At 32.7% G+C, this 576,716-nt stretch overlaps 2 protein-coding genes across 2 annotated transcripts; one reads left to right on the top strand and one right to left on the bottom strand.

The window, feature by feature from the left end:
* Positions 1–222,355: 222,355 nt before the first annotated feature.
* LOC129219410 (serine/threonine-protein kinase 32B-like) lies at positions 222,356–464,688 on the bottom strand. The gene is made up of 12 exons (XM_054853799.1): positions 463,722–464,688; positions 440,641–440,696; positions 394,217–394,381; positions 388,122–388,285; positions 356,692–356,729; positions 345,908–345,997; positions 336,605–336,708; positions 319,556–319,672; positions 318,017–318,142; positions 251,552–251,686; positions 239,627–239,694; positions 222,356–222,700 (listed from the first exon to the last, which is right to left on the bottom strand). Exons 1-12 carry the CDS (start codon positions 463,801–463,803, stop codon positions 222,628–222,630), a joined length of 1,218 nt encoding a protein of 405 aa, XP_054709774.1. The 5' UTR covers positions 463,804–464,688; the 3' UTR covers positions 222,356–222,627.
* A 56,107-nt stretch (positions 464,689–520,795) lies between these two features.
* Positions 520,796–576,167, top strand: LOC129218886 (BTB/POZ domain-containing protein KCTD9-like). The gene is made up of 11 exons (XM_054853207.1): positions 520,796–520,913; positions 521,744–521,865; positions 531,182–531,225; positions 532,164–532,305; positions 532,387–532,583; positions 542,064–542,131; positions 548,691–548,789; positions 550,487–550,636; positions 558,060–558,165; positions 575,627–575,760; positions 576,033–576,167. The coding sequence occupies exons 1-11, from the start codon at positions 520,866–520,868 to the stop codon at positions 576,147–576,149; spliced, it is 1,227 nt and encodes a 408-aa protein (XP_054709182.1). The 5' UTR covers positions 520,796–520,865; the 3' UTR covers positions 576,150–576,167.
* Positions 576,168–576,716: the final 549 nt, after the last annotated feature.

Below are 576,716 nucleotides of genomic sequence, written 5' to 3'. Positions count from 1 at the left end.
TAAAACCAGCTTGGACAAAATCGTTTTGTCCGTTGATATAGGAAATAATAAAATTTAAAATCAAAATAAATGAGTACATAATTAAAAGAAATAAGAACTATCAATCCCATAATCAGTCACTATTCATTTTAAAATAAACAGTTCATTGTACACTCTATGCAAGTAATAAAAGAGGACATGCTCTAACAGGTTAGTCACCTCATAGATTTATGTGATAATTTTTTAAAAACATATGTTTCAAACTTAAATAACACAATATATACTTACTTATTTCATAGTTTTATGCACACAAAATGAATTTCAAATTTAATCAAGGTGTATTACTAATATTTTAACCCATTTAAAACATGTTACAAGTATTGTGAAGAATAGCTATTCGTTTATATTAAAGGCTTGTTAAAGGAAAGTTGCATTAAATCAATAAATCAGAAAATTATTTCAATTATGATAAATACACAATCTTTTTCTTTTAATCATGCATTAAAATGTGAAATATTATGCTTACAAACTGTATGTGAACACACATTAGTGTGCTTTTATACAACACAGTGGCTAGCTCTATGGTGGTTAAAACCAGTTTTGGCCAGTATTTACCGGTTTTTGCCAGTGGGGCACGGCCAAAATGGCTTTTGTCTCGCCAAAACTACAACCATATGGATTAGCAAAAGAATAAATTTAAAATGAGGATATACACAGAAAGTATTTTTCCCATGACATATAGAAGCATAACTGTACCATTTAGTGTTGTTTTAAATGCGTTCATAAAAAGCAAATTAACGAGGGAAAATAAAAAAAATATATATAAACGGTTATTTAATATTTTGATTCTAAAATGCATTGCAGAGAAAAATAAGAAAGTAACATTTGTTCTATGCAGCAAACGCATCTTATTTTTACATAACATAAAGCAAAATACATTTTAAACTTCCAGCGTTTAAAATGCACGTACCAGCAATTTAATGTCAAACAATCTTGAAAACTGTCAAACGCCTATGACAACACCGGAGTGAATGTTTCGGGCATAACAATACTTAGTGCTTTTAAAACTTGAGAAACACTACACAATAAAACCTGAAATGATTAAATTGACGAAAAACATATTTCTGACAACTGCGATATCAGCTAAAAGTAGCCGTCCGCTGCGGCCGGCTTCCTGCCTAGAAAGCATGTGTTTTGGTAGAAAGACGTGTTCTTAACTGGTTCCGAAACCAATCGCTCCTACATTACACTGTATTTGACGTATCAGGTGCTGATGAGATGAGAGGGTTTAGTATTAGTTTTCTCCTCTCCAATACCAATAATGAGATCCTAAAGAACTAAGAAATTAATGAAGATCAAAGTTTAATTCTCCACATTTTTCAGCTCAAACAAGGGCAAGGCACTTTGTTCGCAGTCCTTCATTGTTGACTTAATTGGAACCGCGGGGCCTCCGTAGAGGTCGTGAGTTCGATTCCCACCGGTGCCCTGGGTGTTATTTCTTTCCCTTGTATGGACCTTATTCACGGTTTGGCAACGGTCTCATCAGCTGTCCGTCTGCAGGTATTTTGACCAATTATGTAGTGTGTATGAGTTTTTTCTAGGCGCGAGGTGGTTAGAGCTCGTGAGTGGGCTCCGCTTATTTAATTGTAACTGATTGTTGTGTTTTTTGAGAGGAATGTAAATAGGATAGGAGTGCGACCGCACGTCGTCGCTTCTTTTTCTTTTCGGTTTTTGTCCGCTTGTTCTTTTGCTAGTTAACACTCAGGACTTTGGAATGCATCCGAGCTAGGCCTAACTCGGAAATTTTGTCTAGTGATTGGCTGCTGAGCGAGGTTCCGTAGGCCGTTGTATGTCAGCCTATTGTATATAAGATTCTACTCGGCCTTGGTCTTTCTCTCCTATAGGCTTCGTAGTTCTCGGATACAGGACTGTTTTCCACGAATGAATTTTCTACTTGCTCTTGGGAGCAAGCAAGTTCCCTTTCGGTGGTGAGTTTGCCACTTCATGTTTTTCGTTTCCTAGGTAAGGTGCCTTTTGCTTTTTCTTGCTTTCTCCTTTTTTTGCATGCTCTCCCATCCTCATGGAGCCCCACAAGTACACCAAAGAAATACCAAATGCGGACATAGTAAAAAGAGCATTTGAAAATGGCTTCACCTCGTTCCCCATATTTTTATCGGGTATCGACGCAGAAAAAATTCCTCGTAACAAACCAAAGCTTATCAAGGCTGAATTAATGGCTAAAATCAAACGCTCCAATGAGATAACTAGCATCAACTTCAACAGAACTGACAGCCTTTTGATTATCACTGATAGCTTTGAATGTGCTAAAGAAATCACGTCAATAACGACCATACTTAATATAAAAGTCCAAGCCCATCTAATCATTGAAAACTACACCTCCCGCTTCCTCCTTAGGGACATCAATAACGACATAGGACTAACCGACCTGACATCTGAACTGGAACTAGAAAATGAAATTATCATATTGGAAGCTCGTCGCTTTCAGAAAAATACCCCTCAGGGGCAGATTCCGACAGAAATGATATTAATCACAATCATAGGGCACAAAGTGCCTGAGTATATCAAAGTGTTCATGATGAGAAAAAAAATATCTCTATTCATTGACAAGCCAAGACAATGCAGCAACTGTTTCTCTTTCTTCCATATCACCAGCAAATGCACAGAGGCAAGTAAGTGCATAAATTGCGGAGATAGACACAAAGAGATATGTACTTTCCCTCCAAAATGTATCAACTGCGAAAATGCACATCCAGCAAATTTCAATTTATGCCCAAAGAGGATAAAAGAAGCTGAAATCATGACATTCAAATGCATCAATCACTTAAGCTTAAGTGAAGCTAGAAGAAGAATAAAAAGTAACAACACCACTTATGCTAAGATTACTGCTAAGAGCGAGGAAAATAAATTCATAACCAAAGAGGTCATGGATAAAGCCATTCAAGAAAGAATGGAAAAATTCGAATCCAAAATTAGGGCTGAATTCATCAGCCAAATCAGCCAGCTACAAACATCAATTGAAATGGTGATGAAAAACTGTATACTTCAAATAAACACCAACGTGGCGAAAATGCTACAAAATCTAGTTACCAACTCTGGTAATAAAAAAAAAATATCCTTTCAAAACATGGACTCCAAGATCGACTGGAACGCCTTTAAGAGGCAAAGAGGAGACACGGATTGTTTAGAAGACGAAAATCATATGGATCATGAGGCTCTTTGGCCGGTCCCTGCTGCTTCTTCTTTTGTGGAATGTTAGCTTTTCCGGCCGCTTTCTGGTGCGCTTGTACTTTTCCTTTTTTCGTCCTTTTTTCCCTTTTGTTTTCCATGGCAGGTTGCTACTTCTTACAGTGGAACGCTAGAAGCGTCTCTAACAAGCGCACCTGGCTGAACACGGATTTTTTTTTAGGCGCTGATGTTATCGCCATTCAAGAAACTTTTTTAAATAATCAAATTTATTTCAATCTGAAAGATAAGACCATCTTTCGTAAGGACAGGGGAAACCGTCCTGGGGGCGGGCTCATTACGGCCGTCAGTACAAAATATTCTGCTAAAATTATCAACATCACCCTACCTATCTCCAATGTTAAACTTGGAATTGAAATCTTTTACAAAAAAAAAAACCTAAAAATTTTTAATATCTATTCTCCATCCGGCTCATGGAACAAAAACTGGCTATCTACCTTTCAACAATATCTGACCCCTCCATTTTTAATTATGGGGGACTTCAATATCCACCACACCTCCCTTGGTAGTGATAATGACTCCCGGGATGCTGAAACAGTAATCGACTGGATAATTAACAACAACATGGTTCTTTTAAACTGCAGTACTCCCACATACTATTCAATCAACAATAAACCTGCTATTCTGGACTTAACAATCACATCTTTGGACCTTTACAATCATCTATCATACGAAGTAATTGCCGATACCTTTGACAGTGACCATCACCCTATCAAAATAAATATTCCGCATCTCGGGAGTCATTACCAAAACAGATGGAAAATAAACTGGAAAAATTTCAACTCTGATTTAAATACCTTAATGATGCCAACAACATTAATATTAACGAATTTAATAATATCATAGAAAAAACCCTTTTTAAAAACAGCAAGAATGAAATAATAAAAACAAGCAGCAATAATCCCTGGTGGAATAGAGAATGCAGTTTTCTACTGGGCCAAAAAAGAAAATATCATCGACTTTCAAGAAACTCTCTAAACCGTGATGCATGGGGAAAATACAAACAAATAGGGGCAAAACTAAGAAGATTATGTAATTGTTTACGAAGAATTTATTGGAATAAGACCATTAACATGGCAAAGGAAAATCACAGCATTTATAAAATTCTAAAGAGCCTTAATAACAGAACGTACGAAGATACAAAATCTCACTTTATCCTAAATACGCCTGCGGGAGAGCTCCATTCACCTGTTGCCCAAGCGAATGCGTTCAGCAAATTTTTTATGCATCAGAAAATCAACGAATTTATTCCCCTAGACCTCAGTGGAAACTGTTACTTAGATGCACCTTTCACTTTAAACGAACTAAAGGAAGCAATCAATAAAAACAGGAATCCTGCCCCCGGACCTGATAAAATATCTACAAAAGCATTAAAAAATATTTCAGCAAATAACCAGATTAAAATTCTGAATACCATTAACCATCTCTGGAATACCGGAGAGGTCCCAAACTCCTTTAAAAATGCTCATATAGTTCCAATTCACAAAAAAGGGAAGAACAAAGAAGACATAAACTCGTACAGACCAATTTCACTCACATCTACTCTCGCTTAAACTGTCGAACGCATGATCTTAACCAGGCTGACAAACCATAGTATTCAACAGAATCCTTTCCCTCCCAATCAATACGGCTTTATACCTTTTAGGGGCTGCGATGTAATTTTGGCAGAAATCCATCATGAGTTGTTCCGAGCAAGAAATGAAGGTCGTTTCACCTTCCTCGTCGCATTGGATCTTAAGGGAGCCTATGATGCAGTTTGGCATGATGGTCTAATATGGAAATTGCTACAAAACGGAATACAAGGAAAAACTGCACAATGGATACACAATTTCATCAGCCACAAATCTGCCCAGGTCCGATGGAGAGAACATTTTTCAACTAATATAACATCACAAAGAGGAGTCCCCCAAGGCGCGGTATTGAGCCCGTTTCTTTTCCAAATTTACATCAAAGATCTTTGCCTCCTACATCTCAAAAATGTAAAAATAATCACCTACGCTGATGATATCTTTATCTTAGGCTCAGGTGTGGACATTGACAACACACTTAATGACGTTCAAAATTCGCTAAATAAAGTATATTCCTGGTGTAAAACTTGGCACATGACGATTGTACCGGAGAAATGTGTGGCAGTTAATTTTTCAAGTAAAAGAAAGAAGACGGATCGTAATTTATCTATAAACCAAGATACCATCGAATGGAGGGAAGATATCAGAATATTAGGCATTTACTTCAATAATAACCTCACCTTTAAATCACACATAAACTACTTAGCCAAAAAAGTCTTTAAATATACTAACATTCTAAAAGTTGTCGCCTCGAACAGATGGGGAGCAAGAACAAAAGATCTTTTAAAAATTGCGAATAGCTGCATCAAGAGCAAGATTAATTTTGGCAGTCACATCTATTCATCTTCTGCCCAGACAAATAAAAATAAAATTGAAATAATATACCATGCTGCTCTACGAGTAGCAACTGGCCTCCCAAAATTCACCCCAATCCCTATCCTGCTTAGAGAAGCAAATGAGACCTCCTGCAGCCAAACTCATGACCTCAAATCTGAGATGTTTTTTATCAGACAAGTTGCCTTGGACAAGCTCTCACCAATCAGAAAAACACTTCTCTCTTATGAGATTAAAAAAATTCCTACCAAATTAGAAAAAACTCCTTTAGGAATTCGGAAAAAAAATTTACTGACAGACCTAAACATCTATCCCAGCCAATGCATACCTGTTTGTATTCCGTCAATTATTAATCCAAACAGAACTACAATTTCCCTCAAGTCCCTTCCTTTTCAAAAAGAAGACATTCCAAGACAACTAATTAGCAAAGCTTTTGACGACTACTGCTCCACCCACTGGAAAGACTGCCATATAATAGCAACTGATGCATCAAAAACCCAATATTCTACCGCAATAGGGGTCCACAATTCGAGCTCAAACGAAAATATAAAGGGAAAAATTTCAAACATGAACTCCATCTTCACTGCTGAAGGGCTCGCTCTGTGGCTCGCTATTGTTCGTTTTGGAAACACAGGTCCAAAGATAGTATTCTGCTCCGACAGTTTGTCAGTCCTTTCTGCCCTCGAAAAAGCTAACAATAAGTCTCCTCACATCATCACGATGATTTCAAAAAGTATTGCCAATCACACTTCAATCGGTCATACACTCGAATTCGTTTGGACCCCTGCCCACGTGGGAATCAAAGCAAATGAAACTGCAGACAGACTGGCTAGCTTGGGACACGGGGAAAATATCATTCTCCACTGGATTGCCCCTGAAGACGTAATAAATAACCTGAAACAAAAGTACAGAGATAAAGCTACAACTTCCTGGAACAGATCTAAATACTATACCGGATACAGCCACTTAAATGGTCAAGGAAACAGCAAACACAATTTAACAAAAAATCGATATGAAGATGTCCTGCTATCAAGAGCTCAGACCCGTACCACTCTCACTCAATTCAATCAGCACCGAATCAAACATAGTAACTCCCCTCTGTGCTTAACATGCAATACTCCTGATACAGTAGACCATGCCATTCTAGTCTGCAATAAATATAACAAGGAAAGAGACAAAATTCGTGCCTATATGGGATGTGTCCCCTTGTCCTTTTCTCTTGTTTTCTCGGCTGCTCATGCTTCTCGCCGCTTGATGTCCTTTCTCATTGATTTGCTCAAGGCTATTGATTCATAATTTCCTTTCCTTTGGTGTTCTCCTTCCTTGTCTTTCCTCTGGTTGGGGTTCAGCTTTGTTCCTTTTTAGCCTCTTTCTTGCCCTCTGCTCTCAGCCTCTCGTTCTTTATTGTTTTGTCTTATTTTCTGAATATTGAACATTGTCCTTCCTTTTGTTTCAAGTAGAAACAGGGAAAATTTTGGAGTAATAGAGGTGAAGCCACTGTGTTAGAGTGAAGCATATACCTCAAAATAGAGAAGAAGAAGAAGAAGTATGTAGTGTCAGTAGCGCTAAAAAAACTCGTTTTTTTAAAGGATTACTGGACTTCATGCGCATAATAAACATGCTTAGGGCTTATACAGACTAACTACTGCATGGAAAATGTCGAGAAAAGGGGAAAATAAAAAGTGAACTCAAGTTTTCACCATGTTTCTGATAAGGAACCAATGAGGTTAAAACGCATGAAAATACGATAATAAAGAGAGTACATTTTGTATCAAATGAATCGTTCATTATTCTTTTACAACGTTTCTTAGTTAAAAACTTAAAAAACCTCCCACTTTTAAATAGAAAGAAGAGTTTATAAGCCACACAAAAGCAAGTGTTATTATACGCCGTAGTATCGGATTTTCGTTTGCTACAGTTCCCACAATGCACTGCAGTGAGGGTTTTTACCCGCAGTGACGTCAGATGAATACTGTCCACTGTAAATTTTTTCTCTGTATGTCTTGAGGCAAGGCGTTTTGTACGCAGTAGTGAAGCTACTAAGTTTTTCTATAAATAAATAAGGCTGCGTTCGGAAATGATCCACCGGTTACACCGCGTGGTTAGCCCGGTGTGGTTATGACGTATTTGTAATTTCTCTAGGAATTCTGGTAGAACAGCTGTGTTTCCGAACGCTCGTGGCTACACCCTGCGGTAGTTCTAGTTCAGCAGCAAACGACGCTCCAATCAAAGCGTAACTTTCGTGATGGGAAAGTCACGTACGTTACGATCAAAACATGAAACACGACCACATTGGCCAACGCAGACTTCGTGACGTTTGTGATCTCGCTAACCGCTTCCAGACAGCGGTGCGATAGGTTGCTACCAAGTCTACTGCCAGAGAACGACCGCAGCGTTTCCAAACGCGGTTAAGTACGTTACCGGTTCCACCGCAGGCGTTTCGAATGCTTGCGGTGGCACCGAGGCGATCGATCCTTGTTTCCGAATGCACCCTAAATAACTCTACGATTGGAAACGGAAAGTAACTATAGGTGGTGCTGCAATGAATCATTATTACTTTTCAAATTTTTTTTAGTGATATTCTTGCCTTGTTTTCATATTTTGTGTTTGGCTCGAAAGGATGTGGTTATTCTTAATGCATTAATTATTCATAAACTGTAGATTTATTGGTTTTCTTTTCATATTTTGATTCGTATTTGTTGCACGTTCATTCTTTGACTCTTTACTGTTTATAATCATTTCATATCTTTTTCCATTTCTAATTTTAATTTTAATCTATTGTTTACTATTTTCCCTTCGTCACTGCTGGTGCTTATTTCTACACAGGAAGATTGCATATTATTATTTGCACTGATTGATTCAATTGTTTTCGTGCCGATAAATACCAAGTTTCTTTTAAAAATGTAGCTAGAACATACTTGTATCATTGCAGATAGTAGTAATTTAGCTATATATACCACTCTGAGTCAGTTTCCCGAGTGGTTTACATTGCAAAATATTTTCGTATCTCACATTGTCAAACTTTTAGATGACTAGGATGATCGTAAGTATAGTAATATGAGTGACAAGACAAGTTTTCTTATGATGCCTTTTTCAGATTTATCAGAAAAAATAGCGGTTAAACAAGAGTTTCTACAAATATAACAGCTTGAGAGCTTTTCATTTTCGTTCAATAAGTTAAAATACGCGAATGACATATTTTTCTTTTGCTTAGCAGCTTGATTGCTGCTAATCAGATAAGTGATTTCTTACTGTATTTTTTTATTTTTATTGTCTAGTTTTAGTTTTTTTTTTACTGTATTTTATCATGTAATTTAGTTTTATAGTGTTTTGGGGGGCACATTTTTGGTGATATTGTATTCTTGAAGTGCTTTTGCATTTTTTGGAGCTAAGCCTAACATGTGGTGATCTCCTGGTTTTTGATTTTGTGTGCTTTGTTGCGTATAGCAGCTCTGTTTGTTTATTTACTGTTGTTTTTAGTATTTGTTCTTGTATTGTAAATATGTCTATATTGTGGGAAGAGAGAGCGTATGAAGAACTTCAAGTGTATTAGGTTGGGTTAACCCACCAGCACTCCACTGCAAGATGCGTAACTCCGCGGAGTCGCCAATGGGGTATGCTAAAACTCCCATAGTTCCTAGCGCGCCTAGGCGGATGTTGGTATAAGTTACTTCCGGCTATTCCTCCGCATTCGTCTTGTCATAGAAACACTGAAAAGTTTCAATGCTCTTTTAGATCTTCCACGAGATTTTTTTTGGTAAAAGTTTTATGTGAATATTTTTTTTTAAACATCAATATATTTTTACCTTAGACGTACTAGGGTCAGTAATATTTTTAATACCCTTTCTGTCGCGAATCCATTTGAAATAACTGAATGTGTCACCCATCAGTACAATAAGCTTCGAGCGTGAATCGCTATTTTCTACTAATACCAAATAAATAAAGGGATTTCCAATCTGAAATGTGCATTTGTCTAAGTACAGATACATATGCATGCATATTAGAAAATTTGTTTTTTTTCCCCTTTAATTTAAATTTTATAAATATTGTTTTTTGCTGCTATCGGCGAAGAAAATTAAAAATTCAGGTTAGAAAAGATTAACATCGGTGTTTTGCATTACATGCTTTTTTTGATGTCGATGTTTAATATTTTAAGGAAAAAAAAGGCATGGTGACATCAAAACTGAGTATTAATTGTTATGATGATAGTAAGAGCATACTGCTTACAAGGTCCGTTTCGTTTTGAAGTTTTCTATTCAGTGTAAATTGAAATGGTTAAGATTGGATATAATTTTTTTTATCTACAATACGCAGATAAAATAAGCAGTAAATACCATTTCTACTGAACCTCAGAAGTGTACATATATGTTTCAAATCATAGTTTTTTTTTTTTCCATTTTAATTTTTTTATTCATTCGTATTATTTAGTATGAATATAACAGGTGTCTGATTTAATTGTTTTCATCAATAATTTTAATTAATATCTGAATATTTCTATTACTTAACTTCAAGGTTAAAATTTAAAGGAAGTATTTATCATTTATATTAGTATTTGGAAATTTCTTATTTTAGTTTACATACATATTAAGTTTGTTTTCCTAATTAACTGAAATCTCAATCAGAAACATTTTTATCTGTTTAAATTATTTTTAGTCTGTCTTTAGTTCAAAGTTTTAGTTATAAATTAGCCTTTTTAAGGATTGAATAATTTAATTTTTAGTAAAAATTTAAAAGTATAAATATAAAGTAAATAACAGTCTTTAATGAGGCATAAAAATCATATCTTATTCATCTAAATCATATCGTTCATATCTAGTTCTTTTTCAATTTGATATACAATAAAGTTGTCATTCTATCTTCTATTGTCAAATTTTGCACATTTAATGGGGAAATAGAATATTAATTTGAATAAAAACGATTAATAGTTATTGAAATTATGTATAGTTTGCTGTGTGTATGTGTACGTAAAAAAAATGAAAATGAAATCTTTGACAAATATGAGAGCGGTAACGTTGTTAGGCTTTCTTACACGTTACAGTTTGACCATCAACAAGAGAAACGTACATTCAGCAAAAAATTAAGCTGCAGCATATGAATGTATTCTAGTGTAAAATATTGCAGTTTTGAACGTCGAAATAAAGATATAAATAGTTTTATAAATAAATATTTACTAAATAGTTGTTCTTTATAATGAGAAAATATGCAACTAAAACGTCAGAATATTTTACGTTAGCTGCAAAATTATGGAAATCTCATCTCTTTTTTTTTTTAATTTGAGAGTTTTAACCAAGTTGTCTGGGTTCTAACCATCATTTAAGTACTATTTATACTTCGTGGTATTTAATTCAGCTTTGGATCCCTGTTTTAATCTCCATAACTTTTAGTTTTTGTTTCAAACTTGAAACATCAATCTTTTTATTTGTTATACATTCACTTCAAAATTGATTTAGCTCTAGAAATAATTATATTTCTTCATCGCGTACGCTCTCAAGCACATTAACGGAAGACCGGAAGTAAAGAATACCAACTGTACGTGTTGCGCCACCTAGTGAAAAAGTTTGTCCCAAGCATTCCCCATTACTGCTCTAGGGTGAAGAAGTCGCATGCCGAAAAGTTACGGATCTTTTAGCTGTATTAAACTGAGGAACTGAAGTCACGAACCAGCTCCAAACATTGGAAAGATCAATTATACCCGAATGGCCCCGCCATGAGGTGGTTGCCATGTTTAGACTTTGTGTACAACGTGACTGCCTGGCTGGACATCTCTTTAAAATTGGTGTATATGTGACTCCAAACTATACCCTTTGCGGAGATTTCACCTTCATGGAGGGCCACCATATTTCCCACTGCAGAGTGCAGAGCACTCCGAGGGAGCTCCTTGGTAGAACAATACTGGGAGGCAAGAAGCCGAATATGAGACAATGACTTTTTTGCCCCCTTGTTCTTTGTTTTAGTTCTGTTTATATTTTAAGTTGCCAAGTTCTCTGCCATTGGAAATAAAAAAAAGTATTTGTTCTGTGTATTTTGCATTTTTATCATTCTGATTTTCCTTTTGGAGTATTCACTGAGTAGAAATGGGCAAAATATGCGTTATAAAAGAGCGTTTATATGCGTTATAAAAGAGGTTAAGAGTGGGAAGGGGAACAGGTGGATCTCTTGTGACTTATGTCATATGTTCTGTCTATATAAGGGGGGGGTGGGTGGGGAATGAGTCTGTTTTTGAGGAGGATAGTTAGGGACTAATGCCGGTTCAACGCCAAGAGGTGGATCGCCGGATCAGATCCGCCTCTCGATCCGCCTGTGACCTCCCGATCCGCCTCTCGATTGCGCCGTCCCTCCCCACCCCTAGTTGCGTCATCCCACCGCCTCCTAACTCTTTGTAGAAGATTACAAGGGGTTTTCGCGCGTTTTTGATTATTTTCCCGCGTTTTCGGACTTAGTCATTTTTTTCTTATAATCTTTTACAAGGATATTTTCGCGCATTCCCCCCCCCCCCGCGTTTTCAGACTTCGTCACCTTTTTCTTATAATCTTTTACGAAGATATTTTCGCGCGTTTTTAGATGTTTTGCCGCGAATTTTATTTATTTACGAACATGCTGGACTTAGTCGCTTTTCTCACAAACTTTTACGAGGATATTTTCACGCGTTTTGATTTATTTTCATGCATTTTAGAGTTCGAATATTTTTTCTCATTATGGTCTTAGACTATTTTAACGGCTTTTGATTTTTTTTTTTATGCATTTGGATCTTTAATATTTTATTTATTTACAAGTGTACTCGACTTTATTATTTTTCCAACTTAAACTATTTTTTTCATACATTTAGGAGTTCAATTGTATTTTTATACATATTTACACTTAAAATATATTTCGAACTTTGATTTTTTTTCATACATTTCATACTTTATCAATTTTACAACCTAGATTATTTGCATGCCTTTCAAACTTCATAGTTTTTCTTACTAAGTTTATTTTCAATTATTTCAAACTTTGATTTTTTTCATGCATTTCAAACTTTATCATTTTTGAACACCTTTCAAAATTCATAGTATTTCTGACTTGGTTTATTTTCAATTATTTCGAATTTTATCATTCATTCATACATTTTGTACTTTAACGTTTTTTCCCGTCAATGTGCACTTTGATTTTTTTTTCACAATTTTTAGACAGACTATTTTCGGGTATTTCAAACTTCGATTATTTTCGAACATATTAAACTTTGTCGTTTTTCAAGATTTTTTTTTTTCTTAAACTATATAATTTTTTTTCCCGACTTAGATTTTTTTTTCATGCATTTTTTGGACTAGAAATATTTTTAGCATTTATGCATTTAGGATTTTGATTATTTTTTTTTTCTATTTAGGTCTTAGACTATTTTAAAGCTCTTTTGCATATTTTTGGTGATTTTTAGACTTAGTTTATTTTTATACCTATTGATCATTAAATATTTTTTGCATATTTTATTTATTTACAAGTATACTCAACTTTATCATTTTTCCCGACTTTAACTATTTTTTATCCATTTAGGAGTTCAATTGTTTTTATACATATTTTTACACTTGAAATATTTTTCGAACTTTGATTTATTCATGCATTTCGAACTTTATCATTTTACAAATTAGATTATTTGCGCACCTTTCGAACTTCATAGTTTTTCTGACTTAGTTTATTTTCAATTATTTCGAAGTTTATCATTCTTTCATACATTTTGAACTTTAACGTTTTTCCTGTCATTTAACACTTTGATTATTTTTTCACTATTTTAGCGTTTTTCAATTATTTTCTCACATTTTTAGTCTTTAACTATTTTCTTACTTTTTAGTCTTTAACTAATTTCAAACATTTCAGACTTAGATTATTTTTTCGCGATTTCGATTTTTTTTTTCGTATATTTTGGAGTTTGATTATTTTCTTGCTTGTTTTAACTTTATCGTTTTTTTCCCCATATTTTTGAACTTAGAAATTTTTCACAATTAGTGACAGGATTTGAACCCTTATATTTTTCGAAACATTATCATACATACCATGTCTTCAATTTTCATCCAACCAAAATTAATTTAAAAACTTGCAACAATTTACTCTTAGTAGTAATTAACGCTTATCATTAACATACTTTCATTGAATTAAAAAATAATCTTATATAATTTTTTTTCCAGTAAGCATATTTGAACTTAACAATACTACACTTAATTTAACACAGGTCGTTTAATTAATTCCAATAAGTATTTTTTCATTAATATATAACTTAATCAATTTATCGAACATTTTATTACATTCATTAATCTTGTAAACTAATATATTCGACAGAGTTAATTTTCTTTATGCAAGAAACTTTATCATTTTACTTTACAATCTGCAAACACAACTGACTGAATTCTCATTACTATTATTCTTCACAGTAATCACACATTTATTGAACTTATAAAATAATTATCTTCGATATATTCAACATAGTTACACTTCGTTAGACGATTCTCCATTTTTACATTACCATCATTAACTGAATTTCGATCCATAATCTTTAATATATTTCCCCGAACTCATAGTTTTTACTTTATTTTTCAAAGTTGCACAACATCCATTTCAATCAAGTTTGTTTCAATTTATTCCATTAACTAACTTAAATTAATGTATTTCAGGAGCATTTTAACGTTTTTACCACATGATAATTTAAAGGAAGATGGTATATTTTATCCATGTCCATTTTCAAATCACTATATCTAACATTGTTTTCTCAAAACATTAAATTTGCGAATTTCACAACTGAACTAAGACTTAGAAAGATGTTTTTACAAAATTCAAGTAATTTTACACGTCTCAAATTCATTTTCATATCATATTTAAAGTTTGAAAATCCGCACAAAATGAAATTAAAGTTCGCTTAACGCAATTTTCAACCTTCGCAATTATTATATTTATACCTTTTAAGAATTTTCGTTAAACTTAGAATTAATTTATCGATAGTTCATGATCAACATAAACAGATAGGAACAGAAACATACAATCTTCAGGAGGAAAAAAACCTTAATCAATATTAAATTAATAATGCGAAGAAGAAAATGTTAAAAAATCTAACCTCCATTACAGGAAAAAGCTCCTCGATCACACGTACACACACACACACACACACACACACGCACACACACTTGGTGATGATGTCTACAAACGCTGAAAGATGTTACAATCAATGGATCGAATTATTAAAACAATCCAAAAAAAAAAAAGTAACACCATTCCGGCATTATTTGTGTCCAGTCGGTAGTGCTTCTTTCGGCATCTTCTTCCCAGAGTGTATATATGCAACCATACCAAATTCCAGAATTCGAATGACGCTTTAGTAAAACGTTTATCTCTGATTTCATCTTATCATAGTGAATCATGGAAATCACGTGCCAAGATTTCAACCTGCAGTAAACTCACGTGACCTCTTTTATCGCTGATAACTATTAGATATCATAACAAAACCATTTGTAATCATCCCATCGTGCAAAAACTTAATTAAAGAAGACACATCGATTTAAATCTTTATTTGAAACTAATTTCCTAATTAATTTCAAAACCCCTGTCGTCGATTTATTAATTTTTTTCCCCCAGAACTTGAACTGTTTACAATGTTATTCTATTCTATTCGTTTCTTGCGCACACACACTAAAAGACTTGATTTTTTCTATTCACAATCATTCCACCATTACATTTCGCATTTTCCAAAAGACCATAGTAATTACTTTTTTTTAAACTTAATTGTTTTTCAATGATTATTTCACTGTGGAGGTTATTTTCAAAGCATTCATATTCTTTTGATAGTTTTCATCAATTAAGCATTACAATTATTTATTCTTCCAAAAACATAGTGATTTTCACATTTCCAAAAATATTTCTAGTGATTTTATTTTCACAACAGTGAATTCAATTTCTTTTGAAATTTTCGAATGCTTTTTGTCATATTAAAACGAATGCAATATTCATTTTATACATATGTACATGATGTAGTAATCAACCTTGAATGAATAATTTCAAGTCTTAATCGAGTCATTCACATGTAGTCTATTTCCAAATCGTCGCTTTAATTTCTTTTCCTTTCCAAACTTATAAAAAAAATGTTACAACTTATAAGAATATTTTTTTTCATAACAGCTTTTTTTTTTGTTTCAAAACAGCATTTTTTCAAACTTGTAATATTTTTTCTACTTAGAAAATGAAATTATATTTTTTTTCTATCTTGTATTTTTTTTCCATATTACTAATAATAAAAAAATTTTGAAAAAAAATAGAACCGACTTCAAAATTGCTCTAAAAAGTGAAAAATAATTTTCTTCTTTAAACACCATCGATAATACTTTTAAATATAATTTTTGAAGTTGGCGCAAAAACGATCGATAAAATCATTCACAGCCATAACTCAACTACAAGTATAAATTTAACCACGTCCAGTTTCTTCACTACCACATGCATTACGCATTGATTACAGCATATTTGAGTAACGATATAAATGTTTCGTTTCTAACTTTGGATGATTTTTTGATAAAAATATGAACGAAGCATGGTTACAATGGATTTTACTTTTTGTTTTTGCGCCAACTTCAAAAATTATGTTTAAAAGTATTATCGATGGTGTTTAAAGAATAAAATTATTTTTTCACTTTTTAGAGCAATTTTGAAGTCGGTTCTATTTTTTTTTCAAAATTTTTTTATTTCATTCTTTTTAGTGTAAATGTAGATATTTCAGTAAAAGTAAGAAGTTACCTAGTAAGAAGTTCGGCTCTATATCACTGTATTGCTTTAGAAAAGCCTTTATTCAAAATTATCATTACAATTACTATTAATGTTACTGTTATATGGCACAAAACTTTTATAACAATGAGTTTTCAATTGTCGCGTAGATGAAGATAGCGAAGACAATGTGAAAGCCAAATGAAGCGAATACTCTTTAGTCTCAACTCGAGATCTTTATTCAGAACCACGAATGAACGTTACATCTCCTTGTATACAACTTGAGAAAGTGCTGGAACTTTCCAGACTTGGAAAGATACAGAAATTAATAGAATATTCGAGAAAATACGGGAAACAGTAGAAACGAAATTTTAGTAAAATTCACTTTGTCCTAAAAGTGATTTGAACCCGTGTCGCTCGTGTGGGAGGCGAGAATTCTACCACTGAGCCACCGTTATCCACGGATGAAAAGTGCGAACTTCGCTACAATATCATTTTAATTGCATAAAATTTACTGTTTTTTGCCCATAACTTTTTTTCTAAAGAACAAATATGGTCAAACAAAGTAATGGGACCTAAGTTGAGCCATTCCCTATCCATTAAAAAAAGAATCATCAAAATCGGTTCACTAGGTGAGACGCTATGAGTGGACAAAAAAAAAAAAAACATACATACGGTATGAACTGATAACCGCCTCCTTTTTGAAGTCGGTTAAAAATAAAATCAATCATTTTTTTTTTCAAAACTTACAAAAATAATATTTTTCTAACATTTTTTTTTCTTTTCAATCTTTTTTCGCAAAAACTTTTTTTTTTTTGTTTCAAAATTTTTTTTTCAAACTTACAAAAATAAATTTGCTCAACTGAATCTTCAAATACATTGATTTAATTAATTTTAAAACTCGCAATCCACTTTACTCTTAGGATTAATAAGCAATATCACTAATCCATTTACTCTTTGCACTCTTAGCATTAATTAACACACATGCATTACAAATAATAATAACAGTAATATTTAAGATACTTGGGTCATTCCATGCGAAATGAGCAAATCAACTGTGGCTGACATGTCACAGATTTCAATGAAAATTTTTATTTAGGTAAACCATACATATCTATGAGGAAATGCGAAGTATGGAAGTTTAAAAACTGTTTGTTGCTTTGTTATTGAAATTAGAAGTTGATGCTTACGCTAAGCCTAAATTTTCAGAGTCCATTGCTACCAGTTTGTGACTCAATAAATCCATCAGTTATAAACGTATACTTAAAAAATAAATATTTCCGCATTCTATAAACAATTCTCTATTGAGAAAGAGCAAAGTAAAATTTATTCGGATCTTTTTTTGAATCTGAGATATTAACAAAGATTGAAATTTTGCCAATTTACTTCAGATTTTAAATCACTCTTCTAGTTCTTTTAATGAAAAAATAACAGTAAAAATGATTCAGATTGAAAAACTATCTATAACTAACTATCTGCTCTAATTTAGTAACTGTTTATGAATTTCTTGGTGACGAAATTGTACTTTAAAAAATGGAAAATTTCCAAAAATTTCATTTTTCCCTCTGTTTCAGATGTTTTTTTGAAGATGAGGGGATGCTCTAAATTTACTCAATTTTTTTCGTATCATATTGAAGTGTCTTTTAGATGCTACTAAATTTTAATCATTAATATCAGCGTATTTTTGTTACTTGAGTAACTTGAACTAAGGTAAAATTTCATTAGTTACTTCTTTTTATTTTGTAAGTTTAGCAAAACTAACCATTTCTTTCGCGTTTTATTTTCTCAAAAGCATGTTTATGAAGTACAGTCTGAAATGTACATTTTTTTAATTGAAATAAATGTTAGTTTTGCTTGCTTTTGCATCATTTAGTCGTTTATCTACTTCTTTGAATTCCCGTAATTTCACATAAGGGTCAATCCATACAGGTTTCATACAGTATAAACTACTCATTCATGTTCAAATATTTCGATGTTATCAAATTGAAATAATTATTTTGAAAATTACAATATGTTTTTTCAGTATAAGGGTCATTCTCACAAAAAGGTGACTTTTACAGTCCCTTAGTAATAAAAAATAAAAACTTCAGTATATTCCTTAATATTTTTTTCATGTGTTTTAGTTAAATTTTGAACTAATTAATTTTATGCATGACAATTAAATAAATTTAATATTTCAGTTTTATTTTTTAAAAAATGTTGCTTTAAAATCCCCTCCGTGGACGTCCCTAAGTCTGTGAAACAAAGCAATCTAGCTAAGAGTTCTAAGATGTTTTTAAAATAAAATTTTTAAAAAAATAAATTGCATTTATAAAGAAAATGACTCATAAACTTTGTCCCTAAGATTGAAGTCTCCCTCCGTGGACACTTAAAATAACTTAATAAATACATAATAGAGGGCAGCAAAAGTCAAGTCCATATAAGGTAAATGGTAGGATACTTAGCCGTTTTGTTTTCTAGTGATCAACTTTAGTTCTCTTGTACACGTGTTGGATTGTTGTGTCTAAATCTGGTTTGGCAAAGTTCTTAGTGTATTCTCCATGGTCATCATACAAAAGGTAAAATAAAACTGTTTTGTATTTGAAACATCATTTTTAGATAGCAAAAGTAGTATATTTGATAAAAAGAAGCATTCTATTTTTTTTTTTTAACTTTAAAATCAAAACTCTGAAAAATTCTAAAGCTTACTTTTGTCTCCTCCGTGGATGTGGCATGTCCACGGAGGAGATGACGTGGTCCACGAAAGAGACAAAGCCTTAGAAAAAATCATAATAAATTTCAGTTTGCTAAACAAAATATAGGGCAATTTTGTTTTGTATTTTTTATAGAAAAGAAATTAAATTTGACTCTTAAAGAAGTTCATGTTGTCAGTTTTTCTGTTAAATGATTTCTGTAATGTTTTATATATATATATATATATATATATATATATATATATATATATATATATATATATATATATATATATATATATATATATATATATATATATATATATATATTCTTTTAATAGTAGAAAAAAATGGCAAACCCAAAAAGTAAAAAGAAGTCAGACGTTCAAATCCAAAAGAGGAGGGAACAAAAGAAACGTAGCATGAGACGTGCTAGACAGAAATTAAAAAAAATCCTCTTATGTTTGAAGAAAATAAGAAAAAAGAGAGAGAACGTTACTATAAAAGAAAGGCTAGTGGAAAAATTAAATGTGTTCAAGAAATGAATGAACGTGAAAAAGAAAAATAAGAAAACTTTGGAAAGAAAAAGCAAGGAAATATCGTACACAAAGAAAGTTGGAAGGAACTGAAGAATTAATTATAGATACACCTCCAAGCACCTCTTCTCAATTGGATAATAGTAACAGTAAAGTAAGACAAAACAACGTTAGATGAAGCACAAATTTGCAAATTACAGCAGACACGTGTTTCGGCGTTACAGTGAACGCCTTTTTCAATGCAAAAAATAATGAGCTTATGGATGAAAAGACATCCGACAAAAGCCAAGAGCAGATAAGCATGCAGCTTAAAAGATAAAAACAGCGGATTAGCCAAACACCAGTGACAAAGTTAAAAACCGATCAGGAACCAATAGGAATGCAAGCAAAGGCCAAGAGCTTTCTCTTAGGTACGAACCCAGAAAGAAAGAATTCAATTGGACAAAGATTAAGCCGAAGCTTAAACAAAAAGAAAAGAAATTATCAGTAACCGTGAACCGCGAGAAAGGAAAATCTGAATGGAAAACCATGAAATAAAATAAACAGAAACAAAAAATATTCGAAAAAAGGAAAAATAAAGATAAATAGAAGAAAATGGGGGGGGGTGTCAATCATGACAAGAAGGTAAAAATAAACAAAGGAAGATAGATAAAAATGAATTTATTTATCTTAATAGTAACAGTGCCAAGGAAAACAAGAATTCTGGAATTTTGAGAGGAAAAAAAAACAATAAAAAAAACCATTATAAACTAAAGAAGAAGATAGAGGAATTAGAAGAGAAAAACAAAAAAATAAATACTAGACTTGAAAAATATAAAAAAAGATTCAGCAGATCTCAGAAAAGTGAAGAAAAGAAAAATGAATCACCACGAGAAAAAGTTCGAAGAGAATTGAATAGTAAAGATGGAAAAAGCAAATTCAATGTGTTTAGAAAATTATTGTTTGCTGAAGCTATTGGCAGACAAATACAAACTAACTTTAAAAACCAAAAATCTCACAAAGTGAAAAATACAATGCTACAAGTTTTATCTGGTAAAATTTTGAAAAAGTATCGACTACTCAATAAGTTAAAAAAAATAACCTAAATCAAAATGCTTAGCAATTATGGTAAAAAAACTTACAAAACTGTGTCAAAAAGAGATTTCACAGAAGAAACACAGCTAAATGTTCAGAAATTTCTTGAATCTGACAAAGCAAGTCGCTTGTGCCCAGGGAAAAAAGAAACAATTACAAGAAGAAAAGAAAAAAAAAAAAAAAAACAAAAGCGTTATTTAAATGATACTATGTATAATTTGCATAAAATGTTTATAAAGGAATGCCCACAACATCAAACTCTTAGTTATCAAACTTTTTGTCGTCTCCGACCTTTTTGGATCTTATTTCCGAAAGTTTCCGATCGGGAGACATGTTTATGCAAAGTTCAAGAAAACATAAAGCTTTTAATAATAAAACTACATAGTCTTGTTATTATAAATGAAAAAAAAAAAAAAATCTGAAGTTCTTAAAGCAACATGTTGTGATCCTCAGAGAGAACTTTGCCTAAATCGTAAATGTGATGCCTGCAAATTAAAAGAAATTAAAATAAATGACTTTCAAGATGAACCTGTGCTACTTTCAAAATGGGTTAACAAAAAAGTTACTATGAAGATTAAAGGTGAAACAAAAATTTGCCATAGAACCACGAAAGCGGATATTGAGAGTACAAAAAAAGAATTAGTGAAATTCTTTTTTCTCATATCGTCAAATTTTTTTATCATACATCTAAAATTGTACACCAATATCAAATGATTTCAGATATAAAAACAAATTTGAAAAGGAATGAAATCCTAATGCATAATCCTAATGCATTGATTTTTCCGAAAATTACATATGTAAGTTTCACAGAGAAATTCAATCAGCCCACTTTGGTGGTTCAAAGCTACAGGTAATAATACATACTTGTGTTGTATATTGTCATAAAGATATTAAAGAAAGTCCTATTTCATATGGAACAATCAGTGCTTGTAATAGGCATGATGCATCAGCTGTTACTGCTCATTTGCTTTCACTCAAAGATAATTTAAAGTCTCTTATATCTGATTTAAAAAAAATTCATTTTCTCAGTGATGGTCCCAGTGCTCAGTACAAAAACAAAACAATGTTTCAGTTAATAGGTGGATATTTATCCTCTCAGTTTATTGTGGAGGAAATTCACTGGCACTAGAGTGAAAGCTCTCACGGAAAAGGTGCTCCAGATGGAGTTGAAACAGCAATAAAAAGAACAGCTGACAATTTAGTTGCCCAGAAAACAGATATCCCAGACTGTGAAACTTTAGTTTCGGTACTTCAAAAAAACTGTAAGAATGTAATAATAAAACATGTTGAAGAAAGTTTTATAAGTGATGTAGATAAACAAATTCCAAAGCATATTTCACCGTTTCCAGGAACAATGAAAATTGATGAACTTGTATTTAAAAAAGACCAAGTAAATATGGAAGCAAGATATCTCACTTGTCTAAGTTGTGGTGATCAATGTAAACATTACCATTTGGGATTAATTCATCGAGAAAGGATAAGAAGCAAACCAAAAATCAATGATTATGTTGTTGTACATCAGGGATGCACAACCTATAACCTGCGGGCCAGAAGCGGTCCGCAAAGCTTGTTAAATCGACCTTTGGCAAGTTCTTCAAAAAAAAAAAAAAAAGAAAATGAATTTTTTTTTTTTTGAATTAAAAAAAATCTTTTGATTTATTAGGTTTTTTTTTTACTCATCAATGAAACTAAGAACATACTTTCGATACTTTCTTTTCCAACTAAATTAGGTTGCACTTTATTGATTTTGTTACAAATGCTAGAATGTTGATTTTTTTTTCAATAAAATAGGATAGGCGTAAAGAGCGAGGTCCTGAGTCTTTATTTCAAAAGCCTCCACATTTTAATTTGTTAATGTTAAGTAAGAGTCACATAATAGTTCATATAGCTTTAAAACGTATGTTTACTTTCATAACAACCTTTATTGACACTTTCTTACATAAAAAATATCCTCCGTTGACTATTGTATCCCCTCCGTGGACGAGGTGGGATTTAAAATATTTGAAATCTTTTTAAAAATAAAATCGAAAACTTAACCACTACTATAGGGACATAATTTATAAACAAACAAAAACATTTATGCAATTATTATTATTTTTTTACTTAGTTTTGTTAAAAGAATTTTTTTGGTCTATTTGTACCTTTTCTGTGAGAATTACCCATAATGTATTATATAGGGCACAATATACGTAATTTAAGAAGGTGCCATGACGTTTTCACACTTTTTATTTCTGTTTTAGTGTGTGAATTGACTAGCAAAATTGCTTAATTTCAAAGACCTGTATCTTTTTTACAAACCAAATACAAAAAACAATATATATAACATGCATAATACTTGAACAGAATATTCAATTGGCCAGGAAATTTTATTTTTAATTCCATCCTCTTTTGTTTTATAGGGGTCTAAAAATGTCATTTTCGTCATTTTTCCGATTTTTGAGGGGCTGTAATCTATAAAGGGTGCACAAACACACAGCAACAGTTACATATTCTTTTTAGCATGGTTCCAGTGATTAGTTTTTGTAGTATTTCATTTTGTGTTTCCGTCCCCTACGTGAGTTATCCCCCCTTTAAAATGAGTAAAATTTTTACACATGGCCTTGAACTTTAACTGTCACCATTATTTTAAGTATTAAATTACAGCTAAGTTACTCAGCATGTAAGACTATCAACTTATGCACTTTAACATCAAAGCGTTAAATAAACTGTCATAAATGTAATTCAAATAGATTTCGGCCGAAATGCAAAGGTCTAAAAGTCCCATTTTTGACTACGAAAATCACTTTTGATGACCTCTAAAAAATCAAAGGTCCAGTTGAGAGAAAAACTAAAAGTGGTTTTAAACATCATTCATATCCAGCTTTTAGGGATATGAATTTCAAAAAAATCAAAAATGGTCGATCGCACCCATCCGTCGAACCTGTATGGATTGACCCATAAAACACAAAGAAAATGCTATTTTTCTGAATTTTATTTTACGTTTGGAAATCAAAAACCAATTTCGAGTTTTTTCAAGCAAATAGTAAAAACACAGCTCTATATTCTTGTAAAATTTTAAAGTTGTCTGAATTTTCCCTCATTTGAATTTTTGTGTCTATGTGAAGGGGAAAATCATCATTTTACAAAATGTCACTAAGTTTAAAACTGATTTTGAAGACAAAGGAGTTAAAATAAACCTTCAAAAGTAAGGTATTTCTTTTATGATACCTAGCACATTATTGGGTTCCTTAAAGATTGAGATTAAAAAATAAAATGCTTAATTATGAGAAAATTGAAATATTTTCAGTTTTTGAAACTCGGTTATTTAATTTAACTTATAATTGGATATTTTTATTTTCTATATAAAAAAAAAAAAAAAAAAAAAAAAAAAAAAAAAAAAACGATATAATATGACTTGATGCACTTAATATAGTAAGAGTCTATTTTCCATGCAAGCATCACTTTCCTCCATTTTTTCCTTTTCTTTTAAACGAAAAGGAAAATTGTTCAGGGATAGCTGCCTAATTTTATGTCCGGAATGATTTGAAGTTTCTAAATACACTGGTGTAAGAAATTAAGAGAATTTTCAGATATGGTCAATTATCTCCAGAACTACTGGGTAGATTTTAATGAAATTTAGTATGTACATACATTGAAACAATGCAAAACAAATAACAGTCCAAGATTTAAAATACACACGCATGATCATAAATAACACTCGTTAGAGTTAGATGGTATGAAACAGCGGTTGCAAAATTGAACAACAAAATGGGTTAATAGGGGTATGGCCCCCTCTAACAAACCTATAGACTTTGCTGTGTAACTCAATACTTGAAATGAAGTAGTTTATGGGATCCTGGGGCAATTGTTTCCACTCGTTCAACAACGCTGCTCTCAGACTATAGATGGTACCCGGAGAGGTGTTGCGAGTCGCTATTGCTGAGAGCGTCCCAGACATGCTCTGTAGGATTGGAGTCTAGAGATCTGCTTGGCTAAACCCACCAGTGAATATCCTCCCCTTCCAGAAATTCGTTTACCAGAAGAGCTCTATATGGCTTTGCGTTAGCATCCTTTAAAATTGCCCCACGACTAATAGTACCTCTCAAGAGATGAGCATAGGACTCCAAGACTACATCTCTATTCCTCGCAACTGTCAAAGAGCCTCTCTCAAAGGTATCGAGGGGTGTGCGGTCACCCAACATGATACCTTTTCAGACCGTCAAACCATCACCGTCATGATGGTCGATTTCGCGCATATTGGAGGGTAGGTAGTGGGTTCCTGCTTCTATCCAATGAACGTAGGACAATAATAGTCGGCTAAGCTGAACCGGGAGCACTACCTGCCCTCCAATAATCGCAAAATCGACCATTATGGATGCGGAAGTTTGACGGTCTGGGCAGGCATTATGTTGGATGGCTGCAAGCCTCTCCATGTATTTGAGAGAGGCTCTGTTACAGTTGCAATGTATAGGGATGTGGTGTTGGAGCCCTACGCTCACTTCTTGAGGGTACGCTGTTAGCCCTGAGTTAATTTTAATGGATGTTTACACAAGATCACATTGAGTTTTTCTGGTTGACGAATTTCCTGAACGGGAGGATATTCACAGAATAGATTGGCCAAGCAGATCTCTAGACTCCAATTCTATAGAGCATGTCTGGGACGCTCTTGGGAGGGCAATAGCAACTCGCAATACTCCTCTGGGGACACTCTACAGCCAGAGTACAGCGTTGTTGAACGAGTGGAAAAAGTGCTCCAGGATCCCGTAAACTGCTTCATTTCAAGTAAGGAATCACACTGCGAGGCCTATATGTCTGTTACAAGGTATCATATCCCCTACTAACCCATTTTTTTGTTCAATTTCGCAACCGCTGTTTTATATCATCCGACTATAACAAGCGTTTTTTATGACCATGCGTGTGTATTTTAAATTTTAGATAGTTATTTGGTTTGTACTGTTTCAATGTATGTACATACCAAATTTCATTGAAATCGGTCCAGTAGTTCTGGAAATAATTGACCAAATCTAAAAATTCTCTTAATTACTTACACCAGTGTACATGACTTCTATACGGTTGAGTCGTTAAACACTGCTCTTTTTACGTTATGATTCAAAGAATTTTAAAATGCCTTGAGGCCCGAACAGAACAAGTGTCAAAGTTGTGACCTTCACAAGTACTGAAAAAATGCAACGCCAAATTGCTACTTGAGTTAAATATTCCAAGGAGAGGTGAAAAATGTGATGAATATTCATTTTGTCGTGGGGGGGGGGTATTCGGTTTTTAAAGAGCGAGATCAAAGATCTGCTTTGGGCAGTGTCAAACTCCTGAGTATCTTTTAAATGAATTTGCAGTCTTTTAAGCTAAATATGAGATGTAGGACTGTTAAAGAGTTTAAAAAAAAAAAAAAACTCGCACCTCTGCCGAAGTTTCGGATAAATATTTTTGTAATTTTGTTTTAAATTTGTTAAAATGACGTTTGTATAGAAAATAGTAAATTATTATTTTTACTTTCTTCTATATCTAATATATAGAAGAAAGTATTGGATTCGTGCAAATTTTCGAATTTCGAATTTTGACGGATTCGAACGTTTTGAGGTGTGCTGAGTCCATTTCGACCATTTTTGGAAAATGTCTGTCTGTCTGTGTGTGTGTGTGTATGTATGTATGTGTGTATGTATGTATGTGTGTATGTATGTGTGTCACGTCTGTGTGTGACCAGTTTTTTGTGGCCGCTCTACAGCAAAAACTACCGCATGAAATCGAACGAAATTTGGTACACATATGTGCCCGTATGTGAACTTGTGCCCATTAGTTTTTGGCGCGAATTCCTCCAAGGGGGGTGGAGCAATGGGACGTTTTTCGAGTTACGCGTGCTTGCTATTCCTCAGGAAGTAACTGGCGGAATCAAACAAAATTTGGTCCATATGTTGGTATTAACAGGAACAGGTGCTGATTCAATTTTGGTGTCAATAACTCAAACGGGGGTTGAGCTATAGAACGTTTTTTGTCGTCAATTGTGACTGCTGTATCTCAAGAAATAATGAACGGAATGAAAGAAAAATTTATCGGCAAGTAGCCCTTAGTGGGTATAAGAACTGATTTTATTTTTGTGTCAACAGCTAAAAAGGGGGTAGCGCAATCACCCGTTCTTTTTTTCCATTTTGAGTGCCCTATCTCAAGAAGTAATGCTACGTTCTGGTTGAAATTTGGAATATATGTGAATCCATATGTAAACAGGCTTTGGTTCTATTTTTACGCCGATCGCTCCAAGAGGTGTTGATTTTTTTTTTTTTTTTTTTGCGAATAAAAATATTTTTATTAATGCAACAATAAGAAAGATAAATCGTAATAGATTGTCGTCTGCGTATTTCTCGTGATTTTAATTGTATGGAAATGATAGGAAATATTATCCCAATGATTTAAAATTTTTAACTGTTGCCATCTTATGTTTGTTAACAAATAAAATATTTGTAATTCATTCAAGCAAGGCTTTTAAAATAACTTTCAATTTTCGCTCTTTGCTTTGCTTTTGCAATAATTCATACATTGGGATAGTCGTCAAGTTTTTACTTTCTTCTATATCTAATATATAGAAGAAAGTATTGGATTCGTGCAAATTTTCGAATTTCGAATTTTGACGGATTCGAACGTTTTGAGGTGTGCTGAGTAAATTTCGACCATTTTTGGAAAATGTCTGTCTGTCTGTGTGTGTGTGTGTATGTGTGTGTGTATGTGTGTCACGTCTGTGTGTGACCAGTTTTTTGTGGCCGCTCTACAACAAAAACTACCGCATGAAATCGAACGAAATTTAGTACACATATGTGCCCCTATGTGAACTTGTGCCCATTAGTTTTTGGCGCGAATTCCTCCAAGGGGGGTGGAGCAATGGGACGTTTTTCGAGTTACGCGTGCTTGCTATTCCTCAGGAAGTAACTGGCGGAATCAAACAAAATTTGGTCCATATGTTGCTATTAACAGGAACAGGTGCTGATTCAATTTTGGTGTCAATAACTCAAACGGGGGTTGAGCTATAGAACGTTTTTTGTCGTCAATTGTGACTGCTGTATCTCAAGAAATAATGAACGGAATGAAAGAAAAATTTATCGGCAAGTAGCCCTTAGTGGGTATAAGAACAGATTTTATTTTTGTGTTAACAGCTAAAAAGGGGGTAGCGCAATCACCCGTTCTTTTTTTCCATTTTGAGTACCCTATCTCAAGAAGTAATGCTACGTTCTGGTTGAAATTTGGAATATATGTGAATCCATATGTAAACAGGCTTTGGTTCAATTTTGACGCCGATCGCTCCAAGAGGTGTTGATTTTTTTTTTTTTTTGCGAATAAAAATATTTTTATTAATGCAACAATAAGAAAGATAAATCGTAATAGATTGTCGTCTGCGTATTTCTCGTGATTTTAATTGTATGGAAATGATAGGAAATATTATCTCAATGATTTAAAATTTTTAACTGTTGCCATCTTATGTTTGTTAACAAATAAAATATTTGTAATTAATTCAAGCAAGGCTTTTAAAATAACTTTCAATTTTCGCTCTTTGCTTTGCTTTTGCAATAATTCAGACATTGGGATAGTCGTCAAGTTTTTGCATGTGTAATTTTGTTTTTGTTGGGAATATTGCTTCCTCGTCAAGCATGGGGAGGGATCAGAAAAAAAAAATATATAGAAGAAAGTTTCGTGATGGCCACAACATACTAGTTTATTTAAGTCATATTTTATAGTTTTACATCATTTTAAAAGTAACGCCAATAACAATATCTAATGCGTAGAAAACCAGAAGTTTACATAAGAATTTTATTTCAGTTCATACTTTTATTAATTTTCATTAATTTTGACCAGTAAAGCAACTGACTCTACACTGTAAAAAATCTCGGAAAACTCTCTGAATATACAAAAAAGCTTTCCGTAATACACAGATTCGTACGCCCTCAGCAGTTTTCTCCTCTTATCAAAAACCTTTCCCGTTTAGCAAGAAAGTAAGAGTCGACGCATGCGCAGCTCACACGGCAATTTTATAGTCCTGCACCAAATCCAAACTGAAACTTTCGAAAGCACGCAATGAAAACAAGTGCTGACTCATGTATGCGAAGTAACACTCATCAAGGGAATTAGTAGAAGTTTTGTTCCTCGCATGAATTCACTGAAGATAATTTTAAAGTCTTATATTTTCTTGCTTATGTATCGTCATGAGATTGAATTTGAAGCTATGTCACTTATTTTTAAGTACGAAGTGCAACTTCTCGACGCATGCTCGCGGAAGGAATACAAACTGAAATTAAAAACCAAATAACTGCCAAGAGGACGCCATGTAAATTCGTTGCGTCGCATAACTTGTGTAGGTAATTTATTTTTTTCTTGGATACTTTTCTTCTTTCTACCAAATGGGTAATTTTTGTTGGCAGAATTTTATTTTGTCATAAAAATCACCTTTTTGGTGACCAAAGCCTGCAAAAGACCACCACCGACGAATAGGTAAGTCGCTTTGCAACTCTATTACTTTAAAGAGATTTAGTTCATATAAATCTCGTTAAAAAAAACTATTTTCCTCAGTATCATTTTTTCGTTGTGAACTATTGCAATTTGAAAATATTTTACATTACATAAAACACATATTTAAAGTGCAAGTGTTTCTAGTTTTATTCTGTAAAATTTATGAATTGAAGATTATAAAAAACTTTAAATAAGTGTTATTGTGTACTTTGTTTTTATGTGTCAATCTCAGTTAATATTTGGCTGAACATTTATGTATCAAGCATTATGAATTAAATGTTATAATATGCAAATTGTCAGGTTTGATAGTTCGTCTTTAAGGTTGCATGTTTTCATTCTCTTGTAAACAGTGTAGCTAGATTGTATGAAGTAAAAAAAAAAACTATCTCTTGTAATTAGGAACATAGTGCTTCAGTATTATCTAAATGACGATATATCTTTAAATATTTGCATTAGCGAAACACTTTAAATTAGTTAAATGTGTATTAATTTCTTTAACAAATAGATGCATATATGTATTTAAAAGTGTCTTCATTTTTTTCGTTTTACGAGCGTCAATTTTACCAAAAGCAAAAGCAAAAAAAAAGACTTAATAAAATAATTTTGTATTTTTACACCATATTAAAGTATTTGACTTATAATTTATATGATACTTTGATTTATAATGTATATGATACTTTGATTTATAATTTATATTATACATGAAATATTATTTATCTCAGCAGAGCTTCATTAGTACGATTTATTTTAGTTGCAATGTACCTGCCCTTAAGGGAAAGAAGCTGCAAATATAACAAACAAGAATTATTTCTCAATAATATATTTTTGTATATATATGAAATACACAAGCAATGAATAGCAATGAGAAAAAACAAAATTAAAAGTAGCAATTATTAGAATAAAGTTGAGAGGTTGAATTCGGAGCTCATCAGCCGTGAAAGATTCGATAAATATGGTCAAAAGACCAAAAGATATTAAACTATTTACTAAATAGAGAGTGTTTAAGCTCTAATATATGCATTACATTGGGCCAAACGCACCATATGCTAAACTATATGCAATAAACAAGAGCTTAAACCTAAAATTAAAAGTAGGGTTTTTTACCTCGGCTAAATTAAGAAACAAGTCCCTATAATTTGTCTTCCTCAGGACAGTACCTACTGCATGCATACTAGTTTAATGTAGGATAGTCAGGAGGAATGAGTCAGTGGCAAAAATGGAACAGCTGCATTTACATGCCAAAATAAAAAGTAATATTATTTCATGTCATTGTTTTAAAAGTGATCATTTTTAAAAAACTATGTTATTAATATACAATGTACATATGGGGAGAAGACGAGGGACGTTCACCACGCAGACTGTGCCATTGACATTTTCAGGGGGTTGCTTTTTCAAGGGGGGGGGGCGCTTCATAGCATTTTATGGGTGCACCATCACTCTTATGGTGGGGGGGGGATTCTCGTATATATGAAATGGAATAATCATGTAATAGAGTTCAATGTTTTAATAAATAAAATATATATTGCATTTTGCGCACACTGTAAAAATAAAATCAGTAACCTATTTTGAATAAGTATTTATATTTGTGATGAGCTGGAAAAGGGCAAGAACAGAAGAATCAACCCGAATGGTTCCAGCAGGGGGACTTGGTGTCATATTTAAATTCATCAATTTCTCTGTTGGTACTTTTCGGTACACTTTGTTTGTCAGAGAAATTGACTTGAGGTGAACGAATTCCGGAACGCGAAGGGTAGGTAAGTCCTGTCAAATTTTATCCGAAGATAAAAGAAATCAAGTTTGATGCAAGATATGTTTTTAAGTTCTGCATTAAAAATACAATATGTTGATAGTTTTGTCTTGAAAATATTGAGAGAAAAACTGAAGTTTGAGATTGTTTAACAAACAATCCCCACTTTTCAGAAGGTACCCCCCCCTCCAATTCCCCGAAGATTTTGTGATTAGGAATGAAACTACTAGATTATTTCATAATTTTTCAAAAATTTATAACTGTGCATATGTTATGCTGTTAACCATGCTATTTGTCATTAGAAATTCAAAAAAAAAAAAAAAAAAATCCACGAATGATTCTAAAATTGCTTGTATTATTGTTCTTAGATATGAAAGAATTGAAACTGATATGGTATGCAATACTATAATAAATAATTATATTTTAGAAAAAATCACGGAAAAAGGATTCCGAAATTCTCGGAAACGTTTTTGAAAATTGTTTGGAGAATTTCGAAATACTCGGAAACGTTTTCGAAACTTTCATGAACCACAGCTGCACAGAATACTCAGAAACATTTCTAGAAATTACGGAAAGAGGATTCCGAAATACTCAGAAACGTTTCTGAAAATTACAGAAAGAGGATTCCGAAATACTCAGACGCGTTTCTGGACATTACAGAAAGGGGATTCCGAAATACTCAGAAACGTTTTTGAAACTTTCATGAACCACAGCTGCACGATATACTCAGAAACGTTTCCGGATTTTTTTACAGTGTATAGCTAGTTTTAACTTTGAGTCATGTTATGGCTTTAAATCTACTTATTTGAGCAAAATTTTACTGAAATGTGAGAATTTTATCTACGAGTTTATACTTTTGTTCATGTTTCACGTAATGATAAAATATTAAGGTTAGATATTTGAAACTACATTATTCATTTCTTTTTTAATTTATAAGCAAAACTGAAATTTAAAATATTTTTCTTTTCTTCAATTTTTTTAATGAAGTAAAATAAAATTGAGTTAAATTATAGTAAATTCAAAATTCAAAAATATGAGTTTAGCCTTTTGTCCGGCAGTGAATAAATAATATACAGCAGTGTAAACATGTGTGTACTGGCTTGTTCCTCATACAAGTCTGCAATTAAAGTTGAATCTGCGTGGATTTTTGCATAGAGGTACTTCGGTATACGAAAAATTTCCTAGATGGCGCTTCGAGATTTGGAACAGATCTAAATCGTTCGAATTGTAGTTTTAAAATCATAAAACTGCAAAAAAGGCCTATGATATGTAGAAATGAGTTACGTATTTGTATCCTTTCAAATCTTGAACCGATTTAAAGTCCGTACGCGGTTGCTTGTGATTAATTTTGTTAGAAGTTTATACGACATTAATTAGAACAACTGAAATAATTGCTTCTATCGAAATAAAATCCATAGCTTATTTCGATTTGATTTTTTGCCATATGATCCGTTAGATTAAAGGACTTCTTGATAGTAATGATTAATGTTAAAGATGAATTGAATTGAAACATTTTCACAGTGAATAAAATGCTATTTCTTTTAGTTTTCTGATTTTTGATGAGATTGCAAGTGTACGAAGAGTAATGAAGAAAATGTGCAGCAGAAAAAGTATTGAAAGGTTTCTTCTAATAAGCAACAGCACTCATTTTTACTGTCAAAGATTTGCTTTCACTATTTTTCAAACGTTTCGAATAGATAAAATTTCGTATTTTAATAACTATTTTATCCCCTGCTTTGTTTTTTCGTTTAACGGATCTTTATTTCATGTTTGGCACTGTTATGTAAGTTTTATGATTTTGTAAAGGCGGCATGTAATTTACGAGCTTTTTTCTGGGTCAGTAGAGATAGTATAATTTATTAAGCACATTTATTTGAAAGTGTTCAGTTTGTAAAAATAGCATAGGGATGTGATTACTCGTTTTGTTACTTAGCTGATTGTTTGCTGTTTAATTACAAAATTTAAGTACGTATAACTACTGTATTTTTCCTATACAGAGCCATTTACTCTTGTTTAGATCTTTTTAATAATTTAGATCTTTCAAGTATATCAGCTAGTGCTTAAATAGATATGTTTTTATTTTTGCTGCTTTTGCTAACTTTTCTACCACATTAATGAACTAGAAGAGTTTAGAAAGATGAGAAAATCTTAGCTGAGCTGAGCTACTTCGTTTTGGATTGCTTCATTATTTAAAGAACAAGTATAATTATCTGATAAACCACTTTTTATCCAGTTCCCTACACTGTTGGAGAAGTTTCATCGTAGTGTTTGATCTATCATATGAGGTTGTGAGAAGCAAAATGATGTAAGTGGACATTTTCACGCTTTTAGTAAAACGCGTTTAAAGTTGCGTTCCTAGGTAGGCTTTCATTGAAACATTTCTCTAAATCATGTTGCATAACAGCACCTACCAGAGTTACTAGTACCATCTTTTGCCCCAAGACAGAGGAGAGGTTTACCTACCATTTGAACTGGTTATCTCGTAATTTTTCATTTTGGCACTTGCATTTCTTTGCTTCTCACTGCATCATATTATAATGCTTGTACTTCTAGATCCCTGTTACACTATTTTTATGAAGTTTTAGAAAGCCATATAATGAATAAATTTTAGAAAGTATTGTAATCTTATTGGGATTGTTTTCAAACAAGGCAGAAAAAAAATGAAAGGTACTTTCAAGGAACATGGCTATTTGTCATCTGCTAACTAAATTTACCGAGGCAATTTTTGTATTTAAATTGATTGAAAGATATTCTTACAGTTGAATCAGACCTGCATAGTTAATTACTTTTCAGGGCCAATCTTAGTTGTTTTTTCCTCGCTCTTGTTTCTTAGAACAGAAATATAATATTAAAACTTTCTTAAAAATGTCAAGGAACTATTGTCTTTCTAACTGTTAAACAAATATCATTCAAGTTTTAATAAAAGCAAGGAACATAGTAGTAATCATGAACTGCTAGTGGAGTAAGTGAAAAAATAGTTATCCCTGGAAATATGCAAGAAAAATGTGAAAAAAACTAACAATGTACAACGCTGCACCAAGCTTTATTTATTATAAACAGGGCATATTTCAACACCATCACCACGCTAAAATTAGCTCAAGCCCTGAAAAAATATCTCACGAGGCCAGTTTTTACATTTTTGAACTGCTTCATGACATAATATTTTTGAATGTATAACTTTCAACAGGTTTTACTTATGTACAGGCTTAGAACAGTTCATTAACAAGTGCAGTCACATTGACCACAGTATAAAAACAAAAACATAAGTAGATTTTATGTACAACGAAACAGTAAAATGCCAGAGCTATAAAAATAGATTACAACAATTATGGAGAAGTCCCGTTAATTATGAATACTGCTTGTTCTTTAGCTATGAAAGTATTAATTTTATTTCAAGACAAAATATAAAAACGTAATTTTTTTTCCACAACACGCTTCAAGCTTCGAGTAGCATAATATTTAGTTAAATATGCTATTATTTTGCTGCTGTCGAGCATTGTTTAACTAAAAGGTTAATATGGTTCAATTTTTTTTATTAATGTTCTTTGATTCCGTTTTGGGCATAAATTTAAATTTTGTGATTGCGCGTACTCAAATTTAAAGTCATAAATTTTGAACATCCCTTTGAAAAGGAAACTGCCTAATCATCGCGTGCAAGATGAAATCTACTGGAGGTTTTCACAAATAGCTTTAAAAATTTATTAAGGCATCATGTACAATGGTCAATAACTTAAACAAAATAAGCTTTCATGTGACTATTTATACATTTCTATGTAAATTAAATGCCCGACATTTTCTAAAAGAGAAAACAATTAGGAAATTTATGTCTTAAAGTGCTCAAGAACCCCAAATAAAATTACATTATGCTGAAATGTCGTTAGCCATTTTGTCTGCTTTGGATTTCAAACAGAACTTTCAATCCTTCTCACTTATGAAAGTTGATTTCTATTACATTAATTGAAGCTAAAAAGAATCCTTGTTAGTTTAATGTTTCTGTTTATTCCTAAAAAAATTTATTTTTTGAACAATGAATTTGTAGTTTCGTTTAAGTTTTTGATGCCACGCAAAGTTAAACATCAAAATAATCCGTACTAGATTAGTGGGACTTCTCCGATAACAAACATTCACTTTTCTCTTCAAAAATGTTTCAAAGAGATTTTTAACACAATTGATATCACAGAATAAATTAATATGAAGAAACTAAACACATATTCAGCATTATTTTTCATAACAGATTTTCATGTGTTAAAATTGTTTTCTAGAAATGGCTATTTGAATAAAGTACGAAAATATCTTCTCAGATAACGATTTATGGCAAAAATAGTTTTATTGGCGAACTCTTCTTAATGATTTGAAATCAAATGTAAATCATGTAATGAAATTCTCACACAAAACGCTAAAATACTAATGGATATTAATTGTCGACTTCTCTATTATCAATAAATAAGTAAGAAAAATAAATCTCCCTTGGTTTTCAAATTAATAGCAATAATTCAAGTATTAGATTTTTCCTTAAAAACCCCATTTTTAAACTTCTAAAATTTTTTCGCAATTATATACGTAAGATTTTTTGAACGCAACTTTCTGTTAATTATTTTATTTATTAGGAATCAATCAAGGAATCGTATTTCTTTTCATTATCAATATCAATCATGTGCATCAATAATTTTCAGTGCTTGTTGAGGAATAAGTGTCTAAGAAACAGATATTTTTTTTCTGTTCTCTCGGTATGGAAATGTGCTAAATGTGCTCGGTATGGAAATATATATATATACATACATATATATATATATATATATATATATATATATATATATATATATATATATATATATATATATACATATATATATATATATATATATATATATATATATATATATATATATATATATATATATATATATATATATATATATATATATATATATATATATATATATATATATATATATATATATATATATATATATATATATATATATATATATATATTTATATATTTATATATATATATATATATATATATATATATATATATATATATATATTAAAAATTACATTTCTTTAACGTTGTATACAAAATTACAAAATATCTCCAGTAGTTTAAGAAATTTTAAAAAATAATTTATACTTTGTAATAAATGTGTAAAACGCATGCCTGAGTGACATACGAAATGATTTTATGTTACGTACGAAACATTTGAAAGAAATTCTAAATCGATGACTCTCAGATTATTGGATGTTTACATGCAGATTTTGATTTTGTATGCTTCCAAAACAGCGCAAGTCTATTACACTAATCCACGTCAGCTTCTTTAGCTCAGATGCTCAATGGAGTCTTTTCGAATAGTTTTTATGTTTTCGTAATGAATTGGTACAAACAGTAAAAATGACGTCCAACATTTGCTTGGACTATGTGTATTTAAAAATTGGTATAGTTTTCTGTTAGAATTTTCCTTCTTAGCATTGCCAAACTTAAAGTGTATTCAATTATTTACTTTTTATATTTCCGGAACAATATGCTTTAAGCAATTACTTACAATGAAGAGCGGTAAACTCTTCTTGTATTAGCACTTCTTTACTAGCTCGAGTTAAGCATTCCATTAAAATAGGCATGTATGAAAAATTTGCTTTTAGATTAAGTGCTTCAGCAGTTTAGCCCACGCCCTTGCGAAATATTAGAGAACACTGTGTGTGTGTCGAAATACTTTCATACAGAGAATGATGCCGGAAAGCAAACTAACATGCAACTACACATAAACCAATAAGAAATATAAGGGAAAATGTTTAAAGCAATGCACTTAGTTATGTTACTCAAAAATAAGTTTTTTACATTTCCACATTTAGTCGAAGAACTTTTATCGAGAGGAATGACAGCAATAAATTACCAAGTGAGGGAGTGGATGTATGATTTCGTCGGTAATGCGAGGCTAACTTACTAGACATAAAAAGTTGAATATTTTTTGAAATTTTTATCTTATAAGAAGAAAAATATTAATGTTTTAAATCCCCTAAATGAAAGGGCATCTATTTTCTTCTTGACATGAGTCAAGGGGAATTTCTTACTAATTAAGTTTAGGGTGACTTTGAGTTATGTCGGAAAACTTTGTGCTACCTCGCATTTTTTTGACTTTAAAAAAGAGGCCCAGAGGTACAGGCAGCTGACAAGGTCATCAAAACGTTTTGTTCTCTTCATTTTACAAAAAAAAAAAAAAAAAAAAAAAAAAAGTCACACAGCTAATGGCATAATATTACTGTTTTTAATTTACTATTTGGAACCTATTTTTGAAGTTGTTGAAAGTGTAGTCCTCCTACATTAACATTCTTCGCAATATTACAAATTACAGCAATTTTGTAATGTTGCTTAGTACAAAGGGGCAGTTTTTAGTTATTTAGATACTTTATTTTTCTGCTTTGAACTGCTCTACTTTTATAAAAATAAGTTATTTTTCATTCATTTTTTGAAGTGGCTAAACCTTACCATGAACGGCCGAATATAACTTTAAACCATACTAATCAATTATTTGAAATGGATTTAATTATCATTCTTTTTAGTTTTGGATGACTATGCATTAATTTAAGACTTATTCTTGCGTGCCTAAAGGCTGATTATAACTTTAAACCAGACTAATCAATTATTTAAAATGGATTTAATAATCATTCTTCCTTAGTTTTGGATGACTATGCATTAATTTAGGACTTATTCTAAACAAATTTTTTCTCAACAAATGCAATAAAGCTATTAAAACATTAGTGAGAAAAATTGGGTGTCTCAAAGTTACCCTGAATAACTAGTTTTAGTATAGCAAGCGGCTTAATCGAAATGAAAAAAAAAAAGGAATGATAAAGAATAATGTTAGTGAAATGTGCTTGATAACATGCATTATTGTGAATATGAAAGCAATATTTGGATGCAATATACTCTCGGGCATACATAAATAATGTTTTTATATGTCATTGAAAACCATCAAAAAAGTTTCTTTTAAAATATTTAGTATAATTTGCTTTGCTTTATCCAACGCTTTCAAGCATTTGCACTAGTTCTATAGCGGATATTACCACGATTAATCAATTTCTCAATGCTTTAAAACTTCTGTAAAACCCAAATCGTCAGTTACTTCGTTTGGTAAAGAAAATAGAAATAGGTTTTTAAAGATTTTTTTTTCTTCCCGAAATAGAAAAATCTTGGATTGTTCAGCTGATTTTTTTTTTTCAAACATCTGGGATATGTTTAGCTATTTATCAAATGTGGTGCATGAATATGCATCAATGTGCTTTTTATAGCAAAAATATAGGCAATTTTCCAAGTTATACCAGTATTCCGAGAAACAGACAGTATATTTTTAATGCAATTAAAAATGTCTGATGAAAAAATCTAGGGACGAATTATGCGATCATAAAAGAAAAAAAGTTTATAGGATTGTTTTCTGTTGCTGATTTGTAGTTTGAGTATTTGTATAAAATAGTTTGAAAAAGAAGGAAATTCTTTTAGATGAAAAGGCTCGAGTGTGCATAAAATGCAGTATGAAGATTCTAAAAAACATTTTTTTTTTGAAATTGGAACGCTAAATGTTTTAGTTATTCTCAAGCTATGCTACTGTTTGAAAGCTCAAGCCCAATACAATTTTTAAAAAAATCTATTGGAAATAAGTATTATCGGTTGAAATGCCCAAGATATGAAGTAATTTCGGTTGTTATCTAATGTCAATTTGACTAATTAGGGATGCCGTAAAACTTCATATAATATTAGCATAAAAACTGAAGATTTTGATTGATGCATCCCCCCCAAAATTTTAATTCAGTTTCTATTATCATTTTTAAAGATGTACAAATTCCTGGTTCTTAATATTAGAAATTCAAAATTCACAACATGAATCTGGAACTTTAAAGTACACATACCAATTTAGACTAAACATTTCGATTTCGCTAAAAGAGTTTTGTTTAGTAGACACGTCATTCTTTGTTTCTAAAAATCCCACATTCACCAGTTTTTCATAAGTCTAGTCACTTTATGCAGAAGAATTTGTCGTCACTAAACCTGTTAAAGATGTTGTTGGAACTGTTTCAGTTTGTAGTTCACTGTTTTGATTAGAGTTTGTGGTTGTTTTAGGCAACATGACAGTTTCAGAGAGAGTTTCGGCAGTAGTAAAGTTTCCTGCTTCAGATTGCTCATCAGCAGAAGTTACTATATCAGACGATATTTCTGTCCTCATAGTAGAAAGGTTTTGACTGCCTAAATCTAGATTACTCTCCTCTAATTTATTTACATTAAGTTCGTTTGTTTTATCTTTCTCATCTTCTGTTTTAAGAATATTTTCACTCGTAGGTAACTGAAGAGATTCAGTTGAAATTCGCGTTAAAATGTTTGCAGAATTGATATCATCAGAACTAGATTCGTTATTATTTGTTACGATCTCTGAAATAGTAGATAGGACAGGAACTTTTTCTTGATTAACAAATGAAGTTTCTTCGATGCTTTCTTTTTCCCTGTTATCGGAAATCAATTTCGTTTCTTCTTCCTCTTTTTCTGAATTTTCGCTTTCGGAAAGTATCGCGTTAGGTAAATTTACAGCATCGTCAGCTTGAGTTTTCAATACAGCTTGTTCACTACTTCCATTCATTCGAGATTTTTCTTTCAGATTTACAGGAACGTTTTCCTCCAGAATTACAGGAACGTTTTCCTCAAAGATATTGATTTCTCGAGAGCCATTAGATTCGATTTCATTACTTTGAGAATCACTTGATGTGTCGGATTGAATTGAACTGCTAGTAATATTTTTTGTTTCGTTAAAATTTCTATATATACTGGATAGTTCTTCACAAAGCTCTCCAACGCATTCTTCATTTTTTGAAATTGAATTTTCATGACTTGTATTAGAAATTACTGACACGTTGCTAAATGACTCATTTACACCGTTCAAAGCTGTTGAGTTTTCCTTGTCTTCTGGTAAGGAGAACAATCGGTTAAAAGGCATTTCTTTGAATGTAAAAACTGAGAGGCGTTCAAATGCTTTTAATGGAGTCGATGCTGTTGTCGTCACTAATGTCGTCAGTTCCATTAAAATCTTAGGTCTTACAACAGTAGTAGAAACCGTTGTAACCAGATCATGCTCAGTTTCACGGGGGAAATTTGATAAGCCTGTTGTGCGCAACGCATCATTTTCTTGTTTTGTATTGCTTGAAAGCCTGTCTGTTGATGTGAAGAAGTTATCTGAAATATTACTGAGGGAATCAGTTGAGGATAAAGTTGATGACGGTGACGCAGCTTCACCTGACTTAAACGAATCAACCGACTGTTTTTCAGAATTTGTTGCAGTGCTCATGGTTTTTGTAACTAAATCGAATTCTTCTCCAAGTTCAGAGTCTGAAACAGATGGTAGTGTTGTCGTCCTACTCATTTCGAGTCCCGTTGAGATTGTAGTTATTCCCTCATCATTTTCATCTTGCAGTTTTTCAGTTTGTAAAGTTTTTGTAGTTATAGTATCGATTTGCATGTTTTCATCCATATCAAAAGTTTTTGTTTCCTCAGGTTTAGTTAATATTTTTAAAGGGGGCTCACTTTCTTCTATTTCTAATGACATGGGATTTGACCTACCTCGCTCTGTTACAGTTGAAACTCCAGATTCATCAATTTTATTTGAAGTTAATAAAGTTAATATGTTGTTTGGTTCAGTCGGAATCGTCGGCACGTTCGTGTTTACACTTGGCTTCAAACTGAATGGACGTTCAGTAAAATTTTTCAAAGACTGAAACATATTGTTTTTGTTTGTTAAGGGAAATTCTCTTGTCTCTGTTGATTCTTCTCCGCTACGTCCATTAAAAAGGGTAATTTCAGAGTCCAATTTGTTTTTCCATTTGGGGCTTTCCGCCATTGATTCTGAACTATTTTTTTTGTTCATTATATCTAGCATACTTGACTTTGTAGTAGGTTCAAGATCATCCATAATATCCATTTCTTTTCTTTCAGTAGTTAATTCCAAAACCTTTTCATTGATATTTCTTTCCCTGCCATTCATTTCTTTCTTATTAGTAGTCGCAACTATTTCCTTTTCTTTCTCATCTCTAGAGCTTTCGGATTCCCTCCAGAAATCAGAAGCATCAGATGTACTGCGAGTCGTTGAAAATGCCGAATGCTCATTCGGAGATGAGTTTGAGCTTGTGGTTTTGAAAAGAGTTAGTGGATTTTCTGTAGTTTTCTTCCTCCTGCCAAATAAAATATCTGATCCTATTGAAGAAACAGTCCCGTAGTTCAAAGGGACATCATTCTCGCTTTTAACTGCAGGTAGTTGTAATTTTCTGTCATGAGTGCCGTTACTCCAAGCAATGCGCAGAGTTGAATTAGGATTCTCACCTAAATTTATATCTACTACAACATTTCCATTTGCAGTCCTCAATGGCAAAGATTCTTTTTCGTGAGGAATGCGAGGTACATTTGAGTCTCTTGCTGTTATTATATTGATTACTGGCTTAAAACTTCCTGACATTCCGAAATGAAATAAATGATTGTTATAACCTCTCGGAGAATTCTGAGAGAAATGACGCAAAGCATCTTTGAAATCTTCATTTGGATTTAAAGCGCTTGGTGAGATCAGGTCATTGTGTCGTTGCCCATTCACTTTTGGTGGTAGAAAAGTGTCTTCTTCTGCTTCAAAGTTAGAAGGGTTTGGTTTATTGATGATTGGCTCTGAAATTCTTCCGTTTGGTAAGCGGGTATGATATGAATAATAAGGATTCCATTGATTGGCATGCAGAGTTGGGAAATCGAAATTATTTCGTTGATTTCCTCTTTGATTTGGATATTGTCGCGCACTATCATACTGTATAGGAGGTAAATAATATGGTCGGGGTTCATAAGGGGAATTGTATTGATGCGGAGGAGTGAGAGGAGGAGGAGGGAGTATTTGATCAAACTCACGTGGTAAAAGTTGTGTACGAATAAAATCAGCTCTTTCTTTCATGTCTGGAACAGAATCTCTTGTGTGGTTTTCAGAATGATTACTTTTGTAGTTCAATGGTGCTAAAGCATCGCTTGCATAACTAGGATAACGATACTCTGCCGTGGCACCACGATGGGGAGGCAGATATTTATAATATGGAGGAATGGATTCTGGCAAATATGATTCTTCAATTTTATATTTATTTTCTATATTTGGTTCTTTATTTTCTGAGACATTAATTTCTCTGTATATATCTCCATTTTGTGCCATGTTTGGTTTATCGTTGTTATTCTTCTCACCAACTCCTAGTTTACTAGAATTTTCGGGCAACTGATTCGTTGCATTTTTAAGGAAATCAGCAGGAGAATTTCGCAAATTAAGTTCAGTGTTTATGTTCATCAAAGATAAACTTTTTGATAAGTCTGGAGCAACTATGGGGATAGGTTTTATACGTTTAGGTTTTCTTGTAGCGTATGGTGTTGAAATATCATGTATAACAACTGGAGCAATAGTTTCAACTTCAGGGTTAAAAATGAAGGGTTTCGGTTCCTTTTTTTGCAGTAGTACAGATCGGTTTCCAGGTTTATGCCTGATGAAATATTGTCTGTTTCCGTTTCTTTGGCCATGCTTGTTTAAATTTATTTGTGAACCTGCATTAGAACTAGGAACTTTTTCATTATTTTCAGAAACTCTGGAAAGGTTTCTGATTAGTTGAAAATCCGATCGCATTGACCCTTCTGGATTAGATGAATTAGGCCTGCGAAATATAGCAATGAATTTCAGTTTTGAAACAACTTTAGGGGATTCTTTTTGCAAATCCAAACCTCCATTTTGAGCGGTTGAATTAGGAGATTGGGGATTATGAGGCAAATTTTGCAGTCGTTCTCCAAAATTCCTAGCAGGCAACATTTCTGTGCTTCTTTCTTTCGAATTATCAATATTCAGACCTAATTTTTCACCATCAGAATGCATATCTATATTTTTAATTACGTAATCATCATCGGGTTTTTTTTTGTTTACATTTGATTGGTTTTTATGATTTGAATTAATTGGTTCAACGCGAATTAACACTTCAGATTCAGTATTTGAATTTAAAGACTTTTCTTTTTCCGGTTTATTCGAGGATATGGGTGCTCTTGTGAAATGTACATTGGGCTGTATAAATTGATATCTTTTATTATTCCTTCCATTTTCTTGTAGAAAGCTGCTTCCAAAGGGTAATCTGCTTCTTGGAGTTTGTTGGTTAGTGCGATTGCTTTTTTGTACATTGATATTTTCTCTATTCCCGAGGGAAGATTCGGAACTGGTACTTTTTGGGGGTAATCTTTGAAGTTGAGAAAATATTTTTTCATATTCTGCGTTCAAGTCATAATTTCTAGGCTGAACAGTTGTCTTTTCATTAAGGTTGGGAAGAGGAGAATTTATTTGCACCAAACTTTCAGGCACTTGACTGTCGAAATTCCTCACCTTGAAGTCAGAATTTTGCTGTGGAAAAATCCTGTAGTTACGATCAGAGATATGGCCGTTGTTTGGAAAAATGTTGCGTTTATTTTCATCAATTTTTCGTGCTTGTTGAGAAGGACTCCATTGACTGTCTTGGCGAAAACCAGAATTAAGCAATCGTCCTGTCTGAGCTTTATTTTCTTGAACTTGAAGGAAATAGCCCCTAGATAGTTCATCCTGGGCTCTTGCATCACCAAGTACAAAAAATTGCGACCATCTTGATGAGCGCTGGGAAGGTAGTGAGAAAGAAGAGCTATCTTCAAGGCCTCCTGCTAGAATTTGATTCGTTCCAGCTGTGAGAAAAACTACTAGATTGAGAAGCAATGCTGCAAGCATGACTGAAACCTAAAAAGGAAGAGAAAAATTATTCTCAAAAAAATCGTATTACAACAGCAAAAGACAGATCTTAAGAGCTTAACAGCTTAACAGATCTTAAAGACCAGAAATAAATATGCTTTCGTACACATCTCGTTGTTTCTAGATGCCTAAGAATAACCTGTCAAGGCAGGAGGTCATCCTGCCTGCCGAAATATGGAAGCTATCATTGTATGAAGTTTTTTAAACTGAGCAAGTATGTACAGTGAAGCACCGTTTATACGTTTTTGAAGGAACTGTATAAAAAGGGGTACAAATGAAGAAACGTATAATAGGTATAGGTTAATGTGTATTAGACTTTGCAGGGACCAATTAAAAAACTTATAATTGATAAAAACGTATAAGAGAGAAACGTATAAACGGTGCTTCACTGTATTTATTTGAAGGCTCAGTTTTTCTGAGATGTTTAGTATCGTAGAGCTTTTAAAAAGCTGTTGAAAAACGGGACACAAAAAGCAGGTGAAGTACGTGTAAAGCGGGTTTACCTTTGAATTTGTGCCCGTATAACTAGTAAGAATAAGTGGAAGAACGCTGATGGCTCATGGATTGACCAATAACAGGTTCTTCAGTTAGTTTTGCTATTATGAAGTAGTTTTGTCATTTGAGATTTTGGTTTGGAAGTTATACAGGTGAATGAAATGAATTCATGTGTTCGAGCAAATTGAGTACCCTTATGAAATTTATTTCAATATAATAAAAACAGGAACACGAAACGAAAAGTGGAACCCGAAATAAAATAAAATAAAAATAACCCACAGTGAAATCCATCAGTTATGAAACTTTAAACAACAACCAAATTTGCAAAATAATGAACTGAGCAAGTATGTATTTATTTGAAGGCTCAGTTTTTCGGAGTTACGTACCCATACGTATTTCGGAGTTACAAGGAACACCTTTTACTACAAAAAGATGTAAGTTAATTAATGTAAAAGGTATTAGACAAAAGGTTTTTATATTCATAAGCTCATAACTTTTTTTGCATTGAAAAAGGGGTTCCCTGTAACTTTATAAGACGCGTATACATTAATTTTGTTTTGTGCTGTCATCATTGTTGTTTATATTTTTACCTCTTTTTAAAGATTTTTGTTTATTTCCTTCCGGATGTTTTTTTCGCGTTGTTTCATTAACTTCATATCAAGTTGGAGTTTCAACGTGTACTTGTACATGGCATTGTAGTTCGTTTGAGGAAGATTTCTTCTTATTAGAAGAAACCAAACGATTTGACTTTTTGATCTGCGCTTATCTCTCTAAGTATCTTTTAATGCACCCCAATTTATAAATGAATTTTAAGTTATCCTAGTCATGAATACTTTTACAGCAAGACAGATAAAAACAAATGAAGTTTTTACTGATGCCAAACATCCAAATTAAGTAGTAAGGAGAAAAGGTTGAATTTTAAAGTCTCAAATCACAAATTTTTTAGTTTGTAGTGAATTTTGTAGTTACTATTATGACTAGGTGCTTACTGAGAATTTAAACCAGAGTAACGTTTCGAAGATTGAATTCCTTTTTATTGAAATTTGCTCAAAAGGATTATGTATAAGTATGAAGGAATAGGTATGCTTAAGAAGAAGAATAATAAGTTGACAGTTTGAATAGACACCTAGCCATTCTTCGATATCTTTCTAAGTTAGTGTTGTGCCAAAAAAAAGTAAGTGTAAAAATGAAATGAGTAATGTATTATAACGAGGAAAGTATGTGAGGTACGGATTAACCGTTGGGCGGAACCAGAAAAAAAAGCTCAGAGAAATATACTTTAATTACATTATGTGCTGTCAATTGCTGTTGTTGTCAAACGCCTTTAATATCATAAGCTGCCCAAAGACCCGGGAACAATATTGAGTTTAATACTTTATTAGAATGCAAAGAATAAGGCTGAGAGACAAAGAGTTTAATAATTCTTGGGAGAGACGCTTGCTTTTCCCATTAGTTATTGCAGGAAGTAATATTTTGAGAGCAGGTATTCAAACTCTTTCTAGGAAAAGGATTCTGAAAATGGTGCCCAGCTGGAATTACAAAGGAGTAAGTTGCAAGTTAAAATATTGAAAAGTAGCAAATGAGAGAAAGAAATACCGAGGAAAATAAATACTGAAACAATATCGATTTATGCTAATTTTGTTCCTGTCGTTTCTCAATTGCTAGATGCAAGGCTCATCAGATCTTTTACTGCCATTTTAAAAAGCAAGTAAATAGTATGTTTCAAATTTTAACTGTAGTTTTTAATTTTGAAAGATGAAGGGAAAATTCTGCGGAGACTGGAATTGAGTCAGAGACTCTTGAATTTTCGTTCCAATAAATTTTCACTTTTGATGTACGGACTCCCATTCTACTTACCAAAGCAGTTGTATTTATGCGTTAAAAAAGTGAAAACACATGCATGTAAGATTTCTACAAATATTCGAGTAAAGATAGTGTTATCGAAATGTCTCTTTTTTATATTGGTTTAAAACTCTCACAGTACAATAAACTACGTTTTGTAGTTTCAGCTAAGTGATTAATTTTGGTTATAACTCTATTTCTTTGAGACATAAACAAACTGTCTGCTAATATCAACTTTCTAAACTAAAAAAATCAAGACATACCTGTGACTATTGATTTTGAAAGGAAAAGGGAAATTCGACGGAGATCCTGGAATTGAGCCAGAGATCGTTGGATTTCCACCCCAATTAACTATCACTTGAGATCAGGACTTTCATTTTAATCATCAAAGCAACTATATGTAGTTATATATGCATTAAGAAAGTCAAAACATACATGTAAGATTTCTAGCCAAATTTGAGTGAAAAACTAGTGTTATCTAAACGTCTCATTTTTATGATACAGATTCAAAACTCTCATTGTATGAGTAAAATAAACGACGTTCAGTAGTTTCTGACAAGTAGTTATTTATAGTTAAAAGTCATTTCTTTGAGTCATAAACAAACTGCTTGCTGATATCAACTTTCAAAGCTGAAAAACCAAAACATAGCCATAATTATTGATTGCCTCAATGCACTTTATTCAATGCATTTTAAATATGCCATCCCTGAAAATTTGAAAGTGTTTCTTAGTGAAAAATAGCGTGATTCGCTAGTCAAGTATTACTAATTTTTATGCTAATTACAATAGTTTTTTTTTATAAGGTTTCAAAATCATTGCTTAAAAATTTGCTGAAGAAAATAATGCAAAAAATAAATATACGGTTACGATTCTCTTATTTTGTTGCTCCTTCATTTGGTGAATTAAGTTTCAAAATTCTTTTTTAAAAATTTACAAGAAAGAAAGAAAAAGAATATATGCTAATTTATTTCAATTTCTCTTTCTTTCTCTGCTTCATTTTAAGACGTATAAGAGTTGTATCTTTCGATAGAAAATCATTATTGAGGCATCTTTCTTTTTCAGTTTTCAAATTTGTAAGATCGGGAGTAAATTCCTCAAGAAGAGCGCATGTTTTAATTATGATGCACTTTCTTTTTTTTAAAATTGTGTTTTACATTTTCACTTTAACACTTTTGTGAAGCTATTTAAATTCCACGCCTTTGAGTTTAAATGAAATTATTTTATTTTATTTCTATTTAAAGTGAATAATAATTTCTTAAGCACTTAATAAATTATTATTGAGGTGTATTAATATGAGCTGAATTGTCATGATGACTGGAAAAATTCGTCGTGAAATCTTTCAACGGAGTACAAATTGATTTTTGTTATTATGCAAATACTAACGAAAATTGCCCTTACATCAAGAAATACTTCTTTGCAATGCTTATGCATAAAGAACTAAAAGTTTTTTCTTCCACCTTTTATATTTTGCTAATGCCAATATACTAAAGGCAAAAGTATTGAACATAAATTGAAAAGTGTTTCGAAATCACGGTGATATTCAAATGCGGCTAAATGAAAGAAATATTCAGTGGTTTGTTACATTTAAAATGAATGGATGAATAAATAAGTTGAATTAAATTCTGAGAAAAAAGCAATGTGCATGGCAACTTATGTTTTAAAGGTGAATTCGTCGCCTTTAAAACAGAAAAGGCCGGAAATTTTTTTCCAGAAAGATGATGACCATTATTTAAACCTTTTACCAGCACGGAAGCATAAACATATTAAACATCTAGGTAAGTCAGAAGAAAAAAAAACTTTCGTTCAGTTAATTCTGAAGAGAGATATGAACAATTTTCGGGGAATCCGTTTATTAATGGAAACTGACATAATGTACGAATTAGTAATTGATTTTTTGTCATTCCGGAATAATGTTCCTGTTAGTGAATCATTAATATGAAGATATACAAGGAATGTTTCCAAAAATAGAAACTACGAAATACAATTTTAATACGTGTTTAATGAATATTATACCCAAGCTACTAAGTTTTTTTCCATACCATTTTTTTTCCATTTAGGTATGCACATTTAATTCTTCAAAACATTGCTACTTTTTTACTCAGACAATTTTTTTTTATTTCAAATAAGTTTCCAACTTATCATTTTTATAATTATTGTCATCACACTTGTAAATCAAAAATCAAAACCAAGCTTTAAATCTTATTAAAATGGCAATTATCAGTAATATTAGAGGAAAAGGTCTTTTAATAATTAATGATTAAGGCTTCTCCCTAAATAGCTAGGGACCAAGTAGCTGAAGACTGGTGGCCAGGATTGCAGACGGTATATGTTGGTATGTACAAATGTACTTACTACTACTACTAATAATAAATATATAATATTAATTCCTGTATACTAAAGATTTGCTTTAATAAAAGAGCAATCGATATCTATTTATCTTGCCCGTATCAGGAAAATAAGGAGCGTAAGTAGAATTGATAGTTAACATTTCTAGAATAAAATTCTCCTTTCATTTTTCTGATTCAGTATATTATTAGAACTACTTATTTAAATTTAAATGAATTTTGATGAAAATTTTTGATAACTACTAGGAGAGTGGAGCAACAAATAACTGAAAAAAAAATTCAACTAATTCACAAATCATCAAAGCTGAGGTTTGATTTTCAATCACTGAAGCAAACTTCATTTGAAACAATGAAAACTGGATGCAATTAAAAATAAATAAAGTGCCAGCACCATATTTTTGATTAGAATGAACCAAACAACTCTTTAAATGAAACAAGTTTGACGATTGTGTTTGAGTACAAGCATTCTTTGTAAAACGAGAACAATTATGTTTTGTTAGACATCCGGTATTAAGATGTTTTGTCAAGGTACACCCGTTAGGAAAGTAAAAGAAGCGGGACATCTAGTGTATCATTAGCTAGATAAGTAATTTCGGACAATCACGAACTTGACACAAGTAGCAAGAAAAGAAACAAAACATTTTTTAATTCGAAATAAAATTTTATACAGTTATGAATTTTGATCTGCATTTTGAAAAGATAACAAAAAATTGCATCTGAAATAACCCCATCTAAACCCAATGTGTTCTTAATGTTACCAATGTGTACTCTTAAGATTGTGGCTTAATGTCTCATTAAGCCACAGAATATGTCAATTACATTCATTTGAAGTACCATACAACCAGTTAACATCGGGCCTTGATTGGCTGCAGTAATTTTTGGACGAAAATTTTTCCTTTTATTTTCGGGCCTCAGGTTTAATCAACTTCATTAACTATTTTCAAAATTTGGTGAAATTAAGAAAATATGTCTTTGTATTCTTTGGAAACTTTCAAAAATGGATGAATAAACGCATGTATTTTTAAATGTCCTATAAAACTGTGCAGTTTATTTACGATTTTTCATCAATAAGTTGCTGATCTACAATAAATTTCAAATAATTTTGAGTGTAATTTATAGAGAAATTAATTTGAGCGTGACATACTTGGTGCAATTTAAAAGTTATAACGAAATAACTAATCAATCGGTTGAAGTTATTTATCGATTTCCATGTTTTCCGTCAATTTCTTTTATTTTTCTAAACTAGTTAGAAATTTGACTCTGTTGATTTCTTGATTTTCTGAAAGACAGAGGATATTTTTGCAAGTCCAACCAAATTAAGAATGTAGAGATTTGTGTGTGGATTATTAAGTCATTCTGCGTTAAAAAAACTGGCTGATAAGGGGTGAAAGACTTGTAAAATTAACTTCGGGACGAAAGTTTGTTGTACTGAAATACAACTCATTGTTAATCGACTGTTAAAGGAGGAAAGCTTTCAAAACTTTCATAGTATTATCTGTAGGAGAATTTTGTCTAGCGGTTTCAACAACTTACAGAAAGCGGAAGAAAAGTTTGTCCTTTTTCCAGCAAGCGCGAGTTAGATCGGAGACATGAATTTTTTATTAATTAAAATTATTATTAAAATTAATGGCTTTATAGAGCAATTAAATATTTAAAAATGTTATAAATTAAAGCAGAGGTGACCAACCTTTTTGGGGAGAGTGCCACTTTCTAGAGGAAAAAAGTCCTGCGTGCCACTTACAATTTTTCAACACAGTGAACAATGTAAAAAAGTTTAAAAAATGTTATTTGCAGTTTATTATAAAATTTCGACTCACATAACAGGTTTTTTTTTGTAAATCTAAGTAGTGGAGACACTCCGTACAAAAAAGCTCACCGATTTTGAACTCTCGACAAACTTACTAAAATATGAGCTAAAGCTCTTACTTTGTTAATACAGATCTCTGCAGGATCAACAACAGAAGCAAGTTTAAATTCTTGACACAAAGATCTTCACGATAGTTTACATTGCTTTACATAGAAACTGTTCTTCGTAAATAACTTTCAAGTAATGTAACTAAACCTTTTTTGGTACAAACAATACAACGCGCTCTATCTGCGCAAACATTACCCAATTTTATCTTTTCTGCGTTCTTCTCAATAACGTTCTTCAAACTTTTTATAATATCTTAATATGTAGTTGAAACGAGTTGGAGTCAATCGAATTCTTCGGCTATATAAAAATTATCAATCGTGCAACGCACAAATATTCTAAAAAACGCGGATTATTTGTAATGTCAGTGTGTAGTTCAATTTAAAATCTTTCCACAACGCATTTCGACTCTTTAATGTTTGATTAAATCAAAAATGAATCATTGCACATATTTTCATCGACTTTTTTTCTGAATTTTTTAACTGTTATCTCATTACTTATGAGATGCTGCTACCACTAGGCCACTGAAGCCCCATTTACTTATCCATTTTTAGAATAGCTCATAAGCCCATAAAATGAGTGAAAACTGTTGCTGTTGTACATGGAAGTAAAAAAAATAAGATTTTTACATTTTTCTACATCTTTCTGGTTTAAAAAATAAGAGGAATAAAAGTCAAAGAGACTCTTTTTGCAAGTAGTTATTAGGAATTGCAACATCTAATATAAAACCCAATTTTTATTTAGTTACTTACATTCGCAGCAAACATTTACGAAATAGTATATCTCAAAAACGAAGGCCAGTGTGCGGTTTGCGGTCGAGGACTCTTTAAGTTTAATGTTTTAGATGTGTTGCTGCTAGTAGAAGGTAAACAAGAACATTTTCTTACTTTCCAGTATTGCCACAAATACCTAAATATGAAAAATGCCATAAAACCAAAGATTTATAGCTTAAAAGGAAAAGAAGATGTTACTTTCAAATATTTACCGAGCTTCTCTGCTCATTAACAAAGGTATAGTGGAGTATTAGGAGCGAGAGGCTTAGAATTATTTTTTCCTTTCTTTCTTTCTTTTCTTTTCTTTTTTTTTGAAAATCAAGTAAAAATAGATACAAATGAAAAATATATGAAAAATAATTATGAGGAATACTTATCGCATCAAAAAATTTCCTTTATCTTGTGAAAAAAAAAAGAACTATACTGTTTTCTTCATTGCATGGAAAAGGCAGGAAAATATCATTAATAATAATAATGATGATAATAAATCAAAGTTGGGCAAGCAGTGAGGTCAAAAAGAGGTATGAAAATTAAGTACAATAAAAATGTATTATTGAGATGAAAATTATGTTCCTAAGACTATGTCAAAGCTTTGAAATGTGGCTCAAAAATAAACCATTTTGGAGCACAATGATTTACGCCTATAAGTTGTACCAAAAGTTGCTTCATCACATGGCAAGCAGCATTCTCTAACTATGGACACTTTGAATCTGGCACGATCCACTTTCATTTCTGATAATTATAAATCCTCAGTCGTTTTTTAATTAGTATTATTTCAAATATTGAATATCCATTTGGGATAATATCGCAAATAAATTTATTTACAAAATATGTAAGTGTAAATTTCAAACTTTTGAAACCTTCAAACATTTATCTGGAATATCCTTGTAATTCTACTTAGATTTTGTGTGAATATTTCAACAGGAGGGTCACTAAACTTGAGGAAGTGCCACATAGCTCAAGGGACATTATAAACTATTAATGATTCAACAAGTTATGGATTTTAGCTTCAGCGTGAAGTTATGTTTAATCTATGATTGCGGTATTATAATAAATGTACCCTGATAGCGCAACATGTCATGGCAAAGTTAAACTGACGTCACTACAAGTTACAACGGTCACATGTTAAAGTAATAGAATTGCACGGGACACGATGTCGTACCTTCCGGTTAACATCTCCATTAAGCTGCATTTTTCCTCAAATATTCCATCCATTTATTTCAAGAAGTTTTTAAAACTCCGTTTCAACACAGATGTACCATGGTGTTATTAGTTTGCGTATTTAGCTCATTTAACACTTTTTGAACATGTCTGGGATTTATTCAGTCAGCTTTTCAGTAAGCCTCTTGCTTGTTATTTTTATCTCGTAACTAATAAAGATAATGTCTCGGTTAAACAGAACATCCTGAAGTAATATTCTTCGGATGCACAATACTTTTGATTCATTGCTACGTCATACAAAATAAATAAATAAATAAGTAAATAAAAATTAACATTTGCTCACGGTAGAAGTGGTTTCACTAAAAAAGTTTTTGTCATTTAAAATTTTTGCTTTTGAAATTTAATCATATATTTGTTTCCAATATATCGTTTGTAGAATAAGTTCCATTCAGCTGTGAGGAACTTATCACAATTGACTTTTGACTTACAATTTTAAACAAGAATATTTCAATTCGAACCAGTAGTTCCCGAAATTAGCGTGTTCAAACAAACAAACTCTACTGCTTATTATTAGTATAGATAGATTATGCTTAGTTATCTGAACGAAGTCAAAACTTAAAAAAAAGAAAGAACACCCTTCGATTAAGGTTTTGCAGCAGCAAGGGGCGTTTCCGAAAAATTGATTTTTAGACCGTAGGTCTATTTTTCGTCATTATAGCCGGCCCGGTAAGCTTTAATGTGAGGGGGGGGGGATTTCTTCAAGAAAGAAGAAAGAGCTCGCATACCGACAAAAAAAAAAAAAAAAAAAAATAATCCACAGAAATAACGTCTAAGAATTGAAGAGAAGTGTTTTTATTTTTGAAAATTTATACAATTTGTTATCGCAGGCTGCTTGAACTGCTATGGCTTCGATGGCAGCACGTGTTTATCATTTATCCGCACGGTTAAATACAAGATCAGTTGAACTAAGTTCGTTTTTTAAGCGTAACTTTTCGAATGTAGTAAAAATGTGACTGGCTATTTGTTTTTTCCGAAAGAGAAAAAAAAATAATATTTTACCCATCGAGTTGTTTGTAATTTTAATGTTTTGCTTCGTATTCTAATAAATATTCAAAGGTTAACTAAACGAAAAGCGTAATTGCAATTTGGGGTATTAGTTATTTTATTTGTACAAAGGGTCAAAAACTGTCATCAGAAGAATCTACATTTCAGTATACGATTTTTTTTTCTGAGCAAAAATTATTCTTTTGTAGTCTGAAATCTTAAACCTCATACTTATATTTTCGCTTATATTATGCTTTAGTTTTCTGATCGGAGCCCTAAGTTTCAAAAACATAAGAGAAAAAAAATCCTTACAATTAAGAAACAATTTAGCTACAGGTTGCATCAAGTTTTCGTAACAGCAAGGAGCATTCCAATCTCGTTCATTTTACTGCCTGACTTGTGTTATTTATTGTATTTTAAGTGTTCATGTGATGCGTGATTAGTCTTGTTTTTCGATACAGATAGTCCGGGCAGATCCCGAACACTCATTCTTCTGGTTACCAGTCGAACGCTCCGCCGATCGAGTCATTCAGCTCTGTCAGTCACAGTGCAAGTTAAACTTATAAATTTAACCGAAAACCTCAGTTCGGTGCTTTAAAACGGGTAAAAAAAAAGAACGTGGGTTTATTTTTCGTTATTAGCCTGCACAATGATCTTTAAAATGAGGGGTAAATCAAAGAAATCAATCAAGAAATAAGGAAGATCTCACGTAGGAACAAAAAACAGGCTTCAGAAAAAATATATAAGGATTATTGGTTAATTTATAAGAAAAATATGACAATGATACGTATATATATTGTTTTTTTTACAAATCATTTTTAGCAACGTTTAGGATTTTCTCCGAAAAGTACCCTCGAGATTTGCCTAATGGCTGACTCTAACCTACGCCCACTGAATCGTGATGCCCGCGTCTTCAGTTCGAGCCACCGTGGTTACGCATATCCTGCGTTCCTAGCATTCTATATTATAATTAAATTACCCTGTTACGCGCGTTATGTCACAAATCGGTTTAACCTCCTATAAGATGTTATCACTTCAAAAAAAAAGAAAAAAAAAAAAACACAATCTTGGTGCAAAATAATTATTATTCTTTCAAAATGATGAAAATCTTCATACATTGCATGTGAGGAAGAAATACTGAAACGGCATTTTTTTACTTATTACACTGCAGAAAATCAGTTCCGATTTTTCAAATTACATCACAAAGTAGTTGTAGTTAAAATTATCTCAAAGTAAAATCATTATAAATTATTTTACTCTCTCTGATTAACTTAATGCTGAACTAGGAAGGTCAACATTTTCTTAAACCCATAATCAAAGCATTTAATGGGCTTTATAAATTCGAGCCGACAACCCATAAAATGTAATATTAGTTTCAGATGAATTTCGTTCGTTTCCTTCCACTTCTCTCTTTATTTTCTCTTTAAAAAAACATTTTATACAATTGGACATCATTTCAAAGTATGTTTTCATTTTATTTTCGCTTCCACGTAAAAAATATGAAAACGGAAAAAGTGTAAGCTAACATTACAAGCAAACAAATTACGGACTATTCGTCGTTTATTTAACACTCTTTTTCAAGTAGATACAAAGGTCAAGAATAACAATAACACCTTCAATATTACCTATTGGCCTTTTAATCAGGTAAAGAAAGATGCGTTTGACAGACCCTAAAATTAGCTACAGGCAAACTGTTCTACTTAAGGTTGGTTATCGACTGTATTACCGCAAAATAAACACAAAGGAGTGACCTCAAATGTAGCATTGCATTGACACACCCTGGTCTAGTGGGTTTTTCTGAATATGACACAACTGAAGCATCCATGGAATACGATAAAAAGGTTCACTTTTCATTTCATTTGACTAGACTTCGGGTGGGGTTGCGGAATAGGACTGTCGGAAAGCGTGGACGACTAATTGAAATATTCGATTCTTTGGTAAATCTTTGCATATCTGTTCGCTCAGTTCGACAGCAGAAAGGAATAACGAGGAGTTCCAAAAAATTAAATCATAAAAATTGTTTTTTCTCTCTTAAGTATCCTATTTCTATTAAAAGATGCATTTGCCTCAAAGGCTAAGGACTGCAGTTGATTGCTTTGCTCCTTCAGGCCAGGATCTCACCTGCCCCTCCCTGCGTATGACATTGGTATTGGAGAATAAGCTTTATGAATTTGTAATTGATTGGGCAACAATCTATCAAGTGAACTCGTGCTCGACCGGTTTCTAAATTAGATTTTACAAGAAACAAATCCACATGAAAATGAGTGGATTCGTTTAGCATAATGAAATACTTTTTCCCCCGCTTGAAACTATACCGTTAGGACTGAAACATAAAAACTTTGACTAGCGTTAAGATTTTTATATTTTTCAGAAAACAAGAACTGAAAATGTCCGCATCTTTTTCCATATTCATTTTTTTACGAGAAGAAAAATTATTAAAACGACTATACGGTTCATTCGGAAAGTTTTAGGAAGCAAAATATTCTTTCCTGCGTTATTTCAATACACGTACTATTTTTAAGTGATACATATCCAGCATTCATGCGTTTTTGATTGCCCATTTTAGAATTATCCACATTTTTCATGTTTGAAGTTTCTATGTGAAAACGAAGTTTTTTAGTGGTTTTTCTCCCAAGATTTTTTGGTGATTTCACCGTTATGCGTAAAACTAATTGGACTGATTTTTTTCCTCACATTTTTATTCACATACAATTTATTTAGGAATGAGAGTTAGACAGTTGCCGACATAATGAAAGTACTTTACTTGTGTGATTTATTAATCAAAGCTTTTTTTTTTCAATATCTTTTTCAATTCTTATAGTCAAAATGAAATTTACCTGTCACACACAGGACAAGCTTTTGTACATCAGTTTTTGGTTTCTCATTTATATCAAATAATCCTCAAAATATATTGTTGCAAAGCTTTTTAAATACATACATTGCTTTTCAAATAGTTATTATTATTTTTTATTATTGTCAAAAAGAAACAAATAGTGGGCTATTCAACAGAAAATTAGATTTCGTACTTCATGAGGCAGCGCTATATTTCATTTCAAAAGAAATATTTAAAAACATTAATAAACATAAATTTTTTTTGCCCCAAAATTACGCGTACATGAGTGATTTCTTGTGCGTAATTTCTTGTTCTTCAAATAACAATTATTTTTTGTTAATGTCAAAAAGAAACAAATAGTGGGCTATTCAACAGAAAATCAGACATTTCGTTCTGAATCTATATTTCATTTCAAAAGAAATATTTAAAGAAAATAATAAAAACAAATTTTTGGCCAAAAATTACGCGTACATGAGTGATTTCTTGGATGTTTTTTTTTGTTGTTACCCTTTACGACATGAAATACAGAGCTGTTACTTGAAGTACAGAAAGTTTGCTTTTGTGTGAGCTGCTGGACTTTTAAAGTTGTTTTCAATTATCGCATGAAACCATGAAACACAATTCAACAAGGGAACATATTTCCTGAACTTTCCAATGACAATTACATTAGATAAACGCAGCTATCCAAACTTTGCAATGACAATTTCATTAAATAAACGCAGCTATCTATAGTCTAGCTGTTTTAGCAGGAATGGTTATGCTGTAAAATAGCCCAGAAATATTGTGTTGATTAAGATATGTTCTGCTTACCTTTGCTTTTCCGAAAGATAATTCAAGAGAGAACATCCTTTGTAAAACACTATCTCTAAGTTAAAGTGTTTCAAAAGTTCTCTTCATTCTAGAAATTCTGCAAGATAGAATACGAATTTAAACCAGCAGCAAAGGGTATTTTTATTGATACATTCAATCTAGTTTCTTTTTCATATTTTTATTTAAAACAACTGCAGTTTAATCTGACTCCTATGTTCTCATTCAAATTTGAAATTTATTTCATATTTGTAAACGCAAATTGAATTATTGTTTCTCAAAAACTATGAATTTGTGTGTAGTAAAATTGAATGAGTTCATTTACAAGAAGTACGGAATATTAGACAAGTCAAAATATTTAAAAGAGATGCTCAAGTAGTTTTTATTCCATAAAATTTAAACATTCGAAAAAAGTTCAACCTTTTTTTAAAATGTGCAGTTATAGTTTTATATTTATACAAACGAAAATCCTTAAAAAATAGAGAAAATATTCAATTTAGAATAAAAGATATAACAGTTGACCACAATTCAAAATATTTAGTGCAGTAACTATAAAAGTGCAATAAAACAATAATACATTCAATTTACATGCCAATGAAAAAAAAGGTTAAAAAATGAAAATGTAAGCGCATCAAACAAATAAGAACAAATTCGTGAACAACTGCATATTATTCGCAGAGTAGAAAAGTTAAAAAAAAATCGAACCTAGCAATATTAAATTAACTAAATTAAATAACAAAGTTTTCTTAAATTTGAAAAAGACTAAATTGTGCTTCCATTGAACTTAAATGCTTTATTGGCTTAAATTGAGAATTATTTAAGTTTAAATTCTTCTCAAACTGTATTTCAATATTATTGTATGCGTCTCTAAATTAACCTCTTCGTATTCTTTAATTGCAAACCTTTTTATCTTTTCAAAGAAATACTTTAGATTATTTACTCTTTGAAAAATATTCATAAAACTGAATATTATTAAAAACTTTACCAACTTGAAAAACTGCAAAAAAATTATAGTTTACAATGTTTTTCGAAAAGCTAAAATCCACGAGGGGAAACGCATTGATTGTTTGTTTATGACCTTCTTCTTGATATGATAGGGTACATAATAAATATATGAGTTTCGGCTTCATTATCAAAAAAACCCATTTTTAAATGGGAGTAAAAAGCGTAACATAGTTTAGCGGAAGTATTTTATTTTACTATCATACAAAGCTATGTTTTTCATTTAATCTATCATACTCAGTATTTCAGTGGGGTTTGAAGATGTCATCGATAAAAGACCTTCAAGAGCGTTGCAATTTTGTAGTCGTAGCATTTCTAGGCCTATCATTTTGGAAGATAATTGTACAATCTGCATTCCGAATGACGTCCTTCAATATTTTAATCGTCTGTGACATTAATCAGACGTTTTCGAAGAAGGATTATTACCTTTTTTCTGTTTCGTACTCGTGTTTGTCAATATTTTTTTAAGTGAAATATGTAGAACGTTTCTAACACGCCTAGGTAAAGATCAGAAAACTTAACGATCAAAAATGACGAATTTTGTGAGGTTCTTCTTTATTTCCTTTTATGCTCCATTACATTTTGCCGCACAGTGGTATCTACTCATTACGGAAGATGTAACGGAGAGACGGAATAGCAAACCATTCGTCATGTTTGACCCCGATCTCTTTCTGTGCTTTGTCTAGATTTGTGGAAACTATTACATCGATCACACTCTAAATGCTTGATGTATAACACGGTAAATACTTATGTAGAGGGAAACAATAATTTTTCGTTTAAACACAATTTTTTTATTCAAAATTCTTGGACATTTAATAAAAAAAGTCATATGCATCCCACAGTGAACGTAAAAGGAAAAGCACAAGACAGTGTGACACACAGAATAAAATTGCAAATATTTTACATATTTCATTATTAAGGCTGGGTAAAGAAGGGGAGGGTTTTGTGAAACCATGACACATATCATAAAAATTAATTATATAAATTAATAAAAAAACTGCAGGGGAAAAATTTTAATTTAGGATTTTTTGCCATTTTTGCATGAAAAATTAAGAGGTCACTAAGCCCACGCACTCTTTTCGAAATCCCTCATTTACAGGCTAAAATAATTTATAGTATAGGGAAAAGAATGAGTAAAATATAGGGAAAACACTCAAGGTGTATTTTGAAGTCGCTGGTTTTGGTTTTCTTGCCCATTTTGCCAATCATAGAATATAATATGGTCTAACTGGGTCTAAAGGGAGTGCGGGAAATTATAGACCTGTGAGTCTAACTTCGGTGGTTTGCAAAATTTTTGAAACATTGATGAAAATTAAGATAGTAAATTTTCTAGAGACTAATAATCTATTGACTAGTTTTCAGTACGGTTTCTGGAAAGGTAAATCTTGTGCAACTAATTTATTACATTTCTATGACAAAGTTACCATGGCTTTGGACAATAAGAAGCCTGTAGATGTTGTTTACATTGATTTTCAAAAAGCTTTCGATAAGGTACCGCATGTTGCTCTACTTAGCAAATTAGCTGATATAGGAATAGGAGGGAAAACTTTCATTTGGGTAAAAAATTGGCTGACCAGAAGGAAACAAAGAGTAGTTGTAAGGGGAAATTATTCTAATTGGAGTGAGGTCTTAAGCGGGGTTCCTCAAGGATCAGTGTTAGGGCCTGTTTTGTTCATTGTCTTTATGAATGATATTCACAAAAATATTTCTGGGAACATGAATTGTTTTGCTGATGATGTCAAAGTTATGGGGACTGTAGAAAATGAAGAACAAGCAAATCAGCTGCAAGAGGATCTAGATCATATTACGGAGTGGGCTGATAAATGGGGTATGGCTGTTAATGTTGGGAAATGTCAAGTGCTACATTTAGGGCATGGAAATAAGTGTACAAGTTATTATTTGCAAGGTTCAGTCATTAGTCAGGCAGACAAAGTTACTGATTTGGGGGTCTTAATAAGTCAGGATTTAAAGTTTAGCCAACAGTGCAGCATTGCTAGCAACAAAGCCAATAAGATGCTTGGGTTTATCAATAGATCTATTTCAAATAAATCTAAAGAAGTTCTTCTGCCCTTATATAGAAGTTTGGTAAGACCCCATTTGGAGTATGCTGTTCAGTTTTGGTCTCCTTATCTTAAGAAAGACATTAATGTATTGGAAAGGGTTCAAAGGCGGGCTACAAGGCTAATAAGTGGACTTTCCCACTTAGATTATGATTCCAGGCTTAGAAGGCTAAAAATGTACAGTCTTGAGCAAAGAAGAGACCGAGGGGAGATGATTCAGCTGTTTAAATTTATTAAAATGAAAGATGTTACGGGGCTAAAGTTTAGCACTGAAAACAGGACTAGGGGTCATTGTTTTAAGCTATTTAAATCTCAGGCTAACATGGATATTAGGAAAAATTATTATTTTAGCAGGTTAGTGGAACCTTGGAACAGCTTACCGGAAGAGGTGGTAATGAGCAAAAGAGTAGACAGTTTTAAGAGGGCCATTGATCTTCATTGGGGATTGTAAATTGACTAGGACCAGTCTAGCTGGGCCCAGAGCCTGTTGCTGGTCGTCACTTTTGTATTTGTATTTGTATTTGTATAAGCTCCATCGAGAGTTCTTACGATATCAAGTTTTAATAGCATTCTGAGACTTTTTTTTCCAGAAGTTTTTTGAGCACTTACTAACGGAACAGTATGTAAAGCGTAGTAACAACATAAAATACATTCGTAGCAAATTTTTGCAAAAAAAAGTAATAATAATAATAATGCCGTGACTTTTTTTTTTGCATTGATGAAAATTGATTTTTACAACTAAAATAACGTAGTTTTGTTCTTGCATTTCTCAAACTTAAAATATCTTGGCTTTCATAGTTGAGGAGTGCAGAAGTAACATGGTATAGCTGACAAAACTGAACGCTTGAATATAATTAGCGAAAATGATGTGAAGAATTACTGTCTCGTTACAATAGGACATTCATCCAGCTTGGCTTGGAGAAACTCTTACACGAAAGCTACAATACGATTCGAATTTCGCCCTATTTTTACTCAAAAATCTTTTTTTTTTCTATCTTACATCTTTTTACTTCTCGTTGCAACAATTGATGTAATCGCTCTTCACTTCTTTTCACGCTCAATAATTCACCCTAATATTAAGTTTTTTGAGAAACTTCTAAGAATTTCGCTAAAAAATTGCTGAAAAATAAAAGCGAAACGTCTTACTGAGATATCCAGGTTTTTTACTCAAAAAAAAAAAAAAAAAAAAATTATACAGAGAACAGACACAAATTTCTCAATCTTATGAATCTACATTTGAATTATTTGCTGTTTTAAAGATAATTTTTTTAAAAAGAAACTAAGCCGACTTTCCTGCTTTTTATTATTATTTTTTTTATTATACTTAAACCTGTTTCTAGATGCTACTTTTAATACACCTTTTTGTGACTTTAAGCTGCGGTCAAAACCCTAACTACTGTGTACGTAAATATAAAAAACATTTTATTTGCGACTTCTTAAGATGCAACAAGTGCTTAAGGCTTAAGTGCTACAGAGTTAAAAAAAGTTATTCATTGTTAAACCTGATGAGAAAAAGGAGTAAACGCTGAATCACATAATTAAAGACGTTTTCAATATGTAGAACGTTTTGCAGAAGTCAAGGTCGTAAGTAATGAGCAGAACACTTGAATATTTATTAGATTTAACGGAATGATATGAGATTTGACACTGTCGACAAATACGTTTTTTAACAGTAGGTTTTTAACAGAACATTTAAAGATTCAAACATTGACATTAAATATTGCTTTTTGTTACTCTTCGTGTTGTGCCGATGTTTCAAGTAGTAAATAATACAGTGAGATTAATGTGTTCGTTCTTGAGTATGTTTAAAAATCTTATTATTCAAAAGAAAAAGTTACACACTTAAGGCCGCGATGTATTATGGTATAAATGACTCTACTGGTAAACAAATCGATGAGCAGTGTTTCCCTTTCTCGAATTATACATTGATTTGTCTACCAGTAGTTGGGTGATTTTTATCTTTAACAAGTTTACATCGACGAACGACTTTTTGCTTAAGGTAGCGATTCTTAACTTTTTGTTATTCGCAATCTACTTTTCAATCACAATTTCCATCTTTGTACCTATCCTCATTCTAAAATAATAACATAAAAAGTAATGTATTTTGTGCGTTCTGATGTTACAGCAACACTGCGACATTAACTAAGAATTTGCACTTAAACTACATATATTTTTTAATTCCATAGACTCGATTCCCACTGCCTTCCTGAAATTATATCTTAGTTCAACAATTTTTCACACATTTCTCAATCTAAATAACTGAACATAGGTCCATTCATGATTTTTCCTACATGTTTTGATGTTATGTTTTATTATTATAACTTTACGTTGCAGAAATATAAGTATTTACTTTACTTCAAATTTATTGTTTTCTTGTAAATAACAACTCCTTTTTTTCCTAGAGTTTCATCAGCGAAGTTTCGACATTTCACTAACAGAACTAACAACGCTTTATTCACAACAAACAATAACAATGATAAAAAGATGTAACATCGATTGGTAGGGGAGATCGGGGCAAGATGACTATGTTAACAATTTTCGTTGTTTATTAATTTATTTTTAAGGATAGTAAAATTATTTTTACATGAGCTGTTACAGTAGTCCTTTGTAGTATTAAACATATTACCATTTAGTTTTTAAGAAAAAAATAATGAGGGATATTTTTAGTTTTTCATAACCTTAACAAATCGTCATCTTGCCCCAGTACTGGGGCAAGATGACTTTGACGTTGGAGCAAGATGACAACATTGAAAAAGGTTGGACATAGTTTATGATTTGAATATGTTATTTAGTTTAACAAATGATAACTGTGTTTTTACATCTTACTAAGTATTAAATTAAGCGTAATACATTGCAGCGTAATGTTGAAGTATTAAGTTGTGCAGCTAACAATGGGCACAAATAAAAATGCCATTTTCATAATTGGAACATTCCTCATGAAACCACTCTTGGCTTTTAGAGCACTGGATCTATTCATCTGTTGGATGGTCACAATATTCCTCTGGACAAGCAGGGCACATAACATCATTCTTTGAAGTTGATGCAACTGGATTGCTTGGCACAAATTGTATAGACTTGGACCTACAGGAACTTAGTTCGAGTTGTTTTTACTCCCTTTTTAGCTTCACGGGATTATTCTTCCCTTTTTTAAATAATCTATTTTTCTTTCCGCTTTGTTCCTTGTTATGGCATTCCTCTGTTGTGGTGCTTGTAATAATGTTTGAGCTCAGTTTTCTGCCTTTTCTTTTTTTTTCTCTTATTGTATTGCTTTAGGCAATGCATTGAAATCAGAAACACTAAAAGACTTCTTTGGTGCATCAGAATCAGCAATTGCCGTAAGTTCTGCTTCGTCTGGAGGGTTTATATGTTGGTTTTCTGCTATCAAAGACTGAGTATTAGCACTATTATTCTCTGTTTCATCACCAACGAGCTCGTCATCTTGCCCCACGTTTCGGCCCGTCATCGTGTCCCGGACTGCCTGTTTGAACGGATTCGTCTCTATTGTCATAAAGGATAGCGATTAATTGACATTTATTCATGGTAATAGGTAGTATCTGAACTAAGTTACTCATAAATACTGAAGAAGCACGAGAAATCTTATCTGTATCTATAGCAGAGCTTATTTACATATTTACAAAAGTTACATCGTGGCAGCTATAAACAATCAGAGCTTCATAACTAACACAAATATGGCGACTTCAGCGTCTCTATACTATTTCTGAGCGAACAGCGGATAGGAGAACCAGTGGTATCCAGTTGATGCTGTTACCTTCTGGAAAACGGAAAAATGAAGGTATTCGTCATCTTACCCGGCTTGTCATCTTGCCCCGATCTCCCCTACTTATAAGTCAAGTATTAAAATAAAAAGTACCCCTGATACAACTTTTTCATAAGTACATGATATCCGTATTTTATGTATTGATTTTGCTATGTCAGAATATAGTTCTTTTGCTTTCCTTTCAAGAAATTTATCTATTTGTCTCTGTTATTTTTTTCCGTTATGCTCTCCTTTTACCTATACAGATATCGTACTCCCTAGAGGGTCGTGACATACAGATTGAGAACCGCTGACGTAAGCTCTAAAACATAGATCAAATTGTAATTTTCAATTTCGAAACGTATTTGAAGTCTAAATGTTTTCGCATTGCAATTTAAAAAAAAAAAATGAATATAAAGGTGAATTTTATTTTACATAAAACAATTGATTTAATTCAAACAGTTAAATTTAAATCAAAATGCATATTTCATTGAACCAGGAAAGAAAATGGAATACATTTAAACATAAATGAACTACATATATTTCTACTCAATTTCAATATGTGCAGTTTTAGCTTCAATCTTTAGATGTTTTGGCAAAAGGTTTACAGAATTAATGAAACGATGCCCCAGAACGAAAACAAAAGTGGAATGAAATACAAAGTTAATTTAGTTTTATTAATTTTAAAGTATTATATTTCGCCGACTATGAAATAGTCTCTTAAAGTAATTCACTTCTTAAAATTTCTTCCTTTACAGGCAGTTTAAAATCATCCAAATTAAGAAACAACTTGAGTTTCAGATTTTAAACCAACAGCTATACATTAATATGAAATTGATCGATACTTAAAATTAATTTATGAATTAATACAGCAATTCATGCTTAGTTTATGAAGAGTGAAATATTTGATATTGAATTTATTTTTGAATTGACGACGAAATGTTTTAATAGCATCCTACAAAACACCACTGAAAACTAAAGAAAGTTAACTAGCTTTACCACAGCGTTAGAAAGTATATGTTTCACATAAGAAATGACTGAAATAGACTTAGTATAAGGGTTTTCGGTATCGAAATATCAAGCATCGGTTGAAGTCGCAAACAATACAAAATTTAGCATATAAAGAGGTCATGAAGCACTAAATTGTCAGTCTAAGGAGCGAATGATATACACGAAACCCGTGTTTTTATTGTAGCGATGTGTTTACAGGCTCCTTTACAGGCAGTTTTAAAGTATCCAAATTAAGGAACAACTTGAGTTTCGAATTTTCAACCAACCGCTATACATTAATATGAATTTGTTCGATATTTAAAATAAATTTATGAATTAATTCATGCTTAATTTACGAAGAGTGAAATATTTGATATTGAATTTATTTTTGAATTCACGATCAAATGTTTTTAATAGCTGTCCACAAAACACCACGGAAAGCTAAAGAAAGTTTACTAGCTTTACCAAAGCATTTGAAAGTACCTACATGTTTCACATACAAAATGACTGAAATAGACTTCGTATAAGATTTTTTCGCTATCGAAGTATCAAGCACCGGTTGAAATCGCAAACAATACAAAATTTAGCCTATAAAGAGGTCATGAAGCACTCAATTGTCAGTCTAAGGAGCGATGTACACGAAACCCGTGTTTTTAGTGTGGCGATGTGTTCCATTTCCTCCAGAAGAATATTTTTACTCTTAGCTCTAAAGAGTTAATTTTATTTCTCTCTTCCTGCGTGATGATATCGCACGGAAGTGGTACGTGCAAGCTGACGGGGAATAATTTCCGTTAAGAGTAGCTCAAAGCAAGATAAGGGATAGTCTTGCGTTAAAATAAACGATTTTGAAACTACGAGTTTTAAGAAATGGTGATTGTTACCTACATGCATAACATAATTATGTTATGAAGTTTGTTTACCTTTCATAATGTTTTACGAGGCAACTTTAAGGGATAATTTTGAAGTCTAGAAACGCTTACAACCTGAAGTAAGAGTTACTCGTTTGCATGACCTTCTTCAGGGGATATTTGTTATTGTATACATTTGTATGCATGTATACCCTTAGCCAGTGACGCAGCGAAAGGGGGCGGGGGGTTGGAAGTAAAAAACACCCGTCTGAGGCATTGGTTTCAACATAAATGCAAATTCTAATAGAGTAGGTTATGCATATGAAAGGGCTATTTTGATTAAAAGAAAAAAACACCTTCAGAAGGATTTTTGATCAAAAAATCCCCTTCAGAAGATATTTTTAATAAAAAACCCCCTCCAGAAGGTGTTTTTGATTAAAACAAAACCCTCCAGAAGGTTTTTCTCAAAAAAAAAAAAAAAAAAAAAAAAACCTCCAGAAAGTACTTTTGATCAAAACCCCCCTCCAGAAGGAATTTCTGGCTGCGCTAGTGCCCTTATCTGAGGTGCATAGAGGTGCAAGTATTTTAAATACATGTCACTCTGAGGAGAGGAACAAACAATTTAAAAAAAAAAACAGAACTTTTTTTTCTAGGACTTAGGGTAAAGTTGATGCAGGGACTTTAATTTTCGAGTGCGTACGCACCAAGAACTGAGCGGGTTATGAAGAAGCAATCGACTTAAACTTATTTGACCTAGGTACGCGGAAGAACCTGTCTTTTTTGCCTTTAATTTTCTAGTGCGTATGCGCCAAGAACTGAGCTTTGTTATGAAGAAGCAATTGATGTAAACAGATTTGACCGAAATACGCAGAAAACCCCGTTTTTTTTTTTTTTTTTGGTTTGAGTGTTATTTATAAAAAAAATCGTTTTTTATGAACAAAAGTAAATTTTTATGGCTTTCTTTCAACTGTTCTACAAGGAGTTAAATAAATAGAGATTCAACGGTATTTCTTGAAAAATATATAACATTTTACCAGTAGAAGTTTCTTTGTTTGAACGGGGGTTTCGAACTTAATATTGGAGAGGGGGTGCAGAATGAAACTCTAACCTTCACCTGATGATAAATCACGGGTTACTACACGGACGTAAATCTAATGAAAAAATGCATTTAAAAATTTCCATATTATAATTGTGTCTATACATTTTCCGAATCATCAGCCAAAGTTTGCGAAATTTTCGGGGAGTCAAGTGACCATCCGTGACCTCCCATCGAGTGTCCCTGCGTTTAAAACTGCTCTTTCCCCGTTTTTGAGTTAACTTAATGGATGTGTTTGGTTCAAGTTGATTTATTGCGTTTGAGTTAGGTTGATACTATATAACAATTGAAAGCATTCTCCCCCCCCCCCCCCAGAAATGCTTAGAAATGCCAGAGAAAAGCTCAAAACAAAGGAATTGACCTTGAAATATTCGGAAGTGCTTATTGCGGTGAAGATAGTCATACTTATGCATGTTTTAACTTTGAATCAGATTTAAGTTAACATCTGACGTGGATTAAAAAAGCAAACATTACGAGAGTCTTACTTGAAAAGCACTTTAAAAAACTTCAATTCTTTGCTTATTTCGTCAGCTGAACAGCTTAGTCATTTGTGAATCAAATTATTCACGTTGGGTGTAGGATTACGGGGGGCATTGGGTTACACGTCTTTTTTAAAGATTTCATTTCTATCATGAAATTTGAAATCATTTACTGCAGGAAACAAGTAAAAATATTACATGGACTTTTATTTTAATGCGTAATACTAACAACAAAAAATAAAAAACCTAAATGAAAATGTGTACCAACTAAACCAATGTGTAGCCTTAGACATGAATAACTCATGCCAGTCGCATAAAAATGAATGAAAATAAATTAGAAGAAATCCTTTTCGGATAATCTTGTTGAATTCACCCAACAAAAAATTCTTTCACACACAATCGAATCTGCAATTACTTGCGAAAAAAATAAAGACGATTTTTTTTAGTGTACCTACGTGGAAATGTTTTTCACCGCCGGTTCGATAAAAACCAGGGAACCAACAAAAATTGCATGGTCTGTAACTTAAAACCACTAAACTAAACGATCTAACGATTCAGAAAGACTAAAAAGATCTTAATATGATACAAAGTACAGTAATTCATTTGAGCTTCAATTTCTCCATTTCGAACTTAAACCACTCATATTTTTAAAATGTTATTGCAATTTTTGGTATTATATAGAAAAACATCCTTAACTATTAGTTAGGTTAATAAATAATAGTTTTTAAATCTATTAAAATGAACTATTAGCCTGGTTTTCAGCTATCTTGCCATTTAGGGTAACTTTGAGCCACGTCAGAAATGGGATGGAAAAGATTTTTTTTTTAATGAAAACTGCAACATTAATGGAGCAAAATAAAATGTTAATCGATTTAAAATTACTCTATTTGCGGTAGTGATAAGCAAAGGGATATAAGTGGACTTTTTAAAGTTTTGAGAGAAATTCATTTGAAGTTCAGATCCTAGGTGGGCTTTCATTGAATTTCTTTTCCAAATAATGCTATATAGCAGAACTTACCAGGGCTACTAATACTATCCTTTGCATCAAAGCAGGATAGAGGTTCTCCTTCCATTCTCGAAATTTTTGATTTGGCACTTACATACTTTCGTTTCTCACTACCTCATTTATATTTTACAACATAATAAGATTTCTATCACTTATAACATTACATATACTATTATAATGCCGGTACAGCACTTTCAACAACTTCAAAAATAGCTTCCAAACATAATCATTGGACGATGCATTTAGCTGGGTACAATATTGCCTCCACACCTTTCCTCCCTTCTTTTTGCCAAATAAAGAATTGAAAACTTGAGTGCAGCACTAAGTCAAATGTAATAAAGAAATGTGCTGTGGTAAGGCGTCGGACCAGTGAGTGGAGGGTTCCGGGTTTGATGTCAGCCGGTTGAAAATCCTTCGTGTTTGTTCGCTGATGATGACTTGGGCACGTTAAATACATATGTCGGGGTCATAAAGTCCTCCAGGAGTTGTTCCGCTTCTGATTTGGATCAAAACTATCGAAATGTTATTAAATGGTGCTTCCATCTATCATTTGCTTTCTGAGCTAAATCGGACTTCCTCCTTAGTGGTGCTCTGAAAACGGAAGCCGTACCTCTCTGCCTTAAACTGTGTAGCATTGTCTACTTGGACTCGGATACCTGAGTGGTTTAAGCGACAACAACAATAAAAAAATGAAGCTACGAAAGTTAACTGGAATGTTTCAAACTTGATCTGAAGAAATGTATTTAAAATATCTTACAGAGAAAAATACTTCAGTCATGCTTCCTTTTAAATTTAGAACTTCAGTTAGCAATATTCTAAAAGTTAGAACAAACTATTCAATAAAAATCGTGCGGCAATTTAGAACTTTAAAGATTGCACTAAATGTGTACATTAGTTATTAAATAACAAAACCTCTTCTGGCTGAACATTTTTGAGAAGAATGTCTCGCTCGTACAAAATTGCGATTTTCTCACTTCATTGTCATGTGATCAAAGAATCCGGACTGTTCAGCTTTATGGCGGCATCCGAAATTTAATGGACAAACAACCGAGACATATTCGATCGTTAAGACGGTTTCACATTTTTACGACACAATTAGTTAACAAATAACGATGGAGATTAGCAGATGCGAGATACTTAAACATATAGGTCTCTTAATACTAAACAGTATTTTTTCATGTTTAATTTCATTCTCGCCTCATACAATAAATATTTAATCAATGTCAATATAGGCAAAGAAAATTTATGGCAGGTTTGAAGGAATCATGAAGTCCTCTTTCTTCAGACCAGCTAGAGTGCATTTGCAATGTTGAAATATCAAAATCCAGTGAACAAAAATAAAAATCGCAAAAAGTTTTTTTTTTCTTGAAATTTAAAACTAGCTTCAAATTGCTTCAGAAAGACTAAAGCACGTATTCGAAAAATAAATTTGTTCCAGAAAAAATTTTGCTATAACGTTTTACAAGTATTTTTATCATCAAAGCAACTTCATCAATAGCTCAGTAGCATCTTGCTCTCTATCACATTAATGATGTCGCGTGAATTGCAACGGTGCATTTAAGGACGCAGTCCATGAATTTCTCGAAAAAGAAAGAAAAAAAATCAATGTAATTTCAACAACTTCATTCCTCTCCTTGGTCTGTATAAATATAGTATACATATCCATTACTTACTTACTCATTTTTTACTAATATTAAGCAACGAAGCTGTCATCGCAATGCTTCCGGAAGTTTCTTCCGTAGCACGTAGAATGCCGTGTTGTAACTTTATTTCATTTTGTTTAATGTTATTGAAAACCCTCTAGCCTAAATCCTCATTTTGAAGACATACTTTTGTACCCCGTTTTGTATTCATAATGACGATGTGGAAGAATTCGAAAACTTTTTCGAAAGTCTTTCAGCTCACTTGTCTTCTCTCTGCATATTATTTCCTGTTTACATGTTCTGGAACGTCAAATCGCTTTCGAACGTTGTAAAGCTGCACCAACGTTTTTTCAACTCAGATAATCTTTGTGTTATTTCTTTGGAAACATTTTTGTCAATTGAAAAGTTTTTAAAAGTAAATACATGATACTCTAAAGAAAAATTAAACGTATAAGAGACGATAATAAAATTTAAATAAAAAATAGAGCTTACCATTTATTCCGAAGTTTTACCATATAATTAATGCTTAACTTTTGAAAAAATATATGTCAGATTTTCATGCTTAATCGGGGCAAATTCTGTTTCAAGAGTGTAGGGGGAGTTTTTAAAGTTCATGAACTCCTGTAAATGTGTCTAAAAGTGTCCTGTAAATGTGTCTTAACTTGAGTTTGTGGTGGTATAATGCCGAGTGAGAGCAGCTCGGATCCTTCTATATTTTTCACCAATATTATATTTTAGACCAGGTTTGCAGTGTCAGTTCTATTTCCTGGTAACGCAAGTTCAATACTCGAAAGAGCTTTTCTTTTTAAAAATAAGACACATTTACGATGCAAGAACATTATATATATCAAGTCATATTTTTCTATCTTATGGTTTGAGATGATTGAATAGTTACATACGCTTGAAAAGTAATAAAATTAAAAAATAATAAGATAAGCATAACTCTGAGGTAAGAAAAATAACAAAAATCATTTAGTTTGAGAATATCTCTCACATCAGAGTTGCAATGTGCATTCTACGTGACATTATGCTGAAAACTTAGTTTCTTGTGAACAATTATGCGGCCAAATTCATAGTGTTAAAAGCAGGGGAATATCAATTAGCAATATAGGTATAATCTTTGTTTGTCTGCCCACAACTTTATGTTAAATGAACCAATTTGAATGATTATTTTTTATCGGTCCAGTATAAAGTGGTAAGATTTGATTAGTTATTTTTCATAATGATCGAATAAAAAGAAATTCATTGGAGGAACACCCAACATGTTTTTCCACATTGCACTATTGTCTTTTGTTTTACAATGGAATCAGTCAATGAGTTTAGAAGCTATTCATTGCATGACAGATTCGAAGCTCTAGAGAAAAGGATGAACGCTACAGAACACTTAAATTCTCATTTTCTCCAAAATGACTTAGCTTAATTGACAGGCTTTTGAAGAGCATTGAATAAAGCGAAGATACTCTACCGAGGGGATGAGCTATACTTAATAAATAAGAAAAGAGTGTGTCAATAACGACACACTACAGAAGAGAAACTTTTGTATTACAGGGAAGTACTAAATTAGGGCACGGGTTGTATTGCCTGTCAATTTGACGAGCTCGATGAACCAGTGACTTGTCCTAGAATCCTTACAGAGGACAGGCTGAACTATCCTCCATTTTTGTTCCAAGAGCACTTTGGATCCAGACTTGCTTCAATTACTTGTAAATATCCGTTACTATAATCGCTGGGCTCTATGTGGTAAAAACTACTGATAAAAAGTTGAGTAAACCGCACTTTCATCAAATCTAGCTAGGTAACTAGTTTCTTAAAATAAATAATAGCTCCTCGGAGGTCTAACTTGCTTAAAATGTGAACGAAGGAAATCTTCTCTTTTTATTAACTGAAACAGTCAAACATCAGTCAAACTAAACGACTGAAGGTTAGACACCAGTTTTTTTCAGTGCGGTTTTTGTACCATCGCAATCTGACTGTCAATCACAGTGGCTCAATCGGCAGAGTGCTAATCTTAGGACTCCGGATCGAGTCCCAGCCAAGACGTTTCAGGCATATGCACATAAAAAATGGAAAAATTTAATGAAGAGAATAGATTATAAATAACGACCCCACTAATCGATACTCGCGTGTTTCAACGGATGCTTTGTTGATTACCAACAGCTGTACTCCGTGATCACCCCACCGTCTGAGTGCAGTACACGCTACCACGGAACGAAAGAAAGATAGCAAGAAGAGCGCATGCGCGACTTTTCGTCACACAAAAAGAACTACGTCAGTTCCATAACACAGAAAGCTGGCAGATCCGAACTTCAAAGCTCTTGCATTAAAAAAAAAAAAAAAAAAAAAAAAAAAAAAAAAAAAAAAAAAAAAAAAAAAAAAACGCACACACACACACACAGTGTGTCGTAAAGTCACGATATAAGTTAAACTTTTGTCTTAAAACAAAGCATTTTAATTATTCATCACTCACTTTCAAATAGAATAGATTGTGTTTATTATTCAGTTATTTATATAAAATTATATATATGATATCACTGAATTATCTTCTTCGTTATTTAGAAGAAAAGTTATCGTTTTCATACACATACTACATTTCACGCACCTTTCCATCACACAAAAAGATACCGCTCAGAACTTAAAGTCCTTCGCATAAAAAGTTTCACTTAAAAATGTCCTACCTGCGTTTGTGGAAAATTACATCTGTTACTGGAGCTATAGAATTTCGAGTGGCATTCGGAAAGGCATAAAACAGGAAAATGTACTTACTTTTTGGCATTAATTGCGCAATCGACAAGAACAAGAGTCTATGTGGTCAGAATGATTACTTACTATACCAATAGTTGGACGTTCTTCATGCTGGTTTTATGGAGCAATTCCATGATATTTTAATCATAAATATGCATCTAGATGGATTTTTGATCCTGTTGCAAACGTAGATACCGCGGAATAATCTATGCTATCAAAACCTGTCCGCATTTGTCTCTGTGTGTCTGTAAACTTATCTCCTCTGAACTGTGAATATCTACCAGGTCAATACTGGTGCATTTTTGCATGAAAGCATTAAAATAATCAATTGTAACCCGCCACAGCAAGAGACGGAGCCCACAAGTCTATACTACTGAAACCTTGTGCGTTTGCAACCCAATCCTCTTTACACTGTGAGTGTCGTCAGATACAGGACATCCAGGAGAAGCCATTCTGCTATATCTCACCCCTCTAAACGTATGGGATCGAACATCAAGATCGTCCTGAAAACATCCAGGGGAAAAAGCATTAAAACCATCAATTGACACCCGCCGCAGGGGGCATTGAGCCACCTCAGGTGTCGAACGGGGGTTCTTGAGTGAAACGAGCAGCAGGCGTTGCTCCCTTTTCAAATTTTAAAGAAAATAGTAGAGTTCACGACTAACGAGGAACTGAAAGAAAAAAAAAATATGTAGGATACAAAGAATTTTGAGTTCAAAACTTAACTTACTGAACTCTACCCAAAATTCATAGCATTGTACGAAGAACTAGTATATCTAGATTGGATAGATATTGTGATATGAGACTGAATTTTTGATTTTCCTTTTGCTGCTACACCCTAATAACAAATGGACTGTTTCACTCAAGTATATCCTCAAAATTCATTCGTTCAGACACTTGAACGACAGTGAAAATAGAAATACCAAACACGGACATTATTTACTGGTAAAAGAGACTAAATATACATACACACATTTACACCCCCTTTAGGCCCCATATATTTGTGTGTATGAATATTGAGTGTGTGCGCATAACGTGATCGCGTATAACGAAGATGTGAAGGCCTTATTTTTTATGAATAACTGTCTACTGTAGGCTAACACAAACACTGCACAAAACTTATTCAGTAGAATCTACTTTACTTACATTTAGAAAAAATGAAACTTGCAGTAACTCTCTACCTTTGGTACACTCTCTCCTTTTCGATTGTCAGATAACTCTTTTCACATCGAGGCAGCTCTTTCAAGCAGAACTTCCTAGTTGGAAAAATAATAGTGTAAATAACACGCACATACATACATGCACACATATTAACAGGGTGCCCGCTGAAGTCCGTTGCCGCCAGAATAATTTCTGAAGGGCAAAAGTACAAAAGGGGAAGCTAAGTATACTTAAGTTGCCACGCGCTACACAATGTAGCCGCTTATAGCTCCACTTGTCGGAAAAACTTAGAGTTGGCGTTTGCATCTCAGTAATGGTACGAGATACAGGAAAAAATATGAATTACAGAGTTGTTCAATTTCATCAAATTGAGAGAAAGAAAAGTTCCGAGTTGCAATGTTAAAATTTTTTATTTTCAATGGCAGATTGTGAACAGTTACAATATGATAAAAACATGAAACAAAAAAAAAAAAAAAAAAAGAGGAACAGAGAACAGAAAATATTGGAACAAAGTTCATTAATTCATATTGTCTCTAGCCTCCCAATAGCGCTCTGCGAGGGAGGTCTTGGAAATGCGGTACATTGCAGTAGGTGGGCACGGTTCATGTCCTCTCCAGAGCCACACAGATTACAGGAAGGGGAAGGAGCAATTCCGATTCTGAAAAGGTGTTTTTGTAGGCAGTCATGGCCGGTGGCCAGGTGGAATTCGCATCTGCTCTGCGTCTTGGGCCATTACGCAACTTCAGAGCAGCATCTGTCCAGTTTTTATGGAGTACGCGGGTAATAAGTTCGTCTCGTGCACGGGTCCTAACTGCATCCTTAACAAATTTTTTAATACCGCAGAATGGCATTAGTCGGGGAATACTCTGCGGGACCAGAGTAGCTAGATTCTGAAGGTGATGACGACATTCCAGGATGTTATGTGTCAAGGGGTGGTTATCAGATGCAATAGCCATTAGGGCAGCTCTAAAATCGGAGAGTACTACTGCTCTTGTGAAACTGTCTAGGTAGCAATGAAGCTGAGCTAAGGCTGTAGCAGGGAGATTAAAGGGAAGGAGATAAATCTTTACTATGCAGAAGTGGCAACGTTTGTTCACTTTTTTCAGAGGGCGCTGTATGTGCACCGCTCCCGACAATCGCAGCAGATCAATGAAAATGATGCTAAGTTTCTCATTTTTTTAGAGGCAGCTATTAAAGCAAAAAAAAAGAAAAAAACTACTGGAAATTGGTTGTAATAAGGGACCAAAATAGCGGACGATGTACGACTTTCGTCCACAGGTAGTTAGCGCAGTATTTTGATGGAAAAATTTATTTTATTTTTCATCACCAACTTGCCGCATTCGTCTGCTATTAATATTGCGCTGTGCGATGTTTTATTTTTTACGAGTTGGAATGTTTCTATTCCTGAAAATAATTGACGAAATGAGAATGTAGTAGAATTAATTACGTAAATACTTTTTTTAATTAGTTGTAAATTTCGTGACATGCTTCGAGAACTAATTAAATCGAAACAATTTTTTGCTTTCACGACCTTTAACAGATTAAAATAAATGTTAATGTTCTATTCATTTAACTTCAAGCTGATATTGATTGTAATAATTTTATTCACGTGTTTACTCACTGCTTAAACAGAATTGTTATCATTATTTTTTTATTATTATTGCATTTTTTTCTACAACCAAATCGAAAAAAAACCGGGAACCTTTTTCATTTAAAAAATACACATGATTAATTTCAACAGAAAACCCCACAAACTATCTCAAAAAAGCGTTCCAAGGTATAATTTTTTGAATGAATTAGGTTTCTCGATTTTTTTTCCATTTGGTTGTCGAAAAAAATGCAATAATAAAAAAATAATGATAAGAATTCTGTTTAAGCAGTGAGTAAACACGTGAATAAAATTATTATAATCAATATCAGCTTGAAGTTAATTGAATAGAACATTAACATTTATTTTTATCTGTTAAAGGTCGTTAAAGCAAAAAATTATTTCGCTTTAATTAGTTCTCGAAACATGTCACGAAATTTACAACTATTTAAAAAAAATGTATTTACGTAAATAATTGTACTACATTCTCATTTTGTCAATTATTTAGAGGAATAGAAAAATTTCAACTCGTAATAAATAAAACATCGCACAGCGCAATATTAATAGCAGACGAATTCGGCAAGTTGGTGATGAAAAATAAAATAAATTTTTCCATCAAAATACTGCGTCCACTATATTGGCCCCTTATTACAACCAATTTCCAGTACTTTTTTTTTTCTTTTTTTGCTTTAATAGCTGCCTCTAAAAAAATGAGAAACTTAGCATCATTTACATTGATCCGCTGCGATTGTCGGGAGCGGTGCACATACAGCGCCCTCTAGAAATAGTGAACAAACGTTGCCACTTTTACACTAGAAATCCCGTAGGACATTTCTCTCCTTCTTCCTACTCCGTGGGCTGTAGACATCGCAGCAACCTCTCCGTCAAACGCAGTACTTCGTCCCACAGGGACATAAAATGAGAACAGCTCGGAGTAAAGTCCGGCACCTGCGTTTTCGCTATCATGCAGAACGGACCCATTGGTGTATATCTGTTGCCACTCAGGTTCCGGGAAGCAAGTTCCCGACATTTCAAAGGCCAGAGCTCTAAGTATGGAAGGGTCCACATTGTTTTTTAAAACACTTTGACAGAGTTCGAGATTAATTTGAACTGGTACTGAAACTGTTGGGTTCTGCAAGGGAACAAGACACTCTAGTTCGAAGTTTAAATGTGATGCGTCTTTTAGCCGCAAAACTCCTGAAAGACGCCCATCTGAGTCTTTAGTTTTCTAAGTTTCTACTGGTCTCTTTTCATATTGAAAAGCAGCCAGGAATTCGAATAATCTTTTCCTAAAGAATTAAGGCATTTTCTTGAATTAAAGCTCCTAGAGGCCCATCACCAGTCAACAGAAGCATGGCGTCAATGGGGGTGGTTGTAGCAAAATGCACGTTATTTTGATCGCGTCAAACAAAACTGCACTTGCCAGAAATGAAATTCATCTGTCTGTAATGCTCAAAATGGTGTTCTTTGGCGCAAATACACATCTGGACACGGTATTGATCTTCCCGCAGTACATTGTACAAAAAGGTAGGTAGGTGACAGGTTGGCATAAGCATACGTAATACGGCTTGAAATCTCCTGCAATGTTGTTGGAGGCTGTAGAGGTTGCATATACTATGTACTGCACGATATCCAAAACAAAAAAAAGGGTTAAGGGTTCAGGACAGGTGAACGGTGAATGTGAAGGCCATTCTACACAACCACCATACTCGACAACTTGTTGCTGAAATCCATTTTACGATTACCATTTTTAACATTACTGTTGGGATGATGACTTTACGTTCTTAATTTCGTGACGCTGGACAACTTTGTAGTTGAATGACCAGTATTTCATTCCGTTTCAATAGTAAAATCACTAACTTTAAATTCTATTACCTGGTGGCGCTGTCAGCTATATGTATAAGATTGACTGATATGTATGCATATGTGTGTATGTTTGTATTAAATAAATATACAACTGTCATAAAAGTTATAAAACGGGTAACATAAGAACACAAAAGAGTCAAGATATCAAGATATTCGGCATAGAATTTGCCTCAAAAGTAAAAGTGCACTTAAAAGTACATACAGACATTCCGGGTAGTTTGGAGGCGCATTTTCTCTAATTTTATCTGGCTCCTTTATATTTTAATAGGATTATTGTTTCTATTGGCATAAAACGAAAAAAAAAAAAAAAACTTCCTAAAATATTACAAATTTATCCACAATTAAGAAACAAAAATTATCAAAGCCATTAAAAATGAATAAATAATTTGGTTCAAATTTTGCCTGCCCCTAAAGGCAAATTTGAACCAAATGAGAAATGTGAGTGAAGAACAAGTTTAAAAATTATTATGTTTTTGCTACTTTAAATTGAAAGTATGAAATTTATAAACAATCAAAAATCTCCATTTATTCTCTATGGCATTACAAAACTTAAATAATTTATTATTGTGCCTACGATCTATACTAATTATGTAAAGCTGAAGAGTCTGTTTGTTTGTTTGAACGCGCAAAGCTCAGGAACTACTGGTTCGAATTGAAAAATTCTTTTTGTGTTGAATGGTCCATTTATTGAGGAAGGCTGTAGGTTATTTCAACGCGCTGTTTGTTTGAACGCGCAAAGCTCAGGAACTACTGGTTCGAATTGAAAAATTCTTTTTGTGTTGAATGGTCCATTTATTGAGGAAGGCTATAGGTTATTTTATTTTTAAAATCAGATTGACCGAAACATTTGTAATTGCAAATTAAATGATTAATTAACTGTTTAATTCTATGAATTCCTAATATATGGCGGGGTAGGTTAACTCATCGAGAGGGCGCTGGCCTCCAGTGTAGATAGTTGCAAGAAACCATGCCGCGCAGCTCAGACGCGTGGTCGGCTACACAATTAAAGGTACTGTTATGGTCAGCGAACTGATTTTGGAATGCGTTTTTTTCAATATTCATGTACATAATTTCATTTTGTAGGATTTTTCTATAGGGTTTTTATTTTCCTTATTTCTTCAACATTTGCTTTTGTTCTTACAGTTGAAGATAGTTACTTATCTAAGTAAAATAATTTGATTTGTCGTGTTATTCAATTGTGATTGTTTTTTATAACGTTCTTATTATGGTATTGTTTATTAGGCGAAACATTTTAAATTGCGGAAAAAAAAACCTGTTAACTTGATAAAGGGCAGGGTTACGGTAGCGTGGGTGCTTGGCGCATTAAGCGACCAATTATACAGTTGAAGGATTATTTTGAGTTTTAAAGCTACTGTTAATCTTTTTATGTGTTTTGGCGAATAGTTTTTAATTCCAAAGAGACTTTAATAGATTTTTTGAAAGGGTATGTACGTATTTTAGTTGCAGAGAAATGATCATTTCACATCAGGAAGGGGGGGGGGATTTTTTGTATTCAACGGAGTTTCTTCATATTCTTAGCACGGGCATCACCGTGCGGGTACTGCCAGTAGTATATAAAGGGAGAGTAGCAGAAGAAGAGCATCAATATTTTGAGGGGAAAAACTTTTTTAAAGAAAATTATGCTGATAAAATTGATGAAGAAGGGGGACTAAACATAAGCATGTACCATCAGCACAAGATCATATCCTCCACCCAATCCTTCGGTGTCTTAATAAAATAAAGAAAAAAATCGGCATAATATCCAAGAATAACAACAGTGCGGCATGACCCAAATTTGTCAAAAAACGCACGTCATCAAATGCACTGTTGTGCCAGAGTACTGGGTTCAGAGCTCACAACCGCTACAGGAGAACGCATCTCGAGACAAAGAGTTTACCAGTAGACTCAATATTGTTCATCTGTATGAAAGAAGACCATCAGCTAGCATTCACTCACGTCTGCGCATAAACGCGCGTTTAAACAAACTGGAGTTTGAAATACCAACAATGGAGTTCGGCACATCGGGAAAATGTGATATGAAAGGAGGATTCTCAATTTAGTTCGAACACGGATTCTCGTCGGATAAAAATATGGAGAAAACATGAAATACGTTTTCAAAAGGAAACATCACGTAAAGGCATCCTTTGCAAGTGGAGTCATGGTGTGGGTAGGCATTATGCTTAATGGCCACACAGACCTCCACATCTTTGAGTCGAGGTCTGTTACTGGTACAGTGAAACCTGTGTAAGTTGACCATTTTAGTGATCACTATTTTAGTGGTCAACTTAAACAGATGGTCAACTTACAGAGGTTGATTTATATGATAAGGGCTAGTTCCGTGCCTGAAAAAAGCGGTCAACTTAGACAGGTGGTCAACTTACAAGGGTGGTCAACTTCACAGGTTTTACTGTACTAGGTACAGACACGAAGTACTTGAGCTTTATATTCGATTTTTTCGAAGGGATGTAGGTCCTGGATTCACAATCGTGGATGATAACGCGCTTTGTCACCGTGTGGTCCTGGTGGACGATTTCCTCCAAAAGGAAGATATCCAGCGTATGCAGTGATCCCTTCCATCTCCTGATTCGATTCCTATCTCGCATTGTTTAGGGTATGATCAGGAGACAAATTGAAGCTCTTCTACACAGACCAAACTCCGTTATAGAACTCAACAGCACTCTCCATAATGTTTTGAAGCTCTCTGAAGTCCCAACACATCCACAATCCCTAATAAAATATGGAAGTTATTGTCCTGTATGCATGACTATCAGAGGCGGCCATACACCTTATTAAATTGCCGAATCAACTTTATATTTTAATTTCTTTGACTAAATTGTAAAATAATCGGCAGTCTATTTTTCTTTCAGATTTTTTCTTTGGTTATAAAAGGGGAATAACATCCCTATTTTGCAGTGGTTTCTTTTGCTGTAATTGTATTACACTCGCATTCCACTATTCCTGCCATTTTGACTTGGATTTTTTTATACAATCCTAACCTTTTTCAATTATGCTTAAATGAATGTATGTAGTTTGCATGCATGCTATTCAAAGTGACAGATATTTTTAGGTTAAGGAAAGATATTTTCATTAAGTAAAGCCCATTAAGTGATGTATAAAATACTTGCTAATGCAATTTTTTTTTTCTGATCTTACTAGCTTTTAGAATTACACAGAGTGGTTTTAAAAATCATTATTAAAGCACTTTAATCTGTCCCAAACGACAAACCACGTTCTTAGTGAGTTTGATTACATTCGAAGGAGGAAACTTAAGCAATAGTTAGAGAGCTACTAGTTTTATTTTGAGTGGATTTTTTTTTTGTTTTTGTTTTTAAAGTATGAAGGAAACCGTAATTAATAATCTTAATTCAATCAGATCATAAGTATTTGAAAAGACGAATAAAAACACTTTACAACGCAAATGTAGTTTTGACCATTTACCCATAATTCACGTGAAAATGCAATAAAGCTTTCACAAATGACGTATCTGGGTCACTTCTGACACTCAAAGCGAAAGTAAAAGAAAAAAAATGTTTGTCAAATGCAAGTGTGAGAGACACCTTCAATGCGGTTGCTGGCGACGTTTTGAGAAGGATATTAAAGACATTTCAAATCTTCATTCTTTCAGGGACACGCTCTCAGACCGGAGTAATTTAATAAGCGTTTACTGGTGGTGCATTTTGGTTTTAAACATAGTACAGTAATTTTATTTTTAAAATTTAAAAAATGTGACAAGATATTTTCATTTTCAAACACAATGTTGAAAAAAAAAGAGTTAAATTTTTAAAATTTTTCCTTTCATTGTGGTAAATTTTACAAGATTATATCATATTTAACTTTTTCGTACCTCAAATATTTTATTGAACGTACGGCTATTCGAAGCAAACATATTAATATTTAGGAAGATCTAAAATTTTTTCGAGGCGCAAAATAATTTTATGCACGCATTATCTAAAAAGGTAAGCAAAATAGGCGATTTGTTTTACTTATCATATTTTAATAGTACTTTGTATAATTTACAAATTTCTGAATAGAAAGTAAATTATCGGAACAAATTTCGAATTTGCCGGAAGAAACTTATTCTTATACGAAGTAAAAACTTTTGGGACACAATTTCGTTCTTATTCTCAAATGTTCTACTTCTTAACATAAGCAATAATACTTATATGAATAAGGAATAAAAAAAAGTGCTTAAAATCATGAGTTGAGTATTTTATTGTTTTCATTGCAAACATGTATTTTAAGAGTCTAGAAAGGACTCATAAACTTTTGTAGTTTTCAAAGTAGGGGAATCTGGGGATACTTAATCCCCACTTTAGTTTTCAACTTTGTTCTCTGCTGCGAATTATCAGTTAAAAATACGCTTAAACAATGGTTATTTTTTCCTCGATCTGACAGTATTTTTTCAATTGAAATTAAATATAGTTTTGGTAAAATAACTTTCATCAATATTTTTATAAAGGGATCATGTATTCCCACATCGTGGGCGTGCGATACATTATCTTTTCATGGAAGATACTTGATCGCACTGAGAAAATACATAGACTTTTCATTTGAATAGCAAATTACCTATGGATTTTAGCTTTCTGCAATATTTACACAAAAATAATAATATTTCTAACTTTCTTTCTGATAATAATGTGAACACAAAAATAACATTGTTTTAAATTCAACTAGAAAATGTGTAGAAAAATATACACAACTTTAATGAACTTATAATGCTTTTGATTCAGTTATTAACAATATATTTTATAAATAAAGCTAAATTTTTTTAAAAAGTAGCGTAATGAAGCTAAAATTTCAACGAATAATATAAAAATTACAATGAAAACTACAAGCATCAACTTACTTGCATCTTGTCTTGCAATAATAAAATTAACCTTTTTATCAATTTGATAAGTTTATAAAAAGAGAGGAAAATGTAAGTATCAGTATACTAATGAAAAAGAAAAGAAAGCCTAGCATAAGTTTTCAAAGCCTGAAAAGTAAAACGCAAAAATTACAGTTGTTGTAGTTCTTTAAATTCAACTCAACATAACTGGATGTGGCACTTTATTATATTCATTCTCATCTACTACACTTTTGTCGATTTTCAGTAAATAAGGATATTACCTACTCGTTTTGGAAAGTTTATTTCAAACTCTGGAAATCCAACTTTGCATTCTATTTGACCTACATAATGGACAAACAACTCTATTTTTCGTTGTAAATCTAACTATTGCAAAACCATTTTTTTTTTAAATTCAAACTAGAATCATATATTTCAAACCTGTTCAAGCTCATTTGGCGGATCATAACATAATTCATTAGTATAGAGTTAGTTAATGTTTATATGTTTGAGGTGTTATGCGTAAATAAAAACCATGAGTTTGGTTACGAGTATGAACTAGTGTTTTAATTATTTAGCGGATTTACTGCAGTGATTTTTTTTTTATATCTATCACTTATACTATGATAAAATTTATTAGGTTGACATGATTTTGAATCTTAAAAATTAAAGGCGACTAAGTAAACTACAGTTATACTGTTTTCATTGTGTTTATATTGTTATAGGGATACTTGAGCCCTGGAATCAGATATCCCTGAAACGAAGGGATCAAGTATCCTAATATAAGATTTTTACAAACATACTTGTTCTATTATTAACAATCAGTGGCAGTTTACTGAAAATATCGTTGCGTCAGAGCAACAGTAAAATATCTAATCCCAGAAATATACACTAAGATATCTTACTATTGCTCTGAGGCGACGATATGTCTTAACAATTGAAGACTGTCTATACTTTAAAATTAGAATTCGCTATTTTTTTAAGTTGTATATAACAGATAATGTAAACTTCAGAATACTTTCCTTAAAAAAAGTTTCCCTTGACACATTCAGGCAATCATTTCTTGAGGTAAAACAAATTGGCTGAAAAGGACTAAGAGTTGCCAATTTTTATCTGCACGTATAACTTCAATATTGTTGTCAGGATTCAAATCACTACTTCATGATTTTGGTATATTTTTGGCTGAGGAATCATGTATCCCCCTGAGAGGTTGAAGTATCCCTAGTCTCCCTTACTTTGAATTTTGTTAATATTGAAATTTTAATGCTCTTGTTGATATTCTCATGGAATTGCCGATTTAAAATAATACGAGGCTTTTATGTAATCAATGTACTAAAATATAGAAATTGATCTTCAAAATCTAGTTCATCTTTTACCCTATGAGACTGATAATCAGTTTGAAAATGTGTTACGTTGAAGCATCACATTTTTAGAATGATACTTTCTCAACTAGCAATGCTTTCAATTCGAATAAATTATGCATAAAAGCTCTGGTTTGTAAGGAAACCCATTAAAAGTAATGTAACTAAGGTAATTTATCTGAATATCCTAAAACATTCAGATAATGGATGGATTGGTTGTAAAATTTCTCCGAAAGAATAACTGCATTTCTTTTACAGACTTAAAATGCATAGAACGCAGAATTCAATTCTTTTTGAAATGGCTTTGAAAAGTAGAGGACTCTTTTTGAATAATAAATTTAAGTGGATATATTTTCTTTCCATTTGAATGATATACGGAAATTCGTTTTAGAAAATGACGTATTATTGAGAAGGAAAAATAAATGCTTATTTTCGTGCTTCGGATGCATTCACTTGATTAAATAATCATTTTTCTCTTGAGTGTTACTCCTTGACCTGAGAGACTTTGCCTTCGAATTTGACATCTTTCAAACTACCAAATATGAAAAGAAGATTCTTGCATTTAAAATTGTATTCAAGTCCAGAGTGATTCTTGAGTCGACTCTTTTGAAAGTTGACAGCACTGATGGAATTGAGAATTACATGACCTGAAATGCAATATGTTCTCGTTCTAAGAAACATGTGGGCCAGAATTTCAAGTTTTTAAAAATTTCCTTTTACAAAAAAGGAAGTATTGTATTCGCGAAAAAATTTTCACTCAAAAGTCGACCTTAATTTCCATTTTGCTCACCCTCGAATGAATGTTGAGTTTTTTTTTTTTTTTTTTTTTTTTGGACTCGACCTCACGTGGATAAGTGCCTAAGAACGTATAGACAAGCAAAATATCCATTTTGACGATTCCCGAGTTAATTACAACGAGTTTTCTAGTGACGTCTGTATGACGTATGAATGTGCGTATGTGCGTATGTGCGTATGTATGTCGCATAACTCAAGAACGGTATGTCCTAGAATGTTGAAATTTGGTACGTAGACTCCCAGTGGGGTCTAGTAGTGCACCTCCTCTTTTGGTTGCATTCGAGTGTTTCTAAAAAGGGGGGATCTTTTAAACAAAAAAAGGGGGGGCCTTTCTAAAGGGGTCTTTTGCCTCTTTTTATGGGGAAATCATTGTTAGTTTCGATGTAAACTCAAGTGGTGTAATAATTTGGCAGACACTTGGCGATATATCGCCAGTCTTTTGGTCGTCAAGTTTTGCCGCCAAATTGGTGACAAATTTGGCGATTTTTTTTTTTTTTTTTTTTTTGTAATCTGGTCCCAATTTGGCCACTGTTGGTGATATTTAGAGAGTAAACTGTTGAATCACATTAAAACTTTCAATAATGGGGAAATGACATTAAACTTTAGTAAAAGGAAGTCATATGATGCACACACATATCAGTTTTTTTTTTCATGAGTTTGTAATTGAAATAAAGTAGGGGAATGTAGGGCAAAGTGAAATGGGGGAAATAATGAAAGGTTGAAATATTTACTACGCTTTTAGCGCCACTTATTTAGTAATACATCAGCTATATAGTAACACATGTAGTCTATTCCAGTCAAGAAAAAAATATTTCTGAAAATCAAAGCATGTGATAATGCAACCAATTTTCAAAAACTGATACCCAAATTGTAATATTTTGTTGAAAGTCAAAAAATATTTTGAAATTATCAAATTATAAAGTTCTTACTATTAACATTTTAAATAATTATTACGACCTTCTAATATTCGGTGCAGTATTTATTTAGTCAATATTTAGCTTATTTGCATTTTTAATATTTTTCACATTCAGTCAAGTGCATGCGGGATAAAATAGATGTGGCAAAGTGAAATAGTTCATTTCGTTTACTCACATTCAATCATTTACTGAATCACTTACGCAATCATTTATTAAATTATTCATTTGAATTACTTCATTTGATAATTCACGTATTAATTAATTCATTCTCTTATTTTCTTATTAGTTCACTATTGTTATTCACTCATTTATTTTTCCTCATGTATTAACTAATTTATTTATTAGTTTATTGTATCATTATCTTTCCATTTACTCTATTATCCTTTTATTTGCTCATCAATTTGTTCAAAAATATTTTTGACAATCAAATAAAAAATATTTCATTCGAAAAATATTTCATTTTTCATTTTGTCCAGTAAAAAAAAAAAAAAATGAAAAATTTCAACTTTTTTTTTGGATGCACAATTTTACTGCCAAGAATAAAAAATAATGCTTCAATACAAGTTTGATTACAAAATATAATATTCTTTCTTCATGTAGTATAATTTTCAAAACAAATTTCCAATTCGTTTATTTTGAAAAAGCTTAGTCATCTTAATTATTTTACTTTGCCCCACATTTCCCAATAGAAAACTCAAAGAGAAGTTTTCATCATAGTTTTTAACAGAATTATGTCCAAAACTTAGAAAGGCCGTCAGTAGGACCCATTAATTGCAACATCGAACTTGTATGCAGCACATTTTTAAAGTCTTCTGGCGAGTTTTATAACTTGATTAAAAGCTCAAAATATAAATAAAGAAATATATTAGTACATGTGTTTTATTAAAATACGTTGAGATTTAAATACCATATTATTTTATTTTTTGCAAATTTAGATTAATCGTTTGCTAATGTGCTAATGCAGCATTTTTGCTTTAGCTTTTGAAGTTGGAATTCGTTTTAACTGTTTTTAGGGCTGTTTTTCCTATTTATGCCTCTTTCCTGAAATTTTTTTATCTATGTTCTAAATTTCATACTAAATTGCATTATCTTTCGCTTGAAGAAAAAACTCATTTGAAATTATTAAAATATAATTGCACCGTTAGAAAACTAAGCTCGTTAAGTAATAATTGGCATAAAGTTGTCCTCAAGATAATTATCAATAACTTTTTCCGATTTTTTATATTTTAACAAAAGACTTTAGGTGTCGCGAAAAGAAACATTCATATTTGTTTTGAAGACTCTTAGCAGTTAGTAAAACTGATCATTACACGTATAATCGCATTTAATTTATCCAGTACTAAGTATTCATGTTCAACATGATACAACGCAAATGAAATAAATTCATTTCTCTGCGAATTTTTTTTTCCATATTTGTTTAAGTTAACTTCAAAGACATTTTTATTAAGAAATGAAACATTCCGCATCTTTCACAACTCATTCCGTTTATGAAATGGAGAAGGAAGTCAACAGACAGCTTTTCAAATTTGTTTTGTGTGTTCTCTCCTCTAATACTTTCATATATGTTTTGAAATTACAGACTTTCAAAACCTTGACGTGAACTTTAAAATTCAATTTTTATTTATGTACTCTTCAGACATAAAAACAAAAAAAATTATAGACGCCAATTGATTTTATTTCTGTGTCAAAGCAACTTAATTTCAACATTGCTTGGACTTTTTCAAAAACATAATTTGACATTAGCAGTTAAGTACGTCAGCATTGTGAAATCGGTACTTTCAAAGCTATTATTTGATTGAGACTGGAGACGGCTGAACCAGTTTCAATAAAATAGCTCTCTGTGACAGTATTTTGGCCATCAGTAAGTATATTTGATAGTACACATTAAGGGACCCTTGGTGATCTAGATAAAACGAGCTGATATGTGCATCACATGACTTCTTTTTACTCCAATTTAATGAAATTTCCCCATTATTGGCAATTTTAAAGTGATTCAATTGTTTACTCTCTAAAGGTCACCAACAGTGGCCAAACTGAAACCAAATTTAAAAAATAAGTAAATAAATTTAAAAAATCTCCAAATTTGTCGATGACAATTGGCGACAAAACTTAGCAACCAAAAGACTGGCAATATATCGCCAAGTGTCCGACAAATTATAACACAACTTGAGTTTACATCGAAATTAACAATGATTCCCCCCCCCAAAAGGGGCAAAAGACCCCCTTAGGAACATCCGAATGCAACCAAAATTAAAGGTGCACAACTAGACCCCACTAGGAGGCCACGTACCAAATTTCAACTTTCTAGGACATACGAGTTTTTGAGTTATGCGAGATACATACACACATACGCACATACACACATGCGCTCATACATACGTACATACAGACATCACGGGAAATGTCGTTGTAATTAACTCGGGGGTCGTCAAAATGGATATTTCTGGAGTCTGTACGTTCCTAGGCATATATCCACGTGTGGTCGGGTCGAAAAAAAAAAAAAAAAAAACTCAACATTCATTCGGGGGTGAGAAAAATGGAAATTAAGGCCGATTTTTGAGTGAAAATTTTTTCGCGAATACAATACTTCTTTTTTTTTGTAAAAGGCAGTAAAAAGAGTGAACTTAAACTTACTATATTTAAAAAAAAATATCTAGAAACAATTGAAAGCGACTAGAGGTAGTAAAACATTACATAAATAATGGGAGTTCTGATATTTTATATTTATTTATTGAAAAACATTATCCATAAAGTTTTTTTTGATCGATGTTATTTAGGAAAGAAATACTATCAAACTCTCACTTAAGAAACGGCTAAAATAAAATTGTAAACATATGAAATTCAATTCAGTTAGAGTAATAAGAAAGACTTATTTTTAACCCAACACGTTAAATAATAACGGAAAAATGTTACATTACTTAGTAAGATTCTCATGCATGAGCGAAGAATGAAGACATCAATAGAAGACTCAAAGGCTCGCAAGACCCTGCTAGGTGCCTTTCAAAATATCAAATGGGAACAAACTCTCCTCCTCTTCTTAACTATTTTAGAACTTTTTTCCGTCCTTTAGGTCATAATGTTTTTGCATTTGGACTTAGAACATTTCAACCTTTTTTTTTTTTACAAATGAAGATTAACTTCGTTTGCCTCCTCCACTTTCTCTTTTGTCCGCTTTTTTTCGCATTATTTCCATTTTTTCCCCTCGTTTACCATTAGTGTGGTTGGAGATATGGGAAGAGATTAGGTTATTTAAGGTGAAAAAGCTTCATTCATCATAGGATCAATCGAAATGTGGTCGGTTTAAACGTTTGATCACACCCCGAAATAACTGTTTCAACCGTACCTGCACATCGTTTTAGAAGTTCGTCACCATAATATCTTAAATAAAGTAATAAGGTGAAAAAGAGTCACACAGTTGAACTCTGCTAACCACATTTTCTATGCAAAAAAACTATGGTAATAGTAACGAGTATACTTCTAGTTTAAAATACAAGCGAACAGCACCATAATTGCATTCGTATGCAAAAACAAAACAAATTTTCTGACACACGCAAGGCGCACTTTCAATGTTGCATTTACCAAACGTTTCTATCTTAGGTCAGACCTTCGAACCGTCGGTAGCAGTCGTCTTACCGGCTGAAGAAGGCTTCAACCGGCGGCTTCGCTGTCTGAACGATGCGGTGGTCTAATCATCGGGTGAGTACTACAGTAAGTGTAGGTATCGAACACTAGCAGCGATGTTCCGATATGAAAACTGCTTCTTTTCTTGTAAAAGTCTACCTAGTATCCGATAACATTCTTAATGGTAAAGTAAGACAAACCAACGTTAGAAGAAGCACAAATTTGCAAATTACAGCAGACACGTGTTTCGGCGTTACAGGGAACGCCTTTTTCAATGCAAAAAATAATGAGCTTATGGATGAAAAGACATCCGGTCTTTTCATCCATAAGCTCATTATTTTTTGCATTGAAAAAGGCGTTCCCTGTAACGCCGAAACACGTGTCTGCTGTAATTTACAAATTTGTGCTTCTTCTAACGTTGGTTTGTCTTACTTTACTGTTCAGCACAAAGGTATTAATTTATCTGAACATTCTTAATGTTAAAATTATTTCTACCGAAGCCTGTTTCGACCGACCCCAGTCTCCCATATGTTTGCATTCAGAGAATGTAGGCACTAGTTTTGTAGGATCAAAACATAATTTACAAAAAAAAACTTGAATTTTGACATCTTGAATTCAAATTATGTTTTTCGCAATCACGAGTGTGTGTATGTAGGCGTGTGTGTTTGTGTGTGGGGGTATGTATTTGTGTGTAGGGGTTATGCGTATGTGTGTTTGTGTCTGTGTGCTGGCATAAGTGTGTGGGTAGTTGTGTGTATGGGGGGGGGGGTATGTGTATGTGTGTAGGCATATGTGTTTGTTTCTGTGTGCAGGCATGAATGTGTGGGTAGTTGTGTGTATGTTTTTGTGTTTGTATGTGTGGGTGTCTGTATGTATGCGTGTGTATGTGTTTGTATATGTGTTTGTGTATGTGTGTGTAGGTGCATGTGTGTGTATGTGTTTGTGTGTGTGTGCGTGCGTGTGTGTAGTTGTGTATGTGTTTGTGTGTGTGTGCGTGCGTGTGTGTAGTTGTGTATGTGTTTGTGTGTGTGTGCGTGCGTGTAGTTGTGTATGTATGCGTGTGTGTGTGTAGGACATGGATGCATCCTGGAGACGGCTTTCGCTATAGGAGCAGCATCGTGAGGAGCCCGCCGACGGCGATGGTGCGGAAGGTGGCGGTGGGAAAAATCAAAGGAACGTCAAAAACAGTCAAGTGAGAACAATAAGCAATCGTGATTGCTCAAAAAAAAAAAAAAAAAAAAAAGAAGAAGAAAATCTTTCAATAATAGCAAACTTCGCTTTGGACCTTATCCTATTTCAAAATTGTATTAATACATATCAGTAGTTAATTAGGGCTCATCTGGACTTAATTAATAAATGATGAATACAAAAACAATCGTCGCATTTTTTTGTGCCGGTTGAAGCATCTTTCAACCAATAAGAATGCCTTTTTTCATTTATGAAATCGCCTTTTGAAAAAGATGAACCTCAAAACCTTTTTCTACTGAAGCGTATTGTACATGCATTTAATGTGTTAAGTAAAATAAGTAAGTCGTTAACAGTTTCTGCTTCTTGAAAACGTACATGTTGCAGTTCAGTTTTTAAAGAACAGAAAAGGAAAAAAGCTGACATTGCGCTGAGGTCTGTTCAAAAACAAACTAGAAATCTAATTTAACAGCAGAAAGCACATCTCACAATAAACTGACGTGATAAGAACTGAAATTATTTTAAAAACAAAATGTACTTTTCCCCAGAGAGGCCCTCATTATATGACAAAGAAATTTTTCATGATAAATTCCCTTCTCACAAAATATGCCTTCCAAAAAATACAGCTTAACAAATCCCCACTTAAACCCAAAATAAAAATAAAAATTTCTTTCTACTCGGTGATTAATGACTCTGTTAAAGCACGAAAACTAAGTTTACTAAATATCGTTGTTCTCTATTATTATATCAACAAAATGAGCCTCTTTTCCTCCAACAACATTTTTTTCTTGGTATTTGATAGAACATTTTGCGTACAGAAACTTAATGTAGAACTTTAATTCCTTTAACTATTTTTTCAGATCACCAGATGTCGCCTTAAGCGTCTTTAATAAACGCACTTATATCATATTAATTGTAACTCTTGCGAATCGAACTGCGCAGTACTCTCCAGTCAGCCATTATCTATACAACATGTTTCGTTCTACGCACTACCAAAGGTAGGCGATTATGTATTATATATTTTAGTTCGTAATGTTTTTTCATATGCAAATATATTCATCACATTGTATATAATCATTGCTTTCATTAAATATATGGATCGAACTTGCGCCTGGTTATTAAAAATAACATTTGATTATGAGACTGAAGTGATTGAAGATTTTGATGTTTAGTATTTAACTTCAATTAAGTAAATCTAAAGTAGCAAAGGTTTCAAAATGAAACTTAACCTTTTGAAAAATAAGTATAACTTTTCAAATGGCTGACTTAAAAGAAAAAAAAAAAAGGCGCAAGTGTAAAAACTGAAAAAGAAAAACTAGTTCTTTAAAGAAGAATTTTTTTCTCTATAAGTATTGTTATTGTGTATTTTAAATTGTGTTCACATATATCTTTCAATTTATCACAATGGCTCAAAAAGATGCTGTGTATATTGACAAACTTAATGATGGCAATTATTCAATTTGGAAGTTTAAAATGGAACAACTTTTAATTAAAGAAGGCTTATATGATGTCGTGTTCGAAGCAAAACCGGAAAAAGTAGATGAAAAATGGAATAAAGGTGATAGAAATGCTAGGGCTTTAATTTGCCTAAATATTAGCGATTCGCAAATAATTCATGTCCTGCATTCCAAATCAGCACAAGAAACTTGGGAACACTTGAAATCCGTACATGAGAGAGTAAATTTAACAAATAAGTTATTTCTTCTTAGAAAATTATATTCTATGAAATACTATGAAAACTCAAAAATTCAAGATCATATTACCGAAGTTTTAGAATTAACGGAAAAATTAAGAAGCATTGGCGAAGAAGTGAAAGAAAATAACTTAATAGCGATTCTGTTATGTTCATTGCCAAATTCATACAGTAATTTAATAACTGCGATAGAAAGTAAATCGGAAGATGAATTAACTTTAGAATATGTAAAAGGGAAATTAATAGACGAATATACGCGTAGAGAAGAAATGAAACAAGTTCATAACAAAGTAGATTCTATGGCTTTGAAAGGAACCAGTAAAAGATTCACGAAAAAGTATTGCGATATTTGTAAAAGAAATAACCATTTTCGAGATCAATGCTATTATTTAAATCGACAAGCAAGCGGCGCCTCTCGAGATTCGAAGCCGAAACAAAACTACAAAAATAAAAATTTCACTAACGAATGCAGATTCCGCAGCGCTCAAGGTCAGTACAAGCCAAATAATTCCAACGCGGAAGTAAAATATAAAGAAAGAAGCAAGTGTGCTTGGGAATCTGAAGCCATAAATAACGGGAATGAAACCGATGCACTAAATAACGGGGATACTTACTGTAGTGAGTTAGATGAATCTGTTTTAATAACAAATGAATATTCTAATTTAGCAGAAGATACTGAATTTCTGATTGATTCAGGTGCCACTTCACATATGGCGCGTAATTTAAATCTTTTCTGTCTGCTAGATAAAAGTAAGAAGCAAAGTGTGACTATTGCGAATGGGGAGAAACTAAAATCTCAAGGTATTGGTGATATACGTTTCAAAGTGAAAACTTCTGACAACACAATAAACAGAATCAAGTTGGAAAATGTTTTATATGTACCAGACTTAGATAGCAATTTATTATCTGTAAAAGCGTGTACTGATAATGGTTGTGTTGTTAAATTCGAAAGTGATAAATGCACAGTTACGAAAAATAATAAGATTATACTGAAAGGAGAACCAACTAATGGTTTATTCAAACTGGACATAATTAAAAGCGATGAAAGGTCGTTTACCGTATCTGAAAAAGATGGTACTTGCTCGGATTCAAACTGTATTTTAAAATGGCATCAAAGATTAGGCCACAGAAGTTTTGAAGCGATCAAGAAAATAATGAAGGATGACTTAGCAAGAGGAATACAAATTAAAAACTGTTCGCATAACTTAGATTGTTCAATATGCATAAAAGCTAAGTTAACGGAGAAACCATATCCTAAGAATGCTAATTATAGATCAGAACAGATTTTAAATTTAATCCACACTGATTTAGCAGGCCCATTTGAAGTTGAAAGTTTAGGCGGAAAAAGATATTTTTTAACTTTTATTGATGATTATTCGCGGTATACTTATGTGTATTTTCTTTCTTCAAAAGATGAAGTTTTTGATAAATTCAAAGACTACGTATCATCAACAACTAATAAATTCAGAATGAAGATTAAAGCAATAAGATCCGACAATGGAAGAGAATACTGTAACAAAGAAATGGAAAATTACTTCAAAGAGCTAGGAATTTCTCATCAAACCACAGTTCCTTACTCACCGTCTTCTAATGGAACGGCTGAACGCAAAAACAGATCTCTACTTGAAATGACTATTGCTATGCTTATAAATTCAAAGTTACCAAAAAGTTTTTGGGCAGAAGCAGTTTCAACAGCAAATTATCTTCAAAATCGATTGCCTACAAAAGCAGCTCCGAAGACCCCTTACGAACTTTGGAACGGACAAAAGCCAAATTTGGGTCATTTGAAAGTTTTTGGATGCAAAGCATACATGTACGTTCATAAACAGAAACGGAGGAAACTTGATGAAAAAGCAATAGAAGGAACCTTTGTAGGATATGATATGAGAAGTAGAGGATATAGAATCTATACAGGTGGAAGAAAAATAGTAGTAAGCAGAACAGTAAAATTTTCTGAAGAGATACATGAATCGAAGGAAGGAGCAGAAGATTATTACATCAATCAATCGGATTTAATTCACTTTAATCTGCCTCAGCAACATGAAGACGAAGACTGCAGTGAAGAAGTGTTAGAAAAAGAACATGAGCAAACAAATGAAGGAGTAGTAGAAGTAGAGGAAGAAGAAAATCTTCAAAGAAGATCAAGCAGAAAAACAAAAGGTATTCCACCAGAAAGGTTGATATACAAGGCTGAAACAAATCTTCCAATGTCACATGAAAATAGAGATCCACAATCTTTTGTTGAAGTACTGAGATTACCAAAATTGGAGCAAGAAAAATGGTTCACAGCTATGAAAGAAGAAATACAGTCCTTAAAAGAAAATGATACCTATGAACTAACCGAACTACCTGAAGGAAAACGTGCAGTTGGAAACAAGTGGATTTTCAAAACTAAATATGACGAAAACGGTCAAGAAGTGAAATGCAGAGCAAGAATTGTTGTAAAAGGTTTTACACAAAAGTACAAAATTGATTTTGATCAAACATATTCGCCAGTCGTCAGACATACAACAATTCGCACTTTTCTTAGTTGGGCAGCAATTAACAAGGCAAAAGTGTATCAAGTAGATGTTAAAACAGCTTTCCTGAATGGTAAACTAGACGAAGAAATTTATATGCTACAACCAGAAGGGTTTGAAGATCCAAATCATAAAAACAAAGTTTGCAAGCTAAGCAAATCAATTTATGGTTTAAAGCAAGCTGCAAGATGTTGGAATATTGAAATGGAAAAGACATTAACGAATCTCGGATTCTCACAAAGCAAAGCTGACCCCTGTTTATTTACAAAAGGAACTAATGAAGATAGAATAAATCTAATCGTTTATGTTGACGATATCTTGATAACAGCTAAAGAAGAAAAGTTAATCAAGAATATAATAGGTGATTTGCAGAAAAGTTATAAAATAACATCACTGGGAGAAACCAAATATTTTCTAGGCATGGAAGTTAACAGGAAAAAGGATGGAAGTTTTATGCTCTCACAGAAAAATAAAATTGATCAACTTGTGAAACAGTTTGGATTAGATGATGCTAAACCAACCAGCACACCAATGGAAACGAATTATTACAGTTTGCAAAAAGAAGAAAATCTTCTAACTTCGAATGATCAATACAGGCAAGCTATTGGAAGCCTTATGTTTATCTCGACTGTTACACGTCCAGATATAACTTCAGCAGTTCACATACTAAGCAGAAGATGCAATAATCCTACCCAAAATGACTGGAACGCAATAAAGAAAGTCATCAGATATTTAAACTGTACAAAAGAAATTTGTTTACAATTAACAGCAAAATCAGCACCAACTTTGACTGTGTACACGGATGCAGATTTTGCACAAGACCAGCATGACAGGAAATCAACATCAGGATACCTAATATTTCTCGGAAACTCACTAATTTCATGGGCATCGAGGAAACAAACTACAGTTTCATTATCGTCAGCTGAAGCTGAATATATAGCTTTGTCTGAAGCAATGCAAGAACTTTTATGGCTGCTAAAACTCACAAACGACTTGGAACTTTCTCAGTCATTGCCAGTAAAAGTGTTTGAAGATAACCAATCCACAATAAAGCTGGTGCAGTCTGAGAAATTCAGTTCACGAACCAAACACATTGATACAAAGTATCATCACATCAAAGACTTGTTCAACAGAAACATTATAGACTTGGACTATTTTCCAACTAATGAGATGCTTGCAGATATAATGACTAAACCTCTTCCTAAAGTAAAATACCTGTATTGTAGGGGTAAAATGAACCTGGTTTAAGTTTCTATAGCAAAACCAGGGGATATGATAGAACATTTTGCGTACAGAAACTTAATGTAGAACTTTAATTCCTTTAACTATTTTTTCAGATCACCAGATGTCGCCTTAAGCGTCTTTAATAAACGCACTTATATCATATTAATTGTAACTCTTGCGAATCGAACTGCGCAGTACTCTCCAGTCAGCCATTATCTATACAACATGTTTCGTTCTACGCACTACCAAAGGTAGGCGATTATGTATTATATATTTTAGTTCGTAATGTTTTTTCATATGCAAATATATTCATCACATTGTATATAATCATTGCTTTCATTAAATATATGGATCGAACTTGCGCCTGGTTATTAAAAATAACAGTATTACGTTCTTTTACTAATTAGGACGCATTTTTAAAAACCAGCTGAAGGAAGAACGAAGAGATTAAAAATGATGCCTTAAGATTCTACTTAAAAAATCTACTAAAATTACTCGTATGCATTGTAATGCTATTTTTTAAAGAACATAAATATTTTGTGTTCAAACAAAACAACGGTTTGAATAACAAAACGAAGCTTTTTAGAGAGTTTTTACAGTTTAAACACTCATACAATACACTAGTATGATTTTGCAAAGGTTTTTACTTTTACATTTTCCCGTTCAATATGAGCACAACATTTCTTTGATCATTACACATGAATGCCCAAGTTAAGGTTTCTTGATTTTTCAGAATTTTCTGGTTAAGTGTATTTGGCAGAACTTTTTTATGATGCATTTTAAATTTATCTGTAACACATATGATGTGCAACTTTATTTGCATGATAAAGTTTAACAAAATGAAATTGTATTATAAAAATGCTACAATTTTGAAATTGTAACATATTTATAATTCAATTTCAAAATTGTATCTTATGGGCCACCTTTAGAGCATTGTGTTTAGCAGGTGACTCATGCTTTGATACCTATCACTTGTAAATGGTGAAAAACATTATTGGCTAATTATTTTTACTTTCAGAACTGTAATACATTGTTGAATTAAAAGATTTAAGTACAAGGAAATTTCGAGGAAAAAAATCAACAAACATTTTTTCGACTAAGCACTGTCATGGTTTCTATTGTTCTGGAAGTTTTCTTAAGGAATGATAGTGGAATATTGTGCAATGTTAAAAAATAATATGAAACTGTGGATCAGCGAAATTTACTTTACTTTCTTAGTTTACATATTTTTTCTTATTGCTGCCACCTTGGGACACTTCATATGGTCACAATTGGTACGACGATGAATAATTATTTTTTTTAATTTATTAAAGTTAAACTGATTGTGTTTCAAGATAAAGAAATAATCTTTCAAAAAACGTATCTTCATTCGAAACTCTTCAAACATAAACACTCGTAAATTGAAATATAATCTTATCCAGGAATTAGATCTATTTCTCTTTAAAAGTGAAATCACTCCATACAGTTGTGATTGAACAAGGTAACCTCTTCTAATTCAGCCATTGAAACTGCAAATACATGTTTTATTGTATCACTGTTTTTTGATGAAAAATGAAACAAATTTTAACTTTTGGGAGTGGTATAGCTACTTTAGAAACACTGACCTTACCTTAGTACGAAACCACAGGTTATAAATTATTAGAGTGGGGGCATTATTTCATTTTTGGAGCACCTAAAATTAGGCAATTTCATTTTAAAAGGGGAGTATCTCAGAAAACTAATAGAAGCGTCCGTTTCCGCATGTAAACCGTATGTTAGCGCATTAACATGTCATTGGTGTTCAGACTGTATGAACCATTGAGAAGAAATTAAATGGAGGGATTGAATGCTTTCATTCGTGAAGCAAAAATCCCAAGTCACATGATAGATTTTAAAGCAAAGCATTAGAAGAAATCAGGTTTCTTTCGCTAGTTTCACACAAAATGTGCCAGCCATTCGTCATTGTTGAGTCACGTGGCATGGGGTCTTTACTTCAGCTTTTGTTAAACCAATGATTGGACTTGCTTCCTCCATTTACTAATTCCTGCTCTAAGGTATGAACAGATTCCTATTCCGTATTAAGACATAACAACGTAATTTTGCAAACAAATTTTTTTTTAGATTTATTTACCAGTGTTATAAAACCGCGAGTCCTAACCTTCGTATGCAGTAAACAAACGTTTTTACGCTCCTGTAAAGCAGTGAGAATGGGACTTACGTTAGTCTGGCTTTGAAGCACAGATAGTTATTGGAACACGTCAAATTTGAATCTGATAAAAAGGCGATTACCCCCATCATATCATGACGGGTTATTTTCTAGTACCTTATTAAATAATTACGGATTGAAAAATTGATGTACAAAGTTAACTACGTACTATTAAGCAAAACATACCCAAATTTAATGGTCTGTTTCAAGCCAAAACTAATGTAGCTCCAATGCTAGCCCATGGTTGGTTTTTACATTATACCCTGGGAAATGGTATTTGGTTTATAAAATTAGATTTAAAATCTGTAACTTGAGTGTTGTAATGCTCGAGAAGTCGTGCTTTTCCGTATTAATAATGATCCCAAAACTACTCTCCCCCCTTTTTTAAGCCTGATAAGGTTCTCAAATTTTTCATTGGTCTGATGTAAGCTTGTGCAAATATGATCTCTCACTGAAAAAAAAAAAGAAAACTTTTTCCCTAGCAATCTTATGAAATTTCCACATAAAACAGAATATGTCAAAACGCCTATCCATGAACATAGCGCCAGATAGTTACGTTTCGAAATAATAAAAACACTTCATTGTTGTTTTAAACTTTTCCCAGATTTTTGAGTTTCTCAAATATTTCACAAGTTTGTCTAGAAAACTACCAAACTCAACTAGGTCCAGGTGAGAAAATATTCATTTGTCTTGCGATAAAAGACATTTTTTATAACGCTCCTCCACCCTTGTTCTTCACCTTAGAATAATAATCCTAAGCACGACATAACAGCTCACGTTGCAGACAATAAGGCTCGAAGAGACCTAATTTCAATTCAAATAACAGGGCTATGACTTTCAAATTGCTGTAAATGGGACAGTTCGTGTACATCGTGTTGTGGTCAAAAACGTTGTCTTGTTTTACCTCTTTCTTTCCTTTTTGTTTAATTTTACGCATCTGAGGTGACCATTGATACTTTTACTCAGAGAGTTTTAGTACCCTTCGTCGACATACTTAAAATGCAGAACGAAAGCTTATTTCCAAGAAATAACAGAATCGCTGGGAGAAGCTTAAAGCTTTTAAATTATGCACACTATGCAGAAGTCGTTTCTGGCTGAGAGGCTAATTGCACTAGATTTGGCAGCTACCTGCGCCTCAGTATTTAATTTTATTTTCTAGCTTTTTAGCCTACGTTTTACTCGTAATTTTTAAATTTCGCATTTTATTTTCTGGAATTTCTTGAGGATGATTAATAATAAGTGTTACGACTTATCTAATACTGGTTTATAATGCTGGTTTACATTTCAGACAATTTTTGGGTTTTTAAATCTGCGTCGCAGATTGCTGAAAATAATTCTGTTATGGGATATGTATGTCAATTTGCGTGTGGTATAATTTCATTTAAACTTTAAAGTAATGTCTCAGATTATTTATAACCCTAGATGGTACAATTGTTGGCAACAACATATGCTAAAACTTCGTATAGATGTTTGCGAATCGTTTGTATAATCGTCAGTGTTTGATTTTAACCTGTCTAAATTTTTATTTTATGAAAAAATTGTTTCTGTAAATCAGATGCGATTGTGTTTTTGTGAAAGGCTTTAAAACAAATGAAACATTGTGGTAAGTTTTACTTTATGCTTCATTAAAGTTTCGTTCAAGGTGTGAATGGATCTTTAAATGCCTTATAGACGATTTCTTTTAAAATAAATCTTTATATGACTTTAAGGAAAGTTTCTTTTAAAGTAATTCTTCATATAGTTTCGGGAGAAGATTTCATTTAAAATAAACTTTTTACTGCAATTCTTGTGCCAAATCGTTTGTGTAAGACTTTAATATTAACGTTGTCAGCGTTTTTGTTTCAGATATTTTAACTTGCTTTTCCTTAATAAGAGTATTCGATTCTTAAATTTGATTAAATATAGAAATAATTTCATTGAAGATGAAAATTATTTTCTTTGCGATGGTAAAATTTTTTGAAAATGAAATAAATTACACCGAAAACTAGCTCAGTTACAAATTAATGAAGCTCTTAGTTTGTAACTACTCAACCCTCAACATAGTGATAGACAAATTCAATGTTAGGAATTTTGATAATAATAATTATTATTATTATTCTAACAATAATAAAACATTACTGGCTGATATTATTTTAACAAAGTTTTCATGGATTTTATAAGGTGGTGCAGATATTTTCCTTACGAGATGAGACAATGGATAGATTTTTTCGTTCACAGTTATTTACAAATTTTCTTGTTTTTCAAACTAAAAACCGTAGAAAATTTATTTTTTCTTCATAATGAGCTTGAATAAATTTCCTTGTTATTTTCTTAAAAATAGGGTCGCTTCTCGAGAAAAACGTTTAAAGAGGACGCTTTAATTAGGCTATGAAACTGCTAAAAATCAGGGAAAAGATTTCGGGGAAGATTTCGAGGTTGATGGTCACATATTCAAGTTTAGATGAATGTATGTTCGTTGACTGTAAGTGATTTTTAAAAATATTTGAAAATATTTTTTAGCGAAAAAAGTTTAATGTGCAAATGCAGACGAGCAGAACTTTTACTAATTTTCTTCTGGATATGGGATTTTGGAAGTATTTCCGAACGTCTTAAAAAAAAAAAAAAAAAAAAAGCTCAAAGGTTCTTTATAGTCTTAGCTTAAATAGCAGCATTCTGAAGAAAAAGCATGTGCTTTTACTACAAGTGTTTAAAACACGAGAAATTCATTTGAAAGAAAATATTCCCTAAGAACTCAGTTAGTGTTAACGTTAACCCTTTCAGTCGGAATTATGAAATACTTATCCAAAAATGTTTATATTTGGTACACAGTGTAGTATGGCAAAGAGCATCCTCTAAACAAAATTTTAAGTTTTTAGGGGGAAAATTAAAAGAGTTATGATACGTCCAATATTCCGGACTTATAATTTTGAAATTAATATTTCAGATTAAAAAACGAGAAAATAGCAAACAAAAATCACTGTAAAATGTTCTCCAAGCAATTATAAAACATAATACATAAGCATTTGAAATGATTAAGAAAAAATGTTATATTAAAATAAAAAAAAACATCGTTTTTGCGATGAGCCTCTCTCTATCTCCCAATCCTTATATGTTAGTGTTGTCAATCCCAAAGCTAAAAATTATTTCACAGTAATAAGCAGAATAGGAAGAGTGAACTAAAAAAAATCAAGTAATTTAATGAATTATCAGCTGTTTAAAAATTCAGGTCAGGTACATCGGACGTACACAAACCTTTTAAAAATTGTGAGCATGTAAATTTATTTTTCATTTCATGTTTCACTTTTAATTCTTCAAACATATCAACTAAGAATTTTTTTCAAACACAATTTGAATTTTAGTTAAGTTGAAATTTTAGTTATTATATGTGTCTATGACATGCGTGTGTGTATATGTGTGGGCAATACGTAGTATAAAGTAACTTTGTATTTAGATTTGGGAAATGGTCTTAAAATAAACATTCACTATAAACAAGAAAAAAAGAATAACATAAATCACACATTTTGTGCCTATATGTTCGGCAATATTGTAAGTGAGAAGATAATAGTGGCTTTTCGAGAAAATACTTTAAACTAAAAATTAAAATAAAAGAACAAAAAATGGTTATTCTTTGTGACTGCATCCTGAAGTGCAAAACCTTTTCTCATTGAATTAGAAGTTTGCCCAAAACAAAGTGAGTCTACTAGCATGCCAATATTGATTTTCTAACAGAAGACACATCTCTTTTGATTGTCTTAAGCTCCAAATCATTTCAAATACACCCGTTTCAGATTAAAAATCTTTTTGAAAACAAAACTTCAATTTTCTTTTAAGAAAACTAGAAAGAAATACGAAAAGGACAATTCATTCTCTCAAATTATATGTTTATATTAATGCATATGTTATTTATGCATCATGTTTCAATAAATTACAATGATTAATGCTTTTTTAAAGGAATATATTAAATTCAAATCCTTTTTTTAAACATTAGTGGAAAACAATAAGCGAAAAAAACTATATAAACAATTACAAAAAAAAAAAAAAGAAAAAGAAAAGAAATCCTTCAAATAGAACTTTCACTTTCTATGTGCGAAAAAAAAAATCGAACAAAGTAAAAACAATTTCTGAACAATTCTTAAAAAGAAACCAAATTTCAACATATTAAACCAAATAAAATTAAAATAAGTATTTCTTTCCTGGCGATTTCTTTTATTTTCAATTTTTGCCAAAATACAACGAAAAGCAACTCTTCATTTTAAGGACTGCTGACTTTTTAGAAAAAGTTTTGCATTTCTCCCGGCGACATTAATTTTACGATCTTTACTACTTTTGGTATTCAAAACATTTTCTAAAAATAGCCAAATTAAAGTATAGTTTTCTGCAACATTTCTTTCTTCAAAAGTTTTTTAAATTAAGTTTGTTTCAAGATACCCACCTCTTACACCAGGATTGGATTTTGGATTCAATTTGTCCCCATGTAAATTGCTTTTTTGGAACAGCACGAAATTGAAAGAATAAAAAAATTAATTAATTAAATTAACTAACTGAATAATAGTAATAAAATAAAATATGAGAATGTCTTAGCCGGAATTTCTTGAGCTAAAAATACTTTTTCAAATCATGCTATTATTTGAAGATTTATTAGAGGGGACTGACAGACAGACCGGCATACAGTCATATTCCCGCGTTGTATTTCTTTAATTTATTTTTATTTTTCAATATTTGTTTTGTTACTTAATTTCTTTTTTTTTTTTTTTTTGTTCTTATCAATATTCTTAGGATACATTAAGACTTTGTTCATGCTTTTTTATTTCTACTGGAAAGTAGATTAAAAATGGGCCCTTTGGAGTACTAAAAGATATTTACGCAATGTATTGTGCAATCTAATTCACATTCATCCATTCATATTTATCTGGATGATATTGCACATTTTTGCTGTATTGACATTGAGTCAGGGGCGGATCCAGACTATGGATTTGGGAGGGGAACTTTTCTAGCAAGTATGTTTATGGGGGTGGGGGAGTTATATGAAATTACTCATTAAAAAATAACCATAAATATTGAGTTTTACAACGTATCTACTGCTTCTTAATGCCTCTTATGAAAAAAATGTATTCATTACAAATTCTAAAAGTACAATTCTTAAATAATTAGTTTAAAAAGTTTGTTCATTTTTCTATTTGTATGTGCTTAAAGGAAATAATATTTGCACCAGTGGTTCAACCACAAAAGTTTTATAGAGGGTGCACTTTTAAAATTTTCACCATCTGATAGGGCGGTTGTTGAAAAAAAAAGTTGAAATTCTAGTCTTAAGGACGCAGTTTTAGACGGCCTCTGGTGATGTTACGAAAAAGAAAGGTTTGGGGGCCGCCTGCGGAAATTAAAGTTTTAAAAACACAATTATAGGCGATATTTATTGACAATAGGGTCAGAGATGGGATTTTTTTGGGAGGCTGCATCCGTTTTTTTGTAAAATAAATTTAAATCGAAAATCCCACCGCTAAATTTTCTGAAATTGAATTTCCAAAAATGCAGTTACACACTAACTTTGACAATACTTCGAGCAGTACGGTTCTGGGGCTTTTCCCAAAAAATGTTTCGAAATTGAAGTCCTAGAAAACGAAGTTTTTGAGCAATATTCTGTGATAAAGGATTTAAACACTTTCCATATTAAATTTTTCAAAACCTTAATTTTTTAATGTTCAGATTTTCTACAGGAGCATTCGGACCCTTGTCCGGAAATTTTTCGTTATCGACATCTTAAAAAAATGACTGTAGACCATATTTGGTAACGTCAGGGGTTTGGCAATTTTTAAAAATTGAAGCTCCAAAAAAGCAATTTTAAACGATTCTCGATGTTATTAGAATGCGAGGTGTTAGGTAGTTCTCCCCTTTAAAATTTTCAAAATTGAAGTCCTGAAAACAAGATTTGAGACGCGCTTTAAAGGTATTGGCAGAGGAAGCGGACTTCCGACATTATGAAGACTTTCTTATTTTTAGACCGACTAAAAAAGGCGACTGTTTCCAAGGTACGTTCTATTGTTCTCTTTAATTATAGGAAATGTTTTACAAAAACATTCTACTCGGCCTTCTGGGGGATCACGGATCCTGTCACCCTGTGTCCCCCCCCCCTCCAGCCTCCACCTCTAATAGCGCCACTGAATTGCAGTAGCTTTAAATATAATGATCAATCCTTCACCAAATTAATGCAAAAAACAGTTTAAACAGGTTTGTCTTTATTTATTTATTTATTTTTATGCAGGGAAGAGGGGAACATTCCCCAGTTCTCCTCTTTAGATCTGCTTTTGCAATTCTCCCCTATCTTTTTCTTGCGCCTTTCTTCAAGCTAAAGTTCTATATAATTGGAGAACTTCGCTGTAATACATTGTGAAAATTTTTAAGTACACATGAGAATTTAGAGGAAGGGGAACGTTCCCCCAGTTCCCTTCCAGGGATCCGCCTCTGCTATTGTTTGATCGAATTTTCTGGAGCTTTTCCTCGAGTTTAAGTTCTATAAAACAGAAGATTTTTTCTACTTTATTGTGAAAATTTTTAGGTATATATGGGGGTTTTGAGGGGAGGAGAAGGTTCCCCCAGTTCCCTCCATGGATCCGTTTCTGTTGTTGCCTAATTGCTTTTCCTGGTGCCTTAGTTCACGTTCTAAAGTGTGTGTGTGGGGGGGGGGGACATTCCAGCAGTTCCTCTTTTTTGATCCGCTTTTGAAATTCTCTCCTTACTTTTTCTGGCGCCTTTCTTATAGTTCAAGTTTTGAAAAACGGAATTATTTTCCCGTACTCTCTTTTGAAAATTTTTAGGTACACTTGGGATTTTGGAGGGGGAACGTTCCCCCAGTTCCCCTCCCGTGGATCCGCGCCTGCATTGAGTGCGATCATTTCTTCGATAAAATGAGAAACAACTTAACAAAAACAGAGTACAATTTTATACTTGACTGCTTGACCGATGAAGGAAGAGTTTTGTAACACATTTAAAAAAAAATCATCTTTACTTGTCATGTTGAAGTTCGTGATCCACTTCTGTGAGTGTGCAATAGGTTATGAACCATGTCTTCGCGGGAAGTCCGATGGATTTTAATCATCGGTGCCAACTGTGATTGATTCGAGAACTGGTTCACCCACATTTTTATGTGACAAATAGAGCAATAACAAATTTATAATAAATAGCATCACATTTCTTCGCCGCTTCTTTTTTCACTTTTGATACAGAAAATTTGTATTATTTTTCTAAACTACTACCGAAAATTTACAGATTGCAAATTGATGTAATTGGGTAATTTGTGCTTTATGTGGCTGCTGTACAAAGAGTTAGTTATATTACATACTAGCTGACCAGGGAAAAGTATTTTCGCTCGAGATTCAAGAATCCGATTATTTTGATGGGTATTTTTTGAAAAAAAAAAAAAAAAAAAAAAAACTCATAATGTGAATTGTTTGTTAAGTTTTCTGTTCGCGAGAAATAAAATAAATTGATGACTTTTGTAGTTTTATAAAGCATTAAGGAAGTACAAGAAAAAAAAATCTTTTAAAATATTATTCAAGATAGTGTGATACACCATACTAAATTGGTTGGTATACCCCAATAAATAGTATTTTCAGAAAAACACAAAAACACGTCCACTTTTGTTTGTTCAGTTTTTCCAAATTTTCAATTTATTTGAATTTTCGTAATTAAAATTTAAAATAAAATAATATATTGTACCCTTTAATATCCCAATTATCCAACATTTAGGGGTATATTTCACCCCGTTAAAACCGTGATGTCTGTTGCCGATAGAAAAAAAAAAAAAAAAACACGGGTTCAATATTTTTAAGTGTTCTATCGATGTGCAAAGTTTTATTCCAATCGGTGATTCACACTTGGGTAGGATTACTTGTTAGTGTTTGAAATTTTTATATTAAACGGTTTTAAATCCGTTGACTAGGGCATATCGTAGTCGATGTTAAGGCAAATATGTCCCTTCTGCTGGATTAGAAACATCACAACCAGACATAACGATTTGGAAAACTTTACCAATAAACTTTTACTGCCATATTAACTGAAGATGAAAGACGAATTCAAATCTTAGATTTAAAAACATGGAACATGTTTGACATAGTTTTCATGATAGTCGTCAAAAGTCTTATATACGTAATATATACTTTACTTTCCGAACAGCACGTTTATTTCATATTCAATCTAATCTAATCCAATCTAATTTTCTAAATTTAAATATTAGAACTGAATGAAGCTTTTTAAAACCATTTAATAAGTGGACGTACATTGATAACAGATTCCAAAGTAAGTCAGATTTAGTGTTTGAAATTTTTATATCAAACAGTTTTCAATCCGCAGTCTGGGGCATATCGTAGTTGATGTCAAGACAAATATGTCCCCTCTGCTGGATTAGAAATATCACGAATAGACATCATTTTTGGAAAACTTTATTAATAAATGTTTACTGACATATAGATAACTGAAGATGAAGGATGAATTAAAATTTTGGTTTGAAAAAGACGGGATATGTTTGACATAGTCGTCCCATTAGTCAACAAAAGTCTAATATGTAGAACATATAATTTACGTTTTCAGCATCACGTTTGTTTCTTATTCAATTGTTAATTTCCTAAATCCCCTAATTGTTAAAATCAAAATATCATAAGATCTCAAAGTTAGCTTAGAATTGAAAACCCCTCTGTATTATAGGAAAGAACAATACTTTGGAGGCCTCGGTGGCCGAGCGGTATTGCTCAGCAACTGCTTGCAAGCAGAGAGGCACAGGTTCGATTTCCGCTTATTGCCGTGATTGTTCTTCTGATTTCCTTGTATTGCAGTAAAAATCTGAATTGTGCTATTTTTATGTCTCTAAACAAAAGTCGGACTTCCGCCTAAATGGGGCTCAGTTAAACGGAAGCCGCTAATATTAGCTTCAAAAACGGATTAACGCATTCGTTAGCCATCACCTTGAGTTCTCCAAGGGGAATCAGAAACAATAAACAACAACAATACATTGAAAAAATTATGATTTAAAACAGCAATATTAAAAAACCAGCAAGTCAAATTAACAAAAATGTTTCAATTTTAAATAATAATTAGAACATTTCTTTCTGGTAGCACTGATTCCCAGTAGCATCCTGGACCAAATCAGGCGAATACCATTGTTCTGTGCTTTCTCCTGACGTAATTCAAATATTATGAGCTATAAGTTATCCTTTTTATGGGTGTCTGATATTGCCATGGCATCTGATCAACGAAGCGTGAAAAGTCGCCTGATTGGATTTTAGCAGCTTGTTCGAGTGAGAGCGAAAATGATTTTACCAGTTCAGGAAGCTTATCACATTTTATACTAAAGCGAGGTGTCGGTTTATCACAGAATCAAAAGCTGATTTCCAACTTGTTATAATGCTACTAATTAATGTATATTTCGTTAATTCAAGAGAATATTTGATAATTTTATGAAGGGTACGAATCAATTTACAAACTCTTCAATTTTAATTAAATATTCCTATAGCTGAATAAATGAAATTAGCTACAGTGTTTATAATTTTATTGATTCACCAATACAGATATTTAGTGAAAATTGGAGCCTGAAATTAGAAGCTTTGGCTAATCTGTCGTGATGAATTCATTATATGATCGAAATGTAAGTTTAGAGTAATTTCGTAAAAATGTGCAAAGTATTAGCGGCTATCGGGTCAATAAGTTTGTCAAGCAACTCATTGTGATCTGAAATTAAATGATCACTATTTTGATGCTAGAAATTTTTTGTTTAACCTACAAATGTTGATTATGAACGTAAATGATTACTTACAATTGATAAGGAATAACTTTCCTTATCAGTGCTTTTTACAGTTTTTTATAAATCAGAAAAAATAAAGAAAGGCTGTGCCTGATCAAAAACATTTTAAGGAAAAAAATTAAATATGCGAAATTGTACTTAATGTGATTAGTTTGTCCTTTAATTAATGACATGTGCCTATTCAGTTTTTTGACCTCCTGACTCGCAACAAGTCGTTAAGGCTCTTCTAAACCTCTCCGTAAAATCAGATTCGACGAAAACACGAAATCTGTGGCAACACAGGGGGTGTATCTGGGAGGGTCTAACTCGATTTTTTTGCACTGCTAATTGGTCAGATTTCATGATGGACAACGTCAATCATTGAGTTGTTGAAAGGACAGTCGTAAATCTAAGCTGTCCCCATCGGTACTCCTTTACGGTCGGACGAGGGCAGAGAGCGAGCTAAGAAGGATTCTGTTCCAAAACATGTCCCCCACCCCTCCGGCCTGTTTCCCACCACGACAACAGATCGGGTAGAAGGGTGTAGTATGAGGGTGAAGAAAAAAGAATCCAATTCTCCTATTCTATTCTACCACCCTTCTCACTTTTACTTGAAAACTTTGGAACCGCGGGACAATTCTACACATTTACTCTTCGAATCGAATTCTGTATTTGTTTTGCAATTCATGGGCGGCATAATCTTCGTTTTTTTTTATTTGTTTTATATTTATTCGTTCAGTTCATTCATTTATGTATTTTTCAATATATAATTGAGGGGGAGAGGGCGAGCGGAACACTGATGATCTTTATAACTTTATCGATAAAAGATTGCTTTACTTTTTACAGAAATTTCTGAAACTATTCTTGAAAAGAAAAGCAAATTAATCATAGAAAAATGTCGAAGAATTTCTGCGGATGTCGGTGTGAGCATAAAATAAAAACATTTGGTAGATGTGTAGTTAGGTTTGCTGATAGCTAGTTTGATGAATGTTACAATTAATAAAAAGGCATAAATAGTAAATCTTTCGAAAACAATCGCGCCCTGTACAAGGATTTTCTGTGCAGTTTTTAATTAGAAAATTATGCTTTTGTTTTGTCTATGAATTTTCTGCGCATCAAAAGAGGAAATAAAGAAACTGACGAATCTGCATGTTGGCACGATAGAAAACAGGAAAAGAAAAAAAATGCTGTTGTCTTGTTAGTGATCAGAAGGATACCATATTACCAGTGGCGCACATGAATTTTTTAAAGGGAGGGTCCAAGGTCGAAAGTCTCATTCCATTCGCCGTCAAACATATTGACTTGATTTTATCGATTCCCGAGAACAAAAAACAGTAAAAAGTAAGCTAATGAATAAATAATTAGCATTAAGTAAAGAAATAACCAGAAATTAAATAATTTACGCTTTTATTTTTCTCATAATAAAAAAATGAATTCAAGTTCAAAGGATCTCATTTCAATTTGTAATCACAAAACTAAAAACATACTTATTACTGTGTATTCATTTATAATCCCCATTCTTCTTCTCATAGGCTAAGTGCACAATATTTTAAAAAATCTCTTAACATGCGGGTTTTATTTTTTCACTTATTAAAACAGAAGTTATTGTAACCTTTGTTTGAAATTATTTCACGCACAAAATATAGAATCGTAATCGATCGGGGAAAAAAGCAAGACCTATGGGAGGGGTCCTGACCCCCTGGACCCTAGTGTGCGCCACTGATAAATACCCACTAAGGTTTTCATTATTTATACACGTGTACTAAATAATTAGAATGAAATGACACCTCTCAGTAATGCTAAAAGCAAATTATTGCAGAGCTTAGTATTTTTGACAGTTGCATGCAAAATCAACGCTTGATTTAAATCTGAGAAAAGCCATGTTACTGCGTACAAAAGCCCTTTATCACGCTCTGAATGCAAATTGGGAATTTTACTGTTGTTTTTCTTGGATAAAAGCCTACTTCAATTCAAACTTTCGTCGATGTGCCTATTCATCAACATTTTAAGATAATTTCAATTCATTGAGCGTATTGTTAAAAGAATAAAAATTACATGTTCACAAATTTTACCAATGCATATAATAAAACGTAAGTAATTGAACTCTAATGGTTTAAATATACTTCGAAAGAATGAATGAAGTGTAAGAAAGCGTACAGTGGTTCAAAATAGTCAGCAAGTGGTATTTAGGAATTTCCGTATCATAAAAATTTGATTTCTTGATCTTGAGGCAAAGAATGTTTTTTTCTTTCAGTTTGACACTCTCTGTTATTTAAACATTTTGTTCACATAGTAGGAAATAAATAAAATTCCTTATGAAAATAGAGTGGTGTTAAACAATATGAGTAGCACAGTATACAAATGAAAAACGTTATCTATCATGAAAGCGTCTCGAAAAATATTTACGTGTACCAACAACTACGCTGTTGTAAAAAGATTGCCATCAATCATGAAACGAGAAAAAAAAATCCTAAAAAAAAGGAAGGAACATGGTTTTGTTAATATTTTCGAAAAATATTTTCGTTTAGAGTTGAAAACTGTCATATGACAAAAAGAAAAAAAAATGCATCGATTCAATGAATCAAATGTATCATCATGTTCAATATCGAGAATTATAGGAAAAAATAGATTGCAAAAGACACAAAATTAAATAAGCATTATTCGAAAGGAGAGACAGTGAGGCACTCAATTTATGTGCCGAATTAATTATCACTATGAGGAACTTTCTTGTTCCCAGTCTCATTCGCTGTACACAAAAGAGAAGACTTGTTTATCCAAAGTGGGGAAACAAAGTGCAAAAGGTGAGAAAAAATTATACATGAAATCAAATGAATTGATATCGTTCCATCTTCAGTATTGGAGGCAAACAAAATAATATGAAAATTAAAAAAAAAAAAAAAAAAATGAGCAAGGAAAAATAGTACTGTGGCCCTAAATTACTGTGACAGTATCACCATACTAAACTTTCTTGTTCGCAGCCTCATTTCTTTTCATGCAGTCACGATGATTGACAAATTCGGATTGCAAAAATAAACTTTATGTAACATGAAAAGATTTCGGAAAATGCATTGTAAATTGTGAATAGAGTTCTTTGATTGTGAGCATGCGCAAATGATCAAGACGAAAGTTCAACGAATGATACTTCTTGAAATATGGAGAATGTTTTTGATATGAAAAGCTGCTGGCGTCATTGCTTTCTGGATTCTTTGAAAAAAATACTTTCAATTAGTGTTTTAAAGAGCCATTTGGGCGGAAAAAAGCATCACTTTATACATGAAATTGAATGAAGCAAATATGATCTTGTTCCATCTTGAGTATTGGAGGCAAACAAAATAATAGGAAAATTTAAAAAAAAAAAAAAAAAAAAATAGCGAGGAAAGAATACTGTAGCCCTAAATTGCTGTGATAGTATCACCACACTGACCTTTCTTGTTCGTAGTTTCATTTCTTTTTCATGCAGTCACGATGATTGACAAATTCGCCCTGCAAAATTCGTATAGCTTTCTTGATTCTTAGAAAAAATATACTTTCAACTGGGGTTTTAAAGAGCCATTTGGGCGAAAAAAAAAGCACCAATTTATTCATAAAATTGAAGGAACCGAATATGATCCTGTTCCATGTTGAGTGTTGGAGGCAAACAAAATAATATGAAAATTAAAAAAAAAAAAATGATCGGAGAAAAAAGGTTGTGAGGTACAAGGGCGGATTCAGGGGAGGGTCAAAGGGTCAGCCGACCCCCTGTGAGAAGAATGTCATGATTATTATTAAACTTCAATTCTTTACATCCGAAAAAATAGTACATGGAATCAATGTCAACATTTTTTTTTTTTTTCTGTAAGGTAGTTCTTTTTAGCGCGTCATAATTCAAAGAATTGACTGGATTTGTTTACTGAGGCATTGCTATTTTGATTTCTTTGTTCATTTTCAAAAGCGCAAATTTCTCTAATGAGCTTAACTTTTTCCCCAGTTCTCCTCCCCCTCAAACCACATGTTGTGCGTGTTATGGGTGCTTTTTATTACTATTTATAGATGTTATCTCATATAACCAAAGCTTACGGTGACATGACCAGCATATCTGCCGAAAGAAATGTGACTTTTGATGAAAGTTTGAGGGAATATGATCCATGGCTCAGGCTGTGGCATTGAAAATTTAGGGGGAGGGGAGGTAATTTGAATGGGTTTTGACTTGGGGGGGGGGGGGAGGGGAGTGCTTCGTAGCATATGAGGCGGTACGCTCTCCTGCATGGAATGATGGGCAACCCTGATTAACTGCTACTTTTTTACGTAGGAATAATAACGATATCCATTGAAACTTGACCCCCCTTACAAAAATTTCTGGATCCGCCCCTGTTGATGTACTAAATCATATTTGCTGATGACAGTATCACCGTACTTAGCTTTCATGTTCGCAGTCTCATTTCTTTTTCATGCAGTCACGATGATTGACAAATTCGCATTGCAAAAATAAACTTTATGTAACCTGAAAAGAGTTTGGAAAATGCATTGTAAATTGTGAATAGAGTTCTTTGATTGTGAGCATGCGCAAATGATCAAGACGAAAGTTTAACTGATGATACTTCTTGTACTAGCGAGAATTATTTTGATATGAAGTGCTGCAGGCGCCATTGCTTTGTTGATTCTTTGAAAAAATACTTCCACTTGAGGTTTTAAATAGCTATCTGGCCGAAAAGCATCATTTTATACATGAAATGGATTGAATCAAATATGATCCTGTTCCACCTTGAGTATTGGAGGAAAACAAAATAATATGAAAATTTCAAAAACATTGATCGTAGAAAAAAGGTTGTGAGGTACTAAATTACTTGCTGATGGTTGTATCACCACACTCAACTTTCCTTGTTCGCAGTCTCATTTCTTTTTCACGCAGTTGCGAAGATAGACAAATTCGCTTTGCAAAAATCGACTTTATGTAACATCAAAAGAGTTCGGAAAATGCATTGTAAATTGTGAATAGAGTTCTTTGATTGTGAGCCTGCGCAAATGATCAAGAAGAAAATAAAAGTAATGATAATTATTGAAATATGTACAATCTTTAAAGGAGAAGCATTTTGATACGAGGTGCTGACTTTGCTGATTCTTCGAAAAAATACTTTCACCTGTGGCTCTAAAGTCACAGGGGAGGAAAAAATGCATGAAATTGTGTATGTATATATATATATATATATATATATATATATATATATATATATATATATATATATATATATATATATATATATATATATATATATATATATATATATATATATTGGATTAATCAAATGTGATCCCTTTCCATTTTGAGTATAGGAGGAACACAAAATAATATGAAAATTTAAAAAAACAATTATCTGGGAAAAAGATAGATACTGGCTGATGAGAGTATTACCATAGTGAACTTTCTTGTTCGCAGTCTCCTTCTTTCCTTTTTTTTCACACAATTATAATGACTGATAAATTGATATTGTAAATAAAAAAAATAATAAAAAGAAAAACCTTTATCTAAAATGAAACATTAAAGAGTTCGAAAAAACCATTGTGAATTAAGAGAGTAGATCCATGGTCGCGCCGTCCTTATGTGCGAGGTCGTGAGGCGCACTACGGCGCCAGAGTCAAAACGGCGCCTTTCACTACCAATCAAAAATGTTCCAAATGGGGGGAATCTCTCCAACCAAAGAAGGAAAAAAAAGAACTTTTCATTATATCCAGTATCCAACAGGGCCCGCTCAGCCCAAAGTGATGCCCAGGCCCTGGCAAAATTTGGTGCCCCCTCTCACAGGAATATCTGCAATTTTTTTGTGTGGAAGTTTTCAAAAACGGGAAGAAATAAAGAAATTTACCCCGATTTTGGTGCTCCTAAAATTGTGGTGCCCAGGTTCATGGACCTACCAGACCGTGAGTTCATCAGGCCCTGATTATATATCCTATGGTGGCGGAGAAATTACACTGCTCACTGAAACAAGCAATCCTCTCGCTGCCTATCTAAAATGAAAAATTATTGCCATGTTGTGTGTCTAAACATGCTTTTCAAGAGTGCAATCTTTTACACTGAAATCACGTGATGCTAGTTAATGCATACATCAGCATTTTTCTTCTTCGTGTGGAGGCGTGAATGCTGTTTAGGGTTAATAGTACACGAAGCTGAACATATGAGGCGGGAGAAATTTTCTATTCTTCATTTTGGATCTTGAGGAGAATATGTTGTACTATAATTTGTGCAATATGTCTCTTTGTGATTTTAAATTATTGCTCGCGGAAATTCGACTATTTCATTTTATCATACATAAAAATTATGGTAAGTGTATTTGCATATATTTTACTTGTGCGTAATATTTGTATATTGTAGACTACAATTTTGGCTAACTTTTTAGTTCCAAAAAGTAACGACTTGACCATAATTACTCGATTCCTCTCCCCCTCCTTTTTTTTAAACTATTTGTGTGTCAGAAAAAGCTTTGGACAATGTATTTGTTTTAGATATCATATTCAATGCCTTCCGTATTTTAGAATTGTTAATATTTAAAATATTTTCTTTTTCCTAAACGCATTAGCATATCAGAGGAGCTACTGAACTCGAAATAAGTTCGAGATATGAAGTGAAACTGTAATCACACACGTGCACTGTAATCCAAAATTAAATACACATTTTTTTCAAAATCAATTAAATGACAAACGTATTTTTTTCTACGTCATATTGGTCTACAAAACGTCAATCCAGCTGTTAACTATATTTTCGCCGAACGCCACTGCATAAAGGCGCTCAAAAGACATTTGCACAACGGCGTTGATCAGGCTTGGCGCGGACCTGAGTACAGGGTTCATACTCTATTTGGATGAAAAAATTCCATGACTTTTACAGGACTTTTTCATGACCTTGTTACATGAAGAGAATAGTACTATTTAATATCAAACTTGCCAATTTTTTATTTATTTATTTTTTATTTATTTATTTTTTTTAATATTTTTTTTGGAAATGAGCATTAGCAAAACTTCTATGTGAATGCCACTACCTAATTGAAAAAATATCAGTGTACACCTAAAAAACTGAATAATTCTTACATGTTTTCATCATATAAGTTTAAGTTAAGTAAAAGTTTTTGGGTTCAAGTTTACAGAATGATACTTAAATGTCGATTATTTTTTCCATAAACAGGCAGAATGATAATGATTGGGGAAAAGGTTGAATGAATCATTACTAAGTTTCAATAAATTTTTGTTTCAAAAGTTGCTTTTTAGTGTCAACTTGACAATTTTTTGGTTCTTTAAAATAAAGCCACATTCTTTAGTAAATTCATGTTTCTAAACCAAATATTTATTTAAAAAAAATTAAAATAAAAACATTTTATAGTAAATAAATCTTTTGATATAAATGTACTTGTTTACTTATTTGTACATTTTCAAATGCATATAAATTAATAGGTTCAGAAATTCTAAAACATGTTTGAATAATGACACTGAACGTACCAGCGAGTCGCATGGATGAGTTTTGCAGGCCGTATATTGGGCACTACTGTTTTTGTGCATTAGAATTCCCCTATTTCTGTATTCTATCGCATGACTAAAGATTGTCCAAAACCTTCAACAAATTGAGATAAACTCTGATAAATTTAAAAATAAAGATTTAGGAGTAATGGAAACGAACTTGGAAGCAATGTTTTTTGAGATCGTTCAATTTTCCAGTTTAAATAGCTTTCATGGTGCAATACTAAATCACTCAAGATTTCTAATACTCTTTTTAGCTACTGTTACTTTTCCCCAGAACATTTTTCCATGACTCAAAATAAATTTTCATGACTTAGACTGAAAATTTCAATTTTCCATGACTTTTCCAGGTCTGAAATTTGCTTATTTTTTTTCCATGACTTTCCAGGATTTCCATGACCCGTACGAACCCTGTGAGTAGAGCTCTTTGATCTTGGTTATGCGCAAATGATTAAAACAAAAGTTCAAGCAATGACAATTCTTGAAATATGTATATGAATCTTCAAACGAGAAGACTCACATTTTTTCCCATTATAAGATGCAGTAATTTACACAGATTCTTTAAACAAAATAACTTCTACACTCAAACGGTGTACTTATATTAAAACAGCATTGAAAAATATATCACCTAAATAATTTCAAAAACTTATCGAGGAACTCGAAAAAAGAAAAAAGAAATGCGTTTTCTTTTTAGAACGGATGTCACCGTCGAGTCACATAGATACAAGACCAACACAAAAAACGACAAAGAATGAATGGTCATTAGTAGGGATCCAGTTTATTGCCTGGCAAGGCCTGTGGCGAGGCAGAGGGGAAAAGCGGAGAAGCAGCCAAAGACCCTGGGGGAGAAGAGAAAGTGGTCCCTCAAAGTGGGGTGTGGGGGGGAAATGGGTGTGGTCTGGTGGAAGGCGTGTTTTTCGCAGTTTTTCTCAATTTTTCGAAAATAAGGCTTTACTCCGTGGAGAATATCAATAGAACAAATTGTCTCAGAAACAAACTCAAAATATGTTTTTAAAGAGAAATGTTCAATCTCTTGCGCTCCTTTTTCCGTTTTTCCATATCATTTTTCAAACGTGTGAAAATAGTCGTTTAAAGTTTTAAAATGTTATTAAAAAAATTTCAAAATAACTACAGAAAAAATAAAAAAGAGCATCTCTAGTTCTAAGTCATAGCCATCGTTTAAAACAAACCGCATGAAAATATTCCAGTAATTTCTCGTGTTATGCTTTGTATAGGTAGCAGATTTTCCCGTAGAGAAAGCATTAGCGTCGAAAACCAAGATGGACGGTATAGAAGAGCCTTAAGTTTTCTTGATCTTCTGGTTTTATGTCTTTTGATTTTCTAAGTATGGATCTTTTGAGTCATTATATAAGTTTAGATGGTTAGAACTATGGTTAGTCGTTATGCATGAAATATCCCTTTTTTTTCTTTCGCGTAGAACCAATTTTTTGTGTGCAATTTTTCGGGTTTGTAAGCCGCTTACATTTTACATTGTGCTTTGATAAACTCTTATTGATTTTCTTTAGGCAGGCACATTTTTCATTCTAATGTCAGAACTGTCAAAAATTATAAGCCATGCAAATTTTTAAAATTTAGATTTGTCAGTTTTTCTACATTGACTGTAAGTGGTAAAGATAAATTATTTAGTACCATGTCTTTTACTTAATGCAAACGTATTCTGGTATCTGCTTTTATAGCATTATTTGGTACCCAAAAATATTTAATTTTCTTTTTATGGTTTCACTTAATTTCATTTAAAAATGCAGATTAAATTGCGCAATGATTAGTTATAAAACTACTGTGGTAAATTTGATGTTGAATAAAAAATAGTGACTTTATTTTTTGTTACTTTTATTATGAAATATTAAGATTTAATAAAGTGGGTATGTGTATTCCTTTACACACGTTAGAATTAATGCTTCGATAAACCCGTAACTGCTTGTATGAATTTTTATTTTGAATGGATTTTTTATTTAAAATCAGAGAGTCATTTCAACATGCAACGTAAGTTTATTACGCAGTGTATGATAGCAAAAAGTTGTAGAGTAACTACATTTGATAAATAAGATAAAATAAGAAACTGGTTTCTTACACGTTAAAAAAGGAAAACGCAAAGTGTGTGGTGTTAAGATATGAAAGATGAACGTGATTAAAACAATTTGTCTCGTTAAATTTACAGAAAATTGGGTCGTTTCAGTTTTTTTTTGAAGGTATTTTTTTCTGAAAGAGCATGCTGAAAAACATAGAATCTGACCATTTTTTAAATAATATGAGTTAGTTTAATACTTTTTAACAAAATATTTTCATCGGTGCGCTTTCATTGTTTACGCTACAAATGATGCAATGCCATTCACAGAGCGAAATATTTAATTCACATCTTTACTCACGTGTACTGGCAACGATTTGGTTTACAGCAAGCGTAGAGCGCAATTATTTAATTCGTTTCTTGATTATCATAACGTGGAAACTCGGTAGACAGATGCGCCAAAGTACATCATTTGTGACGTCATAAAGACCTCGCCTTATTTTCAAAATCGGACATTTTAAAAAACTAATTTAAAAGGAAGCGTTGGGAAAATGAAAGTTTTTTCTCGCTCCTTGTTATTATTTATTTATTTATTTATTTATCCATTTTTTTTTGTTTATTCTATGAATTTCAGTGACTAAAAGTAGTAATTTTGACTGAAGGAAACAACTTCATTATGTAATCTTTTAAAAATATTCTACATAACTCAATCTTCAAAGAAACCACTTTGACCACTTTGGAACCCCACCCCGTTGAAACCCTCGTTTTGTCAAGTTGATGGATTTTGAAAGAAATTTTAAAGATTTTTAATATGGAAAAAACATACGCCAACAAAGATTTTATAATCATTATGTGGTTGGGAAATCGTGATAATATTACATGAAGTTTTATTTTGTTACGTAAAATTAGTAACAGAAATTAGAAAAATCGGAATGTAAAAAGTGTATCAACTATATCCGGTCTTCCCTCCTGTTTCAGTTTATTTATCATAGCATACGCTCTAGTCTAAAGCTCCATTTTTTTATGAACAAATGAAATTAAATGATTTTGAGTCACTATTTTCACTACACATAAGCAGAAAATGAAGCTGTTTGATGCATTACCAGCTGGAGGGATTCAACTTACAAAATAATAACAGCTTCTTTCTTGCCAAATATTAGACGCAACAAAAGTGGAAACTCTTGCTCCATGTGAACAACAAAAGCGAACGCAGTGAAAAGATAACAGGATTAGAGTAACAATATGGAAACTGGAGAACAGCAAACAAGTTAGACTCGGTTTAGTCTAACTTAAGAAGTGAAGTATTTTTACGAAGTGACTTGAATGGTGCATTATTAATTCAACAAAATTGTTTTACTTGTTGTGCGGGAACAAAAGCTCTGTATAACATAATATGAATTTTTTAAATACAATCTCCAGTGTGATGAATGGGAAAAGTACGCCAACTTTAAGAATAAATTGTTCCTAATATTTAAAACATGTATGGTAATTGTCTTAAAATTTTACTAGCAAACAGTGGATAAAAGGTCAACAAGTAGGGGAATTTTTTTGTCCCGTAAAATGTTTTTGACGGTTAAATATTTTACATTCTAGTTCCAGTGTTTATAGTTATTGTTTACGTCTAGGCACACATACATTTTTGTATAATTTTTGAAAATCAACGCAAATTTTCTTTTAGCGTATTAAATATCAACTGGATGGGAATTTTAAACGGCTGCTTTTCTCCCAGAAATCCTGGCATAATTTATAATGTGCATATAAAACCAGAAATTTCAAACCGTTTCTTTCGACACACTTATGTATAAAACATGTTGGAAATAAGTTTCAGAAATAAATACTGTGTTTTTACCCATAGTACTTTTTATTCAATTAGACACACATACACATATGCATATATATATAGATAATTATATTTATATTTCTCATGAATTTACGTAAAATATCTTGTAAAAGCAACATCAAACTCGGAAAAAACTTATTGCTCTTTGAAAAGACTAACAAAAGAGACCACGGAAGAAACCAAGCATAAAATCATGAAATTAAATTTATCGTTCTGCTAACTCCCAAAAGAAAGATTTATGATGTACTTGCACGCAACTTGTTTTTCATCCACTTTATAATATTAGAAATTGTAAATTTTTTCATGAAATGCTCGTTTCTTTCTAATGCTTACATTTTTTTTTTTGCGGTTTTCAATTTCGAAAGGAAAGTAATTTAAACGGCGATAGCGATAAATATACTTACATACGTACATAATTAAAATAATTATACAATACTTAAAAATTAATTTCTTTTGCAGTTTCGGTTATTTTATCGATGCACAAAAATAAATTATGGGTGCATATTTTAGTGTACCATGAGTCAAGTAGGGAAATGTGGGTCAAAGTGAAACACTTATTATCACCAACCTTTTCCAAAATGAACGATTTGAAAATTTGTTCTAAAAATTACAGTACAGAAATGTACTTTAACATAAAAGTTGCATTGAAATATTATTTTTCATTTTTGGCAGTAAATTTGCGTCTTCAAAAAAGATTGGACAATTTTAACTTGGCTCCAAACATGAGGCAAAGTGAAAAGCAAAATATTTTCTACTGACATATGTTTCATTCAGTTATTAAAAATATATATATTATCAAATAACCGCATACACTAGATAAATTATATACCACATTTCAAATCAAGTCATGTCTACTATAAACTAAATAAGTACTGCAGTGGACATTAGTTTACCTCAATTAAGATTTAAAGTGATAGTTTTAAAACCTTTATCATTTTATAATAACAAAAATTATTTCTGGCAAACCACAAAATATTACAATACGTGTATCAAATTTAAAAATGAAATAATTATTATTGTTCTTGATCTTTACAGCTATTTATTTTTTGACTAGAATCAATTACAGTGAGATCCTGTTATAAAGAATACCAATACAACGAAATACCCGTTTCAAGGACATTTTGTTGGCATTTTCAGTCTTGATTTAATTTACACTACGTTGCTTTATTCTATTACAACGAAATTTTCGTTCGCAAAATGTTTGGCCCACTGAAGTTCATTGAAACGGGATTTTACTGTATATGTTTAAGAGCATAGTAGAAATACTGCTAGATATGTGGTGATGCTAACTTTGAAATTATTTTTCCCATTTAATTTTGCCCCGCTAATTCCCTTCACCACACATTCCCCTATTGTTCTGTTTTTTTTTTCTTTTGAGAGAGAGAGAGATTTGTTTAATGTCATGTTTTCACGTATGAAACAAAAAGCCTAAATATAAAACTTATTAATTATTTAAGGTTATGTTAGTTATTCATATAATAACTTTGTTAAGGTAACAATTTGGTCTTTAATAATACAGAGTACATAGCAGAAAGTCGTAACTTTGACATTTAGTAACTCGGCAGCAGAAAAAATTTAATAGTAATGACAGCTGAACCTTGAAAAACGCTGTTTTAAGATATTTTTTAAGGAGGACGATTTATTGCATATGCTTGCTTGGTAATGATGGCTATAAATAGCTCCCCGGAAGAAAAAAAAATTAATTAAAATATGTTTTGACTTTTAAGTACTTGTGGTCACACTGTAAAAGCACTTTCGTATTAATAATTGAAATTATAACTAAAATTACGCTATGAAATTTTCTGTGCTAAACTGGGCTTCGTAGTTCTCTGTGTCATTGATATCCGACCCTTAATGGTGATTCATGAAGGTCATGGTGCTATATCAGGGGACCGCACTAGGTCCACAAAACCCTAAGACAGCTTACGCATCCCTATTGGAAATGAAAAGAAGCAATCTAAATATATTTTTGAACAATCTGTTGAAGTGCCATACTCCATTTTAACCATTATCCTTCTTATTCAATCTTTTCCAAGCACAGTGCCCTTCCACTCCACTTTAACATAGTTTACTGGATTATTCCACGCTAAAAAACGCATCATTGTTGCACAAAGCAAAATAAAAAAGTTCCAGATATGTTATATTCTTGTTTCATTGCAAGAACTTTATAAAGAATATGGACTTCTTCTATGTAATGCAATTAAATTTTGAATAGTTCCGTAAACAATATTTAAATAATATATTTTGCTCAGTTACGAACCTATCTTATAAGATACGTCCGTTACTTAGTCAAAATATATCATTTAAATATTGTTTACAAAAATATGCAACATTTACTTACATTACATAGTATACTCTAAGTTCTTCATATAGATTATGCAGTGAACACCATTAACTGGGTGCTATAACTAAACACTTCTAATAAAGCAAAATATTAAACTAAAACTTGTCAATAAATGAGTTCAGAAATATGTCTAAGTAAATTTGAAGCTTATAATCAAGGCCATGATGGGCGTTATCATAGGCGTTGCTTGGACTGCAGCTGACCACGTGTAAGTGCTGAAGAATTCACCTTCCCTGCAGGAATTGATATTGTTTCGGTTGCGATAGGGTCACACTACTGGTAAACAAATAAGTATGTCTTTTCTCTTGCATTACAAGCAGTTGAGCAGGTGACCCGTCTCTTGACTTAAATAAGCAATGAGATCAATAAATCAAACAAAAGATTTCTCATCTAAATGGGTGCGTGGCATTACTCAATATCTTTAAAAAATTGAGATCAGCATGAATTAATTACTTTTACTTATAAGTCTGTGCTTTTTGTGTTCCTAATTATTTTTATTCCAACAAAAATGGATTAGTAGTCAACAGCAATGGATGGGTGGAAGAGGGCACCATTATTAAAATTGAATAATTGGTACTGCCTCAAGGAAGAGAGTTTGATCGTATTTAGCACATAATGTTTTCGAAAAGTGAACTTATTGTTTGAAAGTCAACTTATCAAAGTCAGATTGTAGTAGTAAATATTTTCACGTTAAATATTTAAAATTCTTTTGATTCAAAATGGCATTATTTGTTGGAAATTCCTGTATTTTTAGACTGAAATTTAATGATCACCAATTTTTTTTCCTAAAAAATCTTCTCCTACAAACATTTTCTTTTTTTATTACTCTCAATTATAGTACACTAAATTAGACTTTTTATACCAAGCGATAATTTTGGGACTATTGCTGGGGAAAATGAGGCGAAATATTGATTTTTTTCTACAAAACTTTCTCTTATAAATATTTTCTTTTTTCATTACTCAAATTACAGTATACTAAATTATACTTCTTATATTAAGCGATAATTTTGGGTCAATTGTTCATGAAAACCAACGAAATGTTGATGCTCTAAAAGTAAAAAATAATAGATACATTGAAGAACAGGTAAATTTAATAGATATTCCAGTATAGAGAGCGATTTGTTTTATCATTTTTCATATTACTCCTTATATAATGTGAATGATTTATTTATACAACATTATAGTATAAATATTATAATATAATAAATATACAATATCATGATATAGTAGTTGCACAATATTATAATGTAATAATTTATGTATACAGGACAATAAATAAGAAGCCAAAACGTAATTATCGAATGCACACGTTACAGCATTTAAATGATAAAAGCATATAAAGTGTCATGAATTATCGTATAATTACAACTAACCAATAGTGAACTGCTTTTGCTCTTAATTTCTTAATGCAAATTTAAGTGTATTTATTTGAATTCATTAAGCTAATAAGTTACTTCTAATTAGCTAACAGGATGAAATGAAATTATTCGAGTATTTGAAAGGGAAGCCAGTTGCGTGAAATAACTATTGAAAACGATTGAACACATTCACTAATTCACTCCCAATGCAATCATCCACCAACTTAGAAGGACGAAAACTATTTCATTTCAGAGAATTTTAGTTAATTCTCTCTCATTTGTTTAGAATTTCTTAACCCTGCATCTTAAATATTTTATCACTTGAAGCTACTGCTTAATGTAGTAATTTTAAAGAAATGCAATTAAAATTATTTTAATACTAATATTAACGAGTTCGTTAACACCATATGTGAGAAGCTAAAGGATGTAAGTGATAAAATTAAAGTTTCAAGTGAAAGACGTGTAGAGCTCAAATTTAGACACTTCCATTGAAATACTTTTCTAAATCATGCTGACTAGCAGTACCTTTAAGACTACATAATTAAAGATTATATGGTTTTCGCTATTATAACACTATCCCCTTTGTCCAAACGGATGAGAATATCTCCTACCGTCTGTACTACTAAAACCTAATGTTCTTTTTCGTCATTACACCCCTTTGCCCCTAGTAATTTATATAAAGTACATTTATTTTTATCGCCCTGTGTGTGTGTAAAATATCACTTCAACGTTCGCCAGAATTGATAGCTACGAGGCGTATTTTTAAGTAAGGTTCGTTTTGCTTTAGACATCAGTAGAGTTCGCGCGCATACCGCAACGAGCACGTGCATCGTGTATCGGCATGCCTCGGGAACAACTGTGCTCATTTTCAGCTTGGTAGCTAACCTGTACGGTTCTGTTCTATGCTTTCATGATGTTTAAGACTATCAACTCGCCCGCCGCATGTAAGGTTCGCTCAGTGATAAGCTTTTTGTCAGCAAGGAACTTTTTTGTTGCAGAAATTCATCGACAGATTTGCGAAGTGTACGGTGATACTGTTATGTATGAGTGAAAGCAAAGTGCCTTAATGGGTAACAAAATTCGTGATGAGGAGCGCTCCCGTCGCCCTTCTTTGATTACAGACAATTTGATAGCTTTGGTGGAAGCGAAATCTCCGCAAATCTGTCGATGAATTTCTGCAGTTCTGCAGCAGACTGGTTCCTTGCTGACAAAAAGCGCATCACTGAGTCAACCCCAAATGCGGCGGGAGAGTTGATAGTCTTAAACATTATGAAAGCATAGAACAAAACCGTACAGATTAGCTACAGAGCTGGAAATGAGCAGTTTATCCCGAGGTTTGCCGGTACACGAAGCACGTATTTGTTGCGGTATTGTGAACTCTTACCTCAGTTTTGAACAGAAGTGAGTAAATTTTACTAAACCTCCAGTGTAATTTTTAACCGAAATGATATATTTTTCCCAATACACTCAATGAACAAAGACTTTTCTTTAAATTGTTAGTAAAGCTTGTAATTTTGACCAAATATTAAAACATAAAATACACCGCCAACTCAGTCATACCATACGAGGACTGCAGTTTCGTGCTTATTAGCACTCATCAGCCCGGAATAGGAAGTGACTGAGCTGGAGGTGGAACGTGGAAAAACATCTTAAGGAAGCCAAGAGTGCCAAACTGGTAGCTAATATAAAATTGGCACATAACCAGACGAGTGACCGAAGCAGTGGTTCGGTTAACCGGTTTGTTTGGCACTCTTGGATTCCTTAAGAGGTTTTCCACCTCCAGTTCAGTCACTTCCTATTCCGGGCTGATGTGTGCTAATAAGCACGAAATTGCAGTTCTCGGATGGAATGACTGAGTTGGAGGTGTATGTTATGTATCTCTTCCTTAGCCCTGGCTATAGGGCGGTAACTTACTGCAAACATTTACATTTTAAGCGAACGCTTATCGCGAAAACTGGTTAGAAATTTTACGTTTAAGCCTGTCACTGCTTTAAAGACTGTAAAAGTCATTTAATTTCAATTCCGTAACTGTTTTCTCGTGCTTCCATCTTGATAAAATAACAAATCGTTGCTAAAATACACATTAGAGCATTTTACGACTGAAAATACATTTTTGTGTGAAAACGCTGTGAAATACTTACTCCCCACGCTTCGATATCGAAAAATCTCGTGTTGCTGGCAAGAAGTTCACGAAAGCTCTGAGATACGTTATTCGTATCGGCGTTGAAAATACCTAAATAAATTAATTGGAATGTACATTGGGTGCAATTTGTTTTCCATTTTTCAATTATTATTGACTGTAATTTATGCATGCGCTAGAATATTAGAGGTAAAATTTTTCAATGACTTAAAAGGAGTTATTTAAGGTATTATACATATCAGATTGGTAGAAATAACGGCTTATAATTGAAAGCTTAGACTGTGCACTACAATAAGAAAACAAAAAAGTCACGAAAGAATTTTAAAAAGGAAAAAAAAACCCTTCAGGGCTTGTTATTGTTAAGAAAAATTTATTTTCACGTAAATAGCTCCAAACTTTCTTCAGACAAGTCAAAAACATTTATTTAACTTTGCTTTTGTTCTTATAGTGAAAAAATGTGTTAAAGTATTTTCGACGCTTTCGCTAAAGAATAATTGAATCATTAAAATATGAATAGTTCAGGTATTTGAGTTTGATTCCATATTAATGTTCACAAGCTTTCAAAAAGTCGAATGGAAAATTACTGCCAGCGAAATTTTCTTTTTCAAACGCAAATAAAGCAATGTTGAAAAAAAAAATTCCTTGAAGCGACAAAATAATGAAATATATAAACAAAATATTTAAATAAATAATAAAAAAAACTGCTGTTGTCAAACTTTTAAGATCGCTTTTTCAAGCGATGGCATATGGTATTAAATGAATCAACTTTAATAAAGCACTTTACTAAATATTAAAGGATAATACACTGTAAAAAAAATCCGTAAAATTTACAGAAAAAAAATGTCAGCCAGGACGCCAGTTTTCTTCCGTTTATTTTACAGAAATCTTCCGTATTTTTATTATTTATTCAAGCTGATTTATTATTTTATGAAGATTAAAAAAATGAACCTATACTTTCATAAATCCATTTCAATATTTACTATACTACTACGAAATACATGTATACAAAGGTAAATTTCCGAATATGCCTCTGTAACAGATGACAAAAAGACATAATAATAAAATATTGATCAGGATGCAATGAAATGGAAGTTGCAAACGATTTAAGACTTACTCGCTTTAAATAAATATAAGATCAAAAACTCGAGCACGAGAACCAAAATCCAAACACGCGGGCGAAATTTCGAAGATCCGAAGAAAACCAAAGTATAACCGGTTACAAATTCAAAAAAACAGAGAAATCCTGTATTTTATTACGAACAGTTTTTTTCTGTAAAAAATACGGATAACTTCTTCAAAATTTACAGTTTTTTTTACAGTGTAGTTAAGCTATACATTCATGTATTATTTATTTATTTATTATTATTATTATTATTTTGCAGCTGAAAAATAGGCTAATGTATTTTGGATGAACAAAGCATTGAAAGTCCACATAACAAAATCGGCAGCCAATGGTTTGACAAGTGAAGATATTAAACGCATAATGGGCAAATGCAGGACAATGAGATACATAAAAAAAGTAGATTTTTAACTTGCTCTATGGTAGATCATTAAATAGGATATTTTCTTCATGGGCTTCTTCACAAAAGAAATCATAAGAGATCACTATAGTCGGTGAATATTTTCTTAAATGTTTCAGTATTTTAAAAATATTCAACGCTTCTTATTTCTAATAAGAGTTAATAAAAGATATCCAAGGCTCTTTCTATTTAGAATTTTAAGTGAGTATGAAAATAAATTTACTTATTGATTGTAATCAACCATTTAAAACAGTAATTAAAAATTTTATTCCTCGTGATTCTTTTCGGTCCTTTTTTTTCATCATTTTTCATGCCCACAAAACTGATTTAGAAATTTGAAGCGTTAATGATCGTGGCAGTGATAAAAATCAACAAAATTGATAAAAAAAATTTATACCTACGAATATTAGAAGCAGGGGCGGCATTTCAGCATTGTATTTGGGGGGTCGAGTTTCATAAATTGCCTCAGTATGGAACACACATGTTTAACAGGAAGTGGTCGTAAAATGAGTTTAATATTAATAAAAATTAGTGTTTAAAAACAATTTAAATTTTTATGACAAAAATTTTAATTCATTTTATTACAAGTTAGCATACAAAACATCTGTTTTTACCTTTTAATAAAGTTTTAATGCATAACTTTCGGAATCCGGAAGAACAGGAAATCTTGTTACTAATCCATCAATGACCGGAGTCGTATTCTTTTGCCAGTACAGATAAATCTTAATTTTTTTTCCCATTATATGCTTTGAAAATAATTCTCTAACCTCCTGAGCCATACATGAAAATGAACTTTCTCGACCAGCTGAGCAGATTGGGAAGATAAAAAAAATTGAATTATCAAAGTTATGCATAAAAACACGCATTTCAGAACTTGCTTTGCAAAACCATCCAGATAAGTTTAAAAATTGTGTGGGGCTTCATGATAATGTAATATCTATCCGCAAAACAATTTGTCTTGCCGCCGCATGCTATAAATTTTACTCATAATTGGAAAATTTTACTTTTCGTTCTTGATATCCAATCCAGATAAGATAGAGCCAAAAATTTAGAAAAATATTTATCATCAATCTTGTGTTGATTTCATTAGAAACTGAATCTATTATTCAATATAAAATATTAAATCACTGTTTAACTTTATATCATCCTATGGATTTTTTTCATCTCTTCTATTTTTTTCTCCTCGCTTTCTTAAAATCGGCTCGGAGTGAAATTTTTCTGAGACAGGCCGAAAAGTAAGGTTAGCATACTGAAGTCGTTTTGATCGAGTAAAGCATTGTTCGAAAACTCTACAATAAAAACAAATTCAATAAACATTTCATACATGTTAAAGGTCATCCGCTTTTTCACTATTGAAAAAGTCTTTTTCAAAAGAGTGATTTTTTTCCAGGCGTCAAATCACTGCTTTGAAATTATCGAGAAATGTTTTTATGGTTTTAACCACTGAGAAAAGATAAAATGGAAGGAGGGAAGATTTTCCTTCGTGAAACCCAGAACTCAAGTGACATGATAGATTTTAAAACAAGGCATCGGGGTGTGTGTGTGTGGATGAAGTTAGGGTTCTTTCGCTTGTTTCATACGAAACGTGTCAACCATTCGTCGTTGTTGAGTCACGTGACTTGGGGTCCTTGGGTCAATTTTTGCTAAGCCAATGATTGGACTTGCTCCCTCTATTTTAATTCCTGCTCTAAGGTTTTAACTCTTGAAGACCATCTGGTGTCACTCTAAGATTGCATAATTAATGAGCCCCAGAGAAGGTATTTGTTGATGTGCGATACTTTTTCAAAAAAATGAAATCACATTATGCATTGAGTAGTTGAAATGTGTTTCCAGCAGAAGAAAGCGATGAACACTCATTAAGTAAACATACACTTAAAATATGAGCGTAACAATGAATTTAAAATGCCGAGGAATTTTCTTGTGAAAATTATGCATCCACACCACTTGCACGCCATCGCGTATTGGATATACCATCGTTACACTGAGCAAACAAGTATAAAGTATTTAGCCAATATATGGAAATTAATTCTTAAGTTAAAATGAACCATGATTGATGATTCTCTGTCAGGTTTTTTATTTTTTTTGGAAAAGGTCGGCAAATGCTTCACGAATTTCAAAGCCATCACCCAAGTAACGGGAAACACTAAATTCTTTTCTGAAAATGTGTCGAGTTTCATCACCTATCACTGAGAACCAGTGTGATTTTTAAAAATAAACATTGATTTGCGATTTACATAAATTGAATTTACCCTTCTTTTTTATCATTCTGCTCAAAAGATTTGGGGGTGCAACCGCCCCCTCTTGTCCCCCCCCCATTTGCCGCCCCTGATTAGAAGCCCACCAGTTTTTCAATGACCCAAACATTTGCATCATTTCTTTTCACTAATAAGTAATATAATACAGTGTCTCTCATTTTCCAGTACCATTTTCCATTATTATTGAGTTCAAATAGTAAACACCAGACAGATTTACTATAAAAATAAATGTGACTCTCAACATTTGAAGTAATAATCAAAAGTTTTAAAAGTCCTTGAAAATGAAAAAGGTTGTAATTTTTAATAGTGAGTTTCCTTTCAATATCAAGGATAAAGACTTAGAAGTATTTTCAGTTTGAAAATAAATAGATTAGGGATGAAACAGAAAATCAGACGAGCGTTATCTTTACCCGTGACAAGGTCAAAACACTTTATATTTTAAAACAAAGTTTTTGTCCAATTACCTATGTATCTTATTACCTCGCTCGTTAATGATACACCTTTTAGATATTATTCGTCAGAAGTTAAATCATATTTAAAATCACGCAGTACTTCTTTTTTCGCTTAATTAAACAAAGAAATGCCGCTGAAACCGCTGTGGAAATCTTTCGTAATTGAAATCGAGTTCAAATAACATTTCAACAATGATAATAATAATAATAGTTATATCAGCTTAAAAAAAAACTGCTGTTTGCAATGCGCACCCGCCAAAGGAAGCTTGTAGAACAAGTACGAACGAGAAGAATCAAGTCAATTTGGCATTGAACCTAAGCAAAAGACGTAAGATTTACTCACAAGTGCCCTTCTATAGATACATGGAAAAATAGCATATGTTTTATACATTTCAAGTAAAAAGGAAAGTAAAACAAGTAAATAAATAAGATAAAATAAATAAATAAATAAATACATAATAATAAAAAAAAAACCCAGTAATTTCGGAGTCGTTTTCGAAAAGTTGATTTAAGTAAAAACGAATGCGTTTATATGTATACCTTTTTATTAAAAAATACAGATGAAGTGTCAAAGGTTTCTCTTAAAATAATGTATTTGCTTGGTTTGCTCAAATCCTTCCTTCAGCTTGCGATATAAAGTTATTCAAGTTTCATTTTGCAATGAATGTCAAACTTCCAGATTTGCATTCATCTGATCCCCTTGTTTTTATTATTAAGTAACTCGGTGTTGTTTTTGGTGTCTAAATCTCGTCACTGATGTAGTATTTCCGAGGCACTATTACTTCACAGTCGATGTATTGACTGAAACTAATAATGAAGCATCATTATTACATCCCACTTTACTATTCTGCCCCCTCCCCCCCGCCCGCCGGAAAGGCGTATAAAAAGTAGATACAATTTCGGTCACAAACATTTATCTAATATTTATTTTGCACCGTTTTATTAATTATGCTTCATTAAACTTATTTTTACTTAATTTAGCTAACTTTTTATAGTAATATTTCAAATATAAGGAATGATGGTTGTATGAGAAAAGAAAAGGTTCAAAACTGTATTAGATACATCCTTTTATGATTTGGAAGACAACCCTGCTTCCCTGATAAATAATGTAAAGAAGATATTAGGAAAGCTCGGATACATACATTTTACCAATAGCTTTTGAATAATTCTTAAAAATTTAAATCTTTGCTCGAGCCCCTAATTTTAACAGCTCATTTAAGTGAAAAATGTACTTCATATACAGGGTGTTCGAAAAGTCCTTGGCATATTTTAAAAAATCACTGAAAAGCAACAAATTGTCGTATAAATATGCGGTTTGGGCCATAATACTTCACAGGGTTAAGCATTTTTTTTACGTTATCTCAGAAAAAAAAATAACGAAAGAAAAAATGTAGGGGCTAAAAAGTAATTATAAATAATCGCTGTATAGTCACTTTAATCACTGTATTGAACATAAAGCAATACATGCAATATACCAGACAGCCCGGTTATCACACACTGAGACCCAGTTTCGTTCTTATTAGAACTCCTGAGCCAGGAATAGCGACTAACCGAGCTGGAGGCAGATATCATCTCATTGAAGCTGAGAGTGCCAACAAACTGGTAGCTAAAGAGAATTTATCTCTCCAGGTTTGGGTGGTACCTTGCTGCTTCATAAAGCAATACCTTTCATTACTAGAGTTCATCCCATATCCTCAAATGGTACGAACATTGAGCTCGGAAAATGAAAGGTAGGGGAGAGTGTTGTACCTTGGGACGCTGCTAATTTCTAAGACTCAATTTTAGCAACCATGTTTATGTAATTTCGAATAACAACCATCACCACTAAATGGTGCCATAGTAAAAATTAGCATCAAATGAGTAAAATTGGCGATTTTGTGAGAGAAAGAAAATTTTATGACTACAAAGTAAATATTTCTTCATTTTTACTTCATTTTCTGTCTTTGTATTGGTAAAACTAATCAACTGAATTTTATTTTGTTAAAAAAAAGTACTTGAAATATTTCGGTTATGAGATGATAGTGCATCTAAATTGACCAGTATTCTGGTTTTTCGTAAACCACGTGGTGATTGCATCTTGGGAAAGCCAAACATATTGTACCTTAGGACACGTTCCAAGGAAAAATATATGCATGGTTCTTAATAATTAAGATATGTTTAGGAACATGGAACAATGTTCTAATATTATGTAGTCTTTTAAACATGTTTAATGGTAGATAATAATTCATTATTCATGATTTAAATAATTACCACGAAAAAAATAATTTTTTTGTTTTTTGATGCAAAATTGGATCACGTATATGGCTGTTTCCTGAATCATGAAGACTTTTCCATAGTACAACAGGATGTGTCCCGAGGTACAATGGTATTTTACACCTTGGGAAAGCTTGGAACTCTTACTTTAAAAATGGCTGGCAACATTTTATTTTCAAACTGTCTGAATTTAAAAAAAAAATATATTGCATAGAAATATGTTGGATAGTTTAGAGTGACTTTTAGATTTTAAATTTGGTTCAAATAGTTGACGTTAAAAATTAAATTATGAAAAGTCAACACTCTTGCTTTCTGTTTAATAAAATGATTAACACTAGAACGACTGACATTTTCTGTATACCTAGAAAGACTGAAGGGGCCAGTGTGGCCCTTACCCATTTTTGAAGTGAATTCTTTTAAAAATTCTTCCTGAGGGAGTCCACATGCCTGATACACCTTCTTTCATGACTAAATAAAAACTTAGTACTTAATTATTTTTAGTTTTTCTCTCTATACTGGGCAAAAGGTTGAATTAGTTTTCCTTTCTAAGAGCAATGGCCACCGTTAGGATGGTAAGCAGTCGGTACTGTTTATAGCATTTGGATATCCAATCGGCTGCATGAAGAGGAAGTTACAGGTTAAACTAGAGTGAATGGCATTTTTTTTATGCTACAACAATTAGGAGAAAGGAAAAAAATTAATTTTTTAATTGTCAAAATGCTTAGGGGCCACTGTGGCCCCTCCCGTCTTTCTAGGTATAAGGATCAATATTAACAGTACTATGAGGCGAATGATTAAATGATTAAACAAGCATTCAAATAGTGTGATATAATGAAAAGTCAGAAAATTCCATTAAGTTCCATTAGATATTATCCGAGTTATTAAACAACAAACTACGCGAGGGGCCACACAGGCCCCTCCGTCTTTCTAGTGTTAAACACCTAACATGGCGTTTGCTTTTTTTAATATGACGATACTTATAAATACAATTTTTTCTTTTATTTTTTTTCCCCTTTTTTACGATGTCATAAAAACAACATGGACCTTTGAAGTATTACGGCACACACCGCATATTCATACGATAATTTGTTGCTTTTCAATAAATTTTTAAATTGTGTCAAGGGCTTTTCGGACACCCTGTATATTTCAACTTTCTAAATGGTAGACCGATAATTTTATTGTTATCCAGAACTGCATTTTGTGTCCACAAACCATAAAATCATATAACACCAAGGCACTCATCACCAATTCAAAATGTTTCCGTAACGTAAGGAATTTTCACGTTTTAGACCATAACCTTTATATTTTAACACCATTACTTAATGGATGACATTTAATAGCTATTATTGAAGTAGACGACTTGAAAATGCTGTTATATTTCTTAAAACAATGCTTGTCGTTAAAAATACATTTGTTTGGCACACCCAGGTCAATTTTAGGTTCTACAATCATTCTTCAACATTGCGATTCAAACATAATAGAGTTCGACGTTGATATGAGCAGGAAGAGTCGGATGACAGCTTCATAAAGATAACGAGAAAAAAATGGATCAGAGCTTTAACGGAAATTACATCTTCAACCAGTTGGAGAATCCCATCCATTTAGATATGATTAAGGTAAGTGAGTATGCGTAGAAGATAGCTTTTGCTATTACCCTTCTTTTGGTAATAACTACATTTACTGTTGATACATTCTCATATCCTTCATAAACGAATATTACATTTATTGAGGTTTCGTTTTCTGTACAAGGGACATGCTTGGTTTTTGCGTAAAATAAAAAGCGTTGTATCTTAAAACTTAAAGTATGAATCGAAAAACTTACTTTCGCTTACTCATTATTTTGTCATTTTCTCAAATTGTAGATATAGAAGCATATTCAGGAAATTCTTTTGCTCTTATTCTTTTTTATTTAATTTTCATTTACCGATAGCAACTAATTTTGCGTTCGAGTTATTAAGATCGATTTTTACCTTCTTTTGATAATAACTACATTACCTTCTTTTGGTAACAACTACATTTATTGTTGTTACATTCGTAGACCCTTGATAAACGAATAATATGTACATTCATTGGGTCTTCGTTTTCTATACAAGAAACACGTTTGGTTTTTGTGCAAAATAAAAAACGTTGTATCTTATAAGTTAAAAAAGTATGAATCGAAGATAAATTGAGATTTGAAATTTATTTTATTCAACTCTTTGAGAAACGTACTATTTTTTTCAAAAAAGTTTTGCATGGCATTTTCAGTGTACTATTATTTTACAAACCGTTTGCGACCGTTGTAAGGTGTAATAGTGTGAATATTCTTGAAGAGAAAGTTACCTTTAGATAGTCAAAGTTATTGTGGGAAGAAAAAATATACCCTTTGATTGCAAAGTTTTCATGTTAAATTTACAGTATAACTGCATTCGTATCTAAATAGAAGCATTTTGTTATAATGTAATTTTTAAGTTGATTAAATACGATACGAGTTAATTATTTTTAAATCGAATTAGTGTAATTTATTCCTGAACGAAATAGTTAAAGCAACGCAAAAATAAGTGGACTGAAAATCCGTTGACATTTTTCGAAGGAATTCCTTAATTAAGTAACTTCAAAATTGAAAAAAAGAGAACATTTTACTTTTTTGGAAAATTTTTGTTTAAAAGAAGAGAAAAATGCTTTTAATTAAATAAAATTTAAAAATGGTATTTTAATAAAATTTAAACCAATATTTTAAGTTCTTTAAAAAATTTGAAAAATACATTGACTTGTTGACTTTTTTTCAAAGCAATATGAAGAAAACTGAATCTCAGTTACCAATTTACAGTGTTCATTCCACGGTTTCATTGCCACTGAATAGAACAGCAAGGAGTTAAAGTATTCATACACCATGTTATTAGTCCCAAAGCACCACAATATACTTCCGTAGGGAATAAATTGGGTGAAACACTTAGGGGAGACCGGGGCAAGATGACGAGCCGGGCAAGATGACGAATGCCTTAATTTTTCCGTTTCAAACTAGGTAACTGCATCAACCGCATGCTACTGGCTCTAATATCCGCTGTTCGTTCAGCAATAGTATTGAGAGGCTGAAATTGCCATATTTGTGTTAGTTCTGAAGCTCTGATTGTTTACCGTTGCCACGGTATAACTTTTATGCATGTGTAAATAAGCTCTACTACGGATACATATAGGATATATCGTGTCTCTTTAGTATTTATGAGTAACTTAGTTTAAATACTACCTAGTACCATGAATAAATGTCAATTAATTGCCTTTTTTATGGCAATGGAGAAGAATCAGTTCGAACAGGCCGTCTGGGGCAAGATGACGGGCAGCAACCCGGGGCAAGATGACGAGCTTGCCTATTGCCCGTGTTTCGGAATTTATTAAACTAACTATGTTGCCCATTTGATTAAATCCTGTAAACGCTTATTTGTCTGTGTGTTTGTCCACGCGACCTTGCGTTTTTCCTCTGGGTCTAAAGTACACATTGAATCAAGGGAGGTATCGTTCTTAAGAGGGTGACCAAGGGCTATTTATAAACTAGTTGACCAAATGACTAATTGAATGAATTAAACCAAGCAAAGGATCGCCTGCTCTGTTGATTATTGACAAGCATAACTCTCACATAACTTTGCAAGCTATCTTATATTTCAGTAAAAAACATTATCATGGTTGGGTTGCCATTCCATCGCATAGTCTCCAGGTCCTGATGCGTCATTTTTCTGCATATTAAAAACCTACTATAACCAAGCATGTGACAACTTTATGGTCATTCATCTAGAACAAACTATCACAGACAGAAATATTGGTGAGCTTTTGAGCACCGCTTACTTCAAAGCAGCTACAGTTGGAAATGCCGATAAAGGGTTTAAAGAATGACAGATCGAGTTTCATAATTATCTTGTTTTTAGCGGACTATAACGTTGTTGGCGATGAAACTGAGAACAATAGTGCTAATCCTCATACCATGGGAGAAGAAAACCAACACTTCAGACGAAGCAGAATTTATGGCAAATGCTGATTAAGATGCACCCTGTGAGAAGAAGCCTGTTAGTGTTTCTGGTTTCAATGAATTGCTCAAAGCAACACAATGAGACAAAACAAAAAGGAAAAACAGAAAACTGAATTCAAACATTCTTACAAGCAAACCCATCAAAAAATGTCAGAACAAGGAGCAAAGCGGAAGGAAAAAAAGGATTATTAAAAAAAAAACAGGGAAAATAAGCTCGTGAAGCTAAAAAGGGAGTAAAAAATACTCAGACCAAGTTCCTGTAGGCCCAAGTCTATACAATTCATGTCAAGCAATCCAGTTGCATCAACTTCAAAGAATGGTGTTCTAAGATGCCTTTCTTGTAAAGTGGAATATTCTGACCCTCCAACAGAAGAATGGATTTAGAGTTGTAAAGCCAAGAGTGGTGGCATGAGGAATGTTTCAATCATGAAAATGGCATTTTTATTTGCGTCTATTGTTAGCTACACAACTTAACACTTGAGCATTACGCTTAATTTGATACTTAGTAAGATGTAAAAACACAGTTATCATTTGTAAAACTAGGTAACATATTCAAAACATAAAATATGTCCAACCTTTTTCAATGTTGTCATCTTGCCCCTAGGTCAAAGTCATCTTGCCCCAGTACTGGGGCAAGATGTCGATTTGTTAGGGTTATGAAAAAATAAAAATATCCTTCGTCATTTTTATTTGAAAAATTAAATGGTAATATATTTAGTACTACAAAGGACTACTCTAACAGCTCATGTAAAATTAATTTTACTATCCTTAAAATTAAATTAATAAACAACGAAAGTTGTTAGCATAGTCATCTTGCCCCGGTCTCCCCTACTTGACATTAACTCCACAGAAGAACCAGCTACATTATTTCATACAGCGTATTTCAAAACCAAAATTTCCAGTTTTGAAATAATTTCAAATAAGGGCTTCAAACAGCAAAAATTGAAAAAGAAGAAAAAAAAAAAAACCTGAAGCAGAAATTAGTATCAACAAAACATGCGGTCAAAGCACTTACTTTAATAAACCATGAAAGATAGATAGAGACAAGTTAGCTTCTGCCTTTTGTACTTGATGACTCCGCATCAGTTTGCCTCACGGTATACTATGCTTATCCTTTGCTACTGTATTGTTACTCAACTTTTTTTTTTGTACATTTATCAATTAATCGCAACTGAAAATATCGTACTGATATAAAAATAGATCGTTATCATTCGAAAATAAAATTATTTGCTATTGTTAAATGAAAACCAAGTAAAAAAAAATAAGAGCGAAAGAATTACCTAAATATAAAGCTTTAATATCCACAATATGAAAAACTGACAAAATATTGAATTAGCAAAAGTAAGATTTGATTTGGTTGCCTGTTTAAATATTAAAAAAAAAATGTATAAACATAGGGCAACATAGAGAAATTTATTTTTCACTTAAGGCTTAAATTGTCATTTTAAATTAAAATGACTGGAACATGAACAACTACGGTCTCAAAGATAAATTATATCGTTTATTTCTTCTTGAATTGAAATTCTTTGAAAAGGTATTAGTAGGTAGCTTTAAGTACATGGATTATAAAATTTTAAATAAAAGTTCACGTTAAGTTGAGTGTTTTGTCTACTTCATCGTCCATTTCATTTTAATTATCTCCTGTCAGAATATTGAGTAAAATAATTAAAAAAAAAAAAAAAAACTTAAAAAATACTCCGACGTTATTTTTTTTCACAAACTTATATCAAAGAATGAATATTTTGATAAATAGGTAGAGCATGCTATGACTCGATATACTTATCGTTTTAAATCAACAAATACAAATTCATAACATTAAAAAATTCCGCGCTGTTGTTTCGTGGTCTGAGTAGTAACTCCAAATGTTTCGACCGTATCAGCGGCGGTCATCTTCAGTGGCAGCGTGGACGAAGCTTCCAGGAAAGCGATCTTTTTTAGCAAGTGATGCAAGTATCGAAGTGTTGTCAGTATTTATGAAAGAAGAGCTAGTGCCTTCCTTAGAAAGCCCTTATTATTGAAACCGGCCGTGAAAGCCTTTGCTGTTACAAAATTCAAACGTGTTCTTGCTCTTTCTCACGATGGTACTGTGTGTATAAATGGTTCAAGCGCCGGATCACTCCAATGGTTCTTGTTTCCGAAATTTATACGGCAGATGATTTCCTCCGGCTGAGAAGCAACCAAAAGCTTCATGTGCTTCTGGTAGAAATCTTAATCGATAAATGTCATGGGGTTAATAAAAGAATTTACGATTAAAAAGTCACCGTAGAAAGAGGTAAGATGACAAAATGAGTATCGCAGCTAAATTCCTAATGTAAATTATTATTTATTAATTTTTTGCGACACAAAATTTCACTCAGATAGTTTTTTTTTTTTTAAATCTTAAGGTCATTTCACAGTATTTTGTCCAAACGTAGAGTCCACAACATGACACTTTTTACTGCCATAGTTATTTAACTTACTGTTTGGTTAACACATTATTGTATTTTTAATTTTTCCTACTTTCACACAAACTCAAAATGAAATGATGTGCTAATCAAACGGTAAATTAAATAGTTACGACATAAAATGCGTCAAGTTGAGGACTCTACATTTGGATAAAATACTGGGAAATGGTCCCTTAGCTTCCACTATGATTTTTATTCTAATTACGAAAAAACAAGCCTTCCTACTTGTAAGCATTTTCAAGTAATTTCAGTTTCACATTTTCAACGTATCTCTAGGTTTTCGTTCATAAAGGGGAAACCTTTAAAGGAATGATGAAATTCGGAAAATGCTTTCTCAGCTTCGAAACTAATTTGAATCAAATTTTTATAGATTACCCTGCTTCATTTATTAGTGATGAAGCACTTTGTACGCGTCAATCGATAAACATCTCTTTGGTTTCAACATAAAAGCCAAAGATAAGTACCCGACATTTAGTTGAACCCACTCAGAAATTTTGAGCACTTCAATGAAGTTTAGAGCTAGATTTACTCTATGAGAATTCATGTTAGCGCTTCACTTTTCGTAGCTCAGATATTAGTTTTGGATTTAACAGCCTATTAATGATAGAAGAGTATGGAATCAGTTTTAAGAGATTTGTAAAACATTAATTCTTAATTTATTTGCTTACATTATTTGGAATATTTAGTTACGCTCAAGTTGAAACAGTTATGGCGCTTTATTGTATTACATATAATTTCAACAATTTTCAATTTCTAATCCTGTAAAAAATATACAAACAGTAGATGTTTATGATAGAAAATTAGCAAAATGTAATTGACGACATACATCTTTTGATGCTGTAATACTTTTTAAACTTTATTGATTTACTATGTCATTTAAAAAGCTATAGAAAAAATATATGTAACATACAAAACATACCTATAACATTTCTTTCGTTGCAGTACAAAAATATTAACAAGAATGTATCTGTTAATCTTACAATTCTATTTTACTTGTGAATGAATTCCATCCTTTTTATTTTGATAGTATTTATATGATTTAACTTCGTCAAATGCACACTTCTTAGTTGAACTTTTGTTTCTATTACATTATTTCAGTGTCACTAAAAGGCTTGAATCAGTTTCCAGATCAACATAAGATATAAGACAACGATCGTAGTTATGACGTTGTGAGACAACGTGATGAATACGATCCGACAAAAAAGAACGTGATCATCCAATGCTGAAGCTTAAATGATTTTTTTTTTCTCGTTAGAAGAATTATTCAGTTAACCAGTCAAAACATTTTGGAAAAAATGTCCAACTCTTTGATCTACATCCCATAGGTCGTCACAAGAACTAATATACAGGGGTATCTCTCGTATAACACGGTTAATTCGTTCCCTGTAGTATCGAAACCGTGTTATACAAGACTTTTTTTATAGATGGTTTTTCTACTCATTTTTTAACCTAATTAATCATGTACATATCATTAATCATGTCAATGTGTACCGTGTTATATCGAAACCGTGATATACGAGACCTTGAAATAATATAAATCAAAGAATGTGTCCGTGTTGTATCGAAACCAAATCATAAGGTGCAAATTTTATAATAGCTGAAATTTTAGCTCAATAGAACATACAAACGAAAACTGGCAACCAGAACATACAAAGACCCACTGATTTAAAAATAAGAGTTGTTATAAACGATAAAACTTAATTACTTTACTTACCTCAAATTAAAACTGTTATGCACAACAAGAAGAAACTTTATCCGCTTTTCTTTCTGTACTAAGAACAAAACGCATTGCATAAGAAAAAAAAAATCTGAGCTTTTCTGCAGCAATAAAGTTCGTCTGAGCAACAACATCAAAACAAAATCAAAATAAAATAAATAGAATCATTCTATTTATTTTAGTTCATATTTTGTTTCGGCTACATATTTTATTTATTGTTTGCCAAATTTAGCTCATGTTTAGTCCTAATGTTATTTTCTTACAATGTATTGGAAACAAAATAATATCACCTTTTTGCTTTTAGAACACTGATGAGAAAAATTATGTATTTAAAACTTAAAAGTTAGTGTTATACGGGGAAACCAAACTTTTGAGCCTAAGCTAGACAATTTTTCGTAAAAGTTTCATAAAAACAAAGTAAAAACTTCTTACAGTTATCATACATTTTCAACAGTGTATTGAACAAAAATTAAATTCCTTCTTTTAAAATTCGAGTTACATCAAAACCGTGTAGTTATAAATAAAAGTTTCGTACCGTGTAATATTGAAACCGTGTTATAATAATAGCAAATTTGGTACCGTGTAATATCGAAACCGTGATGTACAAGTACCGTGTTATACGAGGAACGTCTGTACACCATAAAATACAGAAAAGCAGCTATTCCTATATGTAACAGATCTATAAAAATGCTATTTACGACTGCAATCAGATTATTAAAAAAAGCATTTTCATTAATTTTGTTGATTACATGAAATAATCTTGACAGTACCCCCCCCCCCCCCAAAGTCACTTGTTTGATCTCTAAACCTTATAAAAATTCTTTTTGTAGTCATCGCTGAAAATACTTCCTGTAAGTCATCGCAGAACCTATTATGCAAAATTACAGCGCATTTATTAGGGCATTTGTACCAGAGAAATTCACCGTAAAAGGTTGCTCCCCTCTGACGTAACTCACACTTTTCAGACATGTAGTTTGTCACATGAACATATATCTATTGACTTCTTTGAAAATACCGTAAGATTTAGACTCGCATTTGCGTTATCTTCTGCTTGGGAATACGCAGACGTTTTTCTACTTAACTTGTTTATCGACTCACTGTTGCATAATTCTCACCTCTATATTTGTATCACGCGGACAAGAACTTGCTAAGAGCTGGTAAAATAAGCAAGATATGTCTTTTTAGTTCAAATTTCGTTTTTCATAGGCCAATGGTTTCTTAACACATCTCTTTTATTTACTGTATTTGGTGCAATATTGAAAGGAATGATTTATTTTAGGGAGACAGCTATGCCGCTTATTTTTAATGAATTTTTAACCAGTAGTAATTTTATCAATTAAGGTAAATGCCACTATAGTGGATTTACTGCAGAAGCGGATAAAGTCTTTGAGAAATAAAGATAAGACTTTTTCCCTAGTTATGTGATCCCCCTAAAAAAATAGGAGGGTGATTTTTTTTTTGAGGGCCACCTAGCTAGGGAATTATTTTTTTCTTTATTTTTGAAGATGTTATCCGCTTTTTATGTAATATCCCCTATAGGTGCTCTTACCTTATATCACGATTATATTTATACTACAGCATACATTCAAGCATATATTCTTAGCTTTGAAGAAACCTAAAATCATATTACAATTCATACTGTGTCTTTCAATCTATCCCGTGTTTAATGATCGGAATCAAAATTAGCAACGTTTGCACAAACAAATTGTGAGTTTCAAAACTGAGAATAATAAATGCAGTCAAAATAAAAAGGCGGAGAAGAAAAATAAATTGAAGTGTCACTAGCAATGAAAAGTAGAAGGAATCACTTCTATTCATGCACGCAAATAAAGTTGCCGTTTGCTAATAGGTTCTTTCTTATCCTTACGAGTCTGGCCTTTACCTGACGCAAGCCCGGTGGTGAAAGTCGAGTGGTTCATAATTTAATGGTTCTCATTCTTATTTATGTAAACCTGATGCAAAAAGAGACATGACTATATCTTAAGGAGTATTTCATCCGTTAAATCTTTTCATCTCTTTGCGCATGAAGTTATGTCTTTCTTCGGCCACGCAAGAGCTCTAATCCTTTGTTTTCAACGTGCATGTGGTTGTTGCTTTTTGCTTTGAAATACGATGGCAATTTGAATAATATAAATTATGATTTTATTTAAAATCTACTGTTTGTTTTTTGTTAAATTTAAGACTGGTATTGAGGGATATAGTACCCCTCGTTACATCGCGCTTGTCGGGAGTCAACAAAAATGCGCGATAAAACCAAGGTCGTAAAAAGTAAATATTTAATTTACGTACGAATTATTGATTTGTGCACCCGCAGAAAGATTCGTTTATTATCCTATTATGATTTTTTTTAATAAAAAAGGGAAAATTTTCGTACCAATTATTTTTTTTTAAAATAATTATTTATAATATTTGTACTACTTTGTGGTGAAATGCAAATCTAAAGTTGAAGTTGAAACTGCAAAAGAGTTCAGACGAATGGATAACATACCAGTATTGTTCAATGATTTCAAAAAAAGAAAAAAAAATATTAAAAAAAAAAAAAAAAACTTGAAAAATCAACTAATTTTGCTTTGTGATGTGATTTCAAAAAAGTACTCGGGATACAAAGAAAAATTGCGGTATATTCGAATGAGCGATATAGCAAAGGGTTTCTGACTTTTTTTTTTGCACACATTGCTGGTTTGCCCTTTTGAGCATAAATTTTGCAACTGATAATTTTCATTTATTTTCCCACTTAAAAACGAATAAAAAGTTTGTTTAGAGTAGAAAATGAGCAATATTGATCTAAGTATTTTACACAATGTAGGGCGTTTCCATTTGCATTTACTTTATGAAGAACATGAACCCTACTGTATAATGCAATTAAAATTCCAGAATTTAATTTTCCTGAAGCATCATTTAAACATTATTTTTGACTCAGTAACGGACATATCATACGAGATACATCCGTTAATGAGAAAAAAAGTGTATTTATTGATTCAGGATTTTTTTTTAAATTTGAACTGTATTATATAGAAGTATAATCCATGGTCTTCATAATTTTCCTGCAATGAAAAAAGGACCTAACATATTCAGAGTTTTTTCAGAGTGTTTGTGGAACAATTGATTAGCCTGTGATCGTGGAATTGCTGTATAGTAAAGTTATTTTTACGACAGAAAAATTTCCAATACTTCCATAATTATTGTACAGTTGAGAATTTCATTAATAATGTGCTCTTTACTAGAATCCATAATTTTGTGTGTCACCACAAATGCTCATACTATTTCGTTTCGCAGAATGTAGTAAAAATGATTTTTTACTTGTTGTGTGTGTATTTCAGCGTATCAAGCATTGACATTTGGAGAATATTTTCGCAATGAAAATGCATAGTTTAGAGTTAAAATATTCAAACTAATATAATTCTAAAGGTAATTACAGAAAACAGACCCACGTAAGTATAGGCTAATTTTCAGCCATCTGGACAGCTTGAATAAACATAAAAATGAATAATAATTTGTTGTTATTTGAGGATTTAATCTTTTTTTTTTGTCCGGAAATATTAACTTGTGTATTAGTAGCATATTGAAAACATTTGGTTTGACGTGAAAACACCATCAATCATATAAATAAAATTAAAAACATAAAAGCCAAACGTCCACTTTCCCTTTATTACGGAAGACCTCTCAGGTACCTATTAAATTCCTATAGAAGTCTTGAAATATATTTGACAAATGTTTCATCGTATTAGCCAATTTATTGAAATTCACAAAAAACCCCGCCAAAAAGTACAGTTTATTATTCTTAGTTTTTAAAATCTTCAAGTAAATTTTGATTGTCTGGCTGAATTGTTTTTTTCGAACTTTTTTTTTTTTTTTTGAAAATTTAGCTGTAATACAAAATATTAATCTAAATATACAATACAGTAAAAAATAATGTTGTTATATTTTGCCTATCTATACTAATAATATAATGCTGAAGAGTTTGTTTGTTTGTTTGAACGCGCTGATTTTAGGAACTACTGGTTCGAACTGAAAAATTCTTTTTGTGTTGAATAGTCCATTTATTGAGGAAGGCTGTAGGCTATAATTTACATCGATATTTTAATAAGAAAAAAGTTATTCAATGTTTTCTGTGATTTTCAGCAGTTTGTAGTACTTTTTAACCCACAAACCCCGAGCCAATTGCGCCAGAAAAATATTTTTTGTACAAAAATGTAGGAACTTTAATTTTAAGAATGATGAAAAAAAAGTTTTTGCAGATGGAGAAATTTTTGTATTTTTTATGAATTTTGAAAAAAAAATCCCCCTTTATTTCGCATTTTTCCCTGGGTTTTATTTATTTAAATTTTTCTAAATTTTTCTAAACTCATCCCGCAAAAAGTATAAAGGCCTCTTTTCTAAAATTGAACTATGCAATAGTAAAAACATGTCACCCTCTTCAGAAAAAAAAGTTTTTTAAAATACGCATTTTTTTTTTCAATCTTTTTAATGCGGAGCACGGCACGACTTCCAAGCATATAGCCGAAGTTTTAGCAATTTTCAATTTACAATGGTCATTACGTCATGGCCACGTGATCCAAGTGCAGCGCTTGCTTTTGCTTCTTTTTTACCCATTTAGGAATTTTATTCATTTCTCCCCCCCCCCCCCCCGACGTTTTGCTGTTATTAAACGTTAATTTGTGTGCATTTGATTCAATAAAAGCAAAGAGTTTTTTTTAATCTTTTGCACCGTACAGGGAACAGACAGCTGTTTTTTTGGTGCTCTTTTAATTAAATAAATAAAGCGCTCGGCTTTTTGCATGATCTTTGTTTTATATACAGTAGAACCTCTCAATAAGGGACACTAAGGGGACCGGACATTTTTTCCCCTTAAGGCTCTTCTATACCGTCCATCTTGGTTTTCGACGCTAATGCTTTCTCTACGGGAAAATCTGCTACCTATACAAAGCATAACACGAGAAATTACTGGAATATTTTCATGCGGTTTGTTTTAAACGATGGCTATGACTTAGAACTAGAGATGTACTTTTTTATTTTTTCTGTAGTTATTTTGAAATTTTTTTAATAACATTTTAAAACTTTAAACGACTATTTTCACACGTTTGAAAAATGATATGGAAAAACGGAAAAAGGAGCGCAAGAGATTGAACATTTCTCTTTAAAAACATATTTTGAGTTTGTTTCTGAGACAATTTGTTCTATTGATATTCTCCACGGAGTAAAGCCTTATTTTCGAAAAATTGAGAAAAACTGCGAAAAACACGCCTTCCACCAGACCACACCCATTTCCCCCCCCCACACCCCACTTTGAGGGACCACTTTCTCTTCTCCCCCAGGGTCTTTGGCTGCTTCTCCGCTTTTCCCCTCTGCCTCGCCACAGGCCTCGCCAGGCAATAAACTGGATCCCTACTAATGACCATTCATTCTTTGTCGTTTTTTGTGTTGGTCTTGTATCTATGTGACTCGACGGTGACATCCGTTCTAAAAAGAAAACGCATTTTTTTTTCTTTTTTCGAGTTCCTCGATAAGTTTTTGAAATTATTTAGGTGATATATTTTTCAATGCTGTTTTAATATAAGTACACCGTTTGAGTGTAGAAGTTATTTTGTTTAAAGAATCTGTGTAAATTACTGCATCTTATAATGGGAAAAAATGTGAGTCTTCTCGTTTGAAGATTCATATACATATTTCAAGAATTGTCATTGCTTGAACTTTTGTCTTAATCATTTGCGCATAACCAAGATCAAAGCGCTCTACTCAGGTCCGCGCCGAGCCTGATCAACGCCGTTGTGCAAATGTCTTTTGAGCGCCTTTATGCAGTGGCGTTCGGCGAAAATATAGTTAACAGCTGGATTGACGTTTTGCAGACCAATATGAAGTAGAAAAAAATACGTTTGTCATTTAATTGATTTTGAAAAAAAATGTGTATTTAATTTTGGATTACAGTGCACGTGTGTGATTACAGTTTCACTTCATATCTCGAACTTATTTCGAGTTCAGTAGCTCCTCTGATATGCTAATGCGTTTAGGAAAAAGAAAATATTTTAAATATTAACAATTCTAAAATACGGAAGGCATTGAATATGATATCTAAAACAAATACATTGTCCAAAGCTCTTTTTCTGACACACAAATAGTTAAAAAAAAAAAAAGGAGGGGAAGAGGAATCGAGTAATTATGGTCAAGTCGTTACTTTTTGGAACTAAAAAGTTAGCCAAAATTGTAGTCTACAATATACAAATATTACGCACAAGTAAAATATATGCAAATACACTTACCATAATTTTTATGTATGATAAAATGAAATAGTCGAATTTCCGCGAGCAATAATTTAAAATCACAAAGAGACATATTGCACAAATTATAGTACAACATATTCTCCTCAAGATCCAAAATGAAGAATAGAAAATTTCTCGCGCCTCATATGTTCAGCTTCGTGTACTATTAACCCTAAACAGCATTCACGCCTCCACACGAAGAAGAAAAATGCTGATGTATGCATTAACTAGCATCACGTGATTTCAGTGTAAAAGATTGCACTCTTGAAAAGCATGTTTAGACACACAACATGGCAATAATTTTTCATTTTAGATAGGCAGCAAGAGGATTGCTTGTTTCAGTGAGCAGTGTAATTTCTCCGCCACCATAGGATATATAATCAGGGCCTGATGAACTCACGGTCTGGTAGGTCCATGGACCTGGGCACCACAATTTTAGGAGCTCCAAAATGGGGGTAAATTTCTTTATTTCTTCCCGTTTTTGAAAACTTCCACACAAAAAAATTGCAGATATTCCTGTGAGAGGGGGCACCAAATTTTGCCAGGGCCTGGGCATCACTTTGGGCTGAGCGGGCCCTGTTGGATACTGGATATAATGAAAAGTTCTTTTTTTTTTCCTTCTTTGGTTGGAGAGATTCCCCCCATTTGGAACACCTTTTTTGATTGGTAGTGAAAGGCGCCGTTTTGACTCTGGCGCCGTAGTGCGCCTCACGACCTCGCACATAAGGACGGCGCGACCATGGATCTACTCTCTTAATTCACAATGGTTTTTTCGAACTCTTTAAATTTCATTTTAGATAAAGGTTTTCCTTTTTTATTATTTTTTTTATTTACAATATCAATTTATCAGTCGTTATAATTGTGTGAAAAAAAAGGAAAGAAGGAGACCGCGAACAAGAAAGTTCACTATGGTAATACTCTCATCAGCCAGTATCTATCTTTTTCCCAGATAATTGTTTTTTTAAATTTTCATATTATTTTGTGTTCCTCCTATACTCAAAATGGAAAGGGATCACATTTGATTAATCATTATATATATATATATATATATATATATATATATATATATATATATATATATATATATGTATATATATATATATATATTATATATATATATATATATATATATATATATATATATAATATATATATATATATATATATTATACATACACAATTTCATGCATTTTTTCCTCCCCTGTGACTTTAGAGCCACAGGTGAAAGTATTTTTTTGAAGAATCAGCAAAGGGGGGGGGGGTCAGCACCTCGTATCAAAATGCTTCTCCTTTAAAGATTGTACACATTTCAATAATTATCATTACTTTTATTTTCGTCTTGATCATTTGCGCAGGCTCACAATCAAAGAACTCTATTCACAATTTACAATACATTTTCCGAACTCTTTTGATGTTACATAAAGTCGATTTTTGCAAAGCGAATTTGTCTATCTTCGCAACTGCGTGAAAAAGAAATGAGACTGCGAACAAGAAAAGTTGAGTGTGGTGATACAGCCATCAGCAAGTAATTTAGTACCTCACAACCTTTTTTCTACGATCAATGTTTTTGAAATTTTCATATTATTTTGTTTTCCTCCAATACTCAAGGTGGAACAGGATCATATTTGATTCAATCAATTTCATGTATAAAATGATGCTTTTCGGCCTGATAGCTATTTAAAACCTCAAGTGGAAGTATTTTTTCAAAGAATCAACAAAGCAATGACGCCTGCAGCACTTCATATAAATCAAAATAATTCTCGCTAGTACAAGAAGTATCATCAGTTGAACTTTCGTCTTGATCATTTGCGCATGCTCACAATCAAAGAACTCTATTCACAATTTACAATGCATTTTCCAAACTCTTTTCAGGTTACATAAAGTTTATTTTTGCAATGCGAATTTGTCAATCATCGTGACTGCATGAAAAAGAAATGAGACTGCGAACATGAAAGCTCAGTACGGTGATACTGTCATCAGCAAGTATGATTTAGTACATCAACAGGGGCGGATCCAGAAATTTTTGTAAGGGGGGTCAAGTTTCAATGGATATCGTTATTATTCCTACGTAAAAAAGTAGCAGTTAATCAGGGTTGCCCATCATTCCATGCAGTAGAGCGTACCGCCTCATATGCTACGAAGCACTCCCCTCCCCCCCCCAAGTCAAAACCCATTCAAATTACCTCCCCTCCCCCTAAATTTTCAATGCCACAGCCTGAGTCATGGATCATATTCCCCTCAAACTTTCATCAAAAGTCACATTTCTTTCGGCAGATATGCTGGTCATGTCACCGTAAGCTTTGGTTATATGAGATAACATCTATAAATAGTAATAAAAAGCACCCATAACACGCACAACATGTGGTTTGAGGGGGAGGAGAACTGGGGAAAAAGTTCTTGATCATTTGCGCATGCTCACAATCAAAGAACTCTATTCACAATTTACAATGCATTTTCCGAAATCTTTTCATGTTACATAAAGTTTATTTTTGCAATCCGAATTTGTCAATCATCGTGACTGCATGAAAAGAAATGAGGCTGCGAACAAGAAAGTTTAGTATGGTGATACTGTCACAGTAATTTAGGGCCACAGTACTATTTTTCCTTGCTCATTTTTTTTTTTTTTTTTTGAATTTTCATATTATTTTGTTTGCCTCCAATACTGAAGATGGAACGATATCAATTCATTTGATTTCATGTATAATTTTTTCTCACCTTTGCACTTTGTTTCCCCACTTTGGATAAACAAGTCTTCTCTTTTGCGTACAGCGAATGAGACTGGGTACAAGAAAGTTCCTCATAGTGATAATTAATTCGGCACATAAATTGAGTGCCTCACTGTCTCTCCCTTTCGAATAATGCTTATTTAATTTTGTGTCTTTTGCAATCTATTTTTTCCTATAATTCTCGATATGAACATGATCATACATTTGATTCCTTGAATCGATGCATTTTTTTTCTTTTTGTCATATGACAGTTTTCAACTCTAAACGAAAATATTTTTCGAAAATATTAACAAAAACCATGTTCCTTCCTTTTTTTAGGATTTTTTTTTCTCGTTTCATGATTGATGGCAATCTTTTTACAACAGCGTAGTTGTTGGTACACGTAAATATTTTTCGAGACGCTTTCATGATAGATAACGTTTTTCATTTGTATACTGTGCTACTCATATTGTTTAACGCCACTCTATTTTCATAAGGAATTTTATTTATTTCTTACTATGTGAACAAAATGTTTAAATAACAGAGAGTGTCAAACTGAAAGAAAAAAAAACATTCTTTGCCTCAAGATCAAGAAATCAAATTTTTATGATACGGAAATTCCTAAATACCACTTGCTGACTATTTTGAACCACTGTACGCTTTCTTACACTTCATTCATTCTTTCGAAGTATATTTAAACCATTAGAGTTCAATTACTTACGTTTTATTATATGCATTGGTAAAATTTGTGAACATATAATTTTTATTCTTTTAACAATACGCTCAATGAATTGAAATTATCTTAAAATGTTGATGAATAGGCACATCGACGAAAGTTTGAATTGAAGTAGGCTTTTATCCAAGAAAAACAACAGTAAAATTCCCAATTTGCATTCAGAGCGTGATAAAGGGCTTTTGTACGCAGTAACATGGCTTTTCTCAGATTTAAATCAAGCGTTGATTCTGCATGCAACTGTCAAAAATACTAAGCTCTGCAATAATTTGCTTTTAGCATTACTGAGAGGTGTCATTTCATTCTAATTATTTAGTACACGTGTATAAATAATGAAAACCTTAGTGGGTATTTATCAGTGGCGCACACTAGGGTCCAGGGGGTCAGGACCCCTCCCATAGGTCTTGCTTTTTTCCCTGATCGATTACGATTCTATATTTTGTGCGTGAAATAATTTCAAACAAAGGTTACAATAACTTCTGTTTTAATAAGTGAAAAAATAAAACCAGCATGTTAAGAGATTTTTTAAAATATTGTGCACTTAGCCTATGAGAAGTAGAATGGGGATTATAAATGAATACACAGTAATAAGTATGTTTTTAGTTTTGTGATTACAAATTGAAATGAGATCCTTTGAACTTGAATTCATTTTTTTATTATGAGAAAAATAAAAGCGTAAATTATTTAATTTCTGGTTATTTCTTTACTTAATGCTAATTATTTATTCATTAGCTTACTTTTTACTGTTTTTTGTTCTCGGGAATCGATAAAATCAAGTCAATATGTTTGACGGCGTAATAATGGAATGAGACTTTCGACCTTGGACCCTCCCTTTAAAAAATTCATGTGCGCCACTGGTAATATGGTATCCTTCTGCTCACTAACAAGACAACAGCATTTTTTTTCTTTTCCTGTTTTCTATCGTGCCAACATGCAGATTCGTCAGTTTCTTTATTTCCTCTTTTGATGCGCAGAAAATTCATAGACAAAACAAAAGCATAATTTTCTAATTAAAAACTGCACAGAAAATCCTTGTACAGGGCGCGATTGTTTTCGAAAGATTTACTATTTATGCCTTTTTATTAATTGTAACATTCATCAAACTAGCTATCAGCAAACCTAACTACACAACTACCAAATGTTTTTATTTTATGCTCACACCGACATCCGCAGAAATTCTTCGACATTTTTCTATGATTAATTTGCTTTTCTTTTCAAGAATAGTTTCAGAAATTTCTGTAAAAAGTAAAGCAATCTTTTATCGATAAAGTTATAAAGATCATCAGTGTTCCGCTCGCCCTCTCCCCCTCAATTATATATTGAAAAATACATAAATGAATGAACTGAACGAATAAATATAAAACAAATAAAAAAAAAACGAAGATTATGCCGCCCATGAATTGCAAAACAAATACAGAATTCGATTCGAAGAGTAAATGTGTAGAATTGTCCCGCGGTTCCAAAGTTTTCAAGTAAAAGTGAGAAGGGTGGTAGAATAGAATAGGAGAATTGGATTCTTTTTTCTTCACCCTCATACTACACCCTTCTACCCGATCTGTTGTCGTGGTGGGAAACAGGCCGGAGGGGTGGGGGACATGTTTTGGAACAGAATCCTTCTTAGCTCGCTCTCTGCCCTCGTCCGACCGTAAAGGAGTACCGATGGGGACAGCTTAGATTTACGACTGTCCTTTCAACAACTCAATGATTGACGTTGTCCATCATGAAATCTGACCAATTAGCAGTGCAAAAAAATCGAGTTAGACCCTCCCAGATACACCCCCTGTGTTGCCACAGATTTCGTGTTTTCGTCGAATCTGATTTTACGGAGAGGTTTAGAAGAGCCTTAAATAGAGGTGTCCCTTCTTCGGAGGAAAAAGAAACGATGCATGAAATATATTTACTCAGTAGTTTCGTACTGAACATACACTATTGCATTTAAAATAAAATGCTAAGAATGATTTATACTAATTGAAATTAAAAAGTAATTAAGTTTAAAATGTAATTATTTTAATAATTAAAATTATTAAAAAAAATTGGCAACGGTATAGTTTTGTAATATACATGAATTATTTTGAAGTATTTCCATAACTGAACATGACTGTATATGTAGTTAATTGATTTCATGGAATTTAAAATTTAATATGATATAAATTTCAATCAGTGTTTACATTTCAAGCTTTTTACACGAAGCTATTCATAAGCCGTTGATTATCCTTGGGCTGTTAGCCTACTTTAAAAAAATACTAAGAGGATAAAACATGCATGCAAATTTTCGCAACAATTTCACAATACATCATATTTGTAAACGTCAATGTCAAACTTTCATCAGTTGAATTTTAGATTCTTAAATTATTTATATGATGCATTTATTCATTAATTGTTGTAAGTTTTCTCTGTAACTGTCCCTTAAATAGAGTGTCCCTTATTCAGAGGCAAATACATGGAGGTCCCAATTCAAAAGGACTGGAACCAGAAAAAATGTCCCTTAAATGGAGGTGTCCTTTATTTGGAGGTGTCCCTTACAGGAGGTACTACTGTACATAGAAAAAGATTGTTATTGTAGACCGTCAGGGTAGATATGCATAGATGGTATAGATATATCGATAGATAAATAGAGGTCGATACAGGTAGATGGTCAGTAAGAGATAAATAGGCCCGTATTTAAGGAACTTCCGTATTAAGGAGTACAACTCCCTCCCCCTCCTTTGGGGCTGTTGCCTAGAAAAACGAACCAGCTGGTCGCCGCATCTTTTTATGTATTTTGGCGAATAGTTTTAAATTCCAAAGCGACTTCAATAGGTTTTTTGAAAATGTATGTACGCATTTTAGTTGAAGAAAAGTGATCATTTCACATCAGAAGGGGGGGGGGAGGGACGTGGATTTTTTTTATTCAACTGATTTCCTTTAAACTCTTAGCTCGGGCGCCGCCGTGCGGGTACAGCTAGAAAGAAATATTTAATATTTGTTAAAAAGTTGAACGTTGACAAAGATACTGCTTAATTAAAGCTTACTAGAAGAGAAATTGAAGAGTTTTTACTAATCTATCCAAACGAAAATATTTTTAATGCGATGAAACATTGAGACGAGTTGGGACTGTATATTTTTATATATTTTTTAAAATATCATTCTCAGTAGGAAAAATAATATATATTCATGAATTGTAACAAAAACTATTCCGTTCATTCAAGCTTAATTATTTGAAAACAGAATCAATCATTCTATATTTGTTTTTAAATTTTCAAACTATTACAAAATTGATTTAATGTAGAGAATGTTTAAATATTGAATAACGAACACAGGTCTAAGAAGTTATCCTCTCTATCTCTCACGCACACACTAAGACATACATATCACAAAAAACTGCATTTAGATTCCTGTATTAAAAACATTGCACACCGCAGACTCAAGATGAATAGATCAATAGAATGAAATGATAATGCGCATTTATAGTACAAAATGTCAACAATTTCTCCAGCATGCACGAGTAATTAGGATGAAGATCAAAAGACGAAACTTATTTGTCGCGTTTGTCACAGAAGATAAATTCCTCCTTCTTAGCATTTAAAATGCATTAATGAAAAACTCTCAGTCAGAAATTCAAGAGTAATACGATTACACACACATACATATATATATAGCATATATATAAGAGAAATACATATTTGAAAAAAAGAAAAAAATCTATAAAACTGATTGGCGACAACAAACTCAAACTGATACTACTATAACAGCTATTAAGAAAATTGGTGTTTTTTTACTCTCTGAGGTCTTAAGAAATAAAATTAAGTAGTCAAGCCCGCTTAATGGAATAGTCATTTTGAAACGAAAAATCATTCTAATAAACGGGATATTCCATTATATGGGATGAAAATAACAAATTACTACGTTTTCGTGCTTTTAAATGTATTACATTAAGCGGGATATTCCGATATTCCAATAAGCTGGCTAGACTGTAAATAAATAAAAAAAGTATTTTTTATTTTAGGTAGGGACACACTAACGAGATGAGATTCTTGTAATATTATCTGAATATCAACAAAATAATACTAAATAAATAATAATAATAATGTTTGATAACATCAAAATCATAAGTTATCACAAGCAGGATTTTTTCAGTAAAAAATCACGGTTATATATTTACTGTGGAAATCAACAAACATTTAAAAAAAAAATAATTTAAAAAATATAAAAATACTTGATAACCTTCACTAGTTGGTGTACATTTAAAAAAATTCCATACCTTTTCAAAACAAAATGATTCCAAACAGCTGACTTAGAAATAACGGTGCGATTCTTCCTAACGTCGCTTCTGCACGTGATGAACTGAAAAAATCCCGCTACCACGCCGAGTGAAAGTGACGGAGGAATTGAACGGCTTACCTCCGAATATGACCTGGAAGTTCAGCAGGTTTGTCTGATCTGCTGTAACTCAAGCAAAAATGCTCTTGAGAGTGGAACGTGCCTGTCCTCTAGGCCTATATAAGCAGTGTCTCCCCCGTGTCCTCCCCAGCGCCACTCCCCCGTGCATTTCAACCTGTTTGTTGCGGTTTACCCTACACATCAGATGAATGTGGCTTCTCTTTTCTTCATCTTCACTTTCGCTACTTTTCTTTTGTTTCCCTTTTCTTTTATGTTTCGCACTTTTGTTTCTTCCGATTTCGCTCTTGATCTACACTTGTTCCGCCGATCCATTAGTAGTTGTGAGCTTCTTGCTTTGGTTGTTAATACCTTTTGACATTTAAATATGGAGCAATCGTGGGTGATTGAGTTTTGGATTTAAAATGAGGGGAAAACTCCCACCTGTAATTTTGACGCATGGTAATACTAATAGTTGATCTGCTATGTATTATTACTTAAAATTTAATTTTTAAGATGTCTCTTTTCTTCATCTTCATTTTCGCTACTTTTCTTTTGTTTTCCTTTTCTTTTATAGTAGTTGTGGTTTATGGTAGTTAATAACATAAAATTTAATTTTTAAGACACCTATTTTCTTCATCTTCACTTTCGCTACTTTTCTTTTGTTTCCCTTTTCTTTTATGTTTCGCACTTTTAATTTTTCCGATTTCGCTTTTTATCTACACTTGTTCCGCCGATCCATTAGTAGGTGTGAGCTTCTTGTTTTGGTTGTTAATACCTTTTGTCATTTAAATCTGGAGCAATTGTGGGTGATTGAGTTTTGGATTTAAAATGAGGGGAAAACTCCCACCTGTAATTTTGATGCATGGTAATACCAATAGTTGATCTGCGATGTACTATAACTTAAAATTTAATTTTTAAGATGTTGGTAAAGGAACGGAAAACAATATTGAAGCTGTTTTTATGGTTTTATTACAAAGTTTTGTTAGCAACTCGGAATTTCTTAGATGTTTTTTTTTTTAAGCAAGGGAATTCTAAAACAAACTTTTTTTTTCTGCGTCTAATAACTAATCAAATGAAAAACGTTCTTAACGCAATCATTATTAATATTATTTATTACAATAATGCTCCATGGAAAATACCTTTCTTTATAGGTTCAAGGTTAACAATGAACTGTAAATAAAATGATATAAAGGGATATCCCGACTGAAGACTTCATTGATTCCGACGCAAAAGGAGAAGATCTGAAAATAAATTTACATGCTCACTGTCAGCGAAGGACCCTGTTTCAATAAAAAGGTAGAAAAAACTGGTAGAAAGGGATTTCAAATAAAAAGGAAAAATTAAAGCAATTGGTTAGTCAGGAAATCGACTAAAATGAACAAAAACTGACATATTAAATATTAAAAATAGGAATAAATAAATTTCTGGCTAGATCATGTCTAGCCAAAATTTCATGGCACACTTAGGAACCAACCGGGCTAGTTTAAAATCAAGCAGTACATTTGCACGCCAGATCTCATAAACAAGCTTTAAAACTCTAGTCGTACCTATTTTTCAAACGGAAAAATGTAATTTTTATGCGTAATCCACTATTTGGAATTTCCCCCTAACAACTGAGCTGAAATTGTTTTATTCTCAAATAAGCACAGTAATTCGTATGATTTGTATTGCGCAGTTAAAAATAAAAAATGCTCAAACTATTCTTCGATTTGAAATTAGTATACATTATCCTACTCAAATCAAAAAACACTTTTGAAGTAATCCGTTTTCAGGACCCAATAGAAAAGAAGTTTCTAATGTTATAGTTTTATATCTAAGTCAGATTATTCAACACTTTGTATGTTGAAAAAACAGAAATCCTTAGTGTTTTCCTTGATGGAAAAACCCTCAAGGGTTCATCATGTTTTACCCCATATGGTTACATTTTGTATCCTGTAACATCACTTAGTAAAATTTTATCTTATTTGTGGGGGGGGGGGGGAACAACATGACTCTTTGAAGATTTAAAGTTACTATATATATATATATATATATAAATTTCCCGTTTCAAATGCTTTGTCACTTATTTTAAAAGCAAAAAAAAAGTAAGAAAGGTCTCAAGAAAAATATTTGGTGAATATTTCAAATAAATGACTAAAAAAGCACTTGAAATCGGTTATGCATGTGCTTATTCAGGCTAAATCAACAACTTAACAAATTGATAGACTGTCATCGTTCTATGTAAGTTCTAAGAACATAACAAGGAGAACGTGACATGTTTTAAAGCTAAATATAATTACTCGACTCTAACTGAAAAATAATTACGGTAACAATTAACTATTTCTCTAGGGTTTAACAGCTTCTCTTATTTCAATTGTTAAACCAATTTATTTCAAATTTTTATTTTTAATCTTAATTATAATAACATACTTTCTGTTTGAAATAGTCTGTATTTTAAAGCATCAGAAAAACAACAGGAACGTAAATTAATGTATAACTCTTATCCTGGTGTTAAAATTCGAAATCAATAATTGTTGAGGATTAAAATTAAGAGGCTTTAAATCTACACTAAAAAAAAGAAAGAAAAAAAAATCCGGAAACGTTTCTGAGTGTATCGGGCAGGTGCGGTTCATGAAATTTCAAAAAGTTTTCTGAGTATTTCGGAGTCCTCTTTCTGTAATTTCGAGAAACGTTTCTGAGTATTTCGAAATTCTCTTACCTTAATTTTCAGAAACTTTTCTGAGTATTTCGGAATCCTCTTACTGTAATATCCAGAAATGTTTCCTAGTATTTAGGAACCTTCTTTCTGTAAGTTTCAAAAACGTTTCTGGATATATTGTGCAGCTGCGGTTCATGAAATTTCCGGAAATGTTTTCGGGAATCCTCTTTCTGTAATTATTATAATGTTATGTACTGTAATAATTTTAAATGGTTACACTTACTGTTCGATTTTAAGTTGCAAATGTCAAATCGGATATAATGGTTAATATTGAAAGAACCAATTGAAGTTAATATAGTTAACATTACCAGTTAAGTTTTATTCAATAAGCATTCATATAATTTGCGCAACGAGTAGCTGTTGAAATTCTAATTAACAGTATAACACATGCCGATTTTCAATTAACTGAAATTAAATTCGAAAACAAGGGTTACAAGGAAAATACGAAGAAAACTTACATATCAGCACTATTATGTAGCTACAAATATATCGAAATCTTGAAAACCATTTAACCCTAGATTGTTAAATCCTTCGAACTTGGAGAGTTAATTACGTGAAATTTCACTTAGCTTAAAATCAGGTATCTTGTAATAGAAAATGTATAATTGATACATGGGACGTGCCTAATATTTTTGTTAAATTTATACAAACAAGTGGTAAAAAAGGTACACTGCAACTAAAATAAGTCGTACTAATGAAACTCTGCTGAGATAAATAATATTTCATATCAAAACGTAAGTAAAAAATAAATTGTAAATCAGATATTTTAATATTGTGTAAAAATACAAGATTATTTCTTTTATAAAGCCCTTCAGTTTCTTTTGCTTTGGTAAAATTTGAGGCTAGTAAAATAGTAAAACGAAAAAAAAAGACACTTTTAAATGTATATATATATATATATATATATATATATATATATATATATATATATATATATATATATATATATATATATATATATATATTTGTTACAGAAGTTCCTGCAAATTAAACTAATTTAAAGCGGTTCGCTAATGAAAATATTAAAAAAGACATCAGCATTTAGAAAATACTGAAACATGATACGCGAAAATGTTTTTTTTTTTCTTTTACTTTCTTCATACAATCTGGTTAGACTGTTTACAGGAGAATGGAAACACTCAACCTTAAAGATGAACCATGAAATTGACAAATTTGCCTGTTATAACATTCAACTCCTAATTTTTAATGCATAAATATTCAACCAAAATTTAAAAAAAAAATACTAAGGGTAAGCCGAGATTGACACATAAAAACAAAATACACAATGACACTTATTTTTGGTTTATAATGTTCTTCAATTCAGAAACTTAAGAGAATAACACTGGACACACTTGTACTTAAAATATGTGTTCTATATAATGTAAAATATTTTCAAATTGTAACAGTTCATAACGAAAAAATGATACCGAGAAAAATATATTTTTTTTTCCAACGAGATTCATATGATCTTAATCATTTTAAAATAAGAGTTGCAAAGCGACTTACTTATTCGTCGGTGGTGGTCTTTTTCAGGCTGTGAGCACTAAAAAGGTCATTCTTATGACAGAATAAAATTCTGCCTACAAAAATTACCCATTTGGTATAAAGAAGAGAAGTATCCAAGAAAAAAAGCAAATTACCTACACAAGTTATGCAACGCAACGAATTTACATGGAGTTCGACAGTTATTTGGTTTCAATTTCAGTTTGCATTTCTTCCTCGAGCATGCGCCGAGAAGTCGCACATCGTACTTAAAAATTAAGTACATACCTTTATATAGCTTCAGCTTCAATCTCATAACGATAAATTAGCAAAAAAATATGATTTTAAATTATCTTTCAGTGAATTCATGCGAGGAGCAAAAATTCTACTAATGGCCTTGGTGGGTATTACTTCACGCATACGTCAACACTTCTTACTTTTCTGGAGAGGAGAAAAAAAAATATTACTTTAGATCAGAGAAATGCATTTGATGGGAGGATTTGGTTTATTCCAGAGAAATTTTTTCTCTGACAAAAACAACTACCAAATATTTTTCTTGTGTAATAAAATTCTTCGTTTTCAACATGCATTCAAACTCAAGTTTTACTTTGCATTTGGTGTGTAACTGCAATTGCCGTGTGAACTGCGCTTGCGTCAACACTTATCATTCTTACTTTCTGGTTCAACGGAAAAGATTTTTAATAAGAACGGAAACCTGCTGTAGACGCGAGTTCTTTGACAATGCAAAAAAGCTTTTCGTTCTAAAAGGAAACGTTTCTGAATCTTTTTACAGTGTATGATCAAGATTAAGAGGCTTTAAATTTAAGTTCAATTAAAATAGGCTAAGATAGTTTGACAAATGAAGCTGTATAACAGTGGATTACTATTCTCTTTCGTAACGTAGTCATCATTTTCCCTTTTTTTTTTTCCTTTTAGGAGAATTTTTGGTGGCTCATAGTAAAAATTCATTTTAGCTGTTTCAATGACAGAAAACAAAAAAATATAGGGTTAGGTAGGGTAAAATGGGCATAATTTAGGTAAACTTCGCTAAGCTATATTTCTAAAACAACTTAAAATAACTTTCCCCCCACATATCAAGCATCACACTAGCCAGAAGTAGGTTAAAATTTTTATTTTTTCCTTTTGAAACAAAGGGTCTATTTAATCATTGCTTCTTTCAGGATTGTTATTATGATGACTTTACTTCATACTTCTGGGGTAAAATGAACATTGATTGAGAAAATGAAATTACTTTTAAAAACTTAAAAGATCAAATTGGAAAACAGATAACACTCGTGTTATTCAACTTTTTCATGTTAAATTTTATAATTTGAGTTAAATGTGAGCAATTTGCAATGCTCTATGCCAGTGAATCTCAACATTTTAAAAGCTGCTGCCACTTTTAGAAATAAAAATGTTTTCAACGCCCTCCTTTGTGATCGGGCATGAAGCAGGAGGGGGGAAGAGTAAAGTAATTTTCTTCGTCGGTTTTACACTGTATTAAATCGGTTGAATTCTATACTTTCGTCTTGACATGTACTTGAAAAATCACTTGGATCCTAAAACTTTTGCTTATTTTTTTTCTTAATGATATGGTTTTTTAAAAAGCAGGCAATTGTTTTTCAAACCAAAAAAGTTGTGTGAAAGAAACAATCAAATACTTATATCAGTGTAAAGTCTGCTTGATGCTTCAGAGCCAGTTTCTTAGTAAACTTCGACATCCTTAGCGAGAGGAAAGTCAAATCTACTCTTCATGATTTCGAGTCTCGCTTTTCTATAACTATGACACGCACTGAATCATTGTTCAACGAAAGCGGGAAATAAAATTAAATCTACTTTTGAGGATAGTCCATACTCTAGTTTAGAGGTGATTGGTGTCTCCTGGCAGCTAAAATCTTGTGAAAAGATCACCATTCTGAAAGCTGTTGTTGAGAGTTTCATGCGACGAATGTTCTACCAGTTCTTGAATTTGAACCTCTGCTGTCTCAGTATTTAAAAAACGGTTCAAAACCCATTAAATTACTTTCAACAATTATATCCTCACAACGATTAAAAAACATGGCAAATCTTCTGTCACTCTTTGAACATGGTCTTGACCCTTTTTAGAACAATTTGAAGCACACATTTTGGATATGTTTTCAAAGAATTTGAAAACATTGATTTGGTTCAATACATTTTTTAAATACTTTTGAGAGCATTTTTTGAGTACTGATACATTTCCTTTTTTTAAAACAGTTTTACAACACTTGTGGAACACTCCGTTCATTATCAAAGGCCACCTTTTTTAAAGGCATTCGTGACACCAAACGACAGAGATATATTGCAACAAAATTTCTAGTATTGTCATACTGAAAAATTCTATTGACTGGTAGTTAAGGAAGAGTAATTAAAAAGGTACTAGACACGTAATTGTAGAAAATATATTTAATTACGAAAACGTGAGGTACAAAGGGCAACATTCCAGATTTCAAAACAGCTCTTATTTTCTTATGTTAAATAAAGAAAGACATTAGATATTAAAAGTAAAATGCAATATATACATATGGGTCACCTAAAATGATACGTTGAGCATCGCTAAAACATTTGACAACATGTGAAAGTTTCACATTGTGTGGAATTGTGATAAAAACTACAATAATTTTCTAGCTTAATGAAATTTAACATAAACAATTTTGTTACACATAAAATAAACAGTTAAATGAACTTAATTTTTTTTCTTGACGCTGAAAGTGTGTTGCAAATGTCAGTGTCAGTTTGGTCATTGCCACTTTCATTATTTTGCAAATGATCATATCGCTCCTCCAATGAGTCAACTTCTTCTAAATTGTCCTCCAGTATATCAATTTCCGCTTCTAAGTTAGTTGAGTTTGAAGTGCCGTCATCATCCTCCGGAGAGTTGGTGCATGCGTGCCCTCTGCAGCTGTAGCATATTGCAGAGCAGTTGATGCCCGCTTTTCTACAGCTACACGCCAGAGTACAGCCTTTTTTGCACTTACACGAAATCGTGGAGAGCAATTCTAAAGGAGCTGGTTCTTTGCGGGTTGCGACTGGGAATAGTCCATGCTTATTTTTTTTTCAGCCCCAATCTAAGGGGCTTTTCGTGAATCCACTCCAATATTGAATTTGCAAAAATGTACGGAAAGAGTGCTCACGTGCTGCTGCTGCAGTGGGAGGAAGAGCGGCTAAATTAAAAGTACTTTTTATTAGTGATTTTTTAAAAAGCTTAAACCTCAAGGAATTTAATGTTTCTTCACTGTCCTTTCCCCCATATAATGCTATCAAAGTTTTTTGCCCTGCTTCATCAATGCTATCAGGGGATGCATTTTCATTACGGAAAACTTTTACAGTTTGTTGTAACACTGTACAGTTCAAGATCTTGACAAATTTCTTTTTCCCTTGTCTAAAAAGAGCAGATGTTGTATCGCAACCACTGAAAGCGTGGAGAAATAAAATATTTTCTCTGATGTATGGAGCTATGTTCAGAGTTGCTGCACAGTATAAAGTGTCTTTTACGTTGCCTCTGCCAGGCTTCAAGAAAAAAATATTTCTCGAAGTAGTGGTTGCTGCCATTATTACTAAAAGGTCTATGTCTTCACCCACAACTATGACACATTCAGACTCATTTTCGATTTCTTTAGCAGTTTTAATTATAAGGTAGTCTGCATCTTCATCCGCTTGCTTCACAACAAAACCTTCTTTTTGAAATTTCACACACAACATATTAATAAGCTGTTGTTTGTTTTTATCATTTGATAGAAATTTTTCTTGAGGCATAGTTACTAACATCGATTCATCAAATATAACGTAACCAGCTTTGTGTTTCTTTGTTCGTCTGTTGCGTTCAGCCGACTTGGTACTTTTTGCTACACAATCATCAGGATAACCATCAAAAACTATAGTGGACCTTGCACTGAAATGCCTTTTGATGTAATCAACATATTTTTGCAGAATGGAGGAAAATGAATCCCCTTTTTGCCACACTAACTTATGTAAAAGAAACCCACCATCGACCACATGACGTGCTGAATTCAGTGGAACAACATCAGTAGTAGCAGAAAACAAATCATAAAATACTGATTTGCGTGTCTTACGTAGTCCTTCTTCATCAAATAGTGACAATGGGAAAGGTGCCAATTCAAATGCAAAATAGTTTTGCAACTCTTCATCTGACTTTTTCAGGAGGGAGATTCTTCTAAAAATTGTGTCAGGATTTACAGGAATAAATTCATCGTGAACTTTTACCTTACAGCTGGAACCACGAATAGCATTACTCGGTTTTTCCGTTTAAGTTTAACATCGGCAAAGTTATTACCAACAATTTTTGACAGTGAATCAGTTCCAATTTCGTAAGCATTGTGGCAATTAATGCTTTCATCTGCCACAATACCGTTTGATATTGACATGAGATGTTCACTGTTTGGAAATGGATCATGGGATGAGAACCAGTTAACCAGTTTCTGTACATCTGCCTCGTCTCTTGTGATTCTTGAATCCCTAGCATCCGCATGCTGTTCAGTCGAGACGAATGATAAGTTACAAAACTCCTCAACTTTCTGAGAAACTTCTACAAGAATTGGCATGGAGAGAATCCATTTGGCCATTGTACTGTCAGAAATGCCTCGTCCTCGAGTCAACCCTCCGGTAGACTTCATAGATCTCATTAGAGTTTGCTCTATCGTCATATCTGTCCAAAGACCGCACCAAAATTTATCCGAGCGTCTAATTGTGAAAAACCCTTCAGTAACAAACTTATTGTAGTCATTCTGATCAAGTCTGACTTTTAGATCAATCATATCTTGCAAATAAAGGTGGCAGGATTTTGCATATAACAAATGTCCACTTGAATGGAAATAGGGTAGCATCATCTGTATGGATTTTAGATGCATATCCCAGTTTCCACTTCTTTCTGCAAATATAAATTGTTTCATTATGGTAACCATGCGGAGGTACTGAACCCATAGTTTAGATGTAGGTCCATTTTTCTCAAGTTCACTCAGTTTTTGTGTGCACTTTCCAATCAAACTTGCGATAGTTGGGTCTGATGTGTGAATCGTATCAATATTGCAGAGAACTTTCTCAATTGATGCATGCTCGTCTGTAGTTATAATCATTTGAGAGAGAATTAATTTGGTCATTGCCAGATGAACCAATATATGAGCCCTAACAGCTCTTGAATAGGCGTGCCCTGACAGCATTTTGTCAGTAGACCCAGCTGCATATATGATGTTGAATACGTCTTGTAATCCACTACCATCCATTACATAGCCAATGGTGCCCAGGTAAGACATGATGAGATGGAAACCACCAAGCCTCAGCACAACTGAACTAAATTCAGGATTTGAAGCAACAATTTCTCGACCTTTCATGTATAACGGTTGATCAAAAGTTACAAAGCAACATTTTTGATTTGAAGACTTACATTTATCGATGGCAAAGAGAAGTGCTGTATGAATGGTGTCATAGCTGCTTGGTGGAGCATTGATGAAAGGCAGATACAAAATGCGTGATTTTGAGTAAGCGTTGACAGAGGTGTTTTTTTCCATGAAGCCATTCCAGCCTGCAACACTCAATCCTTTCCACTTGGCCAGAATCCATGCAAAATCACTTGGTAAAAGTGTGACAGCATGTGAAATAGGGTTTATTTCATCTAAATCATGAATTACTTCATTTTTAAGTCCATGTGTTTTTTGAAATGGTTGAATTCGGATAGCAGGAAATTCTTCGACGACATCAGCTGTCTTGATTTTCTTCAGCCTATCAATTTTTTTATCTGAATAGGCAGTAGTTGCAGGCGTCACACACTGAATTCCTCCCATCGCATGCAAAGTGCTAGATCCATCTAAAGTGTCAACATTCACATCTGCATTATCAAAGACGTACTGAGAAAATGATCCAGGCATCACTGCGCTTAGTGGATGACTTAGACAAGACAACTCAAACAATCTCACTTCTTCATAATTGCTGCAAAACCCCATGGCATAAAGCAAATTTATAAGGTCTTTTGATCCATGATTTTTGTAAAGTAAGGCACCAAGACCAACCTGTAAGGAGGATATGAAAGATCTAGGCCTTGCAGCTGCAGTAATAGCATGACCAATTGCAAGAATTTTTACGCGCCATTTATCTTCGTTTGCCCGTTTACCCTTCATTATAATTTTTTCTAGAAAGGTCATCAGTGATTCAGGTATTACCTCTCCTATATCACTAAGAAAACTATCTGGTTTTGGGTATTGATCCATTGAATGTATCATGGACCTCATGTCTTCCAGTATAATGCCAGCAGCTGCTTCCACGACACGAAGGCGTTCCACTCGTTCATCTTTATTCCGTGATTCATACCACTTATTTGAAAGAATCTTGTACCCCGTATTGCGGAAACAGATTATTGGTTCTCTATTTTTTCCTGCGGTTATAAAGATGTCTTGGCCATATTTGTCTTGCAACCTTTTTTTCAATGCCTTTTCGCTTGGAATATGCCCTTTAAAATCTTTCAATATGTCTTTCAAGGAAAACTGGCATTCATCTTCATTTCCCTCCAAATGTCGGCAAACATGTTCAAAAGCAGCGGTGACCTCATCGACTGGAGGGCGGCCAGGAGCAGCACCAGTTGTAATTTTCAAAAAATTTTTGAAACACGAACTGTGATACCTGCCTTCTACTTTCACAAGTTTACTTACAGGTGTGATTCGAAAGGTGACCTCTTCACTCCACTTATCACCTCTCTTCTGAGCAGCTTTTAAAACTTGATTCCTAAATTCTGTTGTTTCTACACGATGAACTTTTTCACGTCTGTTAACTGGTTTTTTCATTTCAAGTTGGAGGAATTCTTGTGATGCGTCCTTACCACAAAGTACACAGTGTGTTTTAAAGTCAAAGTTCTGTAAATCTGATCGCGTTATGCAAACTTTTACCTTTTCTTTTTCGGCAGCAATAATACTTTGGCTCCTGGTGTAGGATTTTTGGCATTTTATATGCACTTGCACCATTGTAAGCTCTTTGAATTTGATATGCTTTCCGTCTCTTCTTCTATGGCTGCTTTCAACAAATTTTTGAATACCACGTTCTTTGACTTCAATCACATCACCTTCAGTGTATGATTTATCGCAAATCACGCACAAGTCAGCCATGTTCCTCTCAAAAAGTTCACTCACGCAAGCACAGAGTTAACTTGACTTCGAAATCAATACAGCAACTCAGTGGCATATCCACGGAGGAGGGGAGGGGGGGAGGGGGTCCTGGGTTAAATTCCTCCCCAGAACTTCGACACATTCATTTTTTTAAAATAAATTTTAAGTAACGGTATTTAATTTTGTTCGAATGGGATAGATTTCAACAGAACAGCTTCTGACACACACCATTACTGCCATAAGAGAGCAAGAATGGTCTGTACAAAACGCAAAGGAAATTATGATCACTAAGCACTTCCAACGCTGCAAAAATCATTTTTAGGGAAACCAGGTGTTATATCTGTTTTGTGATTCTTGATGAACTGCAGATGAGTTATTAAAAAGCAATTCCTACCTGTGTATAAGCCTGTGTTCTATATGAGATGTTTCGTCCTTGCCTCAAGCTAAAAAATAAATGTATAACCGGAAGTCGCTAATTCCCCTCAATGTTACCATTTCTAAGAAAAAATCTTAATTCACTCTACAAGCCTGGCACACCAAATTTTCTGTTATCTCGACGCTTGCAGTCAAGTTCGTCGATAATTTAGGATCTGTTACCAATTATTCAGGATAAGATTTTCGATTGCATATTGCAGCTGGAAAGTTTACTAGAGTTTTATTTCATAATTGCACATTGCAAACATCGTTTTAAGAATAAACTAGATCGTACCTTCAGTTTTTGATTTCAGATGCATGAAATTTGATTAAATTTATTTCAGTTATTGTATCACACAGCAAACTTATGGGGATTTTTCAAAATGATATAGCATGTAAGCAGGCAACAATGAACTTTCATTTTCAATATTAAGAATTTTGAATTTCTTCTTGCTAAATTATTTCGCAAGAACAGTTAAATATTCTGAGTTAAATATTCTGGCTATTATGTACATTAAAAAAAAAAGAACATTACTGTATCTGAATGATAGGTTTTAAATGATTTCGAGGAAAATCCACGAAGAATTTATAAAAGATTATAACAAACTTAACGGTAAATATGTCGTCCCCCGCTTTTTTAGTTTTTTTTAAATGGTTATTGTGTCAAAACGAATCGTTAATTATTGAGAGGGTGATATAATTAAACAACTTCTTAGCCATAAAAGCTGTTTTTTTAAATATATTGTATAATAGTTTCCCATTGTAAATGCATTAAAACTTCGATTTTAAGAAACCACCCTCCGGAATTTTTAGCAAATGGGAGAAATATCAGCATAAAAAGGTTTATTCGGCCTCTAAGAAAGGGGTGAGTGGACGGAAGGGAGGGAACGAAGGTATTTCAGTGGAGAAAGGGAGAGCCGGTGGGAGTGGGAAGGGGTTAGCATAATTAACCTGGATACGCGTTTCCCCCCCTCCCTCCTTACTTTCAACTTCCTTCCTTCTCATTCGTACCTTTATTCCACCTACGATATATTTCTATTACAATAATGAACATAATAAAGTTTTCCTGCCATTTTTTTACGTTAGGGAGCGTAGGAACGAGGTGCGTTCTGGCTTTAAGCGCTTAATTAGTAATTTAAGCCAATTTTTGAAATAGAGTTGTGAGCTTAATATTTAACAAAAATGCAGGTTGTAGGTACTCATTTTGTTCAGTATTTTGTGCTCTACAAGAAACCTGCACGTATTTTTGGTCGTTTTAAGAGCCATTTTTGAGATATTTTAACACTAATGAAAAAACAGGTGTTTTTTGGCACTAATTTGGACGCTGTGGCGAAAGCTCACTTAGTAGAAGGGGGAAAACTTAGTATGGTCATTACAGACCCATACGGCATAAATTAAAACAATTTCCAGCTTTCCACCAATTACTTCCGTATTCGACCTTTTTTCACTCCCCAACCACTGGCCTAACACTAAATAACAGATATATTATACGCTGCAACAATGGTTCTTCGGTAATCCAGAGGTGTACAATATAAACGCAGCTGTCAGTGGCAACCTAAATTAGCTGATGATCGACTTTGAGGGTGTGTGTTCGGGGGGGGGGTAGATTTCAACGATTGTGTTTTTCATACGTGGTTAAGACTATATGTGTGACTTCTTATTGCAGGTAAACTTTATTTGAAGCATACTTTGATGCTGGTTAAAAAATAACTTTAAACTACTAAATAACTTTAAACTACTGAAGCATACTTTGATGCTGATTAAAAAATAACTTTAAACTACTGTTAACTCACGTCAAAACGATTTCAGACACGTTGTTTGATTTTTTTTCCTATGTCTAGTATTTCCAAAAGAAAATTTTCTTCTGAAATGCCAAGATGCGTATTTTAAACTAACCGAAAACATACTTAATGAGACGACTGACGTTTCATATTATAAGTGCACTTCTACGAAAATTGAATGCAGGCGACTCCTCAAACCGACCCAAAACTGAAAGCGATTCCAAACAATCGTCATATATCAGTAAAAAATAAATTTTTGCTGTAATTCAACATGATATTGGCAGTGATAGAAGCTGGTTTTGCCCTAATTAACAGAACAACCAATACCTAATTTATGGGGGACGGGAGAGAGAAAATTTGTGCTCCTAATTCAAACTTATATGGTTTTTTCTTTTTTTTTTCAAATCAAGTTTCAAAAAACTTTTTAAAATCAACACCAGGCAGTGGCGTTGCTAAGGGGGGGGGGTCCAGAAGGATCCGGACCCGCTCCGAAATTACTAAGTGTAAATATATGATTGAAGAAAAAAATGCAGTGTGTTGAAAACTAGCATTTTAGTCAAGTAAAAAAAAAATGGAACAAGAAAAAATATGCATATATATTCCTCTTGTACAATACATAACTACCAAAAAAAAATATATTTTGAACGGAAAATTGATAAAGTAAAATGAGCGGGGGAAGGGGGGACGAAATGAGGGCGCTGTAAGGCGTAGAGCTTCATTGCAATGATTCTCAATTTTTTCCTAGTGTGCGAAAATATTCCTCTCTGCAGTCTCCAAAATATCGGTTTCTCTTGTATCGTTGAAGTAGATGCAAATTCTGAGAATATACTTGTTTAGAATCTAACAGAAGGTACTTCTCTGTCTAGTTTCTTCCAAATTTCTTGGAATTTTCTCCCTGCGTGGGCTTTCTGGAGAAGTGGGGAATCTATTTTGCATTAAATTTTGCTGCTTGTTTCAAATTCAAATGCATTCAAAATTATTACTTGTCATTAATAAGAGCTAAATAAAATTTTCATCTCTAAAATCTATTTTGCTTATTTTTAAAAAGATCTGCATATCAATTTTCAAATTTCCTTAGCGCCCCCTCCCCCCCCCCCTGAAATAACTTCCTGGTTATGCCACTAATTGGACCCCCTCCGAAATAAAATCCTGGGTACGCCACTGACACCAGGTACAAAATTTTTAATATTTTTAAGACATCCTTTTCTTCATTGTTCTTGAAATAATAATTTACTAAACTTAGGATGAATTTACATTTAGAGATAAACCATGAAGTGGGGCGTTTAGGTGTTTTGCAACTAAAAGCAAAATACGATGCAAAATCCTATTCAAAACAATGTTTTCTTGCCTCCTTAAAAAATCATAAAACATTCCTATCAATTTTTTTCAGTAAATCCATTATAAATTTTGCATCCTATTTTTTCAAGAACAAAAAGGAATTTGAAAATTTTAAATAATGGAGATTGAAAATGTTCAAAATTGCGGCGAAAGATTTTCAACTAAATTTAGTAGATGATCCAAATTTTTACCCTCGAAAATAATGTTTTTAATAGTAATCTGGAAAAAAAAAAGGAACAAAATGCTGCCGCGATCGACTGAAAATGGACTCGAAATCAACCGATCGATCGCGATCGACGCGTTGCCGACCGCTTATATAAAGCATACGTGCATTTTTCTGCGTACACCCTGTATCGTTGGGGCAGCGTTCAAAACCGCATTTATTTTGCAAACCTTTTTATCTTTGTTAGATTTACGTTAAGAGCTTTACATTTTTACTGATATGTGTCCGCTGAACAATTATTTCGGGTATCATTTTGGATAAAAACAAGAAATGCTTTCTTACATCCAGAACTTTTTAAAAGTATATCTTTATGTGAGCAAAAATCTTTATCATTTGAGAAATAATCTGTGGTGAAAATTTTTTAGAGTAATATTTTGAGAGAGTTGAAATGAACTTGGAAAAGTTGATTAAAAAGTTTTAGCTATCCTTTTGTTTATGCTTTCTTTATATTAAATTGCTCCTATAGATTTCCTTCCAGTTCTTTTCATTGTGGGCAGCTTCTTTTTTATGTATCTTAAAAATAATCTTAGAACCACACTTTAAAAAGTTTCATCGTTAACTATCCGACGAATAAATGTACATCTATACATCGGACTAAAAAGATTTCGCTAAATAGTCTAAATGAAAGTTTTTTTTTTTTTTGCTACAACTATGTATTTTTCATCTATAAAAATTCTATTATCTTTATATTGAAATGTTTCACAACTATTAAAATCAAAGTGAAGCATTAAGCTTTAAATACAAGAATAACTTTAAAATGTTTCAAAAATGAGCATATGCTCCAGAAAGTTTTCATCGTTGTTAAATGTACAGTAAGAACTTGATTTTTTGCTCATTTTGTTCAGCGAAAAATTATTCCGGGTATCATTTTTGATAAAAACATGAAATACTTCTTTCCATACAGAAATGCGTTAACACATCGCGCAGCACTTTTTAAAAGTATATCTATATACACTTTTATAAAAGTGCAAAAATATTCATCGTTTAAGGAATAGGTGAGGGTGGCCCAAAGCGGGTAGGTTTTCGAAGAACGCTCGAAAATTGTTGTTTTTTATTTTTATCGCAACAGTTTCGGTTTTATTTCCTAGAAGGATTTTTGAACATCAAAATAAAAAGTGATTTTTGAATTTTTTTAAACCCAATATTTATTTATTATCAAATTTTACAAACATTTGAAAAACCCGCTTTGGGAGCCCCAGGGAGCCCAAAGCGGGTAAGCTTAACTAATTATGATTTGGTACATTTGCCAATCAAATATGAAGTTATAAATGATTAAAATAGTTGTCTAGCTACCTGCCATTATAAAAAAAATACATAAAACAGTTGTACTTATCCAATTTAAAGTCAGCACATTTGCTTATAAAAACATAAAGAAACAGCTGATTAATTTAATGGACTAATTAATTGTAATCGTAAAAAATAACTTTTTAAAATTATACTTATCCTAATGAAATATAAAATCTAAGTCAGCACACGAGTCAATAAATTACAAATAAATATATGATTAAATCCAATACCCGCTTTGCCCGACCCACTTTGCCCGAAGGCACGTTTTTTACTTAAATAATTATAGCCTTAAATTAAAAAAAGAAACAAAAGAAATGAATATCGTAGTTTGTAGATGGATGGTGTCAGAATAACGTAATATTATTGACAATAATATATATAAAAAAAAAGTTGGTCTTCGACTACACTCTAAGAAATTTCACCGTTAGAATACGGTCAGTGACCGGCAGAAAGTGGTCCGGTCACTGCCCGTAAAAATAATATTCTGCCCGTAATATTTCATGATCGTAAAAATAATAGGTTTGTCCGTAATTTCCTCCCCGTAAAATAAAAGGGGAGTGACCGTAAATTGACAATGTGTCCGTGAAAATTATATTCCTTTTTCTACAGCCACTGCCCGTACATTGACTATATGCCCGTAAAAGCTAGAATTTGTTTTCTACGCCCATTGACCGTAAATTGATATTGCTCCCGTAAAAGCTAAAATTTATTTTCTAGGCCTATTGCCCGTAAATTGATATTGCTCCCGTAAAAGCTAGAATTTATTCTCTACGCCTATTACCCGTAAATTGATATTGCTTCCGTAAAAGCTATAATTCGTTTTCTAGGATCACTGCCCGTAAATTGGCGTTATGCTCATAAAACTTTTCTATGGTCACTGCCTCCTGTAAATTAACATGATGTTCATAAAAAAATGTCATTCTTTATCGTCACTGCCCATAAATTATTAGGTGCTTCAAAACTTAGTTTATTGTCATATAAGTACCAAGTTATGAATAAAAGTTTTAAGAACACAATAAAATGAAAGTCATTTTTACAACTCAATTTAACACTGTTAGTAATGCAGTTTGAGGACCCCAGTTGGCAGAATTACAAATATTCTATTAAATGATCTTTAAAAATGAGAATGCATGTTTAAGAGAGAGAAGTATGAAAAGAAATATAGAAAAAATCCTGTGAAATAAGGGAAACTTAACTGAAAAAAAAAAAAAAATCAGTAAAGCTTTTTTACTGTATGGATTATAGTAAAATACAACGCTTAATATTTTATGTAAAATGCTTACATACACAATAATTTGTTTCATCGCTAAAACACATTGGCAACTAGTGTTTTTTTAATGGTTCGTCCATTGCCTTTACTTGTTTGCTGACCTCGTTCATTCAAAAAACATAGAACATTCAAAAAAGTTATATAAATTATTAAAAAACATATTTATACTTCATATTTAAAAGGATATAAATTAATTAAATTATACATAAATTAAAAACTTGTGCAGTCGACTTCAAAAATAGACTGCATTTTTTACTAGCTAGCATAAACTTATGGATAAATTAATTTTTAAACACCATAAGTATCCATTAAAGGTAAGCATCTCTAAAACACTTTTATCGAGTGAAAGAATTTTAGCTCAAAAATTATTACCAAAAAATATGTGAGCTTGTCTACATAAGAAATAAGAAGAGACAATATCCAGAAGTGTCAAACAATGAAAACAAAAAGTTTAAAACATCAAAAAGGTTTATTTTACACTAATTACAAGTTAAATAACAACATAATTACAAATAAACTTTTTCAGAAGAAAAATTATCGTCAAATTTTTTAAAACTTGGTTGAATCACTTTTTCCAAATCTTTTTTCCTTTTGGATCCTTTAGTTCAGTAACTTATCCAAAATATTGCCCTAAAAAGAAATCACCATAAGGAAAATTAAGAATGATTTATTTTTCACACATTTATAGCAGAGCAGCATTCCCACTAAATAGTGAAAATCAAAATAAAGCATTTTAAAGCACCCTATTTTTTTTCACCCCTTTCCCTGGTTTCATAAGGTTTTCCTCCCTAATATGATTTTCAAAGGATTTTTACATAATTCCCAGAAATCCTAGGAAAAAGCGCATGCATGCATAGAAATATAAGCTATAATAAAATTAAACAAAAAAATAAGGCTAGATCAAAAGACATCGTAACTGCTAAAATGTATAAATCTTAAGCTTAATGCATAAAAGCTGGTGAACATGTAAATATCGAAAAATTAGTTTCATCAAATCAAACGAATGACAAAGAAAAGCATTTTTCCGACATCAATTCAAAATATGTGGTCTGTTTTGAAAAGAAAACAAAATGAGGTTATGAATATTTAGTGAACATCAATTTCAAAAAAAGAAAGAAATTCAATTGAAAACATAAACAATAATGATGATCAATAAGAGATATAATTAAACATAAAGCACTTTGGAGTCTTGCAAAGATCTTGGGGGAAACCTGCAACTGTAGTACAAGTATAAGGGGAAATTTCAGGGGAAAAACATTTTGGCATTTTTAGTGCCAATACTGGGCTATTTCCTGACGGGCATCTACAGTATGATAAACAGATATTGAAAACACCTTTTTTTAGAGCATAAGCATCCAAGCTTTTGGACCCCATACATAAGCATGGTAGCAGATTTTCTAATAGAGGGGCTAAGGGGGGCCACAAGGGATAAATAAAAATAAACTATTTTATTACATAAATTTTCATTCATTTTTCCATACATAAATAAAACTTTTAAACAAATTTTATAAATAAAAACATAAAACATATTTGAATAAAACCACTTTTGTTCGCTATAGGAATAATATTGGAGTCCGAGTCCAGTCCTAAAGGATGCATTTGTACTGGTTTAGGCTTTGTATTTTTTTTTTCCAAGTTCTAAAAGAAAAGTAAAGACAGAAAACATGTTGCATTGTTGGAAGGAAAAAGACAAACTCCGGGAATCTTCAACTCCTTTACCCCAAAATAAGAGACAGCAAATTTATTGGTCAAAAAATTTTTAAGTACAAAGAAGCTAACCAATGTATGACTAACCAATTTTTAATGCTGGAAATAACTGTCATGGAAAAATTAAGTTTTTTAAATCAATTTCAATTTTTTCCTCCATAATATCAGAAAAAACTTGTTTTAAATTTTAAACTTTAAATCTTTTTGGATTTCCTTTTTAACTGAAAACTTATTTCATGCTCAAGATCCATATAGATGTTCCAATAAGTGAAAATTTTCCCTTGTGTATGTCAGTTGATCGTTAAAAAAAGATCTATATTTGGTGCTTGACCCAGTAGCAAGAACTTGTGTCGAGTACTCAGTAATCATCCAAAGTACTACTCAACCACACTAAATTACAGTACTCAATAGTAGGACAATGTTTTCAACCACACATGCACACTGGGTTTTAACATGCATACCCACCAACTTTGAAAAAGCTCATCGTTTAAATTAGGGATACATTGAATATGCAGTTGATTTTTGGTATACTGATGGCTATTTGGCACACAAAACCGAATACTTGGTTTGGCTGAATACCTTATTATTTAGTCAGCAATTGAATAGTAAATAACATAAATAGTTGACAATTAGTAGGCAAACAATTTTTTATACAATGAATGTATAGTACAAACACTCTAGTACACTCTAGTACAAACTTCCAACCTGTTATTTACTAATATTATCACATTTGGGTAATTCTTCAGAAAACGTAACTTTTGAATGCAAATATTTTTCAATTTCGAAACCTTTCGTTTCCTTTTTTTTTCGTTCTTACATGAAAGTGTTACCTACTAGAAGTAACCATAAACAATGGCCCAGCTAAGTTTTAATTATTTTATAGGTATAAATAAAAAATAAAATAATCCCTTGTTCTAGAAATTTAAAAAAAGAAAAGAAAAAGAACTTTTAGTATTTAAAAATTGAGGCCAATTTAATATCAAAGTAGTAGTTTTGTTAATTGTGCAATCAATCAGCTATTTTAATGATTAGTGGGAATATAATATTAAGTTCTCTTAATTAAAGTATGGTTTAATTAGTAGTTTCAAATACATGTAAAATAGTATTTAGTAAATTTTTGTGCGACATGACTTCTTGTCCTACTAAAATGAACTAAACCACAATATTAAAAAGTTAAATATACTTAAACAATCATCATTTGAGGCACTTGTGAAAGGAATAATTAATAAATACGTATATACTTTTAATTAATCAAGTTATTAAGCAACATAAACAGCCACACAAGGTGTGAGACATGCCACGGAAGTAAAATTCACACGTTGTGAACCAAAAATATACTAAAATAAAACTTATTATTCAAAAATTGGTGGCAGGTTTAAATCGATATATTTTTGATCAAATTAAAAATCATTGTTAAATGAATTGTTCCTAAAAATTTTTACTGTAAAAGGCGTGTGACAGAAAAGTTACTTTTTGAAGAATGACCCATTTAAGATGATTTTAGTGCAAGAGAAAACATTCAGATGTTACATTTAAGTTTCGCAACTTTTCACTTTCTTTTATATCTTACGCCACATAAACATTTTTTTTTTACCACTTATAACTCATAAGTATGAAACTAAACTCAGTGGCGCAAAATTGGAGACAATCCCACCGTGCCCATATCAATCTTCATGACAGAGGCCTGTGGGGTGCAAAGGCAGGTGTTCTAGTAAGGTGGTCAGCCGAACGTGGAACCTCCAGTGTTTAGTTTCCAAGCATGCTTGGTACTCATTTTATTGACCCACTTATGGGATGAAAGGTCGAGTCAACTGTGCCCAACGGGGAATTAAACTCAAATCTGCAATGAGGAGGCACAAAGTGCCACTGGACTTCTTAGGTATGAAACACTAAGCAGAAAAAATCAATTTGTGAAACGTTTCTCGTCTCACAAATGTTTAAAAAGGCAATTTATAATGTGCAAAGAAAACACCCAGAAATTAAATTTTGCAGTATTTTGATTTCGGAAGTTTTACCATTCAAAATATTATGTAATGCTTAAAACAAAATAATTAATCTACAGAAAATAGATAAGCATCTTCAATTCTGAATTGCCATAAAATAAAAATACAAAAATTATAACTCATTTTTTAGCCAAATATTCAGTCTTCAGTCAAATATTTGACTAGAATTCTAATAAAATATTCGCTCAAAAACATATAATTGAACTATCAAATCATCCAAAAGAAATCAATAACCAACCTCTCGACAACAAACATTCTTTTATAACACTATTTAATTAAAACACTAAAGAAAAAATCATTTAAAAAACCACAAAGGTGTCTGTTCCACAATAGTGGAGGCTCATCCCCTAAAAGACGGTGCCTCAAAGAAAGACATTCCTAAAAAAGACACCCTTACAATAAATTTTATTAGCATTCTACTTTTGGTTCTTTTCAATAGTAAATGAGTGTTACTGATATGATAAATATAATTCTTAGATTGCAAACATCGCAATTGGAAAACAAAATATCAAACATATCATACTATTTTGAATACGCTTAAAATGAATTTCTGCTAAGATAAACTACATTTGTGATCCCTGTCCTATTGATTGTTAATGATTGATATTTGGATAAGATAAACTAAAGTGAAGGCTAATAGATTATAAAGATCCCTTGGAGTTAGTTTTGATAAGGTTTGACTGTATTTTCAAAATAAATATGGAAATCTGTACATGCAACACTGGATACAAGGAGGATCATAATTCTCTGCCGACATTATTATCCAATCACTTTGTGTTCAAATATACTTAATGAATAACCTGCAAACAATTGGAGTATTTTTTTTTAAATTCACTTAATATTTTTTAAAGTAAAAATCTGGAATACAACTTCTTTTCATTGCTTTTAAAATTAATTAGTATTGTTTATGTCCCACAAGGTGCTTTATTTCTGGCTAAGTTATTGCTTTAATTGACACCCAAGCATTTTCAGAATTTTTTATGCACCTTAAAAATATTCTTCAGCAAGACCAGCCCTAAAATAGCAGTATCTAACCCCCTGATATCAACCTTTTCATCATTTATAAGTTGTACCACAAAAGATGGCAAATGCACTTCTTTTGTCGTAAGTAGGATCAGGCCCGGCATTTTAACTACTGTGAATGCGTTAGGCATTAGGATCGGCAATGGGTGTTAAAACCAAGGATTCTGGGAGGAATTGAGCTCCTAAAACCTCCTAACTGGCAGCGTCCGTGCATACCCTATCCATGCTCATCTTTTTTTTCTTGGAAGAAAGGGAGGGGGGAAATCCCCCCCCCTCCAATGACGAGCATGGATGGGTATGCAGTGGGGCAGCCAGGGTTGAGATTTTAACTGTTGAAAACTGCCCAAGTATCCTTGGTTGTAGCACATGTTGCCAATCCGAAATACAGTAGTTTATATACGTACAAGGCAAGGGGGCCCATAAAGGGGTGCAAGGGGGGGCTAGAGCCCCCCCCCCCTTGAAATTAGAATTTCCTTGCTTTTAGTACTTTATTCCTTGAAAAAATGTAAAAACATTTCTTCTCCAGCCATTAATGAATAAGTTATTAAAAATGTCAAATTTTAATGACTCTAATCTGTCTGGAAATCAGTTTCCATGGGGAAAATATATAGCTAAACCAAAGGGAAAATATTTGAGCCCCCCCTTGCAACTTTGCATATGGGCGCCCTGCATATACAATACAATACAAATAGGACGTTACCTATACAATACAAATAGACTACCTAAGATTACAAAATGAAGAGTTCTGTTTTCGTGTCCAGTTCATCGGACATCACTCTGTGGCACAATTATACTTAACATTTTATATTCTTTTAAATTTATTATAAAATTTTATTTTTTCATATCTATAACATTTAAATACAACAGCGACCAGAAATAAAAGCACTGAATACAAGTAGAAAAATTACAATTGTTAGTTTCTGAGCAAAGAAACTGATCGTCGCTCAATAGAGTTTAGAAAAACATTTCTTAAAATAAAATATTAATACATATCTCTAAATAAATTTTAATGAAACACTTTTTGATTCAAAAGTTATTTTTCAACCAATTGTGCAAACTGGATCAAACTTTAAAACAAGGATTGTCTGGGTGAAAGAAAATTCAACTAAGTATATGGAACAAAATAAAAAATGATAGGTATGATTATGCATCATGTATATAAAAAAAACCCAGATTAAATAAAAAATTATTAAATAAAAACAAAAAACCCAGCTGCGTAAAAACCAAAAAAAAAAAAAAAAAAACTAAAAAGAAAAAAGTATAAGCCCAGTAGTTTAGAATGTATTAAGTACCTACTACTAAATAACTACACCGTTGAAATAGTTTTATAACCGTACACACATAAGACAAAGCATAAATTCAAAAGCAGAATAGAAGGATCAACAGTCGGGGCCCATTCCTTTCTGATTCAAGAACCCCGTAAAATTTGAATGAACGACATTTTCGAAAACGTTTTCGATTCCGGGTATTTTTTTGAAATTGAAGCTAAAAAAATTGAAAACTTTTGACGATCTTTGATGGCATGGAGAGAGGGGGTTGAGGGACTCTCCCCTGAAAAAATTTTGGAACTAAAGTCGTAAAAATACAGTTGTAGGCAATTTTTTGTGATGAGTTTGGGGGGAGAGTTTGGGGACCATTTTTTCCGGAAATTTTTCGAATTGACAAATTTAAATTTACAAAGGTAAATTTAGGTTTGTGAATTCGGGGAGGGGGGGGATCACCCCAATTGCTCCCTCTGTGGATACACCACTGCCCCTCCCCCACTTCAAGGACCTGCAACCATGACTCCTATAAACCTGCCATTATGATTAAAACACATTCCAGTCAAAAACATTCATACCAGAACCAAATCATTCGAAAGAATGACCTGAAACGCGCCTTTGACAACAAACATTCGATTATAACACTATTGAATGAAACACTTCAAAAAACAGTAGTACAACCAGGGGGAGGGTTCATGGATCTAGACTCTAACTGAAATGACCAAAAAAATTCAAAAATGAAAATATTTGTTTCACACATAATTTCATTAGTCGTATATAAGAAAATTTCAAGTAAGCACCGTGTATACGTTTTTGAAAGTACTGCATGAAACAAGCGTATAAATGAAAAAAAGTATAATAGGTTTTCGTTATTATGTATTGGACTCAGCAGTGACTAATTTTAAAAACGTATAAATGATAAAAACGTATAAAAGAGAAACGTATACACTGTGCTTCACTGTATAATATACAGAGTGGTCCGAAAGCGGGAGTAACCCTTTTTTAATTTTACTATGGTTGAATGTTTGCTGTACAGTTCAGGCTCCGATCTGAGTACCTGCAGTTCGGGGGGGGGGGGGGACACATCCTTAAGAGATTCACGACCCAAGAAATTGAGGAAAAAAGAAAGAAAAAAACTCGTACTGAGACTTATTTACTGAGACTACGTACCTATGTTTCATTTCATTGGTTTAAATGTAACATTTGAGTTCATTAAAAACAATCTAAAAAATGTAACCAATTCCTATTAGTCATTGATCATGGTTATTTAAAACCAGGAATATAAAGCATGCAGAGAATTAGTAAATAATTCATTTTGTCCTCATGCACAACATCTTTAATTAATTACATTTATTTAGAAAAATACTGCAGAAATTTTTGAATGAAACTATGGAAATTAAAACACATGGAGCATAATATGATATTCATTTGTGCGTTTATATTGCATCACGTTTGCATGCATTGTACTATGTAAGTACGTCTTGATACAATCAATATCAATGCTAAATTTCAACGTTACAGCGAAGCTTCGGTACTCACCATCAATCAATGCTCACAAATTATTGTTATCAAAATAGCTAATAAAAAAAGAACAGCAGATTAAAATTACACTTAAACAATAGTATGGAAAAAAAAACACTTACTTAATATTTTGACTCCAGACATTGGAATCACATGGCGACGAAGAAACATTCTTTCTTTCTTTCGACGCCTAGGCGCAATACTTAGATGAGAGCCTGGATGACAGAGTCCCTACTCTTCAATGCGTATATTTGGTCCAGATATTGTAAGACGTATATCATATATTACATATTAAAAAGGTTATCTTGTTGGAAGACAACATTCGTTCAACACAAGGCATCCATCTTGACTTTTCTCCTTCCCGCTTCTTTGCGTAGAAACACGTGACAACGACACGTGATCTTTATCAGGTTGCTAATCTTATTTGCAGGGAAGAAGAAAATGGAAAATTACGGGAAATGACCGAATTCTTGCACAGATTAAGGGACTGACGACTGCCCCGTAATTTTACGGTCAACGCAACTTAAATTTACTGTAGTTTTTTTACAATTACGGTCACTGCGCTGTTTTCTCGAAGAAGGGCACTTACCGTATAATTTTATGGCCAATGCCCCTAAATTTACGGAAATTTTTTAGAGTGTAATCACAAGTTACAAAACTTCATTTTTTTTTTCGAAATGTATCATTTTTTTAAAAAAATCTTAAGCCTCCCTATTGGAAAAAAATCCTAAAACCAGTATCCAAATGATACCGGACCCAGTATGATTTGTACCGGAAAAAAGAAAATCATACCAGAAATTTAAATTCCGGTATGAAATCTTACTGGAAATTTTGAAACCGGTATCAATTTATACTGGAAATTTTGAAACCAGTATCAATTTAATCTGGATTTTTTATACCGGTTTTTAAGCATACTGGAAATTTTGAAACCGGTATCAATTTATACTGGAAATTTTGAAACCAGTATCAATTTAATCTGGATTTTTTAATACCGGTTTTTAACATACTGGAAATTTTGAAACCAGTATTAATTTAATCTGGATTTTTTAATACCGGTTTTTAACATACTGGAAATTTTGAAACCAGTATCAATTTAGTCTGGATTTTTTAATGCCGGTTTTTAAACATACTGGAAATTTTGAAACCAGAATCAATTTAATCTGGATTTTCAATAGTGGTTTTTAAACGTACTAGAAATTTTGAAACCTGTAACTAACCACACTGGAAATTTAAATGCCAGTATGAAATCTTACGGGGGAATTTTGAAACGAGTATCAATTTAATCTAGATTTTTTAATACCATATTACCCCGAAAAGCGAGGTTGACCAGCATGCCGGAAATTTGAATCTTTCGGCATGCCAGATAATTTAAGGTTTATTTTGCAACAAAACTAAAGTTAATTTCCCCATACAGTTCCTATCAAAAAGCATACCATTGTTACACTCGCTCACAGGTCACTAATACATTAGTCTAGTTTTATTTGTATTAAAAAAAGGTTAGTATTTTTTATATGAATCTCATAACACTTATGATTTTCATATATTTAAAGGGGACAATTAATTTGACATGCAAATCCTGCATTAGATTATTATAAGCATAAGTTTGCAATTTCATTATCTTTTGAGAAAAGTATGTAAGGGAACATTTTTGCACTAAAATTACAATCATAATATAATCTTTGTTTCCTACATTTACTGAATGCAAAAGAAATTAGTGAAAAAAACCATACAATGTTTACATACTGTAAAGACTAAGGCAGCTTAAAAACATTTCATGGTCATTAATTATACTATGTTCAGTGTCAAAATGTGTGTATATATTTTCTAAAATGCCTAACAGTTGCAAAGAGCAAGCAACTTCTGACATTCTCTAAAAGCAGTGATTTAGTAAAAAATGTTAGGATGAGTGTTTTAAGAGTCAAAAAACCAAACCCAGTGGCATGACATCTTATGAGGGCCCAAGGCCTACTGTACCCATCTCACTCCTCCTGACCAAGGTCTCTTGGGAGCTAGGCAGATGTTCCTGTTAAGAGGTCAGCCTAATGCAAAACTCCCAGGGTTTAGTTCCCAAGAATGCTTCGTACTCATTTTATTGACACACTGTAGGGATGAATGGCTGTATATCAATTCGGATATATATCAATGTATCGGATATTTTCCAAAATATGATGATTTTTTTTTTTTTTTTTTGAACCCTGATTAGGGCCCTCCACTCTTTCATTCCCCCAGGGCCTCCACATTTCCAAATCTGGCCCTGGATGAAAAAACTAAACTCAGATCAGTCAGAAATGCTGCTGATAGGCTAAGGTGCACAAATGCACAATGTGTACTTCAAATCGAGACAATTCCGCAAGTGTTTCCGAACACATTTATGGATTGATCATGCACTTTACTGGAGAAAAAGGGTTGACCTTAGACTGATAATTATAAAACTGAAGAAAAATATTATTGTAGCAAAAAAATTAATGATTATTATATAACACTAATGTTTATGTCATACCTCAGATACCACTTATTTCATTCCATAGTAATATGCCTTTTAAATTTAAACGTAAACAATTTCATGTTAGATTCGTCTTCCTAATGACTATAAATAAAGCAGGGTCAAAATGATTTTATGAAAACGTATTAGCAGTAAAATCAGGTTTCACGATTCAATTTGTCGCTTTACTCTGTCACTGTGGTTCAGTTCTTAACATCAATGCCATTGCAAAAGTATGTGAAATGTTTCGCTTTTCAGGTCTTCGTGATTCAATTTGTTGCTTTACTTTGTCATTGTTGTTCAGTTCTTAACTTCAATGCTTTGCAAAACTAAGTGACATGTTTTGCAATGAGAATTGTCCAATAAATTCATTTAGTCTACGTGGAATAACATAATACAGTGAAGCACAGTTTATACGTTTCCCTTTTATACGTTTTAATTAATAATACATTTTTTAAATTGGTCCCTGGAGAGACTAATATACATTAACCTTTACCAAGTATATGTTTTTTCATTTGTACGCTTTTTTCATAGTCCCTTCAAAAATGCATAAACGGTGCTTCACTGTATATACAAAAATGTGGTTGGAAAAAAACTTCAGTTTTTACAGATTGCAGTTAGTAAAGCTTGACCACGAACAGAAGGCGGATGACCTTGAAGTGAAACATAATTTGCATCATTTGTAATTGGTAGAATCTGCCAGAAAGCACCAAATAATAAGAGGCATGGTTTCGCTAATCCTATCTTCCAAAATATTAACAAAAAACCTATTACAAATGATACAAATGACGGATGTTTTTGCATCAAAGTCATCCATCTTCTTTTTGTGATCAAGCTCTAGCTAGGCTGTGGAGTTGGAGTGGTTTTTTGGTAAAAGAGGTTGAGTCAAAGGTTTAAAATTTCAAGAGACAGTTGGTAATTTTCTCTGAAAATTCGCAGCTCTGCCAGTATTTGAGGAATCACAGCTGGAGTCAGACTAATTTTGGGTAAAGGAATCGGAGTCTCTAAAAATCCTGGAGTGGGAGTAAGACATTTTTCCTCCGACTCTACAGCCCAAGTAAGTAGGGAGCTTAATTTTTTGTAAGTATTATGGTTAAGGGAAAACCTTTCGACAGAAACATTGGCTTTGCAAAGGAATTTTTTTAAAAGAAGAAAATCATAATACCTCACTACATACACAGTTGAAAATTTCTGGGTTTTCAGATACAAGACTTTGAATGACTTACAATGACATGTATATGACTGAAAAGTGGTTTTTTAAAATCTAAACAAATTTTATCAAAATTTTGACTCTGTGCATTATTTATAGTTATTGGGAAGGCTAATCTAACAGGAAATTGTTCACGTTTGAATTAAAAGGCACGTTACTATCGGATAAAATAAGTGGTATTTCGAGGATAAGTATCAATGTTATTATTAGCATTTTTTTATACATTAATATTTTTCTCCAGTTTTATTACTGTCAGTGTTAGTTCAACTCTTTTCTCCAGTAAAGTGCATGATTACACCGGAAATATGTTGGAAACACTTACAGAACTCACTCGGTTTGCAATTCACGGTTTACGGCGTGCGTTTGCGCGCCTAATCCTATTGGCAGCATTTCTGACCGATCTGCGTTTAAATCTTTCATCTAAAGACTCCCAAGTCCACTGCTCTCTTCTTTTAAAATTATATTCAAGTGATTACAAACACTCATTCTAAAATCAAATTCTAACGCTAGACATCTAACGCTAGAAGCGAGTCTGCAGAACGTAAACAAAGATCGTACGTAAACAAAGCGGGTTGTTGCCAACGGAGAGAGAAAAATAAAGGCTCGTTTTGCGCCACGCGTTTAAATTTGAAATTAATTTTGTATGAATCAAACCGTGGAATGGAATGTTTTACCTTTTTCTTTAGTATTGCTAATCACCGCAAGGTAGCGTATTCGAGCATTGGAGCTGCGAATAACTTTTGATTGCGCAATAGCTTTTCGGGTCAAGTAATCTACTGAAAAATCAACGCAACGTATGATGATGAAAATTGGCACAAAATTGATTTACATCCCAGCGGTTTGCATAACGAAGTTTTTTTTTAATTTGTATTCGTCCTAGATTTTCTAATATTTAATAATTTATGAATCATTTTTCACTCCTAACGAATCAGTTTCCGACTTAAATGAAGTCAACTCATCCTAACACAGAGCCATGCGGTCGATTTGTTTACATTGTTGCTTCATGCTTTGCACGTTTTTTTTTTTTTTTAGTTCATTCAATTCAGTATGTCTCTTTCGAAAAATTTTTATTATTTTTTTTCTTACTATTATTTCTAGCAATTTTTTGTCGTGTAATTTCTTTACTAGTGTTGCGCTGTCCTTGTTTTATTCTTTAAGGTGCTAATATAAAGTTAATTTTTTTTTTAAATATTTGTTAATTTTAAGCTTTGTTCTTTTTAATTTTTGTCTGAGTTAATTCTAGCATATTAAATAAGTCCCCGAGAACTTAACCATATTAATTTTCGTCGCTAGAAAACGGGGAAAAAAAATCTTACATTTCGCTCACAAGCAATTTTTGTTACGTTCCTTTTATATTTTTTAGGTAAAGCCCTTTTTCTTTTATTTGTTTCATTCGGTTTTTTTTTCACATTTATTTATTTTTGGGGGATATTTCTACGGTGTTTTTTGTATACAGTCAAGTAAAATTTATCGCCAAACATTTTTGCATGATTTACACAAAAATAAAACCACAGTTGAGTAGCAGTAACTTTTGTACAGAAGTAACTGTACCTAAAAGAAACAAGTTAAGCAGAATAAGGCTAAAAATTCAAATGTATAGAAATAAGAAAAATTACAAATTGTTCAATGTTCAACTACAGTAGACTCGGACAAATGAATTTCTTTCGAAAAGAAATGCTATTTTAATAAATTTTTGTATTTGAAATGGGGAAAAACTATTTTTAAATTCTTTATCAAATGAAAGTAGAGTGTTTTTACATGCTACGTGTAGTAACATGTGCTGAACATTATGTCGGGAAGGATGTACTGTACTCTAAATGAAAATCATTACTTGCTAAATATCTCTGTCAAAGTGACTAGTGTGAGCTAGTGTTTAACTAACTCGCAGATGGAAAAGCGCTTAGACAGATTATTTATTTTGCGAATCACTTCTACAAATATTTTGCATTAGTTTCTGTCTTAATTTTCTTTTTCTGGAAAAAATTTGGATAATAGTAGTTCTACTTACTGTACACATCAGTAAGGAAAATGAGATGTGTGTTACAAAAACAAATAGAAAATATCCATGACTTAATTTATAAGTAACTGGAAATAGGACATGTTAACAAATCAGAGAACTAGCTAAAACGTGCAAAGTAAATAGACAATTACACCATAGGTTGCGCAGTTTTCAGGCCACTGTTAGATTGTTGTGTGGACTCTGATTTTCGTCACTTCATTTTTTTAAAAAAGTTTTATTTTACTTATTTTTTGTCTTGGGTTCTTCTCCCCATATAAGCAGAAAATTCTCTCAAGAATACTCTGGACTCTGCTGAATTCATACAGTTTTTCCATTCCAGAATCTTGGAATTCTGTTAAATGATTGTTCTGAATTATTGGTCATGATTTTTTAACAGGCATCCAAAGATAAATTTTTTGTCGATACAGTATAAATGTATTGTTAATGGGTATTTATCAATAAGTCTGCCAGTAGAGGTTTTTTTGCCCTACTGAGCATGCATGAACGGATACAAGGGAGGCACTCTATAAGCAATTTTTCGACATTAAAGTTTCAAAACTATTTTTTAGTTAATCTGCCAAAAATTTTATGGAGCTTTTAATCAGAAGATTTTTGGAATAATTTCAAACTTGAAGTCTTAAAAATGCGATTTTAAATCATCTTTGGTAATGTTTAGGAGAAGGCTTTGGTGAGGGAATGAAGTTCAAGCTCTTTCCTCTGTTAATTTTTCAAAACTGCAGTCCCAAAAGGACTATTTTAAACGATACTGGATTATGGTGAGGGAGAGGGTTCATAGGCTTGCCATTTTTCCAAAATTGAAGTTCTAAAGCGCAATTTTGTCCCTCGAAGGATTCCTGAATCCGTCCTTGCTGCTGAGGGTGTTTCTTAGATTCAGCCAGATTATCATTCAAGTGCCGGAACTCTACTGTCTGCGTTAGACAAAATGAATGCCTCCAAATGCACGCATATTGATTTTAAAAATTTGTTTTTGTCAATATATGTTTATCTAAATATATATGTCAATATATGTTTATCTTATTGTTATATCTAAAGATAATAATCGGAAACTGAGGCATGCGTCCTCAAAAGAATTATCATGACGATTTAAAAATTTAGATACAGTCAACTCAAATTTGATAACTTAAGTCCCAAGGCACCGGCTAAAACGTTCAAGTTACGTGAAGTTTCCACAACAGTCTCAAAAGCTCGAGACCTGATGAAAACTTTGAGATAAAGAAATATTGGAGTTATGGAGGTTCGACTATGTCACTTAAAAATATAAATTTTCATTCCAATTTCCTTTCATCTTATTTATCCACTCTTGTTCCGTGCACGACAAGTTTTTAAAAAATTTCCCATTAGCAGAGAACTTTTACATTACAGGGTCAAGGTTTCAAATTTCTTAATGAAAATACACAATATTTTCCTTACAGGTATATTATGTTTTTATTAAGAGCACTCAAGCCTGTAGTGCTTTTGTGACTTCATTTTTTACGACCCCCGCAACTATCAATTTAATTGCTTTATCACGTAATCAGAAGAATTGTCATAATAATTAAAAAATTGAAATAAAATTTTTAATTTTCAACCTAATTAACTTTCATCTCATTTATCCACTCTACGTCAATAAACGAAGTTATTCAAAGATTTCCTATAAGAAGATATGACTTATATATTACAGGATCAAGAATTCAAATTAAATATACAAAACCCTGTATTTTCACTAAAGGTGTTACTGTATTTACATTAAGTTCACATAGGCCTGTAGCATTTTTTAACTTCATTTTGTTATGGGTCTTTGCACTTAGCCCCAAATGATGCCAGCATCTACCAATTTAATAACTTTGTCAGACCACGTCAAGTGAGTTGCTGATATCCCTACAATTACAATATGCTGCTGAAGGAGAGAGAGGGTCTCCAATACCCTCCACCCAAGGTAAGTGATAGCAAGGGACTTATTGCATGACTTTCGGACCCACAAATTATTTTCTATTTCTGTGCACAGAGTAAGAAATATTAAACTTTTTCATAAGATAATGAAAATACTGTACATCCTATTCTGTTTTCCGTCTGACCGTTTGTAATGCCTGTTGTCTTCTAAAAAATATACCTTGTTTATTCGAGATTTGTGATGTGTTGGTTTGCAGAAAATAATTCAAATGAAAGAGCCTTTTAGCTAGAGTAGTTTCTGTACAAACTACAAATATTGAGAAAATCAGACGTGACAGGGCTTAGTCAAGACAATTTGAGTTATTTATTGACCAGTTAAAGAAAAAAGTTAAATATATTTATTTAAAATCTTTGAAGTATTTTTTAATGCCATAAAGAGTTAAGAAAAACCACTGAAGTTCAAAATTTGTTTTTTATGTCCACTGTCAGTAATGAAGAACAAATAAAAAAGAAGTTTAAATTGTGAAAATATTTAATGTTTTTAAAAAAACTTCTCAGAAAATTTTAAAAAACCAAAAAGTGGGCTAAATAATGGGTTATTTAAAAAAAAACCATTGGGTCCAATCAGCCAACCCTGACTGGTATTGTTTTTTTTTTTCAGTTTCTAAAATTTATAATTTTGTAAAATTTGTTTACTATTGTTGCAAAAGCAACTCAATTAAATTTAATAAAATTTATTGTAAAACATTAATTTTAAATTACATATAAGCCAGTGGCGGCTCGTGCCTTAATTTAGTGGGTGGGCCCGCAGTTATGTTTATGAGTCATTCTTCAAAAAGTGTAACTTTTCTGTTACATAGCTTTTACAGTTCATTTAACAATGATTTTTAATTTCATCAAAAATATATCTATTTAAATCTGCCAACAATTTTTTAATAATATTTTTTATTTTAGAAAATTTTTGGTTCACAACATGTGAATTCTCACCTCCATGGCATGTGTCACACCTTGTGTGATTGTTTTTGTTGCTTAATAGCTTGTTTAATTAAAAGTATATGCTTATTCATTAATTATTCCTTTCACAAGTGTCTCAAATATTAATTGTTTAAGTGTATTTAATTTTTCAATATTGTGTTTTAGTAGGACAAGGGGTCATGTCACACAATAAATTCTCACCTCCGTTACCTAAACACAAAATGCCATTCCTCATTAATATGTGGCAGTCATGACATCAAATTTTATTTTCCATGATACAAGGGAACCCCTTGTTTATTTTCAGCCATTAGTTAAAGTTGTGAGATTTTTGTCGAAAAACAAAAAGATAGATTTTGCTTCAAAAACTTGGTATGATTATTCTGACCTATCACCTCCGTGAACTAGAATTTCAGGGATGTAAATTAATGTAAAAAAAGAAGTGAACTTGTTTTCATATGCTTAACATGTGCAGATTGTAACAACGAAGAAAAAAAAATTTCCCATGAAAAATGCATCAATTAGGCCTATATTAATGTTAAGATCCCCAACTCCGTGACAGACCTTATTAATGTCATTATTTCTGAAGTGAAAATAACTGATGGGGGGGGGGGAATACATCAATAATAGACATTCTACAAAAATTATAAATTGCCAGTATATCCTCAAATCTACAAAATACTATTTTTTTAACATACATTTGAAACTACTAATTAAGCCGCACTTTAATTAAGAGAGCTTAATATTATATTCCCACTAATCATTAAAACAGCTGATTATTTGCACAACAAACAAAATTACTACTTTGATATTAAATTGACCTCAATTTTTAAATATTAAAAGTTTTTTCTTTTCCTTTTTTTTATTTCCTTGAACAAGGCATTTTTTATTTATTTATTTTTTTTTATTTATGAGTAAAATAATTGAAATTTAGCTGGGCCATTGTTTATGATTACTTCTAGAAGGTAACACTTTCACGTAAGAAAAAAAAGAAAGCAGAAGAAAAGATTTGCGTTCCTAACCACTAAAAACACCCCCGCAAAAAATGGTCTTGCTAGTGAATTAAATTATTTTCAGGACAGGCATAAAAAGATATTCAATAATATTTAAAAAAAAATACTTTAATTACAGTATAAGCATCTTGACTTAACAATTCAAGCAACCTTAAAATTAAAGCATGGATAACTGACAAATCGCGTCTAAAAGGTTCCGTCTGAACAACAACAAAAATAAATCTGAGAAATCATAGAAAATTATGAAAATTAATCTTAAAACTGACGTAAAAGATCAAGTGTTGGATAACATTATCATTAGGTATTATGGAGTTTTCTTTCTTTTCCTTTTTTTTATTTTTTGCGTGAACGACCAAAAAAATCTGAGGATCAGCCTTTTTTTTTTTTTTTGCCGGTGCGTCAGATCACCGGGCTGCTCTACTATTCGAAAAGAAAGTCATTACACAGAAATTTTGAGAATAAGCATCTCTAACTCCAAAAACAAACAAATAACTAAAAAAAATATGCATGCGTTGTAAAACAAATGTACGGAATCTCATGAAACCGGCAATCTCCATACCTTATATATATATATATATATATATATATATATATATATATATATATATATATATATATATATATATATATATATATATATATATATATATATATATATATATATATATATATATATATATATATATATATATATATATATATATATATATATATATAGTAATAGCTGTTGAAGAGGAAAAAATTAAGACAAAAAAAAAAAAAAAACAGAAGCGGAATGTTATGATAAAAGGTTTTCCCTGACACATGTGCAGGGGGGCAGCCGATTCTCTGCCCCTTTACATGTTATTTTAGTGAGCGACTCTTCCCCGCACCTTTACTCTTCCCTCCAAACCGCTATAGACAACTACGATTCGTTTGGGCTCGGCGAATTTTGCCCACCCTTGAGTTGCAATGAATTCCTTCGGGTGTTGTCACCCGCCGTTTTTCGCTTTCTGATTCAGTCCTTGCGATTGGCTAAGGGCAGAGGCGTGGCTCTTAGTTTCGGGGGCAGCTTCGAGCGAGCCCACAGTTCTCAAAGCTGTGCACAGCGCTAAAATTAGTGGGATTTAAAAACTTTCTGGTTATGTTTAGAGATATGCGGGAAGGGGGGGGGGGTCTAGATGTTGGAAATCTCTTGTTCGCCATACTTTTTGCTTTTTTAAACTGGAACACAAAACCATATTTTTGTTAATAATGTATTTTATTAATTACAATTTTTTTGGGTGGGCCGGGCCCACCCTGCCCATAGCGACGAGCCGCCCCTGATATAAGCATTAAAACACATGTAAGCAATAATCAATAAAACTAAGCTAATATAACCTATGATTTTAAATCAGCTTTTCATGTATTAATATTACATAAAACATTATATTTGTGTATATGATACTGTGATTCTTTACAAGGCTTGTGTGTATATTTGTAATCAGTTTCATAGAGTATATAAATATTATAGTTAATAACCAAAATATAGTCAATATCAACTGTAGTTATGCTATATTTTATTCTTATATTAAATTATATTTCAAAATTGTAGATATCAGCTAGATTTAATACCATTTAAAGTGAATAAATTTTTACATTAAATACATGTTTATTTATATGCAAACCTGTTTTTGTGCAGTGTATGAAAATTATTTATAAAACGAGTGTGAAGTAATATCTTCAAGTGAGGACATGGGCATCCTGATGGGAAGTCACTGACCTCCCAAAAATTTCCTTGTTCAGGAAATTTTTCAGGAGTCTGCAAAATTATCTTCACTTGGTTTATTTTGATTTTGTTTAATTTTGGGGTTATTTTCTTTGTGAGACTTTTTTTATGCGTTCCCTATCCACCACATTTAACTGTGTTGCAAAAACAACCTTTTATAACTACTTGTGAAGTTTCGAACAATATTTTTTTTAATGGGATTTTTTTTTATGCGGTCACCATCCATCGCATAAAAACAGGTTTGGGTGTATAAGTAATGAAAGAAACATTAATTTTTAATCTATATACTATAAGAATAATGTAGGAAAATAAACAGCAACAATTTGACAATACATTTAATTATTTAAATTTGAAAATATCTGATAGGTATCAAAATATATTTTCAAACCATGGAAACCAGTAACACGCTGTGAGTTATATAGATAACACACTATGTTTTTCTATGCTATACAGCAACAAAACTGACACGAACAGCTGAAAAATATTGGAGAATAAACATCTACTCAATAGTAGTTTTAAGTGGTTTAAACTCGAATGTTACAATATTTGGAAAAAATTATAATGTGGCGCTTATTATTTACTTTTTGTTGTCTAAATTAATAATGCATACTGAATGTGTGAAATTTTTGGTTCTAAATTATGAAATTTTAATGCATCACCATTGATTATATAGTTTTATATCGTAAGCATGCACAAGAAAACCTTTTGTGGCAAGAAAGAGCATTAAATTTGGGTTATGACACAGTGATCCAGATTTATTAATCCAGATTATGCCATAGACATTTTAAAGGGTTTATTGATCTCAACTTTGGGGTCTTGTTTGCTTGGGGGAGGGGGTTCATCATCATTCCTGGTAGGAAGGACATTCTTGCCATATATGTTAGTAAGTTAAAATCTATATTTTGTTCAACTTTAACTTATTAATGTATTCAATAAAAAGTTATAACTGCAGTAACAGTTGTAACAACTGCTGCTGAATTTCAGGAGTAATAAACAGATTTTTGGTAACAAAGATGATTTCCACTCCACGACAGGCTTTATTTTAGAATTTCTTATATTTCATCAAAAACTGAACAATACTTTTGATATGTTCTCCTAAATAAATTTATTGTTAATAAACATGCTAAAATTAAGAAACTTTAATTTTCAATTTCTTTTTTTTTTCATTTTAAATATTGCGGACAAAAAGTAGTCTCTACACAATGAAAACATTATGTAAAAAATTGCACTAAGTCTGAGCATTGTGATTGCATATGAAAAGTATTGTACAATTTAGCTGTACAGAGTGTGCTGTTTGTACAGTGCACTTTTTGTGCACAAAACAGAGGTGCCAAACATGCTCAGATTTTGCGTATCATGCTCAGATTTATGATTTGTTTTTGCGTATTGTGATGTAAATACGTGTGTGACCATTGAGTTTACGGTGTTAATGGAATTTGCCTAATTGCTATGGTTAATTTAGCAGTTGCTAACGATATTTCTTGTCGTAAATAAATCTTCTCTATTTTCTCAAGAACTATTGTCATTTAAAGAATTTCTTGAAGTGGCTGGACTCATAATAATATATTGCAATTAAACATTTTTGTTCTGACTAAATATATTTACTTTTTAATCGCTTACTCGATAATGCACTACATATAGCTTTGATTAATTTTGTAATTTTGCATCCCTTCTTTTAAGTTTTGGATATTGATAAGTCGCATTTTTAGTCGATTTAATTATGTTACATTAAAGTATTGTGCTTCGTAAATATACCTAATGCAATGCTGGTATTCTAGTGACTTCAGTATGCTACTGGCACCATGCACCGTACCAGCTTATGCAATGCCAGTACACTTTAACATCAAAATGGACTGCACCAGTGTCTATTCCCGCATCATAAGTCAGTACAGACCATTCTGGAGAATCACCAGAATATACTACCGCGATAGGAAGTAACGAAATGTGCTGTACCAGTACCAGAAAGAAATATCGGTATACAACTGAAGTTGGAACAACAACTCTGGCTAAAACTACCGGGATTTGAAGAACCAAATAAATTCCAAAATAGAACAACCATTCGGAAATGGAGTGCCGGGATCTGAAGTACCAGCTTATGGAACACCGGTTCCAGTAGGAACTACCGACATCTGAAGTATACCGGAACACAGGTTCCGGTATGGACTACTGGGATCTGAAGTATACTGGCTAATGGAACACCGGTTCCGGTATTGAGCCCCGGTCCCGGTATGGAATACCCGGATATGAAGTATACCGGTTTATGGAACACCGGTTCCAGTATGGAGTACTGGTTCCGGCATGGAATACCGGTATTATTGGAATACCGGTTCTGGTATGGAATACCGGTTCCGGTATGGGATACCGGGATCTGAATTATACCGGCTTATGGAACACCGGTTCCGGTATGGAATACCGGTTCCGGTATGGGATACCGGGATCTGAATTATACCGGCTTATGGAACACCGGTTCCGGTATGGGATACCGGTTCCGGTATGGGATACCGGGATCTGAATTATACCGGCTTATTTAACACCGGTTCCGGTATGGAATACCGGTTCCGGTATGGGATACCGGGATCTGAATTATACCGGCTTATGGAACACCGGTTCCGGTATAAATACTGACATACCGGAAGTATGATACCGGTTCCGGTGTTTCATAAGCCGGTATATTTTTTTCCGGTATCATTTTTTTTTCCAATAGGGCTGGTTGCGCCATGCCGCTTCACTGCTGCTTCTCTGGGACTGATTAAAACTTGGAGGCGTTCATGTAAATACGACATACGTATGCATCACCGCTTACACACCATGGGGGGGGGGCTACGAAGCTCCCTCTTGATTTTTGTATTATTTTAAACCCAATATTTATTTATTATCAAACTTTACAAACATTTGAAAAACCCGCTTTGCCCTACCAGGGAGCCCAAAGCGGGTAAGCTTAACGTTATACATGATTAAAATAGTTGACCAGCTACCTGCCATTATAAAAATAATGTATGAAAAAGAGTTACTTATCCAACTTAAAGTCAGCAAATTTGTTTATAAAAACATAAAGAAACAACTGATTAAATTAATAGACTAATTAATTGCTATTCTAAAAATAAGCTGATCATCGACTAATCACAAGTTACAAAACTTCATTTTTTTCAAAATGTATAATTTTTCTTATTTTAATCTCGGTTGCGCGATGCCGCTTCACTGTTACTTCGCTGAGACTGATTAAAACTCGGGGGTGTTCATGTAAACACGACATACGTATGCATCGCCGCTTACACACCATAGGGGGGGGGGCATACGAAGGCCTACCCGATTTGGGCGACCTACCTGCTTTGGGACACCCTCCCCTAAATCCTCCGTGAAAATTTTTTGAATTAGAAAAGCTGGTTGCTGCTTCTTTTTTATGTTATGTGACAAAATTGTGTCAAAAATACCGTGTTTTTTTTTTTTTTTTTTTTTTTTTTGACAATATTGTTCACGTTTTTTATTCTGTATAGTTAAGGTTCAAAATAATCATTATTTGCTAAATTATAATGTGTATTCCCTTTTTTTTATGCAAAAAAATTTGACTTTCAAGACGCCCAATTAAGGATTCTTCAAGATGCATAAAGTCAAACATGCACATTTGTTTTTCAAAAATAGTTTTCCGCAAAAAAGCACCCGAATAATTAATTTTCCGTTTTGGAAAAGTATTCTCTATTTCATCACGTAAAGCGCTGAGTGATTACACACTTACAAAAAAAAAAAAAAAAAGCAATGCATTTAAAACTTAATTTAGCGCTAAGGATCAAACACAAGTTTTTAAGGTAAAAAATGCATATTTTTTAATAGTAAACAAAAAAATCTCTGACTTCGCAGTATAAAATAAAATCTGGTCAAACAGAGTTAGAAACAAATCGTTTGATTTATCTAGAAGTAGAACATCTACAGAGTAAAACAAGTATAAGCCTAAATGCGTAGTGCAACGCAATAACCCACAACAGTGATAAATAAAGAGAAAAAGCACCGACTATGGGGTAGCTTTTACTTTTGTCATTTACAACTAACATGATTACGTATAAAATACACTGAGCATAAAATTAACTTTGGATTCTTGTAATTGGATCATTCGAGTTTTAAAGCTTAAACAAATAGTTTTAGCAAAATAATAATAATAATAATTAACTGGGAAACATTTTGTTTGTAGGGGATGACTAATTTTAAGGGGTACCACAAAGATAACACTAGGAAACAATTGCTAGCATTTCATAAATCAATTATTTACAAAAATATATTATTCTGGTTTTTGTCGACTACCAGCGCAGTTTATATGAGACTATTTGAGGCTTTCTTGACCCCGAACCCACTGCTCACACCCCTGATTATTTGAAGATCACCTTTCGCCATGAATCTTTACATCTCTATTTTCTTTCTCACTTGTACTTCTCTGTTCTTACTTTTCTGGAGGAAAACAAACTTGCTACGCCCTGCTATATTGCTATTTTGCTCGATGTTGTGCCCAGCTCCATATTGCACACTTATCCAATCAGATTTTCAAACGTATTTATTATGCTTAAAGTCAAATAAAAAATGAAAAAAAAAAAAAAAAAAAAAACACGTGTTTAACGTTAATACAGAAGAAATGACGGCTAATAAAGTTTTAATTCTCAGGGCATAAAAATGGAGCAAAGTGGTTATTGTAGCAGTGCAACACTGTAAAATAGTTTCGGAACTATGAAACAGGCGAACACCATTAACTTCTATAACTGCAGCTCAGACCACTGCTTCTGGTCGTCACAACACAAAGCACCCACCACTCTTAGACAACTTGCTCCGACATCCTCCATAGACTTCGGACGCATGTAAAAAAAAAAATCTGATACACTCTATATTAAGAGGAACCATAATATTGGGTGACTTTCCCCTATTGGTCTACGTGTTTAATTTCAGAACAAAGATAAACATTAAGGGGAATGTGGGGTTAAGTGAAATAGCGGGTCAAAAATGAATAATTGAAATATTTACTCTGCTTTTAGCACCGCCTATCTAGTAATATGTCAACTATGTAGTAAAACATGTAGTCTATCCCAATCAAGGTAAAATTACCTCCGAAAATTAAAGAATATGATATTACAAGCAATTTTCAAAAATTGATACTCGCATTTTAATATTTTGTTGTAAGTCAAACATTATATTCGTTATTATGTGGTCTATTCCAATCAAGAAAAAATTACCTCTGAATATTAAAGAATATGATATTACAAGCAATTTTCAAAAACTGATACTCGTATTGTAATATTTTGTAGTAAGTCAAAAATTATTTCTGTTATTATTAAATGATAAAATTCCTCTTGTGTGTTAAAATTTTAAATATTAATTGACACATACTAATATTCAGTGCAGTATTTGTTTGTTTAGTATTAAGCTTGTTTGTATTTTAAATACTTTTTACAGTTAATCAAGTGCAGGCGGGGCAATGTGGATCTCGCAAAGAGAAATAATTCATGTAATTTACTTATTCAATCTTTTATCAAATCACTTACATATTCATTTATTAATTATGTCATTTCATTTAATGACATTCAAATTCAATGTCCTTCATTTAATAATTAACTTATGTATTCATTCATACACTTATTTTCTTATTCATTCACTATTTTATTAACGGATTTTTCCTCATTAATTCGCCTATTTATTTATTCATTTATTGTTCCATTTCCTTTTCATTTATCTACTCATTTTTTTGGTCAAAAATATCTTTGATAATGGAACAGAAAATATTTCATTCAAAAAAGATTTTATTTTTCACTTTGCCTCGTGTAAAAACAAGTGAAAAATTTTCACCCTTTTTTGGAGGTACAAATTTACTACTAAAAATAAAAAATAATGTTTCAATGCAAGTTGTTCTATAAAATACATTGTTAATTCCTCATGAACCGTCATTTTCAGAACAAATCATCAAACAAATTGTTCATTTTGAAAAAAGTAATTTATCTTAACTATTTCGTTTTGCCCCACATTCCCCGACCATTTTACTAAAGGATTGTCTTTCTTAATATTAGGATTGTCCTGTTTAACCTTAAATGTGTTACATATTACGTTGTTGTTACATATGACTTACCGGAATTGAATCCATAGAGATCTGTTTTCCCAATACAAAACAAAAGCAGGATGAACCTGTTATAGATTATGTACAGCTGTATGACATGATAATATTTAATTACACACCAATGTATCTAGAAAAAGAAAAAAACGACCGATCTCATATTAAGAAGAATCTTCACATTGGGTGATTTTTCTCAATTTTTCTATGCAATTAATTTCAACACAAAGATAAATATTTACTATTTAACTACAGGATTGTCTGGTCCAACAGTGAAGTGAGAACTATAAAGAATACTAAACCTTAATATTTTACATATTATGTTGGTGATAAATATGGTTAACCGGAACTCAAACCATTGAGATCTGGATGCGCCCAATACTACTAAACAAAAGCAACAATGATTTGTTCTATATTATGTACAGAAGTATTTTGCATAATAATATTAAATTGCAAAACAATGCATTTTTTTAAAGAAGAAAGACCGATCTCATATTAAGAAGAATTATTATATTTGGTGACATAACCCAATTTTCCTATGCATTTAATTTCAGAAAAAACGTTAAACTTTTACAATTTAACTTTAGGATTGTCTTGTCCAACAGTGAAGCGAGAACTGTAAAAAATACTAAACTTTTATATGTTACACATTATGTTGTTGTTACATATGGCTAACCGGAATTCAATCCAATGTTCCAATGAGATCTGGTTGCTTATTAATTATAAACAAAAGGAGCAAGGATTTGATAATTACGTGCAGCAGTATTTTACCATAGTCATAACAAATTACACAACAATTTCCATGAAAAACTAAAACTATCAACATTTAAATTCGAACTACAATGAATGAAATGATATTAAAATAATTAGTGTGGTTCCAATGCCCCCGGAAATAATACTAGTATTTCTAAGATGAAGTAATATTGGGCAAACTCTAGTTTTCATTGCCCCACTCAATAAATTTCATTTCGTTTTATGCAAAAAAGGTTGTACTTACCACTAGCATTACTTTTGTTCCACCAGCGCATAATATAACTTCCTTTTATTTGCCTTCAATGAGAAATTTTCCATTAAAAATATTCCTTCAACAGGTAAACAAAAACTAGTTTCTGTTCTTCAAGAACTTAATCGCATGCCACTCAGCGGAAAATTTTGCATTACGGAGTTCGATTGAAAACGCGATTGTCTAACTAGTGTCATTCCTCCCACACTCACGTTTACTTTTACCGTCATAAGTTAAAACGTTCCTTCTTGGAAAATGTAATAAAGGAAGACGGGACTAATTTTCATAAAACTACAAGACGATCGCTCTTTACTTAGTAGCATTCTTATCCTGTTTGAAACTGTACACGATAAGTTAAGTGAAAATAGCCATAAGCAAAGAATATATTTGGAAGTAAAAAAATCTCTGAAGAAAACATTTTATGAACTGGAGCATGGAAAATGTTAAACTTCGAGCAGAAGTAAAAGTCATTTTCTCGTAATTGTATCCGAGTTTCACTGTTATGAAAACATTAGTAGTTAGTTATGTTTAACTCTACACGAATTCTTTCTGAACATAAATTGTATTGAAAACATGCACGCCTAAGATTTGATAGATTATTGTTAAAAATATTTTTTATCATAATAGATATGCTTCAGGTGTTTTGAAAATTAAAAATATTCAGATTCCCGGCAGCAATTTTAGTGGTTTTCTTTTGACAATAACTAAATAAATAAATAAATAATCAATTCAAAAGCATTGAGAAAATTATCGCTTCTACGCCAATCTTAATGTTAATAAAATGGATAGTGTTTTCTGAATATCCCCCGAAACTGAAGTCCTAAAAACGCAAATGTAAGATGACGTTAGGGAAATGAATGCGGTTCGGAACCCCACCCCGGATTTTTTTCAACATTGAAATCCTAAAAAGACAATGGTGATCTTTGATGACTTTAAGAGAAGGAATGAGGTTTACAGACCACATTCCGCAATATTACCGAAGTTTACGTCCTAAAAGCGCAATTTTAGGCCATGTGTACTGCTTCCCCCTTCCCCCAGAGAGCTTAAAACTTTAATCTGATTCTATATTTATTTATTTAATTTTTGATTTTGTATTTTCTATTTAAAAAAAACTATTGTTTTGCTTCATTTTAATTTTCCTGGCTCGAGATGTGCAAACTGAGTTTTCCTTCGGGAGGACAGTTGATTTCCTCGGGGGGGGGGGGGGCACTGGCCTCCCTGTGGGATGACTGCAAAAAAGCCACTTTACTCAGACTAACATCAGCTCACATAGAATCGCGGGAGACCCCCAGCTAACTCCACCAAACAGCACAACTCGTAACAACAAAACATTTGCGTTCAACAATTCAGTTCCATTTATTTACCCGCATTTGAAATGCAGCAATAATAGTCCATGCAGTAGCCTGTTTTGGCTGGCAAAAAAACAAGTTCATAGAGCACACATAGGAACAAATACTTGATTCATTTAGACCCTTTCCTTCTAACATGCAAAATAAAATAAAATGGACCACCTCTTTTTTGCTTTATAGGCAATTCTCCCGGAGTTAAAAATATGAAAGTAGATTTTGGAAAAGTGGTAAATATATATTGATCTATGTAAATTGCTGTCTATATCTGCTAAAATATTAATATATATATTGCCACAAGTAAAAGAACTTGTATTCACTTGATAGCGTGTACTAGTAATGTAGTCGCTATGAAGCTCGCATATCGCGTTAACAGCTATAGCTCGAATCTCACCATAAGACATTATGTGTTCTTTCTTCTCAAGTGTTAAAAGTATTTCGTTTGAAAATTTATTTTTTTCTGGAACCCTTCTGACCCTATGTAAGCAATTATTTCTTAAATGGTTCTCAACCAAAAATTCGTAATTATTTTAGAACTTTTCACTGAAATACGTAAATGGTCTGCCAGAGAAATTTAGTTTCTTCCCTTGTTCTGTACTTGTGTGTAAGTTGCCATTAAAGCTGGGAAAATAAAGATCTAAATGTTTCGTTACTTGATCTTCAGTCAGCTTATAATCTGCGTGACAATATATTATTCGGTATTTGTTTCACCGTACGAACCGAAAAAGTATAACAACTATAAGCATGGCTTGGGGCTCTACTTTGTAGCCTAATATACAATAACTATATTTCAATAAAGAATTAGATAAATTTTCAGGGGATGAAATCATTAATTCAATAGTTGCTATCGGCAATTATAATCCAAAAGAATAAGTAATTTTTATTTATTAATGATTTAAACTGAATTTTTATTTATTAATTATTGTTCACTAAAGAAAGTCTTTGTGGCACAAAGGCTGTCTTGAGTGAACCTGTCATATAAAACTTTAAAACGAATATTAAAGTGAAACGCTTCATATTTCCTTTCAAAGATAATTTTGTACCTGTATTTTTCCAGAATAAATGTAATTAATCCTTTTGCGTCGCATTAGAATACAATCATTTTCTGTTGGAAAAAATGTTTTAAACTAGGAAATTTAATGGGCAGAAAAAAAAATGGGGGAAACGATCAATTAATTCATTCTCTTACGCATGAAGTAAATCCTTCATTCATTTATCAATGTATTTTTCAAATAGTTTCTCATAGTTTCTAGTAGATTCCTTTCTTTGGACTCTCATTGATTTCTGTTTTATTTTGAAGCTTCGGACTTATTTCTCTGTCATTTCTGATATATTGTCGTTATAGTATTATTTTTTTACGTCAGCAGTGTCAAATTTAATGTTACATTTCCTCTCGTCATTTTTTAATCATTTTTTTTTTCCCAGTTAGGAGCACTTTCTTCTGTTTGCTTTAGATTGAATTATATTTCTAATTATATTTGAAGCAAAATTATTAAAGCAACTGTTATTCACAGCAATTGCAAGCACTTTTCGCTGCAAAGTGTTGAAATAGAATACAACGGAGTTTTAAAAAAAGTTTAAAAAGAATGCACAGATGAAAATGATTTTAGTTTGACTAGCTGTTTTCCATATACTCTTAATTAATGAAAATGATTATATGCTTGAAACTAAATGAAAGATTCATAGACGGATAGGAACAAATTATATTTAATTTCAGCACAACCATTTCAATCACACTAAATATTTATACTAATTAAATGCATTTTTATAGCATTATAAAAGAGTCAAAGAACTGAATAATCTTCAAAAACTAAACTACTTGTTGTCCGAAAAAGTCCTTATATAATGTGTGCCCTAAACTACTTGTTGTCTGAAAAAGTCCTTATATAATGTGTGCCCTTAAGAGTCAAAAATCCTGAGTTTGTAGGTTCCCCCCAAAAATTATCACCCCTCCCCCCCAAATTATCGTCCCCCCAAAATGGCGAATCAGCTTTGTGAAAGGAATCACCGTGTTTAGATTAAAGTTGCAGAAATTTTATCACACTGGAAACTTGAACTTTTGGGAGCTCAACGTACTTGTCTTGACGCTAGTATTTTTGCGAGTTTGATTTCTACTTTTTGTGTAGCACGCATGTTAAGTTCCATGATATTTATAACAAATTTTCATGAAATGATCTTTTCCCCCCCATCGTCTAAGGATTTATCGCCAAAAGCAAGCATGAAAAAATTTGATTTAAAAAAAGTTATATGAGTTTTTGGCATTTTAAACTTGAATTTTTGGCATTTTAAATTCAAATTTTGTTTTTCGCAATCACGAGCATGAGTGTCCTTGTGTAGGCGTGTGCGTGTGTGTGTATGTACGCGGGCGTTTGTGTGTGTGTGTGTGTGTGTAGGCGATGATATGTGTGTGTGTATGTAGGCGTGTGTATATGTATGCGACAGTGTGTTGGCATGCGTGTGTATGTATGCGTGTGCGTTAAGGTTTGGCGAAAACAGTCTCTAGGACGCAACTGGAGACGGTTTTTGCTAGAGGAGCAGCATCGTGAGGTCGGTCGACGGTGGTGCTGCGGAGGGAGGCGGGTTGAAAATAAAATCAAAGGTCGCCAAAACAGTCAAATGAGAACAATAAGCAATGTGATTGCTCAAAAAAAAAGCTCAATTATAGACTTCTTCTGATTTGTGTTCCATTTTTTACTTAAACTGCATTATTGACTCAAAACAGGGGAATGAGAGATCAAACGAGGACGGTAGGGGAAGGTTCATTTACTCCTTAAAGTTCTAATGGAAATAAATTGTCAAAACAGGTCTCAAACTGCTTTTTAAATTAATTAATTTAAGTATTTTTTATGACCTATATCATGTCTCAACAAACCGCTTTCCTTCTTTCTCTCCATCCTTGATAACGAAGTACTTAAATACTTACAATACTGTTCCATGCGTCGAAATCTCATTGGATCTGTTTCAAGCTCTTCCTTATATGTTCTCTGTGACAGGGATTCGCAAACGCTGGTCCGGCGGATCGGAACCGATCCATTAAAAAATAAATAAGGGACCGGTCCAGTTACCTGGCCGCGTTCCCTAGCCGACACTTGTTTGTTCAAAAGATATTAGTACATTGATCTCAATTTTGTAAAATTGTTATTAAATCATCAAAAAAAATTTACAATTTACGTATGCAAATGTTACATATTTTGTTTTCTGTAAGGGAGTGGAGGGGGACGAAATTTTTCAAATTTTTACCGGCCCACGGGTTAAAAAGAGGTAAGAAATGCTGTTCTATGGGATGACTTTCTTGTAACGTTTTACTCATGTCTAAACACTTTGAAGTTGATTCGATAAATTCTAAATTGCTCACAGCGTTAGTTGTAATTATAAACACTTTTATTTTATATGTGTTAATTGAAAGATCAATATCACTTGACGTTTTCTCCAGGAAACTAGCAGGCGAAAGAAATTCTTCATACCAACTCCAAAGCTATTTTTGATCAAAGAACATGTGCCTTATAAAAAAATATAAAAAAGCTTTGTTTCGAACCTTTTCACAGAATAAAAACCTAACGTTCAAGCAGTGAAACTGCTAAGCTGTAATATGCTTTGTAAATTATCCTGCGCTGTTTTAAGTATGCAGTTCGTAAAATTTGATTTAGAAGCCAATTAGATCGTCTTATTCCGAGAGATCATGATGATAAAGAATACACCGGAAGGTTTGTTAAATATACAAGTATTTTTGAGTGTATTTTGTTTTGGAGCATTATTCTACCTTCCTAAGCAAAGAAGACGTAGGGGAAGGTCGGGTAGTATCGGACACCTAAGCCATTTTAATCATAACACTTTTTGTTTTATTTGTAAAGAATTAGTTTTTAAACTAAATTATGCTGTACTAAGTTACCTAACATAAATTGTAAACTTTGGTTAAAAAAACATGGAGTCGTAGTTTTTAAGCAAAGTTTTGTCAAACTCTATTTTTGGCCAATTTTAAATTTTGGAGGGTTGTATCGGACAAAATATTAAAATGTTGAAATAAAAACAAATAGTTCAGAAATAACATTTTAATGTGCAAAAAATGAAAGGAACAAAGTAGTTGGAATAGTACTTAGAATAGTAACACAAGTCAAGTTAGTACTTAGAATAGTAACACAAGTCAAGTTAGTACTTAGAATAGTAACACAAGTCAAGTTAGTACTTAGAATAGTAACACAAGTCAAAAAATGAAAAGCTTTGATCCTATCACCCAAAGTACTTTTGGGGACTAAATATCTTTCACTAGCTTCTCCAATTGTCATTTTATTAAGTCCAACATTTTCAATGACTTCTATCATATTTGTTTCATCCCATTTATGTCGACATTTTTCCCTTTCAACCTGTTGGACAAAGAAAAACACCGTCAGTATTTAATTTTAGTGCCAGTAACTTTGTCCGATACAACCCGAAATTGGTTTGTCCGATACAACCCGACTGTAAAGCTACAGTTGTTTAACTACCACTAGGTTATTACTTTAGTTAGACACTTTTATAACTCATAATACTTAGATTAATATACTATCAGTCTAAAGGTATTACAATGAAACAATATAACTTACTCTACGTGTAAATATATGCCCCAGAAGTTAAGTTCGTGCACTGCAATTCTCTCAACAACAAACAACTAGCTTTGCACCCCAGAACGAACGGTTGATTTGAACCAATATGGCGTCTGTGGCTTTCTTAGCCAATACGGCACACTATGTTGACCCAATACGGGCTGCCCCTGGCGGGGGAATTAAGAAGCAGCCCTTGTCCGATACTACTTGCTGTCCGATACTAAACGACCTTCCCCTACATCTATTTTTTTTTCCTTTTTTTTAACATTTTTGTTTTTCATTTACTATACTTGAGATACAGTTATAATTAAGTCATTTTATCAAGCTGACTAGTTTGCCGTGTGCAGGTAAATGGCAGTATCTGCAAAAACGAGTTTTCGAGATATTTGAAGAAGCGCGTTTTGGATTCCACACTAACAATAGGAAAGCAATGGAATTAGTCAAATTTTTCGTGTTTTTTTTTTTTTTTTTTTTTTTTTTTTAACAGAAGAAATGAAAAAAGCAACCATCCACAATAAAGCTAACTTAAAATAGATGAAAAAAATAATATATAAAAATAATATATAAAATAAATATAAGCTAATTAAAAATGAAGAATTTGCACTTATTGCCCCTTACTTGCTCACGGTAGTAGTAAGCTCAATTGCAAAGAAAAAAATCAAACAAAATCAACTAAAAGAAAAAATCAGCAAAAATAAATGTAATAAGAAAAATTAAATGCTAGTTTAAAGCATGATATTGCGATGTGAATATCTGTTTCTGCTGGTTCGAGTTTTTATTACCATTTTGGCCCTTCCTCCTCCAAAGAAATTCTTTATGAATTATATATGTTTCAATATGAATTATATAATGCATCAAGCATTTTTTTTTTGAAACTTTAGTTCCATGTTTCACGTTTGTACAAATTTTTGTTTATTGCTAAACAGCTTAAAAAAGTATCACCCCCCCCCCCCGATTTTACAGACACCCTGTATAATGTTTCGCAACATAATCTTCTTTAAAAATAGATTATACAGTGCATCTTGTCCTGTATCTGCAGTGAAGTGAATTATTTATTGAGGTTGTGCAAATTAGACGATGTTTGGACATACAGTAAAACCCCTCCTAACGGACACCCCTCAAAGGCGGACACCCCTCTTATGCGGACAATTTTTAATTCCCCAGTTCCAATGCAAATAACATTATTAAACCCCTGTCCTGCGGACACCTCTCTATTGCGGACACAAAAATTTGTCCCGTTAGTGTCCGTATTAGAGGGAGTTTACTGTAATTAGTCATGAACATTTTAAAAGTAGCGTTATTTTGTTATTATTTTGAAGTTGCTTTATTTTATGGTGAGTAATTTATGTTTCAATTACTTTTAGCATTTTAATATTTTAAAAATACAATGTTGCTGTAATTCACAATGAAAATTAAGGCAAAATTCCATATTTTATTGATGAAATAAAATTTGTTCAAATAATACTTACTACTTACAAAAGTTTGAAGTAAAAAACAATTAATATATTACACATCGTCCAATTTTTGGACAACCTTCACAACTTTCTAATTATTCTTAGCCTTCAAATACTTATAAAATATGCAATTTAACTTTATTTGCTATAGCATAATTCCATCATGAAATCTCAAATTTATTAGATAAACAACTAAAGACAATTAGGGTAAAAGCATGGCTTTCTTCAATATCTGAAAATCCACCAAAGAAAAATTCAAAAGCAGTGTAATGTTGAATATACGGGTATTTTACAGTCAATTAAAAGAAGGGGGGGGGGGGTGTCAAGAGCATTTCGAGAGGAAATGAAACACACAGTATTTGATACTTGGCATTAAAGTAACCGAGTTTTCATGTGCGTTAAAGCAAGAAGCGTATTAAGTACCGAAGAGCGAACGTGAGTTAACTAAAGATTAAAGGTCAAGTTCAATGATGGTAATTACCAATTTAGATGTTTATGAGATTTGAAGTCTATTAACCTAATGGGTTATTTAAATGCCTAGACACATACCTGATGACTGCAAAACGGGTCGTATGACGGTATTGGCTTAAAAAGACTCCGAAAAAACACAAGCGATGTAATTATGATTATATTCATGGAAAATATTTCCTCTAGTGATTCTCCAACGTCAACAAAGGAGAACTTCGTATCAAAATAATCCTTCAAAGCATCGAAGTCTTCATCCCAACATCATCAATACAATCTTATTTAGTCTTGACTTATAAAAAACAAAGCAGAGAGTGTGTATATATTTTTGTATGTAGTTCGTTCAAACGATTTTTAGGACATATGACCATTATTTTAGAGAAGAGAGATGTGCATTTCAAAGCGTTATTATTATTATTTTTTTTTATTGAAAATTGATTTTGCTGCTTTGCACAAGCTCGGGGACAAAATATTTCGCGAACATTTTCAACTTATGTGTCGCTTGAAATCAGGATTTTTCTTTTATTTTATTTATCTATTTATTTATTTTTGCATAAGAAGTTTGCTTGAAGCTTTTACGCGTTTATGTAAAGCTGTAATAGGTTTTTTAGCAAAGCTAATTCAGCTGGAAAGTAAAAATTAAATTTTGTGATGTATGGAATTCATTTTCACTGTTAAAAATATTGTTTTGTTGTCTTGATTTCTCGTATCTTTTCTCGTTTCTTTTTTATTTTCTTTTTCTGCCTAAGTTAAAACCATTTTATTTTATACATATTATTTCTGTCTTTTTCTATTTCTGTAATTTTCTGTTCTACCATATTGCTTTTCAAGCTATGGTTGACATTGTTTTCCCCTGCTTTCAATTTTTTGAATTGTTGCTACTAGGTTTCGTAAAAAGCAAATTTTCACCTTTTTGTATTGCTTTCAAGTAAATCGTTGCTAAATTATAAAAAAAGTTTAAAATCTATAATTATTTCTAAAATTTCGCCTCTTCCGTATGTTACTACTGAGTTTAATCAAACAATGTTAGTGATTTTTCAGAAATACTGAACGCGTTTACCTTTACATTAACCACAATGATAACGTCACAATATTTTCCCTTATGAGTTCATTATTTTTCTAGTTTGGTCTTCGATTACCACTATTAACATATTTGAACTTAAACCTCAAATACTAATCATGTGGTATAGTATTTTTTGCAATTTTTTCTTCATTCAGGAAAGACATAAATTATCAAGAAACTGAAATATGGAAAAAATATCAACAATGCACAATTTATCAAGAAATTGCCACATGAAAAAATATTCAAAATATGAAAAAGGGGAAAACCTAATGTCAAATAATATCAAAGAAATAACTTGAAGCAGGGACTAACACGTCATCTGGGGGAAATAATTTTTCAAAGTTTTTTTTAGATGTGTTACTTGTAATAATGTGTAGGTGAACCAGTTAGTGTTAAAAGTTTCCACAGTGCGCAACACCAAGATGAGGAAAAAAATGTCCGAAATAATAATTTAATTAATGACGAAAGAAGGCGAACCAGCTGGTCGCCTTAGACTACTGGCTTAGAAGAATCCTAGTGATGATCAAAAGTATCTTTAAAAAATGATTCGCGCTGTTTTGAGTAGCTGCGGAAATAGCAAAAAACCCAAAAGCTGCAAAGCAAATCATTCTGTTCCGAAAGCGACATTGAAAATAGAAAGCATTGACCTGTATAGTTAGTTCATTTCAGATGGCTAACAATCGAAATTTGATCACATGTATCTACAGGAATGTCCACAGGAAAGTCTTCTAATACTTTTAACATATTATGATGGTTTATGCTCCAGGTTGGTTTTCTCTGACACTTCATGAAGGTTTATGCTCCAGTTTCGTTTTTGTAACATATCATAACGTTAACGCTGTAGGATGGTGTTATATTTAAAAAAAAACAAAATTCAAAAATTGAAAGTTAACGTCATCTGCAGTGGTTGAGGAACTTCCTTGGTAATTGTAGGTTAAGAAAAAGGGGCGTCGAATTTTTTATTTCTGCATGAAGAAATTCTTAATGTTATTTATGCTAATAGATGAGACAATAGTTTTGAGGCATCAAATTCGTTGTAAAGGACTTTACAAGCACAGTTTAGCTTTTTGAGACATGGCATCTTACGGAAACAGTTTAGTCAGCAATTTTAAGTTTATCAAAAATAAATAACAACTCGAACAGAACCTCTGTTTAGCAATATTATGTAATTTTCTGAAACATGAACACTTCGCCGTTTCCAAGTAACAGAGTTGGGCAATTGTATATGGTAGAAGCAGCTAAAAAAGTGTTGGAGAAGAAAATATGTCATCAAAGGGCACGTATTTTATTGCGATAATTTAGGAAATTGTCTAACACAAAGCCTGATTTTAGGAAATGCCGTCCCTAATTTGGATTTTTTTTAGGAATGTTGTCTGTTTAGGAATAAAAAGCAATGATAATAATTATGTCTAAACAGCGAGTAAATACATGAATAAAATTTTTATAATCAATATCAGCTTGAAGTTAAGTAAATAGAACATTAACATTTATTTTTATCTGTTAAAGGTAGTGAAAGCAAAAAATTATTTCGCTTTAATTAGTTCTCGAAACATGTCACGAAATTTACAACTATTAAAAAAAATGTATTTACGTAAATAATTGTACTACATTCTCATTTTGTCAATTATTTAGAGGAATAGAAAAATTTCAACTCGTAATAAATAAAACATCGCACAGCGCAATATTAATAGCAGACGAATTCGGCAAGTTGGTGATGAAAAATAAAATTAATTTTTCCATCAAAATACTGTGCAAACTTCCTGTGGACGAAAGCCGTACATCGTCCACTATATTAGCCCCTTATTACAACCAATTTCCAGTAGTTTTTTTTTTTTTTTTTTTTTGCTTTAATAGCTGCCTCTAAAAAAATGAGAAACTTAGCATCATTTACATTGATCTGCTGCGATTGATGGGAGCGGTTCGCCGACAGCGCCCTCTAAAAAAGTGAACAATCGTTGCCACTTCTAAATAGGAAAGATTTATCTCCTCCCTTCTACCTCCCTGTATTTGCCAAACTGAACAGAAACAAGTTATGCGAAAAAAGTTACAGAGCAATAGTTCTCTTCTTTTTCAAGCAAATGGGAATTGTAGTCTTCTAGATATTCTTAGTTCTAAGGGATTTGAGAGCTGGCCCATTTCTTGTCGTTTTTACTATCTAGTCGAATTTGATGAGCTAAAATGCCTATGAAAACGCTTAAAGTCGACCAAAGTTTTTTGTTCGAGGGAAATTTAAAAAAATAAAGTATATTAAACCATAAATCAGCTTTGAAAGTTTTGAAACATAAAAGTAAATGTCAAGTCATTGACTTGTATTGCAGAGAAGACACATATATCAACTTTTTTTTTTTTCATTCTCTTACCAAGTTTCACAAATATTGCGGATATAGTTTCACTTCAATTTTTATACACTAGTTCTCAATTTTCATCCTTCCTGATAAGAAAAAAATATAATCCCTTTTCCAAAAAAACTACCCTGACATGTAAGCACAAAAGACAAAAAGACAAGTGAAAAACAAGTTCTGGACAATAAGAGTGTAATAAAATCAGTTGATAAAAAGTGAAGTGATTGACGTAAAACTTGTATTCTTGACAAAAGAAGTAAACAGTAAGTATTCCGAGCATAATTTAAACGCTTGACTTGATACAAGTTGGAGATTAACCTCTTTCAGTTGTGAATGAAGACGAATACGCTGGATGGAACTAATGAATGTAGCAACGAAGAAAGGGGAAAAGCTGGCATTTTGCTTTAACCATTACACAATAAAAAATTAACAAATGGATTATGAAAGTTATTCGATAAAGTGCACACACTTTTTTTTTTGTTATTTTGTGAGACATAGTTCAATAATTGCTTCGGTTAGTTGGTATAATTTGGATGTAAGATATACTAAGTTTTGCGAGTTTTAAAGCGTTGCATATTGTTCATAAATACCACACGGGTTTTTCGAACGCGATATGTATGAACAATAAATACTACATGTAACAAACTCATTATTTGATCAGCAAGTTTTGTTCAAAAGAGCGAATTTATTTTTGAGGTGGGAAGGCTAATTGAAAAAAAAATCAGAGTCTGACTTTTTTAGCTCTTATGACTAACTGTTTTAGAACAGTTCATTGCGCAACACTTGCGCAAAACACACTACACACTGTTTCATGAAATACAAAACTTCAAATCTTACGAAATATTGTTCTTTCTACCCAATACATATTATTTAAAAAACTTAGAATGTCTCACACATACACAATTAAAAGTTTTGTTATTCAATTAAATCACGAAGTTGTTTGAAATATGTGCATTTCTTCGTAGTTTCTTAGTTGTCTAATTTCAAATAACAAAACAATTGTTTCAGCACGTTAATATCAAGCTTCAAAACTTTGCCAATCTGACCAGATACGCATATCAATTGATGGGCGAGTAAAAAAACGGCTTTGAGGCGTAGATATTCTTTGGAACACGTCAAATTGTGCGGCCAATCTCTTTGATGAAAAGGCGATTTGCCCCCGTCATACCATGACGGGTTTTTTTCTGGTTTACTATATTGGCGTTTTAAATAGCGAAAAGTAAACAAAAACATCTGCCAGACAACAGTCGCAGGTGATTGCAGCTAAAATGTTTTTGGTTATTTACAAGAAGGGGATTAAATTATTTATCTATATAACTTTCAGCCCACCGGAAGCCGCCAATAAAAGTATAGTCAACAATTATTTTCATTATATTTTCTGGCAATTTTTATTTTATTTCCGATAATTTAAAATTTTGATGAGTTTTTAATTTTTATTTACGGTGTAATATGTGTCATATAGGTGCGAAAAACCAATCAGAAATGACTTTTATTAAATTTAAGTTTCCATTATTGAACGTATGAATTAAAACGGAAATATAAGGGGCACGTCTGAAAAAGTTAAAACGTAATTGTTCAACAATCTCAGCTTTTTTTTTTTTTTTTTTGTTAATATACGCGCCATTTTTTTTTCACGTAACTCTTATGGATTATGTCAATACATCTCAAAGGCTAAGTAATTACGACATGAAATATTTTTACGTTCAAACTTAAAAATTGCTATTTTTTCCACCCTTGAACCACTGTGCGCCACTAGACCAGATCTTTGTATCGTCTAGACATACCCACAGCGTCTAGAGTCGCAAACAACCATGAACATTTAATATGGGGATTGTAAGGACACCTCACGTCATTCCCGACGGAGTGGCGTAGAAACCCAAGTCGGTATAATTGGCGTAGTTGCCGTATTGTGTATCTGAATAACTGTGATTAGTGAATAACTTGGTTCTAGACTCTGCCTGATGCTCCTTGTTTTTAAACACCTTTCAAAGACATACTTTTTATTACAAGAAGTAAGCAGTTTAATGCAATTTAAATTTTCTACTTATTGTAAATGAATAACTTTCATTACCTTTGCATACAGTGTTTTGGGTCCATATTCGCAATCCATTCATTAAGGAAAAAAAGAGGCTTATGAAGCATATTCTCGAAAATTTTGATTTTTATATGTTGAATGGAGAGATTTAACGAACATCATGTCAACCACCAGTTTTTTTTTATTTAGTTTCACTTAGTTTCTTATTTTAGCATTCTATTTTCGTTTGTTGTACACGTTTGTTGTCTTTGTGAAATAAAATTCCTGTTGAAAGTTTAATTTGGAATAAGTACAAAATGATAAATACTTGAGCTGCGAGAAAAAGGGGAAGAGGAGAAACGCGTAAACATAAGAAACGAAGTTATGCTTTTCACTTCTGAACCATTTTTTCTAAAAATCTAAGTTAGTGGTGATCAATTCAAAATTTATTATTCTTTTTGCCATAAAACTCCTAAGGGTCATTCTATAAAAAAATGTCATTTTGTTCTAAGCGTGACTGTTTACATAGTTCATTAAAAATATTAATTTCATAAAGCAATTTTTTTCTTAAGAAATCACATACTGTTGCGATTTCTTTAGCAAAAAAAAATCAATATCCTATTAAATTATTGAATTTATTGAAACATATCAGCTGCTACGTGAGGGACGATATGTCCTTGTTTCCAAGGGGTGGTCCCGTAGTGAATTTATATCTATAAAGTACACATTCAACCTTTTTAAAACAAAATTAACTAATCTGCGAAGTATTGTATATCAGTTAGTAGCTCAGCTTTCTGATAGCTTTAAAAGTTTAAATATTTCATTTCAATTTTTCCCCCAACAGCTAATGATTTATTTTTTGAGCTACAGTTTTCGTAAAGGCAAGGTGAAATGAACATAGTTAAATCCCCGGTTCTTACTTAAAGTTTAGAAAGGCATTTTTTTATAACTATTAAGATTTGAAATTGTGAGTTAAGATACTTTCTTCGTATTGATAAGTTTTTTGTGAAGAAATTAAACTTTTAAGTAGGGGAAGGTAGGGACTTAGATACTTCCAGACTGACCATTCTCTCACTTTCATTCCGTAAAACTTTACATGTTACAGAGGGTACATGCACACCAATGACCTTGGGTCAGATATACCGCTTTTCTGAGCTCGTTCCAAACTAAGCGGGAGGGGAACATTTCTTTCCACTAAGATCAGGGGCGGACTGGCCCTGAACTTTTAATGTGGAAAAAAATTCATGCCGGCCCCATCCAAAAAAATTTGGATGTAGTTTTTCAAACCTAAAAAGTTTCTAGTGTGTTTTTTCAAAAAAAAAATTCCTCCAGCACCCCCTCACCTCTCCCCCCCCCCGCTGAAATACCAAGATTTTTTTTTTTTTTCAGAAATCCTAATTTAACTTTTTATTTCAAGCAAACTAGTGAGCAGATTGATTTAAACCAAGCGTACAGCAAACGTCCATAATATACAGATGATATTTCAAGGATCAAACTTTCAAAAAAATATTTGCAAGCTTAAATTGCTCTACGCTATAATAATAATAATAATAATAATAATAATAATAATAAAAAAAAAACACTATGAAAACTGTGTGGCTTTTTTGAAAATCCGCATTTAAGAGTATTTCGTTTATGTAAAAGTGAATAAAAATCTTATTTAAAACAAAACGTAATACATTTGAGGCAGTGAGAAGTAAAGGGGTGTAAGTAGACATTTTCAAGTTTTGAGTAAAACTCGTATAAAGATCACATCCTAGGTAGGCTTTCATTGAATTTTTTTTCTAAATCATGCTATACAGCGGCACCTACCAGCAGTGGCGGATGGGGCCGGCGGGCAGCCGGGCAAATGCCCGGTGGGCCGCCTCTGTTTGGGCCGCATTGAATCTTTCCATTGAATAGTAGAAAAAAAAAATCCTTTTCTTTTCCTTTTTTCCTCCTTTAAAAAAAAATTATTTAAATATCTCTGAAAATATTATAATAATCCGGTATATTTCTGAACGACTTATAGGAAAATCGCTGCAAGAAAAGTAATGGTTATAAAATTTAAAAAAAGAAAAGAATACAAACTCATGCTGTGAGGAATAAGATGTTTAACTGTGGGTCTCTAAATTCATCGGCTGATAAGAAAACTTTGTTGCATTTCTGTCTAGTACCTTCTAAGGCCTTAACAGCTGCCTGTTATAATAATCATTAGGGGACAATGAACACGTAAAGGAAGGGCCATCGCCAGGGAAGGCGTAGAACGGAGACTGCCAATTTTAATTTAGTAATAAACCAAAAAAAAAAAAAGAAAGAAAGAAGAAAGAAAACGTTCTCAGTATTAAAAAAAAATGGTAGTAATAAAATACCAAGTGGATTTCTAACAACAAAAAGTATTTTTTCAGCAACATTTTAAAAGAAAATGCAACCCTTGAATATTATTTAGGCACATCCGCGGTTCTTTATTTTAATTTACCTAACTGAAAGCAGTTGAAATTTTTCGAGACATTCTGACAAATTACGAACATTTTTTTCAACGATCAAAAGTATTCAGTACATAGTACATGTTTCATGTCATGTACAAGTCATGACAATTTCAATTTAATACAATAAATGAATAGATAAATAATTATGACAGTTTCATAGGGTCCACCGAAGCATGTTTTAAATAGGCAACAAGTTAAAGTGCAGTAAAAGAGATTTCAAATATTGTACTGAAGTGTTTGAATGTATAAAATGAACTTAAATGAAAACTTTACCAAGAGATTCTAGCTGGAAGTATGAGATTTAAAATAAAATAAAGTTGGGAGAAGAAGACCTGCGGTGTCGCTGAAAAGTACCACATCAGTCCAAAATGTTAAAATATTATTTTAACGAATCACAAACACTTTAATTTCAAAGAAATACAAACATCAACTTGGAAATTAAAAATTTCACTGTTTAAAAATAAAAAGGTTTTCCCGCAACAATTGTATCAATAATTTAATAAAAGAAGATAGGGACTTAGCCAAGAATGAGGAAGGAAGAGAGGTCCTCGAGACTTACCCTTCATTTACACATCCAAGGTAGCTTAAAAACGCGCTTTAAAACTTATTTTGAGAGAGTGCAGGAGAAGAGTTTCCAAATCGGAAGCCAGTCCCTTCTCATATCGCCTGCCGTTTATCAAAGATGGCCTACAATTCGTATTTATTACTTCAAATTCGAAAAGCTTCAAGGGGAGTGATCACTCAAATCCTGCAGAAACACCTCCACCCATCTTCAAAGATCATTTAAAATTTCGTTTTTAGAACTTCAATTAAGAAAATTTTCAGAGCTCATCGAATCTCTTCTCCTCCATCCAAGATCACCAAAGATGGTCTGAAATTTCTTTTTTAGGGTTTCAATTCCGAAAAGATTTCTAAGAAGAGTTCCCGAACACTGATAACATCAGCGAATATCATCTACAACTGCGTTTTAGAATTCAAATTTTGAAAAATTTGCGAAGGAGAGTCCCCGAACAGCTTCCTTCGAAAAGTTTTCTTTGAAGCGTGCCTAACACGTTCGCCAGCATCACTTGAGATTGTCTTAAATTTCGTTTTATGGGAATCAATTCCGAATCATCTCCCGAAAACTACTCAACTTCACGTCATTGAAAGTCGACATTTGTGATTGAAAGTAACGTGTTTTAAGTTTCAATTTTGAAGAATTCCCCGTCCTCCTTACGTTATCAAAGAAGACCAACAATCTCTCTCTTTAGATATCAATTTCGAAAACATTCCTGGAGAACGCCCTCGAATCTCTTCTCTTTACCTAAGATCATCTAGAATGCATTTTTAAGACAACAAATTTAATAAATTCTACGGGGGGAGAGCGGATTTTTGCTCTCATTAACATTGTTAAAGATAGTCTAAAGACGTTCATTAAAATTATACATTCTCTTTTCATCATCTCCCCCCAAAGAGCGTCAATTATCAATGAAATTGGCGGTTTGGGAACTTCAATTGAGAAATTTTTCCTAGAAAGAATTTCTGAACCCCTTCCCTTCTCTCCCCCTAGTGTTTTCAAACTTAGGTTATACATACGTTTTAAAGCTCTGATTTAGAAAAAGCTGTGTGGGAATTCTCTAAATACTCTCTACCGAAAACCTCACCCAAGATCATCTAAAAATAGTCAAACAATACATTTTTAAAGCTATAATTTCGAAAATTTTCCGGAGGAAACCTCGATCCTCCCATCATTTGCACGAATATCACTTTTTACTATGCAGGTTTTCGTATTATTGATTCTTTTTCTCCACATTCGTCAAAGCAGTTCTCCTAATTTGAATCCTCAAATTCTAATGGTGGCTCCCTCCTAAAACTAGAAGATGTATTCGCTCTCTCTATTACATTAGAAAAAAAACCTAAGAGGGGGGGGGGGGGGGTAGCGTCTCCTCTTCAATGAGAAAGTCTTAAGGGGCCGGCTGGCCTGGAAATGCCAGGGCCGGTTCATGCTGTCCCATCCGCCACTGCCTACCAGGGCTGCTAATAGTACTATCTCTTGCCCCAAGACAGAGAAGGGGTCCACCTACCATTTGTACTGGTTATCTCCAAATTTTTAATTTTGCCTCTTGCATCCCTTTGCTTCTCACTGGGAACCGGACATAACGTCCAGATCCAAAACGTCCATGGATATAACGTCCAGGTCCAAAACGTCCGAGGGACAAAACATCCGTTATGTCCGGCATTCGCTTCTCACTACCTCATATGGCCATGAGCGGTACTATTTACCCTTTAGAAAAAGCTCTTTTTTTTTAAAAGTCTTTTCTTAAAATTGTATTGTACGTATTCAAACTAATAAAAAATTTCATGTAAACCAAACGTAATATATCAGTTCCGAATGAATACATCCCAGATCATGAGACAGTGAGAACTGATCGGAAATATCGGATAAGCCCGAATTACTCTACGGAAAAAAAAAAAGAGTTTCGCTCGGAAAAGTCGCCATTTGTCTCAGTGAGAAAACTGATTTTCAAAGGTATCTCTCAAAATGTTATCTAGTAAATGAAATTTATTTGTCAGGTTCTAGAACTAAAGTGAAAATCATGGGATATACACTTGGGGTGGTGGGATTGCGGTCTCCTCCCCGGGCCCTTGGTTTTAACGTAGATTTAGATTGCCAATAATTTTAATACGGTAGTTTATATGCATATAAAGATGGTTATGACCAAACTCCCCTCCTCTCCCCACAGAAGGCAAGTTCTGGCCGCGCTTGTACTTTATAGTATATGTGTGGCCTATGCTACATATTAACTTGCCTTTAATAATAATATTCCACTGACTCTCAACGGTTTCAAGTAAGAACAATTTATTTATCAGCTTCCAAGATTAAAATTGAAAACGGAGAAATGTATTGGGAAAAGCAATAAGATGTGCGTATTCTTTTTCGCAAGTAAATATGTTCAACTAGAGTTTAACCTTACACTTTATTAATCTGTTTTAAGAATTCATTAAGATTGTTTATATGAAACATAAAACACCAACTTAATATAGGAAATTACGATTGGTTACTGTAGCGTAAACCCTTTCTCACTTTCTCTCTCTCTCTCTGTTTTTTTTTTTCTTTAACTAATTTGTTTATTTAACAGCAAAACTGAAATTTACTTCAGGAATGTTACTACGTCATAAAATTTAAAGCTAAATGTAAAAACAATTCATGAATTAAATAGATGTATCTAAAAATGTGAGACATTTTTTTTTTTTAAATCAAAACAAATCACATAAAAGCTTATGGATAACTTTCAATATGAATTACAAATTCTATAGCATAATTGCTGATTGTCAACTGAAATTTTAAGTTGATATTCATTTTGAAATTAACAAAAGTCCTCAAGAGAACGTTATGAAAAGGATATTTTGCTTTTTATTTCTACTCAAGTGAAATATCCAGTATATTTTAAATCAGTGGTTTCCAACCTGAAGCGATTATCCCCAAAAGGTTGATTTGGTTCCTTCAGGGGGCAATGAACATTCAAAACAAAAATTTAAATGATAATAATAATAATAATAAACATAAGTAATAAACATAAATCATTATATTTTTTCAATTTTTAAATTCTAATAATTTGTGTTTATTAATAATAATAAACATAAATCATAAGAATTTAAAAATTGAAACAAAACAGCAGATATTGAAAGTGAAAACGTATGCAAAATCGATGGTCCAGAGTTTAGACAAAAAATCACGAGTTTAAAAAAGAAATGAATTAAATTCAGGAGGGCCATGCACATCCTCATATCTTGGGCAAGCATACGAATTGTATTCAGGGCAGGTTCTGGACACCGGAACAAACCATTCTCTCTCTTCTTTTTTTTTTTTTCTTCAAGTTTAAAATGCCAAAGTTTTTTATTCTTCCAAATCCTAAATTTTATGCAAAAAAAAAAAAAAAAAAGGAAAAAAAAAAAGAAAAATGTTCTGCTGTCTTTGAAAAGTACATTAATAATCTTAGTTTATTATCTCCCTTCAAAAATTAATTGCTCTTGAAAAAAAACATAAAAAATTTGTGTAACAATAAGTGGATCAAATTGGTACAGTATTTAGGCTTTAAATTAAAATTACGTACAGTAAAATCTGTAAAGTTGACCACCATTGTAAGTTGACCACCTGTCTATGTTGACCTATTTTGTCAGGAACGGAATTAGTCCTATCTTATAAAATAAAGGAAAACCTCTAACTTGACCACCTGTCTATCTTGACCACTAATGTACGCCAAATTTGGTTTGGAGTATTGTAAAAAAAACCTTTGTAAGCTTACCACTTGGTTTATTGTTTTAAACTTTCTTCAGTAAATTATTTTATTTTATTATTTATTAATTTATTATTATTGTATTATTATTATTATTTGATAGCTTTCTAAGAATGTTTTTAATGCTTCGATGACGGACTAGCATTTTACTAACTAAACAGCAGCATAATGCTTATGCTGCTCTTTATTCTCCAACCTTATTTTTCTTTTGTTGTTCTATTTGAGATAGTTTTTTGTACTTTGTTCAATAAAAATAGGTGTCAGTAGAAAAGTACAAAGTGTTTTCTTTCAGTTGCAATAGGTTGTGGCAATACCGGAATTGTGCTAAGGCCCGGGGCTGTACATTTTGGGCCCTCTGCAACAAAATGGGTAGGGCATCTCCCTAGTGGCCAGCAGTGTTTATTTGTAAAGTTAATAAGTCTTAATGCTAGTTTTTCTTTCTTTTTTTCTTGAATTTCTAGGGCCGTTATCCCCCTTGAGGAAGTGAGCCCCCCGCACTGCGGGTACGCAGATATGAGCTTGCTAAAGAGCCCGTCTGGCTTATTTCGGGTGCAAGGGATTAAGATATAGGACATTTTAATTTTGCCTTTATGAACTGAGAGAGTCGAGCTTGTTGCTCTTTGTGCTATAAGTGTTACATAAAAAGGCTTCAAAAAGAAAGTTAGTTGAACTTGAAATTAATAAAAATTATGAAATATTAAAATCAATTGAAAAAGGAGAAAGCCAAAGAAAATTAGCTGGCACATATGGAATTTCTAAAACTACGGTGTCTAATATAGTTTAAAACAAGTAAAAAATAACAAAACTATTTGAATAGTATTTTTAATTATGGTTTCACTTTCAATAATGTTAAACAATGAAAGTGAGTTGAACAGAAAGAGTAATAAGGGTGAATTCCTCGAAAAATGAATACACGGTGCGAGAAATGACAAAAAAATATTTCAAAAAATCATTACTGCCCTTTATAAGTTGACCACCGGTCTAAGTTGACCACCAAAATACTGCACCACGAGTGGTCAACTTACACAGGTTTCACTGTATGCAAAAAATACTAATATCGATTTTACGTTAATCTAAAATTTGCTTTTTTCAAGAAAAAAGGTAAGGGGGCGACGGATAAAAAAATGTTGGAAATCACTGTTTTAAATATTTATACTGTTTGTACTTTTGTGAATTTTATCTTTGTTTAACGAAAATAGATGAAGTGGACGGTGATATACAAAAATGAGTTATCCAACAAAAATTTTCAAAAAAATAATGAGTTATTCACATATGTTGGCAGATAAACTGATAGACTACGGGGATACAAAGACAATTTAAGCCAAATTCTGAATTAATATGTCATCTATGAAGTTCAGCTTAGAACTCAATTTACTCAAAAGTACTGCTTGGTGGGTTGACTCATTTTTGTGTAACACCGTCAATTTGTTATAATTATAACCGATAGTTCAAGTTCTTATTATTTAAAGTGCTGATGACAAAAAATAAATAAATAAATAAATAAATAAAAAACACATGATGATTAAAAATACTAAACTTACCTAAAAAAGATTATTGTCACCGTTGGATTTAAAACACATGCAATCCCATTGAGTAGTCAACACGGTGTATAACAAATGAGTCGTTTTTTTCCTCGGAGACGAAATTGAGGAGATCTCAAAATTATCTAATTGGTTGAGAAAGTCATGATCTATCTATTGCAAAGTGCTGGGAAAAATAACAAAAAAACGAAGGATGAAAATGAAAAAAAAAAAGCTTTTTAGCAGACGTTTTGCTCCTATACATTCTATTCTTAGGATGGCGCCTTTCTCTTATTTCATTAGAAAAAGGTTTAATGTAATATTTTCCCAGACAGTCTCAGATCCTCTCTGATGGCCACAAAAAAAGATCCCCACCCCCAATAAAACTCCTTACCAGAATTCCAGGAAACATCAATCCTGAACAGATACGAGAGACACTCATGGACCCTGAAGGCTTCGCTTCGGACGAAGACCACCCAACAAAGACATTGTTTCGTTTTCCCTACGTAACAAGATACGGTAATAGTTATAGGCAAGAACAGACTAACGTCCTGAGAGTGACCGTTGAAAAAGGAGCGGCTGTCCTCCTCTCCCTCCTCCCCCCCCAAACAAAAAAAAGAGCTGTTCTGGCTGATGCAGCCCTCGACACAAGAACGGCCGGCTTAGCGAAGAACTTTTTTTTAAAAATAAAATTGAGGAAAATGGTACGTACACGTACACATTGAATGCACAGAAAACGGCCCCAGTTAAGGACGGCCCATGTGGAATTTTCCACATTTCACACGTGGCCAGTCCGCCCCTGACTAAGATGGACACAAAAGATTCTAAAGGCCATTAATGAATGGCCTAGGCCGTTAATGAATGATCTTTGACAGTAACAGATTGCCTCCTCCAGGCTTTGGGGGTGTTGATTTACAAAATTATCTGCGTATGTAATAGGTGTGGCAAATAGGGTCGCTAGGTTTCAATGCTATAAATATAAGAAATTACAATTATATTTTAATTTTATGTTCTTTAGTTATAAATGTACTTAAATGTTTATGCAATTTTTAATTTTTAAAATATAAATTTTGAAAAATCCTCGATACTATATTTTCCATATCTAAAATATAAATTTTAAACAATTCCAGATCGGGATAACGTAAAAATCTATACTTTAAATTAATTTTCTTCTATTTCAGAACGTAGTCCTTATATGTAAATCCTAACCTGTAAACTTTTTTCTACATCTGGTCTAATACAACGCAAAAAAGCTTGACAATTGTTGATATCTACTCGCCTTTCATCACTGTTAGACAAATTCCATATAGGGATAAAGATGCTGCTTATTTGTTAACAGTCTATGTAGCTGCAGTCAATTTAAATCCAAATGACCTTGTAATCAATCGTACCTCCCTTAAGAGAGCAAGAGAAAATCCTCTAGAGAAAAAATCGAATTGCATGAATTTAAATTCAGATTTTGTACTTATTCACTGGGATACAAAGCTACATCCAGATGTAACTGCAAAGAGAACGCCGATAGGCTTACCGTGATAGCTTTCAGGTCCCAATGTTGAACAGCTACTCGAAATTTCTGATACATTTCTTCAGTTGTATATGATATCTTAGATGATTGCTCTTTATTGCTAACTGTTCAAGCTGCAGTGTTTGATACAACGGCATGCAATACCGGCCGCATAAATTGTGCATGCATTTTTTAGAGCAAACACTGTACGGTGATATATTACATTTGGATTGCCATCATCAGGCACTTGAAATCGTACTGCAGTGTGTTTTTAAAGAAGTTCTTGCCTTTCTTAGTTCTAGACCCGATATTCCATTATTAAACATTTTGTGGAAATATCTCCATCATTGAATACTTTGAAAATTTCAATCAAGTACACACACCACTTACATTCTTAAAGACGAAGTCGACGATATATTGTTGTTTGTAAAAAGTGAATATTAAGAACGAACTTTCCCTTTAAGATTACAGAGACTTCGCATAACTTGTAATAATATTGGTGGTAAAGACCCTCCTAGAGGGATATGTTTTTGGCAACCTGGAGCTTATCCCTGAAATTGTTGGGCGGCAAAATGAATTTATTGTTTGAAAATTTATATATTTAGGAAACAATTTAAATTGTCCTTACATGAGGAGAAAGCCCTAATTGCTGTTTTTACAGTTAAATGCTGTATGAAGATATAGTTTTTCGCAGCAACCCAATCGAATCTCCTTTAAATAATATAATGCGACAAAAAAAAAAAAAAAAACCCTCGCAGTGTACAAAATGATAACAAACATGCAGCAGAAGCAGCGATTAGAAAATTCATAAATCACTTGCGGTATTTAGGGGATGAACTAATAGCTTTGAACGTATTGTATGAAGGAATCAACTTTGAAGATACGAAAACACTACTCCAAAAAATGCTTGCTGATAAGGAAGACGTATCTGATGATTGTATAAAAAATTTCATGTAACGGAAGATGATTTGAAATACTTTCTTAGTGAAAATTTTCCTCTTTATAGAATCAATTACAAGTCAATAAAACTGTTTGATAAGTTACAAGTACCAAAAGATGTTTTCCTACTTGATCCTGATTTATGGCAAAAGGGAGGAAGCTATTTAAAGGGAAGATTGTTAAAATGCTGAAAGTTGTGAATCATATAACTGAAAGAGCAGCACAATTAATCGAAGAATTTCACAAACAATTTACCAAACATGAGTTACAAAAGCAATTCATGTTACAGAATGTCCAAGACTATCGGGAAAAAATACACACGATCGAGATACATTGAGAAAAGCGTACGATTAAAGTAAAGTTTCTAAAGCATTATTTTATTCTTATTCAATGTAAAATGCTTAGATGATATAAAGTAATTAAAAAGATCAATTTTAGTGCTACCTCACTGTAAAAATATTTTGCAAACCTATGAGAAAGGATAAACTGGGTCTGAAGTAAAAACTCGAAGATTTGTGGGAAAATTATCAAAAGTGTTAAAGTTCAACGTCCTAGGGGCACGTGTTATTATTGACTGATCGAGTTCAAATTTTGCACAAGTTAATATTTATTAAAGTGTCACAAAACTAGGGGGCGTCACTTGCTGAATTCCGAGAAAAAAAATTTCCCATATAAATAAGGACCATCCTAATATATATATATATATATATATATATATATATATATATATATATATATATATATATATATATATATATATATATATATATATATATATATATATATATATATATATATATATAAATTTAATGCGAAACGTTTGCTGTTGCTCAAGAATGCAAGAACAGAACAAGAAGAAAATTCTATCCAAAAATGAAATTAAAAAAAAAATTTTTTGTTCAAAATTGAAAAGTTTTCCGATTTGCCCCATTTTACGGTCACCTGCAGGTTCTAAGGCAAACGCATGCTTTCGAAAATCCCTACTCCCGGTCATCGCGCTTATTTTGCACACGCATCCTGAATCTACGTCGAAATTTTAAAATCCTTTATTTTGAATGATATCTTTGAATCGAACAAGAGCAGCGGTGTGTAAATAACATGTAAGGAAAGCACACCAGTATTGGCCAGTGCTTCAGTAGTGGCCACTTCAAGGTTACTTATGTACTTTGAAAAAAGTAATAAACAGTAATAATGTGATTAATATATTGGTACCTAATGTAACTATCATACTGAATCAATTTTATTCATCAGTTTTTTTAATTTAAAGTAAGTAATGTAAATTCTGCAGATGGGAGAATGTCAGATGGCTACTACTGAAATTTTTTCACTTTGGAGTGGCCACTATTGGATCAAATTTGAGGTTTGGGAAAAAATGGATGAAAAATTTAACAAATTGAAATGTTGGCATTTTTAGATAATGGGACGATTGAGGAAGAGTTGGGTTGCAATACGCTCATTGCGTTTCAAGAGAGATAACTAATATTGTAGACCCACAGTTTAAAAATATACTTCACTGTGATTACAATATTAATGCGTTTCAAACCCTGAAGTGGCCACTGCTTAAGCACTGGCCACTACTGGAGTGTTGATCTTACATAACGATAATAAAGCTTCTGGAAAGAAGAGATATTTAGACTTCTCTCGGCAGAAGTATTTCGAATACTGCGTAAAACTTTAAAGAAAGACATTTAATTTCATAACATATATTTATTTATGTATATATATATATTTATTTATGCATAGATATATATCTTTACATATGTGTTCATTGATTATGAACATGGACGTCCATTTATTATTAGTGACTCGTGTTGATGAAATCACATTACATTTAGCAATTAGCAGCAAACACGTGGATGAGGGAAATAACCACAGAAGGTTTGTGCGAGAAAACTGCGAATGAGAAACAATAATCAGCCAAAAGACTTTTCAGCTTCATTATCTAAATGTAAGCAACAAAAGACGAAACGAAAAAAAAAATTACGTCCCTTATGCACTTCCTTTCCATTGGTCATCTGGCTCGTGAAGATTTGGCTTTGGGTATCTCATCAGCTGGTAAATTTTGCTAGTTCTTCTTCCCATTGTTTTCTCTTTTCTTCCATTGCTTGTTGTTGAAGCTCACTAAAATAATACTCATGTTACTTAATTTTCACTTTAAAAAATACGAAATCATTATTTAAAAGAAAATTGTCTACGAAATTTCGGTACTTTGATACCCAGCTTTTTAAACTTTCATCATGCAAAACACCACTATTATGCTGCTGGAGAAAAATTTTTCCTGCATTTGCTGAGGTTGATTTTACATTCATTGTGAATATGGACCATTTATTGAAACCCAAATTAGACATTAAGAGCCAGTTTTTATACGAACCGGGCAGAAACGGGATGTTCGGATATACACCATTTTTGAATTTGCTAACATTTTTATGGTGGATTCTTTAAAGATTTTAGAAGATACGTATTTTTTCTTTTCCTCCAAAAAATTTTTTGGGGACCTGTAGAAATTCTTAAATGGAGCCCGATGTAGAGGTTTTCCCAAATCAGCATTTTTTAAAATGTGATTATTTCTGTGTATTAAGCATCAGCCAAAAAAATTCTTGTGTTGACAATATGACATTTAGTACCTAAATTGAAATATATTGTAAATTTTGTGGCTGACCTTCAGTGCAGCCTTTCAGGGGTCGCCAAACTTTGTCGAAAAGTATGAAAAAGTGCCATGTTTGAGGCTCTCTGGTTCCCTGCATTCAGGCTCAACCATAGTTTTTGTACACAATTTGTGTAAGAATATACATAAATTATTCAATACCCTCACTAGCTGCATGGCTTACACTTTGTGCTGCCAAAAAATGGCAGTTTTTGTATCTAAAAATGCTAAAAAGTGCAGTTTTCATGAGCCTTTATCTCAGTGCTCTGAGGGTCAGTGTAGAACTGGATGCCTGCATTTCACACTAGAGTATATGTATTTTCACAAACAAGTGACAAAACTATGGGCAAATTCTTTTCAAGAACACAATACGTATTTCAAAACAGTAAAATGAGCTATTCAGTTTTCAATTCAGTCATCATATCCAGGTTTAAACTTTCCACCAGAGACTTCCAGATACTATTTCAAAAACTAATATGATGAAAAACTTACCATAAAAGAATTATAAACATGCAAATAGACTGATTATGCTTACTCGCATAATTTATAATATGATAAATATAAGCGAAGTGAAAGAAAAACATCAAAATATGATAAAAAAATGTACTTTTTTTATTAGGGATTTATATCTCAGTGCACTGAGGGTTAGTATAGAACTTGCTGCCAACATTTCAAACTAGAATGATATCGTTTCACAAACAAGTGACTTAACTATGGGAAATGGTTCTGCAGGTTCATAAAATGCACTTCAAGATGAGGAAATTGCATAAGAGTTAACAACGCATCCAGTTAGTTGTACTCAAGCTACAATGCTTTGTCTTGTATTTTTTTATTGTCCCACTAGTCAGTTAGGCAACTATACCCTTGTTACTTCCTTTTACAAAAAAGGAAGTATTGTATTCGCGAAAAAAATTTCACTCAAAAATCGGCCTTAATTTCCATTTTGCTTACCCCCAAATGAATGTTGAGTTTTTTTTTTCATCTCGACCACAAGTGGATAGGTGCCTAAGAACGTATAGACACCCGAAATATTCATTCTGACCATCCCCGAGGTAATTACAACGATTTTTCTCGTGACGTCCGTATGTACGTATGTATGTATGTATGTGCGGATGTGTGTATGTGCGGATATGCTTATGTGCGTATGTATGTCTCATAACTCAAGAACGGTATGTCCTAGAAAGTTGCAATTTGGTACGTAGACTCCTAGTGGGGGTCTAGTTGTGCACCTCCCCTTTTCGTTGCATTTGGGTGTTTCTGAAAGGGTTTTTTGCCCTTTTGGGGGGGGGGAGAGAAATCATTGTTAATTTCAATGTAAACTCAAGTGGTGTTATAATTTGGCGGACACTTGCCGATATATCGCCAGTCTTTTGGTCACCAAGTTTTGTCGCCAATTTGGTGACACATTTGGCGATTTTTTTTTTAATTTGGTTTTAATTTGGGTACTTTTTACTTCCTTTTACAAAAAAGGAATTATTATATTCGCGAAAAAAATTTCACTCAAAAATCGACTTTAATTTCCATTTTACTCACCCCTGAATAAATGTTGAGGTTTTTTTTTCGACTCGACCACACGTGGATAAGTGCCTGCGAATGTATAGACACGCGATATATCCATTTCGACGATTCCCGAGTTAATTGCAACGAGTTTTCTCGTGACGTCTGTATGTACGTATGTATGTCGCATAACTAAAGAACGGTATGTCCTAGAAAGTTGAAATTTGGTACGTAGACTCCTAGTGGGGTATAGTTGTGCACCTCCCTTTTTGGTTGCATTTGGGTGTTTCTAAAGCGGTCTTTTGCCCACTTTTTTTGGGAAATCATTGTTAATTTCGATGTAAAATCAAGTGGTGTTATCAATTGGTGGACACTTGGCGATATATCGCCAGTCTTTAGGTCGCCAAGTTTTGTCGCTAACTTGGCGATTTTTTTTAAAAATCTGATTTCAATTTGGTCACTGTTGGTGATATTTAGAGAGTAAACTATTGAATCACATTAAAATTGTCAGTAATGGGGAAATGACATTAAATTGGAGTAAAAGGAAGTCATGTGATGCACACATCAGCTCGTTATTAAGTAGAAATGAGTCATTTTATTTTAAATGGTGTGCCCATCACCCTAGTTTACGATTCTGCTTTTTTTTTTGTTAAGAAGATACATCATCTTTAAATACTAAGTACGCTTTTTTTTTTCATTCTACGGTGAATTAACTTTTACTTATGTAAAAATGGATTGTATAGCATAGCGTTTCATCAAAAAAAAAAAAAAACTTCTTCTTGAACTCAATTATTTTTAGAGGGGTGGCCGACGACTGGGTTCTGAATTTTTATGCATTTCCAATAGTCGGCCACGGCAGATTGACCACTGGTTCTATACTGTTTGGTTGGTATACCCAGTAGTCGACTACGTACTTAATACGGATTTTCTAATGTCCATTAAATAGTAATTAGAATAAAATATTGACAAAGCGACAATTTAGCTGTTTTGAGTAAAAATCCCCTATCTAACGTTATTTCTTTTAAGAAAAATGTTTAAATTTTTCGGATTAACTTTTTTCGACAAAAAGGGTCGTTTCAGCATTTTACTGCTTCTAATGTTGATTTTAGTTTAGAATTCTTAAAAACAGGATTGAAAACAAGTTGTAAATTCAGTCCGTCGTTGCGTTTAGAATATAAGTTCTAATACTCAACTTGTCATTACCAAATGGTAATTTGTCGGGCTTTATCAAATCATGATACGTTGATGAAATTAATAAAACAAATGGTTTGATTGCAATTAGTATTTACTCGACAATAAATAAGCATTCCCGTTGAAAGGAATTAAAATGTTGTGCTGTCTCATGTCACAACTTAATTAATACACAGTAAACACACTCAACGCTCAAATTTAAAGTGGACTGTTTTATTTGTGAGACATACGTCTCCTCCAACTCACACCAACACACACACCTTCTCGCTCCTTGCAGTCCCGGCATACTCTCGATCCCAGATGGCGCTCGCTTCAGCGCTTTCACATTTTAAAGTTCTCATAGTATTAAACATACCGGCCCGCGTTGCAATGCAAAGCATTCAACAAAATTGCAAATATTGATTCAAACTTGGTTACAAAAGTATAAACACAATACAAATGTACACTCAAACAAAATAAAATAAAATAAAATATGTATACACATAAAACACAATGAATGATAATAAACACAATTTCAGTAGATGAATATCTTATTCTCAAATTTTACGACTTTTTACTATTTTTCTATTGGTAAGATTGCAACCTTTGTGATTGGTCTTTTAAACTCACAGCTCTTAGTTTTCACCTTTACGACTCGAATCTTACCATCAGAACCTGAGATAGTTTCAATTAGTCTCCCGATTTGCCATTTGCCTACAGCGATGTCATCATTTTTTATAAGTACTAAGTCACCTACTCTCACATTTTCTTTATCGAAGAACCATTTGGTTCTCTGCTGAAGAGTACTTAAGTAGTTATTCGACCATTTTTTCCAGATAATCTGTACAATTTTAGTCACTCTTTGATATAATTTTAATCTATTAAATTCTACTTCGCTGAAATTGGGCTCTACTAGAGATGTTATTGGTCGACCTATGAGGAAATGACCAGGCGTTAAAACTGATAAGTCGTCTATATCAGCTGATAGCGGTGTAAGAGGACGCGAATTTAGAATGGCTTCTACCTGAGTAATAACGGTTAAAAAGTCTTCATAATTAAGTTTCTGATTACTCACTACCCGTTTTAGATGAAATTTAAAGGCTTTGACGCTCGCTTCCCAAAGTCCTCCAAAGTGTGGGGCTCTGGGGGGAATAAATTTCCAAATTACATTTTCACTACTAAGATAGCCAGCCAACTTGTCATCTGGCTCTTTAATCTTATCATGCATCTTTTTAATCTCAATATTACTTCCTACGAAGTTCTTTGCGTTATCTGAAAATATATAGGAAGATTTTCCTCTTCTTGAAAAAAATCTCTTAAGTGTGGCAACAAAAGCTTGTGAGGTCAAATCTGTAACCATTTCCAAATGTACAGCCTTTGTAACAAAGCATACGAAGACTGCAACATATACCTTATGGTATAAACCTTTACGTTGGTGTCTATATTTTATCCAAAAAGGACCACAGAAATCTACCTCACTGCAGTTAAATGGAAAGTCTTGAGTTATTCTTTCCTTTGGTAGATTACCCATAATTTGCTGGCAGGTTACAGGTCTGGCCTTTAAGCACACTATACATTTATGAACTACCTTCCTGCATGCATTACGACCGTTAATTGGCCAATACAATTCTCTCACATTATATAATAAAGCTTGAGGTCCTATATGTAAATATTTCCTATGAAAATATTCAAGAATTATATCTGTCAATTTATGTTTTGAAGGTAAGATAATTGGAAATTTCTTATCCGTACTTAAATCAATGTTTGCCAAGCGGCCTCCCACTCTCAAAATACCCTCTTCATCTAAAAATGGGTTTAAATTTCTTACCTGACTGTCCGGTAAAGCCGCATTACCTTCCCTCAATTTTTTTATTTCCTTACTAAATTCAAATCCCTGAAATATCTTTACTAATCTAAGTTCTGCTTTTTTCATCTCTTGAGGGTCCAATGGCCCTTTTTTCTTTTCGTTGCTGCTACAGTTTCCTAAAAACCTGAAAATATAGCTAAGTACTCGAATTAATTTTATATACATATTAGAAATATTAAGTAAGTCATCTGAAAACATATTTGTTGATGCAAACATTGCTGCACAGTTTATATCGTCCTTCTTTTTTAATTCATTTAAAAAGTCTTCTCCACTCATATCCGTTGGAATGTCTCTTTCAGGATAAATACCGGTAGCAAGAAAATCTGGTCCATTCCACCAGAGTTTATTTTCAGACAGCTTGTCAGGATCCATACCTCTGGATATAAGATCGGCTGGGTTCTCCAGTGATGCTACATGGTGCCACTGTTGAATATTTGTCAAATCTTGTATTGCAGTCACTCTATTTGAAATGAAAGTTTTTAATTGATGAGGTTCTTTCCGAATCCACGAGAGAGCTATCATAGAGTCACTCCACAAATATGTTTCCGATATATCCAGTTTTAAGGAGGATGTAACTCGTTTTATCAGTTTGGCTAATAGAACTGTAGCCATTAACTCGAGGCGTGGTATTGTCATACGCTTAAGAGGGGAAACTCTGGACTTACTGGAAACTAGTCTTACTGTAACTTCACCAGAATTGTTAATGGATCTGCAATATATAACTGCAGCATAGGCGACCTCTGAGGCATCAGCAAACCCGTGCAATTGTACATCAATAGTACCCTCACTTAAAATACATCTCGGAACCTTAATGTTGTTGATACATGGTAGTAAGTCAATGAAGTTTTGCCACTCTTTATTTTCTTTAATGGGAAGCTGATCATTCCAATCTATTGACAATAACCAGAGCTTCTGCATGAATATTTTCGTCCTTGTCACAATCGGGCCTAAAAGACCAAGTGGATCAAAAATGCGCGCGATGGTTGATAATACCATACGCTTAGTAACTGGTACACCAGATTCTACCTTTGCCTGGAATGTAAAACAATCTATCTCTGATTGCCACGATACACCTAAAGCCTTAGTTTTTTCAGTAATCACAAATTTATAATCTTTCTCGGTGCTCATGAAAAGATCAGGGTGATTTCCTAACCACTTATGCAACTCCATACCTGCTTTTCTCAAAATTCCGATTAATTGGTTTTGAAGCTCTTTTGCTTCTTCTAAAGAACTCGATCCACTCAGAACATCGTCCATATAAAAACTATCATGTAAAGCTGCTGCTGCAAGAGGGTACTCTTCTGCCTCATCTATTGCTAATTGCTTCAAAGTTCTAACTGCTAAAAAAGGGGCACTAACCGTGCCATATGTCACTGTGTTTAGTTCGTAAGTTTTAACTAAACCATCATTTGTTTCCTTCCACAAGATTTTTTGAGGGGGTCTTTGACTGGGATGAATTAAAATCATCCTGTACATTTTTTTGATGTCTGCAGCAAAGGCATAAACATATCTTCTGAATCGCAACATAATTGATAACAAATCATCCTGTATGATACCACCGTTATACTGCAAAGAATTTAGAGATTTCCCATTTGACGTAGGGGAGCTAGCATTAAAGACAACGCGTAGCGGCGTCGACTTGCTAACCGCTCTATAGACTCCTAAATGAGGTACAAAGTAACTCAGATCCTCATCAGAATCTTTCACCTCAGTCATATGCCCTAACTCTAAATATTCACTCAAAAATTTCCTATACAAGGATAAATATTCTGGATCTTTTTCTAAACGATTCCACAAACTATTCAACTTTCTAAGCGCTATGTCTTTAGATTTTCCTAAAGAACTAGGTTCTTCCTTTAGGGGCCTCTTTACAATGTATTTCCTTTTAGCATCTCTAGAATGATTCCGTACAAAATGTTCTTCGCAAATTAAGCTCTCTTTACTTTTGTGCTCAATAGACTCAACATTTTCTATTTCCCAGAATCGCTTAAGTGTTTTATCCAAATCACATTCTTCATTAATAAAACCGCAATGAATTTTATTTTCGGTCTCGGATATTGTACTTCCGGATATGATAAAACCAAAAACTGTGTTTTGTAAAATTAGACTTGAATTTTTACAATGAATTTGCCCTGGTTTTAACAATTGATAAAATATCTCGGCTCCTAATAATAACTGTATACATCCTGGAATATTAAATTTTTCATCTGCGAGATTAATATTACAAAGGTCATTCACATTAATTTCAAGCTTATTTGACGGAATTAAATCCTGTGTAATTTTTGGCACTACTAAAAGGTCCAACTTCCTAGTGAAACTCTTTTCTTTATTGCTGATACAAGCAGATACACGCGCTTTAATTGTGGATATTGAATCATTTAATCCTGACACTGATACGTTTATTTTCTGTTTCTTCAAACCAAGGAAATTGGTGCACTCGTTATTTATAAAACACGATGATGATCCGTTATCTAAAATTGCTCTTACGGGTTGTAAATTTCCCTCAGCATCAGTAATATAACACATCGCAGTACTCAATAAAACATTTTTTGTTTTTGCTTCACTTATTGCCGTAAACAAAGTGTTCTCTCGATTCGGCATAAATTCTTCAGCCAGTGCTGACAGCTGTTGGGAGGGGATCTCATTTGACGCCATTACGTCTTGTTTATTTTCGCGCGCAATCACATTCTCAGACAGAAAATGAATCGTCACATGATGTTTTTTCCCACACACAGAACAGGAGAATTTAGATTTGCAATGACACACGCTATGTTTTATCGATAAACAGTTAAAGCATAGTCTCTTCTCTTTTATAAATTTAATTCTTTCATTCACGGATAGCTTACAGTATTTAGGACACTTATATAATAAATGATTTTCACAACATAACATACATTTAGGCGTTTTAATATCGCTTAAAAATACTTTTGGAATATTCTTCTCGTTAAATTTCTTGGTGTAAGAACTTTTTTCATTTTTCCCTCGCGATGTATAATACAAGTCTATTTCTTTAGACAGCTCCTTTGGACGCAACCAGCTATCTTGTGCTTTAATAGAAATATGCATTGCTACATCTTTCTCAAGAGTATCAAATATTTTATCAGATACTATCAACTCATTTAACGTCTTAAAGTCCGACACATTTCTTAGTTTCAAATAATATTCCCAGTTCGTTATTAAACGAGAAGCAAACTGCTGGTAATTTTCGTTTTGTTGCCGTGTTGCCTTTCTAAAATTTTCTAAACACGATTGAGCACTGGGTTCGAACTCTCTTAAAATAATAGCTTTCACTTTCTCGTAGTTACTCAATTCATCATCTGTAATATAAGTTATCACATTTGCGGCTCTCTCGCCTAATAAATTCAATAGGATTTCTGATTTGTATTTATAAGGAACATTTTTAGATACAAAAGCTCTTTCTAAAGAAGTAAAGAAGAATGCCCAGTCTTCAGGCTTAGTAGGGACTTTCACAGTTAATATTCTTATGCTTTTTATCAAAGAATCTAGAGAATTCTGAACATCAACATTACTTTCGTTTTGGTTTTGATTCTATGGTTTCGAACCTGCTCTCACTCGCGCAAGCTCTAACTCAGCTTTAACTATTTCATATTTAACTTGCTCTAAATCTAATTGTTTTTGCTGTAAGTCATTATTCTTACGCTCTTCTACTGTTAAACTAATTAAATCTTTCACAAACTCAATATCAGATTTAAAATAACTATTGTTCTTAATTAGCTCAGTTAATTGAACAACAGTTAATTTTTCATCAACAGTTTCTCCTAATTCAGAGGCAGTAATCCTCAAATCTTCTTTTTTACAGTTTTTAAACATTTTAGTTTCTAGCACATTGATGAATAATAATTATTCAATGGTCACTTACTTCTCAAATGTCCTCAATAATTCTCATATCCACAGGTCTCTGTGTCGTTCTCAGGCTCCGGAAGGACCACTTATGTGCTGTCTCATGTCACAACTTAATTAATACACAGTAAACACACTCAACGCTCAAATTTAAAGTGGACTGTTTTATTTGTGAGACATACGTCTCCTCCAACTCACACCAACGCACACACCTTCTCGCTCCTTGCAGTCCCGGCATACTCTCGATCCCAGATGGCGCTCGCTTCAGCGCTTTCACATTTTAAAGTTCTCATACTATTAAACAAATGTAATGCATCAATAGTTATGTTAGCTCAAATTATTTCAATGAGCGTTAAACCTGTGATTATTCTTTCTATTGTTTATTTTGTTTAACTATTAGCTTCAACAAAGGTTCAAAAAATCTGTATTCTATCTAGACTAATTATTCCAAATGTTGGTACCACTACTTATTACTGATTCTAAACAAATAGTTAATTCATTGGGTTTTCTTCAAAACGAAATCAAAATTGACATCTTTTTTAAATGTATATGCTGATTTTGTTTCAAAATAACATGGTTTTAAAGTCGCATTACATTGCTACCCACTCCATTTTAGTTTATGGGTCATTCTTAAAAAAGTGTAACTTTTCTATCACACGTCTTTTACAGTATAAACTTCAAGGACCAATTCATTTAACAATGATTTTTAATTTCATCAAAAATATATGTATTTAAACCTGCCAACAATTTTTTTTATAATAATATTTATTTTAGTATATTTTTGGTTCACACAACATGTGAATTCTCACCTCCGTGGCATGTCACACGCCTTGTGTGACTGTTTATGTTGCTTAATAACTTGTTTAATTAAAAGTGTATAGTTATTTATTGATTATTTATTTCACAGGTGTCTCAAATAATAATTGTTTAAGTGTATTTAATGTTTTATATTGTGTTTTAGTCCGTTTTAGTAGGACAAGTGTCACACAATAAATTCTCACCTCCGTTACCTAAACACAAAATGCCATTCCTCATTAACACGTGACAGTAATGACATCAAATTTTATTTTCCGTGATACAAGGGAGCCCCCGTGTTTATATTCAGTCATAGTTGAAGTTGTGAGATTTTTGTCGAAAAACAAAAAGATAGATTTTGCTTCAAAAACTTAGTATGCTTATTCTGAGTTCTCACCTCTGTAAACTTGAATTTCAGGGATGTAAATTAATGTAAAAGGAGAAATGAACATGTTTTCATATGCTTAACATGTTCAGATTGTAGCAACGAAGAAAAAACTTTTTCCCTGAAAAATGTATTTATTAGGCCTATATTTATGGAAAATTCCTCACCTCCGTGACAAACCTTAGCAATGTCATTATCTCTGAGGTGAAGATAAATGATGGAGGAGAAATACAACAACAATAGGCATTCTACCAAAATTATAAATTGCCAGTATATCCTGAAATTTACTAAATAGTATTTTTTAACATACATTTGAAACTACTAACTAAGCCGATTTTTAATTAAGAGAGCTGAATATTATATTCCCATTAATCATTGAAATAGCTGATTGTTTGCACAATTAGCAAAATTACTGCTTTGATATTAAATTGGCCTCGATTTTTAAATATTAAAAGTGTAAAAGTGTTTTTCTTTTATATTTCTATGAACAAGGCATTTTTTTTTATTTATGAGTAAAATAATTGGAATTTAGCTGGGCCATTGCTTATGGTCACTTCGAGTAGGTAACACTTTCATGTAAGAACGAAAAAAAAAAGGAAAACAAAAGGTTTCGAAACAGAAAAAAATTTTCGCTCAAAAGTTACGTTTTTTGGATAATGAACCTTATTCATTGTTTACTAATGTTTTTGTTGAGAGCTGTAATATTATCTTTATTATATATCCATTTCCCAATTTTTCTCAACTAAACTTTACCCACATACACACCAGTTGTTTCAACAGTCGGGGGGGGGGGGACCAGTTGACCCTCTGAATTGTCAAAACATTTGTTTTATGCAATTTTTGCTTGTATTTTGAGGCTTTTAGTCCTATAAAATGCATTGAATTCATACTCCGCCCCCCCCCCCAGAAAAACTTTGAAAATACGGACCTGCCAATATAATTTTTCTTACTCCAGTTCGTTCACAACAAAAAAACCTCTTTTATGAAAATCTCATCTTTTGAAATTGTTTCCAAAACTACAATTTAATTTTATGCTCCGCAGGTTAAAGTTTCGTTCTAATGAATATGGACCAGTCAAATGTCAATCATATCTATCATTAATTCACTACTTATTGATCATGAATTCTATCAATTCTTTTATTCGGTCTCTATCTTAGCAAAAACAGTCAATACAGGGGCAATAAATTTCTATTGCTTTAAATTTCTAATCGATGCTTTAAAATTTTCCCCAACAAGGTTTTAATGTTATCTTACAATAAGGAATTAATCCTGAAATGGAATGTTAAGTGAAACTTTTAAAAAGTCTAAAATAATGTTTTAAAAGTTTTTGTAAGTTTATTTTTGTAAAAAAAAAAATCTAACCAAAAAAGCAGTAAATTTATAAGCTTATTCTTTAGTTAAAAAATACAATTTATGTGTTAATTCGCCGCTAAGCATTTGAGAACAATTTGAAAATAGATTTTTTTTAATGAGAAAGGAGGTTATTTTTCTCATTTTTGCCTCATAATGATAAAATAGTAGCGTAAAGTGTGCAACTGCATCAATTATGTGACCCCAGATATAAGTCTCCTTCACGCTTCTTCGTTCGTTACACTTCTTGTATATTTCATGAAGGTATTTGCATTTCCGTTATGAATAACTGCATTCTTTTACGTTTGTTTCTTAACTGTAGGAAGTTGAGAAAGGAAGATTGAGCTGAGATAACCATTGATTGTAGTTTCATGAAGACAAAAACAACCGCGTGTTTCATGACGTATCCTTGAAAAAATAAAATTATGAGAGAAATTTCAAAATCCCTCGTAAATAAGTTTGAAAATTTAAATAAACTTGTAGTCAAATAAATAAACTTCAAAGTTTAACACATTGAATCAAATAAGAAGCAGATAAAAAGAGCGGATTAGTACTTTAAAGCCGATTTTCTGTGAATCACGTATTTGTCACGTGACATGTTCTTCCACTAATCTAGTCAATTATCGATGGTATCAACCGGTAGGAAATCGATGTTTTGGAATCTATTCTACTTTCAGTCTCGAAATTCGAAAATATCCTATTATTAGAAAAGTGAAATTTAAAGTAGATCCCAAAATTATCAGAGGCAATCTCTTACTGCATAATATCAGTTGAGCAGGTATTGATCGTAGCAAGTTATAAGATCATTTTTGCTACCTTTTAAAAACTGTTTTCACTTGAAGTATTTATTATATTTAATGTCGTAAATAAAGAAATTTTCTGAACAAAACTTGCACAACGCTTTCGAACAGTGCTTGCATTTTAAGTCAAATAACTTGAAAAGAAGAAAAAGTTATCTTGCTGCGTTTGATTTATTATTACTATCATTATACTACATTATAATTATGTGAGTTTAAAACGTTATATAACTAAAGTTATTTTTTGTTTATCACTCAATTTACTTACAATTACTTTAATTAATGTTTTTCGAAAATTTTAACTAGGTTAAAGGCATTACTCGTTATAAATTCATTAAACAAACAAATCACTATCAGCCCCCTGCTAAAAGCTAATCCGACAAATCATTTATTGAAGCAAAATAAATAAATAAATATATAAAGACAGAAAGGAAAAAAAAAACGTTTTCCTTAGCTAAAAACATTTGAATGATCACTGAAAATGCTGAAAGTAAACGTCAGCATTCTTTGAGTTGAAAGTACAAATGTTTTTTTAATTAACTAATTTACTGAGCCCAAATGAAAAGAAGGATTGCTTCGAATTAAAGATGCGGTGCATTTTGTAAAGCAAAGAGAGACAAAAATTTCTTAAATAAATAACGCATCTAAATAATGTGAACTGTATTGAATGTGTGATGTATTGAATTTAATTTCAAGCCGGTTTCAAATGCGGAGTTTTGAAACGCACCAAACAAAACGAATCTCCATTTCCGTCAGGATCCGATCCAGCATGACTTGTGTCTTTCCTCATTTTTCTTCGCTTACTCTGCTTGTTACTTCCATTTTCCTTTTCAAAGCCAAGTGACTTGAATAATTTAACTTTTTTTTAAACAGATTTCTTCAGATTTCTCTTGTTTCATCTTCATTTTTATTTATTGGAGTGGCCGTAAGAATAGACTTTCAAGCGTAGTCTGACTTTTCTGACTTACGGGAATTTTTAACTTCTGAGCAGAATGCAAAATTTTCTTTGTTGAAGAATGGCAAAAAAGTTCGACAACTGCAAGAGTTGATTGATGCATCGCATGGGCATCTCGAAATGCAGATGGGTTCAGGTTTAACAAACATTGATGATTTTTCTCAACAAATATTGAGAAACCATGTGCGACTATCAGTTTCGCTGCGTTTTAGAAATATTTTTATCTTTTATGTAACTGAAGAATGTTGGTTTATCAAAGGAGAAAATGTTTGGAGCTTTCAAATTCTTGCATTTGATTTTCTTCCATTCTGTATCCCCGCATTATCTTTTCAAAAGAAAAGTTCAAAAGAAAATCAAAGAGTTTTTCTGCCTTTCTAATTTACTGTCATTTCTTGGATATATTTATAAGAGAAGCAAAAATGAAGAATTGATTACAACCATGTCGGAGTAGATTCATTCGTCATACAATCCCTAACCCAACACAGCTTATCAACTTGACACAAACGATGCCATTAGACTATCCTCATAGTTTTAATTAACCGTTTACATCTGGAACACCTCGTATAATAGAAATCTCGACCTGTTCAACAAATAAAAAGTCGATAGTTTTGTCAGAAAAGCATTGCAGTTCCTCTTCAAACAAGAACGCAAAAAATTATATTTGAAGTCACAAAACCAGTTTTTCCTTGAAAAAACAATCAGCCACTTCCTACTACTCAAGCGTTGTAACTGAGTGCTGATCCCTAGCTCCCCCGCTCCCCCTTTTCACCCTATTTCTTTGAACCATCTCGTTCAAAAAATATTTGTATTTGCTTCACCAACTTGATCCTCTGTAACCGACATGACTCGATATCTTAATCTTGTCCGGTTTTAAAGCGCTATTTTGCATCATATCAATGCACCGATAAGTCATAATAATGTGTAATGTTTCAATATATATATATATATATATATATATATATATATATATATATATATATATATATATATATATATATATATATATATATATATATATATATATATATATATATACTACGTTTACGTTGCTTCTGAACATTTGTGCTTTTTATTTTTAGTGTTTAACTTTGCGAACCACATTAAATAAGCATTTTTAAAAATCCTTGGGGGACCACAAGCTCTGAAATAAAATTTGAAAATTGCGGTGTATTTTATTGTATAAATAAATGAAAAACAATATGTTTTTTTTTAATACTTTATTTTTTGCTTAATTAAGATTCTGATGTCTCAATAACATGAGGAAAAAAATTGTAACTCAAAACTTCTTTGTTCCCGATTATTTATATATAAAAAAAATAAAAATAAAAAAACTTTAACTTATATGCCCCATGATTGTATTTAAAGGGTAACCTGTAAAAAAGTTTTTAAATATTTCAGGTTGGATATTTTTTATATAATTCACATTATGGTGCGTAGTTAGACTTTGGACGGCTCTATTGTCCCGCGACTTCACAGAAGTTGAAACAAGCGCGGACACGTAAATTTAGAAATTCTTAGAATGAAAGCCTTTTGTTTGAAAGGAAACAAATTTTGAAGCAAATATACGAACTTAAATTCTTAATTAAGTTTCGGACTAAATCAAAGTTGTGCTCTGAATTGGAAATCTCAGGAATTACTGGTGAACACACCGGAATTTTGACACATTCGTTATACATTCGGTCGAATTGCTTACAAGAAAAGTGACTTTAAACCCCGAAGCAGCAATCAAACTGAATTAATGTTACATAAAAGTATGTCATTAAGATATGTTTAAGTTATTGTTCGGTGTGAAATTGAGGTAAAAATATGTCTTTTCGTTTTTTTTTTACTAATACTCATGATACTAGAAATAAAACTGTGCCGAAAAAATTCATTCAGTGATAATATTTTTTTTTCTCCATTCAAAAAAAAAAAAAAAAAAAAAAACTTTTTCACATGCTTAAAAGATTTGCAGTATTGAATCGAAGTTCCGGCTGAAACAGAAAATAGTTACTTTCCTTGCACTTAGTTTTTTTTTTTTTTTTTATTATTATTTCTCAAAACAAAAAAATAAATTTTGGTTTTCGCATTGTTCGATGCATAAATGTATAAAACAGCTGAATGTCAGTGGGTGTACTTCTTATTTTTTTGAAAAAAATTCTTACAATAAATCGTCAATACTAAGAATTCTTATAAAATAAAAATATTTTAAGTAAAAAGTCATAAACTGAAAAAATAACTCAATGTCAGTGGGCGTACTTTTTTTTTTTTTTGAAAAAAATTCTTACAATAAATCGTCAACGCTAAGAATTCTTATAAAATAAAAAACTTTTAAGTAAAAAGTTATCAAAACCTTTAAAGTATCAGTAACACAATCCAAAGATTCGTAGTTATAATTTCTTCTGAAAAGTATACCATCATAAACCATATAGCAAGAGGGGGATAGCTTCTTCAGCGATTAATCTCAACATCCAAAGCATAACCGTTCAGATATAGTTAAGAGCTCGGAGCAAATTTTATTGCGGGGCTCTATGTGAGGCCCCGAGAGCACTTCTTTACCCTCTCAAGGCAAAATGGGATAAATTGCCGAAATTGCTGCGTGCCCCAGATGCTGATTGTTTAATCGCTGCATTTTTCCACCCTCTGGGTGGCTTTACTTCAAAGTAAGTCTTTTGTGACTCCACACACGTATTTCAGCTTTCCCTCCATTATTTGCAATTTTCTCATGTCTGCCAACCGTGCTGTCGCGTTCGTCAAAACTTCCTCTGGCTATAAAATTATTTAATGTTTACAAGGCCTAGCTTCGTTCACAAACATCTGCTTAATACTGCGGTTTGTGTTCTTTTGTGCATCCCCTAGCTTTGTTCAGTCATGCTGTTCAAAGCATTTTGTCTTAATGCGAAAACTATAAATGAATGTGGTACTTTTAACTCTGCTGGAAACAATAGCTGCTGAATGATGACTGATGTACCACACGAGATTGCACACATTTGTACAGGAGATTACAAAAGCATGCATGTTGATTTGGAGCACGTTCTTTTTCATCAATCATCACCGGTTTTAGTCCAAAATTTCATCAATGAAATTTTCAAATTTTTGAAGAATAGTCGTGTTTGTAAAAGACAAGTTTGGTAAAATTTAATCTTGCAATTAACAGCTGACACTAACTTTGGTGATTTCTGAAAAAATAGTTTCCGAAAGCTAAAAGCTCCATAATCTTAGCGAATTGTGTAGTTTTGAAGATGGGTAGTTTCACTAAAAGGGAAAGAATCAATTATCCATAAGCGATTTGTGCATTTGTACCCAAAATGGTTTCGTAATTGAAGCATCAGAGTGTACAAGCTTTTCTGAGACATCTATGTAAATCTTGCTGCTTGTGACAAGACATACTTCATTGCCTATTGTACAGGCTAGTGAACCGAATCCAAATCTATCCATCCAGCCAATCTGTATGTAAACTTCAACGATAATGATTATTTTGCGACTGCAAACAGTTAAGTGCAGTTTTACATTGTGCAGTTTGTAGCTAAGTCTAACTGTGTTTAAATGCCTTTTTAGGTTCAATTCTTTTTATTGCTTGCGTGCTCACAATTAGAGGAATATGAAAATTTCTTGCACCCTGAGTAACTTTTATGCTCTCTAATTTGGTGTAAATTGGAATTTCCTACTATGTTTTCAGAAAAGCTTTAATGAAGCCTAGCATGAAATATAAACTTCGTATAAGAAAAATCTAGAACATTCCAGTACCTTTCACGATTATAAATAATAAACTCTTTCTGGATGGTGCTGAGACACATCTGCATTACTTCTTCATCCTGAAAAAAAAAGCATATTCAGTGTAATGGCAAAAGACCTACATTTATCACTCTTAAACCTTTTTTTCATATTTGAAAACCTATACTTGCCTTCAATTTCGCAACTGTCCAGCAAAATCCATCATTTTCAATATGCCTTTCAAAAGCAAATCTTTCACATTCAGAATTAAGATGTTTATTATATGAATGGATTTCTTTATTAAAAGATTATAATTATTTTATTGGCTTTACTAAAAGAATTTGTGGACAATTCAAAATTTGTTTAAAAACCTTATAAGATAATTGTTTTCTGAAAATTAGGCTTTTTTCTTACCAATTACTTAAACCGTAAGTTCTTTCTCAATTTTACGAAAAAATCATCTTAGAGAAATTCCTTTAAAACGACCCTATATAATAAAACGATCAATAAAGATTGTCTTAGGGAGTGTAAAATTAATTTTCTTTTTTAAATATAAAGGCATTTCAACAAAAAGGGTTTGTTTGCACTAACCAAGAAAGCCAGCTCTCTGTAGGCATAAACAAATCTTGATAGTAAAAATCCCCATGCAGGAAAAAAAAAAAAAACGCTCATCGTTTGGAGCAGAACAGGGATTCTCAAAATAAGTGCCGCGGCTCCCTGGGGTACCGCAAGAGAAGGCGAAGGGTGCTGAGAAGCGTCCATGGTATCAGTATATATGCATATTTGAGATAGACTCAGGTGTCGAGAAAAATTGTAATTCTTCAAAGGCTGTCCCGAGCTAGAAATGTTTGGGAACCCCTAGGATATAATGTTCTTCCTCTTTTTTACCTGGTGCAAAACGGGAAAATTCAGAGGTGGTACTGTTCAAGGATCGGTTTTACTGTAAGCAGGTGATACCAGAAATCCCTACGCCTGTCTTTACGTCCACACACGTGCCAATATGTGGAAATTTATTACTGGAAGAAAACAATTTCATTTCGAAAGCTTAATGCTTCACGTGGTTGTACCAAAATGTAGAAACTATTGCCTCAAAGTTACAACTGATGCGGTTAGCATCAAAATCAGCTCAATCCATTAATTTCCAAAACGTTTTTTTAAATATATATTTTTTTTATTTCATGATTTGATATTTCTTGTCTATACCATCATGCCACAAAACGATTAGGAACTGCCAAAACCTCGTTTTACTTCAAAACCAGTTCAATCAGTGCTTTTACTATATCGGCACTGTAAAAACGTATGGGTAACATGAACGAAATTATGAAAATAAATTGTTTAGTCAATTCGCATTTTTTATTGGACAGGCATTTATATAACGTACTACGTGAACTGAATTTGAATGAAAAGTTAAAAAAAAAAAGAAAAAGAATTGTGGCAGATTTACTTTAAAACCAATTCAATTCATATTATTTTTTTATGAGTAAATAAAAACAAACCAATGCTAATTTAGTAAAGAAGAACAAAATAGTTCACAACGACTGTTTTTAAAACAGGAAAAAATCCTTAAAAGAAAAATAATAATAATTGGGCAGAGCGTGAGATGTTACTTTTTTATTTGATGGTTTTATTTTTATTCATTCATTTATTTATTTATTTATTTTTTTTTGTATCCCCTGATATTTTTTAAAACAAGAATTGAGCCATTTTTACGTAACACCTCAATTGATACCGTACAGTGAAGAAATAATCTTTAGAAATAATAATTATGATTTTAAGATTTTTTAACTGACATAATAAAGAACTTGCAGAATTTTTCATTAAGAACTATTCGCAAAATAAAACTTGAAAGTCATTAGCATTTTATAAAGCTAAGTATATTTTGAATAAAGGTATATTTGAGGCTTGATATGTAGAGCTTTTTCCTTTTTGGTACCTGACTTTACTTTCTCCAAATTTTAAGAGAAGGAAGTCAACCGAATAATATGCATCAGAAGCACTGGAAGATTAAATAAGTTAAACTAAAAAGCAATGAAACTTTATATTAAAAATTAAGACTTTTTAAAGGAAAAAAAATCCTGTTTTCATATTAGCTGCTGCGATTGCTTATAAGGGCATTTTCTTTTTTACCTTTAAGTACCTGATTTTGTTAAAGTTCCTTAAAAACAATCTCAAAAAAATTTCACATTTGAGTATGAGGCGGAACTTGAAACTCTTTCTGAGAAAATGGTCAGTAAGAATATTTGCAAAGCATATGTATAACTGTATATTTAGGAAGAGCTTAGTTTATAATTCAGTTTTAGTGATAGGGTTGGTTAGGGGAAGTGGATCACTGGGGTAAGTGGGTCAGTCCCTTGAAAATGAATTATGGATATGGTTTTTATACTTTTTGTATATATTTGGGTTATTTGTAATGTTTTTCTCGGTCATACACCTTAGTCAAAAAAAAAAAAAAATCTGAAACATATTTTTTTACGAGCTTAACAACCTTTTTTCAAAGAAGTGTTTCCGGGTTAGTTTTTATTATTTTGTTAGGATCATTGAAATTTTATAAATAGTCTAACTTAAAGTGAATATTGCAAAAAAAAAAAAAAAAAAAACATAAAATGTTGTTAATAAGGGGTTAAGAGGAGGGGTCTCATTTACCCCGTATATTTCCTCTATAAGGGGTAGGTGCGTCTCCTCACTATGGGGTAAAAGGGTCCTCCCATAATAGTGAGGATTTTAATATTAAAAGGAACTCTGATGAAATATTTGTTTTCGTGAAATACAAGACAACTATAATGACCTAGAAGGAATTGATAATTCAGCTGCAAAAACTGCAAAAGCTGGTGATTAGAAATGTTTGATTATGAATCGAATCTTGTATCATAGAAAACCATAGAGTATTATATAGGTCTATTGTTGGAAGTTGATGATAGAAATGATAAAAAAAAATAATACTGCTGAATTTGCTAGAACGAATAGAAATATTGACATTTTTTATTGGGCTGGTGCAGATGATGTTGGAATTATTACTGAAGATGAATTGATAGTAGTTCTTCCTTAATTAACTTTAATTCGACGCAGCCCTTTAGTGCTTCCAATTTCTTTTTCAACTTATAGTTTTGACTAATTTATCAAAATTTGATCTTGATCAACTGCAGTACGCTTATTCAACATAGAGCACACCTTAAAATGCAAAAGTAATCTATACACCTATAGGCTTTTGATTTATTTGACGGATGTAATTGTTTTGTTTTTTGTTTTAAAATTTTCCTTCATACATATTCAAAAGACAGTAAACATCTCATAAAATGGATGCATTTACAAAGAGATAAAACATATTAAAATTTTACATACTTTATGAAGTAAAATTCCCTTTCACCCTTTTTAAATTTGTTTGATTTTCATTGAATTAACCTCTTTACTGTGAGAACTTCTTCGCCAAAAAAGGTCCTTTTATGCGTAAACATTTTGAAGAGAAATGTTCACTTCCCAGCAATGCATTTGGTTCCGGGACCTCCTGGGTTGCTACTCCTTTCGTTTTACAAAGGAGCTTCTGCTTGATCAATCTAGCCATTATGGGGATCCAGCGCGCGATGGTTTCTAAAGAGTGGGAGGGAACGTTGTCCCTGAGGTGCAAGGGGTAGGTTGACGATGACAGCTGGAATGTATTCATTTTGGCTTTCTCTTTTCTTAGGTTTGTTCTGGAAACCATTTTGAAATTCTCCTAGCTTCAAAAGGACCTCTAAGCATTTTACTACGAAATTCCGAAATATTTACTTATATTCAGACAGACGTTATATATTTTGTAAAGGCTAATCAAACTAGTTTAGTTATTGAAATTTGCTGTTCAACTTTTAAAACTGCACAATTAAATCAATTTAATTTAAAAATTGAAAAAATAAGATAAAAAAAAAAAAAACAAAAACAAAAATTGATGGAAGTTGAAATAACTTTCCCTTACCACAAACTTTAACATGAAGTTCTTTATATTCTATGGATAATTAGATTGCTTATTAAAACTGCGAAGCTTAGTATTTGCTACATGATTATACTATGATAAGCAATGTTATTTTTTTACAAACTAACGGTTTGTAGTTTTGCTGCATAAATTTTAATATAGTAGCCAAAAGCTGGGGCATTAACTTTCATCACGTATGGCTTGAGTCACACCCATTTACTTGGCTGTGCTACTGTTTCCTTGGTTCCAACCAACTTAAAACCAATGTTTTCTAGCAATGAAATTCAGACTGAAACATTTATAATTTATCCTGTTCTATATTAATAATTTCAAGCAGGCAAAAAATTCAATAGCGATTGTATTTTTTTTAAACGATAAACTTGAATGCTTCGTATATGTTATATTGTCATTCGGAACCGACGTCTACAAACTTACAATTGAAGAAGAGTTTGCTTACAAAATGTAACTGTAGATGGGGCAAACCTAACCTGGCAGCATTTTGAAGGCTGAGCAGATCCTAATGATAACATCACGACGCTGTCAGGTTAGGTTTACCTCAACTGTAGCTGAAATCAAAATCAAATGCAGGATCCGACTAAAATATGGGGAGAGGGGCGTAGATAGACTTTGATGCTCTCCCCCCCCCGCAAGATTTAAATTTCAACATAGTGCTTATTTTTCTGAACGTACGCCCTCATACTTCTTGCGCCCCCCCCCCCCCCGCACTGCGGGGTTGTCATGTGCGCCACTGGATTTAGCCATTGGCTAAATCAAAATCTTAGTCACTTGGGAGCATTTCAAAAGCAGGAGTCGTAGGCTACGGCCCAGTTCCCAGATGGTAATTCTGATTACTCCAGTGACTGCTATAATACCTAAGCACTAAATTGATTTTTCTTTCAACCTTTTTTGACCCGCGGGCCGGTAACATCTTTTTAAAAGAACTCCCGGACCGGTCAGTTTTTTCTTGCCTTATTTATTATTATTTTTTTATATGAAAAAAAAAAAAAAAAGAAAATGACTCGCAGAACCTGAAAAATCTGCTAAAAATCTAATCTGACCGGAGAATCCCCCCCCCCCCCTTTTTTTTCTCCTTTTCTTTTTATTTTTTTTTAATTTTTTTTTTCTCTCAAAAAAAAGGGAAAATTTTGACTTGCGGATTGTTGTGGAAAAAGTTAGTGGGCAGTCGAGTTTTTTTTTTTTACTACATATTAGAGATTTGTTGCAAAACATTTTATAGCAAAGGTTGTAGATAGCTAATTGTTGTAACAACTATCCATAAGTAAGTGAGCATTTGAGAAAAATCAGACAATTTTGAAAATTAATCACCAAATTCATGCAAAAACCGTTACATAGGATATTATTAGACTTTTACATTTATTTCTTTATTTGTTTTTGAATAAACAATTTTTAATATGTTTATTTCATAGCTGCGTCACCTGGGCTTTAATCGGTCTACCTCGAAAATAAAAGTTATGTCAAACGATCAGGCTAAATAATATTGAAAATCTTCAAAATTTCCTGACGAAGCGAGAAAAAGTTACCAAAATAGAAAAATTTTTAAATCTCCCAATTATTGAAAAAGCCTCAAAACAAAAGGTAGAATTTTTTTGTTCATATTCGAGAAAAAAAAAAAAAAAAAAAAAAACGGCAACAGATCTCTTTTCTCAATGATTTTCGTCACGTTACTAATTTTTATAAAATCATTGTTCAACAATGACCGTAAGCAGCAACGAATTTCAAATTGAAGGCTTACCTACATCTTAAGATTGAAATTAGTTAAAAACAGTTGTAACTCACGTTCTAATCACCTTGGGACATTGGAACAAATGATGCAGAAAAATCAGTGGTTTCCATGGATATTTTATTCTAATTTTTGTGAGCATTTTTTTTGCCCCTCATATTATAGAAAAACGCCATTTTTGGATCTTATTATTAGAATTCAAACGGTTTGGTTTTTCTTTTTTTTTCACGTTCGAAAACCCCTTACGTTCTTTCTTGGGTGCTCAAGTACCTCCCTGCCAAATTGTTCGAGATCCGACGTAAACTGTGGATTTATATAGGGCGCCATACACACACATATACGTATATATATATTGACTGTTTTATTTATATAGATTTTAAATCGAGGACGAGCAAAACCCTGAGGACCGGCAAATTTTTCCTCCTTACTGGTACCGGTCCACCCAACCACCAAGCAGGGGAGGGGAGGGCCCACAAATAAAGATGGTGACTAGCGACTCAAGTATCGTTGTCGGGTCGTGGGAGTACGTATTCTTTCGGCGGAGATAGGGGGAGGGGGGGGGGGTATTTGGCTAAATTGTCATCTGCGCTGTTTTCTTCATCAGAAGATTCTTGGTCATTAGAATAAATACTATAATCAGAGCTGTCGTTGCTCGAATAATCTGCGTCTGACATTATGAAGCATATAAGTATTCGCTAAGAAGAAAATGTTCTAAATGCATCGAATGTTCAGCAAAGAATGAAGACCTTCTCGTTGTAGATACAACAATGTAGCTACTGTGAAGTGCGCATGCACAGCCAGTATACACCTTATCAGTCAGACATTGCACCCATGAAAAGCAAGAGCAAAGAATTAATCCCCTTTCAAAAGAAAACCTGAACTATTGTAGAAGAATCAACGTGGGAATTCGTGCTTGAATGAGCATTAGAATCTAGTTTCTGTGATTAGAATTAGTACTCGAAAAAGATCTGGGTTGTGTTAGTATATGTTTAAACTAATGCACATATATTATACGTGTATAAGTAAGAAGGGAAAGCATACATTTTTGTATTTTTATCCTTTCTTCTTTCAAACTACAGTACAACCTCGATATCTCAAATCGCTCGGGACAGGAAAAAAATTCGAGATATTGAGTTTTTGAGTTATCAAGGTTTTGAAAAAATTACACTAGAAATTCTCACAATTACATACACGTACGCTATATGCATTTATATATGTAATATGAGACCACTTTGAATTACGATCAATGAAGTCGTCTTCAATATTTTACTAGATTTGAAATTTTATAATTGTCGAAAGTGCACAGGAAGAGATTTTGAAATGAACAACAACTTCAACTTGGTTTTTCACCTAAAAATTTAAAAATCCTTATCTTCAACTAGTAGCTCCCCACATTCAAAAAAGTTTTCAGTAGCCATTTTGTAGGAGTTAAAAAAACAGCTTGATGAAAATGAAGAGAGATGAAAACTGGTCCCTGGAACTGGTTTTACTACAAAAATTGTCTAAGAAAAACGACAACTGAAACTTGCTTTTGTGCAAAAATTTCGACATATCAAGGGTTTCGAAAAATAAATTTCGAGATAACTATGGAAAATACATTGCGGTTTTCATAGAAAATGCAGGGGAAAATGTTTTTTCGTGACATCAAGGGTTTCGAGATAAGGAGGTTCGAGATATCAAGGTTCGACTGTATTAAAATTTGTTCTTGTTTCTTAATTTTTCATCTTCATGGCTAAACGTCCCAAGTGACGGTGAAAATTTGATCATGATAAAAACTAAATTGCTTGAATTCGGTTGCAACATTTGTTAAAAGGGAGGAGAATAAAAGGGGGAGGGGAATAACGAAAAGAGCGTATAAGAAGTATTCTTCTCCTAATATCGATCCAATTTATGTGTATAATCAAAGCATCATTTAATTTTCTTGTTCATATTTATTGAAAATATATCGTGAATTGTAGGAATATTGCTTCGTTTTGAATACATCCAAGATTAGTAAAATAAATACCTTTGTGTCAAAAAGTAAAATAAGAAGTGACACAAGGTCAAAAAGCACAAACTACAGATTACTCCAGACACGTGCTTCGGCGTTACAAGGAAACGCCTTTTTCAATGCAAAAAAATGAGCTTTCGGATGTCTTTTCCTCCATAAGCTCATTTCTTTTGCGTTGAAAAAGGCGTTCCTTGTAACGCCGAAACACGTGTCTGCAGTAGTCTGCAATCGTGCTTTTTGACGTTGTTATTTTTTATTTTACATTCTAGATTGTTTACTATATGCAGTAGAACCTTGCATGTCCGAATCTTCGGATACTCCGAACAGATTTTTTTTTTTTTTTTAATTTTATGGAAAGTATTACCGGAAGAGAACTAAATGTGTTAAAGGAAAAAAAAAGAAAAAGAATTTTTCAGCACATATTGATTTGAAACACATTGAAAAAAAAAAAAAAAAAAAAGAAAAAAAAACGCAATACAGGATTACCTCATTTACCTTTAACTGAAAATATTAAAATAAACTTAACTTGAAATTTACTTTACATTAAAGATGTTTTGAGGTGAAGAGACAGGTCGAGTTTTTACTGGTGAAGTGATGATACTTTTGACGAGGAAGAAATACTATTCCTTAGGTCTCATAAACATAATGTCTGTTCGTGAAACCTAGAGTCTTTTACTATGTTTCACTGATTTTAAATATTTTTTTCCTATAGCAGAACTATATTTTACTTTTTCAGCTTCAGAATGAAAAGTAAGAATATTCTCTGATCAATTTCTTCTAAAACCAGTCATCTTGTGTTAAATGTATACTAGAAATAAAAATGGGATTGAATATTTATTTCGTTGAAATGAAAATTTCTTTGCATAGGTATTCGCTGCAATGAGATTTTACTGTATTATTTAATGATTTTTTTTATCATTGATTAAATTTATTATTATTTTATTTATTTATTTATTTTTTGACATTTTTTGACTTAAGATTTTCAATTCAAATTCACCAGCTGTTAGTGAATCTTGCTATTATAAAACTTCACATTCCACAATTGTGTTTGTGGCAAAGAAAGTAGGGCTAATGGAATGCACTGATACGACAGCGAACCTGTTTCGTATTCATCTATCTCTCTTGGGAGTGTCTGAAGTCTTTTATTCGCATTGGATTCTAAGCCTTTCTGAATAGATATCTTTTTGGGGTGCAAACAGCTCACACACACGTGTTGTATTTTCTACCTTGTCACTCTATAATAGTAAAAGTGACCCGATGTGATAATTGCTACTTTTTAAATCTTATTTTTTTTTTTTTAAAAGGAAAAACAGGAAGAACATATTGATTAGAAGGAAAACTACTAGCCTCAACTTGGGGTTTGGGACCACAAAAAGCAACAGCATAAGTAAAGGTGGTTTTGAACGATTTTACGTAACAATTTGCATTATTTTTACCATAGAAATTCAAAAATTCGGGGGGCAGCATCCCTTCCCCTTCGTTCTCTTAAACTACATCATTGCAGATTGATACATTTAATTGATTCACGTTATGCCACGATTTTTTTGCACTACGTTTAGTTTACACAAACTAAAACGCCGCACAAGTTTAGATTCAGCTGACTCTTTGCAATAAAATAAAAACTTCCAACTAGATTCTCTCTCTGTTTACATATATTTATAATCGACTAGTATGGGGGACAACTGCCCTCTTTTCTTTCAAAAGAAAAGGTTCCTATTATTTTATAAAAATTAAAAAATGTAGCATCGAATTGAAAGTACCATATGACCATTAGTCCCAATATTTGAGGTCGTGCCCCGGACGTTTTGAGAAAATGTCTGTTAATCAATAATAACGTTAAAATTAAATTTTAGAAAAAGTCACCTGTACACTTTCCAGGCACCGTCTACCTATCCCCCTCCCCTCCCCTCAGGCATCTTCAAACTTTTTTGTGCACCAGCTGCTTATGTTCTCTCTAATTATATCTTTATCTCTCGCACTCTTGCAAGGAAAGTGACACAACTCAAAATTTGAGAAAAACGTACTAGATATTTATTTTAAATCTAAATTTAGTGCTCTTTTTTTGCCAACAAAACTCGCACAATACTTCTGGCATATGTCGAATTTCTCGGGTAGAGAAAGAATTTCCGTCCCCGCAATGTGATATAATTTCAAGTTGTCAGGATGCATCCCACCCCTCCTAGGAGCTCTGAAACATTTAACTGAGACACCCTGCATATATAATAATGCATCATGTTTCTCTGCAGTTTTTTCAGTTCGAGCTTTACCAGGTGTATGAGAAGTGTTTCGCAGTTTCATCTTAAAATAATTAATATTTTCCTTTGAAAACATTTGCATAAAAGGTGTAATATGTAATATTTTTCTATTTTTAAATAAAAACTTGAAGCACTAGGTGATTAATAAGTTTAACATCGTTTAAAACAGCACTAATTTGCAAAAAAAAAAAAAAAAAAAAAAAAAATAGGTGCAGATAGAAGGGTATATTACAGTGAAGAGGAGGATTGCAATGAGAAACTTGTAATATAAGAAGATTTGAGCTTTGAATGTTATAAGGTAATCAGAACATCCAATAAAGTCCATATCTAAGTTAAAAAAATTTTTCTATGAAAAAGGTCTTCCTTGCCCCCCCCCCCCTTTCAAGAAACATGTAACTGGAGTGTTTGGTAAACTTGTGCTGTTTCCAAAGTTGTTGATTTTTTCCCCATTTACTTTTTAGTTCAGATATTTATTTATTTCATACTACGAAATTTATTAAGAGCTTGACGGAAAGGCATTCTGTAGAGAAAAGAAAAGCGCAAAACAGATATCGGTATAACAAGTTAGAATTTTATCTTGAGAGGAGTTCGTCGTAACAGTTCGTAAATAAATATATTTCAAAAGACTTGAATTGCAAATATCAGTCCAAGTTCAGGATTAATTTTAAGTGATAAGTATTGTAGATTACCTCGAATGTTTAGGGGAGTACTCTGAACACATTGAATTTGCTCTAAAAACCTTTCATACTTCCTCTTCAAGTGTTGATAAAGCATAAGAGTTTCGTGATGGTATTACATACTTCATAAAAAATAATTTAATTAATGGAAAAGTATGCATTTTATACCAATAAGCTTGTATCTTTTTGCTTTGAAAAACGGGCTTGTAACTCCAAAACAGATGACAGCATTTTTTTTTGGGGGGGGGGGACTTTGTTTTTTTTTTTAAACGAAAATGGTGCTTTTATTTCATTATTTTAAACCACTTGTAAGCATGATCTTTTTTGCAAATATTAAAAATTTAATTTTACGGAACTGTGTTGTGTGACAAGAAAATTTTCCTCTCAATTCCGGATTTAACGCAAAAAATCGAAAAGAATTAATAAAAAAAGAGATACATGAAATAACCCACATTATTAGATTAAGTTCATATTCCATCGGACAATAGTGTCACTTAGAGTTCTTAGGGACGCTAGTGCCATGAACTTTCATTTTATAAGGGAGGTTAAATTTATGATATTTTTGAAAAAGTATAATTGACAGGTTATTTATATTTGAACAGATTAATAAAGATTTTATGCTGGGACGCTAGTTATATTTTTATATTTATTTCAGACTAAGATTTCTAATTCAGATCTTTTTGTATTTGGTAATTAATTATAATGAAAACTTCATTTTCAGCATTTTGCGAGAATATTCATTTTTAGTACCTAATTTCAATCTAAAAATACACAATTTCTGAGTACACATCCATTTCAAGCAGCGTTAGAATGAACTTACTCATAGCTCTCGAACACGTGCGCCTGTCCAGTGAGCGGAAATAAATTAGATCGACAACTGACTCTCCACCTACTCGCGGTTGCTCCTTTTTTCGGAATTTATCTTAAGACACCCGCAGTTAGTTGCTTCGAGTACTGCAGGAAAGTCCACTGCCCCTACTCAAGGGGCTCGGGCTACACAGTTAAAGGTACATAAACCTCACCCCGAGCTCAGCTCGGGCTACGCAGTTAAGAGGTTAAAGGGGGATGGCCCACTTACCCCTTATTATAGGGTAAGTGGAACACCCTTCTGATTTTTTAAACAAAACTAATCGTTAAGAATATTTAAATATTATTTTCAAAAATAATGATGAACTTTTGTTTATTAATGATGTCCAAGATAAAATAAGACAATAAGTCTAAATTCTTTTGTTTGAAAACTTTTTTATAATGTTTCAAAAGCGAACTGTTCTCAAAAGGGGTGCCACTTACCCCAACCAGCGTCATATAATTTCTAAACCAGAATATGCAATCATTAAATGCTAAAAAATTACCTGATTTATTTGGTTCGCAAGAATAGTTTTCGCTTTATTTCTTTTGGATAATCTTTTCTTCTTTTTATGTAAAGGTTTGGATTCGATAATCATTTCCTCAAGTTCAAAGGTAGGATCACAGTTCAATTGATCTTTCTGTAAAAGTAAAAATACAAAAATAACATTACACGCTTTAAAACTTAAACTCACTGCTTCATAAAGAAATAATGCATATTAAAGTTGAAGTCAAAATTTATTCCATCTGTTTGTTGAAGCAAAACAATTTGTTCATTACCTTTTAAAAGTATTGCTTTTCAATGAAATATATGAACCGTCACGTGCACGACAAAATGGTAGAGTTTTCATGGCATGGCCCAGAAGCAGTTCATCATATCGGCTGTTGACACGATATTGGATATGAAAGTGCATTTTAAAAGATAAAAATAAAATGATGAAAACAAAATTACTTGTTGGTTTTTTCATAGTAGTCAAAAAGTCGTTACACTGTATTTCATGCAATGTGAGTTTTTTTCCTCCTTTTTCAAAGTATTTCAGTGATGTGAATCGATACAAAAGCCGAAACATAATTTTAAGGGTCCAAGGTTTTATTTTTAATATGTATGCATAAGAACATGTTATAAATTGTAAAAATAACTTCAATACGAGTTTTTTTCCTTTCAGAAAACACATTGGCTTCGATGTAGTCTTATCTCTGGCTTCAATGTTTTCATCTAGTTACTTTGTCTCATTACGTGTATGTACAGAAATATGACATTTTGTCACTATGACAAAGAAAATGGGTAACACTTTTTAATCTAATTTAAATTTCACGTATTATTCTGTACAATTACTTTTCCCCCATTGAATAATTTCGTCTTCTCTGCTGTAAACAAATATAGTCAAGTCTTGGAGTTCTGCTGATATTATTCTTTTCTGGTCTTATAATTGCTTGACTCACAAATGGAAAATAATTTTCTATTATGTAATATTTACGGGCTTAAAAATGCTATAATTAACAGGTGCAAAACTTTATTCCTTTCAATACTAACGAATTAACGGGATATTTAGTTTCAATGTAATAACAGTGATCAAATTCATACTCAAGAAACAACCCTATATAGTACTATTCTTTAAAGTATATTTTTGCATTATTCGTGAAAATTCATTTTATTCTCTTGACTATATTTAAGCTATTTTAAAACGAATAAAAAATTCTTTATTACTTCAGATGATATTTCAATACTGCATCCAACAGCATTATTATACGAAAATACAAGAGAAAATATTAAGTTTTTAATTGTTTCAATCATTTTACCTCCTCACATAAAAAAGTTTTGGCGGGACAAAGGTTACTTCTACTCAACGCTACCAAAAAAAAAAAAAGTAAAAGAATTTGCGAAGAATTATTTTAAGAACTGCATAATCTTTACAACATGCATTCATTGCGATTGTTTTCTCGTTTCGCTGTAAAACATGAGCTAATAAGGAATTCCAGTATGATACCTTAGATGACCTGATGTTGAGTAAATAATATCCACATTAAAAATGTTAAAGATGTTTTTCATTTTTATTAGTCTCACACGCTTCGGTATTCTTCCGCATTTTTCTTGCGAACTTTCTTATGCATCTTCAGTTTTCTTTTTCAACACGTTTCATTGGTTTTTTTTTTTTTTTTTTTTTTAAATGCGAATGTTGCTTAACTTTTCATTTTTGCTCTTTTTCTGTCACAACCTTCGTTTATATTTATGTTTTTATTTATTTTATTTTTTCATAGTTAGTTAAAATTCATCATTTTTAAACATAAAGTAAGACGGCTTATTTATTTTACCTTTTTTTTTCATTTAAAGAAACAAAGGGATTTCTTGGCTTCATTGAACCTATGTTCGATTGTTGTTCTTTAGGGTAACAGCACCAGTAACAGACAAGTTTAAGACATCGCTCTCAGGTTAACTAATTTTTTGAGTCTCTTAATGTATTTAGAATTTTTTAACCATTTTTCTCTCATGCAACTACATCTCATCTAATGTTTGGCAGCTTCTAGATCCTCTGAATTAGTTAATTCTATTTTTATATGCTCAATTTCGAAAGAAAGTCCAACCCCCATTAACAGACACCGAAAAATCTGATGATACCCAGTAACATATAGGATGAGGAAAGGATGAGTATTCGACAAAATTCCCCTTTTCTCTTCAAAATGTGCAAAGTTCTTTATTTTTAGAGCTAAAACCTAATTAAATTCAAAGGAACATGAAGTACCAGCTGACCTCGTGGTGGTTGTTCATAACCTCCCACCACTGCCTTTGAAGTATCAACTGGCTCATAAAATTCACTCTGAGAACACTAGATGGTTGTACCGTATTCATGGGTCACAGCAACATCAGTTTAACCCGTCTAAAATTCTTATTACGTAAATCCAAACTTATGACTGTCTGTTACTGAATCCAAGGCCGTTACTCGTGCCGTTACCCTATTTTCTTATGTTATTTTCTACCGTAAGCACTTATACAATAGTAAAAAAATGGTCTACGACTTTTTCAACCTCTTTTACGTCGGGGACAGGTAAAATTTTGCAAAAACATGTTGTGGGCGAATAAGAAAAAAATTAAAATTTAATTTTAATTCACTTGTTTTTATTCATGTTTTTATTTCCGAGCTTTATTAGGTATTTTTAATTGATAAAGTTATTTATTTATCAACTTTGTTATGCATTAAAAAACTGTAATATGTCTTATGTTTTGAATACCCGTTAAATTTTTTTTTCCACGGACCAGTGCCGGTTGGTCGGACCAGCGGTTGAGAATCATATTATTGAAGCTTAGCCATTATATTAAAACTAGAAAATCGCCGGTCGTGGTATGACGGGTGAAGATTGCTTCTTTATTTAAAAAAATCCGGAAATCAAACTACGATCAAAAATGTACGATGGAATTACTACGATCAAAAATGTAGTATTATTATTGAAAGAGGTGTGGTAAATATTTAGAAAGATTCTCAAAGCAAAAATAACTTTTCACTGTTGATATTTCTTGCTAAAGAAGGCTGTATTGATCTTTCTAACATAATAAACATTCTCACAAGCTTCTTTAGAAGTCACGGCTTTTTTGGGACGTACTAGAACGTTAGCACTTTGACGCAACCGTGCTTAACGCAAGCGTACATTAATGTTGCACTTATTTCAATTGAAGCCAATGTTAGACGAGTTTAACCTCCTATCGCTATCAGATCTATCGTGAATGTATGTGTACTATAATTAATGTGCTAACTGCAATTCACGGTGTTAAGGCATTATTAAATGCGACGGTATACTGAATGAAGGATGAAGTTTGAAGTAAACGTAAGCGAAGATTAAACGATAGTGAAGCACCAGCAAGTGCTCAAATGAGCGTGGTTCCGAATCTAAAATCCAAAGATACTCTCAGCATCGGAAAAAATAATGGGTTTACGGTATTGTGAAACAAATTTTAAAATTTTTTGGTAGATGAAAGACTAATAATCATTTGGACGCATTCTGCAGTCAGTGCATTAACAAACCCCAAGAGTTCTTTGAAAACTAAGATTATAAAACTCATGTCTAAAAAATGATCATGAAAAAGCTCACACCATTAGTGAAGAGTTTATTTTGCGGGTTGCAATTAAGATTATGGAAAGTACGTTTGAAGAGAATTTCGGCAAAACAATCGAAGTTCATTCCTTTATCAAGCGAGATTTCTCTGATAGTCAAATTTGTGATTTAGCTGAATATGTAGAAGATAAGCTATTCGGTAAATTGAAAATCGGGACAATTTTTTTCCCTGTTCACTGTGATGAGGAAACAGATAGGTATCAATATGTTTGCATTTCATTGACTATGCTCTGCTTTGTCATGATACATAAACAGTATAAAGACCTACTTTTAAAAACACTTATATTACTTCAGCACATTTTTTTAAAAATCATTTTTGGGAACGCATTAAGGGACACTTTTTACAGTACTTATGGAGCACTTCTTTGACTATAAAAGTTGTTTTTGCTGTTAATTTCACAGCAATCTAGCGGGGCAGCAGTCAACTGGGTATCGGCAATGGTAGGTCTTCGATCAGGGAACGGCCTTTCTTTTTTGACGGCATTTACAACACCAAACGACAGCGATTCATTTCAACGAATTTTCTAGTAGTATCTTAATGAGAGATTCTACTGACTAGTAGTTAGCGAGAGAAAGCTGTTGAATATATATTTACGAAAGGATGCGATGATGTCATCACAATTAGGCCAGAATATGTTCCCAATTTTTTCCTAAATGTGCATCTAATCTGTTTTCAAATGTGCTTACAAGTTTAATTTTAACAAATATTCTGTGCAGGACACATTCGCAACTGATTTGGAGCAAATTTGAGACACTGTCTTTAAACGGATCACATTTGAAACACATTTTGGAGCACATTCAAGAACCAAGAGCACTTTCTCTGAATAAAAGGGTTCCAAACGTGTTTCCAATGTGTACTGAGAATTTGCAGTGTATACAAGCACTTTTGTGTAGAAATACTGGAAAATTGTATTGTACTTAGAAAAGTGTTGGCCTCCAAAGAAATAAGTTACATGTGTACAAATATTGTATTAACGATGGGTGTAACATTAGTAAGTCATATTAAAAGAGGAAACTACTAAATAAAGATCCATCAAAATGGATATTTCAATTTTTTCTGTGCAAACTATATAGGATACCTGTGCACGTGTGGATACGCCAAAAAACTAGAATAACATTCTAATTTTATTTGTTCGAGATTATTTTACTATATAGTATTTTTTAACGTGGCCAATAACAGCAATAAGGTGACCAGTACCCTTGCATTTGAAATTTGTATTTTTTTTTTGTTAACTTTATTCAGATTACATATACAGAAAGTATTTAAATACGATATGAATTCATTATACATTAATATACTATCAGGAAACATGTTTAGAAACTGTTTCATTTTTAAATATTCATATAGTTATGGGGTCACCTAAACGGCTGCTATCGAATTTCTCCAAAATACACTTCAAAAGGCTCCTGAAAAAGAATCTTTTGGTTAAAGTCAGCAGATGAGTTTTTTTTTTTTTTTTTTTTTTTTGCAGAAAAAACACGATTCTTTCAAATAATAGTAACATAGTCAACAACTAACCTCCAGGTCCAAAAGAGTAACTAATAAACACTGTACCTCATAGCCAGAAAGGCGTAAGTCACGTTTTGGTAATTTTACAGGAGAGGGGAAAACCTTTTTTCTGGCGCATGCAAAACATGGGACAAGTACTTTTAACCCTGGTAACTAATTGAAAAGGATTTTTTTTCAAAGAATTACGTTCACATGGCTCGATGAGGAATACAATTCGACATACAATGCACAAATAAACGGAAAACGTGCTGTAATTTATTATTGATGCATTAATTAATAAATGCATTGTAATGTACTGATACCACGCTTCTCTAAAAATTTTAAGATCAGTTTAAATATGCGTCGTATTTTTGCTATATCAGAACGTGTTTTAGTTGTCTTTTATTTCATTAACTGAAACGAAACAATATTTCAAAACCAGAAATTTTACTTGTGCAGTAATGAATAAGGTCAGAAAATTTCTGAGTAAAATTATTATGTATGAATGTACACATCATTAATGAAATATTTAATTGCGGTTTAAAAGTTTACTTCACCCAGCTCCACAACCTAATATTTAAAATATTCAATTTATTAATTAAGTTCGTAGCATTGTGTATCGAATACTTAAACTGAATTTCTGAAGGTAATTAAGCCATATTTTCGTAATTCACTGGTCTTAACGGTGAAAATCAGAAACATGGTGAAACATGTGTTCCATATGGATTTTCATTTCTGCCATGAAGATTCACGCACAAATCAAATTCGAAATCTTATCGAAAGAGGAATTTCTGTTTCTAGTTTGTGAGCTGTCAGTTGAATTGTCATCAGTGAGCTGTCAGTCATGTGAAATTATTTTTAAAAAATAATTTCACAGTAAAATAAAATCATTTATGTATTCTTTTGTGGAAAAAAATGTGTACTATTTTTCTTGGAATTGAAACTAATCATAGGTTTTTCAGTGGATTTTTAGTTGCTATTGCTTAAAATTAAAAATAAGTGCATTTGAAAAATCTCTTGGAGTTGAAATAAAACAAGAGGTAAATATAAAGAATTTAAAAAAAAAAGTTTAAATTTTGAAAATTTCCCCTATAAGTTTAAACGTTACTGTTACCTATTTCAAAAAAAAAAAAAAAAATGTTGTTTTCTACCGTCTTTGGTCAGAAACGTGAAAGATAAAGCAAATATGTACATTTTAGTGCATCAAAGTTAATGCGATTTTCGACTATTTATGATGTGAGAGGTGTGAACTGATTAGCATTCTGCTCTGTTCGTAATATTTCACAGGCATGGAGTACGCGTGACCCCTTTTCCCTGAAATGATTTGAGTGAAGATTACCAATCTCGACTACATTTGGGAAAACACGAAATAAAAGCATGCCTTTCTTTACATAACGTATGGAATTCAGTTCTCTTATAGATCCAAATAACTAAACGTTTTTCATGAATGTCAGGTTAGCATCCGCCTGTTGGTTACTGCTCAATCCTTTGAGACACGGTGGCTTCGTTAATGGTCACTAATTTTTTAATTTCTTTTCAGCCAATTGTTGAAGCCATTGTGTCAGTTGGTTGAAAAAAATAATGGCTGGAAGGAAGCCACCTCAAGGGATTAGAGCTTTGACACAAATGGTCATAGGAGATCCGTACGGGTGGGCAAGGGGGACAACTGCCCCCTCACTTCCAAAAGTAAAGGGGCCTTGCCCCCTCACTTTTTAAAGTTAAAAATTAATGATTGATATAAAAATGATTTTTATAGGGTATATTGATTTACTTTACAAAGTAAAAACTAAAAATTCTAAATAAATAAACTTTTCTCATTTTATTTCGTATGACCGGAACTTTGAAATGGAAGGGGAGAGTCTGCGATGGTCATCCATATTTCACATTTTTAGAAGTTATTAAATCAATAATATTAAAAGCCAGTAATGTAGCCCAATTTTACAAGGAGAAAAATCAGCTTCTGGGGCCACGATCACTAGCTCCAACACTTCTTTTGATCCCTCACTTTTTTGGTGCACCAACCGCCTATGGAAATGGCATTGCTGCCATGTTAGAAGCAATATTAGTTTTGATCATTAGTGAGCATTTAGTACAACTGCGAAACTGAATTCCACAATAACCTGCTAACGAAACATGAAAATAGATAATTCTATAACTAAATAGAAATTTCTAATTGCATTTAAAATCTAATGACATTTTATTTTGACAAATATCAGTAGCACAGTAAAAAACATCTATACTTTCACAGATGCGTTTTGTAAGATTTAATCAAACTTATCTATACTAATATTATAAAGAGAGAGGGCGGATTTTTGTGTTTTTATATGTTCGAGGTAATCTCTGGAACCATTAGAGCTACTTGAAAAATTCTTTCACTATGTGAAAGGTGCATTCTTACTGAGTGACATAGGCTATAAATTTTGCATATATGTACTTATACTAATTTTTTAATTCTTATATACGTGAACACAAGCGCTGTTCGTCCCACACCTGCAATGACTAGATAGCTAAATATTCCCTGTGAACTGAATGCTAAGGAACAGAAACAAGTGAAAAAAAAATCACGATGGTGGCATAAAAACCGCCAAAACCTATACATGTATTTAAGGTTGAAGAGGATACTTTGTATTCATTTCCAGTTTATGTTTCGTACGGTTTTGTTCTTATATACGTAAAAACAGACATTATTTGTCTTGCATTTACAAAGACAGAATTAACAAAGGTTCTCATCGGAATAAATGGTAATGGATGAATGAAATGAGGGAAAAATAAATTCACGGTGTCAGTATAAGAACCGCCAAAAGCTTTGCAGTATTTTGGGCAGCAAAAGATAGTGGTTCTTATCGAAACATTTTAGAGTCGCAGAATGTTAATGCATCAAAATTTATTAAAATGAATTATAACTGGGATTTGATTCGAACAAATTAATTTTTGAATTCAAGTAGTGCAGATAGATTATACTAATCCGTGATTCTAAAAGTTGCAATTTTGCATACTTTCGGGCTACCCTTTGAGGCTTTTTATCTAGACTAATATTATAAAGAGAGAGGGTTTATTTTGTATGTTTACATGTTCTGGACAAGATTAAAACATGTTTGCAACTTACTGAAATGAGTACGTTTCCAATCACGCAACCAAATTAGTAACCGATCAGCGACTAGCCTATGATACCAGAACACCAACTAATGTTTATCGGCATACCCGGTGGAACTGAAAAAAGTTTAATAAATTTAACCAAAATCAACAGGCAGACTGAGGATGTGTGTGTAGTTATTATTATTTTTAACTTAGTTGCAGCAATTTTACTTAATGGTCGAAAAACTGACCACTGCAGATTTTAACTACTTTGAATGTCTCCCTTCAGAATTTTGGATAGCATCTTCAAAAGGTCTCCCGCATAATGTATTACGGATGTTCGATGAGTCACTGTTTGTATACATTGCATTGCACCCCGAAGCCCCCCGTGCCTACCGCGTTTGCAGTTTACCAGTTTTAGATGCCCAAAATGACTCGGACAAATGGGGCCACTGTTTGTATACAGAAGGCGTGGATTCTAAAAGAACTAAAAGATTAAGACAACATGCAAGATAACATTGAACATCTTATCCTCGCATTTGCCGGTGACTCTTACCAAACTATTACTTTTAAGAGCTCATATTCATTCTATTAAAATTAAAGACGGTATTCCAATAATTTCGTTGCGAAACTTTAATTTGTCTTATGTATGCAATGGAACTGGACCCCAAGTAAAATCAATATAGACTAATATGGTTTACCTTATTATTCTTACTGGATCAACAGCAGGTCAGACAGGAATATTTCTTGACATCCCATGGTCCTTGCAGATTTCCATTTCTAATATAAGTAATTGCAATTTCCCCAATGAAAATTTCTTATACCTTCACCATCATTAAAACTGAAGGTCAAACTTACAACGTTACATATGAGAAGATTATATTATTCACGGGGAAGTAAAAGTTGTCCTCTCTTTATTAGGAAATGAAGTGAATCAATTTAGTTCAAAAACTCATAAAAACGAAACAAAATGCGTATGTATGCCATGATACCATGTATACCATTGCATACCATGATATTTTAAAACAAAAAAATGTGCATAATATTTAAGACAATTTTTTCAACCGAACAAGATCGGGACGGGCCCCTAGTTCAAAATTAAGAAAAAAGTCGGTAGTATAAAATTTTAGATTGTATCAATAGAAAAATAAAAATAGAGAAAGGGATTTTTTTTTCTACGAAATCAATAAACTAAATTACCGTTTGATAATGTTAAACAAAATAAAGTGAAGTATAAACGATCTTCTTAAAAAATGCATTTTGCTTCAATTTAAAAAAAATACAAAAAATCTTCCGGGAACAACAAATGAAAATGCACGTAAACTAAATTAGAGGAAAATCTTAAGACCAAATGGATTTCATTATGAAACATTAAGCATCATCGTAAAAGAAAAAAAAAATCTGTTCGATTTCAAGCAATTTTACGACGAAGTTTAAATATTTTCTTGTAAATTCCTGCAGAATATTAAATAACCCTTAAAGATATATATGCCTCTCTTAAAGTCGCATTAGGAAGGTAAGCAAGTTAATGAATTACGTAGCGGTTTATTAAATATTTTATAACGTTTTTCAGAAAACAACCGAATGCAAAATATTCAGTGAATTTTTTCTTCGCGCATAGGGAACACATCCAGAATTATTTTTTTCTTCATTTTCAAAGTTTCTTTTAGGACACTTTCAGCTAGATAAAAACTCATTTTTAACAAGCATAATAAAAGGCTAACCAATAGTAGATGTACGACCATGCATGCAGGGTGTTCTGTTTTAAACTGCAAGACCTTTATTTTCGCAACCGTTAGCTCTAGATGTACACTTTCAATTGCAAAAATGTTCAATATCAGATGCAGAGTTAAGATATTAAAAGTGTGAAGCAAAAATAAAAATGAGTCAAAAAATACAAAATTTAGCTTTTATACGGGCCCTAGGTCCTCTAACTAATATTTCGAGAAATTATCTTCATTGAAAACTATTACTGACACAAAAAAACTTGACATTTGTGCGACCATAACTCATGAAAATATTCCCGTTCAAAGTGTTAAGGGGAATACAGAAGATGAGATTGGAACTTATCGCCCTTTCAGAAAACTTAACTTATCGTCAAAGTAAGAAAAACAAGGTATTTATATTTTTCATTGCTATTCAAAAATAAATGCAAATAATGTGTCGTAATAACGTACAAAAACACGCTACAAATCCTCAAACAATTTGAAAAACCACATTTTGTGCACACATATAATTTTAAACACTTGTTAACCTCTATATTTCCCTCCAAAAGGTGTTATTGACGGCGTAAGTCAAAAAAACGCTGCGTTTCATACCTCGGTGAACATTGGTCGTACTAATTTCTGACTTTTTGTGTTGGAATTATTTTTCAATGGAGATTATTTCCCTAAATATAAGTTAGAGGATCTGGGGCCTGTATATAAAGTTAAATTTTGTATTTTTGACTTATTTTTATTTTCACTTGAAACTTTCAATATCTTAACTCTACATCTGATTTTGAACATTTTTGTTATTTGAAGTATGCATCCAGGACTAACGGTTGAGATAATAAAGGTATCGCAGGTTAAAACGTAACACCCTGTATATATATATAATATATATAGGTATATAATATACAAAGGACTGATATAACACAGAAAATTTAGCTGCCAGGTGCCAGGACAGAACTTTAGGAACTTATTTTTGTAATTATTTTTCCTTTCTCAGTCTCTATTTCTAATCTTGTGAACTCAATTTCTCAATTCAAACTTTTAACTAAAAATTCACATAATTATAGATTTTCAGCTAATACTTAATGTCCTGTGACGCAAGAAGAAATGAATTAAGATTGAGAAAAATTTGCATGTGTGCTAGTAAGTACAAAAGACATCTTTTGCACCAAGCGCCAATTCTTTTTCGAAACTTCGAGCTTTCGCTCCGTTCTAGAATAGTAATACTCATTATTTTCCCCTGAGAGTCTATGAAATTATAACAAAATATATAAACCGTTACAGCTTTCACGGAAAAGATACTGACAGAATTTCACAGCAAAGAAAACCATCTTTCGTGTTCTACCAACTTGAGATAAAAGACAAAAAGTGCTCGAAACCTCCAATTCCAAACACCAAGGATTTTAATTATATATACAGCGTGTCCCTGTTTAACCTGCAAGATTTCTATTTTCGCAACCGTTAGTCCTAGGTACACACTTTCACTTGCAAACATGATCAAAATGAGCTGCAGAGTTAAGATATTAAAAGTTTCAAGTAAAAAAAAAAAAATAAGGAAACAAAATATAAAGTCTAACTTTTTATATGGCCCCTCTGTCCCCCATTCATATTTAGGTAAATCACAAGCACGGAAAAAAAATTCCGACACCAAAAATGTGACACTAGTACGACCAAAATTCATCAAAATATTCTAGTTCAAAGTTCCAAGGGATGAAATTGAGATGGGAACATAGCGACCTACCAGAAGAATACCGATTACGGTAATTATTGGAGCAAAAAAGGAAAAAGTTTATATTTTTACTTTTACTTGCAGTTGAAAAAAAAAAGGAACTGTTGCGGTGTAAAAGCATGCGAATATCTCCGTGAATATTGGTTATACAGGTGACATTTTTTTTTATTTTCGAAATGTTTCTTTATGCTTGTGATTTTCCTAAATATGAATGGGGGACATGGGGACCATATAAAAAATTAAATTTCGTATTTTTCCCACTAAAATCGTTTTTCGCTTCAAACTTTCAATATCTCAAAGTTGCTTCTTATTTTGACCATTTTTTTTTCATTTGGAAATATGCATCTAGGACTACCTGTTGTGAAAGTAGTGGTATTTTTGCAGGTTAAACAGGGCTTCGTAAATGTTACAAAAATAATTGCGGTCTGCTTAAGTTTTCAACACACATCCAAAACATGTTTTTTGGTCAGAGAAAAAAAGAATATTTATCCAAAATTTTCGATTCAAAAATTTAGAGATGGTATAAAAAATATACTGCATGTTTCTAATAGCTAATTAACCATAATTCTCATAAAATATTTTTTTCACAATATTAAATTTTACAAGTTATAGGGACTGTCAAACATTTGCATAACTTACACTCATAACGTTTCAGCGTAAAACGAAAGTGATTGCGAAACGAAAGAAAGATATTTGCATAATTTTCTTAAAGCAAAATCTTAAAAGTAAAACAAAGTATGCGCATAGGTTAATACGTTTTCTGCATCGAAAATTTTAAGTAATTCATGAAAATCAATAACGTAATATCATGAATCTTTAAAATCAAAACATCCATACATTAAAAGTTTCCCTTCTAATTCCAGTTATTTCTTCATTCTTCTTTTTACTTCCCTCCTGCTGAAAACCTTTTAACTATTTATTGAAGTTACGAAACTGTTTACAGATAAAATTAAGATAAATTTGCCGTAATGTACCGTTTTCGTAAAGATCTCTTCAACATGTTAGTCAAACTTAAAATTCTATCTTTCAGAATTATTTTCCTTGATTCAGTTTGAACTCATTTAAACACATTCAATTAAAGTTTATTCCGATCCTAATGGAAGTGTTTTAGAAAATTACTTTAGGCTTGCATTTCATTAACTGGATTTCGTTTAGGGTCTAGTGGGGTAAAGTGGTCATAAAATCGTAGGTTTTCAACTAAGAGGTGGATAATAAATACAATAAATTCTTTAAACACTTCAGCTTTTTTTGTTGTTATTTTACATTGCATTATTAAAGAACACGGTGCATTGAATTTCAGGAAAAAAATATATTGATTTAAATAGTTTTATAACAATTTCATTTCTCTATGTATTTATGACCACTTTACCCCATGGGGTGGGGGAAAGTGGTCATAGCATGGGGTAAAGTGGTCATAGTTAAAAATAGATGCAAAATCGTTACAAAAAGCCCTAATATTTGTATATTTCGGCTATTTTTATAGTTACAAGTAAATGCACTAGCATATGCGGGTATACACAAGCATATACGTGTCGTATAAACTTGAGTAAACACTTTCATATATGATTAGATAGATGTATACATCAGATATACAGGTATGCACGTAACTACTCAAGTATATACGTGTATATACGAGTATATAAACATGTATACGTGTTTACCTACAGAAATGTATGCGTGTCTACACGAGTATATACGTGTCACGCGTATATACGAGTATAAACGAACATCATATGCGTGTGTGCACTTGTATCTCGAGTATATACGTGTATAGTAGACGTATATACGCAGTACGGGCATACACGAGTTAATTCGTGGATACATTCAGTGCGTGTTTGGTACGTGCCTACTCACATATATATGTATGGAAGCACGAGTATTTACGCATGTTTACGTGTAAACACGATGATATACCTGTATAGACGTATATACGTACATTTACGTGTATACATCAGTACATGTATGTATACAAGAGTTCATCCGCTAATATGCTGTATGCTTACAGAGTGAATCCAAGCTCTTGGGCAAAAATCTAAGGGGTGTGACTGGGGAGGATAAGAAGCAAAGAATCATAAGGAACTTATGGTCACTGACACGCTACATGCACACAAAGCCAGAAACTGATGGATGCAAAACGGACACAAATTTGTTTCACAAAGATGATTTTACCCAACATTTTAGTTTTTAAGAAATATTATACGCATCGTAACAAAAGGCGCAGCGACTGATGAAAGTTTTTCAAAAGTCTCGTTATTGCAGCAGAGAGTGCTTTGAGATTGCGAAGCATGTATTACAGCTGCAGGCCGCAAATTTCATCAATCGCTTTAAAACTTTCTTCAGACCTAAAATGTTGTGTATAATTGTCTTTGTGTAATTAATTTGTGACTTGTTTTGCATCCATCAGTTTCTGCCTTTGCGTGCATGTAGCACGTCAGCGTAGTGTTTGTGACCATATGTTTCCTATGATTCTTGCTTCTTATCCTCTCCTCTAACACATTTTAATAATTTGCCCAAGAGTTTAAACTCACTCTGTATACATGTATATCATATGCTTGTATGTAAGTGTCTACTCGAGTACGTATACCTGAGTGTATAAGTGTTAATATGTATACGGCTATATTGCTGTGTGTAGGTAAAGGGCAGTAAATGCATTTTTTTTTGCATTCTTGTCATCTATTGTACGTTACATTTATTGTACAAGCTCGTTTATTTGGTTTTCGCTCAAAAAAGGCGCGAAAAAAAGTCTTAGTTCAATATTTCCCTATTGTTAGTATTGAATCGACCACACATTTCTTCAAATATATCGAAAACTCATTTCTGCAGATACTGCCGTTTACCTGCGCACGGCAGTATAAGCGGGTATATACGTGTATAGTCGAATGTATATCTGTATAGATAAAAAATACTGGCAGATACCCATATACGTGTTCATTGGTGCATTTATGTGAATACGTATATGTACGTGCCTACACGAGTATATGGGTATATGTACGCATATACTTGTATATTTAACACTGTTTACTGTAAAAACAATACAGATTAAGCGAAATTAATATTTAATTAATATCTACCTTTTACTTAAATATTAAGTGACTCTAGAAGAACAAAATTCGTTAAGCGTAATATCATTACCACTTTACCCCATCTTATTTAAATTGTTCTAAAAAATTATCCAAAATAGATTCAGCTAACTGCTAATGAGTAAGAGTTCTTGATTAAAGTAGGAAGGTTTCTGCGTAGTCAATCTGGTCATAATTCTAACAAAGAAAATTTCCCAAGGAAGTAAAAAAATGTGTTTAGATTTTAAAAAATTTCATGTCCACACAATATATTTTTTTCTACCAAATAAAATTTTCCCAGTTGTAAAATTTTGCATTCAAAATGTAGTTTCTAACTACCCTACTCTAAAATAAAATTTTCACATTCATTCGAACATTTACTTCAAGTTATAGCCATTTATTTGACGTATGACCACTTTACTCCATTGACCACTTCCCCCACCAGACCCTATCAATTAAATCTTGTTTTGATGTGTAGCTAGTTAAAACCTTCTTTTTTTTTTTTAGTAGAGAATGGAAGTAGACTGGTTTTTAATAGAGAATGTAGAGAATTGGAATGCACTAAAACATGGTCGCACGACTGTAAATTTCACAAGGGGCAAACAGTACATTTTAGAGCATGATAAAGTATTTAATTTGAAAATGAAGTATCTTCATGTTGAATGAAGGCTCCTTTTAAGGTTTTCAACACACATCCAAAACATGTTTTTTGGTCAGAGAAAAAAAATATATATTTATCTAAAATTTTCTATTCAAAAATTTAGAGAGGGTATAAAAGATATACTTAGAAGTGGAGGGAGTAAAAATACTTAGGTGCTGCTAAATGTTTATCAATTCTACCGTAGGAGATGCCAGTGCTGAAAAGACATGTCTTAGTTCAGTGCACACGGTATATACAGCCTGAGTAAAAACTTTAAGGCCAGTAAAAAAATTTTGAGAAAACGGAAAAATGAAATTGAAAGGATTTTAATAATATTGCATTATTAATTATTAATGTTCATTTGTAAGAAATAACGCAATAGACTGGTTTTGTGAAGTATGCAACTACCAGAAATACAGTGATATATTCAAACTTAGGATTTCAGCCTGAGTAAAAACTTTAAGGACACTAGTATTTTTTAAAAGCTACATGTACATTTACTGTAATAAATATCACAGCAGTTAATAAAAATGTGGAAACCTTTCAACTTGTAACTTTTTCATTAATTTCTTCGAAGTTTCGGCGCTCTTTGTGAAGATGTTGAATGGTAAGAAGTTATCTGGTCATGAATGAGGGCAGACTGAAGCTTTTTCTCCCATGGAGATGAGTAGCTATAGTTTTGCGAAAAAATAAGAAGATCGAAGACTGTAGTCAATATTTTTTTAAGATTAAAAGACAATTATTGTAAAAGGAACACTGGTGGAAGACCTAGAGCTTTGTCCTCAAGTTATGTAAGAAGAATTTGCAAACTTTCATCAACTGGAAAGTACTCAACCGGGAAATTTATTCAGACGACAGGCTTACATGTTTGTCAAAAGACGATAGGTAACACAATTAGAAGGTGTGAAAGTTTTATTTGTTCAGTAAAATTCGCTAAGCCTCAGTTACTGAATCGGCACAAAATAGAGCATTTGAACTTTTGCCAGAAAGTCATGACCTAGGATAACTAATGGATAAAAATAATTTTTTCTAATGAAAAAAAGTGGAATTTAAAAGTACCAGACGGATGAAAGTACTATTGGCATGATTTACGAAAAGTAAAAGAAATATTTTCAAAGCACCAATTAAGTGGAGGCTCTGTCATAACTTGAGGGTGCTTTGTTTACAATGGTATAGGCCCAGTTGCGTTTGTTCCAGGTAAAATGAATTCAGAAGCAAAAGAAAATGTCCTCGCAAGTCATCTTTTACTAAATGCCGAGTTTATTGCTGGAAAACATGGGAAATATCAGCAAGACAATGCATCTATCCATTCGAGTGACAGTACCAAAAATTGTTTCCAAGTAAACAATGTTGAAACTTTGAAACAGCCAGCTAAGTCTCCAGATCTCAAACCAATCGAGATCTTATTGGGCGGCATAGCAAGACGAGTTTATAAAAATGAGAGACATTTTACTTCATCTATAGAGCTGAAATCTACTGTCGAAGATGAATGGTATAAAATAGATATCCCGAACTTAGTCAAAAACTTATTTCACTTATGAAAATAAGAATATTTCAAGTAATTCGAAGAAGTTGCTCCTACACAAGCTTCTAAACGTTAATATTTTTTTTCTTCCAGTGCTTTTTTCTATGCTGGCTTTAAAGATTTTACTCAGGCAAATGCTAATCCGTAATATTTTCTTATAATGAAATAATTACAAATGATTTTTTTGTCTTCTTTACTTGTATTTGAGGTTAATAATTATCAATCAACTTATGTTTTGATCCTCAGTTAAAGATGTGTCCAATTTCTCAAAAAAGTTTACTGGCCTTAAAGCTTTTACTCAGACTATATATTAATATCCAAAGAACCCACTTTTTGACAGGTTACTCGAATTAAAGACCATGTAGTGTAAAGAGAGTAAAACACTTCTGAGTTCGCACATTTTTACTATTGACTGTAGTTAACAGTGATGTTCCCATAAATTTTTCTGAGGGTGTACTCCCAGTAATCCAGTACGCACAATATGTGTATGCGATCATATATATAATATGTTATAATGGTGATGGATGGAACAGCTCCAGACCAGTTGCAGTAAACTGATCCAGATCTGCTATCGATTCTAAGTGAAAGAGGTACGTCTGGAACGTCACTGTATGTTTTACCCCAAACCAATTTAATACAAAGGAAAATGTTACAATATATTGAAAGTACTAGAAGCTTTGGGCCCCTTGAAGGATCTTCTTCTTTTTCTCCACACGCAGTCACAGGATGTTACTCCACGTCAGCAATATTCGGAAAGAGGAAATCTGGAGTTTTCAAGTTGCTACAGGAAAAAAACTCAAATTGCTCTCTCTGATCTCACAGTTGAATAGTTCCAACTTGATCCAGAAAAGGTCACTCAGACTGCAGAAGTGTTCCTGAAACATCTTTTTGATTGGGGAAGACTTAATTCTCTAGACGCCTGACGATACAACCCAAATAATAATTAAGTAATCAAAACTCGTTCTTCGAATTTTAAAACCTGGCAACTCTCCCACCCACAAGCGCAGCAGCTTCACAGCATTAACTTTGTGTTTATCCTCAAGTGCAATAATGGGTGAAGAAAAACATGAATCAAATTGAATGGGAATGTGTTATGAAAGAAGATGGACTATGCACAATGCTTTCGTCACTTCTCGTTCCTTTGTTCGTCCCCTACTTCTTCTTTACTGAATTTTTTTGTGGAAAAAAAAACCGTAATTATGTGAGACTGTGATCTCAAATGCCAATGAAAACTTAGATCTTTAACGTTCCAAGTTTTGCATCCATTGTTTAGGTGAAACATGTAAAAATTCAGTGTCTGTACACAGTTTCAAAGATGAGGATGATGACGATGTTGAATGATGATGATTTTTTCCTAGATTTTTACTGGCACTTTTCTTTACAAATTTTACAGGTTTTCCAATAAGGTATTACATGCCAGTTTTTAAAGTACTAAATGAATATAATGCTGCATTTTTGTTTTGAAAATTCTTTAAGGGTCATTGTTCCCTCTTATCATAATCTCATTCCAAAGCTAGAAATAGAACGATTTCTTTCAGAAATGGAATAAAAGCTACTTGGTTACTTAATAAATGGAATTTACCAATCACTTTGCAGTTAATATTTAAAAAAGAATACCATAAAAAATTCTTTATTTTAGAAGTTTATTTGTTTTGTTGCTTATAACGTAGAAAATAGAAATTTTAGCTTCTGGTATCAAAACAATTGTTTGAACTTTTTTGTTGGTTATTTAAGGGTATATATAGAAACAGTATTACTTTTAGAGCATACAGATTTTTTTAAACTGAAAAATCTTCATTTTTGACCGAGTTATAAGGAAAACAAAAAGTACTAGGTGGCCATCTTTTGATCCGCTATTTTGGATGGAAGCTCACATGGGATCTTAGGGGACTTTTTAGGATTTATTCTACATGTTATAAGGAACTGATTCTGAAAATATTTCTTAATTATAAATTTGTGGTGAACAAATCCTAAATGTACTGGCCTATTTTGCCTTTGTGTATTTTCTTGGACGCTATCCAAGTAAGCGCTTCGTTTTATAAACGTTGTAAAATAGTTGTTCACGTGGTGACAATCAGTTTAAAATGTTTAATAAACCAATTAACACTTCAACGTTGCTAATTGAGATGCAAAACGCATTGTTTCCCGAATCAACTTTTACATAGTGGAAAATCCCGATTGTATATATCCTATGTGAAAAAAATAGTTTAAAAAAAGGACATGTCAGCATTGGAAATCATATTTTTATTCACATAATAAAAAAATCTTTTAATTATATGTGATAAACTAAGAACGGTTGCAGCAATACAGAACTACAAGAACACTAAGGAGTTTTTATTATGAAAGGATTCCGGGCTGTTGTGCCGTGGTCTGAGTGTATATTCTCCAAACGTTTCGGCTGCATCTGCGGCAGCCATCCTCAGTGGTTCCGAGTTCGTAACTTCCAGGGAAGAGACTTCTTGGCAACTGATGCAAGTGTCGAAGTGCTGTCAACATTTATAGGGCATGGGTCCTCTTGGTTCTGGACTGGGATTGGCTGGTGAACGTCTGTCTTCATCGCTTCCTGATTGGAGCTTAGGCTCTCCTTTTCCTGCTCGGGGATTGGCTGCTGGGGATTCAGCTGAAGGTCCGTCCTTGTTTCTGATTGGCTGGAGGTTCTTGTTGTTTTGATCCTTTTCAGTATGGGATGCCAGAGCTTGTTTATCTTTATTCCTCCTTCTTTTTTGTTGAAATTATTTGGATGTTTGAATATCTCGATGGCTTCTCTGTTCAATCTCGCATAATAATGGCAAGTCCTTGAAAGTATTTTTGTCTCTTCGAATTTGATGTCATGGTTCCCCTCACTGAAAGTGTGTTCTGCGACTGCTGACTTCTGAGTGTGGCCTAGTCGGCAATTTCTTTGATGTTCTTTGATTCTAGTGTTGACGCTTCTCTTAGTAGTTCCAATATAGGTAGATCCGCAGGAACAGGGAATCTTGTAAACACCTGCGGCGGACAAGGGATCTCTTGCATCTTTCACAGATCGTAATAAGTCGCTGGTTCGGTGGGTGGGTTTGAAAACAGTCTTGATATTGTGGCGTCGCAGAAGTTCCGGCCGTTGACTATTGACACCGGCCGTGAAAGCCTTCACTCTTACACTAAGGAGTTTTGTCGTTAAGAAAATTCTATAACCTTAATTATGTCTCATTTTTGAGATATAGTATGTGTAAACATTTATTTTACGCAGACGCCGTATTAATATTACGTGGATTATAAAACATTCATTTAAAATTGGTTTTGATCAAAACAAGACAATAAATTAAACTAGTATATAAAATAACAAAGTTAATAAACTGTGTTTGCAAGCTAGTTAATTTACTATTAATCATGAAGAAAGAAGTTCACTACTCGTTAAACTTGCTTGGAGAACAAAGCCTGTAGTTAGTTTACGAGACAACGTGTGCAGTAAATTGTAAAACAGCTTATTTAAGCAATCGTGTTTTAATCGCTAAAAAGTAATTTTGCTTTTAAATGTTGGTCGTATAAATGAGTGGATATCTAGAAAAATGCTTGGAGGCAATCTCAAGTCTTGATGACTTCAAACATTGCGTTTAATGATTAGCTACAATTTCTTATCTTTGCTTCATCCTTTCAGCAAAATTCTCTCTTTGACTCCCCGAATTAGCAAATATTTTTAAATGCTGTTTATTTAAATTTGTCTGACTCAGCAGCATAGTTTTGAGAATTAACGAGTTGTATCGTTTTAAGTTGACTTCTGAGACAAGCATTTAACTAGAAATTAAATTTAATCAGTTAAAAAAATTAATTCACTAGAAATATATATGTGTATGTAAAAGTGGTGAAATAATTTATTTTTATTAGCACAACTCTGTTTCCAGTTCTATTCTTATTGAGTTCTGGATACTTTTTGTCTGTTCGTTCGAGTTGAAAAAATCAATTGAGGCTGTGAGTAGCAAAATTAAAAATTTGGAGATAATCAGTACAAACAGTAGGGGAACTTCTCATCTGTCTTGGTGCAAGAAATAGTACTAGTAGCCCTGGTAGGTTCTATACAGCATGATTTTAAAAAATCAACGAAAGCCTATCTAGAACGTTATCTTTAAACGCGTTTTAATCAAAACTGGAAAATATCCACTGACATACCTTTGCTTCTCAATGCCTCAATTGAAATCATCAATTCTAGACTTCTTACGTAAGGGTTGTCCATAAACGATGTCACACTTTTGTTCAACAAATTTGGCCCCTTCCCCTTTGCCTCAAAGTGTCACACTTCTCCTTATCCTCGCTCCCCTCCACTTGTCTGTAACGCTGTTTTTCATAAGGATATTTTTATTAAAAAAATAAGATATCACACTTCTATTTACCTCATCCCTCTCACTTGTCACTAACTCACAATTTCACTAACCCTCCTCTTTCAAAAAACGTTATATCCCTTGTGGACGTTCCCTTATTGCTTTTGCGATGGCTAAAACTTGAAAAAAGAAAATAAAAAAGTCAATCAATAAAATAAATAAAAAGATAAAATAATAAAAGGATAAAATAATTTTAAAAAAAGAAAATGCAATTAAAAATGCAAGTGGTTAATAATTAAACTTAAGAAAATCGGCTTTAAAGAAGCTTTGATGAGTCATCGTTAAGTATCAACTGAGTAACTTTAAAAGCAGATTGGTACACTTTTATGTACCATTTCTGTTCTTTTTTTTTTCTGTCCCGGGACATTCGAGGTCCATACAAGTCATCCCTGAATCTAGAGATGACTAGTGGGCGATTATCGAAAAAATGTCCCGTGCGTAACGTTAAGTTTTTTCCAACTATCAATGCTAATAATTACAAAAAATAAGGATATTCAAAAAATGCATACTATTTCAGATATTGAGCAACAATGTACAATTAAAATATCGTAATTGTGAATTTTTATATTGTGATTTATAAAGCACACGTAAGCAATCTATGCATTAATCCCATTAGCTTTTCATGAACAGTACAGCAGTAAAAAAAAATATTTCAGCCTCAGATATTATTGGATTAATTGCCTAGAAAGCCTCAGCCAGTTTTTTACACTTAATGATATATTTATTGCCTTGCCAACTAACTATAAGCGTTGCTTTACCATCGCGCTCAAATTAGAACTAATTTCTTCCTAATTCCAACGTCTTTCAATGGATTTTCATTTCCCAATTTTTCGTCTAACGTTAAATATTTAACTAACTGTTTCCTTGATCTCTTCTGAGGGTAATATATAGACAGTGATTTGTCTTCTTTGCCAAAATGCCTTGCAGTATTTATTTAATTTGTTGAATAAATGAGCTTTTGGGTGCAAAAAGATAATTATCAACAATTGCAGTAGCATAATCATGTTTTCATTTAAAATTTGATGTAAAAAAGGTAGTAGTGGCATTTCATCTAATAAACTTGCACATTACGTCACTCACTAATTTGTTAGACCAATAAACGTTTCACACTCTAAAAAGTTACTTAGTTCAGTTAGTGCATCTTTCTAAGAATGAAATCGAATTCTCTTTCAGCATTTTTTTCATGCAGCGTTTTGACTTTGTAGTTGTTTTCGATAATTTTTTATCCGAGCTCCAGGGCTCATTTCTGCAAAAAATCGCAATTTCAAGACACATACTAAATTAACTTTTTATTAATTCTGAGCACTTGCACGTTTGTTTCAGGGGAAAAAAATGGAGACTACAAATAATTCAAAGCAACGCACAAACAATAAGTTTTATGATTTCCCGGGAACCATAATTTTTGGGTTCAAGGGTTCCAGAAAACAAATATCTTGAATGGAGCACACTCATAAGTGAAATAAAATATTTTAAAAAAAATTAAAATCTAAAGACTTTTTCATCAGCTTGATTCGCACTAAAAAATATGAAATAAAATAAGTATTTAAGTTCTTGATTATAATGTTCAAACGTTACAGTTCATCTTAATATACTTCTATTTACGTTAATGCTAAAGCAGCCAAGAAAATAAGTAATTGATTTCTAGATTATAATGCTCAGAAATTTCAGTTTATCTTAATACATTTATATTTACGCTAATGCAAAGCAGCCAGTAAAGTTTAAATTAAAAATTTGATAGAAGAAACAGGCGGTATATTGTTTAGTACGATCAGCTTTTACTATACCGCCTATTTCTTCTATCAAATTTTTAATTTAAACTTTACCGGATGCTTTAGCATTAACGTAAATATAAATATATTAAGATGAACTAAAATTTCTGAGCATTATAATCAAGAAATCAATTACTTATTTTATTTCATACTTTTTAGTGCGAATCAAGCTGATGAAAAAGTCTTCAGATTTTAATTTTTTTTTTAAATATTTTATTTTAAAGTTTTTTCGTTTTATTACTTAAAACGAAAAACCTTTTGTACGAAAAAGTTAAAACGAAAAAGCATACATTTGTATTAAAGGCTTATATTTAACTTATATAATAATTTAATGGCCAAAATCCACAATACACTCCCCTTTCTTCCGCTGGCCACCCCCAATATCTTCGTCCCTCGCCCTGTTACCACACGTCCCTTCCAAAAGTCCGTTCAAAACGTCTTTACAGCGGAGCGGCCTGACGCATTGTGCCGTTAGCACACGAGGAATCTCACATAAGTAAAAAAAAATATTTTAAAGGCTTATGTTTAGCTTATATAATTTAATTGCCACAACCCACAAATGTATGCTTGCTTAGGTTTAGCCTTGAAACTTACGTGCGAAATTTATTAACAAAACTTACTTCAATTATTACTACTATTTCATTGCTTCTGGCAACAATTGAAAAGCCAACCGGAAGCAAAGTGTGAAAATTATGACGAAGAAAGCAAGTACAGAAAAGTCTTTAATAAAAACCGAAGTTCCTCAGTGCAACAGAAAATTACTTATTGTACTTTAAATGATAAAAAAGTTCAAACGAAGGAGAAAGTTTCCATAGCGTTTAGCAAGCCACGTAAAAATGTTTCAATCACTTACACTGTTGTAGAAAACTTATCTCTCTCAAAGATACTAAACAGAGAAAACCACAGAAAATAAGGGAGATAAACGCTGTTTAGCTTACGCGCTCAAAATTTAAAAGAGGATATCATCATAAATAAGAACAAAGCGTAGTCATCTTTCAAAAGCACTCATTCATGGTCGATGGTTTGAGATGAACTGATAGTCCTTAGGATCCGTATCAGTAAAAATATATATAGCAAATGGGGAGATCCTTAGACAGATAGCGTAGTAGAAAAAATTAAACTTTGCTTAAAAGGAAAAGAGAGGGGGGAGGAAAAAAGAAGAAAAATAAGCAGTTGACTAGAAAATTGTAATAGAAACTCGGCATCGAGATTGAAAATAAAGATATTAATAAACAAGTTCGAGTTTGCTAAGCACGCTCAAGAATTTATTTGTAATAGAAGATATTTGAAACATTGTAAGCTCTTGAAAACAAGCTTTAAGCTCTGTAAATGCATTTTTAAGTAAATAATTATTGCATTACTTCAAATTTCTGCATAGTTTGGAAGGAAAAAAAGCAGTGCATATTTTAGCTAAAAGAAAATGCCCAAAGTTCTTCTTCAAAGAACTAATATTGGTGCAATAGTTATCCATCAGCTGTTGGTTTTAAACCTTTTTTTTAAAAACATATGAACTTCTCATCTTTATGCTGGTTGCCATTTACATAACTTATTAAATACAATGCCGCAATCGTCTCAATCGTTATCGAAATAAAGTCGTTCAAATCAAGTTATGTAAATAAATGAATAATATTTTTTTAAAGAACCGTAATGGAAATTTATTTATCAATTTGACATCTATGCAATCGTTAAGTTTCATATTTATAAGCTTTTAACTGTTATTCTGTGTCTCGTTAATAGTTTATGAAATTATGCACACTCGTGTTTGTGCTTTTAGCTATTTTAAATGGCACATTATGCTTTTCCAGAATATCATTAAATCCATTTCTTAATTTTAGAAGCTCCAAATTAGCGACCAAATACCACTCAAGTTTTCCGATGAAATCACAAAAAGTTTCAAACAAAATATTAAAAGATAAAAAAATCTAGATATTTAAGGAAAAAAAAAGCTATTAATAAAATAAAAAACCAAAACATTATATTCAATGCAATTTCCTTCGATGTTTTAGCAAGAGATTGCTTATTGTTGTTTATGGTCAGAGATATTAGTGAAAGAATATGTTTGGATTTCTCAAAATTATGAATGTTAGTCCTCATTACATTAGTTAAACTTGCTAAGTATCATCACTAAAACTGCAACACGGGGTAAAAATAATAACTAATTTATCAACTGAATGAACCTTTTCTCCGTACACTACCCTCGATTGTGTGTTGCGATACTTTCTTCATTTGCATTTTCTTTTATTTTGAATGCAATTTTTCATCCGCTTACTTACGATAAACAAATATGGTAGGTAAAACACATATTAAACGTATAAGAGTCTTTCCTAAAACTCATCAATCAAAATTCAATAATTTACACATTACTATTTTTAAAGTTGCTAATTTTGTTTTGAAAAGTATTATTAAACCAGCAATCTATATATATAAAAATGAATGTTTGTCTGTATGTCATCCATGAACTCAAAAACTACCCGGCAGATTTGGCTGAAACTTTCACCGTTTGTTATTTTTGGTACTGGGAATGTTTATAGACCAGTTCGAAAAAAATCCGATCGATAGTTCCTTTTTTATTCCAATTTAAATCACAATCCATTGGATAAATACGAATAAAATTATCGGCTGCAAAAATTAATTCGCGTGAAAGATCTCATTGATAAGAAGTTAGCTGCTGCCATTTTTCTTGTGTTTGAACAAATAAATTCTTTCTTTATTGTTTTATGGCTTTTCATGCAACGGGGGGATTTAAAACTTTTTCTATTTGATATTTTTAGCGATTGATTGATCTTGCAAACTGCGTGAGTACAAAATTTGAGTATAGTCACTGCTTCACTTGATACCTGGACCGATTATTATGAAAATTGCTATATATATATGTATTTTTCCACGGAGAAGGTGCATAATATGCTCATTGAAGCCACTCGCCACCAGGTGGCACTGCAGAGTAGCAACTTCTGCCCCGTTCAATCGATTGTCATGAAAATCAGTATAATGATGTATTTTTTTGTTGGCGTAGCAACGCGCGTCGGGTACAGCTAGTTAAATAAATAAAAACCAAAAATTATTTCCCATGCAAAGTGAGCAGCATGCTCATGTTTTCTTTAGAGAATGAAATATATAGCAAATTTACCTCGCCCATTTTATACACGTATACCTAAGTCTATAGGATATGTTTTTATCGGAATGTTTTTTAGCCAAGTTTTTTTTCCTAACGTTATTAAATTAATTTAAAATGTTTTCTAAAACAGCCTGAAAATGATGAAATCAAAAGATCGTTTTATACACATATTTTTCTTACAATATTTTTCCAGATTACATTCCCCAACTTGATCAAAATTCATGAGTAGAGGGAAAAGTGAAAAACTTGACCTTTATCTTTCTACGTCAATATAGTCTAAGACCTATTTTCTAACTGAAAGGATGTAAAGTGACTCTTTACTCAACAGACATGTAGAAGAATCAATAACAAATTATATCAACACGTGAGTATCGAGATACACTCACGAAGTACAAAAATTTATGATCCTAAGCGTCGGATGCTTTTTTTTTTCTTTTCTTTTCTTTCTTTTTTTTTTTCAGTTACCTTTAGCTTTTTTTTCAGGGAAAAAAAGACAACTAATTTGTATGTAGACAAAGGTAAAATACTAGGCATAAAAACAAAGTTCTTGTTTTCCATGTAAACGAATTCGTTATTATTGCAACAATAATTTATTTATAAATTCACTATCAGCAAATTATTTGCTTGGCTAAATACATTAGAACTCTCCCTTTTCCTTTTATAGGTTGGGGAGGCACGAGACTTGTTACTATCTTATTCTTTCATGATTTGTGTGTATTTTTACGCAAGAAATCTCAATAAAACTATTTTATACCTACCTAACGGTATTTGCGGTGAAGAAACAATCGATCTTGGATTTTTTTTTTTTTTTTTGATATCTGCTGAGCTTTAAAATTTTTTGCGTTTAATTTCCTTTGTATGTGCTCATACTTCTTTTCTGCTTCATTTTTTCTTCCATATTATCTGTTCCTACTTTCTTTTCACATAAATGAAGTGGGGGAAATTTTTTTTGAATTCAACACCACTTTAATTCTTACGTTTGGGGAAAGATGAGTAAGGGTATATGTACCTGTAAGCAAAAATTATGCTCTACTGATAGGTATATTTTTGTACAATGACATGTTTTGTATAAAAATATACATATCAGTACTTACCTACACTTTGTACTTAATACTTACCTATACTACATCTATACTTTGTCGTAAAAAATAATACTACGTGCATCGTTATAATTTGATGACAAAGTATATGATTCCATATGCAATCCGAAATATTTTTGTACCCTCTTTTTTCCTGAGGTCCATATGCATAACATCGCTTCTCATGAAATTTGAAATATTTAAATATATTATTATTATTATGTACATCATTATTATTAAGATTCAGATTCTGATATCATTTCAAAAGTTTACAAAGATTCTGCATTAAAAAATGCTAACTTACAGAAATATATTGTATTTATTTTTGAAATCTTTAGTTGTTTTCTCCGCATGCTCAAAATATCATAAAGCGCATTTTTCGTTATCATGAATCATAATTAAACAATTTTTGACCTTAAAACTTATTGCATTGGAATTTTTTTGACGTACTTCATTCAGCTTTAAAACGACTGATACTTTAGTATTGTACAAAGATGTTTGAAGACGTTCACGTACGTGGACTAAGTTTTAAATGGTGTAAAATAACAGTTGTAGAAATGTGAATTGAAATTTTTTTTGGTGCGCTTCATAAATTTTTAGTTTATTTTAGAAATGAAAGAGTCTCTGAATACATTCATTATACATTTCCGAAACGAATTTATTTTCCTCTCCCGATATTAACCTAATTTTTTTTTTTTTTTGAATGCATTATTTTGAATGACCACAAAAGCAAGTAAAAATCACTATCAAATACAGTGGTCTTCAATATTCTATCCTATTTTTATTTCATTATTTTAGTAATTTTCTATTAATTTTGTAATAAAAATAATTATGGATTTGTGTTAGTTCTCAGTTCAAGAGAAAATGCAGCTGTTTTTCATCTTCTTCATTAGAAAATGAAATTTCTAGAGTATTTTTTGAATAATAATGAAAAAAAAGTCTAATTAGAATATTTATGATTAGCATTTTGTTTTTTTTTCCCTTCCTTTTTTTAAAACGGCTAATATCCAGAGGCAGTTTTATTTACCAAAGAAAAGCGATCATTTGTCTAATGAGAGGGATGATGTGGAGCAAAGGGATGGAGAATATAATGCAAAGTCATTATTAAGTGTAGTGATGAAAAGGATCTAAAGAATTCACTTTTGCTAAGCATTAAAAAAAAATCTGAACTTGGAAAAGAAACAAGATAAGGCTTGGAAATCTCAGAAGTCTGCGAAGCAGATCTGGTGTAACTTAGTGAATAATGATATTTTATTTGAATAGTATTTCATAACTTTACTGCAAAAAAAATTTTTGAAAATAAAATAGAACCGTCTTCAAAATTGCTCTAAAAAGTGAAAAATAATTTTATTCTTTAAACACCATCGATAATACTTTTAAACATAATTTTTGAAGTTGGCACAAAAACAAAAAGTAAAATCCAGAGTAACGATGCTCCGTTCATATTTTTTTCAGAAATCATCCAAAGTTAGGAACGAAACATTTATATCGTTACTCAAATATGCTGTTATCAATGCATAATGTATGTGGTAGTGAAGAAACTAGGCCTGGTTAAACTTATAGTTGTAGTTAAGTTATGGCTGTGAATGATCTTTTTTATCGTTTTTGCGCCAACTTCAAAAATTATGTTTAAAAGTATTATCGATGGTGTTTAAAGAATAAAATTATTTTTCACTTTTTAGAGCAATTTTGAAGACGGTTCTATTTTCTTTTCAAAATTTTTTTATTTCATTCTTTTTAGTGTAAATGTAGATATTTCAGTAAAAGTAAGAAGTTACCTAGTAAGAAGAACGGCTCTATATCACTGTATTGCTTTAGAAAAGCCTTTATTCAAAATTATCATTACAATTACTATTAATGTTATATGGCACCAAACTTTTATAACAATGAGTTTCATATTGTCGCGTAGATGAAGATAGCGAAGACAATGTGAAAGCCAAATGAAGCGAATACTCGTTAGTCTCAACTCGAGATCTTTATTCAGAACCACGAATGAACGTTACATCTCCTTATAAACAACTTGAGAAAGTGCTGGAACTTTCCAGACTTGGAAAGATACAGAAATTAATAGAACATTCGAGAAAAATACGGGAAACAGTAGAAACGAAATTTTAGTAAAATTCACTTTGCCCTAGTCGGGATTTGAACCCGGGTCGCTCGTGTGGGAGGCGAGAATTCTACCACTGAGCCACCGTTATCCACGGGTGAAAAGTGCGAACTTCGCTACAATATCATTTTAATCATTTAATAGGGAAATTTCATAAAATTTACTGTTTTTTGCCCATAACTTTTTTTCTAAAGAACAAATATGGTCAAACAAAGTAATGGGACCTAAGTTGAGCCATCCCCTATCAATTAAAAAAAGAATCATCAAAATCGGTTCCCTAGGTGAGACGCTATGAGTGGACAAAAAAAAAAAAAAAAAAAAACATACATACGGTATGAACTGATAACCGCCTCTTTTTTGAAGTCGGTTAATAAAAAAACTTACTGTCTCTTTACTGTACCTAAAGAATCTTGTAAATTGATCTGTTTTAGTTCAAAACGTTCCACATAGTGTTTCTGAACCACAATTTCATGTAGATGCATTTTTAAACATAATTATATGAATACTACTTAAGATGAAGCATGAGTTTGTGTGTGTGTGTGTGTGTGTGTAGTAAGGCATAATTGCTTACCCTTGTAAATAAATATCATTCATAGACATATTAACCAAGATATTCTTTTGTTCGTTGCTATAACCGACGAGTCGTAATTTTAAACTATTATTTCTAAGGCCCTTAGAGAGTATTTAGGTTTTAAAAATACTTTCACCAAGTTTAGTTTAGCTAAATTTTTTGTTCATTTAAATTTTTAAACGATTTAAACAATATTTTAATTAATTAAACAATTAAAAAAAAGAGACGTTTCTCACAATTGAATGCACTGATTTGATTTGTCTACAATGACTAAGATGACCACTCTAGAGGGCAAAGCGCATAGCTACTATTTCGAGTTCAAGTGCAAGACATATCTCCAAACCACAAAAAACATATTTTCACAATATCATACAGATTCTATCTCATACAATGTCCACTGCTAACAGCTGATAACACCATCAATCACTAAAACTATACCTGCTTTGTTCATAGGAATTAGTTTTACTTTCTATGTACAATATTATTGTGTGGATACATGTAAAATATTGCCTATGTTCACGATTGTTCGAGCCTGTATTCAAGATGTAAACACTTTTTTCAAAAATACCAATTCCTTCGATTATGTTATTCACTCATGACGGACATGGTTCTCCAATCAACTTTACTCAACTTTCATAACAATTTACTGCTTACTAGAGAAACATTAGACTATAGTTTAGATTAAAAACATTGAAATTTTGATAAAATGTGAACATTTAAAAGAAATAATTGCTCACTGCACATGAGCTCGAAAAATGTAGTCAAGCTTACTTTCACGCTCTGTATTTTAAATTTAAATTTAGCGTCACGAAAAATAGAAAAAAACGAGCTGATGTGTGCCTCACATGACTTCCTTTTTCTCCAATTAATGTCATTTTCCCATTATTGGTAATTTTATTGTGATTCAATAGTTTACTCTCTAAATATCACCAACAGTGGCCAAATTAAAACCAAATTTTAAAAAAATGGCCAAATTTGTCGCCAAGTTGGCGAAAAAACATGGCAACCAAAAGACTGGCGATATATCGCCAAGTGTACGCCAAATTGTAACACGACTTGAGTTTACATCGAAATTAGCAATTATTTCCCCCCAAAAAGGGGCAAAAGACCCCCTTAGAAACACCCGAATGCAACCAAAAGGGGAGGTGCAGAACTAGACCCCATTAGGAGTTTACGTAACAAATTTCAACTTTCTAAGACATACCGTTCTTGAGTTATGCGACATATATACGCACATCCGCACATACATACATACGTACATACAGACGTCACGAGAAAACTCGTTGTAACTAACTCGGGAATCGTCGAAATGGATATTTCGCGTGTCTATACGTTCTTTGGCACTTATCCACGTGTGGTCGAGTCGAAAAAAAAACTCAACATTCATTCAGGTGTGAGCAAAATGGAAATTAAGGACGATTTTTGAGTGAAAATCTTTTCGCGAATACAATACTTCCTTTTTTGTAAAAGGAAGTAAAAATGTTTGTTTTTAAATATAACATTTTAATGTTTTGTTTTACTTTTGAATTCAAATTATATAGATTATAGCATCCTCATATACATAATAGCCAATTCACTGGTCGAGTAACGCTCCTGACGTCACCAACAATGAAACTCTCGCCAGAGCATGATAATTGGATAGTATGTTTTGGTTTGTTTGACTTGCAGGGAAACAATTTTGACAAGGCTAAACTGGATATGGTAACTTAACTGTTTTCCTGGTAAGACTAGTTTTAGCAGAATGAAGAAACGGAAAAGAGGTCAACAATGAAGGAAATACACTGGAGTTTAGGGTTAACTCACTGGAGTTAGTGCTAAAAGTTCAACTATTAAAATATTATCAAACAGGCAATTGCTTCGTTCAAATGTAGAAGCAATTTTCACCCGTCATACCTTGACGGGCGATTTTCAAGTTCATAAATATTTTCGTATACTGTATCCATGTTAAAGATATGAAAACCTTTTTTATGTCGTATACTTGCAATATGTCAACGAGTTGATAAAATATATTCCTTTCTTTCCATAGCAAAATGAACGCTAGATATTCATCTAATCCATACCTCTCAACAGTCTAAAGTCTTTCTCTCAACTATTGATCCCCTTGTTTTCATAAACATGAGGAAAACGTTCCGAACTAAATGACATATCCGGAGACCCGAAGAAATGTTCTGCCCGGTGGAGTGTGTAAATGGATTTGAGTTATTTTGAGCTTCATACGTGTATGAAATGATAAACAAAGTACGCTTTATAACAGTTTCTCGCTGATTTTTACGAACTGTTCTCTTTCGATATTTATATGTCTATTTTTTAAATAGACATATAAATATCGAAATTTACATCGGCAGTGACTTAACTTTGTTTCGACATTTTAACTTCACGCGACCAAAAATTTGATAAAATGAAAATAAATAATTGAAAAATCTAAATCATAGCTGCGGAAAATTAGAGGACTTGCTTGTTCAAAAAGTGAAAATATTTTTATTTTCTTTCCTTCACTTTCTTTTCTTTTGAGGACCATTTACTTTGGTCACCGTTTCTGCGCTACTACCAAGTTTATAACTGAAGACTGTCCAGGAATCTTACGAAGAAATGCATTATTATTTATGCTGTTTTGTTCCTATTTAACAAGAATACGTAATGCAATTTGTACTAGCAAAAAATCTAGATCTTATTAAGCTATAAATTAGTATTGGATGAAAAAGAGTGCAACTTAAGAAAATTTCGTTACTTCATAGCTTTACATTGAATTAATCACAACTCATAACTCAATTGGCATACTGATACTGGAGATTTTTCAAATATATATATATATATATATATATATATATATATATATATATATATATATATATATATACAATTGAGTTCACCGCGTTTTGAAGCCAACTTCTAATGGCTCACCGCGTTTCGAAGCCAATTTTTGGATTCACAACGTCGTCTTCAATCATAGATCTTAAAATAGAATAGATGTGCCTTCTCCCCACTTTTCTCCTCAGAGCGCGCGTCAACATCCCCCGTTGGACATCACGTGATCAAGGGACTCGCCTCACAAGAAACTGTTTCCCTCATCGAAGAGAATCACTTTGCGCCGCGATCATTTGCATAATTAAGGGAAATTAAATCATTTAACCCATGGGTTAAATGCTTTAAGCATGGGTTAAACCCCCCTTTAAGCATGGGTTAAATTAAAGCATTTTACCCATTATTAAAGAAAAACGGAACACTCTGTCCCTCACGTAACACCTCATATTTTTCACTAAAAGTAATAATTAAAAAAGGTAACATTTTTTTTTTCATTAAGAAATCGCAAATGTATTTGTTGTACTTTTACAAAAAATATTCTTTGTTACCTTTTTAAGTTATTACTTTTTAATGAAATGCGGGACAAAATGACAGCTTTTTCATGGAATGGCCCATTAGATATTTTCCCATCATAACTTTTGAAGCAGGCGCTCAAGCTATTTAAACTTTTTTTCAAGTGCTTTAAATACTGAGTAGAAAAAGACGTCTTCGAAAATCTTAAACAAAAATTGACCTTATAAATTTTAATTTATATCAATCAAAAATTTCAAATACAGATAAATAGTTTCAATGCGTGCTTTTTCCCACAACTTTTGAAGCCAGTGCAACAATTTAACATAAAACCCGATCTAAAACCATAAATCAATTAGAAATACAAATGTAAATAGTATCGAATATCAACTCAATTAAATAATCTTCTAATATTCGCATGCATTTCGCACCAACACTATATTAGCCAAACCAATAACTTTGGTTTGTTCCTAATTTTTAAGCAACATCAGTGCTTTTTTTAAGTACTCAGAAAATAAATTATTTGCAATTATAAACTACATGAATGGTCATTTGACTTCCGCCCCCTCCCCAATTTTTCTTTTCTTCTTTTTTTTTCGCCCCACAGACTATGATAATTTTGACAATTTAAACTCGAAGGTGAAGAAAACTAGTGATTATTGTCCCTTAACAATATTAATTTAATTACATTCCTACTAATTGGTCTTTGTGAATTATTTTCATTGTTTGAATTGACTGCGCGATACATTCTAACGCTTAAATATTTAGTAACGATTAATTTTATAAACTTTTTAACGAGAAAATCTGCTGCTTCTGTTTCCAACATATGCTTATTTAAACTTAGAAAAACGGAATTTGAAATTTTTCGCATAACTCTTGTGGTCTCATGAGTAACATTATATTTTTGTGTTTTACTCCCAAAACTTTTTCACATTCTCGCTCAGTTGTTCTTCACAAATGTACATATTTCAATGGCTGCAATCTTGCAATAAGTCATCATACTTGAATGTGTCCCAAAATTCTTAAATTTTACTAGGTCTATTTTTTTATTTGTTGTAGTTAAGACTGCGTTGCAGTCGTCGCAGTTCACAACAGAGTGCACTTGCCGGACAAAAAATCCAGCGTAGTCTGAAACATCATTAATATACTGCGTCATGTTAATTAAGATGATTTCTGAATTTTCCAAATCATCGTCAAAGGAATTGGAAGAAAAGGCTTTCTTTCAAAGCATTTTTGTTACGCTTAAAATTTAATCTTAGCATTTGAAGGTTGTCAAAATCAGCGCAATTTGAAGAACTTTAATTTAAGTATGAATGAATAATCTTTTTTTCGCACTTCGAAATTATCCGACGATTATTGTTGAATCCCCCCTCACAACCTGATCGCACTGAAAAAAGTTTCAAGGTGATCCTCAGTAAGCTTATAAGTCATTATGCAGTTTAGAACTGGAATTCGGGCACCTATATACTTTTCATATGTTCCCAGCACACTTTTCATAGAAATTAGGAAATCTAAAAATCCAGTTTTTCGCGGACATACTATAACTAATTTTTCATCGCTTGTTTTTAGTGATTTAATATAATGCTCGGTATCTATAGTAAATTGCTTAAAATATTCTTAATTTCGACTCTGCATGGGGACTTTTTTCGCCTTTAGCAGAAAGAAAGATTTCTGTTACTCACTATGTCTTTATTTTTTAATAAAATTCATCAAACCCTCTTTCGCTAGAAAATCTCAGATTCACATATAGAGATTTCTAATGAAAATCTTCAGACAATCCAAGACTTTTAACGACGCTTCGCATTGTTATATCACTGCTGCCCGAGAAGAGGGAGACACCAGGGTGAAGGAAAAGGAGGGTGGGACCGTGTCTTTGATCTTTCAGTTTCCCCGCTTCGTGGCTAAAGGAGGGGTGAAACGGCCGTCTCTGACGTCATCCTGGAAGCACTGACTTGCGTATTTCCATAGCTCAATACTGGTTTGCATCTTCAATTTTAATTTTTCTGCTCGCACTGTTTATCGCACGGGCTCCCTTTGCCCATGCCCTGGGCATGACATTTCCAAGAAACAGGCCCCCTTTGTTTACTTCATTTGTCGGCTCTCGCTGATTGGGTTTAGCAACCTTTTCCTCAAGAATCCAACATTAGAAGGTGGGAGGGAAATGGGAGGGCAATTTTTCATACTTCATTTAAATTATTTTTCAAAAACTATCCCAGTGCTTTGAAATAAATTCTTTAATTCTTAGTATTCCTTCCTATATTGTTTTCCCTTTTTCGTTCGGTGAGGGGGGGGGGGTGTAGTTTATAATGAATTTAAAACACAGAAGCAAAAATAAAATAACTAATGACTAAAATTAAGAGCAGCTGCAACATAGGTTTTGGTATAATTGGAAAAAAAGGGGTCAGACAGTGATAGGGGTGGACGGGACCGCCGGCCGATGCGCCCTCAATGCACCTTCGTTATTATTATTTTCTTTTTTGCACCCTCAAATTTGTGTGTGACTTCGTTTTTTTTCATTCATTCATTCTTTTTTTTCTTTTCTTTTCTTGCTTCCTCAAACCTAAGCTCAGTTTTTCTTTCATCCCTTGAACCTGTGTACCTTCGGTTTATTTATTTTATTTTACTTAATTTTTTACGGACTAAAACCTGTGCGCTTTAGGGGTGTCCCCCCCCCCCTTAAACCTGTGGGCTTTCGAGGGTTTTTTTTTTTTTTTGAAACCTTTTTGAGTCAAGGTTGGTTCTATCTTGGGGAATCCTGTTCGCCCATGAATAGTTATGGATTTCAGAGTGGTTTTTTAAAAATTACCTATGAATTCAAAATGTTATGCATCTTTTTGTTATTTCATAATCAGTGATGTTTATTGAATGAAATTATTTAAGAATGTAAATTAATTGGAGATTAATAAAAGATATGCATATATTTGATGACTTGTGCATCTTTTAATTTCAATTCGTATTAATTCGTATCGCTTCATAATTATTTCCGTTTTATAGTTGCGTACCTGAGTGGTTATTCTTTATTTTTTTTTTTTTTTTCGAGTTTAAAATCTTCTTATGAAACATACTTACCTACACAAGAAGCAAAATATTTAACAAAAATTGCTTAACATAAGTTCGAAATTTCTTCAATTGAGCATCAAGTCGAAAACATGAAAGGGTTGGCGGTGCATATCTTTGATGTTCAGTTTCTTATAACGCATATTTTTCCATCTAGAGTTGCGCATATATTCTACAAATGCAATTCTTTCAGTATATGTATTTATTGCAGCTTATTTCATTTATTTGAATCATAAACATCAGTAATTACATAGTTGATCATACTTTGAATGTTCATCTGTGGTATCCATTTGAAAAGTCACAGCCAATAGTTCTTGGAAATATCAGCTTAAAGTAAAGGTTTGGTCTTAAAAATATTTCATCGGATAATTTTTTGGGGTGGTTATTAAAGAAACGTTATGTATCAACCAACTTCTGATATTCCGTACTTATTCCTCTATAGTTATTTTAATATTCTGCAAAAATAATATTTTAATATATGTATTTATTGTAGTCATTTATGTACACAGCTATTTGCATTTTGAATCAACATAGTAGTTACAAACTCTTTCCATTATACACGAGTAACAGTACTTGGGAAATATCTGCTTGTAATAACAGTAATTGCTTTAAAAATGCTTCATGAGATATTTAATTTTTTTCATAAAAGACGTATAAATGAAATATTACCATGTGGTAATCAGTTTCTGAGTATTTGTATTTTTCCCTCTATGTTGTTGTATATATTTTATAAATGTAAATATATAACTATTTTGAACTAATATAGTTGCTATATATTATTAAATTCAATCATTATTCATTGAAAAATTCGTTTTTTACTTCCTAGAATTAATATTAATTTATTATATTATTAATATTAATCATGATTCTTTCTCTCTTCTACAATTTTTTGAAGACAAACTTTAAAGTAAATGAATAACAGTAATTTCTCTTTCAAATCAGGAAAAGATTTTTTGTAGTAGTTTGCGAATTTAATGACTCAAATAGATTACCATTTTCTTCTAATAAAATTATTTTAAGTTGTAGTCAAACTTGGTTTAGTTTCATAATAATTATCGTTTGAAATCACTCATGATCAAGTTTTGTTTTTCCATTTTATTCGAATTCAAAATAATTCTCGTAAAATATGGGTGAGACACTAGTATCAAAAAAGGTAAATTAAGACACGAAGACTTATTTTTTATTATTTTTTTCCAAATTATGCTTTTATGTCCAAAAATAGGAGCGAAGCAATGCCATTTCCTATTGAAATCGTCTTAAAGTGCTCCGCGAGTGCTTCCAGAGCTACGTCACCAATTTCATTCCCCCACAACCTGTTTCGGGAGATGGTCCAACCCTAGTCTCCTCTTCTAAAGACCCTGGGGAGACACGATGTCCCTTGATCACGTGATTCTCGGAAGAATCATGATGACCCCACTTTCTCCGGGCGAAATACGCTGCGCTGTAGGAGGAAAGGCCTATCTATCCCCAAAGATCTATGTCTTCAATACGTCGGTATTTTAGAGACGTTCACCGCTTAATGAAGCCAGTAGAGACGTTCGCCGCGTTTCGAAGCCATTGGCTTCAAAAGGCGGTCTCTAACCACACACCGCGTTTCGGAGCCATTTATCGTGGCTTCAAAAGGTAGGTTTTTAAGAGATATACACCGCGCTTTGAAGCCATAGTGAAAGTTGCAGCGTTTTAAGCCCAATACCCTTAAAAAAAGATTCAAAAGGAAAGATATTTTGTTTTATGCTCTATTAATGTTTTGTAATTTATTTCTGCCCGTTTTAAATTGATGTACATTTTTGAAACGCATCATTTCAGCATTTCAGTTTTTCTTGCCAATGTTTTATAAATTTTTCTAAAAAATGACTAAAATTCTTGTGCAGAAAATATCACAAAAGAAAATTCTTTGGAACATTTTAACTTAGGATTTCAATGAAAGAGAAAATGTTATATAGTTAACCACAGCTACTTATAAAGACATAGCTAGTGAAAGTAATCTTTACAGTAAATTTTTGAAGAAAAAAAAAGTAAATAAATAAAATGGTTTTCAAATAGATTTTTGGTTTCATATTTTCCTGTTTATTTCAGAATAAATAAACTGAGAAACATTTTAAAAGAAGATTCTTTGAAAAAATACTTTTACTAATTAAATTTGTACTACAGTACTAATTTTTTTTTTCTAATCACATTCTCGTTCCATCTGAACTATTAAATTTCGGTTTGATCATATATCCACTATGTTGCGGAATCGCCAAATTTAGGTTTCTCGAAATTTCACTAGATCGTAGATAGCTTAAAAAGAGCAGTTTGTCAAAAAACAAAAACTTAATGGATAAACAAAATTACGCTGCTTATAGTTATAATTTTACTGGTATTAGTTTAGAATCAAAGCAGCGCTTAGAAGAAAAAAAGTGTAAAAACGATCTAACTATGTATTGGTGATTTAAAAAGCACGACTATGGAATTGCAAGTTATCAATTGTTAAAATAATTATTGCATTCATTATTTTTCCTTTTTTGGATGGTTATTTCTAAATTCGTTGCAAAACTTTTCAATTTTTCCTAGAATTAAAACTTGATTTTATTGCTATTTTTTTCCAACGTTCAGGCCGATCCTAGGATGTCGGTTGCCCGTGTGCAATGCCGCCCCTCTAGAGCGTTTTTACTAATACTTAACGTCTGACCATCTTCCTTCTTATTTCTGTATCAAGTTCTAATTTAAAAAAAAAAAAAAAACAGAAGAATGAATTTATAAAAAGTAAAAGCGTTTTGTAGAAAATTTTAGTCTTTGGGTACACTTTATATCTTTGAAAAAAGTTATAGATACCAAGAATTACTAGTCGTAAGATCGTATTTTAGTCTGTCATCGGGGGAGTTGGGAGGGGAGCTGAGATACCCCAGAAAATTTTCGAAATTATCGTAGGAAAAAAAATGATTAATCTTTGGTTGTGTTAGGTTGCGAGGAAAGGAGAGTCGAGGTTACTCAAGGTCCAAGGAGAAACGTTCAAACTTAACTTGACTTAAAAAATTGCGCTTGTAGGAACTTTTTTGAAACTTTTAGGGGAAAGTAATGTTGGGGTTCCATTATGAAATTCTATTAAAGTTGAAGTCAATTTGAGGCTATTTTTTGGGACCTTAGCTTAGGAAGTATCGCAGTTCTCCCCAAAATTTTTCCGAAACTGAAGTTTTAAACACGCAATTTTGGGATATCTTTGTTGACGTTACGAGAGAGAGGGAGATAAGCTCATCTTCTATCAAAAGTTGTCCAAATTAAAGTCTAAGACGCAAATTTAGGATGTCTTTGGCAACGGTAGGAGAACTAGCGGCTTTCCTCCGGAAATTCCTCGGCGCTGTAGTACAGCAGTAGTTTTATAAACACATTATTTGGCGACGTTAGGGGGATGCCCTAACGTCGATTAAAGTTACGTAAGCCAGTCGGTTCTTCTCCTGAAATTTTTAGAAATTGAAGTCCCAAAAGCGAACTTTAGGCATTATTTGATAACGCGGGAGGTTCTGTCCGTCTGAAAACGAAAATTTAAGCTTTCCGTGATTACGTTTATAGAAAGGGGGGATCCGGGCACACTTTTCCGAAAATTCTTTGAAACTGATGTTTGAGAAACGCAATTTTAGTCTGTTTTGGAAGACGTTAGGTGAGAGGAAATGATGTAGGACCTCTCTAACGACTCTAGTTCAGATTATCTTTGGTAGTAATTTTAATAGAAAATGGGTTTTAGGGCCCTCCTCCTCAAAATTGTTGAAATTTAAGTTCTAAAAATTCCTCTAAACCATCTTTAATGTCACAAGGAGAAGGGTCAGGGTTTGAGGACAGAATACACTTAGAAGTCATCTTTAGGGATTTAAGACATGGGGGACTGTAAACTGCTAGAAATCGCAAAAAAATCTATTTTAGGCCATATTTGGTCAAGTTAAGACAGAAAGGGTTTGTAAATGACTTAAGATCGGTGGTTCAACGAGAGATATTTTCCGAGATTAAGTTTTAAAAACGTAATTTTAGGCTTTCTTTAGTCTCGTCAAGGCCTTCTTTTGGATCATGGCCTTCTTTTGGATCTGCCAAACTTGAATTTGCTACCTGAGATACGGGAATTGCCCTCTTACCTGATCTGTAATCGGGCAGCTCATTAGTTATTTCAATTTTCTCCAGAAAAAACTGCTGTTAAATGGGGAAACTACAAAAAAGTTAGTTCGTTATTCATATATTAAACTTGACTCTCAGGGAAGTCGCAATTGTCTATTGTCTACCCCAGTATCCGCCTTGCGAATGTATTTTATCAGTATAGTTTCTTTTTTTTACTACAATACGTGTTCATAGTTTAGGGTCTGTAGGAGCTTAGGGGGAAGCATTAGTTGCCGCCCTCGGCGTTTCTTTTACAAGGCACCCTTTAATGCTTCAGGAGAGATCCATTGCCCTCACTGTTCCTCCTCGGTATTCATACCTCATTGCCGAATCTGTCGCAAATTTTGCAATCAGATGAAGCATGTATGTGAAGAGTAGATATTAATAGACAATAGACCAACATGCTGTGCACTAACGTTCTTTTGTTCTTAAAGTGTGCTATGCTATAGGGAAATCGGGACTTACTCTGATTTTTGAATAAACGTTTAAAATTCAGGATGTTTATTCGACTTAAAATAAGTTATATAGTCAAAATTCTCCAGGAATTTTGCTTCATTAATGGAACTAAATGTGCCCTGCGGCCGCCCCTTACTTTCGGTCGCTCGATATCGGAGCACGAGCTGCACACCTGCTGGGATCGGCCCTGCAGATGCTTCTTCTTTACGCAGGATTGCATAGGTACATTTCCGTGCATACATGCGAATAGGCCGTGAAATTAAAAAAAAAAAAAAAGTAATGAAACTATAAAGATGGGTGCTTTACATACACTAGAGGAAGAACGCTGGAATTCCGGAGCAACATTTGAAACTGTCGCAATGTTTTTACATTTTTTGAATTAATCACATATGAAATTAATAGTGAAGCAATTTTTTTCATTCATATAAATTTTTATAATCAGATAGTATTATTCAATTAAGGAGTTGTGACAGTATAAAAGGGGGAGTAAAAGAACTTTGCTGGAAGGAAAACATTTGTTTCTAAAAGAGAACATTTCATGATTTGCAGAGGGGGATGATAAAGAACTTTTTATCGTTCTAGGAGGAAATAGAAACGAGGCAGGTACGTTTCAGGAGGGAGTTCTACAGATTTTTTTTTTTTTTTTAATTAAACAAACAATCCACTTTGTTTTATTATAAACTACAACTGAGCATAACTGCAAAGACAAAGTTTCCTTATTACTGTAGAAAATATTGTCACTGAAGTTATGTTTAGTTGTAGTTTATAATATGCTAAAAACCCAAGCTTTATCTTCAGTTTACGCGCCAGGTCTACGGACTCTCGCTAATGAAATTAATTTACTTCATCTACCAATTTATTGATAATCTCAGCTTCAATTAGAGGACATCTGCCTCTAGCTCAGTTATTGCCTATTCCTGAATGATGAGTCCAAATGTGGACGAAAGTGTAATCTCAGGATGTGATAAATGGGCTGTCGGTACATTGCATTTAGTTTCCCTTTTGCCCCGTTTTAGGGACTAACGTGTATTGCTGAACAAGCTTTTCTTTCAGTTCCTTCTACTGGCAGTAGCGTAACTAGGGGGTCTGGCGCCCCTGGTGAACTTCAGAAATCCCCCCCCCCCCAGCGTTTTCCCAATGGAAAGTCACCGAAGTTCACTATTCCATTTTTTTTTTTTGGGGGGGGGGGGCATTTAATTAATTCATTTGACAAATTAGGAGACAATATTGAACTTTAATATTCTTATTTTCTATTTTTAAATTATTTTCAAAGATGCCCAATTTTCCTTCTCCGTAGATGTTATGTATGTATATGTGTGCATAATCGAATTTTATCATTGGGTAAAATTGGGATTTCTTTCGGCATATTCAGAATTCTCCCCTTCCCAAAAAATTTTTTGTGACCCACAAAAATTCCGAAAGTTGGTCCCAACTTAGGGTTTTTCTCAAATCGACATTTTTGAATATTCAATTATCTCTGCGCGTTGAGCATCAGCAAATGTAATCTTTGTGATTACAACACGATATTTAGTGCCTCAAATGAAATGTATCGTAAATTTTATGGCTGACCTTCAGTGGACCCTGGCAGGGGTGGCTAAACTGTGCCGAAGAAAGTGAAAATATGTCATGTTTGAGGGATCCTGGTTCCATGCACTGAGGTTCAACCATAGTTTTTGCGAGCAATTTGTGTAGTGATACATATAAATTATTAAATAGGCTCATTAAATGCCTGGTTAATGCTCATTGCTGCCAAAAAATGTCAGTTTTTGTATCGAAAAATGTGAAAAAGTGCAGTTTTCATGGGCCTTTATATCAGTGCACCGAGGGTCAGTGTAGAACTGGATACCTGCATTTCAAACTAGAGTATGTGTATTTTCACAAACAAGTGACAGAACTATGGGCAAATTCTTTTCAAGAACACAATACGTATTTCAAAAAAGTAAAATGAACTATTCAGTTTTCTATTTAATCAACATATTCGGGTTTAAACTTTCCTCCAGGGACTTTCCAGGTACTGTTTAAAAAACTAGTATGATCAAAAACTTACCATAAAAGAGTTATAAACTTGCAAATAGACTGATTATGCTTATTCGCATACTTAATAATATGGTAATTAGAAACAAAGTGAAAGAAAAACATCAAAATGTGAGACAAAATTTACTTTTTAGGGGCCTGCATTTTTTATCATATTTTGATGTTTTTATTTTACTTTGCTTCTAGTTATCATATTATGAAGTATGCGAATAAGCATATTCAGTCTATTTGCAAGTTTATAACTCTTTTATGGTTAGTTTTTGATCATACTAGTTTTTTAAACAGTATCTGGAAGTCCCTGGAGGGAAGTTTAAACCCGGATATGTTGACTAAATTAAAAACTGAATAGTTCATTTTACTCTTTTGAAATACGTGTTCTTGAAAAGAATTTGCCCATAGTTCTGACACTTGTTTGTGAAAATACACATACTCTAGTTTGAAATGCAGGTATCCAGTTTTACACTAACCCTCGGTGCACTGAGAGCCCATGAAAACTGCACTTTTTCGCATTTTTCGATACAAAAACTGCCATTTTTTGGCAGCACAGAGAGAGAACTATGCAACTAATGAGGATATTAAATAATTTATATATCGACGATATTATATATTATCGATATTATATATTACGAGTGACCGAAATGTTTCGGTCACTCATCTGGTCAGTGCTAATTCTGCATTAGCTACCAGTTTGTTTGGCACTCTTGGCTTAATTAAGAGGTTTTTCACCTCCAGCTCAGTCACTCCTATGCCGGGCTGATGAGTGTTAATAAGCACGAAACTGCAGTCCTCGGCTGGAATTGACTGAGCTGGCGATGTATTTCATGTACTTTTGCCTTAGCCCTGGCTATAGGGCGGTACCTTACTGAATATGATGGCATAGTTATTTTTCTTACATGATACTTGAAACGAAAACTATTTAAATACACTCCTGTTTGTGAAAATTGCAACACCACGAAGGATTTACGCGAGTGAGCTGAAAATTGCAGGAATTGTAAAGTAGGGCATGATATGCAAATGATTAGAATTGCAGACCGGTAGCGCATGCGTATGCTGAGCAGCGCCCTCTGAACGGCACATCGAACCGAATATAAATACATGGCTGTAGCGAGGCGCGTATGATTATCGGTGGTTATATGCTAGAGTAAACGTTAAGTGAACCTTTACTATGCCTCTTTGACGAAAGAAAGCGAAATTTGAGCAAATTTCGGAGTTTGAGCGGGGCAGAATCGTCGGCCGTCTTGAAGCTGGTTGTTTTATCGTGCAGTAGCCGCTCGTGTGCAGCGTAACAGCTGCACAACCATGCGTGTTTGGAAGCAGTGGACGGACAAGGGTCGGACAGCTCGGAAATCCGGAAGTAGACCCCGAAATGTGACGTCAGCTCACGATGACAGACACCTGGTGCGTATGGCGCACAGCTCTTCTAGACAATTGGCAGCACAGTGGTCAACAGCTACAGGTGTTTCATTGTGTGCTTCATCAATTCGTAGACGTCTGCTGCAGCGTGGGGTGCGCGCAAGGATTCTTTTATACAAGATTCCTCTCACGCAAAACCGCTGCGGCTACAATGGGAGAATGTGCATAGGAGCTGGCGTGCTGATTGGCAGCAGGTTTTCTTTTCTGATGAATCCCGCTTCAATTTGTGGCACCATGATGGCCGAATTCGTGTCAGGCGCTATGCCGGTGAACGGCACATTCCGCAGTGCATTATCGAACGCCACAGTAGACAAACACCCGGAGTTATGGTCTGGGGTGCCATAGCACATCATGGTCGATCACAATTGCTACGAATTGTGGGCAATTTGAACAGTGCCCGATACATAAACGAAGTTTTACAGCCCCAAGCGATTCCTTTCCTGCAAAGATTGCCAGGGGCTGTATTCCAGCAGGATAATGCTTGCCCACCTGTCGCCAGGACTGTCAAATCCTACCTTGATTCGCAGCAGGTACAGCTTCTTCCTTGGCCTGCATATTCCCGGATATCTCACCCATTGAACATGTGTGGGATTTCGTTGGGCGACGTCTCGCTTGTGATCCTCGTCGTCCTGTTGCTTCGACAGACGAACTTTGGTTGCGCACACAAACAATATGGAATACTCTTCCTCAGGCAGATATTAAAACTTTATTTCACTCCATGCCGAGTCGTGTAGCAGCTCTTATTGCGGCGCATGGTGACCACACGAAATACTTATTTCTATCTCTTTTTATTGTTTGTCTGGTTTGAAAATGTAATCATTTATTTGTACCATTACCACTCAACTGTGTATTAAATATCATTCAACTATGATGCGTCCTTCATGGTGTTGCAATTTTCACAAACAGGAGTGTATTATTGTTCACAGTACGTCGACCTGACTTTTCAAAAGTTTTACCTCACTAAAAATATCTAAACACAATATATATCGCTGTTGTCTCACTGTAACCATTTCTCCTCTACATAGACTCTATACCGAGGGCAAAAAGTCCAAGTCCAACATTTAAAGCTGTTGTAATGGATAGAATCGACCATATGTTTCCAGAGATACACCCAAGCATGCAAGGGCGTGCACAGCGTGTGTGTGGGGGGGGGACACATGTTGGTCCGGGCCCGAGCTTGAAGGGGGCCCAATATTATTAAAACTAGGAATGAAATATTGGGGTAAACAGTATGGAAAGGGTCCGGAAAAGTCATTTGTGACGGCCCGCAAAATTTCTGTGCACGCCCCTGCTTGCATGTTTGTCGTTGAATTAATAGCTCTAATACAACGCAAATAAATCAATAGACCTCACCCTTTGTGCGATATCAGTTTAAATTTTCTGTCACTGGTACTATTTATGTTCGATGTTTAGTGTTAATGATTCGCTCTATAATGGGACAAATTGCTCCTTTTTTCTGGGGAAATTTGTTCCTCGGAACAACTGACCCTAGAGAAAAGGGAAACAACTAGTCTCAAAAGCACATGTCTTTTAAAAAGCAAATTGTTGAGGCTAGGTAACGAAGCGTAAATGTTTTCAGCGTAGTATATTGGATACGTAATCTATGTAATTACGAGTATAAAAATGGAGATTTATTTGTGTGTGTGGTTGCATACTTCTTATACTTATACGAATCAACAGTTTACGTCGGATTTGTTCCAAATTTTGCACAGAGGTAATTTGGAGCTCAGAAATTCACATAGGGTAGTTTTCGCCCCGCTATGGGGACAAAACGCCCCTTAGAGGGGGTTAAGACACAATTTTCACATAAATTCCCTAATATGGGGACGAAAAAATACTTGCATATATTAACATTATATCTCCTTCGAAAGTGCTGATTTTTCTGCTGAAGATGGAATCAGTTCAAAGTTTCCAAGTTGAGCAAAACACAAGTAATATTTTTTAATTCCCTGTTCGAAGGCTTTCCTCATCCCAATTAGGTATTTAGTGCATCATTTCAACTTGTCTATAGCTACAATTGCGTATCATTTCTGCTTTTTGTGCATAGAGTAAAGAAATTTACACAGAGAGGCTGTCTATGGTAAAAAGCAGATTAAACTGAAGTCGGAATTTTGGGATACAGCGGTGCAATAATGAGCAAGGTTATGATAACATGGTCGCTTTGCGAGAATGGTTTTTTCCAATCTCGCGCAGGGACCAAATAAAGTAACTGCCGGATTGGTTTTGCATTTTAATTCATATTCTAATGCAATTTCAAAAAAACGATGAGATTCAGTAATGCAATGGTTTGAATAAAAATGCATCTTAAGATATTTAGCAAGAAGCTAAGGATCTTGGGATACAGTGGTGCAACAACTGGTGACTTCAATTTCTTAGTGAATCGAGGCCTCTCTATGTAATTTCTTTACTCTATGTGTTTGTGTGAATGTTCAAGGCTTTTCTTAAGTCAAATCTTGAAGTAACGTTTTCTCGACGAGATTGGCAAATAATAAATGTCTCTGGCTAATTATTTTCTGATCTAAAATTTGAAGTATTATATAGCGTATTAGGTATGTACTACTTTGTAATGTGTCACTCGTATTTTAGGATTTTTTTTTTAATCTAAAAATTCAGGCCTTTTTCCAGAGCAGAAATAATTAACTCACAAGCTTGAAATTTTACTTAGTACTTTGTGTTAGGAAGTTACTAAATTCCCGCACTAAAATTTAAAGTTCTGCGAAGTTTAAAATATTTTGTCAATTTTCTCTTTATTTGATTTTTTTTTCTAAAAATCTCAAAAATTTAAGCCTCTGGCCAGAGCAGAATGCATTAACTCAGAGTCACGAATTTTTGCACAGTAATTAGTGTTAGGGAGTCACAAATTTTCCGCACTAGGGCGAAGCGCTCTGAAGAATTTCGATTTTTTCGAAACCACCCTATTGCGTATTGAGCCCTAGAATCGGAAGAATTATCATCCTCATATAAATAATAGCCGATGATCGAGTAACCCGCGTGTTTCAACAATGAAACTCGCGCCACCGCATGATAATTGATAATATGTTTTGTTAATGTTTAACATGCAGGGAAAGGCTTTATTGTGACAAGGCTGAACTCAATCCGGTCACTTAACTGTTTTACTGGTCTTATTTCAGTTGAATGAAGAAACGAAAAAAGGATCAACAATGAGCGCTACCTAGTGGAGTTGAGAGTTAATCCACTGGAATTAGGGTTAAAATTTCAGCTATCAAAATATCACCAAACAGGCAATGCATTCGTTCAAATGTAGAAGCAATTTTCACCCATCATACCTTGACGGGAGACTTTCTAGTAAATATATAATAACCAAATTCTGAGGCCACTATATAGACTAAGGCTACTATATATATATATATATATATATATATATATATATATATATATATATATATATATATATATATATACTAGTGGTAACCGCACGGCTTTGCCCTTAATAGAAAATTAAAACGTCTTTTGGTTCGTCTGCATATTTACAAATAATGTATGGTGAATTTTTCTCGCCAATTGGCTTGTGCCCATGTTACGGTTCCACGTTATGATAATTTCGTAACTTACTCGTCAATCTTATGATAATTTTGTTCTTAAAATTGGAATAGAAAAAGAACCACATCGAATTTTCGAAAAATCACTTCGAGGTGCACACCCCCATGCTACAAACTAACTTTGTGCCAAACTTCATGAAAATCAGCCGAACGGTCTAGGCGCTATGCGCGTCACATAGATCCTGACAGACAGAGATCCGGATAGAGAGACTTTTAGCTTTATTATTAGTAAAGAAGATAGGGGCTCTACCAAAATCAGTGATCAGGTTATACTCTGACGTAACAAAGAATGAGAATTGCCCCATGGCATGCAAGACGGCATTATTCATTGTTTGAGCACTTAAAATTCAGCAACTTTATTTATTAATTTGATAACAATTTTTGGCAACGTTTGAGAAGCAGAGAAGTGCTTTGTTTTGACAAGGCTGAACTAGATCCAATAAGTACTGGAAGGGGCCTCGGTAGCGCAGCTGGTTGGCGAGTCATTGTTGTAATCCCGAGGTGGTGGGTTCGATTCCCGCTAGTTGCCCTGGTTGTAACTTCCCTCTCTGTGCTGTTAATTCTGTCCTACACTATGTCTCTGTATTGTGCTATCTGTCATATTGGACGTGAGTTCATAAACGGGTCCTGTGTGACCGAGTACACGAACTCGAAATGTATGTTGTCAATAAACCAAACCAAGTAGGGGAAAGCAGGGCTAAACGTTCTGCGGGTAAATTGTTCCTTTTGAAATAGCTCAATGAAGAAAAAAGATAAGTTTTGATAAGTGATTAAGTGAATGTTTAGTCAATACTTGGTGAAATGCGATGCTGCAGCGCACCGATGGCGGCCATATTAGTCCGGCTAGTGGCGTCCAGCATATTAAAAGCTGAGTACGTGCACCCCTGATCTACTTTTGTAAATATTTTCGTTTTTTAACTTTTTGGTCTTTCTCACGAATTTTAATCGATAGTATTCAGTTCTTAGGTAGGTGTTTTTATGAAAACATAGATTGTGCATCCTAATATACTTCGCTGAAACGATTTAAGTTACGTTATCTAACTTAAAATTTGACTTTTTGAGAACATGTGCGTGTGGGTCTAGTTGTTATTTTCTTGTGGGGTCAAGTTGTTCCGAGGAACAATCAGCCCCACAAAAAAGGAGCAGCTAGCACCAAGAAAGTTCTTGCCTTTATTCATCTGAACCAGCAATGCTGTAAACAAAGAAAGATATAAATAAGTATTACTTGTAGATATTTGTTACCGTAAAAAAAAAAAAAAAAAAAAAAAAAAAAAAAAAAAAAAAAAATCAGAGTGTCGAATTTCACCGATGATTCATTTAAATATTCGGTCTTTCTCATACAGACAAATGGAAAAAGATGAAAATTTTGAAGATGAAAATATGAATCAAAATATCTTTCATACTTTGATATGATATTTCCGAAAGATCATGACAGATGTTTCATTGGACAGATCATATCCTACGCTAGTGGATCTGTCAGGCAGTGGGACCCAACCTACGGTCCGCGGTCCAATGTGGAAGCTGATCCATGTGTCCCTTCCTTGTGTTTAGTGTTACAAAACGAAACATATTTTCTGGGACGTTCCAACAAAAAAAACTAATCATTTTCTTTCGGTGTTACGAAACCTATGTTTAAAGCCAAGTAGTCATATAGTGTTTTCTAAAATACAGATGCAAAGTTCGTATCAATAAACTAAGCATGTAGCAACGATGACATGAACTTTTGTTTGTTATTGTCCTTAATTTCCCTTGTTTTACGATGCTATCTAGAAATTTTATACTCCTCTGACCCGCAACATTCCCACTAATGTGAGGTATCGCACGCGGGTTTGAAAAAAAAAAGGTTGGGCACCACTGGTCTAGACTTTACCTTTTCAGCTGCCTTAGACCAGAGACTGCAGCTCCTACTTTGCGAGTTCAGTCTAGTCGTATTTGTGTAGGGCTTTCATTATTGGAGGCGTAAATTAGAAACACAATTAATATTTTTTGTAATCTGTTGAAAGGAAGTTGCAAAAGTCGCTGAAAATAGCAATTGGGATATCATGCATGCAGTGTCGGATCTAGAATTCCAGCAAGGGGGAGGGGTAACCTAGGTCCAAATGGGGAGCTACTGTTTTGGAGGGTCTTTTTCTTCGTTTTTGCGGGCACTCTCGATTTTTGGAGAGGGGGGGGGGGAGGAATCACTCTGAAAGGGGTAGACACCCATATTTAAACAATATGAAAGTTTCTCTCCAAGGGGTCTCTCATCCTTTCCTAAAGAATTTAAGATTTTAAATGCGTATTAGGCTTTTTACTTATGAAGAAAGCTAATGTAGTATACTGTAGAATATAAATACTTTTTCGCAAATAAAACTTAAAGGTCTGAAAACACTATAAGGGCCATTCCACGGAAAAACGGCAATTTTTTCCTGCACATCACGCTTCATACATTTCATTAAATATAACAATTTAAAAGGAAAATGAACAAAATTTTGTTGCTCAAGGAATCACAAACGTGTGACTTCTTAAGCAAAAAATTTTGTCATTACACTGTAAAATTATTTTTAAAAAAAAATATTTTAATTATCCCACGCGGGACAAATTGAGTTTTCAGTGGAATGGCCAGGCCATATACATATTTTTTCTACGGTTAAAATTATTATTTCTCAACAAATAAGGTATGTTTCCTTTACATTAGAACCTTAGCTTTAAAAACCTACAATTTTTTTCGCCATTGCTATCCTCATATAAATAATAGCCAATGATCGAGTAACCCGCAAGTTTCAACAATGAAACTAGTACCACGGCATGATAATTTGATAATACGTTTTGGTAATGTTTAACATGTAGGGAAAGGCTTTATTCCGACAAGGCTGAATTCGATCCGGTAACTTAACTGTTTTACTGGCAAGGTAGTCATTTTAAGGGAATGAAAAATTAAAAAAAGTGGTTGAAAACTAACGCTATCCACTGGAGTTTAGGGTTAATCCACTGGAGTTAGGGTTAAAATTTCAACTATCAAAATATCACAAAACAGGAAATTGCTTTGTTCAAATGTAGAAGAGTAGACGCAACTTTCACCCGTCGTACCTTGACGGGCGACTTTCTAGTATTAATAGCACAAAAAGTTAAGAAATACACATACATTACTACAAGAGGTTGACGATGGATGTTCTTCACATGACGCATGCAAATAAATTAACAACGAAGTCATTTAATAAAAATAGTACCGTGTCAGGAGTATCTTTATATCACATGTAAAGATTAAAAAAATGTGCTTACTCCTGTTTAATTAAAATATTAAGATCTATAACAAAATGTTAGTGGACTTATTGAGTTGGACTGTACCGCACGTGGTGGAATGGCCATAAGCACTCCGAACGGATATAAAGCTACAAATTACCACCCCATAGCTGGAGCTAATGCGGAACTGCAAGCAAACACCGAAAAGCTCAGTTACAGTATCCAGAGATTGCAGACCGCGCTAAAGCTTTGTGCTCCTCAGTCTGGAGTAGCCAAAACCATACTGAGGCAAATAACCTCATATAAAGCTGAGTAGATTATCACTTTAGTAGGTAAAAATATATTCGGATAATGTTGAGGGGGTCAGGACCCTCCCGTAGAAACCTGCAAAATTGCTGTCAAAAACGCAATTTTCGAAAGGTTTTGGGGATAACGTTTGGTGATGTGGGGTTGAGGTTTCTTCCTGAGTCGTTTGAACTGTAATCAATTTCAAGCGATATTTAAGAATCGAATGCTCCTCCAGAAATTTGCACAAATAAAAGTTGAAAAAGAAAGGAAATTTTATGCTATCTGAGATGACATTAAGGGGATGGGGAAAGTCCAGGGGCTCTTCTGGAAAAGTTTCGTTGTAGAACTCGGGAAAACACAAGTGAATTTATAAGAAAAACATTATACTCGTGGTCATCAATACTAAATCTGACTCTAAGTCCAACTTCAAACCTGTATTCAAAAGTAGAAACGTGTTTAAAGTCATACAGTAATTGTAAATATGTAAATAACTTGGCTGGGTGGATGGGAAGAGCAGGATAGAACACGAAATGCAGCCACCTCCTTGTTGGGATTTCGGGGTTGTTAATGCACTTGTAATATAAATATTTTCAACAACGAGTTGCGTAATAGACACTTATTGCAAAAAAATCATAACTGGACCATAAAAAATATTGCAATGTGCAGAAAAAGCTAAAAAAAAAGCCATTTTTGGATAATTTTACGAAACTTTACGAGTTAAGAGCGAACTAAAAACTGTAATGGAATGTTAATCATGACATGCGAATGGAATTTTAAAAGGAAGCATTTGAGTGGTATTAGAATAAAAGTTTTAAGCATTTGTATTTTGTGTATTTGTGTATAAACCCCCCCCCCCCCGGAATTATATGTAAATTACGTTTTAAAAGTAGCTGAAATTGCATTCCCAAAACTGTTTTTTTGCACCTATCAACTCAAAATGGGTAAATACATAGGAAAATGGATCTTTCGAGTCGAAAATGTACATGCATCTGTATGACAAACCCTATGACAGTCAAAATATTAAGGAGTTAATTTAGAGAAACTCATTAGAGGCAAAAGGCACAAAAGATAGATTTATAAAAACTAGTACTTTATTAGTAAGTTACCGCCCTATAACCAGAGATATGGCAGAAATACATGAAATACACCGCCAGCTCAGTCATTCCATTCGAGGACTGCAGTTTCGTGCTTATTAGCACTCATCAGCCCGGCATAGGAAGTGCTAATAAGCGAGAAACTGCAGTCCTCGGATGGAATGACTGAGCTGGCAGTGTATTTCATGTAGTACTTTATTCTTACGAATATAATAACCAATTTGAATCATAAGTCTAACTTCAAACCCTTGTCCAAAAATTGAAATTAGTTTAAAATCGTTTAGTAAGGGTAAATTTAAGTCCTGTAATGACTATCCTTCTTCGTTGGGTGCATGGAAAGCATGGGCGGATCCAGGGAGGGGCCATAGGGGCCATGGCCCCCACCGATAAAATTTCCAAAGTAGTTAATATACCCTTTTTTTGAGCAAAAATGAAAAACATTTTCCTTATAATACGTACAAAGTCTAACAATAAGGAAAACAATGAGGGGGGCCATGGTCACACTGAGAAGGTTTCGAAGATAGTTAAAAACCTTTTTTGGAGCTAAATATAAAAAAAATCCTTATTATTCCTCGAAGTTTAACAAGAATATAAAAACACCGCCGGGGAGCCATAAAACCAGACTGATGAAGTTTAACGTATAGTTTTTAAACCTCTTTAATAGCTTAAATTGAAAAAAAAAACTTGTAATTCATATGAAGTCTAACAAGAATGGAAACAATGCAAGAGAAGGGTATGGCCACACCCCACGGAAATTTCAAAAATATCAAGTATATACCAAATATTTGGGTTCGTTTAGAATGATGGGCTCGTCTTGCTAGATGTGTTTATTTTCCCCATGAGGGAAAGAAAAGGGATATATGTTAGTAAGAGTCCGATAAAAAGTTATACATTTAATGATTGCGCATTAAGTTAGATTTAAGTTTTAATCCTGGCTTTATGCAGTGGCAAATACAGCCGGTAGGCAACCGCGCATTTGCCCGGTGGGCCGGTCATGTTTCGGGCCAATTAACTAACAGCAAAGTCTTTCGGGCCTGTCTACTAACAGCAAAATGTAAATTTTTGCGTTTAGAATAACGCTAATTCGCAAAACCCAGCCTCAGCTCCTCTTTACGCATGGGCTAAAGCTTGCGGATGGAGGGAGGCAGGGCCGTCACCAAGAGGGGGGAGGGGGAATTTCTGAAATGGGGCTGCCCAGGGCCTGATTACCACACAGGCTGACTATACCTAGGCCTAAAGCCCCATGTTCCTAAGGGGGCCCCACATTTTTGCATAGTATTGCAACGATATGAAAAATACATGTATTTTTAAAAAAAAATAAAAAAATATGACTTAATAGTTGGAACAAAACTTCTTTAAAGGGGAATTTTTAATCATTCTGCCAGTAACGAATTTACTTGGTCACGATTATGAGGGGGCTCAAATGGGACTCATAAATGCACATGAGTGCATTCGCGCTTTAAAAATGTAAATCAAACACTGCATAGTCTTCAGGGGGCCTCCAAATTAATGTGGGCCTAGGGCCTCACTTTTAGATAGTCGGGCCCTGGGGCTGCCAATATATCTTCAGTGGTGTAGTAAAAAATAAATGAATAAATTTAAAAAAAAAAACATGGAAACCTTAGCGGTCGTAAAAAGTTAAAATACTTTTGGTTTCTTTGACGCTTTTATTTATAAATGACAGTTCACAATTGCTATATAATGCAACTTACAACAAGGGTCAACGTGAGGTCATATCTACTTAATTGGATAATAGGGGCCCGGCTCGGAATTGAACTTGCGCAGAGGGTAAAATATCCTAATGGTGAAAGGTGTAGAAGGGGGCCTGTGAAAAATTTGACCTATGTCATTTTTTACCGGATCCGCTTTTGCTCTCGGCAACCCTGTTTATAACAATTGGAATTAAAGTGACAAAATATTTTTTCCGTAAAATTGTCTTAAGAAATGCAATCTTAAAATACCACCGAGGAACATGAAAGACTCTACATTATTAAGATTACAAAATCAAAGGCCAAAGACCGCCGTTTTTTTGAGGAAACAAAGTATTCTGTGCGCTGTACAAACTCACGGTTTCTGTAACGTCAGTTTAAAAAGAAAATAAGTTGATAAAAACTAATGTGGAAAGAATTCCGGTGATCCCCAGAACCTCCCTCCCCCTCCTAATATCATCGAAGTTTGTGTAAAATTTAAATTTTTGGTTTCAATTTTAAATAACTTCATAAGAGAACAATGTCAGTCTGTCAGAAACAGTACTCTGACTATAACATGGTCAGAGCCCTCCCGCCATAACATGGAATTCCAGTTTCAAAAATTTGCTGGAGGAAAGTACTCGAACCGCTCCCATTTTTTTAAACATTCCCAAATATAGTCTAAATTTGTTTTTAAATTAACAGTATCAAAATTTTCTGGGAAAGTGCCCCGTCCCCTCCTCTTTTTCGGCATCATCAATGAAGAACGTTTTAAATCTCGTTTTTAGTGCTTCAATTTCGAAAATATTCCGGGGTGAGCCTCCTGAAAACTCTTTTTCCTAACTTCACTGAATGTCAGCAAAAATTTCGTTTTTGGAACTTAACTTTCGAGTAACTGCAGGTGCCCTATCTTGACCAAAAAAGGCTTTTAAGACTTCAATTTGAAAATTTTCTGGTGGATGGCCTCGGAATCTATCTCGACTTAAAATCACCAAACATCTTCTAAAACTGCGTTTTCAGAGATAATATTTTTAAAAAAAATTGCAGAGGAGAGTCCCCGGAACCGCTCTTCATACCATGTACTCGAAGATAATTTAAAATTCTGTTTTTGGATTTCCACTTCCGAAAAATTGCAGCGGGAGAAACCCTGAACCTACGCTCCCCTAACATCACCAAATACTGTTTAAAACTGAGTTTTCAAGACTACAATTTCGAAAATTTTCCTCCCCCCTCTCCCCCGGACCCCTATTTCAGACTCAATGTTAATCTTCCCATTATTAAGTTTATATTGCTAATACTTTAATGACTCCCAGAAGCCATAAAGCTAAGTCCACTCTCTCTCTCTCTTTGTATTGATACATGCGTTTGAAAAAAAATAAGGGACTGCCGAACTCGTACCCGACCAGGTTTTTGACCTCGCATCGAATCTGGGGGTCGTCAGGTTATGGCAGTATAAAAAAAGGAATGTTTATGACAGAGTCCAGTTATGTATGTTTGTGTAGAGGGACTTATCATATTCTAAGACGGCCTTAGTCTTTCACGCATAAGCATCGCTAGATCAGTTTCATATAACAGGGCAATTAAGTTACTTGTTATGACTGCAGAAAAGGACATACTAGCCAAGCAGTGTTATCATTACGGAAATAATCAATCAAGTTCCGGGCATTATAAAAATACTTAAATGGACAATTACAATCACAATTTTCCCCCAAAATAAGGTTTAGCTAATACTGTATCAATTTATTCTCCATTAAAGCGCAGAAGTGTTCCTATCTGTTACATTTTGTTTAAATAAGACATATTTAGTAGTTAAGCATCATTTCCGCATATTAAATGATATCCCAATCGTTAGGTAAATTTTAATATCTATAAGAGCTATGGGGCCGCTATATCTCCTAATGCCAGGGCTGATTTTTTCAACCAATCCGCCACTGGCTTTATGCAGTGCTATGTAATTATCCTTCATTCCCTTTTTAATATGGGACCCTCCAAACCACGCCTCTTTCTCTTGTTAATATTTCCAAAGATCATCTACTAACCACGTTTTAAAAAATAATTTGTAAACGTTTCCATGGAAGGGTCCCCCACCTCTTTTTTTCGCCAACGTCGTTCAAGATCGGCCTAAATTTTGTTTAAAGCGCTTAAGTTCCAAAATTTTTCGGGGGGGGGGGGGGAGAAATCCTCTAGCACTAACTTCATTGAAAGTCTTCAAGAATTACGTTTCTGGAGCTTCAATTTCGAAAAATTGCTGGTCCTCTAAAAGTTACTCACGAATCATGGATTGCCTACATTTGCAATTTAAAGAGTTAAATTTTGAAAAAATTTTGGGAGTGGACCTCAGAATCTCTTTAACTCTTAACCTTACCAAAGATTATCTAGAATGCGTTTTTAAGTCTATAAATTAGTAAAATTTCCTGGGGTGGGCTTTTAATCTCTCCTTCTCTTTACATCACCAAAAAATCGTCTAAAACAGCTTTTTTTAGAGCTACAATTTTGAGGGGAGCGCTCCAAACCTCTTCTCCCTACCATTACCAAAGATTATTAGAATACATCTTTAAGACTGCAAATAAGAAAAATTTCTTGGTGTGGGCCCGCGAATTTCTCCTCCATGCATCATCACGAAAAGATCGTATTAAACTGCGTTTTTGACTCTACAATGGCAAAAAGAAAAAAAAAAAAATCCGCCGGAGAAACCCCGGACCTCCCTCTTCTTAACATTATTGGAGATAATGTTTGCGTTCTTAAGGTTACAATTTCGAAAAATGCGCGGGGGGGGGGGGGGGGTCGCACCCGAACCCTTAATATTACGAAAGACAGTCCAAAGGCATTTCTAAGATTACAAATAAGAAAAATGTATTTAGATGGGCTCTCAAATCATCTAACTCCCTTTAACATCATCAAAGATCGTCTAAAACTGCATTCTTAGAGCTACTACGTATTTCAAAAAATAGACAGGGGAGCGCCACCGAACCTCATCTCTCCTAACATTACCAAAGATCGTCTAAAATGCGTTTTTAAAACTACAAATTTGAAAAATTTTCGGAGGAGAAACCCCCGAGCCCCCTTGACTTCGGAGTTATTATTGTACTTACGGTTGGTTCATATCTGTTTCCTCGTAAATCAGAAAGTCCCAGAACGCAGTACTAATAACAGGAATACCACTTTGAGGAGACGATAAATGCACACGTTTGTTAAGAAAAGAGGAAAAGTATTTGGAACGGATTGCAACCTCTATGTTAAACTCACGACACTTAGTGAAAATTCCAGAAAAAATGCTCTAGTTAGTCAAGGTGGGCTACATTGATACTTGTAACAATTCAAAATTTTTCCAAAGCATCGTATTTTCCCAAATGGCCCCCTCCTAGAATTCTGTCTGGATCCGCCCCTAATGGGAAGGAGCATGAAGTGCAACCACTTGGAGTGGGTTCTCTGCATTTCCAACAAAGAGATGCATAGTGCACATTTATTGTGAAAATATATTACTGGACTATAAAAGGTAAAAGATTGCAATGTACAAAAAATGGTTAAAAATAAATTTTTTGGTTAATTTCACGAAAAGATATGGTTTATTCGCGCATTTAAAACTGTAAAGGAGTAGTTAATCATAAAGACATCTGAAAAGAGTTAAAATGAAGCATTTGAATGGTTTTAAAACAAGAGTTTCAAACATTTGTACTATGAAAAAATTTTTGGAAATTGGCATTTTTTACCTTCTTTTCAAACTTTTAAGTTCGTTCCTGTTACCTAAACCTTAACATTTTTCAAAAATAATACTAGAAATGAATTTTTCGGGTGCAAATACATCGCATCCTAAATGTGCATGTCAACGTTTAAAAAAACTTTTTTATGACATCCCTAATAAATAAGTACAACAGGTCAAACATCGAGGATCGGGGGAAAAATTCATTCAGATGCAGTTCTCTCAGAAAAGAGAGCTGCTCGAAACAAACGGATATACCGCAGTATTCGTCAAAATGGAGGAAGAATTCATGAGATTAAAATTGTACGAATTGCTGGAATATTCAATCGATAAAAGCTTGAAGTTATGGAGATTTATGTTGCTAGTATAACCAAGTGTCCGGTTGCTGAGGGAAACTTATTCAACACTTCACTAAAACATTTTCAACATTAGTTTAAGAACGCACGGATTTCGGCACGGAAGACAGCGAAGAGATTTTTACAGTACAGTGTTTTTTTGTTGATAGGTAACAAGTAAAGTGTTCCCCTCTCTTCACCTGACTCAGATCCTCAAAAAGTAACTAAAAAATACTTCGTCAAAATTTTACACTTGCACGCAATCTTACATACATCACCTATCTTTTTTTTTTGCATTCACTAATACGAAAAACAACTTTTGTATAATGAGTATGGATAAAAAATATACTGATTTATTTACTGATATAGTAAATCAAGAGTGATAAGGAATGTAAAGCAAGCGAAAACTCAAAAAAAAAAAAAAAAAAAAAAAAAGATTCAAGCTTAAAACGCGCGAAAATATTTTTGGCCACGATTTTTACTCAAATACTCTTCTGAGGTGTCGTATAAACGATTTGATTTTATGTTAAAGCGATTTCATTAAAGGATGGTTCGTATCAATTTATGACGGGATTTTATTTCACTGTAACCCCATCAAATGTTTCACGTCTCCTGGTTTTTCGGACTAATTCTATTCCTCCTCAACTAAAAAATCAAAAGCCAACGTATGATCCATTCTGTTGGTCGTATAAACGATGTATCTTTTTATTAAAACGATTACATTAACCGATGCGCCTCTGTATAACTTTATAAGTATACAGAGGCGCATCGGTTAATGTAATCGTTTGTAGTGTTTTGATTCCGCAGTGAGTAAACTTAGCAAAATTAACAGCGTAAATGTAACGATATATTTCCTCCTGACTATAAAACAATAGTTCAGAATTATTTCACGCATTTAGTTTGTAAACGCTTTATACAGCGCGATCGTTTAAAACTGGCTTCGAAACGCGGTGTACGTCGTTGTATATAAAAAAAAAACCCAGAGAAGTTCACCGCGTTCTGAAGCCGTTTAAAACTGGCTTCAATACGCGGTGAACTTCTCTGTGCCTTCGAAACGCAGTGAACGTCTCTCTCTCTCTCTCTCTCTCTCTCTCTCTCTCTCTATATATATATATATATATATATATATATATATATATATATATATATATATATATATATATATATACCGGCATCAGTTTAAACGTCTTAGGTTTTATAAGCCAATTCTTTCTTTAACAAGTCTGGGAATGTGGGGCTAAGTGAAATAATTAAGATCAATTACTTTTTTTTAAAAAATGAACATGTTTAAAATTTGTTCTGAAAATTATGGTAGATAAAGAAAGAACAATATATTTTTTTTTATAAAACTTACATTGAAATATTATTTTTTATTTTTGGCAGTAATTTTGTGCCTCTAAAAACATGTGGACATTTTTCACTTCTTTTTTTCATGGAGCAAAGTGAAAAATAAAATATTTTTATAATGATTTTTTTTTATTTTTTTATTATTTAAGATAGTTTTGACCAGATAAATGAGTAAACAAAAGAATTAATGAACAAATAAAAAGAAATGAAGCAATAAACGAATAAATAAATCAATTAATAACTTAATGTATGAGAAAAGATAAATGAGTGAATAAAATAGTGAATGAATAATAAAATAATTAAAAGAATGAATACATAAGGGAATTAATAAATGAAGGTGTGTAAATGAAATAATTAAGAAGTGAGTTGATAAAAAAACTGAATTAGTAACTGAAATGAACTATTTCACTTTGATCTATCCACTTTGCCCCTCATGCACTTCACCAACTGTACAAAACACTTAAATTAAAAATAAGCTTAATATTAACTAAATAAATACTACACACTAGTAGGGCTCGACCGATGGCACTTTTTGGCCGATGGGCCGATGCCGATTGTTGGCTGATTGTTCAAAGATGGCCGATGGCCGATTGCCGATTGTTTTCCTCCAAATGGCCGATTGCCGATGGCCGATGGCCGATGCCGTTGGCCGATGGCAAAAAAAAAAAAAAAAAATCTGACGGAAATAAATTGATAAGATTGTCAGGGATTTAAAGGATCAATTATTCATTTCACTTTACTTCCTTTCTACGAATAAGGACTTGTAATCAAAAAAAAAAAAAATCTCTACCTAATTTCTATTTTACGATCACTCAATTTAAACTTCACAAGTTTTTTCGGCACATCTGTACACGCATATGTACCAAAGAACATATAGATGACCAAAATATCCATTTTGAACATCTCCTTAGTTACGTGAAATACACCGCCAGCTCAGTCATTTCCAGCCGAGGACTGCAGTTTCATGCTTATTAGCACTCATCAGCCCGGCATAGGAAAGTGACTGAGCTGGAGATGGAAAACAAGCGATAATTAACTCCTTAGTTAATTATCGCAAGTCCTCTTGTGATGTCTTCATACACGCAAACGTGCGTCACTCAGAAACGTTATGAAATAGTAAGTTGAAAACTCATACGTACGAAGTATGATCTAAAAGTTCGAGGACAAGCAGTATAAAGCCTTACCCTGAATAGTTCACATTATCGAAGAACATCTATCTACAAAATAATCACCTTGAAAGACTATTCACTTTTGCCAACGTTCGTATAGCTTTTAGAAGCACTCCTGGCAGCCATTTTTCGCAACCTCCTGTAAGGCCTCTTACGCTGCCGCTTTCTTCGTCGTGGGGAAGAAGGCGACTTTCATGTTGAGGATGCACGGTTTGATTGATCAATGCTCTGATATGACAAACAAATAACATAACGTTTCGTCGGATTTAGCTCCGTGCGACTCTTACCTGTTACCAGCAAAAAAACATTTGCATGCACACCGCTTTCTTTCGTCAGGAGAACATAAAGCTGCATCATAGTAGGTTGCGAAAAAGGCTTCCAGGAGTGTTTCCAAAAGTTATATGAACACTGGTAGAAGTACATAGTCCCTCAAGGTGACACTTTGAAGGTGGATGTGCTTCGGTAATGTGAACTATTCTGGGTAAAGTTTTATACAGCTTGTCCCCGAAATTTTGGATCGTACTACATACAATCTACATAGGATGTGGTTATGCTTCTTTTTTTTTTTTTTTTTTTGACTGTTGTATAATGGTAGAGAAAGAACAACAGCCAAAAAAAGAAAGAAAGGAAAAAAAGGAAGAAAAACAAAGACTGTTTAATAACCAACTGATTTGTTTTGTTTTTTTTAATTGAACATATAACTAAGATTTCAGCAATATTGTAATAATGTATGAATTATGTACACTATACATAGTTAAAAAACTTTAAGAATAAAAATATGAAACAGTCAACAAATTACGCAATTAAAGTGGAAAGCTTGCACGTAGACATTTTTTAGTCATGAAATTAAACGATAAAGGTAAGAGATAAATTACAATATTTAATCATAATAAGAATATTTTTGTACTTATTTAAAATTTATGAATAGAAAAATTTGCATTTTTCATAAAAGCTATAAGTGACATAATTTTTTCTGAAAAAAGAAATAGCCATGAAAAGAGTGAGGTTCTTAAAACGCAGCTACAATAAACAAACTCGATATTTACACCAAGTTAATAATAACTAAATACTTATACTACTTGATCTTATGTTCGCACAGATAATATTGAACAATTTGATTGTTTAAAATCTTTTATGAAGCACTACAAACAAGTTCAAATTAAATTTTTTTCAATTTAACAATAATTTGCTGAAATTTAAAAAATTGTCTAATAGAAAATCCTTGAAACTTTTCTATAACATATTATTGAAAATATGATCAAAACGAAAATAACTCGTTCATTGATTTTATAAAAATACATGAAAATAGTTACTTACTATAGAAAATAATTGATCGCTATAAATGATGCAAAAAAGATTGCGCATTACGAAATAAAGATGAAACAAGAATGAGAAATACGCAAAATGACATTTCTTGAGCAAAATAAATAATCGCTAAATATTTAAGAAATGCTTGAAACGACGAGGGAGGGGCGGGGGGGGGGGGGTCACCCGCTGATTTGGGAGTAACTCACAACATTAAACTTCGTTCCCAACTTCGGCCTCATTTGTTCAGTACAGAACCGCTACCACCAACGCCTCGGAAGAGTTTCTGAGTCGACTTCAGCACTTCGGAAGAAAAAATTCAAAAGTCCCTTTGATTTCCGAATTATGTCACCATTCAAAACGTCTTTAATCAATTTTTTACATTAATGCTCTAAATTCCTCCTAAACAATAGAGTAAGTTTGAATAACAAAATCTCTAATTTTATGAATGGTGTTAGTTTTAAACAACTCGGAAGTGCATTTAGAGTTTATTTTTCAGAAATACAGGGAGGGGGAGGGGAGAGGCACGTAAGTGTTCTAAAAATTACCGTCGGTTCAACGGGAATCTAACAAAATGACACAAAAACCGGTTTCGCCATCTCATATTTATTTCCACGGTCTCCAATCCGGCAGTATACACTCTATAACAAAAAAAAAATCGACGCATTGAGAAGCAATCCTCCGATTGCTTTGAAATTTTGTATGCATGATTGTTTTGACCAGATCTGCAAATGATTAAAATTTGGTGTCCAATGAATGAACAGTTTGATCTCCAGCGCATCGAAACTGCGCATCCAGCAGATGTATATAAAGAGCAGTTCTTCAACTATTGTTAAAACTTTCGGTTTGATTGCGATTCAGATTACCTTTCAACAACTTAAAAATGCCTCGCCGCATGGTTCGTGCTCATTACGAGCAAACTGTCAAAGTTGAAACGAGGTCATATCATTGAATTGAAAAAAAGGCCGGTTGGTCAAATTGGAGAATCGCTCGTCATTTCAGTCGAAGCGATGCGGCGATTCGAAGATGCTGGCAAGGATGGGTGGAAAATGGCAGAGTTCAGCGTCAGGATGTTAGCGGTCGACTTGGGGTCACAACATAATCGTGATGACAGAGTGATTGTCCGATTAGCTGTCATAGCGCTTTCTTCATCTCTATGAGCCATCAGACGTTCAATTCAAACACCAGTGTCCATCATGACCATTTACATAGTCCTGCTGAAAACCAGCCTAGGGTACTGCAAAAGGAACGGCAACAAAACAGGTCTTAGGCTGTTGTCGACGTAAAACTGTGCAGTAAGTGTACCTCTAATTACAACCAAAGGGGTCCAGTTATCAGAGGAAATGGCACCCCAGACCATAATGCCTTGTTGAGGGCCAGTGTGGCGTGCAAAAGTGAAACCAGGATCCCTCCTCTGCCCTGGGTGTCTCCAAACACGTCTTCGACGATCGTCATGAGACAGTTGGAAGCGGGATTCGTCGCTAAAGACTATACATCCCCAGTCGGCACCATTCCAATCTGATCGAGCCCATGCAGCACTGTTATCTGGCTAGGCAGTGTGTAGGCGTCAGTGGCATAACGGTCGGCGCGAGCGCAGATTTCGTTGTCGCAACCATCTGTAAATTAGAGATTTTGTTATTCAAACTTACTCTATTGTTTAGGAGGAATTTAGAGCATTAATGTAAGAAATTGATTAAAGACGTTTTGAATGGTGACATAATTCGGAAATCAAAGGGACTTTTGAATTTTTTCTTCCGAAGTGCTGAAGTCGACTCAGAAACTCTTCCGAGGCGTTGGTGGTAGCGGTTCTGTACTGAACAAATGAGGCCGAAGTTGGGAACGGAGTTTAATGTTGTGAGTTACTCCAAAATCAGCGGGTGACCCCCCCCCCGCCCCTCCCTCGTCGTTTCAAGCATTTCCTAAATATTTAGCGATTATTTATTTTGTTCAAGAAATGTCATTTTGCGTATTTCTCATTGTTGTTTCATCTTTATTTCGTAATGCGCAATCTTTTTTGCATCATTTATAGCGATCAATTATTTTCTATAGTAAGTAACTATTTTCATGTATTTTTATAAAATCAATGAACGAGTTATTTTTGTTTTCATCATATTTTCAATAATATGTTATAGAAAAGTTTCAAGGATTTTCTATTAGGCAATTTTTTAAATTTCAGCAAATTATTGTTAAATTGAAAAATTTAAATTGAACTTGTTTGTAGTGCTTCATAAAAAATTTTAAACAATCAAATTGTTTAATATTATGTGTGCGAATATAAGATCAAGTAGTATAAGTATTTAGTTATTATTAACTTGGTGTAAATATCGAGTTTGTTTATTGTAGCTGCGTTTTAAGAACCTCACTCTTTTCATGGCTATTTCTTTTTTCAGAAAAAATTATGTCACTGTAATAGCTTTTATGAAAAATGCAAATTTTTCTATTCATAAATTTTAAATAAGTACAAAACTATTCTTATTATGATTTAATATTGTAATTTATCTCTTACCTTTATCGTTTAATTTCATGACTAAAAAATGTCTACGTGCAAGCTTTCCACTTTAATTGCGTAATTTGTCGACTGTTTCATATTTTTATTCTTAAAGTTTTTTAACTATGTATTTTGTACATAATTCATACATTATTACAATATTGCTGAAATCTTAGTTATATGTTCAATTAAAAAAAAAACAAATCAGTTGGTTATTAAACAGTCTTTGTTTTTCTTCCTTTTTTTCCTTTCTTTCTTTTTTTGGCTGTTGTTCTTTCTCTACCATTATACAACAGTCAAAAAAAAGAAAAAAAAAAAGAAGCATAACCACATCCTATATAGATTGTATGTAGTACGATCCAAAATTTCGGGGACAAGCTGTATAAAACTTTACCCAGAATAGTTCACATTACCGAAGCACATCCACCTTCAAATTGTCACCTTGAGGGACTATGTACTTCTGCCAGTGTTCATATAACTTTTGGAAACACTCCTGGAAGCCTTTTTCGCAACCTACTATGATGCAGCTTTATATTCTCCTGACGAAAGAAAGCGGCGTGCATGCAAATGTTTTTTTGCTGGTAACAGGTAAGAGTCGCACGGAGTTAAATCCGACGAAACGTTATGTTATTTGTTTGTCATATCAGAGCATTGATCAATCAAACCGTGCATCCTCAACATGAAAGTCGCCTTCTTCCCCACGACGAAGAAAGCGGCAGCGCAAGAGGCCTTACAGGAGGTTGCGAAAAATGGCTGCCAGGAGTGCTTCTAAAAGCTATACGAACGTTGGCAAAAGTGCATAGTCTTTCAAGGTGATTATTTTGTAGATAGATGTTCTTCAATAATGTGAACTATTCAGGGTAAGGCTTTATACTGCTTGTCCTCGAACTTTTAGATCATACTACGTACGTATGAGTTTTCACCTTACTATTTCATAACGTTTCTGAGTGATGCACGTTTGCGTGTATGAAGACATCACAAGAGAACTTGCGATAATTAACTAAGGAGATGCTCAAAATGGATATTTTGGTCATCTATATGTTCTTTGGTACATATGCGTGTACAGATGTACCGAAAAAACTTGTGAAGTTTAAATTGAGTGATCGTAAAATAGAAATTAGGTAGAGATTTTTTTTTTTTATTACAAGTCCTTATTCGTAGAAAGGAAGTAAAGTGAAATGAATAATTGATCCTCTAAATCCCTGACAATCTTATCAATTTATTTCCGTCAGATTTTTTTTTGCCATCGGCCAACGGCATCGGCCATCGGCCATTGGCAATCGGCCATTTGGAGGAAAACAATCGGCAATCGGCCATCGGCCATCTTTGAACAATCGGCCAACAATCGGCATCGGCCCATCGGCCAAAAAGTGCCATCGGTCGAGCCCTAGTTAATATATAGTTAAAATATTTCTAAAGAAGTAGCGCTAAAAGCATTGTAAATACTTCACCATTTCACTTTGTCCCACATTCCCTTACTAATATCAAATTTAATTTAAAAAAAAAAAAACCTGACTCTGATTTCTGACCTCTTATTAAGATTAACTCCGCTGGTCACAACACAGATAAAATTTCAAAGTATTTATTTATTTTTTTCTAAATGACAGTGGAAACACGCAAAAGGAAAAATAATCACAACTAGTAAAATTTGCTTCCCTCTATGAAGAAAAAAACCCCTATAAGGGGGGTTTTCTTTTTATGAATTCAGTTGCGTCGGATTTTTGTCAAATTTAGCAGAGGACCTTTGAAGCTCAAGAGTTCGCAAGAAAATCCATGAAACGGAATATTATTAATTAACAATGCCTGAACCTATTATTTACAGTGACTGAATTTATGGAAGTTAAAAAAATTCAAAGAGGTCTAAATTTAAAGTTTGAATCATAAAATTGCTCTTTTCTACTTCGTTGACGAAAAATTGTACACTATTTGTTTTATTTTATTTAAGAATGATTGTTAAACATTCTTCACTTGACGCAATTTTTATTTTCGAAGCAGACCGTGCAGCGCAGTTAGTAAGTAAATAAATAAATAAAACATTTTGTATTTACTTACGTTAGGTATGAATGGAGGGGTGACTTGACGATTATAAACAGCTACAAAATCCATAGACTTCAGATAGTGATGCCTTTTCATTTGCTTAATAGAAGATATTCGTTGTTTAGGATCCACGCTTAACATCTGTAATTGAAAAAAAAAAAAAAAATACATTGAAGCCTCCATATATTATTAAATTAGAGATTTATTTCAAATCGTTTCATCAATTTTTTTTACTGAACTTCCATTTATGGAAGACACATTTTCCAAATGTAACAAATAGCTTTACCACAAAATAAAACAAAATAAATGATGCACTGCAACAGTTAAAAAAAAACATATTGTTACTATCTATTAGTAAAAGGCTATCGATTTTTAACGTTTAGCATACATTACATTGTTTTTGTATTAAATTTATTCATATTTATTGCAATTAAACTTGCATATAGGACGCTGAAAATATACTTTAACACATTTAGCGGCAGTAACTAAAAACTAAAAAGAAAAATGTCGTACAAATGTCACAGTCGTGGAAATATCCCCTATGCAGTGCCGAATCTTTTTTACCACAGAAACACAAAATTGCTCATTGCTCTAAAAGTTTTGTGGAGAATTAGGACTGATACTGGTATCACTTGAGAATTTTTCAAGATTTTTTGCTTCAAGTTATCTTAGTAAAACATACCATGTTCAGATGCGCCCCTCTTTCCGGTCTGCATAAATAGATTATCCTGTGTTCAAATAAATAAATAAATAAATAAAACACTCGTTCATGAGCCATTTTTTGGTGAATTTAAGTAATCGTCCAATACTGGGAAACAGATCCTTATTTTCTTTCAACATTACTAACTCACTTAGTTCAGAGTGTAATTGTGACTGGTTTTTATTTTTTTTCACCAAAATGGAAGAATTATCTGAACATAAGAAAATGAAACAGGAGACATTTTAAATCTATTCATAAATATTTAGGCAAGTTTTGTACCTTATTAAAATAATTGATCTTAATTAATACCAGTATTCAGAGAAATATTAAAGCTTAAAGCTTAATACTTAGACAATATCGTTGACTCAGAGCAACAGCAAGATATGTAATAGCAGAAATAACACTAAGATATCTTACTTTTGCTATGAGGCTACAATATCATGATTCGTAACACAAAGTTGTTGGCAAGAGGAAACTTCTTGGCTACACAATAATGACGCTGCAACTTTCCTCCATTTATCCAGCCAACTGCGTGGAAAATAATCTTTTTTTCAATTGTTGGTTCGCCGTACGAGGCAACTTCTCATCCTCGAGATACGTGATATTGAACACTATCACAAAAAGCTCCTTCTTGAATAAGCAAAAATCTCTTAAAAATTGAAAACGAAAAAAGTAGAAATACATTTTTGTAAGCTCCGATGTAAATGTTCATCATACATACAATGTTATATATTAACTTACATAGATATTCGTTATACAGTATTCTTGTAGCTATAAATTTTGCATCTGTTTTTAAATTTAGCCCGTCGATAAGCTGTATAATATTATGACACACATATGTAGAAAATACTAGCCTGCTGTATGAGATTGGCAAGTCCCTTATTAACGCACTTTGGAAAACGTACGCAAGAATTTTCAATCATGCAATGAATATCCTCCATACTTGTCCCAGAATGAATTTCATAAGGTCTCTAAAATGCAACGAAAAATATTAGATAAATTCATAGCAAGCACAAATCAAGATTGCTGAATGATTTAAATCTTATAATAAAAGAAAATTTTAAACCTGTAATTGTTTTTAAATTCTAAACTAGTTATTTAAAGAAAAAGTTTTTTGTAACGAGTACACATACGCGAAGAAAGAGCTTTTTCTCTTTAATCGATAGGTAAAAAATGTACTCTTAGAGTGGGTGTATTGTAAAAATATTATAATATACACAATAACAAAAAATATCAATATTTTTATTGTATGAAAGACACTTATTTGAAAACGAGTTTTATTTACAAAGAAACTGACTGACACGTGGCGTTAGAATCTTTCTTATTCAATAATACTAGGTTCGGGAACTCATGTATACGCGTTTAAGTTGTGTTTCTTTAATTCATATTTGTGAGCATTTAATTTGACTAAGTTTTTACTTAAACTGGAAACGTCCATTCAACATGCAACTCAAGTTGATTGCACAATGTCCAACACCATGCAGTTATTATTCAGTAAATTACCGCCCCTAAGCCAGGGTTGAGGCCAGAATTACATGCAATATACCGACAACCCGGTCATCCCATCCAGAAACTGACCTTCGTCCTTTTTATGGACTCGTCAGTCTGAAATAAGGAATAACCGACTGGAGGCACATCTCCTCTCATTGAAGCTCAGAGTACCACCAAACTGGTAGATAAAGTAAATCTTTCTCACCAGCAAGATTCTGCAAACATGGTGCTTTTCAACTCGTAAATTGAAGGCAAAAAAAAAAAAAAATACATAAGTTTTTTTTTTTTTTTTTTTTTTTGACTTATCTCGGGCATGTTTAGCAATGCTAAACAACCCCCATGAATCCAAAGATCTGCAAAAAAACCAAGAACAGCAATGGGTCACTAAGGACCTCGTCCTTCGTAAAACCCAAACAAGATAGAATGTGCTCAGGTGAAACCTCTCCAGCAGAGCACCAGTGACACTCCGGAAAAGTCTTGATATTCCCAGAGAATCTAAGAGCTTTTGTGTGGCCACTTAGGAATCTCGAATATGTTGTCTGGATGAGTCTACCCTTGAGTCTAAAGGACTCACCAGGACATTTTGCAAAATACCAGGCGTGTCTGGGAGGTGTTTTAAATTGGCGATTGAGCTCCATTTTTGAAATTGTGGAGATCTCATTGAAAGTAAGATCTCCACAAGGGCTCACACCCTCCGCAGCAGCAGATCTAGCCAAAAAGTCAGCCCTTTCATTACCCTCAACTCCAACGTGGGAAGGGATCCATTGAAAGTGAATTGTATGTCCTGATGAAAGAGTATGTAGTAGACTCAGAATGTCCAGGCTGGTCTTGTCGCCCACATTACTCCAATTAGCGAGGTGCTGAATTGAGGCACGACTGTCAGTCAAAATCCAGATTTCCTGGAAACACTCCTCCCGCTGAACAGCACACTGCAGACCCTTCCTGATAGCAATCAGTTCTGATCTAAATACTGAACAGAAATTCGGGTTTCTGATTTTAAATTCCAAGGCCCCAGAGGGAGTAGGAAAAATACATAAGTAAATAAAAGGGTCATTCCATAAAAATGTCAACCTCAACCTCAGAATTTTTTTTTTTTCCACAAAGCCTTAATTTTGACCTATCATTTCATTCAGCATACTTTCTAGTACATAAACCCAGTAACAGTTTGCAAAAATTTCATTCGGTGTTTTTCTTCTGGCTCTAAACGTGCGAGGTTGTAGAAAAGGCTTAGCATGTGCAAAAAACATGCGTCTACGTTTTCTTCTGTAATGTAAAAATTTTTGCAAATTTTTAAAAGTTTAATGTTTATTCTAAATGTTTAGATGTTGGATGAATAAAATTGACTGTTCTTTTTGCATACATTATAAGATAAGTATTTTAATTAGTTTGGTTATTTCACTGAAAATATTTACGTTACGTTAGTCACGAAAATGAACTATTTTCTGCTTAAAAACTAAACCAGATGATTGTATCAAACAGCACTTTTTATTTTCTTACATCTGTGTCATATCTACTTAAAAAGTGCAAAATATTTATTTTAGTATCATTAGATATAAAATGATTGGTGTGACTAACGTAACATTTGAGCTGTGACTAACGTAACAGTTTGCATGTGACTAACGTAACATTTTGAAAATGACTACTAATACTTAAAACTTATTTAATTTAATGTACGTTTTCATGAACAATTTTGAATATGTAGGCATTCTGTATTGATTAAAAATATAAAGGGTGAAAAATACCAGTAATATTACATTGTAGACCTTCTGTTTACTTAGAAAAATCCCTTTTTAAAGGTCTTTATCAAGATACTTTCAATTTAAAGAATTATTAGGAAAGAAAAAAGGTGAGTAAAGCAAAATGAGTACTTTGCTGAATGTGCGTTCAACACAAGAATCCAAGCTTGAGAATTAAGATAATAGAAATACAGTCTTAACAAAGGAGAACGTTTCTATTTCTTAGAAAATACATCTCCACCAATTATTAAAATGAAGTAATGGCTGCTCGTTGGAAAACATTTGAAAATGTTACATCATGATACAGTGACAAAAAGCGCTGCGGCCATATAATTCAGAAAATGCAAGAATGTTCATTTAGAAATTCAAACATTTGCGGTGATATCTGGAATTAAAATGCATTCTGCAAAAACTTTCGAATTTTTTTTTTTTTTCAATATTACATTTTAATTCAAAAGGATGCACAACACTATTCGTTCGATGAATCAGTAAATCTTAAACAATAATATGCTATTGAAAAGTACTACGGAGTTTATGACGATAACTATCGGCAGAATACTAGAATTCGGTGAAACTATCAACTTGCATAAAGTTAATTTTTTAAAAGAGAGATAGTTAGGATTTTATCAGCCCAAAATGATGTTATTCAGTTTGTAAAAGCAGTTTTTTTAAATTTATTTTTATTTATTTATTTATTTATTTATTTTTGCATATTTAAATTGACTTAATTGAACTGAATCCTTCCATTCAATTTCTTACACTAATATAGAAAAAAAGTAAAGAAAGAACCATAATGCAACACAAAGAAGGTTCCTAAAAAGTGTAAAAGTAATATAAAGAGCAAGAGATTAATTACGAAAAGTTTTTTATATACATTCATTGCTTGTTATTCGATGGTTACGTTAGTCACGTTACGTTAGTCACACACAGTTTTTCGTAAAAGTGCCATTAAGGGCCAAAAAAGATTCATCTGTAATAAATCTGTAGTACATTTTTAAAAATAGATTGTTTACTTCTTACAAATATATCGGCCAATTTTAAATGCCTTCATAAGTTTCAGAAAAATTTGCCTCGTAACATAAGCATTGTTTCTCAGGGTTGCAAAAATGTTACGTTAGTCACGATGCCTTTTTTGGTGAAAAAACACCTGCCAGCGCTTATTTTGCTTCAAATTCTTGGTAGAAATGAAAAATAGTCACCTTGTACATTTTAAATCTGCATATTAAACCAAAACACATTTAATTTTACTCCCGGTGTAAACAAAAAGAATTTGAAAATCAGCTGCGAATGTTACGTTAGTCACTATGGAATGACCCAAAAGCGAACTTTTCTTTTTGAGTCGACTGATTTGTTCTTAGTTTTCAAATGTATTGATTAATATAGCATCGTAATGAATGTAGAACAAGCACACTTGTCCTTAAACAAGCTTCCTCAGCGTATTGGCTTGCATTCTCTCAAAGCGCCCGGTCAACCTATGCATAAATTATGACAGTGAGTTTCTGCGCACAAGTGCCAACCATATTTAATTTAATTGGAAAATGTGTGATGCCACTCTAACCGGTACTTCTGTTGCGCGTTACACTTGAAATTTTTTTGCACTATAAAATTATAATTAGAATAAATAGAAAATTTATAAAAGTAGTCTTTTTATGTTAGTTTATTTCTACGATCAGAAAAGTGATTCTTGAGATCCCGAACCACGAGTTTTCCACACAAATGTCTACTAAAAATGTGTCATTTCGTACGAAGGTCGAAACTCACAATAAAAACAGCTTATTTTATTGAATGAATATTTATCCAGAAACTGATTTATTTGTTTTAATAATCGGTATTATTTTTAGCAAAATTATAACAACTCATGCTAAAAGGCAAGAGTGTGTCACACAGTTGCTATATTATATATTTTTCTTACTTTTAAAAACTAATCTCATTATAAAAGCTAAATCATGCCACAGTTACAATTTCGAAAGATTCAAACCTGCTTTGATATTACAAAACTAAAGGTTCTTCATGACTATGAAGTAGGGTGGTTCGAAAAAATCGATTTTTTAATTTCGAATCGCCCTACCTATCAGAAGTTGTAGTTTGGTATCTTCAACTGGGGACACATTAAAAAAAAATTCTAAGTTGTCCTCTTCAGTTCGCGCATGAATCTGAAAGTTTGAAAAAATATGTTAAAAATTGAAATTTTCAGAAAATAATATAGTTTGTTATGTATTTTTTCATAACGTAACAGCCATAAATCGTCAGTATATAGTGTCGTTTGAACCTGAAAAAGTATTTTTTTGTTTTTGCATAAGATCTTTCGTTTGCGCATACGCCTTAGATTGGACTAAGATCTCCTGAAAATTGAAGTCCAATTTAAGGCGTATGCGCAAACTTAAGCTACTATGTAAAAGCTATAAAATGTTTTTAAGGTTTAAACGACGCTATATACTGACAATTTATGTCTGTTGCCTTATAAAAATATGAAAAAAAAACTAATTTTATTATTTTTAGCAAAATTCAATTTTCAGCATTTTTTAAAAATTTTTTTAGCCTCAAGCGCGAACTGAAGATGTCAACTTAGATCCCCCCCCCCCCCATGTGAAAACCACTTTTTGAGAGGTAAAGTGATTCCGAAATAAAAAAACTCGATTATTTTTGAACCACCCTTAGTATGAAGTAGGTAGTTAACAAACAAATTTTGGCTGCATTTTGTCGTAGAAAATAAAAAACCAAGGAACTTTTGTTGAATATTATTGATGATACACTTACTTATAATGTTGATGAACCAACTTAAAAAGTATATTAAGCAAAACGAAAAAAAATAAATTTTGCAATAAAATCGGAGAAATAATAGTAAAAAATGAGTTTAGATACTTCATTTATTGCTCAAAGAAATGAATTATCTGCAAAATAACGAAAATAGAATCTCAATATGTGAAATAAACTGAACTCGATTACCTAAAATTTGGAACTAACGAACGTTTTATCATCCTATTTTGAATTAAACTACATTGAAAAATGAAGCGGGCTTTCTTTCTATAATCGATTAAGCAAGTTCTCTTAAGTTTTCCGCTTAAGGCATAACTCAATTACGAGAAGTGCTAATGGAAGCTTTTACCTCACTTCAGAGTACATATTTTGCATCAGAAGAAGAAATTCTGAATAAAATTATATTATTTTTCTCCTTGTTTCTTGGAAAGAGCAAATGCTTCTTTTTTTCAAAGAAAAGTTAAACAGCGATGCACCTTAATAATTACACAAATGAAATTGCTTTAGAAAATTCATCAGTTTTCTCCGGGGAGGAAGGGGTGGGAGACTTTCCACAAGAAAAACATTTGAAAAGTTAGATTTATTTTTAATTTCATGCCTGAAAGAAAAATAACGAGATTAATTATTAATGCGCAGTACAATGTAAAAAAAATTCGGAAACGTTTCTGAGTATATCGTGCAGCTGCGGTTCATGAAATTTTCAAAAACGTTTCTGAGTATTTCGGAATTCTCTTTCTGTAATGTCCGGAAACGTGTCTGAGTATCTCGGAATCCTCTTTCTGTAATGTCCAGAAACGTGTCTGAGTATTTCGGAATCCTCTTTCTATAATTTCCAGAAATGTTTCTGAGTATTTTGGAATCCTCTTTCTGTAATTTTCAGAAACGTTTCTGAGTATTTCGGAATCCTCTTTCCGTAATTTCCAGAAATGTTTCTGAGTATTCTGTGCAGCTGTGGTTCATGAAAGTTTCGAAAACGTTTCCGAGTATTTCGGAATTCTCCAAACAATTTTCAAAAACGTTTCTGAGAATTTCGGAATCCTTTTTCCGTGATTTTTTCTAAAAAATAATTCTTTACTATAGTATTGCATGCCATATCAGTTTCAATTCTTTCATATCTAAGAGTAATGAAACAAGCAATTTTAGAATCATTCGTGGATTTTTTTTTTCTAAATTTCTAATGACAAATAGCATGGTTAACAGCATAACATATGCACAGTTATAAATTTTTGAAAATTTATGAAATAATATAGTAGTTTCATTCATAATCACAAAATCGTCGGGGGAGGGAAGGGGAGTACTTTCTCAAAAGTGGGATTGTTTGTTAAACAATATTAAACTTCACCTTTTCTCTCAATATTTTCAAGACAAAATTATCAACATATTGTATTTTTAATGCAGAACTTAAAAACATATCTTGTATCAAACTTGATAGCTTTTATTTTCGGATAAAATTTGACAGAACTTACCTACACTTTGCGTTCCGAAATTCGTTCACGTCAAGTCAATTTCTTTGACGAACAAAGTGTACCGAAAAGTACCAACAGAGAAATTGATGAATTTAAATATGACACCAAAGTCCCCCTGCTGGAACCATTCGGGTTTATTCTTCTGTTCTTGCCCTTTTCCAGTTTATCACAAATATAGATACTTAATCAAAATAGGTTACTGATTTTATTTTTAGAGTGTGAGCAAAATGCATTATATATTTTATTTATTAAAACATTGAACTCTATTACATGATTATTCCATTTCATATATACGAGAGTCCCCCCCCCCCCCACACCATAAGAGTGATGGTGCACCCATAAAATGATATAAAGCGCCCCCCACCTTAAAAAAAGCAACCCCTTGAAAATGTCAATGGCACAGTCTCTCACCATATGTGCATTGCATATTAATAACATAGTATTTAAAAACTGGTCACTTTTAAAACGATGACATGAAATAATATTACTTTTTATTTCAGCATGTAAATGCAGCTGTTCCATTTTTGCCACTGACTCAATCCTCCTGACTGTCCTACATTGAACTAGTATATCCACGAAGGAAATGTTATTTTCGGAACTAATGTCAAGGAATTTTTTTATTGTTAACCACATTTAACAAAATGAATAAGCAGATGAATTAATTTCATAACTATGTTCTTACTAATAGATAACATGGTCATTTTCTAATGGTATAAATATTTTTAAATGAATGAATAAATTATAATAAAAAAAGATAAATTATACCGGCACATTTTTTGTGAAGCATATTACAATACTAGAAAATATTTGCATTACCATATTTCTAATGAATTAAACAATTGATTTTTTTTTCTTTTTGAACCAAAATGTATGTACATCCAAGTATTTCGAAATAACTTTTCTGTGATTGCTTCTCAAATATAAATCTTACTTCTTTTGCGTAATTAATCAGTTTCAGTTGGTTACAACAAATAGTACACCGCGCACATAGGTATATGTAGGATAACTTTAAATTAATTCGATAAACCCAAAAACAGTTACAATTGGAGCCTCATCAAATGCAAATCAACAAAAATATAAATGTATATAACAACATGTTTTAAAATATTCATTAATACTTACAAGTGAACATGAACGGAAGAAAATCTAAGTACCTCCATTACAACTGAATAAGTAATCCAAAGGGTTTCGTTTCATTAAGTATAAACACGGGTGTTGAAACTATTCACGCTTGAACACACAATATATATCTAATTATGGTCGCATTGGAAATTGTAAAGAAGCAAATGGTTATTAACTAACTTAATAGCTGCGTATATCGTCTAAAAAATCAAGTGCAGTCCAAAATGCAAAGGCGTAAAATTAGTTTCGACACATTTTACTACTCTCTAGACATGAAATAATAAGCAATCCAATGCTAAACAGTTGCTGACTGCAGCAACCATAGATAAGAAAAAAAGTTCTCGTTATTTCCGACTCATTGGCGCCTGGTTGGAAGGATGAAATAGGTTTCGAAGCGTTGCGTCATCACTTCCGCTTCTAGATATCTTGAAATAACAAAAAGCTTTCTGAATATTGAGGAGTTCGCTATTGGATGAAGGATTCCTACTATTTCGGAAACGTTTCCGATATATCCAGAAACGTTTCCGAAATTTGTTACAGTGTATAGGGCACTTTTGCTTCTTAATTAATATGTATTTAATCTGAATCTTAAATTATTACTCTAAATTATATTACTTTAATCTTCTTTGCGATAAATAAAATTTAGTATAAAATGAACATTAAACTACTGCTCCTAACCAGTGATGTTCCCATCATTTTTCTAAGGGTATACTCCCAGTAATCCATTACGCACAATATGAGTAAGCGTTTATTTGCATAATATGTCATAATATGAAAAATTTTAAAGCTTGAGGGTATACGCTATTTGTCTTAAAAAATGTTTGAGAGTATACGGCGTATAAGTAGTATACCCTATGGGAACACCATTGCTCCTAATACCTTCATACAACAAACATAGTACAGTAAAATTAGGCCAAAAAATGGCCAAACCCAAACATCCAAGAAAAAAAAAAGTGAAACCTGTTGCAAATTACTTCTTACCCTTCCAGCAAGAAGGGGTAAAAAGTCCCAGCACTTTGCGCGTCGGGTTTTGGCGGGAAGGGGGGGGGATGAAATAATCCTCTATTTAAATAAAAATTATTTCTATTACTTAAAAAAAAAATTCTCAAACCTCGCAGAAACCACTCTATAATAGTAAAATAATAAATTCTCACAGAAAAAAATTCTAATTAACAGGAGTGCACAGGTGGGGGGTCCATGTAGCAGATTTGCCTCATTAGAATTTTTAAGACAGTTTTTTCAAGGGGTATTTCTTTCTTTTTTGAGGGCTTTTATTCTGAACGGATACTCCGTCACACTTAAGGGGTGCGCCATCGCTTTTTTTTGGGGGGGGGGACCCTGAATTTACATTCTAAAATCAACTATTGCAGCGAAGTTCACGAAAAAATTTCCCTGATTTAAACTTTTCCGAAGTACAAAATGCCACACAATGATATGGTAATGTCAGAATGATAATTCTAAAAGATCTAAGCGAGCTCAGTAACCAAATTATTTGTGACTGGAGTTATTAAACTGTTTAGAGTGCTGGAAAACAAAATTCCTGTGCAGCATAAAAAAAAGTCCAAATTGACCAAAGTTTCCCTACTTCTTGATTAACAAACTTCAACTATTCTACATTCTTTTGCCATCACCGTAATGGGGGACAAACCGAAATTGCCAATAGTGAGACGGGCAATGCTGCAATTCTGCACCCTCTAAGTCGGTGGGGGTTCTCATTTGCAAACACCGAGCTACCTCTCTTTTACGCAGCTGGTTATGTGAATTATGCTAAATATGCGGACATATACTTTCAACACTATCTCAAACTTTTGAGTACATTATGCGATAAAAAAAATTTGATCACATCAAACATCAGCTAAAACATCAGCTATCTAACGATCTAACGTACTGACAAATTCAGGTGGTCTAGAACCTGTAGTGATTCAACGATAGTCTTCATGAGAGCAATACAAGAATAGAATGCTAAATATTTACACCTTTTTGTCTCTCAGTTTGGAAATCACAATCCGTTTCTAAAGCCCCCAGAAGTTTCTTCCCTCTTAACCCATTAAGCGCCAAGTCTCCCATTTTGGGAACCTTCAATTAAGATTTTTTTCTTCATCAAGTAATTAAGATATCATTTTGAAATATTTTAAAATGAATGATAGAGAATCAAACTTTACTGGTAATTTTTTCAAAAAGGTTTGGAATGTAAATTCTTTTTTGAAAAATTTTTTAATTTTGCGAGAATTTCTTGTTTTTGCATTACACGGGGAAAAAATTGCCTAAAAATAATAAATGCAAATGCAGGAAATTAGGAACATGGAATATGAAGCTCAATAGACCTTTTTTCAAATCACAACAAACAGGGGCCAAGAAAAATAATTTAAAGTAGTTTTAGAGGACTTTATTTACTGAAGTCCCAAAATGGGAGACTTGGCGTGATCTGATTAGCAGAGCAAGTATTGCCCAGTAGAAATCGTCTTCACCCATTTTGCATGAATGAACTCTCCCCCTTTTTCGTGTTGAAGCCACAGCCCCCTTTGTAGTTTCTCATTGTAAACACTCTTTTGTTGTTCAAGGTCAAGAGCAGGTGCTTTTATCAAAGCAAGTAATATTCTATTCGTTTAGAAGAAAGTTCTGAAATAACAGGGGTGCCAATGCTCCCTAAGGAGGATGACGCATCTCTCGGAATTTCTACAGATCACGAAAGAGATTTCCATAAAAGGAGTTCAAATTCCCTTTAAAACTTTTCCTCCCCCCTCCATAAAATATTTTGTAGCTCAGTCAGCTCCATGCTCCCCCCCCCCTTGAGGACGCTCCCCCTTGCCCCTTCAATTAGGGAGGTTGAATTTCAATAGAGAAATTTATTCACCATTTTTTTTTTTTTTTTGAAATCAAAAATGTAGTAAGAATTTTTGACTTTGCTACGAGCTTCAAACACTATTAAAATAATATATTTTAGCTTAAAACAAGAAGATGAGTGCAGTATCACTTGTTTGTGAATCGCCAAATTCTTTTCAGATAGTTGAGGAAAAAAAAAACTTTAATCGAAATTGTTTAGATCACAGATAATGCGATAACTGTCTCACTTTACATTTTTACCATTTATGGTAATTTTGTTGGATGAAATCGGAGAAACTATGACCGTTGATAATTCCTCAATGCGAAGCATGCTAGACATTTATCTCTAAAAACATTATGATGATGAATAAATCATGTCATCAAACATGTTGTGAAGCAACCGAAATGTTGACTGCAAAAAACCCTTGCCTATAATAACACAATTGCACCATCAGGGAGCCCAAAAGTATCTTAGTTCCATTTTATGAGATACATTTTATATAGTGCTTCATGTCATTGTCATTTACCATTGCTCGATCCCCCTACATGGTTAATAGAAAAAAGCTACCTCTTCTCTTTTCGTGTATGAAAATCCTAAGGTTTTTTGCTAAAAGGTAGTAAAATGTGTGGGAAAAGTTCCGTTTTGTATAAAAATGTATAAGAAGAAGGAATGCAACAAGAATGAAAACCAGACACGGAGTGATTTACGGGCAGAGGGAGGGGAGGGAGACGTTCTTAAGGGCCCCAACGGCTCAAGAAATTGAAAGTAACAAGCATACTAATACTTATTAATGTTGCAAATATACACTGCTAGCCTCTGGGGCTGGCCTCCACAGCTTTTGTTGCAAGGGGGCCCAAAATGTATAGCTTTGGGTGTCATAAAAACTTAAAAGTTCTACATTTTAAAGGTTGAATATGTTAAATATGTACATAAAGTACCAATACCTAGCCATATTAATTACATAAAAACGATTTTAGGGCTTTCTAATTGGATTTAGCCAGAAATTATTCAAGTATCAACATATTGGCAGGGATATGTATGTTGTCCCCATTAAACGCCAAGTCTCCCATTTTGGGACCATACCATATCTCCTAACCTAATAAATATTTTTGCGAAATTTCAGCTACATATGATTAGAGATGTGTATTGAATATCAAAACACATGAAAACTTAAGTATTTTCAATGTGGTTCATATAGCGGCGCTTAATGGGTTAAGTTGGTAGTGGTATTGCTCGCTGGTGATAAGGTGAGTTGCGATGAGACCTTTAACGTTCGGGTAGTAACATCAAAGGATATTGAAGAAAAACAATTTTGTGGCATTTCTTTGTGAAGGAGGTAAACAGTTATGTCTTTAGCTTTTGTTACGAGAGTAGTTACTATCTGTAAAGATGTGTAAGCCCAAACCATCTTTTACACCGAATGGTATGAACAGTTAAGATGGAATAACAAATTGTTAAAAACTTCTGGTACGAGTTATGCGCTGATCCTCCATCAGTATTCGATGAATCTGGTTTCAGAAGGAAAGAAATTTTGTATCGTTAAAGTGCTAATATCTGAAGCAAAAGGCTCATCCACCATCACAGAACGAACAGCTGGTGTCATATATGAGGCAGTCAGAAACAAAGGGATGTAAGTGGACGTTTTCAAGTTTTGAATAAAACGCGTTTAAAGATAAGATCCTAGGTAGGCTTTCATTGATTTTCTTTTCTAAATCATACTGTATAGAAGCAACTACCAGGTCTACTAGTACCATCTCGTGCCTCAAAATAGAAGAGAGGTTCACCATCCATTTGTACTGGTTATCTCCAAATTTTTAATTTTGCCACTTGCATCCCTTTGCTTCTCACTGCCTCATATGTAATAGATGGAAGATACCTGCTTGATCATATTTTTGTAAATGAGCTGTAACCTTCAAGGAAATATGCCAGCAATGCAGTGTATAGGTAATTTGTAAGTAAGGGAAAGCTAGTGTCATTTTTGATGGGTGCAAAGAAAGCACCACAGAAATATAATCTGCGTCCTATTACAACAGCCAAGCCTTCTGCTCTAGAAGACTTTCTGCGTCTCAAATCTTGTGCTTGCTCTGAGGAGTTCATTGGATATAGTGAATGTTTGAAAAGTCTGAAAGTGGACTGAAGTGCTCAATTATATGCACAAACTGTGTTAGACATAGCTGCAACAATAACGATTTTGCTGAGGATCTAGATTCCAAAAAACATCTTGATAACGAAGACTTTTTGTTACAAGCTTAGGAGAAATCATTTGAAAGCAAAAAACAGTTCAGCGTAATTTTTCTGGCCATTTAGTCAAATGTGCACCATTAGAAGGGGTGGGGGGAAGGATAATATTTTAGTATATAATTTCGTTTTGGGAGGTGAGCTACTGTTCTTATGGGATGGACAGTCCTGATTTAATGCATTTTTGATTTGCATGAAATAATACTTCTACTTGAAATAAAAGAGGGGGGGGGGGGGGGTGAGGATTTATTTTATTTGGCGAGGGAGGGGGGTGCTGTAGCTTTGAGAGGGGATGCACCATCAATCTTGGAAGATGGACACACTCGATTTCTAACTTTAACTTAGCATAAAATAATGTTTCCAAATAAAATATATGAGGGGGGTTCGGGGTTACTGCTTCGTTTTACGGGGATAGGGGGGCTCTGTAGCATTGGTGGGTTATGTCATCCCTCTTGGGGGTCAAACACCTTTAATTTCATGCTTTTAAATTTAGTAAAACATAATATTCTCACTTTAAATTTACTCTAAAAATTCTGGAAAAATACCCAAAACAGCAATTTTTATATGCCCCCCATTCCAAAACCCGACGCACAATGGGGTGGGAATTTTTACCTGTTCTTTTTGGGAGGGTAAGGAACAATTTGAAACAGGTTTAGCTTTTTTTTTTCTTTTTGGATGTTTGGGTCCGACCCCTATTTTTACTGTACTAACAGCAGGGTTGACCGAATTGGACCCAATTGGGTTGGACCCAATGGTTTTTTTTGTAAAAACCCATTTAAAAAAACCCATTATTTAGCCCACTTTTGGGTTTTTTAAAATTTTCTGAGAAGTTTAAAAAAAATTAATTTAAATACTTTCATAATTTAAATTTCTTTTTTATTTGTGCTTCATCACAGACAATGAACACAAAAAATGAATTTTGAACTTTAATAGTATTTCTTAACACTTAACAGCATTAAAAAAATACTTCAAAGATTTTAAATAAATATATTTAACTTTTTTCTTTAACTGGTCAATAAATAACTCAAATTATCTTGACTGAGTCCTGTCTCGTCTGATTTTCTCAATATTTGTAGATTGTACAGAGAAAACTACTCTAGTTAAAAGGCTTTCAGATGAATTATTTTCTGCAAACCAACACGTCACAAATCTCGAATAAACACGAGGTATATTTTTAGAAATTAACAGGTTTTTCAAACGGTCAACAGAAAACAGAACAGGATGTACAGTATTTTCATTATCTTCGAAAAAGTTTAATATTTCTTACTCTGTACACAGAAGTAGAAAAACAGGCAACATTCAATTCAAAGAAATGTGTTGATTAAGCTGGAATTCAGTAAAAACTACTACTTGAGGTTCTACAGTAGTTTTGCATAACAAAATGATATACAATAAAGTAAAATGCAAAAAAAAAAAAAATGTAGTAATTAAAAACGAACAATAGATTTTATCACTCGAGAAGTAACTTTGCCTTAACTGTTGGTAATAATGAAAACTAAAAAAAATCTGAAACTTCACCATTCTTGGGTTTTGTAGTTTTTTATACTTTTCTTCAGAATATGCTGAATTTTAACTAGTTTTCCAGCTTTTTTTACCCGAAGACAATTTTTGCACTTTGTCTATACACTTACGCTACAATATGCTACAAGTACCCCCCACATTTCCCCTAAAAAAAGACAAAAAAAACCCACATTTCTTTTAAAAAACCCAACTTTTGTTGGGCTTTTTTTGGGTTTTATTTAAAAAAACCCAAAAAAAACCCTGGGTCCATGGGCTTTTTAAAAAAAACCCGGGTTTTTGCCAACCCTGACTAACAGTGGTGGCTTACCATGAACGTAAAATTACCGAGCTGATGTGTGCTTCACATGACTTTCTTTTACTCACATTTAATGTCATTTTCCCATTATTAGTAATTTTAATGTAATTGAATAGTTTACTCTCTAAATATCACCAACAGTGGCTAAATTAAAACCAGATTTAAAAAAAAAAAAAAAAATCGCCAAATTTGTCGTCAAGTTGGCGATCAAAAGACTGGCGATATATCGCCAAGTGTCCGCCAAACTGTAACACCACTTGAGTTTACATCGAAATTAACAATGATTTCCCCTCAAAAAGAGTCAAAAGACCCCCTTAAAAACACCCGAATGCAACCAAAATGGAAGGTGCACAACTAGACCCCACTAGAAGTCTACGTACCAAATTTCAACTTTCTAGGAGATACCGTTCTTGAGTTATGCGACATACATACGCATATACGCGCATACATACATACGTACATACAGACGTCACGAGAAAACTCGTTGCGACTAACTCGGGAATCGTCAAAATGGATATTTCGAGTGTCTATTTGTTCTTAGGCACTTATCCACGTGTGGTCGAGTTGAAAAAAAAAAAACTCAACAATCATTCGGGGGTGAGCAAAATGGAAATTAAGGTCGATTTTTGAGTGAAATTTTTTTCGCGAATACAATACTTCCTTTTTTGTAAAAGGAAGTAAAAAGATGCAAAGCACAAGAATATTCGAGTAGCATTTTAGATGTATTTTCTAAAGGTAGTTTAAACTAGCAGGTTCAATTTGTGTAAAGCCTTGTCTCATGATCAACGTAGAAACTTTGATTTTTTATAGTTTCATGTGTCATTAAAAAGGAATATTTTTAAAAAATGTAACTCTTTTTTCAGATGCAAAAAAAAGTTATTTAATGATTTATTTAAAGGTAATTATAGTATTTGTTTCTTAATTAATATAAAGTTATTCCTATTATTTTATTATTATGTACAAAAACATAATTTTTTTCTTTTTCATAGTGGTAAGAATTAGTACACATACGATTATTAACTGCTCTACCCATTTGCACGGGTGTGACATTTTGACTCAAACATTTGCCTTTTATTCCCGAAATTTTGCGTTTTGGCTGTTAACTGTGATTTTTTTTTTGAATAAAAGGAACCATTGCATTTTATAATATGAATTATCTACTTTATTTTAAAAATAATTTTTGTACTTGAAAAATAGTGATTTTTACGTGTTGCGGGTGTGACCGCACGATCACGCTCAAAACACGTACGAATCATTAGTTTTAAAATGCAAGATTATTCCATATCAAGATACGTAATTGTCCCTTCCCTTATATTCGAGTAATATATTAATGTAGCAATTAAACGCCAAAATTTAAAATTCTAAGTATAAAGTGCAAATATATACATAAGAATTATTTGTGCAAATGGATTCAGCATAATACTACTGTTTCTTTAATATGGCAGGGAAAAAACGCGAAATGCAAACGAAAGACAAAGATAACTAAAACTTCAAATGAGCAGCAATTGAGTATAATTCTCAAAGCGGTAAGAAGTAACGCCGTCTTCGGTCTATGTAAACAAAAATACGTATCTTTGGTATTGCTCTCACAAGCTTATTGTTTATGCAAAAGTATTTGTAATGCATCTGCACTAAGATGAACGCTGGATAACAACTACATTACACAATTTTAATTGCTCAATTCACTGTACTGTGCAGTTACTGCAGACGCTTAGACTACAATCACATGATGACAGCCAGGAGAATCTGGTATAGATGCGTCCTATAAAGGCAAATATTGGGTGGTAGCTCAGTGACCCATCATTTCGAGAGCGCGAATCCACTTTCTACTGGCTTTGTGATCCTCTAAACCTCAAGGGCGTAGGTCATTTTGCAGGGAAAAAAAGGAAAATAACTCTACTCTGATCAGCTATTGAGTGAGCATTAGTATCAAGCGATGGGTTGGCGATTGCGGGTTGACTTTTTTTATCTTCCTATTTTTAGAAACTACGCTACATTAAACCTGACATCGTTTCATAAAATATTAAGCACAATCTCATGTTGCCAAATTTTAAGCGAGCATTTTCGCTAATAAGAGTTATTTGTAATTACAGTAAGCTTTGAAGCAAAGACATTGTGTGAAAAAAAAAAACTTTCATAAAGAGGTAACAAAATATTCATGGCATCTAATGAATATTAGATACAAAATTCATAAGTAATCTATCATGGTAATGAATTTAACATCGATACCCTACTTATTCGGTTGCTAAATTTAAATTATGTGTCTACTTGCTTAGATGTGGATATCAACTTTGAAAACAACTTATTTTACCACTTTCTTTTGATCTTACTTCGAAAAAACTCTCAATACATATTAAATGGCATATTATCGGAAACTCCATCTGTAAAGCAAGTTGGAAGTACAAATTTCCTCAATTCTTAAATCGATTCAAACTACAAGGTTAACTACTTACCATATTGCAGGCCATTTCATACGTTGTAACTCCCAACGACCACCAATCTGCGTTGAAAGAGTAGCCATGCGTGTGATCCAATGCACAAAGAACCACTTCTGGAGCTAATGGGAAAAATACAATCAACAACTGCTGAATTTTCGAACAGTTGTGACCAGTTATTCAGAATACATACTGGAGATTCATGGCATCACAAAGCAATGACATTGAGAATCGATTTGTCAAACTTAAAAGTCGCCCCATTTAAGATTGTAATACCAGGTTGATTTGCAAATAACCTGGAAAATAACTATCACGCTTTCTTCTGCCGTTTCAGATTGAGCGATGGAGCTAAATAATAATCTTGTCATTAGCAATTCTAAAACATTAAGCAAATCCTCAAGGTTGAGATACTTAAAATTTGTAGATTTTATAGATTAAATCTAGCTTTTTTTGCATTGATGTTACAAAATAGTGATACATAAAATGCATCAGTAAATACAAAAAGGTAAGGAGGAAAATAAAAGAAAAAAAGACAGAATAAATAAATACTAAGTTTTTTCATTTTCACAATTTTAATAATTTTAATTCAAATTTCAGTTTTTTCAAGATCAACTTTTTGAAGACCACAAGTTGCGTTGAAATTTTTATAAACTTATTTAAAGAACCTCAAATTGCAGAATTACATTGAAATATGAAATAACCAAAATATTTTTTTTTATTCACAACAAATTTTAAATAAGTCAATTAGTAAATGTATTCCTGAATGAACAAATTAGGGGAAGGGGGAGTTAACCGTTTAACCGCCGAACTATTGACGGATGATCAAATTTGAGTAATTTTTTGAAATTATGTCTATTTATGTCTAGTAAATACAGAAATAAAATAAAATTTCCAGAAAAAAAATTTTTACTATGTTTTTCAGTGTGTTCCATTTTTGGAACATTGGCGCTTTGCATGAAGTTTTTTTTTTCAGAGAATTTTTTTAAACTGAGAGGTTTTTAATGCGGTTTTTATCTTAGCTTACTTTATTGCGGAAAAAATAATATTTTAAATTGCATTTATGTACATATCAGAATTCAGAAAATCCAATACAAAAATAACTAATGCCCATGATATGAAAGGAAGAATTGCATTCCTTCATTGTATATCTTGATAAGATGAGGTTGTGGCACATCTATCTTGCATTTCTGCGCATTTGAGTAACATTTTATAGATGCAAGTGGTTCATGTGTATAAAAATTAGATGCTAATGTAACCACTGCATTATCATTCCAGCTGCACAGGTACACTGATTCATCAGATCGATAGTCAAAATTTCCTCGATCTTCTTTAGAAAGGGCTTTTTTAGATTTCAGTGGACAATGGCCAGTTCGGTTTTTACGAAATGTTTCCTGTTGCTCGTACACCTTTTTTGATAGCTGAGAAATTAAGTCATATGATGTAAAAAAGTTATCAAAGTATACTTCATGCTTAGACGTGTCAGTCAAAACTGGTAATAGATCATTTACAACTCTGGATCCTAATTGCACATCAGGAAATCCTTCTTTTTTGCCTGAATAAATCTCCATGGAATATGGGTATCCACTTGAAGAGCACAGCATCCAAATTTTGAAGCCGAATCTTATTGGTTTTCATCTAATAAACATTTTACATGAATGCTGACCGTAGTAGGGAACCATAGATTCATCTATGCTCAATTTTTCATGAACTACACCAAATTGTTGAAAGTTTTTACACAATTCTTCGTAAATAGGGTATACTTTTCTTAGTTTGTCATTTTGTTTTAATTCATGGTTGTCCATCAAATGAAAGTTGTTTTTTATTTATCGAAAACGATTTTGAGGCATAACTGTTGGTACAATTGGTACAGATGTATCTTCTGCACTGCTCCAATACATATCTTCAGAAGGAACAGAATGGTACCCACTCAATTGCAGCAAACCAAAAAATTGTAGGATTTCATCTCTGTCAACATCTATTCTTCCTCAGTGATATTGCCTGGTTCATCAGGGGGTAATTGGCATATATCTACATCTGACAAATCCAAATCTGACAATGTCTCTAAATAAGCCACAGCTTGTTCTACAGTAAGAAATCTTGTAGACATTTTTTTACATTTATGAACAGTTGGTATACATCAAACAGAATTTCGTTTTGCTCGAAAACAAAGCAAGCGAATTATTGAACTGCATTTAAAATATGAAGAATAAAACGCTAACTAATATTATTTTTATTATCACGTGACAATGCAGCTGTCCGAGCAGGTGTGGATTCGTCGCCATATAGTCCGTCAAACAGAAGACTGTTATTATTTTCTTTACTAACGAAACGTCATATCCTTTCAAAATATAAACTTTCTTGGTTTTGCCAACATCTACATCTGAGTACATTCAAAATTAGAAAAAAAAAGAAACATATATTACGAAAAATGAAATTTCCCCCTTGAAGTCGAAAGATTTACTTCTTGGAAATTTGACTCCCTAAAAGCGCCAATGTTCCAAAATTGGAACATGCTATTTTGAATCTGTACACCTTTCGGAAATATCATTGTACATTTCTACAAGCATTTTAAAATCATACATTGAAGTATTTTTCACAACTATAATAAATATCATCACGTTTTCTGAAAAAGCCAATTTTTGGTAAATTTTATAAGAAAAAGTTGCAAAAAGCTAAAAAAACACTCATCTTTGAAAAATCGCAATAAATAATTGAAAACATATAAACAATCAAGCAGGAAATCAAAAAATACTTTGAAATAAGACTAAACTGTGTTAAAAAAAACTTGTTTATTTTAACGTTATTTCTTGGGAAAATTTTCACTTAAATATGATGTTCCATTTTTGGAACATTGGCGGGTAAACGGTTAAGAAATTATAAATAATTACTTTATTTTTAACAGAAAAGTTGCAACCAGAATATAAAAATTGAACCACAAAATATTCTTTTCATTCAAAACAAAAAACACATAATAGTATTAAAGAAAATCAATGAAATAAATAAATAAGCAAATAAATAATTTCGCACGGAAAATGTAAATTTTTCTTACAGGTCTGAAATCAAAATGTAAAAAAAAAAAACATTGTTAAAATCTTAACCGTTTTTAAGGAGTGTCTAAAAATATGAGTAACAGTAAAAAATAATTTGAACGGAAATTAAACAACAAGAAATCATATCTACCTAAATTTTTAATCAACGCTTATTTTAAAATAGTTCGGAGTTAGTTTATGAGAAAATGAGTTAATGAGAAAAGGGAAATTATATGAAAACAATCTCTATTAAGGAAAATTTAGTTTGATATTTATTTTATGAGAAATGTATAACTTTAATTATTTATTTATTTATTTATTTTTGTGTATTATGATTGGCATTTATTTTTACATTTGAAACCTTATCTATCGTTTCAGCGGGGATCAACCAGGGATGGTGCAAGCGCTCATAGAAATCTTAGTTTTAAGCCATATTGTCAATCCTTATTGAGTAATATGAGTACGTATAATGACCAGAAGAAAAATATGGTATTTTTATAATCACTCCAGCGTAGATTAGGTTCTCCTTCGTTACATTTAAATCCAATTTTCTAAAACCTTCCGAAATAAAATCTACAATTGTCAAGAAACTTTACACATTTTAAAATGTAAACAATAAATTTTACTGTTAAATGCTAAGTAAACACTGAACATGAAAATAACATTATGTTAAAAAGCTGGAATTCTTTTATTAAGTTTTTATTTGATGATTAATTTTTCATAAATATGATTGAAATTTAGAGCCTCACACAATTACTTTTACATTGTTGCTTTGCTTTAATTATACACCAAGATTTAAATTTTCATGATCATTTATCTATCATTTCAAAAACTATTGGACTATTTCGATTTTATCTGATTTAGTGCGCATCATATGCCTGGAACTTTTTTTTTTATTGTGACGCAGAGGAACCTCATAAACAGAATCTTCAAATAAGCAAGAGCTGCCTAAAAATAGTAAAATAAATAAAATAATGAATTAAAATCTCTTTCACAACACAAACAGATTTTCAGATATTATATCCTTTTCTGTTGTGTATCAGAAATAGTTTTTTTCTTCGAAAACGGTATCATTAGTTTTAACATAATAACATTTAAAAACAAATAAATGGCCTAAAAATAAAAATTCTGAAGTCCGAAAATGTATTTTCTCCCAGGCCGGGCGAATTCAAGGGAGTTGATGGTATTTATTTTTAAACTTTTAAAAGAGTAAGTTAAAAGAGATGGGGATCCTTCGGAATTTTCTTTCCTAAAGAAATATTTAGTTTTCTCTCAGCCAGAACAAGTAAATACATACTAAAATTATAAAACTTAACAACTCTAAGATTGCTCAATAGCAATTAGCATTGCAGTCACGTGCTTTGGGGTTACAAGCCTTTTTCAAACTTATGAATGAAAATACGTTTGACGAATGCAGCGAGGTGGAACAGTAGATAGTTCAAACGGTAAGTGTTTGATTACGTTCGCGGTTTTTTTTTTTTTTTTTGTAATAATTATTAGCAACGAATTAATCCACATAGTTTAAATAATGTGATATAAAGAAGAATTTTTACATTAAAAAAAACGTAATATGATTATAACAAGGGATGTTTAATTTAGAAAGTTTCATAAAGTTTACTCTTACCCTATAAGTAACAAAAATCGGTATTCTTTCACTTAATGTCTAACGCTAGATTTAAACTGTATGTACCCTTTCGCAGATTATTGTACACAATAATTAAGCAAAAAAAAATCAGTTTTCTATTGTAAAATACGTGTCACGTGAAACTTTGTTCTCGTTTTAATAGTAGGGGAAGCTACTATTAAAACGAGACGGTTGTACCTACGGACGTTGGTCGGGGAACTCCAGGTATCGTCGAGAGGGATCCTAATTGGAGTTCAACGTGTGTGTCACAACCCTCTCCAATACCCCCAGAAAGTTTCAACACCATCAAACGAACATTTAAGATTCTATCACATTTTTTCGGTTTTAATGGGATCTAAGTAAAAAAAAACCATGAAAAATTTCTTTTTTTTTTTTTTTTTACAGCGTCGTGTATTGTATTATTCATTTTTGTTGTAGGTATCATGATTCCCTATATTTTGAAGGTTTTGTTTATGATTTTTAATGTTGTAAAACTGTGGTCTTGTCGATGTGACAGCCTTGCAAAACCAAAATGGCACATACCTTTGTACCTAAGGACACACAACCATGTGTACCCACGGACAGCAATTTTTAGTCTTCTTGGACCACACCTGAGTCTTCTTACAATGTGAAGTACCTCAAAATGGTGCCTTGTCATCAGCGTCTAAAATTTGCTTTTAACAATGATGATGAATTTGAAGTACGACTTGAAAATATAGTGTTGAAGTAATCAACACACCTGTTGTAGGGTCTACAGACCGTCAATCCCACCTGTTTTCATTTGAAGTTGACGTTTCTAGATTTTTGTTGGTTTAATCTAAACTGAGTTTTTTTTTTTTTTGTAATGGGTTAATTTTGGTTAAAGGTTTCAATTTGCATATAAATTGAACTTATTATGTTAGTACATAGAGAGCCATACAATCATGAATCTAGTTATTTTTTTGTTTAAAAACATATTAATTATTCATAACATCATTAACTCTCTTAAGACTTGTAACTTTTTTAAAAGAGTTCACTGGCGTTAAAAATTAAGGAAAATTAAAAAAAATTTAAAAAAAAACCTTCGATTAATTATAAAAGTTTAATTTCTGTTGGATATGTTATTTAATGTTATTTTCAATGGATGTTTGAAGTATTTCAATATAAAATGGCTTATGAAAATGCATTGAGTATAAATTAGTTCCTCAGATCTATTTATATATTATTGTTTTATATCTCCATGGGTACAAAGGCACCTACCTGTCCGCGGGGTGAACGGGTTGCTGTACCCACGGACAAAAAAGATGGTTTTTAAGAAAAAAATTTTTTGAGGTTTTTGAGATTTTCACCTGACAAAAAATTAGATGATAGTAGATGTATATATATTAGATGATAGATAGTGGTATCTGCCAGAAAAGTTTTCCGATCGATTATCCATTCCCAGAAACCAACAAAAATTGAAAAGTAAATTTTGTCCGTGGGTACAGCAGCTTCCCCTAACTTATATAAAAAAGAGCGCGTCGAATATCAGTAGTTTTTATTTATTTATTTATCATCAAATATCAATATTTACATTTTTTAAACAATACAAATTATTAACCGACGTCAAAAAAGGAGGTTATGATTTCCTCTTGCGGCTTTTTATGTATGTTTTCGTAGTATTCCAAGAATACTGGACCGATTTGAAAAATTATTTTTTTCTTTCCATATGGTCCCATGTTAATTTTGTCTGGATCTGATGAGGGGTGCCGAAGAAATCTAAGAAACTTTAAATTTCATACGTTGTGGCTACGTAGACCAGTTTTCGTCAGCTTTTATCGACGGATTAATCTTGTCTTGAACAATATTTAATTCTCACGCATCGAAATGTTTGATTTTCACGGCGGCGCCTAATACTTTTAATTATCGTCTTACTAATGTTTTATTACTCATGTAGCATATCAGTAAATTGAATGAATTTTGCTACGAAAATAGTTGAATTAATTAATTTAATGTAAAAAAATTTTTGCTACTAAATAACTTCATTTAGTCATTACTATTTTTTTAATATTTCAGTTTTGAAATATATTTAGTGTTCAATTCAAGGGGAATTAAAGAGAAAAATCCTCCCCCCCCCCCTCCGCTCTCTCCGACGGTTAAATTTATATTCCATAATAAACATATCGTAACTGGTGTCCGATTTCTGAAGTTTGACAAGTGTTCTAGACTTAATATTTCATGATACCGTAAGTTTAATTGAACAATATTTAATTTATGGCAATACTAATTGGCAGTTATGGCAATACTAATCGAGGGAACTCTTCAAATTTAATACTCTCACTTTGTTGTCTGTAAACTCATAGCGTCTCACTTAGTGAAACAATTTTTATGGTTTTTTTGTTTAATGGATAGGAGTGATCTAACTTAGGTCCCAAACCTTTGCTTCACCACTTTTGTTCTTTAGAAAAAAGTTATGAGCAAAAATATATAAACTTCATTTAATTTCAATATTAAACGACTAAATATAAAATACATTGTTAAAGAAAGTGCAATAAAACAAAGGTACTTTCTTTACTCAGTGTTAAAAAAAGTACCACAAAACATTAATACTAATCAGGGGTGCCCCCTTAAGGGCGGGGGAGTTGTGTTTTGAGGGCTATTTTTAATTTGCAGGGAGGCTCTTGCTTTGGGGGAGTACCCACCCTAAATATTTCCCCCGTATTAATCATTAGTAGTCATATCGCAAATTTTGAATAAAGACTCCTCTGAAGCAAAAAGGAAATTCATTTAGTATCATTGCTCCAGTAGTATTTTGATCTTCATATATACAACATCACAGTAGATACTTTGTTTCTAATGTGGTGTTGATCTATAACGGGGCCAAGTAAAGAGAAATGTGAGTTTTTTCACGAGTTACGTGACACGTATTATTGTGAAATATAATATAGTTAGGAAAACCATTGACTTTAAATGGTTTTAATTAAATTAGCGCACAAATAAATCCTGGAGAGAAACAAAGATGAGTTTTTAGTGCCAATCGTATACAATATTATGCACATTAAAATTTTTTCGTTTTTTAACTTCAAGAAAGACGTTCTCAATTTTTCGGAATTTGTTTATGTATGTCCCCCGTAAACTCAAACACGCATAGACCAATTTAGAAAATTTTTCTTTTTCTCGTCTGAAAAGGTACATACTTTCTCGATGATCCCATGGTCATCAGGTCAGTATCTGAAGATGGGATCCTTGAAAAATAAAGAAAACTTTTCAAATTCTATGGGCAAAGTTAACGCGATTTCTGTTGTGTTTTTAGTGACACTCGTGAATTCGTTTCGGAAAGTATAATTTGATAAAGTCAATTTGATGATGAATACAATTTTTTTGTAAATAATTGTGCATTTGAAAAATCCTTTCTTCACAGTTTTCGGAAGTCTCCGAGACAGTGTGCTCTATTTCTTTCTCTATTTTGCTCATCTTAGCTGTACCACATACTTTACCCTACGTACTTATTTTATATTTACACCACTAAAAAGCAAAAAATAAATTATTTTCAAATAAAAAAAAGAACCGACTTCAAAAAACAAAGAGGAACTAAAAAGTAAAAAATAATTGATCATACTTACTTACGATTTTCTACCCAAACGCATAAATCAAATTTGTTTTACACTTCCAGTACAAAAATCAACTAAACTAAACACCCCCCCCCAAAAAAAAACACTGATTTTAATTACCATACGATGAATTATTTTAATACCTAACTGATTATATACGATCTCTTAATTTTTAATAACCATTTGAAGTCGGGCCTCCTATAAAATACTACCTAACGTAACTGATAACCCACCAAATGCTGAGTTAATCACTAATTTAACAAAACACGAAAGTCTTTAAAATTAAACCTACTCGGTTACGTTAGGTTGTAGTTTATAGGAGGCTCCGACTTCAAATGGTTATTAAAAATTAAGACATCGTTTATAGTTAGGTATAAAAATAATTCATCGTATAGTAATTAGAATCAGTGTTTATTTTTTGGGTGTTTAGTTTAGTTGATTTTTGTACTGGAAGTGTAAAACAAATTTAATTTATACGTTTGGGTAGAAAATCGTAAGTAAGTATGACCAATTATTTTTTACTTTTTAGTTCCTCTTTGTTTTTTGAAGTCGGTTCTTTTTTTTAATTTGAAAATATTTTTTTTTTTTTGAAATTAAGTATAATTTTGTATATAAACAAAAAAAAAGGAAACATAAAGCTTTGTAATAAATTACTATGTATGCATCACATTCTACAGTTGATTCATCATTACATTTAAAAACAAATTACTAGGTTAAAGATGCGACTCTCTTAAAAATATATTCTGCAATATATTTTTGTAATAATTTATGTAACCATAATGAGACTTAAGTAAACATTAATCAAGAATATATTGACCCGAGGTAAATATTAGCTCAGTAAGTGCGGCCATGAGTCTTAGTTAAAGCATTATGAAGCAAATGTCAAAGTCTCGTTATTCTTAACACAGATCGATAGCATTACTTTTTTCAATTTCGTGTATCCGCACAAGAGGATTTACTGATTTCTTTTCAGGACAAGATAGTTTCTGGTAGTGACATTAATCTGCGTTACATGCTTCGAAGAACGTGGCAAATATGACAGTTGTCACGCCCAGCTGTCGAATTGCTTGGTATTGGAAAAAGTAACGTTTTGACTTACCCATGTATGGTTTCGTTCCCGATACAGATGTGACAACCTCCCCGTCTCGAACAAAAGTTGCTATGTTAAAATCGGTGATATGAGCATGCCCTAAAAAATAAATGTTTCAGTAAAAGCATTAATAACGCGTGCGAAATAATATTTTAAATAACAAATCTGACCATTTTTTAAATAATTTGACTAAGTTTAATATTCGTAAAAATAATTTTAATCGGTGCACTTTTATTATTTACGCTTCTGCCGATGACATCACAAATGACGAAATGCCATTTACTGAGGCCATTCACAGAGAGCAATATTTAATTCGCATTTTTACTCACGTGTACTGGCAACGGTATGGTTGATAGCAAGCGTAGAGTGCAATATTTAATTTGCTTCCTGATTATCATAACATGGAAACACGGTAGACAGATGTGCCAAAGTTCATCATTTGTGACGTCATAAAGACCACGTCTTATTTTCAAAATCGGACATTTTGAAAAATTAATTAAAAATTAAGCTTTGGGAAAATGAAAGTTTTTTTCTCGCTCCATGTTATTATTATTATTTATTTATTTATTTATTTTTTGCTTATTCTATCAATTTCAGTGACTAAAAGTAATACTTTTGAGTGAAGGAAACAGCACCATTGAATCAAATTATGAGGCGGGTGAGGGTGAACGCAATGTGAAAAAAATTTGCGATCATCGAGCGTTGATTCTTTGCATTACTAAACTAAAAGCATATGACACTGAAATATAAATATAAAATATAAATGTACTGAAAATAGATACATTGAAAGAGTTTCGTAAATTTTTTATACAACTATTGTAGTGTGAAGTGAAAATTTTAGAAAAAGCCGTGGGGTTGGGGGTGGGGTATTTAGGCTATGGTGATTCCTGAAGAATAGCTGATTACATTTTAAATGCTTAAGTAAAACATTTGGATAATATTTCATACTGCGCAAATAAAACAATAAAGTATCATGCTGTCAGACTTGCCTTGAGTGAAAACTATGTTTGTAACAAAATGTAAAATAAACCACTTATTTGCGTCATGGATTAATTGATAATAGTTACAAGAATAGGTAAAATCAATAATATTAAGATTGCATAAATCAAGAATGAAAAGAATACCTAAAGATAATCTTTTGTGATCAAAAAAAAATTAAATAATTTGTTTAAATAGTTGATAAAACGATTCTTCTAAAAGTGTCCATCATTAAAATTTATAATACTCTTTTCATACAGTATTTCACTTAACTGCTTTTTTTGAAACGGAAATTGATAACTTTATTAATTAATCTTTCTTTTTTTCTCAACGCCTTTTTTCAGCAGTTAAAACCAGCAATAGCAAGTGGCCTAATCTCAAGGTTTTAGAAATTTCTAAGCGCAAGTAAATTATTTTTTCATAATAATTCTTGAAATATTTCTCCATATTTTTATTTATCTACAAAAATATTGCAAAATTTTTTTATAAGAAATGTAATAACAATTGCGCAGCATATCGCATCCCGGCAACAGAGGTGACAAATGGGAGAATGAAGTAGTAGTTAAAAGTAGTACAGTAAAACCTGTATAAGTTGACCACTTGCGGTGCACTACTTTAGTGGTCATTTTACAAAGGTTGATTTATGTGACAAGGGCTAATTCTGTGCCTGAAAAAAGCGGTCAACTTAGACAGTTGGTCAACTTCCAAGGGTGATCAACTTCACAGGTTTTACTGTATTGCATAAAACCTTGATTTTCTCTCTTTTTTTAACTTGTATCACTTCTGTTGTCGAAATGCAAATTCAGGTTTTATAGCGTGAGTTTAGTGTTGTAATACTGATGCGGTACACAATAATTAAGTCATTTCCAAATAAATATTAACAATTGATTAATGAGTGGACTAATGTATTGGCATTGTTTTCGAGTCATTTGTAATTGCTAAATTATCAAACCCTGTAGCACGACAGCCCGTGAGGGCCAAGGCCTACTGTGCCCAACTCAGTTTTCCTGACCAGGGACTCTGGGGTGCGAGGCAGATGTTCCGGTTAGGTGACCAGCCTAACGTGGAACCCCCAGTGTTTGGTTTCCAAGTACGCTTGGTACTGATTTTATCGACCCAATGAAGGGATAAATGGCTGAGTCAACCTTGCCTAACCCGGGTATAGAATCCAAGCCTGTAGCATCAATCTTCCGTCTTAGATTAAGCTGTTGAGAACATTTTCATCAGTTTAAAAATTTCTGTTTCAACTTATTTTGCCTTTTAAGTTCCTTAAACTGAGATAAAATATTCAGTAGTTATCATTCTTTATCTTATCATAATAAAGACGTCAGCTGAAATTAAATCATAGCAAATAAAAGAAATCATTTCATTGCATTTTTTCAAGAAAAGATGCCAAGTTAGCATCTTCGATCTTTCTGAAAAGTTACGGCAGTTGCGAAAAGCGTCGGAAGAACAATTTTTATTTTTCACTTATCTAATCTGTTCTTCTTTTCTTGATAGGTTGAGAAAAGTGATAGAATTTTCTTTTCCGAAAATTCACATCATGCTATCATTTCACATCCTGTGTTTAGACTCGCTAGTTTTTATTTTTACATATTGCGGCTGGTTTAAAACTAGGACATGGAGTAACTGTTCAAATGTGATTTCTTATGTGAAAAAGAGAAAAACCCTCAAATATTATGTTAAGAATATTCAAGTTTAAACTCTTGACAGCGGTAAAATCCATCATAAAAATCATTATTTTTTTAACAAAAAGCCAATGTTTTGTTTGCAGTCTCAAGAAATCAGTAAAGAGTACATAAAACAAGTGGCTGAAAAAGTAGATATCACCAAAAATAAATAAATAAATAAAAATTAGAAATTCATACGTCTGTCGTTACAAAAAATATATGAGTTACAATAACTTTTCTTGTTTTATTTATACCACTTAGGGGACCATTTTGAAACTATCGTTTAGTAGAACTCCAACTATCTGAACTCCTATCATCCAAATCGATGATTATCTGAATCGTTTTCAGAATTTCAATTCGCAAAGTAATGATTCTGTCTACGGGTACTCCCTCCCCGAAACTAGGCAAACAGTTTACTCTGACAGAAATATTCAGCAATCAATGACTTGTCTTTAAAGTACGGTGTGTACATACTGTACTAATGTACAGCAGTTGTAAGTACGCTCAACAAGTAAAAGTGTTGAATTTTTATTTGATCAATTAAAAGCCGTCTTTCTTAAAAAATAGTTTCTTTCTTCCATTTTCAACATACATTCATTAATCCATTAGATCCCTTTTCTGACAAAATCCAACCTTCCGAATTTTTGATTATTGTATTGGGGTACCATCACAATGGACTTGGATAATTGGAGTTCTACTCAGGGCTGCGGAGTTGGAAGAAAAATGGCCGACTCCGACTCCAGGTCAGTGAAAATAAAAGAAAAAAAATAAACCCGAAGTCGGCATGTTTTCGAACGACTCCGACTCCTTTATCTCAAAATCAGTTCGACTCCGACTCTTCGACTCCAACTCCACAGCGCTGGTTCTACTGCATACTGAAAAAAACTGAAAAAAAAAAGCTCAAATGTTGGAATTGGAGATACCTACTTTGGCAGCAATGCGCTTCACATTCAAAGGTGCATCAATTATAAAATGGAGTTTTTCCGATATCGATTCCTCAGACGAACCACTTGTCTCTCACAGAATCAGCAAATGTATTTTCTGTTAATATGCCACAAAGACTAGGGTGGTTCAAAAAAAAACTTTTTTCAGCTAGAGTACAGGACACCCCCTATGTTTTTACCCATACTAACAGTATTATGCTGTAAAAGTTTTAGCTTCTTACTCAAATTTTAAGAGGGTGCACAAACATTTAATATCCCCAACTGTTCTTGGTAAATAATTATTTTATTGCAATGTATATGCATATTACTAGTGTATATTATAATATTTAGCATTACTTTTACAGTTCAATGTATTTTTAACCCCCCTCCCTATTCTTATGAAGTTTGGGTGAGGGAGTTGAGCACCCTCTTTCAGTTGAAATAAGAAGCTAAAATTCTTCCAGTATATTACTATCCACAAGTCTAAAAATATTGAGCTGCGTCCTGTTATCTAGGAGAAACTTTTTTTTACATGTATTTTTGAACCACCCTAATAAAGACATGTGTGGCCTCTTTTCTGCCATATTCTATCTATCCGTTTGACACAGTAACACAAAGAACATCATTAGCATTCAGCTTGCCGCACATTGCTGTGGGAGCTTTATTTACTACTTCCCTAGAACGCTTCAAAACATTTTCTTTGAAATTCTTATATTCTTTCACTTAGTTGTGAGAAATACTTAGCAAAAATTTTTGTTATTTAATTCTAAAGTTTCAAGATTTGTAGGAAAAGTTTTTAATGTCGAAGATTCTTTTGCAATCCAAAAAAGAAACACGCACTTCGTATTTGCATCAAACGAAGTATCGTTCTTTTTCTCACAAGTGAGGTAAAAAGATCTATTGAGTTTCATTTTGTTTTAGTTACTTTAGAAACAGTGGAACATAATGTGAAATATTTCTATTGGAATAATTTAATTACAGTACGTACGGTCACTTAATCTCTAGAAAATGTCTGGAATAAAATAATTATTAAATTAACCGTAGTTCCACATTTACGAAGCAGAGTATCAATATCACTATAATTTGTGAGCAAAATATAGGCCTTGATTATTTTTCTTTTTCTAACTGAGCTTGTATTACAGATAAAACTGTTTAAGGATAGAAAAGCAGTCCGATAGTTATGCCGGATCAATTCATCAGTCTAACAGAAGTTTCCCAATATAAGGTAAACGCGCTAGTAGTGGCCACAGTTAAGCACATTTTGTGTCTTTTTATAAACTGTGGATCTACAATATTAATTCTAATTTTAAATCTCAATGAGCGTATTACAGCCCAACTATTTCTTAGTCGTTCCATTTTCTAAAAATGTCAGAATTTCAATTTTTTCCCGAACTTTAAATTTGATCCATTAGAAGCCACTCCAAATTCTGAGATTCCTTAGAATTTACATTACTTACTTTAAATTCAAATAACTGATGAATAAAATTGATTCAATATGATAGTTACATTAAGTACCAATGTATTAATCACATTTTATAGTACATTTCTTTCTTCAAAGTACATAAGTATTTAGGATAAAAGAAAAACTTTTTAGTAGAAAATTTGCATTTGTGAATTTTGTACGCTAATGTAAAAAATAAAGTAAAAGAAAATGTATGTTCTCATATAAGTATTATACATATAAACTTCGGTAAGTATGAACTGAATAACTACTATCACTTCAAAATCATTCATAATTAATAAAAAGGTAAGCACACCATTCAATGTAATTCTGGGACAATTTGTTTCCTACACCTTACGAAGCCACATCAATGGATATCGGATATTGGTAGCATAAGTTTTCAATACTGCTAAAGGTAAGGTGTCCGCGCACCTGGAAAGTCATGGATTTCGGCAATGATCGAAAATGTTCATGGAAAGCCATGATTTTCAGCAAAAATGCTCAAAAATCATGTAAATTGACTATTGGTCATGGGTTTTGAGTTCAAGAACATGCATATTTATCGAATTCTACACATTAGATTAAACATACACATCTTGGCCATTCTTTCCGCTGTTACGCGTCAATCCCAATTTTTCACACATTTCGAAATCCGATTGCATCCGCTTCTTTAATACTCGCTCGTTTTTCTTTTCAATGTGATTTTACCATTTGGACATTTATAATTATGTATTTAGCATTATTTTTAACCCTCCTTATATGTCTCATTGTGTAGTTGAGGACTTATAGACTACTAATTTTGCCGATCGCATTCAATGCGAAAATTTTAATTCATCCGTTTTGATTCAAGAGACTCATACAAATTATCATTAATTCTCAGCTGTGTCTTAAATTAATGAAGATTTTAGAAAATAAAATTGGTCTGAAGAATTAATTACGGACGTTTTGAACATCGATAAAACACAGAAATCAGGGAATTTTCAAAGGTATTTTTTTTAAAAGTCCGTAAATGTTACATATTTAACAAATTCGGAAATTTTACAATATTTGTAACCTATCCTAATACTTTGGCGGTAAATACCTGGTATTGTCTGGTAAATTAATTTTTAAGTACTTTAATTTAATATTTTATTTTTTTCTGATTATTTATGTTATTTATTGTAAACATAATTCTAGTAACCACTAAATTATTGCTAGTCACAGATATTTTAGAAAACTACTAGTAGTGCAATGCTCACATTTTGTTATTCGGTAAACTTTGAAGTTTTATCCGGTTAACTGATAATTTCCCCCTTCCCAAAAGTTTGAATTTCGGGCGCCACAGACTATTAGCAGACATACATAAATATGAATCAATAGATTATTAACTGCAAAACACATACTTACTGAAATGATTTAAAGACTTCCAAGAGAAAAATGATTCCTTAAGCAAGTTTTATAGCTGAAAATTTTATTTATCATGGCTTTTACTAATTTTACGGTGTGTGACTTACTTCTAATAAGAAAATCTGTATTTTCAAGAAATGATTGCTGAAATCCAAGAAATTAAAAATTAGCTGCTTTGATCAGAAAAGCAATCACCTCGATCAAATATTAGGCCCTTCCCCCTCCATTTTTTTTTTACCTGCTCAGCAGGCAGGTTGCAATCGGTTCTAGTTGAATTTTTCTCCTCTATATATACTAGTAAAAGGAAAATCAAGTTGATTTATGAAAAACCTTCCTGATTCAATAGTGGCCACTCGCTGGCCCCTTTTGAATTTCCCAACGTTTTTGGTACTAGTAGTGGCCAGATAAACTGTCAGCCAACTATTTGGAGTTGAAAACGTTCCAAACATGATCTTTCACATTTCATAACATGGTTACAGCTCTAAAAATATTATTTTTGAACATTGTTCTATTCATAATACAACACAATGTTTTTATACCTCGTTACGGAGAAACGTTAGAAGACAGCTGAAAAAACATGGACAATCCAGACGACCATACTAAATAATTTATAATAATTTTCCGTGATGCTCTACCTACTCCTCCTTGAACGGCTCACTACAATATAGCCTGAACTTTACCTCCTGCAAATTTGAATCGATTGAGAGATCTGGAATCTTTATTTTTCAAATATAAACCTTAAAGTGGCCACTACTGGTCTGTTTACCTTATTCTTCGTTTTTATTTCTCGTATAAAAGGAGAAAAAAATTTACCTTGTTACAATACAAATTAAAGGCAGAAAAACTATTTTCGGAGCTAAATTAAAATTGAATTTTAAAGGATTAAAGAAAATGGTGAAAATGAACTGCATCTTTTATAACGAGGTTAAAAATTAAATTTTTGAAATATATTCGAAGCTGATTTTTAGTGGCCACTTCAAGGTTTAAAACGCTTTAGTAGTGGCCACAATGAAATATATTTTTAAACTGTAGGTCTACAATATCAATTGCCCCTCGTGAAACTCAATCAGCGTTTTATGGTCCAACGCTTTCTAAATCTTCCCAATTTTTAAAAATACCAGAATTTTAATTTGTTCAATTTTATAAATTTTTTCTCAAACCTCAAATTTGATCCAACAATGGCTACTCCAAAATCTGAAAATTTCAATAGTGACCATCTGACATTCTCCCATCCGAAGTATTTACATTACTTACTTTAAATTCCAATAACTGATGAATAAAATTAATTCATTATGATAGTTACATTAAGTACCAACAAAAAATCACATTATTATTGTTCAAAGCACAATTAAGATAAATAAATACCTTTATGCTGAACAGTAAAGTAAGAGAAAACAACGTTAGAAGAAGCACAAATTTGTAAATTACAGCAGACACGTGTTTCGGCGTTACAGGGAACGCCTTTTTCAATGCAAAAAATAATGAGCTTATGGATGAAAAGACATCCGACAAAAGGCTTTTGTTATTCCTTTAAAAATTGCTTGATATGTTATGGTGGAAGAAATGGATTTACATTAGTATAGTTCCTATAAACTTTAACTTATAAGAATTCAACTCCCAATATTCTTCATAATGGAAGAAATTATGAAGATCTTAATTTATCACAATCGATTTGAACACTAAACAATATCCAGTAAACAGCTACATATTAAGCATATGCTAAACTCGGGGCTGCCTCCCTCTCGAAGACAATAGTGCATATTAACTGCTATCGAGCAAGCCCCAGAACGATACCCACCAAAATACTCTAAAATTCCCCTCCCTAATAAATTCAATGATACAGTTTGAGCTATGAGTCCTTGGTGGGCTGCCCTGCTAAACAGAAAGAGGACTAGCCTACGTTAGGCAACTTTTTCGTATTTCCAAACTGATGAGATATTTAGATTTGCTTATTGAAAAGTGCCTCATTTTTTCCAAAAAGTAATAATCACTAAATGTGGTAACGACTAATTGCCACAACTTTGATGCTTTAATAGGTTCGATTTGCGAGCTTTTATTTTTATTGTATACTACACATAAGTAGGGTAACAGCACCAGTAACAGACAAGAGTCCAGCAACAGACATTAGTAAGTTTGGATTTAAATAATAAGAATTTTAGGCGGGCAAAACTGATGCTGCTGCGACCAATGAATACAGGACATCCATCTAGTGTTATCAGAGTGAATTTTATGAGCCAGTTGGTATTTACAAGGCAGTGGAAGGTTATGAACAGCCACCACGAGGTCTGCCGGTGTTTCATATTCATTTGAATTTAATAAGGTTTTAGATCTAAAAATAAAGAACTTTTGCACATTTTGAAGAGAAAAAGGGAATTTTGTCCATTACTCATCCTTTCCTCATTCTATCTGTAACTGGATATCATCAGAAATGTCGATGTCTGTTACTGGGGGGGGGGGGGGGGGGGGGTAAGCAGCCAAACGTTAGATGAGATGTAGTTACATGAGAAAAAAATAGTTTAATAAGTCTAAATGCATTAAAAGGCGCAGATAGTTGAGTTAACCTGAGAGCGATTCTTAAGCGTGTCTGTTACTGGTGCCGTTACCCTAATGTGATCAAATCGCTTGCACAATGTAGCTTTGAACACTGTAAAAACAATTTAGAAATGCTCCTGGAAAATAATGGGCAGCTGATGTGTCCAATTTCTGAAAGCAACATATCTTGCAAAAAAAGAAATGTTTTCCGCTGAAATTCAGTGACCTCCTGAAATTATCCTAGAATCTTTCTGCAGAATTCAGTAATATCCAAGGTTAAAGCCAGTCGTATCTCTGGAAGCTTCAGAGAAACTTAGTTTGGTTTAATATAATGACGTGGCACCTTCCTGCTTTTCCGAGAGAGCTCGAAAAGCATTATTGTAATTATGGTCAAAGCTAAAACAGAGTTGTAAAATATAAATACTGGTATAGCTAAAAATATTTTTTGCAATAGCGAGAATTCTGTATTCGTGCAACTTGTAGCAATTCAGGAAACTGTTTGAAAAATATATGGGTCATTTTTCAAAAAGTGTAACTTTTCTGTCACACGATTCTTACAGTAAAAACTTTAAGGAACAATTCCGTTTACAATGCTTTTTAATTTCATCAAAAATATATCGATTAAAACCTGCCAACAATTTTTTAATAATAATTTATATTTGAATATATTTTTGGTTCGCAACATGTGAATTCTCACCTCCGAGGCATGTCACACACCTGGTGTGACTGTTAATGTTGCTTAATAACTTGTTTAATTAAAAGCATATATTTATATTCATAGTGTTGCTTTAAAATGTTGCTTTTTAATAATGTGTACTTTATAATATGCTTGATGAAATTTTTAAGAATCCTATATTTCTTCTCTTCGTACATAGTATTAATACAGGAGTGTAGTTAGTTAACTGTGAATGCATTTGGGTGAAAAGAAGGTTTAATTTAGAAAATAGTAAATTTTAAATTCACTAATAGTTAATTACTAACAATTTGAAATGGAATTTAAATTTTAAAGTTCTCGATCATCCATTTCGTTTATACCCAAGTTTTAGTTTAACATGGGTTCATATTAGTGGGACTTTATTGTATAGTACTCCGTCAGATAGATCTAATTTCGACAATGTTTAAGAACATTTTGAAATATGTGTAATTATAAAGTCTGAATTTTTGAGAAAATGATGATATTCAATGTTGCCAAAATTTTTGAAACATTTAGTCATGATGCTAAATTTTACTGCCATTGATTCGTAAAGTAAATAACTATTCAGCATTCGAAACCGTGAACTTTTTAATTTTTTGTCTCTCAGATGAAAATAATTTTTGAATTCTTCAATCTATGTCCTTGTTTTGATAGAATTCATTTCTGCGTACCTTTGTGTGCGTGAACAAAAAATTTAAGTTTTCCCGAGATTCCTGTCTTAGTTAAGATCTTAATGTACTCGAAATTTACGCTTTCTTTAATGTGTATACACATTCTTTACCGAAATTAAATGAGTAAAGTTATGAAATTATTTTTTTGTAAAGCACAAATAAGCAACTGATTGCTGACACGTGTTACGGGTTACCAAGGAACCCTTTATGTATAGTCATCCAAGAATAGCAACGAGGTGTAAAAAGAGACAGAATGAAGAGCAAAAATTGGGAAGTATCAAAACAACCAAGAAAAAAAAAAAAGCTGGTGACAACATTAATTACATAATACTACCTATCAAGAAAAAACGGTTAAGCAATAAATTTCTCAAAAAATCCTATAAACAATAAATTTGCTGTTGAAAATAAAACCGCTCCTAAATAAATCAGTAATAAAATTTCTGTAGGAAAAATATATGTAAGGAAGCAATAGTAACAGTAAAAAAAGAATTTTCTCACCTGCGTCATCTATCAAAATATTATCTGGTTTGATGTCCCTGAAATTATTTCATTTAGTATTATAAATAATTGGCATGCAAATTCAAATTTACAAAGATTAATTGTCAAAAGAAAATTGTCACAAAATGTATAACAAAGACAAAATATATGTAACTTGTTTGTGAATATTTATTGATTCCGCATCTGACAAAGAAATAAACCTTACACATTTTAGAGCCAAATGAATCCAAATTTTATTTAAAAAAAAAAAAGACAATGATGTTGTGAGCTTAGTCTAGACAGTAGTTTCAACTAAAACTACCTTATTCTTCAACAACACCTATGAATGCTATACATCAAAAAATAAATAAATAAATAAAATAAAAAAAGAAAATTCCTTGAAGTCAGGCCAATTGTGAGATGTATTTCATAAAAGCTCTATTTAATAATGAGCAGTCTTTTGAATCATGACCTAACAAAAGTTTCTGCTACCTGCGGCTCTGTTGAATCATACATGAGGCTCACACTGTACTTTAAAATTCCCTCAAAAAACGGAAAATGTATACTGGCAGCAGAGTTGCCGACCATTTTCCGTTTTTTTACAGAAGTGGTGTTTTCCGTTTTTATCACGGATGCTTTCCGTTTTTTCATACTGACACTTTCCGTTTTTATCACGCACATTTTCCGTTCTCAATCGGAATATTTTCCGTTTCATGAACTGATCTTTTCAGTTAATAATATAAATATTTGCCGTTTTATGCACGTATATTTTCAGTATAAAAAACTATTATTTTGAAAATATAGCTGAGCAATTAAAACATAATGAATCAACATTTGCAGATTTTAAATGCCCATATATATATTTTTTTCTTTTTTTTGAAAAACAGCAAAAAAAAAAGAAAGAAAGAAAGAAAAGCAGTTTTATTAGAGCATTTACACGAATTTCATTAACTTCCAAAAATTTGTGAAACATCTTAAAAGTGCGGAAACACATTTTTACTATGCAGAAACTATCTTTCTCTTTTGAAGGTATAGAGGGAAGATATAACAGCTATCTGGGAATTTATTTGCTTTGCATTTTATTATATTGAAATCTTTTATCAACAAACAATTGCAAAACATATGAAATAAATGCAAATCATACCAACTATTTTTTTCTTTTTTAAATCAGTCCTTCACAAAAATACCCTCCTCTCCCCCCCCCCCCCTGGCAAAAAAAGAAAACAGTTCCTGTAGTTAACTGTGCGATGTTTTATTTAACAATAACTGCCATGAAATTTAACTTTATCAAAATTATTGAAACTTATCAATTGTGAATAGTTAACATTGTTTTCAATAAGACAAAACATTTATTACAAGTACAAAATCATTTATTGCAGATCTTGTACTACACAATTTTTAACATTATTTGCTTGCACCAATGTCAAATTAATAGTTTGCTTTGCTGTCATCATCAATACTATTGTTATTTCTGCACTCATATATAGAGATCAAATCATAAGTACAACTGGGCCATCTTTCGACGATTCCAATTTTTCACAATTCATGTCACAAACCTAAATTACAAGAATAAGAGTATCAATGCATTATATCAAAAATATTTAACACATGGACTTTTTATTGAGTAAATTACCAAGTGACATGTCATAAACATGCAGATGAAAACATCACAATTACCTACGGTAGGATATTTGACTTCAATTTTTCTTGACAACGAGGTAATACGCGGACGGTAAGCTAAAAAAGTAGTCAACAGCACCGTGTCGAAATTTAGACAGAAATTAGGCATCTTAGTTTAGAAACAGTTAATTTGTAAAAACCCGTGCATATATATATATATATATATATATATATATATATATATATATATATATATATATATATATATATATATATATATATATATATATATATATATATATATATATATATATTTGCAATAATTTTTTTTAATTAATACTTTCAATTTTACAAGTGGCAGTGTGGAGTAGTAGATATGTTAGAATTGAACGTGCCAGCCAATAGCTCAAAAACAATTCTCGATCTCTTCTAATTCTCGGCTAGCTATAGTTGGGGCGAACCTAACCTGGCAGCCAAGTAATACTGAGCTTCGGATGTGCTTAGCTTTCACAATGCTTACAGGTTAAGTCTGCCCCAACTATAGTAAGTGTAACATTTTATTTTCTAACTCAATTTTCGTACTGAACCTCATTACTTGACTCTCAAGAAACAAAACAAAACTTATCCATGAAAAAATAATATTTTTGCAGGTTATAAGAATTGTTTCGAGCATATTAATCAATAACTTCAAAAGAACTGTCATGAAAAGAATCATGAAATTGTGAATCATAATAAATATAATGGAGTTGTACCTGGATGTTTTTCTACTATATTCTCTCCCCCCCCCCCCACACGAAAAAAAAATTCATTATTTTTTATGTTTATAATTTGTCCTTGTACTGTGCTTTCAATCTCCTTTTGCATTTACGTGGAAGGATGCAATAATGCACAATTCCACAAAATCGTATAAAATTGCAACTGGTGCGGAAATAATTTCAACTACGAGAAGACAACTTTTTCAATGCATATGTTATAGTTGAACTCAGGTCAACGAGAGCCAAGGTTAGCCCTTCTTAGTTTGGTCGCCTTAACCCCTCCCCACATAAAACTGAAAAAATTATATTATACCGATTCTGACTGATCAGGTTCACATGGCCTCTCATTGGTGCACTGATAAATTGAATCAAATTTCAACTCGCATATTGTACACCTGGGAAAAGTGAAAGTTGTTTGTTCGTTTATGATACTTCTTTACAGACAACCCCGCTTTTAAATGTTTGGGACGGGATGATTTTTTAATTTGCTGAATGATACTCTGAATTTTACCGAATGATAAAATGCGAGCATGAACACAAACGTGCATCAAATGAGAAGAGACATTAAACACCACTATTGAAAATTTTCAAAGTTTTGCAGTGAAGTGTTCAAATTTACAGAATCATCAGAAAAAATTGTCGACTTAGAACATTTTTGGTAGGTCAGAGTGACCTCCCTTCAGGGTGCCGCTTCCAGTGGCATGTTGAAACAATAAAGATTTTACAACCGCAATGATCTTAGACCGGTGTCCATACATTGCCGCTTCGATTTGTAGTTGGTGCGGAACCAATGCATTGGTTAAGAGAAAAATTTGAAACCGATTTAACAATACAGGATTTACACTGGTGTTTGACGATGCATCGATCCAACGCCCAGCCCTAATGCATATATAGCAAAACATGTTTTATACTTACAATTTGCTTTTGCATCGAACTTCCCTTTTCTGTTCAAGGAGTTCTGTTCACTCAGTTGCACATTTGAATCCACGTTCCATCAATAATTCTCCGGGCCACTTTGGAAGGTTCCAGCGCTGAGAGTGTGCAAAGTGGACAGCATCTGGAATGTTAAATAAAGTGCTTTTAGAATAATATGATTCAAAGTTCGCAAAATAATGCTTTTTTTAATGATTGATACATTTTTTTCTATTCATTTCCTTAAAAAATTATGTATTATATTCATTAATATAGATAACAAGCATTTAAAAGTTTGAAAGAGAGGGGGGAGGGGAGAAAATCAATATTTAAAAGTTTTCTTGAAAACCCAAGTAGTTAACTAAAACTAGATGCTTCAACTTGTTAATTGAAATCTAATCAATAGCAAGAAGCAAGTTTAAACAGACATAGTTGTTATTCATAGAAATTAAAATAAATTAATAATAATAATAAAAAAACAGTAGTATTTTAAGTAATAAGCAATATCTTTACATTAACCTTACATGTAGGCAGAAAATATTCTTCATTAACAATAAAACAATCAAGACTCAATGGTGTCCTATCTAACAATTACTTAGTTATGTGAAACAATTTTGTAAAATATCCTCTTAGCAAACAAAAGTTTTTAATATTATTAGAAGTTTTTTAATTTTAAAAATTTGTCACGATGTTTTAAAGTTTAAACAAAGGTCTGCGGGAAATTGAATGTTCAAACTAGATAAAAACTTATTTTTAAGCAGCAATCATCGTTACAGAATTCAAAAAGTATTTATTTATAGTAAAAATGTAAACACTCACCAGCAATCAATCCCGGATGAGAAGATACCAAAAGATTCCTCTTCGGCGAGAGCGATTTCTGACCGCTACGGCATCAGCCATTGATGCAAGATAAACAAACCGTAGACTACGAACAAACGCTCGAAGCATTTCAGTTAATGCCGTATTTGATCGAAACAATTTGATGTTGATGGAGAAGAGGAAAACGTTCGAAAAATGTTCAGTATTTCTGTCATGGAGACTCCATGATTTCAGTATACATACATTTCCATGCACGAAATAAACAACGTGCTTCACCGCCATCACTCATTTGCTACATACCGTTTTTTCACGGATAAAGGCTCCCTCTAACGATCGCATACGGACATACTCTGTTAGTGCGCTAAAGTAAAAGACAATTTCCAGTAATTCCATGAAAAGTTCCGTTTTCAATCCAGAACGGAACTTTTCTATTTATAAGGGGAAATTGTACAGTAAATTTACGGAAAAGCATTAGTAAATTAACTGAAGCAATTTTACAGTGCATGAGTCACTTAATAATGTTGTAAAACTAGATGCACTATTTGCATTGCCAAACAAGTTTTAACTATACAGTTGACATTCGATTTTACGAACCTCTAACTGACAAACACTTACAATTTTACGAACTATTACCTAGCCCCGAAAGTCTTCCATTTAAACAATGCAATTTTTCATTTTTTTTACGAATTGGGAATGAGGAAAATGTATATATACATATCGTCTCCTCAAAGTAACAGTAGAATATCTTAGTGTTATTCCTGGGATTAGATGTCTTAGTGTTGCTCTGAGGCGACGATATATATTTTTAAGATCACAACGTAAGGCCAAAGTAGCTTTTTCCTGTACTTTTCCAGCATGCCTTGGAGCGGAAATTTGAAAAAGGAAAACAATCCCTTTCATTTAAAAAGTAATTGCATCATTTAAAGTGCTGATGCTAAACCTTGCTACAGCTTCTGAATTCGAACAAAAAAATATTTCTCAAATACAACTCTTAATGACACAACTGCAAATCGGATGGTGATAGCTCTGAAATGTGCATGAAGCTGTGACATTTAGAAATATTTCTGTATCGATGATGTCGCACTTTTGTTCTAATGTAATACGAGAACTATATATATAATACTCATAATACTCGTGTATGGAGAACTAGGAGTATCTGTTTGACTAATTTCATGTTGAAAAAAATGCTTCCAACAGCTGTTTTCTTTTGTGAAGATATGACATTATGACAAGGAGCGCTTTGAATGACTAGTAGATTTTACTAAGGTTTCATTATTTTAAAGAGGGGTAATGCAGCTGCTAATTGAAACCTAGGACTTCAATGTTTTAAATTTCTTCTTCTCTTATTATACTGTTTTCTCTCATTTCTTTTTTTAGTTTTATTCTGAATTAACTTTGGTAATTATGCTAGGTTTTTTTTTCTTTTAAAATTATTTATAAATTTTTATCTTCTGCTCTTTTTAGCTTCTACTTTGTTTTCCTTTTTTGTAATTTTCATATTTTCTAATTTTTTTTAAGTTTATCTCGCCTCCTTTTTTACTTTTCTGCAGCAGTCAATGCCATTTGTGCAATTTGTTTAAGGTATATTTCTGAAGAGAGAAATGTAACTGATGTTAGTGACTGATGTTACATATTTTGAATAAGTTTTAAACATTTAAACTCAACTATTTCTAAACATTTAAAGGATGAATATTAAAGATATCATCATAAACGAAGGCAATATGACTTTTATAAACTTGAGTTTGTTTTTGTTAAGCAATACAAACTTTTATATAATTTTGTGACTGATGATACATAAAAAATGAGACCTAGTTTTAAAACAACGTTTACAAGACAATTATAACAGTTTAAAATTTCTTTGTTGGTCTACTCTCTTCCTATATAAGTTAAGTTTTAATAAAAAATTTCCTAAGTGAAAAAAAAATTAACTTTTAGAACTGTTAATACAATGACACATGGGCACCAGTGTTGTCAATACTTGCCTATAAAACGTACAAAAAATGTGTTGCTAACTTTTTTAGCATAATTTTATTAAAAAAAATAGTCTTTTTTACGTCCTATGAAAGAAAAGAATTACTGATACAATGAAGTTTTTTTTTTTTTTTTTTTTTACTGCGATGATCCTAGTTTTGTGGAATTTCCCATATTATACAGCGTAAACCTGCAAGACCTCTGGCTTCGAAACCATTTGTCCTAAGTACATACTTCCAATTGTAAAAGCGGTCAAAATAAGGTGCGGAGTTAAGATGATGAAAGTTCGAAGCGAAAAAGAGATTGATGAAAAGATACGAAATCTAACTTTTCATACGGATCCTAGGTCCCCTAAGATATTTTTAGGGAAATAATCTCAATTGAAAATAATGTCAACACAAAAAATTTGAAACATTTGCGACCAAAACTCAATTAGATACTAAAGTTCAAAATTTTAAGGGACCGTGCTGGAGATGAGAGTAGAACTTGTCACCCATTCGGAAGAATGATAGAACTGGTCTAAATAAAAAAAATTGACTCAGACCATTTTTTTTTCGACTTTGAAAAAACATTAAAAAATATTTATGTTTTTTATTGCTATTGAAAAATAAATGCAAATGTTACGCTATGGTACTTTAAAACACACTACAAAAGCCGTACTGTTTAAAAAAAAACTCTGTGCACACTCTTATTATTTTAAATCCTTGTTAGCTGCTATATTTAGCCCCAAAAGGTCTTTTTGACTGCGAGTATAAAGTGGTCCAAGCGTTTTTCATTGGGTACGCTGCGTTTCGTATCTCGGTGAATATTTGTCGTACTAATGTCAAATTTTTTTATATGAATTTTTTTTCAATTGAGATAAATTCCCTAAATCTAAGTTACGGGACCTAGGGTCCACATAAAAGTTAAATTTCGTATTTTTTTCACCAATTTCCTTTTTTGCTTTGAATTTTCAATAGATTAACTCTGCGCCGCATTTTGACCATTTTTGCAATTGGAAGGAGTAGCGGTTGCGAAAATAGAGACTTCGCAGATTGAACGGGTACATGCTGTTTATAAACATATGTAACAATAATGCACTAATACAGGCGTAAATTTATTACTTAGCAAATAAATCCATACTAATACCCATTTTGCATAATTAGTCTGGAAACCTTACGATCAACTTTAAGAATACTAGTCTTAGCTAATGTACTTAACAGTTAAGGTAAATTACATTCACTTCGATCGGTCGTAAAAATTGCTCATAATGTTAATTGTTTAAAAAATGTTGTTAAATGTTTCTTCTACTCCTATCTTCTCAGAAAACCTTTATTCTTTCATTAGAAATAACATTCGACAGATGTGTAAATAATCATCTATTTCCGCCGAGCTTCCTACTAAAAGCTTTACAAGCCAAGAAGCTTTTTAAACATAGTCACAGCGTTCAAGAATAAAAATTTATTGTGGTGAATAAAGTATTTTGTGCTTCTTATCTGAGCTACGTTGCTTTCTTTACGACAGAGAAAGGAAGGAAATTTCCGCTTTTCACTCTAAACAAAAGGAATGTTCATATATTTTTTTTTTTTTTTGCTCCTGACATTTTCGTTCTGATTCTTGCTGATGGAGCAGACTATTTTATTAGTTCATTTCAAAAGTAAATAACCTTTTCTTGCAGTTATTTAAGACGGCTTGCCTAATATTGCGCCGGTTATTACTTTTCTGAAAATAGCGACAGTAGAAAAAATGTAATTTCGCGCTTTTTTATAATGCATTGTAAAAGAAAAGACAAAAAAAAAAAATAGAAGAAGAAGAAGAAAAAGGAGCTTTGCCTAAGAAATTAGTATACAAGTAAATTAAACTTCCAAAGTTGTTTTCCGAGAGTATATAATAAATATACTCTCAGGAAACCCTATATTCACGATAGTTTACTATTAGTTAATGGAAAAAATCTCGTGATATGTTGTGTGATTGTTATTAGACACATCAACACACGCACAAGAGGATAAATAGCAAAAAAGTAATCGAAATCAGTTAGGTAGCTGACGAGTTTTTAAATTAAAAATTTGTTTTAGCTACGATGATAGTTTAATTTCACTGTGCAAGACAATTTGTGTAGGGTAGACCGGGGCACGTTTACGCATATTTATTTTTACATCTAATGTGGCTCTGCTAGTGTTTCGAGCATAATGTCTTACCATCGATAGAATAAAGCAAATTTATTGGACTGAATAGTGTATAAAGTTGAAGCTGAAGGGGCATGAAGACAGCACTATATGATTGTAAGCTATAAGTTACTAATGTGTACCTTAATTAAAAATTAAATGGTAATTTTCAAAACTAAATAGCCGGAAAATACTAAGAATGTTTGAGACAGTTCGGAGCAAAAAAAGTGTCAGGGGCACGTTTTAGTAAGATACAGTAAGAACGATCGTAAAGGTGCTTCAACGTTCAACGCGTAAACTTGCCCATCGGCAGGTTTGAATCTATTTTTAACGTGCAAAACAAATTAATAAAATTTCAGTTCCTACAAATACAATTCTCAAAAAAGAATAAAATTCTTCTCATTTTTATACATTTGTTTTTTCTTAACTAAGTATTATTAATTCACAAAAAGTATCAAAACGTTCAACACAAAATTTACTCAAATTTATAGAAAACAGATAATTCTTTCCGCATGCTGGACCGAAGATCGACTAATGCTCAAAAACTTGTGAGAATATTTGCTAGGGAGTACCATCAATCTGTTATGACTGTTGGCTCTCCAGTTATAATTCGTTTTGAAAAAAGGGCACTGCGTAAACGTGCCTCGTTCTACCCTACACAATATACATCGAAAAGCTTGTTTTTGAACAATAGTTTATAAAAAAGTATTGGAAAACAGAAAATACATTATTTCATTCAACCGCCCAATCTAATGTTATGTTTTCCTATACATTAATTGCTATTAAGTCACAACAAATTTAAAGCATTTTTTTTTTACTATCAAAAGTCCTTAGTATAGTAATCGCAAATTTTAGCAAAGTTAGGGAACAACCCAGGCTTAAATCACGATAGGGAGTTTTAAGATGTTGATAGTCATGTTTCTTCGATCGCAAATTTGTGCAAAAAAGCTTTCTGAAGAAAGAAAAATGTTCCGAATGTATAATAACACAATTTCGAAAACTAAGCTATTGTAGTTTTTACTTATTGGAATAATTTTTAAAAAGTAAAAAGCCACTCCAAAAACTCCAACAATTTCACTTTAAGAGATATGAATGCGCATCCAGTTTATGGTGTAATACAGTGCACTCGTATCGTAACTTCTGCTGTATTTTGAAGTCATACTCGGCACATCTAAAGCCTTGTATACTGCCCTGCCCCTGTGTATCCAGGGTTTTAAGCTCACCAACAGATGTTGCTCGTTGAAATTGAACTTATCCTGCAAAAAAAGGTGTTAACTTCAAAAACTCAGACTTACAGACACTTCATATTGACTTCAGTTTCACTTTGCATTTACACTCATCACATTAAAGGATGATGTTTGTTAAAATATACAATTATCACTACAAAAGAAGTATATGTAACTTAAGATGTATACAGCACTCCAAAAAAGCTTAGTCAGGGTCTTTTTCGGACGCTTCGACACCGTCAGGGAAAATGATGAGTAACTTGTTTATATAGTTGAATCTAGATAAAGACTTTCAAAGGACCGCAAATTATGTTATCTGTGACAGAGCTTTTACTATAATTGAATTCAAAAAATGAATGGCAATTTAAACGGGACAGAACATTCATTTCCCTGCTAACGGATATTTGTTGAACTGGTAGTCGCTGCAATCGTTTAACATCTTGAGAAGTAAGACTAAAAATTTCTCCTTTTTAGTGTGTAACGCCTTTTATGTTTTGACTCTGTATGTCACATTATTGTTAAAAAAAAAATCATGATTTTACAGCAAATCAATTTCTACTACTATTACGTTTATATAAATGCACACGCATGCATACATAGGGGAGGATGTCCCAAAACGGGTAGGTTTTCGAAGAACGCTCGAAAACTGTAGTTTTTGAACTTTTATCGCAACATTTTCGGTATTATTTCCTAGCAGGGTTCTTGAACTTCAAAATAAAAAGTACTTTTTGTATTATTTCAAACCCAATTTATTATCAAACTTTACAAACATTTGAAAAACCTGTTTTGCCGTACCAGGGAGCCCAAACGGGTAAGCTTAACTGATTGTGATTTGGTGCATTTGTCAATCAAATATGAAGTTATAAATAATTAAAGTAGATTACGAGCTACCTGCCACTATAAAAAATATGTAAAACAGTTTTACTTATGCAACTTAAAGTCAGCGCATTTGTTTATAAAACATAAAGAACTAGCTGATGAAATTAATAGACTAATTAATTGCCATCCTAAAAACTAACTTTTTAAAGTTATACTTATACTATTGAAATAGAAAATCTAAGTCAGCACACGAGTCAAGAAACTAAAAATAAATATATGATTAAACCCTATACCCGCTTTGCCCGAAGGCACGATTTTTATTTCAATAATTATAACCTTAAATTTAAAAAAGAAACAAACGAAATGACTATCGTAGTTTGTAGGTGGGTGGTGTCAGAATATCGTATTATTGACAATCAAAAAACTAAGCTGGTCTTCGACTAATCACAAGTTACAAAACATCATTTTTTTTCGAAATGTATATATATATATATATATTTTATTTTAAGTCTGGTTGCGCCACGCCGCTTCACTGCTGCTACGCTGGGAATGTTAAAGCTTGACCAAGAAGAGAAGGCGCGTGGACTGGAAGCGGAAATGGGACACTTCATTTTAAAATAGGTAGTGTGAGTGAGAGCGCACAAGCGGAGTAGGGGTTACTTGGCGAAGATGCGTTGATATTTCGCAGTTGCGAATTCACATATTTGGAGAATTGGGGAGGGGGGATTTTTAAAATGTTTAATTTTTTTTTAAATTTATTTGTTGATTTATTTTTAATGTAAACTATTTCATTTACTATTTTATTTTAAGTTATTTAATTTTAACGTAATTTTATTTATTTAATTATTTAATTATTTTGTGTGTATGTGTGTGTGTGTTATTGGTGTAGCACGGAACGTTTCTAACAAAACAATAATAAAAATAATAATTTAAAATAAATAAATAAATAAGTAGGGCAAAGGGGATAAGAAAAATTAGGGGGGGGGGTCATATGGTATAGCAAAAGTTTTTAATACTCATACAGAATTCCTGGTAAAAATAGAATTGAAAATGCGCATAGTAGCACTGAAATAAGTTTTAAAAGGCTGTAAACCTGTGAGTTCTCTTTCGCGCGTGTGCACCCCAAATGCTTAAAAAGTGCTCAATTTCCTTAAACAAAAGAATCTCCTTAATGCCATCATAGTAAGTTCGAAAAATATTTTCTGAGTAGTTTATGATTAGCAGAAGGTGGAATCTTCAAAAGACAAAGAGCCCGAAGAAGTTTCTATTCCATTCTCGAATTCTGCAACAAACCTTTTCCAGATTATGTAATGTTAGGCTTCATTTTTAGTGCAAACAGTGAAACATGGTCCCATTTTATTCTAGTTAAATTGTTGTGAATGCTCCCAAATACCGCTTTAAATCAGGTGCTTTTTAGAAGCTTAGTCCCCGTTCCCCTCATGTTATTTTTTTTAAATTAATTTCATTTATAATTAACTCCTTCACCCCCCCCCCCCTCCAATCTAGCGCTCAGTAAAGTGTATTGAGGAAAAATAAATAGCATTTTCAACGATTTTACAACCACCATAAATAATCCATACTGCTGGTTTTGAAGTTATTAAAAAAATACAGAAATTTGTTTTCATAACGTTGTTTCCAAAAGTTTTAAAATATAATTTAGCTTTTGCGGAAACAAGAAATGAAAGAGATGTATTTTTTTTTTTTTTTTTTTTTTTTTAACGTTTTGATACTGTTTTCAGGTCCGTCATTTGGAAGATCTGGGGGTCATTTCAACCCCTTTCCTGGATTTTAAAACACAGTGTAACCATGCATTATGTTTCTTTTTTACCTATAAAAATTGAGTATATACCCTTTGCCTCCCCCCCCCCACACACACTTCGAAATGACGAGGCTGACTGCGTTGTCACTACCTAAGCCCCAAACTTAAACCAAGCTTTTTAAACTGAAGTGAAACTTTCTTAAAATAAGAACTGTAAAGTAATGTAGTCAGGGGCATGCACCGCCACCGGAGAGGGGGGGGGACACCTGTCGGCCCGGGATCGAGCCTGAAGGAGCCCGAGATTTCTAAAATAAGGGGTGAAATCGTGGGGACGTACGGGTAAACAATTTAGAGGGGTCCCGTTAAAGACATTTGTGACGGGCCCCGAAATTTCCGTGCACGCCACTGAATGTAGTCCAAGAAAATAATGTGCAATGAAACACATAATTAGCAATGATATTTAAAAACTCTTAAGTGGTAGCAAAATTTAAATTACTTATATTATTTCACAGATGCATTCATTCCATATGCAACTGCTCACTATTTATGCTAATATCTCTCCAATATACGATGGCGAAAACATTGATTCTAAAAATTAGGGAGTGCAGAACAATCGTACAGTAAATACGCTCTGAGCATAACAAATTTTTATGAAAAGCTCGCTGAACTGTGAAAGTTAAGATTCAGAGTAATATTACTGCTACAAATAATCTGAATAAAGTAGAACAGTCTGCTTCACTTGCATCAATTACATGATTTGCGCTGTTGTAAATTCGCCACTGTTTTTTTTTTCTATTTATGCAACTGCCCTCCCCTCCCCTTTAATGGGTTCTTCTTGTCACTCTGCCTCGAGGAGCTTGTCAGGTGATAAAACTAAACTGTTCTTTTCAGAACAAAATGTCTTTAAAAGGAAAAACGTTGCATTCTAGAGAAAGGAACGTTGTTAATAATGTGAGAAGATTTTTCGAAAAAGAAGCTAAGTCTGGCGAACTTTTAATTTCAATTCATAAAGTGCAACATAGAATATCTGCCGCAACTGGAGTTTCAGTTCGGACTATCCAACGTATAAAAAAAGAATCGCTTTCGAATGACCTGTTGTTATCTCCTAGAAAACATCGCCCTCAACCTGTTGATCGGAAAGCGTTTTTGGATAGTTTTGACTTATGTGTTGTGAGGAGCACGATAAATGAATTTTAAAAATCAAAAATGATGCCTACAATACGATTAGTATTGCCAATTTTAAGAGATAAAATTAATTTCCCCTGGAAGAGGGAAACGCTAAGAAAAATCTTACACAAAATTGGATTTCGATGGAAAAAATGTCAGAACAGGAGAAAAGTTCTGATTGAACGACCTGACATCATTTCATGGTGATGCAGATACTTACGAGAAATAAAAAAGCATCGTCAAAATCAAAGGAATATTGTGTTTATTGATGAAACTTGGATTGACAATACTCTTTCGTTTTCCAAACGCTGGCAAGACGGAAAAATTGGAGCTACTGTCAAGGATGGAGCAGGAAGTCGATTGATAGTAGTGCATGCAAGATCTAAAAAAGGGTTTATACCCAATGCAGGTTTGGTCTTCAAAGCAGGATGTGCCAAGGGTGATTACCATGGGCAAATGAATTCCGAAAATTTCGAAAAATATATTCGAGAAAAAATTTTACCTAACATCGCCCCTAACTCTTTCATAGTAATGGACAATGCTTCGTACCATACGAAGGTTGTAGACCCTGTACCCTCGAAATATGCAACAAAATATGTGATGCGTCAGTATCTAGACGAACACTCAATCCCATATGACAGCAATTTGAGAAAACCGGAAATTTTTGAAAAAATTCAAGCAAATGCTTCACCGACAAAAAAATATCGCATGGATGAACTTATAAAACAGCATGGACACTCGGTTCTACGATTGCCCCCTTATCATTGTGATTTGAACCCGATCGAGTTAGCCTGGGCAGCTGTCAAGCGCTTTATAAGGAATAGAAACGTTGAAGCTGAGTTAAGTCTCAAAACTCTAGAAGAACTTACAACGCAAGCAATTCAAAGTGTTTCCAGTGACGACTGGGAAAAATACTGCAGCCACATTGAAAAATTGGAGACGAAATATTGGGACACTGACGGAATCGTAGAAAATGTAGTTGAAACTCTAAATTTCACCGTTGAATCAGAGTCAGAAACAGATACAGCTTCCGAAACAGGTTCAATGGATTGGGAATGAGACATTTTCAGCAATTTATCCTGTTAAATATTTCATGTTTTCGCAATTCCATCCACATCTTTTAAATTTTTTCGCAATAGCTTTATTGTTTTCACATCTTAGTTTGATGACCCATTCTGTTTCGGAAATTTACAATTTTTTTTTCATTTCGAAAAAAGGCTTCAAAGATCCCCCCCCCCTTTTTTCGCATTCTTGTCATCAATTCTCAATAACAGATTTCAAGATTTAAAAAAAACACTTATACAAGTTCACGATTGAAGACCTGTGCTTATTTTCTGCTTTATTTTAAGGAGGGATTGGAAGAATTGCAATCCTCCAGAGCCCTTGTTTTTTTTTTCCTTGACATATTATCCATTCCAGTATAAACGAGGAATGTTCTATCAATGTATCGGAAATCAACCGTTTATAAGTTGCAGATGTGCTTTCTTACTAATATATCAATATTTTGTAATCTAAGTAGAAAATTTTTAAGATCGGAACAATTTTCATGAATGTTTAAAAAAAAATGACTACATAAGTTTAATTGCACATTCATAAGATTGGAAGGAGGGGAACAATTGTTTTTGTAAATCACTGGAAGGGATTTAGAGAAGCACAATCTGTAGAACGAAACAGTTTATCATTGTAATTCAATGTCACAAGCTTCATACAGCAGTATCCTCTAAAATTTTTAGGAATTTACCAACAGGTGTTCTTAAAATGCATTCTTCCTATAATTATTTTTTTTCTTTGATATTCATAATGTTTGAATGTTGCTGATCTTGTTTAATTAATTAATGCTACCCCCATGATTCTCGCTACCATATATTTCGTACTTCCAGTAATACTTTTTCTCTCGCCCTTTTTATTTATTCATTTGTTTTGTTCTTAAGAATTATTATTTAGTTGATTAAACATCATTATTATAACCCTTGTTTTGATTTCTTATTCAACAAAATGCAAAATAATATACGTATTAACATTCTATTTTTTATTTATAAGTATTTAATTCACATTATTTTTTAATGTGGGTGTGGAAAGGAGGGTGGGGCTCACCTTGAGACACTTTTCCTCCTTTTTTTTTCTAATTTTGTTATGCATTAGTCCGTCATTGTCAAACCCACTATGCAACTCATAAAAATTTCTGGAGAAGGTTATAAGACATGTTTGTACAAAAAAAAAACTCTTACCTGCTTAATCAGTGGAATCAAAGTACTAGTGTATTTGAAAATTAGAACGTTTAAAATCTATGTGGGAAAATAGAGCTGTCCCAAGGTGTACCTTTTCCTAAAGGAAGCCTCTTTTTCCTACCAACCTTTTTTTATATTTTAAATATGCTGACCTTCTTGGGAGGCCACTGTGTAAACTACGAATACGAACGTCTTAATCATCTTGGCATACGATTCGATTAGGCTAAAATGATAGTATTTATGTAAAATGTATTGCGACCCTTTTTTCTTCTTTTTTTTTAAAAATTAGAATTAGTTTTGTTAAATGTATGGTTATTTTACTGTTTGGTGAAATAAAATTAAACTACGGACGTATTTTTGAATACGAAAAGCAGTATAAAGATTAAATAAAGTACAGGCTGGGGCACCCCGAACCAAAATGTTCGGAAGGAGGAAATGAAAATTCAAATTTTACTGCATGTTAAAATACAACATGCACACATCCTACATCTGAGAAGATATAAGTATGAGAGGAAAAAACTCAATTCTCTGTACTGGTATCTTCCACTTTGCCAAATCTTTTGACAAAATGTGTCAAATAAGGACTTTTTGTGAGGCCTCAGTGAACTCCCATCGGTACCTCTCTGTTCACAGGCTTATAATTTCCCGTTTAATTTATGCAAATATAAACTGTTTTCTGTTAAATTATATATTTACTCAGAATCATTAAAATATAATGCCACAAAATTCCTCTTAATTTTAGTTTTTAAGGTATTATGACGCCAAACAAAATTTACTATAAAAAGTACTGAAATACACCAGATACAATTTACCTCATGGTAATTTAAAAATAACGAGAATATTTAAAGTTTGATTATTTGTTATCAGAAAAAAAGTTCGAAATGCTGTGTTAAGATTGCTTTTTCAAAAGTTTAATCTGCATGCTAAGGATCAAAAAGGGGAAACCATTATGACAATGCTCAAATATAAATTTTCCTACATTTAGTACTTGGTAACACTAAATTTAATTACTAAGCACACAGTAAAAACACATAATCAATGGATCGATTACAAGTTAATTTACAAACTGCATAAAAATTCACAATCTACAAACTCCGGTTTTTTTTTCGGAAAAAATAAGCGAGAGAAGAAAGGCGATAAGAAGCCAAAGTAAGTAATTCTGATTTTCAGTCATTTGCTATCTACGCCAAATCGCCGTAATCGACTCGTCCAGCCATTACGTCACGCGCGCCTTCTCTTCGTGGTCTAGCTATACACTCCTGTTTGTGAAAATTGCAACACCATGAAGGAAGCATCATATTTGAATGAAATTTAATACACAGTTGAGTGGTAATGGTAGAAATAAATGATTACATTTTCAAACCAAACAAGCAATAAAAAGAGATAGAAATCAGTATTTTGTGTGGCCACCACGCGCCGCAATAAGAGCTGCTACACGACTCGGCATGGAGTGAAACAATGTTTTAATATCTGCCTGCGGAAGAGTATTCCATATCGTTTGTATGCGCAACCAAAGTTTGTCTGTCAAAACAACAGGACGAGGATCACGAGCGAGACGCCGCCCAACGAAATCCCACACATGTTCAACCAGTGACATAACCGGGGAATATGCAGGCCAAGGAAGAAGCTGTACCTGCTGCGAATCAAGGTAGGATTTTCAGTCCTGGCGACATGTGGACGGGCATTATCCTGCTGGAATACAGCCCCTGGCAATCCTTGCAGGAAAGGAATAGCTTAGGCTGTAAAACTTCGTTTATGTATCGGGTACTGTTCAAATTGCCCACAAATCGTATCAATTGTGATCGTCCATGATATGCTATGGCACCCCAGACCGTAACTCCGGGTGTTCGTCCACTGTGGCGTTCGATAATGCACTCCAGAATGTGCCGTTCACCGACATAGCGCCTGACACGAATTTGGCCATCGTGGTGCCACAAAACTGAAGCGGGATTCGTCAGAAAAGACGACCTGCTGCCAATCAGCACGCCAGCTCCTATGCACATTGGCCCATTGTAGCCGCAGGCGACGATGGCTTTGCGTGAGAGGAATCCTATATAAAGGAATCCTTGCGCGCAGCCCACGCTGAATTGATGAAGCACACAATGAAACACCTGTAGCTGTTGACCACTGTACTGCCAATTGTCTAGAAGAAGCTGTGAGGTCCGTCAGCGCCATACGCACCAGTGTCTGTCATCGCGAGCTGACGTCACATTTCGGGGTCCACTCCCGGATTTCTGAGCTATCCGACGCTTGTCCGTCCACTGTTTCCAAACACGCATAATTGTGCTGCTGTTACGATGCACACGAGCGGCTACTGCACGATAAGATAATCCAGCTTCACGAAAGCCGACGATTCTGCCCCGTTGAATCTCCGAAATTTGCTTAAATTTCGCTTTTTTTCGTCGAAGAGGCATAGTAAAGATTCAGCTAACGTTTACTCCAGCATATAACCACTGATAATCATACACGCCTTTCTACAGCCGTCTATTTATATTCGGTTCGATCTGCCGTTCAGAGGGCGCTGCTCAGCATACGCATGCGCTAATCTGCAATTCTAATCATTTGCATATGATGCCCTACTTTACATTTCCTGCAATTTTCAGCTCACTCGCATAAGTCCTTCGTGGTGTTGCAATTTTCACAAACAGGAGTGTATAAACTTAGAGGTGTTCATGTAAACACGACATACGTATGCATCGCCGTTTACACACCATGGAGGGGGGGGGACAACAAAGACCTACCCGCTTTGGGCCACCCTCCTCTACATATATGCATATATACAAGCAATCATGCATACACACATGCATGTACACTTTCATACATCTTATGCGGAAAAATAAAGGCATTTTTCCTAGTAAATTTAGTTTATTATAAAGAAAATTAGTATCATGGTTTTACTATCCAACAATTTTTAGTTGTCAAAAATAAATCGCTTCTCCCCCAAAAAAATTCTATATACAATAAATAATGACGTCTTTGTAAAAGTTCTTATTAATTGCGACACTTTTAGTAAAATTTACGATAAACAGTCAAGAATCATTTAGATAAAGAACATAGAAATCTTCGGTTCAAAATGCCCAAAAACCTTTGCGTCGCAGTTTTTCATCGGCCAATCGTTTTTGATAATCGAAGCACATCGAGAAAGATGTCAACACTCATAAAATTTTTACTTCCGAGAAAAATATTTTAAATATGCTGAAAAGCTTTTTCTTTTTCACGCTCTAAGCATATAAAAACATGGAAAGAAAAAAAATCAAAAGAAATAGTTTTTCAAGTGACTATTTTCTTTGCTAAAATTCAAGAACACAACGACATTATTTTAAGTGCAATCTCTTAAATTCATTCTTTTCTTGAAAACCAAATTGGAGTTCGTTGGAGATGGATCCGGTAGTAAAGTAAAAGCTTTCCTCCCGTCTAAAGCAAGGAAGCTAGAGGATTTGGTCTCTTTAAAAATAAGCGCATTATTTACTTCGTGAAAAAAGTTGAAACACTTCTTCGGAACGCGAAAAATTCAAACAACGTCACAACTTATATCCGGCTGGACTTTTTTACACAATACTGTTCATTTAAAAATAAAAATTTAAGTTTATTTTTGGTTGTTCTTGCATGAAAAACGTGTTATAACGATTAAAGACACCCATTATTAAGTTTGACGGAGGGCATTTATTTACATATGAAATCACTTTAGATGAATCAGAATTTAGCCTCTTATTTCTTCTAAAACAGTATCCGGATTTAAAATCCTCGAACCTGCTAAATTCTTTTCTAATAGATAATTTCTTGTAGGGACACTAAACAAATGATGTAAATTATACATTAAGATGACTAAATAATCAATATAAACCATACTACTTCATCGATGTGATGAATAACTGATGGTATGTGTTGGGCTAACCAGGATACATCACGAGTTCAGTAATCATGAAAAAAGTTAAAAATGGTCGCATTCGAAAGAGTATCTTTAGAAAAAAATTTGACCCAAATATTGCGTGCCCTCGTCCTTTTGTTTTTGAGATATGGGGGGGTCAAAGTCTGTCGAAATCTTACGAAAATTCGCCAAATTTAAAGACTTGGCAAGAAATGGAAAATACCACGTGATTTCATCGCCTGCGTCTAGCAAGACTCTCATTTCCATTTCTGGTCATATGCAAAGCGCGTAAACGATGTTTCGAATTAACCCTTTACTTGTGTGGGTAAAATTAAAAAGTAACTAAGAAGCCTGTGAAATGGAAACTAGTGAGCTTTATCCAGAGGAGCTACAACTTTATAACGAAATTGAACGTAGGATTTAACTTTGTAATCGTGATAATAATGCATTTCAGAATTTAAGTGCATTTCAAGTGTGTTTTACTTAACTAATTTAAGTTTGTACTCTTGTAATGAAATGTGTTGTAAGTAATTAATAATTATGTACGAGAATTAATATGAATAAGTAAAAAAAAACATGCTTATTAAAGCTTATATATTGAAAATAAAATGGATAGTTTTTGATGTTGAAAGAACATGATCATGGATTGTAGTATCCCAGCTCTTATTTATTTTTTCAAAAGTTATTATCATTCATGAAGTTTTATTGTCTGACCACTGCTAGCGAAAATGTTTAATTTAAAATCGAAAAAAATAATAACTAAAAAAAAGAAAACAACGGATAGTAAATGTCAAAAATTTGCACAGCAAAACTAACGATGTCGGAAATTACTTCATAACAGATTCTTATCAAAAATTTTATAGTCGATGTTCATTACAACAACCCCTGTAGTTCGAAAAAGTCTGTCACTGCAACTGAAAGTCGCTATAACGTAAATGCACATCATATTGCATGTTATTCAGTCATTTTTAAAAATACTGAAGTCACTTTTACCAATTATGTTTCACGTTAAAAGAGAATTCAAATACGAGCAAAATAAAAATCAATACAGTTTTTTTTTTTTTTTATTTGACTTGTTAGAGGGTTTACACATAACTTGAAAACGATACACATAACGAAAAACACTGGAAATAACTGACAGAAATCGTTTTTTTTTAATTTGAGAACATGGTTTGAAATCTTTAAAAATGTCGTTTTCTTCGTATTTAGATACTGTTGAAGACTTAGATTTACGACTTTTCAAAAAAAAAAAAAAAAAGACTTTAAAGTGTGTTTACCGTTTCTCTACGGTTATCATATTTTTTTCAAAACAGTTTCATCATCGAATAAACTCTTTCAGTGGAAATATTTCACCCGCAGAAGCATAAAAGTTTTAAACATCAGTTTTTTAACAGACAGTCTTAAGAATAACAAAAAATTCCATTGTTTTTACAATAAAATAAAACAAATATTTCGGGCTGTGGCGTTTTCCCCTATACAGTTGCACGTTAATATCCCGGAACACAAGCCCCTAAAAATTTTAATGCCGCAATCTGTGCCACGAAACCCCGCGCCATGGTAGTCACCCCGAGTAAAGAATTAATGCGATATTTCTCACGCGCTTTGGTGGTGACCAAATATGGAAGTGAAATGTCTTGTCAGATGCAGATGTTGAATTCGCGCCGTACCTTCCATTTCTGAACAAAACTCGCTAAATTTGGCGACTTTACTAAAAATTTCGGCAATTTTTAAGACATCATATTTCGATAACGTGGTCACGAGGGCACGTAGTTTCAGTGCCATAAACATGTTTTCCAATGCTCTTTCGAATGCCACCAATTTGGAATTTTTTTGAATTTCCTTGATCGTGATGTTTCCTGGTAAGATGTAAATCTCAGTAATCTGATAATTGAAGAGTGATTTGCAAAAAGCAAACGGCATGCTGATGAATCATAAATGCAAACATGTCCTCAAAACTTAAGGGTTTTATTTTTAATTATTTGAGCGTTTTACCTATATCAACCCGTGTATGCTGGCAGGTAGATTTTTGCTGTGCTACACTTTGACCTACAGTGTTCATGAGCTTTCTTTCACACTTATGTTGATGCAATACGTTGTCGGAGCGACGCGTAATGGGCAGTATTGTCGATCAGCTCCCAATTATTTAATGCTAAATATTTAGTAGTATTACGACTTTAGATTCTTACGCAAAAAGGTTTTAATTTACAGAGAAAATGCCATGTAAGGAATAGTTTCTTCAGTACAGAAAAATTGAATAGTGTTGGCAATATTTCTTGCTTAGCGCAACATTTAGCATCATTTCCCGTAAAAATTAAATATTAAAAGATCATTAAAATAGGCTTAGTATCACGTAAAAGTACATCTAAAAACAAAATTTAACATAAATTATGATTATTATCAAGCTCAATAAATGTTTTAAAATGAAAAATAAAATGTGTATGCCATGAAATGTACCACCAGCTCTCTCAATTCCAGCTGAGGACTGCAGTTTCGTGCTTATTAGCACTCATTAGCCCGGCATAGAAATTTTAGAGAGCTGGCTGTGTATTTCATGTAATTCAGCCATAGCCCTCGCTATAGGGCGGTAACTTACTGATTATAAGATGTGTATGGTTTGATATGAGAGAAATGTGTTTCTGTTGGCCTGGTTTCTCTAATTCCTTTAAAGGAAATATCCCCATTTGAAAGAAATCACTTCTTAATCAAAACTTTCATACAGTAAACCTCATTCCTACACTGCTTGACAAGTGCTAAGGAACAAGTGATTTATGCAAATTTGTGCTTCAACTAGCTGGCCAATGTAAATGAATTATGTTCATATGGCGTGGTAGATCAAGACACGTTATCTGTATAAAAGACAGTGCATACACACTCAAGATTTATATGAAAATTCACGTAGTTTGGTTTTTAACAAAAATAGTGCTGGATGTTAAAAAAGGTTTTTCTCTGAAATTATGTTTGGTTTTTGAAATATTTAAGAGTAAAATGTCAGCAAGACATCATTTGAGTACCTACGATCGTGGACGAGCGGTTGGACGACTGGAAGCAGGTCAAAGTGTCACCACTATGGCTGCTGCAGTGGGTGTATCAAAAAGTCCCATCTCCCAATTAAAGAAGGCCGCTGAAAGTGGAAATATTTTGCAAAATCATGCCGGGGTTCGTGGTAAGAACACAACACCTTCAGAGGATCGCTATGTAGCCCTCATGGCAAAAAGGAACAGAAATTTGACTCCTGGACAGATAGCTGCCAATCTTACAACCGCTACCGGTGCGCATGTTTCTGCAAGAACCATCTCATGGCGAGTAAATAATGTTGGTGTGTATGCACGAAAGCCCGTACGTTGCATCCAAGTTCAACCACGCCATCGTCGAGAGAGATTACGCTGGTGTAAGGAACATGTTGGTCAGGATCGTCAAAATTGATCTAGAGTGATGTTCTCTGACAAATCTCGTTTCAGTGTGACAAGTGATTCTGGTCTCTAACTACTGTGGAGAGAGCGTGGAACACGTTATGCACAAAAATTTGTTTGTGAACGTGATCAGTACGGCCCAGGCATGATGGTGTGGGCAGGCATTATGCACACTGCAGAACACCGCGTCACATTTTTGAACAAGAAAGCGTTACGTCGCAAATGTATTGCAGAGAAGTTATGCTGAACCATGTTCGTCTTTTTAGGGGGCTGTAGGTCCAGACTTTCTCTTTACGGACGAAGATACACGGCCACACAGAAGCATTGAAGTGTCGGACACACACTGCGAAGTGAAAACATTCTCCGTATGTAGTGGCCTGCTTACTTTCCCTACTTAAATCCAATTGAACTTTCCTAGAAGGTTCTTGGCAGACGTGTTGCGCGAGGATCTGTCCCTCCTACAACAGTACAAGAACTCAAATCCGCCTTGAGAGAGGAGTGGGAAAACATCCCCCAAGCACTCCTCAATAATTAGTGAGGAGTATGGAAAACATATGTACAATGTGCATTAGTGTCCCTGGTAATCATACATCATATTAAGGTACTCATGTCTCCATCATTCTGACCTAGATCATTTTTTTGCGGTTGTTTGAAAACCATCTAAGTAGGATTATTTTTTTATTTTAAAGTTTTTACTTCATTGAGGCAGTAATATCTGTATTATTTTGTACTTATAATAAAGGTACATCTTACCTACTAACTACGTAATTCGTTCTGTTTCTTTAATCATTATCTATTCTTACCTATTCCTAAAAACGTAATTGTTCCTTAGCAATTGTCAAGCAGTGTATGTTTCACTTATTTATTTGAAAAATATTGTGTTTAGTTACAGTAGAAAGAAAATTCAGAGTCATAAAAAAAAGCGAACCACTTTAATGTTAAACAAACATCTCGACAACTTTCAAAACTCTTGAAGTCACTCAATTTTTTTTCGAACGTATGTATAGCAAGAGAGAGAAAAAGGGTCTAGATTTTTATTTGGAGGGGGGGGGGGCTGTCATTACTTGTATCGCACAATCAAATTTAGGGAATTGATTTGGGCGGGGAAAAAAATAACCATATGAATCTACAGTCAATAGTGTAGCATTCGCGAAGGTTCACCTCCCCCAGAAAATGTTAGTTCTAAAATTGCAGTTTACCGGACCACTGGTAATGTTAGGAGGAGGAGAGGTTCAGGGACTTTTATGAAGCGTTAAAGCTCGTTGACTCTGCCTTTGAAATTTCTCGAAAAATAGTTCTAAAATGAAGTTTTTGACGTTTTTTAACGAGAGGGAGGGAGGGGGAGAGGAAGGATCGGGGATGCTCCCTAATTTTTCGAAAATGGAAATGAAATATTCTAAAAATGCTACGTTGTAAACCATCTTTGTTAAAGTTTTGGAAACAAAAGAGGTTCGGGCACCTTTCCCCGGAAAATTTTTGAATTTGAGGCCCTAAAAACGCAGTAATAAGCTCACTTTGTAAACGTTAGGGGAAAGGTTTTTATTCGGAGCCTCTCCGCCGGAGTTTTTTCGGAATTGAAAATTCAAAAACGAAATTTTAGACGAGTTTTTATGACGTGGAGGGAACTCTAGGGGTAACTCTCAAGGATTTTTTTTTTTGGAAATTTAAGTCCTAAAAACAGAATAGTAAAGTATCTTTGATGACAAGAAATGTTCGGAGAATCTTCACCTGGAATTTCTTTTGACATTTAAGTCCTAAAAACTAAATTTTATATGATCTTTAATTATGTGAAGAGGACAGTTTGCACTCTTTTGAAACTGTTTTTTGATTTTAAAATCTTGGCTATTTTTGATGAAGTTAGGAGATGGGATGGGGTTCAAGATTCTTTCTGGGGAATAGTTCAAAATTAAGTCTTAAAAATGCAAGACATCTTTTAGGATAAGGGCTGGGGTTTAGAGAATCTCTCACAGAAATTATTTTAAATAGAAGTTCCAAAAACGGAATTTTAGACGATTTAAGATGATTTTAGAGGGAGGTGAATTCGGAAGGGCCTGATTACAGAATAGGCCAACTAGGCCGTGGCCTCGAGCCCCCTATATTTAAGGACCCCCAAATGGCTGGAATTTATTTAGTCTGTAGCTACAATTGCTTCATTCAACGGCTTAAGTTATAAAGTTTGAATACAGGAGGACCCCAAAAAGTATTTGGCCTAGGGTCCCTCGATATCTTAATCGGGTCCTGGAATTCGGGACTCTTTCGTGGAAATTCGTAGGGATGGAAGTCCGTAAACCAAAATGAAAGATAATCTTAGAGGATGTTGTGGGATCAGGTACTTTGATATAGGGAGGGGGGTGCTGCAGTGTTATGGCTCCTCTTCTGGATTCGCCACTGAGCTCAAGTGTTGATACTACTCTAAAATGCTATTTTCCCCATATGTGTTTTAAATTTTAAACTATGCAGTGATATATTTTTTTAATGTAGGGATAGTGTCGCGATCCCATAACAAATGCTTGGGGATCGTGACTCACAGGTTGGGAACCTCTAGCAGCATAACGTCACCCAATCGTGTTCCGGGCCCGGGTAAAAGGAGGAAAGCGCGTTTTGTTTATCATGGTGGTCCCGCTACTTTTCGTTTTCCTCCTTAATAGAAACGGCTCTGCAAGATAGCCCCCCCAAGGAACTGGTCCACAAGCACTTGATGCTGTCAACATGCAGATGTTGCATAATGGGCTAAACTGTTGAATGACAGTTGTTTTTGCTTTTCCACACTGTAAAAACGATTCAGAAACGTTCCTGTAAAATAATAGGCAGCTGATGTGCCCAATTTCTTCCAGTAACATATCTTGGAAAAACCAGGAACATTTTCCGCTAAAAGTCAGTAACCTTTCTGAAATTAACCTTGAAACTTTCTGAAGAAATGCGAAATCTCCCCTGTTAAAGCCAGTCATGTCTCTATAACCTTCTATAAAGATTAAGTAGGTTTAGTGTTATTGATTAGAACCTTCTTGATTTACCAAGAATGCTCCATAAAAATCCGAGTGACCACGGCCAAAGCTACGCAAGAATGAACCAAACATATCTCTTGCCTGCCTTGCAAAGCTGTAGCTATCCATTGACTTTTTTTTTTCGCTCTCATTAGGAGCTTAGTCAACCTGGATAGGCCGTAAGCAACCTTAGGCCGATACACTTAATAAACACGCTCATTCAATCTTTAAACTGGTTGCTAAAAATATTTTCCACAACAGTGAAAAGTCTGCACGCGTGCAACATGTAGCGATTCAGGAAACTTTTTTGTGAAGATACTTGTTTTTACGGGGAAATAGGTGAAAACGTGTGAAATCCCGAGACGTTCCACGGAAATAACCAGTAACGTTTCGGAATTTTTTTACAGTGCAACACCGAAAAGAAGTTCATTTGGCAGCGTATACTCTGAAAAACATTTTTTTTTTTCCTTTTTTAAGGAGGCGCCCGGGCTCCGGGGATTTTGCTCCTGCTGCCCCCCTCTCAGCAGCTTTGACTACCTGCCGGATTATTTGAAACAACTGCGTCATTTGGCAGAAATATCACGAGAGGCCGTTTCACCAACACTGGCTATTATGCCCGACCTTCTATGTATGTATTTACTGAGTCTATTTCATTTTTATTACAATTGTATGTCGCAAACATTTCTCGTTATGTATTTTATAAACGTTCAATAGTCATTTGGGAATTTTTTAGATTCGTAGTGGTTTTATTGCAAGATGTGACAAAATCACCTTTCCACAATTTTAATTTAATCTCTAGACTAAACAGAATGTTAAAAGGTAATATATTCGAAACTCTAAAAAATAATAATAATTGAAAAGGAGATTCAAAGAAATAGATCTTTGTTTGCGATTAATCATAAACGAAAAACTTATTTTTCCTAAAGAAAACGTCTTCTCTTTTTGTTTCCGAATAAAACATCAGTGAAATTACATAATGATACATGAAACTGTTAATACCTTTACTGCAAAGAGAGGGAAATATCTAGCTATTAATATTTATTTAATATTTGTTATTTATCTTTTTTTACATCTTTTATTGCCTTCCAAACACAAACGAACCACTAATATCATTCACCATACGGATAAATAGAGAAAATCGATCAGTCCAGACGAAATATTTTTTTTTTAACTTTTTTTTTTACACAGAAAGAAAGCTCCTAAATTAGTTTCATTATGTAAACGTATAATAAATATTAAAGCTCGAATCATGTTGGAAGATGGTTCGATAGTGAGACTTATTGGAATAGGATTATTTTTTGCTTCAAAAGTTTAAGATATTTTCAAAATTTTACATTTTAATAAATGTTTCGAGGCACAAGAGACTAATTGTTCTGTAACTTTTCATAAATTGACAACACTTGCATACAATCGTTCAGTACTACTAAGTTATGATTTGTGATAAAAACAGATTATTTATGAACAAGCAATAATGTTTTATCGCGTTTACGAGAAGTATTGGAATGCACTTCATTTAGGACGCCTATATCATTTTAGGTTTTTATTATATTCAACTGGATGATTTTCATAAGTTTCAAAATATGTTTGCCCACGAAATTTTGAAAGTTATAAATTTCTGTATTTCACGTATGCGCAGAGGAAAAATATTGCTTTGAATGTTCGTATTTGTGTTCTAAATTTCAGTTCTCTATTTTTCTTATATACTGTCAAGTTTTCTGAAAATTTCGTTAGGTTTGATTTAAAAAAAAAAAAAAAACTTTGCTCATTATGAGCGAAAAACCTTCAAATGAAATTGATATGTTTGAAAAAAATGCTTATATCTTCATGAACGTAAGTGTACGAAATTTCATAAAATAGTCTTACATAGTAAGCAAACTAATTTCTGAAATTTACAACTGATTCCCAATTATTTAAAATGAAAAATGATTAAAAATCCTTTTGTGTTTCTGAAATTTTGTTTTTATTGAAATTACCCTCCACAATGACACACGTAGCACGATTTTCATCTTCACTTTTACTTCGCCATTCTTCTCTTGCTGATGAGAAAGAAGCTTGCCTAATCTCATTGCGTGTTTTGCTCACCAAAGCACCCTTGTCCATATTGCACGCTTCTCGAACCTAATTTACATCCTCAATCACATTAATTAACTATGCTTGAAATCGAATGAATGCTGAAAAAGTACGTACTTAACGTTTATACAGTGAAAGAATAACTTAGAAAGTTATTATTTTCAACGTATAAGATCGGTGAAACATGATTACTGTATTACTGTCGAACTCGCTTATAACGAACCCTGATTTAAAGAGAACCCGGTTTTAAGGAGGAAGTCATAAATGCTAGGATATTATAATGGTAAGTCTATGAGAGTATAAATGGATTTTAACGGACCCCTGATACAGCTAGCAAAATTTTTGGGATTCATAAAATTTTTATTGACTTCTATGTTTGTAGTTCAGCATATCTTTTCTTGTAAAAATAACTTTAATGTACTGAAGTCAGCTGAAGCTTCCCCCAAATCCTAAGAACAAGAGGGGGGAGGGATGGCTTTTCTTTACTTTGTGGAGTAGAAAAATATTTTAAAGTTGTGTACCCATATTTCTACTCCTAAGGATATTGCAGCTAAAGTTCAAGCTAAATCAGATGGAAAACATAATGAAATTGACGATAATATCGACGAATGTGAAAAATGTTAAGCTGGACCAACCTCATCATATTTAGTCAATGCATACTCAATGGTTTTTGAGTGCCGCAGATTTTTTTTTTTTTTTTCGAAGTCAGATCAGAGATGCAAATGTCTTTTTTCGAGACATAAGTACATAGTCACCGAAAAATAATAGCGCAAGAAAGAGACAATAGAACCGTTCACAGAAAATTAACTAGCTACTTCTCAACTGTGTAGAAATAAATTACTAAGCAGTTATCCGTGAGTTTTTACGACTTTTTCAGGAACTCGCTTTTTACGAGCAGTCGGATATAACCAGCAAATATCGCGGTATCTTTCTGCTTGCTATAAGCGAGTGCGACTGTACTGCAAAATAAATTTCGGAACTATGAAACAAGCAATCGCCTATAACATCACAAATGCACCTCAGACAACAGTTTCTGGTCACAACACAAAGCATCAGCTCTTAGACAACTAGCTTCAGCAATCTCCGTGGATGTCGGTTGCATAAGTATTAATAATTAAAAACATAGTTATCCCAAATTAGGAGGTACCATCATAATGGGTGGCTCTATCCTACTGTGGTAGCAAGCTACGCTGCGTTTGATGGGATATTTTGCAGAAAAACTAATCATATGTTAATTATTAATACTCTAGAAACAGAAGTTTTAAATAAAAATGTTCGTTAATATCTTGTGCATATTTCTTCAATAAACCAATACAATCCATAATACAATTTATTTCAGGAGTATAATAAACTCAATAATACGTTTTATAAATTGAGAGCCTAAAAAATAATGCTCTCATATCAAGTATAGAAAGGCAACAAAACGAAATGTAAATCATGGTCAAGAGTCGTGGAATATAACTTTTGGTATTTTTTAAAATTTTATTTTTACACATGTATCTTAATATCTTTGAAACTGTATGCATTATCCTTAATGCCCTGACATCATGTTGACCCGTTAAATCACATAATCCCATTAAATTGCATTATTTAACTAATTGCTCAACCTTCAAAATCTATCAAAATCATGCAGCACAATGACGTATAAAGAACGTTAATTGATCTTAAAACTCCGTTTAAAAAAATACTGAATGTAAGGAATCCAATAAAATCAAATTGTCCTGCTTCATGTTTAATCATGGCCCCACTAGATGGCGCTGACGCTTAGCAGGCCTTGACAATTTTTGACTTTTCTGTCTTAAACCGATGCAACTACGGCCCGCTCATGCACCCACCAATCAATGTCAACGTTTCGAAGTGTTTATTTTCGTTTTCACGTCGGCCATTTTTGCCGCAAGAGGTGCTGATAGGAACCCCTGCATCCACCAATCAATGGCAACGTAATGGATTGTCGCGGCCTATAAGAATAATAAGTGGGGCCATGGTTTAATCTAGTATATGAATACGATGTGTTTAAAATACATCAAAAGTATCATTAGAGTCATTCTAATAATTCTGTTGCAGAGCCTTCTCAAAGAAAAAAAAAACTTTGGTTTTATCCCTACATTTCCCCACCTTACTCCAACTGCTCCTGACTTCTCATTTTAAGTTTTAGCCCAGTATATTTAGGATTTTTTGCAACACAAATTTATAATTAAGAAATATTTTCAGAATTAGTTCCTCATAGCATTTAGAGTAAATCCTAAAAAGTTCCCTAAGATCCCGTGTGAGTTTCCATTCAAAATGGATCAAAGATGGCTGCCTAGTATTTTTTGTTTTCCTTATAACTCGGTCAAAAATGACGATTTTTCAGTTCTAAAAAAACCTGTACTCTCTAAAAGTAATACTGTTTCGATATATACCCTAAAATAATCAATAAATAAATTGCTTTTAAATAAAAAAAAAACGCCTTCAAAAAATACCCAGGAACTAAAACGCAAAAAATAACTGATTACACTTACATTCTATTTCCTACCCAAACGCAGAAATGAAATTTATTTTACAATTCCAGTACAAAAATCAACTAAACTAAACACCGAATTATAAAATAAACACAGATTTAAATTACTATACGATGAATTATATTAAATACTTAACTAATTATATACGATCTCGTAATTTTTAATAACCTTTTGAAGTCGGGGCCTCCTATAAACAACTACATAACGTAACAGACACCACCGAATCCTGAATTAAACACAAATTTAACTATACACGAAATTTGTCTTTAAAACTAAACCTACTCAGTTACGTTAGGTTACGTTCTATTGTTGCTGTGAGTTTTTTTTTTTTTTTTTTTTTTATTCACTTAATATTACACAAAGGAATTTGGAGCTACTTTACGATTTATGGTAGTTTCAAAGAGCTAAACTGATCAGCATTGAATTTTTACGCCGAAAATTTTGCATTTCAGACAAAAAAGCACAATTTGCAGGTCATATATGTTTATAGCTTTTTATGGGGAAATGTCGGTAAAACACAAGCATCAATTCAAACATACATAGCATTTTTCTGAAAAATAACAACTATTGACTAATATATTTTGGGAAAATATTTTTAAAAAATACCCCAAAAATGTAAAAAAAAAATATTTATTTTAGTAGCTTATGTGTTCTGCTGCATGTTATACAGAAATTTCAGTTTTTGGTGTCAAAACAAATGCTAAAAATTTTTTATTGGTTATTTTAAGTTATCCATCAAAACAATATTACTTGTAGAGCCTACAGTTTTTTTCAGAACTGAAAAATTTTCGTTTTTGACCGAGTTATAAGGAAAACAAAGTGTACCAAGCGGTCATCTTTGATCCGCCATTTTGGATTGAAGCTCACATAGCAACTTAGGGGACTTTTCAGGATTCGTTCTACACATGTTCAGGAACTAATCCTGAAAAATTCAGCTATTCATAAATCTGTGGTGCATCGACCCTATTTTCGGCCTAAATTTACTGGGCTATTTTTACACCACTTTCAAAACTTTTGTTTATTATTTAGAAAATGTAGCATCATTTTGAATGTGGAACAAAGATACCCGAATAATGCATGTACTTATTATAAAAGTGTTGGCAGAACTTTCAAAATTGTCAATTAATATCTAAAAAAAGCTAAAAAAATTCTGATTAATAACAATCTGGTGAACTCATAATAAATCATTCATTCTCACCTGTGTAATATTTTCTTTGACCTCAGATAATCCAAAGCTAAAGCTATTTCACAGAGATAGAGAGTAATTCTCTCTTCGTCAAATATAGAATTACTTTGCTGCAAGTGGTAACGTAAATCTCCTCCAAGCAACAAATCTACGACCATGAACATATCTTCTTCATCCTAAAAATAAAGTAGATGAGATTCTCAATTTCAGAACGCAAAGTGATATTTTTTATGACAGTTTAATGAGTTCTAGTTTATACAATTATCGCATCTTGATCTAATTTATATGATCGTTATAATCACAGATTTGAATAAATTTTCATGCTATGCTATGACTATTGTTCTATAAACTGATCGTTTTATTGTAGCATAAGAGTTTTACGATAGCTCATTGTAGATAGAATATCAAATTTGCAAAACAATTGCATTTTTTTTATTTGTCTAATCGCAAATATAAGTTATAGATATCCTGTATCTCTGAGTGGTTTGTATAGTTGGTCTATAAATTATTTATTTTTTTGGAATTTTAACTAATATATGTGCTATGCGTGTTTTGAATTCACAATTTATGTGTAATTAATGATACGTTTCATAATGTAAAAGTACCATTATATTGGCAGTAGTTTATAACATTCCAAACAAAGTAAACAACGTATTAAAAAAGGAAAGGAAACATATATAGTTAAGTGTTTCTCAACAAAATTTTCTGACATTCCTTTCGCATGTACTGGCTCAAAAAAAAAAAAAACTTTTTTTGAACTTGAACTTTTAAGATCTTCACACAATTACTTTCAAACATTCAACTAACCGTTTTCTGTTGTTTTATGAGCTTGAATATATTTTTAAAGAACTCGCAAAACTTCGAACCGGATTATCGATAACAAAAGAAGTTACAAATTCACAAAAAAAAAAAAGTAGAAATAACTATTATACATTTACATTTTCTTTTTCGTGTGATGCTCAAATTAAAGATAATTGGCTATCAAGAAGCTATTTAAAACTCAATATTATATTATTATATCTGATGAACCGCTTGTTAAATAATTGCTCATTCTTTTTTAGAACACGTGAACAAATTTAGAATTAGGTGCAAATGTGTAACAACTTAAAAAACCCATTAAATTTCCTCATGCTATTTGAAACTAATAGGCAAAATAAAATCAGTTTTGTGAATGTTTTGAACTTTGAACATTGTCCAGAACAATAAATAGGGGAGACTGGGTACAGTTGATCCACTCTTTTGTCGTAGTTTATAATTTTTTTATCGAATTAATAGGATCAAGCGATCTCCCGTTACATGTTTACAGTCTCTTTAACCATCTAAATGCTATGCGAATTTTTAAACTTATTTATTATAATAAAATATTTTTTAAGGAATGCAAAAATTGGAAAAAAGAATCAAATCTGCTTTATACGAGGAGACTTGATCCTGGGAGGAAAAACGTTCTTGTAAGTGTTTTCAAGTCAAAAATTTATTATTATGAGCTGTTTATCATTTCTTCACTTGAAAAGAAATAAAACTGTTCATGTTAAAATATAAAAAATAAAACGAAACAAAAACAACAGTAGATAAAACTAATATTTAACTAAGGAAATCAACTCTAATATTAAATAACTAACACTGCTAACCAAAAACTTACTTTTCATCGGTCTTGATCAATTACTCAGTGAAAACTAAGAAATAAATAGTAAAAATACATTTAAGATTTAACGTATGTGCTATTAGTAAAGAGCAAAATAAGTTTTTTAGCGTCATAAACTGTAAAAATATTTCAATCTTAACATCACAGCTAGCTCTAGTTAAAGGTTCTTAAGGAAAAAAAACATAAATTTTTGAATTTCAACAACGATTTTGAAAATTAAAGCATCTGATAAGACTATTAGTAAATTTAAAAGGTGGTGTGGGAATTTTTAAATTTTTTTTAATAATGTGGTTAAGTAACACTTCTCCTAAGTCAGCTATTTTGAAATTTTCGCTGTTAATAGGAGATTTGCGTTAGCTGGAAGCTAAATATTGTAACGCAACGAATTTTTCTTAAACAATAAGTTGAACAAATAGCATATACTTAAGAGCGAAATTAAAATAAAAGATCCCTGATCAAGTCTCCTCCGTTTAAAAGGATCAAGTATCCCTAAGTATACTTTTCAAACATATTCAAAATTAAAGAGTAAAAAAGATACAAACTGGTGCTTCTCACACTTGCAACACCTTTTTGAATCTCCTTCCATATCATAAAAACAATGTATGTACTGTTTAGAAAATTCAAAAAGCCAGCAACCTTTTTGATAAACAATCCAAAAAAATAATCTCACCTTTGAAATCTGACATAGACACATAACCTTGTAGAGAATGTGTGAAATCGATCATCTAACACTTGGGAATGTAAACCTACCATGACAGCTGAGTAATGTTGCCAGTATTAAAATTGTGCGTTACAAGGGTACCGAGATTCTTGGGGGTGAGGAACAGGTCTTTTGAGGGGTTAAGTATACTCATTCTCCCTAATGTTTCTTAATATACTGTGTGAATTAAAGTTTAAGTTTCCGATAACAGAAGTATTCTACTTTCGTTATAAATAAATAGACAAAGACAGAAATGAAGGAAAATCAAATAAATGAAGTAAAATTACTAAACCTGTAACTCCTCGTACGACCTTCAAATTGCGAATTTATCCGCATTCAAAATCTATTCATTTAACCTTATTGGATCAGAATCAAAGTCGCATAAATTTAGAGAACAGACCTTGGCAAGATGAAAATCCGAAAAAAAAAAAAAAACTTGCCCATCGAAGTATGAAGTGATGGAGTCGAACTAAAAAAATGTTCTTAAAAGAATAAAGACCTTCAATGAGGAATTTAATGATGTAGGATAATTAAGCAAAGCTTAAATCTCAATTCTGTATTAAGAAATTTTAATGCATCAGTTGTCTATTGAACCATTACTAATGATCCGCGGTAGAAGGCTGTAATACTTCAAAGCAAATTTGATACAAACATAATAACAGATATTCCATTGATATGCTGTCAGAATATCAAATACGGAATATAATCGAAAAGTATTATCAGAAAAGCGTGAAATACGAAGTAGCAAAAAAAGGGATATTCCCATAAGAGTGCTCCATTCTTGGAAGCGAAATGGATGAAGAATGTAAGTGGAAGGAAATGTAATAAACTTTCTTCGGTAAAAATTATATTCTTTGCTCAAGAAAACATAATATTAGTAAATTTACAGCTTGAACTTTTGAAACACAAAATTAAACGCAATATTATTGAGTTAGTTTTTAAAACTAAAATTACTCGGAAAGCTTTATTGGTCTGCGCGATCTGTCATGGACTCCTTGAAATGACTTTCTCTTTGACTCTGCTTCAATTGTGAAATCCTCTGTTTTACAGATTTATTTTTGATTTTAAATTGTTGCTTTTATTGTATGTTCAATTGTTTATTGTACTTACTTTTTTTTTGTTCTTTTGGCTGCCTTTATATGGATTAATATGTTCTTATGTAATCCATAGTAAAAAGTCCATCCTATCCATATGTAAAAGAAAAAAAATAATATTGAGTCATCTAACCACTTAATCGGACTTACACTCCAGAGCCCTTGGTCAGGAAAACTGAGACGGGCACAATAGGTCTTGGCCCTCTAGACTGTTGTGACACTAGGTTTGGTTTATTATTGAGTTGTGTTTTGAGCGTGACAGATATTTAAGCCAAATTTGGATGAAAGTAATGCTCAAAACCTTTAAGGGGCAATTAACATTTAAACTTTTTGATGTGGAAAAATTTCAAAACTTTCTTTTATAGTGCTGCTTAATGAATAATATAGATCAAAGACTGTGTATTTTATTACTACTTTTATCTGAACTTATTTATACTATTCGTATCTAAACTTTAAATCTGAACTAGAGAATAATGTAATGGCGTAGCGTATAACAGAAGTAAAAAGTTAGTAATGCAAATAGTGCAGTTGAAAACAAAATGGACCCTGCCCAAACCATTTAAATAGTTCATGAAATTATTTCATTCACTTAACCTAAACAAATGTATAAATTTCAAAAAAAAAAAAGATTCTCCAAAAAAATTAGTTATTTAAGACTTCCTTTTTGCATCAAATGTTTCCCTCAATCTAATATTTATTTTCATAGTTCAACATATTAAATATTTTCCTTCGCAAACTAGCCAATGCTAGCTTGTTCTTTTTTATCCTTAAGTGTAAATTGATATATATTGTTCCATTATTTCTTAGAATGCAAAATTTTAGATATTCTATCGACTAGGTTTGAATTTTGAATTTATCTAGAACGTAAAAACACCAATCATTAAATATTGCTTCTTCGCTGCAACATACTCACTGTTGCAGCTAACTGCGAAGTTGAGAAAAAACATATTTTAGTCATTCGTGTTTAAGAAAGGTAGTAATCTCTAAATAAGAGTATTTGTTTAAAATGTGATCAAAGTGTATTTCTAAAGTGTATGGCAATACTATTTCTTGAATTAAAGAATTTCATCCCTACTTAAATATCAAAACTACTGTCTTCTACTATTAAAGATAGAAAGTTTACAATGGTTAAAATAGATGAAGGATAAAATGTATCTAGAAAAAAAGCAAGAGAAAAGTAGAGCAAAATCTATCAATAAAAATTTTCGTTTAAGCATTTCAAGGGCGAGCATTCAACCTGATGTGGTGTTGTCAACCTGGATGCCATATTATATCTTTACACTACTATTAAATAACACAAATGTCTTAATAACTAAATAACTGAAAAGCGTTTTTTTTTTAAATTTTATGATTTTTTTTAAACTGTATACAATAAAGTAGTAAAATGGCAATGGGAAGTATGTCATCAAAACTCGTCACGTCGAGAAAAATATTGTTGTCTACCAAAGTTGGGTAAAGTGATGCCTCAGAGAAAATATCTTCTCGCGAAAAAGGTTTAAGGTAACTTTTTCTAAAAGATTCGGAAGATCCGATTGAAGCAAAGAGAGGAAGTACACAATTAGACGATGAACTATTCCCATACGTAATTAGAAGTTGTACAAGACCTACATGTAAAATTGTTTACTTCCTGCGTCTAACGGTTATTGAGTTATACACGATAAATTTACAAATACGTAAATGCTAAGATGTACAAGCAAACAAAGCAAACAACCAATCGCAACCAAAGCTGAGGTTCACAACTGGACGTTGTACTGGCCACGCATTAAGAAAGTCTTCTGCGTTTATTGGCTATGCTAAAATTATATGAGGCAGTGAGAAGCAAAGGGATGTAAACGGTAAAATTAAAATTTTGGAGATAAGCAGTGCAAATAGTACGAGAACCTCTCCTCTGTCTTGGGGCAAGAGATAATACTAGTATCCCTGGTAGGTGCTACTGTATAGCATTATTTAGGGAAAAAATTCAATGAAAGCCTACCTAGGGCGTTATATTTAAACATGTTTCACTCAAAACTTAAAAATGTTCACTTACATCCCTTTGCTTCTCACAACCTCATACATACATGCGCACCTATAGAACTCGTCACAAAAACTTGCAAAATGGATTTAGTGAAGGCATTAAAGGATTTATTGGTGTCCTATACACTTATGCGTACATAAATATGTGCAGACATTGTGAAAACACTAGTTAAAACTGAGTCTTGGGTGATTAAAAAGGAAATTCAAGTGAAATTTGAAGGATATATCTCATAAGATATGTCGGTATTTAAATGTTTCTGGAAATCTTCCAAACTTGATTGTGTAGTTGAAATTGAACCCATGTTATTAATAAAGTTAATGCAATGAACCAAAGATGTAGCATACTTGGAGTTTTTGTAGGGTGCTTTGCACAAAAATACTGATATTTATATCAAAATGTATAGCTGAAATTGGGCATTTACGAAGAGTTCAATAACACTCCGCCATTGTCTTTTCAAGATCAAACTTCATAGCTTCCAAATGAAACGCACAATGGTGACTTCTAGCTCCTCCTCCCCCCCCCCGGTTTTTGGCATTCAACTAAACGAATTCAATACTAAACACTTACAGCTACCAACTGATTTCAAAACTCTTTTATTGTGCGAACATTTTCGAAGAGGACACAGAATACCAGATAAAAATGCAACTTACTTACTTGGAAAGTAAACCATAGATTCACTAAGAAGGGGTGTTCTAATTCTGTCAAAACTTCTATCTCCCGTAGAACATTTTTGAAAGCATCCTTTTCTACACATTGGCTCTTATTCACATACTTCATTGCATACATCTTCATAGTGTCTTTCTTTTGAACGATGCAAACCTTGAGGGGGGAGAAGAATGTATTTTTACAAAAATATTGTTTAGTGTAAACTCGACTAGAAAATGTAATTCAGCTTTTCTATTGAACTGATGCGTATATACTTTGGGTAATATTGTTTGTATCATTTAAAATCTCTTCGTATTGACAATATTAATTTTAAAAGATCATTTAAAAACTTAATAGCTTGATATATGAAATTGCTTTCTTAGAAACTGAAAATAAAACGATCAAGGTTTTTGTCAATCTGTAATAATTGAAGAAACTCCATTTTAACCGTTCCTCACATCAGTGATAACACTAAAATTTAAGAATCTGCTTGAACGTGGTAACTTTGGAACTGTTTTTTTTTTTTTTTTTAATTCTTCTTAGCCGCTATATTTCCCCCAAAAAGTGTAATGGACAGCGATTGTAAATTGGTCTAAGTCACGAATTGCTGCGTTTCTTATCTCAGTAAATATTTGCTACACTAAGTCATATTTTTTGTGCTGGAATTATATTTCTACTTAGATTATTTCTCAAAATACAAGTGAGGGATCTAGGGTTCGTTTAAAAAGTAAGATTTCATATTTTTTTGCCAATTTTATTTTTTGCTATAAACTTTCAATGCCTTAACTGTCTATATCCACCTTATTTTGATCATTTTCGAAATTAGAAGTATGCATCTAGGACAAATGGTTGCGGAAATAGAGGTCTTGCAGTTTAAACGGGGACAAGCTGTATATACTTAGAGATCTATTTAGTTTTTGTTTTTTAATTTATCTTTTCATAAAATAACGTCATGTATTGAAATCAAGATTTAGTAACATCGATTCAATTTTCTTTTTTCAGTAACAATCAATTAAAATAGAAGTAGAGGTGTTTTTTTTTTTAAAAAGAAAATAAATTACTACGTAGCTCTTTTTATGAATTAAGTAGGATGATAACTAGTATACATGATATTTTTTGTCTCATAGAAATAAGATATTATGGACATATATGCTTTCTGATTTAAAAAAGAGATTTCACAAGGGATATCTTTAATTTCAGTAATTAAAGCAAAAAACTCCTTTCACGCCAGTTGAAAAATCAATGGTTTAATTAAAGCTTTTATTCCGCTCATTTTTTTGCTCCATACTTATCATTCATTATTGAAATATGTAGAGGTTGAGCTTTTAATTCAAAATAATTTTACATGAACCGATTTAGAAATTAAAATACAGTGTTATAGTATAAAGGTGTTGAAAATAAAATCCTAATTATTTGTTATTTTTCTGTATCGAAGATTTTATTCATTACTTTAGAGCAGTTTTGCTGCCAATTTACATACTAGTATTTCTGGTTCTCAAATAACACAACAGAATATTTTTAAAACTTTATATGTCTTTTTGTTTTTAATTCGTGAATTTCGATTGCTAAATTCGTATTATTTGTTCATACAGCATAATACCAAAGAAAATCTGAATATCTCCTAATACTGAAAAATAAAAATTATCTGATATATATATAGGGGAAGTTCTGGTAGTATCCGACACCTAAACCATTTCAATCATAACACTTTTTGTTTTAGTAGTAAAAAATTATTTTTTACACTAAATTATGCTGTACTAAAATACCTAACATAAATTGTAAACTTTGGTTAAAAGAACATGGAGTCGTATTTTTTAAAAAATTTTTTGTCCAACTCTATTTTTGGCCAATTTTAAATTTTTGAGGGTTGTATTGGACAAAACATTAAAATGTTGAAATAAAAAGAAATAGTTTAGAAATAACATTTTAATGTGCAAAAAAAATGAAACGAACAAAGAAGTTGGTTACTTAGAATAGTATACAAGTCTAAAAATGAAAATAAGTAATATTTTTTTTTTATAAAAGCCGACTGCTCTTTGTAAGCTTGTAGATTCAGCAGTTCTTAGACTCAAATCTTCATGTCTTTTTATAAATTCATAATAAAAGTCTTTACCAGCTTTCTTGGTTTCTCTATTAAAACGGTGCTTGATATTTAGTTGCTCTGCATTTTGTTGTATGGTGTAGAAATAAGTTTTAAAGGATTTTTTTTCTAGTTTGACGCTTTATTGTGAAAAGATGGTTTCATGTTCAGTTTTTGAAGCACTGTCCATCGTTGGCCACTACTTTTTTCCATCTTTCTGTCAATTTTCGGATGCCTACTCGAAAAAACGATGCAACGCTGTCTTTTGATGCAATCCACGAATCGATCCAATTTTGGACTTCTTCAAAAGAGCAGAAGTGCTAATCCTCAAGAGCATGTGTCATCGACGAAAACAAATAGTAGTTGGAAGCGGTAATGTCTGGGCTAGTGGGTGGGGTAAGATTGCCCATTTCAGGGTATCGAGGCATGTTTTGGAAGACGGCGCACCTTCTGGCCGAGCGTTATCATGTTGCGAAATTACCTTGTCGTGTCTCTCCTTATATTGTGGCCGTTTTTCCCGCAGTGCTCGGCTCAAACGCATCAATTGAGTTCGGTAAAGTTGTTTGGCACCAGTCTTCGTCCAATATAGCCTCCAATTCGGCATCTTCAAGCGTTTGTGGCTGCCCATCGTGCTCTTTGTCATTGGTATCAAAATCACCATTTCTAAAACGTCTATACTAAAACTCACATGTGGAAATCGATGAAGCATGTTTTCCGTAAGCTTCTTGAAGCATTAGATTGCTTTCAGCCGCTCTTTAACTTTAAATGGAAGCATAAAAGTAAACTTTCCCACAATTTGTGTTTTGTTGGCACAAACGTTGACATACTCAGAGCACACAAAAGCTATGGTGTTTCCACTTCAGCGAAATGTCACATACTGAAAATGAAAGCCTAAAGATGAGGTTATAAAATGAAGTTAGTTGCAACATTGTCCCCGTTTCCCCCCCCCCAAAAAAAACATTTTGGAATCAAATATTAGTATTAAGTAGCTAAAACATATTGAAGATCGGAACAGGATTTACAACTCACATTTTAAGAACATAAAGCAATTTCCCCTTTGAATGTACTCGTACATTAAAAGACAAATAAATTTAAAATAAAGCGCTCATAAACTGCAGACTACGAAAATAGGCATTGCGAGTGCATTTTAACTATTCATAAATGACGTAATCACGGTTCAATGTATCTTGATTCATTTTTTTAAGAACTGCATCGGACTGCATTCATAAAGTGCAAGACAACTACTAAAAGCTTAGTCGCATTTGATTCATGTTTGCTTTGCAACGTCCCTTTTTGGGACAGGTTTGAAACCTTTTTCGCGCCTTTTCTAATTTGAAAGGGGGACGGAACCTTAATGGGGTGTAATTGTTCGATACTTAGAAGAAGAGAAAAATGACACACAATGAGAAAGCACGCGTATTAGTGACTCTCACTCTTTGCTACTAGCTGAAATAATATTGTTATATACGCAAAATGTAATGTTAAAAAAATCTTTTATTGGCCATTTTGATTGAAGAAATGTGAAATTACACTCGTAATTAGTTCAGAAAATGTTTAATTTCTCTCATACACTGTGAGAATAATCGGAAACGTCAGAGATTATTTCCAGGTAACGTTCCGGAATTTCACAGGTTTCCTCCATTTTCTTTAAAATGCAAGTATATTTGGGAAACGTTTCTGGAATCACTACAAGCTGCATAAATGTAGGTTTCTCACTCTTGCGAAAAGTATATTAAGCTATCAGTAAAAAATATGTTCGTCTTCTTCATATTCTGCGACGGCTGTTCCCCTAACGAGAGCGATATGCCGTCTCTGAATAACGTACTTTGTAAGAATTGCACGCTAATAAAGTATTCTTCAGATTGTTCGCAATTCCGCCTTAGTTTTGGCCATAGTTGCTGACATGCTTTAGGGGCCTTCCTGGTAACTCAGGAGATTGCCAAACTATTACTACAAATATACCTAAATTTTCTTCGAAAGTTCCTAATTTATTCCAGAAACATAACTGACGTTTACTATGGATGTTTCTGAATTCTTGCTGAATTTTAGAGGGACACATTTCTATTTCTTCTGAGATATGTTAATGGAGGAAATTGAGCACATTAGCTGCCTCGTAATTCACAGGAACGATCCTGCTTTTTTTAGTGTATTATGGCATGCAATACGTAATGGTGGGTGCAAAAATTGTCATACGCTAGTTCACATTTCAAAAACTTAAAAGAATAAGCAATAAACAAATTCCTTTGTGTTGGAATATAAAAGACAACTAGACATCAGATGAAGTGCGCAGACTTGCAACAATGCACACACATGTTTCAGGGTTTCATGAACCCCCTTTTTCAATGCAGAAAAAAGTGATATTTTGGATGCAAAGTCATCCAAGAAAAAGCTTAAAGATGGCTTATATCGGATGGCCTTGTGTCCAAAAGCTTGCATTTTCTGCATTAAAAAGGGAGTTCCTTGAATTCCCGAAACACGTGACTGCACTTTTTACAGATTTGTGCAGTTTATAAATTGTTCCTGATTTTAGTGCAGCAACACAACTGAGGTTTAAAATTCTGCCCCCAATGAGTTTCGAATAAATGTTCATAGAAATTTGGATCAGAATTCAGCTGAAGAAAACTAGCAATTCAAAACCTTAATTTTGTAGCCCATGAGAGGATCGATCCCATCACCTTCGCAGTATTAGTAGAACGCTCTTACTAACTGAGCTACTGGGTCTCAAGCTTGGGATGCTATACACTAAAGCAATGCGTTACAAAACAACAAAATAAATTGAAATAGATTCTTTATTTTGCTAAAATATTTTTTTAATATTATACTGTGATTTAACATGTTAAAATTAATGTCTTGTTTACTGATTTTACAACCACAAAACTGTAGCTCATAAGCTTGCTAAGAGTTTAGATTATTTATTTAGGGAAGTTTGGACCAGACTTCTGCTTAAGAATTCATTTAAACAAAAACTTTCGGCTTGCAGTGATTCGAACTATCTTGGAATTTTTAGCACGACGCACCAACCAACTGAGTCAACTGCTCTGCATTTCGGGAAGCTTTGAAGTGTAGCAAAATGTGTAATGGAAAACAGAATAAATCTATTTTAAAATCAATCATCAATTTATGTGTTCTTACAATAATAACTCAACTAAAAACTAACAGAGAAACTTTTGTGGGATTGTTTCAGAAACGATATCAGCAGCATGAAATGCCGTGCTGTTGAAAAAACTTTGTCATCTAAAAAGTAAATGTCTGGGCAGGAATCGGAATGGAGGGGTCACAGGAGAAGGCAGTTTGAGTAAGATAACACTTGTAACAGGAAATAAGACCATCAAAAATGCAAATCTGATTTTTTTTTTTTTTTTTAATTTCAAAAATGACAAAAAAATCTTTTTTTCGGCGAAAATTCGATAATTTCATGCTATTTGATGCACCCCTTAAACATTTCCGATATATATATATATATTGCACCTCGAATAAAACTTTTGCTCTTTTCCTAAGCATTAATTCCATACATCAAAATATTTTACAATAACATTTATCTTAATATTTCATGCTATTCAAATATATCTAGTTTTAATCAGCATTTCTTATTTTATTCATTGAATTTTTTCGAGAAATTTTAGAATCTTTTGAGATACAATCTCAGGTCATTCTTTTTATTTATTTTTTGAAGTTAATAAATATCCATTTCAAGCGGATATGAAAACGGAACCGAGAGAAATTTGTGGACGATTTGTTCTGTAAGCCCAGGGGGAAAGTGAAATCGGAAGGAAATAGTAATCAATGGAACTGGAGATTTGGAGCATGAAATCAGACTTATTGTTCATCCTGTGCTTTATTGTATTAAAAAGGAAAGAAAATCATAAAAGAAATTGAAAGTTATATTTAACGCATTTAATATGAAATTGAAACGTTTGATCAATGACAGTAACAATTCCAGATTTAACCTTTTTTAAGCATGATTTTACTTAGTCTTGCATTCACAAAGAAAAAATGCTTTTGACGTGAAGTAATTTAATTTTAGTTCCTGATAAATATCTTTGTAATATCTTCTAACTGTAGATTTTAATTAAAACTTTTGAAAAGATAGGATAGCACATATAAATACATGAGCAGAGCACAAGCACAAAAAATTAATAATGAGAATCAGAATTGGGTAAAATAAAACAACTGAATAATAAAATGAAATTAATAATCAGTTTTCAAACATCCCTAACGGAGGAGTACCGTGTGTATAGTTATTGTAATGTGCAAAGATGAATAATGAAAAATTATGCAAATTATTTAACCGATTATACAGGCAGTTTACAGAAGAATGAAAGAAATATTTATTTATTTTTTCTGTACGAGAAAGTATAATTTCAGGCGGGGAATGAGCAACTCCTTAATACAGGGGAGCCCCTTTTCTCTTTTAAACTATACACTCTTGAAAGGATTAGAAGTTTCTCCGGACAACCTTGTCAAATAGCAAATACATATTGTTCAACACCAATTGTTCAGTTGGCAAAATAAGGGTTGATATATGTACATTTCTCTTTGATATTAGATGGAGTGTTATTTTGTCTTTACATATCGAAAGTGATGAAAATTCCTCGGAAGAAAATTGCATGACCCAATGCCCTTAGGGTACTTTTCATCTTTCACTGTAATGTCCCAAGGGGTCACTGCACCCACTTCAGGAAACTCTGCATTAGAGGAGGTGTGTTTGCGAAATTTATGGTGGACTTAGACACGAGAAATAAGTAAATAAGTTACGCATTTATTTTATTTTGTACTACACTTTTTTTTGTTCTTTTCTTCGAAAGATACAGTGCATTTCATTTTGAGGAAAAGAATTTATTTTTTCTACTCTAAATTATACTAAAAGTTGAAATACAATTTTGAATTCAATGATCAAATCCTATTTAGACGTAGTGTCTTCTTTGTCTGTTTTCTTCTTTCGAAAGATTGAGAGAGATGTCAAAGGATAATTAGCGAATTGATCTTAAGTTAAAGTTGTAATCAATAAAAGCAGCAATAATATTCAATGTTCAATAAAGATAACTTTTATGATGTTAAAGTTTTCAAAAAATCTTTCCTAGATGTTCCTCAAGTAATAAAATGTAATAAGCCTAATAAATGCATTTTTGTCAGTAACTTTAAAAATAAATATTACTTATTTTAGTTATTCAGAACCAAAGTAAATTGAATTTCCATAATTATAATTTTTATGTTTTAATTCTGACCACAATTTTCAAAAAAAAAAAACCATTGGAAATCAGATGGGTTTCTCATAACTGCATAACGTACGAATATAATTCAACTTTGACCGAAAAATACATTTTTCTTTAGCAAACTTGATTACTGATTAAGAATAATTTCAATTTCTTTGTTCCTAAATATTAGTTTCCATATTGTATAGATTATGTGTACGTAAATAAACGAGATTTTGTTCTATTATCAATTGTATGTTGTGTCCAAAAAATGTTTTATTTTGATTGCAGCTTAAATCGATTGCTGAAATCTGCCATCAATGCAATTTATAAAATATCATAAACTCATATTTCATGAATAACAGTTAGGCTTACTCAACTGAAATCAATAATTTAACTATTTTAACAAGTAGCGTTTCACTTAAGTAAAGGGGTTCACATTAAGTATATCACATTGGATAATTGCGCACATTTTAAACTCTTTTCTTTGACTGCCATTTTGTTAATAAAATTATAAGTACAAATATAATTGTTGGTGCAATGCGAAATCCTTAATGAGCCTTTACTTTCGTAAACATTGGCTCATGCTTTTAAATTAAAAAGTAGTGTAAAAGGGATAGGAGAGAAAGGAATCATTATTTTATGTCAAAAAAAGAAAAAGAAAGAAAGAGAAAATAAATCTATATCGGGTTGGTTGGGATAAGTGGGACCCCTTTCGAGAATAGTTCGTTTTTGAAACCTTATTCAAAAGTTTTGAAGCAAAAAAAAAAAAAAAAAATTATTGTCTTATTTTATCTAAACATTATTAATAAACAAAAGTACATCATTGTTTTCAAAAATAATGCTTTAAATATTCTTAACGATTATAGTATTTTTTAAAAAATCGGATGGGTGTCCCACTTACCCCATAGTAAGGGGTAAGTAGGTCACCCCCTTTTATTCAAATTTAAATAAAGCATAGCTAAAAAAATGGGGAAGGGGTCTTACATGATAAAGTAGGTAAATTTTTAGTGTGAATTATTGTTTTGTAAATGCATCCATTTATGAGATATTTACTATTTTTTAAATCTGTATCACGGAAAACTTTAAAACGAAAAACAAAACAATGTCATTTGAGGTAGTGAGAAGCAAAGGGATGTAAGTGGGCAGTTTCAAGTTTTGAGTAAAACACGTTTAAAGATAACATCCTAGGTAGGCTTTCATTGAAAAGTTTTTCTAAATCATGCTGTATAGCAGAAACTACCATGGTTACTAGTACCATTTCTTGCCCAAGACGGAGGACAGGTTCACCTACCATGTGTACTGGTTATCTCCAAATTTTTAATTTTGCCACTTACATCCCATTGCTTCTCACCGCCTCATTTGTGAAATTTATTAAAAGCCTATAGGGATATATTTTACTTTTGCATATAAAGGTGTGTAGTACGGTGCAAATAGACCGAAAAAAGGCCTAACCTCAACATCCAATGTAAAAGTTTCCCGTCTACTCCAAATTGTTGTATACTGTCCACATATTGTTTGCTAAAAAGTTACACCGTTTTCAGCGTCGGGTTTTGGGGGGAGGGGGGAAGAAGTTGGTAAATTAGTAGTTTTTATCAGTTTTTCCGAAATATTTAGAAAACTGGTGTTTAGCGCGAAAAGTGCAATATACAAAATAATCTACACTAAATTACGAACAAAATGGTCCTAAACATTATTTTGTTAAGTGAACGGTTCCAGAGTTACGATAGGTGAAAAATAGAAAATTTTCGTATTTTTTTAGATTTTTCGGGAAAAAAATTCATTATCACTCAGGAAACTATTTTTTTTTTTTTTGTATGATTAGTGTTTTTTAAAAGCAAATTGCGGTTTATGGGGCCAGTGGTATGTTTGTGATTAGCCCTTGAAGGAACGACAACTTCACCACCTACTCAAGGGGCTCTACTTTTAAGGGAAAAGAAGCATTCATGGACCATAATTACATAAATCTGCGGCACGGAAAAACCCAAACTTTCTCTAGACAATGCCGCAATAAGAATGAATATATTTTAAACAGAGATGATTTCAAATTATAAAAATTCATAACAATTATGATTTATAGTTATATCATTTTTAATAATATCATTTTTATACGTGCAGCTTTTGAAGTTTTTTCTTTAAAAAATAGGCATATTTGCCTGTATATTGCAACCAGATTTTATCAAACTTTTTGACGTTCGTAAACTGAGTTCAATACTAATATTTAATAAAAATATAGAACGTTGAATGCGACATATTGTGATGTAAAGTATTCGCCAGGATTCAGTCCTCTTCAAGCATACCACAGCAGTGGCGGATCTAGAACTTAGACAAGGGGGGGGCTAACTTAGGTCTGTTAAAAAAAAAAATCCAGTATAATATCGTTCAGCATCCTTTTCACGAGAATGTTACGACATTTGTTATTTAAAATAAGCATATGTTTATTTTTAACTTGTAAAACATGAAATACACTAAAAAATTGTCAAAAGAGTCTATTTTTTAAAATGATTATGAAACAATTTTTCAAAAACACAGTCGGCACATTAGTTGTAAGAAAATAAAATGATTTAATTTGTTACTCTAGTTTAAAAAAAAAAAAAAATACTTTAAACATTATTTGACATGTTCCCAGTTTTCCAAGCACATTCTCCTCTTCTTACTTTTGCAGAAGAGTTCAATTATTTTGTCGACAGATACATCTCTATCTCTTGCCACATTTGCTAGAGCAAGTCCATTTAACCGTACTTCTCCCATTGTGCTTCTTAAATAGGTTTTTATCCTTTTTAAGGTAGAAAAACTACGTTCAGCTGTTGAAGTCGTTACTGGGATTGTTGCGAAAATTTGGAGAAGAACAGCAATAGATGGGAAAAACGAAGGGTCTAGCTCTTTCAGTGCCCCGATAGCTGTTGTAGGAGGACCGCATATCGGCAGCCATTTATTCCTCCACATCTTGATTTCTGCTAATAGCAAGCTCAAACTTCCTAGTTCATCTGTAAAATTCCTGTATTTGTCTGCAGCAGTTATAATATTTTTGTCAGTATACCTCGACAAGTTCGATGGAATTAGACCTTCGAGGGGAAGCACTCCAAGAAAATCTCTGCTAAATCTACAATCAAGCTCGGAAATGAAGTGATCTATCAGAGGAAGAAAGACTGTTCGTCTGAAATAAACTTCTGGATTTTCTGGAGGTGTACAGTCTCGAGCACTTTTACGCTTTCCTGATCTGGGTATTTCTAACTCCAGATCCAATTCTTCAGCAATTTCAAGGCAGTTTTTGTAAATAGTTTGAAATTCGAGTTCTGCGTTTTGTCTTACACTCCGAAAAGTGTCCAAAACTTGAGACACATTAGCTAATGCAGAAGACAAATCCTGCTTCGGGCTTTGCAACTGCTGACTTAGCCTCAGTGTCAAACTGAGACAGTACACTGATATTTCGACGCCAACAATAAATTCACTCCTTTTTATTGAAGCATTTAACATATATGCTTTTGTTGACGCTTCGGAAGAGGCAGTTGTATGTAAACTTTCCAGCACAGTCACAACAGGAACAAGTAGTTCCTTAAATGTTATTAGGCTGTCATGCCTTTCTACCCACCGTGTAGGGCAAAGTGCTTTCAATCTCTTTTTTTTAGTTTCCGAAAAGTCTTGCTTTTCTACAACATCGATTAATGCATTTGTTCTGTGCGCAGAAGCCGAGAGAAACACAGAGACAGTCTCAACTGTTCCCATTACGTTTCTTATAACAGGAATTTGGCAGCTTTTTGTGATGCACAAATTCAGGGAATGGCTGAAACAATGAGTATAAATGGCGAGGGGTTGCTGCTCGGAAATTAGAGCTTGAACGCCCTTAAATGGCCCAGACATGTTGCTTGCTCCATCGTAGCCTTGTCCACAGAGGTATTTGTAAGACAAATTCAGTTTTGTCAGTTCTTCGTCTATTGCGGATTTAATCGATAAACCAGTTGTCGCTTTGAGTTCCACGAATCCAAGGAAATCTTCCCTGGTTGTGAAACTGTCTATGTCGACATATCGCACACAAAACGTAAGCTGCTCCTTCTTACTTTCATCTGTGGTTTCATCACATATTATTGAGAAGTATTTGGCTTTTTGTATACTACTCGTAATCTCCGAACGGATATAATCGCCAATGCATTCGATTATATCGTTTTGGATTGTTTTGCTGATATGTGTACTGTTTTTTCTGCAAGTGGTAAGGTGCGTTTTCAAATCTTCATCACCAGCATCAATTCTAAAAGCCAATAGACTTTTGAAAACACCATGGTTTCCTCTTAATGCATTTTCTTGCTCTTCCCTGCTGTTCAAATTGCCATCATCCCTATGACCTCTCAAAGGCAGATTGTTATGGGCACAAAACAGTACGGTTTTTACTATAGGCTTCAAGCGTTTTAAATTTTGCTCTATTATAGAGGCTTTTCTAGCGTCTATCAGGAGGCCAACATGACTTACTGAACTTCCAGGAATAGGCTCCATGGATTGTTTAAAATGCAGGGCTTTTTCCACAGAAAATTGATGGTATTGGGTAGTTTGGTGATATTTTAGTTCTTCTGTAGCTTTCTTAAACTTAATCAACGGCTCCTTAACGAATGTTTTAAGCACCTGAAAATAAATAAACATCTTATTAAACTGCAATATAAAAAAAAAATTGACGCTCAATTAATATCCCAATTTAGGTGTTAAGAAACGGGTGGAACATTAGAAGCAAAAGTCTTTCGAAATTATTCAAACTAATTTATGTTGATATTCGAGGTTTTATCTTTTAACAGTATGCATGAGTTGCTTATTCCTTTGTATTACTTAATTTCGAATTGAGGTAATTTCAATAATTCATTAAAATTACCATTCTTCCTATTTTTATGGACTTTGCTTAGACAATTAAAAAAATTTGTTATAAATAAATACAGCTTATGAATTTACTTGTCTAATATGATAACTTTTAGTTTACAAGCCTTAAACATATGTAAAAAATATGATGTATCGATGCCATCGACGTTAAAACTGTTAACATAGATATTTTGTCATTGATGTTTCAAAAATAATTAAAAATTAATTTAAATGAACTGTTTTAATAATAATTTTTCTATCTACGAGGTTGTTTTGATCTATTTCTTCCTTTGGCTTGTGAATGATGGAAGCTTGATCGATATTGACATCGTGAAATGTATTCAGTGGGTCATGAGATTTGCGTAAAACCTAAAGCTGAGTTCGCACTAAGGCGCGGGGTTGCGCGATTCCCGTTTTTTAAAATATCGCGGTCTTTCTTATCTTGAATTTTTCTATTTTTCAAATGTATTTAATAACGACAGTCAGTATAAATGAAATAGCCGAAAAGAACTTTTGACCACCACTTTATGGAAGAATCTAAGAAATAAACCAAAAAAAAAAAAAAACAGAAAAAAAATATTGAGAAGAGCGCTTAAACTATTATTTTGCCTATAAAGAATATTGACACTATTAAAAAAAAAATTCAATTCAATTCTGAAAAATGCCACTTATGAACTGATGGAATTTCTCACCTGATTTCCAATTCCAGCTCCAGTTGGTGCAAACAGAACGCACATTTTACAAAATCCACCAGACGAAAGCTCACTGTAAGCAAGCCAATTGTACTGCTCCAACCATTCTCGTCTAAATTTACGGTTCTGCTTTCCTTCAGCTCTTGTTGGAAAGCTATAACTCACCGGAGGCTTCCATGTTTCATTTAAATATTTCAGCTTTTTATCGTCATCTAAAATCTTTCCAACAGCTAATCCAATATCATATAATTGATAATTTGTTAAAGATGTTATATCAGTAGGATTCTAAAAAAAATACATTTATAAGTTAAGTAATTTAATATATTCCCTACAAATTATAATACATATTCCTATCTTAAAAATACATTCAAATAGAAATAATTTACCTGATACAAAAAATCTTGAATGTGCAAAACGGTTTAAATGCATTTAAAATGCAGTTGACACTCAATTTTACGAAACTCTATTTACGAACACTCACGATTTTAATAATTATTCTCTAGAAAAAAATTTAAAAATCTTAAATTTAAGCACTATAATTTTTCATTATTTTTTATGGTTAAACCAATTTTCTGAAAACGAAACTATCTTTCTCATGCAAAAAGATAGTTATTTAATATTATATGAACAAATAAGATTCCTTTTCAAAGTTTTAGTAAATTTCAAAAAATTTGTCTAATTCATTAGCAAACATTCTAAATTCACACCTTTATTTTTTCAACTTATGAGAGTACCAATGTAGAAGAGAGAAAAAACTATAGTAGTATTGCAAAAAAAAAAAACCCTCAGTATAAAATGTTGAAACTTAACATGTGAAAAATAAATAAATGAATTAAAAATTGAACAAAGGCACCTGATTTTTATCAGATTGCTTTGAAATCACCTCATCTTTTGCCCATGTTTTGGGGTAAAAAAAAAAAAAAAGACTTTTCAATGCAAAAAAAAAAAAAAAAAGTGCAAGCTTATGGATGCAGAAATTCGTTAAACGTCTTAGACTCCATAATCTCACACCTTTTTTTACATTGAAAAAGGGGGTTCCTGCTAACATGACCCCCCCCCCCCATGTACCAGCAATCATGATTACTATTTTACTTATTTATGCTTTAAACGATAATTTTAATTTTATTTTTGTATATCAATATACAGTTGGTATGTTATAACATATTTAAAATATAGCTGAATTTTAAAGAAAATATATTTACTTGTTCTTTAGAAGTCTCACATCCAGCTGTACAGTTGTTCACATTCTCAACGTTAGATGTAGTCGGCATGCGTTGTAGTAGTCCATTATTAGAATACGGCTGTTTGGAATCTGATGGTATTTTATTGATACTAACTCCATCGTGTCCATGGAAATCATCAGTTATATGCGTATTGCTTTTACTAAAATAATCTGTAAGTCGACGCTTCATATTCACTCGACAATACTTATATTTAAAATATCAAAACAATTGCGAAATAAATCAAGTCAAACTCCAATTTAGCGCCAGTCCAACAAAATCGCCACATTTGTTTCTTAACAAAACTTCCAAGTGTGAAAAAACCAAGAATCCAAGTATGAATTTTAATACAAGCAATTCGTTAAAACAACAGTTCAATACTGCGACAACCGATGCCGCGTCCCAGAAAAACTTTTCCACAATTTTCCACCTTTTATTATTTTAACTAAATTTTCGTTCTTGGTGTTTCCTTATCAGTAACCTTAGCATATTATGAGCATTACTACTTCGTTGTGCTATTGCTGGTTGTTCAAAAGAGGAGTACTCAATGTTATCTCTGGGCAAAAACAGCCTATTAAGAGTTCATTTACAATAAACATAAGTCCTAACGAGACGCATGGTCAGCAATTCAACATTACAGAAAGGAACTATTGCTTTTTTTCTAGTCCGACTGCATATTCCTAATTCAGAGGGAGGGACTCTATTATCGGTTTCCGCGGAAATAGGGATGCACCATACCTGCTCCTGATGATACCTGTCAGTAGCCATTATGTATCGTCCTCTCCGGCTTGCTTAGTACACTTGCTTAATTTACTGCCTAAACGTTTTGAAAAGGATTAGTGAACGACAGGTTTTCATTCTGGATGTCGCGGGCTTCAAAGAAAGAACAGTGGTGTCCGTTGACAGGAAGAGAATTTAGTAAACATAATCCTAGCTTAAGTTTACAAAAGTGGTGCAGTAATGAAAATCGCTGAAATTTCATTTTCTATGAATGTAATTTTTAACCAAATGGTAAGGGTTGCTATAGTATCCTTAGCACCTCCCCCTCCTCCCCACTGCTCTACAGATCCACCATTGAAGCTGTATAAATTTTATGAAATATTACAAACTTAGTAAAAATATTGCAGTATTAAAAATATCTAAAACTGAAATTTTATCGAGTGTGAGTTCTGACCTCAAGGGGATACTATAGACCCCCTTAGCCCCCCCCCCCCCGCATAGATCCGCCAGTGAAATGTATAAATTTAATTTAATATAATACAAACATAAAATATCCATAAGTAGTGCAGTATTAAAAAATATAAAATTTCAGTTTTATCTAGCATAAGTTTTGACCTCATGGAGGTGGGGGGGGGGGGCTATACTCCCTTGCCCCCCCCCCTCATAGATTCGCCACTGATGGCGTTAATTGGAAAGTAATAACTTCAGATTAAAAACCTCGATAGCAGAACAAAGTTATTGTCTCGAAGACTTTCCATGAAATTACAAATCGCATTGTAATCTGTTGTAAGTTTTAGCCAAATGGGAGAAGGGGTCACAGTCCCCTTACTACCCCCCCCCCCCTTCCCACCCCAAACTCGCCATTAATAAACCACCGTATATAGTGTACATATTTAATAAAATATAATGCATGTTTGTAATTCGCAGAAGTATTGACGTATTTAAAATCTTCGAAATTTCGGTTTTATCTAGTGTAAATTTTGACCTTATGGGAGAGGAGGGGGGGGGGGCTATAGCTCCCTTAGCCTTGGAATGATGTAAAATATATTACGGCTAACTTTCAGATTAAAAAATACCTCGATCGCAGAATGAAATTATTCCCTCTGAGCCGTTCCGTGCCATTGCAGATCACAATTTAATCTGTCGTAAGTTTTGACGAAATGAGAAAGGAAGCTACAGTCCCTTATGCCCTCTCCCCTCCCCCATGTATACGCCGCTCTATATAGTGCTTCTATATTTATTTAAATATAATACAAACTTAAACATGTTACAATATTGCAGTATTAAAAATCTCTGAAATTTCGATTTTATCTAGTGTAAGTTCAGACCTCATGGGGGGGACTATAGCCCCTTTAGCCCCCCTCCCCCCGTGGATCCGCCACTGATAGTGCTTCTATATTTATTTAAATATAATACAAACTTAAACATGTAACAATATTGCAGTATTAAAAATCTCTGAAATTTCGATTTTATCTAGTGTAAGTTCAGACCTCATGGGGGGGGGGCTATAGCCCCCGTAGCCCCCCCCGTGGATCCGCCACTGTACCACAGTTCTCTTCTAGATCTTCGTCTATGATATTAGTGCCCCTGTTATTACTTCCTAGACCTGAGTAATTACTGCACATACTTGAGCAGTTTTGACCACTACTTCTGCACTCGCAGTTATGGACGCATTCGGCTTTTTAAACGCGCACTATGAGGGAAAGTAATTCCTAGAGAGTTGCAGAAGGCATTGTTGTAATTGGTCTCAGGTATTCACCAATCTTCTTCCACCCCCACTGGAGGTAAATTCTTTTCCTCATTCAGCAGCTGCTGAACCTGGTGGTAGGTTCTATATGAATGCTACCTTGTAGCTGTTGAAGTGAGGGTAAGTCAACTTGTGTGTAAACAATGAATGTATGGGCTGCTTTGCAATAGCATGCAAGTAACACTGGTAGCGAAAGCTATCTAGATCTTCAGTATTCTTTGCTCCAAACATCGCAAGAAAGAAATACTTTCCTGCGTCAGCCACCGCACTGGGGTCAGCTTTGGAATCGTTAAAGACTTAGAAGCTTCGTACGAAGAGCGTTGTTGGCTTACACTTTGCTATACGGTGAAATGTTTCCCTTCTTGTAGAAAGATGGTACATTGTCACATCCTGTGTAGGGGTATATTGCAAAGAGTACACCCTTCATATCACCAATGCTTCGCTGAATGTCCGAAACAGTGCACACCTTCTCCTGCTGATTGCCTTTCTTTGGTACCACCATTTTCAATTTGTTTTCTGATGGTGTATGAACATTCAACATGGACTAGTAAGTCCATGTCATCACCGATCACACAAGCTTCAACTCCATTCTTAGCTTTATCAATCGCTGTTAAAACTATAAATAAGTCATCGTCACCCGATGCTTGATGCCTTGATGCCTCTCCTGACAATGTACTTGCAACCGCCTCTTTGCAAGTACATTGTCAGGAGAGAAATTAGGCCCATTTTGTTCGTAGGGTTAGTAAGAAATTCACTTTGGTTGATAATTACATCGATTGAGTCTTCAACTTTGACTTCAATGTTAGTCGTAGAACGTGATCTACGTAATTATTCTTCATCTTTTGCGATTCCTTGCTCGTATTCATCAAAAACAAGTTGCTGGCCTATAATGAGCAATTACGTAAACTATGTATTGCTCGCAAATCTGTCTGAAGGTAGCTGGGAAACGTCAGAAAACACGATGAAGAAGGTGGTCTTCATCAATGATATAGAACGCTTTTTCTAAATAAGGGGTGACCGATGATTCATTTGAATCTGGAACCAAAGCAGACACCATTGGAGATTTGCTCCCCTTCCTAATCAAGCCAGATTCGTCGAACAAGGGTGGAGGATATGCACGTAATTCGAATCAAAACACAGTCGAGCCCGCTTATTAGAATAACGGTTTAAAGAATATCCTGCTTAATATAATACATTTTCAATGTACCAAACCAATGTAATGTGTTATTTTTATCCCGGTTTTTGGAATATCCCGCTGATTAGAATATTTTTTCGTGGCAAAATGGCTATTCACTTAAGCGGGTTCGACAGTATTAGGCAGGGGTGCACGTGGATTCAAGTAAAATTTTCTGAAGGCAGTGTGAAATTTTCTGAAACTATGAGGAAGCTCGACTCTTCTCCCTCCCCAGTAAAAACTTTTCAAATATATATATATATATATATATATATATATATATATATATATATATATATATATATATATATATATATATATATATATATATATATATATATATATATATATATTCATATAAAAATCATTTAAATCATTAATGAAAATTATTTTTAAGTTTTTTTCAAAATAATTTTTCAGTTTTAGAATGTGTTGTCAACCCAAAAGTTTTGGAAATTTCTGAAATTTCGGATCACAAACACCCCTGGTATTAGGGTTCACACATACAGTGGTGTTGTTAATTATCATAGACTTGGTAATAGAGGCTAGAGACTGAACAGCTAACTTTCTTTTCAAGTGTATCTCTGAATGTTTTATTCTTAATCTCTTTTTTGAAGCTAGTAGTCTAACTTCAAGTGCTTTATCACTGTTCACGCAAATTGCAGAAAACCGGTTCTAGTTCCCAGTATTTCTACGTTTCTAACCCCATGTGGTGCCTCTTAGTTTCTTTTCGACTAGAATACGATTGTACAATATTACTTTTTAATGAAATCGTTTAGTTATTTCTGTTTACTTAGTAGTTAGAATTGCATTTTCCAAAAAATCTTAAAAATGCAAAAAATTTCTACTTTTACACCCGCCGTAACTCTGAAACCGTTCATTTAACAAAATATTGTTTAGGACCATTTAGTTCGTAATTTAGTGTAGATTATTTTGTACATTTCACTTTTCGCGCTAAACACCATAGTTTTCTAAATATTTCGGAAAAACTGATAAAAACTACTAATTTACCAACTTCTTCCCCCCCCCCTCCCCCCAAAACCCGACGCTGAAAACGGTGTAACTTTTTACCAAACAATATGTGGACAGTATACAACAATTTGGAGTTGACGGGAAACTTTTACTTTGGATGTTGAGGTTCATGTCTAATTGCACTGTACTAGTGTTTAATGAACGTAATACAGTTAGTTAAGATTAATTTGAGCAAATTTGCCAAAGCTATAAGTTGAAAAAGAAATGAAAAGCACTAATGACACCAATAAAAAGTCACTATTTCTATTCGTTCTTGCAAATTCAACAGTAATTTTTAATTTGTGTCATCAACTTCCAACATTAGACCTACTTAAATCTTAATGATTTTCTTTCATGTATGTTTCACAAATACATAATCACCTGCTTTAGCATTTTTTGTAGCTGAACTATCAATTCCTACTAAGTCATCATAGTTGTCTTGTATTTCACTAATAAAAATATTTAATCAGAGTTGCTTTTGATTTTGAAATCCGCATTATTATAGGTGACCCACTTACCTCATAGTGAGGGGACCCACTTACCTCCTATTGCAAAAATGAACGGGGTAAGTGGGACTCCTCCTCTTAAACACTTATTAATATTTTATACAAAAATTCTTATTGCTGTATGAACTTTAAGTTAAACTATACGGGAAAACTTAATTACCATAAAAAATAATAAAAACTAATCTGGAAACACTTTCTTTGAAAAATGATGCTTGAAATCGCAAAAAAGTTTTTCAGACTTTTTTTTTTTTTGTCTAAGTGCTATGACCTAGAAAAAACTCCCACGAATCCCAAATATGTGCAAAACCAATCACTGTGATGAAATTTAACATGATCTGTGTGAAAAAGTTTAGAAACTTTATCCATATTTCAGTTTTAGGGAGGGTGACCCACTTGCCCCAATGACCCACTTGCCCCAACCAACTCTGAATAAAAGAAAAAATATATATGTGTTTTTATATGTTCCCTATAAAAATCCACAGTTTACGTCGGATCACGAACAAATTTGACAAGGAGATAGTTAGACACCCGAGAAGGACCGTAGTGGGATTTTCGAACGCCAAAAAAGTACTGAATCGTTCAAATTTTAATTTTAAGATCCGAAAAAGGCATTAAATGGAAATAATTATCCGATTTTCTTGATTCAGGTCCCACTCAAAAGCCCGCGAAAAATACCGCTTAAATTGTTTTACTTCGTACGAATTAAAAAAAAAAACACACACACAAAGCTGTGAAATCACTTGAAGAACAGTTATAAGCATTTTTAAGCCTAATGGAACAGTATTTTCATATCGGATAATTATCCTTTGTGCGATCTCATTTCCAATTATCGTGAATAAAACGTTTCAGAAGGTCGCCACTTTTTTTTTTTTCGACTGTGACTAAATAAAATTTTCTTTTTGTTTTGAGGTAAAAATTGCCCCTTTTGAGCAGCTGGTAAATAAATAAATTTATATTTGTTAACTAAGTTTTTTTTCCGTCTTGTTGATCCCTATAATTTTGCTCGGAAAATATTTGCATTCAATTTGAAAAATTGTACTAAACAAGTTTGCTTATTGTATGACAAAAATTAGTGAAACATTTAACTTCAGTGCTTGAGATTAGTATTTTGAAAAATCGACGGTCATGTATCAATTGTGAAGCATTTTGAACGTCGTGTTCTTTTCCGGCAACTGTTACAAGATTAAAACGTCTTTAACTGAAAATTAAGTTGAAAACTGGAAAGAAGAGAACTTATATATTATGATTTCAGTGATTCAACGCTCAAACCCTTTGATTTTCTTTAATTTCAAGTAATGCAACTATATTAAAGTCTATCCTTGAACTATAATTTTGAAAATATCAAACATGTTTTCCAAATCAAATTGGTACCACGCAAGTGAAGATGATATCAGATCAGTGTTATTTAATATTTTAGTTTTTGGACACCTCAGTCAAACGTTTAATCGTAAATAGTTTATGAGCAAGAATATTTTGCAAATACTATTGTAATGTTTTTCTCGATTCTTGGCTCAATAATAGTAAATTCAGCTCGAGAGGTTCATTCTTGGGTTCAAATCTCCCGCTTGAATACTTGATTTGAGTTATAGTCTGGGCGCCAAATGCTCAAAAATAGGGTAACCTTGTTTTGAGGTATGAATAAAAAATTTTCACTGTTTTTGAATGCTTATGTTGTGTAGATTTTATATCCGGTTAATGCCACTCTGCCAGATTTGAGCAATTTGAGTAATTCAAGATGGCGTCCAAGATGGCGCTCAAAAAGGTGAAAATTTAGTTTTGGAGCGATTTTATCATGTGATATCTCTTTTTATATGTGTTTTAGGTCGAAGAATCAGAATACAACGTCATTTTTGGTGAAAAATGCATGCAAGCATGTTGACTTACAGCTGTATTGAATCAAGTTGACAAAAATGTATTGTAATGCTTTGAATAAGAAACCAAGAAAATATGTTTCAAATGTTAACATTAAGAATTAGTTTCTAAAGTTACAGTTTAAAAGATAGTACAGAAGTTGATATAAAACAGATATATATGATATCGTTACCTGAGCTGAAGGTTACATAGTTGTGAAGTACAAATCAAGCTAAAATTCTTCTTTAGAGTCTCTTTCATTTACAATGCGAGCTATATTGGTTTTTGGATTTCAGCACTTTATCCCTTTATGTAAGCATTGACACATTATACTACATGAAATATTATTTGCCCTACAGCTACTTCTCATAGTTATGCAGGATTGTTCAGATCGGCATGAACACTTCGTCATTGCTATAATGTAGTCCGGAGCAATTGGAGTATTTTATGGAATGGTAATGGGGGGAAAAAACTCTTTGTTGAATTTATCTTTTTGCCAACCAAATGATGTTGGATCTGGGTGAAGAAATAATGGACTGTTTGCAGATAACCACAAAATAGTTTGAAAGTGAGCCCGTTTTACATTTTCGGCAAAGCAGTCCCTATTGGGTGGTAATAAAGCAAATGAAGTAGCTCGTAGCTGTGCTTGACCAATTTTTTTTGCCCAAAGAGAAATTATTACTTGTGTCATATTAGTAGCACCTTCAACACCATAACAAGAAGCAATAAATGCTGTGCATTCTTTAATTACCTCTGTCATACAATTCTCTTTATGGCCCAATTTTCGTAACTGTTTACCAGCCTGAAGACACTTCAGAACTATTTTCTTTCCTATCCCATAGAATGGAGCTACAAAATCACAGCCAGACAAGGCATGAACAGCCAGCAAACTTAAAATTATATCCTTGTATTTTTTGTATTTTGAAACTGTTTCTTTGATATCTACTGATGCCCTTCCTGATTTTAACGATACAATACAGACTTCATTTTTCATACCTAGTCGATGGTAGAAGTATAACAGTAACACGAATACATCAGTGTCGTCACATATAACATGAACAGCTTAATTTTCTTTCATTTTAGTTTCAGATGCTAGCTGCTGGATCATTATAATGTCTGCTTCTTCGTGTTTTGTTTTTAAATCAGTTCTCTGATTGAGGTTGCCCCTATGTACTTGAAATGGCTTAGTATTTTGTCCAGTAACAACCAAACGGTTTTTAAATGGGACATTACAAACATTTGTAGAAAGGAAGTTACATAAAAGCTGCATATCAATTGGCGCTTGGAGTCGTAATTGGACAGTGTTATATTTTGTGGGGGAAGTGGTGTCGTTTCAGTTAGCACAAACTTCCTTGATACTTTCCTCCCACGACTGGCTCTTGTTGCACTTTTGATGCTGTAGTCATAGTATCTTTCCAATACCAGGTGGAAATGAGCGTCTTTCAACACGTCAGTGATGTTTTCAAGGAAATTTTTCAGGAAATCATACACAGACCCTCCTACAGGCCAATGCACAACCCACAGTAAAGTACAACTGTCAACGATTATTAGTGTCGGTGGCTTACTTCTTCTATTAGATTGCGACATACTCATAATGTTCATTAAAGTAGACATACCCCTAACCTCTCTCATGTTTCCATCGTCTTTAAACATATATGGAGGAACAGAACAAAGTTCGTATTTTAAGACAACAGTCATTTTTATATATCTGTATGCTTGGAGAGCAATGATTTTGGAATAAAAAAGAGAAGCGTCCATCTGTAACATGATTGGAGTTTTGCCACTCTCTTTATCCTCATCCATGCGTACAACAATTTTTTTTTTTTTTTTTTTTTTTTTGACTGACATGAAATCTACTTGGGAGACTTTCTTGAAAATTATGTACTGCTATCTTAGCCATTTCATAAGCTTTGTCCACATTTACTGATTTAGCTGCTACAATTTTTCCAGATACAATGTTTACCAATCCTTGAGAATGCTCTGATGGATTTAAAGGCTGTATACACAATTCGAGTTTTTTCCTTAACTTCTCCCTATGTACAACATCACGAGTGATTATTCTGTTACTTTCTTCTTTGTGTAAAGGCAATTTGTCAGAACCTTTTGTTCCCTCAATTCAACCCTTAAAAATCGGAAAGTAGAACAGTCTATGAATTTCCCCGTTTTTACAGTAACTCTCTTCATTATCTTAGAATCGATTTCAGACAATATATGTATAAAGTTTGAATTCTGTAAAACGCAAAACATTTTCCATTGAGAAAAAGTTTCGAATTATCAAATATATTATAGATGGCTGCAGTCAGTCGGAAACTATGCAAGGAAATACTGATTTGGTTATAGTAAACCATCTGTTTTAGTGGACTAACTGCTGGGTGCACACATGGCCGTCGGAAGGGATGGGCGAGCGGGGCGATGCCCCCGGGCACTAAATTATGAGAAGAGGCCGTAAACTAAATTTTTGATGTATTGTAATTTAGTTTCTTAAATATTAGTATCATTATTTTTTTTTATCAAAAATAATTTTTAAATGCTTAAACATTAGATTTGCTTTCGTAAGATACACATACATTTAAGATTACTTGATTAACTATGTTTAAAAATTAAGTTATGATAACGTTCGGTACTTTTCTATCACACGATTACAAGCCCTAAACAGCTTGTTAATGCGATATTTGGGGTTTTAAAAGAAGGCCTTTAAATGTTCATCTTACTCTATAAAAAAGTGTTTGGCGGGGGGGGAGGGGGGTCGAAGAATACTCGCCCAGTCACAATCATTTTTTAGGACAACCCTGGATACGTAGACGGTTCACTATAGCGGGTTCGACCGTATAATAATATATTAAAAGTTAATGTTGCTTCATAACAAAATTTTCAATGTTCTGGGCGCCATCTTGGATGCCATCTTAAATTACTCAAAATGCTCAACTCTGGCAAAGTGGCATCAATCGGATCTGAAATGTACATAACATAAGCTATCAAAAACAGTCAAAACATTTTATTCATACCTTGGAACACGCTTTTCGAAATGGCACCCTGGCTATTACTAGGGGTAGGGGAAGTGGTTGTATCCCCAAAATTTTAGCCCTTACTAAGTTGCCTTCTAATGACTTTAGTTTCCTTCGGTTACATTTGTTCTGTTCTTACAAGGTCAGTAAGAATTAATTTTATCACCTCAGAGGACTCTAGATTCCGTTCTACTGGTCCGAATGAGATAAAATTTGAACTACATATACTTCAGATGATACGCTAGACATTTATGAAATTAAATTTCGTAGAAAAACACTAAATGCGTTACAAATGTTGAATAATCGTAAAAAAATAAGAGAGACAGACTTCTCAAAATATCGTCCAGCCTGTTCAAAAATGCACAACTTATGGGAAAACATTTCAGTCTCAGTCGCGCCCCAATAAGGCCCAAACATATTTTGCTGACCCCGCATATTAAACTAAAAGTATCAAACCTCAGATTTTCTCGAGGAAGATAATCCTCTAGATACTTTCTGTTCGCAACTTACAGTGTCAGTTGAAGAACACAGTAGGTGAATGTGGGGCAAAGTAAAATAGCGGGGCAAAGTGAAATGGTAAAATATTTACTCCACTTTTAGCGCCACCTACCTGGTAATATTGTGACTATGTAGTAACACATTTTTTCTATTCCAGTCAAGAACAAAATGGCTCTAAAAATTAAAGAATATGAAAATACAAGCAATTTTCAAAAAATGATACTACAGTAGTATATTTTGCTGTTAGAATTTTTTTTTCTTCTTTTTTTAATGATAAAGTTCTTGTTTTCACCATTTTAAACATTATCTGATATCTACTAATACTCAATGAAGTATTTTTTTTTTTATATTAAACTATTTTGTATTTTAAATGCTTTCCGAAGTTAGTAAGCGCATGCGGGGCTAAGTGAAATAGTTCATTACATTTACTAATTCAATCTCTTATCAATCTGCTTAAGTATTCATTTATTAATTATTTCCTTTACTTCCTTCATTTAAGAATTCACTGAATTATTAACTCATTCACTAATTTATTCACTCATTTATTTTTTTTTCTCATACATTAACTAATTCATTTGCTTCTTCTTCTTCTTCTTTTTTTTTCATTTTCTTTTTATTTATTCATTCAGTACTTTATTTACTCAATTATTTGATCAAAAATATCTTTAATAATCGAATAAAAAACACTTCATTCGAAAAATATTTTATTATTCACTTTGCTCCCCTCCCCCTTCCCCCCATGAAAAAAAGAAGTGAAAATGTTCCTTTTTTAGAAGTAACTTTTTTTTTTTTTTTTTTTGAAAGTACAAATTTAATGTCAAAACTAAAAAATAATGTTTCAATGCAAGTTTTATTGTACAATATATTGTTCTTTCTTTATGTATCGTAATTTTTAGAACAAATTTTCAACTTGTCTATTTTGAAAAAAGTACGTCATCTTAACATCACTTTGCTCCACATTCTCACAGCACCTAACAACACATGAGTGATTCTCCAAAAACTTGACATTTTCCAATCACATTTCTTTTTAAAAGAAAAATGCGGAAAAAAATCTGAAAAAAAAAATCATACTTACGTTTTGCTAGGAATTTATTAAGAGAAAAATAGAGGGCTCTCACTTTAACTATGTTACACCCTCAAAATAGGGGTCAAATTTTCATACAGCAAGAGACTGTAATAAAGAAATAACTGAAGACTAAATCAAAAAATATGGTTATTAAATTACAAAACAAAATTTATGTAAAACCTCCCTTAACGGACACCCCCATTTCTTCGAGTACAAGTCCCTTATAGGTTTTTCCATATTATTCACTCACTTCATCAGCTTACACTTCGAATAACGGACATTCATTTCAACGAAAAAAAATCGATTGCTACATTAAAACTTGCTTTAAGTTAGCCGTACACTATGATAAAATTTACAAAACGAAAAGCTACTTCACATTACCTGCAAATTGTTTTATGGTTCAGAAAGTACAAACAAAAAGGGAATCAGCAAATATTAAAAACATATATTTTAATTTTAATTTAAAGCAGTAAAACGAAATTTATAGCAACTTCATTAGCTTATTCGAGCAACCTTTAGATAAACAAATGTCTAACCAATAAATCTCTTTTGGAACGATTCGTCTGAACAACAAAAAAATAATAATGAAGAAATATAATTATTCCATTTATACATTTTTTATTTATCGTTTGCCAAATTTAACTTTCTTTTTTTCAATCAATCTTATTTTGCAACTAATGTATTGGAAATAAATCCTTCTATTCTACGGGATGCATTACCAGTGCTTGAGAATTAATGATAGGAGAGAGATTTTTTTAAGACAGAAGTATGACACTTTTTTTCAGGACAGGAGTATGACTTTTTCCATACAATTTGCCTGTTGCGTAAGCCCTTTATTATAATTAAGGCAACTAATGTCATTTTTCGATTATAGCCTCTAAATTCAACTGCACTCTCTGAGTACAATTATTATTTTTCTTTTATTTAACTCAGAAATTTTGTCCAAGAGAATGACAGTAAAAGTGTTTCATACCTATTTTTGAACTTCAAAGTTTTAGTAAGAACAGCAGACAAATCATATGAACTTAATAGTCAAGGAATCTAACAAAATGGCGATAATAAACAGTGTTGTAGCACAGCAAATCAAAAATTCCTTTTTTTTAATCTATAATAATTGAACTCATTCCTAGGACAGGAGAGTGACATGAAACCTGGGGACTTAGTTTAAAACGATGTACGTTGATGATTTAAATAATTTAATTTATTTAAAGATTGCTGTTTTACACCTTTAAGTATGCTTAATTTTGTACTACAAATTGAATTTGTGGAATGTTGATGTAAAATTTTTAAATAATTTACGTCCATTTGAAAAACGGATGGGGACACTCCATAAGTGTAACTTTCTGGTTATTTAAAAAATTTTGTAGAAACACCTAAGCAAGTTATTGTTTTAATAAGAGTAGAATAACATCAGATAAGTTATTTCTAACGATTAAAAAAATGAAAACTCTTTCTGAGTTAAACATTTTTTGTGTTAGGCTACTGGGACATAATATTGTTAGAATTTTGGAGAATCGCCCACATACTGGTGGCAAGAAGATTTAATACTCTTATTGCACGACAGTCTTTCAAAATATTTTCTTATTATTGTAAAGGAAGGGAGAGTGTCCAAACCTGTTTCCGAATGTTTTCTGTGGCCTCATCCATAGTCAAATCTGAGTTACAAATTCTCCAAACTGAGGGCAGGTTTTCTATTAAAAATGTCTTAAACCAGAAACATAGAATTTCATCAGAAAAAAAAAAAATAACAAATCACGGAACCTACAAATATATCGAATAATGGTTTATTTTATGACTATTATTTACTTACAAATTGCGGTCTCCTATTCAAGTATTTAAAATTTCCTTTTATATCCAATTTTTATGCACGTATTAACACTAATTTGAAGAGTATTTTTTATTATGTGCATTGTACATTTTGCAACTACACATTCATTGATAAAATAGCGTGTTCTTATTGTAGTTATATCTTATAAGCATGCATGTACTTTTAAAATGGAGATTTGTCATGGTGAAAATTACTAACCACGTTTCTTTGGTTTTTATTCCCCTATATTTCAGTTTTGAAAAAGAAATCCTTTTTGAATACCTTCGTCTAAAAATGTAACTGATGCCAAACCGTTTATTTGACTAAGTCAATTTAACCTGTAGGTTTTATCTTATAATAATTTCAGATTTGAGTTGTCAAAAGTATCTTTCTCTTAACATAATATATTGACAAAAATCTTTACAAAACAATGCATTTATTGCCAATTTCAATTTTTTTAGAAACTGCGAAAGAAAAATTGAATATTCGTACTTTTACTTCCAAAATATTTTTTTTTAACCAATTACACTTGCGTCAATCCTCACAACATTATACTTTGCTCATTTTTCCTGTAAAATCAATGAAATAAAAACAATTAATTAATTAAAATATATTACAACTTAAATAAAAGCCTAACTTCGTCTAAAAAACAATCCTCTATTGATCACTGACATTCATCTGTTTCGATAAAATTCGTAAGAAAATATTTAAGTTGAATATGCGTAATCTTGCAACCAAAATGTTTATTGAACCCATAACCCGTGTTTCAATCCCCACAACTGCTCGTGTTGCTCACCTTCCCTTGAAAATCAACGATTAAGTAAAAGAGAATAAATAAAGGAAAATTTAAAGCAGAATAAATGTAAGTCCTCTAATTTCTTCTAAAAACAATCTTTTATTAATCAGTGTCATTCATTTACATTCATTTGAGTTTCGATAAAAGGCTTAATATAAAAAATAGAATATTCGTGCTTTCACTTCCAAAATGTTCATTCCAACTATCACCCTTCTTTTGATCCTCATACCTTTCATAATTTGCTTAATTTTCCTTTAAAATCAATGAAGTAAAATGAATTAAACAAAGCAAAATATAAATCAAAACAAATAAAAGCTTCATTTTATATAAAAAGCCTTTTATTGATCTGGGACAGTCGTTAGTGTTTCGATAAAATGCGTAAGAACATTCTTGGAGGGAATATTTGTAATTTTTAATTTTAAAATGTTTATTTAACCCATAACCCTTGCTTTAATGCTCACAACTGCAGTATTTACATCCCTTTTCTTCAAAATCAATGAAAAGTAATGGGAAATAAATGAAAAGCTAAATAAATAAAATCCTAATTTCGTGTAAAAAAAAAAAAAAAACTTTATTGATCATTTTCATCATTTACATTCATTTGTGCTTCGATGTTTCGAAAAGCAGATACTTTTACATGCAAGATTCAAGTCTCAATATTTCTCGAGGTATACCGAAACATTTATTATATTAGTAGCTCGGCAGTAAAGATAGGTAAAATACTATTTCCAGGAGAGCTTTGTTTGATCAATATAAACAGTCTTATTGAGAAAAGCCTTCCGGTTAATGAGAGAACGAAGTTAGACGAAGTGTCACCATTTTCTCAGTAGCTACGATTCTCTCATGATTAGATTGTTAAATGTTGCGATGCAGAATTTTGGAAGATAGAGCAGATACATGCAGAAACACTAATATAAGTTTAAATCTAGAGCTCTAATTTTTTTGTTGCGTGCGGACGTGTTTTCTAAGTAATACATGAACACATTTGAAAATCTCAAAAGATTGGAAAAGAAACTAACTACCTGACTACCTCCTTCATAAAATCACAGATGAAGTAAACTATAAAGCATAATAAATAAAAGCCTGTCTCGTGTAAAAACAATATATCATTGATCGGTGACATTCATTTACATTTATTTGTATTTCGATTTTTCTACACGTAAAGATATTTTTACAGGCATGAGTCAGGGTCTAAATATTCTTTGAAAAATGAAGAGAATTTATTACATTAGCAGCTCGGCAGCTGAGGTAGGTAAAATATTATTTTCGGAAGAACTTCGTTTTGATCAATGTAGAGTTGGGTGGTGCGAAAAAAAACCCCAACATTTTTATATTAGAGTTTTTATAGCGCGGAAAAGATGCGAGTGGTGAAGGCTTAAAAAGCAAATAAAATTATTGAAATCGGGTAATGTCTTGCGATCTTGCAACAAACCTGAAATTTCGAAAAAAGTTATGTTTTTTATTTATTTATTTATTATTTTTTTATTTTTTATTTATTTATTTATTTATTTATTTTTATTTTTTTTTTTGATTAGCTCAAAATTTTACTATAATGTTTTTGTTTTTAGTGTTATAAAAAGAATAAAGAGTTTTACCGTTTTTTTACCGTTTCTTTGAAATGTTCTTTTTTTAATGCTACAGGAAAAAAAGTTTCAACGGATACTACTACATAATAAAAGTAATTAATTTATCTGTTTGCAGATTACCTATAGATTTCTCAAATCCATTAATTTAGCGAAAAATGTAATTGTTTACATTTTCGTAAATTTTGAAACACATTTGAATTATTTTTAAGGGTTCACAATTGATGCTAATATTACACTAGTTCTGGACAAGCCGTGGTTAACGGATGAGCCAATTAAGTCCAGGCCAAAGTACCCTTGACATTACTAAGTTCGCTCTTTCTAGAAACAGTAGCAGGATTATTTTTCTAAACTCTTACTTTATTAGGGGAAGGTTGCCGTCAATGAACCGGTTCCATGACTAGCCCGCGAAGATATTTCCCGTACCAAAGTTTGTGCAAGCGCGTAATCAGTTTTAGTACCTTCATTTGTCTGAAAACTGTCTACTGTAGAGTCGTCAATTAGCTAAAATTACTTCATCATATTGTTAATCGGTCAGAAAAGATTTCTACCATTATCTTACTAATTATTGAGATTCTCATTTAGTTGTAACATGCTTTGAATATCACTAATAAATTAAACGTGAACATTGACTTAAAAGTGCCTTTTCAAGTACAATTTCCCATACTTCATGTTTCATCATGATTCGTCACAGCAGTAACAGCTATAAGAATATTCAAAATGACGCAGTTGCTATCATTGAACCGCTAGGTGTTTTCACGAATGAACCACCTAAAAAAGTGGTTCATTCATGGAAAATCGCAAATATTGTTGTAACTTCAGCTCAATTACCTTTGAAAATTGCTTAATTGTTTTAAAAGAATAAAGATAATAAAAAAGAAAATCTCAGTAATTCATCAAAAGTCTTATACTTTATTGTAATTTCAAGCCAAATTTTTTTTATAAAATTGATTAAAAAATTAAAACATAATAATACTGTTTCAAATAATTTGCTGCTCCTTAAAAATGCAAAAAATAGAAAAATATGGCTAGTGGAAATGTGAGAGCATGTAATGTGCTACAGTAGCTTACAGAAATAGTGGCATGGACTTTAACGAAGTCTACCGACAATACAGAGTCCTGAAAGCAACTTTAAACAGTCGCATAGAAAATAAAACCAGACTTGTTGTTACCTTAGTCACTTATTAGAAATTTAGGAAGTAAGCCCTCCGAAATAGGAATATGATAAGTGACTCATATTTTGAAACTAGAGAAGACGTTTTTGGAATTACGAAAATCGAAAACCTATGTGGTTCATTGACGGCAACTTTCTCCTAATTTATTTATTTCCATTGGTTTTAAAGACCTTTGAGTACTTCTGTCGCATTTACATAAAGAAATATTAATTAAAGTATTAATTTTGTTAATAAAAAGCTTTACAGAATGACATTAGTGCTTAAAACACTTATTTTAGCGAGACTTTAATTTTCGCAGTTTTCGCGAGCCCGTCGTAACCGCAAAAATTTAAGCCTTGCAAAGTATTTTTTTTCTCGACATTCATTTCTGTTCACGTAAAAATCTTGAAATTATCAGCTCGAAAAAACGCCGATATTTTCATTTTCTAGAAAATTATAGCTCGCAAAAATAAGTGCTTTTACTGCATTTTATTTTTACTTCATTTTACAAAAAAGGAGGTAAAGTATTCGCGAAAAATATTTCACTCAAAAATCGACCTTAATTTCGGTTTTGTTCACCCCCGAATGAATGTTGAGTTTTTTTCCGAACCCTCCATACGTGCATATATACCTAAGAATGTATAGACGCCCGAAATATCCATTTTAACGATTCCTGAGTTAATTACAACGAGTGTTCTCGTGACGTCTGTATGTACGTATGTATGTGCGTATGTACGTATGTGCGCATGTGCGTATGTATGTCGCATAACTCAAGAACGGTATGTCCTAGAAAGTTGAAATTTGGTACGTAGACTCCTAGTGGGGTCTAGTTGTGCACCTCCTCTTTTGGTTGCATTCGGATGTTTCTAAAGGGGTCTTTTGCACCTTTTTGGGGGGAAACCATTGTTAATTTCGATGCGAACTCAAATGGTGTTATAATTTGGCGGACACTTGGCGATAGATCGCCAGTCTTTTGGTCGCCAAGTTTTGTCGCTAACTTGGTGACAAATTTGGCGATTTTTTTTTTTTTAATCTGTTTCAATTTGGCCACTATTGGTGATATTTAGAGAGTAAACTATTGAATCACATTAAAATTACCAATAATGGGGAAATAACGTTAAATTGGTGTAAAAGGAAATCATGTGATGCACACATCAGCTCGTTTATATTGCTGTGACATTATGATCAAATCGTTTCTGGGCTACGACTTTTAAAACTTTAGAATGTCATGCTGAAATAGCTGCAATTTTCCAGATCAGTACATACCTTGTTATTAATCATACTAAGACATTATAACTGCTTAAAATACCGCCATAGTGCATTATGTTAGTAATGATTTGGTGTGTAAAAAGAGGAGCAAGAGGAGGGCCTACTTGAACTCTAGGCCTAAGGCCTCACCACGGCGTGATCGGACTCTGGTTCTAGAGACTTACTTTCCGTTTAAGGGGTTACAGTACCTCAAAAATGATCAAACGTTTAAAAAAAAAAAATATTGCTTATTTACGTACTAAAAACTATTTTGAACACAGGGGAAAAGTTTCATCGCTTTAGTTCAAATATTAAAAATTTTAGGTCAAGCTCTCTTTGTGTTCCTATGCAAAAGAAGAACTTCAAATTGCTTTAGAATTTTTTATTTTTTTTATTTATTTTTTCTTTTTTGCGATTTCATGTCATTAGAATCCTTAAGGATTTTTTTCTGTGAAAGATACAGCTTTAAAGTAATACTTTTTGTAATCAAGATAATATATTTAACAAAACTGTGCATTGGATAAGCATTTTATAAAAAAAACTCAAATGTTTAGAGCATGTTATATCTATAAAAACAATTTTTACAAAAAAAAAAACTATTTTTTTATAATTAATCACAAAGTTTTCTAATGGAGGCACAGATTTTTAGAGATGATTTTTGTGATCGTTTAGCAAAAAACTTTTTTTAAAAATAGTTCAAGAACAGCCTTAGGGATTTTAAAAAATTAAAAATTTTCTAAATTTTTGAATTTTCAAAAAAAAATATTTTTTTAAGAATTTGAAAGTAAATTTTTGATTGCGAAGTATGTGTGCGTGTTATGGTTTAAAAAAAAAACACAAAATTTACTTAATCTGAAAAAAAATGTCGTGAAGATACTGTGACCCCTTAAAGAAACAGAATGGACTTAGTGTAGAACTAATAGTGTTAACTTATGTAATAGGAGCGTGCGAAGATAACAAAATTTTTATTTTCGGGCCGTTGTAAAGCAGATTTTTTTTTTTTTTTTTTTTTTTGAGGTGGTGCTCTTTCCTTCTTTCTTTTTAGTGCTCTACTCCAAAAGCGTTGCAAGAAACTCTACTGCATTAGAAAAATGATTATTTAGGAGGGTTTATTAGAGGAAAGTATTGAGAGGGAATCTTGCAATCACGCAAAACTTTCATTCTTTACAAGCAATAGATAATTTTTCTGAATTTTGAAAGCGTCGTTTATCGTTAAAATGTGGGCAAAACAAGTTCTGAATCATTAATTGTTTCTTAAACAAGTTCGCCGCCAGAATTTTAGTCTTATTAACGTCACTGCGAATCCAATATAATGGAAAAAATGTTTTTAACTTACCAAAATTTGGAGAAAAATTTTTTTCGATAACTTGGGAATTTAAACCTGATTTGTAAGCAGAAAAATCAAATTATTTTCTTGTATAGTATTATCCATTGAAACTTTTATTCCCTATAGAATAAAAAACTGAAACAAAGGTCTCAGTCAAAAAATATCAAAGAAACGATGAACCTCTATTTCTTCGAATATTCGGGTCCGTTGCGGGATTGCAAGATGTTATTGGATACCAACTTTTTTTTTCCTTTTTTAAGTCTTCGTGAATCGAAACTTCCGTATTATAGCACCACCCTAACATAGTCTTATCGAGAAAAGTCATCTGGTTAATGACAGTCAAAGTTAGACAAAGTAGCGACGTTTCACCAATGATTAGATTGTAAAACGTTGTAATGCACGACTACGGAAGGTAAAGGGGGCACGCGTAAATTTTAATATAAGTTTAACTCGAAACTCCTGACTCATTAATTGCGTGTTGACGTCTTTTCTAAGTAATGCATGTATACATGTGTTCTTAGCGAAAGTCTCAAAAGATTGAAAAAGAAATTCATCAGATTGCGTCATGAACATTGGTTAATTTCTATAGTCACGCAATTTCAACTAGCAGTACAACGAATTACATAATAACAAAACTACTCCGCACTATTGTTTCTAACGAATTGAGTTTATAATTACGATAGTTTAAGAAAATAAATAAATGACGAGGATAATTTTGTTTTGTTAACAGGAAAACTAGTTTTATTTATTTTTTGCATGCAAGTCCTATCACATTGAGAAACTAGATAAATGTAAAATATTTGTTGCGCTGTTTTTGAAAAGTAGCAAAGAGTTCGTGCTGTAATGAGACACTATACTTTCAGGGGCATCCTGATAGGAGGTCGCAGGGACCATCAAAATTTCCTTATTCAGCAAATTTTGGCTGAAGATTCGAAAAATTTGGAGACACAACTGAAATACAGTGAAATACCGTTACAACGAATAACAGAACAACAAAATATCCGTTTCAATGAAATAAATTTTCAGTCAAAGTTTCGTTTCCATTTTACTGCTTGAATTCCATTACAACGAAGTTCTTGTTATAACGAACAAAAGCTGCAGTCCCTTGAAGTTAATTGTAACGGGATTTCACTGTATTGCAATTTTTAAATGCCCAAATGTCCCTTTTCGTCTGATGCGCGTATGTGTACATGCCCGTATTCGGCGAAATATAGAGTACCATTCGGCAAATTGAGAATTTTCCCTCCCAAAAATTTAAGTTCGGGGCACCCCTGTATCTTTTAGTGATCATATTTTGTATCTGAACTTGAAGTGAACGTGATGCTGTATAAATTACGCAAGATACCAATGCTTGGGAAAAGCGTGGTCTAGAAGAAGCTTAAGAAGAATAGAAAACTGTCGGAGCTTAGTCACCACTAACGGACTAATTAAGGTGATGTGAGTTGAGCCCTAAATATACCCATAACTTAATCCCTTTTCCCTACCTCTCCCTACCTTCTCGCGTAAAGCCTTAGGCTGTATAACTTAATCACAGGATAAGGATTTGCTTTTAGAAACATAAAATAAATGACAGGGAAGAAAAAATGTTTTATTCAGCTACTATTATAAGATCGTTTCCTTTGATATTTGGGATGTGGAACATCTGAAAATCCACCTCTTCCCAAGTTGCCAAGTATTTGCGACGTCATTTTATTATTATTTTCTTCTTTTTCGAGGTAATTATATTTCCTAAAGTCCTGCAACGTGGCTAATCATCAGAGTAGCTGTTTGATTCTATTACCTAATAATTCAATTTATAAGAGGCTGTAAACGCTCATCAATATCTACAAAAAAATCAAGAACTGTTTGAATAATTCCCAAGTAACTAATGGTGCTCATGCTGAAATATGCAAAAAGCATTTTACCAGTATGATATTCTGAAAAAAAAAACAAGATAATTGATAAATAATATCCACAGAGTATTTTTGTATTATTTAGTCTGTATTTCCATTGAAAGTATTTATTTGTTGATTAATTTATCAAACCTTGAATGCAATAAACAATTATAGGGTCAGTTGGGGTAAAAGGAAACATAGGCTCAATAGAGACAAACTATTCTCACACTTGTAGTAGTTTTTGAAACTAAACTGCAGGTGAGTGAATGCAAGGTAATATCTAGAAGACATTCTGAGAGTTCCGCGTATTTGTAAATAATTATTGAGTAGGTCCAGTCAATGTTTCAAGATGACGATGTGAAAAAAGTTTTTTTTTTTTAAGTTCAGTGATCTTTTATTTTTCTCAGTCTACAAATGCGAAGTGGCTGATTTCAACAAGTTTTATCTGTCATGTAGAAAGTTACTAAAACCTTTATTTATGAATGTGGCCTTCTCAGCTATTTTTGATGTGCAATTTAGGTGTTACCATTTATATAAATTCTGTACTCTGGGGCAAATGAAAAAATCTAGGTTTTTCATTTTTTATAAGATTCAGTTTTGGTGAAAATTACACGAAAGTCAGCATTCTGCGATTGTTTACCGTTTTCATTTTTGTGTGAGTTTTGTTTTTAAATAACTTCGGATTACATTTTTAGGCTTCAGCGAGCCGCATACAGACTGCAGCTCACATATTGAGCATTTTTGGTGTAGAACTTCTTAACCTTCTAAACTCTTTGCGTAGAATTATCGCTTTACATACACATGGTGAGGAACTTAATGGGGTGTTTCTATTTACCCCCTAGTCTCTGATGTACTCGGGTGAAGGAAAACACGCTGGAGTAAATGGAAACATGGTTTCATTCGCTATCAAACAGCCATAAAGTGAAATCTTTCGTACCCAGTCAAAGAGTGTAATCTTTGACATGATTTTTTGTCTCAACTCATCCAAAAGAAAGAGAAGGATGTGAAATTGAAGCACTGGATTTTTTTCCCGTTTACCTCAATAGCTGATCCTACTACAATATAAAGTTTAAGAAATAAATAAAAAAACCTCAAAGTTGGTAGACAAAAACGGAGAAAATTTCTGAATGTGAGAACCAGAGTTTGAGAAAATAGGGTGATCTACGAAAGCAAACACCCCCTAAATACTAAAAAAGTACAACTGAGGCAGTGAGAAGCAAAGGGATGTAAGTGGATTTTCAAATTTTAATTAAAACGCGTTTAAAGATAACGTCCTAGGTAGGCTTTCATTGATTTTTTTAAATCTAAATCATGCTGTATAACAATACCTACCAGGGCTACTAGTATTATCTCTTGACCCAAGACAGAAGAGCGGTTCCCTTACCATTAGTACTGGTTATCTCTAAATTTTTAATTTTGCCACTTGCTTCTCACTGCCTCAATTGAGGCGGTGAGAAGCAAAGGGATGTAAGTGCCAAAATTAATATTTTAGAAATATCCAGTACAAATAATTGGAGAATCTTCTCTCGGTTTTGGGGCAAAAGATAGTATTAGTAGCACTGGTAGGTGCTGAAATACAGTATTATTTAGAAAAAAGTTTCTATGAAAGCCTACCAAAATCTAAACTTTAAACTTGTTTTACTCGAAACTTTAAAATGCCCACTTACACGCCTTTGCTCCTACCTGCCTCAATCGTGAGCAATCAATATAACCATTTCTTTAAATTTCAGAAAGATTGAGTCATTATTCAAGATATTTAATGCGGAATTACCAGAGACAATCTCGAACAAAAATCTAACCCCTAAAACAATTACATAGTACTAAAAGTTATTAAGCTAAAGTTACTTAATGCTAAAGTTACTAAATTTGGCATAGCGTAAGCACAGTGATCTTTAAAAAAAAAAAGGCTTTTTATGAATGATGCAGTTAAAATACTCTACAAATTATCTACGCCTCTAAAAATAAAGCGTTATTCAAGAATGTTATTCGTAATAATGGTTCGTCATAAGTAACGATGGAAATTATATGGTACAGCAAATTGCTGTTAAATGAGCTAAAAAATATTATTTTTTCTTCTTCATAAGGACAGAAATTTTTATTACAGATAATGAAATCATAATCAATTTTAGCTACGAATGAACCTCCGTGAGATTGTATTTCACCAATAGCCTTTCTTAAAAAGAGCATTTACAGTATGTTGTTGCAGCATTTAAATTTCTATACTATATTTAAATTTGTGATTAGATAGCCGAGTTATTGTGACGGAAATGCCTTACGGATATATGCATGTAAAATGTGAGAAAATGATCAGAAATAGTAAAAATGTACATAATATTTATGCCGCTCATGTTATGCATACAAATTAACAACAAAGTTCTTTCATTTTCACCGTGAGAAAAAGTTTTGCGATTAAGAAAAATTCACTTTCAAAGTGACAGTGAAATCATTCAATTGAGCAAACGATTTGCATTAAATGTGGTTTAAACTCTTGCATTGAGAATTCAGTCAACTCTATAAATTGTCCCAAAAATAATTTCTTTTCAGGCATGACAATTTAGTTTAAAGTATGTTATAAGAATATTTTATGCAGAAGTACGAGAATTGATTAAATTTTCTCGTCGTTGAATAAAAGATCGACTTTTACAGATGTGTTAATCAAACATAAACTAGAGCCTTTGAAGCACAATACAGGTGTCGCTCGTATAACGCGGTTAATTCGTATCGTGGAAGTATCAAAACCGAGCTAAACGAGACTTTTATATTTTTTTTCCCTTATTTTGTAAATTAATTAATCATGTTCATATCATAAATCAGGGCAATATGTATCATGTTGTATCAAAACTTGTTTCGTGTTATATCAAAACTGTGTTAAAAGAGACTTTGTAATAATGCAGATCAAGCAATTTGTACCGCCTTATATCGAAAATAAGTCTTACGGTGCAAATTTCATAATCGCTGAAATTTGGTTCATTACAACCTACAAAGGAAAATTGAGAACCAAAAGATACAAAGCCTTCCCCACCCCCCTCCACTGATCCAAAATTAGATTTGCTATAAACGTTACAACTTAATTCTTTTATATACCTCAAATTAAAACTATTATCCATAACAAGAAAACTTTTTTCTGCTCAGAACGAAACACATATTATCAGAAAGAAAATCTGAGTTTTTCTGCAGCAATAAAGATTGTCTGAGCAACAACAGCGAAACAAAATATAAAATAAAGTAAATACAATTATTCTACATATTTTGTTTCATATTTCGTTTCGGTTACGTTTTTTTAATTTATAATTTGCCAAATTTAGCCTATGTTCAATCCTAATATTATTTTTGTAACATGTATTTGAAACAAAATAATTTTTATCTTTTTGCTTTTAGAACACTCATGAGAGAAATAAAAAATTTTAAAGTTAGTCTTATACTGGCAAACTAAACTTTTTTGTAATTGGAAATATGCATCAAGGACTAACGGTTGCGAAGATAAAGGTCTTGCAAGTTAAAACGGAAGACCCTGAATAAATTAACGTTTACTTGAAATTGAAATAAATATTAGGTATTTTTACATCACACGTGACAGTGTAACTAATGTAATATACATAATCGAGAAAGTACTTAATGCATTTGAGTTTTTCTAAAAGTTATGCAATGTGATTAATGAAACAATCTCCATTCTCTAGAAATAAGCACTAAAATTCCAAACAGATTTTAAAAAAAAATACATTTCACAGTTACCATGCTTTTAAAACAGCATGATTGATTAAATTCTGAACTGTATGTATTTATTTCAAGTTGAAAAAGTCACAAGCAAGCAAAACTAAACTAAAGTTATAATCCATTTAAATTACAACTGCGCCTTTAGGAGAGAGTATTTTACTTGAGCTTTTGATATAAATTATATTTTCAGTATCTGAAGATATGATTTAATTTTGTGTCACATGATCCAAGTTCTTACTAAAGGATTTTACTTTTTGTTTACAGACGTAGAGTTTTAAGTCACTAAACAATGCAAATTTTTTCTTAAATATCTATGAAATTTCTTTTAATTGACAAATAATTTTATCGAATTATTTTTTAAAGTGATTTCAAGCATGTGGCCACCACAACTGGCACGTACAAGGCGTGATCTAGAAGTTTAATTTTCACACTCTATGCAGTAAATCAGTCTGTATGTCGGCAATTACAGGTCGATTGTTGGACTCCAAATGCTCGATTGTTTCTTATTTAGCGGCTTAAATTAGCGACTGGGTGGCATTAATGTTGTAGACATATGGTTTCAAGAAAATGGTGCCATATGCCACACGGCACGCGAAGCAATTTATTGAAAATAACATTGATGTGTGTGAATATAAGAACTAAAGATTACGCCATGTACTGGCTAGCCGCGGGTACCCACAAAATCACATCAAACGTTAATGACATACAATTATCAGTCAAATAAAGGCAGTTTCACATAAATTAAAAACACTTTTCTGCGTTTTATTCCAAATTAATTTCTCCATCCCTTAAAAAAACACCCTTTAATAAAGGGTTACATTATCCTAGAATATATTTTGTTAAATTTCTTTTCGCAATAATTATGTGAAACTTAAAAAAAAAATGCTTCCAAGAAAATATTTAAAATAATGTTTGAAGTAAATTAATTGGAAGCATTAAATTGCTCTAAACTTTAAAATATATGTATAAAATACACAGGATGCATGTAGGAGAAGAGGCATTTAAATTTGATGAAATGACGTAAATTGTGGTAATTTATCATCACTAATTCTTTTGCGTTGTAGACATTTCTGTCAAAAAGACCATATCATTTTCTCTTCTTCCAGTACAGTTGAGTTATAGTGTTTGTTGGAAACATTTTGCGTTGATTCATGAGTTTCCTGTGCGTGCCATTCAAAATTAGAGACTGGTAACGTAAGTATTTATATTAATAATGACCATTCTGCTCATGTTCTTGCATGAAAATTAACTGACCCAATACATTTTGGGCAACGGTGTTTTTGGATCGCTTGTAGAGCAACTAAAAATTTGTTAAGTGTGTGTCAATATATTATTCTGAGAAAAAGAGTTAAAAACTTTCATGAGTTGAAACACCTAAATTCACTAATATTTATGTATCTATAAAGCAAGATTTATCTCCTCAATTAAAAGATGAAAATTACTTTTGACTTAATGTTTGTTTTGAAACATATTTCCAACATGTGTATAGGTTTTTGATTTAGTACGGTGCACTTAAAAATAGTTAACTTTATTTAGATATACGAACTGAAGGTAAAAAAACTAGTAAGCAGTTTTGTAAAGCTAATTAAAAACGGAAATCATTTTAAACTGAAAATCGTTATTTGAATCATATTGCCAACATTCGCATAGACTAATTTCTAGTAAAAATTATTAAAAGATGTAATTCAGTATATAACATTAAAATTTCACTTTCATTTAAACTGTCACTGATAGTAATAAAAAAATCTGGAAACCAATTTTTTTTCTTTCTAAGTAATAATTCCGTTTCAGATAAAATCTTCTTTTGAATCATATTCCCAATCTTTGTATAGTTTGGTCGTTAGTATTAAATATCAAGATGTTATTTAGTATAGAACATTTGATATTAATTACTTTCATTTTCATGCAGTCACTATACGAGTAAAGCAAGTAAGCAGTTTATTCTTCTTAATTAAATCTCTTTTTGAATCACATTCCTAAAATTCGTATAGACGAGAGTTTTCAATTGACAATTTTGAAAGTTTCTATTTAATATGGCATCAGTTGCTAAAATTTATTACTTTTATTGAATTATGAAACCTTTTTACTTGTTTATAAAATATCTATTCGATTTTTATGATGCGTTCAATGCGTGGCAGATGAGGTAAGTTATCAATCCTCACTAATTTGTGTCATCAGTCAAGTGCTCTCAACGTTGAAGTTTTGAAATTAGTCTCAAAAATAATCACCCAATTTTAAATTTGTATATTTAGGAAAAGGCAAAGATCTGCTGAGTAAAAGTTATTTCGCTGTACGAGATTTGGCATAGAGATATGGGATCATCCACCGAATGGCTTATTACGTGTTAAAGTCGGAAAAAATAGGGGTTTTATGCTACCGTTACTTACGAACATCATTGCCATCAAACACAAGATAGCAGAAGCTGTGGCACCTGTCAATGGCAATCATCATCGAAAAGAGATAAAATGGAGGGAGTAAAGACTTTCATTCGTGAAACAAAGACACCAAGTCCAGGATAGATTTTAAAGCAAAGCAATAAAAGAAAACAGGTTGCTTTCGCTAGTTTCACGTAAAACGTGTCAACCATTCGTCGTTGTTAAGTCACGTGACTTGCGATCTTTGCCCTTGCTTTTGCTAAGCCAATGATTGAACTCCCTCCCTCCATTTACTAATTCCTGCTCTAAGGTATTCATCTCTTTGAAGAAAACGACTGGAAGGAAGCATTAAAAATACTTACACTCATGAAACTTTAGCCCAGGTTGAGTTTTTTACACGGTTTCATTACTGTTGCATATTTTCATGAAAAATTGAGGGGGGGGGGTCTCAAAATTGGGTTATTTCTTTGTAATACATTTTGTGCTGCGTTTAGAAACCGTAACACTTTAGAGTTGCAACGAAGCATAGGAAATTTGATTGCACTGTTATAAAATATACTATCAACAACTAAGGAGGAATCGGAAATTTTAAGTGTGAAATTATGCTAGTTTGACTTTTAGACGATGTAGAGATATTTTAAAAGCTGAATATTTTCCCAAAGCAAAATAATTGTTTTTTTTTTAAAGAGTAACTAAAATACGTTACAGTCACAGCACCAATGTGAAACGTCACAAGGCGGAACGCGTTCAAATCACAAAATTTTCATTTTAATGTCTCTTATTTATATTTTAATCTTTTTAGTGTGAAATTTCAAGTTTCGATATTAAAGGAATAGCAAAAGATCTATGAAATAATACACCAAAGCTTTTATGTACGTTTTTGTGTTTTTTTTTTTTTTTTTTTCACTATTTAAGATTACAGTGAGAATAAGATTTTGGAACTAACAGCAGTCAAACAACTAATTGTTATTCTTATAATATTGGGTAATCACTCATAGTCTAAAACAATTTCTTTCTCGCTTATTTTGTCATAATATCTTTCATTTGAAAATATTTTTCGTAGTGGTTCACTTGCTATCCTGCAATGCTTTAAGTGTTTTAGCCTAATGGTAGTTCATCTAGCATAACGATAAAAATGACATCAAAACTATTTATGGCTCTTCGATCACTTTCATCGAACAGAATAGTAACACTAGGTTGTCATGGGAGGCTTACGTAAAGGAGATCGAAATACAGCTAATTTGCTTTGTCTTTTAACTCAAATTGCTTCACTTGACAGAAAATGATTGGCAAATTCCGCTGATGAGAAGCAAATTATCTTTTCGGTTTGAAGTTTGCTTTTGCTTTGTTGATTACACAACAAATACTTTCCAGACAACTTCTGCATCCAAGTCTTTAGTAGACTATTCGGCACAGTAAAGAGTAACTTATTTGTTGTATTGTTGGGAAATATAGTATATTTTTGAGTAGAGTGTTAGACTAGTTCTAAGTTTTGCTAGGAGCAAGTAGACAGACGTTTTGATGAATTATGTTTCTTTCATAATTCAAAATTAGTACTTTTTAAATTGATATAAAACATGTTCGAGATTCATATAGAATGTACATGTGTATCATATTCTTATCACATTTGAAAGCAATTATATATTTGAGTAAAAAAGAAGAGAAAATCTGTGTCAAACTGATCAACTAGTCTTGAAAAAGAGGCACATTATTTAATCTACGGTAGTTGTAGAGTCTATCTAAGGCTCTATATAGGTCAGACGAAGAAACAGCCCCAAAACATATAAATAAGAGCCTCCAAGAAAGAAATTACAGTGTCAAAAAAATGAATTTCTTAAACGAATCGTTTTAGCTACACCACGTCAAAAGTGGAAAATTTATCGTTCTCCCATAAAATTAAGTTATTCATTAGAAATTTTTAGCTCATGTTTTCATTATTATAAATGAGCAAATCAATCACCGCGATCAGAAGATTAATTTTTAGAAAAACAGGAATCATATATTCCATTTTTTTTTAAAGTTGAAGTCACTTAAACTTGTTAATATATATAGCCAACCTGTAATGATACTTAGAGAGCCAAAATTTTCCAAGCTCATTGCCTCAATAACTGCATATTTACTTTAACGTGTTTGAATGATTTCAAAACACCAAGTAATGCACGTATGGCAAGCATCCTGTTGTTTACACGTGAACTGGGTGAACCCGTATTAAAAGTAATTGTGTTAACTCATACTTCACAACACGCTGAAGAAGTTTATCATCTTTCTATAAAGTTCTAAACATTTGTATTTTTCTGCGTTTTAAAACTATCAGCATAAACATGGATAAATGGCAGATATTCAGATCCGAATTTTATTCTAGGTTACGATCGAAAACTGATTTTATGTCCATTGGACTTCAGGAGACTTTCTTAGTCTCTGGGCACTAATCCGAAAAATTTCCTGAAGCATTTTTGGCTTGCCACATTTTTTCAGTCGAAGTGATATCAAACATATCTTTTATTTTATAAGTAGCATATTTTTTTCAATTACCGACTCCCAATTTTAAGTGATCATACACACATTTCTGTCAGAAACACAAGATAAACCTTACAAAAAACTTAAGATATAGAAGACGGAAACTTTGAATATACGTTTTTTGCAATTTATTTATCCCTGAGCGAGTCTACATACCTGACACATATATTAACTAAAAGCAAAATAAAAATTGAGTGTATAATACTGCCGTGTGCAGGTAAAGGGCAGTATTTGCCAATTTTTAATTTTTCATTTTTTGCATATTTGTCATCTATTGTACGTTATCGATATTGTTCAAGCTCGCTTATTTGGTTTCCGCTGAAAAAAAGGCGCGAAAAAAACATCTAATTCCAACATTTTCCTATTGTTAGTATTGAATCCACCACACATTTCTTCAAATATCTCGAAAACTCGTTTCTGCAGATACTTCCGTTTACTTGCACACGGCAGAATAGTGCACAACGGTGTTATATCTACACATCATACAATGCGTTCCGAAATTATAAATCCTCTTTTTAGGGTTACAATGGTTTCTACAAGAAAAACTATTTTCTATTTAAAGTTTGCTAGTATTTAATGGATTACGTTACTAGTTTCTGTTATACGACGTACGAGCTTAGTCTTTTATTTCCCCTCAAAGAAAATCTTTAAATTTTTCCCGTTGTTCTTCTTGCTAAACAATGCAATAAATATCGATCAATTTTAACCCTTTAATATGATTTCAGAAAACGAGAGAAAAGCACGATCATGCAAGATGTTAATTTGACATTTAGTGCTGTATACTCTTTTATGTGTGGACTAAATATCAGACAGTAAATTATCTTATTAGCGGTATTGCAAAAGGGCATAGTGTCGAAAGGATTGTATTTATCTTTTGGAACATCGCCAAGGTTCATTGACAAATCCAAGAATATGTAACGGCTATTTTCCGTTTCTGCTACCAAACATTAATTTATTTTCAATGTTCACCAGACTTAAGCTTCAAAATGAGCTTTAGGAGCTAAAATTTGGGAATCAAAACAAATTAGTTTTTCATATTGTAAAAAAAAAAAGAACTAGCCGAAAAAAATCGGCTCTGTTAAATTTTTACAGGAGTTATCAAATTACGAGATGGCAATTATTTTCCAGAAATTTTATGGCGTTTATTACCAGTGTAAGGTAAAAATCCAAATTATTCTAACTATATAAAAGTCTAGCTCCTTGAAAATAATTCAGAGAAAGAAACGCATTTCGATGGGTTGTGTTAAGAAAATCAAATATATGGAAGAGATACATTAAAACGAAGAATTCTAAAATGTATGTTTCCTTTAGAAGAAAAAGATTAATGATGTCTGGCACAAACTTCTTTATGCACTTACATGGCAAAAAATATCTGGCTGAGAGCTATCATGAATTATTTACTTAGCAAATTTATGCAATTTGTTCGACCAATACATCTTTTGCGAGTACTTTAAATTTCTGAAACGATAAATGTAGCGGCAGCGCAAAGGGAAAAATGTTTGATGAGAAAAATATTTATGTGAGCATGCTAGAATTTCCAATCCTTTTTAGCAGCCACATGCAGTCATATGTTAATTAAGCATCTAAACTTCGCTTTTTGTTATCACTGAGCTTCATAATATTGAAACTTACTTAGCATAACAAAAATTCAAAAAAATTAAAAAAAACTGAAATATCAGCCCACCTTCAAACAGATGTCAAGTTTCATCGGGTCTAAGTTTTGTATATGCTTTTTTTTTCGTGGAAGTCGATCATTTTTAACACACTTCTCTGCTATTTTTAATTTTCAAACTATATATGGTGAACTTAGAAAAGCAAAGTAAAACATTTTGTGTTTTTGAGTTGTTAAGAATTGACTGAATGCGATGAAAATAAAAGATTCTGGAATGATTAGATAAGAAGTAGTCCAAATTGATGAAGAGTAAAAATTTCAATATGCCCTGCTGGCACGCATCGTAGGAAAAACTCAAAAGCGACAAAATAACACAGGCACGAAAAAGAAAATGACAAAGGCACTCGAAGAATTTGATAGAAGAAGCTCAAATCAAATTTAGAGTTCTTCGTGATTGCGGGCCGTTTTTAAAGGAGCGTCGTTGAAATTCTCAGACTGCAGCATCCAATGTTTTTGGCTCAAAATTTTCAAACACATAAAAAATTCATGTTTTCATTCCATTTAAGTAGACAATCAGTTAAACAATATTGTATCCACGCAACATCTAATTTAAGCAGTTTCAGATTTAAATTAAATTTTGAAAACTGCAAGGATCCATGAAAATTTCATTACAGGAAAAATTGTAATCAATGTAGGTTTCGATTACATTAATCCTTTCTAATGCTCAAACATTCCAAACATATTTTAGTTAAAAACAAAATAAACAAATGGCCAACAAAATATTCGTTTTAGCACACAAATATAAACAGAATACCTAAAACTCACCTTTCCAAAACTTCCTTTCCCGATTGCCCTTAATATTTGAAAGTCATCAAGAGTAACTGAAATGAGGAAAAAATCCGTGTTACTTACATAGAAAAATACTATATATTGGTTTTACTGGGTGATTTAATGGGGTTAAATGTAGTGGGCAATTTCTTGATGTTCCTGATTTCATTCAGTTAATGTTTTAGGGGTATCTCCAGAGATCACTTCAAAATAAGAGCAAATGCTCATGCATATATTTATTTCATATTTAAAAGCACTTAACACGAAAAATTGAAAAAAAAAAACTATGAAAGCATATGTATTTATGTCTATTATTTTCAATTTTGTTTCAATCCATAATCCAAATTTTCCCTCTAGGGGGTGGGGTGTTATTCAAAAGGACCTAAAATTTACTCCTGGAGGACTGTTGTTAAGAAGGTTGTTCCCCATATTACTGCGCTGCGATTGGTAACGTGGATTTAAAATCAAAGTTTCTCGGGGGGGGGGGGAGATTTCAGTGTCGGAAAATAATTGTAATCGTCATTGTAAACCAAAACAGTATAACGACAAAAAAAATTCCAAAAAAATTTTTAAAATAAATAAAGTTAGTTTTCTTTAATTAGGTAAATGAAGTTGGCCAATATTTCCTGTATTTAGTAACTTTTAAAGTCTGAAATCAGATTCAAACACTGCGTTGCTTTCACTCTCTATTAGTTGAAGCTTTCAAAACATTTATAATAGAAATGTAAGAAAAACTAGTTCAACATCTTTGAAAAATTGGTTATACATACATATCAAGAATTTCATACTCGGCTTCTGGATTCAAAGCTTATTGGATGACGTTTGGAATGTACATACAGTACAGCCCCCGATTTAACGACTAGCGCATTTAACGTTTTTTCTCGTTGGTCTCAAATTTCTTCAATGCTATTCGTGTTATTTCTTCCATACATCACGTTTCTCTATTCGCAACATTCCCGATATTAATGTTTTTATCGAAATAATGCCAAATTAATTTTGATCTTTTTCTACAATAAATTCTATATTATATTTAGCTTGTGTGTGAACTTGGAAACACGATTTAAAACATTTCGGATGAATCCTTTTCAGTGGCACAGCGAAAAGGTGGTGAACCCCCTCCCCCCCCGAAGCATTGGTTTTAACGTAAATGCAAATTATAATACAGTAGTTTATGCATATGCAAGGGCTGTTTTGATCAAAAAAAAAAAACCTCTTTCAGAGGGTATTTTTTATCAAAAAATTTCCTTCAGCAGGTATTTTTGATCAAAAACCTTTCCAAAAGGTATTTTTGGTCAAAAAAAAACCGCTCCAGATGGTATTTCTGGCTGCGCTAGTCTTCTTTTCGTTTAACTCTCTGAAACATGCATATAAAATGTTAATGTGTCAGATAAACTGCATTTCACATTTTCTGCCTAGAAAAATGCAACACAAAACTGCATCGCTCATGCAGTTTTGTGTTGCATGCAGCTTCGCTGCATCATTTCTTGAAATGCATATTACCATTAACATTGGATAGAAATTCTGATCAAGGGTATAATACGCTAAATATATTGATGATTTTCCGTTGACTGATATTTATTTGAATTCACGGCTGGGTCATTCCATACAGATTCAACGGATGAGTGCGTTCGACCATTTTTAATTTTTTTGAAACTCATATCCCAAAAAGATGCATATGATGTTTAAAACCACTTTTATTTTTTCTCTAACCTTAACCCTTGATTTTTTTAGAGGTCATCAAAAGTGATTTTCGCAGTCAAAAACGGGACTTTTAGACCTTTGCATTTTGGCCAAAATCTATTTGAATTACATTTATGGCAATTAATTTTACGCTTTGATGCTAAAGTGCATAAGATGATAGTCTTACATGCTGAGTTACGTGGCTGTAACTTAATAATTAAAATAATGGCAACAGGTTCAAATTCAAGGTCAAATGTAAAGTTTTTACTCATTTCAAAGGGGGATAACTCGCACAGGGGACGGAAACACAAAATGAAATACAGCAAAACCTAATCACTGGAACCATGCTAATAAGAATATGTAACTGTTGCTGTGTGTTTGCATACCCTTTATTGCTTACAGCCCCTCAAAGATCAGAAAAATGACAAAAAATGACATTTTTAAACCCCTGTAAACCAAAAGGGGATGGAATTAAAAATAAAATTTCTTGGCCAATTGAATATTTCATTCAAGTACTATACATGTTATATATATTGTTTTGTGTATTTGGTTTGTAAAAAAGATACAGGTCTTTGAAATAGAGCAATTTTGCTAGTTAATTTACGCACTAAAACAGAAATAAAAAGTGTGAAAACTTCATTGCACTTTCTTAAATGGCCTATATAATATATTACACTGAAAAAACATATTTTAAGCCTAAAAAAACTATTTTAATTTGATAACTTTGAAATATTTGGACATGAATGAGTAATTCATACTTGATTAACAGCTTAAGTAGTTAATTTATAGACTATCTACACACACAAATTTTCAAAACACACAAACATATGCTCTGTACATTAACATATCTAAATTGCCTTAAACATATGCAAAAACATTATATATACAAAATTTAAATTTTAAAAAGTGCGTTTTTTATTTCTTGTTTGAGTGTAGTTTTGAGAAAATGAACTCACCTAGTAGTCCTATAGTTGTAATGTTAACTCAAGTATATGGCGTTTTGGAATGCTTTACCAAGGCACATTCATAATTTGATACTTTGAAAATGTACTAGGAGCAAGACAATGACAGGGGTCCTAAATTTAGTGATCAACACAAGCTATGTAATAACTTTTTTGACAATAATGGGCATTTTCTTTTGATAGTCTTTTTAGTAACACACTATTCTTCATACCTATTGCTAGGGGTCAATAATTTTACTGTGATAATATTTAAATATAGTGGCATAAAGCAGTGATTAAATGTTGTATTGGGAATTTTATTTGCAGAGTCAAACCTTTCTTGCAGCATTTTTTCAGCTAGTTTAATATACTGAATGCTCACAAGGATACATGCAATGTTTAGTAGCAAAAATGCAGAAGGTATACATTTCTGTAGAAATTAAAATGTGACTTCTAGTAGTTCTTTGCAAGCTAGTCTTAGTAATATCAATTATTTTTATGGTTCTTCTGATTTTGTTACAAGGTTCATTACTGTGTGATATTGCATAGAAATGCCATTCAGCTCTCAAGTTGACGTCCGTTTCATGATTACACAAATTAAGAAAGTTCTTTCTATTTTGGTTGTGTATTTGAGAAAAGTATTTCAGTACGCCACATGCTGTGTCACCACCAGAACTATAGTACTGCGTGAGTTCATTTTCTTAAAACTTCACTGAAGCAAGAAATGAAAAACGCACCTTTTTTTCCCTTTCAACTATGTAGATAATGCTTTTTCACGTGTTTAGCCAAGTTACATAAGTTAATGTACAGAGCGTATGTTTGTATGTATTGAAAATTTGAGTGTAGATAGCCTATAAATTAACTACTTAAGATGTCAATCATGTATGAACTACTCATGTATGTCCAAATATTTCGAAGTTATCAAATTAAAATAATTATTTTTATACTAAAAATATCTTTTTCCAGTATAATATATTACATAGAGCACACTATACGTAATTTAAGAAAGTGCAATGTAGTTTTCACACTTTTTACTTCTGTTTTAGCGTGTGAATTAACTAGCAAAATTGCTCAATTTCAAAGACCTGTATCTTTTTTAAAAACCAAATACACAAAACAATCTATATAACATGTATAGTACTTGAATGGAATATTCAATTGGCCGAGAAATTTTATTTTTAATTCCATCCCCTTTTGGTTTACAGGGGTCTAAAAATGTCATTTTTCTCAATTTTCTGATATTTGAGGGGCTGTAATTTATAAAGGGTAAACAAACACACAATTACAGCTAAATTTTCTTATTAGTGTGACTCCAGTGACTAGTTTTTGCCATATTTCACTTTGTGTTTTTATCCCCTAAGCGAGTTATAACCCTTTGAAATGAGTAAAAATTTTACATTTGACCTTGAACTTTGGCCTGCTGCCATTATTTTAATTATTAAGTTACAGTTACATAACTCAGTGTGTGAGACTATTATCTTATGTACTTTAACATCAAAATGTAAAATGTTCTGCCATGATTGTTATTCAATTAGATTTGGGCCAAAATGCAAAGGTCTAAAAGTCCCATTTTAAGGTTAGAGAAAAAATAAAAGTGGTTTTAAACATCATTCATATGCATCTTTTTGGGATATGAGTTTCAAAAATATTAAAAATGGTCGAGCGCACTCATCTGTTGAATCTGTATGGAATGACCCGGCTAGAGATTCAAGTCTTATCACTGTAGCAGTTCCAGACGAATCATCAGACAGCGGAAGTGAAGATGTGGAAGTTGAGTTGATACTTGCACATTTGCTTGCTGCTGCTTCGAAAGGACGAAATGGCTTTAAAACCCTTTCAAGCCGATATGGTTCATACAAACAACAAATTTAAAGCCTTTGAGTGATCAAGAGGGTCTTTCTGAGACTAAACAAATGAGGCAAGCAAAATTATCGAATTTTATAAACCCAGCTAATTTGTAAATAAGTAATATACAGTGGCTCCCAAAAGTGTTCGTACACTTTTAAAATTTTTTAGTAAAACCAAAATAACGCGAAACTGAATTCGTATGTGAAGTCCAATATTTTTTCACATCATTCCTATGTCATTCTAAATAAAACTCTGCAGTTTTTTCAACATATTGACGGATCTTCTTTTTGAAACGGGTCAAAAAACGAAGAGACAGAGAAATAATAAGCCACAAAAGTCATCGTACGCTCAAATATTTTCGAATTAATTCATGATTAAAATTATCATATGCGGTTTATTTAATATTTTTGCATTGTGTTGACCCTTAAAATTCATTTGGCTTTAATTTTTTGTTTTTTTATTCCTCAATATTGTGCTTATTACATTAAAATGGCTGGTATTCGTAAAAAAACAATCAACACCATTCGAAATTTGATTTGTTTTCCTCACGGTAGCGGTAAATTGGTTTAAAATGTCTCAAAATTAGATAATTTATACCATTCCATAGTAAAGTGCGAGATAAAATGCTTTAAAGAAAAAACTCGGACCGAAAACAAGGTAAGAAAAGGTCAACTGGCAACGTTAACAAAGCGTGATCGGAGATTTAAAGCTAAAAAAATTATGAACAATACACATTTGAGTGCTGTAAATGTTTCTTTAGAGTTAAATGAAAAATTTTGCATTTAATTTTCATCTAAAATTATTCATCAAGTTCTCTGATTAGTTGGATTAAAGGGGACCTCTTCCCGCAGAAATTTTTTTGATCGTGTGAAAAACAGAAAGCTTACGCTTTTCGTCGCAAAATCAATGATAAATAAGCTCAAAACGTTTTACAATTACGTCTTACTTACAGATAAAAATGAATTCAACATTTCTGGTTAAATTGTTGTATAACTGTAAGTAGTAGAAGAAAAAATTTGGAACTTAATCTTAAGAACTTAGTGGGATCAGTTAATCAGTTAATCAGTGGAGGTGTTATAGTGTGAGGGTGCATATCAACATCAGGACTTGGTAGTTTGGAATTTTTTGATGAAATAATGAACCATACCGTTCCTTTAAATATTTTAAAACCCAATTTTGAACTCTTAGCCAAAAATTTGGTTATTGGAAACAACTTTTTTTTAATCAAGATAACGATAAGAAGCACACGGTTTTCAACGTTTGCGTCTGGTGCCTCGAAAATTGCCCTAAAGTTTAGAAAATACCCCCTCAATCTCCAGACTTGAACTTAATGTAACATATTTAGAGATATCTGGAGGCTAGATTACGAAAATACGGCTTTGAAACGAAAATAGAGCTCGAAACAGTAAGACACAAAGTGTGGTTGAACACTTACTCAGAAATTACGCAAAAAAAAGAAAGAAAAAAGAATGAAATTTATTACCAGGCGTTTAAAAGGTGTTGTTGATACTGCATGATATTCTACTAAATAATAACTTAATAAAAAGTTAGATTATTCAATAATATAATAGATATTTTTTAAAGTGTACAAAGACTTTTCTGAGATAAAATTTCCGGCACTTTTTGGTTTTGTACTTTTTAAAAAATTGAGTTTTAATATTTTTTAAAACCTTGTCATGTAGTTTTGTTGAAAAATGATCATTGATCTTATAATTAAATACTTATTCCAAAGTATTAATTCTAACCAATGGATAGGGGCTAATTTCGCTGAAAGTCGTAGGTGTAGGAATACTTTTGGGAGCCACTGTATTTCGCTAGATCGTATATGAAATTTTTTTTGTATAATGAGCATTTTGTAATATTTTGTGAAAATCCATTGAACCCTGAATTATGTTTTCCCGTCTATCATCTTTTTTCACGTAAAAAAAAGTTAAATTGTGGTTCTACTATAATTTGAATTATTGGTTAAACAATGGTAAACACGAAAAAAGGAAAATGTGTTTTCTTATTCCTGTGAGTGAGAATAAATAATGTAGTGCTTCTAACTTAATTGCTTTTCCTTGTTCTTTGTTATTATTACTCATTCCATTTCAGTTTCTTTCGTAGCTCAGTAATGGAAGAACGATTAGTAAGCAGCATACACTGAATTCCCGATTATTAATGTTGTTCGAGTTAACTCGAAAAACCGAAAAAGATTGTTGGCCCAGTGCCGACTTCTCTGGATGTAAAAGTTGACTTAGATACTTTCCACTATCTGGAAAGAGAAAATGGTAACCCCCCTTCCCCCAACCCCCGCAATGACAGCAAGATATCTCGTTTGAAAAACTGATGCGTTACAATCCCGATTACTCAATACTTTTAAGAAATTCATTTCGCAGGTTGCATTTGTATTTGTTCACCAATTTGTCTGTCACAACAGCTGCAATTTTTCACTTTTCCCTTGCAGTGCACGGATTGATTAATGATTTTTAAAGTGCACAAAAAATTTAGAGGAACCGTATAACCAGGAGATTTGGGAACTGCATCCATAATCCGCGAACTGGATAGTTAGCATACAGTTTGTTGAAAAATTCTGTGTAGGTACTTTAAAAGCACTCTTTACCGCTAGGCATCAGTTTTCGTGATCTTCGCGAACCCGTATTAATTGCAAAAATTTAAACAATAGAAAATGCTTTATTCGTATAAAATTTGCGAAATTTTCAGCACGTGAAATCTTTGACTGCTAGCTAAAATAAAGAGGCTGAAACTGCAAGACATAATTGAACATTAATTCGCAAAAATATTTTTTTCTAAAACCAAGTGAATGCGATAATCCAAGCCTTTACAAAATCAGTTAAATCGAAAAAAAAAAGTAAAAACAGACATTTTTCAATCTTTTAATTTTTACTCTTCATTAAAACAAGTATCTTTTCTGCCTTTCAAACTTTTATGCCTAATAACGGTATATTTATAAATGTACACTAGTATTACAGTTGTTATATTCGGAAAAAACAACTGTCGTAACCCTTTAGTAGGATAATGTAATTTGATGGTAGAAAATAACAAGCAAATTGCTATTCTTTATGATTGTTTAAAATTAAAAAACTTTAACTACCTAGGCAATAAGTGAAATAAAAAGTTTTGTGCATTAAAAAAAACTTGCTTAACAATGAAAATGTCTGTCAACGCGGGAAATGCATTTGAAAAGTTACGTTTTCAATATAAAACACTTTCATTTCAAGAAATTAGAAAAAAGTAGTATTCTGCTTCAATTCTAAACAATTTATTATTTTATATAGATGGGTTACAACGACAGTAGTGTAAGTCAAAAAGTTTACAATTTGAATTCCACATGGTTTGTGGGGGGGAGGGGTGTCTATTTAATTCCTCTCAATACTAAAATATATCGGCTATTAGGCGCAAAAGTTGTCCACTTCCCTAAACTGCTGCTTAAGGGATACTTACAGCAGTCCTTGTATGTATTTGAGTTTCTTTTAATAAACCCGTCGTAAATCTATAATGACAGTAGTGTAAATGATTTAAAACACGTTAGAAGTAACTTTTAATAAAAATTGAGTCATCATAAAGGAATATCGATCATTAAATACAAATCCTGCTATTGAAATCAATATCTAAGCACAATCTTGATTTTATTTCAGATATTTTTACAAAATCTTAATTTACCCGAAACTATGTTAGAATGACTTACACCACTACCACTCTTATTCTGACCATGACAAATAGTTTTGTAGTTCATGGAGCAAGACATAGAAATGAGGTTGAGGGTCTGAACAAGAGGTAAAATATGAAGAAATACTACCAGCTACAAAAATCGCTAGATTTATTGAAAGGTTACCGTGAGCTATTGCTTAGCTGAAATATGTTGTCAATGTGAAAACAGTACTAATTGTTTTTTAAGATTTTTTATAATATTCAAGTTTCATGAAATCATAGTTAAAAGATTAGTTTTCTTCAGTCCGTTCCATTTACTTGCGGCAATGTTTGACAGTCAGTTTTGTTATCTTAAAAAAAAGTTATCAAATGCTTACGATGGTTGTAAATGGAGTAGTGGCCACTCAGTTCAAAAAAGCCCAACCATAAAACACGTTCTAACAGGATAGTTAAGAGCAGTTGACTGGTGCAGTTATGGACGAGTAGATTGCATAAAGCTATCTCTTTAGTAAGAATAGTCGTTATTTTGTCCTAGTTGAATTTTACAGTACCGTTCTTACAACTCTAAAATGTGTTTAAAAAAGGTGATCAGCAGTAAAATCAAGTTTTCCCGTGACAATAATGTATCTGAATGTTATCAAGAATAGTATGATGTCCGCGGGCGTTATGATATAGGACGGTTGCATGAGGGGTCAAACGTTTACAGTGCTGGCCAAATTATTAGACTAAAGAGGTTTTTTTTTTTGTACACTATTTTTACTAAAATACTATTTATTTTACTGTCAAAGTACAGTACATACTATACACTGATTATTACGTTGTTTTAGCATAATTTAATGTTTGCAGGTGGCAGCACTGTCTACTTTGTTTATTTTATTTGTTTATCTACCTACCAGGAACATAACCTCAATCAGCTTAAACAGTTCCCTAGTTCTTTTTATTAATGTGTTCTGTTATATTTAAAGTTAGTTTTAGGTAATTAGCGAGTATGTGTATGTGAGTATATATTTGTGAGTATAAACAATTTTTTACCTCCTTTTTTAAAAGGTTAAGAAATGGTGTAAACCTTGTGAAAAGTATGCCAAAAAAGACTTAAAATGCTCATCAAGAACAAGGGAATGCATACTAAATATTAAATAATTATTTCACTTTTCGTTAATGTGTCTATAGTTATGTAATCGATTAAGAATTTGCTTTTAAAACAGTCTTAGTCTAATAATTTGGCCAGCACTGTAGTACAGGTTGAAATGAGAATGAAGATTTGCAACACACAGGTCGGATGCTACTATTCAACTTTAATGTGACTTTGTGAGTATATTAGTGATATCATTCTATAGCTTGTCGAATCAATGGCGCGACAGTTATCCGTAAATGTTTGTCACAGTCATCATACGTTCTGGAGCAGGTGGAATCGCCATAATTTCAATGATTAATTATCACCTTGCCAATGGTATGCCCTTATTTTATTCGATAAACCTAACTTTTCTGTTCTGTATAAAGCTAGGGTAATGCTTCATCGTCTCTTGTCAAATCCATACTTAAAGAAATTTATTGCAGATTTTTTTAATTGCAAGGAAGAAATTGTTTCAAATTTTTCCTGTTTTTAAACAATTTTTGGCACTTTGAAATAATTTTCCAAGTTACATATTTTTAGTCTATAATGATGCTGTTTTAGCTTTAATGTCTTGCATCATTTAGTTATTGTGCGCAATTAAAAATTCAGTTGTTTTTATATTTTTTCCTAAACATTATCTTCGCTTTGTGGTCTCTACAGAATACAAAATTTAACTTCCCCTTATAATGCTCGATTTGCCTTCTGCTTTTTTATTGTTTCCGGGGAATTCAAGTTCAATCATTTCAAATACTTCTGGAAAAAATGCGTAGTTGTTCTACTTATTTTCGAGATTTGAAAAAAAAAATGTTTATCATTGCGTCGTTGTAGTAACATATTTACTTTGTGAAGAAACTTTTTACGTCACTAAAAATATTTTATTAGGTTAAAAATAGTGTATGATGTAGAATATTTCAGTGAAATTCTGTTTTTAGCAGCTCCTTGCACTATAAAGGAAGTTCATGAGTTAAAGTTGAACTTAAAAACGAAAATTCTATGTTGAGTGGGTGCGTGCAAGTATTTGGGAAATATTCAAATGAAGCTTTGTGGATGAAAGAAAGTTGATTGTTACTTTACAGGACGTTTCAAGTTATTTTACATAATTTTTAAGCATTTTGCTATTCGTTTCGTAGAACATAAGATTTGAAGGAAATTTTATTTTTAAATCATTGCAGTCTGCAGTTTCACTATAGGGTAGACTGGGATACGTTTACGCATTGGGTACGTTTACGCAGTGCCCTTTTTTCAAAACGAGTTAGAAATGGAGAGCCAACAGTCATACCAGATTGATGCTACTCCCAAGCAAATATTCTCACTTTTTGAGCATCAGTCGAGCTTCAGTTTAGCATGCGGATAGAAAAATTGTTTTCTATCGAGCCGAGTAAATTTTGTGTTAAACGTTTTGAAGCTTAATGTAAATAAATAATACTTTGTTAAAAACAAATAAAGATATAAAAAATAGCAGAATTTTATCCTTTTTTTTTTTTTTTTTGAGAATTGTATTTGTATGGACAGAAAAGTTATTAAATTTTGTTGCAGGTAAAAAATAAATCCAGACTTGTCGACGGGGCACGTTTACGCATTTTCATCGGGACACATTTACGCACGTTCTTACTTTGTCTTACTACTCTGTCTTACTTCTAAACGGGCCCCGGACGTTTTTTTCGCTTTGTACTATTTGAAAATTTTAGTATTTTCAGGTTATTAGTTTTGAAAATTTCTCTCTCTCTCTCTCTCTCTCAACATTCATTTTTAATTAAGTAACAGATTCGTATCTTATAGATTACAATCATATAGTGTTGTCTTCATGCTATTCAGCTTTAACTTTATACACGAATCAGCCTGTAATACATTTTCTTTATTTTAAAGATGGTAAGGCATTACGTTCAAAACACTAACAGAACCACATTACATGTCAAAATAATGAAAAGGCTTATCGAAAATCTAAGTATTTCTCCCACTAGGCCTTCCACATCGTCATATACCTTGGGTCTACCGTATACTTAGACCATTTGAAAAAGTAGGACCAAAGCTTAAGAACCAGGAAAGGATTATGAGCATCCTCTTTTTTTTCCTAACTGATACTCCGATTAAAGAAGCCCTCAGACAAGAACAGATAGAAGCTACAAAGAAAATAAAAAATGGGCAGAACAAAAAAAAAAAAAAAAAAGAAATTACTTTAAAATTTACAAGTTTCTATTGAAGCAGAAATAGAAGACATCAAAGAAAAAAGTATGAAACCAAAACCTGCGACAGGGAAAAGTTAGTACACTCTGTAAAGAGGAAATTAATGAACGATTCTGTTTACGAAGTTGAAAATTGTGCTTGCACCTATTGTTTGAAAGCACACAACCGACAACCAGTCGAAAAAAGAACAAGACAGGATTCAATGTCTTACATGTCAAAACGCAGTCCAATGACAAATATGCGAAAAGAAATACTTTATTTTTGTTAGTAAAATCTAACAGTGATGAATAAGATGACTAAATGGTTTCTGTTTTAAATTGGCAATAAGTCCTATGATTACAGTTTAGCTTACAAAATGTTCTTTACTTAATTATTTGTGATTTTCTTATTTTCAAGAGTGTTTTAAGAAAAATAAAACTTTGGTAAAATATCTATATCACTTACCCCTTGGTATCCTTTTTATTATGCTTAAACGTGCCCCACTCGATGCGTAAACTTGCGCCGTGTTCGGGGCAAGTTTACGCAACTGACTTGGACTCAAAAAATATTTTTTTATGGTTAAAAACAGAAGCTGAGCAATATCTGAATATACAAGTTTTGACTTCATTAAGTGCTTTATAAAACCACAATGTCTAAAATTTCCTAGGTTCAAACATAAAAATTAGAAAATTAATTGAAAATAATCCTCGTAAACGTGCCCCGGTTTACCCTACATTTTGCTTTCATATAACTATTTTTTTTACATCCCCCCCCCCCTTCGTATCAATTTTTAAGTTTAAAGAATATTTTTATTAAAAGAAAACTAAAGTTCAATCAAGATATTCCTTCTACAAATCCGGTTAAAAAAATTGAAAATCATTACCTCATTAAGCTTTTTTTCACTGACCTCTGGAAATTTATTTTTTATCCTTTCGTTTTTCAAGCCTCTTTTTTTCAGTTTAAAACAAACTTTCGCTAGTTCAGAGACATAATTAAGGAATTTCTAAGTTAAAACTTAAGTATTTCTTCATAATTCTTCATAAATATACTTATATACTTTTAAGTGAAATTGTTTGAAAATGATCGCTTATTCATTTCGTTCCTTTTCGGTTTCTTTCGGAAATGATACCTCAGGACTTTGGGAACGCTTAATATATGGGTAAAAATAATCATATAATTAAGAATGAAATGAAGATCTCGGTATATGAAGGGAACAACTCCATTTTTGGCAGGTTTATGTTTCACATTGAAACATTTGAAGAAAAATATTATGTTTCATTATCTACTTTACAACAATGCATCTCAACCTGTGGTTCACGGAAAACTTTCCTGTGGTCCACGAACTGGACCACAGAAAAAAAAAATAATAAATCTGGGGCGAAAATCAACGTACATACTCATCTTTCTATTATTTCGTTCGCATTGTGTAAGTTTAGTCAAATTTACACAAACATTTAAACTCTATGTTACAGTAACATATTCTTGCGGTGAGTTGCAATCATTTTAAAATTTGTGTTTGCTGCTCTTGACCTTGATTTGTATGATGATTATCTTAAAGTGATAAGATCTCAATGTGAAAATGATGCAGAATTTTGGATTGGATTGCTTGATAAAAGTCCAGTGAAAAACTCAGTGAAAAGTCAGTAAAACTCTTTTTTTTTCCTTTTCACCCAATTGATCTTTATGAGTTTTTGAGACAGAATTCTGAACATTGGTCATCAAAAATAAACTGAAACTGTCTATTTAATTTGAACGCTGCTGTTTAAAAACTTTCAAATGAAATGCAACACCCAGAAAGCACGCGGAATTATCAATCGTTTTAACAACTTTTAAAATGGTTGTCACAACGTTAACAACCATTTTAAAACGTTATTGAAAAGAAATGTGCTACGTGGGGATCAAGGAAGTCATTGAAGTTAAAATTTTACCGTACAGAGGAACATTATAGGCCTATGACTACAGGTCACAGTAGTTTGCTTCAATTTAAACTAATTCACATTTTTATTTTTTTATTTCAATCAAACTCATAAATTAGCATGGACTTTTTTATATTATTATTTGTTTGGATCACAAGAGTTAGTTTGGATTTAAACTGTGTGGATTTAAACATTGTAGTTAATAAGGAATTATAATGTTTATACTAGTTGCAACTGAGTTTATTTTAAAAAATTTGTATTTATCTCGTTTCACCTAATGTAATTGTTGTGAAAATATTATTTCTATCGTGCTTAGGATTTGGGAGGGTACCAAGTGGTTCTCGGAAGTGAAAAAAATTGAGAACCCCTGTTCTACAATATAGATACATCTCCAACCAATATTCAAGAAGATATGAGGAAATGAACTATAACAGGCAATATTTCAGGAAAATAACGATACATCTCCTCAACAAATCAATGTATTGTTTTAAAACTTAAGAATTTTTTATTTCAAGATTCGCATTGTTATCTTAATGAAACAAAATATTTTTGGAATACAATTAAAATGTATTTGGATAATTATAAGTATTTGGAGAAAGAACAGAACCGTTTCAATGAATAACAACTAATTATACATATATAATTGGTTTCATAAATGCAAATTTAAACAAAACGTTAAATATAAGGACGAAATCTTTAAAATTGGACAAAATATTTAAATCCCTCAATAAATCAATGCATTGTTTTGAAATTAAAGTATTTTTTATGCCAAAACTCGCATTGTTATCTTATTAGAGCAAAAATATTTTGGAATCTTATAAAAATGTATTTGGATAATTATAGGTATTTGGAGCCTAAACAGAATCTTTCCTATACTACTAGCCACACATATCGCTCGTTTGGAAGAAGAGTGCCACAATAAGAAATTTTTAATATTTATTTTTTTTCTCTCTTAAAGGCCTTCAAAGGACGTTATCTTCTTTGGAAAATAATGACGGATTTTTTGTTCGAATATTAACCACTGGAGAGCACAGCAAACTTACTTTTCTTAATGCAAGTCGCTTAAAGAGTTAAACTTCAAACGCTTCCCCTGTAAAATTTCATTCCTTCGTATTGTGGCAATCTTCTTCCAAATGAGCGATATATGTAGTTCATCTCATAAAGGCAAATTGTTACAAAACGTTAAATATAAGGGAAAATCTTTGAAATTGGATGGTCAAAGTAGGGTAGACCGGGGCATGTTTACGCAGTGCCCTTTTTTCAAAACGAATTATAACTGGAGATCCAACAGTTATGATATATTGATGCTGATCCCTAGAAAATATCCTCACCAGTTTTTGAGCATCATCCGAGTTTCGGTCTAGCATGCAGAAAGAACTGTTTTCTACCAAATGGAGTAACTCTTGAGTTGAACGTTTTGAAGCTTATTGTGAATAAATAATGCTTAGTTAAAATAGAACAAATATATAAAAATTAGAAGAATTTTATCCTTTTTTGAGAACTGTATTTGTATGAACTGAAATGATATTAAATTTTTTTACACGTTAAAAATAAATCCATAATTGGCGACGGGGCGCGTTTACGCGTTGACGTCTGAGCACTTTTACGCACGTTCTTATTATGTCTTACTCCAAACGTGTGCCCTGACGCTTTTTTCGTTCCGAACTGTCTTAAAACATTTTAGTATTTTCAGGGTGTTTAGTTTTGAAAATCACCATTTAATTTTTAATTGAGTTACAAATTCGTATTTTATAGCTTACAATCATGTACTGCTGTCTTCATGTCCGTTCAGCTTTTACTTTATACACTATTCAGTCTGTCATGAATTTGCTTTATTTTAACGATGGTAAGACATTATGTTCAAAACGCTAACAGAACCACGTTACGTGTCAAAATAAATATGCGTAAACGTGCCCGTGTCATGTTTACGCAACCGACTTGGACTCAAAAATATTTTTTTTAACGGTTAAAAACACAAACTGAGCAACAACTGAATATACCGATTTTAACTCCATTAACTGCTTCATAAAATCGCAATGTCTAAAATTCTCTAAGTTCAAACATAAAAATTTAGAAAATTCATTGAAAAAAATCTTCGTAAACGTGCCCCGGTCTACCCTACATTATTCCTGAAAGCTAAAGTTTTTTAAAAAATTTGTTGTCTCCTTCAAGAACCGAGAACTTCAAATATAGATTCACCTACTTTTACATATAGAGTAAGGTCACCAGTAACAGACAAGGGTCCCGTAACAGACAGTCATAAGTTTGGATTTAAATAATAAGCCTTTTAGGTGAGTTAAACTTATGTTACTGCAGCCTATTAATACGGTGCAGACATCAAGTGTTATCTGAGTTTTATGAGACAGTTGATATTTACTAGGTAGTGGTGGAAGGTAAAATGAACTGCCACCACGAGGTCAGTTGCTGTTTCATGTTCTTTTAATTTTGATAAGGCTTTAGTTCTAAAAAATAAAGAACTTTTGGACATTTTGAAGATAAAAAAGGAATTTTGTCTATTATTCATCCCTTCCTCATCCTGTCTGTTGTAGGGCATCATCAGATTTTTTGGTGTCTGTTACTGGGAGTCGGACCTTTTTTCAAAATTGAGCAAATAAAAATAGAATTATCTAATTCAGAGGATCCAGAAGCAGTCAAACGTTAGATGAGATGCAGTTGCATGAGAGAAAAATAGTTTAAAGAGTCTTAAATACATTAAAAGGCTCAGAAAATTGAGCTTACCCGAAAGCGATGTTTTAAGCATGTCTGTGATTTGTGCCGTTACCCTGCGTTTTTAAAATTTGTCCTTGTTGCCTTATTCTTTTTTTTTCTTGTAGTGGAGCGCGAAGTTCACATAGTATTAACTGATATTTAACAGGAAGTAAGGGAAGGAGGGGCTCATGTGAACGTGGTATGCTTTACTAGGATAACTTTAAACAGACAATTTAGAAAATTGTTTAAGTAATGGCAGTACCACTTTGAAAAAGTTTTAGAGCAATAAGCCATTTTGTGCTTAAGTGATGACAACCTCTTTGTTTCAGCATAGTTGTATATAATTTAACCACTGACTTGTTCGAGCGAAAACATAAGTTAAACTAACCGATAAGCTAAAATGTATTACTGCAAATCATTGCATGAGCATTTAGGTAAATTTATAACAATGTTGATTATTTTTAATTATTCAATTAAGAATTCCTTATTTTTGCTAGTTAGTCTATGAGAGATGGTGGGGCACTTACAAACACAACATGCAAAGCAGATGTGAAATTTCACATGTGCCTCTTATTAATATGTTGTGATTACTCTATGGCAGCGTTTCTTAAATTGTGTTCCGAGGAACCCCAGGGTTCCACAAAGCTCTCTCAGGGGTTCCATGAAACTTGCATGTTTTCATTCTACATCTTTCAAATTTGTCACTTAAAAAATCGATAAAAACGAGTTTCCAAAATTAAAAATAAATTTACTTTTACTTTCGTATAGTAATCTGAGCTAATCTGGGTAATAACCCATCAGGGTTAGCCATTATAGGAATAATTTTTTTTGCTGCCTGAAATTGTGCCTTTAAGATTCAACTTCAAAATTTTTCCAAGATCAATCATAAAGCATCTTTTTTTACTTTTAAACAATTCAATTTCGAAAAAATTCCGGAAAAAGTTACTGACCCCCTAATATCACCAAAGATAATTTAAAAGTGACTTCAATGTTGAAAAACTTATGGGAGGGTACCTCAAATTCCCTTTCCTTCATCATTACCAAATATTGCCTAAAATTACGATTTTTGTCGTAAATTTAAAATATTCTACTATTAATACTAGCCACTCTTCCAGTATCTATGGCAACAGTTAAAAGCACAATTTTAACATTTAACGAGTGAGGACCAATTTAAGTCAACATAATATACAGTAACATCAAAGTATAACTTATAAATAACTTTAAAAATTGTTGTAAAATAAGAGATATTTTAGTGTTTAAGTTTTAAAAACTTTTTCCCTGTAAATATTAGTGAATTATTAACACTACTGTAGGTAAAACACATCAGTATTTCATTTCCAAACCAAGCAAATATTTTAATCATATAACTCATGCATAAAGTCTGAGGTTTTTTGTCCCTTTTAAAAACAGTCCGAATCACAAATAGGCATAGGCGTCTCGTACGAGGGTTCAAGGAAGGCAATTGCCCTTTCACTTTCAGCATTAAAGGGGCTTTGCCCCTCCACTTGTCTAAGTTCAAAACTAAGGGTCGAATGAGAAATGATAGTGATGATCTATTCACATGTTTAAAGAAAGAAATGATTTAATAAGTGCTTGCTTTATGCTTTTTTTATGTTAATATTTCGTAAAAATTAAAACGGAACTTTGATTTTGTAGGAGGGAATCTTCTGTGGCCATCTGGTCCCGGTTTTTGAGTACGTTACTCGAATTTTTGAAGAAGGTCAATTCATTAATAATGACGTAAAAATTCAATTGCCCAATTTTTGAAGAAAAAATTTAGCTTTAAGGGTGTGTCGCCCACCAAACCTGCCCTCCCCTGCACCTCCTTTAACCCCCCTCCCTACTTTTTTGGGGAACGCCTATGCAAATAGGAGTGTTTTGGTGTTTTATAAAAATAAATAAATATTGGCAGTTAGCAATAATTATTATGGTCTATAATGAAGTCTATTTAATTATCAATTTAGCGACAAATAGTTAATGTGATAGTCTCTTTGAGATAAGAACCTGGGCTCCCTCTCAAAAAGAACCCTGGCTACTCCTCTGCAAAATATTGAAAAAAAAAATGCTAAGGGTTCCACGAAAAAAGTGAGCATTTAAAAGGGTTCCACTGATCAAAGAAATTAAGAAACGCTGCTCTATGGTATTATAATTTTCTTTTAAAGTTGTAATTATTTAAAGTTATTCTTCTCTCATAGTTAATTTATAAATATATTTTTATTAAATTTTTAAAGATTTTTTTTTTTTTTTTTTTTTTGCTGAAAAGTAGGACAACAATTTAACTTAACTAAAAATAGGCGCTGAAAATCATTTTTAATACATTTTTATACTCTGTATGGAACTAAAAAGCAGTATACAATAAGAAAAATATTCAAATGATAAACATTCTTCATACTGTTTATTCTTAAAACTTTTTCTGTTATATATTCAGTACGTTATTTATATTATGTGCATTGAATTTTTATTTTTCTATTTTTCAGTAATCAGCAGAGCAGAATATGGTGCCAAACTTTTAAATTTAACGCTGAGCAAGGTATAGATTTGGAAAAAAAATGTTTTTTTTTTTATCTTACATATTATTTCTTTAGCCGTTTATGCTGTTGGTCGAAGAGATAATTCTTATTCCGTTATCAAACTCCATGATTTACCTCTCAGTTTATAGCTTATCGTGTCGGCTAATGACGAAAAATAAACACAAGGTCTAAAGTTGTATCGCTTCTCTTGAATTCGCGATTTAAAATCGTTTACCATATATGTTACGGTAAATGTGATAAATCCGGTGATTATTCACAATATCCACTAAAATTGGTAAATGTGATAATTTTTTTAATATTTAGCCATATTTATCATATTTACCGGTTAAGTTATATAATTCCCGACTCAAAATGGGGAATGCAATAAAAGTCGATACTTTGCCAAAATGTGTTCAGTTTGCTCAGCTTCTTTTGGCTTTTTTTTATGACGATAGTATCTTTACGCGACGAGGGCTTTATGTCGGATGCACTTGTCTGCGTCTGCGCATTCATTGATCATTTTAGTAGGATTTTAATTTCAATTCAATGCGTTGATCCCTCACTAATCCAAACCCTATTAAGCTGGAGTTTTAATAATTCGGATAGCCATTTAAATCTACACTATATAAATAAAATGCAATTTCGCGTAATAATGAATCTTTGTAGGCCATATTTTGTTCCTTGTTAAGTATTTTTTAAATTTTCTCTTCAGTTTTGTGTTTTATTCTCTCGAATTCAAAACACATTTTTTTCTGCGTACAGTAGTTTGTTTATGTACCTTAGCTCAGTTTTTTGGTTATTTTGTTTTAACCGTACTTTTATTTAATCATACAACCTGGATCCCCTATTTGTACAGATTAATGAGGTTCTGCTGTAATTCTGATGTCGTGATGGCAAGACCTTTATTTTTCGGCTTTCTCGCATTTATAGAATTTCTAATAGTGGCCGGTATGCTTCAGCGTTTCAATTTCAAGTTTTAGTAACTGTTATGAACTCAAAAAAAAAAAAAGAACACAGGTCTTTGTTGACGAAAGAAAACTATGACGATTCGTTGATAAAGGTGAATTATAGTAAGATCAAAATTAGTGGAAAAAGCTCCGAAGGGTATCGTAGACTAAAAAGATATGACCCAATGTCAGTTTTGTCATTGTTGAAAATTTAATCCTATCCCGTAAATAAGACAGCTAGAATGTTAGATTTTGCGAGTATTATGAAGTAAGGTTTACCGTAATTCATGAACCACATTTCTCAGTAGGCCACGATAGCAGAAACATAACATTAAACGAGCCCTTAAGAAAAGGTACATAAGTAATATTACCAAAGCAATTTAAATTTTTCATTTTAATTTACAATATATATTGTATGCATATAAAGTGTGTTTTATGAAATATCTAATGAAAATAAAGTAAAATAGTGTTATTTTTACTCATTTATTTAGTTTGAAATATTAATGTGTGTTTTAACAGCAACCACGACGTTTTTCTAATTCTGAACTACGCATTTTCAGAGAAGTTCAAAAATTTTTTCCTTCTTTGGAATTAAGACCTTATTAGAAAATTTATCCGAATTTATTACAATCTCCATTTTAAGTCGGCGATTGTAGAGAGAAAGGGGAAAAAACACAGTAAATTTGTGATTTTACTTGGTTTAATAGTGATTATATCATCAGGGGCGGCAATTTGTAGCATAACCCCACCTCTCGCCTGAACGTTGCAAAAAAAGAAAAAAGAAAATGTTTATGCAAACATGAAGTTCATACAATTGTCAGAATGGTAAATCGAAAGTTTACATTAAAAGACAAGTAAAATTATGAACGCATTTTATAAAGTTGACCCCGCTAAACTGTAATCAATTTTCTTTAAAATTCGATAAATTAAGCAATTTATTTATTATTTGGGGAAATTTATCAGAACTGCAATATTTCTAGTTTCTTTTTTCTTTTTTTAATGAACTCTGACTACTTTGACTGTTAATCGCCTCCCCCCCCCCCCTCCCCAGAAATGTGTGCTCTGGAGTGAACCGCTCTCTCCTTCCCCTACCATAGTGATGCTTCCGATAGCATGATTTATGATATACCATCTAGTTTGTATGTTCTAAGATATTTATTTAAAGTAAAGCAAAGCAAAACCAATTTTATCACTGTTTTTGATTGAAATATTTTGATAAGCTTTGATAGATAGAAAACCTTGTTTCAATTTTAAAAGTAATTTTTTGTGTTGAAAATATATATATACATTTTTTTTTTTTTAATTAAACTCTCATTACTCTACAGAATTATTCAAATTGACATTCCCCATCACGAGTCGGGGATTGTATAAATAAACCGGTAAATGTTATAAATATTGAATAATTGATCACATTTACCAAGTTCATTGGTGATTGTGTATAATCACCGGTAATTATATACAATCACCAATTTATCACATTTACCGTAACATCTGTTATATATATATATATATATATATATATATATATATATATATATATATATATAAGTAACGTATCTAGCATGGGTGACACCCGGAGCGATAATTTGTAGTGTCACCCTCACACACGAAAAAAAAGGAAAAAAAAAAGTTTTAATATTAAATGTTGCCATCTGAAAACATGAAATTCATACAATTTTCAGAAACAACTGTATTTGTGTTATGGCGAAGTTTTAAGTGTGATAATGTTCAAAAGACAAATAAAAACTATTAACGTTTTTATATAACATGCCTTAGACGCAGTTTGCAGGCCGTCGAGTTATCAAAAAAGTAAGGGCGTATGAAATTGATGGCCCCCCTGTGTTATTTCAAACACAGGAAAAGATAATGGGATTTAATTTTTTGGTATAATAGGAAGTCACTACTAGGTCTAAGAATTGACAATATGAACCTAATCCTGAGTAAAGTATTCACTCCATGATGAAGGGTGGCAAAGAGTGTCCAGACGTTTTCCTCCTGGAAAATTTTCACTTTTTTTTTCTTTCTATTTACTTATAAAGCAATAAATTGATGAAAATAAACAAAAAATATGATAAATATGTACATAAAAGTAGTATTTAAAGGGTTTTTCATCTTATGCGGCCTCCGTTATTACTGCTTAATTTAAATGTGGTCTCCCGTGGTAAAAACGTTCCCACCTCTGCCCTAACATAATGGAAAAGTTACTTAAAATTGCAGATATTTTTGACTTGAGAAATTGATGAAATGATTTGAATTATATGTATTTGAAAAATTAAAAAAATAAAAAAAAATAAAGTGGGCATTTGGAATTTTACACTTTTTATTGAATGTATATGGCATTTACCTAATTAATGGTACTTTTAACCCAAGTCAGATTCTAACAATGCCATATTAATGTACGAGGAAACATTTTCTCGAAAAATTAATGATTAAATTCTCAAATATCATTTTAGTTATTCATTATTTTCCCTTACGCTGTCGAGATGCTCCAAAAAGACTACCTTACTAAGTTTTTATTTACGTTTAAACTAAGAGCAACGGAAGAAGAACTCAATTTTTGCTGCTAAATAGCATGAACTTTAAACAGTATTTTATTTAGGTTTTTTTATTCACGACAAAAGTATATCAAAAATTCTCTAGTGCTCTGCTGATAATACGACATACTTAGTTTTCGGCACTTAGAAAAATTTAAAGATAGTTTTACTATGAAATTAAAATTACTTTTGTTCCTCTACCTTGCATGAAACAAAAATCTACAATTACTGTTTCCTACTTTGAGAATAACTATTTCGAGAACATATTTATTAAAATAAAACATTGTTAAGAGGCTCTCTTTTCTTCAAATATAAACATTATAAAAACTGCTTGTGCATTTCTAATAAACATTAGCAGATCATGTTCCACAGACCGGCAACCACTATCGACGGATGCCATTACCACGAGAATTTTTACTCCCAGTTTCAACACCAGATGGAGCCGCTTTTGCTCTTACGATGAGAAACTGCACATTGAATTTAATTCTGCCAAGAATATTCAAAGCCAAACCAATACTCGAGGGTTCTTATCCATGCCGCATAATCATACGACATAGACGCTGTCAATTTTATGCATCTTGAAATTCGACTGGAACCAGGTTCGAACCTCCACTTTTGGACATAAGAAGCCAACGTCTAACCACTACACCGTTGTGTCGGCTAAAGAAAACAAAATGCGCTTTTAAATAGGATCAAAATATTCAATCAAGTCCTTAAAAATAAAAAAAAAACTCTTATCACTAATAAAATCGTTTCCCGATGGAACCAAAAATCATGATGAGCAAACATATAAAAACAAGTATAGTTCTAAACAGAAATTAATTGTGAAATTATTCATATAGTTTCACAATTATTCGTATACGAATAATTTATCATAAAATGTTGATGTTTTAAAAAATTCGAAATAGTTTTCTAAAGACACATTACATTTGCATACGTTTAGAAAGCTTACTTTCACTGAGGGTTTTTCAAAACCTGAGATTAACTTAAAATGAAAAAAAAATTCTAAATTATAATCATTAATCAAATTTGGTTTAACTGTTAGAAGAAAAAGCATGCATTTACCTTGTTTGTTTTCTTTGTCACTTATTTGAACGATTGTGAATTTCTTTTTCTTCTTCTTTTTACATGATTGATTATTTCCCATTTTTCAATGCTTAAATTCCAGCATTACTTTCATGAAATGACATAATTTCTAGTCTCTATGATTCAATCAATCTCTATGTGTACATATCTACGTATACATATTCGTCTAAACTCCGTCTCTTTATTACTAAAAAACTGACACTAATTCATGATATTCGTTATGTAACTACAAAATATTTCAGCTAGTTTTGAAATCCGGCGACTAATGTTATCTTCTTTCGTCTTGGGCTAGCAGTTGCTTTCTAAAATTCACTCATCATAAAATCCCTTATAAGTTTAAAAATACTTTAGTAAAATCATTTTTTATTTTCATCCATAATGTGATATGAAAAAAATAGTTGCATCATCCATATATATTCTTTTATTTGCTTCCAATTTAATGAATTTGTACCACTGCTCATCTCTAATGCTTTTGAAAAAAATAAAGGGTCATTTTAAAAAAATACATTCATTTTACGATTATTTAAATTTTATCTTGCAATAGCTGAATAAGAAGTTTTGATGCAGCAATTTTAATGTAGCGGAAATCAACAAGTGTCTATCAAAATTGGCACGTGCTGTTGCATTTTCTCTTTCGCTAATAAGGAGCTACTTTTTGCTATCAACTCGAACAGAACTTTTGAAAGTAAATCAACTCCCGGAGCATAAAAGTATATGTGTCGCAATTTCAACACAAATTACCCGTCACACGTGGAAGGAAACCTAACGTCGGAAATTCTATTGAAACGGATGTCCGCAACTCAGATATCAACAATCAATATCCTTTAACTATATTGAATCTCGCGACTTAGTTCTGTTGCTAAGTTTCAAATACCGAGCTAAGTAAACAACTCCATATTATGCTAGAACCTTATGATATTGTGCATGTTGAACTGAGAGTGCTATCGCCCAGTAATCCTACATCGGAATGAACGAGGAAATAGATGGGAGAGTGCGAGATCCCGAATCGACGTCATCCCCAGCTAGCGATCTCATTCGCTAGGACGAAAGACGTGTTTGGGCATGCGTTGCAGGTCCCTTCGATTTTTCAGAGTTCGGGCATCGTGCTATGCGAAGAACTTTCGAACGCGATTATCAATGTGTCCTTCTTCAGCGATCATTAAAGAAAAATGCATTCACGCTATTAAGCTGTCTAAAAGGAAGAAAAAAAAAATCAACAAGTTGAAAACTTCTGAAAGAACTAGTGAAACCGCAATTTTGCGTTCAAGGGACTAGGTTAAATAACGTAAAATACGGGAAATACATAGCAGCAAAACTGAAGATGGGATCCGATGAAAAACGTTAAATGCGGGAAAAACGCAGATTCGGGGACGGTAAAATTGGGGTTTCATTGAACTTTGCTTTGCAGTAGTTGCGTTTTTGAAACGCTACATTTTAACCATATTTATTTTTCTGGAGTATAATTGTCAATATTTTATCTACTTCGATATTTGAAAACAGTAGAAACTGTAAAGTAAGACAAAACAACGTAAGTAGAAGCACAAATTTGTAAATTAAAGCAGACACGTGTTTCGGCGTTACAGGGAACGCCTTTTTCAATGCAAAAAATAATGAGCTTATGGATGAAAAGACATCCGACAAAAGCTTTTGTCGGATGTCTTTTCATACATAAGCTCATTGAGCAAAATAATACACCGCAATAATATTCTAATACTGACTCAGTAAAACCCACATCAAATAACCAGGGCGATCAAAACACATCTGTCTGTCTGAAAATGGCGCGAACATTTTTCCAAACCTACAAAGCCCAAAGGCGTAAAAACAATTTCGACACACAAGTATATTACTCTCCAGACATGAAATAGCAAGCTATCTATTTTGTCTACGACATCTGAGTTGTTATTCTAAATAAGCTCTTAATTAACAAAACGTAACAGTGCAATTTATTAAGCACTATCAAAAAGTCATGTTTATCATAACTTGAAGGCTAATCAGAATACTAAGTACAGCACAGCGGCAACCCTAGAAATGGAAAAATTCCGTTTTCGTTACTTCCTTTCGTGATATTTCCGTTCCGTCGTGATAGTTCCGTTCCTTTTGTAAGGAAAAAATACGTTTTGAAGCATTACGGAAATATTCTGTTAAAATCGTCAGAAAACTACCTGAACTTTCAGGTTTTTTTAAACAGTGTATGTAAACAATAATAAGTCGTTATTTTTAGAGTTTTTTCCATACACCTGCGCACAGCTCGTGCACATATGTGCAGCATATACAGCACAAAATCCTATCCTCCTCCCAAATACTCTGGTGTTATATTATGAGAACGCTGGAGAATTAACAATGCGAACAATGGTCATATCGTACTACAACCTACTTTTCTAGTTCATCCGGGGAAAAATGACGGCACACAACATTTTTCTTTTTGAATTCGTCTACTATATAATTTAGGTTTCAAGAACGGTACGCGACTTCTTTTTATTCTAGATAAACTTAAGGGAACCTAGAAGAAACAAAATTTACCGTAAAATAAGATCACTTGGTTTTGACATCAATCTTCTGTAACAACTTTTGCTCTATAGTTACACTTTTGCCTGGTTGTTAAAAATGTCTTGTTGATAACGCTTTATCATCAGTTAGGCTTTTTGGTGACGATGAAAGATAATCTGGTGAATATTTGTTATACTGTATCAAAGAATAGAGGATTTCCTTACTGGTGAACTTCCTTACTGGTGGTAAGGTGAGCATTATTTGGCGCACTCACCTTTCATATATATTAAGTCCTCGGACACTTCGCGGCACCCCTCACTTCTTTCTATGGCAACCCAGGGTGCCCGAGGCACCCAGTTTGAGAACCCCTGGGGGCAATGCGAGAAGTTTTTAACGCATGTACCATCTCAAAGGTGTAACATAAAATTGGGTGTATCGGAACGAAACTTCATAATAATGCAAAGAAACTCTCCATAAATATACACTTGAGTATTTTTCGTTGCCATTTTTTTAAGGAAGGTAAGCATCACGAGGAGTTGAGAAATTAAGTTTAGCCTTACTAGAAGCACAGATGGCTAATTAACAAGACTACTCAAGTGGAACGTCATACAACATTACGTTTTCATCGTTTGTAAAACTTAGTGGAAGTTCAGATCTTTTCAAGTTCTGAACCTAAAGAGAATATTTTAAACTAGACACAAACCAATTAAACAGTATACTACAATGAAACTTACATTTGTTTTTAATACCTCTTAAAAAGTAGATTTTTTTTATGACGTCCTGTGTTAAAGATTTACAAGGTGTATCGGAACTTACACATCTATGCGTTGATTCGATTATTTTCCCAGATTATTACGACGATGCTTTATTCAACCACACAGCAATACTTTCACGACATATATGAGAATATATAAATGTAAGGACACAACGGAGGAAGGAGCAGAGGAGGTTAATTCCACAAAAACCATGGGTTTTAAGTCAAATTGCAAGCCCTAGTGTGTTCGTTTATATGCATGTGTGTGGGTTTGTTATGAATTATGTAATCACTTCATAATATCAAGGCCGGACTAACGCTCCGTCAGTCCGTGCTCCGGCACGGAAATAAAAATTAGAAGGGCGCAAAATTACGAAATCAAAGGAGGACAAATATCACAACTGAGTTTCTATAAAAATAAAAATATAGAGAAAAGAATAGAAAAAGAAGAGAGCAAAGATAATTATTGATAAAGTTCTAAAAATAAAAATGATCAAACTAATACAAGACTAAACAATTTTCATAGCACTTTTCCAGATATATATTTACGAAAGAGGGGGGAGGGGAGCGTAAAAAAATATAGTGAAACTTTTATGCAGCGAATGAGGGAAAACATGTAAGAAAAATCTACATGCCCAATTGTTATTTTTACCCTAATAAGTTGTTTCTACATCTATGCAACAATGCAACATGCTTTAGTGAAGAAGGGCTCCTTTTCTTCACAGATGAAGAGGGCGCACCAGAAACCCTCACAATTATTTACTTTATTTAATCTAGTCGTAGCCTACAACGGTATGAAGGAAAATATGTTAGTTCTTTTGTAGTTATGACGTATTGCATCGACTTAAAAATCATTTTCAAAGATAAGACGGATAATCATAGGAAGGGCTCTAGCCGAGGGCGAGTGTGCCCTCTCATGGGTGGCGTGCCCCCACATTGTTTCAGGGAAGGAGCAGCCAATCTCACTTTAGTAACATAAAAAATAGAAAAAACCTTCATAATGAAAAATGAACAAATGATAAAATGTCAAGAAGTGGGGCTTGAAAAGTTTTAAAAGAAAATGCTTCTTTAAAACATTATTCAGGATTATCTGCAAAACTTGGAGTTGGAGATAACCTAAGAGCCACCAAGTTGTACATTTCAAACACTTTTTATTGGAAAAGCACATTTCCGTCCGTTATAGCAGAAACAAATCGCAAGTCCCAGTCCAGTTCAAGTAGATTCATAAAGATCGCAGACATTTCTGTTTTTTTTCCCCCCTATCAAAATAAGATGTCAACAACTGTTCTTTTTTCAAAGCAATACATATATCAAAATATCAGCATATCACTGCTTAGTGGAGAAAAATACTTGAGCCGTCGACATGTTTCAAATAGAAGAATGGAGAAAATAGAGAGGTAAGAGACAGAGATGTAAAAATATTGTAATAAAAATTCACACCAGTAGTTTTTAAATACTTCAAGACAAAACAAAAGGAAAACAAATCTTCGTTAGAGATTTAAAAGGCATGATATTCAAAATAAAATAAAATGAAAAAAAAAAAGATCGATGGTATGAATCCAAAGTATCATATTTAATCCAACCTGAAAAAAAATGTTTTTTTTTTCCCCCACTGTTGTCGCAGACATTTCTATTTCAAACAAGCGAAAATATAAGCGCGGAGAAATAATGAATTTCAATAAAGAAAATCATGGGAGGGTCTCCGAATCCCCCCTCCCCTAACATAATCGAAAAGCATATAAAATTGCGTTTTTGAAACTTTTGTCTCAAAAAATTCCGGGGGAGAGTCCTCGCTACATCATCAAAGATCGTTTAATTAATTTTAGAACTTAAAGAAACTTCTTAATTTTTAGAACTTTAATTTTAAAAATTAAGAGGGAGACTAGCCCCATCATACTGACATTATCAAAGATCGTATAAAATTATGTATTTGAATTTAAATTTACAAAACATTTTCGGGAAAAGAGGCCCCGAATCCTATCCCTGTCCACAACGTCATCAAAGATGGCTTACAATTGTGTTTAAATCAATCAAATTTTCAAAAAACTTCGCCAAGCCTTTAGATTCCCCCTTCTCCCAAAGAAAATTTGAATTTTTAAAATTAATTCTTCGGATCGTCTAAAATTTTGTTTCGGGACTTCATTTACAAAAAAATTCTGGAAAAGAGTCCCGAACCCATATCTTCTTTACATCATCAATGATCGTCGAAAATCGCCTTTTAGGAACTTCAACTTCAACGAACTTCTGTGGGAGAATCTCTCAATCCATCTCTTCGACGATCATTAAAGATATGGACTACAGTCGCGTTTTCATATCTACCGCTTAGAAACATTTCCTTCGAGAATCTATAAATCTGCATTTCCCTAACAACACCAAAGATCGACTGAAATTGCGTTTATGGAACGAATTGTGCTTATGTTAGACTTCGCTGTCTTATGAACTACGTATTATTTCGATAACTGTTTAGCAGTTTCTGAACAGTTAAAATATTGACTAAATCAAAAATTAGTAAAATCATTTAAATAACTTCTGTTAATCGTTTTTAGAAATAAAACATTAACGTTGAAAAATTACCGTAAATAGTATATTAATTATCGAGTTGCCGCTTGCCGTTTTTTTTTTTTTTTAGGTTTGTTGAATACTATAAAAAAATACCTTTTTTTGGGGGGGGGGGTTAGAGGGGGAGGGGTGGGATGGTTCTTGTATTATAGTTCATTAGGGGCGCAATTTTTGCTTTAGTTTGGGGCAGTTCAAAAGCTAAATTCGGCCCTGATAAGTATGATGCTGGCAGCGCAAGTGTATGTGTGAATGACGAACCAAAGTCTTGAACAAAATTTGTTTTGAAAAAGGAAAAAGAAACTGAAAAATACATACACCAAAGAAACTACAGTATAACTCCAATTTAATGATTGTCAAGGGACTGGAAATAGTTATCGTTAAATCAAGGATATCCTCGATTAAATATATATATATATATATATATATATATATATATATATATATATATATAATATATATAAATCGAGGAGCATAGACATTCAATGCAGTCAAATTTGGACCATCATTAAATTGAGGAAATCGTTAAATCGGATCTCTTATTTTGTATTCACAAATTCCTCGCTTGAAGATTCCAACCTCAATTTGTTCTATTCAAATGGGTTTAAAAAAAGAGTTAATACGGTCTACAACTTCGGAAAAGGGCGCATATTTTGGAATAAAAGAAAATTCTAAACTTCCATGCGCATATTGCTCCTTGCTGTTGAATTTCTTTGAAAAAAAACTTCATAGTCTCTATGTGGTCAAAGTCCTGTGCCTAGACGATGGCAAATGTGCGGGGGAAAGGGTGTCTAGTCCAATACCAGGAGACATTAAGTAATGGAGCTGGATGCAACTTGCTTCCAGAATATATCATAAAGATACATACTTCAGTCAAATGAAATCATTGAAATACGTACTCGTTTCAAGGACATAACCTTTTAACGACATGAGGATATGAACTTTTATTATACTTCTGCATTTCTCAATTCGAATACGATTTTCAAACGATGAATTTTAATCTTCATTGAGTTCTAAGTTGTTTTTGAATTTTTAACAAATCATACATTCTTTTGTATGTAGAAAATAAAAGTTTGCTTAACATTAACAACCAGTTCCTTTTCGCTCACTATTATTAGTCTTTATTTACTCAATAAAAAGCTGAATAGCTAGAAATAAAGATTTTACATGTGTTCTGATTCATCCCTATCTGTGAGATAAATAGGAACACTGCTTAAAAATTGTGTATATATCAGTAGCGTAGCCAAGGGGGAGATAGGGGGTCATAATCCCCATAAAAAACAACAAAATTGTGTGTATGAACACACATGCAAGGGCCTAAAATTGAGCTTTTCGACTTTTTTGTTACGCCACTGACCGGCATGGCGAGAAAAAGAATCAAGAAATAGAGAAAAATATTTTCTTACCCATCCTCACCGTAAAACCGTCTAACCTCCAAGCAAAACATGCCGTAAGTTTGATCTCAGTGTACTTTAATTTGCGCTTCAGTTGCAACACAACTTGTCCCAATAACTTTCTTTTAGCTACTCACATCATAGATGTATCAGCTTTCATTGATTTATATTTGCAAAAGACTTTAAAACATGTTACATGAGGCAATGAGAAGCAAAAAGTTGCAAGTAGACATCTTCAAGTTTTGAGTAAAACGAGTTTAAAGATGAGGAACTAGATATGCTTTCATTGAAAATTTTTTCTAAGTCATGCTGTATAACGGAACCTACCAGGGCTACTGGTACTATTTCTTGCCCCAAGACAGAGGAGAGGTTCACCTACCATCTGTACTGGTTATCTCCAAATTTTTAATTTTGCCACTTACATTCCTTTGCTTCTAACTGCCTTATATATTAGCAGAAATTTATATTAACGTTCCTAAACATCATTTCTATGTTTTACTTTTACTTTCTACAATCAGATCGTGCGCTTCGATTATTTTGAAAGAAGTGCGGCCTCCTCTAACATAAAAAGTCAAATTCTCTAACTTTGAAGTCCAAGTTGGCTTGTTTACAGAATTGATTTCCAACTTTACGTTCATAAACAAGACAAAATAAATTTATCTCAGCATTAGTTCACAAGAATACAAAACATGTAAAAAGTACGAAGTATATTTTTAGATTTTTTACTGAACATAGTTGTTGTACATGAAATACACCGCCAGCTTCGTCATTTCCAGCCGAGGACTGCAGTTTCGTGCTTAGTAGCTCCTATGCCGGGCTGTTGAGTGCTAATAAGCACGAAACTGCAGTCCTCGGTAGGAAATGACTGAGCTGGCGGTGTATTTCATGTATTTCTGCTTTAGCCCTGGCTAATGGGCGGTAATTTACTAAATATAGTTGTTGTAATCCACTTGATAGAGTTCAAAACCCATAAGTTTGTTTTTTATTTATTTATTTTTATTGCTACTTATTTTTATTTTTATTTATTTATTTATTTATTTATTTTTTTTTATTTATTTATTTTTTTTTTTTTTTGCGAATTTCTTTTTGTTTTTTAAACTAACTCTCTCAAATTCCCAAAACATTAATTTTTGGATTTTTTCCTTTCGGAATGAAATAATTTTATCGATGTTGAGAATTGTGAAAGTTTATTGTATCAGTTTGTAGCAATTAGAGTTTTAAATAACTTTTGTAACAACTAGAGTTCGAAAAATGAATTTACTCTGAATACTACTGCCAATTAGATACGAAATTGGAAGTGAACCTTACAGAAACTGTTTTTTAAGACGTATTGCTATTCATTGTGTTAGTTTTTTGGATGTATGGATTACGGGACGCGGGAGCGTCCCGCCGCCAAGAGAACCAAACATCAGCAGCCAACGAAAGCAAATCCACCGCCAAGAAAGACGAAAGAAAATAAATGCGACCAAGAACAGTTTACACGACAGAACAAGTTGGGGTTTTTCTGGGTTTTTCACCTCTTCTGTATCTCAGCCCCATGAAGACCCCCGGTGTTGATTTTTGGTATACTTAATCTCTAGTGGCCCCTGACGACGTAAACCAAGATACAATCCCCTGGGACCATCAGGGGGGGGAGGAATTTAAGTTATAAAATCACTGTTTAAAAAAGATTTCGCTTTCTTTGACAGGGCTACAGCCCAGACGAGAAAAGGAATCGAGCTGAAATTTCGCATACACATTCCTTGTGCCCTACTGATGTGCCTTTTGTGCCATTTGTCCGCCGTCCCCCTCCCACCTTGTTTTTAATCCCCAAATCGTACCTTCCCGGGGTTCTGCAGCAGCACCCCGGGGGGCTATGGTAATGATATTTTGTATACATATTCTTGGAGGACCATTGAGGACATATACAAAAATTCAACTCATAGGCCGAAGTAATTAAAGTTTGAAAATCACTAATTTCCCCTAAATTCATATGTACTTACTCTCAGCTTATAGGGTTTGTTAATCTCTGACTGCAATTGCAAGGCAAGAACAGATCTAACATCTTACAGTTATTCAAAAGTTTTCTTTAAAAATGAAATTCAATCAAGACTCAACAGATCCAACTGTTGCAACTAGACGTTAAAAATCGCGGATATCACAAATTTGCCACAGCGACTGCGCATGCGCGGTGGACTTGCTCATTGGGCTTTCTGTTTTAAGATTCCATGTTGTTCGTTTATATTTACGCAGAGAAAAAAATTAATGAATGAGATTAGAATACAGCCCCCCTCACCCCCCCCCCCCCCCCCCAGTTTCGCCAGTACAAAATTTCCTACCTTCCTGTTTTTCAGTTTTGATATATTTAAGGGGGAAGAAATTTTAAATGTCGGCGAAACTATATGTAACTGTACGCATATAAATATGATACATCTAACTATAATTGAAAGCGAAAAATAGCACTTATTTATTGGTTTGCTTATTTTCTAAATCAATGCATTTTTCACAAACATAACACATTATGAATTGAAATATATGAAATATGTGTGTGAATATCCGTGTTTAGCAGTAATTTGTTAAGAGACAAAATTTTTGCAATTAATTTTTGACTTTTGAAATGAGCTAAGTCCACGCTCATACGCAGTCGCTGTGGAAAATTTGAGATATCCGTGATTTGACGTACAGTACAGATGCATAGATCTTCTGACACACTCAAATTTAAAATATTTAAAGATTTTTTTTTTTTTTTTTTTTTTGCTTTGTCACAACATATGTTAGTTTGTCATTTTAGTAAACTTTTTAAACCAAACTAGGTATTAAACAAGACAAAGAGTTCCATCAAAAGAAAGGTAAATCACCCAACAGGTTAAAATTATACCATAAAACGTAACATAATCCACGATTTAAGAAAAGAAGTCATTATACAAAAACTGAAAAGCTAGATTAATATAGCCCGCAAGGGGCCATTCATTTATTACGTAAGAATGATTTTGGCAATTTTTGACCCCCCTCCCCCCATGTAAGGGTACGTAAGATTTTTTAGCCCCACCCCAGTCTTACGGAAGATTACATTTCGTTTTTCAAAATAATAAAAGAACGAATCTTACATCACTGGAATCGTTATTAAATTCACTATTTTTAAATTAAACCTTTTCGTGTAAAGAAATATTTACTAAAGACGTTGGAATCTAGACTGAATATGTTTTCGACATTTTTTGTTTATGATGCGATACTAATTAAGAATTACACATGCCACCTCGATTCTTTTATTATATTTTACACTGATCATTCTTTGTAAAACAAAGAAAAATCAGCTCATCTTAATACGTTTTTTTTCCTTTCAGACGCAAATGAAATATGGTCCCTGAGAAACCACTAGACCGCGCGATTTCTAATGTAAAATATAGACTTGGAAAATGTTACGTAAGAATATGGTTGAACCCTCCCCCCAAACTAAGGGTAAGTAGAGATTTTCCCAACCCCCCTCACCCTTGGGACACTTACTTAATTAATGAATGGCCCCCAAGATGTAAAACATAATAAAAAAAAAAAAAAAAAAAATTCATGAAAATGTTGAATAATCCGTCAAATAAAGAAGCTGTAATAGAATTTATTGCGAAGTTGTAAAATACTTGAAAACAATATGATTTAAAATATTGTATTTTATTATCCAAGCAGTTTTCTTCGCAACATAGAGGCTACAAGGATTGCAATAAAATTTAAATGGTATAATTCTCACCAAACGAACATCACGGGACGAGGGAGCGTCCCGGCCGCCAAGGAAACCAAACTTCAGCAGCCAACAAAAGCAAATCCACTGCCAAGAAAGACGAAAGAAAATAAACGCGACTGAGAACACAGTTTGCACGACAGAACAAGTTGGGGTTTTCTGGGTTTTTCACCCCTCTGTATCTCAGCCCCATGAGAACCATCGGAGTTGATTTTTGGTACACTCAATCTCTAATGGCCCCTAAAAACATAAACCAAAATACAATCCTCAGGACCATCAGGGGGAGGAGGAATTTAAGTTAGAAAATCGCTGTTCAAAAAAGTTTTCGCTTTCTTTGGCAGGGCTACAGCCCAGACGAGAAGAGGAATCGAGCTGAAATTTCGCACACACATTCCTTGTGCCCTACTGATGTGCCTTTTGTGCCATTTATTCCCCCGATCCCCTCGTTTTAAACCCCCAAATCATACCTTCTCAGTGTTCTGTAGCAGCCCCCCGGGGGGGGGGGCTATGGTAATGATATTTTGTACACATATTTTTGGAGGACCATTGAGGGCATATACAAAAAATCAACTCCCAGGGACATCATAGGCCGGAGTAATTGAAGTTTGAAAACCACTAATTTCCCCTAAATTCATGTGTTACTCTCAGCTTATAGGGTTTGTTAATGTCTGACTGCAATTGCAAGGCTAGAACATATCTAACATCTAACAGTTATTCAAAACTTTTCTTTAGAAATGAAATTCAATCAAGACTAATATAACAGATCCAACAGTTGCAACTAGACGTTAATAAAATAATTTTGAAAAAAAAAATCGAACCGACTTCAAATTTGCTCTAAAAAGTGAAAAATAATTTTATTCTTTAAACACCATCGATAATGCTTTTAAACATATTTTTTGAAGTTGGCGCAAAAAGGAAACGTAAAATCCAGTGTAACCATGCTTCGTTCATATTTTTTTCAGAAAAGCATCCAAAGTTATGAACGAAACATTTATATCGTTATTCAAATATGTTGTCATCAATGCATACTTTATGTGATAGTGAAGAAACTGGGCCTAGTTAAATTTATAGTTGTAGTTGAGTTATGGCTGTGAATGATTTTATCTATCGTTTTTGCGCCAACTTCAAAAATTATGTTTAAAAGCATTATCGATGGTGTTTAAAGAATAAAATTACTTTTCACTTTTTAAAGCAAATTTGAAGTCGGTTCGATTTTTTTTTTTTCAAAATTATTTTATTTCATTCTTTTTAGTGTAAATGTAGGTATTTCAGAAATAGTAAGAAGTTACCATCACGAAACTTCACCTTATTTTTTTCATAAAAATGCTCCATAATAAAAAAAAAACTATAAACACGCGTTAAACTGTAAGCGATTGGCACTAAAAACTTATCTTTGTTCCTCTTTGGAATTAATGTGTAGTTAATTTAATTACGTTTTTCCTAACAAATTTACAGTTAACAGCATTTAAGTTGCTCATGTGCAATTCTGTATTTTCTTACTTAGCCCCCATCATTTGTTATTGGCATAGATGATAACGAAAAAAATACTACACTGTTAAAACCAGGAGTGCCACAGGGGTAAAGAATTTCACCCTAGGGTGAAAAAACAGTGCCGCGGGGTGAAACGGAGGCTAGGAAGTGTCGTCAAGGTGCTTTTGGTTCCTCAGTGGGTGAACGACGTTAACAAAAGTGATTCAATAGGAGAGCGACTCATTGCGCATGCGCTCTGACTAATCGTCCAACGACAACTTCAGTTTGAAAGGCGAACGAAGGAAGTTGCAACGAATTTTGCTCTCACATTGAATGAAGTACAAAACTGAAAATTTCGTGGATTAATCTTCGAAATATCGCGTAAGTAAAGGCATTTGATCATATTGTAGCACTTAGAGCTTTCGAACATATTTAAAGTGTTTAAAGTATGTTGACAACTGCTTATTGTTCCGTTTGCCTTATTAAATATTTAATATCTTGCTATTTATGTCCTGAAAAACTGTTACCTAAAACTATCTATCAGTACTATCTTGAACAACAAAAACATTAAAAATGAAAACGTTTAAATCATCTGATAATTGAATTGCTAATTCCGGAATAAAAATGCATCGACGTGAGCAGCCAATATACCAATATCTATTTCTTCTCAAATGAAATAACTACGTAGTAGAAACTAACAAAGCAGCAAAGGCGGGGGGGAAAAAACCGCCTGAAAAGAAATCTTTCTCAATCAGCGTTTGACTCATGAGTTTCACATCGTGTTTTGGTTAACGTATCTTTCTTAGGCGTTATTGCATGAAGCGAATGTAGTTATCTACTCGTTTTTATTTTTAAATCTGACGGAAAACTTGACATTGGAAAGAAGGGCTTTTAAATCAGTATTTATCTTGTACGCATAAGAATACTCAAATATCGAATCTTATACTAAGTATTGATATGTTACGCTCGATTAAAATTTTAAACGTTTATGAACGTTTTTATTTTCCCATAATTCTAATCTAATGTTACCTAATATTTCTGGTTGTTCCGACAAATGATTGGTAACTACCTTCCCTATTCATTTTGAGTACGGATCATGCAGTAAAAGTTGTCAACAACATATTCATTACTGAGCAATCTAAGAGTGAATATAAGAAAGTTAGTGCACGAACAGACAAATTAAAGTCATGAACACTTCTAAACTATGTTCGAAAGTTGAAATGTGATCAAATGCCTTCGTACATATAAAGCAAAATAAATAAAACACAATAGTATTAAAAAACGCAAACAACACGGGGGGGGGGGAATCTCTCTAGGAAGCAATACAGGTGCCATTTTTCTCACCTGGAGTACCATCTTTCACCTACGGTGCACGTTGGGTGAAGGGAGCAAGTTTTTCACCCTTGCTAGGGGTGCAATTTCGGCTCTCTATCGGGTGTCACTGGTGAACAAACGTTTCACCACTGAAAGGTGCCAAACGCAACCTGTTGTTTTAACAGTGTACTGTAGTTGAGGCAAACCTAATGGTAGCATTGTGAAAGCTAAGCAGATCCTAATCACTGCATCACCTCGCTTCCAGGTTAGGTTTACCCCCACTATGGAGCAATAGCACTGAAGAGGGGAAGATTTCGATAATGCACATATTGTTACTATAAATCAGCAAGGTTACCAAAATAAAATTATTTACGCCAAAAATGAGACGACAGCGCCAGATTCCCGATTATTATCGAAATATCCCCCTGAAGAAACTTGATGGTTGCTTCAGAGAAGCCTCCATTCAAAATTATCATTACAATTACTATTAATGTTACTGTCGTATGGCACCAAACTTTCATAACAATGGGTTTTAAATTTAATTATTTGATAGGGAAATTGCATGAAATTTATGGTTTTTTGCCCATAACTTTTTTTTAAAGGACAAATATGGTCAAACAAAGTAATGGGACCTAAGTTGAGCCATCCCCTATCCATTAAAAAAAGAATCATCAAAATCGGTTCACTAGGTGAGACGCTGTGAGTGGACAAACAAAAAAAAAACATACATACGGTATGAACTGATAACCGCCTCCCTTTTTGAAGTCGGTTAAAAATCGCGGATATCACAAATTTGCCACAGCGACTGTGCATGCGCGCGGACTTCGCTCATTGGGCTTTCTGTTTTAACATTCCATGTCGTTTGTTTATATTTAAGCAGAGAAACAAATTAATGAATGAGATTAGAATACAGCCCCCCTCCCCCCCCCCCCCCCCCCCAGTTCCGCCAGTACAAAATTTCCTTCCTTCCTGTTTTTCAGTTTTGATATATTTAAGGGGGAAGAAATTTTAAATGACGACAAAACTGGGGTTAAACCAATGATATATTTTGCGTGACATATTATATGTAACTACATATGTAAATACGATACATCTAGCTTTATAATTGAAAGCGAAAAATATCACTTATTTATTGGTTTGCTTACTTTCTAAATTAATGCATTTTTCACAAACATAACACATTATGAATTGAAAATATATAAAAAATGTGTGTGGATATCTGTGTTTTGCAGTAATTTGTTGACAGACAAAATTTTTGCAATTAATTTAAGCAAGAATTTTGAAATGAGTGAAGTCCACGCTCATACGCAGTCGCTGTGGCAAATTTGTGATATCCGCGATTTTACGTCGAGTACAGTTAAAAACACCTTCTGACACATTCAAATTTAAAATATTTAATGACTTAGGTGGTTTTTTTTTTTTTTTTTTTTTTTGCTCGGTCATAACATATGTTATTTTGTCTTTTTAGTGAATTTTTTAACAAAACTAGGTATTAAACAAATCAAAGAGTTCCATCAAAAGAAAGATAAATCATCCAACAAATAAAATTATCCCATTAAACGTTAAATAATCCGCGATTTTAGAAAAGAAGTCATTAAATAAAAACTGAAAAGCTAGATTAAAATTGCTCGCAAGCTGTAAAACATTTAAAAATAAAAATAAAAAATCATGAAAATATTGAATATTCCGTCAAATAAAGAAACTGAAATAGAATTTATTGCGAAGTTGTAAAATACTTGAAAGCAATATAATTTAAAATATAGTATTTTATTATCCGAGCAGTTTTCTTTGCATCAGGGAGGATACAAGGATTGCAATACATTTAAACGGCCCAATTCTCACCAAAACGAACATAGATTCTTAGTGGTCAGAAAATAACAGGACATAAAATTAAGCTTGCCATTATTGTTCCTTAAAAACACAAAACAACGTTATTTCAATTGAATATTTATGACTTGAAATTCTTAATTCTAAAAAATACACACAAAGTAATAATATCAATGCAAAACGATGTGATATCTCAGCAAAAACGACCCTGTTGTAAAAATTTCCCCGCCAGGAAAACCTTTAACTCTTCCCCACAAAAAAGAAAGCCTTCATCCTAAACCCAAAAAACCTCAGCCTTAAAAAGTCATGATATCTAGTATTCCCTGCCAAGTATCTGCCAAACTATCATCCTCCCTGTTCTCCTCTTTCATCACACCTACTTCCGTTAGAACCTCCTCCCACCTTGAACTCCTCAAAAATATGGATAGATCCTTTAAATTGTTTATCTTGTTTGGCGGGAAATTTTTTGCTCATCAAGCAACCACCTCACTTAGAAAAGCTTTTCAAAAAATCATCTGAGGATTTCAACCTCGATTATTGAGAATGACAAAAAGTTCATATAGTTTACAACTTTGAAGAGGACACAGAATTTGAATTCCCAGAAAAGCCTAAATTTCAAGCACATTTGTTCCAAAAGACTACCATATTAAACTTCAAGGGGTGGGGGGAGGTCATACCGCTTCTATGTGGACAAAGCCCTGTTCCCCAATGACGACGAATGTGTGGGAAAGGGGAAAATTTGCATAAGGATGACCCATTCGTAGACATAAAGAGAAACGGAGGAGGAAGCATCGGTCCTTCCTGAAGATGTCATAAAGAAACTTCAGCCAAATGAAAACATTCAGATATCTACTTGTTTCAAAGACATAACTTTTATAAACGACGTGAAGAATGGAATATGTATTTCAATCTTTATACAGGGTGTCCCAAAAGGTCGTTTACAAACTTAACATGCTGGTCTGTCATATCATGATTAACAAGATTTACATAGTAACATACGTTCGCAAACACAATGCTGGTCACTACATACACACAAAGTCAGACACTAACGGATGCACACATGTCTCATATTTATTACACAAAAATGATTTTACGCAACATTTTAGTTGTCAAGGAAGGCTAATAGCTGTTGTTGAAATTTGTTGCCTTTAACTGCCATACACGCGTCGCAACGACAAAGTACCGACCGTCGTAATAACGATCTATTCCGACAAGATTTCACCGATAGCTGCGTTGTCGTTGCAACGTGATTATGAGAGGTGGCGGGTCGCAAATTTTAGCAATTGCTTCAAGCTTTCCATAAAAACTAAAATTTTGTGTAAAATCGTCTTTGTGTAAGAGATATGCGATATGTCGTGTATCCGTTAGTGTCTGACTTTAGTGCATGTACGCATGTACGTACATGTGCATTGCGTTTGCAAGCACATGTTCCTATGTAAATCTTGTTCATCATGATATGACAGACTTGCATGTTAAGTTTGTAAACGACCTTTTGGGACACCCTGTATTTATCAATTCAAACACATTATTCTTAAGATAAATGATTATAATCTTTTTGGCAAATCATTGATTTACTTGCATAAAAAATAAAGATTTTGCTTGAAAGTTACTTCCTGTTCCATTTTGTCATCTTCCCATCAATATTGTTAAACTTGTTTTTATGATCTCTATTAATGTTTGAATCGTTACAAATTAAGATTTAACATGTGTTCCAATTCACGCCTATCTGCGGGATTAATTGGAACAGCGCTAAAAACTTTATGCATAAATACAAACTCTTCAAAATGCTTTGTTTTTTCTCAAAATTTCAAAAACAAAACAAGACCGAAGTTTCCACAAAAAAAAAAAAAAAATCAATAATCAAAAAATTTTTCATTGCTTTTCTTTAACGTTCAAATTAGATAAGTGTTCCGGTTCACTTTTTTTTCACGGTATGTACTATCTGACGTGATCATAATTTACTACGTTGATGCAGCCGAACAGGAAAGAAGCTGAAAAACGTCTAATTTTCACGTTCACAAAGTAAAACAAAAAGCGACAGTATACTTGTCCATTGTCTGGCGTTGTTAAAAACGAATAATAGGGATGTTACTCTCATTCCCCTGAATCCACAGACATATATTTTCGGAAGCGTTTTGTTGAAACCGGAACGACCGACAAACACGAGCTGCGGCACTAGAACAGCGAAAAACATGTCCCTTAATAAAAGAATCTTGGTCGATCGGAAACAAAACAAAAATTTATCACGTTGAAGCGAGAGCTTTTTCAACCTCTTTGGATTAATTCCTCCATTTAATATGATAGGGTGAACTGCCAGTTAATCGACTATTTAGTGGAAGCTTCCACTAGTTCTATTTAGTTTTTTTTTTTTTATAAAATTACTGGAGAAAAAAATTGAAAAATTTTTTAAGTGTTAATAAATATACCACGATTAACATTAATAAAAAATGTTTTGTTTAATATAATTCAAATTATTTTCAATAAAAATTAAAAAGAAATTTCGTTTGTAATTGACCACTTACTTTCAGTAAATGACTAATGTCAGCCTGTAATTGACCACTTACGTTCAGTAAATGACTAATGTCAGCTAGTAATTGAACACTTTTTCCACGTAGTAAAAATCGAAATCTATACTCTTAAAATCCTATCATATCTATGTATGACACTACCACTGAGTCACTGGGCTTCTAATTAACCCCTCATTATATTTATTACTAATAGTACCCGCACGGTTTTGCCCGTAGTATAAAATTAAAAGGTCTTTTGGTTCGCCTGTATATTTACAAGCAAATAATGTATGGTGAATTTCTCGCCAATTGCCTTGCCCATGTTACGGTTCCACGTTATGATAACTTGATAATTTACTCGTCCATCGTATGATAATTTTGCTCAGGAAAATGTTCTTAAAATTGGAATGGAAAAAGAACAAACTCAAATTTTCGAAAAATTGCTTCGAGGTGCACACCCCCACGCTACAAACTAACTTTGTGTCAAATTTCATGAGAATCGGCCGAACGGTCTTGGCGCTATGCGCGTCACAGATATCCTGACAGACAGAGATCCAGACTTTCAGCTTTATTATTAGTAAAGAAGATTTAACATCAAAACTCATGTACTAAAAATGGACTTTAATATTGAACAATTTTAGAATACTTATCAACTACTTTTTTTATGTGCTTAGATTAAACTTACGGAAGTAATTATCCAGTTTAAATAATTAACATACAAAATATCAAGCGTCAGAAATGTTAGAAAAAATGCACTTCCTTTCAAATTCATCCTCAGTCTATATTTACCACTCACACAGTGGCGTACCCAGAAGGGGTGCAAAGGGATATATGCACCCCTCAAAATTGGTTCTCAAAACAGAAATTTTCAGGATTATGCTTTTATTATTCATAGACCCTGGATCATATGGTATAAAAATCATTAAAATATGCATTAAAACTTCCTAATGTATTTAAAATTAAAAATATATGTATTGCTATTAACGTTTTTTTTTTTTTTTTTTTTTTTTTGAGTCATAAAAGTTGTTACATCTGAATATAAAATATTTTGCCTTTCTATTTGTTTCACTTTCTTACTTTTCTTCCTTATTTCTTTCGTATTATAAAATATTTATTATAAAAATTATTCATACAGAAATTTATATGCACCATAATTAGCTTTATTACAGTAAATCACATGTTTTTCTATCAATTAATATTATTTCAAACGACGAAAATATCCCTTCAATTTTTACATGTCTTACAGGGAAGTAATTGAAGCATTTAGCTTTGCCATGTACCGACTTTTCTCTTCTTTCGCAATCAAAGTTATTTTTTCATTTGCAATCAATCCTTTTCGAAAACCTAATATTATCACTCATTTATATGGGAAAAACCAAATAACTATTCCAAAGAATAGTACCGTTTTTTTTTTTTTTTTTTGAAACTCAAAAATTTCCGTTACTCAGAGGTACTAAACGCGTAATAAACCAAACGCTCCAATTCAGAATCTCGAATTGAATCTTTTATTATTATTATTATCATTATTATTGTTTTTTTTCCTCTTATTGACCCCTGTAAAGGGCTATACTTATTTTCCCGAAATGGCTTTCAATAGGTCGCCTGATTTTTTTATCACTGTGATATACAAAGTGTTTTGCAAAATACACTCCATAACAAAAAAAATTTGATGCATCAAGAAAGTGTTAGAATAAAACGAAGTTTTATATACGTAAAGCCATTATTGATGTAAAACAATGTTTACAAAACCAATGCAAAATGGTCATTTTATTACAGGAAGGACCTCAATTGAATAGATCTCTAGCATGGATGCACAAGGTGAAATTTAAGAAGATTGAGGCTTAAAAGTGTCGTACGATGTCCTTCGTCATTTCGCTCTACATTTACTGCAAAGACGCCACTAATTCGATCAAACTCGTAGTCCGTCCAACTTAGCGTCCAAAGTGATCTCATGTGTGGTCGATCTGTAACAAATTAAGGGATCGAGTAGGCCAAAAAAGGTGCTAATGGGGAAGAGGAAGTCCCTTGATACCCTTGCTCTGTGCGGGACTGAAAATTGTCCTATTAAAAAACAACTCTAGGGAGCCCCACTATATGAGTACCAACTAGTGGCGTAGCTACACTTTCTGCCGCCCGGGGCGGTTTCTCAATTTGCCGCCCTTCTTAATAGGTAATAGTTGATACATTCAAGAGCCAAAAGAATTTTAATAAGATTTTTAAAAGAAAAGAAAAGAAATTTGATTTTTCCCTTCACCTTTCTCTTGCAGGAAAAAAAAGTAATTCAGAACCCCACCGAAACATTCCAAAAGTTGAGTCAGAATTCGGAGTTTTTGGCAATTTTCAGTAACGCTTATAGAAAAAATGCTTGGAACTTCCTCCATTTTTTTTTTTCGAAATTAAAATTAGTTTCATGCATTCTTTGGTGACGTTAAGGTATCAGGACTTCTCAAGGAAATCTTCCAAAACTGAAATGTTGAAAAAGCAATTTTAGGTTATCTTTGTATACGTGAAGATATTGAGAAGGTTCGGGGATGCTGTCCTGAAAGCTGCTCAACAAAATTGAAAAAAAAAAAAAAAAAAAAAAAAAACGTAAATGTAGGCTGTATCTACCGGTGTAAGGGTCTCCTCCAACTCCAACAAGCACTATATTTTCCTCCCGAAATATTTTCCAACTTGAAATCAGTTTTAATCTACCTTTGACGTTAAAGAGAATGGGGAACGTGTTCAGGAGCTCTCTGGAAATTTTTCGATGCCGTGGTTTCAAAAACTCAATTGTGGGCTATCTTTGGCGGCATACGTTTCCAAATGTTTCCAAAAATGTTGGGAAATCAGATGGGTTTTCTGTCTCCCTAGAATCATTTTGAAAATGACGTCTTAAAAACGCGACTTTAGCCGTTGTTTGACGGACAACGTTATGAGAAAGAGTTCGGATGGGGGTTTCCGACCCGAAAACTTTTTTGAAAAAAAAAAAAAAACTTGCTTATTTTAAGTTCTTCACCACTGAGAAAAAAAGGATTCGCGGTCTTCCCTCAAAAATTTCTAAAAACGAAATTTGGAGCCAACTGTGATGACGTTAGGTGATTTCGTGCACATCTGGGGTCCCTACCATAGAATTTTTCTGAAGTTTACGTTTCAAAATTCCAACTTTAAGCTACTTTTGGAGACACTGGATGAGATAGGGATTTTAAAGTTCGAAGTTGATGTCCTAAATACACATTGTAGACTATCTTTAATCATTGTACAATAAATGTCAGGACTTTACCGCCCTCAGGAATTTGTTGGTATTGAAGTTATAAAAACTCAATAATCAATATAAGGATAAAAGATGAAATGTAAAGAGATGGGTAGGCGTTATCCCTTGAAAATGTTTCAAGATCAAATTTGAAGGATTCTGTTTTACTAGTAGAGGTCGAAATGTGAAAGGCTTTGCCTAAAGATCATTTTACTATAATTGAAAACCTTTCCTTAAAATGAATGACTAAATGTGATATTCATTGTATAAAGGAATTAGTTCATATAATGCAGTAGTACAAGCAATTATTATTCGAGTTGTGAATATTTTTTTTAAAATAAAATGAACATAAAATTCACTCTCTCTTAGTGAAAACTTTGTAGTCAGTGGCCAATCAAAGCAATTGTTGAAAAAGATAAGGCTACCTTGAAAATGAGCAAGGGATCGCCCACCATTTGAGACCAACCTCCTTTTTCTCTAATTGTCACTTTCCTTTTAAAAAAAATAGGTTTTTTTTTTTTTTTTTTTTTTTGAGCAATCACGATTGCTTATTGTTCTCACTTGACCGTCCTTGATGTTGTGGTTCCTTTTTCAGCTTGGACCAGGGGCCTCTGCAGCACCACCACCCACCGGCGCGGCTCCTTTCGTCCTGAGCACTGTCCCCCAGAATTCACTTCTGCTGGACGGTGGCGTCCATGTCCTACACAAGCATGCTCATACACATTCACACTCACACAGGCCTTTACACACACACCTACGTGCACACACGTAAGCCTACACACGCACACTCAACTTTACACCCTTAACCAACCAGGAGGAGGGATAAGCTTGGGGGGGAGGAACCGTTTCTAGAAACAATAACTCCTATGAATAGGGTTTTGTCGCAACTCGTGATTGCGAAAAACATAATTTGAATTCAAAGTTTCAGAATTAAAATTAGAGTTGATTGGGGGAAGGGGGGGTCACAGATTTTTTTTTAATATGATATTTTCCTTGGAAATTATATAAATCAAGTGGTAGCTTCATCATATAACGAAAGGTTATGACGTTTATTGTTTTCTCCGTATTAGTTTACCTTAACAGCAAAAAGAAAAAAAAAACATGATCCCTTGACTTTACACAACCGTCTCCCTCAGTCTAATTTCAGACGAAGGAAGAGAAAAAACAAACAATGGTGCTGAGATGTCCACAAGAAAAACTCATGTTTCGTATTGAGTATTTTTATTATCAAAGTCGTACTAAAACCTTACAATTCGAAGACCTTTTTTTCTTTTTTGCCTCCAGGAATAGATTAAAAGTATGATTTCCTTATTAGAAAAACGCGTTAAATTTTTTCGCATCAAAAGTGTGAAATTGCCGCCCCCAAAAAAGTACCGCCCGGGGCGGACCGCCCCCTCCGCCCCTCCCTAGCTACGCCACTGGTACCAACACATATGTATGAAGCGTGCCACAAGCGTACCGTTAGTATCTTCTGGTGGTTTGAATCAATATCAGAGATTAGAGATGCCCATGTTTCATATATGATAGCATCCCAAAATATCCCCAGAGCTGTGGGTGCGGGGAGCAGTTCAAAAGCAATGGCACTATTAGGGCGTTCTTAATAGGGTCTTCACAAGCGTAACCGATTGTCTTCATTGCCTAAATTAAATCTGGAATCATTGCTAAAGATGATCGCGATTCAATTGGCTGCAATTTGTGATTGTAATATGGGACTGATAATGCAATACCGTTATTCGATATTTTTTTAGCGTGATATTGGAATACTGGTATTATTAGAAACTCCTCAAAAGAGGCTCAAAAATATGTTGCTTCGTTGAAATATTTGATAACGTTGTGCAAAAAGCGCATCACGTATGAAATTGTAGTGTGAGCAAATGTAAAATGAAGGAACAAATTTTATAATTTAGGAAATAATAGAAACATAATGCATCGATTGAATTGTCTCTGAGCCTGGAACTCGTTTTAGCGCACATATTTCCTGTAGTTGAAAATATTCTTTTTGAATTCACGCAGATCGGTGGTACTGCCAATAATGAGAGATTACCTGCTCTAATTATCTCGAAATCTCTCATCTTCATCCCCGGAGCCATTTTTATCAGGACAATGCTCGGTCACACACAGCAAGGGTGTCAGGAGACTTCCTCTTCCTTATTTTCCCCTTCTCTGCTCTGATAGATCCCCTGATTTGTCACAGATCGAACACATCTGGAATCACTTTGGACGCTGAAGTTGGATGGATTTAAGTTAGAACGAGGTGACGTAGAACTTCAGACGATACTTTTAAGCCTTAATCTTCGCCAGTGTCGCTTTGTGCATTCGTGCTAGAAGGGGCCCAATAGGGTACTAAAACCTCCATTCAGTTGAGATTTTTCTGGGGATACATGATCCTTTTACTTTCATTTTGTAATCATTTTCTTTTATTAATTTCGTCCTCACGTATATAAAATTTCTTTTCATTCTGACAGCTCCCTTTTTTTTATAATGTATATTTTCATCTGTTAAGAAATCTAAAAACACCTAAAAATGGCAGTAATGCACAATTTTTTAAAAGCCATTTCCATGCAACTATCATTTCTTCAAAGATGGATTTTACTGATTCTTGTAAGTAGTTTTCGTTCTCATGATATATTTATTATTTTTCTTAAATATCATTTATTGCATATTTTTTAACTCAATTAAAATCACATTAATTCTTGAAGAATGATAAATATGACAAATGTGACCAACATTACGTATGCTTTACTTTTCTCTAAGTGGTAATTCGAAATTGAAAAATTGACTTCTTTTTCTGCAATGACAATATGCACCCTCAAAAAGAAATTTCTGGGTGCGCAACTGCACCCGCATGGGTATAGGATAATTAGAATTATTTTTGCAGTCATCTCCATAGAATAAAATCAAAAATCAATATGTTTCGTGTTATAACGTTGCTGCCGCAAAAAGTGATTGATTTACATATTTTTATATAAGTAAAAGGAAAATTTTATTGAATTCTGTAGTCACAATCGGCATATCATATTCGTTATCAGTTATATATTTTCAGGGGCGTGCGCACGGGCGTCTCCAGGGGTACTGAGGTGCCCTCATTAGCTCAAAAAAAAAAAAAAAAGACGAGATTAAAAATCCAGCGCAACATTTTATTTTGAGTGTAATGTGCAAATGGTTGAAATGAGACTGAGGTGGCTGTGGCTGACTGATAAGGAAATTGAACCAGTTTCTACATCACACACCCAGCTTTCATCATTATGTATTCTCAGTATATTGGAATTCATTTTGGAAGGGGCCGAAGCCTAATATTACGAGACCTTTCCAAATTTAAGCTTGAAAATATTGAAATCTTATTCACTAGGAGTAGTTTTAAATTTAGTTTAGGGGCCAGAGTCCCTTCGGCACCCCCCTTAAATATGCTGCCCTTGCGTTCTTGTATATGCATTTCATTTATGCTACTCATATAATTGTATTTAAAAAAATGTGATCATCAAACGGTGCTACTTTTCGAAATTGAAGCTCCTAGAATGTTTTTTTAGCCAAACTTCGATAATGTTGACGGAGGATTTTCGGGGACTCTCACTCGGAACATTTACGAAACTGAAGCCAAAATTTAAGACGATCTTTAATGTTTCTGGCGAGAGAGGATACGCTCCTAGAATTTTTGAGGTTGACGTTTTAAAAACGCAGGTTTAGTCGATCTTTTGCAATGTTTCTGAGAGGACTTTGCTCCCCTTTTAATGGGGTTGTTTCAGTCAAAAGTACTACTTGTAGTCACTGAAATAGATGGAAAAAGCAAAAAATAAATAGCATGGAGCCAGAAAAAACTTTTATTTTCCCAGCAGTTATTTTTTCTTTAATTTTTTTTTTTTTAATGTCCGATTTTGGAAATAAGGCTTGGTCTTTATGACGTCACTAGTGATGTACTTTGGCACGCTACTCTTTTGGCTAGCTAAATGTTTACGCATTGCTGTCAACCGCGTTGCCAGGACATGATAATTTGCGCTGTACGCTAATGGCATCAGTGAATGGCATTTCATCGCTTGTGATGTCATGTGCAGAAGTATAAAAAATGAATTTCAATCTACGCACCAATTCAAATATATGTTAAAAATATTAAACTTTGTCAAATTATTTTAAAAAAAGAAAAGTTAGATCCTATGTTTTTAAGCATGCTCTTTCAGAAAAAAAAATATTTTTTTGAGTTTCGGGAACAACCCAATTTGTAATATATTTTGTATTTTATTTGAATAATTTTTCGAAATATTTCTTTTCCCGTTGAGAGTTCAAATGCGCCCCTTCCTTTCCACTATCTTCATTGGAGATAGCTTGCAATTGCATATTTAGGACATCAATTCCTAAAAGTTTCAAGAAAGCGCTTCCATTAAAATCCCTGAAGAAACGCACCCTATTTAGCATTAATGATTGTCTTTAGAACCTCATTTTGTTAAACTTCCCACACCAACCCTGCACTTAATATCATCAAAGATCGTCTTAAATTTCTCTTTTAGAGCTTGAATTTCAATACTTTTTTTCGGGGAAGAGTACATTAACTTCCTGATAAAACATCATTGATGAACATCTACACAATTGCATTTTTGAAATTTCAATTTCAGAAAATTCCGAGGGAGGGTCCGTGAAATTTTCCGCCCACTAAAACTACCAAAGATACTTTAAAACTGCGTTTTGAAAGCTAACTTTTAAAATTTTCCTTGAGAGTGTCCCTCTTTGGCAAACATATAAACTTCGTTTGAAGTTCTTCGATTAGTTTCAAAAACTTTCCGAGGGCGAATCCACGAATCTCTCCTTCCCATATCATCAAAGATCGTCTAAAATTGCATTGTTAGAGCTACAATTTCGAGCAATTTCTGGGAAAAACCCCCTTGATTCCCCCTTTCAACATACTCAGAGATTACAACTGCGTTTTAAAAAGTTTTAATTTCGAAAAATTAACGGGGGAAGTGTCCCTGAATCTTTTTCCTCGAATATTACCAAAGATAGTGTAAAATGCATTTTTAAGACTAGAATTTCAGAAACTTCTCGGAGGAGAAACCCCCTGATTCCCTCCCCCCCCCCATTTCTGAATGAATATTATGCTAGCGATTATGTTCATATTTCTAATACTCAGATTAATTTCGACACCCTGATTCAATTTTCAACCAGAAGCTAAATCCTCTCTCTACATTAAAGATGCTTTTGAAAAACACAGAAGCCACCAATTTTATGCACTCACCTAATTTGTTGACATCGCCCCCCCCCCCTATTCTGGTGGTTATCTAAACCCCTAGGCTCCCTTGTATAGTGGAACCCCCATTACTGAAACTCTGCTCGCGCCTCTGTATATTTTACAAACTGTAATAGTTTCTGTAATCGTAATTACTTTTGGCTACGGATTATACTCATAATCATAATTGTAATCTCCTGTTTTTCATGCTCGAGATCATATGATTATATCGAGCCTTGGTTTAACGAGAACCCGGATTTAGCGAAGAAATCAGAAATATTTGGTTAGTACAATGTTAAATTTGTGGAAGCATAGTTCGCTTTAACGAGCAAACTAGCTGAAAGCGAGCAATGTGTTTGGGTGCAAATTTCTCTTGACTTCAAGCTCAGCTTAATCTTTCTCGGCAAAAATCTTTCAACGATCTGAAGATAAACGAAAGCCAAAGATTTCTTTTTAATTTGAGGAGTGGAGAAGCATAAGAAAATTCTATATTTATTGACGCCACTATTATCACTTTCGAATTATACTTCCAAGAATATTGTAGCTCAAATTCAAGTTAATGCAGATGAAAACGAGCTGATGTGTGCAACCCATGATTTCCTTTTACACCAATTTAATGGTAATTATGCCTTGGAGTAAGCAAGGAAACACTTGAAATATTTTCGCCTCTAGTTCCTCAGGAACCTATGCAAGAAAGCGTTTTGCAGAGATTAATTTTCCCAATATCGACAGTTTTAACGTGGTTCAATAGATAACTCTTTAAATATCGCCAGTAGCGCCAGATTGAAACCAAATTCAAAAAATATTTTTTTCTCCAAATTTGTCGCCAACTTGGCGATTAAAGGCTTGGCGATATAAGCCTGTTCGTCTAATTATAACATCACTTGAGTTTGCATTGATATTAACACTGATTTTACCACAAAAGGGTGTAAAAGACCACTTTTGGAAGATCCAAATACAACCAAAATAAGATGCACAACTAGACCCCACTAAGAGTCTACATACCAAATTTCAACTTTCTACGACATACCGTTTTTCAGTTACGTTAGTTATTACGTATATAAATGCATACGTACTTACATGAATACGTACATACATACGCACATATAGACATCACGGGAAAACTCGTACTAATTCACTCGGGGATGGTCAAAATGAATGTTTTGGGCGTCCATACGTTCTTAGGCATATATTCACATGCGATAGGTTCGAAAAAAACACTCAACATTTATCCGGGAATGATTAAAATGGAAAATTAGGCCGAGAGTTTTGTTGATCAAAATGCATAACTGCATTGAAGATTCTAAAGCGCAATTTCAGTTTTTCTTTGGTGGGATTGAGGAAATAGGTAAAGCTCTCGACTTTTTCTCTCTAGAGGGTTTTTTTTTTTTTTTTACAGTGATTCTTGAAAAATGCAATTGGAATCTTTTTTTTTTATTTTGTACGATTAGGAGAATAAATAAATGTTAGAAGAAAAGCAGAGGTTCGGGAGCTATCCTGAGCATAGAACAAATAAAAATGCACCAAGACATGCATATAACTCAAAATTGTATTAGGTGTGAAATATCTAAAAAAGGCTTACGGGGGTCTTACTTAAATTAAGTATGTCAAGTTTTAGCATGAAATGGTTTTTTTTTTTTTTTTTTTGTAAATGACTTTTGTAATTTATGAGATATTTACTGTTATTTAAATCTATATGACGACGAGTAATTATAAAGCAAAAAGCAAAATAATTACATCTGTGAAAAGCTTTTGTACAAAGTTATATTGAAAAAACCGTCTCGTCCTTAATTTTTGCACACCAGTGTATATATATATATATATATATATATATATATATATATATATATATATATATATATATATATATATATATATATATATATATATATATATATATATATATATATATATATATATAATCTTTTAAATATTATTATACGGTGTTAAAACATTAAAAGTAAGTTGCAAGACAAAATCAAGTGCTTTTTTAATCAATGTGTTGGTCATAGAGAACAAAAACTCAGAATTTGACTGAGAATTTATTTTTAAATAAGGCTGTAGTAATTTAGTTAGACTTGATTCATGCTTAAAATTAAATCAGCTTCACATTTTGCAGTTAACACAAAATTTATTGATAAATACAGTTTGATAATAATTATTGAACGAACCTGAGAAATCTCAGTTTAAGTGTGTATGATTTTTCAATTGCAGATGATTTTATATTATTTGCATTGGAGGAAAGTTATTTAAAATTTGCAAAATGTATCGTATACAGTGGCTCCCTAAAGTGTTCGTGCACCTTAAAATTTTGTAGTAAAACCAAAAGAACGCGAAATGAATTCGAATATGAAATCTAATTTTTTTTCGCATCATTCCTATGCCATTTAAATAAAACTCAGTCGTATTTTTCAAAACATTGCCTGGTTTTATTTTTAAAATTTGTCAAAAAACGAAGATACAGAGTAAAAATACGGCACAAAAGTCATCGTTAGTATAAATTTAATGGTTAAAATTATTACATATCGTTATTTTATTATTTTTGCATTATTTTGACACTGTAAAGTCATTTGGCTTTAATTTTTTGTTTATTTATTCTCAAATATTCTGCTTATTGTTTTTAAATGGCTGTCATTCGTAAAAAACAGCAAACACCATTCGAAATTTGAGTTTTTTTCCACACAGTAGCGGTAAATTGGTTTGAAATGTCTCTAAATTAGTTAATGTATACCATTCTATACTGAAGTGCTTGATAAAATGCTTTAAACAGAAGAATCGAATCGAAAACAAGGTACGAAAAGGTCAACCGGCAAAGTTAACAAAGCGTGATCGGAGATTTAGAGTTAAAAAAATTATGAAAAATACACATTTGAGTGCTGTAAAAGTCTCTGCAAAATTTAATGAAACATTTTACATTTAATTTTCCCTAAAATTGTTCTTCAAGTTGTCTGATTAGCTGGATTAAATGGGACCTCCTCCCGCAGAAATTTTCTTGTTTGTGCAAAAAACAGAAAGCTTACGCTTTTCGTCACAAAATCAATGATGAATAAGCTCAAAACGTTTTGGAATAACGTCTTACTTACACAAGAAAATAAACTCAACATTTTTGGATAATTTGCTGTATAATTGTAAATAGAAGAAAAAATGAGGAATTTAATCTTAAGAACTTAGTTGGATCAGTTAATCAGGACGGTGAAGGTTTTCTTGTCTGAGGGTACATATCAACATCAGGACTTGGTAGTTTGGAATTTTTTGATAAAATAATGAATCACGCTGTTCATTTAAATATTTTGAAAAACAATTTTAAACTAGTAGCCCAAAATTTGGTTATCGGAAGCAACTTTGTTTTTTTTATCCAGATAACGATAATAAGCAATGTTTTCAACGCTTGTGTCTGGTGCCCTAAAAATTGTCCTTAAGCGCAGAAATATCTACTCAATCGCCAGGTTTAAACTTAATGTAACATATTTAGAGATATCTGGAGGCTAGATTACGAAAATACGGCTTTGAAACGAAAAGAGAGCAGGAAACAGTAAGACTCGAAGTGTAATTGAACACTTAGTCAAAAATTGCACAGAAAAAGAAAAGAAAAGAAACATTGAAATCTATTCGCAGACGTTCAAATGTTGTTGTGGATGTTGAATGATGTTCTACTAAATAATAACTTAACAAAAAGTTAGATTATTCAATAATAAGTAGACATTTTTTAAAGTGTACGAAGACTTTTGTGAGATAAAAGTTCCGGCACGCTTTGGTTTTTGATTTTTAAAAAAATAAGTTTTAATTCTTTATTACAATTTTGTATAGTTTTGTTAAAAATACATCATATATCTTATAATTAAATATTTATTTCGAAACTAGCCGCCTGCGGCGACCAGCTGGTTTGCCTTCTTACGCAATTCGTCTTTCTGTGCAAGTAGCCACCTACGGCGGCTGTTTGGCTAACTTGTCATTTACCTTTTTACTTCAAGTTTGCCACCTTCGGTGGCTGTTTAAATAAATTTGGCAGCAGTATTAATCAATCCACCTCTATCTTTTTTTTTTTTTTTTTGTGCCATTTACATCTTTACGCCAAGATTGCCGCCTTCAGCGGCTATCTACCTTTACGATATATCTCGAAATTTTCTTATCCATCTCTATTTATTTTAATTTCCCGGCCCATTTCCTGACAAAAACAAAGATCACTCAAAAAAACGCTTTTTTTCATTTAAGTAGAGCAAAAAAAGAAAAAAAAAAAGCTCAAATTCCCAGTAGTGTGCAAAAAGTAACGTTTAACAAAGATTAAAAAAAATCTCGCTGTTTTTATTGAATTAAATTCGCACAATTGGGAAATGTAACGTAATACACATACAGCAAAAGATCCAGCTTGGGGGGTGGGGGAGAGATGGAAAAAGAAATAAATGCAATCCCTAAATAAAACAAAAAAAGAAAGAAAAAAAAGCAAGCGCTGCCGGAAAAACACGTGGTCATCACGTCATAAAATGTAGAAGTAAGCTATATTGTTAAAAAAAAAATAAATTGACATTGCTTGCGATTAAGATTACATCGTAAATATCGAATCGAAATCCAAGTAGTGACGTCACAGGCATAAAAGATTGAAGAACGCTTTTTTCGACCGATGCGTGAAAAGACATGATGTGTTCAGCATTAAAAAAATTGTAAAAAAAAAAAACCATTGCTTGTTTTTAAGAACTTTTTTTTCTGAAGAGGGTGAAATGTTTTTACTATTATTAACTTAACTTTTAGAAATGAGGCTTTGTTTCTTCTCGCAGGATGATATTAGAAAAAAATAAAACCCAGAAAGAAATGCAAATTAAAGGTTTTTTCAAAAATTCATAAAAAATACAAAAATTGCTCCATCTTCAAAATTTTTTCATTCATCATATTTAAAATTAAATTTTCTACACTACAGTACAAAACATATTTGTGTGGTGCGGTTGGTTCGTGGTTTGTGAGGTAAAAAATGCAAAAAAACACACAAAACATTAAATATTTTTTTTCTAATTAAAATATCAAAAATCGAAGCCCGAGGTGCACATCTTCGGCAAAAACTGTACCTGTATACCAAATTCCATCTTTCTAGGCCTTACCGTTTTCCCGGGAAGCGCGCCACACACACACACACAAACATCTTATTTTATTATATGTATAGATATTAATTTTAACCGGTGGATAGGGGTCTATTTCATTGAAAGTCGTAGGTGTACGAACACTTTTGGGAGCCACTGTATGTCATCTTTCAGATAATTTTAAACAAACTATTATAACAGTTATAAGAATTGACTGGCTAACTTTTTTTTCTGAAGTAACAATTACCAAGTGAGAATCATATTCTTAAATTTTATGGAATATGATAATATCTTAAATTAATTATCGGACTATAGAAATTATTTTTTTTAGACTCGCAACTCCAGCGCTCGAATACGCAACTTTGCGGTAATTTACACAATTAAAGAAAAAAGGTAAAACATTGCGTTCCACGTGTATCTGTTGGTAAACATAGGCAGTTGTTTATGAGTATTTATTGACGCATTCGATGTGTCTTAGATTGCTTTCAGCAACAGAAATTGTTTCCTTCCGTAATGGTATTCTCGAGCTTCTCAAAAGAATGATAGTTTTCATTATTTTCCTCTCAAAAGTGAGTTGACTGTCGGAACTGGCGAAATCGTAAACACGAGAAAACTCTGGATTAACAAATTTCGCATTTGCATGAATAAAAACAAATATGCTCTTCTGTTCGAAGCTTTTTTTTCTTTATTTCTTTTTTTTTTTTTTTTTTGAAAGAAGATAACGTTATACCAGGTAATTTGTTTTTATTGTTTTGTGTGAATTTGTAAGAATATGGGGTATTTTCCGCCATTAAGCTAGAAAGAAGGATTTAATAACATTAGCGGAAGAATTCGGGCTTTCATCTCCGCCTAGTTTAAAAATAATTAATTTAACTAACCTTATTTTACTGCAGCATTTGGTTGGAATGGATAGTATGCAATATATTTTCTTGAATATATTATCGTTGAACGAAATGAAATTTTTTTTTCCACAAAGCCTTGATTGTGACCTATCATTTCATTCAGCATACTTTCTAGTACATAAATCCAGTAACAGTTTGCAAAAATTTCATTCGGTGTTTTTCTTCTGGCTCTAAACGTGCGAGGTTGTAGAAAAGGCTTAGCATGTGCAATATTTACGTTGCGTTAGTCACGAAAATGCACTATTTTCTGCTTAAAAACTAAACCAGATGATTGAACCAAACAGCACTTTTTATTTTCTTATATCTGTGTCATATCTACTTAAAAAGTGCAAAATATTTATTTTAGTATCAGTAGATATAAAATAATTAGTGTGACTAACGTAATATTTCAGCTGTGACTAACGTAACAGTTAGCATGTGACTAATGTAACATTTTAAAAATGACTGCTAATATTTAAAACTTATTTAGTTTAATGTACATTTTCATGAACAATTTTGAATATGTAGGCATTCTATATTGATTGAAAATATAAAGGGAAAAATACCAGTAATATTACATTGTAGACCTTCTGTTTACTTAGAAAAATACTTTTTTAAAGGTCTTTATAAAGATACTTCCAATTTAAAGAACTATTAAAACAGAAAAAAGGTGAGTAAAGCAAAATAAGTACTCTGCTGAATGTGCATTCAACACAAGAATCGAAGCTTAAGAATTAAGATAATAGAAATACAGTCTTAACAAAGGAGAACGTCTCTAATTTTTAGAAAATACATCTCCACCAATTATTAAAATGAAGTAATGGCTGCTCGTTGGAAAACATTTGAAGATGTTACACTGCAAATAATCAAACACTTTTTTCACACGGACACTTGTCCCCTTTTTTAGAACACTTATTTCGGAACATTTATTAGAACCGTTGTAAGAACAATTTTTAAAACATTTTTTGAACACGTGCACTTGTCCCCTTTTTTAGAACACTTTTTTGAGTCAGTTTCCAAAACACTTCTAGAAACACAGTTCGGAACATATATTTAGTTCAGCATTCTTTTTAGCGCATTTTTTAAGCACTTATAGGATCGCGTTAAAGACACGTTCTTGAACACTTCACTGAACATTTTATGGCACACATATAGGTACAGCTTCTAGAATGCGTTTTAGAACAATTTCTTCGCACTAATATCATCTGTGGATACCTACCGCACAAGTATAAAAGAAGCTTTTAGAAATAATAAATATGCACTAAATTCGTGTTCATTTTGAGACTGCAGGCTGATGATGGTTTAGGCTTTGGATGAATCTAATTATTAATCAGCATAGCTACTATGAAAATTTAAAATACAATGATATTTCCAAAATAATTGAATAGTTTACAGCAGAATTGCACACGAACAATGTTTACTAACAAAGAGGTTGGAGGAAAATGTAGTGCACAATATTACTTAGTCCAGAAACTGCATATTCATTTAAAATATTAATTTTCATATTTACGTTTTCAAAGCTAATCCATACTGTAAAAAGTAAACAAAAGTGTACAAAGGCTCACATAACTTCAGTTTGTTGCTTCATAAATTTCATTTTCAAAAATTTTAATTTTTCAAGATCAAAATAAATTTGCCTTCATTGTTTGAATTCGTGCTGCTTTGCTATTCAGTGATCTATTGCTTGATATCGGATCAATGACCATAAACATTAGTTGTGTTCTTTTAAAAATGTAAGTGCAGTGGAATTCTTTAATGACTAATCATTTCCTTGAATATTAACTAAAGAGATGAGTGCTGGATCTGGGGGCGAAGGGGGGAGTCGGGACACTTGCCCCCGTGAGACAACTTTTGGGGGCAAACAGATTTGTTCTATTTCCGTGGGGGTGTGGGGGGGGCTCGTTGAAACTCAATATAAAACTTACAGGAAGATGAGTAAAGAGCATCAGTTTCAAGATTTGCCATACCTAGGAAAAATCGTACATCCGGCACTGACAATTATCAATTAATTATTTTTAGTTTTAGCTCCTTGCATAAGGAAGAAAAGTGTTCGCGAAAAACAAAATAAATAAAAAATTACTTAGTCGTTAGTGGATGGCATACACTTTCAGTTTAGTAGCCCGTTTTTACCATTAGTAGCCACTTTATTCAAAACATTTATTTATTTCTTGAATGAGGAAAAAAAGTACTGCATTAAAACATGAGCTGTGGAAAAAGGTATTACCGTATGAGATCTAACTGCAATTCCTTTAATTTGCCTTTTTTCTATCCCCTCCCCTCCCCCCCCCTCCCGCCAAAGGTGAGTACAAACCTTTTGTATGAGCTTTAAAGTTTGTACTTGTTTTTGAGGGGTGCGGATTGGATCCTGAAAATAATAATGGCTTTTATTATTGATTGAAAGGCAACATGTAATACTAAGGTTGGGATTGTTCTTACATCGCAGACTAATTGCTTCAAAATAGAAATGATTTGTGTATGAAAAATCATTGGTGCAAAAATTGTGTGGCCGTTTCGGTTCTTAAGACGTGACTGGTTGAGTACTCTTTTTCCCTTCTATCGTATGGCATTTAATCTCCAGATGGCAACTAAATGCCATACATTCAGGTCTAACTCAATCAGACAGTTAATATCAAGTTCATTAACTAATGCAGCTAAATTTAAAATACACATGGGATTTATGTTTCAGACTTACGCACATAACACTGAACTGAGTTTATCAAACTTATCTAGTCATTAAAAACAATATGTTTAAAATGAATTTATTTAACTTTATACATACACATTAAAAAAATTACATAACAATGCTTGAAACCATCTTGTTTCTACAACCTTGTAAAACATTACCTAAAAAAAATAAGAAAAAGCTTTTTTCTTTTTTTTCTTCAAAAATACGCTTAATTACGGGAACACAAGCAATACGTTATACATTTATTTGTAAGCTGTAGGGGAATGTAGGGCAAAGTGAAATAGTGGTGCAAAGTGAAATGGTGAAATAATTACTTTTACTGCCAACAATCTCGTAATATTTTAACTATATAGTAGCACATGTACTTTATTCTAGTTAGGAAAAAAATACATCTGGAGTTTAAAATTAATGATAATAATGGCAATTTTCAAAAAAGGACATTCATATTGTAATATTTTGATGTAAGTCAAAAATTATTTTTGCAAGAATGCAAGAATAAAATGATAAAATTATTGTTACTAACATTTTAAATATTAATTGAGACCTTCTAATATTTGATGCAGGATTTTTTACGTTTTTCAGTAAATTTTAAGCTTACTTGTATTTCTAATATTGGCAAGGTGAATGGGACAAAGTGAAATAGTTTATTTCGTTTACTCACTCAATTACACTGTTCGGTTAAAAAAAAAAAAAAAAAAAGCCTTCAAAGTGTTTTTGACATTTCGTCGGCTGATTCTTATGTAAAATGAACCCCTGAATCCAAATATGACCTCCGTTTTCTCCATGTACGTACCAATTTTTTTGTTAAAGACCCCCCCCCCCCCACCCCAAATTTTTTCCAATTTTCCTTAGTTTTAGAGCTTTTTTTTTTCGGAGATGAAAGGAGCTTTACATTAACTGCTAACATAGTTTTGGTGGGCAAGAGAGGTTCAAAGTTCAAGATCATGGACACCCATCACAAAAAGGGGGACTTGGGGGTATCCCCCCCCCAAATATTAGAAAAATCACGAAAAACGATCTTTTTATTCTGCTTTATTAAAAAAGATGTTTTTAAAAAAAATTCGGTGTAGAATGAGAGTACAAGACTCCTTTCTATGACCATGTCCAAAAAAATTTTCGGATGTAAAAAAATTGAAAAAAAAGAAACTGTCTTATGAATGCCGCACGTTGCATACGAATTGAATCGCAGGCCCTCATTCAAATACATATTCTTCTGGATGATTCTTATATAAAATGACTTCTTGTTTCCAAATACGACCACCTTTCCCCCATCACACCCCCCTTTTTAGAACCTCCCCCCCCCCCTCCCCTGATTCAGAGCCATTTATTGTTTTAAATTTGGAGGGGAAAATGAGCATTACAATAACCGTAAACATTATTCTGAATGACTAGAGATGTGCAAAGTTCTAAATCTTGTGCATATATAGCAAAGAAAAACTTGCCCCCCCCCCCCCAATAAAAAAAGGGGCGTGATTTTCTACATAAATCGGTACATGTAGGAGGAAAACGGAGATCATATTTGGATTCAGGGTGTAAATTTGCAGAAGAATCAGGCGGGATAGCCTCAGAAGCATTTCAGAGTAATTTTTCCTGCACAGTGTGTTTGGAGGGGTGCCCCCCCCCCCCATGTTTTCTTTTTTGCTACATATGCATAAGTTTTTGTGCTTTGCACATCTCTAATCATTCAGAATAATGTTTACGGTTATTGTAATGCTCATTTTCCCCTTCTAATTAAAAAATGGTGGGGGAGAGGAGGAAGGGGTAGGTTCTAAAAAGGAGGGCGTGATGAGGAGAAAGATGGTCGTATTTGGAAGCAAGGGGTCATTTTATATAAAAATCAGCCAGGGGAATGCCTTTTTGAATGAAGACCTGCGATTCAACTCGCATGCAACAAGCGACATTCACATGATATTTTTTTTTTCATCCGAAAATTTTTTGGACCTAGGAGTCATAGAAGGGAGTCTTATACTCTTATTCTGCACCGAAATTTTTTTACAAACATCTTTTTTTAAAAATCACAATAAAAAGATCGTTTTTCGATATTTTTCTTTTATTTTGAGAGCGTATACTCCCCCCCCCCTCCAAATCTCCCTTTTTGCGATCGATGTCCATGATCTTGAACTTTGAACCACTCTTGCCCACCAAAACAATGTTAGTAGTTAATATAAAGCTCCTTTCACCTTAAAAAAAAAAAAAAAAAAAAAAAAAAAAAAAAACTCTAAAACTAAGGAAAATTGAAAAAAAACTTGGCGGTCCTTTAAAAAAAATTTTTCGTATAGGGAGAAAACGGAGGTCATATTCGGATTCAGGGGGTCATTCCGCATAAGAATCAGCCGACGAAATGTAAAAAGCATTTTGAAGGGTTTTTTTTTTTTTTTTTTTGCCGCGCAGTGTTATTTACAAAATCACTTACGATTCATTTATTAATTTATTTACATTGCTTCATTCATTAATTCACTTATTTATTCATGCCTTCACCCATTTTCTTATTTATTCACTATTTTATGCGGTTATTTATTTTTCTTCATGTATTAAGTATTTTATTTATTTAAGTATTCGTTCATTGTTTCATTATCTTTTTATTATTCATTCTACCCTTCTTTTACTCATTCATTTGAACAAATACATTTTTATGAGTGAATAGAAGATTTTTCATTTAGAAAAATATTTTATTTTTCACTCTTTCTATAAAAAAAATGAAGGGAAAAATTTCCACTTTTTTTTCTCTTTTTTTTTATTTTTAGGACATAAATTTACTACCAAGAATTTTAAAAAAAAGTTTCATTGCAAGTCTTGTTATAAAATACAATGTTCTTTCTTTGTAAAGTAATTTTCAAAAGAAATTTCCAATTTGTTCATTTAAGAAAAACTTAGCTTAGCAATTTCACTTTACCCCACATTCCGCTACTATTTTTTCTATAATAATAATTTTTCCGAAAAAAGCCCCTATACACCTGTCCTCCTCCTTTTCTCTTTGCATCATCAAAGATAGCTAAAATGTTTTAGACGCATCAGTTTTTACGATTTTCCGGAGACCCCCCCCCCCTAAACACCAGAGTTTCCTTCCTCTAACATCACCAAAGATAGCTTTGAACCATACTTTAAAAAAAAACATTTTCAAAATATTGTGGTTAATAATACCCTTATTCCTCAAGTTACCTTACAAAAATGTTTTTAACATTTTAACTTCAAAATAGTTTTAGCTGAAATGCACCCCAGAACATAAAACCCAAAGTTCCTTAAAAATGCCCTAAATGTACAGTTTTAATACTGCATTCTTACATTTTTTCCTAGAGGTATCCTTCCCCCCTCTCCATACTTTTCCCCATCTTTACATAATCAAAGACAGCTTAAACATATTTTAAGACTAGATAAATCTCCGAGGGAGATCTCCCTACGTCCTTTCCAAAACTGTAAAAATGACTTAAACTTGCGTTACTAATATTGAATTCGGCATTTTTCTCAGAAAAAAGGTCTGATATTTCCTATTTCCTCAGTCTGTGGTTACCCTTAATCTATCTTTCAATGTGATGGAACATACAACAACTAAATTACAATTGAAATAGTTTTTACACTGCAACAGACATCACGTTTAGTTATCCAACAATTTTTACTAAGTCTTTCATGGAACTTTTCATGGTTCAAAAAAAAAAATTGTTTTTGTGTTTACGTTATCAGATTGTACATATTTTACAAAGAAATAAAGGTTTTTTTTTCAAAGAAATAAAGGGTGAAATTTTTTACTGACATGTTTTTTATCACACGGCAAATTAAAAAGTGGGATTAAAGAAAAAACTATTAAGCATTATTTTCTGAACTAGCGGTTTTAACTATTTTTGTGTCATGACCCCATTTTTAAGAACACGACACCCGATTCATGTATTGTACGTACGCAAAACACACATTTATTTTAGGCACCCTTTTTGCTCTAATTGCTTTAATGATTTCAGAAATTCGACTAAGATACTTAATAAGATTTTTAGCTAATATTTTGAACTCAGATTATTCATTCGAACAATACTTTGCTTGGCATTTCTGCAAAACATCGATCATGAAGCTCAAATTTCATGATTTTTTCAAATGCAACTGATAATAAAATTGATTATCCATAAATAAGATACTAAATGGTACGCAATATTTTATCCTCAAAATTCAAGATAAAATTAATTGATATGAAACATTAGACAATGTATTTTGTCAAACATCATTACTTAGAAGAATCTTGATCCCTGGACCTAGGTTCGAATCTCATTCATACTATTGTGGTAGATTTTAATCATATTCAAGTTTAACCTAATCTAAGCCGCAGAACCTCCAGCGATTCATTCTTTTTCGGTTTGTTAAACCAAACAGTTGTGCACAAGATGATCGATCTTATAGGATGTTTACAAGCAAAAGTACTAACGTATGAAAAAATTGCTAACCAGAAAAATAAAATCACCTGAAATATTTGTAAAAACAAAAAGTAGATGACAGATCTTATAAAAAGCATTTAGATGAAAGATATGCTTTTTTTTAAAGATTGAAATTGAACAGCGTAAGAAATGCCCTTCGACCTTCATTAGAAATGTTTTTGAGTCATAACCTGTGGTTTAGGAGAAATTGTTTAAACCTCTAATTCCGATGTTCTTAAAAAATTCCAAATCTAAAGATAAAGACAGGAGCCCTAAATCAACCGTCAAGTTTCAAAATTAGAATCGTAACACGTTAGTCTTAACGTAACCACACAGTTTTAAAACACAGGATTTCATTTTATTTCAAAACTTAAGCGGTATGGTAAACTATTAGTTTATTTAAAATAAAAGTATGAGGCTCAGTAAATGTACAAATACAAAAATTATCTGTAAAGAACATAAAAAAGGAAAGTGGCGTACCTTTTGAGCATTCAAAAATATCACGAAAATGATTGCGGCCGATCCAGATTGTTTACAAACATGGCGTAGCAAAAAAAGCAGTGATTTCACAAGCACTCTTAAATCTGCGCGCGATGTGTTCTCAAGTGTATTCCCAAACTTCGGCTGAATAGAGATTCCCAGCAAAACACATTCGGTGCACTTTTGGAACGTTTTCTTTATTACGGAACGGATTAGTAAAACATTTCACCTTCATTTCTTTGTACATAACACATTCGAAATAAATTTTAGAACATATTCAGGCAACTGGAACACTTAAAGAGTTTCAAATGTGTACCGATTATTTGCAGTGTACATGATACAGTGACAATAAGCGCTGCTGCCATGTATTTCAGAAAATGCACGAATGATCATTTAGAAATTCAAACATTTGCGGTGATATCTGGAATTAAAATGCATTCTGCAAAAACGTTCGAATATTTTTTTTTTTTCAATATTACATTTTAATTCAAAAGAATGCACAACACTATTCGTTCGATGAATCAGTAAACCTTAAAAAATAGTATGCCATTGAAAAGTACTACGGAGTTTCTTATAACGATAACTAGTATATCAGCAGAATACTAGATTTCGGTGAAACTATCAACTTGCATAAAGTTAATTTTTACAAGAGAGATATTTAGGATTTAATTAGTCCAAGAATAATGTTATTCAGTTTGTAAAAGCAGTTTTTTTTATTTGTTAATTTTTTTACGCACATTCAAATTGAGTTAATTGAACTGAATCCTTACATTCAATTTCTTACACTAATATAGAAAAAAAGTAAAGAAAGAACCATAATACAGCACAAAGAAGGTTCCTAAAAAGTGTAAAAGTAATATAAGAGCAAGAAATTAATTATAAAAAGTTTTTTATATGCATTCATTGCTTGTTATTCGATGGTTACGTTAGTCACGTTACGTTAGTCACACACAGTTTTTCGGAAAAGTACCATTTAGAACCAAAAAAGATTCATCTGTAACAAATCTGTAGTACATTTTTAAAATAGATTGTTTACCTCTTACAAATATATTGGCCAATTTTAAATGCCTGCGTAAGTTTCAGAAAAATTTGCCTCTTAACATAAGCATTGTTCCTCAGGGTTGGAAAAATGTTACGTTAGTCACGATGCCTTTTTTGGTGAAAAAATACCTGCTAGCGCTCATTTTTGCGTCAAATTCTTGGTAGAAATGAAAAATAGTCATCTTGTACATTTTAAATCTGCATATTAAACCAAAACACATTTATTTTTACTCCCGTTGTACGTAAAAGGAGTTTGAAAAACAGCTGCGAATGTTACGTTAGTCACTATGGAATGACCCATAACTAGAATAGTTTGTTTAGCAAGGACTGTTTAAATAAACAAGTATATCTGGTATTTGGGTAGGTACGTATATGTTATTGCATTAAATTTCTATCAAATGTATGTTGGTCATTTTGTTTGATACATATTTAAGTTATATCTTTTTTAAACCAACATATATACATAAAGGCATTTATTTTCATTTTTGTATGTAAGAAAATAAAATTTTCTTTTTAATCTCAAGTTACATTTAATTCATTTATTTTAAATTACATGGTATTTATTTATGTTTCAAAACAAAATAGATTATTCACTTTGCAATAAATATACTTCGTAATAACGTATCTACTCTGTATTATGTCGAATCTGTAATTATTGGTCATTCAATAGCATATTGTGCAGTTACTGCTCACTACCAGTCAAAAGTGGATGAAAATCACTAGTGCGAAGAGCAGGTAAACGGCAGTATCTGCATTAATCAAAATTTTGATTAAAAAATTAAAATTAAACAGACTACACAAAAAATGTTTCGATAAAATCATATAGAATATCCTAAAACCAAATTTCAATATTTTATCGATGTTTGTGGGAAATCAAAAACGCATTTCTTCAAATATATCAAAAACTAATTTTTGTAGGTACTGCCGTGTTTACCTGCACATTGCAGTATATCGAAGTAGAAGCGCGATCCGACGACGCAAACAGTTTTTCACGTGACCTCCTCATTCTTCCGACGCACCTGGGCCTGTCTAGAGTCCCTATATGAAAACGTAGTTTTCAGAGTTGCTTCTCCCGTAGGATTAACATGGAGCGTATGACAGTGCTGTGGAAAAACCCAGAATCTGGAAAATTAAAGGTGAGTCCAGGATTTTAATGCTCATATTACTGTTCTACAATGTTAAAACTATACGTGTGTAGCTTTACTTGAGTGAGTCCATTCCTATTTCTTTAACTATCGCGTAATTATATCAAGAACATGTGTTTCGGTGTGCTAAAATTATATCCTGACACTTTATGTGGGTCTTTTATAGTTATTTTTTTTTTGTTAAATCGCTGATTCCAATCACAACGTTATTGAAAAACAACACTTTAAGATAAGGCAAAAGTTTAAATTGTGTAAATTATGACCTTTACAAGCAACTTCCTTTTTAATACTCATATAAATAACATTCAAAGAAAAGCTGTTCAAAGACTAAATTACTTGAAAACCATAGCCAATAATAAAAGAGGTACAAATGCTAAACATCTTATTAATATAGCCAACAGTCTTATCAGAGGTCTAATCGAATACGGCGTCATTTATGATGCTGCCAGCAAGTCTAGCCTTAATAAATTAGAAATCATCTATAACAGTGCTCTCCGATGGGCCATAGGACTTCCCCGATGGACTCCTCTCCCAGTTCTCTACAAAGAAGCCGACGCAAGTAAAATTAAGGACAGACGCTCGCTAATGATTATTAAATATACTCTTCGCCACATCTCTCTCAACCACATGTCTCCCATCATCAAGAAAACTAAGGAAATTACTAAAGATACCAGATATAAAAAAGACAATTATCATATATTTCCAATTTTGTATGACTATTTGTCAGAACACAATATTAACAGTAACCTCATAATCAAAAAGAATTTCAAGGACGACTTAAATATTATCAACAATCTTAAAATCACCCCAGACGGTCTTCCATTCCAAGATAAAAATATTAACCCAGCTATGGCCATCACTCTTTTCAATGATTTCGTTCAAAACCAGTTTAAAAATGCCATCATCCTTAGCACCGATGCCTCCAAAAATACCAACTCGACCAGTATTGCTGCGATCAACATATCTGACAATATTGACAAAGCGTGCCACATCAACAATAATTCTACAATTTTTACTGCTGAAGCTCTTGCCATCTCTCTTGCCATTATTGAATTTATTACCGACCACAAAGACTATGTCATACTTACCGATAGCAAGTCTAATGTTACAGCTCTTTCGGCATTTAACCTCAAATCTCATTCGGCTGTCTTCTACATCGCTGAAGCAATCTTTAAAGCTCTACATCGTGCGAATTCAATTACAATTATCTGGTCCCCGGGACATATTGGTATCCCTGTTAATGAACGAGCTGATAAACTTGCCAAAGACGGTCCTTTCACCCCAGACAGCACAGACCTTCCAATATTCGTTGTTATGTCGTTGAACTGGTGCAAAACTCATGACATATCACAAACGGATATCGACGCGATGTCGATTTCCTCACGTAGTTGGGCTTTTCCAAATATGGTTGACAAAAGTACGAAATTGGCACAGGTTTCAAAATAAATCCAAAATATGTTTGAAAGTTTACATTTATAGTATATAGCGTATCTCTAATTTTTGTAATCATTTTGACGAGTTTTTACATGTCTGAAAACTGTTTAATCTGCTCATGCGCAACAATTTCAGTTTAGAAAAATGGCTATTTACTGACTGTAGTATGTTTCCACGTTGTCAGTTGTCGGGTTGTGTATTGTTGCGAGCGTGAGTGTGTAAAAGAATTAGCGATTTCTTGTATTAACGTGAAGTAAGTAATTGCCTGCTTTTTAAGTTTTTTAAAATTATATTTTCTAAATTCAAGAAACAATGTTCTGATCGTAGAAACGACGTAGAGATAGCTCTGAATTAAAAGTTCTCATGTTATTACTATTATTATTTTGTTTGTTTGTTCAGATTGTTGCTGGAATAAAATTTGTGAATTGTGCATACAAAAGAAATGGTTTATTGTCTACTTAAATATGAACACAAAATAGGTTATCAATGATTCATAAATTACTTGCATGTTTCTTGGAAGTCTTAAATCTTTAAAATTACTTTTTTAAAACGCTAGAAATAGTTATTTTCTTAAATTATTTAAATAAAATATACATATTTATTTATATTTGAAATTAATTTAAAAATTATTTCATTTTCTTGTCTTTCTTAATTATTTTATTGAGTTATATTCCAAATTTAAATTTCATTCAAATGATTTTTTAAAAAATCTTAAGTATATTTTAAAAATTTTGAGGGTAAAAAAGATTTTAAGATTTTCAAAAAGTGTGCAAACAGGCTATAAATTATTGGTAACTTACCAAGATGCAATTTATGTAGATATTTCGTGACACAAAACACATGAGAAAATCGTTGATAAATCATCTGAAACAGGTTGATAGTTCATCTAATATTAGTAGATAAATCTATTTAACCTCTAAAATCCGTTGAAAACTCCTCCAGAGAACAATATAACCAAAATAGAAATATCGTTGATATTTTGTAAGCATCCAAAAAACGTTGATAATTGCTCCCAAAAATGTTGAAAGTCATATCATATCTACAGCGATTTCACGTAAAATCGCTGTGCTGGGCGGACATTTTGCTATTTTATCAACCAGTTCTCTACGAATTTAAGAGGATTTCGGTACATGTGATCACGTTGATGTTACATTACTTCTACGATTTTGGGACGATTTGTGCTGTTTGGGACTGCGTCATCGTCATATAAAATTGCCTCAGAAGACATTATTAAACTGAAAACTAAAGAAAATAAAGATAAAAGAATCAATGAATGGACCAACAGCAAATATAAAAATAATATGAATTATCTTAACAGCATCTACGAATATATCGATTGGACACCAAATAGAAGGATAGGAGTGCTTATTACCCAAACAGCACAAATCGTCCCAAAATCGTAGAAGTAATGTAACATCAACGTGATCACATGTACCGAAATCCTCCTAAATTCGTAGAGAACTGGTTGATAAAACAGCAAAATGTCCGCCCAGCACAGCGATTTTACGTGAAATCGCTGTAGATATGATATGACTTTCAACATTTTTGGCAGCAATTATCAACGTTTTTTGGATGCTTACAAAATATCAACGATATTTCTATTTTGGTTATATTGTACTCTGGAGGAGTTTTCAACGGATTTTTGAGGTTAAATGGATTTATCTACTAATATTAGATGAACTAACAACCTGTTTCAGAGGATTTATCAACGATTTTCTCATGTGTTTGTGTCACGAAATATCTACATAAATTGCATCTTGGTAAATTAATTACCAATAATTTATAGACTGTTTGCACACTTTTTGAAAGTCTTAAAAACTTTTTTACCCTCAAACTTTTTAAAATAGTAATATATTTAAGTTTTTTTTTAAAAAATCGTTTAAATAAAATTCAAATTTGGAATATAACTCTATAAAATAATTAAGAAAGACAAGAAAAATGAAATAATTTTTAAATTAATTTCAAACATAAATAAATATGTATATTTTATTTAAATAATTTAAAAAAAAAATGTCTGATGTTAACTATTTTTAGCGTTTTAAAAAAGTAATTTTAAAGATTTAAGACTTTAAGAAACATGCCAGTAATCTATGAATCATTGATAACCTATTTTGTGTTCATATTTAAGTAGACAATAAACCATTTCTTTTGTATGCACAATTCACAAATTTTATTCCAGCAATAATCTGAACAAACAAACAAAATAATAATAATAATAATAATATGAGAATTTTTAATTCAAAGCTATCTCTACGTGTCGTTCTTGACGATCAGAACATTGTTTCTTGAATTTAGAAAACATAATTAAAAAAGCTTTAAAAGCAGGCAATTACTTACTTCACGTTAATACAAGAAATCGCTAATTCATTTACACTCACGATCACAACAATACACAAGCCGACAACTGACAACGTGGAAACATACTACAGTCAGTAAATAGCCATTTTTCTCAACTGAAATTGTTGCGCATGCGCAGATTAATCAGTTTTCAGACACGTAAAAACTCGTCAAAATGATTACAAAAATTAGAGATACGCTATATACTATAAATGTAAACTTTCAAACATATTTTCGATTTATTTTGAAACCTGTGCCAATTTCGTACTTTTGTCAACCATATTTGGAAAAGCCCAACTACGTGAGGAAATCTACATCGCGTCGATATCCGTTTGTGATATGTCACGAGTTTTGCACCAGTTCAACGATATAACAACGAATATTGGAAGATCTGTGCTGTCTGGGTACTCGCCTCCGTACAGGAACTCTACAAGTAAACAAAAATGTTTCGCTTCGGCTGTTCAACCACCCCCCCTTGCCCATACTGTAACAAAGAGGAATCTACGGAACATTTCATCCTTCAATGTCCAGCGCTTGACTTCCCTCGTCAGTCCCTTTTTCGGTCCCTAAAAATCTTCACGAGCACCCCTTCTCTCCCTTTGGTTATCTCCCTCATTTGTGCCAATTTTTCGTCTGTTCGCGCTTTCGGCGTGTTTGCGTCCCGCTCTGGCCGTTTTTGATTTTTTGTATTAAACTTTTTTTTTTTTTTTTTTGTGCTGCTCCTCGTTCCCAGTGGGTCGACCCATTTTTCCCTGCCGTGATATAAGCCTCCCTTCCGGGATAGGCACAAATCACCAAAAGTCAACTCAACTCAACTATTGAGTTCTTGTTTATTACCGTCCGTTAAATACAGCAAAATCCAGCCGCCATATTTGAAAAAGGTTGCTAGATTCTTTTTTTTATCGCCCTATTTGGCAATAAGCAAAATGAAGCAATTCTTTTGATACAATCGTTACGGATCAAGTTAAGTTACTTCATTAATGGTGTACAGTTAAGGAAAAAAACATTTAACAAAAACAATTTTTTATTTTTAATGATTTAAATATATTAGTTTATAATTGAACTTAAGAACCATTCCTAAATTGTGTTTTATTCATCCAATTCGTTTTAATCAATTTAAAAATATTTTTAATGTCACATAAGAGGCAAATATGAAAAATTATTTTTAAAAAATCGAATTGTACCACGTTTGAAAAGCAAGCACTAATAAGCCACAAATAAACAAACAGTTACACAGTTTAAATGCAGTTACTTGTTTTATTATAACTTCACCGTGAAATTTGGTTATATGTTAGTTGATTAATATACTTATGGTAGAGTCATATAGGGTCATAAACTTTTCATACAGGGACTCTAATAACTCATTGGAGCTATCTGTACAAAGTCCCCCCCCCCCAAAAAAAAGAGACACCATAAATGAAAGAAAAAAGACTCCTTTAAATACTCCTCAACCCCCCGAAAAAAACCAACGGCAAAGTTTGTTCCATGATCTGCAGGGGTGCCCTTTCCTTCAAGAGTGTGATACCCCTCCCCCCCCCCCCAAGAACGAAACCAAAATACCTGTAAAGAAAATTTTAATGGCAGCGCAGTTCTGTCCCATGACCCCCCCCCCCCCCAACACATACAACCATGCCCGTCATATGGGTGATCAGGGATTCAATTGTCCTTTCCCCCTGGATTTTTGAAATGTTTCTGAAATTGGGCATTTTTGTACGAATTTGGTGGGTGTTTTTTTTTTAATTAAATGCATTGCGCACAATCTGACTGATTCGAGCACTTATAATGTAAGTTTCTAGAATGGAGGGGGGGACATTATCCCCCTCCCTCCATTCCAGAAAATTTGAAATGGCGGGCCTTTGGGACAAAAGACACATTGCTACAAACTTACATACATGCTTACATAATAAAGTGCTCGAATCAGTCAGAGCATGCATAAATCAAGGGCGGATCCAACTTCTGCTTTTAGAGGGGGTTATTCAGAAAAGGGGGGGAGGGGTCGTGTCACATATTGCTCTTCTTGAGCTCAAATGGGGGGGTACCCGTCCCCATCTGGAGCCGTTCCTTAATAAAATTTGCAATGGATAGCAAATTTGCGTATTCTATACTTTGTTTAATATAAATTTCTCATTTCAGTACGAAGATAAATTTTTTGTTTTAATCAGATCAGTTTTTTTTTCTTTTTTTGGTGCATTTTTCTTTGTTTTTTCGCAGCCCAATGCAAATGAAATGCTAGAAAAAATTTTCGTTAGTAAACTCCTAAAATCCCATAGTTAAAAAAAAAGAAAAAAAATCACAAAACAAAATTTTGAACAGGCATCTCGTTTACAGGACCAATCTGTGAGCTCAACAAGGCCGTATCCAGAAATTTTTTTCGGGAGGGGCCCGGATTAGCACATTGCCCTAACACACACACATATAGTATATATAGACACACCAAACGCATAAAAATGTTAACATAGAACCCTTTTTGTCTCGATTTTTAATGATTCCACTATTTGAATTTTGTTATTTTATTTTAATTTCTTATTATTTTTCTTATTCACCTTGTAGTGGTAAAGATAACAGGAGAGTGTCCCTTTAAGTCGGATATAGAACATCCATAATTTTAGGGAATCCGGGGGTTTCTCCCCCCGAGAAATTTTTGAAAAAAAAATCTGTATTTTGAGGCTTGATATTAGGTAATTGAAACAACGAAAATATGAAAAAAAATAGGCAAACAAAGTTTTTAAAAAGTTATACATTCTTTTGCCAATCAAGATGAAACAAAATAAAAATTGCTTGCTCGACAAATCATGGAAATTAATGGACAGAGAGGAAAAAACGAGAGAGGAGAAAAAAGAATTACCCCGTCATCTGCTCATATCGGCTTTTAGTGGAGTTAGTTTTTGATCACTCCCCCTACCCCCACTTTTTTTCATTAAATGCCCTACAGTATGAAAATTGCACAAAATAGTTTAAAAGAAATAGTGTAGACATGCAGAAAATAAGAACGGAAGAGTAATATTCTAGTCATTTGGACAATTCATACTTTATTTTCTTGATATGATACAAAATTGAAGAACTTTTCAAAGAATTTCAAAAACTTAAATAATTTTCAAATACTCTCGAACAGTTGAAATTATTTTAAGCTCTTATAACTTTGTAAGATACACCCGTTTTAAGTTAATAAATGCGATGAAATATTTCTCGAAACAAACTTTTTTTTTTCAATCACAAGTAGTGCAGAAAATGAAAGAGTAGAGTAAGTGTTATTTTTTTCCTCATACTTAAGGTATTAACAGTATGCAGTAGAAGTAAGAAAAAAAAATAAAACAAGCAATAACAAAAGAACTTCCATGATAGTGAAACATCTTGGTAACAAGATACTCGCCTAATCGGAAACTAAGTGCTCAGCCTTTGGGGAGTCCCCGGCTCGAAATCAGTACAGTGTAAGTTTTATAAGAGTTTTAGGGGGAGGAGGGCAGGGTCGTGTACAGAGGGGAGAAGGGACACCTGTTGGTCCGGTCCCGAGCTTAAATGGGGCCCAATATCTTTAAATCTAGGGTTGAAAATATAGGTAAACAATATGGGAGGGCCCAAAAAAAGCCTTTGCGACAGCCCCAAAATTTCTGTGCATACCCCTGGAGGAGGAAGTGCACAGAAGTCAGTTCGGTAGACTTGAAAAGTCTACCAAACTGACAAGGGGCCTGCCTTGACCCTGGACTGTCATGAATTGAATCGGGAAAGAGAGCAGAAAGTCCTAATTAAAGGTCTAAATTTCAAGTGTGCCTTGTGGCTAATGAGAAATAGAATTGCTTTTTCTGTATTTCTTCAAAATATTATAAATCTTGAATAGTAGCAAAATTAAGAATTAAAAAAACTTTGTTATTCTCCTTTTCTGACATTAGGAATTAAAAAAAAAAACCTTCTTCTGTTTTACGATACAAAACATTTCGGGTTTCGGGGGGGGCCCGGGCCCGTCAGGAGCCCCTCTGGATACGGCCCTGGAGCTGTTATTCCCTCCCCCGCCCCCCTCCTCGACTGCCTGCATACATAGACATTTGTATGTGTAATTTTTACGGAGTAACTAGGAAAATATTTCAATTTTAAATTAGTAATAAAAAAGAAAGCTTCGATTATTATGAAAGGGCGTCAATAAAGCATTGACATTTTTTCTGGTGGCGGGGCAGCTTAATTTTAAATATAGTCAAATTTTGCCCAATATTTACTAACGAAAATAATTTCAGGTACATAAATTAGTATCAAAGTCTCAAATCATATTCATCATACCAACATAAAGGTAGTGTTTGTTGAAAAAATTTCATCATTCTCTTCAAATTTTCTAACTTTCTGGTTTTGTCTCCACTTATTTAACAGATGCTCTTAACATGTGAAATCTACATTTTTAAATTAAAATGTAGCTTTTTTTCTTTTTCATATATTCAAAACTAGGGAATAGAAACGCGGTCCATCGTTTTCCGAAAAGTTTCACTTTTGGTTTCGATTCTATCCCATAGCGCAGGTGTTCCCAAACTTTTTCGATTCGAGGCAGCCTTAGAAGAAATATAATTTTTCGAGGCATCCCAGTCTTTATTGATCATATATGTGTACGAATGTTACCGTGGGCACTTCGTGGCATCTTTTCGCGGATTAATCGGTAAAAATCGGCTGAAAAAAATTGTTAAAGTTTCCGCTGACCGATATGATAATGCATTGTCGCATCTCTACTCCGCACCAGCAAAAAATGACGTTGATATCCCATTTAAATTCTTGAGTCACTAGAAAAATAAATAAATAAATAAATAAATAAAAACTTATATTTAAAATTTTTTCTCTCCATAAGGGAGAAAATGAATAAAATACACGACATATAAATCCCCAAAATGGGGGAGGAAATCAATAAAATATTTGTTAACTAATTAGTCTCTTTCATTTCTATTTAACTATATTATACTTTATCCTTTATTTTGCGGCCTCTTGACAGAATGCACTACACCGATCCCTTCCATTTTGGTGGAACTCAGAAATATCAATCATGAATTTTAATCTCTTTTTGATATTTTCAATTTGGCCCAGGTTCCATAGTTGTGGTACGCTCTTTGTTAGCACAGCCATAAAAATATATTACTTTTTTCAATTTTTCAGAAAATTTGAAGTGATAAACAAATGTTACACAACAGTTTTTAATTTTAATCTATACATTGTCTTTATCAATAAAAGTTAATTTGAAATTAAACCCTGCCAATGTTTGGAAAATAAACAAAATCTGGAAAACTTAGAAATTACAACAGAGAAAGCGAAAATGAGTGAGCTCTATTTACAATTCGTGTATTGATTTAAAAAAGGGAAAAGCATATCCTCTCTAATATATAAATAAGCATGTCCTTGATGAACATTGCCTGACTGAGACAATTTCTCCCACTCATCAATTAGTCAGTAACTAATGCTTAGTTTCTCTAATTAATATTTCATTATACCTTTTATTAGTGTTCATTTTCAAAAGAGAAACATATCCTCTGTAATATATAAATATACAAACAATAGATGAACTGTATGTCTGAGACAATTTCTTCTACTCATATTTAATCAAACATAACTGAACTAATGCTTATCTGCTACATTAGCAACCAGACTTCACCTGATTAAAATGGTCCCTCCCCTTTCTGGCTTCTTCTTTATAGCAAAAATAAAGTTTATAAATTGATGTAACTTTATCACACTTGTAAGATATCACACAGAAGTAGCAAATTTGAGGGTTTGCAAAAATATAACTATTTAGTCGAAAACACTAAATATACAGACACATAGACTTGGATATAAGAATTTTATTTATAGCTACAAAAAATATAGGCACCATTTCAAAATATGTAATCTTTACTTTGTGATTAATGAAACCGAAATTTGATACATGGTTATAAACAAAACTCTTCTAATAAAGTTTGATGACTCACTGAGCAAAGCATGGGATGTTCAAAGAAGCTCCCACACCCATGGGCGGATTTATAGGGGGTCAGAGGGGGGCAATGCCCCCCCAGTTTTGGAAGGACTTTATATAGTAACAACACATCTTCCAAAAATTAAAAAAAAAAAATCATTATTTTTTCGTTTTTGAATAGTTCAGAAGAGAATGGGTGGCTTTATAGGGGGGGGGGGGAGGGGACAATGCCCCAATTTTGGGAGGAGTTTATAAAGTAACAACTTATCTTCCAAAATCTTAATAACAAAAAAAAAATCATGATTTTTTCTTTTTTGAATAGGAAATTAAAGTTTATTTTTTCTTTTAAACTTAAAACAGCCGTTTCTTACAAAGTTTGAACAATACTGTACAAGTGCATAATCAACTACTCAAGTGCAAATTATTGATAGGTTCTAAAATCCCAGAAAAGAATTGGCGTAGTATAGCCTACAAGGGCTCTTGAACCAAAAGACCAATCTAACCAACCAAACCTTGAAAATAATTAGACAAGTCTTTGAAACTCCTAAGCAAAGTGTGCTTCAATTTTATTTCTTATCAAGTGTATAAATTAAGAATTGTTCAAATTTGTAGTATGTACTCTCTTGATACCTATTCTCTAAATCTGTGCACCATTTCTTTTAAAGTATTAACTTGCATCACAAAGCACTTTTAAAGCATAAAACTTAAAAAAAAATTATTTGCCTATTATTTCCAATTAACCCTTATAAGACTTCAAAATGCAGGAGGAAATTATCTAAAATTTACATCCATTTTAGATAGTTTCCTCCGGGGGAGTAACCCCCGGGCCCCCTAAAACTGGAGATATTCTATATCCCACTTAAAAGGGAGCACTGTGTTACTCTCTTAATACCAGCTCCCTCTCTTTTAAGGTCAATTTAAAAAGGACAGCATGATTACACACAGTAATGAAAATGACACATAAAGAAGTAAAGAATGGCCTTACGCATCACAGAAAACAGACAAAAACATAGGAGGGGGGGCAATTAAAAATGTTGCCCCCCCAAAAAAAAAAAAAAAAAAAAAAAAAAATCCTGCCCCCCCAGGAACTCAGTCCTAAATCCGCCTATGCCCACACCTGGAGTAAAATTGCTTTATACATTTCTATAAAGGTTGTGTAAAGTGAGAGAGAGAGGTTTTTAAAGAAGTGATATGAGAAAAAAAAAAAAACACACACACACATACAAAAAAAGTTTAGTTGTGCCAGTCATTGGAAATTAAGGGTTCAATGACACTAATTCCCCACACTTTTGGTTACACTTCATTATGTTTAGTGAAAATATATAATACATTCAAATCTCAGACTGGTTCAAACTTCAAGTTATGGGAAGTTACCACAGCCCCTCAAGGAATATTTGAGATATTGAGAGTTGATTGTATAACACAAATAAAAAAATGTGTTCCGGAATTTATTCCAGACGATTGAAGACCTCAGTGATCGTTAGTGGTGACCAGGGCTTGTTAAATATATCCATGGTTAAAGTACAAGTTCCCATGCCAAACTGATACTTTTGGGACTGCTGGATCAGGGGTTGCTTGGCTCCTGGTCTGAATCAAAAAACCAGAACTGTCTTCAAGGCCTCATCCAACTGGTTAATCTCCATGTTGTAGTAAGTATGGGGACCCTGGAATGTTGAGAGAGAGAGAGAATCCCATTCTTCAGTTGATTCAGTAGCTACTCTTCAGGCTCGGAAAAAACCGAAAAGCACAAGCAGAGTTAATGGCAGCAAATGAAGCCAATTCCCTCTACAATGTGCCATTCAGTCGGGAATTTCCAGCCTCTGCAACTGGACACCTGAAATAGTTCTTGGACTCTGGGAAGAAAAAACAATTTAATTTAAAAGCAACAATATTATACAATGCTAATGGACACAATACTGTTTTTCATCCTTTTCAGAAAAATAATATATTTTATTTCTCAACATGTTTGTAATTAAAATATTTTGTCAATAGGTGCAATAGTAAAATAGCTGTTATCAATAGCTTATTTGCTATTACTTTTTTTGTCATCTATTACACCAAGGTGTAACCATGTATTATATAAAAAATTTACTTAGCTATGATTGCTTCATAATAGAGATTATATCAAGAATAGAAGCAAGACACATTCATACGAAAGATTATTCAAGAATTAAATGCATTGCCTGTGTATTACAAGAAAATTCTCTAAATATAGTATGGCACAAAACCAATTCAAGTTGAGAATCAAGTTTCATAACAGTCTGGGAGTAACCCAAGTTTCCAATTACACAGATTAACAATAGAGAATAGCATCCATAAGAAAGTAACAATTTTAAAGATCAAACATACCCACACTTCCGTTGATTCAGTAATTACTCTTCAAGCTCGGAAAAAACTGAAAAGCACAAGCAGAGGAAACGGCAGCAAATGAAACCAATTCCCTCTACTATGTGCCATTCAGTCAGGAATTTTCAGCCTCTGCAACTGGACACCAGAAACAGTTTTTAGACTCTGGGGAGGAAAAACTTAATTTAAAATTTGAATGCAACACTATAACAATGCTAATGGAATGGCATACAATAGTTCTAAATAGGTATCCATCCTATTCAGAAAATAATTAGTATATTTTGCTTCTCAACATGTTATTAATTAAAATATTCTTCAACAGGTACAATAGTAAACTAGCTGTTATCAATAGCTTATTCTCTTTAACTCTTTTCTTTAACTCTTTTGTTGTCTATTACACTAAGGTGTGACCATCTATTATAAAAAAAAAATACTTCAGCTATGATTGCTTCATAATATTACATCAAGAATAGAAGTAAGACAAATTCATAAAAAGTATTATTCAAGAATTGAATGCACGACCTGCTTATTACAGGAAAATTCTCAAATTATAGTATGATACAAAACCAATTCAAGTTGAGGATCAAGTTTCATAACAGCCTAGGAATAATTACACAGATAAACAATATAGAATAGTTTCAAATAGTAGAACTGTAATAAATTAAAATAGATTGGACATCTTTCTGCGAATGGAGAAAAAATCTCAAGAATAAAAACAAATATCAAGCAGTAAAAATCCTCAACATATAAGCACTTTAATCTGGAGCGTTTGTTGCTGCTTACAGCTACTGCACCCTACATGATACTTTGATTTAAATACTTCAGTATTTATCCTTAAGCATGTGACAATATCTGGAACTGTCAAGAAAATCAAATCTGCATGTTATTTTTCTGAAAGTCATGAAGCAATTCAGCAATAAAAGCATGATTGACAGATCTTTTAAAGGATGATGAGTGAATTATTTAATTTGAGATTTCCATTACACAGAATTCTATTAAGTATTAAATAGCAGAAGCTAGAAGGAAAAAAATGATTGTTTGATAACTGTTTTATAATTCAAAAAGGTAAGAATCTGCATCAGATGGATATACTCCTGTTTAAAAACATAATTTGGTCAATAGGTACCTGCATTTTGAAAAAGAAAAATGCATAAATGCGAGGAGATTATTTTTCTTCTAGAAAGAGCGCATGAATTACCATATTTTGCTCCTGTCTGTAACTTTGCAATTTTACTCAAATGAAACAGATACACTATATAGGAAGCTAAACATAATAACTATCGAAAAATCAAATCCATATAACTTTCTCCCAAAATAACAATTTAACATCGCACCGCCAGACGATAAGTGGCGATAAACAGTTAAACATCGCACCGCTAGACGATGGCGCTAAGTGGTGATTAGTTTGAATTTGGTAACCCTATCTGAAGCGATCACCCCCCCCCCCCCTTACTACCCTTTTGCAGTTCTAAGTTCATTTCACTGTATATTATTGATTATTAAATCATGAGTGGGGAGAAAAGTGCTTACTACGCCTATTCAGAGAATGTTGACGCTTTTTCAAAGAAGTTTACAACAACACCGCTGCATAAAGCAAACAAGCAAAATTATAAACCAAACTGACTTTCAGCTGTTAATTTCTTTCAAAGAAACCAACTACAGGCATTATATTTATTTGGCCGTAGTAATTATTTATGGCTTGCAGGAGCATCACAAGAGTGCCGATTTTTTTTTCTTTTGCGAAATTAGCTGATTTTGTATAAGTTGATTCCTCTAATTTAACTTTAAAAAAGGTTCCAACCATTATCGTTTTTATACAGGAAATATTCTGTATTATTTTAATCTGAGATTTGCTCTTTCAATAAACAATTTGTGAAAGATCCGTTTTTGTTTATCAGAATTTTGTGAAGGGTCCGTTTTGGTTGATCGGGATTTTGTGAAAGGTCCGTTTTGGTTGATTGGATTTTTGTGAAAGGTCCGTTTTGGTTGATCGGATTTTTGTGAAGGGTCCGTTAACGGACCCAAATTTGCTCTGGCCAGACCCCTGAAATACCATATTTTGCTCCTGTCTGTAACTTTGCAATTTTACTCAAATGAAACAGATACACTATATAGGAAGCTAAACATAATAACTATTGCAGAAATTGTTATTAGTTAACAGAGAAATCACATTTCGTCTAACGAGCAAACTATTAAGTCCATAGCAAGAAATTATTGAAATCAAATCCTTATTTACTTCATATCCATAACGACGTTCATCATTGAGCGAAACCGTTTTGTAAGATACTATTAAGATGCATTTCTTTAGAAATTAGTTGATTTAATATGAAATCTACTCTGAATTACAAGCCGTTATCTAAGTTTACTTATGCTTTAATTAAAATATGAATAAAATTGTACCATTGTTTGTTTCCTTTATGAATCAAAGCAAAATCCTCTTTTTTCTCATGTTCACGAGCGCCAAACCATTACGAGATCACTTTGAAGAAAGAGAAATACATAAATTAATCATTTCATCTCAATAGCTTATATTTAAATACATTGTAACATGTTATTGACATCAAATCACATTTATGACATGTAAGATCGAGCGAAACCATTTTGCAAGACATTAGGCAGTTTTTGAATAAATATTCGTTGAAATAACAAATGAAACTTGCAACATTACTAATTTCAAGAGTTAATTTGTGTTTTTGTGAAACATAAATTCAAACTAATCATGAAAACGTACCTCACAATCACCTAAATCCCCAGGCCCCCTCGTGTATCTACCGTTTGTTCGCGCGCCAAACCATTGCGTTGCCAAATGTCAAGGTTGCCGTAAATTTCCCTGTAAAAATCGCCAGGATTTTGCTGTAATTAATGTCCGCCTTGCCTTGCTTACTATAGTTTTGTGTTTTGTGCACAACAATCGAAGTGAAATTTCATTCAATTATGAAACGTGCTGTTATCTTTAAAAATGGTACTAATATTGAGGGAAAGGTACGCAAAATATAATACGTTGGACATTTTAGCGGAATTTTCTTTTTAAACATTTCTCGTAATATTCTCGCTCTCCAATAACTTCTGTTTACAAACTCAAATAATAGTAACTTGAATGTCATGCTATTGGTGTTACTATTGAAAAAAGCATTATAATAATGTGCTTAGTTTATAGTATTGCATCGATTCCTTTTGGAGCTTAGTTTCTAACGAAAGTGCAGGACCACTAATAGTCTTCAGAAATTATTTTAATGCATAAATACTCTGAATCCCATTCAGTACAGAAAAATTCATGTGAAACTGAAAAGAAGTGCTGTTGCTGAGCTAATGTGCAAATTAAAGCCTGCTTGTAATAATGCAAAGGTCTTCCACCTGAGTCCGTTTTTTTCCACCGAAAAAAGAAACCCACTCTGGACAAAGTACCATTTTGTCCACTTTTTTCGGTAACTAAAAATACTTGATTGAAATTGAATAACAAAGCAGTAACAAATAAAAATATTGCTTTCTTCTCGTTTAAAGAATATTTTTACATCAATTATCATACATGTACTTTCATGCATTGTTATTTTATCTTTGGTTGTGGTTATTTTGTTGGAAAACATAAATGTTTTAGTGATATACTTTTTTATTGCATTATAATGCAATGCATTTGGAACCTTTGTAATTATGATAATTCAACATGTTAGAAACTACGATTCAATTACACTTGTTTCTAATATACCTATTAAATTATCATCAATTTCCAATACAAAATATTTCAATATATTAAAAAATATTCAGTTAGAATTAAGATTCATTTACTTTTTCATGAAACATTTTCATATTTTTAGCTGATTTGTGTCACTGATTCGCTCAAGGATCTCCTTATTTCTGCTGGAAGTAAACTAGGTTTTGAAGCAAAAAAACTTTTCACAAGTCAAGGAGGAGAAGTGGATGACATAAGTCTTATAAGGTATTGTATATCTTATAATTTCAAAGAGATTTAAAATTAAATCATGCTGTATGATAATTATGCTTATAATTCCTGTACTTGGTCATACAAGATTGAAAACTATTGTTCCGAAGGATTAAATAGAAAATTTTCTGAATTTTGTCTTCTCTTTTGCTACAAAATAGTTTCGCTTTCCTATAAAGTTTTCTAACCTTAAATATCTTATAATTTCCTTAGATGATTATAATTTAGTCATAGTTATCTTCTGGCTTGTATTTTATTACTCTCTCTGTTCTGTGAATAGTTCAACAGAGCAAAGTTTTCAAAATTTCTTGATAACAAATATCATGTATAGAAAAATATCAGATATTTTTTTTTTTCTACATGCCTTATCTCTACCATATATGGATAAAATATTTAGAGACTGCTCTAAGCATTCGCCAATGTGCCAACTGTGATTAAATCATAAATTCTACGGAAAAACTTTGATGCTGCAAATTTACTGGCGAACGAAAAGTTTGGAACTAATGTCATATACCCCACCCATGGCAACTTTTTCCTGTTGGCGCCAAGAAAGCGTCGCCAAGAAAATGATGTATGATAACATATGTCATACATCTTTCTTAGCAATGCTTTTTTGTCGCCAACAGGAAAAATTCAGATAAGAACACATGATCAAAGCACTTCAGATCACAATATATATAAAAACAACATAAAACCACAGCAAAAAACTTTGTGAATATTTGCTTTAAAAATTCCAGAAACTGCAAAGTTTTTTTACACAAAGAAAAATTACTAGAAGGTATTTAAAATGCTCAAATTAACAAATTATTGTCACAGCTCACCAAAGAAATATGTACCAATAGAAATTAAAGCTATTTTCCAACATTCATTTCATCGAACAAAAACTTTTATCGCACTTTACTAAAAAAGAGCAAAGTGATTCAATATGCAATGTTTAAAGCGGAAAACATCCCCAAAATGTAACTATTTCAGCCAAAAAAATGCTTAGTTATTCAAATTTTAATGAAAAGTAAAAATGTCTCGAAAGAACATCCAAATATAAACAATAAAAAAATATCATACATTAGTTTGCTATCCAAAAATGCGTTCAAAATATCTACTAAAAATTCTACTACATATTTTACATAAAATAACACCTTCATATTTTTATAAAATGCTAGAGACAACTTATTTTTCAAAAATTCAGTACCTAAAAAAGGCACGTTTACAGAATGCTTGAATAGTTCTGGCATTCATAAGAATTAACTTTTAGAATTAAATAACTGTACTTTTTTTTTTGTAAAATAAATTTACATGCAGTAAATATAAAGTTAAAAACTACAAGAAACCCGCAAGATTTTGTAAAAACATAAAGAATTCGGAAGTGAGAGTTTTTTTTTTTGAATTCTAAAATAAAAACTTACGTTTTTATTGTATAAATCCTCACACTCAGTCTGAAACACAATGTATGAAACAATGCGCCTTACCGAGACACACTCCAAGTTGGATTTTACTCTTAATTAATGGTCAATTTTAAAGAAACTGGCATTTTCTAATATTTATTCATCAAAACACAACTACTGAATCTAAACCAACACAAAATAAGCTTTCCTATGAGGTATATTGAACGAAAGAACAAGAGTCTATCCAACGTGGACTGCTAACAAGTAAACAACTTTGAACAGATCTAAGATTGCCTTTGGGCCGCCAAACACAGGTTAATTTAGCCAGGGATGCCATGCTTAAACAGTTATTGCCTTACTGGCGAGAAAAATATTTAAATTTTTGTGTAAAAAATCGGATGTTGCCAAATAGTGGGGGGGGGGGGGGGGTATATCACATCTGTACCGAAAGTTCTTTAAAATTTCTACCAACAAAAAAAATCTTGATCATTAAAAGATTATCGAAAATTCCAAAGAGCGAAAATAAATTACAGTGAAAAAGTTTCTTATTTATCTTAATGCTGCATCTTAAAAATATAAGTAACTGCATTTAATCTATACATATAATAAAATAAGATGTTTGTGTGTGTGGCGCGCTTCCCGGGAAAACGGTAAGGCCTAGAAAGATGAAATTTGGTATACAGGTGCTGTTTTTGCCGAAGATGTGCACCTCGGGCTTCGATTTTTGATATTTTAATTGGAAAAAGAGTTATTTAATGTTTTATGTGTTTTTTTGCACTTTTTACCTCACAGACCCCGAACCAATTGCACCACACGAATATTTTTTGTATTATAGTGTAGGAAATTTAATTTCAAATATGATGAATGAAAAAATTTTGAAGATAGAGCAATTTTTGTATTTTTTATGAATTTTTGAAAAAAACTTCAATTTGCATCTTTTTTTGGGTTTTACATATTTCTAATATCATCCTGCGAGAAGTATCAAAGCCTCATTTCTAAAATTTAAGTTGGTAATAGTAAGAACATTGCGCCCTCTTCAGAAGAAAAAAGTTCTTAAAAATACGCAATAGTTTTTTTTTAAACAATTTTTTTAATGCTGAACACATCATATCTTGCTACGCATCGGTCGAAAAAAGCATTTTTCAATCTTCTATGCCTCTGACGTCACTACTTGGATTTCGATTCGATATTTACGACGGAATCTTAATCGCAAACAATGTTAATCTGTTTTTTTTTTTTTTACTATATAGCTTACTTCTACATTTTATGACGTGATGACCACGTGTTTCTCCGGCAGCGCTTGCTTTTTTTCTTTCGTTTTTTTTTTGTTTAATTTAGGGAATGCATTTATTTCATTTTCCATCTCCCCTCCCCCGAACCCCCCCCCCCAAGCTGGACGTTTTGCTGTTTCAATATTACGTTACATTTCATAGTTGTGCGCATTTAATTCAATAAAAAAAGCGAGATTTTTTTTTCTTTGTCAAACCCCACTTATTGCACACTACGGGGAATTTGAGCTTTTTTTTTTTTTTTGCTCTACTTAAATAAAAAAAGTGGTTTTTTGAGTGATCTTCGGTTTTATTAGGAAATGGACGGGGAGGTTAAAATAAATAGAGATGCATAAGAAAATTTAGAGATAGATCGTAAAGGTAGATGGCGTAAAAATGTGAATGGCACAAAAAAAGAGATGGATTGATTAATACTGCTGCCAAATTTGTTTAAACAGCCGCCGAAGGCGGCAAACTTGAAGTAAAAAGGTAAATGACAAGTTAGCCAAACAGCCGCCGTAGGTGGCTGCTTGCACAGAAAGGCGACTGGCGTAAGAAGGCGAACTAGCTGGTCGCCGCAGGCGGCTAGTATTCTATAAAGTTATACTTCAATTAAATATTTTTACTGAACTGCATTAAAGTTAGTTAAAGTTAGTCTTGGCTACTACTTTTAAAATTTGGCTAATATACTGACTAATTCGAAATATTTTGTTCGGCCCCTGATTATTTGCATAAAATATCTCAACTTACAAATCTTCCCATGGACTTCCATTCAGTGAAATGCTGATCTATCATTATCGCATTCATTTCTTTCCTGCATTGATTTTACTCTTTTCCCAAATTATTTTTGGCCAACATTAATGAAACCTGCATGAAGCCCGCCATTTCAAAATTTTCCCGGGAGGGGATGGAGAAGGCAAAAGGTATATATTTAATGCATTTATTGAAAAAATACACCAAAATATATGCAAAACACCCAATTACATTCTGTTTTTAAAGTCTGGGGGTCTATTGAGCCAGTCTGATTGCTAAATCACAGGCCTGACTTGTATGTAACATACTTCAAAAAGTCTTCTGGTATTCATCATGGTAAAATTTTTCTCTTCAGGTAAAAAATCCAGCAATATTTTTTCTCCAAATTTATGAATAATCCAGCCTTTAAAAACTGTTCAGACTTTTTTGCACACAAATTTGCTTTTTAGTTTAAAATATGGATGAAAACCTGGCAGAAAATTGGTTTTTCTTTTTTTTCAATGAGTAAGACTTAATTTTCTAATACTTTGATTTATTCTTTCACAGTTTAGAACAAACAAATTATTCTTTAGTATGCTGTGAAAAAAATCATGAGCATTTATTGTAACAATGTCTGGTATCTGTGCTGCAAATTCCTTTTTATCTAAAAATCATATTTCACAGTTTTAAAAATGTTTAAAAAAAACAAAACACAACCTATTTGCGCTGCAATCTTTTACTTTCCAGAGTATTTTGTTGTATAACTTTCTCTTTTCTGCATATACTTCATTTCACCAGTAATATTCCACTTAAAAATTTTCAGAATATTTGACAGTTTAAATGCATATGCGTAAATATTGTTCTATTCCTGGTTTGACATTCATACACATTTTGAAAAACGATTGACAGAGGTTCTACTGTACAATGTATTAAAGGTTGATTTTCTCTCTCTCACTTAATTACATGCCTTTTAAGTAATGGAAGACTGAGTATATTGGGGACACCTTTTACAAAACTCTACTTAGTGGTCAGAAAAACTACCGTTTTTTGTAGTGAACTACAACTACATTTTTCAAAATGTATCAACTACAAACTACTTTGAAAAGTAGTCACCACTTTGCTACTTTTTAAAATTAAATAAATGAAAAGCATACACATGCACACCGTTTGGGGATTGAACGAAAAAAGGTTTTAAATAAATTAACTCATTTGAACATGGAACACAGTACTAAGAATTATTTATTCTTTCTTTCCTTTACTAAACCAAGTTGTTATTCCAAATACTTTTTACAAATATTCGCTGTGAGAACAGATTTAAAAAGTTGATTTAATTCTTTAATTCAACCTTCAAATTTATCCTTTCCTGATTGAATATTTCATTCAAGAAGTGGCTACTTGAAAATGTAAATAAATGCAGTCGTAATTTGATTTAAATTTTATATAAACATACATATACATAAAATTGATTTAAATGATGAAAAATGTCTTTTTTAAACAAAAGAGAAAAACTTTAATTTTCATTATAAGAGTTAATTTTATGGGGGAACTTATACTTATATAGGAACTTATATTTTATTGGAACTAATTAATTTATTTTGAGCTTCAAGCTAGGAGTCCGGACCTAGGCACCATCTCCTTTCTTACGACAGTGATAAAATGAAATAAAAGCTTTTTTCAATCTTGCCGAATGACCTCAAAATCTTACAAGATTTAATAATTAACTTTTATTTTGTTGGTATATCAACACTCAATCAGTAAAAAAGAAATAATAAAGAAATAGGAAAAATTTCCCGAACGGTACTAGTATTTAAAATCAAATATTAATAAATATCCAAAATATGAAACCGAACTAAGAATGCTTACTTTACTTCATTGTACAATTTTAAGCTACAGTGGACTCATGCTACAATGCAATTTGACTTACACAAAATGGCTAAATAGCTAGCTTTTTTTCGAACAATGAAGTTTGGAGCTAACACGAATTCCTCACCCCGCAACAGGAAAATATTCCGTGGGGAATTGCAAGACTTAAGTATTATCTTCTTTATTAGGTACTAAATATTAGTTTCATGAATGGACTTTCCCTTTAGCAACACTGAAAGCGGAAGTTCCCCGCACTGTACTAGTTGAAACATTTGTTTGTTAATTCACAAATTGCCGATCCGCCATCTTTTTCATTCGAAATATGACGTTGATCTAACATAATTTCACACAAGCAGGCTGTTTATCTAAAGTTTGAAAATGGAAGAAAAAATATAAAGTTTCTGACAACTAAAGAAATTTAAAGATTTTCAATATGCTTAAACAAAAAAAGTGCATTGACTATAATTACTGTATCTACTGTACAGTAGGGAGCGTCGAAAAAATACTTTTTTTTAATTTCGATGATGGGTAGTGCGGAAAAGGTGCCATTAGTAGAGCAAAGTTCCAGCAGGACAATGCGAGGTGCCATACAGCTGCCAGTGTACGTGCGTGGTTCGAAGTGCACCAGGATGAGTTTACCGTCCTCCCCTGGCCAGCAAACTCACCTGACTTAAGCCCAATCGAGCATCTGTGGGACCATCTCGATCAAGTTGTTCGTGCCATGGATCCTCAACCGCGTAATCTAGCGCAGCTGGCCACGGCATTAGAGTCAACATGGCTCAACATCCCAGAGAACACCTTCAGGGACCTAAGTGACTCTCTTCCTGCACGTCTCGCAGCAGTCCGCTCTGCGAAAGGTGGTTTATTTTGGATTTTGACAGATGGCCACATTAATGTGACTGGACTGTGTAGAATGATAGCATAAGTAGGTTTTCGCATGCATCAGCTTATGTTTGATTGGGCCGGAAAGTTCTTATGTTCAGTACTTTCTCTATTTTATTTATTAGGTGTCAGACCGGGAGTGCATTTGTGTTAGCAGGGCTGTCAACTACTACGCATTTGGCGTAGTAACTACGCATTTATCTAGCTCACTACGCAATACGCATATCAACGCAAAAAATACGCATTCGAGGTAATCGAACGAGTTTTTCTTTTTGAAGAAAAAATTTGCAAATGCTTGCCGCGGAGGCCAAGAAGTCAGCCAAGCAAACGAGGCTACGATCCTCCGATCACCCAGAGGTGAAAGTTAAACGATAGCCTCTCTCCCTCTCTCCGTGGCGCGTCGATGACGTCATCCGAGAAGAGAGAGTTGCTCGTGATCGGAAAATTATTCGCTTCGTGAGAATGCGCGCGCAGGCGTATTCTTGATTCTGATTGGATTGTAGACTCGGATGCTTTTCTCTCTTTAGTTAGAAATCGATTATCGCTTGTTTATCACGTGGTGAAGAACGCTTTCATTTTTTTTGCTGTCGTTGTTTTCTGCAAAGTCGGGTGAAAACTCTAAAAAAAGTTCCGATCAAAAGTTCAAGTACATTTCTAATAGACTTCTGTTTGCAATTTTTTTTTAGAATTTGCTGCTTTTTACCTGAGTTTCAGCTTGATTCATAATTAAAAACCTTACCCTGCAGAATAGTATTATTTTGCTATTAATAGTTAAAAAAAAGATCTTATTTTTCTGAAATTGTTTTATGTAGTATTTTTACTTAATATACTCTGTTTTAAACATAACTCCCCCCCCCCTCCCATGTGTTGTAGAGGGTTAAGGGGAGGAAATTGAACCGTACCAGAAAACTACACATTAACACTTAAAACTACACATTTTTTTCCTTCTTACTACACATTTCTAACCTATATAGGTTGGCAGCCCTGTGTTAGAAATGTGCACCAAATGTTGCAGTTCTTTATTTCCTTTTTTTCAAACACCTACAATGACACCGCTGTTTTTTCTTTTTCTATTCATGTTCTTACAGGAGTGCCGTTTCACGCGACTGTTTTTAGTTAAGAGATAATAACTTTGTTCTTATTTTAAAAATTAAGAGTGATTAAGAACGAATTCTGCGTTACTCTTGTTGCTTTTGAACGCTAATCAAACAGAGAGTTGCATTAAGTTTTCTAACAGCATATTATTAATTTAAAAATTTATACACGATAAGTAGTTACTTTATAACACACCAAGCATCTAAAAATGCATCACATGTGATAAAACTATATAATTATGGCGAAATGGAGAAATATGGCGAAAACAAAATTTTTACTATATGAGAATTTTTATTGAAAACGTTTAAAAAAAAAACGAAAATCACGAAAACTTCTACTCATTTGTGGCAAAGGAAAGAGCTGTACCATGCACCCCAAGATTTTTATGGGAGTTAAGTGCCACCAATGGCACCTTTTCCACGCAATGCATCATTGAAAATAAAAAGACCATTTTTACTAATTTTGGCTAAAAACATGAAAAAGAGCATTTTTTCGAAACTTCAACCCAATTGCGGCAGATAAAGAAATTGTCAGAAAAAAATCAAATTTTTATGTGCACTTTGCTCTACCAATGGCACCCATCATCGAAATTTACAAAAAGTATTTTTTCGACCCACACTACTGTACAGTAGTGCTGCATTTTATTATTGTACACTATATGTACTATACTATTTCTTTTTATGCCATTCTCTCCCATTAATTTTGTGCATCCAGTATTTTTATTCAATAACACAGCTTTTTTTTTTTTTGCAAAATTTTACTTAATTTCTTGCACTATACTACAAACTACTAAAAAATTTGGCTACTAGAGTAGCATCGGTATTTGTAGCGCACCACTTCTAACCACTAACTATTTTTTAAAACTTAATAGATAGCTTAATAACGGATTAAATGCTACAAATTGGTACTTTTCAAACTGTTTCAAGGAAAACTCAACAAGTTAATGTTTTTTCATCATTTTTTTGATAATGCAAAGATTTCATTTAAATGCTATTAAACTATCATTTCAAAATTTTTTTTAATTAGAAGTTATTTATGTCTTTTTTCGAACAAAGTTTTCAGCAAATGGGAAGCATTCTATTTTTCCAAATTTTCCAGTTTTCTTGTACTCAGCTGACCATAGTAATCCCTTGCTATATTGCACTTGTCAGGAGACATCAGTAACGCATGATATGTCTGAAAATGCAATATGACAGAGGTCATAAAAGTAACAACTTGGTTAACGTACAAATTAATGATGTGCACCTACAACACATTATTGTAGTTTTCAGACAATGTTCTTAATAAAGACAAGAGGAAAGATAGGCTTCCAGTTGATCTTTTAAAAACCTTAAAAAAAAAAAAGTTTTTTTTTTTTGGAACATGAGTTGAAAATTTCAGCTTGAACTGTAACGAATTTAGAACACATACATAAGTTTTTTCATTGAAGCAAGAAGAAAATAGTTTTTTCTGGGAAATATATTGGTTTCTGTCATGTGTCAAACATATGGCAACATTTTTTTATAAATATTATTTTACAGAAAACAAAGGAAAAGTGTGATATAATGAGAAGAGATCTAACAAAAGTTTACTGTATATAAATTTTTTTCTGCTTTCCTTGTGCACCTCATCCATGGAATTTTTGTAAAATAAAAATGATGCAATATATTTTTTTTTGTTCAAATAAATAAATAAATAAACAGCAACTCAATCAGCAAAATGATTTAGTTTCTACAAGCGATGGATGATGATGGCACTTGCATGTAGTTCACAATACTTGGCCTGTCATTTATTGCTTCCACTGTAAAATTTACTTTTTTGTGACTTTTTGTTTTCCCCTTATTAGCCCCTCAATTATTTGATCTATTTTGGTTGAACATTTTTTAACTGTGAGTAAATCCCAGTGTGAGTAAATTTTTTTCTGCATTCCTAGTTGTGGCTATAGAAAATCGTTGTATGAATAAAAATGCATAAAAAGTGGATGTTAAGTGAAAGGTCATTGTTTTCTAAATTGTTTTGTTGGATAATTTCGTATTATTTGAATGGAATATGTATGTTAGCAATTTGTCTTCATGTTTCTATATTGATCCTGTTGTTTTATTTTCTGAACAGGGATGATGAAACTTTGTATGTATCTGCTGGTGAAGCCTTTTTAGGCAAGTAAGCTTTTTCCCTATCAAAATTTATTTTTTTAAAAAATTAACTTGTAATGGAAATGGAAAATCTACTCATAGTTAAATAGATCATATCCTGTTTTTTTTTAATCAAAAATTAATGTTGCTCTCAAATTAAGACGTCGAGATTTCTTCTAACAAAAAACAGAACGTGTACTGAAAATGTAACTCTTGCAGCCGATATATTGCTCACAAATATAAATTTCAAGGGTAAGAAATTGTTCAATTTAATTAGCAGAAACTTACAGCAATGTTTTAACGTATCATATTATATGTTAATAGAATTTAGGCTCTAGCATATAAACTGTTAAAAATAGTGGTAAATAAATAAATTAAGTAAATAAATGATAAATAAAAAATGACAAACATTATTCATGACTTTTACGGCTTTAAAAATACCACTATCTAAATTTATTCTCCAGCTGCTCATGACATTAACTTGATTACCTTGTTGCGGAAAAGAAAATTTATGTGAAAATTATCTTGACTTCAGCACTATTATCAGAAAGTTACATCATGTAATTAATTAGTAGTTTAAAATTCATGAATCAAATTTCTATGGTGTTGTTGTTTAGAAAAAAAATATTTAGTCTCTTTCTTTGAAAAGAAAATATTTTTATTCTTTGTTTTTATGCAAGGTTCATTTTCTTCACGTGCACACACTCACGCAAAAAGAAAAAAAAAAGCCAGGTTTGAAAATGTATTGTAAAAATCAGCATCTTTTGTTTTTATTATGTTTTTCATTCTTTAAAGTTAACAAAGAGTAAAAAAATGCAAAACAAAATGCAAGGCTTTTTTTTTCCACAGAAAGGAAACAAAAATTGTACATACATGCTAATGGCTGTGTACGTAAATATTGTGTTTTGTGGAGATAGTGATTTAAAAGCCAAATTTAATAAGTAAAACACAATATATTTTAGCTTCTAGCCAATCAAAAAATGTAGATGGAAGTGCAATATCAATCAAAGAAAGTTGTTGTTGTACAACTCAACCAAGTTCTTCATTTAAGAATTCAGAATGGGTGCTTTTAAATGTTGGAGGCAAACGTTTTGCTACTACAAGGTAAAATAAAACTTTTAAAAATTGTAAATTTTCATTGTAACATAAAATGTTTTTACATTTTCTTTTCTTTTTTTAAAACAGGAGTACTCTAATTACCAAAGAACCCAACTCTATGTTAGCCTGTATGATTGCGTCTGAAGAAAGTTCTGTTTTGCGTCCAAGCTCTGTTGATGAACATGGAGCATTTTTGATTGACCGCAGCCCAAGTTATTTTGAACCGATATTAAATTATTTAAGGCATGGACAATTAATCTTAGATAAATCAAGCAACCCACAAGGTATGCAATTACTTACATGCTTGAATATCATAGGAAGCTGCATTATGTAAAATCCTTCACATGAATGTTTTATTTATGTAAGTTTACTGAATGGTTTATATCCCCAAAGCAGAATACTACTAAATTTGCGACGTACGTCGCAGAACAGATGCCTGAGCTGCAGAACAATTCTGTTCAAATGTGAGAGGAAAACTGACAAATTTTCTGCAGAAATTCTGCAAATTTCTGCAGAAATTGCGGTGCAGAAAATGTGCAGAAACTGCGGTGGAGAAAATATGTAGAAACTGCAGATTTTCTACAAGTATCTTCCAACTCAAGATCGAATTTTGCAGAAATGCTGAATAATTCTTAAAATTAGAAGTAAATGTAAAATTCTTGCAAATTACGATAATTTGGCGGAAAGCTCGCGATGTTGAATTCGATAAGTCCTTTGCAGGACTTTCACAATCGATCTTCATCCACCGCATTTTCCGCCACACACGTATGTTTTCGAAACATGCCAACATTGAAACACGTCCATCGCCAGAAATTGCGTGTCACATTTAAGATTTCAATCCCTTTTGCATCCAGAAAATATTTCAAATATTTAGAAAGTTTTGAAGTGTTTTATTATATGCAACCAAAACTCTACTCATTTTATTTATTATTTCAGTAATTTCTTTATTTAGTAACATTATTTTAATTACTCTTTCATGCCACGCAAAATTAACCAAAAAAATGTGGTTTGATACCGAGGTTCAGATTTTTATAAATTTTGTATCTTTGCTCTTTCTATGCATTTTAGAAAGCATATAAATTATTTTTGGAGAATCTCAATCGGTTTAGGTTTGACACCTTGTTAAAGTTTTTTTTTTAATTTATAGTTTTCATGATCAACTAATTTTACAAATTCAGTGCTCTTTAATTAGTCATTTGGTTGAAAGCTGTGAAGTTTCCGGAAATATCTCATTTCCACAGAAATAAATAGCAACAGTCCAGTTAAAAAAAAAAAATCCTATATGAAACGATTTTGATTTTTGGCACGCAATTTGTGGAAAATGTCACATTTTTTCGCGTACAATGCTTGAAGTACTTGCAGAACAATTTTGGTCAAATGATTTTACGTCGCAGAACATCGTAAAGTATTCTGCTTTGGGGGTTTATATATTTAAAAATAAGAATATTTTTTCTTTCTAAGCATTCACCTGCAAATATACCTAACAAGAATTGCCCTGAAATAATGTTTAGGCAATTTAAAAATCTGAAAACAATATATCCTCAACAGTTTTTATATGAACAAGTACACATTTGAGGCCAGAAAACCTCCAAGAAGGAATAATTTCTGTTTTTTCAAAACAAAACCAGAGGCTCATTTAAACCTAATCAGATCATTTCAACAGAACTTGAGAGTAAAAATTTTAAATTAAGTTGTAAGCAATTCACTTTTTTGTTTTCTTTCACAGTGAACTTGCTTCTTCTTTTTTTTTTTTTAATTGTACCTTCATTGAATTGTTTTTCTTTCTACATATGTCATTTTGCTTTTTATACATTTGGAATTTTTTTTCTCTGCTTTCAAAGTTTTTCAGCTGCTGATAGTTTTTTTAAGCATTGAAATGTCTCGCTAAATTATAAATAAATAAGTATCTGAATTATAAGTAAGATCAAAATGCATTCACACTGTGTTGTCCTATGTATCTACTTATAAATGTTATTATTTCTTGAAATAGTAAAGATGTTTCCGTTTAAAAATTTCAAGTAGGATTTTTTTTTTGTTCTTTTTGATTTCTAGTTTATATTTTGGTATTTTAAATTTTGAAAATGCTAAGTTTAATTTCAAATATTATAATACAGCCTTAGGCAACTTAAACTAACGGCTAATCTACTTTCCAAGTTTGGCAAGCACTAAGAGCAACTTCAGGGAGTGGGAACAGATTCCCCCCCCCCTCACTGCACCACAAATTCTTTACAAAAATAAAAATTTTATGAGGCATTCACAGTTTCCCTGAACGGATTTGTAAATCAAATGGTTTTTGGGGCAAATGGTGAATGGCATCAGAAATGCCATTTAGAATTTATTATAGAATTGTGGTAGATGTGAATAAAGCTCTATTCAAGACAATGGCAGAGATTCATGGGGGCAAGGGGGGCGACTGCCCCCACTCTTTTTTCATCATCAAAGATTACCTCAACCTTTAAGATTTTAATTTCAAACTATTCTGGGTGAGATAACCTAAATGTCACCAAATATTGTTTAAAATTTTAGTGTTTAAACTTCAATTTTGAAAATTTTCCGGGACAAAATCTCAGAGCGCACTCTCTCCTTCCTTTAAATTCAAAGCTGACCTAAATTTACATTATAAAGACTCCATTTTGAGGGAAAAAATGCAGGAAAAGAATCCCACAAGATAGCGTAAAACTGCGTTTTTAAGACTCCAACTTTAAAAAAAAAAAAACGGAGATTATTTTCTGAAGTCCCCAAAGGAAATTCAAAACTGAATTCTTAGGATTTCATCAGTTCAAAAAATAAATAAATAAATAAAATAAATTAAAAAAAATACTAGGAGAACCTCCGAAACCTTTTCGTTTTTCCTTTCCTTAAGTCGGTAAAAGAGAAGTCTGAAATAACGTTTTAAAAGACGTTTAAAAAACGTTTTTAAACTTCGCGAAATTTCTTGGAGCAAATCCTAAAACCCTTGCTCTAAGTTTGCTAATGATGGCTTTAATTTGCGTCTTTAAGACATCAGTTTAAGATTTTTTTCAATAAAAAACCTTCTTTATCATTATCTTACCAAAGTCAGTCCAAACTTCTTCGTTTTTATTATTATTATTATTAGTACTTGGACTTTATTTTTAAAAAAGACTTTACGGGGACAACCCTACAAACTCCTTTCCATTCCCCAAACGTTGACAAAACTCTACGAAAATGGCGTTTTTAAAACTACAATTCCAAAACATTTACACGAGAGAACATCGGAAGCCCTCTCCCTCCTCCCTCCCTCCCTCCAGTCACTCAAGATAGCCTAAAATAATCTTCAACTTCCTAAAAATAAATTTACCCCCGCACTTTTAAGCCCCACTCACCACCTCTGATTCAAGATGTTCATTTTTACCCTACTTTGGAAATGATGCCTTCATTTTTAGTGTTAACAATTCCTCCTTGCATAACACCCATCACAAATTTCTCAAATTTATTAAAAATAGCAAGTGGGAAATAATAGGAAAAAAATTATAAAAGATGTTTAATACAAATTAAAAATGACATACCGCAAAACAGGGTGACTTTGTCCGATTTTAATTCGAAGTTTCTCCTTTTAAAAGTAGTACTTCAAGATTTCACTTTGATGCTCTAAGGTTTTGTAATGTTGTCTCTGCTTTGTGTAGAATGCAAAGGAATAGGCAGAATGATTCCTGATAAGTTATTAGTCAAACAGGTGGTTTTGTAGTCTATACGGCTATTCAAGGAAATTTTAGTGTGCTCCAATTTACATCTGAGATATCCACGTGTTGAGTCAGTAAGTATCGACTGTTATATTTTACTATTGCTTTTATAATAAGGAAGAAGTAGTTTTTTCATTTTTCTTTTAAAAACCGTACACAGTAGATATAATTCTTGTGGGCATTTTCACCCCGGCTTTTACAAGAAATTTGGGGTCACTTTGCGCACTTGATTCATACAAAAAAAAATGGATCCTTACTTGAAAATCTATGAATGAATACGGATTACTATTAATATATGTATGTTTTATTATTTGTTTTGATCAATTTTAGCAAAATGCCACACACATGTAAAGGAAAACTGGGGCACCACCAATATGTCTTTTATACAATTGTTGAGCTCAACAAGGCAATTTGTAATGTTGTTGAGCTGGGGTTGCCAATTTGACTGAAAAGCAGAGGATTCTCCATATAACTTTTGAGAAATCTCAAGGCAAAAGCATAAACAACCTAGGGGGAAAACATGCCAATCAGTGCCTGAGGAAAATGAAATAATTAAACACACATTTTGATGTGCGATGATTAAGAAATGCCTCTGTCATCAATGGAAAAACGACTCATTGATAAAGATTACTTGTCCCCAGCTGGTAGAGTGTGTGTGAAGTTCAAGAAAAATCTTTCAGAGGAAGATTGGTTTAAGTCATTTCTAAATCATTCTAAAAAAAAGCTCTCGCAAAATAAATGTCAAAATCTATCCCGATCAAGATCCTAGTGGAGGTCTTGAATCTATATCTTCTTATTTCAATCATCAGTATAAATGCTTGCGTACCGTTCCACCCGAAAACCCCCTGAGCTTTGATGAAACTGATTTTAGTGATGACCCACTTTCCAAATTATGACATTTCGAAGTGGAGTCAAGTATCTCCTTTGCTAATACTGTTGCTGGTGGTACTTAGCTACTATTAATGGGTAATACTATTGCTGGTTGTTCCTATAAAACAAAGTTTTTTTCCCCTTTTTTTTTGTACATTTCAATGTTTATATTCAATTCCAGCACTCCTTTGTTCAATAAATATTTAAAAAAATAGACAGTGTGGTTTTATTTACTCTTGATAAAGTTGACCTTGTCCAACAAAATATTTGAAGGCATTTTCATATCAAAAGTATAGGTGGGCAATGTCACCCCTTTTAGCAGGTTGACTTTGCCCACCCAGTTTTTCATTTTTAAAAAATGTATCGCATGAGTCAAAAATGTAATGCATGATCTCGATTCCTTTTGCCTTCCCCCTAACCACAAAATTTTCATTTTTCCAATATTCTTCAGCAAGTACAAAAAAAATTAATCTGAACTTGAAAACTGGGCAATGTTACCTCGGTTTACGGTATGTTATAGATTTAAAGAAAATGCAAACTTTAATTATGAGCTCAGACTTTGGTTTTTTATACAAGTATAAAAATCACAAGTTTTTTTTAAATACATCAAACGTAAAGTCTAAAAAATTGCCACTGGTTTGTAAAAAACTCATATAAAATGTTTCATTTGTTAATGAGATTTATAACATAGCCCTATTGTTCATTTACATCCACAAATCCATGAAAAATATAAGTTCTTGGATTTTTGTACATTTCTACAGGCAATGTTGGAACAGCAACAATGTCAAAAATAATGACTGGAAATACATGATTTTCTTTACATACAAACTCGGTTTTTGTATTATTAACTCAACGGAATCCCTGTGCAATGATTTTTCCATCCTCTTCATCCACGTTATTCATTGTGCTGGCATACTTGTAGTGCGTAGTAATTGTGAAATAAAAGGGCAATTGTGAATTTGTAATAAAATTCTAAAATTAAGAAAATCAGGAGAAATAAATACCTGAGCAATTCGGCCACTTCAAAAGAAGCAGGTTTATGCATTTATTACAATAAAATTGAACCACAAAAAAATAATAAAAAACTAAATAAATTCATTAAGAAATTTATCCAATGCTCATGAATCTGAGGTACTAGAAGAAAAAAAAACTTTTCTCAGTAATTTTTTCTTTCAAGTGGTTCAATGATTGTTTCTAAGATTTAGTAGCATATTAAAAAAGAACTAAAAATTATACTATTTGTTGTTTTTTCATAATATTACTGTAAATATTAAAGTTATAGATGTCGTTCATAACTCCCCCAATTCGCAATTCCCCCATTCAACCCTACTTCAAACAAATTTTATTGGACAGAATTTTTGACTTTAAGCATATACAATGTAGCTTTTCTGGTTTTGAAAGCTTCAGTATTTTCTAAACAAATAAAAAACCTTTGTCAATAACAACTTGACTGTGAACTCATCTTCTGAAGTTGATGAAGAAATGCTTGCAATAGTTGACTTAAAATGAGCAAAATGTATTTTAAATCCAAAAGCTGGCAACTGCAAAACATTACCTTTCTTCTATGCTATGAGATTTTTTTAAAGGTAAATTTTTATTGAATACGAGATAATTAATACATTCCCTTTCATTTGACCTAATTACTAATGGAACTAAAATAAGATGTTCATTATTGAAGTATCTTAGCGAATTCTGAGTTTTTTTTGTTGTTATTTCAAAATTGGATGTAGCAAACCCTCGGCTATAGCGATCTCCAAAGTCGGTCAGTTGAGGGTTTGTTATGGCAAGGTTGGACTGTATAAACTTTTAATTAAGAGGTTGAGCCTAATTTTTTCCCAGAAAATAATATTTTTTTTTCTGACAAAAATCAAGGTCCTTGTTATGAACTGAAAACAGGCTGAAGATCGATGAGTTGCTTAGCGCTTTATTATATTGCTTAACCATAGCGTCAATGGCCAAAATTTTCCCTTACTCTCAATAACTGGGTACTCAAGTTGAATTTTGAAGATTTAGAGCAAAAAAATACTTTTTTTTCTGATACCTCTTCTATTTAATTGTTTCATTGAAACGTTTTCTTCCACCCTCATTTGGGAAATGTGTGTAGCTTGTTTTTACCAAAAAACGAAATGGCTTATTGTTTTTCCAACATTTTATATTTACGTTACATGCTAAATGGTTCATTTGAAAAAAATGTGTTTCTCCACTTTTATTGTAATATTGGATGCATTAGGTCTTACGCTTTAGTATTTCATATTGATTTAGTTTATTTATACCAGTGATGTTCAACTTACGGCCTGTGGACCACATGCGGCTGGCAAAGCTTATACATGTGGCCCGTTGCATCGAAAAATATTATCTGTAATTTTTATCCTCACTGTCATTTGCTCAACCTTTGCTCTCATGCCGTCTGACATTCATAGGTATACTCAAAAAAAAAAAGATAGATCATATATTCTAACTGAAATATTATTGTCTACATATCAAGAGATACGAAGACCCTGATTCGGTATCACTGACGATGTAACAATATGTTTGTCCATCAACAAAAAGAAAAAAAGCCGTAATATGAATAGTTTTCCACTTCACATCATAACAAAAGCAACTCTGGAGCGACCAAAAGTCACAACTATTTTGTTTTATATTAAAACAAAATCTGGTGTTGACACAATTGATCAAATGTTTCGATAATTTCGAAGCATTTGATCGAATAATGATAAACAATGGGTGTAATACCCTCTGAAATTTAAAAATATATTACTCCATATTATGAGTATACTTTATTTCATTTAAAATCTTAATTATACAGTGAAACCTGTGTAAGTTGACCACTTGCGGTGCAGTACTTTGGTGGTCAACTTAGACGGGTGGTCAACTTATAGAGGGTAGTAACAAAAACTGTTTTTTTTTTTGTCATTTCTTCCCCCATGCATTCATTTTTTAACTAATTGGAATACTTTAAACTTCATTTCATTGTTTAACATTACTTTAAGACAATAAGTAAAATGGTTGAAAATATTTTTAGAGATTATTTACCAGAATGACGCGTAAATTATCATACAAATTCAAAATGTCTGTAAATCGATCGAAGAAAAAAATGTCTCATTGCTTATGAAAAACTACTTACTTGACATGAACAATTCCTAAAAATTCATAATAAGTCAAAAGTGACTTAAATTCTTTGATTTTTTTCTTGTACATTTGTAACAATAGTAATCTACTTTTCAACAAAATAACTTCTTAATGAAGTTTGGCGCATTTTCTGGGACTTAACATAAACCCAATGTTTTTAGATAGAAACATAAATATTCATTGGTGTTTTTAAAAATGTTTGGTTGCTTATTTGATGCATAACTGATTACACTTTTAGTACAATCTAATGCTTTTGCCAAGTGGTCAACTTACAAAGGGTTTTTTACAATACTCCAAACCAAAGCTGGTGTATATTAGTGGTCAAGATAGACAGGTGGTCAAGTTACAGAGGTTTTCCTTCATTATATAAGATAGGACTAATTCCGTTCCTGACAAAAGCGGTCAATTTAGACAGGTGGTCAACTTACAAAGGTGGTCAACTTTACAGGTTTTACTGTATCTGTCAATGTAATTGGAATAAACGTCAATAATGCAAAAAGTTTCTTTGCATCTAAGATCTGCAGTGTGACTGGTATATGTAATATGCAATGTTTTCAAGTGTTTATTAATTTTTATTTTTTTATAGCATGAAAATTTTTTTGGGCATTAGATGTGAGTCCAATACTTTGATTTTACACCAACAAAATAAGTGAAAAAATTGAAAAACGAACCTTTATCAAAAAAAAATATTTGAGGATTTTTTGGGGGCGGGATGCGGGGGGGGGGGGGGGTCTTGCTTGAGCGTCCCAACTTGCCACAAATGTTCATGCTTTTGTAACTATACACTTCTCTAATACTTTAGACTAATAATAATGGTGAATACAATGCTGTTTTTCCTATGAAATATAAATAATTGCTATGTAACTGCCGAAAAGAGAATAAAATTAGGGGGCAGGAAAGGGGGAGGGGGAGTGATGGGAGAAAACAGTGGTCATATTTTTATTCAGATGACAGTCATCACAAATTATGTCAGAAGCATTTTGAAGGGGTATTTTTTGATGTGCAGTGTAATGGGTACCGGTTATTGGATATAGGTATAAAATTTTAAATGCTAAAAAACTTCCCCCAAAAATCTTTCTGAAAACACAGTTACAACTTTCTTTAGTTCACATTCATGTAAATAACAAGGATCAAAAGCAATTTTACCAAGACCTAGTTAGAAAGGGTAAAATTATGATAAAAGTCGCAAAAAGATACCCGGGTACCCAGTCATTGACGCTTGGTTTAATTGTCGTATTTTTTTAATGTTCGTAATTTAAATAAGTAAAAAGTGTGTAGGTTATGAATTTCATGAATTCTAGTGCTTTATTGTTGTACTTTATGTACATATTTCAAGTAAATGAACCAAATAGAGTTATTCAATTATTATTTTTATTATTTTTTTATTTCTTGTGCCTTCATGTACTAGAAACCACTGAAAACCTTACTTTTAAGTTTTTGTCTCAAAAGGAAAAGTTGTATGCTGCAGTGCTAAGCACAGAAATCATATCTGCAGCTGTGCTGAAAATAAAAAATTGCTTTTTAAAGTTTTACTTCTCCATACATTTGATTCAGAGTCCACTTTTACAGAATTAAAAAAAAACATATTCATAAATGAATATTTAAAAGATGTTATAAAAACTGCCTGGAGACATTAACTCAATTTTGCAAAAAAGTGCAGATACATCTTTTGTGTTTAGCACGCCAGTCTTGGGGAAGGTGTTGTTCCTTTGACCACTTTAAAAAATTTAAATTTTCCTAACTTAAATATTAAAGCTAAATTAAATTCTTTCTATTTTATTGTAATTAATATTCTTTTAAAATTGTTTTCAAGGTTCTAGTTTTAATTTTAATCTGTTTTATTTGATTAAAAATAACAGTACTGTGGTTAAAGGTACAACATACTGTTGGGGCGATCTCCCCCTTCTTAGATATTTTTCACAAATTATTGCTAAATATTCACAATAACTCTTTAAAAAAAAAAGCTAAACAGACCCCTAAGCTGAATTAGTCATACTGAAAATTATTAAAATATTTATTAGATTTAAACTAGAAAAAAAATAATGTTTTTTTATTGCTTTTTAGGTGTTCTAGAGGAAGCAAGATTTTTTGGCATAGAAAGTCTTGTGAAGCTCTTGGAAAAAGTTGTCCAGGTTATAAGTTTTATGAAATTTTAACTTGATTTTTGAAATAAGTACAGGAACATTTTAATTCTACTTATTGTGATTTGTTTCTCATTGGTTATTTATTTTTTTCTTTTTGTATCATTTTACAATTCTTCTAATGTGTTATTTGTTTCAAATTTTGCTTTTGTATAGTATTAGTACTGTAAACTATTAAAGTGTTAATTCGATATGGCTGTAATACAAAAATAGTTTTAACTTCAGGGTTTTTTCATGTTCCTTGCATTGCCTCTAGTGGTAATAGGCCAAAAAGTAGTTTTGGAAAATTTTCGACTGATGTACATTGTTTTTTGACTATATTCCAAGCGATTAGCATGGAAAAGTATAGTTTTTGGATTGTCACTTTATCTTTGTAGAATGTTCACAATCTGAAGTCTTTGCTTGAACATTTGTCTCATACCTCTCTGTGACAAAACTGTTTACCCTATTAATACATTGCTACTGTTTACCTCCTTGATACCTGCTTCTACCATTTTAATCAGAGATAAGCAGTTAAGCACTTTTTATTATGAAGTTGGCTTTGAAAGTGATGTAATGTCATGAATTTGAATTTGTTGGGAATTAAGTGTTGTTGACGTAGTTTGGGTGTATCTTGTGAAATGCTGAAGGAAATCCCAAACATCAATTTGAAATGAAGTGGTGGTCAAGTGGCTGTAAAATTAAAATCTTAGTTCTCCAAGAAATTAAAAATCCTACCTGATACTTATTATGTCTATTTGAGCTGCTAAGGCAATTTTCCAAGCAGGGATTAAAGAAAAAGTGGAAACTATGAGGAAAAGAAGAGAAAACCTGACAGTCCTACAGTGTGTTCTTTTTAAATAGAAGTGTAGGACATATGAAATTTAATCAGTTTCTCCATTAGAAACACCAAAGTGAACAGTTTGCCTCTGCCATAGATAATATAATTTTCAAAGTCCATACAATCTGTTACGACAGTTTTAAAGGTAGAACTTAAGTTTGTTTCAAAGAATTGTCTGTTAAAAAAATGCTGTGAGTTTGTATTGTGCTGATGATTAGAAAAGATAATTAAAGGAATGATTCAAAAAGATAATCTTAGTTTTGGGATGGAACATTTTTCTTCATAGGTTGAAGAAAAACTACTTGCTTGAAAAAAACTCTTGCTTTTTTCAAAAGAGAAATGTGCACTGAGGAAAGTGCATAAAGATTATGTAATATTGCTAAAGGGCCATTTCACAGTTCCAAATTCAGAGTCTGCAGCATGACACATTTTTTGCCATAACTATTTATTTTACAGTTTCATTAGCTCAAAGTTTTATTCTGAGTTAATCCTACCAACACATAAACTCAAAATAAAACAATATGCTAATGAAATAGTAAATTAAATAGATGGCAAAAGAAGTGTGATGTTGCGGTCTCTACATTTGGACAGAATACTGCGAAATGGCTCCTTAGCAAATATAAACTGATCCACAAAGCTACCTTTGTTAAGGAAACCAATTTGGCATATTTTGAAAGTTCACAAATATGTAAGCAAAAATGAAACAAGTAACAGAGAAAACCATAAGACATGCTTTAAAAAATTTGATTTTTAATCGAATAAGCAAAAGAAATTAGCTTATTAAATGAATAAACTACACCCAAACCTGTTTTTATGTGGTAAATGGGGACAGCATAAAAAATTGCATTAAAAAAGATTGTTTGAAACTGCATGAGTAGCTTTAAAAAGTTGTTTTCGCAACACAGTTAAAAAAAAATATATGCTGTGGATAGAGACCACATAAAAAAGTCATACATAGAAAATAACCCAAAAACTTACAAAATAACCAGAAATTCTTTAGCTTTAAACGAAATCAAAGTAAACCAAGTTATGATAATTTTGCCGAGTAGTTGGACAAAATGTCCTGAATAAGGAAATTTTTGGATGTCACAGTGACTATCCATTGGGGTGCCTATATCGTCACTTGAGGATACTATCTCGCGCTCGTTTTAAAAATAATTTCGTCAATTGAGTCCCAATTTGATTGAAATTTTCACATACTGCGCAAAAAAAAATTCCGACAAAAAAAGACTGCGCAAAAACAGATTTGAGTGTAATTCATTTTGCTTATTCGATGAAACTTTTCTCCTCACGCACCCCACCTCTTAGATGTAACCCTTAGGTTTTATTCAGAGAACTATTCAGTTCATTAGATTTACCAAGTTGCAAGTGTTTGAATTGTAAGGTCCCCTTACGACATAAGTGTCTTATATGGGATCCAATCAGGAGCATGAAAAGTTTTTCTTATGTAGTTCTTTCCCTAAAGCTCCATTGTGTGGGACCTTTGAACCTGTAAATAGACTACTGGTATTAGAAAGAGCAAACTTAAAGAAGCAGTTTAAAACAGCAAATTTTCTACAGGGTTGTACAGTAACCTCAGCATTTGTAATTTAAACATTTACTAGTTTTTATTGTTTTCAAATATACAAATAAGGTGAAATTTAACAATAGTAAAATAATGTTCCTTTATTATTTGCAACTATGATTTAATTTGATTCATTAACCTTAAGCTCTTCTTAAAGCTACTTTTGTTCATAACAACCAATTTGGTTCTTCAAATAATTTCTTAGAATGTTAAATGAAATCTGTGGCCTATAACATTAAAAAAAAAACAAAAAACAAAAAAAACAAGGATATCTAATGACTTTTTTTGACACGTAACTTCTGGTACTGGACATTGAATTTCAAAAAAGGAAGAGAAAATGGAACATGAAGGTCATTTCTTTCCCTTTTAACCGGATATTCATTCTTCCTATAAGCTAAGGCATCGTAAAACTTCTGCAGCATTTTATACAGTTCAAAACATCCTTACTTAAACTGTAGTCAAATAATTTTCATGTTTCACAAATGTGTAAGCAGGTTGGAGACTAAGACACAAAAAGAACTATTAAGAAATGCTCCAAAAAGCAAGAATTTTAAATAAATTGGCTAAAGAAATGATATAAAGTTTAGATGAAACTGATTCATAGCTCCATAGTCTGTTGTTGAGAACTAAGAAGAAGTAATTTCTGATATAGTAACTTGGTATGTATAATATGTTGAGTGTGTAAATGTGGGATAAGATGTGTGTGTCATGTCAGTTGCTAATAGGGAAGTGTAGGGATACTTGATCCCTCAGGAGACTAGTTTCTTCTCCCGAGTCGCAAACTCACTATAATACTCAATTTGAATCCTGTCAACATTACAAAGCAGCCATGGTAGGTTTACATCCCCATCTGTCAGCTCATCCATTCTGAGCATGCTTTTGATGTTATGTGTCATTGTCAGATTTTAGCTTTGAGATTATTTTTTGAAGTATGGCTTTAAAAAGTTGCTAGCTTTTTTGAGGAAGCTATGCAGTGCATGAATTGTTTTTGATATGGTTGAATGTACCAAATCAAGTGTAACAAGTGAGAGACAAGTGTCACTTTGTGGCTTCTTTTGCTGCAACTTTGAAATATTCTTGAAAAGTATACTCGGGGATATTTGATTCTTCAAATCTAGAAGACTTGCCAGGATTAAATTTCCTTAAGTATAATTATATACAAAAGTAAATATACACATAATGCTATTTATTCTGCATATTTTTTAAAGAAAATTCATTGCTTTGTTAAGAAAGCCTACAGTCAAACTAAAATCCCTATAAATAGCAAAAACTTAAAAAAAGCCGACTTGGGAAAAGTGTTTTTACCACAGCATAAAAAATGGCCATATAAACTTTTGAATCCACTATTAAGCTTGTCTCATGCTTTACTTTTCTAAAACGATTGTTAAAATTCATTAATGAATATATTTTTTCCGTTTGTTGAGAACCAATAATTTCAAGTGAATGTTGGTGTCGATTTAAAAATATCTTTCGATATTTTAACATTAAAACACTAATTTTTATAATCACTTATGGTACCAGGGTCTGGCTCATTTACCTCCTGTATTTGAAGAGAGCTCTGTTTGCATTATGGTGAGGATACAGTGCTGGAAGTGGTACTGACAGATAGCAGTATATGTGCCATTTGCAGTTGTAGCAATATCATGGTGCGGTAAGCATCATCATGTGTTATGGAGGAGCATATTTGAAATGGTGGTTTTTTGATTATTACTCAGCAAGAATTTCATGTTTGTTTCAAATTGATAAGGTTAGATTTGATCTTTTTGAAAAGGAATGATTAGCCTATTAATTTGAAGTTGAAAACCTTATGTTGACTGGAGATATATATATATAGTGGTGGACAAAAACACTGCATCATTTGCAAAAATTCACACTTTTAAGAAATTCTCAAGCAATAATAGAAGTAGTTCAATAAATTTTTTTTGTATAAAAGGTATTCATAAAGGTGCCACATAAAGACCATTTTTTAATCAAAATTAAATCCCCATGCATTTTGGGAAACAGCAACAAATTGAAGGAAAAAAGTTTTTTGATCATTCTTCATCGTAAATAGCTGGTATACGCTGAGGCTTTCAGACCTTTCTTTAGTTACTATGTTCAATTTTACATTTTCATGAAAATATCACTTATATTTGCAAAGATAATCGTTTCTTTCAAAAACAGCAATTTTTTTCATATTGGCTCATAGCACTCAGAATTCTCCGTCAAACTTACCAAACTGTCAGAAAACTTGACAGCATACAAGAGAACCAATATACTAAAATTTGAAATAAAATATTGAAAATTTGATGAAATATGAACATGTAAAGTATTAAATTTCACTGTGCTGTGCATGGACAAAAGATAGAGATTTATAACTTTCAAAATATTGTACTCAAATAGATTTTAAAAACATTCCCGTTAAAATATGTTAACAATGTAAAAAGATCTTATGTGCTGCATTTTAATGATTTTCAAAAATGTGATGAATCATTAGACTTAATTCACAAATCTGTTTTTATCAATAATCACTCTGAACATTTGCAGACAAGTGTTACCAATTTACAGAAGATCTCTTATGATTCATCGCGTGTGCAAGAAATATTGAAATTGAGCTCATTAGGTCGCCAATATCTGTTTTAGCTTTTGTAATATTGAACTGTAATATTGAATTGAATTTTTTTTATAGGTTGCCAAATCTATTTGGTTACAAAATGTATTGTTCATATTTCATCAAATTTTTTTTATTTAAATTTTAAATTTTACTATGAAGATTTCCTTGTACATGTCATATTTTTTGAAATTTGACAAGTTTTGACCGAAATCTGCTTGTTATGAACCAAAAAACATGTGAAAAAGATAGAAAGTTGTGAAAGAAAGGCTTATATCATTGTGAATATAAGTGAAATTTTCAAGAAAATCTCTACTTTTATTGTATGTAGTAAGTAAACTAAGTCTGAGCTTTTCAGTTTATTCTCAGCTGTTTACAATGAAGGACAATAAAAAAAAATTTTTTTTTGTTGATTTGTTGCTAGTCCCCTTAAAGTATAGGCGATATAATTTTTATTGAAAAAGGGCATCTGAAGTGTTCTTCAAAGTTAATTTTCACAAGTGATGCAGTTTTTCTTTCTTCTGCTACTGTATATAGTATATTTATATATATTAAGAATTCTATGATGGAATCACAAACTACAAAATATTTTGTTTTTTTTAAACCTTAGTCAGGAAATTGTATTTACACATTTCTGTATGTTTAATGTACAGAATGTATTTATATTTTTTCCTTATCATAAAGCATATTTTCAATTAAATGCTGTGTTATTTTATTCGAACCTATATGAATCCTTTCCCCTTTTTTTCTGGGCTAATCTAGATTTCTAAATAAACAAATCTAAAATTTTAAGAGTTTGACAGTTTTCCAAAAATTTAGATGTTCTCTCTTTTTTTATGAAATTTAACTCTTGTGAATGTTGAAAAGTTAAATACTTATGTATTTTGATAGTAAAAAAATATAATCAGAAGTAATATATTTTGAAAATCGAGCTTGTTTTTTATGGCATGGAGTGGATTTTTGAAGCTGTATTGTTCTCTTTAAGGAAGTGTGCTTATTTCAAGTTTTCCCCTGATCCCTTGCAGACAAGACAGAATGACACAAAATACAAAAATGTCACCGTAAAATATTCATTACCTGTCAAGTACTGATTTGTATAATAGTACTTGATTCGGTAGAACTATTTTGTTGGTAGACTGATGGTTTTTTTAAGGTCATATGCTTTCAGTTTTAAATTTTAATTCAAATGTCACTATTTAATTTTTATGTCTTTAATTTTCTTTAATTTCCTCTCCACACCTCTTTTTTAATATGACAGACTTCTTTTCACATAAATATTTCAAAATTCCCTTTGAAACAGGAATTTAAACTGATTATATAAAAAGCAGAGATTGTTATATAAACTGTATGGCGTAAGAACAGTCGACCACTGAGCTGTTTGGCTATATCTGTTTTATTTTTTTCTATCATTGTTTTTCCTTCCAAATATGCTAACGGGTATAACATGGCTCCTAAAATAAATATGATGTTTTTATTAGGCTCCAGTTAATCTAACTTTTCCCCAATCCCCTTATTGACCACATAATTATTTGTTATTTGCTTCTATTTTCTTAAGTTTCTTCTCTCCATTTACCAGGATGAACTACTTCATACTTCTAATTCTTCTGCTCTTACTAGGAGAGATGTTATAAATACTTTGATTTCGACATCATATGCTACTGAACTAAGATTTCAGGTATTTTTTAAAAACTCCATTGCAATCTTTTAAAATTAGTCTACTGGTCTTTATCAGAACATTGTCTATAACCCCCCCCCCCTTTTTTTGTGATTAATTTATAAAAAAGGTATTAGAATAACTCCAAGAAAATATTAAGAAGTACTTTTTTTCTATCTATTGTTACAACTAAATCTAAACTAGGAGATATTTCAACAAACATACATAATGTGCTTTCCATAGCCTTTTATAAGCAAGGTTGAAAGTATGTTAAAAGGAGCAAACAACTTTGAAAAAAATCCCACTTGAAAATAGAGGATATTTTTAACCTTATTCAATTATTAAACCAATAGCAAAGCAGAACTATTTGAAGAAAATATCTAGTTTCAAAAAAAAAAAAAAAAAAAAATATTTTCTTTCTTGGCTTTATGTAACGTTCTTCAAAAGAAGGGAGAGAATTGTTTCACAAGCCATCAGAATCAAAAGAATTTGCAACACTATTACAGCATTCAGCCAAGAAATAAATTTACTTAAAAATAAACTACTTGAAAACAATTTTCCAAATAATCTTGTAAATAATATTTTCTCTAGCATAGCCTTTAATCAACACTTTGCTTCACTGTAACCGTCTAACTGTTCACGTGTATGAATTTTCTGGAGGAAATCATGTGATTGGACTTCAGTTGATTATGTTTTTTGAAATATGTTTTCGGTCGACTTGGAATGTTTTTGGAACTCATTTATTGGATGATCCTTTTATTTATTTTTTATTTATTTGATTGGTGTAGTTTTAATTTTATTTTTATCGACTGGTACAAAAATTGAACTAATTATTACGGATTTGAATTTGCACCCGAACACATAGGTAAGACTTTTAATTTTTTGCTGGTGGTATGGTGAAGGGACATTATTGATAGCCTTGACTTCTAATGTCCAAGACAAAACCCCAGTGCTTAATTTTAGGTTTTAGTTTCAAAAATCTGCATTCTATTTCCACATGTGGTGTGTTTAGCCAAATGTAATCCTGAATGTTGACTTTTTCAGAACAAGTCATCCTACATTTAGTTTTAGTATAATTTTTTTTTTTTGGTCTTTCAACCATAGGATGAAGTTTTCACTGCTGAAGAGTACTGGCTTCATCTCTGTCATTTATCTATGTTGTAACCTTTTCTGCTTGTTGTTTTATTGATGTTTATATTTACCTGGCTTATTTGTTTAGCTGCTTTGCGCATCCTTGGGCTTGTAGTTTGATATTCTAATTTTTTCTCTTTAATATGTTTTCAATATATATATATATATATATATTGATAAAGAATATCAAACTAAGACTATTGATAAAGAATATCAAAATATCAAACTTTCCTGAAATTTAATATATAGGTGTTGTTTTTGATAGTCATGTGCACCTTGTCACCTGATTTTTGAGAAATGAATTAAAAATTATTTGATGCTTATTTGACATTTAGTACTTCATATCCTTTTACTTATTGTTGAAGATCGCAGGACTCAATTTTATAATATGCATGATATATTATTTGTAATGTTAAAAGTAAAATAATTATGCTTAAAGTTTAAAAGCAAAATGTTGATTTTTTGGCATTATTTTACTTAAATCACTTTGGATAAAGCACTAAAAGAATAGTTATACTTCCTTTAACTGTTTTATCAATTAAAATCAAAATGGTTTGTTGTTTTAAAACTTTTTTTCTTTTTTTCAGGGGGTGAATTTATCTGAATCTGATTTGTCACGATTGGATTTAAGGCACATAAATTTCAAGTATGCGAACCTGCATCGATCTAAACTTACTGGAGCTAATCTTAGCTATTGCTGCCTTGAGCGAACTGATTTATCTCAAGCTAATCTTGAGGTACTTATAGGTGTCAATTGTTTAACAAATAGAAAGTACTGCCAATGAAAATTTATTTTGAAACTTTTGAAAAATATAAAATGCCCGTCCTAAGAATTTAAAGGAAAATCCTTTGAATTAAAAAAATCTAGTCCCCCTCCCCTCCCTCACCTTCTGATGTGAAATGATCATTTTTCTTCAACTAAAATGAGTACATAGCTTTTCAGAAAACCTATTGAAGTCACTTTGGAATTTAAAACTATTTGCTAAAACACATAAAAAGATTAACATTAGGTTTAAAACCAAAAATAATCCTTCAACTCTATAGTGCATAGCTTAATGCGCGAAGCAACCACGCTACCAAAACCCTGCCCTTTAGCGAGTGAAGCATTTTTTTTTTCTACAATTTAAAATGTTTTGCCAAATAAACAATACTATAATAAAAAAGTTATAAAGAACAATCACAATTGAATAATACAACAAAATCAATTTATTTGCTTAGATAAGTAACTATCTTCAACTATAAGAACAAAAACAAATGTTGAAGAAGTAAGGAAAACAAAACCTAATAGAAAAATTCTACGAAATCAAATTATGTACCTGAATATTAAAAAAAAACACATTAAAAAATCAGTTAGCTGCCCACAGCAGCATAGCCGACCATGCGTCTGAGCCACACTGCATGGTTCCTCTTGACTATCGTAACTGTCAGCCAGCACCCTCTCAATGAGTTAACTTACCCCGCCACCTATTAGGAATTCATGGAACTAAACTTACCCTGGCATCTATTAGAAACTAAAGTATTAACTAAATGTTTAATTTGCAATAAAAAATATTTTGCTCAATCTGAGTTTAAAAGTATCCTATTGCATTCCTCAATAAATGGACTAAACAATACAAAAAGACTTTTTCAATTCAAATCAGTAGTTTCTGAGATTAGCACGTTCAAACAAACTCTTCAGCTTCATATTATTGGTATAGATTTGATTTGGATAAAATGTCATATATCACTGTAATTCTATAATATTATTATTTTTCATATGGATATTGGATAGCTGCCAGCTAATGCAATTCATTCGAGAGACTTCTGAATGTTCATGCATTCTCGCAAACTTTCATCACAATAACTAAATTCCCTCCAAAAAAAGATATTTTTCAGTGATTAGACTTTCGGGATCGCAGAAATGAAACTTTTTCATTGGACAATATGCAAATTGCATGTGTGTGATCAATTTTAAACATCTTTACTTTATTTCATTTTTTCTTTTTATTATTATTATTTTTTAAATTTTAGTTTCCCAAAGACTGCAATAAAAGTCTCCAGATGTTTCTCTGAACTTTTTAAATGCTTGCATCCTGCAATGAATGTTTATTATCACTTATGAGAGGAAAAAACAAAACTTATGCCTCATTGAAAATTTTTTTTCACCCAAAATGTTTTTTTTTTATTTTTAATGTCGTAAATTAAAAATTAATTTAAATTTCCCAATTTCATTTAATATACAAGCTTAAATAAAAAAACCACCTCATATTTGAAAAAAACCCTCTTTAACACAAATTTTTGTGAATTTTTTTTAAATACAAAACCTAATTTTAGGCATAAGTCTCCCTTGTTTTTGTCTTTCATTGTAAGCTCCTATGATATTGTATTCTCCTTTTTAATAACCATTTAATTTGTGTGATTTTTGTTCAACAGAATGTGTGTAAGATTTTCCCAGCTATTTTAATTTGTATTTTTATAATTTTATTTTCCAAAACTGCTTCTTCTATTACTTTTCTTTCTTATTCATATTTTGCTAGATTTAAGTTGAATCTCCTTATAATGCATTCAGTTAAGCAGGGCTTTCTTAGCTTGATAGCCAGCAGACCCCTTTCATAGAATAGTATTCAGTGTGGACCTCTGTCATTAGAATGAAGAGATATTGTAGTTTTTGCTTATTTGAACTTAATTAAATTAACCATTACTAATTGAAGGGAAAATTGACTATTTTAAAAAGCACTAGGTTGGTTATTTGCAGTGCTTAACTCTGTTTTGAATACTTGGAGTACAAAAATCAAATTAATAGAGGGGAATGAATTGGTAACAAAACTGTTAAAATTCAAAATTGAGTGCCAAATCAATTGGAAGAGTGACACATTGTTTTATCCGAACAAGTTTTATACATTGGGTTTAATTTTTACTATCTAGTGTCGAATGTTAAGGCTAGCATCTACACCATTTCTGCATTTAGTTTTGGTGGCTTCATAGATGGAAAATAGGTATTGGCAAAGGTTAAGTTGTGGCAAATTGAAGAACATATTTGCTTTTTTAATGAGCAGTAGGTTTTTCTTGTTTCCCAGACAAAACGGGGAGGGGGGTTGGGTTAATTCTCCTGGAAGGTAGATTTATTGTTGCAATCAGAAATATGTTTATCAAACATTGATTTTGACATGATGACAAACAGCACAATTTTTCCAAAACAGAAAACGGTTCGAACCTATGTATGATCTTGCAGCATTTTATCTTAAGATGGCCGAAAGTAGTGCTCAAAAGACAATTCCATGCTTCGAAACTCTTTTCATATTTTCTCTAACAAAGAGCTCTTTTAAAGCTCCACCTAACTTTCCTTTGAAATTATTCAAAATAGGAAAAACTTCACCTCCCTCTTCTCAACAGATTCAGCCCAAAACTGGATTTGCTTTTGAAAGTTTTTATTATTAGTATTAGAAGAAGTTGTAGATGTGGTGCTGTTCCCTTGCAAGGACTCATCCCCTTCATTTTCATAAATGATATCTGATAACTACAAAAGCATTGAACAAAAGCTACATTGCCATTTTTCACCATTGAAAATATTGGCCAGTTTGGCATTGTACCAGCAGACCTAAGATTTCAAACGTAAATCCAGTAACTGTGAAAAGGCTGTCCCACGAGTTAACGCTAGAATTACGGCGATCTTTTTATACCTAGAATTACAGAGGGGGTCATTTTGACCCCTGAGAAGAAATCTGCAGCCCTACCGAATGTTAAATATTTATAAAAAAAATTTAAAATTATCATATTTATACTAAATGCAGTTCGTTAAAAAAAATTAGAGATTTTCAGGGTACATAATGAAATTAAAAAAAAAATTTAAAATGCCTTTCAAAAAACCAGCGTTGTTTCGCTTGCATTTCAAAAGCTAGCGGCTAATGTTTCCTTTTATGTACAAAAACATTATAAATGCTTCAAGTTCTTAAAATAATATGTTCTAAAAGATATTTTTGAGTTTCTACTCCGTTTCAGCCTCAGTAAAGTGTATTCGCAGTTCTTTTTTTCTCAAACGGGCCGAAATGACACCTGCACGCAATTTAGTTTGGGTTTAAAAGCATTACAATTATCTTGAAAACTTTTTATTATTACACAGCACAATGATTTAGGAAAAGTCAAGGAAGGATTAAGCTTTTTTATGAAAATACAGATTAGTAGTTAGCAAAAAGAGTTGGATTGGGGTCAAAATGACCCCTCCCATAATTCTAGTGTTAACCACCTCAACAGCTGTGACTCCACTGTTGAGCCAACTATTCCTTTTATGCAGCCATAACTGTTTTTGCCCCTTTTCATTGAATTTTATGGAATTTTTAAACTTAAGAATGAATTCTTTTGCCTATTCCAACAGAAAATTCTTGTTTTCAAATGCAAAAGCATTACCTCAACATCAGTTACCATTAATATATATTTTTTAAGGTTGCTGTGGACCCCCTTCTACTTACCTGCGGTACCCCAAGGGGCCGTGGACCACAGTTTGAGAAGCTTCGCAGTAAAGAATATTCAAATATATATATACTAGCTCAGTGGTCTGCAACCTAAATTAATTTTCGATCTACTTTCCAAGTTTGCCATCCACCAAGATTGACTTATGGAGACGACTGATGCTTACATGTTAGACTCATACAGTTAGTATATAATTGTCTTGTTAAGTTCTGATTAAGCATGCCTTTAAATTGTACATTTATTCTTACCAAGACAGACTTTTATGCAGATTAAATAATTGCATGAAATTGCAAAATTAAGGTTATGTGAACATCAAATTTTTGATGCTAATATATTGCTTGCTTTTAATTTGATAAAATTGATTTAATTTGATTCAGCATTTTGGCAGTCATCGGAGGAGACAGAAACATCAAATTATCAAACACTATGAGAGGACAATAAATGCGAACTGCAATTCAAGACTTCCACAAAGTGCTCAATAACGGGAAGTGTGGCGTGAGTTTTTAGTAAAAATCTGTTTCTCATCTTAACAAGCACTGGCACTTCACAAAGAAACACTTGATTTGACAATGTTTGATTGTAGCAGTCGTTGTTTTTTTTTTCATTTCAACCCATTTTATTGTGGACATGCCCAAGGTCGAATGCCAACAACCCTAAGGTGCACTAACGTTTAAAAAAGAAAACAAAAATAAAACACTTATTTTAGGTCCCAATATGTATTTTAAACTGACGCTTAGAACATAATTAGAGAGACGACTGACTTTTCATATTATTGAAGAGCTACATATTTCCAGAGTCATAGGTGGTTTTTACTTTTCAAACATTAAGAAGAGATCCTGAACTTAATGTGGTGGAAAGAAATCTCCACATTGATTTAAAAAAAAAAAAAAAAACGAGTATGTTACTTATATTTAATGTGCTGACTCTAGGGGTAACACTGGTTTTTGCTGTTTCTGATTGTACAAATAACAAAAACAATTTTTTTTGGAAAAAAAAAAGTTGTACTTTTAACTAAAACTTATTTGATTTCTTTTTCTAAAAAATTTAGGTTTTCAAGTTTTTACCATTTTTAAAGCATTCATTTAACTTTATATTCTTAAAATAATAAACCGCTAAACTTAGTATGCTTATCATTTAAAGATAAACCCCTTTTTTATGTGGGCATTTTAAAAATAAATGATGAGTAAAATCCTCTTTAAAATGATATTTGCTTACTTAAAAAACGTTTTTTAATACATTCATATCTTGATTTACTTGTAACTCAATAACAAATTTGGGAGAACTATTATTTTGAGAACCAATTTTTTATGCAACTTTTAATTAAGAAGTTGCGCCTAGATTTTTTACAGAAAATAATATTTAAGAATGATACTCTGACAAAGAAACAAATTCAAAAACGTTGCCGGGATAGACCGAAAATGGGTTTGAGATCGACCGGTTGATCGTGATTGACAGGTTGCCAACCGCTGTACTAGCTGAACCATACAAACCATTTGCGCTCAACAAAAAATATTCAAAAAGCTGGTTGTTTCAGATTTTTATAATAAAAACATTGAAAATGTAACTTGCTTGTATATTGGCCACTGATAGCAGTGCAAGAATTTTTGAAATAATATCTTACCTTTGAAGTTCGATGATGTGTTAAGGAAGTTATTGTGTATCCACAAAAAAAAAAAAAAAAAACCTTTGAGAAATAATACATGATGCTGCAAATTACCATGTTAAAATAAAGGATTGTGTTTTCTTTAATTCTATTACAACAACACAATTATGGTTTGGAATCCTGATACAGATGAGGTTAGATGATATATTCATGGAAATTGAGATCAGAATTCAGCTGAAGAAATACAGTAATTAAAAACTAAATTTTTTGCCTTATAGAATGATCAATCTCATGCCCTTTCAGTTGTTAATCAGTGTTTGAAAATGTATTACATTCTCATACATTTAAACAATAGACAAGAATGATAACACTGAGTGAAAAAATTATGTAAAAACTAAAAAAGGATTGTTCATTATTACTAACAGATTACATGCATAGGCCAGTAAATCCTGCAAATAGATTAACTGAAACAAATGAAACTGGGTTATGTAAAATACGTGTAGGGGAGCATAGGCAGCTAGTGTGCCAAAATAGTGAGGGGTCAAAAGAAGTAGGAGTTAGGTGACGTGGCCCCAGAAGCTGAATTTTCCTTTTGTAAAAAATGAGCTATAATACTGGCTTTTAATATTGTTGACTTAATAACTTCTAAAAATGTGTAATATCTCATGAAAAATTGGGACAGATGGCCACTGTAGACTTTCCCCTTCCTTTTTAAAGTTCCATTCTTACAAAATAAGATGAGAAAAGTTATTTATATGTGGAATTTTTAGTTTACTTTCGTAAAGTAAATCAATCCACCCTATAAAAATCATTTTAAAGTCAATTATTAATTTTTAACTCTGAAAAGTACAGGGCGCAGTTGCTCCCATTACACACCCATATGAGCCGCTATGTAGGAGAGGGAAGGGGACTTTTTCGAGCAAAATGGATCTGATCACTAGTTTACCTGCATAAGTAATGTAGATCTAAAAATCAGTTTGTAGTGTAGATCTAAAACCAAGTTCAGCTAGTAGTATAGATCTAAAACCAAGTTCAGCTAGTAGTGTAGATCTAAAACCAAGTTCAGCTAGTTGTGTAGATCTAAAACCAAGTTCAGCTAGATGTGTAGATCTAAAAATCAGTAAGAAGTAAAATCTAAAGCAGTAAAAAGTGTAGATATAAAAATCAGGTCTCATCTAGTCAGATTTTGGTGATCTTGGAATGTTTGATGTTATTGGAAGGGAAGAGCAAGAAAGACACAAGAATCTCTAAAAATATATTTTGCATTTTTGAGTTAAAATGAGTGTATTTATATTCATTCAGTCAATCATTGACTGAGAAGAGTAAAATTTGAAAGTGAGAAGCACCGCAAATAATCTGCCCCATGGAAAGCCACCTGTGGATAATCTGGAGTTTACTGTACTGACATTTACCATGTTAAAATTAATGTTTTGTTTCCTGATTTTAACTACAGCAGATTTGTAGAGCTCAGAATCCTGCAATGAGTTTTGAAGTGATTTTTGAACTCACAACCTTTGCTTTCTTAGCACGACTCTCTAGTCAACCCAGGCAGTGGGTCTCCATTTTGATATACAATGCTTTGAAGCAATGTATAATAAAAACTGAATAAATTTTTTGGGAGGAGGGGCAGAACAACCAAACTGAGAGTTTTCTCTTCATCTTTTGCTGAAAGCATTGGAAAGAATCTTTAAAATAATGCCTTTCTTAAAATTTTGATAAAATATTGATGAATTTATGGCATTCCCACAAAAGAAAAAAAAAACTTTGAGAAATAATATATATATATATAGAGAGAGAGAGAGAGAAAGGGAGACTTTTTTTTTCTAATTTTTATGTTCAGGGTTTTTTTTTTTTTTTTTTTTTTTTTTTTTTGTAGTAGTATGAGAGAAAAATGTTTTGACAGGCTGTGTAAAAGATGTAAAATATTTAGCTGTATAGCAAAAGATCAATGTACTAGAAATGAATGTTTTGTTAGAATTATTTTTTGCATTTTACTTTGAATATTTAACCTTTCACAAAGGAATAAATTACATATTTTTTTTTAACTGAGAATTATTTGTTTTAATAAGTATTTGAAATGATATTTCACTTTTGAATTCTTTCATTTTTAGGGAGCAGTTCTACTTGGAGTCAAAATGTTATGTGCAAACTTAGAAGGGGCTAATTTGAGATCTTGTAATATGGAAGATCCTGCTGGAAACCGAGCGAACATGGAAGGTGCGGTATAATTGCTTTGTTTGGAACATTTCAACTATCCTCACTATTCTGTTTGGATTTAGTTTCACATTTGTTTAATGTCTTTTTACTTTGATTTTATATACACTGACCTCCAAAAGTGAAGGTAAAACTTGCGTTTTGCTAATGAATGACTGTAGAAATGCCAAAATTCGATTAAATGTACTTTAACCAGTTGTTTCCTAAATGCACTGCATGAATTTGCATAAGTTACATGAAGAAAAGATTTACAGCCGAAAATATACTCTTGGCGTAAAAGTTCATTCGTGGAGAAAACAGAGTATCACATTTTTATGTGATAAAATATCATAGAAACATTACAAAAAAGGGTTCAATGAGGTATGTGTCCATCTTAAACTTAAATGCATTGGGGTCATACACTGTTCATTCTGTCAATAACATTCTTGGACACGTAAATGGAAAGGGTAGACCAAACACGGGGTAAAAGTTATTCCAATTAATGAACAAACCTGGAGTAGGACTTAAGAATCCTGTCTGTCAAGGTAGTACCAAAAAAGTTCTATTGAATTCTGGTCTTTAATTTGGGCTGGCTTATTCGATTTAAACCATGACCCTCAGGATAATCCTCAACAACCGCACTGTGCACTTATCATTAATCGGAATGAAATTGTTTCTGAAAACACCATTATATGGGTGGACATATGGACCACAAGGATCTCATCCCAATATCTCAAACCAGTCAAGAATTCCTCCTTGGACCAAAGGCAGGTCAGTGTGACCATGCAAGAGAATTCCTGCCCAAACCATGATTCCACCACATCTACAATTGTGTTTTTCAACAGTGTTGGATTGAGGGTATCTGGTGCATTGTTCCCTCCTGATTAGAAAGTGCCCTAAACACACTCTATTGTGACTCTGTACTTCTTTGTGAAGAGTAAAAATCCCCACTTCTGTTGCTCAGGGAAACATGTTCTCTTGCCCACAATAAGCAGCACTTCTTTGTTATCTGTTGAGGGGGATATACAAAACTGGTCATCTTGGATAAAGACCTGCATTGTGTGGAATTCAAAAATCTTGATAAAATAAAGTTCTCAGGTGCACAGCCAAAATTTAAAAAAATACATAGTGGTCAAAGTACCTACTTTCATTTCTGCACGAGTGGTTTGTCTTGCAGCAACTCTCAGCGAGGAATTTGAATGTTCCCAGAACATGCCAACCAATAGCAGCCTAATTTCCTCTTGTGTTGTAATATTTTTGAAGTGTTGAGTACTCTCAAGGAGCAGCACTCATTTAATGTCATGGAGTATCGAGTTTGTTATGAAGTACCACATGGTAACACCACTTGCAGAGTAACAAAAGATGTGGTACATTTTTGTGACGTCATCACCACGTCTGCTTATTAAATCTCCCATGAAAGAACTCGAATGCAGAGATTCATTCTCTCTCCAATTTTGTGGTGTTTGCATGTGGCTTTACTTGCTGGTAGTTGCAGCATTTTGATTTTAAGGTTGTGCTGGCATGCAGCTTCAGCGTGTTTGTGTTCTGTAAAAGTCCTGCCATAAAGAAAGTATAGTGTTTTCCAGGTGAAGATTTTGAGTTGGATTTTAGTTTGTGGCCAGTTTAGACATAGACCGGGGAAAGTGCGGTGTGAAATTGTTACATTTCAAGAAGTTGGTTACATTTACCTACCATCGGGGTCCCAATTTCTGTATGATACCTATATGTATTGATGCACCTAAAAAGTAGCATACTTCACAACTCGTGGAATAAGTGTGCAGATTTAATGTAAGTCATTATTCAGTTCGAGATGTGCTCCGGTGGATTTTAACTCACCATTGACATGGCTGGTGGAAATTGGTGACTTTCTCTGTTTAAATCATTTTCTGTGACATTTTGAATGTGTTAACTTACAATAGTATGCATTCCTGCTCGTATAGTTCTAGTCATTTTAATAAATAAGTTATTGTGTTAAAATTCATGCCTTATACGTGTCTCCAATTGACATGCATTTCTGGTTAACTCAAGCTTAGTTTATTTTCTGATGTAAATATTAAGTTAAACTTTAAATCAACCAACACATAGTGCGCTGACATCTTCCCATCGTTGCAGGGATGGTTCTTTTCTTCGATGCTAATTAGAGCTTTACTATGAGTAGCAGTATTAAAATGGCTCGTTTTCTTCAGGCAGAAAGAGTTAGAGAGTGGCTTTCAGGTAGCGTTGCTGTTTGAGATCGGCCTTAAATATTTCTTCCGGACACAGAATCTTCAAATTGATATTGATCCCAAAGTCTTTGAACCACACTGCAAGAGAGATTGAGATGTCTAGCAGCATCAGATTCTGACTACCTCATTTCCATCCATTTTATTGTCCACACACTTAACAAATCTGACAAACTACAGTGGCGTACGGATCATCATGACGTGGAAGATGATTGTCCGGGTCGGGATTTGAACCATAGACCTTTGTGATGCTGACCCAGTGCTTTAACCAGTGAACCAAAAAGACCTCTAAGTTCGGGGGCAAAGTTAGGTTATGTGTTCTCTGACGTACGCCGCACTACTTCTCCTAAACATTGCTAGAAACTGCTGACTATTTTCAATGAAACTGCCTACAGTACTTTGAGATCAGTAATCACACAAAAGAATTAGGAAAGCTAGAAATGTGCAAATTTTTCTTTTACTCATTATGCCTATTTTTTTTCTATAAAATAAAAGTTAACTTTTAGTTTTGCCCTAAGTTTTCTCCTAGTTAGTTATTATCATTCTCAACTTTTAACTTTGTTGCTATTACCATTTTTTCCGTGATGAGCTTTGGAAAAAATGATGTACCTAAACTTCACTGAATGGCAAAAAATAAAACTTCAAGCAATTCTTGTTGATTCTTATGTAAAATGGCCCCTTGAATCCAAATATGAAAATCACTTGTTCTCATCATATCCCACTTTTTGGCAAAGGTGACCCCATTTTTTTCCAGTTTTTGACTGTTTCAAGCCATTATTTTTATTTGGAGGGGAAGAGAACATTGTATGAATCATTAACATTCTTCTGATGGGCTAGAGAGGCGTTAAGGGTGCTCTTCACTGAGAGTCTGAAAGATTCGGATCTAATGTTAACCTACGGGGAAAGTTGGAGCTTGTTTTACGAATTCCTGTGAAGTTTTCGGATCAATTTTTTTTCTGAGTATTTTTCAAGACCATGTCTGTGTCTTTTAGTTTTTAATTTTTTGATGTGTCCATTCTCCGATTTTTTAAAATTCGAGAAAAAATGAATTTCTTCGAAAACGAGGTACTGTTGGACATTTCGCTCTGTAAAACATCTGCAACTCGTGCTATCGAAATTTTAAGAACGCCCTGACACGCAAAATATTTCCAGCTCTCTTTTGAGATCTTGTTTGAAATAATGCGACCATTTTTTAAACAAATATCGGGTTCTAACTATTGAAAAAAATTTCAAAATACGTTCACTTTTTGCATTTGCTCCGCCTACTATAGTAAACTCCCCTTTTTGAGGGGTGAGCACTAATGGGGTGTAAGATTTATTACCCTCTCATTAGTTCCCCTCAATGACCTTCGCTGGACGTCCTTTCTTCTTTCCTCTTTTCCTAAGGCTTTCTTGAAGAATCAAGTGCTTTTGAAAGTGAATCCATGTAGATGCGTGCTATTAGCTGTTAAATTAGCAACATCTGCTTTTTTTTCAAATTTGTGGTTTGAAAAGAAACAGATTTGAAAGGGATATTTCTCAGTCAAATTGTTTATTAACAATATAATGAACATTGTTACAATGCTTTCGAATGCGAAAAGTTGTCATTTTTCCCTTTCAGTAGAAAAATATTTTTATATATAGATTAAATCGTATTCCAGATGCTAGGTATTTTGCATCGTTTTACATGTGTTTTATGTTACTACAAATGTACACACATAAAGTGCTTTCCACAGCTCAACAAACGTTTTTGAAAATTATTTGTGTCTTTAAGAGCCAGACTCATCAAATTTCTTTAGAAGGTAGATACACATTGAACATGTAATTCATAATATACAGTAAAATCCATCGAATTTCAGAATCGGGACAGGAAATTTAGTTGGTTGAAACAAGTATTTCGTTGCATTAGTATACGTTGTAATAGGATTTTACTGTATTTCTCTTTAGAAAACTTCCTAAGGAGGAAAACGATGCATAATTTGACCCCAAATAGTCGTGAAACGTTTCTTATGGGGTCGCAATATTACTCCTTCTTTTAAGACATGTACGATATTATACAGTTTTTAAAACATTACGTGAGAAACAAAATAGCATAATTTTTATTTTCCAGCGCAGCAATGCGAATCGTGATTAATTTTATTTTTATTAAAGACTATTTCCTAGCTTACATTTTGTGTCATAATTCCTGCATTTTACCTCAAGTTTTTATTTATTGCCAGAAACAATGAAAAAAAAAAGTTAAAATACTTATTTTTAATTAGCTGTTTTGGAAATAGCTTAAATACATCGGTATTGTGATTAACTGCAGGTTTTGAGTGTTTCAATCAAGAAATCATGTACTTGTGTTATTCCATACTTTTTAGAGCGAATCAAGCTTTACAATTAAAAAACATGTTTTATATTTTTTGAAGTACGTTGCTTAAATATTATTTCTCCAACCGCGCTAGCATTTTTGGAAAACAACTAAAATTCAGGACAATATTTATTCTTCCAGAAAAAAATAAGTTTTTTTTTGTTCAATTGCGAATGCTTATTATCCTTACTTGAACAAAGCTGATGTTGCTCTGATTTTTCAGATTGTCATGATGACAAGAATAACTCTAGCTCGTTGTTTCAATATTTACTAAGAAGTCAAATTTTCGTCGCCATGGTTACTAATCGTTTGTACTCATTCAAGATTTCACTTAAGTAGATTTTACTTTTAAAAGGGGGGGGTGTAAAATTACATTTCAAAAAAAAAAACATCAATGTGGATGAAATTAAAAAGCAAAATTTCATCCAAATACAAAATTTCCAGATTACTAATACCAACATTTAAGATTGACAAGAAAACAAAAATTCAGAAGGCTTTCTGATGTCTTCAAAAAACTTTTCACAATAGAAATAGTTTTTTTTTTTTTATTTATCTTTATAAGAATTTGGAAGCTTTATTTTTGGAGAATAAAAATACTTTATAAAAACATTTATTCAGTTGCGGAAAACATTCCGTACACCAACATACTCATTAAATACATAGAAAATCATGAAAAATATATTAGTAATTTAATATGATTCGGTTAATGTAAAAAACACACCGTGATATAATTACTAAGCATTGTATGTATTAGTTTTAATGACGTTTTCAGCCTTATGTTGCTGATGAAGCTAACAAAGATGTGAACAATATAGAATGGGGGTTACAAGTTTTCACTGCTTTCTGTTTTCATTCTCAGAAGCTAGATCAGCATTTTATTACAGTGTAGAAAAAAATTAATTACAGGCATAAAGGTTTTCAGGTCACATAAGACCCCCCCCCCTTAAAAAAACATTATTAGAGATCGTCTTGAATTTGGTTTTTATGGCTTTAATTTCGAAAAATTTCGGGAAGGGAGTTTGCGAAAAGTCCTTCTTTGACCATAAAAAAAAAGTCGTCTAAAATTGCATTTTTGGAACTTTGATTTCAAAAACCTGCATGTCCCCGAACGTTACTAAAGATGGCCTACAATCATGTTTACTTTGAAAATTTTGCCTCCCCCAACATCACACTAAGACTGCGTTTTTAGACTATTTCGAAAAATTTCGGGGAAAGCTTCCGAACTCCCCGTTTCCTAACAGAATTGAAGACAACCTGAAATTGTGTTTTTGGCGTTTCAAGTTCAAAAATTTGCTGGTGGAAGATCTCAGGACCTCTTACTTCCAAATACTACCAGAGATCGTCTAAAACTGCATTTTGAAAATTTTATTTTCGAGAAAATTAAAAGGCATAGCCCCAAACAGAGTGCTTGGAAAAATAGGGCGTATTTCTGAGTAAATAGTATGCTTACGATAAAGATCATGTTAATTAAGTATAGAAATGGTTCCCTCTCCTAAACAAGAAGCTAAATCCTTTCTCTCGCTGTATTTACATATTACTAAGAGCCAATAGAATAGAAAATGTGGGATCTCAAAAAAGATTTTTGTTCTATACGAATGAAAATTACTTGATAATCATTTGATTGGAACATTCATTTTATTCTGTGACTGAAGACACGATACGACAATTTTTCGGCACAGAAGTGCGTAACACAGAACTTTAAAAAAAAAAGTTTGTCTTGTTTTTTTTTTCTTCTTCTTTTTTTTTTTAATGTGAAATACCCTTACTTGTACTTAAAATTGCTTTCCTAAATGTAAGCTGTTCCTTTTCATTTTTGTTGTAACTTTATGTATTTCCTGCAAATCTCTTTCTTGCCCTTTTTATATTTTTTTTTATTATTGATTCATTAAATGCAAGATGCATGAAAACGAGGCAGAGCGATAAAAACTTTAAAATCTGGCAGGGCGAGGCGTTGAGATTTTTTTCTTCTAAGTATTTCAAGTTTTTTTTCAGGCAGATATATTTTGGTGCCTCCTGAGAAAAAGGACAACCTTTAATATTTATTATGACAACTAACGAGGATCAAACACTCACAAGACTTATTAGAAAATTTTAATAAAAACTCAAAAGTGTTGAAGCAGAAGCACTATATACACTATGTGACCAAAAATATTGGAACACTTTTCAAAAATTCACATTTTTAGGGATTTTTCGAGAAATAATTGAGCAATTGCTCTATAATTTGTTCGCATAAAATGTATACTCTTGTTGTCATTTTCCTATAAAAATTAAGTCTGCTATTCATTTAGGGGACCAACAACAAATTGAGGAAAAAAAAAAGGTTTTTTGATCATTTTTCATTGTAAATTGCTGGGAATAAGCTATAATTTTCTGAAATGAGTTAAAAATCTATCAAAAACTTATTTTTATATTTTTGTGAAAGTATGTCTTATACCCATGGAAATATAAGCATTTCTCTCAAAAATGCAAAAATTTTTTGAAGGTTTTCGACTCATATTACGCAGAGTATTTCGTCAAACGTTACTAAACTTTTAAAATATTTGACAGCATTTTAGAGAAACATAATAATAAAATTTGAAGTTAAAATATTGAAAATTTATATGAACAGTTAAAGCTATTAATTTTTCACTGCACATCTACGAAGGATAGCAATTTATAACGTTCATAATCCAAAGCTCAGATACATCCTACAATCCATGAAAAAAATTCCACCGCAATTTCTTTAAAATTTAAAAAGTTATCAGCGATCTAATGAGCCGAATTTCTATAATTCTAGGATAGGCGACGAATGGTAAGGGATCATTAGCAAACTGGCAGCACTTTCCTGCCATCGTTACAGAGTGATTCATGATAAGAACGGATTATTTGTTGCTGGTCCCCTAAATGAATAGCAGACTTAATTGTTATTGGATTTGACGTCTGGAGTATACTTTTCATGTGAAAAAAAATACAGAGTAGAGAGCAATTGGTCTTTTATTTCTCGAGAAATCCATAAAATTGAATTTTCAAAAGTGTCCCAATACTTTTGGTCATATAGTGTATGTAATACCTCATGTATTTTGCCGAATTTAGTAACTGGGAATTTGAGACTCTAAAAGTGCTAGGTTTAGCTTTATTCCAAAATTTCAACGCAAGATAGTTTACAAACATTGAGAGTGGGGGGAAGGGGTGATTTTTGCCTTTGAGCTTGGAGCAGGGTGAGCACCCCTGCATACAAACAAAGATCACAGAAAAATCTTTAATTTTTCAAATTCAGGAAATCCTTATCCGTAGCCGTCCGCGACTTTGCCGTTGTTATGCTCAATTTGAAAGAACTTTCACCATAACAACCCCTTGAGATATGCTATCGTAGCCTTCCCATCTGCATATAGTAATTAGATAAATAAATAAATATTTTTTCAAAAAGAAAAGGATTCAAAGATAAAGATTGGAGGAATTTTCTGGTCACCAGTGGTGAGAAAAAGCAATTATAGTAGCCACTTTTTTTCTAGTCGCCACTGCATTTGTAAAACAGGTAACTAACCAAAAAAGTAGTATTTAATTTTGCACTAAAATATAAATATTATCAGTTCAAATAAAGGTAAATGTAACTAATTAAAGGCATTAATGTTTATTGTACAATCAAGTATTTACTTTGCAAAGAGGATCTAGTTTTATTTTTATGAAGAATGTTTTCTGGCAACTCAGATGAGGTTGGGGAGAGTGGCAAACAGGCAGCGGAAGCGAAACAATTTCGCCAACCGATAACTAGTATTTTTAGTCCCCACTTTTATTTGGCACTTGATTTTTCAAGTATATCAAGTAGGATCATCCATTTTAAAGAATTTTTTTAGTTAGAATTTGGAGTTCATTTCGTTAAAATTCAGTGTGGTCGTGCAGGCTATCTTTTTTTTCCCTTCCTTTTTTGAAATCATCAATTTTCAATAACGAACATTTTTCTAAAAATAAAACGAATTTATAAATTTATTTATTGCAAATATTCATTCGTTAATTTTTCCTAGATGAGATCTGGAACCGTATTAATGAGGAAAAAAATCTTTGTTTCAAAAATTAATTTTAGTGCAAATACAAATAAATTAATATCACAAGCAGGATTGCAAAATGCGCGGCAATGTAAAATGCTGCACCTTTTACATTGAGTTATTTTTCTTTTACCTATGTAGTCAAGACTCAAGAGGGAAAGAAGTAGAATTTCCTTGGAAGGATCTGTAAAAAGCTGCGGTTTCATTTCGCCGTCAGCTATTACCTCCTTCGACTACTCTGCACAGCAGGGGTAGCGTCCGGTCTGTCCCCCTGCAAAATGTGACAGGTCACATGATCCACACTTCCATCGGTCACCTTTCGTTCTATTGGTTGTTGAAGTGTCAATCATTTCACTGATGAGCACTGCTTTCGTTTAAAGAAAAAGCCCATTTTCAAGCGAGATCGTTTTTCTTCCCCACTGAAGAGCAGCCTTAAGTTCAAAAGCATGAATATTTGGAGCAAATTGGGAGACTCAGTGGGATATTCCCCTTAAATATTTTTAAAATCAAAACCAATCTTTTTTCCTAGGTTTTTTTTTTAAACAAATTTTTCACTTTTTTTTTGCATTATATCAGAGTTTAGAAATTAGGTATGTTTATTATGTAGCGTTAAGGCACCACCACCATTGTTTATTACTTCTTGGTATAGTCAAAAACAATGGGAGCAGAGCATTTCCAGAAATATACATTAAAGCTATATTATAAGCCTACTTAAATTCATCTTTTATCTCAATTATATCTGTGAATGCTAGTTGAAAAATACAATAAGTTTCTTGACTGTAGATCTGTGGTTCTACTATAACTATGCTAAGTGCCATGCTTCCAATACATTTATAAAAATAAATTTTGCAATGTGAAAATTTTTTTGGGCATGAGGCTGATAGGAGTGAGCCCAATACTCTGCTTTTAGGCCAAAAAACAAGTAAAAATTCTTAAAACAAACAAACCCCTTGCATATTTCAAGGGGGAACACATTTATAACTATATTTTAATTAGGGCTCGACCGATGGCATTTTTTGGCCGATGGACCGATGCCAATTGTTGGCCGATTGTTCAAAGATGGCCGATTGTTTTCCTCCAAATGGCCGATGGCCGATTGCCGATGGCCGATGCCGTTGGCCGATGGCAAAAAAAAAAAAACCATAGAAATAAATTGATAACAATGTCAGGGATTTAAAGAATCATTGATTTATTTCACTTTACTTCCTTTCTACGAATAAGGAATTGTAATCACAAAAAAAAAAATCAGATTTCGATCTAAGTTTCTATTTTACGACCACCCAATTGAAACTTCACAAGTTTTTTCGGCACATTTGTACATGCATATGTACCTAAGAACATATAGATGATCGAAATATCCATTTTGAACGCCTCCTTAGTTAATTATCGTAAATTCTCTTGTGACGTCTTCATGCGCGTAAACTTGTGTCACTCAAAAGCGTTATGAAATCGTAAGTTGAAAACTCATACGAGGGCAAGTTGCATAAAACCTTACCCTGAATAGTTCACATTACCGGAGTACATCTATCTACAAAATAGTCACCTTGAACGACTATGCACTTCTGCCAACGTTCGTATATAGTACAGTAAAAATAGGGGTTGGACCCAAACATAAAAAAAAAAAAAGCTAAACCTGGTGCAAATTGTTTATTACCCTCCCAATAAGAACAGGTAAAAAGTCCCACCCCATTGTGCGTCGGGTTTTGGAATGGGGGGCATCTAAAAATTGCTGTTTTGGGTATTTTTCCAGAATTTTTAGAGTAAATTTAAAGTGAGAATATTATGTTATACTAAATTTAAAAGCATGAAATTAAAGGTGTTTGACCCCCAAGAGTGATGACATAACTCACCAATGTTACAGAGCCCCCCTATCCCCGTAAAACGAAGCAGTACCCCCCCCCCAACCCCCTCCATACATTTCATATTTAAACATTTTATGCTAAGTTAAAGTTAGAAATCAAGTGTGTCCATCCTCCAAGAGCGATGGTGCACCTCCTCTCAAAGCTACAGAACCCACCCCTCCGCCAAATAAAATAAATCCTCATCCCCCCCCCCTTTATTTCAAGTAGAAGTATTATTTCATGCAAATCTAAAATGCATTAAATCAGGACTGTCCACCCCATAAGAACAGTAGCTCACCTCCCAAAACGAAATTATATACTAAAATATTATGCTTCCCCCCCCACCCCCTCTGATGGTGCATATTTGATTAAATGGCCAGAAAAATTACGCTGAACTGTTTTTTGCTTTTAAATGATTTTTCCTAAGCTTGTAACAAAAAGTCTTCGTTATCAAGGTGTTTTTTGGAGTCTAGATCCTCAGCAAAATCGTTATTGTTGCAGCTATGTCTAACACAGTTTGTGCATATAATTGAGCACTTCAGTCCACTTTCAGACTTTTCAAACATTCACTATATCCAATGAACCCCTCAGAGCAAGCACAAGATTTGAGATGCAGAAAGTCTTCTAGAGCAGAAGGCTTGACTGTTGTAATAGGATGCAGGTTATATTTCTGTGGTGCTTTCTTTGCACCCATCAAAAATGACACTAGCTTTCCCATACTTACAACTGACCTATACACTGCATTGCTGGCATATTTCCTTGAAGCTTACAGATCATTACCAAAAATATGGTCAAGCAGGTATCTTCCATCTATTACATATGAGGCAGTGAGAAGCAAAGGAATGTAAGTGGCAAAATTAAAAATTGAGATAACCAGTACAAATGGTTGGTGAACCTTTCCTCTATCTTGGGGCAAGAGATGGTACTAGTACACCTGGTAGTTGCTTCTATACAGCATGATTTTAAAAAGAAAATCAATGAAAGACTACCTATGATCTTATCTTTAAACGCGTTTTATTCAAAACTCGAAAATGTCCACTTACATCCCTTTGCTTCTCACTGCCTCATATATGACACCAACTGTTCGTTCTGTGATGGTGGATGAACCTTTTGCTTCAGATAATAGCACTTTAACGATACAGGATTTTTTTCCTTCTGAAACCAGATTCATCGAATACTGATGGAGGATCAGCGCATAACTCGTACCAGAAGTTTTTAGCAATTTGTTATTTCATCTTTACTTTTCATACCATTCGGTGTAAAAGATGGTTTGACCTTACACATCTTTACAGATAGTAATTGTAACAGAAGCTAAAGACGTAACTGCTTACCTCCTTCACAAAAAAATGCCACAAAATTGTTTGCCTTCAATATCCTTTGATGTTACTACCCGAACGTTAAAGATCTCATCGCAACTCACCTTATCATCAGCGAGCAATACCCCTACCAACTTGAGAGAGAAGAAACTTCTGGTGTCTTTAGAAATGGATTGTGATTTCCAAACTGGGAGGCAAAAAGGTGTAAATACTTAGCATTCTATTGTTGTATTGCTCATTGCTCTCATCAAGACTTGTTCTATCGTTGAATCACTACAGGTTCTAGACCACCTGAATTTGTCACTGCGTTAGATCATTGGATAGCTGATGTCTTAGCTGATGTTTGATGTGAGAATTTTTTTTTATCGCATAATGTACTGAAAAGTTTCAGATGTGTTGCAAGTATATGTCCGCATATTTAGCATAATTCACATAACCAGCTGCGTAAAAGAGAGGTAGCTTGATGTTTGCAAATGAGAACCCCCACCGACATAGAGGGTGCAGAATTGTAGCATTGCCCGTCTCACTATTGGCAATTTTGGTTTGTCCCACCTTACAGTGATGGCAAAAGGTTCTGGAAAAGTTGAAGTAAGTTAATCAAGAAGAACCAGGGAAACTTTGGTCAATTTGGACTTTTATTAGGCTGCACAGGAATTTTGTTTTCCAGCGCTCTAAACAGTTTAATAACTCCAGTCGCAAATAATTTGGTTACTGAGCTCGCTTAGATCTTTTAGAATTATCATTATGACATTACCATATCATTGTGTGGCATTTTGTACTTCGAAAAAGTTTAAATCGGGGAAATTTTTTCGTGAACTTCGCTGCAATAGTTGATTTTAAAATGTAAATTCAGGGTACCCCCCCCCCCCCAAAGCGATGGCGCACCCCTTAAGTGTGACAAAGTACCCATCCAGAATAAAAGCCCTCAAAAAAGAAAGAAATACCCCTTGAAAAAACTGCCTTAAAAATTTCAATGACGCAAAGCTGCTCCATGGTCCACCCCCTCCCATACCCCCTCCGCCTGTGCATCCCTGTTAATTAGAGAGAGTTTATTATTTTACTATTATAGAGTGGTTTCTGCGAGGTTTGAGATTTTTTTTTAAGTAATAGAAATTATTTTTATTTAAATAGAGGATTATTTCGTCCCCCCCCCCCCTTCCCCCCAAAACCCGACGCGCAAAGTGCTGGGACTTTTTACCCCTTCTTGCTGGAAGGGTAAGAAGTAATTTGCAACAGGTTTCACCTTTTTTTTTTTGGATGTTTGGGTTTGGCCATTTTTTGGCCTAATTTTACTGTACTAATAGCTTTTAGAAGGACTCCTGGAATACATTTATTGCAACCTCTTGCGCTGCTGCTTTAACTTCATCGTGGGGAAGAAGGCGACTTTCATGTTGAGGATGCACGGTTCGATTGGTCAATACTCTGATATGACAAACAAATAACATAACGTTTTATCGGACTTAGCTCCGTGCGACTTGTACCTGTTCCCAGCAAAAAAAAAAACATTTGCATGGACGCTGCTTTCTTCCGTCAGGAGAAGGTGAAGCAGCATCACAGAACGTAGCGAAAAATGGCTTCCAGGAGTGTTTCCAAAAGTTATATGAACACCGGCAGAAGTACATAGTAGTTCAAGGGTAACCTTTTGAAGGTGGATGTGCTTCGGTAATGTGAACTATTCTGGGTTTTATACAGCTTGTCCCCAAATTTTTGGATCGTACTACGTACAATCTGTATAGGGTGTAGTTATACTTCTCCTTTTTTGACTGCTGTATGATGGAAGACAAAGAACAACAGCTATAAAATTTAAAAAAATAAAAAGAAAATAAAAAGAAAAAGAAGAAGAAAAACAAAGAGGCTGTTTAATAACCAACTGATTTGTTTTTTTTTTTTTTAAATTGAACATATAACTAAGATTTCAGTAATATTATAATAATGTATGGATTTAGGTACACTGAACATAGTTAAAAAACATTAAATTATATTGTTTAATTATTCGAAAAGTGAATAAATAAATAAGAATAAAACTATGAAACCGTCAACAAATTACGCAATTAAAGTGGAAAGATTGCACGTAGACATTTTTTAGTCATCAAATTAAACAAAAAAGGTAACAGATAAATTACAATATTAAATCATAATAGTTATATTTTTATACTTATTTAAAATTTATGAACTGAAAAGTTTGAATTTTTCATAAAAGCTATAAACAGTGACATAAATTTTGCGAAAAAAAGAAATAGCCATGAAAAGAGCGAGGTTCTTAAAACGCAGCCACAATAAACAAACTCAATATTTAGACCAAGTTAATAACTGAATACATATACTACTTGATCTGATGTTTGCACACGTAATATTGAACAATTTGATTGTTCAATCTCTTATGAAGCACTACAAACAAGTTCAAATTAAATTTTTCAATTTAACAATAATTTTCTGAAATTCAAAAATTTGCATAATAGAAAATCCTTCAAACTTTTCTATAACATATTATTAGAAATATGATGAAAACAAAAATAACTTATTCATTGATTTTATATAAATACATAAAAATAGTTACAACAGAAAAAAAAAATCTATCGCTATTAATGATGCCAAAAAGATAGCGCATTACGAAATATAGGTGAAACAAGTATAAGAAATACGCAAAATGATATTTCTTGATCAAAATAAATAATTGCTAAATATTCAAGAAATGCTTGAAACGACAAGTGTGGGTTTGGGGGGCCACCCTCTGATTTTGGAGTAACTCACAACATTAAACTTCGGCCCCAACTTCGGCCTCGTTTTTTTTAGTACAGAACCGCTACTACCAACGCCTAGAAGAGTTTCTGAAGCTACTCCAGCACTTCCGAAGAAAAAAATTCAAAAGTCCCTTTGATTTCCGAGTTATGCTACCATTGAAAACGTCTTTAATCAATTTCTTACATTAATGCTCTGAATTCTTCCTAAACAATAGATAAAGCTTGAAAAGAAACTCTAATTTTATGGATGGTGTTAGTTTTAAGCAACTCAGAAGAACAACTAGAATTTAATTTCAGAAACTGGGATTTGGAGGAGGGGCTCGCAAGTTTTCTCGGAAATACAAAAAATAGTCGTAAAAAATAGAGTTTAAAATAATCATAAACATTGAGTAGAAATACCCTTTTAAAACTTGCACCCGAGTTTGTTTTGACGTGCAGTGGCGGATTTAAAATATAGCAAATGTTGCTATTGCGCGTGAGGCCCCATAACCATACTGGAACCGTAGGAGTTACAACAATGCTTATGATAAATGTTTTACAACTTCTGTGATAGAGAAATAGGGCCCCAAAATGTATTTCGACGGGCCCCAAACTTGTAGCTCCGCCGAAGCGATACAGAAAAGACTGCATTACTGATTCATAATACAAATATAGAAAAATTAAAAATTACCTTCCGTTCACCGGGAATCTAACAAAGTGAAACAAAACCGGTTTCGCCATCTCATATTTGTTTCCATAGTCTCCAATTCGGCAATATATCACAAAGTGATCGTCAGTCTGAGACGCTATATGAGTTTTGCATTGAAATAAGTAATTAATAGCCACAAAAAATGAGTAAATAGGATTTTTAGAACATCCGATCGAAATCAAAAAGGGAAGTGCACAACTGGAACGTACGCACATCCCACATGCGAAAATTTAGCCTTCTACAGCTTATCATTTTTGAGTTATGACTTATGAGAGATACATACGTACATTCATCCGCAAGAAACAACGCAACAATTAACTTGTTTGGTACCTGAATGTAGTATTAAAAACTGTATTAAAAACTCTTCCAGTTGTGACTAAAATAGAAATTCATACTGAAATTTAAGTAAACAATTTATATAAAAACAATAACTCCCTTTACTTTGTATTAAAAAGTAAAACAACTAAGGTCCTTTTTTTTTCATAAACTTCGCCCAATTCCATCGGCTTTTCGATGTTTTTTAAGGCCGATGGGCCGATGTTTCCTGCAAGTTAGCATCGGCCCGCCGATGCCGATGGCTAAATTATTGAACCATCGGCGCCGATGCATCGACCAGGCCGATGCATCGGTTGATTCCTAATTTTAATCTCAAAATAATAATTCTAGAACTACGTTTTCATAACAAATTTTGAACTTGTTTGAAAAATGGAACTTCTGGTCCTGCTCTTCCCTACATAATTATGTTCTCTATGTCGTTTTTTGTAGTACTATTTTCAACTATACTCAAAAGGTCAAAATAATAATTAGTATGACATATTTTTAGTTAAAAATTCAGCAACATTAAATAACTTTTTGCCAGTAAATTTCTCAAAAATTGAGCTATTAGTTGCACAAGTACTAGATCCTAAACTGCATCTGTAGATCAAATTTTATTTTTTCATGCTTTCACACTTTCCTGGGACCTATACCGCAAATAAAGACAAAAATTTTATTTTGTTACATGTATAGATTCTAAAATTGTACTAATTTAGTGCAAAATTTTACTATGGTTTGTTATTTTTTTTATTTTTGCAATTTCTAATATGCAATGTTAATGAGGTTCAATGAGTTTATTGGGTATTTACTAAATGATATATGTTTTTCTTTTCTTTTTCAAATTTTATAGTTAGTTTTATTACAGTAGCGAACCAATTATCCGGGAAGTTCGTGACCATCGCTATCCCGGATATCTGAATTTCCCGGTTTTCTGAATCGCTAAAAAACGCTATTGGACGATTGTTTGTAAAACTTAAATTACTATAATAAATAGTTATGCATATTAAAATAAGAAGAAAACAGTTCAGAAATGCTTATAAACATCGAAATATTAAAAACTACTAGTGAATGAATAATTTAAACACCAAAACACTACTAATCTCTCATAATGCCTAACTCATAATACCGGGGACCCTCACATTCTGTTTGGAAAAGAAAGGGAAAATCTTCCACTTTTCGATGCTTTTAAACGAAAGAAAATGAAGGGAAGGGCAAAAAATAAGTTTTTGAACCTAAATGTGCAAATTTTCTACTATAGTGTATAAAATAATTCACTTTCATGATCGCACTTTTTTTTTTTTTAAATTTTTTGTAAAGGTTTCGTGTTTGCGATTACGGTAGCTATTGATAACTAATGCTTTTGCATTTCGTTAATATCAAAAGAAATTTGATTTATGAGTTCTTGCAGCCTTATTAGTCTTGCGTTTAATGGAGTTCTAGATTTCACGATCAACTAACTATCCAAAAAAATCGCGAATCTGGTTTTCGGCGTTTCCCACACTTTTGAGACGTCACTTACGCCAAATGCCTTTAATTAGAGGCCATTCAATCAAATACTGCATTAGAATGCGACAATATTCATTTCCTTAGCTTTCAGTTGGAATAAAACACGAAAATTTCAAACTTACGAATGTACTTTTTAATTCAAGAAAATCTTTCGGAAATTTTGCCCCGCATAAAGGATAATCATTTGAAGTTAGTGTTTGCAACAGTTTCTCGTCAGTTATATGGTGTTTATTAAGAAATCGTTCATATTCTTTTGGTATTGCAGAAAAAATGCTTCATTTTTCAAAAATTGTCAAAATGGCGTATTTTTAAAAGATGGCGGGAAAATCGGGTAAAAGTTGCCGGTTTTCTGGTTCTCCCCGGTTTTTTGGTTCCCGGATAAAAGGTTCTGCACTGTATATGTAAAGTAGTCATACATTAGGTATAATTAAAGTTTTTTGTTACTTTTTTTTGCTGTATTTTCTCAAACTTTCATAAAAGGTTTAATTGTTTTTTTTATTAGGAGTTAACCTCAAAGGTGCTAATTTAGAAGGAAGTCAAATGGCTGGTGTTAATCTTAGAGTTGCAACACTTAAAAATGCAAACTTGCAGAATTGTGATCTTCGTGGTGCTGTTTTAGCTGGAGCTGACTTAGAGGTTTGTGTCAAAAATTTTAAGCTGATACACTTTTTATTGTTATTTAAACAATGTTATTTTGCAAGTCCATCTTTTAGCTTTTGATTTTTTAAACATATAATGCAAAATAATAGTATATAATAATAAATAAAGAAATAATAAGTAAATGAACAGTAATAATAATTATAATATCACTAAGTCCCTCTATAAGTCTTCATTTTGGTGATTTTTTCTTCAAAATGAGATGTTTGAAAAATTCAGTTTCTGTCTGATATTTTTTCACATTTTTTCAGAACTGTGATTTATCTGGCAGTGATTTGCATGAAGCCAATCTAAGAGGTGCAAATTTGAAAGATGCTGCTTTTGAACTTATGCTAACTCCTCTTCACATGGCTCAGGCTATAAGATAGTTTTATTTCTTATGCTAATAATCCCTATTGTGATGACAAACTTCCTAGATAATATATGTTGTAAAATTAATGTTGAAACTTTTTTATGTGATATATTGTTTATAAATGATTTATTCAAAGTGTTCATTATTTTATAATGCAAATTAATTTGTGTATGCATTTCTTTGTGATTTTTTAGTTCCAAATGAAAACTATTATGTATTGTTTTCTTTTCTAAATAACATGAGCATACAATGTTAAAATGGGCATAATTTGAAGGGATAAAAACTTCTTAGTTTAATATATTATAATTTAAAGGAATAAAAATTCTTATTAGTGCTTATGTTAGCAACTTGTTCTCACAGTTTTGGTTGTAAGTAACTAAGACTAACCTTATGAAAGTTTCATTCATCAATTTGTTTTTTCTTTACGAAATAAGCTGATGAATAAACATGACATAACAATTACACTTATTATATTAAAAAACATGCTGTAACAATCTATGGCTCGAAAGATAGTGAACATTGTAATTATTCTTTTAAAGTTTCCTTGAATTTCACCTTTCATATTACTGTTATTTAAAAGATT

The sequence above is a fragment of the Uloborus diversus genome, chromosome 3 (genome assembly GCF_026930045.1).
Source record: "Uloborus diversus isolate 005 chromosome 3, Udiv.v.3.1, whole genome shotgun sequence".
NCBI classification, from domain to species: domain Eukaryota; kingdom Metazoa; phylum Arthropoda; class Arachnida; order Araneae; family Uloboridae; genus Uloborus; species Uloborus diversus.
This window is presented reverse-complemented; position numbering and strand designations above follow the sequence as displayed.

Coding starts and splice junctions, on each gene's coding strand:
- LOC129219410 (XM_054853799.1), bottom strand. CDS start 463,803: ATGGGAAATAATCAATCATGTAAAAAGAAGAAGAAAAAGAAATTCACA. Junction 394,382..440,640: donor GGAAAGGAAGTTTTGGAAAG/GTGAGTTTTAGG, acceptor TCCCCCCTCAAG/GTTTGCATCGTTCAAAAGAA. Junction 336,709..345,907: donor GGGAACGAAACCATACATGG/GTAAGTCAAAAC, acceptor TTTTCCCATTAG/CTCCAGAAGTGGTTCTTTGT.
- LOC129218886 (XM_054853207.1), top strand. CDS start 520,866: ATGAAACGTGCTGTTATCTTTAAAAATGGTACTAATATTGAGGGAAAG. Junction 521,866..531,181: donor GATGACATAAGTCTTATAAG/GTATTGTATATC, acceptor TTTTCTGAACAG/GGATGATGAAACTTTGTATG. Junction 532,584..542,063: donor TAAATCAAGCAACCCACAAG/GTATGCAATTAC, acceptor ATTGCTTTTTAG/GTGTTCTAGAGGAAGCAAGA.